Source organism: Phocoena phocoena, chromosome 10 (assembly GCF_963924675.1).
Source record: "Phocoena phocoena chromosome 10, mPhoPho1.1, whole genome shotgun sequence".
Taxonomy (NCBI): Eukaryota; Metazoa; Chordata; class Mammalia; order Artiodactyla; family Phocoenidae; genus Phocoena; species Phocoena phocoena.
The window spans coordinates 2293299-2855368 of record NC_089228.1 but is presented as its reverse complement, the minus strand read 5'-3'; the positions used below and the strand labels follow the sequence as shown (position 1 = coordinate 2855368).

Below are 562070 nucleotides of genomic sequence, written 5' to 3'. Positions count from 1 at the left end.
ACATTTTAGTCCCATGACATTTTTGCTGAAGTCGTACTTTCTATCACCTGCAACCAGAACACTCCTGACAGCTGTGATGAGGAAGCAAGAGTAGCAACTGTGCTGTATGTATCACTGACCAGATTCCTAGAACATCTGAGTCTCTGCAGTTACTGAACTTTGTTCCTGCAGTGCACACCTCCTGGGGTGGCAGCCGGCTTCATTCAACGCTCATCCTTAGGGACCAGCTGGAGCTGCAGTCACTGTCAGGACTAAGTGACCCCACCCCTAGCCACAGCCGACTGACTGGCCCAGAGTGGAGGTTTGCCCAAGCTGGGCCAATCAGAGCTCTCCCCCAACAAACTGGGCCCATCAGAGTTCTTCGCCCTCAGCTCAGCCAATCAGAGCTCCCCCACCCCAAACTGGGCCAATCAGAGCTCTTCCCCAGGATTTTGAACTGGAACTAGAAGAAAACACAGACCAACTCTGGTGGGAAGAAACTGTGAGTTGAGGGTGGGCACATTTAAGTCATTTTGAGAGAATCATCCAGACTCACAGAGAAAAGCAGAGACAAAAAAGATGGGGCGTGAGGCAGCCTTGGTGGCATGGAGTCCCCAGCCCTGCACTGACCATGCAGGGACCCCCTCAGACACAGATAAGCCTACATGAGGGAGACCCTCTCCCACAGCGATGGGAAGGCCTCTCCTGACGCCAGGAGCAGGGAGAGCACTATGGGGGTCTGAGCCCAGGTCGTGGTGGGCTACCAGGCCATTTGCTCAGGCTCCACCATCCCTGTGGGACCCCCCGGGGTCTGAGGCCAAGGAAGGGTCACTCCTCCCACCCCACGCATGGGAAGCCACAGCCACACCGAGGGGGTGTATCTGGGTCAGGCACGTCCTTCCTTGGGGACAGGCACGTGATGTCACCACAACCTTTCCATCCCCAGCAATCCCTTAAACGATTCTCGCTCACTTTTGAGAGTGTAAGGTCAGGTACTCAGAAAACACGTTAGGGGACTCGTGGTGCAGTGGTTGGGAGTCCGCCTGCCAATGCAGGGGACACGCGTTCGAGCCCTGGTCCGGGAAGTCCCCACCTGCCGCAGAGCAACTGAGCCCGTGCGCCACAGCTACTGAGCCTGCGCTCTAGAGACCGTGAGCCACAACTACTGAGCCCGTGTGCCACAACTACTGAGCCTGCGCTCTAGAGACCGTGAGCCTCAACTACTGAGCCCGTGTGCCACAGCTACTGAGCCTGCGCTCTAGAGACCGTGAGCCACAACTACTGAGCCCGTGCGCCTAGAGCCCGTGCTCCACAACAAGAGAAGCCACCGCAATGAGAAGCCCGCGCACCGCAACGAAGAGCAGCCCCCGCTCGCTGCAACTAGAGAAAGCCCGCGTGCAGCAACGAACACCCAACACAGCCAAAAATAAATAAAGAAAGAAATAAAATTTTAAAAAAGAAAACACGTTAGGTGAGGGGGTGGTACAAGGACTGGGGCAAACTTTCCTCCACGCCAGGTCCCGTGGCTAAGTAGGACTGACCGGCCGTTACTGTGGTGTCAGTGGTGTGACCCAAAAGAAGTAACATTAATGACTGCTCAGCTGGGCGCAGAACTTTACAGTTTACAAGGCACCCTCCCATCTGGCCAGGCCTAGTTCCCCACCTCCTCCCTGGACTGGGCCCAGCCTCACCTTGCCAGGTGCCATCGCCCCCTTTTCCCGGCACTGGAGCCCTGGCCCTGAGCTCCAGCCTGTCCCCCACTAGCATGGACCCCAGGCCACAGGACGGCCCAGGCTAAGCTGCCTTCACCCTCCAGGGCTCTGCCCAGGCAGCCAGAAGGGCACAGAGCTGGGGTGTAGGGGACACCACAGCCCCCACGTGGGAAAGGGGACCAGCCGCTACCTGAGAACCAGGAACTTGGTCTCAGAGAAGACATCTCTGTTGGAGGGACAGCAGCCTCCTCTCACGGCCCCACCCAGGAGGAAACGTGCCAAGGAAGGGATCCCCAGAAGATGCAAGGTGTGTAATGACCAGCTAGAGGGTCCTCTCCCAGTCGGGCTAGAGATGACCTCTCGGGGTGAGGTGAGACCTCAGGGAGAAGGCAGAAGTACCAGCGGCCCTGTGGTGCGTAATCATCCCCCTTTATCCTCTTACGCAGTCAGGATGGCAGAGAACTCTGTGTGGAGCGAACACCTCCCTGACCCTTGCCAACCTTCCTTCGTAGCACAGAGGAGGCAGGCGCACCGGGCGTAAGGCCGGCAGAGGCAGGGAACAGCAGGGGCTGGGATTCAGTCCTGCGCTGGGGCTGTCATCTTTGTTCTCACGGGTATTGCTGATTTAGAGCGAGTGATCCTGATTCTATCTACAGTTGTGGAAAACGGCCTCCTTTTAGTATCAATGTAAGCAAAACAGGGGAAGAACTATTTAAAATCTATTAACTATAATGTAAAGGCACAGGAGGTGGGGGCAATCCAGCACAAAACGCGATGGCATCGTGCTAATGGTCGCTTGAGCACAAGCGGAAGCCAACATGCCCTGGCTTTTTTTTTTTTTGCCAAGAAAGGGCATAAGACCCCCTATGCAGTGCCCATGTTCGGACAACACTTGAATTCATCTGCTCTGAGGATATGCAGGGGGTCAGATGAGGGAGCTCGGCCAGCACTGAACCCCCAGGAGGATGGCTAATCTCTCAGCTCCTGAGGACTCGGAAAGTTGACATGGAAACCAGAATGAAGCATGGTGGTCTTGAAAGAGAACATGTGTGTGCGTGTGTTTCAGGTCAAGGAGGGTACCGCGTGGTTGTGCACGAGGTTGTGTGTCAAGACCATTGTGGGGAGACTCTAAGAACAGAATTTTCTGGAGCGCCAAAAGCTCACTTGGTGATCGCAGACACAGCTGGATGAGAGACCCAGGCTGAGGCAGGAAGAACTCTGGGAGGCTTATCAACAATGGGTGAGCCCAGAGCACAAGGCCCAGGGCCAGCCCTGATGCAGACGATGGCATCTCAGTGATCACGGAGAAGGGGGGCGTGACGCTCGACAGAACCGAGCTAACACGTGTTAACTAAGCACTGCATACGTGCCAAGAGCCGCGCTGGGGGCTTTCCACAGGACCCTCCTAGGCAGGCACCGCCACCAGGCCCATGCTACAGATGGAGAAGCCAAGGCCCCCATCATCTGGGCCCAGGCAGGTGCTTCCCTGGCCTGGCGAGGTCCTCACCCCACCATCACCCAGCCCCTCAGAACCCTCTTCCCACGCTTCAGGCCATTCCTGGGCACCAAATGACAGCAGAACCAGGAGGGCTGTCCCCAGTACGCAGATGAGGATACGGAGGCCCTGGGAGGTGAGATGGCCTGAGGCCAGCAGGGTCTGCTTGAAGACAAAAGCCTCCCGGGCACACGGGTGCCCGCGGCCCCCACCCTCTTGGCCACGCGGAGGCTCTCGACGCTCCCCCCACCCCCCGGCCGCACCCGTGCCCCCAGGAGACAGGCAGGCAGGCGCACCACTTCTTCACCAACACTGACCCGGGCGGGGTCGCAGTGGCTGCCCACATTATAGCCCCCACACACCGAAAAGCCAGGCTCCCCACCCTCGAGGAAGGAAATAACCTTTCCCCAAACCAGCACTTTCTCTGCAATAATCTCCATATATGAGAAGACAGAGGTGTTTTTGCAACGTTTCCAAATTCCAACAACACTGAGGACAATGGGGCAAAATGACGCATGGCTTGACCCCAGAGGGGCCCCAGGAAGGGACCGGCCCAAAGGAGAGGAATTAGTGGTGCGTACGTGCCACAGTACCCCATAAGCCAGGACGGCCAGCCCGGGGCAGGACCTCGAGGTGGACAGACCTAGCTCCCGCCCAGCCCCTCCTCCTCACTTGCTGTGCGGCTGCAGTCAGGCCCACCCCCTCCAAGCCTGTTTCCCTGCCGTCACCGCTCAAGCCTCCTGCCTGCCAGCTTGCCCCTCCACTCCCCCACACACACCTGGGCTGCCAGAGGGCCCCTCCAGCACTCTGGCCATGCCCCTCCCCTGCTCAGAAACACCCCGAGGCTGCCCATCTGCCACCCTCAGAGCAGGACATGAGGTCCTCCGTGTCTGGTCCAGTGCACGGGGCCAGCCTTCCTTCCCCCCTCCTCCAATCCACCTTCCACTGTCCACCCCTCAACCTTCACATCACAGCGCCAGTATCACCCCCTCCAGGGAGCCCTCCCTCACCATGCCTAGGCTCCCAGAGCCTCTGTGCTCTCCTCCAGGACAGCCGTGACCGAAGCATTTCAGAATTGCCTACATGGGTCTCTGGGGCCCTCGGGAGGGCCAGGGAGGGACCATGGGCCGGCCCACACCAGAGGCCATTGTGAGTGCTGTGTGCAAGGAGAGGGACCAAGGCCCCTGATGTGAAAGGAACCCCGAGTCCAGCCAGCCTCTCCCAGCTGCTCCCACACAACCCCTGCCCAGGGTTGCCCACCCTCGAGGAGGGAGGCTGCAACTCCACTCCCACTGCCCCACAAGGCCCGGATGGAGGCCCCAGGCTGCTGCTACCCTCCAGGCTGCTCCCCTCCCAGCAGCTGGGGTGGGGAGTGGAGGGAGCCTGAAAATCCCAGGAAGACCTCACCCCTCCCCGAACTGAAACCTCACCACACCCAAGATAAAACTGAAAGCCCTCCTGCACCCCCAGATCTGACCACCCTCCTTGCTCACAGAGGTCCTGTCCTCCAGCTGCTCCAGGTCATTTGCACATGCTGTGCCCTCTGCCTGAGTGTCCGTACTCCACGGGCCTCTTCCGACGCCCTACCTAAAGCAGCCCCACCCCCACCCTGGTCTCAGCCAGCTCCGTCTGCTTTTTAGCCCAGGCGCACACGGCCAGCTCTGACAGAAAGCAAGCTCTGTGGGGGCACTGGAGGTCGTATTGGTACTGCTTTATCCCAAGAACAGTGACCAGCACCCTGGTAGGTATCACTTACTTCCTCCTTCCAACAACCCTAAGAGAGGGGTTATGACACCCATTTGACAGATGAGGAAACTGAGGCTCAGAAAAGGTCACTGGCCCGAAGGAAGCATGGCCTGTGAGTGGCAGAGGTGGGATCTGAGCCTGGCAGGTGTCCAAAGCGGGGACTTCCCTGTGCCCAGCTGCCACCTGCACAGACCCCCGGGGGGCTGGACCTGTCGCTAAGCTCCGGTCCGGCTGGGAGGCGGGCTGTGGATACAGGCTGAGGATGGGATGCTAACTGCTGTGGTGCCCGCCCCAGGAAAAGCCAGCAGTCAAGTCGGCAGAAGGAAACACCCACAGGAAAAGGGGGAAGACAAAAAGGGGGCATTTTTTCTTTTGTCCGATTGCCAAACTGTGCAAAAGAGTGACTTTGTTCCCATCTAATTTTAATCACAGTGGGAACCTTTGTATACCACGCCAGAAAGAAGTCGGTGTGTTCGACAACAAGGTCGGTAAAGGGAACTTAAAACCCATCCTTCAACACTGCACTTAAAACTCACAAATGAACACTCACCCACCAACTGCCCAACTGCTTTTGAATTTAATGTAATATTGGAATAGGCAATACAGTGGTACGGCTCAAAATCCAGAAAATATAAGAAGGCACACAATGGGAGTGTCACCTCACCTTGCACCCTTGTCCCCCACCTGCACACGCCCTGCAGGTAACCACAGGTAACCACTGCAACCCCCCCGGGCTTCCTCTCAGTGTTTGCCTATGAGCCTATAAGCAAACGTGGATTTACGTCTTATTTGACACAAGAGGCAGCGTATTTTACACACCATTCAGCACCTCGTTTTCCTCTCTCAACAGATCTTGAAGATCAGAGCCTCCTCATTTTTTACAGCTGCATAATATCCCATTGTATGGCTACACCAACATCTATTTGACCAGCACATATCACCCTGGGTCTCAAGTGTCTGTCCACAGCCCTGCTTCCCCACCTACCTGTGGCTTCTCAAGGCTGAGACCTGCCCTCCGGCTCAGGGGCCGGGACAGGGCCTCCGCCCTCCTGCCAACATCCTCACTGCGGAGGCCTACAACCTCTAGATCCTGCAGCTAGGGAGGGTGTCTTAAAATGGGAATCACATCTCATTGCTCCCTGGAGAGAAACATCTCCGAAGCTTTCAAATGTCCTGCCCCACCCCTCTCCTCCTCCCCCCTCCCCTCGCCCACCGGCTCCTGCCTCCTCCCTTCCTGTCCCTCGCACATACCAAGCCAGGCCCCACCGAAAGTCCTTTCTTTGCACCAGCTGTACCCTCTGCCCACACCCTCCCATCTCAGCTCAGAGATCCCCTTCTCAGAGGGCCCTGCTCTCCCGCCTGGATTGGGTTGCCCACTGAGAGCTAGAACTACATCCCAGGGCAGGGCCTTCAGTTGGTGGGGAGGCAGGTGCTCAGAGCTCAAGAAGCCAGAGAGGGGATACACCACCTACCTCCTAGGCAACAGACCCCCAGCTCCCATCCCCAACACCCACTTCAGTACTGTGAGCCCCAGAAAGTGGTCAGACAGCACCCACTTTACAGAAGGGAAGACTGAGGCTGACGGGAGGGAGAGACCCTCTGCACCACCTGTGCGGCCAGGCCCAGCAGAAATGAAAACCTCCAGGAGGAACACGGATGAGGCCAGGGGCTGCCCAACATCCCCAAGTCCCATGTGCCGCCGACAGGGCTGGTCCTCGTTCACTCAGTCAACAAACTTCCAGGAGGACACACATCACAGGGACATTCAGATCCCATGAATTCAGCCGCATAACGTGGTAAACAGAGAGTAAGCAGAGAGTCACAGGAACCAGGACGTAAAATACTTCAGCAGCTGCCCCACCCCACGCCACCCAGCAAGAGGCCACCAAGGAGCGCGCGCGGGAGCTGGGCTTGTCCCTCGGCCCGCGTCCCTCCCTGCAGAGCGCCTCCTCCACCAAGGCCAGCCAGGGAGTGAAGGAAAAAATGCTCCCACCCACAGCCCCACGTGCAAGGCAAACACAGAATTCTGACGCCCAGCAGGACACACCATGGTCCCCCTGAGGCCCTGCAGGGACTTGGGGTCTTCACCACACTGGTCTTGGGGTCACAGTCACTCGAGAGCAGAGCAGGAAAGTGTGCTGGGCTTTCAGGCCAATCAAATGGAACCGTAGTGGTCCTCTAGGTCATGTGAGACTGTCACCTTAGGCCCTGAATTGAGCTCCACGCTGAACCCTGCCGAGAAGGCAGCTTCACTGCCCTCAGTCCTTCCACGAGGACTGAGGACTGTGCCCTCAGTCCTTCCACGAGCGTTCATTAAGCACCTACTGCCTGTCAGGTGTGAACGTGGTTTGGGGAATTTGCCCAGGGTCAATGAGACCAAGTCCCTCCCCTCGTGGACTCACTGAAAGGCTGGCAGAGAGCTTGGTTTTAGAGTCAGAAAAACCTAGGTTGAAATCCCAGCTGTGCCCTTTATTTGCTGGGAGACCCTTCCTGGGCCTCAGTCTCCCCATCTTTCAAAAGGGGCAAGACTGCGACCTTGCAGGATCATGGATGGGATCTGGGGAGAAAAGCGAAGGACGCGGCCTGGCTCTGAGATCCCTGCCTCCCTCCCACAGGGACCCCAGCCCCCACTCCCAGAGCCCAGAAGACATTGCCGGCCACCATCACAAAGAGGCCCCGCGCTCCAGGTCCCCTCATGGCTCCCACCACTAATACCATACGAGGCTCACTCAAGGCTTCCCCAGCCATGGGCGAGGGGACTACCCTAGGTCCACTCTGGGGTGGGCACTGCTGCAAAAACGGCCCAGTTTACACAGCAGGCACAGCCGACACAGAGGTCTACACAGGCCGGGTGGGAACTGTGGCCAGATGGTCTCCTGCCCCAGCCCAGGGGCAGCAGAAAAGCAGCACTAGCGAAGGGCACCTCGCAGGGATGTGGGTCCTGAGCTGCAGACCTTGTGATTTTTCAGAAGACGGAAATCCGGACTTTTATGTGAAAGCTGCCAATTTGTAAATGCTGGCAGCTAATTAACTTTTTAAAAATAATAACAACATGGTAAGAGCCAAACAAAACATGCACAGCCAGCTGCGGTAGGGGCTGGCAAGTTTGCGCCTGCAGGAGGTAACAGCCTTTCACTTCATCCCTCCCCTGCCCACTCCTCTTAACACGGCCCGCTGGACGCCAAGAGGCGAGGGTGGGGGCAGTAGTTCCCGGGCCCTCCCTTCCTTCTGGCGGGGATCGTCGCCCCCATTTGCACGCGGGGAAAGTGAGGCTCAGAGCCCCAGTGATTCGGCCACAAACGCGTGCCAGGACCAGGCATCAGGGCTTGCTCAGGCAGCGCCCTGGACCGGCACCCTTACTCAAGGGGCTCTGGATGACGAACACCACCCCAATTTTCTTTCCATTTCTGGCCTGTCACGGCGACACCTGCTGGCTCGGACCCGCCCAAGTGGTGGTCACAAACCGAGGTGGGGTGAGACCTTGTGACAGCAAAGGGAGGGAGGGCACCCCTGCAGGGAGAGTGGGAAGGCGAGAGGATGCAGAGGGGCAGGGGGTGATGAGGAATGGGGAGGTCCCCGGAGTCGGGGCCACCCCTGCCTACTGAGCCCCCTGCCTGTGCTCCCCACACCCTAAGGGAGCCTCAGCCCAGAGCTTCCCCCAGCCCGACTCGGGGCCCACCCGGCTCAGGACGGCACGGAGGACTGTGCTCGCCCAGGGGAGAGGGCCGGGGTCCGCTGGACTCTTAAGTTGTTGGCGTGTACGACTCTGTGTGCAAGATTCACGGTGGGGGGGGGGGGGTCTGTTTGCCGCCCCAGGGATGTGAGAGACACGTGTGTGACACATGTGAGACATATGTGTGTGTGACAGACACGCGTGTGTGTTAACGAGGCACACGCGTTTCACAGACGGCGGGCTGACAGAGGTGTGCGTGTCTGGGAGACGCCCGTGTGCCAGGCACGTGTGTGTGAAGCCTGCGTGCGCAAGAGCGACGTGTGACAGATGAGTGTGAGGGGCCGGGCGTGCGTGAGAGCGAAAGGGTCTGGAGGGGGGATGCGGGACGGAGACGCGGGGCCGCCCCGCGGAGCCTGAGGAACTTCTGCCGCCTGCGATGGGCGGACGCGAGGGGGAGGAGAGAGCGCGCGGCGGCGGTGCCCGACCGAGGGCCCAGTTCCCTCCCGGGACGATGACCCGGGTTCGGGACTTGCGGGGCGGGGGGGGGGGGGGGGGCGCGGAAGAGGGAGGGGGTGGCGGGACCCGGGCGGGTGGGGGCCCTCCGCCACCTCGCGAGCCGCCGGGCGCCGGCCAGGGTGTCGCATCTGCCCGCCGGGGCGCCGTCCCCACGGCCGGCCCGGGGGCGTGGAGCCCGCGGGGCGTGCCGAGGTCCGCGTGCACTCACCGCGCTGCGCTCCGCTCGTCCCGCGGCGGGCGCGTCTGTCCGCTAGTCCGTCCGCCCCGCCGTCGGCGCGTCTAGAGCTCCGGAGTCCGGCGGCGGCGCGGGGCGGCGCGAGGCGGGGCGGGGCGGGTCGAGGGGCGGGCTGAGCCGGCGCCGGGCCCCCTGCCCGCCCTGCCCCCTCCACCTCCGGGGCGGGGTCTCAGCCGCGGCCGGGGAGGGGGCCGAGCCGGCGCCGACGCTCCTCGCCCAGCCGCGCACCCGGGGCCGGACTTGGGCGCGCCGCGCGTGCGCCCCGAGCCCCGCTCCCCCGTGGCGCGCCCCCCTCGCCGCACCCCCTCGTCGCCCCGTCTGAACGCGGAGTCCCAGCCCCCGCCCTGCTGCCCGCAGCGTTCTTTGGCCCGGAACCTCAGCCAGCCTGGGCCTCAGTGTCCCCGCCGGGAAGATGGGCCCGGCCACCTCGGGCAAGTTGGGAGGGCCTGCGAGGCTTAGAAGTAACACTGGCAGGAGGGAGGCCCAGCTTGGCCGCCTCCCATCCTCTGCTGCCTGCCGTGGGCGCCCCCACACCCCGGCCTGCTGGCACCGGGTCCCCAGCCTCCAGCCTAGGTTTGTCCTTTCCCTAACCTCCACATCTGCTTGTGGCCACTGTGTGACCTCAACCAAGGCCCTTGACCTCTCTGAGCCCAGCCTCCTCATCTCTTGGGCAGATTAACCCTGGGCTGCCTGTGGGGAGCCATGGAGAACCCCATGTTGTGCCCTCAGCACAGGGCCCAACAGGCAGTGAACAGTCCAGGCTCTCAGCTCAAAACGTTAAGTACCGTAACTCTCACCCCCAGAGCAGAAGCAGGATGGGTCATCGTCAGGTCCCCACTCACAAGGTTTGGCAGCCTTGGAGCCTGTGCCTGGTAAGAGGACCTACGGGGAACAGGCTACCTCCCAGATGCTTTCTGCAGGCCAAGGGCTCAAAACCCCATCCCAAAACCCACACAAGCAAAACCAGGCACTGGCAGATCAGGGCAAACATTTGGCACCAGAGCAGACCCGGTGAAAGGGGGACTGGCCCCAAACCCACTGGGCCCTGCAGGCCTGGACTCTGGCACAGGGACCCACACCCTGGTCCCTTCCCCACCACCATCTTAGGGTCCCAGAGAGAGTCGGGATCCCAGAAGTCTGTCCTTCCATCTCTGTCTCTCTCTGCCACCTTCTGTCTCTCTCTTCTTAATGTAGTAAAATTCACATAGTGTACAAGTCACCATTGAAAGTGTACAATTCAGCGGCGTTTAGAGCATTCACAACTTTTTCTCTTGTTATATCTTAGCCACTCCGTCTTGATCTCTCTTTGCTGCTGTGAATCGACGTCTCTCTGTAGCTCTCGGTGTCCCCTTCAGATGGCCCATGTCTCTGTGTCTCTCTGGATCGTCTCACTCTTCACCCACCCTGTCTCTCCTGCTCTGTGTCTCCCTCGGGGTCTCCATCTCAGTTTTGACAGCAGCCTGTCTCTCTGTCTTACTCTGTCCTTGGTCTCTGCATTTCCCTCCGACTCTGTCCTTAGTCTCTGTGTCTCTCGCAGTCCTGGGCCCACATTCTCCAGGACCTGAGGCCTAGCCCAGGACCTCTGGGAGCTCCTTCCATCCATGCCAGGAGACAGATGGCCCAGCGGCTGCCACCTCACATCAGAGCAGCAGCCGTGGACCCAGAATGTGCCCCACCCCCATGCCAGGGGCCTCCGGAGCCCAGGACTGGGGCGAGGCAGCAAAGAGCAAAAGCAACAAGAGGGGAAGCCACCTGCCTGGGGTCACACAGCTGGGAGGCGGTAAAGCCAGAAAGTGCCCAGGGGCTCAGACAGGGCTGGCCGCGGAGGAGCCACAAATGAGACGGAGCGGCAAAGCCTGCACTGAGAGCCTGGGGCCAGGCTACCCCGGCTTTCTGTGTAACCATGCCAGGCCCTTCCTCTCTGGGCCATTTTCCCCACTGGAGCTTGTTCTCCCTTGGGGCCTCTGCACTTGCTGTTCCCTCTGCTGGAATGCCCTTCCCCCAGGTCCCCATGGCTGGCTCATCCTTGATTAGATACAGGTGCAACGTCACCACCCCAGAGAGCTCTCCCTAAGACCCCAGCAGAGATAGCAACTGCCCCTCCCCCGGTCACACTCTCCCCTCTCTACACCTCAGAGTACTTGTCACTAGCGGCCTTTTTAAAATTCATTTATAAGTGACTGTAGGTAAGATAGCCTGGTAAAAACTCCACCACCACCCACCAGCTGTGTGACCTTGGGCAAGTTGCTTGACGTCCCTGGGTCTTGATTGCCTCAACTGTAAAGTGAGCTGAATGATACCAGGGCCAATCTGGTGGGATTGTTGGGAAGATTAACTGAACTGAAATCCAAGAGTACTTTGAACAGGGCTTGGCCCCAGGGGCGAGCTCAGTAAGCATCTGATGATTGAGTGAGTGGTAGATTGAATCCTTCTGTCATTACTTGTGGAAGGCACCAGGCCTTGCCTCACGTGAGCCTGGGCGACTCTCTGCCCTCCAATGTGCACCCTTCCTGCCCCAGGTGTCCGAGCGGAGATGCGGCCTCACCTCAGCCCGCCCCCAAGGCCTGGCCAGCTTTCCAGGAGAGAAAGTGGAGATACTTCCCTGTTATCTGAGCTGGAGATGCACTAAGGCAGCCGCCCCCTCGGAGCCCTGCCAGGGCTGTTATCGCAGACGGAGTGCACATCACCCACCAGGAATTTGGGGCCCGGGGCTCAGCCAAGACACGGTTGGAGGGAGTTCCGGGCCGATAAGGCCAAGACAGAATGCTCAGAGTGGGCAGCCGAGTTACATCGATGACATCTCGGCAGCCTCCCGGGCATCGAGGCGCCAGGGTTGGCGGGTGCGGGGCCCACCTGCACCCCCGGCCCGCCTGGGTGGAGCGGAGGAGGCCCGCCGGGCTTCCTGGGTCTGCATCCTCGCTGGGTAGCCAGGAGGAGGTTACTGTGCCTCTTCTGGCATCTGAGAAATGAGAGTGACAATAATAATAACCCACACAACAGTAGCGTAGGGTTTACACGCATGGGCCCTGTAGCCACATGGTTGGTTTAAAGCCACGTGCCCCTGTGTGATGTTCACGGTGGCTTTAGCCCTCTGCCCTCAGTGGCCTCGTCTACAAAATATTTCCTGTCTCCTATGATTGCTTTGGAGATGCCTAGAGCAGGTCTGGCAGGTGATGAGCCCTCAGTTAAATGCTTACTGTTCCTAACGGCACACGACCTAGACCAACGTGAGCCAGCGTGGTGCCCCCATCTCCCTGCACACCTGGGTGCTGGCAGCATGGGGGCAGCCAGCTCCTTGGATGGTGGGCCTGACCCCTCTGCCAGGACCTGTCCTGCTGCTGCTTCTGGGGGCCAAGGGACCCCCCCTTTGTCCAGGGGTGAGCTCTGCACTGGGCCGGCTCCATCATCGCCCCGGCCTCACATTCAGCATCCGATGTAGCCACCATGACTGGGCAGCGCGGAAAGTGAGTGTCTGGGCCCAGCCAGACTCGAGAATATTCCGTAACTACAGGATACATATTCAGAGCGGATGGGCAGTGATTTTCGCACAGAGGCGCTCCTCACCCAGGGGTGGCACTGCCTGTCAGACTTCTGCCCAACAAGCCCCAGGGTAGCACCACCCAGACCTCAGCTGTCGGACAAATCCGTCCTCTAGAATCACCCGGGGGCGTCTATACCCAGAACGGGTCGAGCTGAGTCTCCGGAGGATGCAGCTGGGCATCAGTATTTTTTAAGCCCCAGGTGCCCGGAGATGCTGCCAAGTGTAGAAAGCACAGCCTCCCTCTGCCCTTCTTCCAACTGTGTCCCTCCCACCTGGAGCCCACGATGCCTCATGCCAGGCCCTGGCATCCCCTGCTCAGATGGCCCTGAGTCCCAGGGTCTGTGCTGGCCCTGCCCCCAGGTGTGGGCCGCGGTAGACACCCCCCAGGCCCAAGGGGTGGCCGAGGGCAGCGGCTGGCAGGTGGAGTGAATGGAGCTCAGATCTGTGGGCGCACAGGCAGTCCTGGGAACGCAATTCAGGTCCTCTCTGGTCTGGACTCCACCCACCTCTCAAGCCTCTTCGCCCACCCCACGCATGCTCCTGTCCGTAGCCCCGGCCTCCTACTCTTCAACCCCATGGAAAGCTGACCGTGCACTGAAAACTTCCCCACCTCCCGGCCTTCCCATCCCCTGTGGATGCTGGGCCACCCGGGGCAGACGTGCCCAGCCGTCTCCCACTCTTCATGTAAGAAACAAAACTATAGAAACTTGACACAGACCCACGGCTGCCTGACTAAAGACTACATTCCCAGCCTCTCCGGCATCCAGGTAGGAAAGTGAACATTTGAGGCCACTGAATGGGAGCAGAAGTGGTGTGGCCCCTCCCTCCCTTCCTCCGTCCTGCTGGCTGAAGCGGCGGCCTGGGGTGGGCACGGAGCGGCAGCACCGCCTCGACTACCAGGTGGAAGTCACACTTGGGTGGAAGGCATACCTGAGCATCGTGGAGCCACTGTACCTGGCCCAGACCTTCACCTAAGAGAGAAATGAGCTCTCAAATGCAGTAAGCTGTGAGTCTGTAAGGCCTGAAGCCAGCCCACCCCTTTCAGTTCCAGGGGCCACTAAATTCCCTTGGGGGCTTCAGCCAATCTAAATTTGGCTTTTATTGCTTGCACCCAAGAGCCTTGGCTAATAGCCCGAGTTTCACTGTGGCGACATTACCTACCGGCATTTCCCAGGCCCATTTTGGACACCGGGTTAGTTAGCCATCAGGATCCCTTTGGATCCCTGAGCCACCAGGGATCAGTTTTTTATGATCCCCGAGGATGCTTTACCTTAAATAAATGAAAAGTAAACTCGTATCTGTTCATCATACACTTTAATAGCACCCTACACTGATTAATTCATTCGATCCTCAAAACAATCCTAGTGGGACTAGATATTATTACCCCCATCTCACAGACAAAGAAACCGAGGCTCGGTGGCATAGCTAGGGCCCCAGCCCAGAGCAGTCTGACCCGATTTCACACGCTCTCCCTGCCCTTCCGAGGCAGGAGGGAAGCACCCTGCAGTCAGGCAGTGGGTTCCCCATCCCCAGGGTATGAACAGGGACCAGGCGCCCCCTTGGCAGAGTGGCTGGAGGGGCTGATGCACGTGGAGTGGGGTATGCAGAGAGAGGAGGTGGGGGAAGCCATTACAATTTTTCTCTCACTCACACTTTCCCAAGCTGTCTGCTTATTCCAGGAAAGCTGCCCAGGCTAACGCCTCCCATCTGGGAATGGTCAGCCCCTACCTCCTGTGGCCTAGCTCGTTCATGACTCACCCCCGCCCATCCCTCCGCCTGGTGTGATGAAATTTCTGGCACTTCTGAAAAGTTCTGGCCACCCTAGACAAGACTTGGCCCAGCGTTGCAATCAGGCCAGCTCTCCTGGCAGGGGGGAGAGCAAGGAGGCCAGGGGCACTCCGTTCAGGGGCTGGGACCTCCCTAGCGGGCTGGAAAACTAGGCTGAAGGGTCTCAGAGCCGTTTCCCTACTGGAGCAGCCCAGAGACGGGAGGCCTGGTCCCAGCAGGTTTCTTGCTCACTCCAAGCCTCAGTTTTCCCATCTGTGAAATGGGAGAGGCTGACTCTGATTTTTAATAAACAAGTTAGGAAACACACATAAAAAAACATTCAACACCAAAAAATCCACCTTCACAAGAGAACCTCTTCCAACCCCTTTTGTTTTATACATATAAGTTGTTGCATGAATGAATGTATATATGTATACCCACGATCAAATTCTAATGAACACTTTTTCTGCTACATTTTTATGTGACCTATCGTGGCCATTTTCTACAACAAAACACGTATCTACACAACCACTGTCAAGAGCTGCCCAGTATTCCACTACCTGCTATAACCACAGTTGATCTGATCCTCCACTGATCATTTCCAAATTTTTATCATGAAAAATGATTTGAAGAATATTCTTGAATCTGTATTTTGGGACATTTGTCCACCTCACAGAAGTTGCAAGGGCGAAGGGCATGTACATTTGTAAATGCTTGTGATATGTCTGCCAGGGGAAGATGTTGTCCCGTTGTTTGAAGCTGATTGCCTTTGTAAATGTTTACCAGCCATTTGTGTGTCTTCTGAGAACTCCATGTACATGTCCTTCATTCACTTTCACTCTTGAGGCGTTCATCTTAATAATTTTTAAGACTTCTCTGTATAGTAGTAGTACTGGCCCTTTGTCCGCCAAGTACATACAGCAGACACCTCTGTTTTAACTTTGTTTCTGTATATATATATTTTTTTTACATGTAGAACTTGTAAAGTTTGATGTAGAAAAACTTTCCAGTATTTTCCTTTGTGCTTAGAAAGGCTTTCTCCATTCCAAGAGGGACGTAGTAAGCTACCTGTGTTTTCTTCCAGCACTATTTTTGTTCATTCATTCATCCATCCTTCTTTCATTGTTACCCTTTAATCTAACTCCAAGTCTTCTGGTTACCCGGGTCCACAGAGCTGGTGGCTGGACCCTTAGCGCAATGCCTTGTTGAGGGACAGGAATTTCCGGTAATTCCTGGAAGCCTCCCCTTCTAGGAATGTGGGGAGGGGAAACACATCTCTAAATAATGAACCTTGGCCTCCAAGGCTCCAAATGACCTCCAGTTACCTGACAGGGCTCCACCCAACCAGTCCTTGGGTGCCAACGAGTTTAGGGTAATGATGCTTGTGGTAGCCATGGGAACGCATCACTCAGATCTCCTGCTCCAAGCAGAGCCGGGTAACCGCCCACCCCCTCCATCTGAGCTGCCCCCCAGCCAGCAGCGGAGCACAGTGGCTACAAATGTAGGATCACTCCAGCAAGACCCAGTATACCCCCCAGCAGAAAAGTGGCTGAGGGCCCCCGCGTCCTGGATGAAGCTTTTTGGAATAATAGTAAAGACAGTAACTAAAATAGTCACGGTGTCATACACTTTAGGAAGAACTGGTACGACCATGTCTCTTGCATCCCTCTCCACCACACCGCTGAGACTCAGAGCTGGGCCTGGGTCCAAATCCAGGCTCTCTTCGTCCCACCAGGCAGCTTGTGTGAGCCCCGTGCCCACTCCCTCCCCAGAGTCCCAAGCCCTTCAGTCTAAGCCTCCCAGTCCAGAGCCATGGCCCAGCAGGCCCTGTGTTTCCTGATCCAACTCTGAGACCCCTGGGCCCCACTTGGCCATAGGGTTGCCAGGGGACAGGGCCCAGGACACCCTTCCCTGAGTGGAGGAGCCTGGAACCTCCTGCCCCACGGGAACCTGGAAGAAGGAGCCAGAAACTGGGCTATTAGGTGTGGAGAGAAAAGTCTTCCTCGCACAGAGAGGCGACTCCTTCCTGGGCTCCGGCCCTGCCCTCCGGTAACCGCAGAGCTCCCTGCTCCTCCTCAGTCAGGGCCCAGGGCGACTATTTTCCACACCGACAAAGCCCAGCAGCCTGTGGTCAGCTCAGCCTGTCCCTCTCCCAAGGTTGGGCCAGAGGCTGAGCTCAGGACCCCAGAGCTCTCTGTGCGGCCTAGAGAGAAGTTTCACCTTCCACGTTCCAACCTTTAGACCTCAGGCGATGTGACCCAGGCTGGAAGTAGTTCTTTGGGGTGACTATTGAACTGCCCATACACACGGACCACAGTGCCCCTCGGCTGCCGGCTGAGCACACAAAGCTGAGGACTCCTTTGGGTTTTTTTGTTTGTTTGTTTTGTTTTTTTGCGGTACGCGGGCCTCTCACCGTTGTGGCCTCTCCCGTTGCAGAGCACAGGCTCCTAGACGCGCAGCCTCAGCGGCCATGGCTCACGGGCCCAGCCGCTCCGCGGCATGTGGGATCCTCCCGGACCGGGGCACGAACTCGTGTCCCCTGCATCGGCAGGCGGACTCTCAACCACTGCGCCAGCAGGGAAGCCCTGAGGACTCCTTTGAAGGAAGGGCTGTGGAAGGACAGGATTTGACGAGGCCCGGTGGGCTCTCGGAAGCATTGGGTGTTTATTCTGAGAGCTGTGGGGAGCTGCTGGAGGATTAGTGGGAAGTGCTGAGGAGGCTGGTACTAGAGTCCAGGTGGGAGATGATGGAGTTCAGATGAGGGTGGTGACATGAGGACGTGGTAGGATTGGAGAGATACTGAGGAGAGAGACCACACAGGCTGGTGTGATGCTGGGAGTCGGAGAGAGAGAGGGGCAGGGGTGACTCCTGGGTTTCTGGCTCAGGAGGTGTCACTGATGAGCTGGGGAGGGGTGCCGGTCTGGACTTCCTGCTGCAAGTCACAGAACACTTGACTCAAAGAGGCTGAAGCCAAAAAAGGGAGGACTTCAAGCATAGCTGGATCCAGGTACTCAAATGTCTCCAGGAGCAAGTTTCTCCCTGCTTGTCTCTGAGCTCTCCTCCCCTCTCCTCCATTTTCCACCAGAAGCACCTCTCCTGGGGACCAAAATTCCCAGCAGCTCTGGCCCACAAGCCTTCAAGTCCAGACAAAATGAAGCAATACTCCACTGGTAGTAAGGTTCTCTCCAGTTGGGGGGGTTTAAGTCAGATGCTCAGGCCTGGACCAATCACTGCAGCCAGAGGAATGGGCTGTGCTGATTGGCTCAGCCCGAGTCATATGCTCTCCCAAAAGCCTGGCTGGGGGGGTGAACCTCTAATTGGAAACTGGGGTCCGTTGCCAGATACTGGAGAGGAATCCATGAATGACCCCGACAGGGCGGATGAATTTGCATTCTTGGATTTGAAGTTGATTTTTTTCTACATTCAACTCAGATACTGTCAGCTAATAGCACACATTCTTAAAGCATGTTCTCTGTAAAAGCCCCAGTAGACACAAGGGGACTTCATCAAGCTCATCAGTGATTGGCTCTCAGCCGAGGAAGCCCTGAGCCAGTCCAGCCAATGAGAGCCCAGAGATTCCCGGATCTCACACAGTCATTGACTCCTGCTGGGCTGGGTACCAGAGGCCAGGCACCACCGTGGAAGCAACCAACGTGGGCCTGATAGGAATTCTGTCGCCTGTGGCTGGTGACTAATAATAAAACAAGCAGGTTACACCCATTGCAAAAATGTTAAGCCAGCAGGAGAGAATGTGACATGAGCCCAGTGGCTGATTCCCATTTTGTGAAAATGCCAGAAGGGGAGATTGTGAAAGACAGGGCCTTCCAGATCCAGAAGTCCTCTCCCAGGCTCCTCCCCAGTTGCAGCATCTCCCCAGTTTTCCTGAAAAGGGTGATTACCTCTGGGTACATCCCTAAACTGTTATGTCGTTTGGGCTGTATTTGAACTTGACCTAAACAAACACCGTGTAAATGTTCCTATTTGCATCGATGAGCGCACCCATGTCAGTCTGCAGCTGGGCTGCGTTTCCTTTCAGTGCTGTGTAATATTCCACTGCCCCTAACACACTGGGTGAATCTCCTGTCTATCGACATTTAGGCTGCTGTCTGATTTTCCCTATTACAAGTGATGCTAATCTGATGGCTCTCACACCAGTCTTCCCGTGACATCTGTACTAGTCCTCTAGGGCCAGGGTCCAGGAGAGGCAGCGCTGGGTCACGGGTGCGTGCATTTTCAAGTTCACCAGCTCAAGCCAAACTGCTGTTTCCGAGTGTTTGAACCAACCTGCACTCCCGCCAGCTGCTGCCGACACTGTACCTCCACTCCAACCCTGTTAATGTTAGCCCATGTAGTAGGTGTGAAATGGTATCTCAGTGTGGTTTTAATTTACATGTCCCTTGTTACTAATGAGGATGAGCACCTTGCCAGCCATCTGCATTTCATCTTCAGTGAAATTTCTGCTCGTGTCTTTTGCCCCCGAAGATATTGTTTTCTTCTTGGCAATCACTGATTTCTAGAGCACAGTCTGGCCATGTGACTCCCTGCCTTTAAGCCCTTCTGTGGCTTCCCAGGGGCCATGGAGCAAAGCCCACGCCCGGAGGCCAGGCCGGCAAGGCCCTGCAGTTGTTGGGCTCTGATCTGCGTCTACCCTCCATAGGAGCAGAGCGTTTCTGACTCTCCTCTCACAGTGTCCCTTGCCCTCCACGCCTACGGAGCTTCTTCCACTTGCTTGCCCACACCCTGCTCTCTGCAACCTCCCAGCTCCTGCTCGTGTTGTGGCACCTGCCAGAAACACCCTCCCTCTCCCCACTGGCCCCACATCCTTGCCTGCCTGCTTCTTTCTCAGCCTTCAGGTCTTAGCTGAAACATCACTTCCTCCAGGGAGCCCTCCTGGCTTCGCCCCCCCCACAACCCAGACTGTGGGGCCACAGTGCCTGTGTGCTGTGTCTCCGGGCATAATTGTCAGCAGCCCCATCAGCCTTTGCCACTGGACAGCAAACTCCCTGACGGTCAAGAGCGTGACTGTTCTGCTCACACTTATGTTCCTCATAAGTGGGAATGTGGCCGCACAGAGCCAGATCAACAAAACTCTCTGCGGAAGACAGGGATGGACGGGGGCAGCACGGGCTTGTGTAAGAAAAGTGGCGGCCCCGACACAGACCCTGGGAGGGACCCAGGGACCACTAGGAACCGACATTAGGGTGGAGGAGGGGGGAGCAGTGGACTGGGAGTCCGGGAGCTGGTGGGTTCTAGTCCGGCCGGACTAAGCCCTCTCTGTTTCCCCGTCTCACAGAGGGGAGCCCTGGCCTTGTTCCCATCGGAGATCATGCCCCGGGTGGCCGGCCTGAGGTCTGGCCCACCATTTCAGGCCAAGGGAGTGGGCAGATGTGGGACCGAACAAAGGGGCCGTGTTCTGGACTCTTTCAACAGCTTGGCTGCAGCTGAACAAAGCCACATGCCAACATGTGGGAGAAAGGGGCGGCGGGCAGGCAGCATCCCAGCATCCCTCTCAGCCTCCAGGCCCTGCCCTCTGAGTCTCGTGCGCCCCAGAGTGCCAGTCAAAGCATGTTCCTCCCCTGGCTCGTGCAAGGCTCACACCAGCCCTCTAGGCAGGCGTCGCCACCAGTCCCGTTTAACAGATGAGGAACTTGAGAGGCTTGGAGGTCGTGGTCACGGGCCCTCAGACTCTGCCAGGAGGGGCAGAGGCTGGACCGGGAGTTGCTGCACTGCCCAGAGGCTCCCTGCCCGGGGTCACAGCATGGTGCCGTCCAGTGCTCTCAGCAGCCAGGGCAGGGGCGTCCTCCCCGCAACCTCCCCTGACCCTGCCCTGAGAAGATGGGGTACAGCACAGCCTCCCCTCGGCAGACCAGAGGACAGGCAGGGGCGGCTGTCATCACCCGGCCTGCGGCACAGCTTCAAGGAAGGAGCGCATCTCAGTCCCACTCACCACTTGGTGTCAGGAAATCTGTGGAGCATCCACCCACGTCCCCTCCACCCGCCGCCTGCCAGCAGAACGCCTCCCGCAGAGAGCCTGGCTCAAGTCCCATCCCGCCTCCCGCACGCTGTGTGACATGGGGCAAGGGACTCCCTCTCCGGGCCTCTGTTCTGTTGTCTGTGAAGTGTGGTAGAGGCTCGTGGGGGAGCAGAAGGACATGGTGTGTGCGAACGAGCCCCACGCCCACTGGGTTTGCAGAAGGAAGAGGACGGAAGTCTCCAGTGTGGGCAGGGAAGAACAGCAGCTTCTTGTCCGCCGCTGGTGGGAGCTTCACACAGTACGATCATCTCAGAAAACTGTTTGGTAGAATTGGCTAAAGCTGAACACTTGAACTTGGATAACCCGGAAACTCTCCTCCAGAGGAGGTGGGCGGGCGTCCTCCAGCGGCCCGACAAGAAGATCCCCAGCAGCACTGCCCGTAGTTCCCCAAACTGGAAGTCACTCGAATGCCCACCACAGAGGGGATGGACAAGCGAGTCAGGGTGTGCCCACACACCTGCAGATGGTATCGCAGTGAAAACAAACAATTCCCGGTCACGCACGACAACACGGACATCGGTCACTAACTCAGCCCAAGAAGTCACTTGGGAGCGGGTACCCTTGGGGTGGCTGGGACTGGGAGGGAGCACACGGGGGACTTTCTGGGGTCTGCTCAGGTTCCGATTCTTGATCTGGGGGCCAGTTGCGTGAGTCTGTGTGATTTGTGAAAATCCAGTACGCACACACTTATGCCGGGGGCATAAGAAGTTACCCAAAGACAGGACTGCGGTGAGCTGCGATGTCCCCCCAGGTCTGTTTAAGTGTGTTTTGATTAGGTCTCCAGAGGGTATCAGAGTGGTCCAGTGGCAGACAACGTCCGTGCCCTGCCCGCCGCCCTTCAGCCCATGTGGGAGGTCACCGCAGCCCCCGGGGTCAGCCCTGCTCCCACATGGCTTCTGGTCCCAGGGGTGCACCTGGCCCATGTGTGCAGGGCCACCCGAGTGCCACGGAGTTAACCTCGGCCAGCGAGGGGCAGGATGGCTGGGCAAACACCTGGTTTTCTCGGCCCCCGCCAGGGCAGTTCTGAGGGGTGTACTGCACAGGCCCTTCAGGGTCCCCAACTGGCTTGGGCTCCAGTTGCCCCGGTGGTGACTCACTAATGAACACGCCCCCTGCTGGTGACTTTCCTCCTTCTCTTGCCTCCACCCTCACTGTGCTTTCTGGGGTCACTACTTGTACCCGAATCCTTGTTCCTTGTGTCCTTAGATGTCAGAGCAAGAGGGAGTGATGGGGGGATTATCCCTATCTGGGGATCTAGAGGAGGGAAGGCAGCCTCAGATCTAATCAGGACACCCTGTGGGGTCGGGGCTGACTCACCGCCTTATCTGAGCCTGTCAGTAGCCCAGGGTGTTGCAAGAGACTTTTGCTTTTCCAGGAACTAGTGGCCAGGACCCAAACCTAAGGACAAAGATGCCCCCCGAAGCCCACACTCTATGAGAGTTTCAGATTATGGTTTTCTTACATATTTTCTTTTGGGGGGGGGCGCTGCACCACACGGCTTGTGGGATCTTCGCTCCCCGACCAGGGATCGCACCCAGGCCCTCGGCAGTGAGAGCGCTGAGTCCTAACCACTGGACCCCCAGGGAAGTCCCAAAGCCCACGTTCTAAAGAGAGTCAGAAGCCTGCAGCTCCGGCCATCCCCCCAGGAACCCTTCACGCCTCACACACCCATCCGAATCTGTAGCCGACCAGGAGGATGTGGGGCGCTGGGAGGGCATTCAACAACCATCAGGGCTGTGCACTGTTCTTACAGGACATAAGCCGAACTTCCCCTCCCCCAGAAGCCAAATCTCTGGGAGATCAGGTGGGTCTGCAAGGACACAGGCCCCTCACTCTCAGTTTGGATGTCACATCCTGCAGAGGCCCGGTGGCTCTGTATCCTGCGCCTCCGTGTGGGCAGGAGAGAGCGGGCAGGGCAGAGGGCGGCTGCAGGGACTGTCCGCTGGTGCCCAATGGTCAGCACAATAAAGGGGCCTGGTGTGGGCTGTCTTGTCTGTTTCCCACCCTAGAGGGACGCCTGGTAATGGGAGGACTACAGCAGCAGGGGGCCCTGCTGGGGCAGGAACCGAGCAGATGGGAAAGAGTCCAGCTGGGCCCAGGTGCCCCAGGTCAGGGCTCTCCGCAGAGGGGGGCCTCTCCCTAACCGCTTTTGGAAGAATCACATGTGCCGTGAATGTGATGGTTGCGATGGAGGCCACATTGGGGACACTGACAGCCGCTCAGTGCAGCCCGGGAGGCTACAGAGACCAGCAGAGAGAGGACAGCAGACTTGGACGCCGGCCTCCTCCCTGCAATCCCCCACCTCCGCAGGCTGCATGCAGAGGAGGGCGGGGAGCAGGGGAAGGCCGGCCGCACCCTCCCACCATGTCCCGGGCCACAGACCACATCCAACCCGGGAGGGGAAAAAGGGGAGGGGATTTGCAGTGGCCGGAACCCGACTTTCCCTAGCTGAGCCCTCTAAGATCTGCCAGAGGTAGAGACCATGGAACAGCCAGCCAACAGAGCTGGGGGCAGCACGGACGGAAGGAAAAGAACCTTCTGCTTTGTCCCCCCAGGAATGCAGGCTGCTCAGTGAACCGGTGGCAGTGAATTAGGAAGCTGGGCCTTGTGAAGGAAGAGACGGGGGCTTCACGGGGCATCAGGTTGCGGCCCAGCTGCAGGAGCCCCCCATCCACCAAGTCAGGCCCCCACCTGCCACGCAGACTAAGGGGGTCTCCGCCCGCTTGATGACTTTGCCAGCGGCGGCGGCACCAGCCTCACACATCAGGAGCTCCCCCCTCCCCAGAACCCCCCAGGCTGTACAGATGGGCTCAGGTCTACGCAGACCCAGGAAGCTGCACCCGCAATGACGACCTGGCCCTCGGTCTTGGGGCCCCGTCCAGCTTAGATGGCTGAGCTGGTGAGAGCATAGCGGGGCAGGGGGAGCTGAGAAATAGAAGACTCCCCCAAGTACAAGGAAGGACAAGCACAGGCCAGTCTCATCCAGAGACACAGATGCAAAAATCCTGAACAAAAATGAACAAACCAAATCCAGCCGCCTCTGCAGAGGGAAGGCATCACGTGCAAGCACGGCCCATTCGGGAGCCTGGCCTCACCTGTAGGGCAGGTGGGCCGGGTCACTGGAGACGCAAAAGGCCATTCCATCGTCTCAATGGGCACGGGAAAAAGTGCTTAATGAAGTCAACGTCTTCGCACAGACTGGGGTGGCGAGTAACCTGATAAAGTGTGTAAATATATCAATTCCACTTCTGCAGAAGACTGAAGGCAGGGCTGGACGAGCCCATGCCTAGTGTCCAGTCTCATCTCAACACCGATGGCTCTTCCAGACAACAGCGTCCCTCAGCACCTCCCGGGCCGGACCCATGGCTCTGCTGACTTCGTACAACAGCACTGGGTCCCCACCTGGTGGACTAAATACCCCGTGGGCCGTGCAGAGCCCTTGCCTTGGGGCAGAGCTAGCTGCCCTGGGGCTTTGGGAACAGGCAGCACCAGCCCTGGCGCCACCATGCCAGCCTCCCTGGCCTGCCTTTCCCCTCCCCACGGGAACATCACAGCCACCGTCTTTAAATTGTAGTCATTTATACATAGCACATAATTGTAGTAAAATACACACAACATTGGATTTACCATCTAAACTGTTGTTAAGAGCACAGTTCAGTGGCATCAAGTACATTCACACTGTCTTGCAGCCGTCACCACCATCGTCTCCAGAACTTTCTCATCTTCCCAAACTGAAACTCTGTCCCCATTAAACACTAACTCCCCCTCCCCCATCCCTGGCCCCCACACACATACACCCGCCCATCCTCCTTTCTGTCTCTATGGATTTGACTGCTCTAGGGGCCTCATATAAGTGGAATCATACACTATTTGTCGTTTTGTGTCTGGCTTATTTCACTGAGCAATGTCCTCAAGGCTCATCCATGTTGCAGCAGGTGTCAGAATTTCTTCCTTTTATGCCCAAATAATATTCCATTATATGTACAGACCACATTTTGTTTATCCATTCATATGAATAAATGAATCAACCCTGGGGTGTCCAAGCCAGTCCACCTTTGGCTAGTGTGAAGACTACTGCTGTGAACATAGATGTGCAGATATCTGTTCAAGACCCCACTCTCTTTTTTTTTTTTTTTGCGCTACGTGGGCCTCTCACTTTGTGGCCTCTCCCGTTGCGGAGCACAGGCTCCGGACGCGCAGGCTCAGTGGCCATGGCTCACGGGCGCAGCCGCTCTGCGGCACGTGGGATCTTCCCGGACCGGGGCACGAACCCGTGTCCCCTGTATTGGCAGGCGGACTCTCAACCACTGCGCCACCAGGGAAGCCCAAGACCCCACTTTTAATCGTGAAATGGAAATATTTTATGCCTGGACAAAAACATGCACCCACCAAGTGAAAGCATTTCTCTCAGAGTTTGCATTTTTTCCCCACTGTTTTTAGATTTTAAACCCAAGTAAAAGCTCCATGTGGTCACATAGAAAGAACAAAAGTAACTCAAGTTCTGCTTTTCCATCTTTATAATCACTATGCAGTCACCGATTATTTCCAATCACGGCCTAAACACGAGTAGTTGGCACCACAGGCAGTAGAGCCACCAAATGCACCGTAAGTGGCCTCAGTACTCTGAACCGTCACCAACTTACCCCCCAAACACATGCCTAGAGCTGAATCCACAGGTGCCAGGGCGACTGGATCACGGGGACTTCAATTAAATTCCACATACAACATAATGCTTATGAAAAGATACGTCATCAAAATTCGCACATCTATGTTATTAAAACAACCGTATCCACAGCAATGCTTGAGCACAGTGAAGTATTTTATCCTTGACCTCTTTTTAGACATTTTGGCACGTGGTGATGATACAAAGCAGACTGCCTTTATTATTGATTCAAATCATGTACCGGCAAGGCCCCCATGTTCGTAGTCAGGGGCATGGGGGGCCGTTCCCCCTGGTCCACACAGCCCCGGGAAGTCGCCAGCTGTGAGAAAGGGTCCCGCTCCCCAGGCCTTGCCCTGGGGCCACCACGCGGGCGCTGCGGCTGGAGCCTTTGTCTTGTTTGCTGGGCCCACCCGGTGGGCATCAGATCAACGGGGTCCTCGCCCTGACTGTGTCCCACCTGGAGCGACCAGCAGGCCTCTGATCTGCGTAGTGGCAGGGCTGGCCCGGGGGGAATCTCTGAGGATGCGGACATTTCCGGCTCTGCCCTGTTACCCCAGAAAGATACTTGTCAGGCTCTCTCTGGCTCTCGTTTTCCCAGCCCAGATGGCCGCGAGCCCACCGCTGCAGAGACGTGACCCAGCAGCCAAGCCCCGTACCAGCAGGGATGCCGCGCCCAGCAGGCAGCCTGGATCAACCCATGCCTGCTCTGCCAGACTGATGACCCTAATCCCACGTGCAGACAGGGGCCGGCCAGAATCCCTCCTACGCACAAGAGGCCTTTGTTCTGCTGCCCTTGCCCCTGGCCCCCCATCTCAGCCTTCCCTGAGGCCAGGGAGGAAGGAGGTTTCCTGCCTAGCATCTACCACCGCCAGGCCCTGTGCAGGCCAGCCCTTGTGTTGCAGCTGCGGAAAATGCTAGAAAGGTCAAACGTGGGCTTTGGTGTCACACCCAAGGGGGCCACTCCTGATGGCCACATACCAGCTACACGAGTCTGAGCCCCACTTCCCGGACAAAGAGATGTTCTAACTCCCGAAGCAGATCTTAGGGCAGTGGGAGTCCCCGTTGTCCCCTGCTCCTTGCTGTGTTCCCCACCCCCCAGCCTGCCTGGACCCCGGGCCCTGGCGTCTGTGGAGCCCTGTGTCTGGGCCCTGGTGTCACCGTGGCCCTGGTCACGCTGAGCAAGCAGGCTCTCCCTCTCTCTCTGCATTCTTACCCGGTGTAACACCTACAGGTGTATAACCCAGTGGGCCGCAAATAGTTTCCTCTCTGGATCCTTTACTAGGGTTGCCAGATTCAGTACATAAATAAAAATACAGAATGCCCAGTTCAATTTGAATTTCAGATAAATGACAAGCAATATTTTTAGTATAAGTGTGTCTCAAATATCGGACATACTTGCATTTTATCTGGCAACCCTCTCCTTTACACTCTTAACAATTATTGAAAACCTCAAAGAGCTTATGTTTATGGGATTATAAACATTGATATTTACTGTATTAGAAACTAAAATGGAAACATTGCTAAAATATTTATTTTTAAAAAACAAGAAATAACGTATTTTTATGAAAAAGAGCTCCATTTTGGGCTTCCCTGGTGGTGCAGTGGTTGGGGGTCCACCTGCCAACGCAGGGGACTTGGGTTCGTGCCCCGGTCCGGGAAAATCCCACATGCTGCGGAGCGGCTGGGCCCGTGAGCCATGGCCGCTGAGCCTGCGCGTCCAGAGCCTGTGCTCCGCAAGGGGAGAGGCCACAGCAATGAGAGGCCCGCATATCGCAAAAAAAAAAAAAAAAAAAAAAGAGCTCCATTTTGCAAAACAAAAGAAATTAATAAGAAAAGTGGCATTGTTTTGCACTTTTGCAAATCTCTTTAATGTTTGGCTTAATTGAAGATAGCTGGATTCTGCATTCAGTTTACTGTGACATGTGATTCTGGTTGGACGTCGTGAGGAATACCTGACCTCACACAGATAATGTAGTCAGCAAAGGAAGGAGTATTCTAATAGCCTTTTCAGATTGCTGTGAATAATTGTCTTTGCTTTCACACCAAAACTCAACAAATGGTAATTTCTTAAACTTCACTTGCTACATGGGATCTGAAAACATATGAATGAACTTTTCATACTTGGTTACACAAAAATCCATTTGTCTACCTTGCACTTTGAATGGGTCTTTTATTTACACAAGATTTTGTATTAATAACAACCTGCGTTAGTCATTTGAGAAATACAGGCTTCCTGGTCTTCCTAATGTTTACACATTTCATTAACTAGCTACTAAACTTCATATTTGTTGATAACACTGCCTATCTCATCAGAAAAACCTTAAAGTTTTGGCTTCTAGTGCACATGGAAGTTTTCCCATATTCTAAGTTTCTAGCTCAAATTTTATCACTGGCAACAATTACTGTCAGCTGCTTCCCTTGAAGTGACAGCTCACTTCACTTTCAAGAATATGTCTGTCAGATGCCCAAGTCTGAATAACCCGTGCTTTTCTTTCAGTTTTCCTTTCCATAAAAAGGCAAGTGGTTGAGCTAGCAACTCAAATAGTCATACACGTGCTTTTTCCTGAGACAGCCATCATACTTGGGGATGCTTTCTGTGTGCTTCCCATGTCTTCACACAGAATAGGAAAAAGACGCGTGCTCAAGAGCAGTACAGTTACGTCCTCGCTTTAGCAAGGACATAGCGCAAGGGCACGGTGGTGAAGAGTCCAAAGACCACTACTGCAGCTGTGCTGTGGCCCTGATCCATGCTGGACCCGCCATCTTTTGCATCATCAGTGCAAGTGTCAGCAAGAGAAAAGGGCAAATCATATCTTAGGATTATTAGGAAGGTGGTTTTGACCTTGCGGATCTTCTAAGAGAGTCGTGGGGATGGCCAGGGCTGTGCGGACCACACTTTGAGAACCTCTGCGTTAGCATGGACTCTTAGCCCCTCCACCAGTGCCTAGCACTTAGGCAGTGCTCCCTAACATACCACAGAGGAGGCTGATGTCTCCTTAAGACGCAGGATTGACCATCACGGCTTCTCCTCACTGCCCAGAGGGACCCATGGCCACGACTCTGTTGCACAGACATTCAGACATTTTTCTGTGGGTTTCCATACATGTATAACACACCCCCCTAGGAAATAAGTAATATTAATTCAACACATACTTCCTGAGCACTGACTCTGTGCCCGTCACTGCTCCAGGCACTGGGGACACAGCAATCGACAAGTCAGATTCTCCGCTCTTATGGAGCTGACGGCTTAGTGGAAGAGACCACTGGACAAGACAGTGTGTCCGACGGTGACTCAGGCAGCAGGAGAAATGCAGGGAGAGCTGGCACCTGCTGGAGGGTGAATATTTAGCAGGGAGTCAGGCTCCTCTGAGAAGGTAACATGTAAGCAAAAAACCAAATAAAATGATGGAGTAAGCTGCATGCATACTTAGGGAAAGAAGGCACGTGCAAAGGCCCTGAGGCGGTAATATGCCGGCTTCCTGTATTAGCCAACAGTACACGGGGTTCATTCAACACCCCTGAGATATTTACAAAGTAGACTGCCAGGCACTGTTCTAGACCCTCACGGAGCCAGACACAGAGAGAGGAGAGAGACAGTAAAAAAGAATAAATGAACAAATAAATAGGTAACATGTCTGAAAGTGGTAGGTAAAAAAAAATCCATCAGGGAAGGACAAGGACAGACTGGTTGCTGTTTTTAAAACAGAAGCTAGGGACGGCCTCCCCGAGGACGTGACATAAGGAAGAAGAGGAGAGCCTTGCTGGCTTCATTCCCATTTCACAGACAGGGAAACTGACCTTCCAGAGGCACAGCCACCCAAGGGCACGCAGCTGTACAAGAAGGAGGCAGGAGGGGTCCCAGGGGTCCCAGAGCAGAGCCCCCTCTTGCTGCCTCAAGCCAGCGGGGCCCAGAGCTCAGGGTGGGGCTGCAGGGGGGCTGGGCAGCTCTCACTAACAGGCTCACGCTGCCCCAATCACTTCACGAGCACCCAGCGAGAAAGCGCTATTATTACCCACATTTTATAGACAAGGAAACTGAGGCTCAGAGAAGACATCTCACACTTGGGGCTACAGGCACACTGACTAAAACCATGATTTTTTTTTTTTTACAATTTTCAATACAAAACACTTCATTATTTAATACTGATGTATTCCTATGTGCCATTCCAGGTCCGGCCACAGTGTAACAGGGGCCAGCGCTTTGGGCCTTGTTACGGCCAAATAACATTCCGCTGTGTGGATAGATCACGTTTACTGTACGTGTTCATCCATGGATGGACATTTGAGCTGTTGCCACTTTGGGGCACACATTTATTTGCACGAAACTGTAAAGCATAGTGCCCGTCTACACCCACGTGAAGGCAGAATACTTTCCCACATTGTCATAAATAAAATAGTCCGGGGCTGAGGATTCAAAGTGAGAAATTTCACACCACAATGGACAAAGCACTTTGCTATTCTTTAGGATTTGCTCCATGACCTTTTACTACCTCAAATTTCCAGCAGAAGTAGAGAGCACGGTATAACAACCACGGCAGGTGCCCACCGCGAGGCTCCCTGAGTTTCCGACCCCAGGACGAGTCTGCCCTCACCCCGAGACCACCACAGCCCAGGGTCCTGAGGGGCTGTCAGGAAGGGGTGCTGGCACCGGGTCTGCTAGGGGATCATCCAACTGGTGGCCACCCAGGTGTCCCTGGTCACACTGCCAGCTTCCCCCCATTGAAGATTTTGGCCTGGGCTCAGGCTGCGTTATCTCTGGGTGGATACCTTCCCTGTGGAGCCGTCTGGGCAGGATGGAATGCTCAGAGGGCGGGGCCTCCCTGAGGGGGCCCCAGCACTGGCCCCACCTGGGCAGCTGGCCACGGTCCCCTGCCTCATCTTTCCCTGCCCCTGACCTCGTAATCCCCTCCATCCATCCAAGGACAGCCTGGCTGGAGCTGGAGTTGGGGAAACAGAAGCCCAGAAGGGTCAGAGAAATCTCCCCACATCTCTGCAAAGGGGGCACACGCCTCAGAGAGCTCCTCCCTGGGGTGCCGCGGAGGGAGGGCCGCCCTGTCTCAGCCTGGCGCTGCCCGGGGTGGGGAGGGGAGCTGGGGGTCTGCAGGAGGGAGCCAGCCTCAGCCTGAGCCTGTGGGTATCTGCGGGGGCAGCCAGGCATCCCTTTGGTCACACACGGTGACCACCGTGGTCTCACTCTGGGGCCTCACTTCCCTCTGGCGGTGCTTAAGTCTTCACAGGGTTTTCTAAACAGTCCAGCCCTGGTGCAGGACCCCAGGCAGGACCCCAGCACACTGGGGTCAGGGCGTCAGAGAAAGGTCACCCCCAGCCCACCCCAAGGCCTGGAGTCATGGGTGAGGTGGGAAAGACACTCAAGGTCAAGTTCAGTGGGGGCACTGTGATCCAGCTTCCCCACCAAGGAGGCTGCCCTTCCAAGACCAGCCTTGGGGAAGGGAAGCACCAGCTCTGAGGACGACCAGGGCGGCTGTGTCTAGAGATGCTAGGACACCGGGGCATGGGAAGCCGTGCCCCCCACCAAGCCTGAGCACACCTGCTGTGTCTGCTGAAGGGCCACCTTCTTGCAACACACTCAAAGGCATTCTGAGGTCTACAGCTGCTCTGCGGGGCCACACAGGCTGGGTCCGCTGGGTCCTGCCAGCCCACCCAGGGATGGAGATCTGACCCCAGGAGTCCTGGCCCCAGGCCTGGCTCCGCACCCCATCTGCCAAGCCCTGCTAGACGTCCTCTCCTGACTCTCAGCAGCTCCCCTTCCCCGCCTCCCCAGGCCACGTGTCCAGCCGCCACAGGGAGCTCCCCGAGTCAGCCCTGTTCCAAGCATCCTTTGGGGAGATATTTGCTCACAGCCTGCAGGCTTCCCCGGCTCCCCTTTCCAGCCCTCAGTGGGGAGCATCGCTGTTTGCTCTAGACCCTGGCCAGAAGCCCCTGGCGCTGAACCTGGCGGGCAGTGCCCACTCTCCGTCCCAGGCCCAAGAGAGCTTGGCAGACCCCTACCCTCCCGTTCCTGGGATGGACCCAAGTTCCCACGGGCAGAGAATCTGTCTCTGGGTGGGCGTCGTCCGGGAGAGGCAGCCGAGGGCTGGCCTGGAGGTTCCCAGGGCCATGGGAACCAGAGCCGGTGCCCACACTACCCACACCTGCAACCTCAGCTCCCCGGACAGAGAAGGGGGATGGCGGTGGCCAGAGGCACAGAGCGCCAAGTGCTCGCGGGCTGTTGGTACACACGAGGGCCAAGTTGCACACGTTGGGGGCATTACTTCCCCGCTTTGTGGAAGAGGAGTGGGGACTCAGAGAGGAGAAGGGCACTGGCCAAGGTCACACGGCCGGGAAGCAGCCCAGGCAGGATTAGCACCAGGGCCCTGTCTCCTCAACGCTCCTCAGGCCGGCCTCTCCCTGCCTGGGGCCCGGGCCTTCCTGACCAGGGAGGGAGGGGACAGCAGCCTCTCTCCCATCAGCAGGTCGGGCTGTGGGCCCTGTCTGACCATGACCCTGGGGCCTGAGTGCCCACTTAGTAGCTCTCTCCCTGCTGGGTCATGTTCATCAGGTCCTATAACTGGGCTCCTGCCTCCATTTTCCTGCTGTCCCAAAGGCTGGGCCCTGCTGCCCCTGCTGGTTCCAGCAGGCAGTAACAAGAACCCACCTGGGCCCAGCCCGTCCCCAGGATCCACCTGGCCCGGGACAAGCTCCCCAGGCCAATGTTATAAATCTCCCCCCAGCTTCCCGAGGGCCCCTGTCCCATTCTGGGCAACGTAGTCCTTCCACAGCCCAGGAGCTGCCGCTCAGCCCAGGCCCAGATGGGTCAGGGTGGGAGGAGGGGGTGGTGAAGGAGGGCAGGCAGGGACTCTGGGGGAGGTGCCCCCACCCCTGGAGGCGCACCTGGGCATCTTCTTCCCTAAAAGGGCAACGGCCATTTCTGCCTCTCACATGCCATCAGGAGGTGGCTCCCGGGGCCCCGCCCCGCCTGCTGCTCCCCCGTCCGCCGTCCCCCAGGCCTGGAGTGGGAAGGGCACGCGGAGACCCACAGCTCCATCCCCTAGTTTTCAGGTGGAAGCAGAGAATGGAGGGCCAGAGAGCACCAGGCCTACCGCTGGCCACCCAGGGCACGACGTGGTCAGCCAGGGGCTGTCCCAGGCCAAGGAGCCGGGGAAGCCAAGGGGCAGGGGGGCCGCCGGGGGCTGATGACTGCCGTCTCCTCCAAACAACAGCGCGGGACGGCGGCCAGGAGGGTGGGGACAGCTTGTTCTCACAGCCAGGCCCAAGGGATGTGACTGACCACATCTCAGCTATGCTGGACCTCACATCTGCTCGGCAGCGGCCCTGTCCCCACCACAGTCTCAGTTTTTAATTCTGCACAAAGGGGGCTGGGACATGGCAATATCCAGGGCCATAAGTCCACCGTTTCTACGGCCAAAGGAGCTGTCCCCTGCCTCTCGGGGCAGCTCCCAGGCTAAAAGAAGGAAGAAGGAAGACAGAAGGGGAAGGAGAGCAGGAGGGGGGAAGGGGCTTCCACCTACCCCGTGTCTATTGGCTCACAGCTTCCCTACGCACCGGGTCCACTGAGGCTCGAGGCCAGACAGACCTGCTTCACCGTAACAGTAGAACCCACAAGAACGATGACTTGCAATCATAATGATCATGGCAACGCGATTCTGGAGTTTTCATCCTGTGCCAGGCAGTATTCTAAGTGCTTTGCGTGGGCCGACAGCAAGGCTGAGAGGTAGGCACTGATGTTATCCCCATTTTACGGATGAAATTGAGACCGAGGACGTTAAGTCACTCACCCAAGGTCAGAGGAAAGTGCCAACCAGCACCATCCACTTTACCCCTGTGGATGGAGAGGGTGAAGCTTCGCTCCTCCCATGCCCGCCAGCGTCTCACCCCGAGCCCCCCAGCTTGGCTGCCAGCAGCTCCTTGGAAGCTCCAGGTGGAAAAACAATTGTGGTGTTGGCCCGGGGCTGCCGGAGGGGCCCAGGGCTCCCTCCTCCATGTCCCACAGATGCCAAGCTGCCCTGACGGAGAGACCTGGGAAGGGCCTGGGCAGGGGCTGGGGATGGGCAAGTGATGGGGCACTTGCTCAGGATTCAGAGGGGGGGTTGGGCTCCCCCCGCAGACGTGGGATAGGGAGGTGGTCTCTAGGCTTGCCTGGCAAAGACTGCTCCTGGCCTGTCCACATGCCCAGCCTGCAGGGCGCAGACCACCCTGACGGGCACCAGCCAGTCCCCCTCGCCACCGGAACACAGGTGGAGTGCTTATGGAGCACCTACTGCATGCCAGCTGGCCCTGTTCTGGGGATGGTGCTGGGGGCCAGACCCCATCCCTGAGCACTTACTGTCCGGCAGGGAGCACAGGGAGTGGAAGCAGAAAGGGCCCGACTGCTTCCCACACCCTGCGAAGTTCCATCTGATAAGATAAAACGTAAGGAAACTGAGGCTCCACACAGTGAAGCGACTTGCCACCACGCCCTGTGCCAGCCCGTGCGCCGAGCACCCTCTAGGTGCCAGGGTGCTCCCATGCCCACCTGACCCCCCCGACGACCCGGCAGGTGGGTGTCAGCTTTCCGTCTCTTGAGAAGTGGCAACTGTGGCTCCGAAGCAGGGAGCGCTTGCCTGGAGTCATCTAGCTGGAAAAGGCCACGCCAAGACGCCACCCCAGATGGTCCGACACCAGAGCCCCCAGCCTTCCCCAAACCTTTCCCGGAAACTCCCGGCATTTCGAGTCGTGAGCTCTCCTGAGCCGGGCAGAGTGGGGTCAGGGCGCTGGCCTCTGGGAAGACCCTCCTGTGCAGGGGACAGCTGGGGGCTGGACCTCGGCCAACACCATCCTTTCACAATGATACATTATTTATCTAGCTTAAGCCACACACACATGTGCCCTCTCCAGATAATTTTGGTCTATCCTTTTAAGCAACAACACAGTTATACTTAACCATTCAAGAGGAAGTGAAGCCCACACAATGTCTCCTCTGTGCTCCTAAAGAAAAACAACCACGCCGACCATGTTCAGGCCACAGCACAGCAGAGCAAGAAACTAGGTGCTTGTGGAGAGAGGGATGGTTACTCACGCCTACACAAAAGGCCCCAAACTGATACTTTGTTGATGCTGTTCTTGTGTCTGCTTTTAATGGTTGTTCTGTTTCCTCTCTTATTGTTGGACTCTTACTTCTAGAAGCACCTAGGGTTTGCTTGGAAAGCGGCTAACAAGCCTGATGCACCTTGCTGGTCAACGACTGGACAATCAAAGACTCTTAACGACAAAGGGAATTCACCACGAGAACAAATGCCACCAAGTCCTGCTCGAGCTCCGGATGCTCTGGGGACTCCAGGACTGAACTCGGGGACGTGACACTGCAAGGCTGCCATCCTGGACAACAGTTCTGTGCCAAGTAGAGCAAGGTTCCACTTCCTTGAGACACTTTACTGCCACCTGCTGGAAAACTGTCCTGATAAATACACACATCTACCCTGATTACTGTGCGAACAGGACACTTCAGAGTTGTGCAGTGCGCAACTTGCACAGCTGTCCATGGCAGCCCTAGCTTGACGCCACCAGGATTCCCTCTTTCTCCATCATGTTTTATCTTTTTCTCCCTCCATTTCACTCTCTTGTACCTTAGACAGGCTTTATCTTTGTGATTGAAGTAGGGCTTCTCTGTAACTCATTAGACAAGGTCCCTTCCCTTCCTGCCCCCAAATTTAAAAATCTAGGTAAAGACTCTGGCCCAGCTTGAGTCACACTGCATCACTGAACCATCCCCACGGTTAGGGGAAGGGGACGGGTATCAGTCAGGACCGTCAAGGTTGTGCTGTGCAACACGCCGTGTAAACCCTCAGTTCATTTCTCGCTCACACTGAATGTCTGCCCCCGTCTGCCTGGGGGCTCTGCTCACCAGGGGCTTTCAGAAACCCAGACTAACAGGTGCCACGGCTCAGAATGTGCTCCCGCCACTGCTGCAGCCAAGGGGAGGCACTCGGAGAATCGCTCACTGGCTGGGGAAGCTTCCCCCCCGGGAGACACACAAGCCACTGAGCTCACAGCTCTTGAAGCAAGTCCGTGGACACATCCAAGTTCCGAGGGCGGGGAGGTGCAGCCCTCTAGGATGATTGACCTTGAATCACATTCTACTCTTGGGGCAGCAGGGGCTGGGCTGAGGGGGGGCAGGGGACCGTGCCTGTTACAGGCTGGGACTGAGGGGTGGGAGTTCCTCCAGGAAGGGAGGAGGGTGCCAGCGGCTCTAAACAATTGTCCGGAGCAGCAGCTAAGCGTGAGCCAGGCCAAGCGGGAGGGCCGTGTGTGAGCGAGGCCGCCGAGCGGCCACACCAGCCTCCGGACGCTGCCGCAGCAGGAGCCCCGACGGACCCACAGGGACCAGCACCCCGGGAAGAAGAGCACGAGTGGCCCGGCCTGGACTCCACATGGATGTTTTAGATGAGGGGCCTCTGTATTCGTTTCTCCTCTGGTTCTGGGGATGGCTGTGGGTGGGCGGAGGTGCCAGGTGAGTCAGGAATGATTATCGACATCCCTCAGAGCTGCAGACCCCGTTCGACAGAGGCTACTGGCGCTTGGATTGATTAAGGAACTTTCTTGGGTTCATGGAGCTGCTTGGGAAACTGGTGCTGACTAGGTACCCACCACATGCCAGGCTAGTGTGCCCCCCTCCAGGAGCTCCTGTCTCTGCTGCATGGGCGAGGAAGCGCAGAGGCCGGGGCACATAACACAGCCAGGCACCCCCCTCAAGGCCTTAGCCCCCCACGGCATCTCAGGACTCCTGGGGAAGGAGCCGCAGCCTTTAAAAGGATGATGGGTCCTCACGTGATCGAGGATCTCGGGAACCAGATGGGTGTCTGCCGGCCTGTGTTCTCGGCACATTCCTGAGCTCCAAAAGGAGAAATAAAAGTGTTGCCTTGTCTGCAAGCTGAAGAGACAGCAATATTGTGGTGTAACTAGGACCAGATGGGCTCCAGGAATTTCCAAAGGCCTTTTAACATATTAGACAAAATAGCCTCCCAGCCACACACCATAACTCCGTCTGGCCGCCTGGGTATCGGTTACCGCGACGACTGGCGGGCTGCAAGCACTGGCTCGGGGGTCCCAGCAGGGAGGAGTCTCTGGCCGGGCCCTGCCCACTCCTCCTGGCCCCGCGGGAGCGCCCCTCGGATGTGACCCTTCCCCAGACCTCCAAGGCCAGGGAACCTGCCAAGAATCTCACGCTCAGAGTCAGAAAGGGGTGGGAAGTCCCAGCAGCCACCTAGCTGGATCCCCGACCACCCGTCGCTAGCACACCCCCTGGGAGGGGAGGTCATGGCCATGGGGCACCCAAAGGTGGGGTACCTGCGGCATGCTGGGCCCAGCCTCTGGGGTGGGCAGGGGCCGTATCCGGGTGGAGACCCACCCTCCCTGCGCCCCTTTCCTCCTCCACGGACACAGTTGTGTCGAGAACAAAGCGGCTGAACACACGCTTGTGCGTGAACCGTGCCGTGAACCCAGAAGCTGCACTGTGTCCCGGCCATGAGAACACCCCGTCTCGTTCCCACCTGAATGACATCATTAGCTAACGTTAACTAAGCACCTGCTGATGCCAGGGCACCTCATGGGGGGAAGGTCGGGGCTCAGGGAGGTGACTGCCTTCCTCAGGGCCGCACAGGTGGCGGAAAAGCCAGGATCTGACCACCATGTACACCGCCTCCCGCCGGGTGAGCTCCCACATGCAGCGAGGTCCCCGTCTCTCTGGGTCTCCGTTTCTGTCTGCGCAGCGAGAGGGTGGGGAGCAAGCCAGAAGGATGCATCCCACACTCAGGCTCTGGACACTAATTCTGCCCTCAAATGACCCAGAGAGTATAGGCCAGCCCACTTCCGTCACCTCACACAGGCCTCTGCAGAGGGAGGGCCAGCTTCCGAGCGGGGACACACCTGCCCGGGGACACTGGCAGGCCAGTGGCAGAGCAGGTTCAAACCAAGGCTGGCCAACCCCAAAGTCCACGTCCTTTCTCCAGAGGCCCCCCGCCGTCCCGGCAGAGCTCAGGACTCCCACTTGCCCCGTCAACCGTGCCTTGACCCTGGTGGTAACAAGGGGTGCAGAGGAAAATGCCCGGGGTGGTGGCGGAAGCGATGCTTGGCCCGCCGTGGGAGGAAGCCAGGAGGCGGCTCTGGTACCAGTTGGCTGCCAGGGGTGTCAGGCTCCTTAACAGCCCTCCCTGGGCCTCATTTTCCCCATTGATAAATTGACGGTGGTGACCACCAGCAGCGAGCCAGGATCCCAGCGGGCCCTCCACGAGGACAGCCTGCCCTCTCCTGCAGTGCGCCCCACCCACCATCCAGCTGCCATGCACGAGGTGGCCTCTGGGTGCCATGTGCACGAGAGGTGAACAGGCGGCCCCGGGGCAGGACGCGGAAGCCGCCTGAGCAGACAGCCACTTAAAACCGTCACATGTACCTCAGCCTGGCCCTGACACCACACTGCAGGACCCAGGAGGGATGCCTTCCCTTTGGGGTCCGCTGTCTCTCCTGGACATCGGGGTCTGACACCTGCCTCTCCCGGGCGTGAACCAGGGAACAGCTGAGAGGTCCAGGTGGGCAGGGGGACGCCATGCCCCCCAAGATACTCTCATTCCAAACCTTTGCCAGAAGGTCTGGTTGTGGGAAAAGGGTACTCGTTCTAGTCAGGTGGCCTTGGGTCCCTTCCCTAGCTTTTCCATTGCCTGACTGTGTGACCTTGGGCAAGTCACTTGACGTCTCTGAGTCTCGATCTCATCATCTGTAAAATGGTAATGATGACGATGATGGGTAACTTGTACTAAGTGTATGCTCCATGCCGGGACTGCACTAAACACTTTAGAAATATTAACTCATTTCATTCTCATGACAGTCATCCCCATTTGCGGTATCATCCCACCTTACAGATGAGTATATTAAGGCACAGAGAGGTAGAGTCACCCAGCTAGCAACGGCAGGAGGTAGGACTCAAGGCCAGTCCAGTGAGGCATGGATTAACCACTGCCCCCCGCAGCCTGGCTAACAATCACGGGACAACATTGCTCCCAGGGTGGCACCGAGCTTCCCCGTTTTGGCCCTGGGCTACGAGCGGAGCATCCCCAGCCAGTGCTGGCTGAGCTAAATGAAACCAACTCAAGGGCAGGCGGCCCTGGAGGAGTTCCTGGCCCTAAACCCCAAGCATTTGGCCGAGGAGCCAGGGAGGCGTCCTACGTCTCCTTCAGCTCTGCCCAGGAGTTCTGCTAGGCTGGGGGGCCCTGCCAACGCCCCCGCCTTTGTTTATGCCCCAGGCATCAGGCTGGGTACGTTCGTTCCTGCCTCTGCCCCCACCAGCCTCAGGAGGGGGTAGGTGGGGGGACACTGCTGCCCCCGTGCTGTCTGACAGCCCGCCACCGGCCCCCGGCAGAGAACAGGGCTAGGGTTCCGCGAGGGCACCCCCTTCCCCTAGGCCTAGCAGGCTCCCGCCAGCGGGGTCTGGCGGGGGAGGAGAGGGACGGCAGCGATCACACAGCACTCACGTGGTGCCAGGTTCTGAGCTGCCTCCAGGGTCACCCGACACCCCTGCTCAGCCCTGCAGGCTCAGGATGTGACCCGCCAGGAGGGCTGAGGAAGGAGGCTCTGAGAGGCTGTCACTTGCCCAAGGCCCCACACCCAGGCCCAGGTCCTGCAGGGCTCCCCACGTGGCGGGCTTGGGGTCCCAGGTCTGCCCACTCCCCAGCATGCTCCCCAGCACATGGTGGGGGGAAGGGGCCTCATCTGAGCTCAGACATTCAGGAGGCTCTGGAGCTGTCTGTTGCAGAAATCCCATGCCCGCCAGGACCGGGCTGGCCCACGCGAGCTCCTTTTTGGAGGTTCTCCCCGGAGCACGTGTCTGACCCCAGAGCTCCCGGCCTGGCCCCAGTCTCACCCTGGGCTGCCCCACCCGCCCGGACAGCCAGGGCTTGGAGTGTGCCCCCTGGGTTTTGATAACTTGGAGAATAATTTGCAAAGAGGACAAAGTGCACAGACCTTAAGAACAGATCCTGAACACCTCACCGGAACTGGCCTTGGCTCTTCTCTCTGCCCTTCAGGAGAATCACCCTCATTGCTAACACCCCCTGGGCACTCATGGCGTCCTAGGTGTTTACTCCTGGGCCCACCCTCCAGGTGACTATGGTGTCCTTAAAGGCCCAGAATACAGAGGAGGAAAGAGCTGCGGGTTCTGGAACCAAGGCCTCGGCTGGAACCCTGCTCCTCCGCCTGCTAGCTGTGTGCTCTGAGCAAGGAACCAAGCCCCCGTGCCTCGCTGTCTGCCTCTGGAAAACAGAGAGGACAGGGCCGTGCCAACCTGCATCCCCCTCACACCTAGCACAGGGCCCACCACCCCGATGTCTTCATCTCCTGCCCTTGCCCCGGCACTGACCCTTGTGGAAGTGCCCATTCCCCACCCAGGCTGTGCCACTAACCCTGGGGGTGCCCTGGTCACCCTGCCAGGCTGAGGACAAGGTCCTGCTCCCCAGCGGCCCCCACCCCGCCCATCCGCACCTGTGCTCCCAGCCCAGGCCTGGAAGACCAACCCCCCCCCCAAACACACACACCACCCCGCCGGGGCCCCCAGCTGCCTCCTACACTGGGCAGAACCCAGCCCAGCCTGCCCTCCCATCCCCACCCTTCCCCGACCCTGAACCCCTCTCTGTCTAGAGAGCACCCTTCACCCTTGCCTAACCTGACACAGCTGAGAACACATACTTTGGAAACTGGCAGAGCTGAGGTCAAACTTGGCTCTACCATTCACGAGACATGTGGCCTGAAGCAAACTCCTCACCGACTCTCAGCGACCTCATCTGTAGAATGGGAATAATGACCTTCTCCATGGGACTCTGTGCATGGGCTAAAACACTAGCGTTTATCAGGCAGCTACCCCACGCCAGGCCTCTTGCTGTGTGAACTTTCTATCTTTATTTCCTTTAATCCTTAGGAGGTATGGATTCTTCACCTCAAGAACACATGGCAAGGCTTCCCTGGTGGCGCAGTGGTTAAGAATCCGTCTGCCAATGCAGGGGACACGGGTTCGAGCCCTGGTCTGGGAAGATCTCACATGCCACGGAGCAACTAACCCGGTGCGCCACAACTACTGAGCCTGCGCTCTAGAGCTCACGAGCCACAACTACTGAAGCCCGCGCGCCTAGAGCCCGTGCTCCGCAACAAGAGAAGCCACCGCAATGAGAAGCCCGTGCACCGCAACGAAGAGTAGCCCCTGCTCGCCGCAAGTAGAGAAAGCCCACGCGCAGCAACGAAGACCCAAGGCAGCCAAAAATAAAATTAATTAATTTAAAAGAAACACACTGCAGCCAGGTCGGATCAAAAGAGCCTTTATGGTTCTCCAGGCCGTGTGTCGGAGGTGAAGTGGTGTTAGATGCCTCGAGTCCGATGCAGGGACCAAGGGCAGGGGCGGGGCAGGGACGGGGTGGGGTGGGGTGGGGCGGGTAGGGCGTCCAAGCCTAAGGAGCTCAACGTGTTTGACACTTGGTGATCTTGGAACCCTTCCTGCCCCGCCCCCTCCAGCAGAGGGAGCGGCGAGAGGGGTGTGAGGGAGAAGGTAGGAGAATTCAGGAGACCCCCAGATGGCAATGAGCACAAGTCCCGTGGGGGGGGTTGATCAGGGACGGCCCTCTTTCCCTCCCCACCCGCTTTGACCACTAAGAACACACCCAGGCAATGGAGCAGTGGACACTCCCCCCGACCCCCAGCTTCCTGTGGGGTCCTGAGCATCCCCTTCAGAGTAGAGCTGACGACAAGGTCAGGGCCCCCCTGGGCAGTGCACATCAGGGCCTGGCATTTTGGATGAGCCCAGTGGAGGCTGCAGCCCCCGCCGGGGCCCCACCCCAGCCCCCTATGCGTACAACCTGCAGGCCAGGATGGAGACCCTCTGCTCCCCTCCAGCAACGCCAGCCTGGCCTCGCCAGCGCCTCAGTCCCCACCTGGGCCTCGGGGCCTGTGGGACCCAGCTTGGCCACCTGTCCCTCCCCGATTACCTGGTCCAGGCCTCACCTTCCTCTGTCCCTCAAGCCTCCAGAGCTAAGGCCTGTCCCTGAGCCAAGAGTTCTTTCCCCCAAACCCGGCGCTCTCCCTGGACGGGCAAGATGCTGCTGAAGCAGGGGTTTGGGGCTCCTCAGGCCTCCCCTCCCCTCCCCACCAGGGAGGGGCTCTCGGACAGCAGGTCCAGACCTCACTTTATTGAAGGAGAAGCCAGATGGGAAAACCCACCTCTGCATCCCCTTCCCTGCCGCCCCCTCACATCCAGGACCAGGGCCCCTGCCTGCTGGCTGGGAATCCAGGGACCCCAGACGCCTGGCTCCAGCCCCCTCTCAAGTCTCCCACCCCTGAAGGGAGGAGGAGAGGGTGCAGAAGAGGAGGGAGGGGGCCCAACTGTGGAAGAGATGGAAGCTTCCTTGGTCTGAAACGGTCGCACTGTTTTGAAAACCAGAACACCCCACCCCTGGGGGCCCTCCCTGCGCCTGGGAGCTTCAACTGCCCTCCTCCCTCCTGGGAGAACTGCCGCCTGGTCAGGCCGTGACCGTGACCGTGTGAGTCTTTCCGGGACTCAGGCCCTGCCCTCTGCCCCCACCCGCAGAGCGGCCCGGAGACCGCGACACCCAGCACAGAGAGCGCAGCTGCGCGCGAGGTCCCCCCGCATTTGGAAAAGGAGAAGCACTGAGGGGCGGGCGGGCGGGCGGGCAGCAGGCAGGGAGCCACTCAGAGGGCAGTGTCGTCAGGGCACCTCCAGGGGCAGCAGGGGTGTGTCTGAGTTCTGTGCTGAGACGCTGGCTGACTGAGGCCCGATGAGCCCCTGGCCATACAAATTAAGGATGGAGTCGGCAATGATGCGGGCTGTACGCTTCTGGTACCCGCCCGAGGTCACCATGAGGATGGGCACCTGGTGGCCTCGGACCAGCCGGAACACCAGCTCATCCCGCTTCACGACACCCTGGTGTGGGGGATGGGGAAGGCTGGAAAGTCCTGCTGCAGGTCTAACCCTGCTCCAGACCGCTGCTGCTTTTGCCCTTCCCCTCTGGCTTCAAGAGAAGCACCACTGCTGCCCACCTGCCCTGCCGCTGCTGTGTCCCTGGACCCTCCCCTGCCCCAGGGTCAGGAGGTACCTGCGGACTGATGGACAGGCCCCCGAGGCGGTCCCCCTCAAGGATGTCAGTGCCTGCGTTGTACACCACCACGTCGGGCTGATGCTCCTGGAGGGCTTTCTCCAGGTTCCTCTCCACCTTCCTCAGGTACTCATCATCCTCCGTGCCCCACTCCAGCTCCACCTTCCGCCTGATGGCCTCTGCGAGGGAGACAGCAGTAGCCCCAATGTGCAGAGGTGGGAAACAGGCTGGGGAGGGCGAGGACGGCCCATTTCCCCATCTGACTCCCCAGTGCTCGACCTCTTATTCACCCAAAACTAAGCTAAAAAAAGAGCACACAAGCGGCCAGGGGGACCCAAAGGAAAGAAGGGGGATCACAGATGAAACACTGCCCTGGGTGGGGATTCAGGGACCCATGTCAGGTGTCTGAGCCCACTGTCTCCGTAAGTCCTTGCCCAGACACCGCATGTGCCCTTAGGTCCAAATCCAGAACATCTGACATTCAGTTCAGAAGCGGGTCCCTGGGGCGGCAAAGCGGCTGATGTGCGCACAGCAGCCCCGCCGGCACTTAGCGCCTAAGTGTCCCTTCCCCACAGGGTGGGCAGGTCCCTGTGTTTCCGAAGCTCATCTGAGAGTCTCTACCTTTTAATTGATCCACCTGCATTTACTTAGTAACTATTATATTTGAACTACTTTCTGCCGCCTTATTTTATATTTTCTATTTATGTATTTTTCCTTCTTTTTTCTTTTTTGTCCTTCCCTGTTTTTGACCAGACAGCTGCATACCTAGGAGAAAAGTCTACTTTAGTCTTCTGGTGGTTACCCCAAAAGAAGGACTCACAGTGTTTATTGGGCAGGTTTATGTGGTCTTGGGTGGGTCAAGTGACCTTTTTAGGTCTCCGTTTCCTCGTCAGTCTCCCCCTCGCAGGGATGCTGAGGATAAATAAATGAAGGGACCTCTGCAGGTCCCAGCATGTAGGAAATGCCCCAGAGAGAGCCCCATCCAAGCAAGAGGCCCTGGGGCTGAGGGACAGGGCAGCTTACGCTTGGCAAAGCGGTCCCCGGGGTAGATGTGGCGGTTGTAGACGTCCATGATGTACACGCGCTTGTCGCCCATGAAGTCCCGCTCGTGCCCGTTGCCCTGTGGGGAACACACGGAAGCCACTCATAGGCAGGTGCCCCGGGAAAGGCACCCCCAACCACACCCCAGGAAACACCCCATGTGCCTGGGTGCGGGCGGCAGAGGCCCAGCCTGGGGCTTGGGGGATGTTTCTGGGGGAGCGGAGCCCACAGCACGGTGGTGCGTGTCAGAGGCAGCTGGGGAGTGCGGGGAGGTGGCCTGGGGGGGGCGGGCCTGTGGGACTCCGGGCCCCACCAGGCACTCACCTGATGGGCATCGAGATCAACGATGGTGGCTCTGGAGACACCCTCCACTCGCTCAAACAGAAACTGCCCAGGGCGGGAGAGGGGAGAGGTAAGGACCACACAGGCCAGAGGACACAGCCCTGTAGGGGTTCCCAGTTAGCGAGGGGGTGGGCCGAAGCCTGTACATGCTTATGGGAGATCAGGCCACCAGGCAGAGCCCTGGGGAGCTGTGTGGCTCTGGAGAAGCCTGTGTGCGTATTCAGGGAAGGCTCCCTGGAGGGGCACGTGCTGTGCCCTGAAGGGCCAGAGGTGAGGAGGTTAAGAGAGTTGGCCCTCCGCGACAGCTCAGGATTCCCGGGAAAATGCTGGGGTGCAGAGCGGGGAACCCCCCTCAAGGCTGTGCCTGGAACTTCATTCTGCCATCTCCGCCTTCCTACAGGGCCCAGCCCTAAAGCCTCCTCCTCTGAGAAGCCCTCCTTCCCCTCCCCCACCCTCCAAGAAGGTCTCCTTGCGTCCCCCTCTCCGAATGACCAGGGTCTGCTGACTTGTCCCTCCTCCCCATTAGTCCCCGTGCCCTGTGGGGACAGGAGCCACGGGGCCCATGCCGACCCCGAGCACGAGGCCACGCGCGGGTGCTGAGGCAGCGTTGCGGTCTGACCGACGTGGAGACCGCTGCCAGCTCTGCCCCTTCCGGCTGTGCCCTCGCCCCTCTGGGCCCGTTTCCTCGTCTCCTCATCTGTAAAACGTGAGGATGCAGGGGCGAGCCCTGGAGGACGGAGGCGGCCACAGGGCCGGGCCTGCGGTAAATGCCAGCCGTTGTCACCACCATCAGGGTCATTATTTCTATCTCACCCTTCTCATAATTTAATATTGACATGGAAACTGTTCCCCTCCGGTCCCCTGCCACTGTTGAAGGCTGTCACCTCTGGACCATCTCAGGCAACACGAAAAAGCAAGTGTCATATCTGGGTTTGGGTCCCAGCCCGGCTGAGGGACCCGGGCGAGCTCCCGTCCCTTCTGGGCCTCAGCTGCCTTCTCTACAATGCGGGGTGAGCACACCAGATTGGGGGATTCCAGGGAGGCTCTCGGAGGCGACCCCCCCCCACATGCTCTCGGGCACACCTTGATGGCGAGCGTGATGTCTGCGTAGGCGCAGAAGCCCCCGCCCCGGTCGCTGGAGCAGTGGTGGAAGCCGCCACCTGCGAGGACAGCCGAGGTGTTGCCAGGGCCTGGCTCAAGGCCCAGACACCCCCCTCCCACCTTCCTCCCAGGGCCCCCCTCCCCGCTCAGCTCCCAGGGACGGCTCCGGGCTCCAGGCTGCCTAAGTCAGCTGACCCTGCGTGGGCATGTCACCATCCCCGGGTCAGGAGGCAGCTTTGCCATCGTGGCCACCCCTGTCCACAGTGGCACCAGAGCTGCTGCCCCCAGGACCCAGGCCAGGCCACGGGGCACTCACCTATGTTGATGGCCCAGCCTCGCTCCACGGCCAGCTTCCCCGCCTTTGGAAACAAGCACAGGATGAGGGGTGCGGGCGGCCAATTCCTGCACTTACTTATTCATTGAATCACTCATCCCATAAACACCATTTCCAGCCAGCTCCAAGGCGGGGATGAGCTGGGAGGTGGGGTACAGGAAGCACCCACCCATCCCCAGCAAACCCCGAACCGGCTGGCTTATGAGACGTGCGGTGCGTAAGCCCCTGTGCAATTTGGCGAGGAGGCCGGAGGAAATCAAAGTTCAGTCCTTAGGATGGAACGTGAGCTGACAAGGATTCTCAAGCAGCTTTTAAAGGGAAAATGGACAAATTTTTGTTCCTGGAAATACTGTCGCCTTATTACTGAAATCCTATAGGAAATCATAATTTTGGGGTGGGCAGTAATATTCTAATAAACTTTCAAAATGCACAAATTTGCAAAGCTGAAAAGAAAACTGTAGGGGTCAACAGGTATTGACCCCTGTCTGGGTTGGACCACTGTACATTCAAATCATTTCAGCTCCTCGACCTCCAATCAACTCCGCAGTCTGCAGCGAATTTTCGAGAAAACTACACGCAGAACGTGAAACCCAGTTTTGCTGCAAGTGTTTGTGACTGCCACGCCCACGATGGGGGGGAGGGGCACCATCCATCGCTGACGTCATAGGGGTTTGTTTCCGTCTGAAATTTGAGTAGCTCGGAGTCACAGTTTTAGGACATACTCTCCAGGGGGTGAGGATACATCTTACACACCAGCAAATACGGTAACTCTGACAGGTGGTCTTGGGGGCAGAACAGTGAATTCTAATGTCCCAGCCAGACAGGAGAGGCTTTGGAAGAAAGAGTTCTTGTTGCCGCCTTGAGGAATATTTAGGATTTTGCTCAACTACTCAGCAGCACGAGGCATTCTAGATGGAGAGCCCAGGGTGGGCAAAGACCCAGGGTGGGAAGGGGCCTGGGGTGGAGGGCCCAGCCCAGCCGCTGCTCCCCCCGCAAACCAGCTCCCCACCTACCATTATGGTTCCTCCCGTCTGGGTCCGGAGGGGCTTCAGCACCTTCCTCTGTACCAGGAAGTTGGGCAGGAAGATGACAGGGGGGATTTCTGTGATGGTTGCGACAGCAAAGGACCACTGTGGAAAGAGATGCGGGCCATTGGCCTCCCTCTGCCCGGTGAGCCCAGAGGCGGCAGCGGGGGAGCAGATTCCCCCTGGGTCAGCTTCGGGGTGGCGCGGGGGGTGGGGGGGACTTCGGGCGAGCGCAGCTCCTTGGGTGAGAAATGGGAGCTCCCACCGTGGCTGAGCTTTGGGCTCAGTACAGAGATGCTCACAACCGCACTCTCCTTAAAGCTAAGTCAGCCCTCGGTCCTCGCGCTCCAAGGCCCTCGGCTGCCCTCTTGTGCCCAGAAGGAGAGCTGCAGGGGACTCCAGGTCACCACGGAGCCCACCCAGAACTGGCCCAGCCCGCTCACTGCACAGAGGGGCACTGAGGCCCCGGAGAGGCGGGGGGCTGGGGGGAGGATCTTTTCTTCCAAGGTCACAGGGAGTCACTGACGGAGCCAGGACTGGACGCCCAGGGCTCCTGCTGTCCAGGCACAGCACAGCCTCTCCATCCATCGGGAATCAGTCATCCCTTCAAATGGGGCTGGATCTCCTCATCCTCCACTGCTGAGGCAGGAGGGTCTGGAGCACCGAGAAGGCGTCTGCACCAAGATAAGGACACAGGCCTTCCCTATAACCTCCCGAGCCCTGGGCAAGCATCCATGCACCCCGTTCCTAGACCATCTCCTGCCTGCCTGGGAACGCCCGAGGTCCAGACCCTGCTCTCCACTGACCCCAAGCAGAGCCCTGGAGGGGCCCCAGCACTTGGTAGATATTTACTAAGCACCTGCTAGGCTGCAGGTCGCAAGATGGCACTACTCCTGGCCTCACGGACACATAGCAGCCTAGCAGGGAGGCGCTGATATGCAATGCGACAGCCTTGCTGGGGAGAGGGAGAACATGGTCTGGCTGGACAGCTGCGAGACCCGTGTGTGTGTGTGTGTGTGTGTGTGTGTGTGTTTTCGTGCACGTGGGCAGAGGTGTGCATATGCACATGCATTCATGTGTATGCGTGTGTGGTAAGGGGCAGACCCAGAGAGGGGAAGACGGCCAGCTCCACCCATCTGTCCCGCCAAGCCCATCACCCAGCACCGGGCCAGCACACGTGAGGCAGAGAACCACTGTTCGCTACAAGTAAGTGAGCAAAGAGCCCCTGAAGGAAAACACTGAGTCGATGTCCCCCTCCCACCCTCGGCAAGCCAGCAGGGGACAGAGAATGAAAGAATAGGAAGCTATAGCCCCAGACAGAAATTAAGAAAGCAATTTCATTTACAACACCTTCAAAAAGAATAAATTTACCAAGCAGGTATAAGACTCATACACGGAAAACTACAAAACGCCGCTGACAGAACTTAAAGAAGATCTAAATAAGTGGAAAGACATCTTGTGTTCATGGGCTGGAAGACCTAACATTGTAAAGATGTCAGTTCTCTCCTAATTCATCTACAGATGCACAACTCCTGCCAAAATCCCAATGGCCTTTTTTTTTTTTCTCTGCAGAAATGGAGAAGCTGATCCTGTAACCCCGGGCGTCCTGTTTCCCTGGGACTCTCTGAGACTCGCCCCCCCCCATCCCCCGGCTGCTCCATGGCACACACGGGGGCCTGTGTCTCTTCTCCCACAGGTGCCGGGCGCTGTGAGGGTAGCAACGAGGCCCAAGTTGTGCCCAGACTCCCTGGGGCTCCAGCCACAATTTCTGGGACATCCTTGGCATCCGTGGCTTCCTTGGCTTGCAGACCCCACACCCAATCTGAACAAAAGAAAATCCTATTGTTCCAACTTCCTAACAAACCCCAAGTTCTGCCACGTGCCCCCCCAGGTCACAGCTGCTTCCAGCCTCATCTGAGAGGACGGGCGCTCTCACCAGGGTCACTGTAACCACCTGCTCCCTCCCTTTTGTTCCGACAGACTGGTCTCGACCATTCCCATCACAGCTGCCAAGCAATCCTGTTAAAATCTAGGTCAGAGCACGTCCCCCTGCTTGAAGCACTCCTGGGCTCCCACCTCCTTCAGAGCAAAGCCACAGCGGCCACAGGCCCTCCGTGGCCTGGCCCCGATCATTTTCCAACCCCACCTCTTACCGTCTCCCTCCCATTCCTCCCATCCTCGCTGCCGCTGGAACACACTGGAGATACTCCTGCCTCAGGGCCTTTGCACTTGCTGACCCTTCTGCTCGGAATGCCCTACCCCCAGACCAGACGCCCACAGAGCCCACTCCCTCAGGGACCTCAGTCCACGGTCACATGGCAGTGAGACTCCCGGCCTCCTATTTTGAAGGGCGGTCCTCCCCAACCCCTTTCCCGCTGTCCTTTCCCCAAGGCACTGAGTGCCTTTTAACACACCAACTCCGTCCCATCAAGAGAGGGATTCAGTCTCTTCTGTTCCGCCATCATCCTATACCCAGAGCAGAGCCTGGTCCTCTAAACACTCACTACATAAATGTGTCCCGAGCATTGCCCAGCACAGGGTACACAGGGACTACATGTCGGGTCTGCGTCCCACCACCCGGCGCCCCATGGCAAACTGTCACAGGGTCAGCACGAGGCAGGAGCCTGGCCCTGACCCGACCCAAACCCCACCCTCAGTGGGGCCGACTCTGGGCCTTGCACACGGCAGGCGCTCAGTAAACACTTGCTTCCCTGAATGGACGTCATCTGGCAAACATCAGGCCACTGCACCTCGTTCAATGCCCAGTGTATTAAGCATTGAAGGCCACACCAGTGCAGGGCCAGGCATGAGCCCGGAACACGGGTATGGGGCAGTACGGGCAGGGCACACACAGGACCGCTGAGGAGAAGCAGCCCTGGGGGTCCTGCAGCAGAGAAAAGAGGAAAGAAACGTCGTGGACATCAGGGGCCAGGGGGCTGTTCCCGAGAGCAGCCCCTAGACACCACACAATGCCTGGAACGTGCATGGGTCTCACCTGAGCATCTGGGGCACGTGACCCCACATCACTCTCCTGTGGCACCTGGAACACAATCCAAACTCCTCCTGAGGCCTGCAGGGCTTGTGGACCAGGGCTGCTGGCCCCCCTGACCACACCACGTGCCGCGTCAGTGTTTCATTCCCTTCAGCCTGGCCACTCAAGCAACCCTCTCCCCTTCGGGAGGCCAAGCCCCCTCCCTCTCCAGGCCTGAGACTCTGGACATTCTTCTTTTAAAACTCCACATGAGTATCACCTACCCCTCATTCTTTGATCTCTGCTCACACCTCACCTCCTCTGTGAGGCCCTCCCTGACTGCTCAAGCTAAATGAACATACCTCTGCCTAATTACCCTTTTTTTTCCCTTCATAGCCCTTGGTGCTCTCTGAAATGCTCTTGTACGGTTACTTCTTTATTTTCAGTCTTCTTTAATGAAATACAAATCCATGGGAGCAGGGAAACTTGCTTATTCTTTTTTTTTTTTTGCACCCAGTACACAGTCAGTATTCGATATAGACGTGCTGCATGACTGAATACTTCTTCACCTTAGTAGGTCATGTGGAAATCATCATGTTTCTCCTTTTGCTCTGGCTGCTAGGGAGCTCCAAATACATGGCACAGCCATAGCATCTTGGTTATGTTGGCATATCTGAAGTCTCCTCCTGTCCTTGACCTCAATTTTCTATTTGGGGCTCTACTTGTTTGCATTATTGCTTACCACAGAGTAAGCTGCCTTCAGGCTTCTGGGGTCCCAAGGCCAGGCATGCAGTCAGTCCCACACCATTCCCTGAAAAGCCCCTCAAATGGATGGAGCCCTGGAGCCCATCCCCCATCCCCAGCGTTATCCTGGCACTGGCTCCAGCCTGGCGCCACTCTGTTCTGGTCTCTCCCTGCCCCCACCCTCACCCTCTGGCCTCTGGCAGGCACGTCCTCCTGACCGAGCTGCTGGGCTGTGACCACGCATGTCCGGGCCCTGGGAAACCAGAGCAGCCAAGTGCTGGGCTTCGTGCCAAGGCCTCGCACACCTCACTCTCCCGGGAGCCAGGTTTCAACCTCTTCCTGGTAATCTTTCATGAGCTCACACTGTCACGGATCCATCTAGAATTCTCACAGCTCAGGCCAGCGTGGAGGAGGACGGAGGGCAGCTGCCGTGGCCTGGAACCCGGAAGACCTGACCGGATGCCCTGCCTGGGGTCTCCCCCGGGCCTGCTGGACTTCCCAGGTGACCTTGAGCAGGTGGGGCCTCTTTCTGGGCCTAGGTGTTTCCACCTATGGGGAAGAAGCCTGGTGACCTCTGGCACCCACTCTAGCTCTGAGTCTAAGATGAGTCCTGCTGGGAAGCCTAGCGGTCAGGGGTCAGGACTCCACGCCCTTGGGGACAGAGAACCTGTGGCATCCCTGACGCACCAGGTTCTGATGCCACCCCGAGCCCAGCCAGCCCTCTTCTCCCACACAGGGGACTGACTGAACGCCTCTACCCTCAGAACCACACTGAGGAGAGCCATGCAGCTCCTCTAGAAGGAGGTCACCACGGGCAGACCCCATGTGCTCTGCAGGTGGGCTTCAAAAATCTTCCAATGAGTTGCTACATTAAGAAATCAGGAACTGTCACTTAACATCTGGATTTCTGGCTTCTCTTTGAAAGCTGGGCCCACGGTGGAGGCTGGGCGGCAGCCACCAGCTTGGGAAGGGCAGGAGCTCCAGTTGTCCCAGACACCACCCATCACTTGTTTATGTTCCCTGCTGGGCCCTGGGGCGTAAAAACTCGTTTTCAGCCCAACAGTTTCCAACACGTCTTTAGCTGCAGAAGCCCTTGAAACAGCATCTTATACTTTAGCACGAGGTAAAAATAGGCCGAAGTGGAATAGCTTTGGTTGAATGGGGACAAGGGACTGGAGCCCCCCCACCCATCATCCCAGCAGGGGTCTTTGAGGCCTGTCCACATAGCACAGATTGAAAGTCACTGATGCAGAAGCCCAAAACCCCAATGAAGGTTCAACCCCCACCAAGTGGCCATCCCTGCTTTCATACTCCCAAGGATGGGGAGCTCATTATCCCCTGGAGTAGCCTAGCCCATCCCTGGTATCTGCCTTTCTAGGACACCTCTCTCCTGTCGGGGATCACAGGCTCACATGCTCCCCCTGCATAGGGACAGGAATGGAGCCCCTCGAGGCTGTGCATCCCCAGGCTAAGCGGCCCCCTCCTCCAGCCCCTCCTTCTGGCTGGCAGGCCCCAGGCCCTGTACCTTCAGCTCGTTGAGATAGCGTCTCGTGTGCACCACCAGCAGGTCTTCGTCCGAGGCCTCCCGTGCCTCCACCAGCATGCTGTCTGATAGAAGTTTCTCTTCTGAAACCACAAAGCAGGCCCCATGCATCCCTGCCGCCTCCAGGCCAGGCCCAGCCCCAGGCCCTCCCACAGGCTGGCAGCCCTGCCCCAGGACAATGTGGGCCCTGATGGCTTGCGGGCGGTCTGAGAACGGGCCACCTCTCAGGCCAGTGGGGACAGCGGCCAGGCCCTCGGGCCAGGGGACATACGACATTGTGCACAGCGATCCTCGTGTTTCCCAGGCCACTGACAGCCGGGAGGTGAGCTCAAGTGTGACTGGACACCTTTTAGAGGCAGGTAGCACACGGGTCATTAACGCTGACTCTCAAGGTGAGAAAAAGCTCTTCTGATCGATTCTCCCTCCACCTTGGGATGACATCATGGGGGGTTTGGTATACGGGGGGCCTCTCTTTGACACCTGCCTGACCCTTGCTCATCTCCCTTTTTTTAACCCCCCAAAAGGAGCAATCAGTTTGACAGTACACAGCTACAGTCAGCCGCCTGAGTTGAAATAACACTGCTGTTTTCACTGCATTTACTTTTTACCATGACCTTCTATTTATGGCAAATGAAACTGGCTTTTTCCATTTAGATGACATAATGTTTCCTTTTAAAACAGGTTTATTTAAGTTTCTTAAAACGAAGGCTAAGTCAATAAAAACTATGAAGTAAATAATGGAACAGGTGGTATGAGGCGATGGCAAGGTCCCAAGAGCGGTTTGCAGATGACTGATGTTTGGGAAAAGCCATGTTATTTCATTACCACATACGCATACACCAGACAAGACTTGCTCCCTTTTGCAACAGAAGAAATAAGGCAGAGAGGACGAAGTGCTCTAGGGCACAGTGACAACAGGACCATGATGCTCTGGTTCTAGGGAAGTCGAAGGACAAGGTCAGAATCTAGGGGACCTATGCTAATGTGTCACTCTTAGAAACCAACCCTGGTAGAAACCAACTAGTTCCATACACTTCTCACAAAGAGCTCCACGTATGGCAGGTATCCCCCCGGCCCCAAACACTCCATGGCTCCCCACTGCCTTCCGGCAGGGAACCAGCTGTTTTCTTGGCGGTACCCAAGGCCCTTCACCATGTGGCCCTGGCTTCTTTCCACCCACATGCTCAGAGGGAACTCGGGAAAATGGTCAGCTCAGAGTGAAGGGGACAAGGAACCCTTATGTTGCGCTACTGGGTGACACAGGAGCCCAAGAAGGGGCAATGAACACAGAGACTCAGGACCACTGGAAGCAGAGCGTAAAGGACCCCATTCAGGAAGGCATGAGAACAGCCAGGGGAGAGGCAGGATGGCTCCGCTCACCTCACCAGAGCTCTTGCCATGGCTGCACACCATTTGTACTCTTTTCTACTTAATATTTTTCTTTGAATATGCACTCTGGTCACTATTGCAAGTGGAAAATCTGTATCCCTTGCCATAAACAGAAGTTAACCAAAAATAAAAACAAAAAATATAAAAACAAATAACAGTGTTATTAATCTCTAATTTGACTCTATTTTCTGCCAGGTGCAGAGGCTGAGGCTCGCGCTAGATTTGTTAAAAAGGGAGATGGGCTTAGGTGTTAAAGACGGGCTAGCCCCACAGTGAAACTTCCCCCAGGTGTCATCAGAGGGATTGTGCGATTTAAAGATATGCAATGTTTCATCCTATGCCAGGTAACATTTCAGGTAATATTTCCTACTTCCCTCAGTTAAAGAACCCACAATACGAGGAACTAGAATATTTTTTTTCACCAGCCTACTGTGATGCCTGAATTTTCCACATGAACCAGACCCCTAGATTACAAACCACAATTGAAACAACGTGCTCCCCAGAGCACCACCCCACTCAGGGGATGAGCCATGAAGCGGATGAGCCTGGGGCTCTGAGGTCCAGGCCCCATTCCCCCACTCAATAGCTGTGTGCCTTTGGGCACATTTTCTAACTCTCTGGGCCCCAAGTTCCTTCATTTGTAATCCGTGAGGTTGGAGCAAAGGTTGTCCACTTCCCAGACTCTAGGAGCTTGTGGGCTATGGACAATGCATTCCTCCAAGCATCAGCTCCCCTTCTACTGGGTCTCCAGGGGCAGAGACAGGACTTAGGTCCACAGCGATGGAGAGCCAGTGAAGGTGTGATACGGGAGCATATCATGCTTAGAAGTCTGTGTTGGAAAGATCCTTTTGACAGCACGGGTGGGAGGCTGTCTCAGGGCTGACACTGGAGGTGGGAGGGCCTGACGCTTGTGCCAGGGAAAGAGCAGCAGGTGGGCTGGAGAAAGCAGATGTAGGGTCCGAGTGGGGCCTTCCATACCTTTTAGGAAGCTGATCACTTTGCCCCATTTTCCTGCATCAAAGGGGTGCAGCTTTTCCAGGCCCAGGAAGGTTATGTTGTAGCGCGGTGAGTACACGATGGGCCAGCGTGACTCCGGCACATGCTGGTACAGCTGGGTTGGGTGTGGCCTTCCATGGGCACAGAGACAGACATGCACAGACAGGAACAGTCTCACTGTGGGAAGCAGCTTCCCATTCAGCGCCAGCAGGCTGGGATTGAGCAGACAGCCCTGACCCAGTACCACCAGCTCCCTCGGTGGCAGAAAAAGGGCCACTTACCAACAGCAACAACAGTAATAATAGCGGTTCCTTACTGAGCTCCCTGAACCATTCAACCCAATCCTCACAGCAGCCCTGGGGGGTAGGCACCACCATCCCACCGGAGGCTCGGGGAGGGAACCAGGTGCGCCCAAGGTCACACGGGTCTGTGGAACAGCAGATGTGAACCCAGGTGTGTCTGGCTGTAAGGCCTCAGCACCTCACCTCCACATGATAACAATTACATCAACAGCCCTGTGGCCGTAGGCCTCGCTTTCCTCAACTGTAAAATGTGTGGCTGTTGAGAGGAATGAGATAACGCATTTAACAACTGAGCACAGAAAGCGCCCTTTCCCTGAGAGCTGAGGTGACAGTTCCCAGAAACAGCAGGTCGGGGCTCACGCAGGCTGCGGCCCAACCCGGAGCCAGGAATGGGGTCACCTCGGGCCCCGCCGCGCAGCTGACCCCCATAACACCTCCGCAGCTGCCGCACAGGGAACAGAAACCCGGCTGCCACTGCGGGGGCCTCCGCTTAGCTGGTGGGGCCCGAGGGCAGACGTCAGAGCTGCGCTTGTAGCGAGCCCCCGCCGGGACGGCGCCCCGCGCCGGTGCCCGTCCCGTGGGCCGCAGGTTAGCGGCGCTGGGCTGGTCCGAAACGCGGGGCCGGCCTGGCCACAAGAGGCCCGAGCGCCCCTCACCCGCCGTACCTGGGCCCGCACCTGGCGGGCTCGCCCGGCCGCCCGCGCACTGGTGCTCCCGCCCATCGGGACCCCCGGGAACCCCCCGGGCTTGGCCCGGCGCCCCATCCCGCGCCCCCATCCCCGCCCCCGCCGCACTCACATGCCGGGGCCGGGCCCTCCCAGCGCTGCCACCACACCGCGACCGGGCGGGCCGGGGAGCGGCCCCGCCCAGGACACGCCCCCGGCCTCTGTCGTCTCCACTGGGGGCGGTGCTCCGAAGATTCGGCTCCGCCCCGCCTCCACTCACGCCTGCGTCACAGCACAGAGGTCTGGAGTGCCGCACAGAGCGCCTCTGCGGGAGGGAGGCCACGCCAACGCCCTTCAAGCGCGAAGTGCCCCCTTCCTCAGACCAACACCCAGTGAGATCTCGCCCGGCTTGGAAGCCGCGCCCCTTATGGGGAGGACCACTCGTCCCAGAGTTGGAACGGGAGGCATAGCCCCGCCCCATAGGAGGGGCCAGTCTATGCCCCGCCCCCGGCCGCCAGGCCTTCCTGCGCGGTCTCAAGGCTTGGGCGTCCTGGGTGTTAGGGACGACGGGCTTCCCGGCGGACTCCGAGGCGGAGCCGCTGTGTGGCCTTGGGCAAGCGTCCGGGCTCTGTGGTCTCTGTTTCCACGAGTAAAATGGAAGAGTCGGGGCCGTGTGTTCTGGCCCTGACATCTCCGACCTAATGGGATGCATGACCACACTGACCTGAGGCCACCCACTCCCCCCCACTGCCCAGCCCCTGGCGGCTCTGACATGAGACGAGCGCTCTACACACAGTTCTTTAGGCCGTCTGAGCCTCAGTGACCTTACCAGTAGAATCAGACTGGTGATCCAGTCTTCAGGGTACAGTTGCTTATCTGCACACTCACCCCTGCCCCGCCCCGGGAAGCCAAGAGGAGCCCGGCGACAGCTGAGAGTGTCTTGGGGCTGGATCCTGGGAGGAGGCCCCAACAATAGAGCCCCAGAGGACAGAGACAATGGGCTTCTCTGTAGGCCCAGCTGCCCCGCCCACCAAACAGAAGCAGCTGACCCCAGGGCTGCCAGGAGCAGGGCAGCTGAGATCGCTGTGTCGGTGTGACGGGGGTGGAGGTGAGGGGGCACCATGAAGGGGAAGGGCACAGACGTTTGAACAGTGCCCTGCACGTGCCCATCACCTGATTGCACGATGACCCTGGATTCTCACAACCTAATCCTATGAGGGTTACCATCATCACCCCAATTTTATCATGAGGTAACTGAGGTTCAGGTCTGGATTAAACCCAGACCGCTGCCTGCCTGCAGCGCTGTGGCCTTGGGTAACTGGCTTCGGCTCTCTGGTCCTTCATTTCTGTGTCTGAAATGAAGTGATGCCTGCCCCTCCACCCATGGGGAGGCTGAGAGAATCCAAAGAGGTAATCGTGCTAATTATTATTTAAATAGCACATAGCTTGTGTTAGGTTCAATTCTAAAAGCTTTACGCTCATTTGATCCTTACAGCACCACTAGGAGTGGAACTATGGTTATCCCCAGTTTACAGATGAGGAAACTGGGGCACAGAATGAAGTAATTTGCCAAAAGGTCAGGGATGTGGACAGACAAAATATAGCCACAGAAAGAAAAAAATTAATATTTAATAACAACAAGGGAGAAAGTGCACACAGTGGTCCTGTGTCATTGAGAGAGGCTGACTTCATCTCAGGAGCTTGCTCTGTGGTTTGGGAAGTCACATGGATGAACCTCTTGTTGAGAGAACAAAGATCTGGGGCAGACTGGATAGGAGAGCTGAGGCCAAAAAGAGTGGGACTGCTCTGGGGAAGAGGGTTTTTTAAGTTGTGTCCTGTGTGGCTGAGGAGAGAGGTGCTCTGAGGAGCCCTGCGGCTTGAGAACACCTTCAAACCTCCATGCCAGCCTGGACCACCTACACACGCTATTACTTCTGGGAGAAATAAACTATGTTATTCGTGCTGAGTGTTTGGGGGCCTCTTTGTTACAGAATCCTAGTCTATCTGCTCACCAACACACCACACTGGGACAAAGCAGCGAACCCAGCAGGCAAGATCTAAACGGCTTTGTCAAGCTCACAGGTTAGGGGGAGAGACAAATCTTAACCTACCCAGGAAACAAATAATCATGATTACAAAGTGTTGAGAAGTGTTATGAAAGGGACAAGGTGTGATGGTGAGAGAGAATGAGGGGGCGCCTGATTTAGACAGTGATTAGGAAGGCCCCTTGGAAGAGATTATTATCTTTCACTTTTTAACCATGTATATCTTATTTTAAACGTCAGTGCGACAAAACGAGACCCTGAATTATCGAACATGTATATTCTTTCCCCCCTTTCATGAAGTCTTGGAATATATTTCAACTGAAAGTCAATAAGGAGCCCCCAAAACATAACACTTCTTTTGAACAATACAGTTATACAAAGGACAACATGAACTGTAGAAATGCACCAAAGGTGAGTAATAATTGGCACAGACCCAATATTTCAGTATTAGTTAATACTAGTTAAGTTGACATGGTTTTAAAACCATGTCCTTTAAGTTCACGTAAGCACCCCTCTTTCCATTCCACTGCTGTACCTTGGCAATTTTGTCCATATTTAACACCACAGCCACAATAACGACAATTATATTAGCTAGTATCCGTTAAACCCTGAATCAGGGCCAAAGCACCGCCAAGTATGTAAAATGTGTTTTGCTATTTGTTTATTGATGAAGAGACGATTTTTTAAACAAGCAAAGAAAACTGCAAGTGCAGAGGCATGGATGCCAGAAGGAGCTTGTATTCAAGAAACAGAAAAAGGGGAGTGTATATATTATTCCTGCCACAATGTGAAACTGTAAGTAATAGGCAGGGTCTCAGGAGAAAAGAGAGGACCCACTCAGTGGTTTATTGAAAACAGTTTAATGAAGGGGTAATTTAACTGAAGTGTGTGTTTGGAGAAGGTGTTCAGGGTGTGGAGGAGAATCAACAGGGGATGGTACAGTACTGGCGCTGGCAACAGTGGGAAGCCTTCATCCCCTAAACCTGAAGAGAGTGGGGGAGGAGTGGTTTTCTGGAAGAAGTGAGAGCTGCAGGTATGAGTCAAGGATCCTCTGGGAAGAGCAGCGTTTAGAGAGATTCAGCCACCGCCAAAACTGAGGGTTGGTAGGGAAAATACCCCAACTTTTCTCTCCTCCCACCCTCGGATGCCCACTGATGCTTCCCATTGGCTGTCTCCCACTGGTGCCTCCCATTGGCTAGGTCCCATTGGCTATCTTCCTTTGGTGCCTCCCATTGGTTGAAGCCAACTTGGAGCCTAGCCAAGGAAGCCCAGGTGATGATGTCCACAGAGGTGAGCTTCATGAGGGGACACAAAGCAGAGTGGAAAGCTGTAGCAAGTGCATCTGGGGGATGGGGATAAGCGGAGAATAACCACTGGTGTTCTAGGTGACCTTGGAGTTTTCTGCAGACCTTTCTGAGCCAACTCTATAACAGGAGTGAGTTAGACTTGAAAATCGACCCTGTCCCCAGTACTGTTGACCCAGAGCACTCACAGGGCCTGTCACCATGGAAACCTGAAACTCGGCTTGGCCACCTCTGCCTACCATCCAAACAATACCCCAAATCAAAGAGCTAGTCCAAGAGCTGACCAGGTGGCACATCTGTAGAGCCTCGGGCCTTAGCCTCAGAGAGACAGGTTGGCAGGGCCTATCGAGACCAGCAGGGATGTTTGGACGTCCTGGGTGGGATGAAATCATCGCTCCCATCTCTGGGCTCCTAGCGGCAGTTTGCTCTGCCAGGGAGGACTGGCCCTGAGGGAACTCACTCCACAGCCACGGCATCTCAGCCCACAGCTGCCTGGTCTCTGTCACTTGAGGGCCCGGGAGGCCAGCAACAAACAGCGCACAGGCACTCGGGGTGTCCCTCAGCCGCACACAAGGAGGGATACACACCCCACAGCCACAGGCAAACACCCACCGCATCACACCCAGATACACACAACAACGCATACGCGTCCACAGCGCGGTCCACCACGCCCAGCCCCTGACCCTCCACCCTGGCCAATTCTTCCGTTCTTCCAGTACCAGTTTTCCGGATTGTCCCGGGATGAAGGTAGGATGCCCCTCAGTCTGCCCCTGTGGATCCCTGATGTCTGCTTCATCGAGGTGCCTCTGCCCCAGAGGGGGATGTTCCTGGAACACAGATCTTGAAGGAGGAAAGGAAGGATGGAGGCCAGGAGGGAGGGAGGGAGGGAGACAGAGACATAGATGTGTGAGAGCACGATATAAATATGTCAGGGGCAGATTCAGGTTTTGTTGGGCCCGATGTTTATTCATTGGGGGAGGGAAAAGTTTTTCCAAAAAAGGAGACTCAAACTATGAAAACAGATTAGAGACAGACCTTGGAAGGGGCCTGTGTCAGTGAGGGCCCTGGAGTTTGACAGCAAAGCGACTTCTAACACATGCGTCAAACACAGACGTGTAAGCCCATCAACACGTGTGGGAGCATAGACACAGGTGCCCGGACTCCAGACCAGCTCCAGGTGGCTAGCAGGGGCTGGGCCCCTGTGGGCACCAGCTTCAGAGACCCCTGCAGCCCTCGCTTGGAAAGCGGGCTTCGGCCCAGCTGCTTCACGCCAAGAGAGCATCCTCTTGGAGCCATCCCCATCTGTGTTCTTGCTGTTTCCGAGGAGTGGACCCTGCTCCTGCCTCCTCACCTGGACCCCAACTCCAAGCTCACCTCCCCCATATGAGCTGGCTTCACACCAGATGGGCAGGACGAGGAGGGGATGGCAGCTGCCTCTGGAGAGAGGTTCCTGCTCTCAGTGAAGTGGACCCCTCCCCCAACCCACCTGTCCCAGCCCTTCCCCTGAGGATGATAAACAGGCCCGGAGAGGGAGGGCATGAGTTCTGTGCCGATCCTTATGGGGAACAGCTGTACATCTCTCACATACACATACACACACACACACACACACACACACACACACACACACACACACACACACACAGAACCATCACACATTTGTCTGGAATGCAAGAGATTTTACAAGGTTTTCCTTTTCAATATAGAAAAAAATAATGAAAATGGCTTGTAATGCCACCACACAGATAATCTCAGTGGCATTTAAAAAATAAAGTTAATGTACACGCACATGTAGAAAATGTAAACAGTTCCAAAAAGATAATAAAATAAAAACTAAAAGCTTTTCTATCACGGTCCCTCTCCCTGGAGATGATCGCTCTTTGCATTTCCTTCCTGAATACTTTGGTATAGCAGCGTTTTTACTGATTAACAAAGGATCACACTCTGCCCACTATTTTGTACCTTGCAAGTTTTGCACCTAAACGATATCTCTGCTGAGCTCCCCAGATCAACACGGCCTGATCTCTACCTTCTTTTTCTTTTTTTTGCGGTACGCAGGCCTCTCACCGCTGTGGCCTCTCCCGCTGCGGAGCACAGGCTCCGGACGCGCAGGCCCAGCGGCCATGGCTCTCGGGCCCAGCAGCTCCGCGGCATGTGGGATCTTCCCGGACCGGGGCACGAACCCGTGTCCCCCACATCGGCAGGCGGACTCTCAACCACTGCGCCACCAGGGAAGCCCCTCTACCTTCTTTTTAATGCTTGTACTCTATTCCCATTGTAGGATTGCATTCTCTGTCTCTGCGTGTTTATTTACAGTTTCTTTGCTGTTACAAAGCCCCGACAGCAGCTCCTTGGTATACCCAGATGTACGGAATTTCCACAGGGTCAGTTAGAAGTAGAAACCCTGGGCAGAAAGGTCTGTGCGTTTCTAATTCTGACGGAGATTTGCCAAAATGCTCTTCAAAAAGGTGGTACCGATTTCCACTTTCATCAACAATGTAAGAGAGAGTCTGTCTCCCTACACTCATTAATTTTGCCAATCTGGAGAGTGAAAAGTCATCTCTCAGTGTTTTCTTAACAGCTTTATTGAGATATAATTCACATGCTAAACAATTCACCCATTTCAGGTGCACAATTTAATCATTTTAGTATATTCAGTGCTGTGTAACCATCAGCATCTTCAATTTTAGAACATTTTTGTCCCCCCACCAAAAAAAACCCTCTGTAACCACTACGAGACACTGCCCCATTTCCCCATTTCCCCCAGCCCCAGACAACCATTAATCCACTTTCTGCATCTATAGATGGGCCTATTCTGGACGTTTCATAAAAATGAAATCATATAATAAATGGATTTTTGTGTCTGACTCATTTCACTCGGCATAATGTTGTCAAGGTTCATCCATGTGGTAGCAGGTCTCAGTATTTCATTCCTTTTTATGACAGGATAATACTCCACTATATGGATAGACCACATTTTGTTTATCCATTGAGCAGATGATAGACATTTGGGTTGTTTCCACCTCTTGGCTATTGGAATAATGTTGCTAGGCACATTAGGGTTCATTTACTGTTGGGTTGTTTGTATGTTTCCTATTTGTGATATTGTGATTTATTTATTTATTTATTTTTTTTTTTTTTGCGGTACTCGGGCCTCTCACCGCTGTGGCCTCTCCCGTTGCGGAGCACAGGCTCCGGACGCGCAGGCCCAGCGGCCATGGCTCACGGGCCCAGCCGCTCCACGGCATGTGGGATCCTCCCCGACCGGGGCACGAACCCGCGTCCCCCGCATCGGCAGGCGGACCCCCAACCACTGCGCCACCAGGGAAGCCCTATTGTGATTTATAATATAGTTGGTCTTGGCACAGAGCTCCAAAAACCCTTGGAATTTCGGGACTTGAGCCTTAAAGGTGTCTTTTGTTATGTTAATGACGTGCCTCTGGGACAGCTCCTAAGGGGGCGGGGGCTGTTTGCCAGGGGAGCCAATCCCTTGATTAGAGGGTTGGAACTTCCAGTCCCAGCCCCCCACCACCTCCAGGGAGGGGAGAGGGGCTGGAGGTTGAGTTCAATCACCAATGGCCAATGATTTAATTATTCATGCCTGTGTAATGAAGCCTCCATAAAAACACAAAAGGACGGGGTTCAGGGAACTTCCTGGTTGGTGAACCTGGGGACATTCGGGAAGAGTGGACGCCTGGAGAGGGAAGCTCCGCCCCTTCCCACATACCTTGCCCCGTGCATCTCCTCCACCTTGCTGTTCCTGAATTATATCCTTTTATAATAAACTGGTGATCTAGTAAGAAAACTTTTCCTGAGTTCCATGAGCCAAATTAATCAAACCCAAAGAGGCAGGTGTGGAACCTCAGACTTACAGCCTTGTTGGTCAGAAGTACGGAGGTGGGGGGCACCTGAACATGTGACTGGCCTCTGAAGTGGGGTGAGGGGACAGCCTTGTAGGACTGAGCCCTTAACCTGTGGGATCTGACACTACCTCTGGGTAGACAGTGTCAGAACTGAATTGTAGGACACCCAGCTGGTGTCACAGAATTGCTTGGTGTGGGGAAAAGAACCCACACAGCATAATTGGTGGGCAGAATTTTAGTTGATGTCAGAATCATACCACTGATTAGAGCTCTTTGTTAATCAAGAAAATGTAGTTCATTGTCTGGCACGCATGTTCTAAATAGATTTTTCTACTTCTTCATCCGTCTTTTGACGTCATTTACCATATTTTGTGACATTCAGAAATCAAATGTTTTTATGTTTTTAAACTTACTAACTTTTTCTCTTTAGGCTTATAACCAGCTTTGGAAGGTCTTTCCCACCATGATTATAAACTTATTCATAACTTCTTCAAGAACCTTCATGGTTTTTCCTTCCCCTCCCTCTTATTTTGTAACATTTAAGACTTTGATCCATATGGGATTTATTTTGGTGCCAGGAGTAAAGATCCAATGGTCTTCCCAAACGATCAAGTAATTATCTCAGCATTTCTAACTGAAGAAGCTTTCTTGTTGCCACCAATTTGAAATGCCACTTTACCAAAAATTACATGTTCCTGTGGGCCAAACCCGCTACGGGTCTTGCCAACCCAGTTGTTCTCAATCCTGGCTACATAACAGAATCCTCTGGAGGCATTTAAGAAAATACAAAATTTTAAATTTGTAGATCTAAAACTTTTTTAAAGGAAGAAAAGACCAATATCCAGTTGCCACCCTGTTGGATCAGAATCTCTGGGAATAGGGCCCAAGTATTGTTTTTTTCTTTTTTTCATTTGTTTTTTAGAAGCACTTTAGGCAATTCTAATGGGAAGCCAGGGCTGAGAAACACCACTCAGTAGCGCTCCACTGAGCTATCTAGCTACTTCTTTTCTACCAGAGTGTGTCTTTTTAGGGTTGGCCCCTGTCACTACTCTTCTTTTTCAGAATTATTTTGGCCATTCTTCACAGATGTAGTTTTCCAGGTGAACTTTATTATCATTTTGTCAATCCGGGGTGGGAAAAAAGCCTGTTACCCTCATTTGAGCCACACTGATCTAATCTTCAGCCAACAGATATTTACTGAGCACCTACTATGTGCCAGGCACTGTTGTAGGCAGTGAGGATACAGCAGTGAATGAGAAAGATAAGAATCCCCACCTTCAAAGACCTTACCTCCTAGGGGAAGGGACAGACAATAAACACGTTAGGGGAGTCCAGGAAAGCTTCTTGGAGGAGGTGGCATTTGAGCTGAGGCTGCAGGAGGAAGAGGGAGTGAGGTGGGAAAGCTGGAACGGAGGTGGAGAGGGGCAGTGGTGGCACAGAAGCCTGGAGAAGAGAATTCCTCCTGAAGCAGGGACGGGTGTCACTGAGGATGAGGCCCAGGCAGTAGCCACTGGTGTTGAGAGCCTTTTGGTTATGGAGACAATAAGAGCGCAATTGGAGAGGGCTGAGAGGAGAATGGTAGGTGAGGCGGTGGGAACGGTCAGTGCAGATCACTGTTTGAAGGAATTTGCTGTGAGACGGAGAAGTAGGTGGAGGAGTTACGGGGCCAAGGGGAAGCCTTTGCGAGATGAAACTATTAAAGCAAAGGGATGCTCAGGAGAGAGGGGGAAGCTGCTGATGCATCGGGTGCCAGAGGGCAGGGGTGGAAGCCTGCGTGGAGGAGGCGGTATGGCTGGGGAGCCCAGTATGCGGGCAGGGGGAGGACATGGGCAGTGCTGGCCTCTGTGTCCTCTGAGCAGTGTGGACACGGCATCCGCCAGGGGGCATGTGGAGCAGGAGGAAGGGGCCATCTGGGGACAGGTGAGAAGATGTAAAACGATTTCCTGGGCCCGTGGGAAGGTGAGTCTCCTGGGGGAGGGTGGGCGGCTCGGGGAGAGCACTGTGCACCCATCTTCGTCTGTGCTGGAGGTGAGAATGGACAGCGTCTCCATGGAGTGTCTCCTTGTGGCTCCTGTCACGCCCCCACGGAGTCTTACTGCAAAGGTCTGTCCTGTACACTCCTCACGCCATCGACTCCTAAGCGTTTTGTGAGCAGAACATTTTCTTCTATTATCCTTTCTGCTGACAATCTACTTATAGGGAAAGTAATGACTTTTTATTTTTTTAAGCCTTTCTTATTTATTTATTTATTTATGGCTGTGTTGGGTCTTCGTTTCTGTGCGAGGGCTTTCTCTAGTTGCGGCGAGCGGGGGCCACTCTTCATCGCGGTACGCGGGCCTCTCACTATCGCGGCCTCTCTTGCTGCGGAGCACAGGCTCCAGACGCGCAGGCTCAGTAGTTGTGACGCACGGGCTTAGGTGCTCCGCGGCATGTGCGATCTTCCCAGACCGGGGCACGAACCCGTGTCCCCTGCATTGGCAGGCAGATTCTCAACCACTGCGCCACCAGGGAAGCCCCAAGTATTGACTTTTTATACCTTAATTTTGTGAACTTACTGAGTTTCCTTATAGTTTCAAGGCATTTTCCTCTCATTATCTTGGGCTTCCTCTCCACTATGTGTGCTGTCTTCTTACTCCTGCTCTTAGCTCATCTTTGTGCTGGCTTTAATGGAGATTAAAAGAAACTCTGGCTTTAATGGGGAGATTTCTAGCTAACCAGTCCCACTCCTACAAGTGCATACACGTCACAGCTAACGCCCCTCTGGCAGCCCGAAAGCAAGCGGGGACCACGTGGCGCAGGCTCCTGCCGAAGTTGGGGAACCTGCCACCTGGCCGGTCCACACGCAGCCAGGGCTGCTGGGCGCGGAGCTCTGTGGATCGGAATGTGACGTGTATCCTGCACTCCCGGCTCATCGCTCCTGGTTAAATGCCGGCCCTAAGCTTGCCACCAAGGGGCTGAGTTTGGCACTCAGCCTGTGTCATCTTCCCGAGCCCAAGCTGGATGCCGGCAGCAGGGGTGGGCACGACTTCGTGGTCCCACAGCGTTAGCAGGACTTGAAGGGACTTTTTCCCGATTGGAAAATTTCACACATTTACAAACGTGGAGAGAATAGTACAAAAGAGCCCCAAGTCCCCAATATCTGGCCTCAACAACGATCAACTCATGACAAACTTGTTTCAACTGTACCTTTGCCTCCATTTGAAGCAAATCCCAGATAACATATCCTGAGATTCATTTTTTTTTTTTTGCAGTACGCGGGCCTCTCACTGTTGTGGCCTCTCCCGTTGCGGAGCACAGGCTCCGGACGCGCAGGCTCAGCGGCCATGGCTCACGGGCCCAGCCGCTCCGCGGCACGTGGGATCTTCCCGGACCGGGGCACGGACCCGTGTCCCCTGCATCGGCAGGCGGACTCTCAACCACTGCGCCACCAGGGAGGCCCTGACCCTTGTTTGAGCAGGAGGCAAGAGCGGCCCACGGGTCTCTCTGCTGCCCTGGCTGGGGCGGGGGTTTGCTGCAAACACTCAAATTGCTTCTTTTTTTTTTTTTTTTATGTTTTTCTTTTTTAACATCTTTATTGGGGTATAATTGCTTTACAATGGTGTGTTAGTTTCTGCTTTATCACAAAGTGAATCAGTTATACATATACATATGTTCCCATATCTCTTCCCTCTTGCGTCTCCCTCCCTCCCACCCTCCCTTATCCCACCCCTCCAGGCAGTCACAAAGCACGGAGCTGATATCCCTGTGCTCTGCGGCTGCTTCCCGCTAGCTATCTACCTTACGTTTGGTCCATGCCATTGGAGTCTCCTGCTTAAGTAGCTGCTTCCTGAGCAGACTGTGCTCCCTGTCTGGAAATCTCAGTCAACACCATCTTCTCTAAACTGGTGTGACCTCGCTCTTCTCATCTCATCTCTCTGCACTGGGATTTGCTTCCTGGTTTTGCCTGGTGGGTAGGACAGCTGGGTAGGTGATGGGTCGTGCAGGCATCTTTCACAGAGGGAGGAGCTCTTCTCACCATCACCCCTGCTCCCGGGCACTTGGCAACCTCACCACGAGGGGCAGGACCTGAGAACAGGCTGACTGGCCTCAATCCTGGATTTGCCACTAACCCCTGTGTGCTCTTGAGCAAATCTCTGTCCTTCTCTGGGCCTCAGGGGCCACTTAAGGTGTCTCCCAAATTAGGGTTACCAGGTTTAGCAAATAAAAGTGCAAGATGCTCATTTACATTTGAATTTCAGTAAAGAGCAAAGAGTTTTTTTAAGTACATCCATGCAATATGGGACATACTTATACAAAAATTCTTTTGTTGTTTATCTAAGATTCAAATTTAACTAGGCGTCTTGTATTTTATCTGAGAACTCTACTCCAGACGAAAAATTCTATTCCATTCCGCTCTCTGGAGGCAGCCTGATGCAGCGCTCAGAGCAGAGACTAGGGGTAATATAGGCCTGCGTGTAAAGCCCATATCTGCCACCCATTCCTGTGTGATCTTGGGCAAGTCACTTCACTTCTCTGAGTCTCGGTTTTCTGAATTATAAAATGGACAGGTTAATCCCTGGTTGGTTCTCTCTCAGGACTGATGTCGGCACATAAATTAAAGAACATTAATTAAACCCCCTTTACAGACTATAAAATGTGCTGCAATCTTGAACATTTATTAAGAAGTTACTATTTCAATTAAAAAAAAAAAAAGCTACTCTATGTAACACACTCTACCAAATATGAGAAACAGAGACATTTGGGAAGACATTTGTGTAAAAAAAGGAAAGCCTGACACTATCTATTTTTCACAGAATCCTTCCATAAAGGGAAATTCCATCATGAATCTGAATTATGACTGCTATGAACTGATAAGGAATTAGACACTTTAGGAAAAAAATAATCTGTGCAGTCTCGGGAAAGAGTCACACCTGGGCTTGATTCCAGAAAGAGTGGGAATAATTCCTCGGACACACTGGGCTTTCAAATTCCCATTTGGGACAGGATCTGATTAATCCAAAATGATCGAATTAATCAATTTGGGTGAAATCTTTCCCATATTTCCCTTGGGCCTTGGATGTGCCTCTGCTGTGACGGAAAAGCAGACTAATTCCCACCTTCCAGAAACCTAGACCAATAGGGTGGATGTCAGTGGAATGGCCTGCCCAGCACCCCCTCCTGTTAAAAGGACCCATCTCAGCCACCCAGAGTATGGGAGAAAATATTTGCAAATTACATATTGGTAATGGATTCCTGTCCAGAATATATAAAGAACTCCTATAACCCAATAACAAAAAACCAAACAATGCTATTCAAAAATGGCAAAGGACTTGAACAGATATTTCTCCAAAGAAGATATGCAGATGGCCAATAAACACATGAAAAGATGTTCAACGTCACTAATCATTAGAGAAATGGAAATCAAAACTACAATGAGTTACAATTTCACACTCATTAGGATGGCTATGAAACACACACACAGAGAAAATGACGAGTGTTGGTGAGGCTATGGAGACGTTGGAAGCCTTATGTACTGTTTGTTGGTGGGAATGTAAGGTGGTGCAGCCACTGTGCAAAACATTTGGGCAATTCCTCAAAATATTAAACCAGTTCCACTTCTGGGTGTACCCCCTAAAGAATTAGAAGCAGGGTCTCAAAGAGATATTTGGACGCCCATGTTTCTAGCAGCATTGCTCACCATAGCCAAAAGGTGGAAGCAATCCAAATGTCCAAAGATGGGCTAGTGGATACACAAAATGTGGTCCATCCATACAGTGGAATATTGATCAGTCTTGAAAGGGAAGGAGGGCTTCCCTGGTGGCACAGTGGTTGAGAGTCCACCTGCCGATGCAGGGGACACGGGTTTGTGCCCCGGTCCGGGAGGATCCCACATGCCGCGGAGCGGCTGGGCCCGTGAGCCATGGCCGCTGAGCCTGCGCGTCCGGAGCCTGTGCTCCGCAGTGGGAGAGGCCACAACAGTGAGAGGCCCGTGTACCGCAAAAAAAAAAAAAAGAATCCGTCTGCCAATGCAGGGGACACGGGTTCGATCCCTGGTCTGGGAAGATCCCACATGCCGCAGAGCAACTAAGCCCGTGCGCCACAACTACTGAGCCTGTGCTCTAGAGCCCATAAGCCACAACTACTGAAGCCCGCATGCCTAGAGCCCGTGCTCTGCAACAAGATAAGCCACCGCAATGAGAAGCCCGCGCACCGCAACGAAGAGTAGCCCCGGCTCGCCACAACTAGAGAAAGCCCGCGTACAGCAATGAAGACCCAATGCAGCCCCAAATAAATATATAAGTTTATAAAAAAAAAAAAGGGAAGGAGATTCTGACTCATGCTACAACGTGGATGAACCTTGAAGTCATTGTACGAAGTGAAATAAACCGGACACGAGAGGACAAATACTGTAAGATCCCACCTATATGAGGTCCTGAGAGCACTAAAATTCATCGAGACAGAAGATAGAATGGTGGTTACCGGGGGCTGGGGGGAGGGAGAATGAAGAATTATTATAACGGGTACAGGGTTTTGGGTTGGCGTGATGAGAAACTTCTGGAGCTAGTAGTATGGTTGCACAACAACGTAGATATTCATAACACCACTGAATTGTATACTTCAAAATGGTTAAAATGGTAAGCTGTGTTATGTGTATTTTACCACAATAAAAAAATGAGGGGTAAGGAAGTGGCCTTTATAAAAAAAGGGCTCATCTCTTCTATTTGGGGAACCAGTCCTCCCCACTTCTCCCCCATCCAATGGGCTCTCCAGGGGTGGGCATTTAATTCATGTGGTCAAGGACACGTGACTTGAGCTGGACCAATGAAAACCCTTCCTGAGATTGTTCCTGGAACTCTCGGAAAAGGCAGCTTCTCCCCTGAGGCTGCTAAGTTAATGGAAAAAGAATCTACAACAGGAGCGCTGGGGACCATCTTTGGGGCAACTCGGGAGAGGCTGGCTGAGAGGGAGGCCAATTCATCCTCATCGGGCAGCTGCGGGAACAAGGCCCAGAGGGTTTGAGCCAGGCCCAGAGCCAGGTCAATGCGACCAGCTCCCCTAAGCTCCCTTTGTGCCAGTGTGAGCTGGATTTTCTGTCTCTGCCACGCACAGACACGCGGCCCCAGTCTGCTAAGATGCACGGAGAGAGGCTTCACATGAAGACGAAATCCACCCAGTGGCTCAGCGAGGTGTTTCTGGTAGGCTCATGTGGGGTTCATACACATCAAGCACCCACTGCACTGCTGTCTCGCGTGGCGGCACCTTCTCCCTGTGTTTGGGATCCAGCAGCCACGATCTCTGGGCATCCTGAGCAGGGCTTTTGGGGGTGAGCCATCTTCCAGGCCCCCCACCCCCCAAGCTCACCCCTCACGGCGGCACTCAAGGCTGCCCCTGACTTGGCGCCCCCAGCTCTCTAGCCCGGAACACCCCACACTCTCTAATCCCCAGGAAGCAGGCTCTGCTTCCCAGCCTCAGCCTCTTCCTCTGCCGGACATGCCTTTCTGCTCTGTTCACCCCCATCTTTCACAGGTGGAATACCGACAGGAGCAAAGCAAAGCGCTACCCCTCAGAGACATGTCCCCGATTTCCATCCACTTAACTGGCACTTACCTCACTCTGACAGCCTGCCACAGCCCTCAGTTTGAACCAGGAGCAAAGAGTATTCTGTGACGTTTTGGGCAACAGGGCTCCAGCCTGAGCCTGTGCTGAGCTTGCTCTGGGGTTACAGCCATCCAGGCATATCTGATGAGCCAACGGGACTGAGGAGGGGTCACTAAGTGGCCATTTTCAAGCCCCGAGGCTACACACGGGCCATCTCTGATTTTCAGTTTCCACATCTATAAAGGGTGGATGGAAAGTAATACTATCCACCTCATAGAGCTATTGTGAGGTTAAATGACACACTACATCCAGGACCACTATACCCCATGTTACCATTTACACTCAGGAGCTATATCATTGGCACACCTAACTTACAACAAATCCAACCTGAGAGAGGCAGCTCTTTTAACCCCTAAGCCTTCTGTAGTTCCCACCCCATTCAAATTACACCTTGGTCTCCACTGTCCCGAGGCAAGCCAGGCCAAATTGAAAAGAGAAAAAAGTTAATTATGAGCTTTGGAACTTCCCAAGGCCTTAACTTCTGTTAATTTCAGGTGTTTTAAGGAATTTTCAAGGTAAGTTGACTATAATGCATTTGGGCTCTAGAACCTGGTGTCCACAGAAGGCCCTTTATCTTCCTTGTCTCCTCCTCCAAGCCGGTGGATCTAGGGCCCTGGGGGCTGACTTAATCCAAGGGGCCCCGTCCTGCAGGCTGGCAAGTCCCGTCTGCAGCCTTGTTGCTGTAGCCGCTGCCTCCGGATTCGCTCTGGAACGTCAGCACTGTGGAATCTCGCTTTCTGCCTTGCCGGTTCTCTCCTGGCCCAGATACCTGAGCAGCTCTGTAAAGATAAGTCCGCGTGTGGCGTCAAGAAAGAGAGTACACAGACATCACTTTTGCCGGTTGTGATGGGCGCTGTGATGATGGGTGGTCATTTACTTGGTGCTGCAGGTGTCCAACTACAGGAACTTAGGGTGAGGTTCTGTTTTGAAGTGAGAGAAGTTGCTTTTTACAAGTTATATTTCATTTCTTTGTCTAGATGAACTCAAAAAGTCACTTTAGAATAAATTGTTATTATTTAGAGAAGAATTATAAGTGGCTCCTCTTAGTTTACCTCAGTCTACTTAACTAAGTTATTGACTTAGTTTATCCAAAAAAGCAAGTGTGGAGGGGCACCCAAGACCGTGGGAGAAGGAGATTATAATGGGCTCCACTAGCTATCGAAGCTGGTGGCTGGGGAAAAGTTAAGAAATTTTGCATTGGGACCAAATTACCTCTTGGGCACAAAGTAAGCAATATCCCAGCCCATTCTCTTGAGATTCCACTATAGTAAACCTGTCTGACAGACCGGGGTGTTCCTGAATGAAGACACCTTGCAAGAACGGACATGTAGAGCCACCCACGGAGAAATCACCACTGGGGCATTCTGACTGGGGCTCAACACCAGGCCTAGTTGTGTAGGGGGGGGGAGCATATATTGTACCCAAACTAGGAACCCTGGCATGGTGGGCGTGATTTGGGGACAATGGCTGAATATGAGATTGTGAATCCAAGCCTTAAACCGTGTGGGACAGCACTGTGCCAGAACAGTGAGAACACTGGCCCACGGCCAGGCTGCACAGGTCAGGTGCTCCACAGAAACAGCGTGTGGCAGCACGGAAGTAATCCCAACCAAATCGCGCCCCGCTAGAGGCTGGATCCAGCTCTCTTTCAAGAGTTCCTTTGAATTGCTGGACTAATTCCTCAAAGTTTTCCAAAAATTCAGGAAGATAAACAACTTACCTAGTATGTGCACACTCAAATCTGTTTTAATTTGAAAAATTAGACGTGGACTTTATTTGTACCCCCAAGCTGCTAAACAAAGCACCAGTTACCCTTAATTTTGTTGTTAAATTGTCTTTTCAACAAACTTTCCTCGCTTTAGGCACAGTCCCTTCCTGAGGTTTCTTTTCTGCTTTTCTTGTTTGCTCCTAGGTCTGCAGTTATGACTGCAAAATCCTGGGCTTGATTATTGGATAAGGCTTAATGACCTCCCACTTAAAATGGAAAGGGGAAACTAGGCCAGGTGCATCTAAGACAATTAATTCCAATTTGTTTCCCAGCCTCGGCATTCATCCAGGACCGCCAAGCTGATCAATACTCCTGAATTCCGTCTAATCAGGGGTCAGTTTCCCAGGAAGCCTTGGTTGTGCTGGAACTTTGTGCAGGGGGAGGGAAACTTGAGACTTGGGGCTGGCAAAGAGGTGATGCCCTCTAAGGACCCCATCTGTATTGTCAGTGTATTAGAGCCCTCCCTTTTATTTACTGTCCTTTCAATACCCATTCTTCCTTTTTTAGAATCCTTTGAATTGATTGCGTTAAAAGCTTGGCTGCTAAAACTAGAAATAACAGCAAGCTTAAATCAGCTAGAATTTTATTTCTCTCTCATAAAAGTCAGTGTGGGTGACCCAGGACAGGTAATCCAACTCTGGAATAATCCAGGATGTTGCTCTGCCGTCTCCTGTGCATGGCTTCTTGGGTCTAAAACGACTGCCCGAGCTTCCACCAGCCTGCCCTCTGTGCCCTTTCCATAAGCAGCTAAATAGGAAGGGAAGGGCAAGCACGTTCCTCCCGAGTCCTCGCCCCAGGAGCTGCTCCTGTGACTCTTTTATACTACTGGACAAGAGCCGCTCATAGGACTGCTTACATCCTATTGGCCAGGAGTGACTCACATGACTCTGCTTACATCCTATTGGCCACAACTTAGTCACATGACTGCGGCTGCAAGAGAGTGGGCAATGTGTTTAGCTGGCCGTCCGGGGCGCTGCTAAAGTGCATGGCTTCTGTTAGGAGGGCAGGGAGAGTTGAGTGGCCCAGGAGCCCCAGTGGAGTGGACCTTTGGTGGCAGTATATAGAGGAGCCAAGGGCAGAGGACGGAGAGCCACCCTCTCCGTTGCAGGTTGGGTTCCCAGGGAGCCAATCTCAACAGGGGGGAGGGGGTCTTGGACTAAGGGAAGCACGAATGGGCAAAGCAAGCAACTTAACTGCCACACAGTTGCAGAAAGGCCTCAGGGGATGCGGGGGTGGAGGAGCTCGTGACTGAAGGAGCTCTGGAGCGGAGCTGGCCCTTCACAGAGACGAGCGAAGTTGAAGCGGCTGGTGGGAAAGGACACACAGCGGGCCTTTGTAAACACCCTGCCGTCCCTGTCACTGGGTGTGGTCGTTGGATGTGCTGCATTCGCTTTGGGTGAAGCAAGCCCCCACTTCCACCCAGGACAGGCTATGAGGGAGGAGCGCAGATGAGCTGCCAGTGGGCAAGCGTTCTGACAGCCAGAGAAACAGCGCTTCAGCCCAGAGGGGCGTCCATTACATCCTCCTTCACCAGCCCAGCCAGGGGAGTGTGGAGAGGCTTGTGAGGTACGTTTGGCCGACCCACTGCTGTTACCCAGGGTTGGATCCTTCAGCGGGGAGCCAAGGTCATGAATGATCGTGCCACTGAAGCAAATGTGGGTCCGCTGGCCTGAGCGCAGTAAAGCCGATCTGCTGACACCGGGTTGTCGTGAAGGAAATCACAGCGTTTATTGCAGGCGCCAAGCAAGTAGGCAAGGTAGTCAATGCTTAAAGGGCCCAAACTTCTCGAAGGCTTTCAGGAAAAGGTTGTTTTTTGTTTGTTTGTTTTTGTTTTTTGCGGTACGCGGGCCTCTCACCGTTGTGGCCTCTCCCGTTGCGGAGCACAGGCTCCGGACGCGCAGGCTCAGCGGCCATGGCTCACGGGCCCAGCCGCTCCGCGGCATGTGGGATCTTCCCGGACCAGGGCACGAACCCGTGTCCCCTGCATCGGAAGGCGGACTCTCAACCACTGCACCACCAGGGAAGCCCAGGAGAAGGTTTTTAAAGATGAAGTGAGGGAGGTATGTTGTGGGGTGTGTGATCAGCTCATGGACATTCTTCTGATTGGTTGGTGGTGAGGTAACCAAGAGTCAACATCATCGAACTTCTGATTCCAGCCCGTCTGGGGTCTGTGGGCTTGTAGGGAGCATACAGTTAATTTCTTCCACCTGGTGGGGGTCTCAGTGTCCGCAAAACAGCTCAAAGGACATGATTCAGGACATTATCTATAGCCCTTGAGGAGGAACTAAAGGTCCTTGACTTTGTCTAATGGCTAAACTGTTATTATTTTGTCTTGCTTGGCTGTTTTCCTTTCTTTGTGCGTGTTGTCACTTCTCTGATTAAATGTACTCTTTGGAACTTGGGGAACGCCTAGGAGACTGAAGTTTTCCTACAGAAAAGAGGCAGGCAGAGGACACGGTTGGGGGCCTGTTTCGGGAAGGTCCCTTAGGGTCCTCCTCGGTTACAGTTGGAGGCCATACTGACTGTCCTGAAGTGGGGACATGCGGAGTGGCCCATTCCTGCTCCTGTAGCAGGACCTCTGGTAAAGATCCTGCTGCCCGACCCCCTACCACTAGCACCCTGGGTTCTGGCCCGTATTGCCAGCCTTTTTCTCCAGGCTCCCTATCATCCTGGAGCCCCTAGTACCCTTCAGTAAGCCCCACTTTTGGATTAAGTGAGCCAGAGTAGGTATTGCCAGACTCAAGAAGGGCAGGCCCTCCCGGCCAGACTGGTCTCTTTGCACTGCCCTCACCCCCAGCCCCTAGTCAGAGGGATCAATCCTTCACCCCTCTGCTTTAGACTTTACAAGGGTGAATAGGAAGGGACCAGTTCCCTTCAGGGTAGAGTTTGCCCCAAATCCTCAGGACACATCCTGCTTCTACTCTCTGAGGCCCAGGGAGCCACGGGGTGCAGCCTTGCCTTGGGATCAAGGAGGCGAGCTTCCAGACAGGAAGTGACTCGTACCCTAGGTATTGCTCACTCAGAGGTAAGCAGGTCACCAGGAAAGGCAAAAGAACATGGGGCATCTGAAATGGACCTAGCACAGCATTTCCAGACACTGTCCCCTCCTTGCCTTGGCTCCTTATTGTACAGGTAGAGGAACTGAGGCCCAGAGAAGGGCAGTGACTTACCGGGTGTAACACAGCACAGGAGGAGGGAACAAGAGGAAGCCCTACGGGTCTCTGAGGGTCAGGGCATGCTCCTATGCAGTGTTGCACCAGCTGTTGCGTGGCTGCAAGTGAATCACACCCTTCCCACTCATCTGGATTTGTGGGGCTGGTTTACTGGTAATGTATCCCCTCCCCACGAGGAGCCAGACTGAAATTCCTGCACCACGGTGGTCACAAGATGGGGTATCGTGTAGTCTGTCTTTCAGCCCCAGATTCTTCAGCTGCCTGTTGTGTGATTCTTGGAAGTTACTTGGACTCAGTTTTCTCGTCTATTAAATGAAGATGATTAAACCTATCTCATAGGACTTTAAGGATCAAATTCCCTCACTCCAGAAATACTCTGTGAGCAAATCCTAGCTACTGGGATACAGAAATGAGCAATACCAACAACAAACCAGACTGCTTCCTGCCCTCAAGGAACGTATATTCTAGGTGGGAGAGGCACACAAAAGACACTAAGAAAATATGTAAATAAGCCATTTCTGCTGTGGGAAAGATGAGACGGGGTGACGGGTGAAGACCGAGTTAGGGGGACCGCTTTGTCTGGAGTGGGCAGGGAGGAGGTGATGTCTGAGCTGGAACCAGAGTGATGAGCAGGACACAGGCAAGGTGAGGGCTGGTGAAGAGAATTCTCAGAATGCCGGGGAGAAAGTCCCCTGCCGACTGTGAGAGGTGGCCCCAGATTCCCATAGCTGCCGTTCCGAGGCAGCTGAAGGACCGTGTGACCAAGAGAAAGGCCAAGGCCAGCTTTCTATCTTGGAGCAAGACCTTCAGCTGTCTCATGTGCACCTCTGTGAAATGGAAATAAAGATCACCGAAGGAAGTTTGTCGGGGAGGGGGAATTTCTCCTCTATCCTTCTTGAGTTCTTGTGGCTGGACTAATAATAACATTGACACATGGCAGAGGAACAGGAGGGAAAGAAAGAAGTTTCATTTGTACGTCCGGAGGTCTCATAGAAATGGACCTCCATAAAAGCAGGCAGCTTTTATGCTTTTTAGACAAAGAAACAATACATTTGAGAGGAATTGACAGGACAAAGAAACACGTTTGGGTGCTTAACTAGTCAGGAATATAAGCTAAGTTTGGGCTTGGGTAGTAAATTAGTAAAGAAGGAATGAGGTTTGTTTATACAGACTTCTCGGCCCTGAATTCCCTGCGTCTGGCAATAAGGATGTTTCTCCTGGTATAGGGAAGGCACCTTCCACATGGAAGATTTACTTCCTGCTTTCGGGGAGACAGAGAGGAGGGTCAAAGTGTCCCTCTTGCATCGACCATTTCTTAAGTAACTTTAATTTAAAATAATCAGTATGCCATTGAGGTATATTTGGGGGCAGCCTGCCCTGGGCCCCAGCAAGTTCAGCCTCACAGGTAACCTCAGAGAGGTAACCTGGCAAGGTCCGACAGCTTAGAACCCAAGTGTGGTGGGTGTCTTACAAAATTAGTCCCAATCGTCTACTAGTCTCAATATCTGTACCTCTTTTGTTTTCATTTTGGTAAAATACACATAACATAAAGTTGACCATCTTAACTATTTTTAATTGTACAGTTTAGTGGTGTTACGTACCTTCGTATTGTTGAGTAACCAACCTCCAGAACTCCTCACCTTGCAAAACTGAAACTGTCCTCAGTAAAGGACACCTCCCCCTCCCCCTCCCCCAGCCCCTGGCCCCCACCCTCCTACTGCCTGTCCCTAGGGATCTGACTACTCCAGAGACCTCATATGAGTGCAACCATACAATGTTTGCCCTTTGGCGACTGGCTTCTTTCGCTTAGCATAGGGCCCTCGAGGTTCATCTGTGGTGTTACGTGTGTCAGGAAGAAATTCTTCCCTTTTTAAGGTTGAACGATATTCCACTGTATGTACAGGCCGCGTTTTGCTTATCCATTAATCCGTCCATGGACACTTTTTGGCTTTTGGGAAGAGTGCTGCTGTGAACATGACTCTCCAGATAGCTCTCTAAGACACTGCTTTCAGTTGTTTTCTGTATATCCCCAGAAGTGGAATTGCTGGATCGTGTTAATTCTATGTTTAACTTTTTGAGGAACCGCCGTCCTGTTGTCCTCAGCAGCTGCGCCATTTCACATTCCCACCAGCAGTGCATAAGGGTTCAGATGTCTCCACGTCCTGGCCAACACTTGTTGTTTTCTGTTGCTTTGATTGCAGCCGTCGCGGTGGGTGTGAGGTGGTATCTCGTGGTGGTTTTGATGTGCGTTTCGCTAATATCCCTGCCCGTTGCTAGGTGATGTGGCAGATCTTCCCATTGAGAGGCAGCATCTGTGGTTTACCCCTTGCCTTGATGGTTTACCGCCACTGGAGCAAGGCTGCACCAGTAACGAACCTTGGCCCGAGAGGCCCCTCATGCTTCCCCTCTGTCCCTGAAAGAAGCCCAGCTGCCGTGTGAAGGACCCCAGGCAGTTCTGCTGGAGGGTGACAGACCCGTGGCCCAGTGACTCCTGTCGTTGTCCCAGCCAACAGCTGGCCAGCTGCCAGGTATATGTGAGGCCATCCTACACCTGCCAGCCCAGCTGAGCTGCCCGTGGACTACGGCTAGGATCCGCCAGGCCTGGCTCAGCTCAGAACCACCACACTGACCCACAGAGCCATGAGCAGTAAGTGATGGTTTTCTGAGCCACGAAGTTTGGCGGTGGCTAGGTGTGAAACAACTGCTCACAGGTACATCAGGCCCCAGCGCCTGCCCTAGGGTTTCATTCCCAACGTTCCATGGACTCTCCTGATCTGGGACAGAGCAGGTGAAACTCTCACCTAATTCCTGGAAGAAAGCAGACCTACTCTTATCTGGCATCTAGGACATAGATGTGGAATGACTCTCTTGGAATCCCAATCTCTTCTCCCCCCCCCCCCCCGCCCCCAGTTTTATTGGGATATAATTGACGTGTGTCACTGATGAGTTTCAGGCGTGTAGCATAAAGGTTTGACTTACATGGATTGTGACATGATTAGCACAAGAAGTTTAGCCAACATCCATCATCTCATATACATACAGTAAAAAGAAATGGAAAAAATGTTTTCTTATAAAGAGGACTCATGTTTTATTCTCCTAATAACTTTTCTATACACCATAGAGCTGTGGTCGCTGTAGCGATCATGCTGTACGTTACGTCCCTAGTAGTTATTTATCTTAGAACCAGAAGTTTGTATCTTTTGACCACCTTCCTCCAATTTCACCTCCCCCACACCACAACCTGTGATAACCACAAATCTGATCTCTTTTTCTGTAAGTTTTTGTTTTGCTGTAGATTCCACATATAAGTGAGATCATGTGGTATTTATCTTTCTGACTTATTTCACTTAGCATGATGCCCTCAAGGTCCATCCATGTTGTCACAGATGGCAGGATTTCCTCTTCTATATGGGTGAACAATATTCCATCATTTATATATATGCATATACCACATTTTCTTTATCCACTCATCCATCTATGGACACAGGTTGCTTTCATATCTTGGCTACTGCAAATAATGCTGCTATGAATGTGCGGGTACAGGTATATTTTCAAGTCAGTGTTCTCATTTCCTTTGGATATATTCCCAGAAGAGGAATGACTAGATCATATGGCAGTTCTATTTTTAATTATTTTAGGAACCTCCATACTGTTCTTCATAGTGGCTGCACCACTTGACACTCTCACCAGCAGTACACAGGGTTCCGTTTCCTCCACATCCTGGTCATTGCTTCTCATTCCTTGTCTTTTTGTTGATGGCCATCCTAACATGTGTGAGGTGGTATCTTGTGGTTTTGCTTTGCGTTTTCCTAATGACCAGTAAAGTTGAGCATTTTTCATGTACTTATTGGCCATTCATATATCTTCTCTGGAAAAATGTCTTAGGTATTTTGCTCCTTTTTAAGTTGGATTAGTTGGGGGGGGGGGTTGCTATGGAGTTGTATGAGTTCTTTCTATATTTTGGATATTGTTTCTGTCTCTGGCTTCATCCATTCAACACTATGCCTATAGCATTTGTTTCCACCTTCATGTGAAGCGCGAGTTTGTTCTATTTTACTGCTGACTGGTACCCACTTTATGAATACACTACAATTAAGCTATGAGTCCTACTGCTGTTGGGCATTTAGGTTACTTCCAGTCTGAAGCAATGATAAGTATGGCTCCTGTGAACACCTGCCTACAAAATTTGTGTGTGTGTGTGGACATATAACTTTAATTGGGTAAATATCTAGCTGGAATTGCTGGATCATAGAGTTAGTTTCATTTTATAACTGCCGAACAACTCTTGGAAGCCATTGTACCGTTTAAAACTCCCACCAGCAACAGGTGAGACTTCTGTAGATCCATAGCCCTGGGAACACTGGGATTGTCACTTTCCTTTGGTACAGCTGTTCTAGTGGGTGGGAAGTGCGGTCTCACTGTGGTATTACCTTGTATTTCCTGATGACTAATGACAGTGGACTCTTTTTCATATACTTATTGGCCATTTGTGTATCTTTTATAAAATGTCTGATTTTTTTTTTTTTCTTTTTTTTTTGTGGTCCGCGGGTCTCTCACTGTCGTGGCCTCTCCCGCTGCACAGGCTCCGGACGCGCAGGCTCAGCGGCCACGGCTCACGGGCCCAGCCGCTCCGCGGCACGTGGGATCCTCCCGGACCGGGGCACGAACCCGTGTCCCCTGCATCGGCAGGCGGACTCTCAACCACTGCGCCACCAGGGAAGCCCCTCTTTTCACTTTTACAAATGGCTTTCAGGTACAAGTGACTTAAAATAACTGCACATATTTCAAGTGTATAATTTAATAAAATTTTAATTATGTACATCAGGAAAACCAAGACTACAATCAAGGTACTAAGGTATCCATCACCGGCAAAGCTTTCCTGATGCCCCTTTGTGATTCCTCCCTATTGCACCCTTAGCCCTTCTCCTGAAACCCACGCCCAGACAGCCATTGATGGCTTTTCTATTATGATAGATGAGTTTTCATCGTCTACATGTTTCTATGTATTTGCAATCGTGCAGCATACCTCCCTTTGTGTCTGGCTTCTTCTATTCAGGTGTTCTTTTTTTTAATTTTTCGTTTCTTTCATTGTTTTGCATTGTTTTTTCTTTTTACACCTCCCTCAATCAGGTTCCCTCAAACCTATCTCACTCAGCCTCCCTCTCTCCCTCCCTCACTCAGCCTCCCTCTGTCCCTCCCTCACGCAGGCTCCCTCTCTCCTTCCCTCACGCAGTCTCCCTCTGTCGCTCCCTCACGCAGGCTCCCCCTCTCCCTCCCTCACGGAGGCTCCCTCTCTCCTTCCCTCACGCAGGCTCCCTCTCACCCACCCTCACGCAGGCTCCCTCTCACCCACCCTCACGCAGGCTCCCTCTCTCCATCACTCACGCAGGCTCCTTCTGTCCCTCCCTCACGCAATCTCCCTCTGTCCCTCCCTCACGAAGGCTCCCTCTCTCCTTCCCTCACGCAGTTTACCTCTGTCCCTCCCTCACGCAGGCTCCCTCTCTCCACCCCTCACGCAGGCTCCCTCTGTCCCTCCCTCACGCAGGCTCCTTCTGTCCCTCCCTCACGCAGGCTCCCTCTGTCCCTCCCTCACGCAGGCTCCCTCTCACCCTCCCTCACGCAGGCTCCCTCTCACCCTCCCTCACGCAGGCTCCCTCTCTCCCTCCCTCACGCAGGCTCCCTCTGTCCCTCCCTCACGCAGGCTCCCACTCTCCCTCCCTCACGCAGGCTCCCCCTCTCCCTCCCTCACGCAGGCTCCCTCTGTCCCTCCCTCACGCAGGCTCCCCCTCTCCCTCCCTCACGCAGGCTCCCTCTGTCCCTCCCTCACGCAGGCTCCCTCTCTCCCTCCCTCACGCAGGCTCCCTCCCTCCCTCACGCAGGCTCCCTCTGTCCCTCCCTCACTCAGGCTCCCTCTGTCCCTCCCTCACGCAGGCTCCCTCTCTCCTTCCCTCACGCAGTCTCCCTCTGTCGCTCCCTCACGCAGGCTCCCCCTCTCCCTCCCTCACGCAGGCTCCCTCTCTCCTTCCCTCACGCAGGCTCCCTCTCACCCACCCTCACGCAGGCTCCCTCTCACCCACCCTCACGCAGGCTCCCTCTCTCCATCACTCACGCAGGCTCCTTCTGTCCCTCCCTCACGCAATCTCCCTCTGTCCCTCCCTCACGAAGGCTCCCTCTCTCCTTCCCTCACGCAGTTTACCTCTGTCCCTCCCTCACGCAGGCTCCCTCTCTCCACCCCTCACGCAGGCTCCCTCTGTCCCTCCCTCACGCAGGCTCCTTCTGTCCCTCCCTCACGCAGGCTCCCTCTGTCCCTCCCTCACGCAGGCTCCCTCTCACCCTCCCTCACGCAGGCTCCCTCTCACCCTCCCTCACGCAGGCTCCCTCTCTCCCTCCCTCACGCAGGCTCCCTCTGTCCCTCCCTCACGCAGGCTCCCACTCTCCCTCCCTCACGCAGGCTCCCCCTCTCCCTCCCTCACGCAGGCTCCCTCTGTCCCTCCCTCACGCAGGCTCCCCCTCTCCCTCCCTCACGCAGGCTCCCTCTGTCCCTCCCTCACGCAGGCTCCCTCCCTCCCTCACGCAGGCTCCCTCTCTCCCTCCCTCACGCAGGCTCCCTCCCTCCCTCACGCAGGCTCCCTCTGTCCCTCCCTCACTCAGGCTCCCTCTGTCCCTCCCTCACACAGGCTCCCCCTCTCCCTCCCTCACGCAGGCTCCCTCTCTCCCTCCCTCACGCAGGCTCCCTCCCTCCCTCACGCAGGCTCCCTCTGTCCCTCCCTCACGCAGGCTCCCTCTGTCCCTCCCTCACGGAGGCTCCCTCTCTCCATCACTCAAGCAGGCTCCCTCCCTCCCTCACGCAGTCTCCCTCTGTCCCTCCCTCACGCAGTCTCCCTGTGTCCCTCCCTCACACAGGCTCCCACTCTTCCTCCCTCACGCAGGCTCCCTCTCACCCTCCCTCACGCAGGCTCCCACTCTCCCTCCCTCATGCAGGCTCCCTCTGTCCCTCACGCAGGCTCCCTCTGTCCCTCACTCAGGCTCCCTCTCTCCATCACTCACGCAGGCTCCCTCTCTCCCTCACGCAGGCTCCCTGTGTCCCTCCCTCACTCAGGCTCCCTCTCTCCATCACTCAAGCAGGCTCCCTCCCTCCCTCACGCAGGCTCCCACTCTTCCTCCCTCACGCAGGCTCCCTCTCACCCTCCCTCACGCAGGCTCCCACTCTCCCTCCCTCATGCAGGCTCCCTCTGTCCCTCACGCAGGCTCCCTCTGTCCCTCACTCAGGCTCCCTCTCTCCATCACTCACGCAGGCTCCCTCTCTCCCTCACGCAGGCTCCCTGTGTCCCTCCCTCACTCAGGCTCCCTCTCTCCATCACTCAAGCAGGCTCCCTCCCTCCCTCACGCAGGCTCCCACTCTTCCTCCCTCACGCAGGCTCCCTCTCACCCTCCCTCACGCAGGCTCCCTCTCTCCCTCCCTCATGCAGGCTCCCTCTGTCCCTCATGCAGGCTCCCTCTCTCCCTCCCTCACGCAGGCTCCCTCTCTCCATCACTCAAGCAGGCTCCCTCCCTCCCTCACTCAGGCTCCCTCTCTCCATCACTCAAGCAGGCTCCCTCCCTCCCTCACGCAGTCTCCCTGTGTCCCTCCCTCACGCAGTCTCCCTGTGTCCCTCCCTCACACAGGCTCCCACTCTTCCTCCCTCACGCAGGCTCCCTCTGTCCCTCCCTCACGCAGACTCCCTCTGTCCCTCACGCAGGCTCCCTCTGTCCCTCACGCAGGCTCCCTCTCTCCCTCCCTCACTCAGGCTCCCTCTCTCCATCACTCACGCAGGCTCCCTCTCTCCCTCCCTCACTCAGGCTCCCTCTCTCCATCACTCAAGCAGGCTCCCTCCCTCCCTCACGCAGTCTCCCTGTGTCCCTCCCTCACGCAGTCTCCCTGTGTCCCTCCCTCACGCAGGCTCCCTCTGTCCCTCCCTCACGCAGGCTCCTTCTGTCCCTCCCTCACACAGGCTCCCTGTCTCCCTTCCTCACGCAGGCTCCCTCTGTCCCTCCCTCACGGAGGCTCCCTCTCTCCCTCCCTCACGGAGGCTCCCTCTCTCCCTCCCTCACGGAGGCTCCCTCTCTCCCTCCCTCACGGAGGCTCCCTCTCTCCCTCCCTCACGGAGGCTCCCTCTCTCCATCACTCAAGCAGGCTCCCTCCCTCCCTCACGCAGTCTCCCTGTGTCCCTCCCTCACGCAGGCTCCCCCTCTCCCTCCCTCCCTCAGGCTCCCCCTGTCCCTCCCTCACGAAGGCTCCCTCTCTCCCTCCCTCCCTCGCTCTCCCTTTTACCTTCCTTACTCAGCCTCCTTTTCAGGCTCCCTCACTTGGAGTTCCTCCACACCCTCCCTGCCACCCTCCTCACTCAGCATAGTTATGTTTAAATTCATCCATGTTTCTATAAGTCTTAATGCCTTGTTCTATTATTATTGTGACGTATTCCATTCTATGAGAAACCACAGGGTTTTTTTTCCCCACCCTGCTGATGGTAATTTGGGAGTTTTCAGTTTTTTGATAAAGCAACGGAAGCCAATATGTATATCTGTATTCAAATCTTTTTGAGACATATGCTGTCATTTCATTGGGTAAATACCTAGGAGTGAGATTCGTGTGTCATATAGTATGTATATGTTTAACTTATGAAAAACTTCCAAGCTGATTTCCAAAGTGTCTGTAGAATTTCACATTCCCACTAGCTTTCCATAAGGATTCCAGTTCCAACACAATCTAATCAGCATTTGGTTTGATACATCTTTTTCATTCTAGCCATTTTAATAGCTATGTAAGTGTATCTCACTGTGCTTTTAATCTGCATTTCTTTTATGAGTAAGAATGTCGTGTATATCTTCCTTTCCTTATTTGCCATCCACATGTCTTTGGTAGAGTGTTTGCTCTAATCTGTTGTGTATTTTTTTTATTGGATTTTTTGTCTTATTTAGTTTTGAGTATTCTTGTTCTGAGTACAATTCCTTCATCAGATACATGATTTGCCAATATTTTCTCCAAGTCTGTGGCTGTCTTTTCATTCTCTTATCAGTGTCTTCAAAGAGGAGAAATTTAAAATTTTGATGAAATCCAGTTTACCACTTTTTTTCTTGTGTGGTTTTGTTACTTAGAAATCTCTGTCTGCCCCTAGGTCACAAACGTATTTTTCCATGTTTTCTTCTAGAAGATTTATGGTTCTGCCTGTATCTCAGATTATTTTTTTATGTTTTTGTGCACTCTTCCGGAAAGCTTGCATTTCCCAGCTGAAATACTTTAGGATCTTTGTCAATATTCAGTTGCCTATGTATGTGAGGGTCTATTTCTGACTCCATTTTGTTCCACAAATATATTTGTCTATTCTTATGTCAATACCATGAAAGCTTGTTGAAATAAAAAAGTAGAAGTCCTCCAAATTTGTTCTTTTCCAGAATCATTTTGGCTCTTCTAGGTCATTTTCATTTTCATGTAAATTTTAGGATCAGCTTGTCAGTTCCTACTAAACAGCCTACTGAGTTTTTTCCTTGGATTTGTGTTAAATTGTAGGTGAATTGGGGGATGATGGACAGCTTACGAATTTTTAATCCTCCAATCTATGAACATGGTGTATCCACCCTCTCAGCGTTGTTTCATAGTTTTCAATGTAGAAATCATGCATTTATTTTATCAAATTAATTTCTAAATATGTGATACTTTTATGGTATTACAAATGATGTCTTTTTACATTTTTGTTCCCAATTTCTTGCTGCTACTGTACGTAAACTCAAATTTTGCATGTTGATCTTGTATCCTGTGTAGAGGAGCAAAATTTGCCATGCCATATGTATCTCTTTGGCATGGGATTATTTCAAGTTGAAAATAATCAAGGCCCAAAAGATTCTGGAAGAATCTTTGACAGCCCCCTAACGGCCTAAAAAGAATGTAGATAGAGGACCTGTTCCAGGAAGGGAGCTATCTCCACAGATTACTATAGATAACGTGAACTAGGTGTGTACACAAGGAGGAACCCAGCAAAGTCTGTTGGTTAAAATTCCTCTCTGTGTCCCATTGTCTCTGCCTGGCCCAGCAACAGCTTGTTTACCAAACATGTGCTTTTCCATCTCTGTGTGAATTGCCTTCCTCCCCTTTGAAGTCCCAAACTACTTCTCCCAGCATCCTCTTTGTCTTTAGCTGAAGATGGTATTTAAGGTGATGGATTCGGCCACTTTATTGAATTCCTGCCTTTTCCTTGGTCTCTCCCATATATACATGTTATTAAATTTTGTTTGATTTTCTCCTGTTCATCTGTCTCATGGCAATTTAATTCTTAGACCAGCCAGAAGAACCTAGAAGGGCAGAGGAAAAATTCCTCCTCCGTATCACCTGCCACATTGTTAAATTCACTTACTAGTTTTTGTAGTTTTTGGTTTTGTTTTTACGATTCTTTGGGTTTTCTGTATACAGGATCATGTTGCCTGCAAATAGAAACAGCTGTATTTCTTCCTCCAATATTTTTTTTTTCTTTTTAAAAAATTTGTTTACTGATTTTATTTGGCTTTACTGGACCGTAGTTGTGGCATGCACGTGGGATCTAGTTCCCTGACCAGGGATTGAACCCCGGGCCCCCTGCATTGGGAGCGTAGAGTCTTATCCACTGCACCACCGAGGACGTCCCCAATATGTTCTTTTTTGTCCCCTTACTTTGCTGCACTGGCTAGAACTTCCAATACAGTGTTGAATCGACATGGTGAGATTAGACATCCTTGCCTGGTTGCTGATATGAAGGAAAGCTTTCCACGTTTCACTATTAAGCAGGTTGGTGACTATGTGTATTTCATAGACGCATTTTATTAGTTTTCTTCCTACTTCATTGAAAGCTGTTAGCATGAGTGGGTGTTGAATGTTCTCAAATGCTTTTTCTGCCTTAATGAGTTGGTCATATGATTTTTCCATTTTAATTCCTTAATGTGATGATATATACTGATTGAGTTTTACTGTTGTGGCCTCTCCCACTGCGGAGCACAGGCTCCGGACGCGCAGGCTCAGCGGCCATGGCTCACGGGCCCAGCCGCTCTGAGGCATGTGGGATCCTCCCGGACCGGGGCACGAACCCGTGTCCCCTGCATCGGCAGGCGGACTCTCAACCACTGCGCCACCGGGGAAGCCCCCTGATTGAGTTTTGAATGCTAAACCAAACTCACATTCCTGGGATAAGTACTTCTTGGTCATGATGTGTTATATTTTTTATATATTTCTGGATTCTATATTCCAATATATTTTTTAAACATCTTTATTGGAGTATAATTGCTTTACAATGGTGTGTTGGTTTCTGCTTTATAACTATCGTCCAATATTTTGTTAATAATTTTTGTGTTTAAAAGGGATATTGATGTGTACTTTTTTCTGCTTGTAATATCTTTGTCAGAGTTTGGTATCAGGGTTATGTTGGCCCACTAAAAGGAGTAGGGAACATCTTCACCTCCTCTATGTTCTGGAAGAGATGGTGTAAATTAGAATTATTTCTTCTATAAATGTTTGATCTACTGTCCCTAGAGAAGCCATTTGACCTGGATTTTTCTTTGTGGGAAAGTTCTTTATTACAATTTAATTTTTTTTAACAGTTAAGGGATCATTTGGATTTTTTATTTCTTCTTGTATCCATTTCACTGAGTTGTGATTTTCAAGGAATTTGTTACTTTCATCTAGGTTGTCAAACTTATTAGCATATAATATTGAATATTTTAACACCTCCTTTCAGTAGACAAAAAAGTACATGAAACATGAGTAAGGATATAGAATATTTAAGCAACACTGTCAACAAACTGTCCTAGTTGATATTTATAGACTGAATGTTTGCAGAATACACATTCTGTTCAAGTAGTCATGAAATACACATTGCATATAGTCCACATGCTGGACCATAAAATAACTCTCAAAAATCCTGTTAAATTAGGTATTAATAAAGATAAGCTATTTTTCACACCCATTAGGGTGGATACTATTTTTAAAACCCCAGAAAACAACAAGTGTTGGCAAGGATGTAGAGAAATTGGGCCCTCTCACATCGCTGGTGGGAATGTAAAATGATGCAGCTCTGGGGAAAACAGTAAGACAGTTCCTCAAAAAATTTAACATAGAATTACTATATCCAGCAATTTCACTTCTGAGTATACGTCCAAAACAATTGAAAGCAGGGTTTCAAGAGAGATTTTTACACCTGTGTGCCAGTAGTACTATTGGCAATAGCTAAAAGGTAGAAGTAACCCAGGTGTCCAGCAACAGATGATAGATAAACAAAATGTGGTCTCTGCAGACAACGGAATATTGTTCAGCCTTAAAAAGGAAGGAAATTCTGATGCATGCGACAACATGGATGAACCTCGAGGACATTATGCTCAGTGGGATAGCCAGTCACAAAAAGACAAATACTGTATAATTCCACCTATATGTGGTCCCTAGAGCAGTCAAATTCATAGAGACAGAAAGTAGAAAGGTGGTTGCCAGGTGCTCAGGGAGAGAGGAATGGGGAGTTAGTGTTTACTGGGGACAGAGTTTCAGTTTTGCAAGATGAAAAGAGCTCTGGAGAGGGATGGGGGCGATTGTTACCCAACAACGTGAATGTACTTATGCCACTGAACTGTGCACTTAAAGATGGTTAAGAAGATAATGTTTGTTATGTGTATTTACTACGATGAAAAAGGAAATGAAAAAGCTATCCAGAAAATCTCAAAAATATTTGAAAATCAAACCACCTACTTTTAAATAAGCAATGAATAAAAAACAAAGTAACAAGGGAAGTTTCAAAATATTTTCAACTGGATGAGAGTGAAAACACAGCAGTTCATAATCTGTGGGAAGCCCAGAAACCAGTGCTTCTGGAAAATTAGTAGCTCTTATGTTGGTTAATTTTTATGTGTCAGCTTGACTGGGTCCCGGGGGGCGCCGAGACATTTGGTCACACAACATCCTGGGTCTCTGCGTGAGGGTGTTTGTGGATGAGATTAACGCCTGAATCACTAGACTGAGTAAGGTGAATTGCCCTCCCTAATGCGGTCCAGTCAGCTGAAGACCCGAATAGAACAAAAAGGCTGAGTAAGAGGGAATTTCCTCGGCCTGAGTGCCGAGCTGAGACTTGGGTCCTCTCCTGCCCCTGGGCTGGAACTTACCCCGTTGGTTCTGCCGGTTCTCAGACCTTCGGACTTGGGCTGAACCACAGCATTGGCCCTCCTGGGTCTCCGGCTTGCAGACCACAGATGTTGGGATTTGTAAGCCTCATTAACCATGTGAATCATTCCTTATAATAAATCTCTTGAGGGACTTCCCGGGCGGTCCAGTGGTTAAGACTTCGCCTTCCGATGCAGGGGGTACGGGTTCGATCCCTGATCCAATATGCCTCGCGGCCAGAAAACCAAAACATAAGACAGAAGCAATATTGTAACAAATTCAATAAAGACTTAAAAAAAAAAAAAAGGTCCACATCAAAAAAAAATCTTTAAAAATAAATACATAAATACGTAAATAAATAAATAAATGTCTTGAAACGTACACACGCATGAACATCCTATTCTGGCTCTCTGGAGAACCCTGATTAATGCAACTCTGAGCAGTTGTTTCAGGAAAGAATAAAGGTGCGCAGTCAGCTCTCTCAGTACAGAAAGGAAGTCGAGGTGACCTGGCCAAGGCCCCGCCATCAGTAGTGGAGGATCCAGGACTGGGGTGCAGACCTCCAGGCTTGGAGTGGCGTCGGGGCCTCACCCTCAAGCTGAGCTGTGTCTCGGAGTCCCCTTCTCCCGCGGGCCTGTGTCAGGAGTGTAGAGGACAAGCAGTGGGGCGAGGGCCGTGTCAGGCTCATCCTCAGCGGTGCTCCCGAGGGGAGAGTTTAGGCCGACGGATGGAAGGAAGCTATGGGAAGGCAGATCCTGGATTGAGCGGGGCAGAAGAGCAAGCAGCCGGCTTAGGTGGTGATGAATCCTTCATCCCTGGCGGTGCTATAGCTTGTCTGTGCTCACAGTCACAGCCTATCATTCATGTTCGAACAAGGATTCCATGGACACTCTTCGAGAAGCTAGCATGTTCTGCCTAATCTATCATGTTTCTTTAAAAAATTATTATTCACAGTTTTCCGGTCATTGGTCTAAAGACCATGAAGCTATTTTAAGCAGGAACAGGGTCCATTTCCCTGACTGAAAAGAAATAATTACTATGTATAAAATAGATAACCAACAAGGTCCTACTGTATAGCACAGGGAACTATATTCAATATCTTATAAAACCTATAATGGAAAAGAACCTGAAGATAGATATCTATGTATCTAGCTGAGCCACTTTGCTATACACCTGAAACACGGTAAATCAACTATACTTCAATAAAAAATATAAATACATGAATAAACAAGATCAGATTTTTTAAAAAGAGAAATAATTAAACCAGCTAACAAAACGCTCTTGTCCTGGGGTGTGTGGAGTGTTCTAACCTCACCTCGATCGCAGCCCCCAAATACAGGAACATGCCCTGGGGCCAAGGTCTCAGTCAGACACAGTGGTGTCATGGGCACCTCACTCCACGTCTCTGGGTCTCAGTGTCCTCGCCTGTAAGATGACAGTGGGCGTAAGAGCTGGGTCTCTTGAAAAACACTTTCCCAATTCCCGTGTCTTGTGCTTTGATATTTAGTGAGGATGGAAAGATCACAGTTGACAATGGTATCTGGGAAGTTAAAGCTGAGGTGCAGGCAGGGTGTCATTTTCTTCTGCCCAGGAGGAAAAGAACGTGATATTTGAAGCGCACGTTTCTCAGGACGTCAACTCTTTAGCATCCACATGCAGCCCATTTTTGCTGAAAGACACACAGAGTTCTGTGACAGGCAAACGTCTCATCCCACCTCAGGGATGAAAACTGGCATTGGAAAACAACAGAGCTCTTCACAGCAGCTCCTTTTAAATCTCTTTTAATGACTAATATCCTCATTTCGGTGTGTCCCTGAACTGACCCGAGCAAAATCAAACTGAGACTAATTAGTGTGGAAGAGATAACATACATGGGTCCAGTTCCTGTTCTCATGGACACCTCACACTCAAAGTAAGAATGAAACAGGAAAAGAATTCTCATTTTTAAAAAAACATGTCGGGACTTTCCTGGTGGTCCAGTGGTTAAGACTCCGCGCTCCCGATGCAGAGGGCCCGGGTTCGATCCCTGGTCAGGGAACTAGATCCCACACACCACAACTAAGAGCCCACATGCTGCAACTAAAAAAAAAAAAAAAGATCCCACAGGCCACAGCTAAAGATCCCGCATGCCTCAATGAATATCTCGCATGCCACAACTAAGACCCAGTGCAGCCAAAATAAATGAATAAATATTTTTCAAAAAACAACAAAAAACCCCCACATGTCATTGGAAATATCCTTAGCACTGGCCTGGATATCAGGAGAACTGGGTTTTAAGTGTTATTCTACCAACCAAGTGATCATGTGACCTTTTAGAAGCCACTGGCCTTGCTCAGTTTCCAGATCTGTGAAATGGGGTTGGTTTTACTTGCGTACTATGAAATAATAGGAAATGTGTAATTGGTCTCCGCCCCCAGTTCGTGGCACAGAGCTCCTAAAGCCCTTCTAATTTCCTAAATTATAAAAGTACTAGGAGTATCATTTGTTCTAATATTTGGTCCTTAACCCTGGATCCTTACACAGAGCTCTTAAATCTCTTGGGATTCCCTGGCTGATAGGAGGGTCTTTTTTTTTTTTTTTTTGGCGGTACGCGGGCCCCTCACTGCTGTGGCCTCTCCCGTTGCGGAGCACAGGCTCCGGACGCGCAGGCTCAGCGGCCATGGCTCACGGGCCACCGGGGCACAAACCCGCGTCCCCTGCCTCGGCAGGCGGACTCTCAACCACTGCGCCACCAGGGAAGCCCTAGGAGGGTCTTTTGTTCTCATGAAGTGAAGAGAAGTTGGATTTAGTCTCACAAACTTATCTTTTTTCCATGAGATAATAATGGTAGGAGAGAAAGTAAGAAATCTCAAATAAAGATGATTTCTGCTGTTGGGACCCAGGGCAGGCCACCCCCAAATATGCCTTAATGGCATAGTAACTATCTTGAATTAAAGTTACTTAAGACATAGCTGATACAAGAGGGGCACTGTGACCCTCCTCTCTGTCTTCCTGAAAGCAGGAAATAAATTTCTCATGTGGAAGGTCCACTCTCTGCACTTGGAGGTAGAAGGACACCCTTATTGCCAGAAATAGGGAATTCAGGGCCGCGAGTCTATACAAACAACCTGTTACTTCTTTAATTTACCACCCCAAACCCAAACCCTGTTTAGAGTCTTCCCTAATTAAGTACCCAAAGCCTAAGTTTCTTTTTCCTGTCAATTCCTCTCAAATTTGTTTCTTTGTCTAAAAAATATAAAAGCTGCTTGCTTTGGCCACTTCTTAGGTCCCATTTCTATGAAACCTCTATGAGCACAAATTAAAATTTATTTCTTTTTCTCCTGTTCATGTGTCTTGTGTCAATTTTATTATTAGTTTCCCTCCGGACACTGCCTTTCTCAATCATACAAGAAGCATTCAGGGCCCACGTGGTAAAAATGGCAGGAAAGACACCTTCCCCCCAGTTAATTAAACCTTGAGCTCATTTAAGTTTCTTATGGGTGCAAAACCACAAAACCTAAATTATCCAGTCAAGTCAGGTTATGACTTAAGGACATTATAGTTCCTCACAGTCCAATGTGTACCTTTGTAATGTAAAGGTTGTGATATTGTCAACGGTTTAGCTAAACTTGCCTGGCTGATCTGTTCAATGATTAAGTAAGCCTGCTCCGTGGGCAGGGAGACTGGAGCATCACACGGAAAGTCGCCCTCCCTCTGATAGGTGTCTCAGGTGGAGGGCAGACAATCTGGGGGCTGCTGCAAGGTTGACAGAATAACTGTGGCTCCCCCTTCAGTGAACATATGGGAAGTTATGGGAAAAACAAAATTCCTCTTGATCACTGCGTTGGCGAAGCTGTACGTGAGATGAATTTCCTAACGTGTATTGGTTTCTTGGGTGTGAATTTTTTTAATGTATAATGTAAAGCTGGCTGGGGTGTACAAAAGGGAGTGGTGGGGACTGTGGCCAAAAGGGAGTGGTGGGAACTGTGGCAAACTGGGGAGGTCACAAATCCTTCTTTTGTAAGTGGCTGCCACTCATCTCCAGCATGTCATTGCTGTGTGGAAATAAGCCCAGTGTTGCCAGCACTTCTGATGTTTTGAAAGAAATTATAAATCTAGATTTTATATAAAATAGCCTGATTTTTAAATATTGGGAAACAATTCAAATTAAGGAAATCTGGGTAGTGTTTTTTGTCCGATGGTTCATAGGGCCTCCTTGTGGAGTGAATACTTGACCACTTACCGTGCTAAGCACTGCCCTAATGCTACATGTGTTATTAATGGAATCTTTGTGCCTTAGATACCGTGAGGAGCTACATGTTATCAATGAAGGTGTAACTAACTAACTTCTCAGGGCCACGCAGCCAGGAGGGAGCAGAGCCAGCATCTGACCAGCATTTGAAAAGGCCTCAAAGCCAGCTGTGCCCAAGGTGGGCAGGAGGGCCGCCTGCAACATGAGGGTGCATTGTCCACAGAGATTTTGAAAACAGTAACAAGATGGACTGAAGCTTGTCTGGTTTTTATGACCATCACGCACAGGCAATATTAAATAATGTCAGTGATAAAATACACACTGTGTATTTATTATTTAGCACACAGGGATAAAATACACAAATCCCCGCAAACTTCTGTAGGTTTAAGTTCTAAAGAATTGTTGTGGCTACTGTTAAGGGGTTTAAAAAAAGTTTTTTTTTTTAACTGTGGTAAAATTCACATAACATAAAGTTTACCATCTTAATCATTTTTTTATGCGGTACGCGGGCCCCTCACTGTTGTGGCCTCTCCCGCTGCGGAGCACAGGCTCCGGACGCGCAGGCTCAGCGGCCACGGCCCACGGGCCCAGCCGCTCCGCGGCACGTGGGATCCTCCCGGACCGGGGCACGAACCCGCGTCCCCTGCATCGGCAGGCGGACTCCCAACCACTGTGCCACCAGGGAAGCCGCATGTTAATCATTTTTAAGTGTGGAGTTCATTAGCATTAAGTATGTGTGGATATATATATATATATTTAAATTGGAGTATAGCTGCTTTACAATGTTGTGTTAGTTTCTGCTGTACAGCAAAGTGAATCAGCCACACACATACATATATCCCCTCTTTCTTGGATTTCCTTCCCATTTAGGTCACCACAGAGCATTGAGTAGACTTCCCTGTCATTAGCGTTACACATATTAACATTATTTTGCAATCAATCTCCAGGCATTTCATCTTGCAAAACAGAAACCCCATACCCATTAAATACCACCTCTCATTCCCCCTCCCCTAGCCCTTGGCAACTGTACGGGAGGAATATTTTTTTTCTACCCTTCTAGGTTCTTTTGGCTGGTCTGTTCATTAAATTGACATATGACAGGTTAACAGGAGAAAAACAAATTTATTGTCATACTTATGGGAGCCTCACATAGACATGAGAGGTTCCAAGACAGGCAATGGAGGCTTGTGTGCCGGCTGGACTAAGGTGAAGGGCTAGGGCTCTGGGGCTCCAGGGGAGGAAGACAAGTCACAGGAAGCTGGGAAGAGCAAGTGCTCGGTGAACACAGGTTTGTCAGGCCCTGCAGGATGACAGGGTCAGGCCCTGCCAAACGCCCAGCTCATCACGCCAGCCTACGCTCTGTGGTTATCTCTGGTGGCAGCTCCGTTCCCTGACCATGCCTTCTAATTCCTTTAGGCAGTTAAGGGAGGTACACAGCTCTTCCTGAGTCTTTTGGGCCACGACTGTCTTCAGTTCAGAGTGATCCACATGTGAGAGTGGCACGTTTTGGGGTGGCATATTCTGCTCCCCTTCCCAGCTACCGTCCGACTGTCTCTATGAATCTGACTGCTCTAGGGACCTCATCTAAGTGGAATTTTTTTTAATTTTTCTTTTTGTGACTGGCTTATTTCACTGAGCATAATATCCTCAAGTTTCATCCATATCGTATCATGTGTCAGTACTCCCTTCTTCAAGGCTGAATAATATTCCATTGTGTGTATGCATCACATTTGGTTTATCCATTCATCTGTTGATGGATGCTTGGGTGGCTTCTATCTTTTGGCTGTTGTGAACAGTGCTGCTATGAACATATCTCTTTGAGACCCTGCTTTCAATTGTTTGGGTTCCATAAGTGGAATTACTGGATCATATGGTAATTATATATTTTTTTGAGGAGTCTCCATACTGTTTTCCATAGTGGCTGCACCATTTTGCATTCCCACCAACAGTGCACAAGGGATCCCTATTTCTCCACATCTTCATCAACATGTTTTCTGGTTTTGCCTTTTTTTAAAAAAAATAGTAGCCATCATGATGGGTGTGAGATGAGATCTCATGCAAAAGTCATTTGCATTTCCCTAATGGCTATGATGTTGAGCATCTTTTCATGTACCTATTGGCCATTTGTATGTCTTCTTTAGAGAAATCTATTCAAGTCCTTTGCCCATTTTTTTTTTTTTTTTTTTTTTGCGGTACTCGGGCCTCTCACTGTTGTGGCCACTCCCGTTGCTGAGCACAGGCTCCGGACGCGCAGGCTCAGCGGCCATGGCTCACGGGCCCAGCCGCTCCGCGGCATGTGGGATCTTCCCGGACCGGGGCACGAACCCGTGTCCCCTGCATTGGCAGGCGGACTCTCAACCACTGCGCCACCAGGGAAGCCCCCATTTTTTTTTTAATCGGGTTATTTATATTGGTGTCGTGGAGTTGTAGGAGTTCTTTCTATATTTGGATATTAGCCCCTTATCAGATATGTGACTTGCAAATGTTTTCTCCCGTTCTACAGGTGGCCTTCTAACTCTATTTATTGCATCCTTTGATGCACAGAAGTTTTGAAGTTTGATGTGGTACTATTTATCTCTTTTTACTTTGGTTGCCTGTGCACTGTTGAATTTTAATAACATATAAACATTAAAATTACACACTTTAAAAATGTATGCTTTAACACACAATGTACTCTACATGGATGTTAATTCTGAAAACTCTTAGTTACACAGTAGGCCCCATACATATGGATTTGTGTTTGTCTCCAGAGTAACTTTTGGAATCCTGTGAATTTGCCTCAGACACAGTTCTTGTCTCCAGCCCCCACCACGGTACACATTTCTGTGCCTAAACAGTAGATCCGAAATGATCAATGATGGCACCGTGATTGTCAAGACAGAGAAAACAGAGAAAACAACTCGTGTTATTGTTATTCAGCCATCCTATGAGCCCACTTATTCTTACCTGGTTTAAATTTTAAGACAGTGAAACAGAGTGCAAACTGTAAGGGGTAATATTTTTGTTGCTTAAGTGCAAATCTTACCTTCTACTTGAACTATTTTACTGAATTTTCATATTAGATTAAGAATAAAGATTTCTTCTTTGTTGCTATTCTCATTTATTAAATGGACCAGTACACTCTGGTATTATTTATTATTGCAACAGGCCAATATGTCAGTATATGTTTTTAAAAAATACATTAATGTCATTAAAAATTATTAATCTATTACCTTTCCCTTTTTGGCTATAAAGTAATATTTATTTTATTTTTTTAATTAAAAACTTGCTTTTGCTGGCTTGCTTGTATATACAAAGCTCAATCAAACAAGTTTTAAAAAGTTATTTTTGGGGCTTCCCTGGTGGCGCAGTGGTTGGGAGTCCGCCTGCCGATGCGGGGGACGCGGGTTTGTGCCCCAGTCTGGGAGGTATCCCGCATACCGCGGAGTGGCTGGGCCTGTGAGCCATGGCCGCTGGGCCTGTGCGTCCGGAGCCTGTGCTCCGCAACGGGAGAGGCCACAGCAGTGAGAGACCCGCGTACCGCAAAAAAAAAAAAAAAAAAGTTATTTTTTCCCAGCCATTATTATGTTGCATTTAATGATTTTTTGTTTTTGTTTTTGTTTTGCCACACCACATGGCTTGTGGGATCTTAGTTCCCCCACCAGGGATTGAACATTGAACCCAGGCCCATGGCAGTGAAAGCACCCCAGTCCTGACCACTGGACCGCCAGGGAACTCCCTCATTTAATGTTTATTACAGAAAATAATTTTTTCTTATAAAGGAGTATTAAAAGAAATCTTCCTTCCTAAGAGGTTTGATGAGCTAGGTACGACACTGGAGGTATGAAATAGCCATTTGGGGAGCCAGGGGTAGGACGTACCCTCCTCCAGTTCTGGTGGCCTAGTGATGTCTAAGGACTCCTGTGTGTCCCTCCAGGGCTGCTGGTGTCAGACTTAGCCGGCTGGGGTAACACACGTGCCAGAACTTCTAAGGGGGCCTGACGGTATGAAGCTGCAATCAGCTTATCCTGCGGCCACTGTCCCATAGCGATGCCTCTGGGGACGAAGGGAGTAGGTGGGCGAGGATGAGGGGTTCAGTGGTCCAGGGGCAGCTAACTGGCCGAAGCAGTCCCTGACTCCGGCAGAGAATGGATGTGGCAAGTGGAAGAAAACCGTCCTGAGTGAGAGTAAAAGCACAGATAGAAACTAGATCCTGTGAGCAGGCAGCATGTCTGCGCATTGATAAAAAGCAGCGATTTCTGTAATTAAATGGCGCCATTATCTTACACAAGATGAAGTTTGGGAAAGCATTCTGCCAAGGCTGAAACTGTTCCAATGCTCCCAGACTTTTTCTTATTTTTTATTTCCCCAAACGTCGAGGTTTCCAGCCCAGAGACAGTGCTGAAGGCCTGCAGTGGGACCCCCTTTCCTCAGTCCCCAGGGACCGTGACCAGAAGGTAGCTGCGGCCTTGTGCGGCAGGGAAACCACTGCTGCTGGGCTGGGTCCTGCATATGGGGGTGTGCTGGGTGTGAGTGAGGGTGCTCTAAAGAAAAACTTTTACTCCAGCAGAAAGGGGCAACACAGACAATGCCAGGAGGGAAAGAGCGCTGAAGGGGGAACCTGGACATTAAAAGCTCATTTCAAGCCATTGCAGTGTGAACCTTACGTGGATCCCGATTCTGAAAATACAAACTGTGAAAAAGAAGCTACGATGTTTATGAGACACTTGGAAGTCTGAACTCTGTGTATTTTATGACTGAGGAATTATTGTTCATATTTTAGATGTGATAATAGTATTGAGGTTAGAGTGTACATCTAAAACGGCCCTTATCTTTTAGAGATAGGATGCCTCAGATTTGTTGCAAAATGATACGGGTGAGGGCTGGGGTCGGCTGCAGGCGCATGGTCACGGGACTGGACGGTCATGCCTGGGGCTTCAGTATACTATTCTATCAACTCTTGTGAATGCTTGAGCTTCTCCACTGCACAATTTAAAAAATCTATTTGTTGCAAAAAGATGGTAGGGCTTCCCTGGTGGCGCAGTGGTTGAGAGTCCGCCTGCCGATGCAGGGGACGCGGGTTTGTGCCCCGGTCCGGGAAGATCCCACGTGCCGCGGAGCGGCTGGGCCCGTGAGCCATGGCTGCTGGGCCTGTGCGTCTGGAGCCTGTGCTCCGCAACGGGAGAGGCTGCAGCGGTGAGAGGCCGCGTACCGGAAAAAAAAAGAAAAAAAAAAAAAAAAAAAAGGTGGTAGATAGGTTCTAATATGACAACATGCCACTAGGAATACTTTGAAATTCCTTCTCAACCCTTATTCGCTCAAGAAGAAAGGCCCCTATCGTCCAGTGCTTGGTCCTCTCCCTCTGAATGGTGAGAACAGGCCTTGGGCTCTGAGCCTTTGGCAGGAAACAGTGTCTCCTTGTACCTTAACGGCATCCCTTTGTTTCGTTGTATTTATTTTATGGCTACTTCTATTTTGGCAACAGATACTGTTTTGCTACTTACTGGAGTGACAAAGTTTCCTTTTTAAATATATGTAAACACTTTGATTTAAAGACAAATAGGAAATAACAGCACAGATGGTACTCAGATACTGTAAGGTTTTTCCGAGTGGTAGGAGATGCCGAGCCGTGGAAGTCACCGATACAAGTCATTTTCCTATCTCATTTTATTTATCAGGTAGACAAATCTGGGGTCTCTTCATCCCTGAGGGTCTCTGTGCCTGGGGCAGCATGGCCTGCTCAGGCCATGCCCACTGCCTCCCTGACTCTCAGATAAGGCACTGGATACCCAGAGAAGGCGCCCAAAGGCAGAGAAGGAGGGTGCTGCATGGACCCCGGGGCCCCGACATGGTCCCTTACCAGGCTCACTGGCAAGTGAAAATGGGAGGGGGGACAGAGTTAAGGACAATATAAAGAAAGGGAAACATCTCAAATGGGAAAATGTTCTATCCATCATTTTGTTGCCTCCCATTTGTAGTGTTTTGCTGGGGAAATTTCCTGACCGCCTTAAATTAAAGCATACAGGTGGCCAGCAAGCTGTGTCCACCCGGATTATTTTGTTAGGCCTGTTTGTATGTTTGCTTTTTTGTTTGTGTAATTAAACTTTTTTCTTTTTAGATAACTGTAGATTCACATGCGGTTTTAAGACATAGAGAGAGGGCTTCCCTGGTGGCGCAGTGGTTAAGAATTGCCTGCCAATGCAGGGGACATGGGTTCGAGCCCTGGTCCGGGAAGACCCCACGCAACTAAGCCCGTGCACCACAACTACTGAGCTTGAGAAGCCCGCGCACCGCAACGAAGAGTAGTCCCCGCTCTCCGCAACTAGAGAAAGCCAGTGCGCTGCAACGAAGACCCGACACAGCCAAATACAAATAAATAAATAAAATTGATTCTTTAAAAAAAAAAAAAGACATAGAGAGAGACATATTTAAGACGTACAGAGAGACTCATGCACCCTTTTCCCAGTTTCCCCCAATGGTGACTGCTTGCAAAACTATAGGACACACAGGGAACTATATTCAATATCTTGTAATAACCTACAATGGAATAGAACCTGAAAAAAATATATATATAAATGAACCACTTTGCCCTACACCTGAAATTAACACAACATTGTAAATCAACTATACTTCAATTAAACAACAATAAAAAAAACCCATAGCATATTGCAACCAGGATTTACCATAGACACAGGCAAGACAGAACATTTCCAGCCGCACAAAGATTTCACATGTTGTCCTTTTATGGCCACATCACCCCCCACCCCTACCCCGTCTGGCCCTCACCCACTGTCAGTCACTCACCTGTTCTCCAGTTCTATAACGTTGCTTTTCAAGAACGTTATATGAATGGAATTATGCCGTATGTAACCTTTTGCGATTGGCTTTTTTTCCACTCAGCATAATTTCCTGCAGATTTGAGTTGTCCAGTGTGTCAACAGTTTGTTCCTTTATTGCCAAGTAGCATTCCATGGTGTGGATGCACCCAGTCTGTTTAACCATCACCTGTGGAAGGACCTCTATGCTGTTTTCAGTTTGGGGTTATTAAGTTTGTTTGTTTGTTTTGCGGTACGCGGGCCTCTCACCGCTGCGGCCTCTCCCGTCGCGGAGCACTGGCTCCGGACGCGCAGGCTCAGCGGCCATGGCCCACGGGCCCAGCCGCTCCGCGGCATGTGGGATCCTCCCGGACCGGGGCACGAACCCGTGGCCCCTGCATCGGCAGGCGGACTCCCAACCACTGCGCCACCAGGGAAGCCCCAGTTTTGGGCTATTATGAATAAAGCTGCTTTGAACATTTTATGTATGGGCTTCTGTGTAAACATACGTTTTCATTTTCCTGGGATAAATGGCCAAGAGTGTGCATGTTTGTTTTTAATAAATCAATTGCATTCATTTACAGTTGAGCTGTTTCATCTACAAATCCACATTACTGATTTCTTCTCAATAATCAGAAGATCTGGAAAGATGGGGCCATAGGGACTCATGATCCTAACAGGCCAGATGGGCTTAAGATCCCTGATACTCCGCCTAGTCCTTTGTATTTATTTACCTGCTGGGCAAGGCTCCTGGTTTGCCAATTTAAGTGGGCATAATTGGAACATGATAAGTTATATCATGAATTTTTTTTTAATATATCATGAATTTTAACTGTATACACACAGGTATTTGCTTGTATATGCATAAAATCTGTCTGGAAGTATACACAAGCAGAAAATACTGGTTGCCTCTGGGAAGGCTACTGGGTGAGGGGCAGTAAGGGGGAGTCACTTTTACTGTGAGCCCTTTTGAGTCTTTTTTAGCTTAAACTCATCTGTTATTTACTAAAAAATGAATCAATAAAACATGCAAACAAGAACACTAAAAATTCCTCACAGATACCTGCTCTGAGGCTGCTTTGTCCATACAACTCTTGTTTCTTTAGACAAGAGAACCCATTGGAATTTCCCCACCCAGGGAAGAGCCCAGCTCCAAGAGATCTCTGGTCTGGGGCCTTTAGGCTTTGAGGGTGATCCCCAAACAGCCCTCCTCACCATCCAAAATCTGGATGACCCCTGAGGGGCACGCTCAGACCATCTGGGCCTCTCTGAAGCCTAGTGAGGTGTCTATGCCCAGCCCAGGGGCCACCTCCTCCAAGAAGCCTTTCCCAGCCTGATTGAAATTCAGCTTCTCCCTCCCTCATCAGGCAGGGGCATCCATGTGCCTATCCGGTTACAATCCAGGGCACACTTCCTGGACCCTTCACACAGGCTCTCTCTCTCTCTCTCCCTGTCTCTCTCTCTCTCTCTCTCTCTCTCTCTCTCTGGTGCGTGCGGGGGAGGGGTAGGATGTGCTCTGGCAGTGTTGGCGCCTTAAATCTGCCTCTTCGGTAACCACCTCACGGCTTCAGGAAGACAGTGGGTGCAGCGCAAAGAAGGGCTTTGGGATCTGAGAGCTTCAGTGTTGCCCTTCGTAGCTGCGTGGTCTTCAGGCCAACTCACCCTGTTTCCTCCTGGAGAACTGGGGATCGTGATGCCTCCCTGGCAAGGCCTGGAGGAGGTTGAAGGGGGAAGGAGCACCCACAGGGCCCCCAGGGCTTCAGCAGTTCGTTTGCCGTTGCGGAACTGGGCCCCTCTACTGGATGCCTGAGCCAGGATGCGCTCCGCATTCCAGATTTCCTGGGGGCCTGTTCCTTTGTGTGTTGATGGTCTGAGCTCAAGGTCTCAGGGGCCTGGCGGACTTGTTTGTTGGGCCCTGGCCAGGGTCATTGGCCAGAGGCGCTGAACAGACCCGAATGAATGGCTGCGGGACGGCTGAGAGGCTCCACATCCGCGTGCAGTGTCGCCCGAGAGTTTGAAACCAAGAGTTTGAAACCAAGAGTTTGAAACCAGGGATACGAGTGTGGAGGCCAAAAAACCGCGCAGTGCTTCCCGCGTGGTCGAGGGGCGCCACCGCCGCAGGGCGCCTCATCCCTTCTCCCCCGCCCACGGTGACTCGGGCGCGCGCCCCATCCCACTCACCCAGGCCCGCGTGGCCTCGGGTGCGCTCCCCAGCCCCGCCCTCCGCCCCGTAGGGTCGGGGGCCGGGGGTGGGAGCCCGGTCCCCTCAGTTCCAGTGCTCAGGGCCCGCCGGGGCCCAGGAAGGGGCCCGAGGGCTTGTCCCTCGCCCCGCCCCCTCCCTCCTCCCTCCCGCGCTTATCACCTGCCGGCCGGGCGCGCGCGGCCGGGGACGGAGGGCACGAGGGGAGCGCGCGCGCGTGCGCGCGCGGCCGGGCTCCGGGTCCCGGGAGGTGAAGCGCGGCGAGGATGGTGGCGCGGGGCCGGCGGCTGTGGCCGCTTCTGCTCGCGCTCTCGGGGCTGCTGGGGCTGGGCCCCAGCGCGCCGGCGGCCAAGCTCAACATCCCCAAGGTGCTGCTGCCCTTCACGCGGGCCACGCGCGTGAACTTCACGCTGGAGGCCTCGGAGGGCTGCTACCGCTGGTGAGGCGCGGTCAGGCGCGGGGCCGGGGCGGGAGGCAGGCCTCGGGCGCGGGCGGCCGGGCGGGCGCGCTGCAGGTGCGCGGGCGCGGCGAGGAGGCCGCGGCCCCGGGCGGGTCTGGCGGGGCCTGCGGCGCGTGGCCTTCGGGCCCGGCCGGCTCCAGGAGGCCGGGAGCGGCGCGCCCCCAGCAGGCCCGCGCAGCAGGTGCGCCGGCGCGCGCTCCCGGGCGCCGGCTTGGCGGCCGGGCGGCCACTGGCCTGGCGGCTGGTCGTGCGTGATCCGGCGGCGTGCGCGTGGGTCGCCCCTACTGCGCATGGCGGCGCCGAGGCTTCCGCGCGCTCTGGCGGGAGCGGGCCCGTCCGGGAGGTGATGCGGGCGGGAGCCCTGCTGTCGGCTGGACTCGCGGAGGGCGTGCGGCGGACGCGGCGAAGGGCCAGCGAAGCCCTGCCCGCCCCGGGGCTTCCGGAGGGACCTCCTGCCGGAGGGAGAGGGTCGCACCGGCGCTGCTGGTCCTGGGATGCGCGTCCACGTGGTCGCACGCCTTTCTCGTCCAGGCTCCGGGAGAGGTGGTCAGGGCCCTGCAGAGAGACCTAGACTGGGGACGCCGCTTTCCGGAATTTGGTGACCGGGACTCATCCCTGGCGCCGGACTGGTGTGGGAATTGGGCTTGTGGAGAAGTGGGGAAGGTGTGTGTGGGAGTCGAATCAGTCGTTCAGCGTCTTTGGGAGGAACGTAAACCTTTGATGAAAGGTCTTTCGGAGGAAACCCTAGGTGTTTAACAGATGATGCACCTGTTTTACAGATGAGAGATGCAAGGGAATGGTTGGTGGTTCACCCCAGGTTGCCCACAGAGCAGGGTTGCCTTGATCCCTAGCTTTCTGGGGGGACGCAGGAGTTCTGCACCTTTTGTGGGGGATGTGATCTGGGAACCCCAGGAGCTAATGAAACTAGAGGTCCGCCCCACCTCACGGTAGCTGGGTGATGTGGTCCAGCCCTTCCATCCTTCAGATGGAGGAGCAGCAGCCTGAAGCGGCCTCGGGGCTCCACTCCGAGCAGGTTCATTCCTAGCAGGGTGCAGGCGGTGCTGGGTGTGACCAAGGCCCTACCACACCTCCCCGCCACCTTGCTGGAGATGAAAAGGAGGGGGTGATCCCCACGCGCTACACCCTTGCTCCTCCCTTTGGTTCCCTGTTTCAAGGCTAGACAGTGTAACAGGGTGTGATCACAGTACAGAGAGTCCAACGTGTGTTAAGTCTGTTGGGATAGTCATCCGTGCACATCCGCGAGCCTGGTGCCGGAGCTCAGACTACCTTCTAGCTTATGTGCATTACTAGTACCTATTTGTGTTCTGAAGGTCACCTCCTGAAATAAGGACACGCCACATCAGACAAACGCGTTTTGGGTTTAGTGCCTGCCTCCTCTGGAGGGTCGTATTTCTGGCTTGATATCACATCTTCTCTTTAACTTTTCTTCATTCCTGTCCAGCGCCCTGTCTGGTGTGGGGAGATCACCTGTTAGTCCACACTTTGCAGGTGATCTTGCTTATTCTCTGGTTGAAGTTGTTCTCTTGATATGGGGGGCAAGAAAGAGGAAGCTGGCTATTAATAACAGCTGGCTTCAAATGAATCCGTTTCGGTGTATTTGTATGCTGCTTCCTCTGAGATTCTAGAGCTGTGTTTTTTGTTTCTGAAGTAACAACTTTTTTTTTTTTCTAACTGCATTTTCTTTTCTGAGAAGAGCTGGTGGATTTTAATTTACTTGTACAGTTTCTGAGGAGGAAGGGAAAGAAACATTCCTAATCCCTGATGCATCAGAGGGATGCTAAGTATCTTATAACTTGTTTTGAATCTGATCCACAGCTTTTATTGCAAATGTGTAACCTTAAGTGTCTTGGAGGTGTTTGGTGGTTGTGATTTTCCCCTTAACTTCACAGGAAAAGCTTCTGTCAGTCAAGCACTGAAAATGTTTCCCTTATTTGTAGTGTGCACTTCCTAGTTCAGTCAGGTATTGCTTTACCTTTGGAGTTTTAAGAGTGGGCCTAAAGGCAAGCTTTCTATCTGCGTTCATCTATACCTGGGAGGAAAATAGCCTCTTCACCTCAAGATAAAAAAATTCGTTTCTGGTGCCAACATGTTGTTTCCATTTTTTCTTTTTAAAAAAAATTTGGTAAAATATACATATCATAAAATTAACCATTTTTAAGTGTCCAGTTCAGTGGCATCAAGACATTCACACTGTTATGTAGCCATTACCACCATCATCTCCAGAACTTTTTCAGCTTCCCAAACTGAAACTCTGTCCCCATTAAATGCTAACCCGTCCCCGTCCCCCGGCCCCTACAACCACCTCTGCTTTTCCTAATACCCTGTAATATCTGCCTGTTTCTTTTTTGGGGGTGACAGTGTCCCCCACCCCACCCCAAATGCATTGTGAAGTCTGTGAGGTGAAGAACAGAGAAAACGAAAACCTTCCTGGACCTTGGGGGAGTTTTTGCCCATCCTTGAACTTTTCGGCCAAGCTCCCACTTTACTGGAATCACTGCGTGCCTGAGACCCAGAGGCTTTAAGTCTGCTTTTCCTGTTTCTTGATTTTATAGCATCAAATAATCAGGCAATTTTAAGGTCAGGGGAACTGGAGAGAGCATCAGGTTAAAACTGTTCACGTTTCAGTCGGAACCTCAGAGAGGGCAGTGCTCTGGGGGACACGTATAAGTAGTGACGGTCTTGAGTTTGGGACCGTGCCCCCTGTTCCACCTCTTTCAGGGGTTTGCAGCCTCTGGCGAATTGGCCAGACCTGATTGAACCCCTCCAGTCACAACGAGGGATTGCGGGTTATGTGGCGAACTCTTGATTCTTTTTTGATATTTCATGTTATTGAAAGGGCTCCAAAGCATCTTTCAGTAGCTTCTTTTTAAGGCATCCTTTATATAAATGACACGAGAGAGAAAGTTGGGAAAAGGGAGAAAAAGAGAAGTATCCCATAATCCTTTTTTTTTTGGCCGAGTGGCATGTGGGATCTTAGTTCCCCGACCAGGGATCACACCCACGCCCCCTGCATTGGAAGCGCAGAATCTTGACCACTGGACCACCGCGGAAGTGTCCCATAATCCTTTGACTGTAACACAGTCAGTCACCATTTTGTTTTGCTTTTGATCACTTATTCCACGCCCCCCCCCCCCTACCACAAAGGTCAAACCTGGTATTCAGGTCACTTGGGAACTTCCTTCTCTACCAACCACCAGCAAGTGTTAAAGCCCAGTTGTTTTTCTGTGTTGCTTCAAGATCTTAAGTTTTCAAGTGCCTGAGCACCATGCTGCTGGGTAGATGTTCCTTCCTGCTTCCGTGGGTGGTTTTCTTCCTGCTTCCCTTGTGGGTCCCCCCCCCCCCCCCCCCGCACCAACCGAAGCCTGCTCTGCCCCTTGAGGTGGCTTCCGCCCTGCAGGCCCTGCCTCTGTCATGGGGGGCAGGGAAGGGTGGACCTGCAGGTGGGTGGAGGGAGGGCTGTGTCTTCCTCTGCCCCCACTCACTGCTTCTTTGCACAACCGTCACTTCTCCTTTTTCCACTGTAGCTTTCTGGCCTGACCCTCCCTGTCCCCGGGTTCCCCTGTCCCATTAGACACCCTCAAGATAAAAAAATTCGTTTCTGGTGCCAACATGTTGTTTCCATTTTTTCTTTTTAAAAAAAATTTGGTAAAATATACATATCATAAAATTAACCATTTTTAAGTGTCCAGTTCAGTGGCATCAAGACATTCACACTGTTATGTAGCCATTACCACCATCATCTCCAGAACTTTTTCAGCTTCCCAAACTGAAACTCTGTCCCCATTAAATGCTAACCCGTCCCCGTCCCCCGGCCCCTACAACCACCTCTGCTTTTCCTAATACCCTGTAATATCTGCCTGTTTCTTTTCTGGGGGTGACAGTGTCCCCCACCCCACCCCAAATGCAGTAACATTGTTTCGATTCTTGTTTGTTTTTATCGTTACCTCAGATGGATGGCAAATGGTATATATAGGCTTTCTATTTACACTAGTGATATAAAGTTTCCTTCTAAAGTATTGTTTCAGGACTTCCCTGGCGGGTCAGTGGTTAAGACGGGGCACTTCCACTGCAGGGGGCGCAGGTTCAATCCCGGGGAACCAAGATGCCACATGCCGTGGGGCACGGCCAATAAATAAATAAAGTACGTTTTCAATAAGGAAGAATCAATTTAAAAGAAAAATGTAAGGGACTTCCCTGGTGGTCCAGTGGTTAAGGCTTCACCTTCCAATGCAGGGGGTGCGGGTTTGATCCCTGGTCAGGGAGCTGGGATCCCACATGCCTCGCAGCCAAAAAACCCAAACGGAAAACAGAAAACAGCAGTATGGTAACGAATTCAGTAAAGACTTTAAAAAGATCCACATAAAAAAAAAAAATCTTAAAAAAAATTAAAAAAACAAATAAAAGAAAAAAGTAAGAAAAAGATACGAAGGTTACTTGGATGTAACCGGATGGGGGGCCGGGAAGGGCGGAAGGTGCAGGTGTCCAGGCAGCTGCCCCGGTGGGTGGCCAGAGACCCAAGTCCAGAGGCAGGGACTTTGAATGTTGCAGGTGGGGATGGCAGAGGGAACCAAATAGCAGAACCAGTTTTTCCGCTAATTCCTTTGCATACTTTGCATGTTATTCCCCACTCACCGGCAGAACCACATTCAAAACCAGGTCACAGACTCAGCTCAGTCCTGGGATACACGGGAAGTGTGCCAGACCTTCTCATCAATGGCTGTTTTACCGAGGCTCAGTAGCATTTAAGGGAAGTTGATGACACATGAAGAAGCAGTATCAAGGCTGCATGTGGGGTAAGGGGTGATTGAGGAGATGGAGCCATTTTTCACTGAGGTCTGGCAGCCTGGGCCCTCCCATGGGCAGCCCCAGGTAGGTGGAGGCCATTAGCTCTGTTTTGAACAATCTGGGTGCATTCACCACAAGGGGGGAGGTGGTGTCTGGACCAGGAGTCTAGAGCCAGGCCCGACTGAGGTGTTTTCCAGGAATGTAACCCTGGGCAGGTTACTTCACATCCGTGCAGGGGTTTCCTTGTGTATCAAATGGGGGATTTCAATAGGACTGTTGGGAGGCAAATAAAACACTTGTGATATGTTTTATTTCGAGCCTGACACATAGTAAGCACGTAATAAATGACAATTTTTTTTTCTTTTTTAAAAAATATAGTACCAGTAGTTTGAATGAAATAAGGCCACACGTCTTGAAGAATTCAGTCAGGGGAGTTCATTTGTCTCAACTCTCCTGACTTTCCTGCATGTGACAGGAAACTCAAACCAAAATAGTTTAAATAAAGCAGGGATGTTGTTTTGGCAGAGTTTGTTTCAGGCTGCACACAGGACTCAGTGATGTCAGCAGGGCCTGGTCTCGGGCCTCAGCCGGGTGCCCCCTGGGGTAGCAAGAGGACGGGGTACAGCCCTGCAGCCCTTGTCAAGCCTTGCACGCTGGGTCTGAACACCTCCATCCAGGGGGATGCACAGCCAATCGGCCAGGCCCCAGCCACCTGCCTCCCAGGGTCCAAGGAGCATGGGTGCCCTGGAGCCTCATGGTCTGAGGGTGGAGGAGAGCAGTACCCCCAGAAAAGCTGGGTGCTGTTACTGAGGAGGGGGAATGGAGTCTGGGCAGCCAAAACCCAACACGGGTCCCCTGCAGGAATGACACCCATGTGTGCACGTTCGCCTTGCTTCCTGTTTGCCCAGCTCTGTGTGTGTGTGTGTGTGTGTGTGTGTGTGTGTGCGCGTGTGCGGGGGGGGGGCAGTATATATACCCTGGGTTTGCTCACCTGGGGCCCTTGTCGGGAGCTGCTGTGATCTGAGAGGGGGCCCTGCTGGGATGTGGGTGAGCAATTCGAGAGGAGAGGAAGCAACATGCCCCCCAGAACTGAACCGTAGGCTCCCCACCTCCTGTGCAGGACTTGGGGAAGGGTTCTCAGGCATAGAGAGCCCTTGGTGCCTCTCAGTCCACTTAGGACATTTGGTAAAATTAAGTTTATAATGACAGACCTTCTCATAAAGAAAACTCCAGGGCTTCCGTGGTGGTGCAGTGGTTGAGAGTCCGCCTGCCGTTGCGGGGGACACGGGTTCGTGCCCTGGTCGGGGAAGATCCCACATGCCGCGGGGCGGCTGGGCCCGTGAGCCATGGCCGCTGAGCCTGCGCGTCCAGAGCCTGTGCTCCGCAGCGGGAGAGGCCACAGCGGTGAGAGGCCCGTGTACCGCAAAAAAAAAAAAGAAAGAAAACTCCAAGCCCAGGTGGCCTCACTTGTAATTTCTATGAAATGTTTCAGGAGGAAATAGTACAAATCCTTCATAAACTCTTTCAGGAAAGGCAGGAAGAACAATCATTTCCTAGCTCCTTTTTATGAGGCCAACATTACACTGATCGCAAACCAGCCTCAAACGTTATAAGCAAAAGAAATTCACAGACGCAGAGGACAAAATTCCTTAACAAAATTGCAGTACATCAAATCCAGAAACATACAAAAAGGGTGTTGTGTTATGACCAAGTGGAGTGGATCTCAGGAATGCAGGGCTGGTTTAACACAAACCAATCAGTGTAATTGCTTGATCAACAATAAACAATTAATTCTTGTATCAACAAAATGAAGAAGAAAAGCCATATAATGGTCTCGGTAGGTGCAGAACATTCAACAGTCATTCATGATAGAAATTTGCAGCAAGTTCGGAGTAGAAGAGAATCCATAACCTGGTAAGGGGCATCTACAAAAACTCGCACCAGAGTCTTACGCTGGGTTCAGTGAGGGCAAGAAATGAGCACGTACGGGTGCTGTCCTCACGCTCAGTCTCCGAGGGGGTCAGACAGGGAGAAGGATCACGCCAGCCATGGTCTCGGGGCCTTTGCACTCGCCCGTGCTTTTGCCCGAATGCCCTTCTCCCAGATATCCAGGGATCCTGTGTCTGCCCCTCCTCCTCACATGTGCCCTCTGAGGGAGGCTCCCTTCACCATCCAGTTGGAAACTACAGCCTTTCCCTCCCGTGCCTTCTATTTGTCCACAGCACTGTGGTCTGAGATCCCACCTTCACTCACTCATTTTGTCTATCCTTGTTCTCCTCCCACTAACACGTAAACTCCGTGAAGGTGGGGATTAATGTGTATTTTGTACTTCGTTGTGTCCCCGGCACCTAGAACGGTACCTGGAATACTGTACATCACCCAATGAAAATGGATTCAATGAACGAATGGGTGCATTAGGGGCCCCAAGGAGGACCAGCTGTGAGAGCTGAGTGGAGGTTGAGGAGGGTCAGGGATGGGGTCTGTGGAAGAGTTACCATTTCCCAGGAGCCCTCAAGCCCGGGCCGCACAAGAGCTGGTGGGAGGGACGCGAGAAGTGGAGGGTCAGCATCAGTGGAGGGATGCGGGGGAAGCTGGGGGAGGGAGACCTTTGGAGCAGAGGTTAGATTCGAAGTCAGAAGCTTCAGGCTCTTGCCAGCGGTGAACCCTGCTTCGGGCCTGAATCTTTGCCTGTGGCTCTGAGGATGTCTGCGGTTGGGGGTAGGGCCCCACCAGCAGGGATCAGGGTCCGGCTTCCTTCAGGGAAGGGGATGGACAGGTCACACATGAACGATCACAATCTAGAAGGGCCCATGTTTTCTTACTTTCTTTAAAAAGCAAAGGTCTATGGTCAGAATCTCGCCAAACACCTCAGGGCCAGAAGCCCGTCATTTCGGCACCTCCTTCTGGTGCCTGAGTTGGAGAGCTTACTATGTGCGACGCCCTGCAGTAAGAGCTTTACATCTGTCATCCCATCTAATCCGCCCCAGCCCTTTGCAGCAGGTACCACTTTTATTGCCATTGTACAGCTGAGGAAACAGGCACAGAGAATTGAGGTGGAATTGTTTGCTCAGTGTCACACAGCTGGCGAGTGACAGCACCCTGCTGCCCTAGGCGTTCACCTCAACAGAGACTGAGGCTGTGTCACCATCCCTGCCTGCGCCAGGGGCCTGGGGAGGCCCCTGAAGCTCCTCCCGTGGGCCTTAAGGCAAGTCCATGAGTGGAGAGGGTGGGCAGGTGTGCTGACCACCAGCTGAGATGCACAGAACGACCAGGTGGGCAAGCTGGAGCAGCTCTCATCCTTTCTGAGCAGCGGCTGTTCGTTTAAACTGGAGACAGAGGAAGGCTCTTCCGGCAGAAAAGCCGTTGATCCCGGACCTGCTTCCTTGGCAGAACGTGATGCCGTGTCCAAGTGACCTGGCCTTCGGAGCCGGTTTCTGGGTGGGCCTCTCAGCTGTCAGCTCTGTGCAGACCCCGCCTTCTCTGAGCCCTGCTCCCTGGACCCGTCCTGCCGCCTGAGCCATGAGCCCAGAGCCCGCGAGGGTTAGGCTGAGGGAGCTGGTGCGGCCCACGTGCCTTCTCCCCCCTTCCCTCCGTGCCTCATGTGGGTCCTCCGAGCCAGCCAGTGTGGGGACAGACTGGTTCTGAGAGCTCCAGCTATCAGTGTGAGAGGCCGCTCTGTCCTTGTTTTATAGAAACACTGGAAAATGGCAGCTGATGGACAGACCCCGCCCCTCACAGCTATCCTGGGAGTGCCACTGTCAGAGTGCTGCCTTTTTAGTGTACCACGTATACGAAAACTTACTGTTTCCTTCAAAATGACTCCGTTTTTGAACATCGGACATCCTCTTCAGTATTAACATTTAGGAGCTCATAAGTTTGATACATTTGTTTTTCCTGAAACAATTAAAAATGAATGTGTAGTAATTAAATGACATAAAGAGTCAATTTAAAGATAGTTCATCAGTGCCTCACTGCTCTCTGGTGTTGTGTGCTCCGTACCCTGGGGAAAGCACTCGTGTGGTGGGAGGATTGTCTGATCTGGAGTCACACAGACCTGGCTGTGATCACTGGCCCTGCCACGTACAGCTGTGTGGCTTTGCGGAATTACTCAACCTCTCTGAGCCTCGATTTGGTTTTCCCATATAGGCCTACTGGAGGGTTAAGTAATCCGATGGACAGAAGTATTTGGCTCTGGGCTTAACACATGGTAGATAGTTTCTTTCGTTATCTTCTTTGGCCTCCCTGTATTGGTCAGGGTTCTCCAGAGAAACAATATGTGTGTATGTTTGTGTGTGTGTGTGTGTGTGTGTGTGTGTGTGTGTATATACATGCCTCTGAAGGCTTTCAGGCAGGAGGAACTCCCTCTCATTTGCAGATGGGTCAGCCTTTTTGTTCTATTCAGGCCTCAACTGATTGGGTGAGGCCCACCGACACTGGGGAAGGCAATCTCCTTTACCCAGTCTGCTGGTTTAAATGTTAATCTCATCCCAGAACACCCTCAGACACACCCAGAATAATGTCTGACCAAGTAGCTGGGCACCTCATGGCCTGGCCAGGTTGACACGTAAAATTAACCACCACACTCCCCCAGCACGCTTCTGTATTTTAATAACAGTCTCTGGGTGTCTCTGCGTTTGCCAGACATCTGCTTCTGCCTCTCATCCCCTCTCATGTCCGGCGCTCTCTGCCTGCCTCGGGGTGCAGGGTGATTAACCATCGCTTCTGTGAAGAATGACCCATCCTCCCTCCGTGGCGAAGGTGTTTACCTGCGCTTCCGCCCACCTTCCCTGTTACCTCGGCCCCGTGCCCTGGGCCTTGTGCCTGTTGCCAAGGTTCCCGTCGGTGAGCTCTGGGTTTGTAGGGCCTGTTGGGGATGGAGGTGACCGTCTGGGAGGCTGCCGTGTGCCAGGTCCTGCCTAGAGGTCAGCAGGTACCTGGCCTCTCCTCCTCCCCAGGGACCGTAGGCGCTTCCCCCCCAATAGTTATTTCCAGTTCCTTGGAATAGTCCTGTCAGGTGACTGTTGAACATGGAGGTGTTTTCCAGTGTCCCGAGCAGTGACTCTCTGCCTGTGTGATATGTTCAGGGCTGGGGTGGGGGGGAGGTGGGGGAGAGGTCCTTGCCCTCAGGATGTCCTGCTCCTACTAGAGGGGCCTCGGCTGCCTGTCTCCACTGGGTTTGAAGCTGGTGGAGCCTGGCCTCTCTGTCCTGCGAGTCTGGGACAGATCGGCGGGGGGGGCTGCGGCTCTGGCTTCTGGTCCCAGCCCTGCCTCTCCAGTGGCTCCAGAGGGTGACTTCTCTTCTTCTCGCCGCAGGTCATCGACCCGGCCGGAGGTGGCCAGCATCGAGCCGCTGGGCCTGGACGAGCAGCAGTGCTCCCGGAAGGCAGTGGTGCAGGCCCGCCTGTCCCAGCCCGCCCGCCTCACAAGCATAATCTTCGCGGAGGACATCAGTAAGGCCTCCCAGTGCGCCGCGTGGCCCCTGGTGGGGATGGGGGCTGAGCGGCTGGAAACACCCCGCTGAGGCCTCGGGCCACAGGGACGGAAGAGCCCATGGCCACGCTTTCCCTTCTCTTGTTGGGTCTGAGGACGCCCATGGAGCTGGGGCGACACTGAGCAGGCAACATGAACCCTGGTCCCTCCTGCCACAACCTTGTCCTGCTTGCCCTCCCGTGGAGGCTGTTTCATTTCTAAGTTATTAGTTGTTACCAAAATAACTCTTAATGGGCGTTGATTCAAAATGAAGAAAGTTGTGCAATGTTTCACTTCCCCATATTTAATTTGCCATATTATGGTCGTAAGACGCTTAGAAAACAATGACTTTTCTGTCATGCTTTTCCCCCACCTAACATGGTATGAAACGTTTCCCATTTTATTATAGAATTTTTTTTTTTACATCTTTATTGGAGTATAATTGCTTTACAATGGTGTGTTAGTTTCTGCTTCATAACAAAGTGAATCAGTTATACATATACATATGTTCCCATATCTCTTCCCTCTTGCGTCTCCCTCCCTCCCACCCTCCCTATCCCACCCCTCTAGGTGGTCACAAACCACCAAGCTGATCTCCCTGTGTTATGCGGCTGCTTCCCACTAGCTATCTACCTTACGTTTGGTAGTGTACATATGTCCATGCCACTCTCTCGCTTTGTCACAGCTTACCCTTCCCCCTCCCCGTATCCTCAAGTCCGTTCTCTAGTAGGTCTGTGTCTTTATTCCCGTCTTACCCCTAGGTTCTTCATGACATTTTTTTCCCTTAAATTCCATATATAGGTGTTAGCATACGGTATTTGCCTTTCTCTCTCTGACCTACTTCACTCTGTATTTTTAATGGCCGAAGAATATTCTTAACCAGAGGTTGTGCTATAAGCATTCCCTTATATGAGGCATTCAGATTGTTTTCAGATGTTTGTTTCAGTGTCATATAGGAAAATAAATAGTTTCATTCGGGGAACAATTTTGGGTTCTTTCAGGTTATTTCCTGCCAAGGATAGATTCGCAGCTTTACTGGATCACAGCCTATGAATATTTTTAAGGTTTTTGATAAATGGGGTTGAATGGCTTTCTCACATAGTTAAGGGTGTACAAGTAGTTATATGGTGCCTGGAGAATGGTCGGAATGATTTCGTGTCACAAGCTGTTATTTTTTACGTTAGAGGATCCTCCAGGTAACGCCGTTTATGTGTCTTATTGATGGAGCAAGTAAGAAATCCGTGTCGACGTGCACACTTTTTTTGTACTGTAGTGTAGTCGATGGTCTTATGCAAAAACCGCAGTGTAAACACAGACACACACAAATGCACCAATTCCGGGTGTAATTGCTGATCTCAGGGTAGGGACAGGCGTTCAGAACAGCATCGTCCTTTTGGAGGCTAACTTATCATACCAGAACCCTTGTCGTTTAGCTCAGTGGTCACACTCTGAGCAAAACTAAGAATTCTAGGAAGAGTGTTTTGCACGCAGCTTTAAACGCTGGCGCTCGCGGTGGAAAAGTACAAGATGGGCAGTGAAAGTGTCTGGAAGGCCCTTACTTCCTGGACGTCCGTGCTGACTCTCGGGCCTCGTGGAGCTCCTGAGGGTCGACTCGGCTCTTCCAGCCCCGTTTTTTTGGGGGGATTGTTGGTTTCCCTTGTCTTTGCCGAAGAATAAGACTGTCCAACCTGTGAGGCGCTGGAGGTGGGGTGGCCGCCCTCCGGCTGACCCTGTGTTCCCTCCCCTGCAGCCACCGGCCAGGTCCTGCGCTGCGACGCCATCGTGGACCTCATCCACGGCATTCAGATCGTCTCCACCACCCGCGAGCTGTACCTGGAGGACTCCCCGCTGGAGCTTAAGATCCAGGCCCTGGACTCGGAAGGTGAGGCCACTGGCCTGGCGGGCTCTGTTTCTTCCTCTCCTCGTGTGCGGCCCGCTGTCCCCCAAGGCGGGCTGCTCCGGCCAGGGGGGCAACGTGGAAGAGGTCAGGACCACCCCTAAGTGGATGCCAGGCCCACGGTGGCAGCGAGGCCACGGCCACTTCTCCACAGGGCCTGGAGGCCAGCTCCGTGCCTGTGCACAGCTGGGAGGGGCTCACGGGGTCACTGCTGTGAACAACAGAGGCTCCGGGTTCTGGGGCTGGCTTCCTGATCCAGACTGCAGCCTACGCATGCGCGCGTGCACGCGTGTGTGTGTGTGTGTGTGTGTGTGTGTGTGTGTGTGTGTAAGAGAGCATGTCTATGCTGCCGGCCCCACGTACCATCCTTCACCTCATAGCAGAACATTGGCTTGTTCTGGGCTGGGATTCTTTGTGGAAGGTCTGTTCTGCTGGTTGGCAGACTATCTTGGCTGTAACCTGACCTCTTGGTCAAGGAGCAAAGGGAAAATTTGTAGGTTAAGGTTCTTGTTGAAGAAAGTAGGTCAGCAAAAGGCATCTTCCAGATGAAGGATCTTCTAAAACTTCACATCCAAGCCAGGACTCACCTTGTCTTTGAAATCTCCCCTGACCACTCTAGCCCCCCCTGCCCTGGCTTTTTCAAAACATTGTTATAGGTCAGGGTTTCTCAGTCTAGGCAGGATTGACATTTGGGGTAGATAATTCTTTGTGGTGGGGACTACCCAGTACATTTTAGGGTGTTTGGCAGCATCCCTGGCCTCTATGCACTGGATGCCAGTAGCACCCAGTGAGTTGTGACAACCAGAAATCTCTCCAGCCATCGCCAGATGTCCCCTGGGGGCAGAATCAGTGTTTCGAAGCATCTGTCCGAGCCCTCCTTCCGCTCTGTATTCATTCATTGGATAAGCTGCCCAGCTTCTCTGAACTCCCCTCTGATCCGTGAAGCTGACATAATGACGCTTACCTGGTCACGAGGACCTGGTGAGTGAGTGTGAAGGGCAGCCCCGCCTGGTGTGTGGTGGGTGCTCAGTGCGCTGGGTGGCCATGGAGTGTGTTCTGCCTTCTGGGTCTGCCAGGTCCTGGGATACTGCTGTGGTGGGGCGGGCGCACTGGGCCTCTGCCCCTAGCATCTCAGGCCAGGGGGTCCACGGGTAGATCAGGCCCCACATGCATCCCGGCAGGTGCGGTTTGTAATCACGTTGGGTGCAGAGTGTGAAGGGCCCACCGGGTGGGGGAGCAACTCCAGGGGGCTTGGAGGTGGGGCGTGGAGGTCAGGGGTCAGAACAATTTCTTAGAAGGCAGGATGTTTGACTGAGCCTCGAGGGATGTGGGGTCTGCCAGGCAGGGACCCCGTTTCATCCTTGAGACTGAAATTGGAGAGGCCAAGGGACACAGGATATAAAGGGGCCTTGTGTCAGGTGTGGGATTTGCGCCTGGTCTTGAGGCAGAGGGCACCGAGGGGGAGTTTGTGCAGCGAGCTGATGGGAGCTCACCTGCCCGACGCGGTGGCGGGGGTCATATGCCGCTCACTGGAGCCAGGCGTCTCTGGGCGCCTCACCTGTCCTGACTCGTTTCACTTCCAGGAGCGGAGACTGAGAGAGAACACACAGTGCACATACAGACACACACAGACCAGGCACACACACATCCTAGTCCTTCGTTCGCAGCAGAGCCAGAATCTGAGCTCTGGCCTGGTTGGGTCCTGAGTTCACTCTCAGCCAGGAGTCAGCACGTGTTTTCCGTGATGGGCTGGGTAGGAATTGTTTTAGGCTTTGCCGGCCCGATCGTCTCTGCAGCGACCACTCAGTTGTGTCAGCGTGGCTCTAAAACAGTCACAGACAGTGTGGAATGAATGGGCGTAGCTGTTCTAATAAAATTTTATTCACAAGAACTGGTGGGCGCTAGATCTGGCCCAAGGGCCATAGTGTGCCAACCCCTGCTCTTAACCTCTCTGGTCTATTTCCTGTCTTGTCACTTAAAAAATAAAGTTTTGTTTATTTAAAAAATTTTTATTTTATATTGGAGTATAGTTGATTTACAATGCTGTGTTAGTTTCAGGTGTACAGCAAAGTGGTTCAGTTATACATGTATCTATTCTTTCTCAAATTCTTGCCCCATATAGGTTATTAGAGAGTATTGAGCCGAATTCCCTGTGCTCTACAGTAGGTCCTTGTTGATTATCTGTTTTATATATAGTAGTGTGTACACGTCATTCCCAAACTCCCAATCTATCCCTCCCCACGACCCAAGTTTTGTTTATTTTTATCGAGATTTATATACCATGAAATTTACCCATCTAAAGTGTACAGTTCAGTGGTTTATTTTAAAAGTATATTCACAGAGTTGTACAGCCGTCACCACTGTCTAATTTTAGAACATTTTCATCACTGCAGAATGCAACCCCACACCCATTAGCAGTCAGTTCTTGTGCTTTTCTCTTTCTGGCCCCTGGCAGCCACTCATCTACTCTCTGTGTGTGTAGATTTGCCCCTTCTGGAGCTTTCATATGAATGAATCATACAGTGTGTGGTCTTTGGTGTCTGCCATCTTTCACTGAGCATGTTGTCACGGTTCACCCACGTTGTATCCTGTGGCGGTGCTTCGTTCATTTTCACGGCTGAGTGATGTTCTGTCATATGGATGGACCACATTTGTTTATCCGTCCGTCAGTTGGTGGACAGTTGGGTTGCTGCCCCCTTTGGGCTGTTGTGAGTAGTGCTGCTGTGAACATGGGTTCGAGTCTTTGTGTGGACATAGGCTTTCATTTCCCCTGGGTCTACACCCAGGAGTGGAATTGCTGAGTCAAAGGGCAACTCTATATGTACCTTTCTGAGGAACAGCCGGAGAGTGTTTCCACAGTGGCTGTGCTGTTTCACATCCCCACCAGTGATGCATGAGTGTTCCGGTTTCTCCAAATCTTCACCATCACTTGTTATTCTCCATCTTTTTTTTTTTTTAATAGTTTATTCATTTTTAAGTCACTTTGGTTTTTCCCCTTGGGCAGCTGGTGGATGTGTGTCAGGAATGGAAGGTGGCTGCCTGGCCTTCCTGTGTGGGACAGGTGCCCCGTGACCCTAGGGGATCACGTTTCACAGTCCTCCCACTCCTAAGGTTTTGGTGGTGCATGTGGCCGGTTGCGGGGGGAATCCTGGCTCACCCAGGCGTGCATACACTGGCCTTTCAGGAAGAGCCCAGGTCAAGGCCCACCTTTGTGGCACCAGGTGGTTCACTCCCTGCCTCCCTGTTCACTGTGAGGGTGTCCCCACCCAGAAGCACTTGGACTAGTTCCTTAGAAATCCCCTCTTCCTTTGTCCCGAGCCTGTATCCTCCCTACTGATCAGTCTCCTCTGTAAAGACAAACTTGACCTTCATAACCTTGGAGGGCCCCCCAGTCTCAGAAGGGATGTACCTTATCTAGGTTGGTGCCTGTTTGGTTTTTAACCTGCTTGTGGCTCAGCAAACATTGTTAGGTGCCCAGCCCTAAGTGTAGTCTTTTACCCCACGAGGGTGGATGGTAATTATACATTAGCCCATTGTACAGACAAGGAAGCTGGGGCCTAGAGAGCTTCAGTGACTCACCCAGGGTCATGCAGCTCGTGGGCGGCAGAGCAGGGGCTGGAACTCTCGTCCACTAGGCCACACTGCCTGTCTCCAACTGCTGCATTTTTCCTGGGCACCGTGGTCTGCACCAGGGGCTGGGGTCTACTTTATTGGCCTGAGGCCATCTGCAGGGTTCCTGCCTCGAGTTAATGTTTTCAGAGTTCTCTCCCAGCCCGCATGTACCTGGTGCCCGGGCAGTGCTGGGTGGCTCCGGTACCCCATATGCCACGCCTCACCTCCCACTCAGAGCACCTTCCACTCCCACTTCCGGATCTCTGCTTTCTGAAGCCCAGGCCCTCTGGGCATCCCCTCTAATATTTTCTCCTCCAGGGCTCTCCCAAGGTGGAGTTTGTCCCTCCTTGAGATCCCTCAGTGATTCGCAAGCCCAGCCTTGGGGCACGGGGCACTTTTTACTCGTCAGGCTCTGCACTGGGCAGAATTGGGATCACTTCATTCTTTGTTTGACACGGACTTCGGGCCCAGCGGGCATCCAGCAAATGTTTGTTAAGTTGAATTGCCCTCCTGGGACCAGGACAGGGGGTGCAGCCTCCGGAGACTGGGCTCTGGGATTTCCTTGTTAATGTGAGCACTTGGCACATAGTAGGTCTAATAGCTGCTTTTAAAAAAAAATCATTTTATATTGGAGTATAGTTGATTAACAATGTTGCGTTAGTTTCAGGAGTACATAATAGCTGCTTTTCAAAGAGACACGGCAAAACTCTGGGCAGAAGCTTCTTGAACTGCCCCTACCTCCAAGCCTGCAAATTCCTGCTGAATGTGTGGGTCTTGGAGCCTGTTTTGCTGGAAGGTGCCCTTGCCCACTGTCCACTCTGGGAAGTTGTAGCCAGGTCACGTGCCATCTCCTGTGGTTTTATTTTGTCACCCAGACGTCAGGGCCAGCTTCACACAGGCTCTCGTGCTACAAAGGTCCCCAGGCTTAGTTTAATGCTCCACTGTTGCCGTCTTGAAATTTTAATAAATTTATTTTTGTACTCGTGTTTTGTGAGTGGGGTCTGTTGGGACTTGGAGCCTCAGTGATTTTGAGATCCTGCTTCCCTGCCACCTCCCTGCCTCCTGGGCTGGGTTCCTGGCCACCTGTGCCCTGTCCCCTGGTGTCCTGCGTCCTGCCTATCCTCTCCCTCCCCAGCCTTGTCCTGTGACTACGGCCACCTTCCATCCCCAGCGGGGGCCTGGGATAGGCGCGTGTCCCCGGGGTATGCGGGGTGGAGCGTGGCAGAGGCCATCCCTGTCCCAGGGCACGTCCGTTCTAGAGGCTGCATTTTGGCCGGAGTGAGCCTCTCACCCACCCTCATCTGGTTTCCTAGCATATCCATACACAGGCTACCGAGGCTTAGCGTGGGGATCAGCAGAGCGGGAAGGAGAGATACCTGACTCAGTTTCCACAGAGCCTGCTCAGCTAGGACACAGTGTGTTGGTCCAGTGGCTGGCAGGAGGGGACCCCTGTAACTGGCACATCCATGTGTACCCCAAATTGCAGGGCAGGGCCTCTGGGTACCTCTGAGGGTCTGCACTCACCCTAGAGTGTCCCTACCCGCCCAAGGGAGCACCCCCTCAGCCAGCCCCATGCCTGGGGCTTTCTCTGTCTCCTTCCAACTCTCCCAAGTCTGACTTGCCTCCTTCTGGTGCTTTCCCTGCCTTTGGAATGAGGAGCCCCAAGTTTTCATTTGCATACAGCCCTGCAAATTAGGCAGCTGGTCCTGCATGCGCACCTGCCCATGTGGGTGAAACTTCTGGAAGCCCCGGGATGCTTTCTGCTCCAGGAATGATCCCACATTCATCCCTCCCCTCACATCTGAACATGACAGAGATGCAGGGATTCTGACTCTGAAAAACAGAGCTCCAAGCGTAACCACTGAAATGGATGAACACAGGGTTTCCTGTCTCCATTTTCCAGGTTAAGAGACCCAAGGAGGCCTCCCCCAGCCTCGGTCTTCTCGTCCTCAGAAGGCCGTGCTGAACCGTACTTGCCCCTGAGCTGGCTGGCACCCCCCAGGCACCTCGCTGGGGGCACTTTCTCCTGTCGATCTCAACAGCCCTGAGACGTCAGGGGTGGGGTGGGGCCTGACTCTAAATGCTCTGTGCTTTGCAGTGAAGAAAGAGCTTTCCTGGGCCCCAGATGCTCTGTTTTGGGGGCTGGCCGGACAGGAATGTAGATGATGGAGATGGAGTGGGTGTGGGTGGTAGGGTGTGGTGTGGGGAGTGGGACAGACCAGCTGGAGAGGCTGAGCCAGCCTCTCATCACCAGAGGAAGCAGGGCCCAGGCAGCGGGGTCTTCAGACTTTTGAACTTGCAAGTTGGATATACAGTATACTGCATTTCTTAATTTGAAATGATGGGAGCCAATTAAAAAATGTAAAATCAACCTCACCTGGGGAAAAAGCAAACCATAGTTCCCAGCAGATCAGGCCTTTGAGCCCCCAGTTTTCATCCCCCGCCCTGTTCCCGGGTGTCTGCGTAGAACCAGGTCTTGCAGTTACCCTGACAAGGTGTTTACGGAGGGCATCAGACCCTCCCTGAGTCCTGCTCCTCCGGCAGCGGTCGCCCAGTCACGTGCCAGGCTCTGCATGTTCTGGTGTCTGGTCCAAGGCACGCGGACGGCAGCCAGGACTTCAGAGCCGAGGCCGGCTGTGCGAGCGTCCACCTCCTCTACCCGGGACTTGGGGTCTCAGCATCTCGGCCGAGGGGCAAGGAGGGGCACATGAAAGCACACGGCCTGGGTTCCTTTCCCAGCACAGGGAGGTGGTGAGGGGGGAGTGAGTGACAGTCTCAGGAACCACCGTCTAAACCGTAAAGCACTTCCCCGAGTGAGGAGTGATGGGTGCGCACAGGCAGGAGGTACAGCGGGAAGGACACGGCTCCCCCGGGAGGCCAGGGCTCACTCCTCACGGTCACGTGACCCTGATCCTTTCAGCCTCGTTTCCCCTCCCTCCCTCCCTCCCTCCCTGCTGAATGGAGGCCGGAGGCTGCAGGCAGTGCTGCCTGCTCTGCAGGGGCTCGTGCATGTCCCCTGCCCCTGGCCCCGGGGGATAACTCGGGTGTGCCCCTCTGCTCCTACAGGAAACACGTTCAGCACCCTGGCCGGGCTGGTCTTTGACTGGATGATCGTGAAGGACACAGAGGCCGACGGGTACTCGGACACCCACAACGCGCTCCGGTAAGAGGCGCCTGCCTTGGAAGGGAGGCGGGAAGGGGGTTGTCGCCGGCTCCATGTGTGCTGGGGGCTTCCGTCGTCATCATCCCCCTCGGCTCACACGGTTGTGCAGGAACCTTGCTGCTTGTGAAGCCCACGGGGGTGTGTTCTGTGGGACATCGTCGAGGAGGCTGGGCTGTCCAGCTGCCGAAGAGAAAGCTTGTCCCAGACAATGGGAGCTGTCCCGGGGTGCAGACGAGGGGCGAGGTGCGGCCCCGCTGGGGGTGAGCTAACGGGGAGACAGTTCCGGCTGGGGTCACCTTCCTGCAGTGACCTCTTCCAGGCGCAGGAGGCTGCCTTCCCCAGCACGGGGGTGGAAGTGGGCCTGCAGGCGGAGTCCTTGTGAGACAGACTCATTACCCATCTTGACTCAGCCAGTTCCCCCAACAGCCGTGTGGCTTCCGTACCACTGTCCACGTGCCTTAGGTTGGTAAGGGGCGGAGCTACAACTTGAACTCAGATGTGTATAGATTCCCACAGTGCTGTGCGGTAGCCATGAACCCTATCCTGGCTGTTTAAATTTAAACTAGGTACAGCGGAAAATTCAGATCCTTGATGCACTGGCCACATGTCAAGGGCTCGTTAGCTGTGTGGCTGGTGTTACCACACACTGGACAGGGCAGACGTGGAGCATTTCCATCCCAGAAGGTTCTGCTGGCCGGTGCTGGTGCAGACCCAAGGTCTGGGCTAATGTCCCCTGCTATGCTGCATTGCCTCGTGCTGTATTATAAAAATGTTAGAGTATAGTCCCTTTTGGGGGAGGAAGACTTATTCTTTTTAAAGACTTTGCAGCAAGTTTTAGCCTACAGAAAAGTTGCAAGCGTAGTACAGAAAGTGGATTCCCCGAGCCATCTGAGAGCAAGCTGCCACCCTGGTGCCCGTAACCCCCAATTATTTTAATGTGCATTTACTACCTCTGAGGACGTTTTCCTGCACATCGACAAGACGGTCATCACAATTATGAAATTAACACTGATGCCCGCAGTCACAAGACCTTGTTCAAGTTTTGCCAGTTTATCCCAATTGTATCCTTTGTAGCAGAACGTGACCCCCAGGGTCACCTGCCGCATGTCGTCCTGTCTCTCCTAGTCTCCGTCAGCGTGGAAGAGTTTCTCGGTCCTTCTTCGACGTTTGGGACGTTGCACTCGTGAAGACTGTAGTCCAGTTATCTTACAGACCCTCCCCCATTTCGGGTTTATCTGACGTTCCTTCTGATTAGACCCAGAGTTCTGCATCTTTGCAGGAACATCACAGAGGCGAGATTCCGTATTCTCGTTGCGTCGTATCGTGATTTTGTTGGTCCATCAATGATTTTGTTCGCTGTCATCACTTGGGTAGGGCGGGGTCTGCCAGGTGCCCTGCTCTGAAGTCACTTTCTTACTCCCTTGCAATTGATAAGTATTTTGTGGGGAGTTACAAGTCTGGCCTTTTGTTTACACCTTCAAAAGTCCAGCTCGGGGTTCCAGGACACAACCAGGCTCAGCTCACGGCCATTTCCACGGCGGGCACCCTCATGCCCTGACGCCGTGCAAGCCAGGTTGCCCTCTTGGGTCAGAGCTCTTTGGGGGCTGGGCTGTCAGCCTCTGTCTCTGTTTGAGCTCTGGAATTTCTGGAGTCTCAGTAAGCCAGGAATGTGGGCTTTAGGGCCAAGAGACCTGCATTCCGGTCCCGGCCTTGTGATGTCCTGCCTGTGGCTGTCATCAAGGACTGTGACCGCCTGAGCACCAGCTTCCTCCTGCAGCAGATGGAGGTGTCACTGTGCCCACCTCTGAGGGTGGCAGGGTGGGCGAGCACGCTGACGGGGGTGAGAGCCCCTCTCTTGGGCCCGACACATACTAGATGTTCAGGGGATGCTGGTTACCTTCCCCGCTCGCACCACCAAGCTTGTTTCCTGCCCTGACGGCCCCTGGAGCTTCCAAGCACCCGGCATGTAAGTCGAATGCCGACTGAAGTCCAAGGTGCTGAGGGGTGCTGGAACCAGACTGTCCTGGATTTTCATTAAATTCAGTGTGTGACACCTCGTAAAACTGGGCAAGGAAGTAAATCACTGCGTAGTATAGCGCCCGGCAGATCTTGGGGAGAATGAAAGCGTGTCCGACTGACTGCTCTCATTCGGGTGGAACTGGGGGGCTTATCTGTAAATCGCAGGCTGCCAGGGAGAGACTCAGGCTGGCCCCGCTTACCAGCCTGTGCTCTGGGGGTTCCACCCCATCCTGAATTCTCCCTCCGTTCTCCCCACAGCCTAACCCCAGGGAAGGTAGGATTCGATGTGATTCCCTATTTCTAACACTGGAGGGCGTGGTCGTTGAACCATTTCCCAGATGCAGGAGCTGGCCAAGAAAGGGGGCTGGGACTCCTGGGGAGCCCTGAAGGGCCCTGGCTGGACCTGTGGTCCTGGGCCTGTTCTCGGCTTCCGTGAGCCTCACCTTTCACGTCTGTGAGACCAAAACATTTCGACTAAGCGGGCGGTCTTCAGATTTCAGTGCCTGCCTTTTATCATAATCACATTGGGATTTTTATAAAATGCAGATTCCCAGGCTTCGTGCAGACCAAGGGCCGGCCCGGGGCCAAGAATCTGCATGTTTCACAGGGACGTTGACAGTTCTGAGGTAGGACATTCCGGGGACAGGTTTCTAGGCAGCACCGACTAGGTCAGCACCACTTACATGGGGTCTGGCACCACGCACAGGAGCTTGGAGAGTGAGTGCGTGAGGTTCCTGGGTTCCACGCATCGGGTCTGACCGCACGTTCCTTTTCCAGCATCCTGACTTTTCTGGAGTCCACGTACATCCCTCCCTCCTACATCTCAGAGATGGAGAAGGCGGCCAAGCAGGGGGACACCATCCTGGTGTCCGGGATGAAGACGGGGAGCTCCAAGCTGAAGGCGCGCATCCAGGAGGCCGTGTACAAGGTGGGCGCAGGCGGGCATCTGCGCTCCAGGGCGGGATCTGGACGACTGGTTCCCTCACATATTTAGTAGCAGAGAGGAGATGCCCTACCGGGAACGGTGTCTGGTGTGAGCCACGACTTAGGAACAGGTGGCCGGGGCACCAGAGCCGCCACCTCTACAGTCACAAGGCATCTTCTCTCCTCAATTTCCAGGGAGGTCCGGGAGCAGTGGGGTTGACATCAACTAGCTTATCTTCAGTGAACTCCCCTGTCCCGCTGTAGAGACACATCCGAGCCTTTGGAACACCCAGGGTCCACCAGCCATTTCACCCTGTGCCCCACCTTCAGCCCTGACCCTGGTTGCCTGGTCCCACGTGTGGAGGGCTCGGACTCCGGACCCCCCTCCCCCCATCGTCTGGCCTCACCAGCACCTGCTTCTCCATCAAAGCCCCATTTTGGGAGTGGAGGTGGGGCAGGGGCAGAAAGGACAGCGAGAAGTGGGTTTAGCCAAGGCCTGGTTCCTTCCTGGTTCTTGTGGGCTCAGGCCTGCCCTGCCTGGGCCTCCTTTTGAGCTGCAGACCTGGGGTCTTCCTCTTGTTTGCCTGGTTCCTTCAGCCCAAGCAGGAAGTTTGCGGTACACCTGCTGATTAATTTCTAAAGCGACAGATGAGAATTGACTCTCTTCAGCGGTTTGGCCGTAGTTTGGGAATCCTGGAGGGTTTTGGAAACGTGAGGCAGCCGCGTTCAGCACTGTCCTGCAGCGCGCCTGGGATTGCAGTTAGTATTTGGGGAGTTTGTCTTCTCGTGTCCTGGGCCCCGTGGGGGCACAGGGCTGGGCTGGGACCGGGCTCCCGCTGAGCTGCAAAGGTGGCCTTGTCCTGCCTGTGGAAAGCACCCACCTCAGAGCCCGGCCCAAGGTGGGTGCTCTGTGTGGTGGTTTTTTCTTTTTAATGTATCAAAGATATTATTTAACTTACTGGTTTTGTCTATTAAGGTATAGCTGACGTACAACATTATAGTAGTTTCAGGTACACAGCATAATGATTCGATATTTGTATGTACTGCAAAATGCTCATAGTAAGTCTAGCTAACATTTGTGGCTATATGTAGTTACGGAGTATATTTTTCTTGTGATAGCAACTTTTAAGATCTATGCAGTGAGCAACTTTCAGATATGCAGTACAGTATTGTTAATTATAGTCGGCATGCTATACAGGACATCCCAGGGCTTATTTATTTTATAACTGGAAGTTGGTACTTGTTGACCCTCTTCACCCATTTTGCCCACCCCCTTTTTGCCGACCAGTAATCTGTTCTCTGTGTCTGTGAGCTTGGGTGTTTTGTTGTGTTTTAGATTCCACGTGTAAGTGAGACCATATGTTATTTGTCTTTCTCTGTCCAGAAGGGGAGGATCTCAGTCAGCACCTAGATCCAGACCCAGACTGGTTAGAAGCCAGGCCCTCAGACAACAGCTTTTTTTTTTTTCTAATTAATTTTTTTTTTTTAGATTTTACCTTATTATTTATTTATTTATTTATTTATTTTGGGGCCGCTGTCGGGTCTTAGTTGCAGCGCACAGGCTTCTCTCTCGTTGTGGCGTGTGGGTTTTCTCTCCTCTAGTTGTGGCGCGTGGGTTCCAGAGCACGTGGGCTCTGTACTTTGGGCACACAGGCTCTCTAGTTGAGGCGCACGGGCTTCCTTGCCCTGCGGCACGTGGGATGTTAGTTCCCTGACCAGGGATCGAACCCGCGTCCCCTGCATTGGAAGGCGGATTCTTTACCACTGGACCACCAGGGAAGTCCCCAGACAACAGCTTTTAAGGGACGCACATATGTACAGTCCTCTGGGGTTGTGAACAGAGCCTCCCTGGCCCCCAGAGCCAGGGGATCTGGAGGTGTCTCCTGGGCGGCAGTCACAAGAATCGGGGCTCCAGACAAGGGTGCAGGCTCCTGTCTGGGAGATGCCACGAGCTGTAGTGAGGCAATGGGGGTACAAAGATAATGTACCCAGCCGTTCCCCGAGAGCCCCTCTGTAGACCCTACATGTGACAACCCTGAAGCCTGCCCTCCAGGCCAAAGGCTCTTTCCAGCAGGTAGGCCTCTTCCACCTAATGGCTGGGGGGTGTCAGTCAGCTGTGTGTGCAGTGTCGGGGGTCGTAGCCCAAGCACTGTCTCTGATTGATCGTCCTGTGGGGCCCAGGGGCCCCCAGGGCCAGGTGATCCAGGGGCATCCCCTGGGCGGCAGCCGCAAAACCCAGGGCACTAGGTGTAAGAGCTGGGGTCCTAGACATGTATAAGAGCCCCCCTCCTAGAGATGCCGGTGCTCTGGAGTGGGGCAGAGGGAGGGCATGAAGGTATGTCCCTCCAACCCCCAAGGCCTCAGGAAGGGTTTACTGTCAGCCCTCAGATGTATGTTTAATTAGAAGCCGCCCCTCAGGTGCAGCTGTGATGATTAGCTAATGGGCCTCTTTCCAGAAAGATCGGGTTTCTCTGCTGTGCCCTGGGGCTGGTAGCTGATTAAGAACTCTTTCTCCGTTGGTTCCGGTCCTGCGGGACCCAAGAGCCCACGGCTGGGCACCAGAGACGGGCATGGAGACACGTTCTCTGGCAGCAGCTTCCAGAGTCAGGGCACCAGAGGCGGGTATATACTCCTTTCTGTAAGAAACAGGCGCGCTCAAGTGAGGAGAGGGGCTGTGACGGTGTCCTCCCCGCCCCCGCTTCCTGAGAGCCCTCTGTGGGCCCCTCTGCGCAGGCAGATAAGCCTCTTTCTCAGAAAGCCCGGCGTGTGTCGGTCTAGGGTGGTGTCCCGCCGAGAATAGTCTCTCCAATCGTCGCGGTCCCGAGGGCCGCAGGAGTACGGCCCCCAGCACGGACCTTTGGGGCTTTTGTGGGTGGAGCCCCTGGGCCCCTAGTGGCCTCTGTATCTGTAGCCATCACTCCTGGCTCGCTGTACTTTGGCAGTGACCTCTAAATGGCTGCCTGCTGTAACACAGGGCTCCCCTGGGGTTCTGGGGTGTCCAAAGGTGCTGCCTTGTGTTCTCACCCTAACCTCCCTGTACCCACATGGGCAGACTGAAAAGTTCTGAACACCCTTTCTCTTGCTCACACTGACCCCTACTCCGGGCTCACCTCACCTTTCCTCTCTTCCTCACGCTAAGAACGTCCGCCCCGCGGAGGTCAGGCTCCTGATTTTGGAGAACATCCTTCTGAACCCAGCTTATGACGTCTACCTCATGGTGGGGACATCCATCTGCTACAAGGTGCAGAAGATCAGGCAAGGAAAGATTACAGGTGGGTCACCAGCTCAGCTCGGTCCTCATGTCAACGCCTCCCCTTTTTTATCATGGTGAAATAGGCATAACCTAAAATTTACCATTTTAGCTATTTTTAAGTGTTAATTTTAGTGACGTTGATTACATTCACATTTTGTGCAACCATTACCACCATCCATCGCCAGAATTTTCTCATGTTCCCAGACTGAAGCCCTGTGCCCATCAAACACTGAACTCCCCATCCCCCTTCCCCAGACCCTGACAACCACCCTTGTACTTTCTGTTCTATGAGTCTGACTGTTCTCGGGACCTCGTATAAGTAGAATCATGTAGTGTTTGTCCTTCTGTGTCTGGCTTATTTCACTGAGCTGAATGTCCTCAGGGTCCCTCCATGTTGTAGCAGGTGTCAGAATCTCCTTCCTTTTCATGGCCAAATAACATTCCATTGTCTGTATAGACCACGTTTTAGGCACTCAGCCATTGATGGACGCTCGGTTTGCTTCCACCTCTTGGCTGTTGTAAGTAGTGCAACTATGAACATAGGTGTACAAATATCTCTTCGAGACCCTGCTTTCCCTCTTTTCGGGTTTATATCCCTTTGTTTTAAGAATGTCCGAAGCCATGAGCTTCACGTTGGACTGGGTTTTGCCAGTGGGTCTGCCACTGACTGCTGGGCAGCCTTGGCAAGACGCCGCTCCCTTTTGGGCCTCAGTTTCTCTCTTGGAGCCCTCAAAGCCTTTCTGCCTGTGCTGAGGGCAGAATGAGTTAATGGACGTGGATTTTTTCTGGAAATTCTGAAGTGCCGTGTACACGTGATGCATTTTCAGTGGTGAGTGTTCTTAATGCAGCACCAAGCCTTCTAAGAATTACTATCGTTATCATCTTTTTGTTTAGTTTACACACGTTTCTTGGTCAGAGCACAGGTCATCTAGTGTCTCGGGTATAAGAGTGTCCCATTCTAGGCCCGAGCGCTTGGACGCATGTCTGGGCAGGTGCTTCCCCCGGGTTGCTGGCTGCTCTGTCTGTAATACAGGGCATCAGTTAAGAAGCGTGTCGATGCTTCAGCATCCGAGCAGCCTGGGCTTCGTCCATAGTTGGGTCTGAAAGTCTGAGGGCAGTGGGTCTGGTCAGTCATTACTGTGTGGCAGGGCGCTGCAGCCCTGGGGAGGCCTCAGAACCGAGGACAGGCCCCTCCTGCCCCGAGGCCTGGTTCTCTCCCACACGGGGTGCCCTGCTGAAGGGCAGTAGACTGGGGTTCCAAGTGTCTCCGTGTGCTGGGCGTGCAGTGTCCAGCTCTTTAGCCCCTGTCACCATGCAGGCGGGTTGTGTACATAGCTGGGCTGGGGGTCCTGGCCAGAGCCTGGCGTGCACCGCAGACTTTAGGGAAGCGAGTCTAAAAGCAAAGGGACGAACCTGGGTGTGGCTTTCTGAGACCCTGAAACGGGAGATGGCTCTGAGGTGGAGTTCTCAGGACCCTGCCACTGCGTCCTCAGGAGGAACGCAGTGGAGACAAGTTGAAAGGCCAGAGGGCACCCACAGGGGCTTCTCAGAAATACCGTCTCCACCAGAGCACTGTCTCGAACACATTGTGGCCTGATGGAGACAGTCTGGAACATCTGACCATCATGAGAGTTTCCTAGGTGTTGTGCTTTTCACATTATGACCCAACAACTCTGTGAGGTGGGTTGTATTAATACCCTGTTTTACGGACGAAGAAACCAAGGCACAGACTGCCTGATAGTCACAAAGCTGTCGGGTCCTTGGCCTTAATCAGTCCTGCAGGGTCGTGTGGTGCTGGGCCCCAGAGGAGCACAGGAAGGGCTTTCTGTTCTCCCAGGGCAGGGCCGGTGGCCCCTTTGTGAGAGATGAGGGCGGGGAGCTGTGCCCCCACCAGGGAGGTTAGAGGGGATTTAATAAAGAGGGATTCTGAGCTTACCCTTTGGTGCATGGCCCAGATGGACAGCACATCCCAAGACACCCAGAGAACTTTGGGGTTTGCTCACCGACCTACGGTAGAAGTCAAAGAACGGGGCACATGAAAGATACCCCCGGACAGGAAGTAGTTAAGCTGCCTCTCTTGCATCTGTGTGGTAATGAGATGGAAAACGCCTCCAGAAATAAACACACCTACGTGACTCTTGGTAACGGGTGCCACAGGGCTGGAGTGGATTCCAGACAGATGCTCTAGGGGAACAGATGGGGGAGGAGCCTGCAAAGGTCCACCGAGAACAAGACATCAGGTGGAAGCTCACTGTCCTTTGTTTTGATGGGTTGTGTTGTTTTGTTTTGTTTTTTAATTGAGATACAGTTCCCATCACTGTTATTTTTAACTGGCTGCTAGACAGGAAAGTCAGGGCATGACATCATTACAGGGAACATGAATTTTGGCAAGCCCCTGTCTTGCACGGCATCCCGCAGAAGGTTCAGAGAATTACAGGTGAGAGGGCAGTTACCCCAAGTTAGTTCTTCACATTTTCTTTCAGTCTTTCTTCCTTAAACATGTAATGTTCCTTCTTGCCTTCCATATTTTTATTTCCCGACGTCTGCCTGCCTTCCGTTAAGTAGGGGCTTCCTTTCTCTCGGGCCCGTTTACGGAGCCCCTACTCTGTACTGCGGGCACTGCTGGGGGCTGCAGTGGTCAGGGGGCTGCCCGGGTTCCTCCCGCCTGGAGCTCCAGTGATGACCTGCAGACACCTCCGCCAGTGGGGCAGGCGAGGGAAGAGAGGGGCCTGGAGGAGGGGTGTCTGTGAGGCCATGGGCAGCGTTCCCAGCGCAGAGAGGGGGCACAGCCTTCTCCCCTTGCTGCTCAGTGCCTGGTGCTGGTGCTGGTGCTGTAGATGTGCCCGGCCCAGTAACCAACCTATTAGACCGAACAAGATGTGGGGAGGACGAGCTGGCTGAGGGAGTCGATGTCTGAAAGGAACTCGGGTGACGGGAATGCTGGAAATTACTGGGATAAATTGTGCTGAGGTTGGAAAAAGGACGGGTGTGGGACAGGGGTTCCTGCGTCCAAGACTCAGCTGGTAAAGGACCCATCGCCTCCTGAGCCGTGGCCTCCCAGAGCGAGTGCATGCTGGGCCGCCTGATGGGCAGGGCTCGGAGGCAGGGCAGTGGGCTCCTTGTCATTCTGGGTTCGGACCCACCGCCCCCGGAGCTCCATGGTCCTCCCCGGACCCTGCATGGGGTGGGAGTGGGGGGCTCTGACAATCAGAAGCACATCTGGGGGGGTCAGCCAGGGTCGGGAGGGGTCGGAGACCGGGTCTCCTAGGAGAACGTGGGCTTCCTGGCCATGGAAGGGCAGCCTACAGGATGACCCGTTACTCTCAGCGGGTGATAGCAGGGCTGGATTGGGGCCCCAGGAGCAGTCTTCCTCTGCCTGTGGACAGACGGGGACCTTTCACGTCCACAAAGGCTTCCTTGTTCAGTGCCTCTGAGAAGTAGTGAGGTCCTGCAATACAAGAGGTGTTGAAGGGCTTCCCTGGTGGCGCAGTGGTTGAGAGTCCGCCTGCCGATGCAGGGGACACGGGTTCGTGCCCCGGTCTGGGAAGATCCCACATGCCGCAGAGTGGCTGGGCCCGTGAGCCAGGGCCGCTGAGCCTGCGCGTCCGGAGCCTGTGCTCCGCAACGGGAGAGGCCACAATGGTGAGAGGCCCGTGTACCGCAAAAAAAACAAAAAAGAGGTGTTGAAGGGGTCCGCCAGACAGGCCCTTCTCTTCATCGCCTTCGGGCTTTGTAAATAGGGTTGCATCATGTGGTGCAAGATGCGTCCGGAGTCGGTCTATTTATTTCCTGAAAGGGCCGCGTCCGGAGTCGGTCCGTTTATTTCCTGAAAGGGCCGCGTCCGGAGTCGGTCCGTTTATTTCCTGAAAGGGCCGAGTCCGGAGTCGGTCCGTTTATTTCCTGAAAGGGCCGCGTCCGGAGTCGGTCCGTTTATTTCCTGAAAGGGCCGCGTCCGGAGTCGGTCCGTTTATTTCCTGAAAGGGCCGCGTCCGGAGTCGGTCCGTTTATTTCCTGAAAGGGCCGCGTCCGGAGTCGGTCCGTTTATTTCCTGAAAGGGCCTTTTTCATTTGCAGAATGTTAACAAGGGGGGACACTAGTGCTTCCTGAAGCAGCACCAGGTAATGCTGCTCTCTGAGCAGTGGCGTTGCCTTATTACTTTATTATGACGTGTGTCCTTGATGCACTGCTGCTGTGTTCTGATCGCTGGGTACATCGTCTACAAGAGTCTCAACCCAGCATGGCTGGGCTTCCCCATTAGAGACCAGGAAGTGGGTTGTGTGGGCTGGAAGGGCTTCTCAGTTCCAGCAAGTGCCTGTGGAAATGCAGAGTGCTGGCTGCCCACCCCCCACCCCGACACCCCTCCTCCCCCATCCCCTGAGTTTGGTTCAGCAGGTCAGGCATGGGGCCAGTTATTTGCAGTTTCCCAGATGATGCTGGTGGCCCAGGGAATACACTTTGAGAACCCTCTGTTCCAGGGCACATTCTTGGGGACTTATTGGAACACACTTATTGGAATACACAGATACCCTGGGACAAGAGGTGGGCAAGTTGCCCCCCTTTCAGAATTCCTGGGAGTTTTGAAGGATGTTCTAGCTGAAACTCCTCCAGGATCCTTGTCCTGGGCGCCTCCCATGGCAGCCCCTGCCTGGGACCCCAGTGGTGAGCAGGGAAGCTGTCTGTGGTCCCTGCATCCTGTCCCTGTCTCATGCAAGAGGGCTGGAACGGGGCCACATACGCAGGCACAGCGAGTGGGTTATTTGGAAACCCCCAAAGGACGCCTAGGTCCAGTGAGCCCCACCCTGGGCCCCTCGATGCAGAAGCCGACTTCACTTGCTTCCGTGATGAACAGGAAAGGGTCTGATGTCGGTATCCTGCCAGCAGCGGCAGTTTGAGCCACAGGCTGTGCTTACTTTTAAAAAAGAAAGCTGCTCATGGCATCCACAAAAAAATGATTGCCTCTGAAAATTCATGGAGAGTGTCAGCTTTGTCCACAGCCACGGAGAATAATATTAAAATTTAAAGCACTGAAAAAAAATGAAGCGAAAAAATCAAGCAGCTGTGCTGACAGCAGGGTCCAGGGATTGGGGTGGGGGAAGGAGGCGACACTGACTTTTAACATTTCCTGTTTTTGCTCTCTCTCCCCTCTCTGTTCTGCTTTGTTTCTGGGTGACCAGAACTCTCAATGCCCTCCGATCAGTACGAGCTACAGCTTCAGAACAACGTCTGGGGCCCCGAGGGAGACCCGGGCCGGCCCGTGGCGGTCTTGGCCCAGGACACATCGTTGGTCACCGCAGTGCAGCTGGGACAGAGCAACCTGGTCCTCGGCCACAGGAGTATCCTTTTCCCGGGCAGCGCGCACGCATCTGCGTGTCTTGCACAGGAGATGTGCTGTTTGGAAGTCAAGTCACTTTTCTCCCTGAAAGCTTGGCGAGGCTAAAAATAGCCCCGTTTTCCCTCAAGGTCTGAAAATCAGAAAGGACCAAAATCCCACCCCAGCTGAGCGGAATCGCTCACCTCTGGGGAGACTTGCTGGAGAGGTTTTGAGGTGAGGGGTGGTGGCCGGAGAGGAGCCCCAACCCCGCCTCCGGAACCTTCTCTGGTCTCATCTGAGGGGCCTGGCCGAGGCTGTTTCCACACCAGCGTGTGGGTTGTCATGTGTCCCCAACTTCTTCGCATGCCCCGGGTGGTCTCCAGGGTCCTTGCAGAGGGCCCCCTTTTGGAGTGGAGGAAGTGCCCTGTGGCCGCTGATTATGGAAACCGCCTGTGCTGTGCATGGCCTCAGGCCGGGACCTTCCCATCCCCTCTTCTCCCCACGTGATGTTGATGATAACGAAGCCGTGGGAGCCAAGCCGATGCCTGCCAGCTGGTTTATTTGTTCCTTAATTCAGAATCCAGGTATTCGCATGCAGGGCGCTTCCCGGTTACCCAATAGCACCATCTACGTGGTGGAACCCGGGTACCTGGGTGAGTGTGGGCATCCTGGGTCGTTTGTGATCACTGGAGTTAAAAAGTCAAATAAAAGTAACAGCCCCCCAGGAAATGCTTCACTCTGGCCAGCTCTGCCAGCGGGGAGGCCGGGGACATCAGTGCCACCCTGCCCTTCCTGGGACTGCCCCCACCCCCAGCCCTTCCCCTGTCTGTGCACAGAATAAGCAGAGGGTAGACCAAGGTCAGCTGGTGGCCAGCTCTGCAGGGAGAGAAACAGGATAGGGTAGAGTGGGGGAGGACTGTGTCTTCTGGTTTTATACCAGGGCTCTGCCCAGACCTCACCATGGCTATGGATGTTTGGAAGATGCCTTGGTGGAAAAGAGGGCGAGGCTCGAGGCCGAGACAGGAGGGGAGGAGTCCACAGCCCTGGAGGACCCGGACGGGCACAGCCAGGGCCCAGGAACTGCCGTAGAGACAACCCCTGGAAAGATGTCTGGACACACGTGTTACCTGGGCCTGAGCCGCCTCTCCTGTTGGGCGCCCTGAGGTGGTTCGGGTGAGAGAGCTGTTGGCTGATGCCCAGCAGCCCCCTGGTCCTCTTGTTGGCTGCTGAGTGAGGCTGCTGTTGGGTGAGACCCACGCTGACATGTAGTGACCTCGGGCAGGGTGGCCCTGTGTGTCTTGGGAGCGCCATCTGCTCAGAACCCTTGGTACCTTCCGTCTGTCTGGCACGTGCGGGGCACTGGAGTCTGGAGGAGGGAAGTGGGGGCCTTGTGCTTGGTTTTGCAGGGAGAGACCACTGCAAACAGATGGTGACAGGACAGTGGTAAAGAGTAAGTAAACATGAGTGCAGCGGAAGGGCTTCTGGGAGTTGGTGCTCGAGGCAGGCGTTTTCTCAGAAGCTGCTCTTGTGTGGGTTCGCTATCCTGGCAGAGGCACAGCTCAGGCGATGGTGTGGAGGTGGGCAGCACGTGGCGTTGCAGGGGTCAGCCAGCAGCTGGCGGCATCGTGTGTGGGAACAGAGCTGGAGGCCTGGGAGGGCAGGGCCGGCTCACAGGGAGAGCGCTCAGAGTGTAGACCTACGGTGGATTCAGGGTGTAGACTCATGGTGGATTCAGGGTGTAGACTGTGGATTCAGCGTGTGTGCCTGCTGTGGATTCAGAGTGTAGACGCACAGTGGATTCAGGGTGTAGGCTCTCTGTGGATTCAGGCTGTAGACTCACTATGGGTTCAGGGTGTAGACCTACTGTGCGCTCAGAGCGTAGACCTACTGTGGGTTCAGAGTGCAGACTCACTGTGGATTCAGAGCATAGATCTACTATAGATTCAGAGCACAGACTCACAATGGACTCAGAGTGTAGACCTACTGTGGATTCAGAGTGTCGTCTCACTGTGGGTCAGCGCCACCGTGGATAGGGTCAAGTGTGAATGGGCCCTGGGGCAGCCGGTGGGGAATGTTTGGTCCTGGTGCATCTGAGGTCAGCTCAGGTTCTGAGGGCTCAGGCCTGATATGGGCATTAGATCTCACTGTCACGCCCAGCTGGTTCCTCCCCGGAGAAGTGCAGAGGAGTGGCCTTGGGGTCTCGGTGCTGACCAGGCCTGGTGCCATCCTCTCCCTCAGCAGTGCATCAAGGACCCTGTGGCTTCAGCACTGAGGCTCTGTGTCTGCCTGTTTTGTAGGGTTCACAGTCCACCCTGGTGGCAGGTGGGTGTTCGAGACCGGCCGCCTGTACGAAATCACCGTCGAAGTGCTTGACAAGTCCGGCAACAAGGTCTACCTGTCGGATGTGAGTCCCCCTTCGGGCCTGATGGGGTTGGGGGTTGGGGTGCCTCTCCTGGAGCAGCTGCCCAACGAGCATCCCCCAAACACAGGGGGCCCTGAGCAGGCAGGCTGAGTTGCGGTGCTTCCTAACGGTGCGGCTGGGTCCATGGAAGACAGTGTCATGGGACCCCTCGGGCGTCTCAAGAGCCTGTCAGCCTGTGCGTCTGCACCAGGGGCCCCGCTTCCTACAGGGCTGGAGCTGGGAGAGGAGGCCCCTGGCAGCAGGGTCACAAAGGCAGTGCCGCGGAGGTGGCGTCTGCCCGCTGCCCTCCTGCCCCTCCTCATTAGCCCGGGGACCTCACAGCACTGCAGAGCCTCAGGGCCAGGAATACCTGCAACCTGTCCGGAAGGCCCCTTGACTGAGGCCAAGCTCAGTAGCTTCCTGGCTCTGGAAAGAGCATCACAAATGGGCAGGTGGAAAGAAGTCTCGGCCGTGTTTGGTCCTTTGTGAGAAATTCCCAGGATCATGAGAATCTCTGGACCTTCCTTGTGGGGTCTGAGGTTTCAGGGAGGGGGCGAGGTTCCCCTTCAGCCTCTCTGCCGAAGCCACTGCCTTCCTTGTGTTACTAGACAAAGACTCGGTCGATCACCATTTTGGGTGAAATTAGCTCTAAGGGCTTTTGATGTCCTTTTTTGTATTTGGTGGTTTCCTTGTTGGGACCGCAGGGTCTGAGAGCCAACAGTAGCCTTCGGGCTCGCGAGCGCCAGGTCCTCGGGTCACAAGGGGAGGGCAGCCTGGGAGGGGTCAGAGGTCAGAGGCCAGAGCACTCAGAGCTCAGATCCAGGGCCTGGCTGCTGTTTGGGGGCCACATGGCTTCTTTCCTGCGTCCCAACGTCCCTGAGTTGTCCTGGAAGCTCCTCTCACCTTCCTGCCTCACCTTCCAGAACATCCACATCGAAACCACGCTCCCTGCGGAGTTCTTTGAGGTTCTGGCTTCTTCCCAGAACGGGTCGTACCATCACGTCAGGGCGACAAAGAGGGGCCAGACGGCCATCGAGGCCGCCCTCACCTCCGTGGTGGACCAGGCAAGTTGGCGCCTCCCTCGGGCCCCCCAGCCCCGCCGGGACTTTCGCAGACGGAAGTGTCAAACCAGGCTGGACATGAGCCCGGGGGAGTCGGGACCCCAAGAGTGCACTGCTGTCGTGGGCACGACGGGGGTCCCTCCTGCTCTGGGCTCACAGTGGTGTCTCGGGGTGGGGGGTTTGGCCTTTGCCTGTCCCCTGTCCCTGTGCTGGGCCAGAGCCCCTCTCCCTCTGCCCTTTGCTGGCCCCTGTAAAAGTGAGCCTGCACCTCTGGGACTGGAGGTAGAATCCCTTGCCGGGAGCAGTGTCGGGCCCGTGTGTCCAGCCGTGCACTGACCAGGACCCACGAGCATCTCTTTGGCTGTTTTGGGTGCTTGGATTCTTCAAAGTTTTAAAATTTCCCCGTGTATTTAAAAGGCCAGTCGGTTTCGGTGGGAGCAGATTTTACTGATTGCAAGCTTGGCGTGGGTGTTCTTATCTTCCTACCCCACACAAACCTCTCCCGGACCTGGCAGCGGCAGAAACGGCCTGTGAACCAGGCAGAGATTCCTACCAAAGGGAGACTCCTTTGGGCGAGTTGCTGTCATGCCCCATGACTAGGTTTCCCCGTCCGTAAACTGGGGATAACCACGTCCATCCCGTCAGGGGTGCTGTGAGGATGCAGTCAAGCAGCATTTATTGGAGTGGCTGTTGCAGAGCCACCAAAAGCCGTCTCCATGGAGATGGAGAAGGCCGCAGGGTACCTGGCATCTTCCTTCCCACTCCCCCACAACTGAAAAATCTACCCTAGGGACCAGTCCCCAGGGAGGGGCGGGGGCCTGCTTGAGTGCTGACCTGGTTGTCATGGTGGCATATGGCACCCTCCCCCCCTTGCAGGATGGAGGTGTCCACACGTTGCGGGTGCCTGTGTGGAACCAGCAGGAGGTGGAAATCCACGTCCCCATCACCCTCTATCCAAGCATCTTGACGTTTCCCTGGCAACCAAAGACGGGCGCCTATCAGTACACGATAAAGGTAACCGTGAGACCCCATCTGGGTGCATTCCTTTGGGTGTCTCCATGGGGTTGGGGTTCTACGTCCATTCTGTTTCTACTATAATTACCTTCTAGTGGTCAGGAGAGAATTCAAAATCAGAGTCTTTATGCTTTCTGTATTGTCTGAGGTTTCTATCACAGCAGTGTATTTTGGTAATTAGGAAAAAACCTTGAAAAATAGTAAAGAAAGCATGATAAAGAAAGTCCTGAACATGGATTTAACTTCCACACATGTTTCTTTTTGTAAAAAATTTTTGTTTTCCGGAAGCAGTGTAAAGATCTTTAGAGAAAAATTTGGAATTCGAGGGGAAGGCATCTCCAACTCTGTCACATCTAAGGTGTTCTTGGTCTTTGTTGTTCCATGTGCCCACCTGGCGTTAGTGGCCGGGCCCGATGCCCGTCGGGGCTAGAGCCCATGAGGCCTGCCCCGTCCCATCAGTTTTTGCTGTCTCATGGCAGTGAGGACAGGTGTCCTTTGTGGGTACTGGGACCCACTGCCTCTTCACTCAGGTGTGTCACCTTCTTGGCCCCTCTAGGGTCCTGGGATGGTGGCCCCTGGTCTGGAAGCCTCTGGGCTGTCCTTGACTTCACGGCAGATGACTTGAAGCGGGCAGGGGTCTATGTCAGGAGTGGGCAGGGAAGCCGAGTCCCACACCCGGCTCTGGGGCGCGGGTCTTCCCATTCCAGCCTGAGCTCGGGAGGTGCCCCTGGGTCCTGGGGCCACTGTCATGGGGCATTTGCATACGCGCCTGTAAGCCACAAGGTCCCCAGAATATGAGGACCAGAAAGAGACAGGGTGGGGAGAGCGAGAGGCAGAGGCAGTGCCAGCCAGACGTTGGCTGATGCCACATGTCACCACGTGGTGGCGCGATGCCGACTGCGTGTGAGAGAGAGAGGGACCAAGGGACGGGCAGGTGGGCTGACCTGATGATGGTTTCCCTCCCCAGGCCCACGGTGGGAGTGGGAACTTCAGCTGGTCTTCCTCGAGCTCTGTGGTTGCCACGGTCACCGTCAAGGGCGTGATGACCACAGGCAGTGACACTGGACTCAGTGTGATCCAGGCACATGATGTGCAGAACCCGCTGCATTTCGGGGAGATGAAGGTAAGACCTTGGGCCAGGTCGGCCGCGGGGAGGCTCGGGTGGTGGTCTGCGGCCGCCGTCTTAACCAGCCTCAGGCTTAATTCAGAAACACCCTTTCGCCCTTGGTCTTGCACTTGGCTTTGCTGGTGGTGGTGAGGGCTTCGGGTGTCAGGTCCAGCCCTGCCCCTGAGCTCACGGCCAATTCAGGGACATGGTCGTCCCATCCCACACCGGGCAGGGATGGAACCAGCCGGGTTTCTGGAAGGGAGACCAGAGGACACAGAGACACGAGGTATTCAAAGGAGTCATTCTAGAAGATACCCCCAACCTGAAAGCTATGAACCTCCAAGTTGGAAGGGCCACTGGGCGTTGGGTTGTAAATTCACAGTGAAGGGAAAGCTCCCAGACTCCAAGAGACTGGCCCCATTCCTTTCCTCTGACTCCTGTTCAGGTCCAAGTCGGGAGTCCCTGCATGGGGCCCCTACACCTGGTGTTCGTCCCAAGTGACGTGGGACCAACTCAGCAAAGGCCGAAGGTGGGAGTGGCCACCTGCAGCCGAGCCTCTGCCAGCCCCACCTGGTGGCCTCCGGACCCCAACTCTTTCCTGACCGACTGACCCTGATCTCAGCCTGTTTTATTACCTCATTTAGGGCTGACATGAAAGCTCCATATGCAGTGCGTCCATCCCCAACCTTCTCCTATACTGTTTGGGACATTGACGTACAGGTTTTTCTCCTCTTTTTATTTTGATCCACACGCACCTACCTAAAGATCCATCTAACTCGTGTAAGGAGGGTTGTAACTGAGACCCCTTAACTGCAGCACAATTGTCGAGTATTTGGATAATCTGTGACCAGGTTGCCCCCTCCCTTGCCCCCAAGCTTCTTGATGGCAGTAAATGTGCCCCTCTCACCTGGCTGCTCAGCCCAGAGCCTGAGGACAGTTCCTGAGCATGTGTAGTGGTCAGAACCTGGCTTCCAGGGCCGCCTGCCTGGTCCAGACACCACCGTGCTCCAGCCGGGCAGGCTCTTAACCTCCCGTGCCAGGTTCCTCATCAGGCAGACAGGTTGATAATAGAACCTTCTTAACAAGGAGGCTGAGAGGATGGGATGAGTTCATTCTGTTCTTGGAACAGAGCCTGGTGTGTAAAAAGTTTGTGTGGTATAAGTATTAGTGTTGTTGGTGATGCCGCTCTCACCCTGCACACTCACCTTCTTTATGTTCCTCCAATGCGCTGAGCCGTATGTGCCTCAGGACCTTTGCACGGACCGTCTCGTCTTCCCAGACCTTTGTCTGGCTACCTCTGACATGGCTCCCGGGTCTGAGCTCCTACAGCACCCTCCCAGGGAGGCCTTCCCTGACGGCTCTGTCCTGAAGGTCTCCCTGCCCCCAGTACACACCATCGTGTCCCCCAAGCTCAGGCTTCTCACCGATGGGTCCTCAGTGCTCATACACAGGGTCTCAGGAAAGCTGAGCAGCGGCTGTTCCTCCTCCGAGGAGCCTGCCAACCATGCACGCCCCTGTCCTCCAGGTGTACGTGATTGAGCCCAGCGGCATGGAGTTCGCCCCGTGCCCAGTGGAGGCCAGCGTGGGCCAGAGCCTGGAGCTGCCCCTGAGGATCCACGGCCTCATGCCCGGTGGGGCTGACGAGGTGGTCACGCTGAGCGATTGCTCCCACTTTGACTTGGCGGTGGAGATGGAGAACCAGGGCGTGTTCCAGCCGCTCCCAGGTAAAGCAGCGCTGTGAGCGGCCACCGGACGGCAGGGTCGGGGCCGACGGCCTGGGTTCTCAGCGTGGGCTGCCCCAGATTCCTAATTCAGGGGCTGAACCAGCAGCACGGTCATAGCCTGAGAAATGGCATTTGTCCCCTTGTCCACCATCAGCAGTGGTCTGGTCTGGATCTTACTGCCATGTGGTTGCAGGTCACTCGGCTTTCTGAGCCTCAGTTTCCACATCTGTAAAACGGGTGTCATCCGAAGTAGAGGCGCATGTCACCATGCCCGTCGCGGTGCCTGGAATGTGACAGGTGCTCAGGATACACTGTCAGTAGGAGTTCTGACGGGTTACAGAATTATAACACCTTAGTGACTGCACGGTCCATCCCTCCAGGGCCATCGAAGCCAAGCACCCCCTGCAGGGCTGGGCAGTGATATCGGTGGTGATGGTGGCAGCTATGCTCAGCCACCGTCTTATAGGGTGTCACCCCTTCCGGGCGTGGTGTGTGCACTTGGCGTGCGTGACCTCACCAGGCGTCACAGCCACCGTGGGAGGAGGGGCTGTGGTTGGGTCATGTGTCAGACGAAGAGACTGAGGCTGCGTCGCGCTGCCCAAGGTCCCGTGAGGTTCCCGGGCCACGAGGGATATGGAGCTGGGTGTGTCTGACACTGACCCTGGATTCCTAGTCCCCCGGGAAGCAGGGCCTCCCAGGGGAGTCAACCCAGGGAGTGCCCTCCAATTGCAAATGACGAGACTGATGGTGCGTACGCTCTGGGCAGGGTTAGAGTGGGCGGGGAGCAGCGTTCGCAGGCACACCCGTGGGGTGTATGTGCACACAGTGGCCTGGCGTGGCGGAACCTGTCGAATCCGGAATCACGGGGGGCTTGGGGGGCGTGGACCTCAGGGGCCAGAAGTGGGGGCCACTGCTGGTTTTGGAGCAGAGGAGTGACCGCGTGATGCTGGCAGAGTTCAGGAAGCTTGACAGCAGAGGTGTTTGAAGGCTCGCCTGTGGGACCGAGCGGCTTTCCACGCCGCCACCGTGGTTGTTGGCACTCACAGAGCCGTTTGAGCATGAAGCTGCTAGGACGTCACAGAACGTCCCTGGACATCATCACATTCACATCCTTCCCTGGAGGTGCTGCTGCGTCCTGACTGTCCAGGAGAGACTGGGCTTTATGGACTGTGTCCCCAGTGAGGCCACTGTTTAGGGTGGAAGCAAACGTCAGTGTGGGAGAGAGAGGCCCACCAATGGCCGGAGAGGAGCCTGCTGCCTGCACCACCACCCCACGCGCGTCCTGGAGGGGCGTCCACGGGCTGCAGCCGGGAGGTCCCCGGAATAAAGGATAGTGGACAGGGTTTGGGTTCCACAGTCCTAGGTCCCAGCTCTGCATTTGTCAGAATTCCTGGCGTGCTCTGCTCCAGATCTGTGCGTTTCACCTGTGTAAATTTGACCTTAAGAGAAAAAGAACCCTAAAGAAATACTGACCTGCAGATAATTATGTGTGTGCGAAAGCGTTTAGGATGAAGTGTACTTATGCCTGTGGCTCATTTTTTTGTTTTTTCTTTATCTTAAAGAAAAAGACCATTTTTTAAAGTCTTTATTCAATTTGTTACAATATTGCTTCTGTTTTATGTTTTGTTTTTTTTGCCCATGACACATGTGGGATCTTAGCTCCCCGACCAAGGATTGAACCCGCACCCCCTGAATTGGAAGGCGAAGTCCCAACCACTGGACTGCCAGGGAAGCCCCACGGCTCACTTTTCGAGGCATAAGAAAGTGGAATGGACTGATGGATGGGGAGGTGGTGGATAGATATGCAGCAGAGAAACAGAAACAAATGTTAGCTGCAGAATCTAGGGGACAGGTTTGCGGAGCTTCACAGCATGATTTCTTTCTAAATGTTTGGAGAGAAAACTAAAATTCCACCAGAATGGCATTTTTTAAACAGGTGGAAAATACCAAGTATTGGCAGGGATGCAGTGCAGCTGTGAGTAGCAGTGTGACTCGACACAGCCATTTTGGGAAGGATAGTTGGCAAAAGTGACGAAAGCTGAACATAGGTGCTAAGGGCCGGAGGTGAAATCCTGCGCTCCTTGGGACACACCCGACAGGAATGCTGAAATACGCCGCCCAGAGAAACGCCAAACGTGCTCAGAGCAGCACGATGCATCCCACGTGGCCCCACATGGCCCCCGGGCCCGTCACCAGGCTCCTGGCTCCGCGTCCTCTTGCTCTGCATTTAAATGCAGGGAGTGCGGTCCGCCCTTCCTCCGCCGTCCAAAAGGGGTCACACTGGGCTCAATTTGCTGTGACGCTTCTTGCCCGGCAGCCTGAAACTTAGATGCTTTCTGATAAAGTTCGAGAAGCTCCCAGCCACCCGCTGCCGGTTCTGGCTGCCAGAGGGCGAGGCGAGGGTCCCAGCGTCAGGGTGCCCAGGAGGGTCCCGCCCTGGGGGCGTGCGGCTTTCTCTGAGGCTCCAGTGTGGCAGCTGGTGCTGTGGGGGGAGGGGAGGCCCCGGGCCCCGCCGCAGGGCTGGGCTGGAGGTGGTGGTCCTCGCCTCCAGGCTGGCTGGGGGACCGGCGGGCTCTCTGGCCTCTGCCCTGACTCCTGGCGCTCCTCAGGCCGCCCACTTTGTCCCCGTACAGCCACGTGGGGACGCGAGGTTCCTCTGCCCGTGAACTCACGCTGGGACCCAAGTCTGCAGCTGTCGTGTCCGTCTCATCCTCAGAGAGGAGATATCCTGGCTCAGGTCCCGGGCTCGATCCCCTCCTGGCGGCCGTGCTGCAGGGCAGAGACCAGCTGCCCATGTGCCCCGGGCCTCCGTGTGTCCTGCGGCCTGTAAATGGTCTCCTCCGGTCAGTCACCTCAGATAACTTTATGATGTTGGGTGATTTAAAACCTTCATGCTGTGCACTTCATGGAAAAGTGCCTGGAGGCTGGAGGAGCTCTGCTGTTTCCTTAAGGACCCTGATGGCCATCTGGGCCAATGTCACCTTGGCGAAGCTACCTCGGCCAGTGGTCCTGAGGAGCCTGGAACAGTCCACACGAGCCTCCGTGTCAGCAGGGAGGCCTCAGTGAGGCCCTGCACCACGGTGACCTGCTAGCTACACTAAGTGACAATATTAACTAACAACGCTAACTGTACTTGCTGTGCTAGTAAATACTACCTACACTACCTACACCAACAATTCTAACGGTACCAACTGTAGTAAAACTCCAAAAAAATTCAGATAAGATGAGAAAAAGGACAAAGAAAAGACAAATAAAAGAGTAGAGAACAAATAAACAAAACGGGGGTAAAAAGCAAAAAACAAGCCAACTGTGGGTCCAATGCCATCAGGTCACCAAAGGCAGCTTCCTGGGCTACAAAGACCCAAAACCTGGGCCCAGCAGGGACTTCTATAGGTTTTCTGTGAATACATCACAGTGGCACCTATGAGGTCAGAGCAAGAAACGGACCAGGCACAGCTGGGGATAAACCACAGTGGTTTTCTCACTAATCGGTCTCAAGACCCCTTTACTCTTTAACAAACCAACAAACAACCAAAAAAACAAAACAAAAACAAACAAAAAAAGGACCCAAAGAGCTTTCTGTTTATGTGGGTTATTCAAGATTGACATTTACTTTATTCGAAATGAAAACTGTCGGATAATCCAGTGGCCTTTTCATTTCTAGCTTGAAAATCTGTAGTAATTTTTAGCTTTTAAAGACCTCATAACATAGACACTTGAAATATTAAATTCTGTTTCCTTAAACGCTGGTCTCAGAATAATACGACAACTCAACTGACATCACGACACTACAGGAAAATATTCTGTTGCATAAGACATGGTAAGGTAAGTATCTTTATTAAATTTTTGTTATTATGTCGAATACATAGTATTTGAAAACCTGGGATGTTGAGGGGTGATTCCAGACTTCCCCTTGTGGAGCTCACAATCCAGCTAACCCACACAGAGGAAACAATGAGAATAGAATTTAAATAGGAATTCATTGGCCCCAGATTTTCCTTTGGGCTCTGTATTTTTTTGAAAAAGCCTTACTGGCACAAGGATAGAGGCAAGAAAATAACAGGAGGAATATTTAGTCTCTTTGGGAGTTAAAGGAAACTACTATTAAAGGGCTTTTAAAACAACCCAAAGACTTACCTACAAAGAATTGATGTTCTAATTACAAATGATTATTATCTGTTCCAGCGGCTCACCGAGCAGTCCAATAAGACAAAGTGAACAATTTTGCTGGTCTGGAAAATACTGGAGTCTGGAAACAATTGATCTAGGGACGAAAAGAGGAAAACACAAATGCCTTCTGTTTGCCTAGCTCTCTGCGATGATTCCTGTAACAAGTAACTCAGCAAGGACCGATTGGCTTGAGCAAAGCTAGACCTGGAATCCAGGTGTTCTCTGTGTGGTCCTTCCTGCTACACCTGTGGGCCATCCCTGTGCAATTAAAGAGCGCTTCTTCACACACACACACAAAAAAAAGGGAATTCATTTACTATCAATTCTAAGAACTGTCGGCTCCAGGAAGTAATGCATATGAAGAAACTGCATGGAAGACGAGTAGAGACCTGGCCTGGGTGCGAAGGTACATTGTTAACATCTGTGGAGCTGAAAGAAAGTTAGTTTTTTTTGGTTTTGTGTTTTTGCGGTACGCAGGCCTCTCACTGTTGTGGCCTCTCCCGTTGCAGAGCACAGGCTCCGGACGCGCAGGCTCAGCGGCCATGGCTCACGGGCCCAGCCGCTCCGCGGCATGTGGGATCTTCCCGGACCAGGGCACGAACCCGTGTCCCCTGCATCGGCAGGCGGACTCTCAACCACTGCACCACCAGGGAAGCCCGAGAAAGTTAGTTTTCATCTGATTTTCTCCAGGAAGATCAGGAGATTTCTCATCAGAAACCTTGGAGGCTGGATGGCGTGGGCTTGATGTATTCAAAGTGTTGAAGGAAAAAAGCTGTCAACCAAGAATCCTATATCTGGCAAAACTGTCCTTCAAAAGTGAGGGAGAAATTTAGACCTTCCCAGATCAACCAAAGCTGAGCGACCTTTACCACCAGACCTGGCTGCAACGAGGGGCATCCTTCAGGTTGAAATGAAGGACAAAGCCCTGTGAAGAAATTAAGTAAATACACAGATGATTAGAAAAGCTGGTGCTATTGTAACTTCAGTTGGTAGCTCCACTTTTTGTTTTTTGATTTAAGAGACTAATGTATTTTTAAAAAACACAGTCTGTTTTTGGACACACAATGCATAAAGGTATAATTCTGTGACATCAGTAACTGAAAGGGGGTGGGGTCAGAGCTGTACAGGAGCAGAGTTTTTATATGTTATTGAAGTTAAGCTGGTGTAAATTGGCATTAGACCATTATAACTTTAGGATGTTAAATGTAATCCTAAGGTAACCAGAAAGAAAATAGCCATAGAATATACACAATAGGAAATGAGAAGGGCAGTAAAATGATTCACTACAAAAAATCAGCTAAGAGCAAAAGAAGATGGCCAAGCAGGAAATGAGGGACAAAAGAGCCAGAAGGCATATAGAAAACAAACAGCAGAGGAAAACAAATGTCTTTAGTAATTATTTTAACTGTAAATGGATTAAATTCTCCAAACAAAAGGCAGATTAGTAGAATGGATAAAAATGTATGATCCCGCCATGCCATCTATAAGAGACTCATTTTAGTTCCAAAGACACAAAACAGTTGGGACTTCCCTGGTGGCACAGTGGTTAAGAATCCGCCTGCCAATGCAGGAGACACAGGTTCGTGCCCCGGTCCGGGAAGATCCCACATGCTGCAGAGCAACTAAGCCTGTGTGCCACAACTAGTGAGCCTGTGCTCTAGAGCCCGCGAGCCACAACTACTGAAGCCTGTGTGCCTAGAGCCTGTGCTCCTCAACAAGAGAAGCCACCGCAATGAGAAGCCCATGCACCACAACGAAGAGTAGCCCCGCTCGCCACAGCTAGAGAAGGCCCGCACACAGCAACGAACACCCAATGCAGCCAAAAATAAAAAATAAATTTAAAAAAAGACACAAAATTTGAACATGAAAGGATTGAAAAAGACAGTCCATGCCATGCAAACAGTAACCATAAGAGAGCATGGTGGTTATACTAACATCAGACAAACAGACTTTAAATCAGAAATTGTTACAAGAGACAAAGAAAACACTGTATATTCAGTACAGCTGGAAGATAAAACTGTAAACATTTTCACCCCTAATGACAGATCATCAAGATATATGAAGCAAAAATGGGCATAACTGAGGGAGAAATAGTCGGTTCTAAATAATAGTTGGAGCTTTCAATACCCCACTCTCAGGGATGGATAGAACAACCAGACAGAAGATGAGCGAGGAAGTAGAGGACTTGAACAACACAGTGAACCAACCAGATCTAAGACACACGCGACCCCACCCACCAACACAACACACAAGTGCACGTGGGGCCTTCTCCAGGACAGACCACGTGTTAGAGTACAACTTATGTCTTAGTAGATTTTAAAAGGTAGATATCATACAAGGTATCTTCTCCAACCACAGTGGGAGGACGTTAGAAATCAGTAACAGAGGAAAAGTGGAAAATTCACAAATTTGTGGAAATTACATAACATACTCATAAAGAACAATTTTGTCAAAGAAATCACAAGGGGAATTAGAAATTACTTAGAGATGAAGGAAAACGAAACAGGACGTACCAAACTTAGGGACACAGCAAAACAGTGCTAAGAGGGTAATTTATAGCTGTAAGCGCTTGCGCCGCAAAACGGGATCTCAAATCAATAACCTGACTTTGTGCAGGCCTAGAAAACTAGAAAAAGAACGAATTAAACCCAAAGCCAGCAGAAGCAGCTGACACAATAACGATTAGAGCAGAGGTAAAACAGAGAATAGGAACGCAATAGAGAAAATCACCAAAACCCAAAGTTGGTGCTTTGGAAAGATTAGCAAAGTTGGCAGACTGTTAGCTAGACTGACTAAGAAAGAAAGAGGAGACAAACTATTAAAATAGAAGCCAACGCGGAGACATTATCAGTGACTGTGGAGAAATAAAAAGGATTATGAACAATTGTACCCTAACGAATTGGATAACCTGGGTAATACGACAAATTCCTAGAAATACAAAACCTGCCTAGACCGAGTCACAAAGAAATAGAAAATCTGGATAGACTCATTACTAGCAAGGTGACTGGATCAGTAATCAAAAGCTTCCTGACAAAGAAAGTCCATGGACCTGATGGCTTCACAGGTGAATTAAAGAACTAACACTTATCCTTCTTCTAAAAAATTAGAGGGAGCACTTCCTAACTCATTCTGTGAAGCTAGCATGATCCTGATACCAAAGCCAGACAAAGATACTACAAGGAAAGTACAGACCAGTATCCCTTATGCACGTGGATGGACAAATCCTCAACAAAATACTAGCAAACTGCATTCAGCAGCATATTAAAAGGATTAAACACCATGAACAGGTGGGATTTATTCCTGGAATGCATTGTTTCAGTAGTCTAAAACTGATGTGATACATCACATTAACAGAATGTAGGAAGAAAACTGCGTGATTCTCTCAATTGATGCAGAAAAATCAGCTGACAAGTCTCAAAACGTTTTTATGGTAAAATCAGCCTACAAACTGGGAGTAGAAGGAAACAACTACATGAACATAATAAAAGCCATATAAGAAAAACCCACAGCTAACATCAGGCTCCATGGTGAATGGCTGAAAGCTTTTATTTACCCTGAGATCAGGAACAAGACAAGGTTGCCTGCTATCACCACTTCAGCATAATACTGGAAGTCTAGCCAGAGCTATTAAGCAAGAAAAGGAAATGAAAGACCCAGAATTGGAAAGGAAGATGTAAACTTATCTGTTTGCAAATAACATGATCTTATATGTGAAAACCCTCAAGATTCCACCAAAAGAACTCTTAGGTGTAAAATGAATTCAGAAAAATAGCATTCATGTGGAATCTCAAAGGATCCGGAATAGCAAAAACAATGCTGAGAAAAGAACAGACTTGGAGATCTCATTCTTCCCATTTTCAGGACTTATTACAAGTTACAGTAATCAAAACAGAGTGGCATTTGCACAGACTTACAGTCCGGTGGAATAGAATAGAGAGCCCAGAAAATACTCTGTGTGATACTATAGTGACGGATACATGTCGTTACACATTTGTGAAAACCCACAGTATGCACGACACCAAGAGGGAGCCCTAATGTGAACTGTGGCTTCCGGTGATTGTGGTGTGTCAGTGTAGGAGCATCAGTTGTAACAAGTGTACCACTTTGGGAGAGGATGTTGATAACGGGGGAGGCTGTGTAATATATGAGGGTAGGGAGTACGTAGGACATCTCTGTGCCTTTCTCTTAATTTTTCTGTGAACCTAAAACTGCTCTAAAAAAGCCTTAAAAATAAAAGGCAACCTATGGAATGGAGAAGATATTTGCAAATCATATGTCTGATATGGGGTTCATACCTAGAATATATGGGACTTCCCTGGTGGCTCAGTGGTTAACAATCCGCCTGCCAGTGCAGGCAACGTGGGTTCGATCCCTGGTCCGGGAAGATCCCACATGCCGTGGAGCAGCTAAGCCCGTGCGTCACAACTACTGAGCCTGCCCTCTAGAGCCCACGAGCCACAACTACTGAGCCCGTGCGCCACAACTACTGAAGCCCAGGCTTCTAGAGCCGGTGCTTCGCAACAAGAGAAGCCACTGCAAGGAGAAGCCCGCACACCACAACGAAGAGTAGCCCCCACTCGCCGCAACTAGAGAAAGCCCGTGAGCAGCAATGAAGACCCAATGCAGCCATAAATAAATAAATAAATAAATTTATAGAATATATAAAGAACTCCTACAAGTTGACAATAATAAAACAAATAACCTAATGAAAAAAATGGATGAAGGATTTGAATAGACATTGCTCTAAAGATGATATACAAATGGCCAACCAGTATATGAAAAGATCATCTCTAATCATGATATAAATTCAGCATCTCTAATCATGATATAAATTCAAATTAAGACCACAGTGAGATACCACCTAAACCCCTTTAGGATGGCTCCTAGCAAAAAGACAGAAAAAAACAAGTGTTGCTGAGGATGTGTAGATATTAAAACCCTTGTGCTCTGTTGGTGGGAATGTAAAATGGTGCAGCCACTGTGGAAAACAGTATGGAGGGTCTTGAAAAAATTAAACGTGGGGGACTTCCCTGGTGGTCCAGTGGTAAAGAATCCACCTTCCAGTGCAGGCGACGCGAGTTCGATCCCTGGTCGGTGAACTAAGATCCCACATGCCCTGGGGCAACTAAGCCCGCGTGCCATGACTACTGAGCTCGCGGGCCTCAGTGAGAGAGCCCGCATGCCACAGACTACAGAGCCCATGTGCCCTGGAGCCCGGTGCCACAGCTAGAGAGAGAAAACCCACGTGCCACAACTAGAGAGAGAAGCCCGCACGCCACAACTAGAGAGAAGCCTGCATGCCGCAATGAAAGATCCCGTGTGCCAAAACTAAGACCCGATGCGGCCAAAAAAATAAAGAAAAAGACAGTAAACATGGAACTGCTATATGATCCAGCAATCCCATTTCTGGGTATATACCCAAAATAATTGCAAGCAGAATCTTGATGAAATACTTGTATGTCCATGTTTATAGCAGCATTAATTCATATAGACAGAGAGTAGAATGGTGGTTGCCAGGGGCTGGAGGGGGTGAGCGTTGGGAAGTTATATTTGATGGGTTCAGAGTTTCAGTTTGGCGAGATGAGGAGTGGTCTGGAGATGGGTGGTGGTTCACATCAGTGTGAATGTACCTAATGCCACTGAACTGGAAACGTTGTTACCGTGGTAAAAGTTTGTGTTAATGTGTATTCTACCAGAATTTCTTTTAATTAGTAAAAGAGGGAAAATATTTACCAAGGATTGGCAGGGATGTTTCACAGCCACTAGAGGCAGCGTAAGTCCATCAGCCACTTTGGGAAAGGTAATTGGCGATAATGAGGGAAGCTGAGCACACACTCCCACTACCTGCACTCCCACTCCTCGGGGTGCACCCCTCCGAAGAGGTGAATACGTCCCCAAAGAAACACGCACACACGCGCACAGCAGCGCGACTCGTCGCAGCCCCGCGTGGTCCCTGTAGCGTGGACAAACCGCTGTCTGTTCACACAGCAGTGTGACGCACAAATGTGAACGGAAGATCTACAGCGTGCGAAACATAAGGTGGAATCTCACCGCCAGTGTTGAGTTGAAGGGGGCAGGTACCAAGGCGGTTCCCTTCGTATGGAGTCCAGAGCCAGCAGAATTCAGCTGTGCTCTTAGAAGTCAGTGAACAGTGGTTTTCCTCTGGGGCGGGGCTCCTGACCAGAAGGGTCCACAGGAGATCCCAGGGGTAGTGTGCAGGTCGTACTGCTTCTTGATCCTGGTCCTGGAAACAGAGCGTGTTCAGCTTGTGGGGGACAAATTGTGAGTTGTGTGCTTACAATGTGTCATGTGCTCTTTGGTATGGGAATTATACTCTAAAATGGTAAGTTAAAAAGATTCGTTTCAAGCCCAGAATGGAAGAGGGCGGTCAGCCTGTCCTGTCTTTCCCGGCAGAGGCAAGGTCTCGGTGACCTTGTGGTTCTCTTCTTGCAGGGAGGCTGCGGCCGGGGCCTGAGCACTGCAGTGGTGTCACGGTCAGGGCAGAGGCCCAGGGCTACACCGCGCTCCTCGTGAGCTACAAGCACGGCCACATCCACCTGAGCGCCCGCATCACCATTGCCGCCTACCTGCCCCTCAAGGTGAGCCCCAGGCCCTGCCCTCCCCCCGTTCCCTGGTGCAAATTATCCATCTGCTCTGGTGAATGTGTGTTAAAACACTGATTGTTCAGAATAGCTTTGGGGACAGCTACAGAGGTGATTGTCAAGCTGAAATTAGGAGTATGGAGCAGGGGCAGGGCCTCCCTGCTGGCAGACAGTGAGCGCCGACATCCTTGTGGATGAAATGATTCCCACACGGATCGGGACAGAGGGGCTCCTGGTCCAGTAGAGACTCACCCTGCAGGGTCTCCACAGAACCCTGGCGTTGGGGGGGACAATGGCCCGGCACGTGGTGCAGATTCTGGGGCCTCGGGGCCTGGGTCAGGTCTGGATGTGCCCCTCACCTGATGCCAGGTAACCGTCAGCGTCTGGGTCCCCCGTGCGTCTCCGTGCAGAAGGCATTTAGAGCGTTCCTACTCAGAGCGTGCTGCCTTTGTTTGACACCGACTCCCGAGTTTCAGTCCAGGTCCAGCACCAACTCTGTGACTTTGGCTGATGTAATTTCCCTGGGCCTCAGTTTCCCTGCCTGTAAATGGGGCTAATACAACACCTGCCTCCCAGGATTGTGGTGACGGTGAGCTGAGCTCACGAACCAAGTGGGCTGAGAACCGTCCCTAGGAGGTACTGAGCGCTCAGTAAGGGTTAGCTGTTACTGTGTGAACAAGGAAGACCTGGCCCTTCCTCCAGGGTGCGGCCAGGCAGCCTCGCTCGGGCGGCCCGGGGAGCGTGGGCCTGCCCCTCCTGTGGGGCGGGCCTCCCAGGCTGGGCCAGTCAGCACTTGCATTTCCCGGGCACCAGTCCCAGCCGCTAGGATAGCTCTGGTCCCCTTGATTTGGGATGCATTTTCTTCTCCCCCTCGGCCATTAGAAGCTAGCTCAGTGACATAAGAATTCTTCATCGCTGCACCCCTAGCCCTGGGCACACTGCCTGATACAGAGCAGACGACAACCAAGGGTTGTTGTGGATTTCTTATTGAGATATAATTGACATATAACCTTGTGTTAGTTTCCTTAGGACAACAGAGTGATTCAATATTTGCATCTGTTGTGAAATGGTCACCACAATAAGTCTAGTTAACATCCATCACCACGCATTGTTACAAGTTTTGTGTGTGTGTGATGAGAACTTTTAGATCTACCCTCTTAGCAGCTTTCACGTATGCAGCAGACCGTTACTAGCTAGAGTCACCATGCTGTACCTCACATCCCCAGGACTCACTTATTTTGTAATTGGAAGTTTGTACTTTCACCCATTTTGCCCCCAATTCCTGCCTCTGGCAGCCACCAGTCTGTTCTCTGTTTCTATGAGTTTGTGGTTTTTGTTTTTGTGTTTCTAGATTCCATTTATAAGTGAGATCATAAGGTATTTGTCTTTGTCTGTCTTGGTTTATTTCACTTAGTGTGATACCCTCAAGGTCCATCCACGTTGTTGCAAATGGCAGAATTTCCTTCTTTTTATGGGTGAATAATATTCTATTATATCTATATATATCTATGTCACATCTTCTTTTTTCATTCATCCATTAATGGGCATTTAAGTTGTTTCCATATCTTGGCTATTGTAAATCACGTTGCTATGAACATGGGGTACAGATTTCCTTTAAAGTAAGTGTTTTTCTTTCCTTTGGATAAATGCCCATAAGTATTTATGGGAATTGCTGGGTCATGTGGTAGTTCTGTTTTTAATTTTTTGAGAAGAGTTGTTTAATTTAGAAGGAGTGAGTGGGGAAATGTGTCCAGGGTTACCTAGCTAGGGCTGAATCCAAGGTCTCCTGATCCCCCAAACCAAAATATATATGAATACCTACTTATAGGTGCCGGTCCCTGCGCTAAACGTTAGGGGTACAACAGTGCAAAAAACCACACAGAAATCCTTTTCCTCATGAGCTGACATTGTAGCAGAGGCAGAGGGAGAGACAGACAGTAAATAAACTAGTAAGTAAGGTATTTTGTATATGCATGCCATGGAAAAGTAAAGCGTTGAAAGGGTGATAGGGAGGGCAGAGGAAGGAAAGATGGCAGCATAAAATTGAAAGGTCAAGATCCTGTCACTGACCAGGACCCTGGAGGTGAGAGGGCTCAGGGAGCAGGGCTGAGAGAAAACTAAAATCCCTAAGGTGGCAGCGGTCATCCTGGGGAGGCCCTGCCACAGCCAGCCGTGTGACGGAGCCTGGGTAGGAGGTTCTTCAGGATCCCTCCTGGGTGCTTGTCCAGATGACCACATGGTCTGATGATCTGGGCCAACCCCTGAGCTCACTGTCCCAAGCTGGGATGTAAGGATGAAGATAAGGAGGACATGTGCCCAATAAAGGTGGCTTCCTGACTGGAGAAATTATAGGGAAAAGAACAGGATATGTGTCTCTTCTCTCATCTTTCTTGTGCCTTGATATCTGTTAAGATTAGGTGTATATGCAAGTAACAAAACGCAAAATAACAGTGGCTTAGTGAATAGAGAGTTTATTCCTCTTTCACATGAGAGGTTTCACACAGGTCTAGTGTGGCAGCTCTGTAGTCATCAGGGACCCAGGTTTCTGTCTTTCTACTTCATCGTCCTAATATGTGGATTTCAGCCTCAAAGTTGCCTCATGCTCTAAGGTGGCTGCTGGAGCTGCAGCTATCACATCTGCATTCCATATAACCAGAAGGGGAAAGAGCTCATCTCTGAGCCGAGTTAGTTTCCTGTAGTAGCCTTGTCAGAAGTTTAAAAGAGCAGCTTCCACCTGCGCCTCATTGGCCGGAACTTCATCTGCTGGCCACAGCTAGCTGTAAGAGACTGGGGAATCATTTCAGCTGGGCAGTTTACCACCCTAATAAAATGGAAGTTCTTTCTCTGAGGAAGAGAGGAGTGTGGAAACTGGAAAGGCAGCTACCAGTTCTTGTCCAGCCTGTGCTTGCCAGTTCACTCTGCAGACAGTCCCTGGTGCTTTGTTAGTACAAGGCTCAGGGTGGGGAGACAGATCTAGGGAAATATCTCACCCTCTGTGCCCTGGGAGGCTGCCCATCTGTGAGGAATGCAGACGTGCAGACAAACACAGTGAGTGTAGTAGAGGTAGCGAAGAGTCCCGTGGGCACAGGTCACCTGTGAACGCAGAAGCAGAAGGAGAGTGTGAAGGCAGGAAGCTCGGCTGGTGGGGCACCAGAAGGAGTGTGTGTATCTCGGGGTGAGCCATGAGACTGCGGAGGCTCCCTGGGTCAGGTCGAGCGAGGGTTAGATGCGTTAGGAGCTGGACGTTCTCATGCAGCCGTGGGCAGCAGGTGAGGTCAGGGAAGGACAGTCACACCCATGAGACCCCTGCTGCTAGCGGGGAGGGTGAGTGGCCGTGTCTTGGAAGCACATTGTAAGGACGCCCCCCACTGGCAGAAGAAAGACCCTCCCCAGATCTAACAGGTGCCACTCGCCAGCCCCCCACCCCACCCCACCCCCCGGCCCGACTTACCTGTAACCTCTTCTGTCTAATTGGCCCGCAGACAGAGGGAGGCTGTCTTGCCAGTTCCCTAACTCCCTTCACGGCCAACACACCACTTCCTCTTCAGCCTGGTTGGCTGCAGCAGTTTGGGGTACATTGTCACCCCACCTGTGGGTTACTCTTTGGGAGCTTGGAGTGCCAGGGTTTGGGTCCCCGCCTGGCTCCTTCACCCCGGTGATATCAGCGTGGGCTGTGCACCCTGGAGCCTCTGGGTCAGCCAGGTGCCGGGGCGGCAGGGGGGGACTGTCACCTCTGACTGCCCCTCCCCTCCCCTCCCCTCTCCTTTTCTCTGGATCCTGGACTGAGGCGGGTAGTCCGTCTCCTGGAAACGCGGACTGCTGGCGCGCTAAGGGCCTCTTGGTGACCAGACGCCCTCCTGTTTTGCAAACCAGGAAATTGAGTCCCTGAGAGAGAAGGTCTCGACTGCGATACAGGGCCCCTCCTCTCCTGCTTGGCCTGTGTTGGTATCTGCGTGTTGACGCCCCCAGTACGATTTATCAGTGTCCTTCACTAGCCATGCTGATTATTAACCTATCTCCCTGGCACACGGTTCGGTGACGCTTTTATGCCTGGATGGGAAGAGAATTACACGGCAAGGTGATAATTGATCATTCTCCAGGACGTGTGGTACTTTTGCACAGTCTTTCTGTTGGGCTGGTCAGGAAGAAATCCTCCTGCAAGGTTTACAGTGACCTACTTTGTCCATAGCAGAGCTGTTCTGGTTGTGGTGATGAGACGGGTGAGAGCAGGGCATCTGGAGTCGGAACAGACCTGGGCCCGCCCGCTGGGTGAACTTGGACGAGTTGCTTCTGCTTGCTGGCCCTCACTCTTTCCATCTGCAAAATGGCGGTGACAGTTGACAGTAGTGGGGGCCATTTACTGAGCATATGCTACATGTGTGTTCAGGGCTCCCATCCACGCCCCCTTGAATCTGCGATAACCCATGAGGCAGGGTTCTCATTGTACCCATTTTATAGGACGGGAGACTGAGCCTTATAGACATTAACCCGCTTAAGGTCACACAGCTGAGTGACAGCTTCATTCTAGCTTTGGGGACAGAGAAGCAAATGCACTTAAGAACACACAGGAAGTGATGGCAGGTGGTGAGAAGGGCGGTCCAGCTGGGAAGGGAGGTAACAGGTGACGGGAGGTCCTGCCTTGGACGGGGGATCCAGGAAGGCCTCCCTGAGGAGGAGGTTTGAGCAGAGGCCTCAGTGAAGCACGGGAGCAGGCTGTGCAGCTGTCTGGAGGAGGGAGGGGTGGTCCAGGGAGGAAGGGCCAAAGGCGCTCATCACGTGCAGGAAAAGGGCCCTGTTGATGGTTTCTTTGGTGGGCATGTAGCAAGATAGAGTCTGTGGGGGGCTCCTCGGAATTGTGTGTGTGTACACACCTGCGCACACGTGTTCAGGGAGGGATGCCTGGAGAGCTAACTGACAGCAAATTCAGAAAATTATTCATATCGCAAAAAAAAAAAGTCAAAAGGACAGAATTCTCACTGACAAGTGATACCCTTTCTTTACTAAGGGTTTAGCACCCAACCAAGGGGACCTGAGCCCCACAGGCCTCGGCAGATCATCACCTTGCCCCGACCTGCCTCCATCCTCAAGGGTATGTGACATCTTAAGGCTGTCATGCAGTGACATTCCCTCTCCATACGGAGGTACATCTGGCTGGGGCACTGCTCCAGGTTCAGGACTGCGGTGACAGCTGAGTGGTTATCAGTCTGTACCTACGAGGGCTTCAGGCTGTTGGCAGTTGTGGGAAGCAGCCCCCGTGGGGGTGAGAGCATGGAAAGAGCTGAACGGAGCATCAGGGGTCTGATGAGCAGGTCAGCAGAGATGACCGCAGCAGCGGGCTGGCAAACACCGTGGGCCAAAATGGAGGGAACAGGGGAGGCTGGCACTGGCTGGGTAGGGGAGGCTCTGGCTCAGCCCAGGCTCATGACATCCCCACAGGGTCTCCGCTGCAGAGGGTCTGAGATGGGTCGTTGTGCCCTGATCTGCACGAGCACTCACTGGACTTTAAGGGGTCCAGGTGAGTAGGGCTTGGGGGAGCCGGGCCTGGAGGTAACTGTCAAGTATTCTGTGTGTTCTGGGCATTAAGCTGTCAAGGACTCACTGGATGTGGGTTCCTGGTAACCTCCACGTGCCTAGGACACTGGCGATTCTGAACGAGAAGTCACTCTGCCTTTGTGGACTCTGGTCTAACGTAGGCACAGCTTCTGTGTGTGCCCATCTGTGCCCACTGCAGACATTGCTAATCAATCCTGGCTGCCTTTATTGCCAAGCACTGATTCAGCCTCAGGAGCACAGATCCCCACCCCCATAGCCATTACCAGCCAATCAGAGTTGGACCTTGGGGCTAACAGGTGGTTGCAGCTCTTGGCCTAAAAGATATTGGGAAGCACAAGAGGTTAAGGTCAGTTAGTCCAAGAAGAGGGGATTGATGCAGGTTTGGTCTTCTCAGCATTGAGATGATCAACCTGTCACAGGTAGAATCATTTGTTTCCGTTTCTTCTCAGTTTTAGGGTTTGCTTTTTTTTTTTTTTTTTTTTTCTTTTGTCTCTCACTGTTGTGGCCTCTCCTGTTGTGGAGCACAGGCTCCGGACGCGCAGGCTCAGCGGCCATGGCTCACGGGCCCAGCTGCTTCGCGGCATGTGGGATCTTCCCGGACCGGGGCACGAATCCGTGTCCCCTGCATCGGCAGGCAGACTCTCAACTACTGCGCCACCAGGGAAGCCCTAGGGTTTGCTTTTTTTAACCTTATTTTTTGTCTAAGTTGTTTATGTGTTTCCCAAGTTAAACCTGTATTCAAAGTACACCCAGAAGCCTCACTTCCATCTCTTCCCTGCCTCTTGTCAAAAACTATTTTGATTAGTTTCCATTTTACAGTTTCAGTGTCTCTTTTTGCAAAAGTCAGCAAGAACGATTATATGTTGTTTTTTGGGGGGTTTTTTTTTGCAGTACGCGGGCCTCTCACTGTTGTGGCCTCTCCCGTCGCGGAGCACAGGCTCCGGACGCGCAGGCTCAGTGGCCATGGCTCACGGGCCCAGCCACTCCGCGGCATGTGGGATCTTCCCTGACCGGGGCACGAACCCGCGTCCCCTGCATCGGCAGGAGGACTCTCAACCACTGCGCCCCCAGGGAAGCCCCGATTATATTTTCTTATGCCCTGCCCGTTCCTCTCTTACTCAAAGGTAGTGTGCTAGATATCCTGTTCTGCACTTTGCTTCTTTGTTTGGAAAATAAAGAAAATAACCTGCAAATCTCTCCACATCCACACGGGAAGATCTTTGTTTGACATTCCATTGTATGGATAGACCACAGTTTACCTAACTAGGCCCCTGCTGGTGGGTGTTTGTGCTGTTTCCAAGCTTTTACTCTTTAAGATAATACTGTAATGCGTAGCTCTGTGTGTACATATATTTTATATATTCGTGGAGGCATATCTTCGGAGTCCATTCCTAGAAGGAATGTTGCTTGGACAAGGGGTAAATATGACTGTCATTTTAGTAGATATTGCCAAATTTCCCTCTTTTGGGGTTGTGCCATTTTCCTGTCTCCCCAGCGGGATAGAACACGTTTCTTGATGTACTGTTTTTGAAAATTGCTGAGAGAATAGATCTTAAAAGTTCTCATCACAAGAAGAAAAAAATTGTAAGTTTGTGTGGTGATAGATGTTAACTAGACTTATTGTGGTGACCATTTTGCAACATATACCAATATCAAAACACTATGTTGTACTAGTGAAATGAATATAATGTTACATGTCAATTATATCTCAAAAAGCAAGTTAATTAATTTTATAAAAGAGTACGTGTTTCCCTACGGACTCACCAGCAGTGTGTGTGCTCAGACTTTCGGATTTTTGCTAATCAGATGGCAGAGAAATAGTATCACAGTGTAGTTGTAATTTACCCTTTTAAAAGTATTTCAGTTTGTCTGTAAGGTCTTTCATTTCTCATGTGGTTGAGATCACGCTGCAGATACGAGAGGAAATAGACACGCCTTTCCTTTAATGAGCCTATAGGCCAGCTGGGGAGACAGACGCCCAAACAGATCATTTCCTGGCGGGACAACCAGCACCAAGTAAAGCAAGGACCAGAGAGTGAGCCACCCCAGCCCTGGCAGGCTCGCCTCTCCCAGGGAGACGTTGACGCTTCCCCTCTTTTCTCCCACAGGCTGTGGACCCCTCCTCTGTCGCCTTGGTGACCCTCGGCTCCTCAAAAGAGATGCTTTTCGAGGGGGGCCCCAGACCCTGGGTCCTGGAGCCTTCCAAGTTCTTCCGCAACGTCACCTCTGAGGACATGGACAGCGTCAGTCTGGCTCTCTTTGGGCCCCCTGCCGCCCGGAATCACCAGCAACACTGGATCCTCGTGACCTGCCAGGTCTTGGGCGAGCAGGTGAGCGGGCGGCCACCCCCAGACCCACCTTGCCCAGAGCGAGGGATGGAAAGTCACGTCCCCCAAGCACCCCGTCGTGCCTCGCAGCGTTATTTTATCTAACTGCTCGAGGCAACCCTGCGAGACAGCCGTGGCTGTTGTACCCACTTCACAGACAGGCAGACTGAGGATCAGGGTGGTGGGGTGATTGAGTGAGCACCATCTGGGCCTAGCGGGGTGCCGCAGTTGGGACCGCGCTACACGCTGGCCAGTCCTGCCTCTCTTTCCACACCCGGGGCGATCTCTTGGTCCAGGGCGTCAGCACTCCCCACTGTCAAGTCCGGGTGGGATGAGATCGGGCTTGCAAAGTCGGAGGCCTCCAGGGTCAGGCAAGTATCAGTATTATAAATGAGTGAGACTGCAGACCCAGGGTGGGCAGATCTTTTCGGTGTTTCAGGATGAACCGAGAATCCCAATATTTTTTTCTCTGAAATCTTTTTTTTTAGATTGAAATATAGTTGATTTACACTATTATATTAACTTCAGGTGTATGAAGTGTCTTGATTTTTTTTTTTTAATGCTGAAAACCAAAAAAATTAGCCTGGGTGGACTGAGCGCAATGCACCTGTGATCCCTGCAGGGCCGGCATCGGCTGGACAGAGCAGCAGCTCGCCCCTCCGTTCCCCTGTGCCTGGCAGTCCCAGGCTCAGGGCTGCACACCTGTCTGGTTATAGTAGGGGTGTAACCCTCCATTCCCAGGGTGCCGGGAAACAGAAGGCAAGGGGTGAGGAGGCCAGCGTGAATCAAGAACATAGGAGAGAGCCCCTTTCTTGGGGGAAGTGAACACCTTTCTGTGTTTATTTACTAGTACAAAGCATGTCCGTTGATGTTAAAACGCACACACACACACACACCGGCCCCCAGGCACCCTCACGAAGACGGCCACACTGAGACCGGCTGGGTGTGAGCGGAAAAGATGCACAGTGAGAGGCCCACTTCCACTGGCTTCATTGTTTTTTTTACAAAATCAATTGAAGAATAAGAAAAATAAAGACATAATAATGAATACCACAACAAGAATAAACTTAGTCAAAAATGAACGTAGAGAACTTTCTTATCCCTGGCTTGGCTCAGTCATCTGTGTCCCCCCTCGGACGGTAGGGGTTGGACCCTCAGCAAGGTCGCCCTGAGGGGCCCCTACCCTGCTGCTCTGGGGTCGCTTCCTGGGGTGTTGGGGGTCACCCAGGACACTGCCCTCTGTCCTGCCTCGTGGTCAGGAAGGTTGAGGGGCTTCTGGGCCGGACTGTTCTGGCGTGTGAAAGTGAGTGTCACTGAGGGGCCGGGGGCCGCTCCCTCAGGACCGGCCGTGAGCCGTGTTGCTCGTAAAACGCGGGCCGGGCTTGATTTCTGAGGTCCCAGCTCTGAAAGCAAACATAAATCTCCGTGTCTTTTCTTGCACCTTTAATTTCCGTCTTTGCAGCCTCCAGCTGAGCTTGTCTAAGAGGCGAAAGGAGGGCGGGGCTGTGGCTTCAGCACCTGCTCACCCGCCCCGCCCTCCGTAGCCCTCAGCTGGTCCCTCCCCAAGGGGCTCAGTCCATCAGACACATTCTGTGGCACCTGCACCTCGTTGTGATGGGTGTCTTCAGGTCACTCCGGATTCCTCATTCAAAATGCACAAGACTGTCAGTTTGCTCATCAGCCTTGGGGTCTTCATAGGGTCCCGGGAAGCTGCATGGTGTTCCCCCGACCCACCTCTTCCTCGGGCCCAGGAGCAGGCAGTGGTTCTGTTCTGTTAGTAGAGGGTGCCAGGGCCCCTGTCGGAAGGTCTCTTGCACGTTGAGGGAGCTCTCTCCTGGGCGTGTGTCGCTGGACCACTGTAACCCGCTTGGGATGCGGGCATCACCACCATCCCAGTCGTGCAGAAGAGCACGTTTGAGTCCCGGGGGCTCTCAGCAGAGCAGGGACTCAGGCGTGGGGTGTCTGACGGCTGTTTCTGCTCCGCCAGGTCGTCGCCCTCACGGTGGGCAACAGGCCCAGCATCACGAACCCCTTCCCGGCGCTGGAGCCCGCTGTGGTGAAGTTCGTGTGTGCGCCGCCCTCCAGGCTCACCCTGGCGCCCGTCTACGCCAGCCCCCAGCTGGACCTGTCCTGCCCACTGCTGCAGCAGAGCAAGCAGGTGGTGAGTGGCCTTCTGGGGAGGCGGCGTGGGTAGGCCAGGCGACGCCCGGTGCTGCCCCCTCAGCCCTACGCTCGCCTTGTCCGGCGGGCACCTGTCTGCGTGTGACAAGTGGGGCCCGGGACCTGGAGGTCACAGCTGCTGGTGGCAGTGCCCGGACTCTGCCGCCTCTCTGCGCGGGCACTTGGCCGTCTGTACAGATCTCGTCGCTTTCCTGTGTGGCTCGAGGCTGTGAAGGTGGGGTTCTTGTCTCAAGGCAGGAGTTGCAGAGGGAGTGGCTGGCTGTAGTCTTCTCCACGGTGCGGGGGATGGCGCTGTGTTTCCAAGGTCACTGCGAGCAGAGGGAAGAAAGTCACTGGGGTCCCTGACAGCAGGGCTGTGAGGTGACAGCAGTCCAGCCTCCACCCCTGAGACCCTCGAGACCGGACGGCTGGACGTGGAGGATTTGGAAGCCCCCTGGTCAGGGTCAGGCATGCACACGCCCTGCTGGCCGGCCGCGGCCCTTCTCGGAAGGGAACCAGGCTTCTTTCTTCTCATCCCTCAGCATACGTTTGTTGGATCTCACCCCCTGTGCCGGGCACACGTCAGGTTCTGGAACGCAGAGTACCCAGGGCAGGCGAGGCTCGGGCCTTGGAGCCGACGGGAGGCCCACAGCAGATGTGGTGGATGGGCGGGTGGGAAGCCCTGTGGAGACAGGGGACCTCAGACTCTAGGGAAAGGCCCCTGTGAGGAGGGCACAGAGGCTCACGCCCGTGCTCGGGGTGCCAGCCAAGAGGGGCCAAGCTCAGGGTGCCCCAGGCAGGTGGAACAGCAAGTGCAAAGGCCCCGGGGCCAGCCCAGGGTCTCTGCATCCCTGCTGCCCACACAGTGATCAGAACCGCTGTGTGTGTCTTGCTCCTCGTCCCTGAGGGCTGGACCCGCAGGCAGAACGTACGTCTGTCCAGCTCCAAGTCCGGTGCCTCCCCGGCAGCCCTGCAGTTGCTTCTCTCCCAGCCCCAGCCTGCAGTCAGCCCCGGGGCGTGTCCAGCTGCCTGCCTGGGGCAGCGAGACTGGGAGTCGGCTCCTGCTGCTGTTGGGTCAAGTTGCATCCCTTTGAAGCTCTAGGGGAGGCGCCAGACTCCAGGGCCTGGGACTTGGGAACAAGCCCACCATCTGGCCCGTGCCTCTGGGCCTCCTGTCCTTGTGAGCTTAGTTCAGCTTTTTCTCCCGCTGCTCTGGCGATCGTGGGGGGCTTCACTGACCCCTCAGCTCTGAGGCACGTGAGCCCCTCCGCCGGTCCCGTGAGGACTGGGGCCTCGACGGCACTGGTTAAAGTGAGGAGTCTGTGTGTGCGGCTCAGGGCCCTCTCCTCTGCCCCGCGGGCCTGCAGAGAGCATCCTCCTGCGGGAGGAGACCCGGGCTCAGGGCCCAGGGCCCCTCCGCAGGCTCGTTGCCATGCTGCCGCATCCTCCCCGTCCCGGGCCTGGGTGTGCATGTCATGGAGCGGCTGACTGCCTTCCCTAAGGTGAAAATATGTGTGTGTTCAGGAAAAGACTTTGGGGGCTATTGAGATGAATGTCCTGAAAGTTTTACACTTTAAATCACTTTTATGTACTCAGCAAATTATCCCTTGTGGAAAGAAAGACATCATAGAAGTCTGGATGCTTGGAAGACCCGGCTTGCTGGGTCCACCGTGTGTGTGTGCCGGGGAGCCGGATTCGGGCCCGGCCTGAATCCCACCCGCCGTGCAGCTGCCTCCTTTGAGTGATGACAGTGACATCCAGAGTTCCTGCGGGGGATAAGCGGGACCGGACACAGGGAGTCAGAGGGGGACCTGCAGGCCCTGAGACCGCCCGTCACCTTCCCCCCCGCGATCAGTGCTCGGATGCTGGGACAGTCCCGTGTTCTGGCTTGCTGTCCCCTGGCTGGAATTGTTTCCCTCCCGAACCCGCAGCTCTTTATTCACACGTTACTTTCTCGGGGGCGGGGGGGCCTTCCTCAGCCTTAGACCTTATCTGAAGGTCCCCACTCAGCATTTCCTACGCGGTTCCCTTCTCCCCCTCCCCGCCCCCAAGCACCCAGCATCAACTAATGCCGTAGAATTTACGCACAGGCAGACCTCAGAGACAGCGTGGGTTCGGTTCCAGACCCTGCAGTGCAGTGCGAATATCGCAATAAAACAAGTCTCAGGAACTTTTTGGTTTCCCAGGGCATATAAAAGCTACATTTATAGTATCCTATAGTCTGTGAAGTGTGCAATAGTGTTATGGCTAAAGAAACAATGTACAGACCTTAATTAAAAAGGACTTTATAGATAAAATATGCTAACCGACCTCTGAGCCTTCAGTGAGTCATGGCAGTAACTTCAAAGGTCCCTGGTCACAGACACCCTAACAAGTACATATAATTAATGACGAAAAAGTCTGAACTATTGCGAGAATTACCAGAACGTGACCCAGAGACACGAAGTGAACAAATGCTGTTGGGAAAATGGCAGTGACAGAATCTCTCGACACACGGTTGCCGCGAACCTTCAGGTTGTAAAGACGAGGGATGTGCGAAGCGTAACATCTCCAAGCTGTGCCTGTACTCGTTTTCATCTTTGTGAATCTCTCTCTCAGGACCCAGCTCGTGGTGGGAGCTCAGTGAATGGTGGATGGATGAGTGATCCAGGGACCCCTCCCCAAGCCCCCCACCCCCTGCCCTTATTCTGTAGGCTCACGTGCCTGGTGCTGAGATCAGGGCCAGGGGGATGGTCAGGCCTGAACAGCGGGTGCTCCTCCAAAGCCCCCTCAGCTCCAGCGTGTTCAACCCCAGGCTGGCCAAACCTTCTCAATTTCAAAGGAAAAAACAGTCAGATCCATGTGCCTCTTTCCTGTACTTAAACATTGGCTACTCGCTGAAGGAGCCGAGTCTGGCCGTCTGTCGGCTGTGACCTCGGAGTCAGCCCGGGGTTGTCTCTTGGCTGAAAGACGCCGGTCAGGCAGCGAGTGCGGCTCTGAACTGGCTCTCGTGTGTTGTGGATCTTTGCTCAGACACAGAATTGCCTTGTGGTCCATCCGTGCTGGGATTCCAGAGCCGCAAGCCAGTCAGGCGTGGCCCCTGAGATTTATGGTCTCACCAGGCGACCCTGAGGAAGATATATCCTTGCCACACATCCTGCTGCAAATCAGTTTCACTTTATACGTCTCCAAAGCCAGAGGCTGCCCAAGACGTGTTTGCAGAGTCGGTCACTGGCGAGGCCAGGCACTAAAACGGGGCTGACCTGTCAGAGTGACAAAGTGGGACTGCACTGCGGCCTGACCCCAGTCCTCTGAGCTGGGCGTCAGCCATGCAGCTCATTGCCAGGAGGTGACAGGCTGGGGCTTGAATGGAGCTGCCTCCTGACTCGTGTGCTGGGGAGAGGCTGCACAGCGTCTGGCGAGGCCGGTGGGCTTTAAAATCAGACCAGAGAGTTCCACCCCTGAACCTGTGTGACCTTGGGCAAGCAACTTAACATCTCTGAGCCTCAGCCTCCCCGTTTGGGGATGATGCTCTTGCCATTGGCAGGACCAGTGAACCTGCGAGCATGATTGATGCTTTGTTCATTCCCCACCCCACCGCCTCCGCCCCGCCCCGCCCCACCCCGAGGAGGAAGAGGAAGGGAAGAACGTTAGTTTTCCACCCGGGGTCGCATCTGGGGGACAGAGTGGGGCCTCTAGAATACGCACTTTGTTCTCCCCGCCCACAGTCACGGCTCCCGACTCGCGTCCACAACGGTTGTAAACTCCTTTGCATCCCCAGGTGATTATGCTGACCTGCATTTAGAATTTGGGACCTGCTTTGGTCCAGAGTTCTCCGGGGGCGAGGGAGGTGGGAGTTTGCTGACTGCATCAGGTGGGCCAGGTGGGCTCAGCGGCAGTACCGACACCCCTGCACAGTAAGGGCTCACTTCTCGCTCATGCAGTGTGTGCCCTGCAGTGGGCTGGGGGCCCCACTTCGTCGTTATCTTCCTTCCAAGACGGGCGGTGGAGCGGCCCCCAAGTTGAACGTAGGCAGAGAAGCAGAGCTGGCAGATCACGTTCTAACCATTCAAGCTTCTGCCCCCAGAACTGTTACGAGTCACTTGTCACATTTCACTGGCCAAAGCAAGTGGTGCACTCACTCCTGACTGCAAGGGGCAGAGAAGCTCAGTCCTTCCTCCTGGACCCGTGCCTGGTGAAGTACGGATAGCGCTGAGCTCAGGTTCCTGCCTGAGTGACACGAGCCAGGCCCCTTAAAACGCTCTCACGCGACCCTTATTTAAAACAGCGCCCTGGAAGGAGGATCTCGTGCAATTCCCACTTCACGTGGAGAAACTCCAGAAAGTGGGTGACTTGCCTGGGCGGAGGTGGGTTTGAGTCCGGGCTGTGGGAGCCGGGCATCCATTCGGGCCGGGAGGGCGGGGTGAACCACGGTCTGGGGGAATGAGGCCGCTCCCCCACGGGCCCTGGGGAGCAGAGCTGCTCAGGTGCGCGCAGCAGGAGGTGGGCTTTTGGAGTGAAATCCTAGGGGCCTGCCGCTCAGCCGCCGAGGACCTCTGTCCCTTCCCTCCCCCGGGACCCGTCCTCACCCTCAGTGGGTGGATGGCAGCCCCCATCACCGGGGTGGTCAAGGCCAGCTGACAACTCGGCTCTGAAAGCGTTGCCATCCCAGTGGCTCTGGGACACTTTGGGGTGTAATTGGCATTCCTGTTGAACCACGAGGGGGGGCATCCTGGAGGGGCTGAGGTGGGCATGGGGCGGGGGGAGGTGGCAGGATTTGGAGAGGGGAGGGCTGAGTGGAGGCAAGCAGCCTGGCTCGGGTGGGGAGGCCGAGGGCAGGGTCCCCCAGCCTCGGCACTGCTGACATTTGGGGCCAGATCGCCCCTTCTTGGGGGGCTGCCCAGTGCACCCTGGGGTGTTCGGCAGCACCCCAACCTCTACACACTAGATGCCAGTTGTGCCCCCTGCAGTGTGACAACCAAAAATGCTTCCAGACCCCGCCAAGGCCCCCGTTGAGGACCACGGACTGGAGCAGGAGGCCAGGTTGCATAGGGCTGGGGGCACCTTGCTGGCTGGCAATAGTGACCATCTGAGACTTGCCCCCCACTGGCTCACCGGGACCCCTACGAGCTTACAAGGCAGCTGGCAGGTCCGCCGCACCGTGTGGTCAGGGGCGACCCCGCCCAGTCTGGGGTGCAGCCATAGCGGGTAACCTCGGCTTCTTGCAGGTTCCGGTCTCCAGCCATCGCAACCCCCTGCTGGACCTGGCCGCCTATGACCAGCAGGGCCGCAGGTTCGACAATTTCAGCTCTCTGAGCATCCAGTGGGAGTCCACCAGGCCGTCGCTGGCCAGCATCGAGCTGGACCCGCCCTTACAGCTGGTGTCCCGGGACGATGGGAGCGGCCAAAAGAAGTTGCACGGTGAGCCGGGTGGTGAGCGGTGGCCCCAGACAGACGAGCCGCGTGCCGAGAGGGGCCGGCATCTGTGGGTGGAGGGCTGGGACCCCCTCTGTCCAGGACTAAAGCTCAGGGAGCTTCAGGACTCTCCTTTAATCCTCACACGTCTGTGACGTAGGAATGGCCTCTCTGTGTGGGAGATGGGGAAACAGCTCGGTGCACACGGCGGCTGAATCTCAAACCCCAGGCTGTACACAGATCGGCCTGGCGCCGACGCCCTGTGGCGCTGCCATCACAGACTCCTCGACGGCCGGGAGCTGAGCTGTCTCCTCCAGCTCCTCTAAGCTGCCCCGGGAACCTTGCTCAGGGCCCGTTAACTCTCATGGTGCACACAGTGTAAACGAAGCCCATCACCTATTTTTAGGGCTGTGGGAGATTTAAAGCTACAAATTAGACAGAGGGAAGGAGGGGCCGCCTCACAGATACAGCAGCGGGGCCCAAACCCGACGCCGCTTTCTCTCCCGCACTCAGGTTTGCAGGCCATTTCAGTTCACCAAGCCTCGGGCACCACGGCCATCTCTGCCACTGCCGCTGGCTACCAGCAGTCCCACCTGGACATGGCCAGAGTGAAGCAGCCGGTACTGACCAGAGCCCCTGGGGGCCGGGGAGCCCTGCTGCTCCTGCTTCTCCTGTGCTGTGCCCGGCGTCCCAGGGTCCTGAGCCCCTCGGTGGGCTGCACCCCGGTCACCCCCCGCTCCATGATCAGGGGTGCCTCCTCACCAGGCTCCCTGCCTCAGTCTCCACCGCTGCACACCCTGCACGCGGGCAACGGGGGGATCCAGCTGAAAGGCAGCGGGGCCTCGCCACATGCCGTCTCTGGCGCACGCCTCGGGGGCCCTCAGGCCTTTGGGCCGCAGCCTCTTCCCCGCCGTGGCCCGACTTACGGCCCCAGCTGAGTGTGCCCAGCTGGTTCATTCCCATCCCCTAAGCCCGCAGCTCCCACTGCCTGCAACGCCGTCCCACTTTCCTGGGGTGCGTGTGAGTTGTCCATCCCGGGAGCCTGGCAGGTGGGATGGGGCGCCCACCTGGGCAGGACTTCGGGAGGCCTCGCAGGGCTGTGGTCTCAAAGCACGATGGGTGTTACTGGGCTCGTGTCCCCGACGTGACGAGGTCCCGGGGAGGGGGGGCGCCAGCCCCTGGGGCCACTCGTCCTGCTCTTCTGGGGGAGGCCGTGGGCTGGCCTGAGGTGGCCCCCAGCCCGCCTGGATCTGACAGTGCCGGCTTTGCCCCTTCAGCACCATCCCCTCATGCCCGTGTCGGCCTCCATCGAACTCTTGCTGGTGGAAGACGTGAGGGTCAGTCCAGAAAAGGTGGCCATCTACAACCACCCGGGCGTGCAGGTACAGCCTCCCCCCTGCTCCAGTGCCTGGGTGTGACCCCTGGGGGACCCCAGGCCTCTGACACCAGCTGGCCCCTCCTAACAGGCGGAGCTGCACGTCCGAGAAGGCTCTGGCTACTTCTTCCTCAACGCCAGCAGCGCAGATGTGGTCAGGGTGGCCTATCAGGAAGCCCGGGGCATTGCCACGGTGAGTGGGGCCCTGCCCCCGCCTTCCTCTTCGTATGAGTGAGCAGACTGTTGCCGAAGCTGGCCCTTAGTCTCGGCTGGTGTGCCGAACACTCTTCAGATTCCCTGATTCGCTGCTTGTGAAACTCACGAGCTACCTCTGTGGTTTGTATTCCATCTCCACAAACTACCCGCGCTGTAGTTACCTGATAATAATAATTATTATTTAATTTAATAATTAATTAATTGGATTTAATAATTATATATAATAATTATTACCTAGTAATAATATTTTCATCTTAAATGGTTTCCTTTCAATTAAGATGAAAACATTATTACGTGAGTGCCAGTAGAAGAACCATAAGGAACTTGCCCTTAAAGACATATCAGCTTTTTCCGTTTCTCCATGTTCCTTCCCTGACCCTCTCCCTAGCTGTGCCCATGGTGTGGAAGAATTGAGCATTCTGCTCTTTTCAGTGCTTTTATTCTAAGGGTTTTTTTCTCCGTGTTGCTATGTAGGCTGGCTGATTATTTTCTGACAGTCACTTGTACTCAGCCATTCTCTCCTTGTAGAGCATTGAGGTGGTTTAATTTTTTTTATTTGTAAAGAATCGCCCTATAATTATGACAAAGAGTAAAGGCAAACAGACGCCAACGTCCTAAATGTCTGCGTATTGGCACAGTGAGTTATTATGCTGTCGTGAAAACGGAACTTTCTTTAAAAGGAAACTCTGACCGCTGAGTGTGTCAAACCACTGCCGTGAGTCGCAATTGCAGGCAGCCAAGAACCAAGAGACCGTGACACCCATGCGGTGTCCTGAAATTGCAGCTCTGCTCTGGCCTTTGGGTTGCTCAGAGCCTAAGACCTGCTTTCCCCTGGTGAAGCCTGGTTGCCAGGTGTTGGGGGAGTTTTCCAGTCATCCCGGCACCGAGCGAGACTTTGTCCTGGACTTGAGAGAGGCGGGGGCGCTCCGTGCTTGACGCATGGTGGGGGTTCCTGTGGTGCAGCCAGGGAAGCCAGGGGAGAGCCATCCTGCCATCCTGCCGCCCGCACTTGCTTTCAGCATTGCCTCTCCGTGCGGGGGAGCCCTCACCACTGGCGAGAGCACAAAACACCCATTCCAGGGACTTAGCCTTCACAGAGACCTGGTCCCACAATCTCCTTTCAGAAATACAGCCCGGCTGCCTTGCCCTTGGTTGTGCAGTAAATGTGTGTCCTAGCCGGGAATTAGGAGTGTGTCACCTCACTCTCTGCAGGGTTTCCAGCCATAACTCCCCCCTGGTCCCTTTCTCTGACTTTCTTTTTGCATCTGTTGACTGTCTTGATACAGTGGCCACAACGTGAGTTGTCTCTGAAGTGGGACAGGTGTAGAGTAAGTGAGGCAAACGAGCAGGGTGTGAGGGACATACTGGGAGGAGCTGGGCTAACCGTCACCAGATGCTTAGCTTCAGCGTTGGAGGTGATAGGGCGTGGTGGGGACTGCGGTAAACTAGACGGCAGAGACTGTAGCTAAGGGACAGCTGGCCCGCACCCTTGCCAACTTTTATTATTTTTAATATCAGTTTTATTGAGGTATCTTTCACATACCATACAATTCACCCACTTAATGTCACAATTCAGTGGTTTTTAGCGTACTCATAGGTGCAGGCAACCATTACCACAGTTAGTTTTAGGTTTTTTATCGCCTCGAAAAGCCCCCAAATACCTTAGTAATCACCTCCCTATTCTTACACACACACATAGGAAAGGGTGTTGGATTTTGTCAAATGCTTTTTCTGTGTCTCTTAAAATAATCTTTTTTTTGTTTGTTTTTTATTCTACTGATATCATGTGTTACGTTAATTGGCTTTCAGATATTAAACCAACCTTGCATTCTGGGATAAACCCTACTTGCTCGTGGTATATAATTCTTTTTACGTGTAACTGGTTAAAGTTCGCTGGTATTTTGTTGAGTTTATGTTCATATTCCTGAGAGATTTTGGTTTGTGATTTTCTTTTTTGTGATGTCTTTGTCTGGTTTGGGTATCAGGGTGATATCACCCTCATAGAATGACTTAGAAATGTTCCCTCTTCTAATTTTTGGAAGAGTCTGGGTAGAATTGGTAACAGTAACTCTTGAATGTTTGGTAGAGTTAACCAGTGGAGCCATCTGGTCACGGGCTTTCCTCATGGGTAGTTTTTGATATGAATTCAAACTCTTCACTTCTTACATGTCTATCCAGATTGTTTATTTCTTTTTGAGTCAGTTTTGGTAGCATGTGTCTTTCTAGGATGATCTAGTTTTTTTGTTGTCTTGTTTTCCTGACATTTTCTTACCTTCCTCCAGTGGGTGACTTTGGTCTTTAGCTGTCTTGTTGGAAGGATGCTTTCTCACAGTGCAGCCCCTCGGTGAAGGGCGTGGAAGCACGTCGTAACATTCCTGTTTTTCTCAGAGGCAGAATTACAGATGTTGGGACCTCTTGGGTTTATCACCATAGATCAGAGCAAGAAAAAGCCATCTCTCGGCACCTGTGGACAAACGTGTGTCGTTAGAGGGAGCTTGGGGGCAGCTGGATGCCTGAGATGGTAGGAAACTCTCCCGCATGCACTTATATTCCCTCTATAAAAGAAAGACTAATTCCCTGGCCATTCCTCTTCCATGTAAGTAAGTGTTCACTGTCAAATCCTTAACATTAAAGGGAAAACCTCAAATTGTAAATGATTCCAACTGCTTGAAATATGCCGTTTTTTGCTTTATCTCTGGAGATTAAAAATAACTACCCTGTTATATAAAAGAGGGAAATTTCAAGTTCAGAAAAATGTGTGCAGTGCCAACAAAACTTGGGCACCTTTTTACTCGTATTTACCTTGCACCACACGTTTTGAGTGAGCCCTGAGGGCAGCCCTGTGGCCGGAGAGAGACCCTTCTTCCAAGAACAAGAGGTTCTGACAGTCTGTGATGGACTAGGCTGCTGCTTCAGGTAGTGAGCTCCCCGTCTCTGGAGGCATTCAAACAGAGGCCAGCATGCTTGTCTGACTCAAGATGGGATTCCAGCGTCGGAGTCAGTTTTCCCGAAACCTACGAACCCCTGCTTAGTCTAGCAATGTCCTACAATGCGCAGCCCCTGTCAGCAACAGACTCTAGGCTTCTCCCGGCCAAGACAAGCCTGACATCCCCAGTTTACAGATGGTCCCAAAGAGTTATAGCAGTTCCCTCTCCAGGTTGTAGGACTGGCCTTCGCCCACACGTGTCATCCTCCGTGGCTCTTGCTGAGTGGGGCTAAGTGCCCCACTGCAGACACGACCCCAGGACGTGTCTGGCACCGAGTTCAGGCCGTGCCAGCTGTGCCTGACGTTCAGTGCCCGATCCACCAGGATCATGTTTGCCCAGAAGGTATCCTGGAGGCGCCTTGGCCGCCAGGCTCTCTGCTTCCCCCCACCTCAGGCCTGTGCGGAGACCACTGCGGCTCCAGGTGGAATCGGGTTCTGGTTCCCTTTGCCTCTTCTGTAAAGTGTGGGAGGGATTTTTCATGGAGTGTTGACAGCCGATGACAGCTCCTTGCAGCTTCTCGGAGGGCTGTTTCTGAAGGACGTTTACACGTTTCTATGGCATTTTCCATCTGCTAATTAGCAGCATTTTCATTTCCTTTAATCACAGAGGCGAGGAAGCCCACAACATTTCTTCAATTAGCTCAGAGAGAATTGTTTCTTTCTTTCCTATTGATACCCATTTGGAGGCAAGAACGGCTGGTGGTGTGTGTTAGCTTCCAAGCGTCTCTGGATGGGAGTCTGGCACTCACGCACCGCACGGGGACTGTGGTGGGGTGATTATGCCCCCACCATGCACCCAGGGCTGTGCAGGCTCACACAGACCCAAACCCTCTGCAATGCACCTCTCTTTCCTTCTTGGCTAGTTTACATGGCTAGGAGCATTTACCTGATTTAAACTCAGGGTTTCTTTCTTCTCACCAGTTCTTTACATTTCAAAATAAGCCCTCCACGCAGAAGCTGTGTGGTTATAAGATCGGCAGCTGGGAAGCACCCTAGCGTGTGCTGAGCCCTCACGCCTTTCATTAACGCATTCACCCTGCAAAGATGGGTGCCCGTCACTTGCCAGGCCTGGTCCAGGCTCCAGAGATTCAGCGGGGAGCAGACAGGGCCTCTCTGGGTCCTGGGATATGCGGCTGGTCACGGTGACGTTGTACCTCTGAGGAGGTGCATCAGAAGGGGGTCCTTCCATGGGTTGGGGCAGGTGGTAAGTGGTAGCCGTGGGGTGTGAACTCAGGTGTGTCCCGCCTGCGGTGTGTTCGCCTGCGGGAAGCCTCCGGGCTGGCTGGGGCCCTTGGATGAAGTTTCTTATCTCAGTGTGACCCTGGTCATCCCCCACCAGCCTCAAGGGCGTCCGTGTCTGCCGGGGGCGTGGATCCCCACCCTCTCACATGGCACGGCCTGGCTACCACGAGACATTGACGGGCACGCATGGGAAATGGAAGCGGATGGTGCCAGTGATGTTCGGAAGTATCTTCAGGGTCCTTGCTCCTCTGTAGATGCCACCTGTCAGTGAACAAGTGTGAAGTGTGATGGGCCCTGGGAAGCGAGGGGCCCTGATGATGCAGCGGCCCCTCGGGGCCTGGCGGGTGCAGGTGGAGGGCGCTAGCAGAGCGGCCCCTGGCTCCACACATGGCATCTTAATGCACAATAACGCATTCCCGTCTCCAAAGAGATGACAGGACTTCTCCTGGGCTCTCAGTGGGCACCTTTACCCCTTGGGAACGAGAATTCATGCTGGGCGTGGGTTTACCCACCTCCCCTCCTGCACGTGCGTCCCTCACACGTCCGTCAGGAAGCAGGTGGGTCTGGAGCCTGGAGAAGAGGGTGGTGACACATACACGGTCGGGGGGGGGGGTGGACAGGATCCCTCCCCCGCCACCCCCACCCCTGTGCCACCTGCTGGCCGGCACGTCCCCTCGTTTCCTCCAGTGGTTTGTCTCTGGAGTGACGGGTGGGCACGCCCATAAAGCACTTGTTCATTGTCCAGTGGGCTGGCAGGAGCTGACGTGCGGACGGGCCACGCGGCCTTTTGGTGGGTGGCAGCCTGACGCCGTCTCCCGCTCCATCATCCGGAAGGCGCCTGGACGTCCAGCTGCGGGGAAATCAAGCGGAAAAGGAATCGATTTCCCCACCGCCATTTATGTCTTTGTTTAAAATGCGCAAAATGGCTCTTTCGAAGGAGAGAGAAAGAAGAGGGAACGCCTCCATGCGCCCCCCACGCGGGTCTGGCCCCGTCGGTACAGCGAGCGCGTCATTTCTCTGTGTTATGAAGGACGCGTCGCTCCTGACAGCGGCAACTTTTGCAGGAGGATCAGATTAGAGCTCTCGCTTCTCCCTGTGATTTTTAAATGGGTTCTCTCCGGGGGATGTGTAATAAGCCGAGTGAATCGTCCTCCGCAAAACTGGAGCCCTGTGGCCTCCAGCCCCCAGTCCTCGGCGTATTTGATACCAGGCTGGCGTGGCCCTGGGTCAAACTACACAGCCGTTGTTCGGAGCGCCAGCGTGATTTCCACTCTGGAATCTTTATTAAGCGACTTGAGTCCTTGTGTGAAATATCCTGGGCCCCCTTCATCTGTGGATGTGCCTGTGAGCCCAGTGCTGCTGTCAAAGTTCTCAAGCCCCTGCCGCCTCCCCGGCCCAATGGTTCCTTTCTGGCTGCTGGTGGCATCCAGCTCTGGGAAGTGGCTGAGTGTGGGAGAAGAAGCCCTAAACTGGGGGCTCGGGCACCGTGTTCCCTCCCCAGTGCCGCCCCTTCAAGGCTGGGTTCCCACCCTGGGTGGGCCTGTCTCCCCATGTGTTCACTGAAGGATGTGGGCCAGAATCAGCACTTCCCAAATAGATGACGGTACCTGGGGTTTGCAGACCCCTTTTTTACAAAAATTCCCAAGTGTTGACAAAGCCAGGACTGAAGCTGAGCTGGTGGAAGTGCAGGTCTCCTTACGTTAACCAGCGACTTGGAGCTGTGAGCCTGGATCTCAGCGTACTCAACACTCTGGGCAGAGGCCGAGTCTCGGCCAGGTGTGAGGCTCGGTCCTGAGGCTGCCTTAGGGGAGAAGACAGCCTGGGGGGAGGATGCACAGGGAGGTCTACATCAAGTTGGAGGGAAGAGTGGTGCAGCTGCAGCAGGAGAAGAGAGCAGAGAGGCGAAGGTCCCGACCTTCCGGATCAGGGGAGACTTTACCGAGGAGGGACACTTGAATGGGACTGAGGGTGGGAGCCAGCAGGTGGACACAGGGGGAGGACAAGCCCCCAGATCTCAAAGGTGGACTGTGCAGCCCTGAGGCAGGTGGACAGGCGCCAGCTGGCTGGAGTGTGATGGCCATGGGGGAGGGTGTTTTGCGGTGAAACCAGAGTCCTGGGCAAGGGCCAGATCGTGCCAGTTTCTTATAGGATGTGTTAAGGATGTGGGCTCACTCTGGGCAGCCTTTGAAGGCTTCTAACCTGGGTGCAATAAGATAGTATTTGGTTGTCTCCTGACGTTTATCCCCCACAGGTTCTTGACATTGAAATTGTAGCTTTGCCAACACTGAGCAGTTCACTGTACCCACCGCCCATCTCCCACCCCCAGTGAATATAAGACCAGAAATCTCAGGCAGCAAAGCCAGGGCCAGGTAGAGATGGGAGGCAGCCACGGGGCCCACCCACTAGCTCCGTGACATGCCTCCACCTGCCCAGCCCCCGAGGCCACTCAGTTGAGATGCACGCCTAAGCAACATGACAAGTTACTGCGAGTCGTTCCCCAGCATGAGAGAGTGGTGATGATGCAGTTTGTCTGGGGAGAGACTCTTCTGAAGGTGGGACCCCTGGAAGGAGGTAGAGAGAGAAGAAAACTTAAAGGGGGCCTTTGGCAGTGAAAGCGTGGAAAACGGGAGCTTAGATGAATTCCTGCACTCCAAACATTTTATGAGGGCTCCACTGCAAACACAGCAGAGGTAGAGGTGAATGTGGGGATGGGCAAGATTCAGAGAGCTCGCACTGAAGACTTGGCGGCCTCCTCGGCCCGTTCCCAGGTTCTCAGAGTCTGTGGGTTCAGATTAGGATTTCTCGGTGAGAGCTTCACTTGGAAAGCAGTGGTCTCACACTCGACCAGCCCCTGACTTGCAGTTTCACAGGAGACTCCATGGGATGCTCTTCTCTTACGGGAGCTGCAGGGGCAGGTGGCCTGGACGGGAGATAGGGAACCCTGGGTGTGAGTCCTCACTCTGCCAAGCTCTGACCACCCCCACCTTGGAGCAGCTTCCGTTTTCTTCTCTGTAAATTGTGCAAAGTTGAAATAAATCTATCCTGGCACTAACATGTTACATCCCAAGCCCCTCCCCTGGCTGGCAGCGGGTGCTCGTGATGAGGGGTGGGCAGGGCAACATGAGGGTTTTCCAAGCCCTGGTCTGCGGTCTCTGGGAGACAGTGTCCCACGGGCGATGGGCTGCTGCCGTGAGCCGCTGTGTGACCACACCCACCTCTGACCTTGCAGGTGCACCCTTTGCTCCCGGGCACCTCAACCATTATGATCCACGACTTGTGTTTAGCCTTCCCGGCCCCGGCAAAGGCTGACGTTTATGTCTCGGACATTCAGGAGCTGTACATCCGCGTGGTGGACAAGGTCAGTGTCAACTTCCCGATATGGCTCCCTCCCTGCGGAGGCCTGGAGAACTATGGGGGTTCAGGGGGTGTTTTCCTCCTGTCCACCTGCAGCTCGCAGTGCTGTTTCACCCAGCATTCTGGGCTCAGTGCAGAGCGGCCTCCGAGGGTATCCGTCTTCATCTCAGTTGACACCTGTAAAACCTTGGCTGTAAATCCCGCTGGAAGTTGTCCCCACGTTAGCTGCAGCTTGGGAATTCCTGTCCTCTGACTGGTGCAAGTTACTAACCAGCCCGGTACACGCATTGCTGAATGTGAATTTTCTCCCCAGTATGTACGTTTTGGATTCTCAGAAATTTCAGTGGCAAATGAATAAGATGTACTAATGCCGAGTGCTTTTGCAAAATGAATACATAATAAATCTAGGCTTTTCTTTAATGTAAAGAGGGATTTTATATGACTCCAAATACCTGAAGTAACTGCAGTGAGGCTTAAAGAGGGATGCTGTCAGAGTCCTGTCTTCCTGGGGGGAGAGAATAGTTGGTGCTTAGAGGGGGACATTCAAGCAACTTGGACTCCTTAAAAGTCAATATTCTCTCAGCCTCAGGTAGTCCTCCTCTGATCTCATTTCCTCTGGTGATTCGCTTCCAGACTTGAGTTCTTTCACTAAGCATTTCTGACTCATGTTTCCCAGAGTTTTCACTGTATATATTATGTGCCACGTATGAACTCTTGGGTCATTGGGCACTTTTTAACCCCCCACTGTATGCCTGTTGCTATTCTAAGCTATGGATTATCTCTCTAAGGAGATTGTTAGTTCTCTCTCTTTATCGGAGTATAGTTGATTTACAATGTCGTGTTGGTTTCAGGTGTACAGCAAAGTGATTCAGTTATACATATATATATGCTTTTTCAGATTCTTTTCCATTATAGGTTATTATAAGATATTGAATATAGCCCCTGTGCTATACAGTAAATCCGGTTGTTTGTCTGCTTTATACATAGTAGTGTGTATCTGTCAATCCCATACTTCTAATTTATTCCCCCCCACCCCCCCGCAAGATTGTTAGTTCTCTCAGAGTGGGATGTGTCATTTATGCATCGACGTATCCCTGAGGCCTCTTGAATACAGAAAGCACGTAACCGATTTTCATTTGTTGATGGGCTGATAGTCTGAAGGTCAACTTGGGTCTGTGGGTTTGAGGTTGTTGATGCTTTTGCAGAGAGCCGTAGGGTACCACAGGTGGTGGCATCAGTCATTCGAAGGCCACCCCTGAGTCTCTGTCCCCCTTGATGTAGGTGGAGATTGGGAAGACGGTCAAGGCACATGTTCGCGTGCTGGACTTCCACAAGAAGCCCTTCCTGGCCAAGTACTTGGCCTTCATGGACCTGAAGCTCCGGGCAGCCTCCCAGATCGTCACGTTGGTGTGAGTCCTTGCAGGATCAGGGGTCAGAGGAGGGCATCTCAGGGCATTGCCGACAGGTCTGTCGGGGGAAGAAGTCCCAGCCCCTCCCTCTGTTCCAGGGCCCTCGACGAGGCCCCAGACGACTACACCGCCGTGTTCCGCGTCCACGGCGTGGCCATTGGCCAGACCAGTCTCACCGCAACCGTGACCGATAAGGCTGGACAGAGAATCAACTCAGCCCCACAGCAGATTGAGGTAAAGCTGTTCCTCTTCATGCTTCATGGCCTCGGCCCAGCCCCTGTTGCATGTTGGGGCTTTTTTGTGATAGGCTGGGCGTTTTAGGGGCAGCTCAGGAAGCCACGTGGAGGGGCCGTATTAAACTGCCCTACTGTGTCCTCTGATGAAAAGGGGGCCTTCACTGGTCCCGGGGACCTGGGGCCACAGGAGGGAGGGGCCTGGGTTACTTCAGTCTCTCCGGGACGGAGGGGGTGTGGTGTGGCTCAGGGGAGGGGAGCTACTGCCGCACAGCAAGGGGGTGGCTGGGGAGGAGTGCGGACCGGTCTGGGCTCGTGTGCAGAGGTGCCCATTGACAGTCGGGGCCTTAGAGGCGGTGCGCTCCTCGAGGGGACTCCGGGAGCAGCCGTTCTGGGTGAGGGAGCTCCAGGGCCCCGACACCGTCTCAGCTGTGACGGGAGCCCCACAGCCGCCAGGGCCAGGAAGTCGTGTCCAAGTTTATTCTTCAGCAGCACTAAACTGGTCCTGCCCCCTCCTCCACCATCTCGGCCACATAGGGCCGGTGGGCTTGGTGTTGGCGGATGTGGTTGGTGCTTCTAGATGGCAGTGCACCTTTCTTCTACTGCTGAGAAGAAAGTCCCGTCTGCCTATAAATCACGCAGCCATACGGAGACTACTCCTCGCGCACAAAGCAGCCCCGGGCCGACTGGCACACCTTACGGCAAAGCAGGGGTTGTAGGGATACAGGAGGAGGACCTGGGGGCTTTGCACTGCTGCAGAGACGGGGGCATCGTCGTCCCTGCCCCTCGAGTCCTGCTTTCCTCCTCTGGAAAATGTTGAGGCCGTCGAAGTAGAGGGCTCTTCTAAGGCAATTAGTCAGTAGGAATCTGGAGACATTTAGTGGAGAGACAACCCCTTCCAAAGAGGAGTTGGGGAAATCTCGAAAGCAGTGGGTTGGAAGCTTGGACACGCGTCAGATCTCTTGGGGACTTGTTGAAACACATTGCAGGACCCCACCTCCGACTGGCGGGGCTGGGGCAGGCCGGGGAGCGGGCATTTCTACAGTTCCCAGGTAGCTTCCACAGGAGCAGAACACGGCCCTGAGAACCGCAGATCCTCGGGCCCAGGGGTGGGATGAGGTCTCGTGGGGACCGCTCGGGCTCCCCCAGGCTTGGCCGGGACCCCAGGCGCTCGCCGGCGCCCCCTTCAGAGGAGTGATGTCTGCGCACCGTGCTTCTCTGGAATTGAGTGTGACTGTGTCCGGCTACAGGAGCTTGGAACACAACGGGCCCCTTTCTCCCTTGTGTCTCCACACCCAGGTCTTTCCCCCGTTTAGGTTGATACCCAGGAAGGTGACGCTGATTATCGGGGCCACGATGCAGGTAGGAACCAAAGGCCACGCCCCCGCCCCACCCCCACCCGCGGCCGTGTCCCCTGCCTGGGGCTTCAGAACGGGCTGTGGAGAGTGCTGGGGTGTTGGCACCCTTGCCCCTGAGGGTGAGGCGTGGGCCGGCCGGGGGACGGGCTGACGGGCGCTGCTCTTCTCCCTCCAGATCACCTCCGAGGGCGGCCCCCAGCCTCAGTCCAACATCCTCTTCTCCATCAGCAATGAGAGCGTGGCGCTGGTGGGCAGCACCGGGCTTGTGCGAGGCCTCTCCGTGGGCCACGGCGCCGTGTCGGGGGTCGTGCAGGCCGTGGATGCCGAGAGCGGCAGGCTCGTCGTCGTGTCACAGGTAAGGGCATGGGCTGCACCGCGGCGGGCACCTTCCGAATCCGCCCTGCACACAGCCTCGTGGGTGAGGCTCACCGCTCCCCAGGTAGCTGGCGGGGTTGGTGACCCGGGCTGGGAGGAAGCCCTGCCTGCTGGGCTGGGGCTCTTGCCAAGGGCCGCCCTCTCCCAGGGTCTTGCTTCTGCCCTCTGAGCCCAAGCCCCTGCCTGTCACCTACCCCCACCAGGGCCAGCCCTGCACTCGTACCCCCGAGGTTGCCCTCCTCCAGACTCAGGCTCCCCGGCTGTTCCTTGAGGGGCAGGGTCCCCAACCAAGCCCCACGCCCTGGGGCCATTCCAGTGCAGGCTGACAGTAGCCGTTGTGACAGCAGACTGCTTTACGTGCCTCCCCGAGTCCTCTCCGGACCCTCTGCTCTGCCCGTGTGCAGGTGGTGGGCCCGAGGGACGGGCTAGTGACCCACGGCCACCACACGGCTGCTCTAGGACCCGACCTAGTATTGCCAGCATCAGAGCTCTCCCGCCTTCAGGTCTTCTTTTCCAGCTGGGCTTGGAGATGTTCTCCTAGCAGAGTTGGGCTGCTCTAGGCTCTGACACACTTGCTGGGTCATGGTGTGTGTTTTTGGAGGCATGTGCTGACTTGGCTGCTGTACACGAGGGTAACTGGACACCAGTAGTGTTTCAGACCTGGATTTATATTTCCAAGAGAAAAAGAAAGCCTGAGTCATCCGCCAGTATCTTTGCTCAGCTAGAAGTCAAGTCATCTCCCCCGCCTCCTCGCTGGAGTGGGGGACATTTCCTGACCAATTTCCTGGGTCAGCAGAGATGCTGGAGGCCGACTCAGGGGAAGCCTCACCCAGCAGGGTCCCCCTGTCCCATATCGGTGGCACTGACTCCAAGCAGGTGAAAGCAGGTGTCTCTTGAGTCTGATCGTTTCTGCCTTTCCCAGGGGCAGGCACTTCCGTGGGCCTCTGGGAAGGACGGGGCAGAGCATGTCCCCCTCTTGAGAAGAGCTCAGGGTGCTTGGATTCTTCCCCGTGTCCTTGGCCTGCTGTGACCTGCAGGAGCGTCGGCTTGGTGATCAGGCCACGCTGGAACCCCGGCTCGAAGGGGGCATTTTGTCCTCGGTGGTGTGGCTGTGGACAGGAACTGGGCTCCTGACAGCGGTCCGGGAGCACCGCCGAGTTAGGAGCACCTGAACACACAGCTCTGGGGCGCTGGGACCCTCTGGAGGGGGTGGGGCTGACCTTGACCCGACACTGAGCGCATCGATTTACTCCTTTCCCAGCAGTTCCACTCTCTCTCCAAGTATCCCGCTTACGCCACAAAGTCCTTTTGAATCACTGGGTGGATGCTCCAAGTTTACCTATCTATTTTATAAAGACGAGAAACCACTGGGCATGTGAGAGTAAAATTAAGGACCAAGGAGGCCCTGCTTTGTTTCTCTCTAAAGAAAGGGTTGCAGCCTCAGGAATGGGCTTGTTTTTCTCCTCCCGGGGGCCCGCGTGGCTGACACAGCTGACACAGCAACTGGCTGGGGATTGGTCTAGAGGACACAAGGCCATGCAGTCCCTCCTGGCCACCCTCCTCTCTAGGCTGACCTCACTGGGCCACCTCTCTGCGCCTCCCATCTGGCAGGCTGGGGGAGGGGCCGGGGGAAGGCCCCGGTGCCCCTTGGTAGATGGAAAGGCTGCACCGCCAGCTCCATCTGAAAGGCGTCTCCTTGAGCCCAGGCAGGTGGGGGCTCAGCCTGAGGCCCTGAGGTCCGCGTGTCCCAGAACGGTATGCGACTCTGGTCAGAAGCTCACGGTTCCATCTGTGCGATTCGGGTCACCCTTAGAATCAGCTCCCAAAGCCGAGGAATAGTCCAGGACTAGCAAGGGAAGACAGCAGTGAGAAGGATGAAGGGAAGGAAGGGAAGGGATGCTAGCTGGGCACCTACTATGTGCCAGGAGTTCGCCCATATCACAAGGCACAGGAGATGGGCTCACATGAGTGTATGTAAAAAGGGCTTAAGGGTTTTAGTAGCCTGGGTTCAGCATGTGTCAGCAGCACTACAAAGAAGCCAGTAAAGTTAGTCTTTGGCCAAATTCACAGGAGTATAGAATTCAGGATGAAGGAGGATATACGGTCTATTTTAATCACACTCTACCTGGCTCCTGCATTTGTCCCGGTACTCTGCTCAGAGACAGACAGGCTGGATTTGGGGTTGGGAGGTCTGGAGACCTGTCCTGTGAGGGCTGCCTGGCCTAGAGAGGAACAGTCCCTGGTCAGTATCCCCAAGTCTCTGCAGTGCTGACCTGGAGCATCTGGATCGGACAGGTCTGTAGGCTCAGAGGACCAGGCTGGCACCCCCAGGAGCAGGGAAGAGGCAGCAGCCAGCTCCACGTGGGGCGAGCCACCCGCAAAGCCAGGCCTCCTAGGCAAGAGGAACATAATGGGTGCCTTCTGACCACGTGACTCTGAGCTGGCCTTGGCAGGAACCTCCTTCCTGGGGGAGGGGTGTCCCTTCCCGAAACTCCCGTCACTAGCACATAGCGCCTACGCACAGTCAGCCTGAGCCCCAGAGCCCTTTTCCTAGGACCTTGTGGAGGTGGAGGTGTTGCTGCTTCAGGCCGTGAGGATCCGTGCCCCCATCACACGGATGAGGACGGAGACCCAGGTGAGGCGGGAACCTCTGCAGGCCCTCCTGTCTGAGCTCTCGGAGCAGCCTCTTGGCAGGGGTCAGGCCCTGAGTTCTGCTTCAGGATGAGCTGTTCCCTCTGCTGGGACAGTTCTCCATGCCCTTCACCTGCTGAACCCTGTTTACCCGGGGGGCCAGCTTCACTCCCCTGCCTTTCCTGCTGCAGCCCAAAGGCTCCCTGGCATTCTCCCCAACGGCGCCGTCTCCTCTTCCGCACGGCGCTTACGCCTGTCGCCCCGTGTGGGTGCCAGCAGCAGGTGATGCCTGTGTCTCCACCAGTCTGTCGCCCTCCCGCACCTAGAATAGCACCTGGCACCTTGCAGGAGCCGGTGTTTGGACGGTCTGTAGCTTTCTCGGTGCTTTCTGTGTATTAGTCCACATGGCGCACATAACAGCCCCGAGAGGTAGCTCCGGGGTCATGTCCGTGTCACAGAAGACGAGGTGCGCACGTGGCAGGCTTAGGGCGTCCGCACAGCTGGCAAGCGGCGGGACGGGGCGCCGACCCACAGCCTGGCTCAGGTCCGTCCCCGCCTTTCGCTGCGTCACCTCCACGTGCTCCCTCTGGTCGGCGCTCGGTCAATTCAGATTGTCGGAGACCGAGTCCACCCCTCGTGAGCAGGGACCCCCGCTAGACTGAGAAAGAGGGGAGCAGGGTAAGCTGTGTGGTGGGGGCTGGGGGCTCTGCAGGTGTCCCAGAGCTAGAGGCAGTCGTTTAGGAATGGGGTCTCCCGGCCGAGCTGCGACAGCCCGCGGCCCAAGAAGGACGGGAGGTGCGGGGCTGGTGCTGTGTTCCGCTCGGTCCTTTGCTGTTTCGTCAGGCCTCCTGGGACCTGTGCTGCGCCTGCCGCTGCTTAGGGAGGAATTGGGTGTAGCTCCCGTTGCCCCGCGGAGACAGGGAAGCACCCAGCAGCGGGCGGCAGCTCAGGCAGTGCCCTGGAGCGTCTGGGAGGTGGGGCTCCGGCGCTGGACCCCGGCGGTCATGGGCCTGGCTTCTCCCTGCAGATGCCTGTCTACGTCACCGGGATCACCAACAACCAGAACCCTTTCTCCTTCGGCAATGCCGTGCCGGGCCTGACCTTCCACTGGTCTGTCACCAAGCGAGACATCTTGGACGTCCGGGGGCGGCACCACGAGGTACCCACCCTCCCAGAGTCCCCCGACTCCATCCCAGACAGTGTTGGGGTGGGAAGGTTCTCACCACGTGTCTTGCGCTTCACGCCCTCTCGCGGCTCCCTGACTCCTTCTCCCAAGGCTGCGGCCACACTGTCCCTCCCCGGTGTCCCTCCCGGCCTCTCAGTCTTGCTCGTGTCCAGGAACCTGGCCACCCAGCTCCCCCACCGCGGTTCCCAGGACAGTCCGCAGCCTTTTCACTTTAAGCACGTTCTTGCCGACCAGCTGTGCCGCACAGGGGCTTAGTGACCTGCTAGCGGAAGGCCGCAAAAACGACAGCCTGGTGGGGACATCACAGAAGTTCCAGAACGTCCTGGGGTCCTGGTCGGGGTCCCCAGTCTGTAGCTTCCGACCCCCTTTCCGAGATGACGCCTGGCAGCCCTGGGGTTTTCTCCAGGTTTATCCCAGGACCCCACCCCTGTCCCCTTAGGCCTCCCTAGGGGGTCCCCGGCCCCTCCCTAAGTCTCAGCTGGAGAGAACGTGCTGCCCCCGTTTGTATGAGCTGGAGCCCATGCGTGAGGAGGGGGGACGCGCCCGGGGTCGCCCAGCCAGTGGGCTGTGGGCTGGGTGCCGGCCCTGGTGACTACAGGCTGCCACCCCGTGTGGGCCTTGGTCACGCAGGACCCGAGTGGGGTTGGTGCTGGGGGTTTCTTCTTGTCCTATCCATGGGTGGGGGGGGCGGGGGCCGGGCATGGGATGGGGGTCTCCTGGAGGCTGCCTGAAGCTCATCTAGTGCAGGACGAGGGCCTCCCCCCGACCCTATGGGACCAGAGTCCTGTCCCCAGACTGTCCCCGTGGTACCCGGACGTGTGACTTTTTCACAGACAGCCCACGACGGGGGCTCTGGGGGGGAACACCCCAAGTCTAACATCTTCTTGGTGATTCGCCTGACCCCCCGCCCAGTCGAGGCTCTGAGAAGTCCTGTGTGAGAACGCTGGTTGGCCTAGCCTCTTTCACAGGCTACTGTGAACATGACTCGCAGCACGGGGCGCCCTGCGCTCGTGCTGAGGCGGCCACGGGCTGCAGCCCCCAGGTAGCAGGCCCTGACGGGGCGGGAAGGCAGCAGGATGAGAGCGTTCAGGCAGCGCAGGGGGTCTGGGGCTCCTGTCCGGCTCTGCCCTTTGGGGACACTTTTGACATCTGTCGCAGGCATCGCTCCGGCTGCCGTCGCAGTACAACTTTGCCATGAACGTGCACGGCCGGGTGAAGGGCCGCACCGGGCTGAGGGTGGTGGTCAAGGCCCAGGACCCCACAGCCGGGCAGCTGCTGGGCCTCGCCAAAGAGCTCTCTGACGAGATCCAAATCCAGGTAAAGGACGGGTGGGCAGAAGCCACCGTTAGCGGGAGAGCAAAGGCCAACCCAGCAGCCCTGCTCCTCCCAGGGGCCTTGTGGGCACGTGTCAGGGGGCTGGGGGTTGGGGCTGGGGGTATGAGGTGCTGTGGGAGCCCAGAGATGGGGTGACCCAGGGCTTCATGGAGGGGGTACGTTTCAGGATTGGGGGGCCTGGCATGTGCACAGGGCTGAAGGTCTGAAGTAGCTTAATGTGCTCCCAGAATAGCAGATAATTCTGAGCTCAGAGTCTGGGGTGCCTTCTTGGGCGAAAAGGCTGGGAAATTGTCTGAGCCGGGCATTCGTTTAGTTGTCTGTATATTTCACAAACATGTGATGCACTTAGCAGAAGCAGACACACTCTCCCCACTTCCCAGGCCGGCTCCCACAAAGCCTGCAGGGCAGGGGCTGCTGGTGCAGCTGCCCTAGATGGGCCCGCAGCCCCGGGGGGTGAAGCGCCCCTGTGGGTCCCAGGGAGTGGGCGGGAGAGGGTCCTGAAAGGCCTCGAGGCATGTGCCCTGGAAGACAGAGGGTGCGACCCATCGTTCACTGATGGAAACCGAGCCTTAGGACGGGAGGTGGCCTGCTCAGAGCCCCTCGAGGGGGCACCCAGCAGGACTCGGACCAGGCAGGACCCGAGCCCAGCCACCCCTATCCAGCCCAGGGCTTGACCCACGTCTCTCTCTCCCACCCCTGCCCCCTCTGGGCCCCTCTGTAAAAACAATGAAGAGCATTTTTAGCTTCAGGGACCCCATTCTGCTAATCTGGGGCTCAGTAATGTCTGGGTTCCCCTAAATTGCAAAGAAAAACTGATAGCAGCCCCTAAGTATCATGAGAAAAGAAATGGGTTCAAGCCCCCTCTTCGGGAAGGAGCAAACCATTCCTAAACCAGGCACATACCCCATTAGGGGCAAAGAAGCAGATTTCAAAGAGAAACGCCTGTCTGCCAACCCCCCTCACCCCTGCCTGCACAGGCATACAGGCACACACACATACACACACACACACACATACATACAGACACGCACACAGACACACACACACACACATACAGACACGCACACAGACACACACACATACAAACACACACACATACAGACATGCACACAGACACACACACAAACCACACACACACACACACACACACAGACACATACACACATAGAAACACAGAAATACATGCTCTTCCTAGCTGAAAACAAAGGAAGCAAGTTCTAACACCTATCCTGAAATTAAAGACAGGGCTTTGCAGCCGCCAAGTTCTGTGACCTCAGTCAGGTCGTCTAACCTCTCTGCGCCGCGGTGTCCCTGGCTGACAGCAGATGGGTTTTGAGCACATCGGAAACTTAGAGGCGCTGGATCCAGCCCACAGAGGTGTTTTATTTGGCTCACTCAGGGCTTTGAAACAATTTTTGTTTGTTGCCAACATTTAAAAATAGGAAGATTTTGTCTAAAAGCCCAGTATGAATGCATGGCATGATGCCACACGGCAAAACCAGCAAGAGATAAGGGCCAACCTCCCATTGATAGAGAGGTGCCCCCCAGTATCACAGGCCCCCCAACCCCGTCGTCTCCCTGGCACCGAGGCCGTTCACCATGGTGCTGGCAGTGGTGCTTTTCTGCCGGTCACATAACAGGAGAGGAAGGTCCCCCTTGTACCTTCATGTCCATCTCAAGAGGGACCACAGAGGTCCATGCCTAAGGAAAGTGGGAGGGGACCTGCCTGTGCGTGTATTTCCCGCGAGATACGTAATCAGTGAGGCAGCTTCACTCTGGGTGCCGCCTGCCTGGCAGAAGTGCTCACGCGACTCCAGAACCCGGTCTGGCTCCCAAGGCCGTGCTCCGTGCCCTGTGAGGAAGCACTGCCACTCCGTCGTGTCGCACGAATCCCCCAGCTCTGTGAGACAAGCGTGGCAAGGATGATTACTTCTAGACCCTTTTTACAGATGAGGAAATCGAGGTTGAGTGTACGGTCAGAACATGGCGGTGCGTGGAGGGAGGGGAGTCAGGCCAGTTTCCTCTTGGAAAATCATCCATCAGGTCAGATGATTTTAGACACAGGCCCTTAGGAGCGTCCAGCTGGTCTGATCGGAGCAGAAGCCAGCGGGGAGCCAAAGCTGTGCTTGGCATCTAGGCTCGGATGCCAAGCACGCCAGCAGCCCTGAGGGTCCCTGGAGATAGGTACCTGAAGGGTGCTGGGCGCGTCAGGCTGCGTGCAGAGAGGGGTCTGGAGCCCCAGGGAAGGGCTGCCTCCGTGGCAGGATTAGAGTCCATCCGACATCATCGGGTTTATCGGCTGCTGACCTGAGGTCACCAGGCACCCCGTACCAGTTCTGTGCGGATCCTGCCGGAGCCTGGCAGGCTAGGGGGTGAGAGGCAGGGCTGAAGGGGTGGATCTGGGAGGGGCGTGTAAGGAGCAGCATGTCTCTCTGAGAGGCGAATTGAGAGCTTTCTCCAGGCTCCGTCCTGGCAGCATCACCGAGCAGGACCCTGGGCCCCGTCACTCTGCCGCTTTCCACACACATATGTCCCGAGGGCTCAGGGGAGGCCCGTGCTTCTGTGAAGCAGCCCCAGGGGCTTCACCAGCGCACCTGCTGTCCCTCCTCATTGTGCCTCTTAAAGCTCAGCCACCACATCACCAGCTGCATAACGGGTGCTGGCACCGGCCCCTCTCACCCCTGGAAGACAAGCAGACCCTGGACGTGGTTCCAGGGATCACAGGAAACAAAACTCCCCCTCTCTTCCAGGTGTTTGAAAAGCTGCGGCTGCTGAACCCTGAAATAGAAGCAGAACACGTGTTAATGTCGCCCAACTCATTTGTCAAGCTCCAGACAAACAGGTACGTGACTCAACGCGGCTTCATCCAGGTTGCGAAGCTGTGCGCACGTCCGACGGCTCATCTGTCGAAGTCGTCAGGAGCCGTGGGTGCCTCGGGCGAGCTGCACCTCCCTCCTGGCGTCGCGCTGGAAGCGGGTGCGGCCTCTGCCCTCCTCCCGTCACTGTGGACGTCCCCTGCTCATCTGCGGCGTCTCCCCGTGGGTCCGTCTTCTCCCCGTGGCCCAGAACCTCTCATGCTTTCTGCGGACATCCACTGCTTCAGAGGGGGAAAAGTGCCAGCCTGGAGGTGTTCAATTTCTCGAATGCCCCTGTGTCTTCAAGACTTGCTGTTCCGTGTAGTCTAGGAGCCGGGGCGTCACCTGGGGGTTCGTGAAAATGTGGATCTCGGCCCCTGCTGGGTGGTGGGGACGTGCACAAACGCAGAGAAGCGGGGTTTTGAAGCCTGCCTGCAAACCTGCCTCCTGCCCGGCATTCTAAGACAATGCTTTGGGTAGTGGTGCCTTGTGTGTGAACTGCGGGTGCAAAGTTGGGCATTGTAAGGACCACTGGAGAGACACACACACGTGGGGGACGCACAGCCAACAGTGTCAGCTCCCGGCTCCGTGCAGGGCTCTAGGTCAGAGGTGGGTGACAGCCGTGCCCTTGAGGATTCCGGTGGGGAAGAGGGCAGTGTAGAGAGAGAAGGGCTGTAATGAAACAAGGTACTGTTGAAGCCACAGCCCAAAGGAAGGCCTTCCACGCGAGGATCCGGGGAGGCACGCCCCCAGTGGAGATGCTGGAGCTGGGACTTAAAGGATGCATAGGAGGTTAAGAGGCTGGGGTTGATGAGGGAGGAGAAACTTGAGGCAGAAGCAATGACATTTGCTTAAAGTCATCTGCAGAGCGTTTGTGGGGCTGCGGCACAGAGAGAGGGTGAGCGGGGCCAGGCCTGGGAGGCTTTTCCTTCCTTTCTTTCCTTATAACATCAATGAATATGTAAAAGAGCATAAAATACCGCATAATTTGTCTTCTCCCCAGCGCATATTATCAGTAGTTTTCCAAACCACATTCTTTTTTTTTTTTTTTTTTTTTTATGCGTTACGCGGGCCTCTCACTGTTGTGGCCTCTCCCGTTGCGGAGGACAGGCTCCGGACGCGCAGGCTCAGCGGCCATGGCTCACGGGCCCAGCCGCTCCGCGGCATGTGGGATCTTCCCAGACCGGGGCACGAACCCGTGTCCCCTGCATCGGCAGGCGGACTCTCAACCACTGCGCCACCAGGGAAGCCCCCAAACCACATTCTTAGCGAGTGGCCCGTTTTTATCCAGTTACTGGCCCTTGGAAATAGGACAGGGCAAGGCCATAACTCCCATTTCACAGTTGAGGAAGCCGAGGCCGAGAGAGGGGACACATGTGCCTAAAGATGCACCGTTGTCAGCGGGCTGTCGGGTCTGACTTTGGGCTCCAACCAGCTCAGAGCCCCATCCTCTTCCCGCCGCACCAGGCTGCCTTACTTCAGCAGACTGAAGCCAGTCTACCGTGGAAGGGTCTTTGACAGCAAGTGCCTGTGCTGCTGAGGGGACCCTCAGCTCCCGCATCCTTCCCTCCCACTGACCGGCTCGTGGCAGGTGCCGCTCTCCTTGGAACCCTTGGTTTTACAAATTAGGTTTCCTGTTGGCAACTGATGAGCTGCAGCGGACTGCGCACAGCGTCCTGGTGCACGGCGGGGCTGAGATTAGGCCTCTTCTCCCGGGAGCAGCGGGACTCCCAAACCCCGGGCCCCTTGCTGTGACACTCCTGCTGTCTGTGAACACGGGTCTGGTTTGTTTTCCGAAGGGATGGCGCCGCCTCTCTGAGCTATCATGTCCTGGACGGGCCTGAGAAGGTTCCCATCGTGCACGTTGATGAGAAAGGCTTCCTGGTGTCGGGGTCCATGATCGGGACATCCACGGTCGAAGTGACCGCCCAAGAGGCTTTTGGGGCCAACCAGACCATCATCGTGGCTGTCAAGGTAGGCTCACGTCCGCCTCCTTTTTGGAGTAATAAAATCAGCAGTACTGCTTTCCCCTCGCAGGCGTGTAAGTGAATATACTCACCTTCCAGCCAAGAGATTGTCTGCAAGAGTTTGTTAAAGGTCCTAGGTGAGAAGCTGCATCTTCTGGATGTCGGAGCCGAAGATCCTTGGAGATGATTGATGGCAATGACCTCGTCTCATAGATGGGGAAACTGAGGCCCAGAGAGGCCCATGGTTTTCTGGGACTGGCACTCCAGTGTCCTGACCAGTCAGCATTGAATGTGTGTGCTGGCTCTTGACCCAGAAACCATTACATTACAGACGGCACCTCGTAGGATGAGGTGACCCGTCTTACAGGCAAGGAGACCAAGACTCAGAGTGTCACACGGTAATTGAGAGTCAGGCTCTGGGTTCTAGCCCACGTCGGCCTGGCCCCGGTTGGTGTCCTCCAGTCCCAGCCAGCGCTCCCGTGTCCCCTTGCCGTTCTGTGCTCCTCAGAGACAGGACTTTCTCCTTGGGCGTCCCTGGGTTGGGTCCTGGGGTTTATCCTGAGCAGAGTTTTCTTTGCACAACTGATCCTCAATGACAGAGAAAATACACGACCACTGTAATATTTAGATTTTGCTTGGGTCGTGGGTCTATTTCCTTGCTAACATCTTTTTGTTTCAAGATGGGTGTCTAGCAGGGAACCGTCCACCCTAGTTTTCGAGTAAGTGAAAGTGACTGACCACCCATCCTGTGTCAACAGATAGTTTTGAGCCCCAGCTGTGTGCCGGTCACTGCACCACTGATCTTCGTCAAAGAAACTGGGCTTTTTGGGGGCTGGCTTTTCGACCAGGATGGATTTTACCTGGAGTCAGAGAACCAAGTCTGCTGTCTAAAGAGCTTGCTGTCTAGGGTTCCCGAAACCCATCATCCCCTCCTTTTCCCATCTCCCCTTTAACTGGGGCGTCTGTTCCTGGCAGCTCTGTAGCGTACGGAGGCCTCCAGGCAATGCTGCCCCCGCAGTCCGAGCGGGCATTGTTTCTAGTTTAAATGCCTGGAGCCAGGTCCTCCAAAGAAGCTGAGCAGTCAAAGCCCAGAGGATATTTTTGCAACATGAATAATGATGTAATTTGTCACAGCCATGGCTTTTGACTCTTGTGGGTTGGGTTTCCTGAGCGCGAGGCCGGCCGTCATGCAAGGAGGGGGCCACCGTCGCGGGCTGAGCCGCTCTTTCCATGACCCCAAGTCGGTCCAGCCCCCATGCCTCCTGAGATGGGGACTGGCTAGGGGCAGGCGTCCGTTCTCGGGAGGGGGCTCTTCAGAGAGGTGTTCCTGGCGCAGTTGTCACTGCATTTGCTCACTGTCCCCAGGTGTCCCCTGTTTCCTACCTGAGGATCTCCATGAGCCCTGCCCTGCACACCCAGAACAAGGAGGCTCTGGCAGCCCTGCCCCTGGGAGTGACCGTGACTTTCACCGTCCACTTCCACGACAACTCGGGAGACATCTTCCACGCTCACAACTCTGTCCTCAACTTTGCAACTAACAGGTAGGGGTGGGCCCCCCTCGTTCCCCACATGAAGTCACGTCTCGATCAGACCCAGATCTGATTCACGCAGGTGACTGATGGCCACGCGGAGAGGCCAGCGCCCCTGAGAGGAGAGTTTGTTACTCACGGTTCCCAAGAGCAGGGGGTGCGCCTTGCTCGCAGGGCCACGGGGGAAGCACCGGGCTCAGCCAGGCATCAGGAGCAAGGGGAGGCGTGGCCGAGAGTCTGTATTACCGGAAGGCACGCAGTCATTCAGCAGAGGTGCCCCAATGGGCAGGAAGCAAAACCCAGATGTTGGGGTTTGTGGTTGGAAGGTCTGTAGTAAGATTTTGTGCAGCCGTGAAGGCTGGACTGCAGGGGAGATGCATACAGCCCTGGTCGCTGGGCTGGCCCTGTGGTCAGTGGATGCAGAGCGCCAGTTATACCTGCTACAAAAGCTGGTCAGAGAAGACACACACTTTCCAACGCTCAGGCCCTTCTGCGTGCCGTCTCGCCGACTCCTCGCTGTCACCCGTTTGTAGAGGCCCAGAGAGGTCAAGCCACTTGTCCAGGGCCACACAGCCAGGAAGTGGGGTTTGGATACCAGGTCCCACTGGGCTCCAAGGGCAGTTGTTTTTGGCTGGTGCTTCTGAAATACAAATGCAGCCTCAGGCCTAATGTGAGGAGAGAGGGGGTGGTCTCCAGGAAAGAGAGCTGTGGCCTCAGGCTAGACCTGCCCCCATGTCTGAGTCTACTGGAGCAGCGGTTCTCAAAGTGTGGTCCCCAGACCAGCATCATTACCACCGCCTGGGACACTCAGAAATGCACATTCTCAGGGCCCAACAATCTGGGCTGTAACGAGGCCTTCAGGTGATTCTAAAGGTTAGGAACCGTTGTCCTGGGGGACGCAGACCAAGCTAAGAGCAGGAGGGAGGAGCTCCAGACCTAGGAGGAAGGAGGAGCGCTCCAGAGAGTCTTCTCTGGGCGCAGAAGCTCACGTCCCGGTGTTGGTGACCATTGCACCGTGGGCTTCCCATGGGCCCTGGAGCAGATGTGTCCCCTGTGGCCCCGTCTCCAGGGCCGGGCCCTGGGAGAGCAGGGTTTGGAGTTGGGCCCTGTTCAAGCCGGGCTCGGCCCTTTATGGGGCCCGTGAGCTTGGGCGGGTCACCCTTCCAGGCTGCTGTGTCCACACCTTTCACGTGGAGAACGTGGCCTAGTCCCCGGGGCCACCAACTGAGGCTGTGGTCGCCAGGGCCTCTGGCATGCCGTGGCGCTCTCTGCACACAGCAGGGCATCCGCCGGTCTGGGGCGAAGGCTGCCCTGGAGGGAACGGCGCCCCATGTCCAGCTCCCCTGCAGAAGTCACTCGGGCCTTGTGTGGCGGGGAGCGTCCATCTCCGAGAGAGCGGTCAGGGCTCGGGGGTGTGGACAGGGAGGCAATGGAGCAGAGACCTTGACCCTCCCCCTGCCCAGCCCAGCCGTCCCTCCGGCCCCGCGGGGGTTGCCGTCACTGAGTGCCCCCCGTGTGCCCACGTGCCGGCTGCTGGCCTGAGCCCTTTCCAGCTGCTGACCGGGTTCGCGGCTCACGTCAAGCCTGTGACGTGGGTACATTGTCAGCCCCGCTCGGCAGATGAGGTAGCGAGCAGGGGCGATGTCACTGGTCCCAGTAACACGGCAGAAGGCAGCCTGTGCCTCCCCGAGTGTCCTGGTTCCCTACTGGGAAGGGACGAGAGCACAGGGTACATCACTTTCCTCTGGGGGGATGGTGACGCTGGCCATCCTGTCTGGGCTGGGGGTCCCCCCGCCCCACCCGGGTGGTGGGTGAATCAGGTCGGTGTGGCCTGCGAGTCCCTCACCCGGGTGACATCGGGGCGCAGTGGGCGGGTGCTGGCTCCTCCCTCAGAGCTGGGGCCTCTCCCGAGACTGAGAGCCACGTCTCCTGTGCCCAGGGACGAGTTTGTGCAGATCGGGAAGGGCGCCACCAACAACACCTGCGTGGTCCGCGCGGTCAGCGTGGGCCTGACACTGCTCAGAGCGTGGGACGCGGCGCACGGCGGCCTCTCTGACTTCGTCCCGCTGCCTGTCCTGCAGGCCATCTCCCCCGAGCTGTCCGGAGCAGTGGTGGTGGGGGACGTCCTCTGTCTGGCCACGGTTCTGGTCAGCCTGGAAGGTACGAGAGATTCTGGCCGAGGGAACCATCTCTGTGGTTGGGAGGTGGGACGGGGCTCTCAGCCCGCTGTGACAGGTGTGCACGTGGAGCTTGGTGATGTTCTAGAGCGGGCGTCGGAAAACTGCTGCGCCGGCCAGAGCCAGCCTGCCGTCTCCTTCCGCAGCAGGCTTTTGTTGGTGCTCGGCCACACCCCTGCGTCTCCGTGTCATCAGTGGCCGTTTTCACGCCGCATCTGCTGGCCCGAGTGGTGGCATCAGAGACCCTCGGGCCCACACAGCCCCAAAGACTTACAATCTGGCCCTCTACAGAGAAGCTTGCCCCCCGCCCCCGCTGTAGGGGTTTTCCACCCTTATGGAAACCGTCCACCCCCATAGTCACGAGCCACGGGACCTTGGAAACGTGGCCGGTGTAGCTGAGGAGCTGACTGTTAGGTGTTTTGTTCGGTTGTGGTTTCGGCCGCGCCGCACGGCATGTGGGATCATAGTTGCCCTGGTCCCTCGCCCCCTGCCCTGGAAGTGCGGTGTCTTAACTGCTGGACCACCAGGGAAGTCCCTGACGGTTCGGTGTTGAGCTTCTTGGCGGGGCTGCTGCATGGGCAGGTGCCTCTAGGAGGGAACCTCAGCCAAGGAAGCCGCAAAGCGGTGGGGCAACTGTCCGCACCAGCCGTGCATCCACGAGCCACGCGTGCAATCATTTACTTAATTTTTTCCTAATTGGCTCCCTTGTTTTAAAGCTAATTAAACTCATTGTAGAAGGAAGTTACACGCTGCCTTTAAAGAAAAGCACGTATTATTTGCCACAAATAGAATGTGGTTGTTGAATCCTTTCTTTGCGTTTATCACGTGACGAGATCGGCTCTTCACTGAGGACCGCAGTCTAGTGACAGCTCAGAGTCTGCCACCGCCTTGTTTGTTCAAAGGGGATTGCTGAACAGGGTGGGCGGGCGGGGGCGGTGCAGTGGGGAGGCATGCAGTGGGCCGGCCCTGGGGGGCCAGCGCCCGGGTTACCCCAGGGTGGGAAATGACCAAGAGATTCCCAGCAGGGAGGCACTGTGGTCGCAGACAGGAGCCGAGCGGTGGGACAGTGGAGCGTGGGGCTGGGGGCGGCGAGGACACTGCCCAGGTGACCCAGGTGAGACGCAGTGGCTGGAGTGTCAGTCATGGGAAAGAGGGGTCATGTGCAGCTTCCCCTCCCAGGCATCTCCGGGACCTGGAGCTCATCAGCCCGCAGCATCCTCCACGTCGACCCCAAGACGGGCGTGGCCGTGGCCCGGGAAGCGGGATCTGTGACCGTTTACTACGAGCTCGCCGGGCACCTGAAGACCTACAAGGAGGTGGGGCTTTGGGGCCCACGTGGCCGAGCCTTTCGGGGTGGAACTCTCAGATTCCGTACTGACTGATTCCCGTTTGTTAGGAAGAAGGAAGGTGCAGCACCTCAGGAGGCAGGCGGATGGGGATTCGTGAGCCTGGAGGCGGCAGGTTCCCCCTCCCAGGCTGCCGGCTCCCTAGTCCACAGTGGTGGGAGGACAGAGGCGGCCTCCTGGGGGGTGATCCCCGCGCCCACGTGCTTCGGCTGAGCCCTGGGGGCAGGATTGTCTGCTTGGGCGTCCCCCGGGAGTCGCGGCCGTAGGTGGTCCCGCTTAGCGATTTGGCATCACCGGCAAAGTTAAACTCCCCCAGCAAGTCACCTTTTGAGTCTTTCTGGAGGTGAACAGAACCGCTCTCTCTTCTGTTTATCTCCAGCCGAGAATGAATCGATGAGCAGTCTGGCTGCGTTCCACGCGTCTCATTTTTAGAGCAGCGTGTGCCCTGTGGAATCTCGCAGTTTAACTTAATAGCGGGTGTGTTTAGTGCTGCGACCCTGCAGTCCGGGCGAGCCCAGTGCAGATAGAGGCACCTTGAGACGAATAAAGCAGTACCCCCCCCCCACCCCCAAGCAGCCCCAGAGGGTGGTCGGGCAGGGCTGGGGGAGCTGGCAGAGGAGGGCACCGCACGGGAAAGGTGGGCAGGGTTCGAGAGCCAGCCCTGGGGCTGGAACCCGGGGTGTGTGAGAGCGGAGGCTAGCTTTGCGATCAGATCACAACAGTGGTTAAGCTCGGGGGCCAGGCTGCCTGGGTTCAAATCCCAGCTGGGCCACTGAGAGGCTGTGTGACTTTGGGTAAGTTACTTGACCTCTCTGTGCCTCCGTTTTCTTACTGGTAAAATGGGGCTAACATTGTTGTGTGGATTAAATGAATCATTAATGTGTGCGAAGCCCTTAGAATGGTACTCAGCACACAGCACGTGCTCCGTGGGTATGAGCTGCTGCTGCTGCTGTTCGGGGTAAAGATGTTGAAACCGATGCCAGACACAGTAGGGATTCATCAGAGATTTTTTAAAGGCAAGAGTGATATAGATCAGAAGTATGTTTGGAAAGATTGCCTGGTGCCTGGCTGAGTCTAAGAGCCTGAGGGAGGGGGCATGGCTGCAGGGTGGCAGCTGAGAGACAGAGGATGGGCCCTCACTGGCACGCCTGGGGAGGCCAAAACTAAGGGTGGGTTTGGAGAGACTCCAGAGGGAGGGTCATCAGAGCTTGGTGACCGTTTGGAAGCGGGGCCTGGGAGAGGGAGGCCTTGGGGATGAGTCTCCGGGTCTGGCTGGGGCGACGAGGGGGAGGATGGCCCTTTGCAGAGAGGGGAGCACAGAAGGAGGCGCCAGTGTCGGGGGAGGACGATGGGGAGTTTGAGGTGTTTGTAGCTCCTCCAGGTGGGGCTGGTGGTGACGCAGCTGGGCCGGCGCGTCTGGAGCTCTGGGGCCCAAAGCTGGAGACAGCGGAGGGTGGGGTGCCTGCAGCACAGACGTGGGTCTGAAGCCCTGGGGGTGGCGGGAACACGCAGGGCCTACCGGAGCAGGAGGGAGCGGGACCAGGCTTGGGGCCCTCTGCCAGGTGTGGAGGAGGACGGGGCAGGAGACTGCAGAGCGGAAGTCAGGAGCAGAGAAGGCGAGGGGGGGCAGCGGGAAGGACCCGGGCAGGGGCGCAGGTGACTGCGGTCAGTCTGGAGGGTGAGGAGCCGGCCCTCCAGCTCAGCATCGGCCACGGCTGCGGGGTCTGCGGGAGCTTGGGGAGGAGTGAGACCCCGTCCCTGCTCTCGAGGGACTCACGTGCTGGTGGAAGCAGGCCCGTGGGGGGCAGGAAGTGCTCGGCGCCTGCCCAGAGCCGGAGACGGCCTTCCACCGGGAGGCGGTGGCCCACAGCTGGGCCTGCAGGGCGGAGTGTTGGCCCTGCAGGAGTGTGGAAGGGGTACCCGGCCTAGGAAGGCTCGTCCTGCCTCAGGAAGGTGCTCAGTGGTTAGATGGGAGGGGTGAGCCGGGAGATAACTTGGGGAGATGAGCCTCGGCTGCCACCACTGGGCCGTGTGGGTCTGCATTTTGGTCAGGCTGATTTATGGTGAATAAATGGCAGTGAAGTAAAATGGATCCTTCTCTCTTTGCTGAAAGATTAAGTAACCCAACTGATGTGCAGAGACGCGATCATAACTGACAGGGGAGCCAAAGTCTGCAGCCCGCCCCGACAGCTGCTTGCATTCAGGCCTGGTGTCACCCTGCCCCGCTGCTGGGGCAGCCGGCTCCCGGGAGAGTCAGGCCAGCCTGGGTCTAGTCCAGCTCTGCCCCGTCTGAGCAGCTCACGTAGCCTCGGAGCCTCAGTCCTGTCCCCTGTACTGCGGGAAGGGCAGTACCTGTGTCCCAGGCGCTCGGCCTGCATGGTCAGCTCTCAAGGGCCTGCCTTGGCTTCCCCCCCCCAGATAGTGGTCAGCGTCCCTCAGAGGATCGTGGCCCGGTACACCCGCCCCGTCCAGACCAGCTTCCAGGAGGTTGCGGCCTCCAAAGTGATGGTCACTGTGGGAGACCGGAGCTCTAACCTGAGAGGTAAGGAGTGAGGGGTCGTGTGTCCCGCGTGGGCCCGGCCAGGCCAGGAGGCCAGGGGCCTCGGGACCTTCTGATGGGGTTTTGCTGCTTTTCCTACTCAAACTCGCTGACTCCGAGGCGGGCATTTAACCCCCGCTGGCCCACCCCTTCCAGCTGTTTAGAAATTCGAGTCCTCCACAGGCAGTGAAGGGATCTTCCTGAAAGCCCAGTGCTGCGAAACTGCCTGTTTCTGGGCTGGAGGTGCAACGTCAGCCCAAGGGCACCCAAGTGGAGAAAGCCACTATTCATCCCAGAAAATGTGGCTTAGCAGGCCTCACCACCGATTTTGATTTTCGTAATTACCTCTCCCAAGTCATGCATAGAACGTTCGACCTCATCCCCTGCCTGTGACAGCCCTGGACAGCAGCTGCCGGAAATAAATGCATCAATACAGGCTGTTTTTAAAAAACCACTTAACTGGTAGAATTCAATACCACTGTCGTGGTTCTGATGCACCTCTCCTGCCTCGTGGTCACCTCTCTCCCTGCTCCAGTGCAAGTGGACAGCACTGTGCCATTGCCCAAACGATGCTCAGGGTATTAGTGGGGAACTAGTGCCCTCCTGATGTCCAGGGATAAATCGCCCGTTTTCCCTGCTGACAGGAGCAGACAACACGCACTAGCGGGCTCGACCCGCTGCCGTGCCCCTGGATGTGGGCTCTGAAAAAACGCTGAAATCGCCCATGCTGCAGGATGCCCCCCATTCCCACATAAAGAGTAATTTGTCCTCAGCTTTTATAAACTGCAGCTTCATGAGGAGGAATGCGGGCACAGGTCCGGTTCTTGGGCCGGCCGGCCAGCCTCCACGTGGCCTGCTCTCATGTCCTCGTGCTGGGGCTCTGCAGGTGGGGGCCTCGGGGGCCTGGGTGCACGGCCTTCTCACCCCCTCCCGTCTCCAGGTGAGTGCTCCCCCGGCCAGGTGGAAAGCATCGCAGCCCTGCACCCAGAGTCCCTCCTCGGCTGCCAGCTACAGTTCAAACAAGACATCTTCGACTTCCCAGCCCGTGAGGTTTTCACCGTAGAACCGGAGTTCGACGCTGCCCTGGGTGAGTCTGCAGGGTTTGGTAGTGAACACTGACCTGCGTGGCAGGTTCGCCTGCGGTTCATTTGGCCCGCGGTGGCCGTCTGTCCGGGGGGCGGTATCCGTCAGGAGCCCAGCCTGGGGACCGATGCTGTCACCCCGGCCTCTGGTTCCCTGCAGCCACCGGGAGGGGTTGGCATTCCCAGCTGCTCTCAGCAGCCACCTACAGCTGGCGGAAAGGACTCGGTTCAGAGTTGGGAACCTGGTTCCAGGCCTTTCCTGCTCTTCTGGCCTCAGGGCCTGCAGGCGAGGAGGCTGCTTCCCTCGTGAAAAGGGAAGGGTGGTGCCCTGCTCTGCTGGCATGACGGGGCTCTGAGAGGGATGGAAGGGACTTTATTCAACCGGCAGTTGAGGGCATGGGCGTCTGTGGAGTGTAACTGCTCCACGGAACTGGTAACCAGAGCCGTGGAACTGGCAGCCGGCACCACGGGCTGGAGCGGCGTGCTGGCCGCGTGGAGTGACCCGAGTGTCACCAGGTCACTAAGAGGAGGGCCCCCCCTCGCCGGATGCCGTGAGCACTCAGGACAGGCCCTGGGATGGGCTTGCACCGTGCCCAGCTTGTGCACGTGCCGAGACGCTGAGTCCCGTGCTCGTGCAACGAGACTGTCAGTGTTGTCGTGAGAGGGGCTGGGGATGACCACTTGACACGTCGCTCAGTTCTTTCTAAGAATCCGCTGCCACCGGCCTGCAGCTCCCAGGGGCCAGGCGAGGCCCTCCTCTCCCTGGTTCACTCTGCGTCTCTGTCCCTCTGGCAGCAGCGCGAGAGCGTCCTCGGCGCCCCGGCTGCCGTGTGGGATACAGGCGGCGTATCCTGAGGGCACACTGTGTACAAGACCTGAGCTTGGGGCTTAGCACACAGTAGGCACTTGGTGGTCCCGGGCCCCGTGGATTCACCAGCACAGCCCCACGAGGGGTGCGATGTCACCCCCGCTTGACAAGGGAAACAGAGTCAGCAAGGAAGCCGACTCACCTGGGGCCTCCTGGCTGGTGGTGGGGAGAGAGGAGGAATGGAAGGGACTCACCTAGAGGCGCCTGGCTGGTGGGAGCACAGGAGGGACCCCAACCCAGGTATCCTGATTCCTGGATCTGGAGCTTTCCAAGGCACCACTCAACAGTGTTCATTCAGCTCTTTTACCCACTGTGGGTCAGGCATGGACCCTGAATAGTCCCAATCAGGCCTCCACAGAACTTCCTGCCGCACCTGGGGCGTCAGCAGTACTGGGGCCCAGCCCCACTCACGTACGGCCAGTGTTGGGTCGTGGTATCTGTTCACCATTCCCTCACCCCTGTTCTGAGCCAGACTGGCCGGGCCCTGAAATGCAGAGCTGGAGCAGGCATTCCTGCCCCAGGGGAATCCATGAGCAGAGGATTCTGAGACAGAGAGGGGGAGAGCTGGTCACAGAAAGGGTGTCCAAAGGGAGGGGGGCACTGAAGAGGGACTTCCCAGGAGGCCCCGGGAGGAGGGCATGCCTCACCCGGGCTCTGCAGGGTGGGTAGGAGTCCTCCAGGGAGCAGGGTTAGCATCAGGGCCTAGGTGGAGAGGAGACGAGGTGGAATAACGCCCTTGTCTCCACAGGCCGGTACCTCTGCTCGGTGACTATGCTCAGGCTTACGGACAGGCAGCTGAAGCACCTGAGCCTGAAGAGGACAGCACTGCTGGTCACTCCCTCTCTCCCAGGCAGCCACTTCTCCGGAGAGCAGGTCGGGGCCGAGGTGCCCTTCAGCCCAGGGCTTTACACTGACCAGGCTGAAATCCTTTTGAGCAACCACTACACCAGCTCCGAGGTCAAGGTCTTTGGTGCCATGGAAGTTCTGGAGAACCTGGAGGTGAGTGGTGACCAGGCAGGAGCCAAGGCCTCAGAGGGACCAAGAGGCAGGGAGGACCAGCTGGGGTGTGGCGATCCTGGACCACCTCTCTTTAAAATTAAAAGTTGTAAGGGAATTCCCCAGTGGTCCAGTGGTCAGGACTCCGCACTTTCACTGCTGAGGGCACTCGTTCAGCCCCTGGTCAGGGAACTGAGGTCCTGCAAGCTGCGTGGCGCAAAATTAAAAAAACTAGAACATTTTAAAAATTAAGTCCCTTGACCCTTTTCCCCATAGCACTGCCGCTGTCTGTCGTCCCGTAGAATCGTGTGAATGGTTGTGATTGCCCCCGGTCTTCCCCGGCTGGAAGTGACCTACGCGGGGAGACGCTGAGTGCAGGGCCCGCCTGACACGTGGCATCTGCTCAGCGAACGTGTCCCGTGTCCATGAATGAATTCGGGACGGGGGGGGCACGCTGACGAGGGGCAGGAGGAAAAGCTCTAACCTCTGACCTATCACTGATCCACTGATGCCGCACACCTGGGGACGATGATGTCCCCATCTCTGGGCCTGGGTTTCCCCCTCCGTTGAGTGGCGGTGCAGGACACCGGTCCTGCGTCCCGGCAGGCCGGGAGGAGGTTGGGGTGATGTGCGAAGGGCTCGCTGGTGTCTCCGCCGGCTCCTTCTCTGGTCTCACTGCGGCAAACATAGCTGAACGTCCTCACAGTGACACAGGCATGAAGTTGCTATTGGTGGTGGAGCTCCTGCTGGGCCCCAGGCTGGGCTGCTGGCCACGGGCCATGGACAGAACTCCTGGCTGCTCCCTTGGGAAGCTGGAGTTCGGTGGTCGCTCACGCAGTGCAGCGTTTTTTTTAAGGAGCTCTTGATTAGAATTCCATGATATTGATTTGTCCTTTCCCTAAAAATGCCCCAGCATAGACAGCGTGCTCCCCTGAGTTTGCGGATTGCATGCCTGTCAGAAGTGCCCAGGCCTCCTCACCTGCCTGGGAAGCGGGAACTGGTAGGGTCCGCGCCATCGGCCCACGGGCCCAGGAGGGCAGCTCACGTGTGTCAGGCAGACGTGGGGTGTGCCCCTCAGCCCTGACGTCTCTCCCAGGTGAAGTCAGGGTCCCCGGCCGTGCTGGCCTTCGTGAAGGAGAAGTCTCTGGGGCTGCCCAGCTTCGTCACCTACACAGTCGGCATCTCGGACCCCACGGCCGGCAGCCAGGGGCCTCTGTCCACCACCCTGACCTTCTCCAGCCCCACCACTAACCAGGCCATCACCATCCCCGTCACCGTGGCCTTCGTGATGGATCGCCGGGGACCTGGTGCTCGTGAGTTACGGGACGGGACACCCGCTGGGAGGGACCTGGCAGAAGGGACGGGCAGAGTGGTCCAGGTGGGAGTGGAACCGGGAGTCTGAAGGCTGCAGGAGCAGAAATGCAGAATGTGTCTCTCACCCGGGGCCCCTCACCCTCTGAGCACGCACACGACGTGAGGGGCTCCGCACACGGTTCGGTAACTCTCTTTCCTTGGACCACAGACGGCGCCGGCCTCTTCCAGCACATCCTGGACTCCTACCAGGTCATGTTCTTCACGCTGTTTGCCCTGCTGGCCGCGACCGCGGTCACGATCATAGGTGAGGCGGGCGTGCCGTGTCCCCACCCCCCGATTGCTCCCGCATCCCCACCCCCACTCTAACCACCCGTGCGTCTCGCAGCCTACCACGCGGTCTGCACACCCCGGGAGCCCAGCACACCACCGGCCCTCTCCCCGCGAGCCAGCCCTCGGCACAGCCCGCACTGTGAGTAGCCACCCCGAGGAGCGGGCGGCGGGGGAGGATCCCCAGGTCTCAGAAGGCCTGGCCCTGGGCATGAGCTGCAGCTGGGCTGTGAGGCCCAGAGGAGGCCTGCGAGCTGGTGGGGGAACGGGAGCTGGCGGATGCTGGTCCTGGAGGGGCTGGGGCCAGGGAGCCCTGTCTCTGCGGGTGGGCGTGTGGGGCCGGGGTCCCACCCGCTGGGGCTACCGCGAAGGGCTCTCAGCTGGGGCTGGACGGGCTGACTCAGAGGGGAGGGTTCTGGGGGTCCCGATGAGGTGTTTCTCGGATGAAGAAGAATCACTGGACTCGTTCCTGTTAGCGGTGCCCCCGCCTCTGGTGGTCCTGAAGCGCTGGTGACCCTGCACAACCCCAGGGTCTCCTCTCTCTGTGAGTGGTGTCCCCTGAGGCTGTGCAGTACCCAACCTGCACCGCTGTCCGTGGCATCCCTGTGTCTCTGGATTCCCATTCAAGGGTTCTCTCCCCTCCACAAGGAATCCTTGAGGGGGTGTCTGCTGACCTATGGGGCCATGGCCTGGCTTCAAGGGCTCCGTGAGTTGTTTGAAAGAGGACACAACTGTGTATATAGGTTGGTGTTCCTGGGGTAACAAGATCCTACATGCATCCTGGACCCCTAGAATCACAGCCTTCTCTCAGGCCCGCGACCCCAGGGAAAGCCGTGGACTGCCCAGCAGCTCGCTTCCCCACGTCAACTCCGATTCCCCATGCAGCTGTGCTTGCAGTGGGCGCTCGCCTTGCTAACTGCGTCCCCCAGCACACCCCTCCCCGGTTTGTTGGAGCCACGCTGGGGGCCTCGCGTTGCCTCCTGGGCACTCCAGACCCTTCGCACACGTTGGAGTCTGTTTGTGCAGCTTTCTCTGCCCAGATGGACGGGCCCGCTCCCCGTGTGTCCTGTGGATGGGACGTGGCCGTGGGATCCTGGGACCTGGCAGGCTGTGCGCGCCAGGAGGTCAGGGTCACGGTCCAGGCCTCTGCGTGCACAGCTCAGCAGGCCCCTGTGGGCCTCGTGCGCTGGCCCGGGAGCCGGGGGCGTAGCTGGGCAGCAGCCCCTCGGAGCCGTTGTCTGGCGTAGGCCCTGCGGGGTGTGAGGAACGTAGAGGTCTCCCTTTGGCTCCTTGCTCACCGGGGCTCTCTTCCCACCCTAGATGTTGCTGCCTCATCGCCAACGCCTTTCAACGCGCTGCTTCCTGCTCGCAGAGCCAGCCCTCCCTCGGGGCTGTGGAGCCGTGTGTACCCCTCCCACTAGTCAGGAGGGCCAGGACCCCCGTGCCTCCACCACCCCAGGGCCGGGCCTGCTGGGTCCAGCCTGGAGCAAGCCCGGCCGCCGCCGCCGCCCCTCTTCCTGTAACTGTAGCTTAGGCCACGCTCACGAGCTTGTTCTTATAAGTAGGAGTTTAAGTTTGTTGTCTGGGGGTTTTTGTTGTCGTTTTCTACTGAGAGTCTTGCAAAGGCAAAGACCTTGGCTCCTTCCTCAGCCTGGTGGTCTGGGGTTTCGGGACGATGTACACTTCGGCTTTTAGTTTCTTGGTCTCTAAAATCGCTCCCTTCTCAGGACCTGGAGCCGGTGGGAGTCTGTGGAGTAGGGGTCTGTAGATGCTGTGATAGCAGTGGTCTCAGGGAAAGGACTTTCTATTGGATTTTTTACTTGTGTGGGTTCTTCTCTCTATGGAAACTGGACTTTTCCCCTCGTCGGGCTGCTGCTGGGAAATGATTGCAGTGAACAGACACGAGTGACAGGGGCCGCCCCGTCCGTGCACAAGGAGCCTCAGGACCGGGGCCAGGGCGCCCGGCTCAGCCTCGGGGGCGCCCGAGACGCCGGGGAGCTGGGAGCTGGGCCTCCTGCCCGCCTCGGGCCACTGTGAGTGGATGGCCATCCTTTGTGGTGCTTTGTTTCCCGAGCGGTGTACTTGGACTCGGCCCCGGGGGGTCCAGCTCATCCTCCCTGTCCTGGCTTCGCTATCAGCACAGGGACTTCGGAATCGGAGCTGGGAAATGTCCTTGGCCTGGAGACAGGGACTCTCCTTGTGTTCCACTGTTCCGCCCACGCACAGACCCATGTTCTCTGTCCCTCCCTCTGTACAAAGCACCTCGCGGATCTGAGCCTCTGCCGCCCCTCGGGACGGCCTCCCTCCGGGCAGCTCCCAGGACGGGCCGGGGAGGGGGCGACTCGGAAAACGCCCTCCTTCCCAGCCCTCGTCCACACAGCAGCCGAGACCTCCAGGATGCGGCCCCTCCTGAGGCCGGGGTGCCGTGCCGCGCCCAGGAAGGCCCGGAGCCTGGCAGGCGTGGACCCCAAGCTACACACGGGAATCCGCCTCAGCCCTTTGGGACTGGGCCACGCGATTTATTTTTTTAAAGCTGGAGACAGGAAGAATTGTGCCTTGCATATTACTTGAGCTCAGACTGGCAACTTGGATGTAAATAGGCGCATTTCTACTTGGTTTATTTAATAAAGCTCTATAATTTCTTAAGATGTGCGTGATTATTGCCGGAATCACATGCGTCCTGCCCAGAAGTGACTCGGGCCTGGTGACATTGCTTGCCGTGGTGTGCATTTGGGGAGCAGGTCTGTGTCCTGCCAGCCTCTCTTCTCTAGCTGGGCAGCCCAGCCTCCTTCCCACCCCTGAGGGACCGGCAGGCACCAGGGCGGGGTGCCGTAGTGTCTGCCCACAGCTGCCTGCTCAAGGCCCCCAGACAGGCCTTCCCTGTCGGAGGACGTGGCAGCCCTGCCCACACATCACTGGGGTCACCTAGACGGCCTCTCGGCTCCCCTCCCTCTCCAGCCGTCCCCTTCTCTCTGCAGCTCTGGCTCCACCACCCCACCCCTGAGACCATCTCCCCTGGTCACAGCCGGACACCGGCCCCATTAGTTAACTGGCCCTGCCTTGCTGGCAGCCCCTCCTCTGTGTCCCCCGGCCCCTCATCCTGTGCCCCTCAGGGTTGGCCCTCCCAGCCCCAGGCCCTGCCTGCGGCCTTCACGGGGCGCTCGTGCGGGGTCATCCTGAGTGCGCCGTGGGGCAGGGCCTGGCATCACGTGTCACAGGGGTGGGAACGGAGGCTTAGAGACAGGTAGCCACCCAAGGTCGCAGGCCACCCAGAGGTGCTGCTGGTGGAGACCAGCTGTCCCGGACATCACTTGCCGGCCTCCTCGGAGTCTGAGCCCCTGACGCGGAGCTGGGCAAAGAGCAGCCGGAATTTCAACGCAAAATTTGCATTTCGCAGCCCCCCGTGCTGCTAGAAGCCAACACGTGACTACATTTGGGGCCAGAGCAGAGCGGCTATGTCCCAGGCAGCTGGTGAAACGGTGCCCTGAAGGGACGGGTGCCCTGTTCACCTCCCGTCCCATCAATGCCGGCTCAGCAGACCCGGTGGGGCTCTTCCTGGCGAGGACGGTCGGGCCACCGCCACCAGAGTCACTGGGCTGTCCTCGTGTCCAGCCTGCACCCCAACCCGGGACGGCGTCCCCTGACGCCCAGGCATGCGAGCAAGAGTTTTGGGCTCTCTCCTCCCCAGACGTCTCTGTCATCCTAAAGCACGTGCTGCTAGAAACAACCAGACCCGGCCAGAGGCGAGGGCGTTCACAAAACCCGGTGACGTGCTTCAGCTTTCTGTTCCCAAACTAACCAAGCAACTTTCACTCTCTAAAGGGTGCCAGAAAATGCTTTTAGCACCATTTAGCGCCAAAATTACAGTATTGCATATCGACTTTTTTTTTCCTCCAGAATTCCTAAGTTTGGCCAGAAAATAACTCTGTGTGTCTCTCTCTGTCTCCCCCTGTTTTTCTGTGTCTGTGTTGGTGTGGGGGGCATACTGGAAATGTTACGTCTCGAGGTCTGAAATACCACCTATGAGACAGCCCGGAACCTGGGCATCCAGGTGGGTGGGAAAGACATGGAGCTTAGAGATGAGGTGGCCAGGGGTGCAGGCCCCGCCTCTGGGGCTAGAGCGGAATTGTGTTCCCTCCCTGCGCTGCAGTGTTCCCCCTGTCTGCATCTGGCCTGCCTGCCACCCCACGTGGCTCCGGGGGAAGTGGTGGTAGGTGGGCTGCGTGCTCATCCCAGCCCTCAGCCTCCCAGTGCCTCCCCACAGAGGCTGATTGCATTCCCCCCATGGAGGGGGCGCCATGGTCGCGTGACTTGCTTTGGCCACCGGAAAGTGGGTGGAAGTGACCGCATGTCAGTTCAGAGCCTGTGCTTAAAGAGGCCTCACCAGTTTCTTCTCACCCTCCTTGTCCTTCTGCAGTTGACAGAATAACAAGGAAACCCAGGTAGCTGCTGGCCCCAGGAGGAGGAGAGACATTTAAGAGGGACCTGAGACAAATCTGCCCATCCCAGACCAACTGACCTGCAGACTGACCTTGAGAGTAAATGATGGTAGTTACAAACCACTGACTTTGGAGACAGTTTGTTAGGCAGTGTCGTTGCAGCAGTAGGTGACTGACACAAAGCGTGGCATGGATTCCCTTCTGGCTGAGCCCTTCAGGGTAGGTTTCTGCCACTTGTCACAGAGCCTGATTGACATGGTTGCAGCCTTGTGGCCCCTTACCTTCAGTCTGTTTTCTCCTGGGCCCTGCCCAGGGCTGCCCCTTTGGCCCATCCCGCTGGACAGGGCTTTCCAGTGGCCCTGGCAGAGGCTGGAAGGGCACCTGGTGCTCAGAGCCTGGGCCAGGCACTCAGGCAAGCACCTCAGAGGCCCCGGTTTCCTCCCTCTTGGGAGGGGCCCAGTCAACCTCACCCTCGGGCTGCTGCTCTCATCCTGTTGTCACCCCAATGGGCTGGGTGAGACACGTCCTGCTTATGGTGACAACCCGGAGCAAGAGGGCAGGAGGGAACACACAGCCCCCCAGGGGCTGGGCTGGGACGGGCCTGCTAGCCTGTGCTCTCCAGTCCCTTGAACAAAACCAGTCACGAGTCTGAATCTAGAATCAAGGCTCAGGAATAGTCTACCTTGGCTGGGAGGAGCTGCAAAGCCACAGATGTGAACGGAGGGGTCAAGAGTCAAGGTCATTAAATAAATAAATAAATTTAACAAAAGAGTCAAGGTCATTAACGCAAAGCAATCATGGGTTGTCTTTTTTCTTATTCAACTCCCTCATCATATATCATACAGATGGGAAAATTGAGGCCCAGAGACAGGAAGGGACTAGCAGGGGCCACCCCTGAGTAGCACATCAGGCCCCGGCCCTGAAAGTCAAGGTCGTCCCCCACCACCACCCCCGCCTCCCCAGAGCAGTGACACAGGTCATGAGGACGCATTAGTCAATGGCGTGGGCCTTTCACCCTATGATTAATTCTCAAGGATCCTGTCTAGATCCACAATTTCAACATCACATAAAGTGAGCAATCTCAGAGAGAGAGAGAAAGGAAGAAAACAAAGCCGGGAACCGTGCGTTTGGTGATTGTCTATTATTTTGTTTTATGTTGTGTGTAATTAGCACATAAACTTCCGTGGAAGATTTCATTAGCAGACCCATCAGGTGACCGCTTTTTCACGTGGGGAGTATTTACTGAAGGCAAATAAAGAAATTTATAAGAACCAGGAGAGTGGAATCCCATTTTCCCATTGCTCCACAGCTGCAAGGTGTAACGGCTCCAGGGCAGTGGCGGCTCCCTCTCTGGGTCCTTCTCCACAGAGGGGTACGTCAGGAGGCCAAGGGCAGCAGCCCAGAGCCTGGTGGACAAGACCCAGGCACCGGGTAGATCTCCTGCCTGTGCCACTAACCAGCCAGGGGGACCTTGACCTTGAGTACTTCCTGTCACCTCTCTGAGCCTCAGTTTCCCCGTCTGCAGAGTGGTAATTATCACACTACCTCCTCCGTAGGTGTGCCGTGTGGACTGAATGAGCTCCTGTATTAAAACCCCCAGCATGGTGGTGAGCAGACATTTGGTGCTCAGTAAATATGAACTTTTCTGCCTTCTTCTCCCTGGTGATTAGACACAGTTGTCCTCGCCCTCTTGGGGCCATGACACATTCCCCAGGAGTCCCTGTCACTGCTCACGTGGCCAACTGAAGCAAATCAACCATCAGGTCCAGGCTCACAAATGTGGATGATGGGCCAGGCAGGCGGCCCCCGAATGCAAGGGGCTGGGGCTGGACGCTGGTGACCCGAGTGCATGGCCTCACCCAGTGACCTCCAGCTGCCAGGTGGGGACAAAGCCCAGTGGGGCCCATTCTTCTAGTTTTCTAGAGACTCCAAAAATCCTTTGGGGGGCAGTAAAACCTTCCACCTTATAAATAATGGTAATAAAATTGAAGTTTAAAAAATATTAAAAAAAAAAAAAAAGCTTGTGTGGGCCGAAGAAACCTGCCCTCAGGCCACCAGTTTTCAATCTCTGAATTTCTTCATAACTGGTAAAATTCGTGTGTTTCCCCAATCCCTTCCTGTGGCCCTGGCAGACATTACCAATCCCTCCCAGCACTCTTTCCTGCTCAAGCAGGACTCTGCCTCAGATTCCCTACAATCCAGCATCCCGGCAGCCACAGCCAGTCAGCTGGTGTTGACAGGAGAGGAGTCCCATCGTCCTCCTTAATCTACTCCAAGCCCCTCATTTTAGAGGCAGGAAAGGACTAGTTTTAGCTCACCTATAACCAAAGACGCGAAGGTATCATCTTTTCTCTGGCAACCGGACACAGAGGGAATGGCTAAAAGATGCTGTGTATGTTAGAATGTATCTTTTTTTTTTCCTTCAGAAGTATTGATTTGGGACTGAAGCATCTTAAAGTGCAGAAGTAGGCAAATGTTGCAGCCCCAGCTACCTGCCCCTACGGCCCAAGGGTCCAGGGGTCCAGGGTGAGGAGATTGATGGGCAGAGGTAAGAAGTTTAAGTGTGTAACTGTGATCAGTTTGTTAAGTCTTCAGGAACCACTGAAATGACATTCACCATCCGTGTGGGGAGGGGAATGGGCGCTCATGGTCTAAATCAAAGGAAAATGATCAAGGGCTGTTTCTTGGGCACCCCAGTTGGAGACAGATTCGTGTCGGCTGTCAAGTCGGTAATTTTGTTCCCTACGCCAGGAAGGTTGAGATGCTGTTACCACCTTCAGGGGCTGTTGGCAGCCTTTTTCAACGCCCTGCTTCCCAAGGAGCTGGCAGGGCAGAAGGCAGAGTGATGAGTCAGATGGGCCTTCTCTGTGGAGGGGCAGAGAGACAGACAAGGCTCAGAGCACCTTCTACAGGTGGGGAAAGGGACCTTGGTGGTTTGGAGGGTTGGAAGAGGCTCCAGGGAGGAGGCGAGTCAGAACCAGGCGGGAACAATGGATGTCTAGGCGGAGGGGCCAGTTTGAGCCTAAGGTCAGACACTTCTAGCCTCCTGTGGGGAGGAACAGATAGTGGCCTGGGTTCCAATCCTCACCCATCTGGGATGGAGTTATGGCATGTTGTTCTGGGTATAAAAAGCTCTTGGCTCCCAAGCTAGGGGATGTGGGGAAATACTGATTTGGGGTGACTGGGGTCAGTATATTCAAACCAGGCTTCCTGTCCACCCCCACCCCCACCCCCACCCCTGGTCCTGTAACATTCCCCAGGGGCACATGTGACTGGGTTGAGATGTTCTGAGTTCAGGACATCCAGAGAGGAGAAGTCAGCAAAGTTAATTCTTCCCAGTCTAACTGGACTTTCTTTTAGCTTTCTCACTTTTCGACCTACATTAAAACCCATTTTCAGTAAAATTTCACATAATTTCAGATTCGGAGTAGGTTATTTAATTTGATAATTAAAACCTATGTTATCAAGTCCTGTCATAAAATATTCTAATTATGGTTAATCCTCGTTGTATTTCATCCTGTAAATTGTTTCATATGTTCTACTTCCTACTGATAAAAGTATACAACAGGTGTCAACATAGAAAGGGTGGTGGGGGATAGAATTTTCCCCAAATTCTATGAGGGAGCACACGAAAAGCTGTGAAACTTCCCCTGTAGGCAATGGGGAGCCATGGAGTGTGCCAGAGCAGGAGTGTGTCTGTGTGAGTGGAATCCCTTCAGGGCAGCCAATAGGATGACTGCTCATCCAAGGCGAGCTGACGGGCTCTATTTGGGGAAAACACGTGCACTCACCTCACCTCTGCCCCTTGGTCCTTTCACCAGGCTCCCCCAGGCTTCTGCTTCCGGGCCCTGACTGTCCAGCCAGTCCCCTCCCCTCTCTGGGTCTCAGCTTCCCCTCGGTTCTGATCAGGTGCCCCAGCTCCAAAAGGCTGCGGGTCCAGGAAGGGAGCAGACCCAACACCCGGCCCCGCCTACCCGCCTACCCGCCCGCTGGATCCACAGCCTCAGGGAGCACAGCTGCCGCCCCCGGGGGCTGCCCTGCTCTTGGCAGGAGAGAGGCTAAACCTCAGAGGCCACAGCTGAGTGGGGCTGGGCGGCCCGACTTAACCAGCATGCCGCTGTGAGGCTCTGAAGGGCAGGACACTCAGGCCCCACTTTCCTGACTGATTCGGAACATCTGAGCCTCATTGGCTCCTCCCACCCCAGGTCCGCTGGGGCCTTGGGGATGCTCCCGTCAGCCCCTGGGCCTCGGCCGGTGTGCCCTTCTGTTTGTCTCTTCTCCCTTCTCCCCCTGCCTGGCTCCCCCCTCAGGGCAGAAGTCTCACCTCTTCTGCGATTCCTCTTCCTCCTCTTCGCCTTCTGCACCCCTCCCCTCCCCCTCCTCCTTTCACTCCTCCCTCCCCCTCCCCCTCCGACTCCCTCTTCTAACACCCTACAGCCACGCTACTCAAACTCTGGTCCTCCTCGGATCAACAGTGTGGGCGCCACCCGGGAGCCTGTTAGAAATGCAGACTCTCAGGCCCCGCCCCAGACCTGCTGGATCAGGACCTGCATTTCAGCAAGACCCCCAGGTGACTTGTGTGCACTTTTCTAATTACAGAGTAATCTGAGTTAATTGAAGTAGAAAATATAGACAAGAAAAGAAACATCACCTGTAGCCCCTCTGCTGATTGCCAGCTCCGTTTTCAATTCGCTGTTCTTTCTTCCCAAGACTTTTTTCTTAATTTTTATTTTATATTGGAATATAGTTGATTTACAATGTTGTATAAGTTTCAGGCGTACAGCAAAGTGATTCAGTTATACATATCTATTCTTTTTCAGATTCTTTTCCCATATAGGTTATTGCGGAATGTTGAGAAGAGTTCCCTGTGCTGTACAGCAGGTCCTTGTTGGTATTCTGTTTTATATATAGTAGTGTGTGTATGCTGATCCCAACCTCCTAATTTATCCCTCCCTCCCCATACTCCCCCTTTGGTAACCACAAGTTTGCTTTCTAACCCTGTGAGTCTGTTTCTGTTTTGTAAGTAAGTTCGTTTGTCTCATTTTTTTTAGATTCCACAGAAGTGATATCATATGATATCTGTCTTTCTCTATCTGACTTACTTCACTTAGTATGATTTCTAGATCCACCCATGTTGCTGCAAATGGCATTATGTGCTTTTCTCTGGGTGGGTTGTAAGAGTTGTTGAGCCAAAATCCCAACGGGGATTTAATTTCTGGAAGCCCCTCCCTGAACCAGCCGCCCTGACTGTGGCCGTCTCTGTCCCGGTGGAGTCCACTCCAGTCAGCCTGGCACAGCCAGGGATGGGGACCAAAGTCCTGCTGAGGACAGAAATGACAAAAGCAGTTGAGGTTCCCTGCTGATAGGAGGGATGGTCCTCGCAATCCTGAACTTCACTCACCCTCTAAGCCCAGCCTGCACTGGCTGCAGGGCCCCAGGAGGCTTCCGACCCCTCCCTGCACTCCCGGACCTCATGGGAGTGACAGCCCAGGCTTAGACCAGGGCCAGAGCGGGAGCAGTCCTGAGGGAGCTCGGAGGAGGCCTAGCCAAGTGTAGGGGAGGGGATGGTCAGGGAGGGCTGCCTGGAAGAGGGGACACTTGCTCAGGCATCTTGGTGGAATAGTAACAGCTTTTTCTGGTGGACAAGAGAAAGAGGGAAGGGTTCCCAAGAAGGGGGAACAGCACTTGCAAAGATGACCAGGGAGAGGACAAGGAGTTGTGTGTGTGTGTGTGTGTGTGTGCGTGTGTGCGCTGGGCGGGCAGTGGCAGTAGCAGGGAAGTGTGTAGCAGAGGTCAGGAGAATGTTGAGGTTATGTGTCTGGGGCAGGGTTTCTGCAGGTCTGTCGTAAACACTTAAGCAAGTGAAGTTAAGGGCTGGACCAGGCCACTGTTTTCTATGTGCAGGCTCTGGAGCCAGGAGGCCTGGGTTCAAATTCTGACTCTGCTTCTCATGTGCTGTGTGACCGTGAGCTAGTTGATGAACCTCTCTGTGCCTCAGTTTCCTTACCTGGGAAATGGAGGCAATGATGGTGCTTCCATCATTTGGGCTGATGTGAGATTAAATGAGTTAATTAATGGAAAGTACTGGGAAGAGTTCTTGGCATATAAAGGGCCAGCCAGAGACCAAGGATGGGTAGTCCACTGCCCCGATCCTCAACTTCCTCAGTTGCACTGTGGGCAGTGTGAAACCTCTCCTGCAGGGGCGTTTGTAAATATTCAGCCATATCCAATAGACATGCATGTGCCTGGCCTTCTGCCTGGCAGGCTCGGCTTCTCTCATGGAGTTGGCACTGTAGTGGGGGACGCGGAAAAAGTATAAATAGATAACCCGGTTGCAGAGATAGTGCTAAGTGCCATGAGAAGCAAGATGGTAGGAGAGAGGATGATGGCATGGTGGAGGGGACCCTGAATCAGTTTGGTGGTCGGGGAAGACTTTTCTGCAGTGAGATTTGAGTTGAGATCTCAGAGCCAAGGAATCAAGAAAGATGGGGCAGGAGGAGCGTGCCAGGCCAAAGGAACAGCGTATGCAAAGGCCCTGAGGTGGGAGTGCTTTTGGTCTGACTGTGGAACAGCACGGGGGCAATGTGGCTGGAGAAGGGTGGCCAGGTTTTAGCAAATAAAAATAATAGGGGACCCAATTAAATGTCTGCAATTAGAATTTCAGGTAAACAGCAGAGGATTTTTTTAGTATAAGTATGTCCCAAATGGTGCCTGGGATGTACTTATACTAAAAAAAATCGTTTGTTGTTTATTTGAAATTCCAGTTTAACTGGGAACCTCTATTGTATCTGGCAATCCTAGGCTGGAGGGGGGAAGTTGGGGGAGATGAGTCAGCAAGCAGGCGGGGCTTGGCCGACCTGGGGAGGTAGCTGGATTTCATTCTCAGGGTCATGGTTAACAGGGCCGTGGCCTCCAGCTTCCATCCTGCTCCAGGTGCTAAGTGGGTCGGCGTTTTAGCTTAATGGGGGATGTGTCTGTCAGGGACCCCGGAACAAGTGGTTCAAGCCACCCACGTCATGGAGAATTCTCCAAAAGATGACTCATCCCAAGTAACAGACAAGAGAGCTGGGGCTGCATCGCGCTCCAGGGAGGTGAAAACCTCCCTCACAGGAATGACAGGGAGGGGAGGCGGTTGAGGTAGTAGGGAGTGATGTTAAAATTAGAAAGATCCTGTTCTCCTAATCAGAGATGCAGCCAATGCCCCACGAATCTGTAATGGGCTTCCTTGCAGACTTCTGGAAGGGGGAGGCCAGGGTCAGCTGTGTAAATATTCATGGGGAGCCGGGAGAGGGTCCGGGGGATGCGGGCCTGCCCCCTCCCCGCAGAGGCCCAGCGGGAGGTCTGGGTGCTTATCCTGCCCTGCGGCTAACAGGGTGAATTGTGACGTCAGGCCTGCCCTGCTCCCTCTGAGCCTGGGGGGACGGATGGAGAATCAAGTTCAGGACGGGATCCCAGAGGGAGAATCAGGGCCCCTCACTTGGCCTCTGCTGGCCCCGCAGACTCAGTGCTTGCTGAAAGAAAGAAAGAATGAATGAATGAACGAATGAGAGCTCTTTGGCAACCCCCTCCTTTTCCTGGCAGGGCTATTTTCAGCCTTCTGCTAGGACCTTTGTGGGCACATCCACACCGTGTCACGGCAGACAGATTAAAAAGCACCCACATGCCTCATTAAATAGAATTTATATATAACTATATGGCGCTGAGTCAAGATGCAATCGACTAGTTGACTGATGTTCTGTTCTGTGGACATTTAATTAAACATTTATTCATTCTGACGTGTCAGTGTGTCTTTCTCCTCCCTCCTCTACCCCATCTCAAACACATTCCTGGGCCCCTGACAGGCTCCTGGCTGCCGAAGCTCTGCCCCAGCGGCTAAAGGGGCGGCCTTGTCTCAGGGCCGCAGGCGCCCCGTCTGTAAAAGGGGAAGGTTGGATGAGGTGACCCCCACTGCGCATGCTCCTCCCATGAGGAGGACTGTTAGAGCCCCCCATCCCCGTTCCTACAGAGACCGCGGAGCGATAATAACTGCAGCCCCTCTGAGGGATGTTGAATTCCACAGCCTCCAACATCAGCAGATGTTCTTATCCCCATGTTACAGATGAGAAGGCAGAGGCTGGGACGTTAGGACAACACATCTGGGGCCCTGGTACACCTGAGACGAAGTCCCCAAGGCTGTTTGAGGAGACGTGGGCCAAAGAGCGTTAAACATCGTGGGGTGACAGGGCAGAGAGGGCCATTTCCCTTCAATCCTGATTATAGGAAGGAGAAGCACTTGGCCACCTGCTGATGGGTCTTCAACACCCCTCCAGCACTTGCTAATCAAGAAAGAACAGGCCTCACGCTCACAGTGTAAAATGACAATTTCTAGCTAGAAATTAACAGGAGCACTGAGGTGAGAGGCAGGCAAGGCTTCCTCGGCAGTTACGTGTAGGCCCCAGCCAGTCAGGAGCTCCTGGGTGGGCTGCATGCTTAGCCTGAAGAAGCTGGTTACCCAGCTCCTCGCCTCCTACCCGCTTCAGATGAGCCCCAATGGAGACACGGGAAGAATGGTCAGACTCCTTAATTGAAGCCATTCTAGCAGATATGGTGTGTGTATTTTCTTTCTTTGAATAGCTTCAGTGAGATATAATTAACATACTACACAATTCTCCCTTTAAAAGTGTACGATTCAATGATTTTCAGTACATTCACAGTGTTTTACAATCAATTTCAGAACATTTTCGTCACCCCATAAAGAAATCTTCACCTACCTACTGCTCACCCACCCCCCGGCCCTAGGCTACCACTAATCTACTTTCTGTCTCTATAGATTTGCCTATTCTGGACATTTCGTGTAAATGGAATCCTACAATATGTGGTCTTTTGTGACTGACGTATTCCGCTTAGCATGTTTTCAGGTTTCATCCATGTTGTGGCAGGGGTCAGCATTTTATTCTTTTTTATTACCAAAGAGTATTCATTGCGTGCATAGACCACATTGTATCTATCTATTGATCAACTGATGGACATTGGGTTGTTTCCTCTTGTTAGCTCTTATAAATAATGCTCTTACGACATCTGTGTACAAGTTTTTGTGAGGCTGTATGTTTTCAATTCTCTTGGCTATATACCTAGGGCTGGAATTTCTGGGTCATATGGTATAAATGCTTAAATGTGTGAGGTACTGCCAGACTCTTTTCCAAAGCAGCTGCACCACTTTAGATTCCCACCAGCAATGTATGAGTGTCCCATTTCTCTACATCCTTGCCAACACTTATTATTTTCTGTATTTTTAGCTAACCTAGTGGGTGTAAAGTGGTATCTCATTTTGGTTTTGATTTGTATTTCCCTGATCACTAATGGTGTCAAGCATCTTTTCATGTACTTATTATATTTTTTTGAGAAATGTCTATTCAGATCCTTTGCCCATTTTACATTGGGTTGTCATTTTTAATTGTTGAGTTGTAAAAGTTCTTTATGTATTCTAGAAACAAGGATCTCATCAAATGTATGATTCAGAAAAATTTTCTCCTGTTCTGAGGGTTGTCATTTCAGTTTCTTGATTGATGTCCTTTGAAGCACACAAATTTTTCGTGTGTCCAGTTTATCTCGTTTTTCTTTTGTTCCTTACGATTTTGGTTTCATGTGTAAATCATTGTGATTTTGACTTGCATTTCCCTAATGACTAATGATGTTGAGCATCTTTTTGTGTGCTTATTTGCCATTTATATATCTTCTTTGGTAAAATGTCTGTTCAAATCTTTTGCCCATTTTTAATTGGGTTGTTTGTCTTGTTATTATTAAGTCATAAGAGTTCTTTATATAGTCTATACACAAGTTCTTTGTTGAATGTACATATTGCAAATATTTGCTCCCATACTGTGGCTTGTCTTTTCTTTTTCTTTCTTTTTTTTTTTTTTGCGGTACGCGGGCCTCTCACTGTCGTGGCCTCTCCCGTTGCGGAAGACAGGCTCCGGACGCACATGCTCAGCGGCCATGGCTCACGGGCCCAGCCGCTCCGCGGCATGTGGGATCTTCCTGGACGGGGGCACGAAACTGTGTCCCCCGCATCGGCAGGCGACTCTCAACCACTGCGCCACCAGGGAAGCCCATCTTTTTCTTAACAGTGACATTTGAAGAGCAAGGTTTTTTGTTATTGTTGTGATGAAGTCCAGTTTATTGATGGTTTTTTCTTTGAGAGTTCGTGCTTTTGGTTTCATACTTAAGAAATCTTTGCCAAACTCAAGGCCATTCAGGTTTTCTCCTGTGGTTTTTTTCCCTAGAAGTTTTATATATTTAGCTCTCACATTTAGGTATACACTGTATTCCAAGTTAATTTTTGTACATGCCGACAGGTATGAGTTTTCATCCTTTCACATTGTGCCAGCAACATTTGTTGAAAGACTATCCTTTCCCCCATTAGGCTGCCTTGGCATCTTTGTTAAAATCAATGGACCACGTACGTGTGGGTCTATTTCTGCACTCTATTCTATTGACCTTTTTGTGTAACTTTACACCAGGACCACTGGCTTTGATTACTCCTGCTTTATAATAAGTCTTGAAATCATGTAGTGTGAGCCCTCCAACTTTGTTCTTTTGGCAATTTGAGCGGGGCAGCTTTTGTTAGACGGGACTTCCCTGCATTAAATACCAGGCCCCTGCCCATTGAATACCACACTGTCCCCAGTCATTGTGATGATCAAAAATGCCCCCCACCATATTTCCAAAAGTCCTGACTGGATTCAGTACCCCTCCCCCCCCACAAGAGAATCTCTTCCTCAAAGGAACGAGAATCAGATTAGTATCAGCAGCACTAGATGATAGAGGAAAATGGTGCAAACCCTTCCAGGTTCTGAGGAAATTGATTTTTAACCTAGAATTCTATACCCAGCAAAACTGTCAGTTGAGTGTAAGGGCAAAATAAATCATTTCAGACACACAAGGACTCAAAGACCTTCCCCCGGGCCATCTCTGGGACAATTGCTAGAGGATGTACACAGCAAAATAGAAAATGAATCCAAGAAAGAGAATACATAAGATCCAAGAGAGCATGGACCCATTCCAGAAGAGTAATGCCAGGAAATCGCCAATGACAGCTGCATAGCAGGCCAAGGAAGCGCCAAGCCAAATTACAACAGTGAGTCAGAGAGCTCTCGGAGGAAGGTTTTTAAGGAGAAAAATGAATATTCTTCAACAAATGGTGATATTAAAAAGATAGATGGTCTTCCTGAGCAGCTGAATGTGGATAATAATAGTAAAAATTAATAGATGATCATAATATGCCTCCCCTTCCCCTCTCTCCTCCTCCAAATTTTTGTTACCTTTATTTTCTTTAGAGTACATAGTTACGTCTTTTTTCCTGCAGTGCAATGTAAACTCCTTGGCCTTGTATTCATGTAATGATAATATTGGAAGAGCCTCTTACTGGTTTTTCAGGTTTAAAATCTCTCTCCATACAAAGCACGGAGATTTTCACTAGAGTTGCTGAACAGTATAGAAATCCCATAAATCATCACAAGGTCCAAGTAGTGGGTGACACAGTCGGGAGGGGAGGGGAAAGGAAGTTTGGTGCAGGAGGCTTGCTGGCGGAGCTCTCAGGACCAGCACAGCGTGGGCGTGAAGGAGCACTGCTGGGCAGGGGGAGGGCTGGCCTGGGTCTGATCCCAGCAGAGGCCTCAGAGGGTCCTATCAGGGGCTCTGGAGCTGGGATGACCCTGAATGGTTGCCCAAATTTGGACAGGGCACCAAGCTCTTGTACCCCTGCATGGACCAGTCACTGTCCGGCCTCAGGGAAGTGGGGACATAACCTTGGGTGAGGCAGATTCCATGGGCACAGGGCAATTTCCCAAGAGGGATGTGGCTGTGAGCCGTTAGATGCCAACATGTCTGGCTGGTGGGGGATGAGAGCCTCGTCCTGAAATGGGGGTCCGGTTGGCCACCACAGTGTCCATTGCACAGTTCTCCTTTGTTGTACCCTGTGGGAATTAAGATGAGAGGCAGTGTCTGAACTGGACAGCCTGCATGTGTTTTCACTGCTTCGTGTTGCAGGTGTGTTAAAGCACCCTGGATTACCCCTCCTTGTCCACTTCTGCCACCTTGCCCATCAATGCTCTTATGTCATGGGCTTACGTGGGGAGACTGTAAGGGACATCTGGGTGGCTGAGAGTCCAGGGTCTAGTCTTTCATTCGGGGGGTGGTGTCAATCAGCTCACTGCATCTGGGGGCTTGGGGGAGAGGCAGCGTGGAGATGGAAGTGTGAGGTCAGCTTCAACCCGGAACTGCTGGAAGCGGGTTGCAGGGTGAGGGTGGGGGACAGGCAAATGGGGGTGGGGTGGGGGGAGGGGGAAGCTACTCCTCCCCCCAATCATCTTCTCCCCCCACAATCTTCACTCACATGCCCCAAGATTTAGATCTGAATTTCCTTCATTCCCAAACTGGCAGAGACCCCACGTGTGACCCCAGGGTCAGGGCTCCCAAATAAGTCAAGAGAAGCCAAGGCCATATCCCTTTTGGGAAGGCTCCTGTTATCTTTATAAAATGAGGAAATATTAAAACAGGATTGCGAAGATTTTGATATATTTTCAATGTATAAACTGAAATGATAAACACAGTTGACACACACAAGCAGGATGTAATATAATTGTGCCCTTCACAAAATAATAACAGGATTTATAAAAATAATATTAATTTCTAGAACATCACAAGTAGCCTAGTGAAAGCGCTTGGTGAATTTGAGGACCTCTAAATAGCCCCACTGCCATTCTCTCCCTCTCCATAGGCCATGCCCAGGGGCCACCCAAGGAGGCCTTAGGGCCCTGGAGGGTCCAGGGTCTCTCCATGCAGGGCTTATCCTCTCCTGGAGATAAAGGGGTATCAACAAACATAGGTATAGGATACTAAGTTTTATCAAAGCCAGTGTGATGCCAGCCTTAACAAAGAGACACTGTATCATCAAAATGTACTTATTATAATATTTTAGAAACTTATGAGATGTAGCTAAAGCTTTACCCAGAGGTAAATTTATAGCCTTAAATGCATTTGCTATAAAACAAGAAACTATGGAAATAACCGAACTCTTCAAGAAGATAGAAAAATAATGTTTAGCCCTAAGGAAATTTAGACTATGAAAACGATAAAGGTTTTAAAAAGTCAAGAAATAGAAAATACTATTGCTGGGGAACCTGAGGCTCAGGGGCAAAATAAACTGCTTAAAGTCTCCGTGCCATTTTTGAAGTGGGTCTTTGGCCTGCAGGCCCATCACACCAGACCCTGGGTGTGAGTGGAAGGTGCCTGCCTGGGCCTTGGTGGCTGGTCCACATCCACATCGTGGAGGCCTCAGTGCCGCCAACCGCCTAGAACAGTCTAGGAAAGGAACAGTCTAGGAAACTTGTCTTGCTTGTACAACAAAATGAACCGCGCGTTTATATCAGACTTAGAAAAAATGTCCAAGTGCTTATGAGTTCCTTATTTTCCTATTCACAGCTCAGTCGTCGGCTGACAATACGTAGTAGGAAGGTCTGTTTGGCCGAATTCCTACTTTGTGAAATTTGTACATCAGAGCGGCCCAGGCGGCTATGCAGAGGCGCGAGTGGCACCCCGGCGGCAGGAGCGGGCGCGGGGCGTGGGGCGCGGGGCCGGCAGGCGGCGCCCTCCCTCCGCCGCCGCCCGCCCCTCCCGCCCGCTCCTCCCGCGCCGGCCGCCAGGTTCCGGCTCCCGCTCCCCTAGCGCCGCAGCCGGCACTTTGCAAACTCCTCGCCCGCCCGCGGCGGCCGCAGCTCCACGCACTGTCCGGCCCGGCGCGTCCGCGGGGCCGCGGGCGGCGTGGAGGCGCCGGGGGCGGGCGCGGGCGGAGGCGGGAGCAGGGCGCCAAGGCGGGGCCGCGTCGGCCCCGCGCGCCGCGCCCCCCGGGCCGAGCCCCGCGCCGCGCCGCGCGGAGCCGCCGTCACCGCCGCGCAGCCATGGCCGCGCCGCCGCCGCCCCGCCGCCCGCGCGCCTGAGGCGGGTACCATGGCTAGCGCCGCCGAGCCCCCCGGCCAGGCGGCCGAGTACCTGCAGGAGCTGACCCGGATCGTCGCGGCGCAGCAGGAGCTGCTGGCGCGGCGGCGGCGGCGCATCGAGGAGCTGGAGCGCCAAGTGGCGCGGCTGAGCCGCGAGAACGCCGGCCTGCTGGAGCGGCACCGGCGGCACCTGGCCGCGTGCGCCCGCCGCCCCGACCCCGGCCCCGGGCCGCAGCCGCTCGGCGCCATCCCGGAGCTCGGAGGCCGCCGCGACAAGTAAGTGGGGACCGGGGGCGGCGAGCGTGGCGGGGGCGTGCGAACTTCTTGGGGGGCCCCGCTCCCCTCGGGGCCGGGCGTGGAGGGTGTCGGCTGGGGGGGGGGCGGGGTACCCCCGGCGGGGTCGCGGCCCGACCTGGGGCTCGGGCTCGGCGGGACCGAGCTCCCAGGGAAAGGGGCTCCGGGGCGCTGCCCGGCGCTCCCGCCCGCCCGGCTCTCCGCGGCCGGCCGGCTTGGGACTCGGGCTCCAGCGACCCAGGAGCTCGGGAGCTTGGATGTGGGGTCGGCCTCGCCACAGGGGGCCGTCCCGGCGCAGCCCTGGGGCTTTGGGTGGCCGGACCAGAACTCCTGACTCGGAGACTCTAGACCCGGAGAGCAGGGGCCGCCTCAGGCGCAGATCCCGCCCTCGAGCGGGCCTGGGTCACTTGCGGGTCGCACCCCTCCTGAAGGGACTCTGTGCTGCCTCCAGCCCGGGACGCGCCGAGCCCTCCTCCCTCTGGACTCCTCGGTCTCTTCCTTCGCGGCTCCGGGTTAATACCCCGCCCGCCTCGCCCCGGGATTACCGGGGTTATGTCGGAGCGAGGATTAAGCTGAGGACGGGATGGGGGCGGGACTGCCCGGCCGCGCTGGACAGAGCGTCCTGGCCGCGCGTTTGCCTCTCGTGGGGTCCGAAGTCGCGTGCGCGGCCCGGCTCCGCAGAAGTCCTGGCGCCCATCTCGGCGAGGCAGAGGAGAGAGAGAGAGAGAGAGAGAGAGAGAGAAAGAGTGTGTGTGTGTGTGTCTGTGTGTGTGTTTGTGTGTGTGTGTGTGTTGCGAGGGTGGCGTGGTGGTGGTCCGCAGCTTCAGGTCACGTTCCCGGGGAGGCTGGGGGTGGGCAGAAGTGATGGGGGAGGAGTTAACCCTGACTCTAAAATCCTGCGGGGGAGGGGCTCCTGATTCCCAGGACTCCAGGTATGGTTATCTGGTCCTCTGGTCACCGGAGACCCCGTGTCCCCCCTGCCCCAGGCCGGGCTGTGCAGGCTGTGTGTGCAGGGCTACCGCCCTGCTTCTTGCATGGTTCTGGGCGGTGCTTCTGGGCTCTGGGGGGCCCTGGAAGAGGAGCGTTGTAGGGTGGGGTCAGGGCGTGGGTGAGCCTGGTGGCTCTGTGGTGGCAGGCCATTGGCACACTTCAGCACTCTGTTTATGCTGGAAGGGAGGAGGGAGGCATGGAATCGCTCCTAGCTGGCGGCACTGAGAGAAAGAAGAGCCCCCCCCCCCCCGCCTCCGTAGCTCTGCCCCCGGCTCTCTGGTGTCTCCAAGACCCCTTTGTCACTTGGTCTCTTCAGCGGTCATCTGGTGCTAGTTGCAGAGCCTGAGCCCTCACCCCTCAGGCAAGGACTTAAGGAAGAGCCACGGGCCCAGTGAAGTCGTCATTCGCTCGGGGAGGCAACGCACCGGGGCTGGGGCACATGCCCCACTTTCCTAGGGAACAGGGACACGCACTGTCGGCAGGTGCCTCACAGCACCGTCCTGGGGATGGCTTCCTTCTTTCCCTTCAGAGTCGCCTCTGGTGACCAGGTATCGGTGGGAAGATGCTGGGAGGTCTGTGTGGGGACTCCCCCAGTGCTGGTCTGGGTGGCAGCCTTGGAGGGAGCTCGGGGTGCTGAGACAGGACTTGTTTCCTGAGTCCCCAGCTCTGTCAGCCTGGCTGCAGAGCCTGTGATAGTATCCCTTTCCAGAGAAACGGTGGCAACACAGGCCTCGGCCCACGTTCTAGGTGGACGGGAGCTTCTCAAACTTGAACGTGCACACGGGGGCCTGGGGGTCGGGCTGAAACGCAGATTCTGATCAGTGGGTCTGGGGCGGGCTGTGTTTCTAACAAGCTCCTGGAAGTGGAGGTGCTGCGGCTTTGGGGCCACACGAGAGGAGTGAGAAGTGGGGCTGGGAGGCTCCAGTGTATTGAACAGAACTGGGGGTCCCCCCTCAAGACAGCACTCCAGGCCCAATGTCCCTGCTCCGCGTCTTTGCCCAGTCTTTGGGCAGGGAGGTTGCTGGAGCCACCTGCCTTTCCACAGGACCCCTGCATGGGGCCGGTGGGTCACATCCGTGGGTTTCCGGCCCCTGCAGTGTGAGGGGAGTGAACTGGATTTGGGGGGCCCCTGCCCATCCATGGAGAAAATGATTTATGCCTAAGGAGCATGGGGTAACTAACCCCCTGAGAGCAACCAGCTTTTATTAAGCACCTACTGTATGCGGAACCATTAGTGGTGTGCTGGAGACCCAAAAGGGAGAGTGGGGAAGCCAGGCAGGGAATACACAGCCTCGCATGGGGAAGGGGACGTGGGCAGCTGGATGGGCCCCAGGGCTGGCTCTGCGCTGGCCCCGGAGGCTGTGGGACAAGTCACCGCTCTTAGCCTCGGGGCGTCTAACGCACGGAAATGGGGATGAGCATAGCTGTCTGCCATGCTCTTTCTGAGGATTAAGTGAAGATAACGGGAGTGGAGGAAACGGTACACAGTAGGTGCTTAATGCACATTCTTCCCTTGTCAGGCAGGTTCTCATTTGGGGGTGGGGGCCAATTGAGCACAGGTAGGAGGCGAGTGCACTTCCTGAGAAGCTGGGTGAGACCTCTGGGGGCCCAGCGTCCACGCAGAGGATGTGGAGTTGGGGGCGTGACAGCCTGGAGGAGATGGCCCAGAAGCTGGGCTGGGGCAGGGGTTGGCCTCCTGCAGTCGAGACTAGAACCTCTGTGTGTGGGCGTCCCAAGGCGACAGGCAGTTCGAGCTGGAGCCCGGCACCATTGGGATTACTTCCTGCTGGGGCGCTCCGCTCCACTTTCCCCAGTGCTGGTGTGCCCACCATCTCCCAGGCCCGCCCCACCTGCAGACAGGGGCCCCTGTGGGTGAGGGTCTGGCGAGCATGCAGGCTAGACCAGGCCTGGCTTCCCCTTTCCTCCTGCTGCTCCAGCCTGAGTCAGGAGCCCCTGGCCCCTTGGCCACTGGACAGGGTGCCCCTGCATGCCCGGCAGGCACAGTGTCCTGCTGCGGGATGTACAGATAGATGCCGTGGGACAGGCTCACATTGGGACTGCAGCAGTCTCTGTACCACCTCCTCCAGGCAGTCCTCAGGAGGATTCCTGGGCATGGGGGAAACCTTTAAGCCCAGAGACCTTTAAACCCTTTCTCAGGAAGTCCTCTTTTGACCACAGCTGAAGGATGTCATCATGAGTTTCTCAGCTCTGGGGAAAACAGGGTTATAACAAGGAAAGAAATAGGATGCCTTTGGTTACACTGGGTATTGAACTGTTTCTCTTCTGACATCAGAACTCACATCCAGTGTTCAGTTAGCTACGTTCTAATGATGTTTCTGGAACTGCCCCCTCCCATCCCTGTAGAGATTCGGGCACATGATAGGTGCTCAGCAGGTGTTGCTGAGTGGCTGAAGGCACAGGCGGTTGATTAGGACCCCTGTGTTTTCCATTAGAAAGTCAGCTTGGGCTGATACAGCTGGTACCAGTGAGCACCCAGAGCCGGATGCACAGGAGGCAGGTGCGTGCGTCCCGGCTCCATCCGTGAGGGCACCCCGTGTGCCCGGCACTGCTCCAGGTCTTTGCATTTACCAGCTCATTTCATGGTCCCGGCCCTCCCACGCGGCAGGAACGGTTGCCTCTCCCATTTTACGGATGTGGAGACTGAATCTCAGAGAGGTCCTATGACCGGCTCCAGCCCTCTCACCTGGCCAGTAGTGGAGGCGGGACTGGGGCTCGGGTGTCTGGTTCCAGGCCCTCTGCTCTCACCCGTCTCCCACCTGCCCTACGTGCTGCCCAGTGATCAGACTTCCCGGGATCCTGCGGGACTCCCAGCCTCCAGTGCTGGAGGAAGCCCAGCACGTGTGGTCCTTGTCCTGCCTCGTGGGCCCTTGTCACCGAGGCCGGGTCCTCGGCATCACCTGAGGTTGCCGTGCGGAGGGGACCAGGATGGAAAGAGGCGCTCCCTCCCAGCCTCTGCTCCTCCAGGGTTTCCTGGCAGAAGTAAACATTGGCCCGAAGAGGTTAGAGAGGCCTGTGGGGCTGCCTCCCTCGTGCTCTCGTCCCCTCCAGTCCTTGAATGCTGTCACATCACTGGAGAGGACGTTTTTCTGAAGCTCCAAGCTGGTGACTCACTCTGGGGGAGGTTTCCAGTGGCATTCAGTCTCTGTTGACTTTCCAAACAAGCGCTCCTCTGGTCTGTGCTGACATTAACCATGACAGGGGTGCATCAGCTGGGGGGGAGGCTCGAGGGTGGCCAGTGATGAGGGTGTGGCCGGACCAGGGACACGAGCTGCTGTCCTGGGGCGGGTCCTGGCCAGGAGCCTCTGAAAGCGCGCTCATCTTCAGAACAGCTGCGGAGCCCCAGGCCCGGGCCACAGGGTCTGAGGTCCTGGCCGCTTCTGTTCCATTTCCTCTTCCCCTCGGAGCAGAGAGCGGGGGCCAAGAGAGGCTGAGTGGGCTTTTGTGATCTGCGAGTGGCAGAGGGAGATACTGCGTTCACGTTCTCGTTCAATGATTCTCTTGCTCTCCCAGTTGAGATAGAGCTGAGTAGCCAGTGATGGGGAGGACGTCCCCCAGCTGGCAACAGGCTGCAGCGTATTGGCGGGGCCTGGTCCCTGCTGGATGAAATGTGTTCAAGTCCAAGGGAGCGGGGCAAGCCGTTCTTTCTCCAGCAGATGGTAGAGTCCGCAGAAGGCCAAGGAGCTGCTTCCCTGAAGCTCTCTCCCAGCCATCTGACAACCTAGGCAGATCATTCTTTTACGACCTGGAGGCTAAATCGTGGGATGCATCTTTATTTAGCTCAGGTTGAGACAGATGGGGCAGCACGGTGTGTGAAGTGGAGACCTGCTCTGCTTTCGCCTCCGCTGTCCGGGTTCGGGCCTCTGTGCCTGCAGAGACCTCAGGGCTGTGCCCGGTGAGCATTTGCACTCCGGGATGAAGAGTCCCGGATTTGGGAGTTTGGGGGCATCAGCAGTTTGGGTGGCTGTTTGTCAGCTCCTCTGTCGATGACATTATTTTGACAGCTGATCTCATTTTTTGTTCTTGGCTTTCTGTTTCTGTAAGAAAGAGCCATGCTTTGCCCAACTTGGGGAGGGCACTGTTCTGAGCTTGTCAGGGTGTCGTCCGTGTAATTGCCACAGAGCAGCAGAAAAAACGAGCCGACCGGCTGGGCGCTGGGCAGGAACTGGAAGGAGGGGCATAAATGGACCTCATTGAAATGGAGCAGCAGCTACAGACGAGGCCACGAGGCGGCCCGGGGCCGTGCCCGTGGCCTGGAAATTCAGGGGGCCTCCAATTTACCACCCCCTACCCCATGTAGACGCAGGCCAGGCTGCAGTGGAAATTGCCCCGACTGCGAACCAAGCTTCACAGAGTGACGGCCTGGCTAGGAATCCCGAGGCAGCGAGGCCTTTGGCATCTGAATCCTGCCCCTCCAGGGGCCTGACCTGTTGGCGGGAGATGCCAGACCAGTTATGACAAATGCTAAGCGCTTATCTTTTATTGAGTAGGGAGCTGCAGCCCGGAGCTTTTCAGATGCCTCCCCCAGCCTCGTGGGGACCCTCCGTGATGACACCTGAGCAGCTAAGCCCTGCTTGGGTCTGCAGGACCCCGTCAGCCTCAGCCCCCTCCCAGCAGGAGGACCGTCCAAGTAAGGCAGGCTTTGCCCCGGGTGCCCAGAGGCCAGTGCCCATGTAAGATGGGGAGGTGGCCCTGTTCCAGGAGGTCCAGGTGGAGGGATTGCGGGGTGCCTGGCACTGCAGGACGCGGTGAACACTGGCTCGGGGGAGGAATAGGGTATTGACAGCACCCTTAAGGATTGTTTTTCCCTAGCATTTGCTTATGAGCATTTTCAAACCTATGGAAAAGTTGAAAGAACTGTGCCAGGCAGAACACCCCCCAGATGCTATAGTGAAAGTTGTGCAGTATTTGTTTATTACGTGCCTGGCCATCCGGGAGGGCGTGGGAACCGCACACGTGGGAGCACCAAGGCGGGGAGGGGGCGCATGGCGTGCTTCAGGTAGGGAGGTGCTGTCGGTGGTTTTGCCAGGCCTGGGAGCGGGGACGGTGGGCCGCACGAGGCCCAGACGGGCATGGACAGCCCAGGGCGCTTGCTCAGAACCCAGACTTCAGCCTTGTGGGGTTGGGGGGGTGAGGTGGTGAACAAGCCTGGCTCACCCCCAAACCAAGCTGTGCTCTGTTTGAGCCTCGATGTGAAATGCTCAGCTCTCCTTGGAGGAGACAAGATTCACAAAGGAACAGGACAGAAATCCTGTGTTCTGGGCACCTCAACTTAGAGCGCTTCAATTATAGTTAAACACGGAAATAAGCAAGCCGTTCCTGGTGCCGTGTGCTGACCACCTTCTCCTTGGGATCTCTGCTGATGCCCCAACCCTGTGACATGTGTGCACTGCCGCCATCCCATTTTGCAGATGTGAACACTGAGGCTCAGAGAGGGTAAGCAGTTGCCCACGGTAACCCAGCGACAGAGGCGGATTTGCACCCAGGTCTGTCTGCTTCCAGAGCCCGTGCAATTTGCCACTGCACTGCGGCTCCACAGCTATTCGCTGCGTGTGTCCGTGTTTGGAGAGACGTTTGGGGCCGTTTCAGGATGGGCGTGGTCAGCTCACCCAGGCTTTTGGTTCCAGGCACCAAAATTGCCCCCAGCACCACTGCCTACCCAGGGACAGCCCTGGCTTTTCCCTTTGTATGTTGGGTTTGGCCTCTCCCTCACTGTGGTCACCTTGGGGAAGTTATTTTACCACCAGGAGCCTGAGTCCCCTTTTGGCAAAAATGATGGCGGTGGCCCCCGCCAGCGGGGTGGTAGTGGTGGGCAGGAGGTGACCCGTGCAGGGGAGGGACTCCTAAGCTGTCAGGCACCAGCCAGTCGGGCAGTTCACTTTGAATTGGCCCATTTCCCCACCCCAAACACGTGTGCGTTTGCTGGCCTGCTGGTGAGGCAACCCCAGGCCTTTCTGTGCATGTGAGTCCCTCAGGGCACACTGGGCGCTTGGTTGAAGGGGAGGACTGGTGTTTGTGCCCCTCTCCCGGCTCTGCCCCCCCATCTTGTTGGTTTCAATGGCCTGTTTTCTCAGCACGTAGAGTGTCAGACATTGTGGAGCCTCAAGGCTCCTGGGCCTGGCCCTTGCCTCTGAACCGCAGGGAATAGGGCTCACTGCAGCCAGAAGGCGGGGCTTCCACGGAGGGTGTCCTGGGTGGCAGATCTGGCGGGGCTGTCAAGGTAGGTCGTGCCTGTGAAGTGTCCAGCGGGGCAAGGCTGGCATGAGGTGCCCATGAAACCCCACTGTCCTCCCGGATGGCCTCAGTGCTTGAGTGACAAGTCCTCAGCCCTTGTGCAGTGGTACCAGGGCAGCCTCCAGGGACCCTTACAGGACTGAGCACATGTGTGGATGAGATTTGGGGACAGACTGAGGGGGTCCCTGACAGCCTGAAGTTGAACATCAACGGGCAGGTGGCCCGTGTGGTCAGCCAGGGGTAAGACCCCGCCTGGGGCCCTGGCCTGGAGGCCCAGCTCTTCCTGCTTCCCTTGGCACATGGAAGGAACCTCTTGGGGCTCTGACGTCAGTGTCTCTGGTGGGGACAGTAGCGAATGGGTCTCCCTTTGGGGTTGCCTGAGCAGGGAGTGTGCCTCGCGTGGTCCATTCACAGCGAGGAGGCTGGCGTGTCTACAGCAGAGTGACCGAGGGGACGGCAAAGGAGAGGAGGGAGAGGGGACCCACAGGTGGGGCTGGGCAGGGCCAGCAGGCTGGGGAGGCCCCGAGGGACATTGGGAGGGGACAGGAGTCCCTGGAGGGTGGTGCTCAGGGGAGGCACTTAGGTGTGGGCGGGACACCTGGCTCTGGGGGGAGGCGGGGACCAGCGGGCAGGGGCTGCAGGAGACGCTGCAGGACTCGGGGGTGCTGGGGGCAAGCAGGAGCACGTGGGTTTTGGATGGAAGGAATGAGCCCCGTCCTGTCTCACCCCCAACAACTGCCTGTCCAGATGGGAGGGAGAGATCGTTGCTTTAGCAGAAGGAAAGGGTCCAGGTGTTGGCCTTTGTCTCTGCAGTGTTTCTTGGACTGGTGAGTGAGTGGGGGGTGGCTTGGGGTTATAGACAGCTCCTGGTCGGGGTACCCATGTAGTATGTGGACAGAGCAATAGTCAGGACACGCACTTGGGGTCAGGCCACTCCCTCTGCCATGTCCTGGCTGTGCCTCACCTATAAAATGGGGTTATAGAGCATCACCTTCCTCCGAGAGGGGTTGTGAGCGTTAAATCCTTAGTATGTGTCCATGCAGAGTACTCCTCATTCTTGCTGACTTTAATCACTGTTGTTCCCTCTTTCTAAGACGAGAAGAAATTTGATGTTAGAGAAAAGCCATGGGATTCAGAATCAGATGACTTGGGTTTTGGCATTTGTTTCTCTATCATCCACCCACCTTCTGCACATCTAATGTAGCTGATTTTGAATCCAACCCTTTGTAAGATGTGCCATCACAATCCCTTTAGCCCTCAGCTACAGCCTCTTCACGTGTATTAAAGTTGTGGGGACTTAATGCTATTAAAATAGAACGAGGGCTCCCTACAGCAAAGCAGAGGCTTCTGGAGCGTCCCACACCCTACCCTGGCAACCCATTGCCTATGCACAGCTCTGTCGAGACTTCTTAGAGGCTTTACTATCCCCCGGCTCAGCAGCCCTCAAACTTCCAGGTGTGTAAAAATCCTCCACCTGAAAGGGATGTTGGGGATCACCCTGACCACCCCATTCAGTTCCCTCCCAGAGGCTGACCTGCATCCTCCCCGGCACCTGTTGTGAGCCAGGTAAGGAGGTTAGGAGGGGGGAAAGTCATGGTTTGGGCGATGATAAGCCAAGCACATCCCCATGAGAGCTGTCATCTAGACATTTTAGGGGACCCTTTAAATTCCAGTCCATTGTTTTCAGAAAACATGCTTTCTGTGATATGTTCCTTTTTAATGTATTGAGCCTTGCTGTAAGGTCTAAGATATGGTCTGTCCTGGAGAACGTCGCATGCACTTGCGAATAACGCGTGTTCTGCTGCTGTTGGGTGGAATGTTCTGCAGGTGTCTGTTAGATCTAGTTGGTTTACAGTGTTGTTCATATCTTCTGTTGCCTTGTTGATCTTCTGCCTAGTTGTTCTACCATTATTGAAAGTGGGGTAATGACGTCTCCAACTGTTATTGTTGAATTGTCTGTTTCTCCATTTCTGTCAGTTTTTGCTTTGTGTATTTTGGGGTTCTGTTGTTTGGTACATATATGTTTACAATTATTATGTCTTCTTGATGGATTGACCCTTTTATTGTAATAAGGTATCCTTCCTTGTCTTTAGTAGCTTTTTGTCATAAAGTCTACTTTGTCTGGTAGGAGTATAGCCACTCTAGTTCTCTTTTGGTTACTGTTTGCATGGAATATCTTTTTCCATCCTTTTAGTTTCAACCTATTTGTGTCTTAAATCTAAAGTGAGTCTCTTGTAGACACCATGTGGTTGGATTACATGTTTTTTTAAAATCCATTTTGCTAGTCTCTGCCTTTTGATTAGTGTTTAACCTACATACATTTAATATAATTGTCGATAAGGTAGGATTTACACCTGCAACTTTATTATATTCTTTTTCCTATTTTTTAAAATAAATGTATTCTTACTTATTTATCTTTGGCTGCGTTGGGTCTTCGTTGCTGCGCGTGGGCTTTCTCTAGTTGTGGTGAGTGGGGGCTACTCTTTGTTGCGGTATGCAGGCTTCCCATTGCGGTGGCTTCTCTTGTTGCGGAGCACGGGCTCTAGGTGTATGGGCTTCAGTAGTTGTGGCACGTGGGCTTCAGTAGTTGTGGCGCACAGGATTAGTTGCTCTGTGGCATGTGGGATATTCCCGGACCAGGGCTTGAACCTGTGTCCCCTGCACTGGCAGGCGGATTCTTAACCACTGCACCACTAGGAAAGTCCCAACTTTATTGTTTTCTGTATGTTTTCTGTCTTTTTTTCCTCCTCTACGTCTCCCGTACTACCTTCCTTTGTGATAGATATTTAGTGCACCATTTTCATTCTCTTGTTTCTTTTAGTATCTAGGGGACCTTTTAGAGTAAAATAAAACCTGTTGGAGAGGCAGACCATCCCGTGTATCTCTCCTCACGCAGAGAGAATGAAGGCAGGGGCCGGTACTGGACAGGGGAGTGTTGGCAGTGAGCCCAGAAGTGACGGGCCTGGGAGAGAAAGCTGCCAAACTGGGAGATGGGAACGTGGGTGTGGACCCAGACAAACTGGGTGGGCTCTGAGGAACCAGCCCAGAAGCTCCCCTGGGGACAGGGAGAATGAATTATTTGTCTCTGCTGTTTTTGTAGGGGGCCCTGTCTCAGGGTAGGTTTTACTGAATATGTGTTGCGTGAATGAGTGAGTGAATGAATGAATGTTCTAGTTATCTGTGGCCAAGTAACAAATTATTCTAAAATCTAGAGGCTTAAAACAAGCCCCCTCTTATTATAGCTCAGATTCTGTAGGGCAGGGGTTGGCAGGGCTTGGCTGGTTGGGTTTTCTGTTCCCTGTGTTATTAGTGGAAGTTACTCAGTGGTACTCACATAGCGGATGGACTCGTCTGGAGGGTCCAAAACACCTTAACTCACGTATCAGGGAACTTGTGGAGACACCTGGAAGGCTGGCCCTGTGGACCAGAGTACCTGCACGTGGCATCTCAAGCACAGGGGCTCAGGGATCCCAGAACCAGTGTTCCAAGGCCTGGTGGGAGATGTGAGGCTTCTCATGGCTTGACCTTGGGAGTACCACAAGGTCACTTCTGCCACATGCTGTTGGTCAAGCAGATCCGAAGGCCAGGTTCCAGGGGAGGGGCTTGGACTGCACCCTCAGTGGGAGGAGAAGCAAGGATTTGCAGCCATCTTCACGCCCCCCCTTCGGGGTGCCCAGGCCTTGCGCTGTCACTTCCACGTCTTAAGGCTGCTGAAGGGTTGCTCCTGTCTCTGCGTGGCGGGTGACAGCCTGTCCTGCCCCTGGTGGGTCTCCCTCTGCGGTGCTGTGTGTCTGAAGGGCGCTGCCCTGCCACAGGCCACCAGGAGCTGGGCATCTCGGCTGAGGGTGCTTCCCAGGCCCCGCCTGACCCGATCCGCACCCCACTGCTCAGGTAGCCTGCCCGCTCCGTCTGCAGCCCCCTCACTCTGAGCTGTATTTTTAACAATCCTGCCATATGGCGAAGCAGCCAGATCATCCGGGGAAGGGAACGGGGGTCTGGAGGAAATCATCGCCGCTAATGCGTTTTTGATAACTGCAGTAATTAAGAACGCGGCGCCCTCATTCCCGCCCCCTCCCCCGGCATCTTGGGTGCTCGGAGCGCGCGTCACTCCTGCGTGGGGGGAAGCTGTTCCGAGGGGTGGGGGGATCCCACAGACTAGCTCCTGCCTGCGGGGGCAGGACCATCACATGGCTAGTGGCTCGTGCACGGTGGGGGGGATGGGGTTGGAGCGCGCGGAGCCCCTGCTTGCCAGAGACGCGTGTCCCTCCTCCCTTCTCTCTGTTTCTCCCCTTCCCGGGGCATCTTCCCTGAAGGCTCCTTCTTGCTCAGAAACCTGCCCCGGGTGGGGCGGCCGGTGGCACTGTGCAGTTTTCACACTCCGTGCCTTTGGTCATGCTGGTCGCTCTGCCTTAGACACCCTTCCCACGCCTCCATTCCTGCCTCTAGAAACCCCACGTGTCCGGTAGGGACCGGCTCCCATCTTGCAACTTTCTGTGGTTTTGAGCCTTTTCTTTGATCTGTGCTGTAGCCCTGGGCCCCCTGGGGCCTCCCATCTGACTTACTTTGACTGCGCCCTGCTGGGGTGCTTGCCTCTAGGCTCCATCCGGCAGGCAGCGCCAGATCACGCTTCCGTTAGGATGCAAACTGCTTACATGAAAGACGAGATGTTTAAGATCAGCCCACTGTTGTCACGTGCGCGAGTCCAGGGTCTGCGAAATGGAGTGTGTGCACCCCTGGGGGCAAACGATACCATCCTTTGAGGTGCAGGGAAACATGTGGGGACTTCTGTTTCCATTGATCCTTAAGTTCAGCCTCCACTGTCCTTTTTTGGATTCTTCTGCGACACGAATGACATTCGTGCAGTTGTGATTAATAAATATATACAGGTACGGTTATTGCGCGGATGTGCGCCCACACTCCTTTCGGGCAGGGAAGACTCACCAAAGTCTAGTGGCCGGTGTCTTTACCTGCCGCCGGCTTTTCACTGCTTTTCTTCTTGAGGCAGTTACTTTCCCGGTACGGGGGTCTCCACTGTGAGATGGGCTGAAGTAGGCGTTTATTGAGCACCTGCTGTGTGCTCGCTGTGTGGCCCCACTTTACAGATGAGGAAAGTGAGGCTCAGAGTGGTGATGTGCCTTGCTGGGGGTTGCACAGCTAGTAAGTGGCAGGGCCGGACATGACCGGGCCTGGGTGACTCCCAAACCTGTGTTCTTTATGTTCTGCTCTGTGTCTGTGGTCCTGAGACATGGCTGGCTGAGCTCTGCGGCTCTGCCCATGGCTGGGCCGTGGTGGTGATGGGAGCTGGCCTCCCCCATGTTTCCGTGGCCTCTGGCGGGGGTGGTCCTGCTAGCAGTGGTCTGGACAAGGCATGCAAAGGCCCCCTCCCCATGGGTAGGACTCAGTCAGCCCCTTCTCTCTCATCCCCCAGAAACCTGAAAGCCCCAGGCCAGGAGGAGAGGACAGTGGCCGAGTAGGACCGGCATCCATGGGGCATGGGCTTCTTATTAAGAAACCTGCTGACTCTGGTCCCTGAGGGTGAGGGTGGCTTGTGGAGTGAGGGGGGAGCTGATTCATCACCATTTTCCCAGATTTTCATTCACCAGATGCCAAAAGTCCTGTCCCCCTCAGCGGGAGGAGACCAGGGGCTGGGAAAGGCGGCTTCTGTTTTGTCCACACATCAGCTGCCGCCTCTGCGTGGGCTGTTTACGTTGCAGAGGTGGGTCTTTTATCTCTCCACTGAGCTTCACTCCAGGTCCCGTTCAGCAAACATTTACGAGCCTCCTTACGTGCGGACCTGTGTGGGGTTGGGAGGGTAGGGGTGCAGGGAGGCAGATGCCCCTCAGCCTCCCCCTGCCCCGTGCAGGGGGCGAGGGCGGTTGTGGGGGGGGAGGGTACAGCGAGCCCCGGGTGAGTGCGCACCCCCCTCGCGCTGCCCTCAGGGTTCCACATCCTGATTCTGCCATGTCCGTCTAGGGAGGGGGTTGGCTTTTGATGTCGCTCAAGGTGACAGCTTCAGCCAGAGCTCACAGTTTTTCTCCCTGAACGGCTCTCTTTTGCTTTCATTTGATTGAAGCAGACTGCACCCTCCCCTGCCTGCAAGCTGGTGGGGGCCTCTCTGTGCACCCCGTTGGGACGCCCTGAGCCCCTGGTTTAATGAGAAGGACCCCGGCCAGGGTCTGGGCCTCCAGGGCCTGCGGGCTCAGCCCAGTCCGGTCATACCACAGGCAGAGCTTGGTTTTCTGTCTGTGAAAGGCCAGCTTTGGTGTAGTCAGTCCTGCACGGCATACTGGGGCACTTTCCACAGTTGAGACACCTCCAGGGCAGGTGTTTCTCAGGCAGCTAGCTCCATCCCACGGGGAGGTCAAGGGCTGTGGACCTCTCATGCCCCAACTTGCCAAGGGCAGTTTGATTAATAAAAATTGCTGAGCTGGGAGCACCCGGGTCTGGGTTTGGGTTCTGGCCCCATCCTAGCAGGCTGGGCGGGTTTCCTCACCTGCAAGTGGGCATAAGAATGGCGACACAGCCCTCCTCATGGGACAGAGCGGGTCAGCACAGCACGGGTGAGGGGGAGGAGAGCTCACTCTGCAGGAGTTCTCAGTCATAATTACTTAGCAGGTTATGGGGAAGATAGTAAAAGGGGTCTTGGAGGTGGAAAGGGGGTGATCCCTGACCTAGGTGGGGAGGATGTATGGTCCAAATAGCTGCCTCCCAATATCTACTTTCCCTTTTTCTTTAGCATTAAAGCGTTTTAGCATTTAGCGTTTTTGGTGTGTTTTTGTGTTTTAATCTGGCCACGATGCCAACCAGAATAAAGACTGCCTTCCCCAGCCTCCCTGCTTGTTAGATATGGCCATGTGACTGCTCTGGCCAGTAAGAGGGAAGCAGAAGTGTGGTGTGCAGCTTCCAGGAAGTGTCTTTAAAAGGAAGAGGTGGGTCCTTTGCCTGTTGCTCCTCCTTCCTGTTGGCTGGAATGAGAATGTGATGGCTGGGGCTCAGGCAGCCATTTTGGATTGTGAGGACAATGGCTGCACTGTAGGGATGGCAGGACAGTGAGCTGGAAGAAGGCTGGGCCCCTGACAACCTGGGGGGAACTGCCCAATACAGCCTGGACTACCCACCTCTAGACTCTTACATGAGAGAATAAAACCACGTGCTTAAGTCCACGTTAATGTATAGCTGACCCTTGCACAATGAGGGGGTTGGGGATGCCGACCCTCCGTGCAGTTGAAAATCTGTGTCTAAGTTAAGTCAGCCCTCCATATCTGCAGTTGTACATCCATGGATTCAACCAACCGTGGATTGTGTAGTATTGTAGTATTTACTATAGGAAAAAATCTGCCTGTAAGTGGACTTGCGCAGTTCTAACTTGTGTTGTTCAAAGGCCAACTGTATTGACTTTCGATCCCTCTTAGTCAGTCCTAAGGTTACGAAGAGCGTGGTTTTGCGGCTGTGATTTGAAGATGTTTGACCACATCTCTGGGAGCCCGAGGCCTCAGCGTTGGAGCCAGTCGGGGTGGAGGTGGGTCCCCCCAGGACCCTAGTGTTGCGATAGTTGCTGACTTTAATCACTCAGCAGATGAGGGCCAGTTACTTCACACAGTGTGAGATACAGAGGTGGAGAGATGGCCAAGTCACCTGGACCCTGACCCTCAGGGGATGGTGGGTGTCTGATGACAGGGCACTGCCTGGGGTGGTGGGAGAAGAGGCAGAGACGGAGGGGCAGACAGAGACAGACTGAGAGATTGCAGACAGCTGCTTGTATCTGACCCTCTCCTCTCCCCCGTGTGTTGAATTAGCCATAGATTCGTCATTTATCCGTTGGTAACTAGCACTTGCCAAGCCTCGTAAGTGCCAGCCTGCGGCTGGGGGATCCTGGAGCAGAGCGGCCACTGTGGGCGCCCTCCAGGGGGAGGGAGATGGGGAAGAGAAGGGTGTGCTGTGTACCCGTCGGAAAATGCCTCTGCCACGTGTTTTGAAGGTGCTGTATCTGCAGGTTGATTTTGAGACTGGTGAGATTCGTCATGGGGATCGTGTGAAAGCAAGACTGGGCCCCAGACTGGGGTCACAGACCAGGGGGCGAGTTCTTACAGTTTGCTTCCAGCTCTGCCCCTCCCCCCACACCCCAGGTGTCCACATCCAGGCGTGCTCCACCCAGGTGTGCCCCCCTGTCCCTTGGTTCCTTGAGTCCTTACCCAGCAAACCAGGGGAGGGGCCTGCTGCTGATTCTGCTTTGGTTTAAAAACCAGTTTGACTTTGGAAAGAGAAACTGTGACAGGCAACGAGATGGGGGTGGAGCACAGGGCCTGAACGTGAGGCCTGGAGAGCCGGCGAGGATGTGGCTCTGCTGCAGGGCCCGCGGGGCGGCCGCTCCCTGAAGGTGAGTTTGGAGCCGGGCTTGCCGGGTCCCCTTGGCCGTCAGGCCCGCGATGCTGGCTCAGCAGACGAGACTGGGAGCTTTGGGCTATTTATATCCACTCCAGCAGATCTTCTGATCTCAAGGGTCCTGTTCAAAGGCTGCGTTGCGCTGGCCTCTTGCACGCAGCCTCCCTGGCTGGCAGTTCAGGGACGAGGACCGAGTGCAGGGAAGGGCTGGGCTGCAGGCCTCCTCGTCCAGCCCTGGCTCTCAGGCTGAGAGCTCGGCCCCGGGCCCTGTGCCCCTGCTCTGGGCAGTTGTTTCTCTGTCCTTAGGGTGAGGAGGAGGCTGGCAGGAAACAGGTATTACTTGAGCACCTACTGTGTATGGAAGTACTTTTCTTTTCCCAAGGAGGTTTGTTTATCTTATTTTCAAAAATTGTGGTAAATGTACGTAACATAAAATGTACCATTTTAACCATGTTTAAGTGTACAATTCAGTGGCAGTAAGTACGTTCACACTCTGTGAAACCATCACCCTCATCTCCAGAACCTTTTCTTCTTCCCAAACTGAAACTCTGTGCCCGTTAACCACTAACTCCCATCCCCTTCCCCCAGCCCCTGGCACCTACCATGCTACTTTCTGTCACTACGAATCTGACTCTAGGGCCCTCATGTAAGTGGGATCATACAGTAGACGTCGTTTGTGACGGGCTTATTTCACTGAGCCTAATGTCCTCAAGGTTCATTCGTGTTGCAGCAGGTGTCCGAATTGCCTTTGATTTTAAGGCTGACTGATACTCCATTGTATGGATGGACCACGCTTTGTCTACCCAGCCATCCATCGGGGACGCCGGGGTTGCTTCCTCCTCTCGGCTACTGTGAATAATGCTGTCGTGAACATGGGTGTGCAAATGTCTCTTTGAGACCCTGCTTCCCATCCTTTTGGGTGTGTCCCCAGAAGCGGCAGTGCTTCAGTGGATCGTATACTGATGTGCCAGAGACATTAGACACAGGAACGCTGCCTCCACATGACCGGCCAAGGTAGTGTTGCTGTCTGTGTTGGGCAGAGGACGCGGGGGAAGAGAGGGCTGATTGCAGGGCAGCCGCACGACCCCCTCATCCCCGTGTGCCGGCTCTGAGCCCAAGAGGCATGTGGCCGGCCTCTTCTCATCCTCTCGGGGGCCCCTGAGATGCCAGCGCCCCCCACCAAGCCCTTTCCTCCGCCCTGCTCTCCTTCTCAGCGCACCCCTGCCAGCACGTCCTGGGCGTTTGCTCGTCACCTGCTGCCCCCGGCGCATGGGCTGCACGAGGGCCGGTTCCTTCCGTCAGCTCCGTCTTGAAACCCCAGCCAGCATGCAGTGGGCCCCCGGGAAGTACTCATGAGTGACCGGGGGCGTGTGGCTGGGCGTTCTCTCCCTTCCCTGCTGGTTCTGGGCAGCCCGACCTCACCTGCATCACCCCGGGCCTGGCCTGCCCCCCGCAGAGGGTGTCCCATCTCTTCATGTGGAGTGGGTGCCCTCGGCCGCCTGGCCCTGCGCCCAGGCTGACAGTGATGAACGGCCCTCCGCCGCTCCGGTTATTAACTCCGCTTCTGAGAGCTCTCGCAGCTCCAGACTCGGGGCTGCTGTTTGGTTTGGGAGCTTCTCGGGGTCAGTGACCCCGCTGCCGGGGGCAGGTGTCCCCCCCTGCTGCGCAGTGCACAGCGCACAGCCTCCCTCTCCTGTTCTGGCCTCCGCGCAGGGCTGGGGAGGTGAGTTCATGACACCCGGGCTGGCCTGGTGCATTTATCACCGCTACCAGCCGAGGCCTCTCTCCGGCTCTGCCCGTCCATTTCCCCGGCCCCGAGACCCTCCTGGTCCCCCAAGAATCATGGCCACCCTCCTCTGCCTCTCGGGGCCCCTGTCTCTCTGTGTCCTTCCTCTGTGCGCACAGCACTCAGGGTTCCTGTGGATACATCCCTTTGCCACCAGCCACTGCCATGGGGGTGCGGCTGGCCTTCTCCGGAGAGATGCCTTGGGTGATGGGGTCCTCACCCGGGGAGCCCCCCAGACCTCACAGCCCCATCTGGGCTCCAGTGACCAATGATGGGGCCACAAAAGCTGTTGGTCCCGCCCCAAGGCAGGACACCTCTGGTGCATCCACTATCCAGACCCCGTGGGTCAGGCCGCGCAGACCCCCGTGGGCCCCTGCTCTCCCCCCGCTTCGCAGGTTCCCCCGAGAGCAGCCCTCTGCTGCTGGAAACCGGCCCTGAGGCACTTCAGTGTCCTTGCTTGTGCACCCAGCTGGTCGCTTCTCCTCTGGGGCTGGGGAGTGGGCGTCCACTGCACCCCACCACCCACTCCCGCGGGACGGACACCCAGGCTGCCTCTGCTGCAGGGGGTGCTTGGCGAGCGGCATCCTCCTGCGTGGCACCCAGGGGCCCATGTGGGCGTTTCCCTCGGGAGGATGCACACCCAGGAGCGGAGCCACTGCTCACAGGGCGCGTCTACCCCAGCGGCGAGGGATTGTTCTCTGAAAGGCAGCACCAGCTGCGTGCTTGCAGTGGGGCCCGTGGGGGGCATTCTCACCTCCTCATGGCGCTCCTCCCGCCCCTCCTGGCTTTACAGCTCTTTGGAGGTTCCTGGTCTCCCCCGCTGCCTGCTGGTCGGTGACTGAGCTTGGATGTCACCTCCTCTGGGAAGCCTTCCTGGTGCTTCCTCCGGCCCCTCTGCAGGCCCAGCTGGTTTCACTGCTGTGGCACTGTGGCGATGCTGCGGGGACTCGGGCTCTGCCTCCTCTCTTAGGTGGGCATTCGGGGGCTGGGGACCCTGTGGGGTCATCTGTGTGCTCCAGATATGTCTGTACACTAGATGGAGGAGGGGTCCAACCCACAGCCTCCCCTCTGTGGGGGAGACGCCCTGCCTCCTTCTCCTTGGCTTCCCTGTTCCTTGGGGCCACCTGTGCCTAGAGGGAAGGGTCTCTTTTGTCCCCACTGAGCTGGGGGTGGGGTCTCTCCTTCCATTTCTCTGCCGGGACGTCCAGAGGAGACCCTGGGAGATGCCGGGGACCAGGAGGCCTGTTCCCGACTCCTCTCAGTGCCTCGGTTTCCTCATCTGTGATGGGGAGGTGAATGAGCCCACCTTGCTGGCGTGGAGGGAGGATGTAGTGGTTGCCAAGTGTCAGGAGGGCCTGGTGCCCACCCCCGGGAGCTCTGGAAGGCCGGCTCCCACCTGCTCTTGCAAGGGCCCCCCGTGGGCGGGTGGGCTGGAGTGGGCTTCCTGGACTGGCTTCGTGGCTCAGAGCATGGGCTGTTCCCCGCAGCCAGACCCGCCGGCTTCCGGGACCAACTGTGACCTTGAGTGCCTTTGTTAACCACAGTGTGCCTCGGTTTCCTCATCAGTGAAATACGTTTAATATTTGGACCTCAGAAGATTGTTGAGGGTGAGGCGCTGGCCTGTACGTTGTGGTCCGTATAATCTGGCCACTGTGATGATTGCTGTTATTTACCATTGTCTGCTTATGCGGTTGATGGCCCAGGGTACTTGGGGTTCAGGTCTGGGTGCTCATCGCCCTTGACACCCAGCCACATGGAGGGGCTGGCCTGCTCCAGACCCGATTTTACAGCCACAGGAAGAGACCCTCGTTCCCGTCACCTGAGTTTACAGCAGGGGGTGCAAAGCGGCTTCGTGCTGTCATAGGAGCTGCCGATTTCCCCAGATAGGAAATGCGATGATTTACGAAAGTTGCCTAAGAAAAAATGGGACAGGTACTTTACAGATCCACAAAGCCCCAGAGTAGGGCTCTTTTATGCTGGCTCCCAGCTGACCTGCCCAGATGCAGCAGCCAGGGTCACACCTGACAAGGCTTGGAGCCTGGAGCACCATGGATTATGAAGGGAACAGAGCTGGCTGCCCCAGGAGCCCGGGGACAGACACGCATCTACCAGTTACTGCAGTGCAGGTGGTCACGGAGGGAGGGGAGCAGAGGGCAGTGGGGGACATAATCTCATCAGTGACTTCCCACAGCGATGCGCCAGGAGCTCTGGAGCTGGGATGACCCTGCAGAGATGTCTCTAATAGAGGCCGGGAGGCGGCCTTTGTCCCTCTGCATGGACCAGACGTTGGATGTGGTTGCCCCTGGGGGAGGGAGCCATGTCCTTGGCCAGAGGTGGCTCCCCGAAGGGGAGTCAGCTGAGAGCCGTCGGCAGCCAGCAGCCCTGGCAGGAGTGGCACGAGGGCCTCGTCCCAAGGGGGGACCTTGGCGGCCACCACAGTGTCCACTGTAGCTGGTTGGGCTGATCTTTCCATATGCAAATCAGACTGCGTCCCTTCTGCTGTGAAAACCCCTCTTCCCTCCTCTGCTCTCCTTACCCTCTGAGTTGGCAAATTGGGCTCCCAAGACCACACCCAACCTACAGAGATATAAATTTAAAATCTGAATTAGTTGGAAACATTTAAAGATCAGCAGATTTCACATAAAGCCTGATTTTCGGCTTCTCTTGATACTAAGCAGTGCCCCCTCACCTGCACGGGGCAGCCCTGCCTCCGCACAGGGTGGAGGCGTCGTCCCCATGGGCTTCCCCTCCCCAGGGTCCTGGCGGAGCCCTGCGGCTCGGCCCCGTGGGCTGCAGGTGGATTTGAAGCTCTTTATTCCTCACTTGTTCATCCAGGCTGTGTTTGGGGTTCCCACTGGGTATCAGGTTCTGTGCTGTCCCCCAGGCTCCCCTGTCCTAGTGGGGGGACAGGCACTCAGGAGAGAAGCAGGTCCGTGGGGATTGGAATGTCCAGCAGGGCTGGGAGGTGGGGAGTGATGGGCTGCATTTTAAGGCAGGTGGGTCAGGGCAGCCTCTGGTGGGTGACCTTGAGAGCAGTGGAAGTGAGGGGTGAGAGGCCAGCCCCCAGGGACCAGGATGGGCCAGTCCCGAGGCTCCTTGTATCCACCACGCACTTCTTGCCTCCATGGGCTTGCTCGACCCAGAGGACCCACCTCCCCTCAGCCTTGAGCCACCTCCTCCAGGAGGCCTCCCCGGCTGGGCCTTGTTCCCCGGGTCTCTGGGAAGTGTGGTTGTCTGTTTCCATGTCCATGTCACCCACCTGGAGGACCTTGGGGTCAAGGTCAGGGTTAGCCTCTGGGCCATCTTGGTCTCCGTGTCCTCAGCTCTGGATCAGTGCCTGGCACAGAATAGGAACATGAGTTGTGGGTCAGGTAGATGAAGGCGGATTCAGGCGCCTGCGAGGGACACTAGTTCTCAGACCACCTGGGATGCTGGGGCTTGCGCCAGGCTTGGTAACGACGCCCCCAGGAACTAGGGCTTTCCGCCACCTTTACTACGAGCACCTGTTCTGACCAAAATTGGTCACTCAGTGAAAAATATGGGAGAGAAAGCCTTGCCTCTTACTGGGTGGAAATCAGTGACGCTGCTGTGAGGACAGATGCCCATCGGTGATTAGTAACAGTTTTACTCACCAACCTATACTGATCTGGGTTTCTTCACCACCGTACAGGCTCCCTCCATGGGCTTTCCCCAAAATGTCAGCCTGGGATAAGGCAGCCCCATACCTTTCTGTTGGCTTCCAGGTAGCAGAAAATGTCAGGCCAGAGAACACAGTTAACAAGCATCGTACAAATTAAGGCTCCTGGCTTGAGTACTGCACCTTTCCTGCCCTTCTCCCTCCATCCCCCTACCTCTCCCCCGCTCACTCCCCACTGCCAGGGTCCTCCGGGGCTGGGAGGCAAGGCCGCTCCCTGAGATCCAGCGCCTGGGCTCGTCTCTGGCAGGGCCAACTTTTGCTGGAACGCTGTGCGTTCTCCCTGCCAGCGTGAGTGTTCTAATTAGTCATTTTGAAAGCAGATCTGCTTAATTGCAAGCGGTACTAAATATTGGTACATAAATAAAGTCATTAATAACTGCATATGCAGAAAGTCCTCCCACTGAGCTCCACAACAGCTGGGCCCCTTTGGCTGTCCCTTGGGCAGCCCCAGCTCGACGGTGGTGTCCTGCCAGCCCCCTCCCGGTATCGATCAATAATCAGAGTGGCCGCAGGTGGAGGAGAGGGATGGAGGCTTCCCACAGGAGGGGACGAGCAGCGGTGGGCCGGGGACCCTAAGGACCAGAGGAGGTGGTTCCAAAGCTCTGAGTTTTGAACGGCAACAGTGTAACGGGTCTCCTGCGATCAAGTTAGCGTACGCTTCCTGAACAGTTACGGCTTAAACACAGCGTTCATCATCATCCAGGCCCCGGGGGGTGGCAGCGCTTCCCTGATTTCCCATCCGTAGAACGCAGATGATAACATCTGTCCAGCACGTTGGGGGCTTTTCATTTCTTAGGACGTTCAGCAGTGTTTACTGAGTGCCGACTGTGCGCCGAGTCGTGTTCTGGTGGAAACGTCACGTGCCAGTGCCTGCATGTCTGAGGGGCGTGGAGGTGAAGCAGAGCGGTTGGTGGGGACTCGGGAGGGGGGTGGGATTTTGCTCTGCGTGCTGTGGAATAAGGTCCAAGCCGTCGTTTTAGAGGACCTCTCTGGCCGTGGTAGGAAACTGTAAGGAGGAAAGATGCGGGCTGCAGCGGTGGCCCAGCAGAGGGATGGTAGGCTTGGGCGAGGGAGGTGGGTGGAGGTGGTCAGAAGCCCAGATTTGGGGGCCGCTGTGAGCAAAGCCCAAGACTCACAGACGGGCAGGGGGTGATGTTTAGAACCGCAGAAGAACCCGTAGGTTTCTGGCAGTGGCTACTGGTGAGCGGGGTGCTGGAGAGGGTGCGATTCCAGGGCTGGTGGTGAGATGCTTCGGTTCCCCTGTTGGCTCTGTTTCTCACTGGCTGCCGTCCCCTGACTCTGTCAGTTTCTCCAGGTTCTACATTTTTTAATCTTTTTTTTTTTTAAATAGACAATTTTTAAATACTATTGTGGATGTGCAGGAAAACTCAGCATTCAGTACAGAGAACTCCCGTGTACCCCTTCCAGTTTCCCCTCTTATTAACATCTTGAATTAGGGGGGCACGGTCATCACGACTCATGAGCCAACGCTGCTGCTGCGTTAGTGGCAGAAGTCCAGTTTAGTGAGCGTTCGCTCTTGGTGATACGCATTCTGTGGGTTTGGACAAATGTGTGATGACACGGACCCACCGTAACGGTATCATACAGAGTAGTTTCACTGCCCTAAACATCCCCTGGGCTCCACCTGCGTATCTCTTCCCCTCCTCCAACCCTTATCTGCCACTGATCTCTTTACTGTCTTCCTAGTTTTGCCTTTTCCAGAATGTCGCAGAGTCAGAGTCACACAGTATGTAGCCTTTTCAGATTGGCTTCTTTTACTTCGTTTCCTCCATGGCTTTTCATGGCTTGATAGCTCCTTTCTTTGCAGTGTTGGATAATATTCCATTGTACGGATGGACCACGGTTTATGTATCCATCCATTTACTGAAGGACATCTTGGTTAGCATCCCCATTTTACAGAACAGAAAACTGGGCAAAGAGAGGTTATACAACTTGCCTATGAACACACAGCAGGTTGGCAGACTGCCAGGGCAGGAGCAGGTCCTCGGTTGAGGAGTAGAGAAGGAGTAGGGGCCACTTCCTGGGGGTGGGGTGGGGAAGCTCTTTACTCCGGTGATGGCTTCGCAGTGGGTGCCCGTCCCCCTAGGTTCCTGTCACTGCTCTGCTCTTGGCTTCTCTCCACTGCATGTGCCACCGGACGTGCCTTAGTGCGTGTCCCCTTGGGTTTTGTTCCTGGTCCACGCTCTGGCTCCCCAGCGTGGCCCAGCCCCCCGAGGGGCAGGGTTTCTGCCTCCCCGGGGCCTGGCACAGAGGCAGTGCTGTTTGCTGAGTGAACTGTCCCGAAGGCTGCTTTGGGGTTGATGAGAACGGAGCCTTTCCCCAAGGAGCAGTGGGATGGTGCCAGGTTCAGAGCCTGCCAGGCTCCCCACCTGGGCCATGGACACGTCACTCTACCCCCTAGGCTTCAGTTCGTGCCCCTCCAGTGGGGGTAGGGACGGGACCAGTGACCCGGTTATGATGGGACTGGTGCACTCAACATTATGAAGTAATTATAATCAGGTAATATATACGATGTAATTAAATAACATAATTTGTAGATTTTTTTTTACCATGGTAAAGTCTACATAACTTAAAGTATGCCATTTTTACCATTTCTCAGCGTCCAATTCAGTGACATTAAGTACATTAACTTCTTGTGAAACGATCACATCCATCTCCTGAACTTTTACATCTTCTCTAACAGAAGCACATTATAATATTTTGTGTTATAAAATAATAGTAATTCTTATTATTTCTTTTCCTGAGACAACTTCAGCTAAGGGTCCACCTGTTTATTGATGGAGTTTGTCGACCTTGGGCCCCTTGATGTCTTGCACCAGGTAATCAACTCCTTGTCCGGGATCCACCGGGTGTGTCTTAGGACGTTTAGCAGCCTCCCTGACCTCAACCCTCTAGATGCCAGTAGCACGCCCTCCTCAGTCTTGACAATGAAAACTGTCTCCAGACAGGCACAAAGTTGCAGCTATGTAGGATGGCAAGTCTAGAGATCTCAGGTACAGGGGTGATGGTCCTACTTGGTAGGACTGGATTGAACATAGGACATATGCCGAGGGGGTAGATTTCGGGCTCTTATCACACATGAAATGTAACTGTGAGGGGATGGTGAGTTAGTCTGACTGTAGGAGTCATTTCATTCTGTATGTACATCAAATCCTCGTGTCATGCACCTTAAATATATGCAAGTTTTGTTTAAAACTATATAAATCAATGAAAAAATGTCTCCGGGCATTACCCATGCCCCTGGGGTTGGGTTGGAAATTGCCTCTGATTGGACACCACTGGCCTAAGAGTTTGAAGCTAGTTGGAAAACCAGGCTCCTCATTTTGGGAAGCAACTCAGTCATTACAACCCTGTGAAGCTTTTCCAGCCACCAAGGAGAGACCCTTCTTACTGTTTGGGCCCCCGAGCCACCTGTCCTTCGTACAGACTTTCTCCCATGTGAGTTGAGGCTCTCGGCCTGGAGGAAACCCCGGGCAGAGGCGGGAGCTGGGGTGATGGAGCCGTCGGAATCCAGGCGCCAGTTCCGCATTTCACATACAGGCCTGTCCACGGCTGCACCCCGTTGCCCCAGGATCAGGGACCGGCCCCGTCCTTGGGACCCAGGCTGCGGTGACCTCTCCCTCCCTTGGACCCGACACCTGTGTCTCCCTCCCACCCGCCTGCTCTCTGGTGAAACCCAGCAGGTTTGGAAAGGTTATAACCCATTCCTGGTTCCTTCCTCCGTGCCAGAAAATTAGTCATTAATTAAAACGGATGCAGCTCCTAGGGCTGCTGGACGTGGAGGCTCAGCCCAGCCCTTCTGGATGTGTCTCCAGGTGTGCAGGGTCATGGAGGGCAGAGCCAGGCGAGGGCTGCATGGGTGTGGCTTGTTCCATGTGGACGTTTGTCAGGATGTTGAAGTCGTGTTGAGACTCGGGTTCAGACCCACGAGGCCTGCGTCCGGGCCCAGCTGCAGGCGGTTAATGGCTCAGAACAACTCCGGGCTCGCGGAGCAGGGAGGAGGGGTGGCAGGCGGTGGGCAGGAATCCAGAGCGGCCCAGGGCACTGCTGGGAGTGCCCCATCTGCTCGGCCCTCCCAAGTTCAGCCTCCAGCACCCTTTGCTGGGCGTCTACCGGCCCCCACCCCGGGGAGCAGGCGCGAGGCCGTGCAGGCCGAGTGCACAGATACACCGTGGCCACCCCGCAGGCCGTGACCTCCCCAGAAATGAGGCTCCGGACGCTTCAGAGATAGAGTTGCTTAAGGGCATCAGTACATTTATCGCCCCGTGGGCACATACAGCTTGCATTTTAGAAATCAAACACTGTTCCGTATCGAATATTTTGATGGATGTAATTTTCATGAAAATGGAGTTGAACTTCATGTTCTCTAAGGCAGTACCGAAGTGCATTTTATACTAAAGCATCACTGAGGCTCCATTTGACTTTGGTGCGAGCTGTTCCGACCCCCTCCTTGGTGTCACTGCACCACCCAGTAACCGACATGCAAGCTGAGTTGGCCGGAGTTGCATCTTAAACGCCGTCTGGAGGTAAGGGGTTATTTCCAGGGAGGGATCGTTTGCCCAGGGGGTGTCATGCCCTTTCTCTGGGCGCCTTGCACTTTCTCTGGAGTCTGACGTTCTGGGTGCGAATCTGGGCTCTGCCACTCAACGATGTCAGCTTCTGTACCCTTTGGCAAGTTACTAGACCTCTCTGTGCCTCAGTGTCCACATCTGTGTAATGGGAATAATAGTGGTACCGACCCCATAGGGCTGTTTGGGGCTTACATGGGTTAATGTTTGCAAAGCACTTAAAATAGCATCTGATCTCTAGTGAGCTGGGGTTTGTGTTTGCTGCTGCTGCCGTGCTTGTTAAGTTGCGAGCCACCTGAGGTCAGAAATCCCCCATTTTGGGGGCTTTGTGATCTCAGCACTCAGCCCCGAGGGATGCTTTTGCTGAACCTGCTGCCCGGTCTCTAATTCTGGCACGAGGTCCAGGAGTTGTTGCTCAGTCCTCTGAGCAGGTGAGGATGCCTGGCTTGGGCCCTTAATTCAGGAATCTCTTGCAGTCCTTATCAGGACCTTTGTTTTCCTCGCCCAGGCTCCAGATATTTCACTCTTTCAGATGGTGGTGTGTAAACACTGTGGTTTCCGTCCTCTGGTTCCTGCCTGTGACAGTCAGCTTCTCGAGGTGTTCCCCTGCATTTTTCAGGCTGGGAATCACAGCAACATTTAAAGTATTCCTGTGTGCTTGGGTTCTTGCAGCCGACACCATTCATTCATTCAAGAAATATTTATCGAGCACCTACTGCTTATGCCAGGCATCATTCCGGGTGCTGAGCGGTTACAACAGTGCACAAAGCAAGAAAATCCCTGTCCTAACGGGCTTACACTGCAGTGGGGAGAAACAGATAGTAATTGAGATAAATTTGGACAATATTTAGTGTGTTAGACAGGAAATGTGGAGAGGAGAAAAAGAAAGCAGGGGCAGGGAGAACTGGGGTGGGTGAGACATTGTTGGAATTGTAGACCTAAAGGAAGTGAGGGAGTGAGCTAAGTGCTTATCTGGGAAGAGCGAGCCAGGCAGAGGGCATAGCCGGTGCAAAGGCCCTGAGGCAGGCATGCACCTGGCATGTTGGAGGAATGGCAAGGAGGCCCGAGTGGCTGAGGGTGAGCGAGGGGGACTCTGGCTTTTACCCCAGGGAGGGGCGGGCCATGGACGTTTCTGAGCAGAGGAGGGACGTGATCTGGATCTGGACCACCCTGGACGCTGCATGGGGAAGAGCCTGAGGGGCTGAGGGTGGAGGCCATTGCAACAGTCCAGACAGGCAGTGATGGTGGCTGGTGTGGGCGGCATCCCCTCTGTGGTTGGTCCAAACCAGAGGACCTGGCTTGTCTTCTTTGAGTCCACAGACCTTTTGTTGCTGTTTGCGGTGTCCCCAAAGGCTTGTGACCAGCCCTAGAAAGGCCAAGAAGGAAATGTCCTCCTGTAGCTTGTTTGTGGCAGTGTGGAGCCAGGCTGTACAACGCTAACCACAGCAGCAGCAGACAGGATACTTAGTCCACAACAGAACGAAGTCTCGGGACTCAGATGTGCGGGAGGTGACAGTGCAGGAGGGGACCTCCCCGGACAGGTGGAGAAGCTCAGTAAATGTAAGCCATCCTTGTTACAGGGTGGAAAAGAGTTCTGAGGAAGCAGGACACCATGTATGGTTTGTAGCCGTCAGGAAAGGTCCCCTGGAAGAGGGGACGGTGAGGACGGGTCTTGAAGGGTGGGGGGCTCCCAGCAGAGAGAGAGATGGCCATTCCATGGGGGGTCTAGGAGCTGGTATATATATATATATATATATATATATATATATATATATATATATATACACACACACATATATACACACATACAGATTCTTTTTAAAAAATTCTTTTCCATTATGGTTTATCACAGGATATTGACTATAGTTCCCCGTGCTATACAGTAGGGCCTTGTTGTTTATCCATTCTATACATAAAAGCTTAGATCCGCTAATCCCAACCTCCCACTCCATCCCTCCACCAGCTCCTCCCCCTTGGCAACCACCAGTCTGTCCTCTATGTGTGTGAGTCTGTTTCTGTTTCGTAGATAGGTTCAATTGTGTCATATTTTAGATTCCACACACAAGTGATATCATATGTTATTTGTCTTTCTCTGTCTGACTTCACTTAGTATGATAATCTCTAGTGGCACAGGAGCAGGTTTTTTTTTTTTTTTTTTTTTTTGTGGTACGCGGGACTCTCACTGTCGTGGCCTCTCCCGTTGCGGAGCACAGGCTCCGGACGTGCAGGCTCAGCGGCCATGGCTCACGGGCCCAGCCGCACCGCGGCATGTGGGATCTTCCCGGACCGGGGCACGAACCCGTGTCCCCTGCATCGGCAGGCGGACTCTCAACCACTGCGCCACCAGGGAAGCCCAGGAGCAGGTTTTGACGGGTGGACATGTGAGCCTGATTAGAAACCAGAGGGGCTCAGACTGCCTGGGGTCTGGGCACAGGTGGAGTGAGGGTGAGAGGCGGGGAGAGGAGGCTGGAAGGCTAGAATACACGCAGCCTTGAAGGCCCGTGGGGATGCACCTTTGTTCAGCAGGCGGTGATCTGGTGAGAACCACCGTTAGGAAGCTCGGGGGAGAAGCCCAGGTCCTTCTGCATTAGCGCAGAGTCTGAATTTCCAATGGCTGCAAAGTTGCAGTAGGAAACTTGGAAAGAGCCCCGGTTTCCAAGACCAAAGCGTCCCCTGCCTGTGCTTTTGAAAGGCAGCTGGAGGTGGGGATACCCCAGTCCTGGTGACTCCGCTGGGGTGTGGTGGTGGTTCCTGATCCAGGGCGTTAGGAGCCTGCACTGTCACAAGCTGGGCCTTGACCGCAGGCAGGATGCTGGGGAGGGTGGTCAAGCAGACGGCCCAGGCTCGTGGACGGAAGACCGCAGGGTCAGTGGGAGCCCTGGGCCCAGGGAGGAGCCCCTGTGGCCGCATTTCCTGGGGCCTGGGAGGCAGTCCCGCCTCTGTGGGATGTCAGGAACGAGCCTGGGGTGGCCCCGGGGTGGCTGGGAGCCCAGAAGAAGGCCCCGGAGCCCCGCCTCTCATCCTGGAAGTCTGCCCTGAGATCTGCATGGGGCCCACTTATCAAATTTCTACTTGACGCAGAACCGAGAAGGCTGCTGACGTGATGGAATCAAGGCTGTCAGTGGTTGTGACGCCCCTAACTGCGGGTGAAGACTCATGGAGTGAAAATTATGAGAGAGAAGCTTTGGGTGAAAGGAGAGGACTGCGCAGAGCACTTGTTGACAGGGTGAGGCCAGAGGGGAGGGGAGCGCCATGTCGGGCCAGGTGGCCTGAGAGCCCGCAGGGCTTCGGGGCCACGGGAACCCAGGCGTCCATCCCAGGCCCCGCCTGTGCCTCGGGCTGTCCCTGGACGGAAGCTGGGGGCTTGACCTGTGGGGTCCAGAGGCAGGGCTTGGGCAGTGGAGGAAGTGAGGGGGACAGGCTGTCAGGGGTCGTGTTACCTGGGGGAACGGAATGGGGCCCCAGAACATCCTGGGGTGTCTGGGAGGTATGGGGCAAAGCCAGCCAGGCAGGTGCACATCTGTAGGTGCATTTGAGTAGCCTTTGGAGGTCGAGGCGGCTGTGGATGAGATCTAGGGAAAGCAGGAGTTAGGCCGGATTCTGCCCACAGGCAGCCACCCGCAGTCGAGCCGCCGGCTCTGAAGCGTTCCTGGAGAGAGCAGTCAGGGTCGGGGGGCAGGACTCAAGGAGCAGCCCCGGTCCAGAGGTCAGCGAGACTCCACCCACTGCAGACGGCCCTGGGCCCTGCAGCCCCACGAGGACCGGGCCTCCTAGCCGTTCATACCTGTCCGTATAGGGGAGGGCGGTCTGCAGGATCCTGGCGGGAGCGCCACCTCTGGCCCGGTGAGAACCCCCTCCCACGTCAGTCATGCTAGTTAGCAAGCTGCTCATCTGACCTGGGAGAGCCTGTCCTGACCTTGCCTTCTGCTCGCTCACCAAGACTTTGCACCTGGCTGCAGACTGGGGAGTGGGGGGCACACAGCGCCCGGGCTGCCCCACTGGCACTGCCTGCCCCCAGGCCTGAGCCTCGCAGGGCATGGTGTCAGGCTGAGAGGATTTTCAACTGGACTTGGGTCTGTAACACGAGGCTTCTGAAAAGCACCAGCACGGCCTTTGCCACATCCGTATTTCCTTTGCACTACTCTTTTTCTTCCTTTTTTCTTTTTTTTTAAAGTTTTTTTTTTTTTTTTTTTTTTTTTTGATGTGGACCATTTAGCTCCCTGACCAGGGAATGAACCTGCACCCCTGCACTGGAAGGCGAAGCCTTAACCACTGGACGGCCAGGGAAGTCCCGATTTTTCTTATTTTTTGTCTTGTAGGGAAGTCCCTATTTTTCTTATTATTTTTCATTGTAATAAGATACACATAATGGAAAATGGACTACCTTAACCATTTATAAGTTTCCAGTGGCATTAAGAACATTCACGCTGTTGAGCAAGCATCCCCCCCATCCATCTCCAGAGATGTTCCATCTTCCCAAACTGAAACTCTGTCCCCGTTAACCACTAACGCCCCCCATACCCCTCCCGCAGCCCCCGGCACCCAGCATCCTGCTTTCTGTCTCTATTACCAGTCATTGCTCCTGGGCCAACCCAGGCCGGCCAGCCCTCCGCCCAGCTGCCCACTGACCGCAGACACAAGATCTGCGGAGCCCAGGCCAGGACCCAGGTACGCTGTAGACTTGTGACAGATGATAAACGGTGGCTGCTTTAAGCCACTAAATTGGGGCCATTTGCTTTGTGGCGTCATAGCAATAGGTGCTCCCCAAGACTGTGGACTCGGTCTGTGTGACCCCACTGGCGCTAAGGATTCCTCAGTGGGTGTGGAGCTGGGGTTCCCAGTTGGCAGTGTCACAGGAGCCCCCCCCCACACACACACACTGCCACCCCCAGAGCCCCGCGGTACCTTCCCCAGTGCTGTGTTGTCTGAGAGATGTTTGCGTGGTGGTCTTGATAGCTGGGAGGTCTGGAGGGGAAGGAAGCCCTCTGTTCTCTCTTGACAGCCCTTGGCCACGGGTTCATCACAGCCTGGGACCAGAAGCGGGCATCAGCGTTACGTGTGCCTGGGTCGCACGCTCGAGGGCGTAAGGCTTGCTGTCCGCTCTCTGGCGTTACATTATTCTGATACAGTGGACCTCCGCATTCGCTGAGTCAGCGCGCGTTTATTTCGCACCACCGTGTGCCAAGTCCAGGGCCCGATGTGGGAATGATGGGTGAATTACGCTAACTGAGAATCACTGGGCTGTTGGTGTGTAACTGTTGCAGTTCAGCTGTTTCTGCACTTGCGTAGAGGACCTATCTCTCGGTGTTAAAAAAATAGATGGCGTTGTATTTAATTATCAGCTCCTTTTTTCTATCAGCTGCTTATTTAGAAAGCAGCAGCGAGGCGTGCAGTGAGACCGGCTGGGGATTGGTCTTCAGCCCTGGTCACAAGCGGGGCCGCCCCCTCCCTGGCTCACTGCTGTGTCCCCAGCACCTGGAGTAACGCCTGGCACAGAGCAGGTGCTGCACAGGTACGTGTGGAGAAATGAAAGGATGTAGCTGCCGTTCGATTTTCCTAATCACTGTGCAGCCTTATCTACAGATGAGGGAGCCTGGCCCAGAAGGATGCAGGGGCTCCCAGGGCCGCCCAGTGGGGAAGCGGAAGAGGCAGTGGAAACCCGCTGTCCTGAGCTACTTCCCTCTCTGCTAAACTACCTCCCCAGGAATGGAGAGCCGCAGATCCACATGCTTCTACGAGGGAGGCCGTCGGGGGACAAGGGACACCCGTATCAGCTTATCCTGGACCGTGAGAGGAGGCCCTGCAAGAGGAGAATCAGCCTGATGGTCAGGCTGTTCTCGGAACTTCTGGTCTCAGGGCCCTCGGCGCTGGGGGAGCGTGGCTGCCTGGCCCTCGGCCCCTGCCGTCTCCGGTGAAGCATATCTGCCTCACCTCGGCTTCTACCATTGCTGATGCTTCTGGGAGACAAGAGGCCAGCAGCCCCTCCTTCCTGCCATCTGTAGCTGGGAACCACCCACAGGAGGAAGACCTCTCTCCAGAAGGGTGGTCCCACGCACTCTCTCCAAGAGGCCGTGAGCTGGCCGTGGCTGGGGCGACCTGTGGGCCCCGGATGTGCAGACAGCCCTCTACCCTGTCGTCGGCTGGCGTGGCAGCCTTCGGGGGTCAGCCGATCCTCCCTCTTCCTCCAAGCTGGATGCCACAGGGGTTGAGTCCCCTGCCTGAGCGACTGCTCTGGGCCACCCTGACTCAGGGCAGTCCATGCATAGGAATGGACCTTGGATGGCAGAGGTTTCCAGACTTTTTATATTTAAAATTTTTTATCAGCAGAACCTTCTCTCCAAATGAAACCTTCTATGGAACCATGATGTATACATCAGAGAAAAGCAGAGATGCTCTGGGTGGGGGGACAGGGTGAGGTCTCCCAGAGACGGCCCCCGCCTTGGGACAGGGCATCTAGGGCAGCATGGTAGAGCATCCCTCCAGCATCAGGAAGCTGCTCCACGGGGGGGAGCATCAGGGGCTGGTAGTAAGTGTGGAGCAGCCTCTGGCTACCCTGGGGTCTCCAGACCAGGTCCTCGGCCGCGGACAAGCAGAACCGCCCTCCCCAAAGCCCCCGGGACCCTCGAGGTCCGGCCAGCAGGGGTAGGAGGGCAGCACGGGCTGCGTCCAGCAGAGGCCAGAAGCCCCGGGTGCAGAGAGCCAGCCTGGGAGGTGAAGGCGGCAGCCCTGCCCCTTCCACCGTGTCGCGGCCCCAGCCCAGGCCCCGCGTGGAGTCGGCACCTTCACAGGTCTGCATGTGTGTGTGTGTGTGTGTGTGTGTGTGTGTGTGTGTGTGTGTGTTGGGGGTGTCACGGGCAGAGGGAGCAGATGTGCTTCCCTTGAGAAGGCAGAGGGGGTCTCAGCTCGATGGCAGAGGGAAGTGCTTGAAGGTGGGGTGAAGGCCTCTGTAAGGTGGCAAGCCTCCGGCTGCTGGAGAATGCGCAGGCGGATGCAGAGTGAGTGAGGAGTGGAGGCTTGCAGGGGGCCCACCTGGGTCTCAGGAGACCTCACTCGACTGCAGCTCTCTTCCACTTTCTCCACCAGGCTCCTCTCAGGAGGCCACGGGCTGTGGTCCTTCAGAGCCTGGGTCTGGAGCCAGACAGCCTGGGTGCTGTGTTTCCTCATCTGACAAATGGGGGTGAACGTGGGACCCACCTCTTGGGGCCGATGTGTGGCTGGAGTGAATTAATACACACGAGGCAGCACCTTTCTTCTTTCTGAAAAACTCTCCAGACTTTCCGGGTGATGTGAGTGGGGAGGACAGGTTTGGGGCGCCTTTAGGACCACCTGGAACCATAGTTTCCCTACGAGTGAAAGCAGGGCAGAGACATGGGCCCCACTCCTGGCAGGAGGCCCAGCCCCTGGAAATGTCAGCTAAGGAGACGGGGTGGCCGGTTTCATTTGGAAAACTCTGGCAGATGGGGGTCGTCAGGGTCTCCAGTCCCGCACGGCCAGGCTGTGAGGGACGCAGCGCTGGGGCTGGGGTGCCTGAGACATCCAGACCGGGATCTGGGCTCTGATTTGCTGAGCTGCCCGTCTAAGGGCTGTGTCTCCCGCCCACTGTCCGCCTGGGAGCTGGCAGAGTGGTCTCGCCTTGAACCTGTCTGTATCAGGCTGAGGGGAGTGGCGGTTAGCAGACGTCAGCTGTGCCAGCAAGGCCACTGTCACGGCCACCCTCAGCGGGTCCTTGGGGGAGGAAACAAAGGCATCAAGCAGCTGTGTCTCTTGCGGAGGGTCCCCACGCGGCGGGGCCCTCCTCCCCTGCCTCTGCCTGCTTCGCACATGAGCCCGAGGGGCAGTGTGAGAGCAGGCTTTAAAGACCTGCCTCCCCAGGGGGTCCCCGCTGTGCACTCGCCAACCCCCCAAGAATAATCTGCTTGGCCATTTGTCACCGGCACCAGGGGCTCGTTCCTCAGCTGCCCAGGCCGCCAGGGGGCCTGGATCCCTGTCCGTGGGCAGAGAGGGCAGCAGGCTTGGAGCCTTGAGACAGGGGGGTGGCCTCAGCGACAGCAGACAGCATTTCCCTCCCCTCTCAGAACGGAATGCCCTCCTCTTGCTGTCACGTTTTCACGGCCCCATCTGGTTCAGTGGCCAGCCCCCCAGTCCCCCCCCAGCCCTCATCACCCTACCACCAGCACCCCGTGACCAGCTCGGATTATTGGGGGACACTGGAGACAGAGGCCCAGCAATGGGGGGCATCTACCCAGAGAGGGTCCTCCTGGGCCGTCTCATCGGGGATTTTGTTGTGGTATGGGGTGCACAGATCCCACCTGTGAGCAGGGATGTTTCCCGATGGATCTGGGCTCTCCCCTCCTCTGAGCCGACGGAGGAAGGTGCCTGCACCCGCAGACCACCAGCTGGGAGGGTACGGTCACCCCCTCTGACCCCAGCGTTGTGGGAGATCCGGGCCCCAGTGCCTCCCTGGAGAGGCGGGTGCAGGGGAGGTGTCAATGGAGCCCCCAACCGGGTGAGGGAGGGGCCGTGCAGTCCTACTTCTGATGGGGGGCCCCCTCTGAGCCCTTCTCCGGGTCTCCGATGCCACAAAGGAGCCTGATGGATCTTCTCCCTCAAAGGCAGTCGGACGCACAGACACACACGGCTGGCACGTTTCATCGGACCCCTGGAGCCTCGCCCCAGGCCTGTGGGATCGGGGCCCCTGCTCCCCACATGGACGCCCCCTACTTTCATCTGGCCCCAGTGCCGCGGTGCCGGCTGCCAGCAAACTCACACCACGTTTCAAAATAAATCCCGTGAGCAACGGTCGCAGGAAAGCGAGGGAGATTTATTGGCTTTCATGGTGAGAAGCCACGAGGACCGGAGTGATAGGGTGCGTTTCTCATTAGTTGTAAATGCTGGAAAAGAATTAAGGAACACTCGTATTTTCTGTCTTTCGTCAAGCACAACAAGAGCTGTGAGGCGCAGGGCACTGGACAGCTGTGATTTGGGCGTCAGCCTCCCGCGGGGCAGTGTCACTCCAGCCCGCCATCGCTGCACACATAACCTGCCTGGGAGTTTTTTTCTTTTTTTTTTAATCCCAGCCAGGCCAGCCCCCAGAAGGGATGATTTGGGGGTACCCCAGTAACCCCTCTTGTCCAGATGCAAGGATGTATTCATGTTGGCAGCAACAGGACAAGATAACAAGGAGGGGAAATAAATTCAGAGAACGTTTCTGTGCCTCCAGCACGGGGGATCGAGGTGGGCTCCTGGGGAAGGGAAGGCCCGTGGGAGTCCTCTTGGAGCGACGTCACAGCCCACCTAGGGGTGGGCAGGGCGGGTCTGCAGTGCATGAGACCTGGGGTTGTGACCACCCGGTCGAGGCAGAGGACAGGGACTGCTCTGCTGGCACAGGGCCGGGGCGCCCACACCCCACCCGGGAGCTCCGCAGCACCAGGACGGTCCAGAGGGCGGAGGGGACGCCTGCCCGGGGGGAGGGACGTGTGGGAAGTGCCCCGGAGCTGGGAAGGTGTGGGCAGAGCAGGCCTGGGGAGGCCCACGGGGGCTTGGAGGTGGTTCTGGGAGAGCGAGTCGGGGTCTTTGGGGGGCCTGGGAAAGGGGTCCAGCAGGAGGACGGCACGAGTAGGGGTACAGAGTCTGGTGGTACCTGGCATGTGGAGGGACAGTGCTGCACGTGTGTGTGTGTTTGGTGGGGTTGCACAGGATGGAGGGGGCACAGAGGGCAGGAAGGGACCTGCGGGGGAAAGTGGGCTCCATCCCAAAGGGGAGCCGTGGGCCGTGGTGCCTTGTTCTGTCCTCCTGGTAGTGGGCGTGTCCCGGAGATGCCTCCCCTGGGGAGAGGCACGCCAGCCCGCATGTAGGAAGACCACACGTGAACACGCACACACACACAGGCACACAGACGCACAGGCGCAGAGATGCAATCTATGCCAAAGTTTTAAAGCATAAAATTAGACACACCCAGTTTTCAAGAGCTAGAGGAAGCTTGTATTTTTAAAAAATTCCATTCAGATCCCAGAAGTCACATTGAGAGCATCTGTTTCACGTTGTCGGCGATAATCACAGCAGACACTTAAATAGCACCCCTCGAGGTGCCCGCCCCCGTGCGGAACACTGCACGTTTACCTCATTTCACCCTCCCAGCCACCTGGCATGGGTTGCTGGTACTAGAATTACCCAGGTCTAATGACATTAGGATTATCTTTGCATAACAATTTACGGTTTATAAAAACATTCATAATCATTATTGCATTTGATAGTGAAAGCCAAGAAGGCATTATAATCCCCACTTCACAGGGAACAATGATGTGTGTATACATATATATATAGAGAGAGAGAGAGGGAGGGAGAGAAGAGGGAGCGCTTACTATATGCCGGGTACTGTTCTGTGTATTTTACACGTATTAACTCAAACTTCAAACCAACGCCGTAAGTACTATTCCTGTTCTCATTTGACATGTGAAGAAAGTGAGGCAGAGAGAGGTTGGGTCACTTGCCCGAGGTCACCCAGCTAGGAGGTGGTAGATCCAGGCAGAGTCATCCAGACTGAGCTGAGCTGGGCTGAGTGAGGCTCTCAGAGAAACTAACTTTCTAGTTGAGAGCTGAGCCGCGCAGAAGAGAAGTCAGGGATGGATCTGGGAGAAGCATTCCAGCAAAGGCGGAATGGCTTGTGCGAAGGCCCTGGGGCAGGATCAAACTTGGTGAGCTTGAGGGGAGAATGAACGAATGAATAAATGAGTGTGAGTCCCACTTGGCGAGGTTCTCCTTGGCGAAGCCCCTGCTGACCTCTCAGCCGTCTCCCCTGTGTCTCGTGCACTGGCCTGTGGTCTAGGCATGTGACGGTCACCCTGGGCAGTCGGGACAGCTCAGGCTTGCTTCCTCCATCGCTCTTTCATCTCTTGCTCTGCTGTTTAAATTGTCACCCAGGAGGCTGTGAACAGCTTGAGGGCTGGGGTGGGGGCTGCCACCTCAGTGTCCCAGGACAGCTGTGGCTGGCCCATTGTGCCCTCAGGACACATTGGAGGGCTGAACGGTCTGTGTGTATGATATTGGCAATGCTAGTGATAGTTAACATTTAAGTAGCAATCAGTTTGTGCCAACTGCTGTTATCATAATGTATTGTATATACATCAAAGGGCATACAGTCCTGATATAATGTTGTGATGCTCAGATCTTGGCAAGCTGAAACAATACTCTAGCCTTAAAAATTGGCACGTGGGCTTCCCTGGTGGCACAGTGGTTGAGAGTCCGCCTGCCGATGCAGGGGACACGGATTCGTGCCCCGGTCCGGGAAGATCCCACGTGCCGCGGAGCGGCTGGGCCCGTGAGCCACGGCCGCTGAGCCTGCGCGTCCGGAGCCTGTGCTCCGCAACGGGAGAGGCCACAACAGTGAGAGGCCCACGTACCGCAAAAAAAAAAAAAAAAAATTGGCACGTAACTAAGGGCTGTTTAGGGCGGGGGGGGTTTTGAACGCAGGCAACCCAGAATTTGACACCACTGTTTGCAGTTCTCTGCGTGTGTTCACCAGTGGTGCCAACTAACGACACATCATTATTCTATAATCTGTACCCGTGCCTGCCAGGTGCCAGGCGCCAGGCTGGGCTTTAGTGGTTAACAGAAAAACACAGACAGACATTCTTAGGGAGTTCTCAGACTGAAAAGAAATTGTCCTCGGCACCCCAGGGAGAAAATGTGTGAGGGGCTGCCTTTAGCCAGAGCGGCCTGGGAGAGCTTGCTGAGGAACTCATGTTTACGCTGAAGTCTGAGGAAAGACAGGGACGGAGACTGGCAGGGGCTGCGTGGAGGGGGCGGCTCTGGGCAGGGAGAACAGCATGCACAGAGGCCCTGAGGTGAGCGTACGTTTTCTTGTTTGGAAAACAAAGAGGCCAGTGAGTCTGGAGCCTGGAGGGCAGGGGTGACAGGGACGACCTGGAAAGGGAGGGACCAGCAGGGACAGACCATGTGGCACATTGCAGGCCATGCAACGGGGTTGGTAATGTTTTAAAACCAGATCAGTTTGTTTTTTTAAAGATGTTAAGGCCTTTGCAAGTCACAGTAAGATTTTGGCTTTGCAGAGTTCCAAGGTCTACTTCCACATAAAGTCAGTGAAAGTCATTGCTGTAATTCTTCATGTCTCCCTCTCACCAAGCCTTTCACGCACACTGCCCTACATTCTGACCACCTGCACCTAGGTCGTCATCGCCACCTGCGTCCGGTTGACCAAGGGAGGCTGTGCAGGGACTTGACTCGGCCAGGGTCATGCAGCTGGTGTCAGGGTTTGGGCAGGTGCGGTCTCGCAGAGCCTGGAGCGAAGTGCCTGCGGAGGGGGAGGCTGGCTGGTGGGCCCGGCCTTGGAGGAGCTAGCTCGGTCCCAGCCCAGCAAGGTCGTCTGCAGAGCCTTCCTTCTCTCTGCTCCGTCGTTCCCCGTCTGCTAAATGGCGATCTTGAGTGAAGTTGAAGCTTCTGGGGAGTTCTTACAACAGGGTGTTCCCGTGAGCCGTGTGAAGAAACAGCAACTCTGCACTTCTTAGCAAGTGTCATCAAAGCATCACCTTGTTCCCACGTGACGGGCTCTGGGACTCTCAGTAGTGCTGGGAGCAGAAAAGACTGACTTTTCAGTTCATTTATTAGCAGGAGCCAGGCTGCCTGGGGCTCGTGGCAGAAAAGACTGACTTTTCAGTTCATTTATTAGCGGGAGCCAGGCTGCCTGGGGCTCGTGGCAGAAAAGACTGACTTTTCAGTTCATTTATTAGCGGGATCCAGGCTGCCTGGGGCTCGTGGGTGAATAAATCACAGCTCCTGCCGCTGCGTCCCCGAGAGTGAGGGGAATGGGAGGATGTGCGGGCTCCTGCTGTGGGGCGGGTGAGGGGTGGGTAGCGCAGGAGGCCGGGAGGGTCAGGGTGGAAGGCATCTCCTGGCCTCACCCCACTTGGGAGGCTGCTGGGCCTGGGGGTGGGCTCCAGATTTGCGGGGGGGGGGTCGATAGCCCAGAATCCGACCCCTCCCCACCCACGCCTGGGCCACGCCCGCACCAGCCTCCTAAGTGGTCTCCCGGCTCAGCCCTCAGCCACAGCGTCCGATGAGACCCAAGTGGGCCCTCGACCCTCTCTGCTCAGGGCCCCACGGCTCCCGCTTCACCCAGGGTGCGTGGGCGCAGGCCCTGCACCATCTGTCCTCGTCGCCCCTCCGCCCTCCTGTCTTACTGCGCGTCCTCTGCTCCCTCTCCCGTCCCCCACTAGAGCGTGAGCTACGAGGGGGCAGGGATCTTCGTTTTGCTCCCTGATGTCTCCCCGTGCCTGCAATGATTCCTGGTACACGGTAGGTGCTCAGCCATTATCTGCTGAATGAATGAACAGGGATCTGAGTCTGGTTGTTCTCGTTTTGCACGTGAGTTAATTGAGGCACAGAGAGATTCAGTAACTAACCCGGGGTCACACAGGTACTAGATGGCAGATTTGGGATTCAAACCCAGGCAGACTGGCTTCAGAGTCTACGTTCTTAATTTCTACGTTATTCTGCCTGTCTAATTAAGAAGTGATGAATTAATGAATCACATAGGCTTTCTAGATTCTTCTTGCATCCTATGCACTAGATCGTCAAAGCTTTTCTTGCTTTTGAGTCTCTGTCCTGCCTCCGTTCCTTTGCGCATGCTGTTCCCTCTGATTAGAATGCCCATTCATGTAGGGAACTCCTATTCATTCTTCAGAACCCAAGCTAAGTTGTTCCTTCACCAGGCAGAGGCAATTTCTCTCTTATCCTTGCTTTCATTGCCCTGTGGATACACCTTCATCAGAGCCCTGAGAAGCCACTTATTTATGTGTCCTTCTGAATCCCCATTTTGAGACTCTTGATGGCAGGGGCCTTGTTTTGTTTTCTTAGTCTCTCCCAGCCTGTGTCTCACACATGTTTTCTAACATGTGAATGAATGAATGAATATTTGCTGAACGTGTGACTGGAAGTGTTTCTGGCGCTTACAGCCTGCCTAGTAAATATATGCATATCGAATCCTATTTGATGAACTTTCGTTTTTACACTGCCCATATGTTCCAAAGAGAGAAAAGTAGGCCCAAATCATAACAAAATCTAATAAAATCCTATCTAGTGGTAACCCTTCATGTCATGCATTTAGAGGGAGGGAAATGCTTCTGGTAAAATACTGTTCTGTCTTTGGTGTAGTAAACACAGACGTTGAATGCCATTCAGTGTAAAGTTACATTAAATCCCCAGGATCCAAAGGTACTGTGGGGACCATAAAATGAACTGGTCAGAAGGGAAGTCTACTTGGTTAGGGGATAAAAGGGACATTCGTGTCCCACGGGGTAATGCGAGTCCTAGTGGCCATAAACGCATTAACGTCTGTGTAATGGTGTTAACCAAGAGTCATAGGTGTGGATTATGGGAACCCTTTCTTTTGCATGAGAATTTGACCTTTGCTTAACTTTCTAGCTGTTTTCCTGGGAACCAGGTAACTGTCACCTCTGTTGCTAGGCAGCATTGCTTAAGGTAAAGCATCTCTTGGTTGGTAATTGCACCTGGACGGGTTGGGGCCCTACGTACCTGGTGGGCTGCCAGGCTTGGGCCTCGGGAGCCCGGTGGCTCTTGGGCTGGCCATGTCCCTTGGGAGCCTGGACGCTTTGCTGGTGGGGCTGTGAGCGGAGGTGCTGGTCACCATGGGGCATGAAGGTTTCAAACTAGGGCAGCTCCCACACCTTCCGGGTGTGTATCTCACCTCCTCGCACCTGACTGGTCCCCTAGAGGTGGAGGTGCCAGGTGGCTGCACAGAGGAGGAGCCCTGCCAGGAAGCTGTGCCTCCGTCTCGGGTCCTTTTCCGTGGACGGTGGCCTAAGACAGCTGTGTGACTCTGAGCGCTGGTTGAACCCTAAACCACACTCTGGCGGGCATTGCAGAAGTGGATATAATATTGGCCTAACACGATAGCGAAGAGTATGTAAATGGTGCCGAGTCCAGCACCTGGGAACAATGGAAAAGCGGCTGGGTGAAGTCAGGAGGCTGAAGCCCCCATGCGTGTACAGCACCCCGTCCCGCATCTCTCCTGGGAGCGCAGGCATCCCGGCTGCGCTGGGCCTGGGCCCTGGATCTGCCGAAGACCCGTGATTTCTCAGGCCCTTTCACTGCTCCTCCCGGGCCTGGTACCTGGGTGTGGCGAGCATCTTTCTTCCTTCTGACCTGGAGGGCCGGGGCAGGGCCGGTCTCCTCCCTCCCTCTGGTTGGACCAGCTGTAGTGGGGACTTCCAGCCTGGGTGGAGAGTTAGGGATGCTAGTTCTGAGGGCCCCTGTCACCCCCTCTTGCTCTGTGCCACCCTGGATGGACCACTTCCTGCCTTCCTCCAGTTATGCCTCACGGCAGTCTCAGGAGGCTTCTTATTGTCTTCGTTGCTGAGATAAAGAACTAGAGGTTCAGAGAGGTTAAGTAACTTGCTCAAGGTCGCCCAGTGGCTCTGTGGCCCAGTGAGGACTCAGCCCCACCATCCAGCCCCAGAGCCCAGCTCTGAACCCCACGTGGCGCTGGCCTCCCTCTTCCTCCCAAAGCTAATTAATGTCCTGTGATTCTAAATCAGCGTCACCTCGGTAGGTGGCTCGGGGCAGTGAATTTCTAGGGCACAAGATGTCCTTCTCCCTTCCCTCCTTCTGTCTGAGTCTGTCAATTCAGAAAATGCTGAAATGGGCCAGGTGTGGAGTCTGGAATACGGCCCCAAAATTAATAAGCTTTTCCTTTTCCGTCGAATGCCTTTGTTTTGACTTCTGCAGAGGGCCACGCTCTCCCCGGTGTCCCAAGCCTATCTCTTGTATGTAGAAGCTTGGATTCCGGATCCGGTGTGACAGGCAGGGAAGGGCCGGACCCGCCCGCCTCTCCCGTCCATTCCCAGCTTCCTTCTCACGTGGGAGGTCTGCCAGCCCCGAGGGATTCGGCCACCGGGGGTCCTTCTGCTCAGGAAGGTTCTGCTCAGTGTGTGGTAAAGCCTTGTCACTCACCAGGGAAGGACGAGGCTGGCCCAAGGGCTGGGGACCCCCCTTTCCAGCAGAGGGGAATGGGCAGAGGATGGGCAGCCACTTGCCTACAGTCTAGAGGATTTGCATCTCAGAGGGAGAACTTGAGCCTTTTAGGGGTTCTTCTAAACCTGAGCTTCTGTCGTTCCGTGATTTCCTCCTGCCTCTGCAGCTCCAGCTCGGAAGAGGCCAGTTATGCCGCGAGGCATTTATTTTTTCCTTAAGAGATTACATTCTGGGTGATTATTTGCAAAGCATGGCCGGGCAGGCGGACCAGCTTCTGATGTGCACTTTTACGGGGAGGCCCTCCCCCACCCCCTCCCCAGTTTCTTCTTTTAGTTTCAAGCCATCGAGATGGATGCTTTGGTAAAATACAAAATCCTGCTTTGGATGTTGGGGCAACGTCAGATGGCCGCAAAAGTTTCTGAATGTTGACTCAGTTTCTGTACTTACTGTGCTGTGGGCCTGTGACGTGGGGACTGGCCAGTCCCTGGTCTGCCCTCTCGGAGCACAGCTTCCTCAGCAAGTCTGATGAAAGCCTGCAGAGTTTGGAGCAGCTGCACTGACGTTGTCTGGTCCCTGAGCTCACAGGGGTATTAACAGTTCTCAGGAGTCCTGTGGGAAAGAAACAAGGCCCACTGATTCCCAAACCTGTTTGACCTTGGAATGTTTTTCATCGCCTGCCACAGAGCTCACACCCCAGAGTTTGCTTCTAGAAACTCTTTTCCAGTGGGCGAGGATGTGGAGAAATCGGCACCTTCCAATTCCTGCACTGCTGGTGGGAATGCACGACGGTGCAGCCATTATGGAAGACAGTATGGCGGTTCCTCAAAAACTTAAAACGTAAAATTACCATGTGAGCCAGCTATTCCACTTCTGGGCATGTACCCAAAATAATTGAAAGCAGGGACTCAGACAGGTATCTGTGCATCCATGTTCATAGCAGCACTCTTCACAATAGTCGAAAGGTGGAAGCAAGCCAAGTGTCCAGTAACAGATGAATCGGTAAAGGGAGTGTGGTCTATCGATGGAATATTACTCAGCCTTAAAAAGGAAGGGCATGCTGACACCTGCCACAACATGGGTGGACCTTGAGGACATTATGCTCAGCGAAATAAGCCAGACACAAAACGACAAATAGCGTGTGATTCCACTTATATGAGGCCAGGCCCCTAGAGCAGTCAAATCCATAGAGACAGAGAGTAGATGGTGGGTGCCAGGGGCTGGGGCCTGGGAAGCTAGTGGTTAACGGGCACAGGGTTTCAGTTTGGGAACGTGAAGGGTTCTGGAGGTGAGGGTGTGACGGTTACACGGCAACGTGGACGTACTTAATGCCACCGAGCTGTGCACTGCAAAATGGCGAATTTCACGGTAGGCGTCTTCTATCACAATAAAAAGAAAGTCCTCCTGGGGATGCCGGGCTGTGGGCTGGGCCCGCTGCTGCTTCTCCCTCCTGCTTCTCTGCTCTGGGGGCCCCGGCCCCTGGGCGGGTCTCGGCTCATCTCCGGAACACACTGAGCTGCCGGATCTGGCAGCGGCCTGGCCCTGGGGTCCCGTGTGGACCTCGTCACCGCGGGCGCCGAGCCTCGTCTCCCACATCACGGATTGCAGGCGGAACGTCCTTTCTGGGGCAGATACTGGCGAAGGAGCCCCTTGGAGTCAGTCCCTGAGCCGCGTGCGGCCCCGTCTGCAGCTGCCTCTGTGCTCGGGAGGGCCACCGTGCGTCTGGTCCCCGAGCATCTGTTCCCGGAGGCCCCGGGAGCTTGCGCCATGTGAGCTCACGAGGTCCCGGACCCAGTGTCGCGTGGGGAATGGGGCACAAGGTGGCCGGTGGGCTGCAAGGGTGGGACCCCCGGCTCTGCTGCTCACACGGAGGGGGCCCCCCCACCTGCTTCACAGAGATGCTGTAGGGCTGAGCGTGAGGGTGCTCTGTCCCTCCTCTGCCTTTTCTCTGGCTCCTCCTGCAGGGTCTTGGGCCTGTCATCGTTCTCACTGAGCCAGAGGGGCCTGCACAGGCCGATGGGCCGGGGAGCAGGCAAGCCTGGGCCCCGTGCCCACCCCGGGGCCATGGCCAGGCAGGCATGACCCTCTGGGCACCGCCCCCAGGTGATCCCACCTTGGCCAGGTTGGGAAGGCCTGGCCTCTGCCCCCGGGAACCTGGCACAGCGCTCAGGGGTAGAAACGCCCCCTCTATCCCCACCCCGTCTTCGCTGGTCTCTGCTGGAGGCCTTCCCGTGGCCTCAGAGCCAGACACTGTGGGCCCCTACTGGCCCCCTGCTCCCTGGCCTCCCTCGGACTCCTCGCCGCCCCCCCGCATCTTCTCTTCCCCACGGGGTAAGTGGCTTGTGATGCCAGTTTAAGAAACAAGCCTTCCCAAGTTGGCAGCTAATTATAGTAACGGGAGTTGGCAGCCAAAGCCCATCCACACAGATCTGGATGAAGGGACGTGTGAGGGGCGGGTGGCCGGACGTCCCCAAGGCTCATTTAGCCACACGTCCCAGGACGTGGGCGTCCAGGTGGGCCATGCCCTTCACACTTGGGGAGAAGGTTCTGTAAGGTTGAAATGCACCTTCAGACAAATCCGGTGCTGCTTTTCGGGGAACTGCTCCGAGACAGTAAAAGAAACCAGAGAAGTAAGTCAGCCCTTGCTTTCAGGCTAGCCCTCAGTTTGCAGAAAATAGGCTTGATTATTAATTAGTCGCTCAATTCAATAATTATTAGGATGTCTTCTTCCCTGGACACCCAGTGTTGCTGAGAGGCCACCTCTGTCCTAGGCGATGTTTTCCAGGTTTGAAATCTGGGGCTCTCAAAAGATGTGGCCCCGAAGTGGAGCAATGCTGTCCCTGTGGACAGGCCACACTGGCTCAAGCCCCACCCGACTGGGTTGTCTCTCCAGAGACACGTTCCCGTCCCGAAGTCACGTTCCCCGACTGCCTTGGGCAACATCAGCATTATTGAAATAAGCTGTGAGCACCTCGGGGGGCCTTGCTGAAATGAGCGATGAGTTGCAGATGAAGGCTCGCCATCTCCCTCCTTGTTACAGGTGCCACGCTGCCCCGTGGCCACGTGGCCGGCGAGGACCATCCCCTGGGCTGGGCGGGCCTGCGGAGGTGGCCAGGCCTTGGGCGAGCGTTGATGCCGCTGCAGAGCAGAAAGCGTGCGGGTTTGGCAGGGGCTGCTTGTTGAATTATTTAACATCTTAATGAGTCCGTTTTTCACGGCTGTCCTCCGCTGGTTCCCCCAGGACCCGCCGGGGGTGGGCAGTTGGTGAGACCGTAACGAATGTTAATGAGGCAGCGTTCCGCCTGGTGTTCTGCTCCCTGTTCCTTCCCGCCGGCGTGAGGCCATATGGGGCCACCTCCCCGATGGCCACGGGGCCATCCCAGCTTGGGGCCACCGGGGCCCTGGAGATGTTTCCAGCTTGGGGGAGTCCCTGGGGGTGACATCACGGAGAGCGGCTTCAGGGAGGGACTCCTGCACCTGCACAAAATAGGCGCCGCGACTGCTTGCTCGGTGGTCCCGGTCTGCTGCCCTCGGCTTCCTCTTGCTGGTGAACTTGGGAGCAGGCGTTGGGGGGCTGGCGTGGAAGGGGAGCCTTGGGGCGCTCGTGTCGGCGTTTGGGGGTGGCGTGGTGTGTCGTGGATTACGAGGCCCCTCCTGCGGCTGAAGGAATTGTAGACGGCCCGAGGGGCTGCCAGACCGGTTGGGTGGCTGGTGCAGTGGTCCAGGGAGAGGTGCTGCTGGCACGTGGTGGGTGGCGTGGTGGCCTTGGGGCAGAGCGGGTGATCTTAGGTGCACGTCGGAGGGGGTAGTCGGGGGGCCTCTGATAATGGCACGTCGTGGGTTGGGAGAAGGAGGTGTTGTCGGTGATTTGGGAGGGTTTCAGCAGGTGTAGAAGTCACCGGGCGTGGGATGGGAGTGGAGGTGGTGGGGGGAGTCCTCCCGTCTCCAGTCTCCCTCGCTTGCACACCTGCTGCCGGACGAGTCATGCTAGAGCCCAGTCTGATCAGGCCAGCCTCGCTCAAGAACATTCAGTGGCTCCCACTGTCTGCAGGACCCAAGCACAGCCTTAAGGCTGGCATTCCGGGGCCTCCCCAGACAGCCCTCCCTGCTGCCCCCGTCCCTCAGGAGCCGATGGAACGCTGGAGCCTCTTTTCCCAGCTTCTGTTCCTGTGTCTTTTGAAAACTTTTCCCCTTCCACCATCACTAGAGGTTAAACGTCTTGTTTGTAAATCAGCCCAGAAGCTGCCTTGTCCACCGAGATTGCCTTCACCTCCTGACACGAGGCCCTGTGCTCAGAACTCAGCCCCTTTCTCACTGTGTGAGTAGTCTTCAGGTGGGTCATTTTAGCCTGTCTTTCCTGTCTTTTCTCTCTTACCAGCCAGCTCATTCATCCACGCATCTGTGTGTCATTCATTCTACATTGAATGAACACCTGCTGTATACTCAGCGCCGAGCCCAACCCTGGGGTGACTCATGGGAATACGAAATGGCCCAACGTTCAAGGACCTAGAAGTCAGAACAGATCCAGACTGCCCTTCCACCACTGCCGCCCCGGCCCCGAATGTCTGCTCGGGGCCTGGCACGCCTCCGAGTGTCATGGGTGCACGTGGAAGGAATTGACCAGCAGACGCCAGGGATTCTGCGGGAGCTTCCCACCACGGCTTCTGGGAGGTTCCGAGCCTCCGCACTTGGGGATCCTGGAAGCCGGAGTTTCAGAGTTGGCAGCACAGGGCCTCAGAAGCGGCAGGTGCACCTTCCGTTTGGGTGGTGGGCGAGCAGTTGTACCGCTGCTTCTAGAGGCCTCGACCCACCCACCCCCCACCGCCCCGCTTGAGAAGGTACTTTGTTCTAGCTCTTCCCTGCACCTGCTTCCCTGAGGGAGAACCGCTCAGCATAGCCTGGAGCCAGGTTGTCATGTTTGCATGGTGTTGATTTTGGGGGGGGGGGGCGGTTCTTACTCTTTTCAGGCAAGTGATAGTATTTTTACATTTAAAGTGTGAATATGAGTAAATATGAATTTTCTTTTCAAAATAAATGTATTTAAGTTTAAAAAGTGAGCGACATAAAGGAAGATACTAAGGAAATGATAGTGATCAGGCGCAAGCTTGGGGAAAGGGGTTGCTTTCCAACCCCTCCAAGCTGCCTCCAAGCTGGGGCAGTTTGGAGCTGGTTGGGTCCGAGGTTGCTCGCACAGCCGTGGAGTGCCTCCCCTACTTGGCTGTCTTTCTGGAGAGTGGGGTTCCTCTCGCTGGTTTCTGGGTGGAAATGCTCTGGTAAGCGGTGTGAATGCACAGACAGTACGGTGCACGGTGACTCAGCCCTTAAGAAAGAATGAACTACAGATACGTCCTGTGTTACAGGTGAACCTTGAAAACGTGGTGTGCAGTGAAAGAAGCCAAACAGAAAAGACCACTTATTGTACGATTCCATCACGTGAAAGTTCAGAACAGGCAAATCCGTAGAGACAGAAGTAGATTCGTGGCTGCCGGGGGGCTGGTGATGAGAAAGGGGTGCGGTGCGTGTAGCTAGGCGTGAGGGGTCTTACTGGGGGAAGAAAATGTTTTAAAGCTGATTGATGCACCACTCAGGAAAGTTACTAAAAATCATTGAATCGGGGGCAAAAAAAGAAGCGCTAAGGACAAAATGAAAATCCTCTTTAGTTGTCTACAATGCAGGTTCCCCTCTGTCCCCACACTGAGGTCATACAGTCGGTGCACTAGGTTCATTTCACCTACTGAATGATACGCTTTGTCCTACGTCATTAACTGTTCTAGGTCAGGGGAACCCAGCGTGGCAGGAGGAAAGGTCAGTAACTTCGGGAAGGGGCAGGAGTGAACCGAGTTAAACGTGTCTGTCGAGTGTGCTGCTGGGCCCGTGTCCTGATTCTCCAACATTCACCTGTCCACCTGGACCCCTCTGCTCACTGCCCTCCCCCGAGCTCTGTGCCGGGGAGGATGCCCTCCATCGCTGGCTCCTGTTGACTCACCCGTGGGAGGCCCGGACCTGGGATCAGTGGGCAGAGTGGAGTAAGGCTGGGGTGTCCATTGCTCTGGTCCCCTCCCTGCTGGGCTGGGGGGCTGTGCCCCTGTCCCTCCATCCACAGCTCCTGCTGAGGAACTCTCTCTGGAGAACCTTTCAGGGTCTGTACACGCTCCCTCCCCTGTTCCTGAGGACGAGGGGTGAGCAGCTCCCCGCCTTTGCCAGCCCTGGGAGCTTCAGCATCTCCAGCTGGCTCCCCTCACCCTGCGCACACCTCTGCCGCAGCCCTTTCCTTTACCCCACCGCCCCTTGTGAGTCTTTTGTTCCCTGCCAGGTAGGGAGCCCTAAATGTACCTGACCTCGTGCTTCTCACGGAGGTCACATAGGCGAGTGGTGTATGGGACTCACGTTTGATGAAGATGGTTCGTTCGTTCTTTCTCTCTCTCTCTCTCATTCCTTTCTTTCTTCCTTCCTTCCTTCCTCCCTCCCTCCCTCCCTCCCTCCCTCCCTCCCTCCCTCTCTTCCTTCCTTCCTTCCTTCCTTCCTTTCTTTCTTTCTTTTGTTTCTTTCCTTTCTTCATTGGGTCTTCGCTGCTATGCACGGGCTTTCTCTAGTTGCGGCGAGCAGGGGCTCTCTTCGTTGCAGTGCGTGGGCTTCTCATTGCAGTGGCTTCTCTTGTTGCAGAGCACGGGCTCTAGGCACGCGGGCCTCGGTAGTTGTGGCTCGTGGGCTCTAGAGCACAGGCTCAGTAGTTGTGGCGCACGGGCTTAGTTGCTCCGCGGCATGTGGGATCTTCCCGGACCAGGGCTCAAACCCGTGTCCCCTGCATTGGCAGGCGAATTCTTAACCTCTGTGCCACCAGGGAAGTCCCTATAGAGCCTTTTTAGTGGCTTCGGAATTTCTTGTAATCGTATCACACGTATGCTATTGTTATATGTTTAATCTGCCGTGGCACAGCTGGTCGCCACCAGTGTGTTTTGCATCTTAGAGTGGTGATTCTGTGCTTTGGGTAGGTTCCTAGAATGTATAGGGAAGACCCACTTCAGCCTGGTTCCAGGGGATGCTGCACAGGACTCTTGAAGGCAGTCCAGCTCCAAGGACGTGGCTCCACCTGTTCCAGGCACAGCCCCCGGCCCCAGTTTCGGGGACATTCATGAATCGTGAAGAAAACAGGCTCCAGGAGCTGAAAGCAGCACGTTGGTTTGGGGGACCCGTCATTCTGGAGCCTTGAGGACGTTTGTTCCGTGAGCTCTGCCAGCAGGCCCTGCCCCACCCAGTGCCCAGGCTGGAAGTCACAAGATGTTTTTCAGAAACCCAGCGAGCCCCTGGCAGAAGTGGGTTCCACCCCCGCCCGGCCGCTCCCCAGCAGTGGAGCAGTGATATTGGCCGTCAAGGGCCCCCTGAGCCCCACGGAGTCGTGGAGTCCGTTGAAACGATGTGATGAGCAGGGTGAACGCGTTGCCCGCGGTACTGGGGACGAGATGCCGAGGCTGCATCTCGCCTTCTCCGAGCTCCGTCCACACCTCCGCGTGTCTGTGCCGAGGATATTACGTAATATCTCGGCTTTTTCTCATCCGTGTAGCTTTGCCGCCCTGCCCTGGCCGCAGAGGGGCATTTATGAATGTCCTCACACGTACAGACTGCCCTGCCTGCTACTGAGGGCTCGTAAGCCGTTCAGGCTTAGAATATCTTTAACATAAAAATCATGCCGTCGTCGTCCTTTGCTTTTCCGAGGGAGCCAGAGCGTGATCATCACGGTTAACGTGATGCTGAGCCGGGGGGTCATTGTCCCTGGCTTGGGTGGTGGGGCGGGTGGTGGCCGTTCCCGAGATGGCCCAGGAGTCCAGCGCCTGCCATTGTCTTCTCCATCCTCTTTTCTTCAGTCCCAGTCTGGGGACTTGGTCACACCAGGCAGGTTCACAGGGCAGCGGTCACTTGAGTTACAGCCTGGTAATGACTAAATGTGCTGACTGGATTTGATCAGGTTTAATCTGATCTTTTATGGCTGAAAAACTTGCCTCAGAGTGAAGGACATGGAAGTTTCCAGGAGCCCTGGGTGCAGTCTTTCCTGCGGGTTCATACTGATCAAGAACTGGGGTGACACACGGACCCTGCAATTCACTGGAATCGTAAGGAACCCAGGAGAGACAAAACAATACTGAAAAAGAGGCAGCCTAGAATTCCCACTTCCCAACTTCAAAACTCACTACAAAGCAACAGTCATCTCCACTCTACGGTATTGGCACGAGGGTGGACACGGAGAGCGATGGAACAGAGTTGAGATTCCAGAAATAAACTCACACGTCTGTGGTCAGCTATTTCCTCAGGGTGCCAAGATCATTCCGAGGGGAAAGGACAGTCTTTTCAGCAAACGATGCTGGACCAGCTGGACATCCACGTACAAAAGACTGGGTTTGGACTCTTCCTTCACACCAGAAGCAAAAACTACCTCAAAATGGATCAGAGGGCTAAATGTAAGTGTTAAAAATAATGAAACTCTTACAGGAAACCATAGACGTAGGTCTTTGTGACCTTGGATTTGGCAAAGGATTCTTAGATATGACACCAAAAGCCTGGGCAACTAAAGAAAAAAATAGATAAGTTAAATTGAACTCCATCAAAATTAAAAACTTCCGTGCATCAGGAAACACTGTCAAGAAAGTGAAAAGTCAACACACGAAATGGAAGAAAGTATTTGCTGATCTCATGAGGGACTTGCGTGGTAGAATATGTAAAGAACTCTTACAATCCAATAATCAAAAGAGAAGCAACCCAACTAGAAACGTGAGCAGAGCAACAACCAAAAACCAGGCAGCCCATTAAAGAAATGGGCAAAGGACTTGAATAGACATTTTTTCCAAACAGGGTATACAGACGACCAGTGAGCACATGAGAAGATGTTTGACATCATTCAACATCAGGAAATGCAAGTAAAAGCCACAATGAAATGCCACTTCACACCCACTAGGATGGCTGTAATCCAAAAGACAGACAGTGACACGGGTTGGCCAGGATGTGGGGAGATTGGAGCCCTCTTCTAGTGCTGGTGGGAAGGTAGAATGGTGCAGCCCCTGTAGAAAACAGCCTGGCGGTTCCCCGAACGGTTACACATAGAGTCACCATATGTGTGGCCTGGCAGTGACACTCCTAGGTATACACCCAAGATAAATGAAAACATAGATCCCTGTGAAAACTTGTATGCAGAAATTCACAAGAGTCGTATTCATAAGAGTCAAAACATGGAACCAAATGTCCGTGATGAGTGGCAGACGAATGGTTAGATGAAATGTGGTCCATCTACACAATGGAGTATTATTCAGCCGTAAAAAGGAGTGAAGTACTGACACGTGCTACTGCATGGATGGACCCTGAAAGCACGATGCTCAGTGCAAGTAGCCAGACACAGACGTCCACGTGGAGTCCATTTATGTGAACTGTTCAGAACGGGCAAATCTATAGAGACAGAATGATTGGTAGTTTACCGGGAGCTGGGGTGGAGAAAGTGTGGGGGAATAGAGGGTTTCTTTTTGAGGTGATGAAAATGTTCTAAAATTGTGGTGATATTTGCAGAACTCTGTGAATAAGTTAAATAGCATTGGCTTTAAGTGGGTGAATTGTATGGTATGTGAATTATACTTCAATAGAGCATTAAAAAGGACAAGAGTGAGCTGCTCATTCCTGAGGTAATCAAGAAACAGCTCACAATAAAGAAGATGTGGCACATATATACAATGGGATATTACACAGGCATAAAAAGAAACGAAATTGAGTTATTTGTAGTGAGGTGGATGGACCTAGAGTCTGTCCTACAGAGTGAAGTAAGTCAGAAAGAGAAAAACAAATACCATATGCTAACACATATATATGGAATCTAAAATAAAAATGGTTCTGAAGAACATAGGGGCAGGACAGGAATAAAGATGCAGACGTAGAGAACGGACTTGAGGACACGGGGAGTGGGAAGGGTAAGCTGGGACGAAGTGAGAGAGTGGCATGGACATATATATACATTACCAAATGTAAAATAGACAGCTAGTGGGAAGCAGCCGCATAGCACAAGGAGATCAGCTCGGTGCTTTGTGACCACCTAGAGGGGTGGGATAGGGAGGGTGGGAGGGAGATGCAAGAGGGAGGAGATATGGGGATATATGTATACATACAGCTGATTCACTTTGTTATACAGCAGAAGCTAACACACCATTGTAAAGCAATTACATTCCAGTAAAGATGTTAAAAAAAAATAAAGAAGAAAAGAAGCAGCTCACAGCCATCCTTCAGGAATGCAGCAGAGGAGATTCCTACCTTGTTCGGGGTAGGACGGTTGATTTTTTGGAGCACTTTATTGAGACAGAACTTTTCAATCCTTTCCAGCCCTGTGGGACTTGACATTCTGTGGTTTTCTTGGAACGCCTTCTACTTCGTGGTGGAGGAAGCCAGGGTGGGGCATCAGGGGAGCAAATAAAATAGGAGGGCTGCTGTGACCTTGACCTCCTTGATTGATTTGCTGCCCGTCGATCAATGTGATTAGTGATGTATTCAGGGCAGGAAACACTTGCTGGGTTTGGCTGAAGTGGGCTCTGTGGCCCTGGGGACACAGATGTGGATGGGCCTCTGACCTCACGTGCCCTGCAGCCCACAGTCTGGTTCTCTGATGGCCTGGAGCATTGTTTCCCTGTATGTAAAGTGAGATTGCTGAGAGCCTGGTGGAGGGATCTGGGCAGAGGGTACCGCCTCTCGGCGGGCCAGGCCCCTCCTGGTGCCCCGTGCAGTGGAGCCATCAGCGAGCACACAAGGAGATGCCCCGAGGCCTGGGCTGCTGTGCTGGGAGTTGCTTCCCCCTTGGGTAGGCCAGGCGAGGCCCCTTCCCACCTAGGAGGAAACTGTGTGGATGCATGATGAGCCATCCTTGTGGGGGACAGAGACCTGGATGCTGGGGCACCCTGGATGGCACCAGTGATGTGCAGGGGCTGCAGGTGTATGGTCCAGCAGGGGCCGTCTCAGGTGAGCACACCCAGCCCTGCACTGCTGGGGGTGGCAAGGTGTGGGGAGCACGCAGTGGCTGGGCGTGGTGACCGGCAGGCCACCCAGTGCCTCTGGGCGGGGGCCAGTCAGTGTCCCCTGAGAAACCCACCCTCGCCTCGGAGTTGCATTTTGCCAGGCTTAGGGCGAGGCGTTGGATTGGCAGCCCAGCCCCTCGGGGGGTGTGTGTGTGTTTCTGTGTGTGTGTGACCTGGCAGACACCTTCTTCCTCTGATTTCTAGTTAGGACCCGGAGCTGTAAAATCTGGCCTCTTTGGCATTTGTCTTACCTTTTGGTTTATCAGTTATGGGAGGGGGTTTCCTCCTCCTTTGCCCCCTGCCTGCCTGCCTTCCTGCTCTAATCATTTCCTGAGCCCTGCTCAACTCGGGGCCTGTGCACAGAAGGGTCAGGCGTGGATGAGGCACAGGCCTGCCTCCGAGGTGCAGGGGCAGTGGGAGCTGGGGTTTCACTTGCATTCGTGAAAATTCACCAGGTGCTTCTGGAATCAGAGTATCATTATTGTTAGTCTTATTACTGTCCCCTTCATTAGAACCTCCCGTGTGTGAGGCTGTGTTCCAGGATTTGGACTTATTTAACCTTTACAATAATCTTGGTAAGAAGTACAATTGTCCCCATTTTACAGATGAGAAAACTGTTGCTCAAAGAGGTTAAGGAATCTGTCTCTGAGGCCACACAGCATAAATGTGGCAGAGGTGGCATTCAGGTTCTAGATGGCGTGACTCCAAAGCCAGTGCTCTCAACCACACCCCCTCCCCAGGGCTCTCGGTGAGTTTGAGCAGCTGCGCTCCCAAGAAACCCACAGGTGCTCAGATGAGACCAGGGCCCTGTGGGGCATAAGCGAAGGGATGTGGGAACAGGCAGCTGGAGCAGAGAGATTGTGGCTGCAAGGATGTGGCGTTTGAGGCGGGCTTTCAATATTTGCATCCATTTGGATGGGGGGCAGTGAGGGAGGGCATTCCAGGGAGAGGTGAGTTCAAGGGCAAAGGCTTGGAGGCTGGGCAGCTAGATTCGAGTTGAGTTCAGCTACTGAGCAGAACTGGGGTGGGGCAGAGCTCCGGGACCTGATGTGGCCCTCAGGGATTTGCTCAGGGGATGGACCTTCTCCTGGAGCCTGTGGAGAGCCAAGGACAGAGAATCCTCCCCAGGCCTGCTGGGCTCTTACCTTGGGGGAGGGACTTGTCAGGGGAGATGCTCCTAGATGGGTTGGAGGATGGATACCTGAGGGGCCCCGGAATCTGAGGTCTTTGTAAGATGAACGGGGGCAGGGAGAAGGTGGGGTTTGCAGAGGAAAGACACCTGGCAGGGGTGTTTCCTCCTCCCTTTCCCAGTTCAGGAGACTTTATGGAACACATAATCATTGGAAATACCTGTTTCTGGAACAAAAGGGTGAGGCGCTCACTGTGGGGAAGCCTTTCCTTGGTCCGTGCTGTCCAGCAGGCAGTGAGGCCCCTGTCACCACAGGCATGAAAACAGGGACTCAGTACTCACCTCCCCAGGCTGTGCCTTCCCAGCATGCAGCCATCAAAGGCAGGAGCGCTGCTCTCCTGTTCTTCTGTCTTGTCCACCTACTGTGAGCTCCTGAGGGGGGGGATGGCTTAGTCACTCAACAAACCCGTACTGCATCCTTACTATGTGCTAGACACTTAGACTGTAGCAGGGGGCAGAGCACACAAGGTCCCTACTTTCTGGGGGACTTTCGTTGCCTCTCTGTCCCCAGTGTCCAGCACCAACCCTGTGGGTACCAGGGATGGAGTGGCAATGTTTGTTAAGTGAATCTTACCAGGAAGGATGTATCTGGTGTCAGTCCCACTGTGTTTATGGATTCAGGGGCTGACCCCCTCCCCCAAGACCTCCCAGAGTCATTAAGCAGGCAGTCATCCTTTTAATCCGAAACAGCCCATGCCCTCCACATGGATGGCATGTGTCTAAAGGGCCTGGAGCCCTGCATCCTTCCCCTCGTCCTCCCAGGAATGTCCCCGTGAGACGGAAACCTTCCTGAAACTCCCGAAATGCTGTTTCATGCCCTCGGAGATTTGCTGGGCGCCCTCTCCTTGTTAAGGAAAGTCAGGGCAGAGGCGCCCAGGCCCTTAGTGGGCTCTGACGGCTGGGACAGGTGGGCCTGCAGCTTCCAGGGACCTGGCTCTGTCTGTGTAAGTTGGAATCATCTAGAGTGGTTGCCGGAGCTCACAGGGTAATCTCCCCTGGCACGAATGAGTCTCCTGCTCCCTGGGGCTGAGCACAGTTCTCCAGGGAAGGAGCCGGTAGTCTGGCAGCTCTGAGCCTCTGCGTGGTTGGAGGGGATGCTTGGAGACGGGGGTCCCCAGGGCAGCGCAGGGAGAGATGGGAACCCCGATAGCTTCGTGTGACACCTCTCCCACTGGCACGCGGGGGACCAGGTGGGATGCAGAGCAGGGATTGTCCTGGGAGAAGGGCAGCTTCCCCTCATTGAGGGCCTCCTGTGTGCTGGGGGCGGGGCCTGTGAGACCTCATTGGATCCCCCAGCTGGGGGTGTTATTAAAACCCCCACTTACTCATGGGGCCACTGAGGACCGGGGTGAGGGTGCTGGGTATAGCCACTCCCCCAGGCCACATCCCTGCATTTGACGGAGCTAGGATTCAACACCCCGCCAAGGCTGACACACCCTCCCACAGGGCCCAAGGACTGGGAACCCGAGGCTCAGAGGAGTGAAGCAACCTGCTCAAGGTCACACAGCAAACGTCTGACACTGCTGGGCTGTGACTTGGTGACCTTCCACTGCAGGACATGAAGTGAAGCCCAGTGATGGCCTTGCTCCACTCCGGTGCCCCGAGATGGGAGGAGGAGGGAGCCTTGGCCCAGGGCGTGAGAGGGGGATGTGGCCACAGTGCTGGGTATTGCGCTGCTGCCCAGCCCTGCCCCCCACAGGTGACAACTGTTCTTGTGTCTGACCCTCTCCTGGCTTTGTTTTATTACATAATGTGTACAATAGAATTTTTTTAGTTTTGCCTATGATTTTGAAACTTTTTCTTAAGCCATACCTACCCAGAGTGAAGGGCACATCTCCACTGCACTCTTACTGAGTTTTTCCATTCATATACACCCATGTGCCTACCGCCGAGATGAAGATGGAAAACATCCCCAATGTCCCAGAATTCTCCCTCATGCCCCCTCCCAGCCATTACCCCACCCCCATCACTGTCCTGACCTCCACCAGCATAGATGAGTTGTGGGTGTTTTTGTGTTTGTATTAAGTGGAGTCACACAGTGTATATTTCCTGGGTCCGGCTTCTCTCACTCAGCATCGTGTGAGAGGCGCATGTTTTTGTGTGTAATTGGGGGCTGGTTCACTTTCACTGCCGTTAGATATTCTGTGACTTTGGCGGGCACATATGTACGTGTCTGCTGGGTATGTACCTAGGAGTGGAATTGCAAAGGGCAGGCTTTCGTAGAAACAAATTTCCAAAGAGCTATTTGCTTTCCCACCAAAGAAGAATTAAAGTTCCTGTCTCAATGTTTGATTTTAGCCCCTCTGATGGGTGTACACCGGGACCTCCTTGTGCTTTTTCATTTGCATCTTCCCAGTGACTGAGGATATTGGACATCTGTTAGAGGTTTCCCAGCCTTTAGAATTTCCTCCGTGTGAAATGTCTATCCAGGCCTTTTGCTTTTTTTTTTTTTTTTTTGGCGGTACACGGGCCTCTCACTGTTGTGGCCTCTCCTGTTGCGGAGCGCAGGCTCAGCGGCCATGGCTCAGGGGCCCAGACGCTCCGCGGCATGTGGGATCTTCCCGGACCGGGACACGAACCTGTGTCCCCTGCATCGGCAGGTGGACTCTCAACCACTGCGCCACCAGGGAAGCCCTGCTTATTTTTTTAAAAAACAAATTGTCTTTTTTTTTTGTTACTGAGTTGTGGGAGGTTCTAAAACATATACATTGTGGATGTGAGTTCTTTGTGAGATTTATGTATGTGACTATCTTGTCCCACTCTGAGTTTTGTCTTTGCAGTCTATTTATGGTGTTGTGGTGACAGAATTTCTTAATTTCACTGTAATTTAATGTATGTCTTTATGTAATCTTGATACACATTCTTTACTGGTGATACAAGTTTTATTTTTATTTGAAAATTTGATTTGTTTATTTATTTTTGGTTGCATTGGGTTTTCGTTGCTGCGCGTGGGCTTTCTCTAGTTGCAGAGAGCCGGGGCTACTCTTCGTTGCGGTGCGCGGGCTTCTCATTGCAGTGGCTTCTCTTGTTGCGGAGCACGGGCTCTAGGTGCGTGGGCTTCAGTAGTTGGAGCGTGCAGGCCCAGTAGTTGTGGCTCACGGGCTTCGTTGCTCCACGGCATGTGGGATCTTCCCAGACCAGGGAATCGAACCCATGTCCCCTGCATTGGCAGGCGGGTTCTTAACCACTGCACCACCAGGGAAGTCCCAGGTACAAGTTTTTTGACACCACCTGTGTTTTGCATGTTTTGAAGTATGTGTCAGGCCCTGTGCTTGCACGGCAGGGCTGTGGTGCAGACCCATTCCCCGCATAGCCTAACAGGAGGAGATAGATGCATAGTTCATCTATGACATCCCTCAGGGATGGGGAAAACCCTTAGGGTACTGGGCGTCTAGAGGAGGATCCCCTAACTCAGTTTGGGGGGAACATGGATGGCTTTCTGGAGGAGGTGACATGTCAGCTGAGCCCTGAATGATAGAAAGAGGGTAGGCAGGCAAAGAGGAGGGCGAGAGGGGCAGAAGGGATGCCTCAGGTAGAGGGCAGAAAGGGCTGGAATGCCCTCCTCCACCTCCCTGGCTATCCCAGCCCTCTGCAGGCAGCTCCAGATGACTCGGGGTTGCTGCCCTGGGCCAGAGTATGACCTGGGATTTTGGTTCCCAAGCTTGGGTGTCTTAAGAAGGGCTGCACACCGTCCCCCTGAGCTCTGTGCCTCCTGCTTGCAGCCTTTCGGGTTTGGAAGGGGTTGGGACCCCGGATACTCAGCCCTTGTTCTACAGACCCCCAAGAGAGCGGAGGATCCAGACCCACCACATCAGAGCCAGCGGGTGTGTCGGTGAGAGGAAATGGGCTGTGTAGACGCATTCTAGGATAAAATAAAGCAAGGAAGGTGGGAAGAGGGCAAGACAGAGGGAAGGAAGGGACAGATAAGTAACCAACACAGAATCGTGGTTCTTATCGGATAATGTCCTCCTTACGCGATGCAGGCTGAAATCTTTAGGCGTGAAGTATGGTGATCCTGGTAACTTATTTTTTTTTAGCAAAAAAAGTGTGTAAGTTAGTATGTAACTGAGTTTTCATGGTATTAGTTTGAACCATGAAATTGCTGGTTTTAGAGATCAAAATGGTCACATATCCACAATTTCATAGGGTTCAACCTAAAGCCGTTTTTTTTTTTTTTTTTGATGTGGACCATTTTAAAAGTCTTTATTGAATTTGTTACAATATTGCTTCTGTTTTGTGTTTTTTGGCCGCGAGGCATGTGGGATCTTGGCTCCCCGACCAGGGATTGAACACGCACCCCCTGCACTGGAAGGTGAATTCTTAACCACTGGATTGCCAGGGAAGTCCCCTAAAGCCGTTTTCTATTCAGTTTTTTTTTTTTTTTAAGTATCTCTTCACCATTGCTAGAATAATTGCTTTCTTCTCTTTCTTTTTATTTTCTTTTCTGGCCACACCCTGCATCATGCAGAACTTCCCCGACCAGGGATCAAACCTGCGCCCCCTGCAGTGGAAGCCGTGGAGTCTTAACCACTGGACCACCAGGGAAGTCCCCTAAAGCTATTTTTAATTGCTCTCCCTGTTTGAAAATTTTTATAATATGATGATAGACAAAGAGAGAATCCCACCTCAAAATTAAAAAAAAAATCAAAGAACATAAAAATTTCTCATAATTGTTTCATGCTATAAAGCAACTTAAGAACTCCAGTTAGAGAGCTCAAAAATTAGAAGATGAAAAAAGAATCAGAGTGAGATGAAAAGGGAGATTGAAGACCTAAGGAAAAGAACTGAAGATCAAAGTGGTATTTTTAAGGAGCAGGTAAATAAATTAGGAGCAGCAAGGAACAGAAGAAGCACTGCTGAAATGGAGGAAGTGTCAGAAAGGGAAGAAAAGATAACCAGAGTGCATGCAGCTGGAGAAAAAGAGAGAAAGAGGTAGAAGCAATTAGAAGAGAAGCAGCGGGTACAGAAGAAAACTCCTGTAATGCTCATAGCATAGCTGACGGTCCTAACAATCAGACAGAAGATGCTCCCCGTGATGTTCTTACTACCGGAGAACGGAAGAGCTGCACCAGCAGGTCGGACAAGCCCTGCTTGAGTCGATGTTCTGGAATCATTTGATCAAATCCTCAACGCCAAGATGTGTCCACGTTCAGACCAAAGGTAGAATCCCCCAGGCATCCAGGCAGAAAGAGCGCGTCACCTACAAGGATAGAAATATCAGGCTCGCCTCACCTCTGCCGACTCAGTGCCAGAGGGGAATGGAGAAAGGTCCACATGGTTCTGAGCTGAGGGGAAAGGGTGTGTTACAAGAGAATAATGTATGTACACAGCCTTGCTTTTGTTTGTATATAAATGCAATAGGCAGACTTCCTCAAAGATGGACAAACAGGGCTTCCCTGGTGGCGCAGTGGTTGAGAGTCTGCCTGCCGACGCAGGGGACACGGGTTCGTGCCCCGGTCCGGGAAGATCCCACATGCCGCGGAGCGGCTGGGCCCGTGAGCCATGGCCGCTGAGCCTGCGCGTCCGGAGCCTGTGCTCCGCAACGGGAGAGGCCACAACAGTGAGTGGCCCGTGTACTGCAAAAAAAAAAAAAAAAAAAAAAAAAAAGATGGACAAACAAGAGAAATGTGTTTGGTTTGCAGATGAATCAGAATGAAGGATCCAGGAAAGGAGATGCTGATAAAAATTAAAAGACTGGTGCTGAACATTTAATCCACATATATACAGAATGAATGGGAAATCCAGTTGTGAGCAGAATGTGAGTTGGTTAACCTGGATGATGTAAAAATAATAGTGGCGCTCACAAAAATCAGAAGGTAGCGGACGAGGTATGAGCTGGATTGTGGACGTACCAATGTCCTCATCTTTCACCTGCCTTGTATAGTGCCCCCAGCTTACCCCGTCACATCACCCTCATGCCCTTCTCTGGGTTCTCCACTGCTGTGCTGATGTCTTCACTTGTTTATTATTCTCCTCCATGAGTCCAACAGCTCCACAAGGTGGGGATTCTTCTCTGTCCTGTTCAGTGCTGGGTCCCCAGTGCCTCATAACAGTTCTTGGCATATAGGTTGCTGGATAGATGGATGGTTGGGTGAATGGGTGAATGGATGGATGGATGACTGGATAGATGGATGGATGGTTAGATCGGTGAATGGATGGATGGGTGAATGGGTGGATGGATGACTGGATAGATGGATGGATGGATGGATGGATGGGTGAATGGATGGATGGGTGAATGGATGGATGGATGGATGGATGGATGGATGGATGGATGGATAGCTGCATGGATGAGTAACTGGATGGATGGATGAATGGATGGGTGAGTGGATGGATGGACAGATGAATGGATGGATGGGTGGTTGGGTGGATGGACGAGTGACTGGACGGATGGATAGATGAACGGGTGAGTGGATGGATGGATGGATGAGTGACTGGATGGATGGACGGGTGAATGGATGGATGGGTGAATGGATGGATGGACAGGTGAATGGATGGATGGGTGGATGGATGGATGGATAGATGAGTGACTGGATGGATGGATGGATGAACGGGTGACTGGATGGATGGATGGGTGGCTGGATTGATGGGTGAATGGATGGATGGACGGGTGAATGGATGGATGGGTGGATGGATGGATGGATAGATGAGTGACTGGATGGATGGATGGATGGATAGCTGCATGGATGAGTAACTGGATGGATGGATGAATGGATGGGTGAGTGGATGGATGGACAGATGGATGGGTGGATGGGTGAGTGACTGGATGGATGGATGGATGAACGGGTGAGTGGATGGATGGATGGATGAGTGACTGGATGGATGGATGGATGGACGGGTGACTGGATGGATGGGTGGCTGGATTGATGGGTGAATGGATGGATGGGTGAATGGATGGATGAACGGGTGAGTGGATGGATGGATGGATGGATGAGTGACTGGATGGATGGATGGATGGGTGAGTGGATGAATGCATGATGGGTAGAGGGATGGATGGATGATGGGGAGATGGATGGGGTGGCCGGGAAGCATCTCCTGTACGAATAGGAGGCATGTTTAAGCTATGTGGCAGCAGTCTCGTAGTCCTGGGTCTTGGTGCAGGTGAATGTTTGTAGTCCTGTCTGGTGGTTCTGATGGGCTGAGTGGCTGATGAGTCTGCTGTATCCCACATGGATACAGAATAGTCCCCAGTGTTTCAGGGGGGCTCCATTTTGAGGTAGATGCTGTCTCACCTTAATGCTATGTCCTTACTGTTTAGACAGGAGTGGCCCGATTCCCCTTGGGGGCAGTGGGCAGTATGGGCAGGAGGACATTTTCTGTGCAAAATTAGTCACTTGGGTGGAAGTGGGAGAGTGTGTAGCACAGAAGAGCATGAAAAGCGTCCCGCAAAGTGGCCCGGCGCTAAGGGGCTTTCACGCCCGTGCCTCCCGTGCAGTCCTCACAAGCCTCCTAAAAGCCAAGCATCACCGTCCCTGTTCTGGAGATCAGAAAACTGAGGCTCGGCTCAGCCGCTTCTCACTAGCGTCCAGCTGCCTGGGCGACTTTCCTCAACTCTCGGAGCCCCAGTTTCCTTAACTGTAGGCCAAGGATAAGAACGGCGCCTGCCTGATAAGATTGGGATTGTTGGGGGCGGCCGAAATGTGAGGATAGTTTGAAAGGGCTTTGCAAGTTGTCCAGCCCGACGTGACGTGATGCTGCGTCCTCCCAGGCGCGGCTCAGTCACTGTTCCTTAGTCTTTCCCGGCTTGGAATTCCCGTGGACCTGGTGGGAACAGCTGCTCATCATGATGCCTGCTTCCTTTCTGCAGCATTGGCTCTGATGCCCGAGCTGCTTGCCGAGGGTTTTCTTTATCATAGTCACACCGGAGGCCACGAGGGATGCAGGAGGTGGCACCCACTCCCTGCAGCCCTGCCTGGGCTTTGTTCGGGTTGTAATCTTCCCTGACCAGCAGGGACTTATCACTGTGGCCCATTATGGTGGAAAATGCCTACCCCCTCACTTCCGAGGTCTGGACAATACCCACCCAGGAAGGGGTTTCACACATGGGCGGGGGGGGGGGGGTGTGGACTGGCACCGCTCTGAGGGACAGCCCCGTTCCACCATCAGTGTGGCCTGGACACAGACCAGGGGTCCAGGTCGGGAAGGCTGAGTGTGGGGCGGGGGGATGCCCCTGGTGAGACCCTGCAGATACCCACCTGATTCCCTGTGTGTTCACGGGCATATTCCTGACACCTGGCACGTGGTGGGTGCTGAGTAAATACGAGAGGAAGGAAGGAGGGAAGAAGGAAGGGTTAATTTTTGGACTTAGGGCCATGTGACCAAGGTCAGTCTTCTGCTAACGGGCAGCTCCTTCCTGTCAGTTTACTGCAATCCTTTGTTATTCAGCAGATGTGCTCCTGGACTTGCCTCTAAGCTGCCAGATCAGGCCCATGCATCTTAGTGATTTGCACAGCAAGTGCTGCTGAAGTGAGGTCTGTTTGTTCTCAGGATGACTGACCCTTACACTCCTGCACGCTCTCTGTGTCCCGGGCACTCTGTTCACACCCCTGTCTCCTGGAGGCCCGGAGGGCAGGCATCTCCAGATAGGATCAGGGGTCTCTGTGGTGTGTGGAGGCCCCAACTAGGAATTTGTCCTGGGCATGTGGGCAAACAGATGGGTGAGGGGGTGCCGGGGAAACCGAGGCCCACTCGCAGGGAGGATTAACGAGGGATGTTCGGCAGAGGCGTGCGTAAGGTCAAGGAAACCAGCGGGGCTGGTGCAGCACCCAGGGACAAGCGGCACCAGGGAGCCATTACTATTGTCAGCCTGAAAGGTGTGTGTGCATGTGTGGGCACCCACGTTCCTATGTCTGTGTGTGCGTGTCTGGAATTAGAGGAACCCTGTGAGCCCTGCAGCTCCAAGAGAGGCCTGCCTGATCGGGCTCCATGCTCAGGGCAGGAGGCAAAGCTGCAGGCCGGCAGGCGGGGAGCAGAACAATGACGGCCAGCCTCTGTCTCCTGCCGGGACCTCCCATTGGCTAGAAGAGCTCAGACAAGAGCGCAGGGAGCCCAGCTGATGAATCTGTGTGAGTCACCCTCACAGGACACGGAGATGGGCAGAGAAGGCACCTGTAAGATGGGTGTAATTAAGGCACACACCTAACAGGGCACTGTGGGGAACAAAGGAGGAATTGCCCGGTACAGCGCTCAGAACGGTGACTGGCACCCTGAGCGCTCCCAGAAATGGTCATTACTATCATTACAAGGTTCTTTCTCCCCTCACGGTAAGTATCCAGCACAGACTTTTTTGTGTAATAAAATACACATAACATAAAATGGACCACTTTAACCACTTTTAAGTGTCCAGTTCAGTGGCATTTGTGCAGCCATCACCACCATCATCTCCAGAACTTTCTCATCTTCCCAAACTGAAGCTCTGTCCCCATTAACCACTAACTCCCCTCCCCCTCCCCCAGCCCCTGGCAGCCACCATCTACTTTCTGCGTCTATGGATTTGACTCCTCTAGGGGCCTCGTATAAGTGGGGCCATACAGTGTTTGCACTTGTGTGACTCGCTTATTTCACATAATGTCCTTACATTTCGTGCATATCGTGGCATGTGTCCGGATTTCCTTATTTTTTAAGGTGACTGATACTCCATTGTATGTAGAGACCACGTTCTGTTTATCTGTCATTACTTAGGAAAAAAAATGTTGATAGACACTTGAGTTGTTTCTACCTCTTGACTAGTATGGATGCTGCTGCTATGAACATGGGTGCACAGACATCTCTTTGAGACCCTGCTTTCAATTCTTTTGGTCATATCCCCAGAAGTGGACTTGCTGGATCAATTGGTAATTCTGTATTCAGTTTGTTTTCAGGAACCGGCATTACCGTTTTCGACAGTGGCCGCACCATTTTGCATTGTCACCAGCAGAGAACCAGGGTTCCAGTGTCTCCCCATCCTTGTAATTTTCTGTGTTTTTGATAGTTGCCATCCTAATGGGTGTGAGGTTCTAGCATAGACTTTTGTACATGGGATGGATGGGTGGATGGATGCATGGATGCATGAGTGGGTGGGTAGATGGATGGATGGATGGATGGATGGGTAGATGGATGGTGACAGTGTCTGCTACAACAAGACTCCTGTTGGGACCACTGGGCTACCAGTTGTCTGAAGTGTCACTGTGGATTGGAAAATAGTGTAATATTTCTTCTAAAGCGCTCTATGACGATTCCCCCCTTCTTTCTCCATTTGTCCTACCAGTAGGAGTTTGATGTAGCAAAACTATCTAGAATGCCAGTGTTCGTGATCACAAATGAACTGACTTGGCAACACAGAGGCACGGAGTTGAGGCTGAATTAGCGGGGGTGCTTTGCTGTGGTGTTTAGAACACATCCCGTGTTATTGTAATCCTGGAAATGAGAACGCTGTTTCCCCTACAGAGAAAGCTTTGTCTTAAACCATCACGAGAAAAGCTTCTGTCCAGGGCGCTGCCTGTGACCATGGGGGTCTGCCCTTTGCGCATGAAATCCTCTTAAATCAGCCCTTCCCATTGTCCCCTCTCCCGGCCTCCTGCCCAGCTTTAAAAGAGCAAAGTAGCCTGCAGGAGTACAGGGTCAGTCGGCAGGTGCGGAGGGAAGGTCAGAGGCCCTAAGGGTGAGTTCCAGTCACCTCCCTTCCTGGCTGTGTGCCTTGGGCCAGCTGAGTTCTATTTCTTTGTGGACCACCAGTCCCCTCTGCTACAGAGTGGGAAGGATTTGACTCACCTTGGGGGCTTGTTGTGAAGATGAAATGAGATGATCATAGGTGGTCCCTCCTCAGGCAAGTTCAGTGTGGCTTCTTGTTCCTGAAGGGGTGCAGTAGGTGGGACTCAGGAAACGTGGGATGCGGTCTTGCCTCAGTTTCCCCGTCCTGCACACACTTGTTTCCTGGCCCGTGTTGCAGCTTTCATACTCATGATCTCCCTTGATCGTCCCAAGAAATCTTTACCTCTAACTTAGAAACAGGGACATGGAAGCACAGAGAGGTCTAGGGACTCACCCAGAATCACACAGCAAGGCAATAACTGAAAAGAGCAGATGAAATAAAGGCAGTGTGACACAGTGTGGGAAGGTGTGAGATGTCAGGTGAAGATGTCGGGCTGGCTTTGGAAGTGGGGACCCCCATGCTGATCCCTCTTCTCGCTCCACCATCTCTCCTCAAGCATCCCCATCCTTGCAAGAGGGAGCGGGAGCTTCCTCTGATGCCTCTCCCTGCCTCCCCACCACCTGCTTGACAGGAGCCAGACACGCCTGGGTTTCAGTCCTTCCCCTGCCGGGCACTAGCCCTGTGACCTTGGAGACTTAGTTTACCACCTCAACTGCCTCGTTTGAGAAAGACCCCAACCCTGAATTTTGATGCAAGTCCTTTTAAAAAGCTGTTGTTTGCAGTTACAAAGGTGACGCGTGATCATCGTTTCAGATTTGGAGAGTCCAGGGAAGCAGAAAGAACAGCGTAATCATGGGCGGGCCCCACTGAAATGAAGCAAACACTGTTAACATTGGGGGAAATTTCCGGCCAGTCTGTCTTCTGTGTGTAGACCTTTCACAGTTGAAGCAACTTGGGAGATTGCTCGCTAACGGTAAGGGGTGTGGGTCCCGAGAATTCCATTCGGCTGAGTAATGCCCCACTGTGTCCGTGTGCCGCATCTTCTTGGTGGAAGGATACTCAGCTTGTTTCCTTAGCTTGGCTGTTGGGAATGCCGTTCAGCCATAAAAAGAAGGAAATCCTGCCATTCCTGACACCACGGAAGAGACTGGAGGGCCTTATGCCGAGTGAGATAAGCCGGGTGGAGAAAGATGGTATTGCTTACGTGAAGCATCTTGTCGAGTAGAATGGTCGTCGCCAGGGGCTAGGGGTGGGGGAGAGAGGGAGATGTTGGCCAAAGGGCACACACTTCCAGTTACGATCCAGTGTACAGCGCCAGCCTGGTGACTGTAGTTACCGATACTATATTGTGTACGTGAAAGTTACTAAGGGAGTAGATTCTAAGTGTTCTCACCACAACCCCCCGAAAAGAAAGTTAGCTGTGAGGTCATGGATGTGTTAGCTAATTTGATTGTGGTAAATATTTCATAATGTACGTTTATCAAATCATCAAGTGCCCTTTAGGTAGATATGATTTTATTTGTCAATTATACCCAGTAAAGCCGGGGTGAAAGAATACTGCAGGGTTGCTTCTGCCGTCAGTCCCAGTTACCTGTAGGGAAGGGGCTCTTGTGGGGGGCTTTGAGCAGCGGGAAGGATGCCCTCGGAGGCCGTGTCAGCCCTGCTGCCTAGGCTGTGAGGGCAGCCAGCTGGGGGCAGAGCGGCCTGGGGAGGGGGTGTCACTCTGGGCCAGCAGGCCCCTCGGGGCAGCAGGCAGCTCTTCCGGTAGCCATTGCAGACTTTGACAAAGGAAGCCTGGGTGACCCCGGAGCGGACAGCGTGGGACCACCCCAAGTGCGGGCTGACCGTGGGGCTGGCCTCTGCAGCCCGGGGTTGGGGAAGGAACTGAGAGGCCGGCCTGCAAGCAGGTGGAGAAGGGCAGCGAGCAGCGCTGGCGGCCACACGTCTGGGTCCACGCTGTGCCCTGAGCCACCCGGACGGGGCCCTGAGCTCCGCGCCTCGGTGGCCTCCGCTGTGAGGTAGGCTTCGGAGTCCCACCTCCGGGCTGTTGGATGCAGGCCCAGCCTGCCTGAGGGGCGTGGCTCAGAGGGGCCATCACTCTGGAGAGGTTGTGTGTGGCCCCTACCCCTGGTGTCCCCTGTAAGGAAGTCGGGGTACTTGGCCCACACCTTGGGATGGAGATTTGTCACGTCGTGTTTTCTGAGCCCCAAGCCCCCTTGTCCATCCTTGAACCTCTCCACAAGGGCCCGTCAAATGTCTTCCCCCCGTTCTGAGAAGAGGACAGGTGTCACCTCCTCCAGGAAGTCCTCTTGCTCCCCAACCCCTCTCCACCCTGCACTGGGCCGGGGGCCTCCTCCCACCCCACAGCTTCTGTGACATGAGGCTCATCTCAGTCTGTTCTGTGTCACCTGCTCCACTGGACTTCTCTCCCAGGGCCACCTGCAGGCAGCACGTGCCTGTCGATTGCGTGAATGGTCGGATGCACTATTTTGATGTCAATATGTTTTTATTATCAGTGCAGGATAGAATCACGACAGAAAGTTTAGAAAGTCTAGGCTAAAAAAAAACCCCAGCCCATCAGCCTTCCCGAGCCGTGCTGTTATCACGTTGGTGTATTTCCTCCTAGTGAGTTTTTTCATCAGTGTGCTTTTTCTTACCCAGCAGCAGAAAATACAGGGCTCAGCTTTTCTTCAGAATAATAACCCCACTCTGGGAGCACGGGGCCTAAGCTTTCACATTCCTCACGTCACAATGCTCTGGGGACGGTCAGTCTTCACCCCACTTTATGGCCAAGGAGCACAGGCTTGGACAGTTGGAGGACTTGCTCAGGATCCTGCAGGAACACATGGGCACAGCCAGCTGGCACTGGAGTCAGAATTCAGGACCAGGGCCTGTGTCAGGGTCCGGCTCTGAGCATCCACCGTGCCGCTGCCCCGTCAGCACGCGGACCTTTCTCAGTGCTGCCCAGAGCATCAGGACAGGAGTCCCCGTGGCTGCAGAATATTCCAGCCGCCCCACCAAATGCCAGGTGCTGGATTTGCCTCTGACCCTGGGCGAGTGCCTCCCTGTCCCCCGCCTGCCCCAGTGGGCAAGTTCTCAGACTGGGTCTCCGAGGGGCCCACGTGTTGTTGAGCCGTGGCCGTGGGCCGCACAGAGCCCCCGGGAGAGGGTGATCGGCCAGCTCAGGCCTTGGAATTGCCAATTAAATATTTTATGTTTACAAGGATGCAGGGCTTATGCTTTTGGGGGAAAAAAGCCCACAAACGGGTTATAACAGGCAGGAGAAGCAGAGAGCAAATTAACTTTTAATGTTCGGATAAGCTTGCTGACCACGGGGTAAATTACAGAGGTCCTCTGTGGGGGTATAAGCGGAAATGGTTAGAATTAGAGAAACAGACAGGCCACTTGGCCCCCTCTGTTCTGGATGGGCTCGGCGCTTCTCTGCTCCATTTTCCCCGGGAACGGGTCATCTTGTCTGTCATTTCAGACCATGCTGCTCGGAATAGAAACCCTTTCTGGGGGCACAGGGCAGAGCCCTCCCAGCAGAGAGGCTGGGGGAGGCTGGGCTGCAGGCACTGGGCGCTGCTCTCAGCCCTGTGACCTTGGGTAGGTCCCTCAGGCCCTCTGAACCCAGAGTTCCCCCTCTACTGACTGGGGGTCTCACTCCCACCCACCTCACAGCCAGCCTTGTGCTGAAGCTCAGGGACTGGCCTGCAGTGATGCTGGACATGGGGTGGACCCAGCAGCTGGCCAACGGGCAGCCCTCACTTCCCGGGGCCCTTCTTTGGCAGGTGGGCTGGGACAGAGGGGTGGGCTGGAGCGGGGCTGGGGTGAAAGAGCAGGGTGGTGGGCCACTAGAAGGTTTGCCTGAGCTTAGAAGCTGGACCTTCACAGCTTTGACATGACACCAGGTCACCAAAAAGTTTCATCAAACAGCTGTTCAGAACATCAGCTCTTACCGCTGCAACACAAGGCCATGTGGCCTTGACTTTCTTCTGTGCCGTCTCTGGACCTCAGTGTGCCCGCCTGTAAAAGGGGCACATGGATCCCTAGCTGGTTCAGATGTCGGACACCAGCCCACGCCTGGCAGGTCACCTCTCTGAACCTCAGTCTTCTCCTCTGTAAGATGGGGCTCCACCTAGTGACTGCCTCATACCATCGTGAGGACCTCAGGGCCTGGGTCTGGATGATCCTCAGGGTGCCGCTGACGGAGACGGCTCCATCGGGCCCTGGTCACTCTCCAGCCAGGAACACTTGAGGCCCCAGGGGCCCTGTGGCCTCGTTGGAAGTGGGTTCCCAAGTCACGTATGCAGCTTCGCCCTGAAGTTGGTTTGAGCCGTAAATGCTGGCCTGGGGGTGTGCTGTGTGGAAGCCCCCTCCCTGCAGGAGACAGGCCAGGCAGTGTTTCCTATCTCCAGAGTGGAGATAAGGGAGGATTCATGGAGAGAGGGCCTGCTCCCTGCTCCAGGCCGGGCAGGCATCCTCCAGCCGGCCAGGGCCTCCTGCCTTCCCTGGCAGGAGGCCGTCTTTAGGAAGGTGCCCCTCATGCCTCTGTGGACGCACCCGTAGGTTGGCAGAGTTGATGTTTTAAATCCCATTGTGCGCACGGAGCAGGCACGTCCCATTCTACGGAAGGAAGATGAGGGCTCGTTTGCATCTCTGGTAAGATTTCTCTGTGGGTCCCAAGAAACCTAGCAATTTCTACAGCACGAGGGGAGGTTGCCTTTGACGTGCTTGCCATCCCGGCCTGTGATCCTTAGACACCCAGGCCCAGGCCGCTCTCCAGGTCCAGGTGGAGGCTGACCTCGGGGGCAGGGGTCCCGTTTGCCGCGGCCCTAGGACCCCCCCGATGGCCCCTGCGTGTCTCTGCCTGAGACAAGCCCTTGGTTCTGGGCTGGGTCTGCTGCCCTCTGTCACGCCCACCTGGACCCCTACCATGGACACGCATGATCTTTGGAAGGAAGCGAGGAGAGCTGGGAGACTGCTTACAACCCTCCTCGGCGTCTAGCTGACGCTGTTGGCTGTAACACCCACTCCTGTGACGTGGGCGTCCTCAGAGCATGGTGGCCGGGCTCCAAGGGTGAGTGTTCTGAGACAGAGACAGAGAGAGAGACAGAGAGAGAGATGGGCCACTGTAGCACATCCAGTCCCACGGTCAGGATACAGAAGAGTTACACCACCACATGGGTCCCTCATGTTGCCCTTTCATAACCACGCTCACCTCCTTCTGCCTCCATCACCCCTGGCAACCACTCATCTCTCTCCGTCTCTGTAATCCTGTCATTTCAAGAATGTTAGATAAATGGAATCATACAGTATGGAACCTCTTGGGATTGGCTTTCTTCACTCTGGATAATGGACTTGGGATCCCTCCAAGTGGCTGTAGATCATTCCCTTTTGGGTAGTGTTCTGCGCTGTGGATGCCATGGAAGGGCATCTGAGTTGTTTCTAGTTTGGGGCTGTTACACTAAAACTGCTATACATGTTTCTGAACAGGTTTTTGTGTGAACATAGGTTTTCGTTTCTCTGGGATAAACGCCCAAAGAGCGTGATTGCTGGTTTGTGTATTAGTTGCTTGTTTATTTTTATAAGAAACCGCCGAAGTCTTTTTCTGGAGTGGCCCCACTGTCCTGCATTCCCGTCAGATTCCCTCCGGCGTTTGGCATTATGCGATTTTTGATTTTCGTCTTTACCATAGGTGTGTGGTGACATCTCCCCGTGTTTCCCCTTATGTTTCCTTAACAGCTAGTGATGTTGAACGTTTTTGTGTACTTATTTGCCACCTGTCTGTCTGGTTAGGTGAAGTGTCCATTCATGTCTTTTGCCTGTTTTCTAGTTAAGCTGGTTGGTTTTGTCCTGTTGAGCTGTGCACACTCTTTCTATATTCTGGATAAATATACCCACCACTCTTTTGTCGGGTGTGTGGCTTGCAAATACTCGTCCCCGTAAAAAGCCTGCCTTTGCATCCTCTTTGTAGCGTCTTTCACGAAGCAAAAATGATAAACTCACTGAGGTCCAACTTACTGACTTTTCCTTTTGTAGGTCGTGCTTTCAGTGTCAAGCGTAAGACTCGCCAGTTCTACCTTGGTTTTCTCCTAAGTGGTTTTTGGGTTTCCATTTTTCGGGTGAGCCCATGATCCGTGCAGGGTTCATTCCTCTATGAGGTGTGAGGTTCAGGTCAGGGTTCACCTCGATTGCCTGTGGATGTCTGACCTTAGAAATCGCTCGCTGTCATGATTTCAAATGTGTCTCCACTGGTCAGGGCACCTGGGGATGTGGGGAACATAGACTCCCACCTCTCAATCTCTGGAACAGACCGTCTACCCCGAGGTTGTACCCTGGAGTTTCAGGAGGGCACTGCTCCTCTGGGATCACAGGCTTCAGACGACTGTAAATTCGTGTCGAAATGAGCCTAGAGCAGCAGATGGCCAGTGGGATGGCGATTATCACTCAGCATCCTGGCGGGAGACAGCAGGTCCATTCAAGGGGAGTGAGGGGAGGCTCACGAAGGGGCGAGTCACAGAGGTGTGGGCGGCGCTGCAGAGCTGACCCGGGGTAGTGCAGCGCCGGGGCCTGGCAGCCCGCTGGCTGAGGGGGCCTGGGAGGGGCCGCGTCACCAGGACCCAGTGAGAGCAGAGGCTTTGGGGGGCTTCTCACGCTAGGGCTGTAAGTGGAGAAACACAGTTATTGACACATCTGCAGACAAGCAGCAGGGGAGCTGGGAATCGATACCCCGACCTCCCTCCCATCCCCTCCTGGTGCCTCCCAGTGACTGATCCAACTGTGTATGGGCTGGACGGTGTCCCTCAAATCCGTATGTTGAAGTCCTAACCCCCAGGACCTCAGTATTTGGAGATGAAGCCTTTAAAGAGGTGACTAAGTTAAAATGGAGTCACGTGGCTGGGCCCTGCTCCAGTCGGACTGGTGTCCTCATAAAAAGAGGAGATGAAGACCCTGAGAGCCCCGAGGGACAACCACGTGAGGACACAGGGAGAAGGCGACCGCCTGCACGCCGAGGAGGGAGGCCTGAGGAGGAGCCAGCCCTGCCCACGCCTCACAGGTGGCCCTGAAATCATGACAAGCCAAGACACAACCCAGGGTGCCTCCGTTTCTAGGGATTCCTTCCTAATCAAAGAATTAAGAGATGAAAAGCCAGTTGCAGTACTTGGACGCCAGGCTCCAGGGGGCAGCAGACGAGCGACGGAGGCTGTAATGTCTGAATATTTTTGAGGCTGAACAGCAGCACACGTCCCTCCTCAGCTGGAAACACACACACACACACACACACACACACACACACACAGTACAGAGGACAATAAGTAAAATCTGTCTGTGCGTCCCGTTGCCTCATGGTAAAATCCGACTCTTCTGCACAGACTGTGGTGCCTGCTCTGTACCCACCTTGCCAGTGTGTTCCTTCCCATCCCCCTGGATCCCTGGACTCCAGCCATGCTGCGTACCTGGCGTTCCCCCGACACGGCACTCTGCTCCCGCCTTTCCTCATTCTGTTCCCTTCTCCTGGGAACCCTTCCTGCCCCTCTACCTAGAAACGGTCTGCTTATCCTGTCCAGGCTCCAAAGAGAGGCTGCTTCCTCCAGGCAGACCTCCCTGACCTCCCGGGCTGGGCTGGGCTTTAACTTTTCTGCTTCGTATTTGGGTCCCTTACCCAGTTTTCAAGCTGTGGCTTCACTTGTCCCCCGAAGATGGGTGAGCTTCCTCCGATGACTTGGCTGTCCGCCTGTGTGCAGCCAGTTCTCTCTAAATGTCTGCAGTGATTTTTGTTTATAGTGCAAAGGACTATTAAAATACAAGTTACTGTTATAATAATGGTGACACTAATTATCATTGTTACGGAGTTGGCTTGGGGCTTTGTTTGGACTTTGTTTATGGGGCTCGTGTCTGCCTGAAGGGCCTCTTTCATGCCAGTTAGAAATGGATGCTGATTGCGGACAGTTGATCTCTTGCCTGAGCACAGTTTTGTTTTGCTTTGTTTTGTTTTAATCCTTCGAAGGGAAGTTAGAGCCTGTCTGGCCCCATTACGGGGACGTGGTTCAGCCATCCATAGTCACTGAGGCTCCATAGTCATTGAAGCTGCTTGTTACGAAGCAGCAAACAGACCCGTTCCCGGGCATCGCTGGCACCACACAGCTGCTGCTGGACGCTGCTCCTCTCTTACGGCAAATGCAGTTCCTAGGGCTGAGTCCCGTGAGAGGGTGACAGAGGGTGGGGAAGACGGGGACGGGTGTGCATTTGCAATCGAAAGAGGACCCTGGCAGCCACATCAGGGCACCAGCTGCCTGCAGGCTGTCGCAGGAGGCTGATGAAAGGACTCCTGGCATCCGTCATGGGCGTGGAGATTTCTGCAGCTCCCCCCACTTCCAAAGGGGCATTTGGGGCTGGAGGGTGGGGAGTTTGTCCCTGCTGCCTGGCCCAGCGGGCTGCACTTTGCTCTCCTCTCTTCACCCCTGGGGCCCTGGGGCCGGACCTGCAGGCTGGGGTGGCCCCGGGTCACGCGGCTGCAGAGCCCGTGCTCCAGGGTCGATGGCCCGTCGGCGGGGTCCCCACCCCTGTGAGGAGCAGGTATGAAAGTGACCGGCAGCTGAAAAATTATTGCCCGGAAGCACGTTGTTAGTTTTTTTTTTTTTTTCCTCAGAAATATTTATTGCTTTTGTGAAGTTGGTGAGTCCACAAGGATGTTGAAGCATCCAGGGCAGGACCGGGCCAGCTGACCTCAGGAACTCTCCAAGCTCAGTGTCCAAGATGCTGAGATTTAATATAAAGAAGGAGAAATGTAATAAAAGAGCTGAAGAACGTTTGCGCCGTCTTGGAGGGAAGAAGGGCAGCGCTGCGCTCTTCCTGTTTCTCTGTCCCCGGGATGCAGCTGCTGCGGAGCCCGTATGCCCTGGGTGGTGTGGACGAGGCCGGGCTGGATGGATGCAGCCCCGCCCGGAGGCCCTTGGCCACACAGAGGGGCCTAGCTGGGCTCCTGGGTGGGGCGGGCGTGCTGCGTTCTGACCAACCACCGATGGGGGAGGATCACACCGCCGTGGCAGCGTCTTCTGGCCGCACCTCCCCGCTGGGCTCAGCCGTGGTGCTTCCTCTAGCAGCTCTGCCTTGTCCTCGGGTCTCAGAGAACTGGCAGCTCATCCTCCAGACGCTCGCTCTGCGTGTGAGAATGCCTGAGACGTCTCAGCCAGGCTAATCAGCGGGTCCTCCCAGAGCTCCAGGAGCCTCCAACCCAAGCTATTGATTTTTTTTTTTTTTTTTTTTGGTACGCGGGCCTCTCACTGTTGTGGCCTCTCCCGTTGCGGAGCACAGGCTCCGGACGCGCAGGCTCAGCAGCCATGGCTCACGGGCCCAGCCGCTCCGTGGCACGTGGGATCCTCCCGGACCCGGGCACGAACCCGTGTCCCCTGCATCGGCAGGCGGACTCGCAACCACTGCGCCGCCAGGGAAGCCCGAGTCTTTTTTTTGAACTGTGAAGTAGGCAAGTCTTTTAAACGCAGAAGAGCCCAATTTCCCAGATTTTCCCACCCCCTCATGACTTCTTCCCAGGTGTGGGGTATTTTAAGCAGTTGTAAACACCCTTTTGGTCAGACTTTTCATTTCTGATAATGACCGTATTTATACAAATTTCTGTAACAATTCATGGTCTAAGAGAAGATCTCTTTCAAACTCAGGCTTCGGCATTTTTATAGCGTTTCCATCCGGAGCAGGCACAGTGCCAGGCTCAGTGGGCACACCCTCATGGTGTTGATGTTCCAGGGGTGGCAGATAATCCACAGATGAGTCGGATGTGATTTCAGGCCGAGCTAATAAGTGCAGCGAAGGAAAATGAGCAGGGGAAGCCGTCAGAGTTGCGGGCACTGAGAGGCCCTCTAGGGCAGTGTGGCCCGGGCGGATTTCTCGAGGAGGTGATGTTTGATCAAATCTGGAGTCAAGGAGGGAGCAGGACTCGTGGAAGTCTGGCAAAGGGAGCGGCAGGTGCAAAGGCCCTGAGTAAGGACTGTGCCCAGTGTATCCGAGGCCCTGCTCTGGGAACAGCTGACCACAGCGTTAGAAACAAGGAGAGGAATCCTGGGGGCTGGGGGGATGGGGCAGTGAGACGCCAGGAGGTTCAGGGAGACGGAACACGCTGTAGAAGGATGAAGGGAAAGTGGATCGTCCATGCTCGGCCGAAGCCAGAGTCCGGAAGGGGACACACAGGCACGCCTATGCATTTGAACTACATGTGAACTCTTGCAAGGGACAGGAAGGTCAATTTAAACAGATGTTAAAGTAAAAAGTGGGGGGGAGGGGAGGGGATTCATGTATTAGTTCATGGGACCGAGAATTCCAGGGAAAGGTCTGGCATCAGGTAAGGCTAGTCCAGGCATCAAGCAAATTCATCAGCACCCGGTGTCTGTGCGTGTGTGTGTGCGTGTCTGTGCGTGTGTGTGTGTGTGCGTGTGTATCTCTCCATGTCTTGGCTCACTTCTGCCACACCAGTGGCTTCTCTCTCACATGCCCACTCTACTTATGAGCACCTACTACGTACCACATGCTGTGCTCGGTTCTAAGGGTGCAAAGATGTGATAAAGCGGAGCTGTGGTTTGATTTCCATGAACACTTGGTGTGGAAGTTGGGCCAGGTCATGGCCTGCCCTGGGGCCTGAGGCCTCCCTGAGCCCCAGGTCTTCACTGCCATACCTGTCAGGGTCACTGCGTGTCTGAGAGCTCCTGGCCAGGGCTCTGGTGCAGAGTCAGTCCCCGTGAAAGGGAGTTTCCTTTCCTCCAGAGTGAAGGGAGGGAGGGGCAAGAGAGGGAGTGTGAACTTGACCGTCTGATGTAATGACTCCCATTTAAGAAAGCAGCTCCTTCTTGGAGTCACATTTAAGGACAAAATTGTAATATTCTCATGAAAGGACACTCATATTCTCAGAACTTCCTCATGAGCGGAAAATGCACAGTGGGGCGAACTTCCTCCCAGAAATAGTTTGCCTGGGGCCTCACTCTCCAGGCCTGAGATGGGCCCTGGGTGGCTGCCTGGTGCTTGGGGTCTGGCTGCCCGCAGCCCCCTTGAGGCTGCCCGCCTGTTGATGCAGCTGTGGAACATCCAGAGAGGCTGTGATGATTCCCCCTGTGCCGTTCGGGGCGAGGAGGAGAGGAATAAACCTTCTCCCAGAGCGCTGAAAGGACTTGTGATCACCTGTTTTAAATCCTCGTGACTGTGTCAGACTCAGGTAGAGCAGTTTCCAAGCCAGAGTGAATTATGATGGCAAAGCCCACTGCCCAGTATTTCCTCTGAAGGGCACTTCTAGTGGGGCCGGGTTCATCTGGGGGCACGTGCCCTGCAGCGGTTCTGCCCTGGGAAGGAACGAAGAGGAGAATGCCTGGAAAAGTGGGCCAGACAGTTAGCATCCGGGCCAGGGTCCCACTAGGCCCCTGAAGACACCTGCTTCTGGGAGAATGGACCTCCTGGGGCATCAGCGGTGCTGTCCAGCAGTTAGGACGTGGCTCTAATGCCATCCCTGCTGTCCTGGGATCTTAAGGGACTCCCTCTTCTCTCTGAGCCTCAGTTTACTCCTTTTACCTACAGTAACATTCTGGCCTTTATATGTGGGCATCTCCACCCATGAAATGGACAGTCTCCCTTTGGTAATGATCTCCCTGTCTGTGGAGGTAATCAAGCCATAACTTCAGCCGTGATCGTACGTCGTACATTCATAACCAGACATTTGCTGAGGTGCTACCGTGTGCCAGGCACGGCACAGGGGACTCTTGTCCTCTGGAGCTGAGATTCAAGGCAGAAGGCAGAAAATAAACAAGTACACAAACAAGAGCTTCGGAGAGGGGGTGTGACAGGGTGTGACAAGGGAAGGCAAGGGTTGGGAAGGCTTTTCCGAGTCAAGACCTGAAGGATGAGGGGTGCCAGCCCTCAAACAGCGAGGGAGGAACCTTCTCGAAGATAGAGTCTCGTGCAAGGTCCAGGGTGGAGGGAGTGCTGGCTCAGCGTGGGTGTGGGTGTGGGGGGACTTGGGCATCCTAGATGTGGGCTGAGAGGAGTCTGTGAAGGGTGAGTGTGGGGGGAGAGGAAAGGAGAGGACCCAGGGGATGCTTCTGGCTTGCTCAGCAGGGGGTGGTGACACGGGTTACTGAGAAGCGGAGGGGGAAGCAGAGGGGCAAGCAGAGGGGCCCGGGGCCGTGACAGGAAGGGAGGAGCCGGGAGTCTGTTCTGGCAGCAGGAGTTTGAGCCGCCTGAGAATGTCCTGGTGGCGCTGCGGGGTGGCAGCTGGGGTCAGAGCGTGGAGATCAGGGAGGGCCCATCCCATGGAGGGTGGTTGAAGCCCTGGCAGTGGGCGACCCAGGGGCCCAGCCCACTTCTTGGCTAATCCCCACATTTTGCAGCTAAAGGAAATGGCATTTAGAGAAAGGGACTTGCCTGAGGTTACAAGGAGAGTCGGGGCAGAGGTGGACTAGAGCCCAGGTCTCCCGACCACCGGCCCATAGCGTGTGACGATGATTTTAACGAAAGCTCACTGGACATCTGCTATATCCCAGACTGTTGTGTGTAGTAACTCATTCAGTTTCCACAGCAACCGGGAGTGAAGGCACATTTTACAGGTGAGGAAACAGAGGCACAGAGAGGTTAAGTACCTCGTCCAAGGTCACACAGCTGGTCAGTGGCAGAGCCAGGAATGACTGTGGCCAGCTCCTGGTGGTGCACAGGTGGTTGGGGGCGACATGTCACATGCAGACAAACCGAGACCAGCCCGGGATCAGTATGGTGAGAGGGGGAGGCCAGGGAAGGCCTCACGGGGAAGGTGACACTTGAGCACAGACCTGTAGGAGGTAAGGGAGCCACGTGGACATGGGGAAGTACGTCGCAGGAGGTCAGCCCGTCACTAAGGCCTGGGACACACAGGCTGTCCCTCGGGGCGGCCGCGGGGGGTGTGGAGAGGAGGGATGCGTCCTGACGTGGGCTGAGTGGGATCGTCCGGCTGCGTGTGGAGAGCAGGCTCTGGGGTGAGGGCAGAGGAGGGGACCACGACCGTTAGAGAAAGGGGGAGGCGGTGGTCGGCTCCGGTGAGCACAGTGGGGGTGGGGAAGGAGCGGATCCTGGGCGATTCTGAAGGTGGAGCCACCAGTTATCGGCTGACGGATGCGATGAGGGCGTGAGAGCAGGGGGGGGCCGGGCTGACCCTGGTGTGGGGCCTGAGCTCCTGGGGAGGCGGTCGGGCCCAGCTGAGACGGGGACGTTGTAGGAAGGGGATCCCTTCCAGGGCCCGAGAGTGGGGTCTTGTCTAACAGGCGTGTGTCCCAGGAGACACACGTGCTGACAAAACAAGAGACTTTATGGGGAAGGGGCGCCCGGGCGGAGAGCAGCAGGGTGAGGGAACCCCGGAGGACTGCCCCGCCACGTGGCTCACAGTCTCGGGTTCATGGTGATGGGCTTAGCTTCCGGCTTGTCTCCAGCCAATCATTCTGACTCAGGGTCCTTCCTGGTGGCGTGTGCATGTCTAAGCCAAGATGGATTCCAGCGCGAAGGACTCTGGGAGGTTGGCAGGACATATTATGGGCTGGCGTCTCCTCCCTCCTTCTGGCCCCTCCCGAATTCTCCCTGTTAGTTTTCGGTGACAGCACCGTGTTGCTTATCGGACCTGCTGTTGTGAGACAGCTCAGGCAAGTGGGCCTGGCCGAGGTGGGCGGTTTCAGTCGGTGGTTCCCTAACAGGAAGGCCGAGGTGGGTTCACTTCATCCAGCTGAGGTTGAGGCGTCCGTCAGGCCTCTGAGCAGATGTACCGAGAGGGCTGGTGGATACTCAGGTCTCAGCCCCGGGAAGAGCTTGAGGCTGACCGTGTCGGCGTGGTTTTCAGCCCATGTGCATTCTCGTGGTAGGCTGAGACCCTCTTGTTGAAACAGGACACAGAACTTTCTGGGAGTTGGGCAGGGCCGAGGTCTCCAGGATGAGAGCCGCGGGCCACGCTGACCACACAGGGCTCTGGGATGGTCCTCGGAAGCCCCAGGAGGCAGAGGACTTGCAAGCCCACCCTTCCAGGCTCTGTCCTCCCACAGGAGCAGGTGGGCCCTCCATCTAGCTGGGTGAGGCTGCTCTGGGTCTGGTCCCCAGGGCACTGAGGCCACACCTGCCCCGTGCGGGGTCCAGGCCGGGAGGAAGGGCTGCCTCTGTCCGGCTGGGTCCCCGGGGGCGGGCAAGGGTCAGCGGCTCAGCTGTGCCAGTGGGAGGGGGCGCAGGGGCACAAAGGCCAGGGGTCTGCCCATCTCCTCACATACCTAACGTGGCTGCAGTACATGAAAAATTCCCAGCAAGGTGCCCGTCGAGGAGACTATTGGATTTTGTTTCAATAGTGACTGATCTGGAGCTGAAATGTCCGGGGAATCCTCTAGTCATTGGAAGTTCTCCAGATTTTGTCAACACTATGTAATTCCTTCCAGACTTCTTGGGGAAAGGAAAAAACTCAAACTGCCAGGGAGTTGGGTTACTACTGGCCTTTCAAGGAAATCATTTGGGTTTTTTATTTTTTCTTCCTCTTGAAAATAACGAGGCACGTGAGGGTTTCTCCCAGGCGGTCTTTGCCTGCAGAGCGGTGGAAAAATCATACAGTCTTTGGGGTCAGAGGGAACCACCTGAGTGATGGGCATTTATCACTCCCGGTTCACAGATGAGGAAACTGAGGCCTGGGACGCTGAGGGACCTCCCCAGGGACACACCGTCCTGCCTGATGCAGGGCCCTGAGCTACCACATACACGCCTGCGGTGTGACCTCGGGGAGGTCACTTTGCTCATCTGGCAGTCCCCCCCTCCCCGCAGAGTTATCGTGTGAGGAAAGAACAAGGTAATTGGTACAGAGACCTCGGAACAAGGACCTCAGTGCATGTGGCACGTCGCCCGCTGGTCGTTGTGATTTCTGCTGTTCTCAGCCCCTCCCAGTCTACTTGGCACCCACTGCGAGGGGCTAAAGTCCTCTTGCTGGAGCACCAGTTCATCCTGTCACCCCTCTGCTCCAGGATGTTCTCTCTCAGCGCTAAGCCCCACACCTGGCACCGCTGTCCTCACCTCATTCCTCCATTCAGCAACTGTTTATGGAAGACAGACCCACTGTGTGTGTCCCTGCTCCAGCACCTCCTGGCTGTGGTTGCATCTGCCCCCGGCCCCCACCCACCTGGGCAGGCTGGAGGCTGAGACCTCACCGTCCTCGGAGGTCTCGGCGGGGGAAGGAGGGAAGAAGAAAGTGTCGAACATTTTTTTTTTTCAAAATGTGATTTGGACACATGAGCAAATGGGGACGAGTGGCAGCTCTCCTGCCGCAGGCATCCGGGGGGCCTGCGCACCCTCCCCCGGTTCTGGAGGAGTGAAGACACATTTTGGGCTGCCGTCCAGGAGGTGGCTGCCCTCAGGTCTCCTCCCAGAAGCCTCTCTCATTGCCCCCTCTGACCCTTCGGCCTGGACACTTGCTCCCCGCTATGACCCGGTGGGGACCCTCGCGCACACTCAGCCCCAAGCAGGCGGCTCCCTGCTGAGCTTTGCTGACATCCGTCCCAGGACCAGCAGCGAGCTGGGCTTTGCGGATGCTTCCTGTGAAATGACAGGTATCGACAGAAGCACGTGTGACGATGTGGAGCTATTTTACCTACAAAACACACAGTCCACTCGCAATTGGCTGGCACTGACCGGCCAGGAGGAGTTTTCTGGACTTGGCTTTGACAGGGAGGAATAGTCACATCTTAGCATCCTGGCTTCTCCTGGCGGTCTAAGGGACCTTGGAGACGGCCCAGTCCCCCATTTAATTCTGCATGCCCTTTCCACCAACCCAGATTCTTGCATGCCTCCAGGGCCAGGGAGCTCTATTTTTTTAGGTACAACCATCCGTCTTGAGACACCTGTAGTTATTGAACAGTTTTTGTGATGGAGAGTCACAATCTCTACCCCCCTTGTGGGCTGTGGGGCGTGGCTTCCCTGACTCTACCTGCTCCCCTGCCCTGGGGCAGCCGTGTCAAGTCCGCGGGCAGGCCCGCCGGCCACTCCTCCCCGGCTAGGGGTCCTCAGCAGACAAACTGGTCTCCTTCACAAACGGAGCCCCCAGAATTCCAGGTCTCACTCTCAAGGACCCATCCCCATGCCATCCCTGGAGCTTGATGGCATGACTGCTGGGAAGAGTTTCCAGAAGATAAGCGAGGCCTGGTGTGTGAGGCTGAAATCAGGGCCACTGAAGATACAATGCTTGCTCAGGATCTGATGGAGCCTGTTGGGATACGTAATTGTCATTCTGAGTGCCTCCCCCCTCTGTGAAAATCATCTGTCCGAAAGAGTTCAGAATTCTCACCAAGGGGACAGTAGACGCGTTTAAAGAGGGCAGTGGCTTTGGTTGGACCATTTCTAAGGTTCCAGTTCGCTGCCTTCAACATGATCCAGGACTACCGATTGTTTTGCCACAAATATCTTTTACGACTGAACATTTACAGAAGGAAATCTCTTGGGCTTCTCCCCACCGGAGCGGACAGCCGGCTGACCGTGTGATTCCACGCGCTGGTCCTGGGGTGCCCAGCTTCCGGCCTCATCGGTCAGGACAGCCTGGCCAAGGTATTGGAAGTGTCCTTTTCTGCTGGTGGCATCCTAACTCAGAGCGTTCACGCACTCTTGTTGGGAGTTGGAAGCTCTTTGGTGAAGATTTTAACAAGGGCAGTGGAGAGAACTGTCTGGACTCATTACACCTCAGTGTCCGTCATGATGTGAGAGGAGGAAAAACCATTCTCTCGTTAATCTGCTTCTTTGTTCTTCTTCCTGCTGGGCCCTACCTGCTGCCCTGCCATACTCCCCGCCCATGCCCAGGGCCTCTCTGGGTCCTTCACACACTGTGTCCCCTTAGCCCAGCTCAGCCTTCCCACTGAAGCAACACGTTATTCACTGAACACTGTTCCCTGAACATGTGTTAGTCCCATGTCAGCTGTGCACAGATGCCTTGCTTGGCTTCAGGAATTCAGCGGGGAGCGGGGGGATTTACCCAGGGGCTCCTCCAGGGCCTGAGTAAGCCCTGGGCATTATCTAGGCCTAGGGGAGGGGAGGACCCCCCAGTGTGCAAAGGCCCTGAGATGGTCAGTGGGAGGCACTGTGAAAAGCCCGTGTGAGTTCAGGATGGGGACAGTGGCCATTCTGTCCATTGACTTAGGACCAAGCCCTGCCCCTTCCCACCCAACTGCTTTCCTGGGCTGATATAGTCAGAGGGCTTGAGTCTGAATCCTGGTCTGTCACTGCTGATAGCTGTGTGACCCGGGCCAGTGGCTTCCCCTCATTGAAGGCTTGGTTCTCTCATCTGTGAAGTTGGGGGGAGGCTGTGCAAATCATAGGACCAGCTCGCAGGACTTGGGGGGAGTCTAGGTGGATGTGTGTAATGTACCTGAAACGCCGCCGTGGTTAGTACTAAGTGAATGTGTCCTGCTGTTTTCTTTTGTTACGATTATTATTACTCCTTTGGTTCAAAGCTGATGACTCGTGGAGGCTAGTGGGTAAGGTCACAGGCTTTGCCATTAAACTTGGGAGTCAAGTAGTGCCAGTTCCTCCGTCTGCCTGCTGTGTGACCTTGGGCAAGTCACTTCATCCCTCTGAGCTGCATTTTGTTATCCACAAAATGGGGAAGCTAATTCTAAGAGAGCCTTCTGATATGTGCTTGCATGTATTGGCATAAGGACAGGCTGCGTACATGAATTTACTCGCCCTGGTTGTGCTGAGAGAGGGGAAATGGAGCCGGGATGGACGGGGAGAGAGCAGGCACGGGGATACTGTGGACTTGCTCTGTGCGCTTGCCTCTTCTGTTGGATGTGCTCCAAGGAGCACGCATTCCTTTTGCAATTAAAACAAAGCAGCCCCCAAAGTGGAAGAGTTAAATGAAATAGAGGTCCTACCTTCTTTCCAGGGTGCAGTGAGGACTAGATGAGTTAATACCTGTAAACTGATTAGAATAGGGTCTGGTATGTGGTAAGTGCTGAGTAAATGTTAGTTGTTAATAGTAATAGTAAATTATTATTATTACCATCACCGTTACTTTTCAAGCGGCTCTGCAAAATCATTAGCCTCTGTCATGTCACCCTGAGAGAGGTGAGGTCCTCTTTAATCCTGGGGGCGTGGGGTACCCAGGGGATGCTGAGAGTCACCTGTTCCAGGCAGGAAGGTAAGAAGCCCCACGTGGTTCTGGGCAGGGCAGCAGCCCCTGTGAAGGGCCCCCACGCTATTTTCTAGTGCTGCCAGCTTTGGGGGCCCCTCTGTACTAGGGTGGGAAGGGCAGGCGTGTTCCTTTAGTCTGGTGACTGAGACGCCCTTGAGAGTCTGATAAAGCCTGAAGGTAGAGAGGAGATGTCTGGGTGGAAACTCAGTCAGGTCCAAGCACTGGATCTGCAACTGTGACTTCCAGACCTCCTCCAGCCCTGGCAGGTTGGAAGGCGGGGGACGGGGCCCCCAAGGCCAAGAGCGGGGTGCGGCTCTTGTGGGTCACCAGGTGGATGGCTAGGGAGCTCCTCGTGGGCTTCTCCCCTTTCTGCAGCCTGGGACCCCGAGCACTGGCCCAGGAAGAAGCAGGAGGATTTGGTTTTATTTTAAGATGCAGGAGACCTTGAAAAGAGGTGTGTAAGCATTCCGCAGAATGGGTCTCTGTAGATGTCGTTTGCATGACAAGTGTCTAAATCATCAGAAATAGGGAAGAAACTGCAGATGAGGCTGAGCAGAGATACCCTGGAAACGGAGGCCTCTCAGTACTTATTTCAAGTTGATGACAGCGCCCTTGGGCTTGGGATTGGGGGAGAGGAAGTGGGAAACAGGTCCGTTGGGAGTTGGGGCTGATTCATGCCTTGTGAGGCCTGAATCATAGAACTTATATAGTTTGGTGTGGCGCTTTTTAAGAAAAAGACCCGGGCTTCCCTGGTGGCGCAGTGGTGGCGCCGATGCAGGGGACGCGGGTTCGTGCCCCGGTCCAGGAAGATCCCACATAGCGCGGAGCAGCTGGGCCCGTGAGCCGTGGCCGCTGAGCCTGCGCGTCCGGAGCCTGTGCTTCCGCAACGGGAGAGGCCACAGCAGTGAGAGGCCTGCGTACCGCAAAAAAAAAAAAAAAGAAAAAAGAAAAAAAGAAAAAGACCCCAGAATTACGTGTCAGATATGAGAAGGGGCCAAACAAGTGCAGTTTCAGCCTCCACAGCTTCCTGGGAAACCTGCCTCTGGTGGTGAGTCAAACCCAGGGTTTTAGTAAGACAACCTTTGTCTGCGTGTCCACTCTGCCCCTATAGGCTGTGTGACCTTGACCTGGCCGCCTCTCCTGTGTGGACCCCCCGAGGGTGCATACTAAGGCCCTGTACTCACATAGGAGAAAGACAGTGACGACAGGGTGGACTTCCTCCCCGAGGAGAGATGAGAGACACGAGGCTGTTTAAAGGCTGTCTAAAGACTCCAAATCGGCCGCTGTACCATATTTAAATGCCGTTTTGACTCACGCTCCCATTAAGCTACATAACGGTCGCCTAATGCGTCTCGTATTTTTATTGTTTTGCATCTCATGCGAAGATACCAGCAATGTTGTAAACCATCCCGTGGGACTGGAGCGGCCCTCCTCTCTGTCGGCTGCAGTCCCCCCACCATGACCCCCGCTGCCCTGGCCTGGACTGTGTGCGTGCCGTGCCCATATGCGTGTGGGTGACGTGTGTGTGTGGGGAGGTGGCTGTGGACACTCGCGGGGTTTCTCTTTTGGAGCCTCTTGCCCCCTTGTTTGTGCTGAACGCACCCGCACGCACACACGCGCGCACACACACACACACACACACGCCTCAGTGCCCAAGCTGGTGCCTGTCTGTGATGGCTTTGGTCCTAGCTCTGGGGTGGCCCACCCCCATCCAGCTCAAGTCAGCCTCAGGTCCAGCTTGACCTAGGGGCTCAAATTATGACCTCAGGAGTTACCTTAGCCCTGCTCTCCATGTTGGCCTCACTCTCCGGGCAGTGAGCTGCATGTAGTGGCCCTGGCAGCGCCCGCAGAGGGCAGAGAGCTTCTCATCCACAATAGTTCTGTTGTAAGTCCTGGCATGGGTTTGCTGGGCCCAGGTCACATGTTCACCCTCAAACAGGTGACTGAAACGAAGGCGATGAAATCTGTTGACTGGCCAGAACTAGGTTATATGCTCACCTTTTGGTTCTGGTATTATAGAGGGTTAACTTCCCCTAAGCCACGTGGACTAGGAAAGGCTGGGTAGGTAGCTGAGGGTCTTCAAAATAAAAAAGAGGTACTATTGGCATAAGATGAGGAGAGATAGGGCAGGCAGGAAGGGTAGTCACAGATGTCCCCTACCCCACCCAGGGCGGTGCAGCATCCTGGGTCTGAGGGGATAAGTTCACCCCACACCGAGTGGAGAACCCAACTCAGAACCCCTAAGAACCACACATACATCAGGGGTCATGGAGCCTGGAGTTGAGAGCCAAATGGAGACACGGCCTGAGGCAAGCAGAGTGGAAACAAGCACAGGCTTTGCTGCTGGGGCTGCTGCCTCGGAGGCTGAGGCACAGGTGCCCAGGGGCTGTGTCAGTATGGAGCCCAGGTACTGACAGGAAAGAGCAGGCAGGCTGAGGGCCTCTGGGGGCATTCTCCGGGGAACTTGTTAGAAATGTAGCATCTCAGGCCCTACTCCCGACCTCCTGTATCACAGTCTGAATTTTAATCAGATCTTCAGGTGATCCATGTGCACCGCTGCTCTAAGGACTCATCTCTTGTCTCTTAGCCCTCACATTCAAGGGTGGTGGCGCTTAGGTCTTCCGGGGTGCAGTGTGGCCCTGTGTATGAAGGAGCCTTAACCATATTCATGCTCTGTGATGGAGCCAATATTTCTACTTCTGGGACGTTACTGAACAACATCACCAGAGTCAGGGACAAAGAATGCAATGCACAAAGGCTGTAAGAAACTATTGTGAACAATTCTATGTCAATAAGTGAGACCACCTAGAAGAGATGGATAAATTTCTAGAAACATGCAACCTACCAAAATGGAATGAAGAAGAAATAGAAAGCTTGAACAGACCAATAATAAATACGGAGATTGAAAGAGCTGAATTACCAGGACCAGAATAAAAGAAAAACCAACAAAGAAAAACCCAGGACCAGATGTCTTCACAGGGGAAATCTACCAAACATTTAAATAAGAATGAATACCAATCCTTAAACTCTTCCAAAAACTAGAAGAAGGAACACTTCTGAACTAATTTCATGAGCCAGCATTATTCTGACACCAAAGCTGGACAAAAAATTAATAGAGCTACCATATGATCCAGCAATCCCATCTGTGAGTATGTACACAAAGGAATTGAAATCAGGATCTCGAGGAGATATCTGCCCCCCTCTTCATTGCATCGTTGTTACAATAGCCAAGACACGGAAGCAACCTAAATGTGCATTGACTGATGAATGGATAAAGAAAATATGATATATACATGCAACGGACTATTATTCCGCCTTAAAAAAAGGGAATCCTGTCATGTCACAACGTGGATAAACCTGGAGGATGTGACGCTCAGTGAAATGTCAGAAGGACAGATTCTACGTAATGCCGCTTATATGAGGAATCTAAAATAGTCAAACTCGTAGAAGAGAGTGGAGCGGTGGCTGCCAGCGGCTGGGGAGAGGGAAATGGACAGGTGATGGTCAAAGGGTACAAAGTTTCAGTCATGCAACATGAGTAAGTTCTAGAGATTTGCACGGCATAGTCCGCAGAGATAATAATGCCTTATTAAATGCTTGGAACTTGGCTAAGAGGCTAGATCTTCTGTTAAGTGTTCTTATCACAAAAAAAAAACAGTAAACAAAGGGGGTGGAGGAAACTTCTGGAGGTGATGGATGTGTTTATGGCATTGATTGTGGTGATGGTTTCACAGACATATACTTATCTCCAAAGTCGTCTAAATACATACGGCTTTTTCTGTGTCAATTATACCTCAATACAGTAATTTAAAAATAAATAAATTAAAAAAGGGTGGATGGAGAGGAACCTGATTTGCTCTAGGGAGCTGAAGGCCTCGTGGACAAGGCCCCTGGGATGTTGATAATCCACATTAAGTGAGCAGAGCTGGCATAAATAGAATGATATAAACTGCATCATGTTGACTATATAAAAATAATAATAAAAAAACAAAGCCTGGAGATAAACATGCAAAAATATTACAGTATCTCCAGGTGGTGGATTACAGATTTTTTTTTTTTTTTTTGATGTATGGATTGTATTTGTTTCTTTTTTCTGGAATTTTTGAATTTTATTTAATTTATTTTTTTATACAGCAGGTTCTTATTAGTTATCTATTTTATACATATTAGTGTGTACATGTCAATCCCAATCTCCTAATTCATCCCACCACCGCCCCCGCACCACTTTCCCCCCTTAGTGTCCATACGTTTGTTCTCTATACCTGTGTCTCTATTTCTGCCCTGCAAAGCGGTTCATCTGTACCATTTTTCTAGGTTCCACATATACGCGTTAATATACGATATTTGTTTTTCTCTTTCTGACTTACTTCACTCTGTATGACAGTCTCTAGATCCATCCACGTCTCTACAAATGACCCAATTTCGTTCCTTTTTATGGCTGAGTAATATTCCATTGTATATATGTACCACATCTTCTTTATCCATTCGTCTGTCGATGGGCATTTAGGTTGCTCCTGGCTATTGTAAACAGTGCTGCAGTGAACATTGGGGTGCATGTGTCTTTTTGAATTATGGTTTTCTCTGGGTATATGCCCAGCAGTGGGATTTCTGGGTCATATGGTAATTCTATTTTTAGATTTTTTTTTTTTTTTTTTTGCGGTACGCGGGCCTCTCACTGTTGTGGCCTCTCCCGTTGTGGAGCACAGGCTCTGGACGCACAGGCTCAGCGGCCATGGCTCACGGGCCCAGCCGCTCCACAGCATGTGGGATCTTCTCAGACCGGGACACAAACCCGTGTCCCCTGCACTGGCAGGCGGACTCTCAACCAATGCGCCACCAGGGAAGCCCTAACATTTTTTTTTTTCTTTTTTTCTTGATGAGTCTGGCTAAAGGTTTATCAATTTTGTTTATCTTCTCAAAGAACCAGCTTTTAGTTTTATTGATCTTTGCTATTGTTTTCTTTGTTTCTATTTCATTTGTTTCTGCTCTGATCTTTATGATTTCTTTCCTTTTGCTAACTCTGGGGTTTTTCTTTGTTCTTCCTTCTCTAGTTCCTTTAGGTGTAAGGGTAGATTGTTTATTTGAGATTTTTCTTGTTTCTTGAGGTAGGCTTGTATTGCTATAAACTCCCCCTCTTAGAACTGCTTTTGCTGCATCCCATAGGTTTTGGATTGTCGTGGTTTCATTGTAATTTGTTTCTAGGTATATTTTGATTTCCTCTTTGATTTCTTCAGTGATCTCTTGGTTATTTAGTAACGTATTGTTTAATCTCCGTGTGTTTGTGTGTTTTACGTTTCTTTCCCCCCTGTAATTGATTTCTAATCTTATAGCGTTGTGGTCGGAAAAGATGCTTGATATGATTTCAGTTTTCTTAAATTTACCGAGGCTTGATTTGTGACCCAAGATGTGATCTATCCTGGAGAAGGTTCTCTGTGCACTTGAGAAGAAAGTGTAATCTGCTGTTTTTGGATGGAATGTCCTATAAATATCAATTAAATCTATCTGGTCTATTGTGTCATTTAAAGCTTGTGTTTCCTTATTAATTTTCTGTTTGGATGATCTGTCCATTGGTGTAAGTGAGGTGTTAAAGTCCCCCACTATTATTGTGTTACTGTCGATTTCCTCTTTTATAGCTGTTAGCAGTTGCCCTTTGTATTGAGGTGCTCCTATATTGGGTGCATATATATTTATAATTGTTATGTCTTCTTCTTGGATTGATCCCTTGATCATTATGTAGTGTCCTTCCTTGTCTCTTGTAACATTCTTTATTTTAAAGTCTATTTTATCTGATATGAGTATTGCTACTCCAGCTTTGTTTTGATTTCCATTTGCATGGAATATCTTTTTCCATCCCCTCACTTTCAGTCTGTATGTGTCCCTAGGTCTGAAGTGGGTCTCTTGTAGACAGCATATATATGGGTCTTGTTTTTGTATCCATTCAGCGAGCGTGTCTTTTGGTTGGAGCATTTAATCCATTCACGTTTAAGGTAATTATCGATATGTATGTTCCTGTTACCATTTTCTTAATTGTTATGGGTTTGTTTTTGTAGGTCCTTTTCTTCTCTTGTGTTTCCCACTTAGAGAAGTTCCTTTAGCATTTGTTGTAGAGGTGGTTTGGTGGTGCTGAATTCTCTCAGCTTTTGCTTGTTTGTAAAGCTTTTAATTTCTCCATCGAATCTGAATGAGATCCTTGTGGGGTAGAGTAATCTTGGTTGTAGGTTCTTCCCTTTCATCACTTTAAATATATCGTGCCACTCCCTCTGGCTTGTAGAGTTTCTGCTGAGAAATCAGCTGTTAACCTTATGGGAGTTCCCTCGTATGTTATTTGTCGTTTTTCCCACGTTGCCTTCAGTAATTTTTCTTTGTCTTTAATTTTTGTCAATTTGATTACTGTGTGTCTCGGTGTGTTTCAGTACCTCCAGGTGGTGGATTACAGATGATTTTTACTTGTTTATCTTAAACGTTTCTGTATTTCTTCCACACAAGAAAAACAATAGAAGTGATTTCAGAATCTGAATTTGTATCAGTCACAGTGATTAGTTGTAGACGACAGAATCCACTCTTTCTGATTTGAGCAGGAGAGGACTTAACCCTGGGTGTTAGGACTGAGATTCCAGGACTACCAGGGGACCAAGGTTGGATGCCCCATAGCCAGGGACAACACAGCCTGGACAATCGCCTACCCCCACCCAACCCTGTTGCCATGGAAACCCCACTGTCTGTAATGCTCAGGCCCAAACCCCTCTGTTCCTTGCCAGCCAGGAGCCCCATCCCTCCACCGCCCTGTGTTGTTTGCTTCCACCTTTTAAATCTTACATAGACATCTGTCCAGAGGAACTCAGGTCACCCGCCGAACTCTAGATGCAGAGGTGTCTGAGAAATGTAGATTTCAGTTTTCCAGAGGCTAACTTATGCAAGCCATGGAAGGAGGGGTTGGCACACATGTTGAATGAGTCAGTCTGCAGGGTCCACCACAGAAGTGAAACAAGAGGACGAAATGATCACTTGTACCCTTGACATTGTGAAGTCCACATGGCGGCTCAGTTATCCATGGTGTTATCATAAGGACGGCAGGGGGCTCTCTCTTAGGCCAGGGAGCACTGGCTGCAGAGCCCCTCACCCCAGCCTCTCACTTCCAACCGCCAGCACCTCTGTGCCTGGGGTCTTCTCTTGAGGCTGGAGACCCCTTGGCCTCCTGTGTGGCAGGCTGGAGTGTGGAGACTTACTGTCCCCTAGGAGCAGACTCAGCTAGGACTGCAGCAACTTGCCCCTTGGGTGGGAACTCTGCACTGGCCCCCAGGGCTCCCTGGTGGACCAATTCTTGTTGCCTGCAGTGGGGGCTCCCACAGTGGGGGGCAGCTTGATAACAGCCGTAATTAGGCAACTTCTCTTTGTCTTCTCACTTCCCTTGCCTTCACCTCCCAAGTAAACTCCTTGTGCCAGAATCCTTATCTCCAGGTGTGTCTAGAGCATCCCAAACTAAGGCATCTCTGACCTGAGCATCACACATGTAAAGCCTCATCCTGGCCCTGGATGATCCACTGGGGACAGTCCCCTGAGGTTGGGTTAAGAGGTATGAGACTGCTTCTGTGACCTCACCTCCATTCCTGCCAGTTTAGGAAGTCATCCTGATCCCGGTTCCCATTCATGGGCAGGAAACCAGAGGGCTCTGGGAGGCTCCCGCTGCCTGCTGCCCAGTCCACGCTAGTGCCACGTCTGTGCGCACACAGGCCTCATCTGCCCAGCCCCCCTGCGTTGTTCGTTGCTCTTTCTGTCCTAGGACTGACAGCGATATGCCCTGGAGTTCCAAGGGTCCTCTGAATGTGCTGTCCTTGGTGTAAATGTGACTCTGCTGTGTGTGGCTTTTAGTGTGTGAGGTTTGGGCCAACTCCATCATGGGTTCACACAGCAGCCTTTGCCATGGAGCCTGCTGGGTGCCAGGCCCTTGCTGGGCTCCGGGCATGGGATGCATCGTCTCCTGTGGAAGCCACCCTTCCCTCTGCATGAGACAGGGGGCTTCAGGCAGCTTTACTGACCTGCTCCTCTGATCGGGCATCAGCCGACCTCACCCGTCCGTGCCGGCTTTTGCCAGGGCTTCCTGAGAACGGCTTTGGAGACTCTCCAGCTGACAGAGGGCTGCTTTGACCTTGTCTCGGCCCCTGGGGGAGAGGGCACAAGGTCTGTTCCTGTCTTCATCACCTGCCAGTGTGGAGGCAGTGTGGCCGTGATGGTGGGCGCTGATGCCCGCCTGGAGGGAGTCCAGGGTCCTTCTGGACAGGGGTTTACACTCAGGCAGCTGGGAACTACCTGCTGTCTCATTGCCGCTGGTGAGAGCAAGGGGCGGGCTGGGTGCTGCCAGGGGAGCCCAGGCTCATCCGCCTGTGACAGTGGGCCTGGGTGCTTGAGTGGCAAACTGGGGGCTCTGTCCCCCTGTGTGCGGCTCCCAGTGCTCTTATCTCTCAGGAAATTCCAAGGGTTTTGGAAGTTTTGAGCAGGAAACTGTGGATGAAGACCAGTTGCATGTGAGAAATATATTTTTGTAATAGGGGCTTGGGCAGGCGCGTGACCCCATAGCGCTCGGTCATTACTGAGCAACCAAAACCGTTACTGCGAGAGCCTGAGAGCGGGAAGGTTATCGCGAGAGCCTGAGAGCGGGAAGGTTACCACGAGAGCCTGAGAGCGGGAAGGTTACCGCGAGAGCCTGAGAGCGGGAAGGTTACCGCGAGAGCCTGAGAGCGGGAAGGTTACCGCGAGAGCCTGAGAGCGGGAAGGTTACCGCGAGAGCCTGAGAGCGGGAAGGTTACCGCGAGACTCTTAGCTCCGCCGTTAGAAGCCACACTCCACCACCGGCGGTCCTCGTGGTGGAGAGCGCAGTGAGTGAGGGGTGGATCACAGCCTTCTCCCCGGGGCTCTCCAGGCTCTCCCGCCTCGGGCCGGCGGGGGAGCTGGGCGTCCCGGGGGACAGGCTGCGTCCCCCCGGGCCCTCGCCACGGCTGCCCACTGGCCGGGCCCAGGCCTTGAGGTGGCGGTGAACCTCTCCCCATCCCCGCCTGCGGGACCCAGTGGCGGCAGCAGTCTGCATGGGTTGCGGTCCGTGGGACCTGGCACACGCTCCCCCCGCCTCCCGTTTGCGTGGCTTGAGGAGCCTGAGGGCCGGCTGGGTCCTGGGCTCCCGGCATCCTCGGCGATGACAGCTGGGCAGGGTCTGGGGACCTGGCCCTGAGGGCGCTGTCAGCTGAGATCTGCCTCTTCAGCCGGGCCTGGGCACTGGCGGGAGGACCCAGACGGATGCTTCCAGGCACGGTACCCAGCCCCCGCAGGGACCCCCTCCTCTTAGCCAGGCCTGGACCTCGGAGGGCGAAAGTCGAGCCTGGGGACCTTGCCCTTTCTTGTCAGAACAGAGAATAACATTTGTTTTGGTGGAGGGTTACAGGAACGTCGTTCCCTGCCCAGGTCCCGACCTCAAGAACAAAGGATCTGACACCGAGAAGTTCTCAACAATTAGCCACGCCCCTCGCTCACCTTTGGGGTTTTTAAGGCATGAGCCACCTGTCTCCTTGCACAGCCCTGCAATAAACCTTTCTCTGCTCCACACGCCGACATTTTCCTATTGTTTGGATTCACTGTGGTCGGGCACATGGACTTGCATTTGGTAACACTTTGGTCATCTGAAAGACCAAATATGTAAATACACGTTTCTTATAAATGACAGTATCCCTGGGTAACCAGTCCCTGATCAGGAGTCACACACCTGCAAACCCGTGTCCCCTTCCGTCTCCAGCCCTGTCACCTCTGCCCAGACTTTGAACACGGCAGAATGTGGTTTGCTGACCACTGAGGTTGCGTCGGGAGCTCAGCCTGGCAGGAAGAGGGTGGAGTTCGCATATCTGGGTTCAAAATGCACCTGGGCACTGGCCGGTCCTGTGACTGTGGCACTTAGCCTCCGGGACCCTCAGTCCCTCATGTGCTCAGTGGAGACCGTGCTGGACCTGCCAGGTTGCTGTGGAAATCACAGATTACATGCATCAGGGCCCAGCCCAGGGCTTGGCACACAGTGAGGACCGAATAAGGAGCGTGTCTCATCGTCGTCATCATTGGTGGCACCCGAGGCTTGACGGGATGTGGCCTGTGGCTGTGACACAGACACCTGAGCGTGACGATGAGACACGCTCCATGGCCTGTGGCGTTGTGTGGCTACAGCGAGAGCCGTGGACATGGCATTCTGGGCAGCCACCAGCTGCCGGCATCCCGGAGACACGGTCCTGCACCGGCCTGTCAGTCAGCTTGAAAGGCAACCGGGATGACATCTTCTCCGACGCAGCAGACAGGGGGAAGGGGCACAGGGTGGTCTCCTGAGGTCAGCCAGCCTGGCTCAGTGGGAGAAGCCACCCCCTGGCTTCCGTGCTGAGGGGGCCATGCAGCCAGTCTTCAGGATGACTGGAAAGGCAACTTGCTGAAAGAAAAGTCATCTGACTTTAGGTTACGTGTGTTTTTATTTCTCAGGCTCTCTGGCAATGAAATCCAGTTTGGGATGTTCAGGGATTAGAGTCCCAAATGTGCTTACTCGCAGCCCTTAGCTTGTTCAGGCCCAGGAAGCCCGCCAGCCTCTTTTGCCCTGAGCTGTTTAATCCCAAAGTCCCTTTCCCTCGGCTTATAGAGCAGAAGTCGTCGCTGTTGATGGATTCCGCGTGTTTCTCGGTCTATGTGAAAGTTCAGTGATACGATCTTATTGTCTGGTTTCTTGACATTGAGCCTTGTCTCCTTTGTAAAGCAGTGTAATTGACTTCTGGGCACTTGAAAATAGATCTGGGAGTGGGGAGACACACTGCAAATACAAGCAGGGGCAGCAGCAAGGCCAGCGCAGCGCCCACGCGCATTCGTTCATTCACTGGTCTGGGTGCTGCCTTGCAGAGCCTGGACACAGAGTTCTGGAACCGTTGCTCCCCAACTCCTGTAAAAACAATTACCTTCGAAGTGATGGCCATGAGGGGGGTGGGAGAGGAGCCCTAAAGCTCCTAGAGGTGGCCCTGGGGCTGGGTAGGGGGCAGCTTGCTGAGGCTGGAGAAGGGATCCTGGGCAGCGGGGCTCAGGGGCCCCACGTCTAACATCCTCGCGTGGGTCCCCGGCAGCGGAGGGTCTGCATTCTAAGCGTGTGTTCTCTCTCGTTGCAGGTCGGAAGGAGAAAACTCCCGCAGCGTCAGGTATGTCAGGTGTGTCATCAGCCTCCATCTGTGCCTCTGTCCTGGGAGTGGGTGGCGTTGGTGAAACCATGTACTTCGCTTTCTCTCTGACGGGGTCTGGCCAGATCAGAGCCGTGCCCGCCACCTGCGCACCTTGGCCGTGCTGTGCTGGCTTGGGGTCCTGGAGCTAGAGCGCCAGTTTACTGCGTCGGCTTTCCTGGTCCTTGAGTGACCTTCACGGAGGTCACCCCACTTGGTGGTGGTTCCTTCCCATCGGGGCTGATGGTGATCGGGTTTGCCTGGGCTGTGACCCACGTAGGACCAGAATCGTCTCAGCTCAGACAGCCCCTGAGGCCAGGCTGGGCAGGTGGGGCAAGTCTTTGGGGAGTTTGGTGGAGGCACGGGCTCTCAGCCTGGACTGCAGTGTCTCTCCAGGGTGCGTGGAGCAGACCGATGGTACTTTCTCGGGGCCTGCGGTGGAGACCCCTCTGCCTCCTCACCCCTACCAGCTGGGGGCTCTGAGTGGACCCCGTGGAGGGTGTCAGCGCCTCAGCCCAGGGGCTGGCGCAGCAGGTGTCAAGGCTTGAGCTGGAGCCAAGAAAGCCATGGGGGATGGGAGACAATGGGTGGTAGAGAGAGTCGGGGCAGGAAGGAGAGACAAGGAGGCAGTTAAAGAGCCACAGGGGCCCCGGGGCCCACTGGCTGCAGACCGGATGGTAGGTACCTTCCCGTGACACCCTGGGGAGAGGAGATGCTCATCCAGGTCTGGCGCCGGGAGTGTCAGGCAGGGTGGGGTCTTCTGGGCAGCCTGCGGAGCCCGAGGCAGAGGTGAAGGTAGCTGCATCGCGGGGAGGCTCCCTGGAGTCAATACCCTACGCACTCGGCTGTGGCTTAGCCCAGGAGACACGGGCGGGGCCAGTAGAGGGCCTGGAGCTGGTGGCCCCAAGTCATGCAGGGTCCCAGCCGGAAGCAGAGGCACACACACTCAAGGGGACCGAACAGAGTGTCACAAGGATGAGGGCCTGAAGGGGCTGGGGGAGACGCTCTGAGGGACAGAGGGTGTCCAGGAGATGCAGGAGTTGGCCCGGCCGGGCATTCAGGGACATCCCAGTGATGCAGCTGGGAGAGAAGAGTGTGCTCTCAGCTGCCGGCGGGGAAGAGGCCCAGGGCTGCTGTCCGTGACCAGAGCCAGGTGCAGGAGAGCGTGGGCCTCACGTTACATCCTGGGGCAAGGGCGGGAGACGCAGGCAGCCACAGAATGTTCTCTCAGGAGGTGGGGGGCAGGGCAGGCAGGGACAGGGTGGCCCCGAGCCTCCCCTGAGTCCCTGCGCTGTTGTTGGGCTGTGAACTGTACCCGTGTATGACCTCTTATTAAAAATCAAGAGCCGTCCGAGCTGAGGGTGGGTTGCTGAGCAGTGAGCGTCCCGGCACTGGGGGTGTGCAATGACACTGGAAGGGGATTGGCTCGCGGATGGGGGGGTGAGGTCCCGTCCCCCACCCCCCGCCCCGTTGAGATCTGAGAACCCCCCTCTCTGGCTGACACACTCACCCAGAAGGTGTTGCGGCTGAGATGGGGCCCTGCAATGAGATCTCCTGAGACTTGTGGGTCCAGCCGGGCTCCCCATGAGCAGCGGTGGGAGGTGTGTGTAGGATGAGTGAACCTCGAGGCGGCCAGCGAATGGCCCTGAAGAGCTTGGGCGCCCAGCCAGTCCCCCACCTCCAGCCTCAGCATCTCGTGGTGGTGATGGAGGGGTGTCGGGAAGGTGGTTCTTTGAAGGCACTGATGCTGGAGCCGGGCCCAGGGAGGAGGGTTCTCCCCTCGGGGGAGGGGGGAGGACGTGTGCAGGGAGCCGGAGCTGCATCTCTTGGCTGCCTGGCGGGAACAGGAACGGCCTCGGGACGCGGGTGGCGGAGTGCAGCGTGAACATACGCTCCCAGCTCCAGCCAGAAGGTTCTCGGCAGGACGCTGGGCGCTCAGGCGCCAGGCGAGGAAGAAAACTGATGGGGGCGCGGGCAGAGAAGCCTGCGTTTCAGCTCTTCTAGGGCTGAGGACCTCACCCCGATGGCTCCAGCCCACTTGGCTGTATGCACTCCTGGGTCGTGGGTGGAAACTGTCAGGACTTGAAGGTGCCGTGTTCAGGTCTGGACTGCGTCTCCATCCTGCGTTTCAGCTCCGGGGCCGTGGACGCCGGCATCAGGCCTTGGCCACATGTCACACCCTTTGCTCGCCGGTGTGGGCACAGCACATACACACGCACGCACACACAGCCCTCCCTTTGCTCAGGACCAGGAGCTGCCAGGCTGCTCAGATATGACCCCTGATGGGTCCCAGTCCTCTCCCCATGCTCAGGTCACTGCCTCCCAGCACAGCTGCAAAATTGGGTTTCCAGGGAAGAGTGTCGTGGGGTCTCTTCTGTCAGTGAGCCCAGACCCCGCCGGGTGGCCTCTCCGTAGCCCCTCAGCCCTCAGGGCCGCCAGAGGGAGTGCTCTGAAGCAGGGACCCTCTGCTTCTCCTCCACGATCCCCGTTGCCCCTCGGCCGGCACCTCCCACCTGTGCAGTCTGGTTTTCCAATAAGTCCCCCTCAACCTCCTGCTTGCTCCCACCCGGCGGTGCTCCTCGCCTTCTAAATGCGTCCAGTGACTCCCTGCCTGCCTTCTGGCTTGTGCGTGTGACTCGTGCCGTTTCCTCTGCCCCCTCCACGGGGCAAACCTGCGCCTTTCTCCCCCTGAAACTTCGAGGGAGGCAGCAGCTTGGGGGGATTGAGGGGGGCATGGATGAAGTGCTGTCCTCCCCTCCACCCCTTGATGCTGAAAACTTGGCCTCTGTGCACTGGTGCCGAATCGAATCTCAGAGACAGTTTGGGGTGAAGTCGAAAAGAAGAGCTTTATTGCTTTGCCAGGCAAAGGGGGACACAGCAGACTCCTACCCTTGAAAACTGTGTTGTCTCCTCCCAGGAGGATTTGGTGAGGAGGTTTATAGCAATGGTTCAAAGGTGGGGTCGCTGATAAGGATTACAGTGTGTGCGGGACCTGTAGTCCTTTAATCTGGTCTCCGTGGTCTCTTGATGAGCTTCTCTGGTTCCTTTAATCTGACCTCAGGTGGTCTTCTCTGGAATGAAGAATGCTGACGTCTTCCATCTGTAGGGGTTTTAGTTCTGTAAAGAGCTCAAAGATGTTGTTGTGTGTATCTCTTGAGGGGGAACCAGGACCCCGCCCCAAGGCTGCACTGTTGTTTCTTGGCGTCTCTGCATCCCCTCGCTGCCCTGATTGGCAACTGTTTGAACTGCCCTTTGGAACTCAGGGAAGGTCGTAGAGGCTGAACAGAGAGGCTCCTTGCCCAGGAGGAGCCCCGCAGGGTCCTGCTCGGTTTCATCCTTGCCTTCTGTGGCTGCTGTGCTTGCTTTTGATATCCAAGTTCATGCTGCTTTTGCGTCCTAGTGATGTGAGCCCGTCTTACTTCCCCAGACAGAGTAATGGACCCCGGATGTGGCCCTGGGTCGTTTCCAGGTAGGCCAGCACCTGCCAGGCACACGGCAGGCAGCAAGGGCCTTAGTGGAATGAATTTACCTGGTATCACTAGGTATCCCTGGAGCCCCAGCGTGATATCTTGCATATAGAACATGGACAAGCTAATGTTTGTTTTATTGGATTCAGGACCCATAAATGTTTTCAGGCCATGAACTTGGAGGAAAAGAGAAAAGTGGACCATTCACCTTGGTCAGTGGAGAATCCTTCACATCCCTACATCCACAACAAACCCTCACTAAAAATAGTGGGCAGAAGGGGCCACCTTTTTGGGGTTTTTTGTTGTTTTTGCAGTACGCGGGTCCCTCGCCGCTGTGGCCTCTCCCGCTGCGGAGCACAGGCTCCGGACGCGCAGGCTCAGCGGCCATGGCTCACGGGCCCAGCCGCTCCACGGCATGTGGGATCCTCCCGGACCGGGGCACGAACCTGTGTCCCCTGCATCGGCAGGCGGACTCTCAACCACTGCGCCACCAGGGAAGCCCAAGGGGCCACCTTTGACGTCTGGGTTTCGTTAGGCTGGCAAAGTGAGGTATTGATGGACGCCCTAAGCTGATTGCTGAATGTTAAGGAACTGAACCCTGTTGCTCACACCCTCCCCAGGGCCCCTTCATGGGGAGGTTATTTCTCTTTAGACTCCAGTGATCTGAGGCACTGTCTTTCTGCTTGGCTGTCTCAGCCTCCCCGAGCAGTAGGAAACTGCTTTTCCGGGAGAAGGCTGTTTGAGAATTCGCATACACTTCTTTCCCCCGAGGCGAAACATTTGCAAGATCAGATGTATTCATTTTCCACAAATGAAATGACTCATTTTTGACCATTTTGCAAATGTAGGACTTTGCTCCTTGTGCCCGGGGAGCACGTGTCTGTCTGCTTTTCACTCCATTCCAGGGGAAGCTTACGAGGCCCAGACTTTGAATCTTTTAATGATTTATTTAGTGGGAAGGAGGAGAGGTTTGCAGAGTTTGGAGTTTGAAAAGAATGATGAGCTGCGTGGAGGCCCCAGAAGGAGTGCTGATACTGTATTTAAGATGAAAGGACTTTCTGCACGGTAAAGAGTTATTTTTTCTCTCCCTGGCTCTCATCAACCCCTTGAAATGAACTCATATTCACCGGTAGGAGTTAAGTATCATTTAACGAGTGTTCACCGTGGGTCGGGACCTCACCTCGTCGGTGCCAGCCCCACCCCTGCCTGTGAATTATTAGCCTCATTTTTTCAGCTCTGGGAAATTGAGGCTGAGAGATACTAACCAGCTTCCCTGGGAGCCAGGACATGGAATGCCAAACCTTTCCAAGTCAGAATTCCTGGTGTCCTTGTTGAAAATGCAGATCTCCAGGCCCGTCCTTACCGTGTTTGAACGCAGCTGGGAATGTTTGCTGTGCCGGGTGAACCGAGCTGACCGCTCGCCTCCAGGATGGACTGGGAGCTGGTTCCAAATCAGAGAGAAGGGCTGGGGGCCTTGTCCGGCAGGATGTCCGGTGTCCAGAGAGCCTGGACGAGAGGCGGAGCAGGTGGCCTAGGACGTGAGCAAAATCTTTCTTAGCACCACGGAATGGAAGGAGCAGAGGCACTGGATCTAGACAACCCTGAATCCAAATCCTTTCTCCTCATCTTTCCCTCGTGTCGCCAGGGATCAGACGCTGAACTCTCCAGGCCTCAAATTTCAGTCATTCAGGAGTCTTTATTAAACATATACTGGGGGCTTCCCTGCCCCCACACAGCTTGTGGGATCTTAGTTCCCCGATCAGAGATTGAACCCGAGCCTCGTGAGTGTGGAGTCCTAACCACTGGACCGCCAGGGAGTTCCCTCTGGCTTGATGTTTTAGAAAAATCCTCTGGTGACCGTCTAGGAGATGGGCCAGAGATATTTGGGGGGTATCACGGCAATGCCAGCCTCATAGAGTGAGTTGGAAATGTTCTCTCTCCTGAATATTTTTAGATGAGTTTGAGAAGGCTTGGAGTAAGTTCTTCTTAATATATTTGGTAGAATTCACCAGTGAAGCCATCAGTCAGGTCCACAGCTTTTTTTTGTCCAGAGTTTTTGATTACTGATCTAGTCACCTTACTACTTGTGAGTCTATTCAGATTTTCTATTTGTGACTCGGTCTAGGCAGGTTTTGTATTTCTAGGAATTTGTTGTTTTATCCAGGTTATCCAATTCGTTAGGGCACAGTTGCTCATAATCCTTTTTATTTCTCCACAGTCAGTGATAATGTCTCCGCGTTCACTTCTATTTTAATAATTTGTCTCCCTTTTTTTCTTAGTCAGTCTAGCTAACAGTCTGCCAACTTTGCTAATCTTTCCAAAGCACCTACTTTGGGTTTTGTTTATTTCCTCTATTGCTTTCCTATTCTCTATTTTATCTCTGCTCTGATCTTTATTGTCAGCTTCCTTCTGCTAGCTTTGGGTTTAATTTGTTCTTCTTTTTTTAGTTCCCCAAGTTGTATAAAGTTAGGTTATTGATTTCTGATCTTGTTTTTTAGTGTAAACATTTATAACTATAAATTACCCTCTTAGCACTGCTAAGTTTGGTATGTCCTGTTTCATTTGCCCTCATCTCTAAGTATTTTCTCATTTCCCTTGTGATTTATTCTTTGGTACAAGGTTCTTTTGAGTGTGTTGTATAATTTCCACAAATTTGTGAATTTCCCACTTTTCCTCTGTTACTGATTTCTAACTTCATCCCACTGTGGTTGGAGAAGATACCTTGTATGATATCTATCTTTGAAAATCTACTAAGACATAAATTGTACTCTAACACGTGGTCTGTCCTGGAGAAGGCCCCATGTGTACTTGTGTGCTGTGTTGGTGGGTAGGGTCACGTGTGTCTTAGATCTGGTTGGTTCATTATGTTGTTCAAGTCCTCTACTTCCTCACTTATCCTCTGTGTGGTTGTTCCATCCATCCCTGAGAGCGGGGTATTGAAGGTTCCAACTCTTATGTAGAACCGACTATTTCTCCCTCAGTTATGCCCATTTTCGCTTCATATATCTTGATGATCCGTCATTAGGGGTGAAAAAATATATACACTACATTTGGTAGTGTATATATGTCCATGCCACTCTCTCACTTCGTCCCAGCTTACCCTTCCCCATCCCCGTGTCCTCAAGTCCATTCTCTACGTCTGCGTCTTTATTCCTGTGCTGCCCCTAGGTTCTTCAGAACCTTTTTCTTTTTTTTTTTTAGATTCCATATATATGTGTTAGCATACGGTATTTGTTTTTCTCTTTCTGACTTACTTCACTCTGTATGACAGACTCTATGTCCATCCACCTCACTACAAATAACTGAATTTCATTTCTTTTATGGCTGAGTAATATTCCATTGTATATATGTGCCACATCTTCTTTACCTGTTCATCTGTCGATGGACACTTAGGTTGCTTCCATGTCCTGGCTATTGTAAATAGTGCTGCAATGAACATTGTGGTACATGGCTCTTTTTTGAATTATGTTTTTTTCAGGGTATATGCCCAGTAGTGGGATTTCTGGGTCATATGGTAGCTCTATTTTTAGTTTTTTAAGGAATCTCTATACTGTTCTCCATAGTAGCTGTATCAATTTACATTCCCACCAACAGTGCAAGAGGGTTCCCTTTTCTCCACACGCTCTCCAGCATTTATTGTTTGTAGATTTTTGGATGATGGCCATTCTGACTGGTGTGAGATGATACCTCATTGTAGTTTTTTTTTTTTTTTTTGCGGTACGCGGGCCTCTCACTGTTGTGGCCTCTCCCATTGCGGAGCACAGGCTCCGGATGCGCAGGCTCAGTGGCCATGGCTCACGGGCCCAGCTGCTCCGTGGCATGTGGGATCTTCCCGGACCGGGGCACGAACCTGTGTCCCCTGCATCGGCAGGCAGACTCCCAACCACTGCGCCACCAGGGAAGCCCTCATTGTAGTTTTGATTTGCAATTCTCTAATGATTAGTGGTGTTGAGCCTCCTTTCACGTGGTTGTTGGCAATCTGTATATCTTCTTTGGAGAAATATCTATTTAGGTCTTACACCCATTTTTGGATTCGGTTGTTTGTTTTTCTTATATTGAGCTGCATGAGCTGCTTGTATATTTTTGAGATTAATCCTTTGTCAATTTCTTCATTTGCAAATATTTTCTCCCATTCTGAGGGTTGTCTTTTCATCTTGTTTATGGTTTCCTTTGCTGTGCAGAAGCTTTTAAGTTTCATTAGATCCCATTTGTTTATTTTTGTTTTTACTTCCGTTTCTCTAGGAGGTGGGTCAAAAAGGATCTTGCTGTGATTTATGTCCTAGAGTGTTCTGCCTATGCTTTCCTCTAAGTTTTATAGTGTCTGGCCTTACATTTAGGTCTTTAATCCATTTTGAGTTCATTTTTGTATATGGTGTTAGGGAGTGTTCTAATTTCATTGTTTTACATGTAGCTGTCCAGTTTTCCCCAGCACCACTTATTGAAGAGGCTGTCTTTCCTCCATTGTATATCCTTGCCCCCTTTGTCATAGATTAGTTGACCATAGGTGCGTGGGTTTATCTCTGGGCTTTCTATCCGGTTCCATTGATCTATATATCTGTTTTTGAGCCAGTACCATATTGTCTTGATTACTGTAGCTTTGCAGTATAATCTGAAGTCAGGGCATCTGATTCCTCCAGCTCCATTTTTTTCCCTCAAGACTGCTTTGGCTCTTCAGGGTCTTTTGTGTTTCCATACAAATTGTGAAATTTTTTGTTCTAGTTCTGTGAAAAATGACATTGGTAGTTTGATAGGGATTGCATTGAATCTGTACATTGCTTTGGGTAGTATAGTCATTTTCACAATGTTGATTCTTCCAATCCAAGAACATGGTATATCTCTCCATCTCTTGGTATCATCTTTAATTTCTTTCATCAATGTCTTATAGTTTTCTGCATACAGGTCTTTTGTCTCATTAGGTAGGTTTATTACTAGGTATTTTATTCGTTTTGTTGCAGTGGTAAATGGGAGTGTTTCCTTAATTTCTCTTTCAGATTTTTCATCATTAGTGTATAGGAATGCAAGAGATTTCTGTGCATTAATTTTGTATCCTGCTGCTTTACCAAATTCATTGATTAGCTCTAGTAGTTTTCTGGTAGCATCTTTAGGATTCTCTATGTATAATATCATGTCATCTGCAAACAGTGACAGTTTTACTTCTTCTTTTCCAAATTGGGTTCCTTTTATTTCTTTTTCATCTCTGATTGCTGTGGCTAAAACTTCCAAAACTATGTTGAATAAAAGTGGTGAGAGTGGGCAACCTTGTCTTGTTCCTGATCTTAGTGGAAATGGTTTCAGTTTTTCACCATTGAGAACGATGTTGGCTGTGGGTTTGCCATATATGGCCTTTATTATGTTGAGGTAAGTTCCCTCTATGCCTACTTTCTGGAGAGTTTTTATCATAAATGGCTGTTGAATTTTGTCAGAAGCTTTTTCTGCATCTATTGATATTATCATGTGGTTTTTATACTTTAGTTTGTTAATATGGTGTATCACACTAATTGATTTGCATATATTGAAGAATCCTTGCTTTTCTGGGATAAACCCCACTTGATCATGGTGTAGGATCCTACGTTTTTATCCTGTCTGCCAATCAGTCTTTTGTTTGGAGAATACAATCCATTTACATTTAAAGTAATTACTAATAAGGAAAGACTTATTTCTTTTATTTTGCTGTTTGTTTTCTATACACTTTATGGCTTTTTTGTCCCTCATTTCCTACACGGCCATCTTCTTTTGCTCTTAACGGATTTTTTGTAGTGAACGATTTTAATGTCCTTCTCATTTCCTTTTGTGTATATTCTGTGGTTCTTTTCTTTCTGGTTACCATGGGATTACGTTGAACATCCGAAAGTTATGACACTCTAATGCCAAGTTATACCAGCTTAACTTCAATAACATACAAAAATTCTGCTCCTATACAGCTCTGACCCCACCCCCTTTCAGTTACTGATGTCACAGAATTACATCTTCACGCATTTTGCATCCAAAAACAGACTTATAATTGGGTTTTTAATTACATTAATCTCTTAAATCAGGTAGAAAATGAAAAGTGGAGCTACAAACTGATGTTACAATAGTACCAGCTTTTCTAATCATCTGTGTATTTATTTTTTCACAAGGCTTTGAGTTACTGTCCAGCGTCCTTCATTTCAACCTGAAGGACGCGCCTCGTTGCAGGCAGGTCTAGTGCTAAAGAACTCTCTCAGCTTTGGTTGATCTGGGAAGGTCTTAATTCCTCCCTGATTTTTGAAGGACAGTTTTGCCAGATACAGGATTCTTGGTTGACAGCTTTTTTTCCTTCAACACTTCGAATACATCAAGCCCACGCCATCCGGCCTCCAAGGTTTCTGATGAGAAATCTCCTGATCTTCCTGGAGAAAATCAGATGAAAGCTATTTTCCCCTCAGTTCTGTAGATGCTAACAATGTACCTTCACACCCAGGCCAGGTCTCTACTCCTCTTCCACGCAGTTTCTTCATATGCATTACTTCCTGGAGCCGACAGTTCTTAGAATTGATAGTAAATGAATTCCCATTTGAATTCTATTCTCATTGTTTCCTCTGTGTGGGTTAGTTGGATTGTGAGCTCCACAAGGGGAAGTTCTGGAATCACCCCTCAACATCCCAGGTTTTCAAACACTATGTATTCGTCATAATAACAAAAATAATAAAGATACTTACCTTACCATGTCTTATGCAACAGAATATTTTCCTGTAGTGTCGTGATGTCAGTTGAGTTGTAGTATTATTCTGAGACCAGCGTTTAAGGAAACAGAATTTAATATTTCAAGTGTCTATGTTATGAGGTCTTTAGAAGCCAAAAATTATTACAGATTTTCAAGCTAGAAATGAAAAGGCCACTGGATTATCCGACAGTTTTCATTTCGAATAAAGTAAATGTCAATCTTGAATAACCCACATAAACAGAAAGCTCTTTGGGTCCTTTTTTTGTTTGTTTTTGTTTTGTTTTTTTGGTTGTTTGTTGGTTTGTTAAAGAGTAAAGGGGTCTTGAGACCGATTAGTGAGAAAACCACTGTGGTTTATCCCCAGCTGTGCCTGGTCCGTTTCTTGCTCTGACCTCATAGGTGCCACTGTGATGTATTCACAGAAAACCTATAGAAGTCCCTGCTGGGCCCAGGTTTTGGGTCTTTGTAGCCCAGGAAGCTGCCTTTGGTGACCTGATGGCATTGGACCCACAGTTGGCTTGTTTTTTGCTTTTTATCCCCGTTTTGTTTATTTGTTCTCTACTCTTTTATTTTTCTTTTCTTTGTCCTTTTTCTCATCTTATCTGAATTTTTTTGGAGTTTTACTACAGTTGGTATCGTTAGAATTGTTGGTGTAGGTAGTGTAGGTAGTATTTGTTAGCACAGCAAGTACAGTTAGCGTTGTTAGTTAATACTGTCACTTAGTGTAGCTAGCAGGTCACCGTGGTGCAGGGCCTCACTGAGGCCTCCCTGCTGACACGGAGGCTCGTGTGGACTGTTCCAGGCTCCTCAGGACCACTGGCCGAGGTAGCTTCGCCAAGGTGACATTGGCCCAGATGGCCATCAGGGTCCTTAAGGAAACAGCAGAGCTCCTCCAGCCTCCAGGCACTTTTCCATGAAGTGCACAGCATGAAGGTTTTAAATCACCCAACATCATAAAGTTATCTGAGGTGACTGACCGGAGGAGACCATTTACAGGCCGCAGGACACACGGAGGCCCGGGGCACATGGGCAGCTGGTCTCTGCCCTGCAGCACGGCCGCCAGGAGGGGATCGAGCCCGGGACCTGAGCCAGGATATCTCCTCTCTGAGGATGAGACGGACACGACAGCTGCAGACTTGGGTCCCAGCGTGAGTTCACGGGCAGAGGAACCTCGCGTCCCCACGTGGCTGTACGGGGACCAAGTGGGCGGCCTGAGGAGCGCCAGGAGTCAGGGCAGAGGCCAGAGAGCCCGCCGGTCCCCCAGCCAGCCTGGAGGCGAGGACCACCACCTCCAGCCCAGCCCTGCGGCGGGGCCCGGGGCCTCCCCTCCCCCCACAGCACCAGCTGCCACACTGGAGCATCAGAGAAAAACGCACGCCCCCAGGGCGGGACCCTCCTGGGCACCCTGACGTTGGGACCCCCGCCTCGCCCTCTGGCAGCCAGAACCGGCAGCGGGTGGCTGGGAGCTTCTCGAACTTTATCAGAAAGCATCTACGTTTCAGGCTGCCGGGCAAGAAGCCGTCACAGCAAATTGAGCCCAGTGTGACCCCTTTTGGACGGCGGAGGAAGGGCGGACCGCACTCCCTGCATTTAAATGTAGAGCAAGAGGACGCGGAGCCAGGAGCCTGGCGACAGGTGCGGGAGGTGGGCCGGGGCTGGACACACACTCCCTCCTGCGAGCGGGAGCAGGGCCGGATGTGCGCGCTGTGTGCACGGATGCCAGTGGACGAGGGGTTGTTCTCTGCCCGAGATTCAAGTCAGGAGGGTATCCAGCATCTCCTTGGTGAGCTTTGAGGACGAACTGGAGCTGACTGAGGCAGGTCTGCCCCTCGGCCCCCGCCTGGGTGTCACTGCAGAGGCTGGACAGTCTTTCCTGGGGCGCTCCCCTCCCCCGCTCCTCTCTGTCTTTTCTTCCGTGCTGGTGGCGAGGGGACGGTTCTTGTCAAGTACTGGGTTCTTCCTCCCCTTGAACTCGATGCTCCAGAAAGCTGCAACACAGACGCTCTGTTCTGCACCCTCCCGCCCAGAATCGGGGCTGCGTGTGCTGCAGTCTGAGAAGCAGGGAGTGACGTGGTGCTTGGAGTTCATCAGAACAACTAAATGCAATAATGACTTTAAAGAATTATCCCGGCAACTCCCAGCAGCCATACATGCGGTGCTGAGGGGAAAAGGCTGGGAGCCGCACTCAGGGCAGAAATGCAGACACTGTGCATTGCCTTCCTGCACGAACACCGCCGAACGTTTCCAGAAGGACTGCGGGAACTTTTGGTCCTGTGCCCTGTGTTCATTATGACCAAGAGGTTCATTATAGGGTAACAAAGCCCCGTGAAGCAGCCTGTGTGGGGAGTCGGAGAAGGGGGGGTGGGCGTGGCCCCCCAGAGAGGCTTGGGGTCGCTTTCCTGTGCAGCTGGCTTTTCTGACGGTCATGCAGGAGTCGGGCCTTTTCCCCTTTCCCCATCTGGGAGGGGCCCCGAGGCCTGGGTTTGAGCACAGGAAACGGAGAGCAGGCATCCGGGCGGCAGGAAGCCGGGGTGTCAGGCACATGCAGGACAGAAATGGGGAGCGAGGCTGGGAGGCAGGGGCTGGGCCGGCCCGGCTTGCTTCCAGGCCCACCCCCACTGGTGCACCGTGTTCGGTGGCCCCAAACTCACGCTCCCCAGCTCAGGGCCTGGAAGCCGGCGGCTCCGATGTCAGAGCTCTCAGCCCCCGAGATGGTCTCCTCCGCTTCTGTGAGCCTCGGGCCTGGGGTGGGCCATGGCTGTGCTTATTTCCCTCATCAGTCCAAGCTCAGTCCCACAGGGAGGGCTTTGGGTTTTTTTCTAACGAGCAGGGGACCCACGAGCAGGGAGTGACACGGCTGCCTTCCACTGGACAAGACGCGTCTGGCTGCAGGTGTCCAGGGGGCTCGGGATGGGGGCAGGGGCGAGAGCCTCCGTCAGTAAGGGAGCCCCGCCAGCGATTTGCCAGCAAAACTCATGAAAAGCGCCCAGAATCTCATGATTTTTAGCTGGTTCCTGAATTATGAGTTGCTTAGTGCAATTTGATGGACAGTCTTTCATACAGCATGACTTCAGGGTTGAGAGTGGTGGGGAGGTGGGAGGGCGCACTAGAAGGGGCGGGGCCAAGGGGTCCGGGTGGCTCCCAGTAGCCTTGTCCACTTCCCAGAGCACCGAACACTGACTTTCCGCTGGTCACGCGGCCGCCCGGGACTACAGAGGTCCCACCTCCTCTGCGGCGAGGCTGCTCTGTGACCAAGCTCTCCCACGAGGACGGGTAGGGAAGCAACGTGCACAAGCTCTAGAGTATGTCCCAGGAGAGAGAAGCAGGCCCTTTCTGCTTCTCCCTCTGTCCTGACCCTGGAAACATAAGCTCTGAGGTTGGAGCTCCGTCCTGCCCGTGGGGACGAGGCAACTCCTCTGGGACGACAGGGCAGCAGGGACAGGGGCTTCCTGGACCAGTCCTGGACTGTCGGCCTCCAGACCCAGCGTGACGGATGCCAGCTTCCGTTTGCCACTCTGCTGTGAGGCCCTGTGTTACAGCCGCTGGGTCTTTTCCTAAGTAGGACAGCAGTCCTGGAGGGGACATTTCTTGTGGTTCCCTTGGGTCTGGCTGCTCCCAGGACAGCAGCTGGCTGACATTTCCAGCCCACCCTTCCATAGGTGACAGCCAAGCTCAGCTGCAGCCCACTCTCTTCTCTGGGCGCTTCTCTGGAAATCTAACGCGGGAAGACAGATGCTCCGGACTGAACAAGCCAGGAGCTGATGTCTTCCTGGGGCACCAGCCCCACTCAATCCCAGAGACGTAGGTTGTTTTGAAATATTCTGCACTGACTCTCTCGCTGCTAATATCTGCAGATTCTAATTAGATAACTCAGGGAACAGGCCGTCTCATGCGTGGTGTAACTTGATTATCCCTAGAAAGATGAGTTTGGAACTGACAGGTTCCCTGCTAGGCTGACAAGTATAAAAACGTAATTTGAAAAACCAACCAAATTTCATACACAGTGTGAAAGCAGAGACTAGGACTTGGTCAAGCCTTGGCCTGAGCTGTCCATTTGGGGAGATGGATATTTAGAGCCTCCTGGGTGGCTGGCTCTGTTTAATTTCTTATATGCCTTCTAATTCTGAAGCCTGCGATTTTATGGGGGAAAGGAACTCTAACATGAAAGTATTCAGCTGATTAAGGACATGTTAAAAAGGTATACAGTTCATTTCTTAACTTGTTTACTCTAAGTGTCTGCAAAGTATCTTCTCAGGCTGGTTTAAAACAGGATGTATTTATAGAAAATTTGCCGTCGGCATCTGCTGTGTGCTTGGTCCCAGGTTGGGGGCTCAGGGTGCTGTGAGGAGGAGGGAGCCTGGGTGTCTGTCCACAAGAGACCAACTAACGCCAGATGTGGAGGGCTTCGAGGAGAAGGGGCGATACCTCTGATGGGGGAGGGGAGCTGGGGTCTGGGGTGGCTTCGGAGCACCTCCACAGTGTGATCTGGTGGGGACGGGGAAGGGTGTGCGTGTGCTGGGTGGAACAGCACGCACAGTGGCTAAGAAGGTGGGGGGGGTTGGGGGATGTGACCCTGTAACAGGCCTCCATCCCCCTTTCCTCTGTGATGATGGGGAAGATGATGAGAGCAGCTTAGTGAACCCTCCTGGGGCCCTGTTTCTAGTTCTTTATCACAGATGAGGCCACTGAGGCACAGAGAGGGCAGTGGCCGCCGAAGGTCACACAGCAGGGAACCAGCTTAATCCAGGCCACGCGGTCAGTGTCTTTTACGACCGACTCTCTGCAGGGGTGCAGGCCTGGAATGGATGATGAAAGCAGCCTGAGCCCCAGTGCCCCATCAGTTGCTGAGTTGCCCTCAGGAAACACCCCTCAACACCTACTTGCACACCCCCAGGGACGGAGCTCGTTGCTGTTCCTGGAAGCTGGCCAGGCCTCCCTGTGATTTGGCCTGGAGCAGCCACAGGCCCCTGGAGGCTCCCTGTCTCCAGCTGCGCAGCTCTGGTTCCCTGACTGTCCCTAGCAGAGAGCCTGATGGAGGTGACAGCCGTGCAGCCAGGAGTGCTGTGGAGATGAGGACACAGTGGGCACAGTGCAGGGACACACAAATGTTCAGGTCTTCACTCAACACACACTGATTCAGGCCTTGCCGTGTGGCCGGCCTGGACCTGGGCCTGGGTGTCCAGCAGTGAATACAGCACAGCTCCTTGAGCTGCCTGCCTCCTGGGAAAGCAGTGCTCAGAGAAACAGGCCCCCAGTGTGCCCCCACCCTGCTCCCCACGAATAATCACTCCGAGCTGAGCCTGCAGCCGTGGGTCCCAGTGGAGGGTGAAGGAGACAAGGGACACCCACCACGGGCACTGCCCACGAGCCCGGATGCTGGAGCTGGACGGCCTGGGCTCTGACCTGGGCTGTCACCTCACCTCTCTGTGCCTCAGTTTCCCACCTGCAGAAAGGGGTGATGACATTGGCACCTCCCCTAGATTTCCACGAGGATTAAGTGGGTTCCTGCTTCTAAGGCACGTAGGACGGTGTCTGGCAGTGGATCAGGCTGCCGCTCACCTCACAACAGTCTGTCCCCATTTTAAAGATGAGAAAACCAAGGCTGAGAGGAGCTATGAGACCAGTGCGGGCTCACCGCCTCCTCATGCTGTGCTGATGTCCCATCTCTGTCCAGCTCTCCTGCGTTCACCTTGTCTCTCTGTCCCCTGTAACCACCCAGCAAAGCAGATGCTAAGAATCTCTGAGCAAATTAATGGATGAATGAAGACAAGCCCTGCTCCCCACCTTGGGCTCTCGGGGCCGTGGGCTGGACTGGGGCATCGGGCTCCCCCAGACCATCAAGGAGAGACAGCATGTCCATCACCTCACTCACGCCCAGCACGGAGAAGGTGTGGGGACCAAGGGCCAGAGGGCGCTGGAAGAACCCCCGGGTCGGGGGAGATGCCAGTGAGGCGGTGGGGAGACACAGAGAGGCCTCTGGAAGACGGTCTCCAGGCAACCGAGGTGCGGGAACAGTGATGCTCAGGGGAGCAGAGGACAGAGTCGAGCCTGGCACCGCTCCCTGCTGGACACTGAGTGGGGGTGAGAATTAGGACAGGCCTGGCCCCCACTAGGTCTCCTTCTCATCCAGCAGAGGAGAGAGGAAAAGGAAAGAAGACCAGTACAGATGACCCCAAGGTGCCCCCTGCGTGCTGGGCGCTGCTTCAAGGATTCTGTAGGTTCCTCAGAACCCTGTGAAGTGGCTGCTGGTTCCAGCACCACATAGACAGGAGAACTGAGGCACGGAGGACACAGTGGCGCCCCTAGGACAGAGCCAGGACTCAGCCCAGAGTGTGTGCGCTGGGCCCCTCACTGAGAGCAGCCTCTGGGCATCACGGACTCGGGAAGCGCCCCGGCCTCCCTGTCACAGCGGTGTCCTGGCCTGTTAGGCAGGGAGGCTCCCCGCGCCGATCCCCAGGCCTCTCTGAGGGACACTGATGTGTGGGATCATGGTGGCTCCGGGGAAAGGAGAGAGAGTGTGGCCTGGACGGCAGGTCTGCGTCAGACCCCAGCTCTGCCCCTGCCAGCTGTGGGACCTGGAAATGTTCCCCGACCTCTCCGTGCCCGGCTTTCCAACCCTGAGTCAGAGGACTGCTGTGCTTGGCACACAGTAGGCCCTCAACCAGAGAAAAAAGCCAGTCCTCCCCCAAAGAACCTCTCCTATTACGTGCCCAAAGCAAAGCACATGTGCCCCGCATCACAGAGCTGATCCTTGACAAGCAGGGCAAGTGCAGTCCAGCAGGTCCTCCCGCCCCTGCCTGAGGCCCTTCCCTCCTCAGTGACAGTGGCTCGGAGCCCATCACAGCATCCCAGGAAGTCTCAACTGAGCTTCTGTGACTTGAGGGAATTCCCTGTTCCCCACAACTTGGTTTCCAGGTCGTTCCAACAAGGAACGAGGGTACCTGCTCAGTGTTTTAGCGGCGAGGTCCTCCCTTTACAAATCGCCCAGCACTTCTGGGCCAGGAGATGTGAATTCCTGAGCACGTGACTGTCTGCCCAGTGACTTCAGGGGAATCATGCCCACCCACCACGCTCCTTGTAGCTGGCCTCCTAGAAAGAGGGGTTAGTGATCCACGGCCATGTACGGTTTTATCAGAACACAGCCCCGCCCACTATTGGAAACACAAGGGTGAAAAACGGAACCTCCCCAGTGCCTGGACCCCGTCATCCAGAGAGCAGGGGTCAAGGTGCCTCCAGAACAGAAGAAAGTATTTAGAAATCACATATCTGATGAGGGGTTAATACCCAAAATATATAAAGAACGCGTACAACTCAACAGCAAAAGACCAAGCAACCCAGTTGAAAGATGGGCAGAGGATCTGAATAGACATCTTTCTAAAGAAGACATTCACGGGGCCAGCAGGTACGTGACAAGATGCTCAGCATTGCTAACCATCAGGGAAACGCAAATCAAAACCACAGTAAGATATTGTATCACCTCACACCTGTCCGAATGGCTGTCATCAAAAGACAAAAAACAGCAAGTGTTGGCAAGGATGTGGAGAAAAGGGAACCTTCGTGCACTGTTGATAGGAATGGAACTTGGTGCAGCCGCTATGGAAAACAGTATGGAAAGTCCACAAAACAACTAAAAAGAACTAGCATATGGTCCAGCAATTCCACTTCCAGGTATTTATCTGAAGGAAAGGGGATCACCATGCCGAGAAGTATCTGCACCCTTGTGTTCATTACAGCGTTATTTACAAAAGCCAAGACATGGAAACGACCTCCGCGTCCACAGAGAAATGAATGGATGAAGAAAATGTGATGTGTGTGTGTGTGTGAGAGATGAAATCTAATTCGGCCGGAAAAAGAGAAGGAAACCCTGCCATTTGCGACAACATGGACCTTGAGGGCGTTATGCTAAGTGAAAAAAGTCAGACAGAGAAAAACAAATACCATACAATCTCGTATGTGGAATCTGGAATAAAACAAACCGGAACTCATCGACACAGAGAACAGATGGGTGGTTGCCAGACGTGGGGGGGCAGGGAAGGAGAAATGGATGAAAGGATCAAACGGTACAAACTCCCAGTTATACCATAAGTAAGTCCTGGGATGTCCTGTACAGCAGGGCGACGAACATTAACAACGGCGTGTTGTGTATTTGGAAGTTGCAAAGAGAGTAGATCTTAACAGTTCTTGTCACAAGGAAAAACACATTGTGACTCTGTGTGGTGCTGGATGTTACCTAGACCTACTGTGGTGAGCATTCCACAATATGGACAGATATCAAATCATGCTGTACACCTGAAACTAACACCATGATACATGACAATTATATCTCAATCTTTAAAAATGAGGGAGCAGGGGTGAGAGCGTGGACAAAAGCTGCGTTTGCCCTGCAGCAACAGAGGGCCGTAATTGGGACAGAGTCCGTAGGTCCTACAAAGCCTGAAATATTTACTGTTTGAGACTTCATGGGAGAAGTGTGTCGATCCTGAAAGACAGTGGTTGTACAGCAACGGCGAGCCTGGGTGCTCGCCCAGCCAAGCCAGCTCCTGTGCTCTACTGGTCGCCCCATTGAATCCCCCTTCCCACCCTAAGAGGGAGAGACTTCAATATTCTCATTTTACAGATGAAGAAACTGAGGCTCCTTTTGCTTTTAATAACTAACCAAGAAGTGGAGCCCCCAAGAACTCCAGTGTTCTGGTTTCGAAGCCACATAACCCCGATTTCTAGGAGGCGAGGGTCCAGGCACTGGCGACCCTCCCTCTTCCACGCTTAGCCTCGTGTTCCAGGGCCGGCCATCCCAGAGGCTGCTGGATAAACACTTAATCCACTTACTCTGCACCTGCTCAGCCCGTGGCTACTGCTGCCACTTCTGCCAGCTGAGGTTTTACAGGTGAATCATCACCGCCGCCCACCCTGCCCTCCTGTGGGGCAGCCCCTCCTCTCTCATTATTCTAAATCCTTAGCTCACAAATGTGCAGAACTGCATTAAAAGAGCCCTGCCAGCCTCTGTGGAGGTGTTGACAAGGGGAAGGGAGGGAGAGTTTGGGGTGGCCTCTTATACTGAAGGTGACACATGAAAGGGACAGTATTTACGTCCATAATTGGACTCAATTTGATGCTAAGAACTCAGTCCCAGAGAGGAATAAAAGCTGAGAGGCTGAAGCTTACGCAGTTGCTGACAAAGGGGCTTGACTGCTGGGTCGTAAATATGTAATTTAATTTAAAAAATCAGCCCCCTGGATGATGACAGTTTGCCCTTTAAGGCTGGAGATGGCCACCTGACCCCTGCACCCTCCTCAATTCCAGGATGAGATTGTCTGGGCATTGGGGGACCTTAACTGGGCACACCTGCCCACGTGTGCACCCACGGACTGTGGTCTCCATGGGTCAGGGCACTCTTCATGCCAGGCCCAGGAGGCCCACCCAGGTCATAAGGGAGGACTGACATGTCTGTGGGGTCCCACGTGTGCCCTATGCAGGGCTGAGCGCTGTGTAGAGAAAAGACCTCCCCATCTAGCAAGCATCCTGGCGGGGGTGGGGAGGCTGTCCCGCTCTGAAGTCACAAAGGGGATGGTGGATTGGAATCCCACACCCCAGCTCACCAGTGAGCCCCTCACCCGCGTCCAGTCTCTGTTTTCTCCTCTGTAAACTGGAACCCAGTCACCCTTGCCCTCGGACATGGGGGCGCCCTGTGTAAATTATAACACAAAGTGCTGGCTTGTTTGGGCGCCCTGGGGTGTGCGGGCCCGAGGCTGGGCTGGGGGCAGGTGGGAGAGAAGAGGTGTGGGTGAAGCAGGTGTGATGACAGCGCTGTCTAAGAATTGGGCTGAGTCTGTGCGTTCTAATATCCAGAAACAGGTAGCTGCCAGCAGCTCATTCATTACCCAAGGTCATGTTTACAGTCTCTTGTCAATTACAATCATCTGTTTGAACAGAGGCCTCTGGAGTCTATTAGCGACATTACTGCCTGTCACTGAATGGCTCTGCCCAGCTCCTAAGCACAGGGGCCTCCGTGCACCGTGATTTCCCATCTGCTCCTGCACTCGCTCTCTTACTCTTAGTAGCTCTATGTTGCCCAGGGCCTGCCTCTCTCCAGGCAGAAAACCTCCTGTGAGGCCCTGCCCACCTTCCCCACCTGTGCTGTGAACCACCGGTGATCCCGAGCCCCCAGTTCGTCCCTGGCACCTCTGAACCTCTGCGTGTGCAGCTTCTCCTGCTCTCCTGTTCCCTTGCCTTTGAACCCTCAGCTCCCTTGTGCATTTCTCCTTTATGGCAAGATGGTGTTGGTTGCTTACCCAGCAGCCTTTGCCCAGGCCACCCCGCCTTCTTCCCGTGGATGCTCAATTTGGAGGAATCACAGTTGGTCCAAGCCAGTCATGGCAGCTGCTTCCCCCCCTACTCACTAGTGATTGGTCAGGACAAGGGCTCATGACCCAGTTCTGGCCGGTGACATACTAGAGGAAGTCTGTGGGGGCTTCTGTGAGAGATTTTCTTTCCTGAAAAGAAAGAGCTGCACAGGGAAGAGGGTACCCCCTTGCTTCTGGTTTGAGTGTTAACTATGCAGAGGTGATGGCTGGAGCAGAGGCAGCCACCCTGCATCCATGAGGAAGTGACACCAACATTCTGTTAATGGTGCAGTAGAGAGGTGGGTGGCATCTGATGACATTGTTGAGCCACCAGACTACCTCTGGACCTCCCATCTCTCACGTTGTCTTTTTTTTTTTTTAATTTACCATTTTAACCATTAAAAAAAATTTTTTTTTTTTTTTTTGGCTGCATTGGGTCTTCGTTGCTGCATGCGGGCTTTCTCTAGTTGCGGCGAGCGGGGGCTACTCTTCGTTGCTGTGTGGGGGCTTCTCGTGGCGGTGGCTTCTCTTGTGGAGCACAGGCTTTAGGCATGTGGGCTTCTAGTTATGGCTTGTGGGCGCAGTAGTTGTGGCGCACGGGCTTAGTTCTGCGGCACGTGGGATCTTCCTGGACCAGGGCTCGAACCCATGTCCCCTGCACTGGCGGGCGAATTCTTAACCACGGCACCACCAGGGAAGTCCCCTCTTACATTGTCTTTAAACATTAAATGTTAGATGCCTACATAGTTTAAGCCACTCTCAGTAGGGATTTCTGTCACTTCAGCCAAACGTGTAACTAACTGATACAGCCTTCAAGTCTCAGTTGAAAATTTTCTGTCCTTAACCAGTTCCCCAGAGGACTTGGGTCTCTGCCCTTGTCCCCTTCACCCGTGAAAGCAGCTCAGGTGCTATGGTGCCCTGTCTGCCTGTCTGGCTCGACCACATTTGGTCTGTGAACACCTTCGGAGCAGGCCTCTGCCTTCTCTTCTCTGTGCACCCTGAGCCTGCACACAGTGGACGTTTAGAACCTCAGGGACCTCGCCCCACCCCCACCATGGCCAGAAGCCCCCAGCCATCACAGTGCCTGCGTATTCATTTTGGCCCAAGCACCGCTTCCAGACCCTGGAAGGGGGCTTCTGAAGCCTCTACATCATGAAGAGCAAGGTCCCTTGTAAACAGAGTTTCGCAGCTATCAGATCTCACCTCACATGTGCATTCCAGGGCTGAGCTGTCAATTGTGTCAGCTTGGTCTCTTCCTGTGACAGCCACGAAGGCTGCGATGCAGAGAAAGGAGCACGTGAGCTGAGTTTCAAGGGAGATGTGGAAAGGGCAGGACTGGATACATTTCATTCCAAACTGAGTGAGGTTCTCTGCATGTTCTGGAAAAGACCTCCGGTGAGCCAGTGGGGAATAGGGTCTCCCAAGGCCCAAAGGAAGGAGAGGTCCCCAGGTGTGGTAGTAGGAGGTGGGGGTCAGTAGGAGCTGCTTGACCTCCCCTGTAGCAGCTGCAGCCCCTGGATGGGGGACTGCCCCTGTGGTCACATGAGCATGACTCTAATTGTCACACAAAGCGAGAGAAAGGTGTGCTGGGTGTGGGGGGAGCTGGGAGGGTGTGTGAGGGGCTGGTGAAGGAAGGTCCCCCTCCTGTCTTAAGTGTGAATTGCTTTTGTGAGTCTCGGAGCTGCCGCGTGGCGGTCACCAAGTGTCAGGCCCCCACAGCAGCTGCCGTGACGCTGGGTGCCTTAGCCCCATGCCATGGCCAAGCCATACCATGTGGTTTCCCCGAGTTCAAACCGCAGGATCTGGGGGTTCTGTCTGCGGCCACACTTCGTCACTACAGCCCAGTTACCTCCCTTCCCTGAGCTTCAGTCTTGTCCTCCAAAATGGGGACATCGGTTGCTACCTTAACTGGGTTAATTCCATGAGGATTAATTGGGGTAATGTATCTCAACAGATACTGCTTAGATCTACTTGGATCTCCAGTTAGAATGGAGTCTTGAAGTGTTATCTGGAAGTTCTTTCTTTCTTTTTTTTTTTTTTTTTTGCGGTACGTGGGCCTCTCACTGCTGTGGCCTCTCCCATTGCGGAGCACAGGATCCGGACGCACAGGCTCAGCGGCCATGGCTTACGGGCCCAGCCACTCCGTGGCATGTGGGATCCTCCCGGACCGGGGCACGAACCCGTGTCCCCTGCATCGGCAGGCGGACTCTCAACCACTGCGCCACCAGGGAAGCCCTGGAAGTTCTTTCTTGAAGCTAGCCTAAATCCATGTTGTGGCAGTGCCGGGTGCTCCATTTAGCCAGCTGGAAGGAACGGTCAGAATTTTTTTTCACAGCCAGTGACGGAAAGCGCAAAGTGGTTTAAACCAGCAAGCACAGTGGGAGAGAACAATGTACGTAACTAAGAAGTCTAAAGGCAGACAGCTTCAGGCAAGGCTGTATCTGGGTGCTCAGTGAAGTCAGCAGGAATCATCTCTCCCGACCTCTCAGCTCTGCTTACTGGTGTCACCTTCACATGGGCTGCCCTTTTATGAAAGCAAGAGGGTCGCCAACAGTCACAGGCTGGTGTCCTGTCCCCTCGGCTCCCAACAGAAATAGAGCTTCTCTTCCCCAGATTCCAGTGCCTGGCCTGACCCGTAGGGCCTGACTAGTCACATGCCTAGCCCTGAGCCAATCACAGTAGCCGAGGAGGATGGAATATGCTGATTGGCCATGGTCATGTGACCACCCTCTCCGAGGAAACTTGTGAGCCGCTCACCCTGTTTCGGCATAGGAGACGGTGTGAGGCCCCGGAGGGCAAGGGTGAGGGTCCAGCCGCTGTGTCCTCTGTGCTCAGTTTCCTGAGATGTGCCGGCTCACATCCTCTTCCTGCCCCCTGTTGTCCTTTGTTTACAAAAGAATTCATGGCAGCCTCTCTTCCCTTCCTACCCACACCAGAAAGGAGCAAGACCTGCTGTTTGAAGACAGGATTGGGGATCCCCTCCCAGCCTCAAGGCTTGCTTTTTGTGTCTCATTACTGTCATTTTTTCACCCAACAAATGTCCACTTGTTACAGAATGCAAGTCCATGTTCCCGATGCACAGTGAATCCAAACAATAGGAAAATGTCGGCGTGTGGAGCAGAGAAAGGTTTATTGCAGGGCTGTGCAAGGAGACAGGTGGCTCATGCCTTAAAAACCCCTAGAGGTGAGCGAGGGGCGTGGCTAATTGTTGAGAACTTCTCGGTGTCAGATCCTTTGTTCTTGAGGTCAGGACCTGGGCAGGGAACGACGTTCCTGTAACCCTCCACCAAAACAAATGTTCTGACAAGAAAAGGCAAGGTCCCCAGGCTCGACTTTCGCCCTCCGAGGTCCAGGCCTGGCTAAGAGGAGGGGGTCCCTGCGGGGGCTGGGTACCGTGCCTGGAAGCATCCGTCTGGGTCCTCCCGCCAGTGCCCAGGCCCGGCTGAAGAGGCAGATCTCAGCTGACAGCGCCCTCAGGGCCAGGTCCCCAGACCCTGCCCAGCTGTCATCGCCGAGGATGCCGGGAGCCCAGGACCCAGCCGGCCCTCAGGCTCCTCAAGCCACGCAAACGGGAGGCGGGGGGAGCGTGTGCCAGGTCCCACGGACCGCAACCCATGCAGACTGCTGCCGCCACTGGGTCCCGCAGGCGGGGATGGGGAGAGGTTCACCGCCACCTCAAGGCCTGGGCCCGGCCAGTGGGCAGCCGTGGCGAGGGCCCAGGGGGACGCAGCCTGTCCCCCGGGACGCCCAGCTCCCCCGCCGGCCCGAGGCGGGAGAGCCTGGAGAGCCCCGGGGAGAAGGCCGTGATCCGCCTGTTACTGCGCTCTCCGCCGCGAGGACCGCCGTCCGGGCCACCTCTAATCGCCGCGGCAGCCTTCTTGTGCTAAGGTTAACGATGTGCGCTCGCGGTCTCGCAGTAACGGTTGCCTGGTAACTGTAGCTCGGGCGTGCGTGTTAACAGCGCCGCCGCGCTTCTCTTACACACTGCGCACCTACTATGGGCTGTTAGGAGTTTTCAGGACTGTCCGTTGTTCTGAGTAGTGGGCAGGAGCCTTCCAAGGGCAACGAGTTTTGTCTGAGGAAGCATCTGGAGGTGAGCTTCCAGTCCCACCCCCGCTAGCGGTGTGGTGGGGGAATCATAGAGAAAGAAGCAGTGTGCCCAGAGCGTCCAAGACTTGAAAGAGGATGCGCCCGGGAGCAGTCGGGACCAGAAATGAACACCTGGCATCGGTGTTTCTGTGAACCCAAGCGGTATTGTTTCGGCGCCTTCGCAGGTGAAAAGCAGAGTGTGGTGTTTGGAGTCTGGACGGTGATGATTATAGCAGGTTCCAGGCCCTTCCACACGTTGGGTGTCATGGCGCACTCTGGCCTGGGGGTCAGGTGGACCCTGTGTGGGCACGTGGCTGGCTTCGTTGGGGGTGAAGCAGCAGGAGACCACTTTGTCTGTTCATTGGAGATGTCTGGATGCCTTAAGTTCCTGTCCTCGTTTCCTAAGGACCTGCCACAGTTCTTTCTAGTAAATTAAGACTTCCTATGCCCACAGTCCCAGCAGCCATTTAATATTTGTATAAGATGAATAAAATGGCAGCGAGATGAATCACCCAAAACACCGTGTCTCTGGATGTAATGTCTCGGATATGATTGTGTTATTACAATAGTCTTCAGGGCAGGGTGAGACCAGACGAGCCCGCTGCTCGGTGCCTAGTGACCCCGCTCACTCAGCGTCCCCTGTGCTGGGGAGGGATGCATGTCCACATAGGCCTGGGGCATCGGCCCTGATGGGATGTGGCAGGAAAGCTCCCAGCCTCCGAAAAGGTGGGAAAGTGGGCGTGATGCTGGAAAGTCACGCCCCTTCATGGCCCTTGATTTTCTGGTTGTTACGAAGGGAAGTGAAGCGTGTCCCCCACTGTCCACTTCCCTGGTGTGAGGTTCATGCAGTCAGTGGACCGGGCTTGGAAAAGCTCGCTTATTCTGAGGGATCGTTGTTGTCCTGGTGATATTATTAATTTCATGCCAGTTGTGAGGTGGACCCTGAGGGGGTCCCTGAACTGGTGGGATAGACACCCACAGAAACTGGACTCTGACCCGGCACACAAGTTCTCCATGAGAAAGCTGACCTGTGCATCCTGGACGTCGAGAGGAAGGAAGTTAACTCCTGCTGGGGAGGGAGCAGATGGGGGGCCGGGGGAGATGGGGGCTCCCCAGGCAGGGGGAGGACAGGAACAAAGGGACAAAGGCCTAGGGCCTGAGGAGGCAAAGGTGGAGAGAGGAACGCAGTCCCTCTGTCTGGGGGGATGGATAAGGCTCCGCAGGGATGTGCCCTGGAGACTAGAGGTGACGATGATCCTGCCTGGCCCTCTGTGCTAGCGGAGCTGGTTTCAAGTCCGGCGAAACTCACCATCATTGTGTAGACATGAGCCTGCCCACTGGGCAGTTGGCCACCTGGGGACCCAGGAGGATGGCAGGGGGGCAGCAAGGGACTCCAGAGAACGGAGGCCACAGGGTTAGGCACTGTAACAACTGAGGTTCCACTGATCAGGTCCAAAGCCAGTGGGCCGCTCCTCGAGAGGCACTGGCTTTCAGAGCAGCTACTGCCTACCAGCTGGGCTTCAAATCTTCCAGGCCAGAGCTGGCTGGACTCTCCAAGTCAGGCATCATTTAGTGTTCCGTCTTTGATCGACCGTCACTGACACCCTGCAGTGTGAAGCTGAGGAGGAGTCCAAAGCTGTATATGTGCTCAATGTGAAAGAGTGCTGCAATCCATTAGTAATGTCTGCAGTGGGTGAGGAAAGGGAGACCCGTGTTAATGCGTGCCAGCTACTTGTCATTCCTGGTGCAGCCTGTTATTTGGCTTATGGAGAAACAGGCCCAGGTTCTTCTACCTCCTGGTCTGGCCTCTGGGTACCCGCTGGGATGCAAAGAGAAAACAGTGAACTGTGTGACGGAATCAGTAATACTGGATCTGTCTGGATCCACACTGTGTTCCTCCTCTATCTTCTCCTTGCCTGTGTCTTTGTAATATTTAATGCATTTTGTCCATTATAAAGGATAGTAAAATAATGAACATCTGTGAATACACCACTCAACTCCAGAACTAGGACCTTCTTAATAATTTGAATCTTGACCCACCCTGGAGTCTCCACTATCCTGAATTTTGTGTTTGTCATTCTCTTGCTTATAGGTTTACTACATCTATCTAAACAATATATTGTTTTGTTTGTTCTTGGGCTTTATAAAAATGGTACACTATGTGTGGACTTCTAAGATTTGCAGTTTTCAATCAACATTTTGCCTTTCTTAAGCTTTCTTCATGCTGCTGTGTGTAGCTGTAGCTAGTTTACACTGGTGTGAAAATAAACTCTGTGACTATTCGACAATTTATTTCTGCATTCTCCTGTCAATGAGTCTTTGGGTTTTTTCTGGGTTCTTTTTTCCTGTTATTAACAATGCTGCTAGGAGATCTTCTTGCTCGTGCCTTGTGTCATGCCCAGGAGGGGACTTGCAGGGTTATAAGGTGTGTGAATGGTCCATGTACAAGAAAATGCCAAAGTGATTTCCACAGTGGTTATACCAGTTTTCTCTCTCATCAGCAGTACCTAGATATTCCAGCAGGTCTTTTACCCTCTTGGGCCCTTGGTATTGTCAGATGCCTCACTTTTTGCTAGTCTAGTGGGCATACAGTGAAATATTGGGATGTTAATTGCATTTCCCCGTGCATTAGTAAAGCCAAGCGTATTTTCACGTTTGCATTTGTGTGCCTGTTTCCTTCTCTAAGAAATGCCTGCTCCAGGCTTTTGGCTCCTTGCTTTTCTTTTTCCTGTGGATTTCTGGGAGTTCTGTATATATTCTGGATGCTAATCCTTTGCTCGTGCATATTCCAAATGTCTTCTTGCCGTCTGTGGTTTGTCTTTTTCCTATCTCCTGGTAAAAAGAAATTCTTCATTTTATTGTAGTCAAATCTATCCATTTTTTTTTATGCCTAGTGAGCTTTTTGTTCCTTGTTTAAGAAATTATTCCCAGCCCCAATTGTAGAAAGATAATCCCTCATAGAAAACTATTCTGAAAGTTGTAAAGTTTTCACTACCAGCTGCAGGTTTTTAACATGTCTGGACTTGGCTTGGGGGTGTGGTGTGAGGTGTGAGGTAGGGATCCAAGTTCACTTTCCCACATGGATATTCAGTTTTCCTGCACCGTTGACTAAATGGGCCTCCTTTCTCCAGTCTCATATCAAGAAGCCTTTCTAAAATTCCTCAGTATTGAGGCTCTCAGACCTTTGATGATTTGTGAGCACCCAAAGCTTCTGCTTCTGTCTGTCTCTTCTCCCCGTCTCCCTCTTTTTACCGTTGCAATTTCTGGTGTGTGCGAGGACCCCAGAACGCCCAGTGTCATGATCCCTGGATGTTTTTGTGGAAACATGAGCGTGGAGGAGGGGCTGAGTCCATCATGACTGTATGACCATGTGGGGTGACCCAACGTGGAGGGTGGCCGGGACTTCCCGAGGGCAGAGTCTGCGTTCCTCTGGAAGTCTGGCTGCGCACAGTAGGGCTGGTGGGCTGGGACCTGGGGCTGGCTGTGGAGGGGTCAGACCCCCAGCCTGCCTTGCCATTTCTCTCCTGTGGGCTCCCCTGAACCGCCGTGGAGACATTTCTGGTACATTTCCCCTAAGGCGCCTCTCAGAGAGATGCTAGCTGCTGCTTCTTCTCATCCCCTGCAGCGTCCCTCCTCGTGTCCTTTTGACAATAAAGCACCTGTGCTTTAGTGAACTCCAGCTCCTGACCTGGTAGCGAGATGGAGAGCTCTGGGAGCAGCACCCCCCTCACCCTGGAACCTGGATCAGAGAGGCTGTCCTTGCCAGGAGGGCTCCAGCCCTGCTGTGCGGGGTTCGGAGTCATGGCCTCTGCCTCCTCTACTCCTCCCTGCCTCCTGGCCCTTTGACACAGGCCCCACTCAGAGGTCTTGAGCCAAGAACGGAGGTGTCCTCCCTTCTCTGACCCATGACCAGGAGCGAGCACTCAGTCCAGCCCACTGCCGTCTCCACCCGGATCCTTGTCCTGCCCCGTCCGCAGGGTCAGGAGGGCCCAGGTTCCAGGACAGTCTCGCACACAGAGAGGCTCTTGGAGGCCCCCAGACCCTAAACCTAAGAGGATAACGATGATGACAGCTGTGATGTGCCAGGCCCTGGTCTAAATAAGCATTTCATGGGGTCCTCACAGCCCTGTAGGGAGACACCGTTTGTGCCCATCTGACAGATGAGGAAGCTGAGGCTCAGCGCCCAGGGTCACTCAGCAGCTTTGAGTGTGGGCTGGGGTGTGAAGCCAGGCTGCCTGGCTCCAGATGCGTGCTACTCACCACAGTGCCACACCTGGACATGGTCCCCAGCTCTGCCTCCCAGTGACTGATCTGAGGCCTCAGACCCCATGGGAACTGTCCCCCCTTGCCGAGCGTAGAAGAGCTTTGTCCCTGAGCCCTGGATCCGTGGTAGACCTGGGCCTGCCCTGGGCCTCCCTGGCCCCAGAGAACTCCCTCCCCAACTTCTGCAGCCAGGCCAGGCCAGCCGTGGGGCCTCCCGCCTGCTGTGGGGGAGTCCTAGCTCCCTACAGTGAGAGAATTAGCTCTACCAATTCTGAGAAAGGCCCTGAATGCTGGGTCTTTAATTTTAGAGTATTTTACACAGCAGGGGCTCCTATGCTCCGTGGAACAGACCTCTAGTACCACCTTAAGTGAAGGTATTTTCGACAAACGTGTCACCCACGGGAGGCTTGGAAGCAATTGTGCCACAGCCATAAATCTGGGCTTGTGCTTGTGCTGCTGAGTGAGTCCCCAGCTCCTAGAAGTGGCTGAAGCACGTCAGGTGTCGGGCAGAGAGGAAGGCGGGCTGCTGCAGGACACCCAGGCTCTTTGCCCTGGAGGACCCCAGGCTGACCTTCCTCACCACCCGCCCCCTTCCTAGCTCTCGCTGGCTCCCACTGGAGGCCTCACGGCTTGGGCGTTGTTGGGCCAGGTGCTAGGTACTCTGAAGACAAAGAGAGCAGCAGGAGGGCCTGGAGGGTGGCAGGGGCCGTTTGAGAAGGAGCAGTCTGCTGGCTATGTGCTAAAGCAGGTTGGAGCAGAGGCCTGCAGCAAGTGGGGAAGGAGCTGTGTGGGTGCCAGGGAACATTCCAGCCCAGGGAGCTGCGCAGGCAAAGGCCCTGGGGTAGGGCTGGGTTCTGTGGGTTGGAGGCCAGTGTGCCTAGAATGGCATGAGAGGGTGGGAGACAGGAAGCTGAGAGGGGAGCAGGGGCTGTGAGTGCTGTGTGGTGGGGTGAGGAGGTTGGATTTCATCGTGAGTGTCACGGGAAGCCACTGGAAGGCTTTGAGTAGGGCCCATAAGCAGGGGAGCCCAGAGGGCTTGGGCACGGGGATGCCAGGGGGACTGTATATCGGTTGTAACAGTGCGGACTGAGGCCTGGGGTCCAATCTGTAGGACAGAGCCTGGATGATGGCTAATGTGAGGGCAGGGAGGCGAGAGCCTCAAGGCCAGTCTGTCTGTCCGCAGCCAGGCCTCTGCCCATAAATCCCAGAGCCTGTGCATGGAGGTCTGTGTGCTCAGAATTCTGCGGTTCCTGTATCAGTTAGCTTCTGCTGCGTAACAACCACTCCAAAATGGAGCAGCTTACAACAATAACCGTTTACTAGCCAAGTAGCTAGCAGCCTGGGTGGGTCTCCTGGGCTCCCTCAAGTGTGCATGGTCAAGCAGGGCAGCGGGGCCTGCCTGCGGCTGGGGGTCAGCTGTCAGCTGGCTGCTGGCTGAGGTGACCAGGGATGGTGGTGACTGGGCTGCGTGTCCCTCATTCTTGTGGGAGGCTAGAAGAATGTTACACATGGTGTGACAGAGTCCCAAGAGGGTGGGCACACAAGGCCACAAGGCCCTCGAGGCCTATACCCGGCACTGGCACAGTGTCCTTTCCAGCACACCTGTTGGCCAGAGGCCAGAGCAAGTCCTGGAGGCAGGTTCAAGGCTGGGAAACTGGACTTCACCTGTGATGCTTCCAGACAGCTGCCCAGTCACGGTGCAAAGGGCGTGGGGACAAGGAGATGGCGGGCACCACAGTGCCCTCCAGACAGTGGGAAACAGCTCTGCCACTCAGGGCACAGGCAGTGGACAGGAAGGTGACCTGCAGGAGGGGCTGCAGAGGACCCTCCGGGGGTTCAAGGGCAGCAGTGGGCAGGTAGTTAATTTGCAGTTACAGAGTTTCTCCTGCCTGAATTCTGACTTACCCAAAATAAATATTATTATCATAAAAAGACAAGCCTGTTGGGATGTGACAACTCTGAATGCCGTGCAGTTTCTACACCGCCACAGGGCAGGAGAAAAGTCCTTGTCACCTTATCGTGCACAGCAGAGGTGAAGGAGGGAAGGATGGCGGAGGTGAGGTGGTCTTCACTGAGTCTCAAGGGTGGGCCTCGCCAGGACCCACAGTGGCTTAGGCTGGGCTGGTAGTGTGTGAACCCTCCCTGCAGACTGGGCCATCGGAGCCATTGCCCTGGCCGGGCCAGGCACTCTATCCTTGGGGAAGGAGTTTGAAGCCTTTGCAGTTTGTCGTTGTCTGTTGTATTTAGAAACCCAAGCATCCCAGAGTCATAAATTACCTTGAACTAGTTTGCTAACCTGTGTGACTCATGGCTCTTCAATGCGGCCAGTTATGTAACTGAATAAGGCACAGCCTGGGCCCCTCAGAGAGGCAGGGCTGAGCCAGTCCTGGCAAGGGTGCTGGTTACCCAGGACCACAGGGGACAGTGCAGGGAGATGCAGCGGGACCATGCGGTTCACTGGCATTTCCATGGAAATGCACTCCTAGCAAGGAGCAAGCAAATTGATGAGGCCGGATTCTCGATCCCAGCTCAAGGTCGTGGGATCTGAGCCACATGGAAGGGGCAGAGAGCACCATCTGGTTCAGCCTCCCCCATGATACCCCTGCTAGGGGATCATCCAGTGCTTGATTACACCCTTCCAGTGACGGAGAGCTTATCACCACTCAGGACATTCCCACTGACAAGAAGTTAGCTTCCTGCTGATTCTAGCTCTCTCTTCTGGGGACACAAGTGTATCCATGCCTGATACAGCCTGGACAGAGTGATAGGACCCCTGGCCAGCCTTTCCTTCACCACCACCGGCCCTCTGGACAGAGCAGGCACTAACGGGGCCAGCTGGTTTGATGTGTAGGGTGTTATCTCCTCACGTAAGTTCACCTTGGCCACTAACGTTGACATCAAATTTTAATAACAAATGGTTGCAATACAGACATGTCTACTTTTCTTTTCTCTAAACAGAGCTTCAACCCCCTCCCCATTCCTGTATTCAGATAGCAGAGGTGACCGTGCTGTGGGCATGGGGAGGAGGTCCAGGTGTGAAGGGAGTCTGTGCTTTTAATGTGGGATCAACTTCCAGTATCCCCCAGGGTTCCCTGAAATTTGCTGGAGAACAAAACCCATTTGATGTTTAAAATCAGGCTTCAAACTGAATGGGTTGCCTGAAACTTTCAAATAATGGGCAAACATCATAAATGCCATATATGACAAACCCACAGCTAACATCACACTCAGTGGTGAAAAGCTGAAAGCATTTCCTCTAAGATCAGGAGCAAGACAAGGATGCCCACTCTTGCCACTTTTATTCAACATAGTATTGGAAGTCCTAGCCACAGCAGTCAGAGGAGAAAAAGAAATAAAAGGAATTCACATTGGAAAGGAAGAAGTAAAACTGTCACTGTTTGCAGATGACATGATACTATACATAGAGAATCCTAAAGATGCCACCAGAAAACTACTTAGAGCCCATCAATGAATTTGGTTTTTAAAATTTTGCATATTAATTGAAAAGTAATATACAAATTCTATTGCATTTCTATACACTAGCAATGAACTATCAGAAACAGAAATTAAGAAAACAATCCCATTTATCATCACGTCAAAAGAATAAAATACCTAAAATAAACCTATCTAAGGTGGTAAAAGACCTGTACTCAGAAAACTATAAGACACCGATGAAAGAAATTGAAGACAGTACAAACAGATGGAATGATATACCATGTTCTTGGATTGGAAGAATCAGTACTTTTAAAATGACCATACTACACAAGGCAGTCTACAGATTCATTGCAATCCCTATCAAGGTACCTAATGGCATTTTTCCCAGAACTAGAACAAATATTTTAAAAATTTGTACGGAAACACAAAAGACTCTGAATAGCCAAAACAATCTTGATAAAGAAGAACAGAGCAAGTAGACAGAAATCAGTAAGGATATAGATTTGAACAACATCCTTAGCCAACTTTACCTGTTTGACATTCCACCCAACAGCAGCAGATAAACATTCTTCTCAAGTGCACCTGGATTGTTTGCCCAAATAGACCAAATTCTATGTGATAGAACTAACTTAAACAGATTCAAATCATACAGGGTATGTTCTATGACACAGTGAAATTAAACATCAAGAACAGAAATATTTCCAAGAAAATCCCCAAATATTTGGAAAATAAATAACACATTTCTAAATAAGCTATGGGTGAACGAGGAAATCGAAGTCTTACTGACTGAATGATAATGAAGACACTGCATATCAAAATTTGTGGAATGCTACTAAAGGGATACATACGCAGGGGAAATTTTAGGTCACTAGATGCCAATAGTAGAAAAGAGGAAGGATCTCGAATCTTCCATCTTAAGAAACAAGTTTGGGGTTTGTTGTTGTTTAAGAAGAACAAATTAAGCCCAAAATAAGGAGAAGAAAGGAAACATGAATATCAGAGTGGAAATCAATGAAACAGAAAATACACAGACAATAGAGGAAATAAATGAAACCAAAACCTTGCTCTTTGAGAAGATCAATATAGGTAATAAATCCTTAGATAGATTAATCCAGGGAAAAAAGAGAAAAGACACAAACTACCAATACCAAGAATAAAAACAATGACATCATTACAGGTTTGATACATATTTAAAGGAAAACGAGAGAATATTGTGAATAACTTTATGCCAGTAAATTAAAAAACTTAAATATATGAATTCCTTGAAAGACAAAAACTAAGAAATCTCACTCAAGAGGAAATAGATAACCTAAATAGCTTTATATCTATCAAAGAAATTGAAATTATATTTTAAAATCTCACAAAGAAAGCTCCAGACCTACATGTTTTTACTGATGAACTCTACCACACATTTAGGGAAGAAATAACATGAATTCTACACAAAATCTTCTGGAAAACTGAAAGGGAGGGAATATTTCCCAGCTCATTCTTAAAGACCTGCCTTATCTGTTACCAAAATCAGGCAAAGAAATACAAAAAAAGAAAACTACAAACAGGTCCCAAGGTGTAATGGTTAGCACTCTGGACTTTGAAAACTATAGACGTGACTTTCTGATGAACATAGATGCAAAAATTCTAAACAAAATGTTAGAAAATCTAATCCAGTAATGTATAAAAAAATTTATACCATGACTAAGTGGGATTTATTCCAGATATGCTAGGCTCGTTCAGTATTCAAAAATCAATCATCATAATCCATCATCTCAACAGCCTAAAGAAGGCATAAATCCTATGATCATATCAGTGATGCAGAAAAAACCAACACCCATTCACAATTTTTTTTGTTGGGGAAGTGGCACTGTGTGCTTTGCCGGATCTCAGTCCCCTGACCAGGGATTGAACCCAGCCATGGCAGTGAAAGCGCTGAATCCTAACCAGTAGACCACCAGGGAACTCCACCATTCACAGTTTTTAAAACTCTCAGATAAATAGGAATAGAGGGAACATTCTTTAACTTTTTAAAGATCCACAAAAAACTTACAGCTACCATCATACTTAATGATGAAGACTGAATGCTTTCTCTCTAAGATTGGGAACAAGAAAAGTATGTCCACTCTCACCTTTCTTATTTAACATATCACAGAGCAATAAGTAAAGAAAAAGAAATAAAAGACATATAGTTTGGAAAGGAAGAAATAAAATTGTCCCTATTTTCAGAAAAGGTGATTCTCTACATAGAAAATCCCGAAGAATCTACCAAAAAAACCCCTCCTAGAACTAACAAAAAAATTCAGCATGGCAGCAGGAAACAAGATCAACACACACAAAAATTACATTTCTACGTACCAAAAATAAACATGTAGAAACCAAAATTGAAAACACATACAATTTATAATTTCTACAAGGAAATAAATTACTTATGCATAAATCTAATAAACACATGCAGGATTTGATACATAAAAATGCAGATGAAAGAAAGCAAAGAAGACCTAAATAAATAGTGAGCTATACCATGTTCATGGATTATGGATGGACTGTGTTGGCAAACTCAACATAGTAAGGATGTTTGTTTCCCCAAACTGATCAATAGGCTTAATGCAATTCCTACCAAAATCCTATCTAGGATTTTGTAGACATATACAAGCTTGTTCTAAAACTTATATGGAGCGATAAAGGACCTAGAATAACTTAAAACAATTTTGGAAGAGAAGAATAAAGGACGAGGAATCACTTACTTATATTACTTACTTACAGGCTTATTATATCGCTACAGTAATTAAGACAGTGTGTTATTGGCAGGAGGACAGACATATGGATCAATGGAACATATAGAGAGCCCAGAAATACGCCCAACTGACTTTTAACAAAGATGCAAAGGCAGTTTAATGGAGAGAAAATAGCCTTTTCAACAATGGTGCTAAAGCAATTAGATATCCATAGGCTGAATAAATGAATGTCAGCCTAAATCTCATATCTTACACAAAATTTAACTCAAAGTAGATCATGGACTTAAATATAAAGCTATAAAACCTTTAGGGGAAAGAAAAATAGAAGAACATCTTCGAGATCTAGATCCAAGCAAAGAGTTCTTAGACTTGACACCAAAGGCACAATTTATTAAAGAAAAACTTGGACTTCAAAAATTAAAACCTTTTGCTCTGGGAAAGACTCTGTTAAAGGGATGATGCTTGGCCTCATTACCTATTAGAGAAATACAAATTAAAACCAAAATGACATAAATTTCTACATACCTATTAGGATGGCAACAATTAAAATGACTTATCATAGCAAGTGCCTGTGAGAATGTGGAGGAACTGAAGCCTCTACGATCTGCTGGTGGGAATGTGAAGTGTTGTAAGCTTATTGGAAGACAGGTTAGCAGTTTCTTAAAAGGTTAACCCTATACCTACCATATGCTCCAGCCATTCCACTCCTAGTTATTTACCCAAGAGAAATGAAAACGTGTTCACACAAAAACTTGTACACGAATGTACACAGCAGTCCGATTCATAATAGCCAAAAAGTGGAAGTAAACAAATGCCCATCAACTGATGAGTGGATAAACAAACAGTAGTATATCCATACAATGGAATTCTACTTGGCAGTAAAAAGCGACGAACTGTTGATACATGCAACAACTTAGATGGATCTAAAATAATTATGCTGAGTAAAAGAAGCCAGGCTAAAATATGTGCTGTGTGATTCCGTTTCTCTCTAGAAAGTGCAAATGAATTCTTATGAATCAGTGGCTGCCTGGGGATGGGGTCAGGTGGCAGGGTCAGTCCCCGAGACCTAGGCCAGTTACATCACTAAGGACAGTTCCACTAGTGCCCTTTCCTGAGCTCTTAACACTTGCCAGCCCACCTGGCCCGTCACAGCCTGGGCGTCTCCTCAGCCCGCACCTTCTCGATCCAGTGTGCGAGGGGGCTGCTACTCACATCCCCACCACCACCCGCCACTCAGGTTTGTCACTTGTCAAAGGATAGCCACAGGTGCAGCTGTCCTGCAACCTTTCAGAAGCCACATGGCGACTTGAGCCCGCCCAGTTGCGTGCTGGCCACTGACCCAGGCCAGCCTCGCCCGTGAGGGGCCAACCGAGGCCACGGGCCACGTCCCCTTGCAGCCAGCCCCCCAGCTTGAGGATGTCTGATTCCTCCGTCTCTGGCCCTCGGTGGTGCTGTTACCGTCCTATTTTTTAGAAGACGAAGACTGCCTTTCATGCAGATGCTGGTCATGGGTCTGAAATCAATTGCGGGTGTAGTGGGGACACAAATATTAGAACAAGTTCCTCCTTCATCACTGCCCGGTGATGCCTTCCGAGGCCTTTCGTGCTGAGCCCACGTCTCAGAATCAGCCCACACAGAGCCTCCCTGGCTGGGTTTTTTCTTAATCGTTTGCTCAGTGGGTGTCTTATTTAACATGTAATTGTCATCCTAGGGGAAATTGATTTCCAGGGCTTTGAATGGTCTTTATGAAACCTGTGAGCGTGGTGAACCCTGGCCCTGTCCCGGGGGCCAAGGGAGCCCCAGCACCCCTCTCACGGGAGCTCCAGGGGAGCAGAGCCCCAGGCTGCGTCCCGAGGTTCTCCAGGCTCTCTTTCTGGATGTGATTGACTCGGAAGTGGCTCCTGCGGTGTCTGAGGAGTGGGCACTCTGCCGGCCCCTCGGTGGCCCAGAGCCTGGTTTTGTGGTTGTGAAGGTGTCCAGTGATGAGCTCCTGTGACCTTGTCATCTCTGAGCTTCGGGGTCCATGGCAGCAAAGTGAAGACAGTCGGGGGAGCTGGGGGCTGGGCTTCGCCGGAGGCCTGCCCTGAGCCCCAGTGCCGCAGGCATCGGGCAGTACCTGCAGGGCATGGTGAGGGGCGCGCGGCCCACAGGCCGCCTTCAGCTCTGCATGGAGCTCTGCCTGGCTGCTTGTCCCCATCACCCCCTCTCTTTCAATAAACTCATTCATTGGTCCCTCCTTCCCTCCCTCCCTCCCTTCCCTTCCCTTCCCTTCCCTCCCTCCCTCCCTCCCTCCCTCCCTTCCTCCCTTCCTCCCTTCCTCCCTTCCTTCCTTCCTTCCTTCCCTCCTTCCCACAGTCATCCCATTCCACACCGAGCAGCCAGAGTGACTCTGATAAAACCCTCCTGCTCGGCACCTGCCCTGGCCCCTCCTCAATCACGGCAGAGACAAGGTCCTCCCAGTAACCATCACGGCCCTGACTATCTGGCCTCAGCCATTCCTGGGCTTCCTGTCACTCACTGGGCTCCAGGCACGCTCCTGCCCCAGGGCCTTTGCACTGGCAGTGCCTGCCGCCTGGCTTGCCCTTCCCCCAGGCACCTTGTGGCTCCCTCACCTGCTTCAGGTCTTCTCACAGACAGCCTCATCTCACAGAGGCCACCCCTGGGCAGCCTGCTTCATTTGCAGCCTCGTCCCCTTCCCCGGGGTGGGGTTGCTGTTCACGGTGCATGTCACCACCTGTTGCATTTGGCTAACTGTTGTCTCCCCACTGGAAGGTGAGGGCCCTGTGGGCAGCCTGGCCCAGGACAGGTGCTGGGAGCTCTTGCTGCCCCTGGGTGACCTGGATGGTTTCCACCCAGCCTAGACAGGCCTGGCCTTTAATTTAGATGGAGGTCCCCTTTCAGCTTCCTGTTGCCTCAGCGGTCCCCCGAGGCTGGGAGAGGTTCTGGAGGGATGCTCGTCACCAGCGCACGAGGCAGACCGTGGTTGGTCCGTCCCCTCCGTGTCACAGCTGGGAGTCCTGCAGGCCCAGCTCAGCGCCTGTCCTGGCCGTGCTCCCTTGATTCAGCGTTCGTGGAGCAGGGCGCCTTCTTCCTGTGGGCCAGGAACTGCTAGCTCCCTTCTGTCTGCCCAGACCAGGCCCCCAAGCCTGCCGTCTTCCAGAGACAAGAACAGCCTGTCTTGTGCCTGCCTGGCTGCACGTGATGGTCAGGCTGATGCTCTGTCCTCTCCGGGCTGGCTTTGGTCCTCTTGTGTCCTGGCTGCCCAAGACCTTGGCAGATGCCGGGCATATCGCTGATGCACAGCTCTGCTCAGGGCTACCGCCTCCCAGGCCAGCAAGTGCCTTATCCCCACAGGCCACCAGGAAGGTCCCTGTGGCCTCAAACTCCACACCGAGCTCGGTCATTCAGCCACGTCATCAACCAGCCATCCGTCCATCTGTCCATCCGTCCACCCATCCATTCAGCAAATAGTCACCAAGCAGCTATCCTGTGACCGAGCCTGCCGTGTGTGCTGGGAACAGGACAGAAGCCCTGCCTCCCTGGGACTGGCCTTTCCTCTCCCAGCTCTGGGTTCCTCCAGAGAAACGAGAAAACTAACACTGGCTTCTCCAGGAGGCCATGAGGAGTCCATGAGACAGGTGTAGAATGGGGATTAGGCTTTGCGGGCCGTACGGGCTCCGTCACCACCACTCCATCCTGCACCTGTCTCAGCCACAGACGAAACGTACACGAATGGGCATTACTTACAAAAACAGACGGTGGCTGGAGGTGGCCCGGGGGTTTGCTCGCCCCTGGTGGAGAGTCTGGGGTGGGTGCAGGATAAGGGGCAGCTGGCACTGTCCTCATATCTGAGAATGACAGTGTGATGATGCTGAGATGCCGTCCCTGTCTGGGATGCAGGACTACGGGAAACTTGCGGTCCAGGAGCTGCAGGGCGCTGGGGGTACACAGGGAGGAGGTGAGACTTAAACAAAACTGCCTTCTGTTTAAATCTGTTTAAATGTCGTTTAATCTGGGGTTCCCTGGGTCCACATGTAATCCCTAACCTAGTAGGGTACATTCTCTGAGAGAGGGAAGCTAGGATTTAACTCGTGACTGAGGGCTGCCCGGAGCCCAGCTGAGGCGGCTGATTTCACCATCATTTTGAAGGAAGCCTGGGCTGTGCCCCTGGGGGCCATGAGGGTCTCATGGACCCTGCTTCCTTGTCTGCAAGACTCCTCAGCTGGCCCTACCCTCGCTCGCTCCCCGGAACTCCGAGATCCCTCTGCTCAGCGCTCTGTCCAACCCCATCGCAGATCACATGGTGAGCTTTTCATAATTAAATGTATGCCTCCTCCCTCTAGACAGTGAGCAGCCCCTCCTCAGGGAGGGGAAGAGGGAGAATTAACATTAACGAAGTGTGGGCCACGTGTGGTCGTGGGGAGCCGTGCAGGGAGCCCAGAGAGGTTCCATGCCTGCCTGAGGGCACACAGCGTAAGAGCCACAGAGCTGGGATCTGGAATGAGGACCCTCCCTCGATCCCCTGGGAGAGGGCAGACGTGAGGAACCCAGGCTGGAGTCAGAGAGACCTGGGTGGCAATAGGTCTCTCTCCCAAAGCCTCAGTTTGCTCACCTGTAAACTGGATGCAGTGACGGTCACCACCTCACAGAGTGGCTCTGAGGATCCAGTGAGGCCGGGAGGGAGGCAGGAGAAGACAGAGTCCTTGCCTGTCTCTTGGGCCCTGAAGGTCACTGCTGCTGCGGACTGCCTGGCCGGACCCGTGTGCACCCTGGTCCCTGAGCTGGAATGGCTGGCGGCAGGCCTGCGTGCAGTGTCCCTGTGCCAAAGGGGATGCCTTCCAAGGAACATGCCACCGTGGCCAAAAACAGACTCCAGAGCCTTCCCGGGCAGGTGAGAACCGCGGGGGGCGGACCCCTCTCCACCCCCCAGTCCTTGGCGGCCTCCCAGGCAGGGCTGCAGAGAACTGGGGAGGCTGTGCTCAGCTGATGAGGTTGGGTGCGGATGGTCTTGGATACTTACAGAGGCCGACAGCAGTGCTGTGCTGCCCTGCGGGAGCCAGAGCGTGTGCCGTAGTCAGGGATCCGGGTGCGCACGTCACCCTGCAGGAACCAGAACGTGTGCCGTAGTCAGGGATCCGGGTGTGCAAGTCACCCTGCGGGAACCAGAGCGTGTGCCGTAGTCAGGGATCCGGGTGCGCACGTCACCCTGCGGGAACCAGAGCGTGTGCCGTAGTCAGGGACCCAGGTGCGCACGTCGTCCTGCCGCCCATGATCAGCTTCATCATCGTCTACCATGAGCGTTATATCTGCAGCCGCCCTCATTCTACATCCACCTGCGCAGCCAGACTGTCCGAGATGCTCTACACCGCGGTCTAGAAACCACCACCACATCCAGCCCACTGGCTGCTTTTTTCTTTCTTTTGTGAAAGGTTTTGACCATTTATTTACTAAAAAGCGTCAGTCATGGAAAAAAACAGAACTTTTCCGGTCTTAAGCTGATTTTGCAGTTTATTAGAATCTCTGTATTAAATCATAAACCGTGAGTTGCAGCATGGTGATGGTATCAAGGCATCTGAGATTATCTCCACTCGCCGTTCATACCCCACAATCAGCTCCCTTGCTCTGCTTGCATCACCATGGAACTACCTTTAAAAGTTTGTTTCTTCAGTTGTTGGCAGAAGCAGGTTTACAGCTGAAGAAACTTTAGCTCTGAGCCCCTTGGTTCCCTGGATCCCTTTTAAGGTTGGGGTTGGAGGGACTAAGAGATGTGTTCAGGTGGGCATACGCTTTTTAGTTTCTGTTTACTTTTTTATTGTGGTAAAAATCTACATGACAGGACTTTCCTGGTGGCACAGTGGTTAAGAATCTGTCTGCCAATGCAGGGGTCAGGTTCGAGCCCTTGTCCGGGAAGATCCCACATGCCGCGGAGCAACTAAGCCCGTACGCCACAACTACTGAGCCTGTGCTCTAGAGCCCGTGAGCCACAACTACTGAAGCCTGCGCGCCTAGAGCCCATGCTCCGCAACAAGAGAAGCCACTACAGTGAGAAGCCCGCACACCGCAAGGAAGAGTAGCCCCCGCTCGCCGCAACTAAAAGCAAGCCCGCGTGCAGCAATGAGGACCAAACACAGCCAAAAACAAACAAACAAATCAATCAATAAATAAATTTATGAAAAGAAAATCCACCTGCCGACGCAGGGTACACCGGTTAGAGCTCTGGTCTGGGAAGATCCCACATGCCGTGGAGCAACTCAACCCGTGCACCACAACTACTGAGCCTGAGCTCTAGAGCCCACAAGCCACAACTACTGAGCCCGTGTGCCACAGCTACTGAAACCTGTGCACCTAGAGCCCGTGCTCCACAACAAGAGAAGCCACCGCAATGAGAAGCCCATGCACCGCAAGTAAGAGTAGTCCCCGCTCGCAGCAACTAGAGAAAGCCCGCGCGCAGCAACGAAGACCCAGTGCAGCCAAAAAAAAAACAACTACATGACATAAAATTTACCATTTTAACCATTTTTAGGTGTACAGGTCAGTAGCATTAAGAACACTCACATTGTTGTACAGCCATGACCAACCATCATCTCCAGAACCTTTCATCTTCCCAAACTGAAACCCATCAAGCACTAACTCCCCCTCCCCCTCCCCCAGCCCCTGGACCCCACCATTTACTTTCTGTCTCTATGAATGTGACTCCTTTAGGGACCTCATATGAGTGGAATCGTATAGTAGTTGTCCTTTGTGACTGGCTTGTTTCACTGAGCATAATGTCCCCACGGTTCATCCATGTTGTAGCAGGTGTCAGATGTCGTTCCTTTTTAATGCTGAATAATATTCCATGTATGTATGGATGGACCACACCTTGTTTATCTGTCATCCATTGATGTACACTTGGGTTGTTCCACGTTTTAGCTACTGTGAATACTGGTACATGGGTGTGTGTATGTCTCTTTAAGAGCTTGTTTTCACTTTTCAGCGTATGCCCAAACGTGGGATTGCTGGATCACAGGCTGATTTATTTTCATCTTTTGAGAAACCTCCATATCATGTCCCAGAGCAGCTGCACCATTTTACATTCCCACCAACAGTGCACAAAGGTTCCGGTTTTTCAGCATCCTCACCAACACTTTTTGTTTGTTTGTTTTGAGATTTTGTGGGGTTTTTTTTAATAGTAGCCAACCTAACGGCTGTGAAGTAACTCACTGTGGTTTTGATTTGCATTTCCCTAAGTCAAGCATCTTTTCCTGTGGATATCGGTCTTTTATGTATGTATATTCAGGCCCATTTTTGAATTGGCCCATTTTTGAATTGGCCCATTTTTGAATTGAATTATTTGGGTTTTTGTTGTCGAGTTTTAGGAGTTCTTTGTATGTCCGATATCAGTCCCTTATCAAATACGTGATTTGCAAATATTTTCTCCCATTCTGTGGGTTTTCTTTTCACTCTATTATTGTGCCCTTTGATGTACAGAAGTTTTTAATTTTGATGAATTTCAATTTAAGTATTTTTTTGTTGCCTGTGCCTTTGGTGTCATATTCAAGAAGTCATTGCCAAATCCGTTGTCATGAAGCTTTCCCTCTATGTTTTCTTCTAAGATTTTTATCATTTTATCTCTTAGGTTTAGGTCTTTGATATATTTTGAATTAATTTTTGTATATGCTGTTAGGTATGGGTGTAACTTTATTCTTTTGTGTGTGGAATCCGGTTTTCCAGGCACCATCTGTTGAAGGCTACCCTTCCACCATGGAGTGGTCTTTGCACCCTTGTTGAAGATCACATGACTATGTGTGTGCGAGCTTACATCTGGAATCTCTGTTCTGTTCTGTTTCTGTAGGTAAAGTTGTATTGGGACATGGTTGCACTCATCTGTTTATGTATTGTCTGCGGCTGCTTTCGAGAGAAAACTGGCAGAGTCCGAGTAGTTGTGACAAAGAACACTTGGTGCTCAAAGCCAAAAATACTGCACCCTGGTCCAGCCCACGCCCCGGCTACACAGCCCCACCGGGCCTCCCTGGTCCATGAGGGCCCCGGACGGTCACCTCCAGTGTCCCCACCACCCACCCCCGGCAGGCAGCGCCAGGCCTAGCACATCGTAGGCCTTCCGTCACTGTTGTTCTTTTATTGATCCCCGTTGAGCCAGGAGGATTTACAGCTGCCTCTGGCTGGTTCATCTTCCAGGGAGAAGTGGCAAAGAGGTTAAAGTACTACAGGACCCCTCATTCACCCCTAAGGCCCCTCATTCCTTCCCTGAAGGCCCCCTTCCCTAGACACTGGGCCAGGGGAAAAGCTGAGAGGCAGGGGCTGTAGTGTAGGCGACGGGTAAACTATTTCGCAGGGTCCTGGAGGCTCCCGCTGCACCAGATGTTAACCTTTCAGTTGCTGATTTGTAGGAAAGTGGGCAGCAGGTCCACGCAGGTGGCCAGGCTGTGGGAGGGGCTCAGGGCAATGGCGACTTACCACCCAGACCAGGGTGTTTACCATTCAGCAGCTCTCGATCCCAGTACCGACCTCACCTGGTGGAAGGGGCCTAGGGCCAGCTGTAGCCCATGGTAGGTGCCCACTCCCGGCACCTGGCCCTGGGCATTTGTTGTTGGCCATGGATGCAGTAATTGGGGCCAAGATGTTCTGAGTGCCTGGGTCCAGCTGCCAGCGTGTCCCTCCCTGGCAAGACGGGGCATCACGGTGCCCTCTTTACAGATGAGGAAACGCATCACAGAGACTTATCCATGGTCACGGAGTGAATAATGGGGACCCCCCGCCAGAGGACATCTTGTGGGCCCAGACCTCTGAGGAACACTGTGACTTGGACCCGTTTCTGGCCGGACCCTCATCCTGAGACGGGTACCCACTGTCGTCTGGACTGTGTCCTCACAAGGCTTTCTGTGCATTTTCAGGCACCACACGCGCTAAGCTGACAGCGTTCTGTGCACAGTTCCCTCCCCCACAAGCAGAGTTGTGCTGTGTCGGAGGGTTCTGCAGCTGGCCCTGCGGTCCCGGAACTTTTCCTCATGTCACCTGTGACCTGCAGCTTGGAATGCCTCACAGCACATCTAGCTGGTCCCCCACCGAGGGACATCCAGGTTGCTCTTTGGTTCGGCTTTCCTTTTATTTGCTGAGCCCCTGCCACATGGGCCCCTCGCAGCTGGCACCCACCCCTCCCCTCCCTGCAGTGTGTCCATGCCTGCTTATCACCCTCAGGAGACGGGAACTCCTAGAGGGTGGGGGTCTTGCCCCCTGGCCACCCCACCCCTGCCTAGGGCCTTGCCCACCTCCTGGTTATGGGTGAGCTCTCCTCTGGGTGCCGCACCTGCTGTGATTTCTCTAACCCTCATTCCCCACCCCAAGGCGGGCAGGTGTGAGCCTCATCTTACAGACACACACGCTGAGGCCCAGAGTCCTGGAGTGGGTCAAGGTCATGAGGGCGGGCCGATTGGCTCCAGGGCCTGTGTGTTTAACCGCTGGCTCTTCAACATGGAACCCGCCCAAATGAACTGAATCCCCCCTGCCCGGCAACAGCCCTTTCATTACTGCCACCTACCTTCTCCCCTCGCCCTGGATCTGGGCAAAGGGGCAGCTGACAAGGGCTGTTACAAGCTGTGTGACCTCGGTTGGTCACTTGCCCTTTCTGAGCCTCAGTTTCTTCACTGTGAGAGGGGCTGGTAGCAGAACCCTCCTTGGGGGGGGTGGCGTTGGAGGGACCCCTGCAGCGCCAGGTGCTCAGCGGGAGCCTGAGACGAGAGCACCCGCTGCGGCCGAGAGCGGCTCTGCGGTTCAGGCCTGGCCACCTCCCACCCAGTGATGGATGTGCAGCTGTGCGGCCCGAAGCCAGGGAGAGTTTGTGATGCTCCGGCTGGTTTTTAATCACAGCAAGAGGAAATTGGGCAGATGCAGACGCTGAGTCACGTGACAGCGCTGTCTCATGTCTCACTCAGCTTCCCCTGGCCTCGTGGCGACATGGGGGGTGCAGGTGGGGGGCTTCTGCTCTTGGGAGCTCCCCCAGAGTCCCTCAGGCGCCCCTGCCTCTCCCATGCCTACTGTGCGCTGGGCCAGGCCTGTGCAGCCAGTTCAGGAGAGGGACGTGGGGGCAGGGTGGTGGAACTCGCACCCCTGCCCGCCAGCACACGCTCCTCTGCTGGGTGGACCGCCTGGCCTGCCACGGCTGGCCTCACAGCCTAAGAGGCTTCTGTATCTGCCATGGGAGTTACTCGGAGGTGTCGAGGCCACCTCCACTCAGGTGTCCCTTCCTCAGGGAAGCCCTCCCTGACCACCCTACACAGACTGTCCCCTTCACAGCTCTCAGGGCTGGGGCAGAGCTTTCTGCACGTAGGTCTACTTGTCTGTTGTCTGTCCACTGAGAATGATCACTGGCACCTATGCAGCACTTGAAGACCTATGCAGGGTACTGTGCTGGGTACTGTGTGCAGGGTACTGTGTGCTGGGTACTAGGTGATAGGTACTGTGTGCTGGGTACTATGCAAGGTACTGTTTGCAGAGTACTATGTGCTAGGTGCTGTGTGCTGGGTAGTGTGTGCAGGGTACTCTGGGCTGGGTACTCTGCTCAGGGTACTATGCCAGCCCCTTCACAGGTGTTAGCAGTCCCGACAGCCTCACTTTTCAGATAGGCACAGAGAAGGTCCGGAATTGCGTGAGGTCATCCAGCTTGCAGTGAGCTGGGCTGGCTGGTAAGCTGGGTGTTCCCGGCATTCCCGGCCTGTGTGTGCTGTGCTTCTCCCTGTGGGCTCCCAGCGGTGAGAATGCTCCAGACATCCGGTGGGCACTCCATCAGCAGTGGTGCGTGTTGCCCTTGCAAGTGCTATGCTGAGTGCTGGGGGCCCAGGAGGAAGCCGCTAACTCGTGCACCAGCAGCGCTGGGAGAAGATGTCAGGAAGGACACCGGGGACAGGGGAGGGGGGCGACTCAGCTCTGCCTTTCAGGCTGAGTAAGGGTCCAGCTGGCAGGTGGATGGGAGGAAGGGCAGCCCGGGCAGAGGGACCAGCATATGCAAAGGCATGGCGGGTGCAGGGAACGGTGGGGAGGGGAGGGGCCGGGCAGGGAGAGGAGGTGGGGAGGCTGCCCAGGGTAAAGGCTGGGGAGTTTGCAGAAAACAGAGTCACTCCATGTTTTAGGCAGCTCGGGCTGCTGTGACCAAATCCCACAGGCTGGGTGGCTTCAGCAAAAGAAGTTTATTTTTCCCAGTTGTGAAGGCTGGCTGGCCAGGGTGGAGGTGCTGGTGTGTTCAGTGTCTGGTGAGAGCTCTCTTTCTGGCCTGCAGACGGCTGCCTTCCTGCTGTGCAGACAAAGGAAAAGGAAGACATCTAACACTCCGGCCTCTGCTTTTCTTCTTCTGAGGACACTAATCCCATCATGTGTGCTCCACCCTCACGACCTCATGTAACCTAATCACCTCCCAAAGACCCCACCTCTACACCCCATCACACTGGGGATTAGGGCTTCAACACATGAATTTGGGGACACAAACATTGGGTCTATCACACTCAGCTCTCTGAAGCAGAAAGAGTTTTCAGACGGGGTTAGATGCTCACGCACATCCTTGGAAAGTCTGGAGGCACAGGTCTGGGCAGGTCTCGAGGAAGGAGCCCAGAGCAACACTACAGAGATAGGGTGGCGGGAGCGGCGGGAGTTGCTGCAGGCTTTGCCACAATGAGGAAAATGGGGGGTGGGGTGCGGGGGCTGCCAGTCGAAGGGTCAGGAAGCTAGGCTGCGGTCAGCATCCAGGAAGCGCGGTTGTTGACCCGTGCGTGTGCTGGGAGGGTGCTGCAGGGGCCGGAGAGGCCAGGTCAGGACACCCCAAGCCCTGGCTGCAGGGAATGGGGTCTCCAGCCCGGCTGGGCAGGCGGGGCCGGTGTTCCCTTTTGCTTCTTGCCTGCTCCCTGGACCGTCCTCTTTGTGTCCCTCCAGGCCCCTCTGTGTTTCTTCTTATGGGGTGACAGCTGGGTGCAGTCATCCCCCAGCCCCCCTCATCCTTGTTTACTGCGAGGAGGCTGTTCCCTGGTAAGCTCTTTAAGACGGGTTCATGGGCATCGCCTCTTTAATTGGCGTCCCGGCCCACCCAGCGTAAATCTCAAACCGCAGTCACACAGAGTGGAAATCTCACAGGCTGGGGCAGTGGCCCCCCTCTGCATTAGTGTCAGAGGCTCAGCAGCCCAGAAGGTGCCTATGATGGGGTGTCAGGCAGCATTTTTGTGTTCAAGACACAGAAGCCAACTTTGGCTAAAAGAGAATCAGAGATGGGTCAGGGCGGGGGGGATGCCCACGCGGGCAGGAGTGTAGTGGGTGCAGGACCAGGCCCGCGAAGGCAGAGCCAGGGCAGTTTGGTGGGGGCCAGGGAGCAGGAACCGGTGAACCGGCTTGTCCAGACACCCTGTTGGAATCACTCAGCTGCCATTACATGGGGGTTTTCTATTTTTACTTTTCCTTACTTTATTTGTATTGAAGTATAGTTGATTTACGATGTGGTAATTTCTGCTGTACAGCAAAGTGACTCAGTTATACACATATATACATTCTTTTTCATATTCTTTTCCATGATGGTTTATCACAGGATATTGATATAGTTCCCGGTGCTGTACAGTAGGGCCTTGTTGGTTATCCATCCTATAGATACTAATTTGCGTCGCTAACCCCAACCTCCTGATCCCTCCCTCCCCCGTCCACCCCCTGGGCAACCACAAGTCTATTGTCTGTATATGTGAGTCTGTTTCTGTTTCATAGTTAAGTTCATTTGTGTTGTATTTTACATTCCACATCTAAGTGACATCATATGATATGTGTCTTTCTCTGTCTGACTTACTTCACTTAGTGTGATAATCTCTGGGTTCATCCGTGTTGCCTCAAGTGGCATTGTTTCATTCTTTTTTTATGGCTGAGTAATATTCTGTTGTGTGTATGTACCTCTTTTTTATCCATTCATCTGTCAATGGACGTCTAGGTTGTTTCCGTGTCTTGGCTGTTGTGAATACTGCTGCTATGAACATAGGGGTGCGTGTATCTTTTTGAATTATAGTTTTGTCTGGATATAGGCCCAGGAGTGGGATTGCTGGGTCATATGGTAATTCTGTTTTTAGTTTTTTGAGGGATCTCCATACTGTTTTCCATAGTGGCGACACCAGTTTACATTTGTGTGGGGGTTTTAGATTATAAAATATTTCAAACCTAGGGAAAATAAAAAGAACAGCCTATATATATAACACATCCGATGTGCCCAGAAGCATTGTAAGCATTTAATAAACAAAAATTCCTTGAATCCTCGTCATGACCCCCTGAGGCAGGTGCAGTGTTTTCAGGTAAAGAAACAGGCTGAGAGCTACTGCCCAGGTGAGCTAGGGCCGTATGGATGGAGAGCCCGGTACCCCCCCAGCCGCGCCATCCGGATGCGCGTAAAAGGAGGGAGGGGAGGAGGGAGAGGAAGCTGTCACTCCAGCTGCCCCTGCCCCTGCCTCCCAGGGTGGGCGGTCCTCTGTGTAAGTCTGAGCATTGGCCTTGGAGCCCAGGGCCCGTGAGGACCCTGGCAGCCCCTGTCTGAACCCCTCCACCACACACTGCCCACTCTCTGGACATGCCCTTCCGTGGCTGCTGTCTGGAGGTCTGTGTCTGAGGTCAGGGCCCCAGAGGGACGTATTGGCCGTGTGACCCCCGAGCTTGGAGGCCACACCCTACCCACCCACGTCCACAGTCCGTCATATTTCCCTTCCCAGCATTTCCCGACTGGGGGGCCGTAACCTGCAGGTCCCTCCCCCCATCCCCACAGAGGGGCTGTGATGTCCACAGGCTGTTGTTTCATCTGTGTGATTTGTACAGACTCTGTCACGGGCTGCTTATCTCCGTGCAGCCTGCCCTGTTTGAGCCGCTGTGGTGTTTTGAAGCTTTATCGGCTCTAGGAAGACTTGACCAGCAAGGGAGCACGAGCTTCTCTGCCTGGGAGCCAGGCAGCTCAGGACTGCAGACTCAGAGGGGTGGGCTTGTCCAGCCCGAGCTAGGGAGGGAGGTTCCCACCAAGACTGACTCACGACAGGATGAGGGGATGCCCTCGTGCGAGAGGGGAGATAAGTGTGCGCGGCTGGAAAGTAGCGCGGGACCACGCTCGCTGCAGCCTGGAGGACAGCGTGGACGTTTGTGTTGAGTATCCCCAAATAACCACAGGCTTGACCCGTAATCCTGCCTCTTGGAATGCTCCTGAAGGAACTCCTCATAGATAAGAACACGGATGCCTCGCCGCGTTGTTTTATGATCACAAAATACGACCAATAACATTGCTGTCTAAAAATAGATGTTTCGTTTCATAGTTGACACTACAGCCACGTGTATGAGTGTAAGAGAGTTGTTAAAAATTAGGGTTTTAAGGGCTTCCCTGGTGGCACAGTGGTTGGGAGTCCGCCTGCCGATGCAGGGGACGCGGGTTCGTACCCCAGTCCGGGAGGATCCCGCATGCCGCGGAGCGGCTGGGCCCGTGAGCCATGGCCGCCGGGCCTGCGCGTCCGGAGCCTGTGCTCCGCGGCGGGAGGGGTCACATCAGTGAGAGGCCCGCGTACCGCAAAAAAAAAAAAAAAAAATTAGGGTTTTAAGAAGATGAGGTGGAAGGATGCCCGTGAAGTTACATTCACTAGAAAAGTGAAGGCAAAACTTAAAACTCCAGCAGTGTGTCAGTTAGGTAAAAAATAAATACCTTGAAAAAATGCCTAGGAGAAAATGAACAAAAAGGCAGAGAGGTGGTTTCTAGGTGGTGGGCCTATGGGTGACTTTTGTTTCTTTTGTACTTTTCTGTAGTTTTCTAGATTTAAAAGCTCCAGTGATATTAGTGGCAGCATGAAGGGTTTGGTCCCCCAGGGCTCACTGGGTGGGGGGCTGGGGAGCTCTGCTCAGGGCCAAGGTGGGCCAGGCTGGTGCATGGAGTGGCGGGGGTGGGGGTGAGTCCTCATGCATCTCGCTGGCCGGGTTCTGAGCCACAACTCCACCACCACGTCCATGCCCAGTGGGGCTTCCCTGGAGTATCAGACCCACCAGCTCAGAGTTCTGTGGGGTCTGGCAGTCAGTAGCAGGGTCTTCGACCATCAGTGGAAGTCCTGGCAAAGCCAATCTAAGTGGTAGGAAAGCACAGCCACCATGACGCCAGCAGACATTGTACCAGCTGCCGGATTTGGGTTCCAGCTCAGGTCTGAGCAAATCCCTGGTCCTAATCCTGCCATTCTCACCAGCTGTGTGACCATGGGCAAGTGACTTAACCTCTCTGAGCCTATCTAGTTTCTTCATGCATACAGCGGAGATAACGATTACCTGAATTGGTTGCTGGGAAGGTTAAACACGTGGGAAGCATCTAACTGTGCTGGCCACATAGTAGGCACTCAATTAATTGTAGTGGCCACGGGGATGGTGCTCATGTGGGTGATGTCCTGTGCCTTTACTTACCTGGATGGTTTCTAGAGGGTCTGGAGCACAAGGTTAGAAGTGGGAACTGGCTTTATTTTTCTCCAGCCACTGCTCTGATCGGCCCTGGCTTGGACTTTCTTTCAGTTCCTGGATGACTGTCTTTAGACACCTGCTGGGGGTGTGCGGAAGCCCCAGGTCTCTGTCCAGCGTGGTGCTGGGGGGTCACCCGAGCCATCTCACCCCTTTCCCACATCAAAAAAAACACAGGCGATGAGAGACGGCCAGGGGTATGCCAGCTTTGTGGCATTTTACACGTTCATTGTTACTCTGGGTTGGCATTTCATTAAGATTTAAGCGTTTCCATAAAACCACCCGAGTCTTTTACTACTTCCATTATTCCTGCTAACTCCGCATGGTTGGGTGACTTCAGTGGGCCACAGAGCTGCCGTTTGGTGTCTCTTCTCACACAGGCTTGACATGTTGTATTGGGGGAAGTGTGTACTTAGGATTTTCAGGTTGTGACCTCCCAGATGTTCTAACTTCTGGAGACGGCTGACCGCCAAGATGTTTATTCAGTCAGTCGTTTTATAAATACATTGAGCACCTGCTCAGAGCTTGGCCCTGTGCTAACCCACAGGGTAGGAATGGGTAGGAATTCGTTTCTGATTCTGAGAGGCTCCTGGTCTCCAGGAGGCAAGGGCAGAATATGATCATTTATTCTTCACTAGTTACTCGCCATGGATTAGCCCTGCTCTGCCAAGAGGCAGTGCCGACCAGTGGTTAAGGAAGGGCGTGCGGGGGTCAAGGTTTCAATCACTGCCCCACCTCCCGCTACCATGCAATTCGGGGCATGTCACCCGGCCTCAGCTTTCTCACCTGTACAATTTCATGGGGTTGTTGTCAGGGTAACATGAGATAAAGAGCTCAAAACCATAGTAAGCGCTCAAAAATGGAGTCTCTGACTACACTGGGCCCAGTGCTGGGTCTGGAATAAAAAGAAGACTTAGCGTGGCCCTGTGTCCTCAGGCATTGGCATGGAGGCAGAGTCACCAGGGACCGTGGGTGTCCTGGGGGGAGGTCACAATGGAGGGTGGGCCTGGGTGCTGACGGGGGCAGGGAGGACCTCCTGGAGGACTCAGTTCAGGGCTCCAGGCAGTGGATCCACGCTCACTTCTGTTGAGTCCAGGGTTGGGCTCAGAAGCAGCCTGGATGAGCCCAGGGCTCAGCTCCACAGAGCCACCCAGGGACCCAGGTCCCCCAGTCCTGCGGTTCTGCCATTCCCTCAGGCGAGGCTGGCTCTCCATTTATTTATTTATTTATTTTATTTTTATTTCTGGCTGCACTGGGTCTTCGTTGCTGTGTGTGGGCTTTCTCTAGTTGTGGTGAGCGGGGGCTACTCTTCATTGAGGTGCGCAGGCTTCTCATTGCGGTGGCTTCTCTCGTTGCGGAGCACGGGCTCTAGGCGCGTGGGCTTCAGTAGTTGTGGCACACGGGCTCAGTAGTTGTGGCTCGCAGGCTCTAGAGCGCAGGCTCAGTAGTTGTGGCGCACGGGCTTAGTTGCTCCGCGGCATGTGGGATCTTCCCAGACCAGGGCTCGAACGCGTGTCCCCTGCATTGGTAGGTGGATTCTTAACCACCGCGCCACGAGGGAAGCCCTGGCTCTCCATTTATTACCGAACTCAGGTCCGGCTGCCTGAGGCTCAGGAATCCAACACTGAGAGACAAGTGTGGGTAAAAGGAAAGACAGCTTTATTGAGGAAGGCGGCAATCCTGCAGAGAAGGTGGACTCATGTCCCAAAGAGCTAATACCCCTTTGTGGCTCAGGGGGCAAGAGTTTTTAAGGGGAGTTTCAGGGGTGCACAGGCCATGAGCGGGGGGTGGGCGGCTATATGCAGAACAGCACAGTCAGCTGCGACAGTCATCTTGAAATTGGTCACATGGTTGTCTGATCAGCATCATCTTGATTGTTTTAAGTACGGTTAATCTTCAGTTTCAGAGTTGTTTCGTTCCCATTTCTTTGAAGCCAGTTCTTGGAATTGTGCAAGATGGAGTGGCTTATGTCATGGCTACAGTCTGGTCATCATGTAGTAGCTTTCACCTGGTGGGGACTTCAATATCTACAAAACACCTCAAGGGACATGGCTCAGAATATTATCTATAGCCCTTGAGGAGGAGCTAAAGGTCCTTGACTTTGTTTAGTGGCTAAACTGTTATTATTTTGTCTTGTTTGACTGTTTTCCATTGTTTCTGCATTTTCTCGCTTCTCTGATTACATTTATTCTTTGGCTAAAGTTTGTCTACAGACGAGAGGCAGGCGGAGGACATGGTGTTGGGGGAGGGAGCATGGTCTGTCCCAGGAAGGCCTCATAGCGTCCTGCTCTGTTACACACCTTCCCCCACGTGGCCATACTTCACTGGTCAGCTTCATGCCCTGCTAGGGGAGGGGGAATGGACACGGGGTTCGGGGGGCGGTGTGTAGAAGGAGAGTGGTGGCAGGGAGAGTGCATATGTGTGCATGGGGGTTGTCGTTTTTGGTAACTGGATGATATTTTTAAATGCAAATGTCAACTTGACTGTGTGTTTTATGGGACTCCCAATGCTCCCGAAATGTCTTTCCTCTATTTTCTCTGCACTTTGCTGGCGGGGTAGGGTCCCGGGGAGCGGTTGGTTGTCCCCGGGCAGTATCTTGTCTGCTGACTATCCTTGATGGCAGCAGAAGGGACCTGGGATCTGTGGTCAGGACCCTGGGCTCCAGACCAGGTTCTGCCTCGGCTGCTGGTGGGGCCTGGGCAGGAGAATCTGTGCGCAGAATCGAAGGTCGTGGCGGGTTATGCCCTGGCGGGGCGGAGGAGCAGTCAGGGACAGCTTCCTGAAGGAGGCAGCGTCATTCTGGGTGGAGGGGACTAGAAGTTCACTCTGGACTCAAAAGGGCCAGACCGTGAAAGGCCCTGAGTGCCAAGCCGCGAGTTCATCCCGAGTGGACAGAAGCCACAAATGAGCCCCCGGAAAATGGCCTCTGGTCTGCAGAGTGTAAGTTAAAATTTAAAATTTTTTAATTTTACAGTCGAATTACCTATGGACATTTGAAAACCAAAAGATTTCAGATGAGTCTCTGGGTTTCTGTCTTCTCTTGGTGGCTCAGAAGATCTGGCAGCTCTGGAGGGGTTCCCTCCTCGCAAGTCCCTTCCACCCACCTCGCTCACTTCATCCCCCACCAGCTGGGTGCCTGGAAGACCCCTGAACCCTGCCACATGTTGGGGGGGGGTGCCTGAAGGCTTTGCCCCTCAGGAGGACCCCGTGTTGTCCAGGTCAGCATGTGGTGGAGGCCAAAGGTGAGGGATGAACGGGCGGAGCCGTGATGGTCCCCGCACCTGTGGTCCCTGAGAGCAACTGAGTCCAGAGCCAGGCCGAGGGGGCTGGTGGGGGGAGAGGACAAGGGGAGACCCAGGGCTGAGCTCTGGCCCCCAGTGGGTGGTTTCTGCCTGCATGTTGGGTAACTGTAATCCACTTACTAGAAAGTTTTAAGACTCCACATAAAAACGAAATCATGGCTCTGAACCCACCTTATAGACTGCAGAGAACCTGGATCTAAGGGACTGGTGAGAGGGAGTTCGGGTGGACTCAGAGGGTCCCTAGTGATGGCCCCCAGCGTGCACTCACCGGGAGGTTTGTCACCTCAGGGCCCCCCCAGGGGCCCCTTTAACCCCAGCCTGGAACATTCCAGGTTTGCCCCCACAGACTGGTCAACTGTGCTGTGTTTCAGAGAAAGCAGGGAGCGCAGAATTCACTCATTTATTCATTCAGTAAGCACATCTACACGAAGGGTGTATGTCAGGAAGTTACACGGGGCGCAGGACACAGTCCCGGCCCTTCAGGTTGGGGGAGCAGGTAAGGGAGAGTGGAGTGACTAATAAGCACAGCTTGAGTCGGATGGCCTGGGTTCGAATCTCAGCTCCACCACTCTCTAGCTGTGTGACCTTAGGCGAGTCGTTTTACCTCTCTGTGCCTCAGTTTTCCCACCTAGAAAATGAAGATACTAGCAGTGCCCACCTTGGGGATTGCTGTGAAGGTTAAATAAGATAATGTAGGAGGGTACACAGGGCAATGCCTGGCACGAAAGGAATGCTCTGTTTGCAAGTGTTACTGTACATGTAGCAAGGATTTACTGAGCACCTACCACGTGCCAGGCACTGAGGATGGAGCAGTGATGGAGACAGGCACAAGCCCTTGCCCTCGTGGGGTGGGGGGCCCCACAGGTGCGGAAGGCAGACCCTCTTGGGGTCATGCCCCCCCGCCACCTTTCCTGCCCAGAAGCCGCAGCTGCTTGCCCCTGCTGTTCCCCTGCCAACCAGACCCCATGGTCCTGCGGCATCTGGAGGGCTTTTGCAAATCGCCTGCCCTAAAAGGCTCACTTGCCCTAGCTCTTGCCAGCTGGGGGGCCTTAGGGCACTGTCTTGACCTCTCTAGTCCTTGGCTCTCTCTCTGTGATGGAGGACCCAGTCCCTTCCCCGGGCTGTGGAGAGGGGCAGGGGACAGACGTACATGGCATCCAGGCGCGGGGCTGGCTCTGCCAGTGATGGGGGTACTGTGATCGGTCAGCTTTAAACACACCTGCAGCTCTCCTGAGGCTCAAGCCTCGTGGTCTGCAGACATGGCCTGTTGTGGGCGATCTATGGCCGCCTTAGGTGTGTTGGAGGGGAGTTAATTAAAAAGGTGTCTGGGAGATGAATTTCTGGAAACACAAATTGGAAGCCAGTGGAAGCTATTGATCCATTTAATGGGAAGCCGATAGTATGAGAGTGAGCAGACAGCTCTGGCTTAGGGAGATCGATGCAGCCGCTTCCGCAAGCTGACCTGCCGGGGTGGGCTCGGGACACGGCCGGGCCGGGGAGGGGCCCCCAGCCTCCATACGTCCCCCGCTCCCTGCAGGGCCCCAGGCGCTGAGTCTGGGTCAGAGCAGGGGAGTAAGCTGTGCTTCTGCTGGGCTCGGAGCCTCCTCTGAGGTCACCCCCCCCCCCCCGGGGAAGCCCCCTGGCTGGACAAAGTGACGAACCTCTTCAGGTCTCAGTTTCCTCCTCCGGAAACTCCTGAGCCCTGGGGATGTTGTGGGCTTAAACGTGATCGCAGTCAGGCAGTGGCAGGCTGTGTCGTCCTCAGCACTGGGGCTACGGAATTGAATAACCTGCCCCAAGCCTCGGCCCTCCTGGGGCTCACCTTAGTGGGCGGGGCAGACCACAAAGAGTCTGTTTATTACGTGGTCGAGAACACGCAGCCTCGGGGAGAAGTGCGTGTGCCAGGGCCCGGAAGGGTGAGAACCCAGCAGCCAGCAGGTGACAACTGCAGCCTGTGATGTGAGTAGCTCATTGTCATGGCAGCCGACAAATCCAGCGCCCCCCCCCCCGCCCCGGCGCCCAGCCAAGGTCCCCGCCCCGTGTGGGGCGGCCGCAGTACTGCCATGCGCAGCACCGGTCTGCTCCCTTCCTGCTTACAGACCCTGGGACGCCCATGCTTTGGTGCCCATTTCTCAGAGAGGTGTGGCCATGGGAAGTCTCTGGGGACTGGACGCCTTCGAGGCCTGGGCAGGGCTTATTAGGCACCTGCTGATGAGGGGCTCCCGTCCCCATGCACTCCCTCCCCTCCCCAGGAGTCATCTTGAAAGCGCTTACTTGTGAAGTGCTCTCCCAGGATCTGGGTGGAGAGAACGGCATGTTAGTCTGTTTATTGACTCCTGGACTTTATAAGCCTGTAGCACCTCCCCTCCGCAGCCAGCCCTGGAACTTGGGGCTCCTGCATTAGTGCCTCCTCAGGCGTGACCATCCCCCACCCACCCTGGCCCCCCCACCTGGTCCCCTGGCTCCTTTCTACCCTCTCAGCAACCAGGGGAGCTTTTAGAAACACCAACCACATCGTGTCACGGGCGAAACCCAACAGTGGCTTCCCACAGCATTAGGTGTAAAATCCAGACCTCACACTGCACCGGCCCGGTCGTCCCCCAAACCCCCCTCCCCCCATGCCCTCCCCCAAACCCCCCTCCCCCCATGCCCTCCCCCAAACCCCCCTCCCCCATGCCCTCCCCCAAACCCCCCTCCCCCCATGCCCTCCCCCACACTCTGCTCCCTGAACCCCCTCCCGCCATGCCCTCCCCCACACTCTGCTCCCTGAGCCCCCTCCCCCATGCCCTCCCCCACACTCTGCTCCCTGAACCCCCTCTCCCCATGCCCTCCCCCACACTCTGCTCCCTGAACCTCCCTCCCCCCATGCCCTCCCCCACACTCTGCTCCTTGAGCCCCCCCTCCCCCCATGCCCTCCCCCACACTCTGCTCCCTGAGCCCCCTCCCCCCATGCCCTCCCCCACACTCTACTCCCGGAGCCCCCTCCCCCCATGCCCTCCCCCACACTCTGCTCCCTGAGCCCCCTCCCCCTGCCCTCCCCCACACTCTGCTGCCCTTGCAGCCTTTTGAGCACATGGGTGTCCTCTGACCTCAGGGCCTTTGCACTTGCTGCTCCCTGTCCAGACCACATGTGCCCGAGGTCTTGGCATGGCTGGTGCCTTGTGCCTGTTCATTTCTCAGCTCTTCAGGAGGCTCTGAGGGGCACCCCCGACTGACCACCCCCTTATACCTTCCCAGCACTTGACAGCCTCTCCAAGGTTCTTTAGTGCACCTGTGCGGGACTTTACCGTCTGTCCCCCACCCCATGGCAGCAGGCACTGTCTTTCCTACTTACTTCCTAGTTGCAATGGCCCAGGGTAGGTTTCAGTGAACATCTGTAGAATCAACTGATGAATCAGCTGGAGATTCAGCCTCGCTCAGCCTGGAATTCTGGGCTCTGCTGGATCTATCAGCACTTGGTGGCATTGTACCGAGTGTCCCCCACCCTCATCCCCAACTACTGACCTGAGGATGGGTGACCCGGGCCCTGACCCAGCTCCAGATCTGAGAGGCAGGGCTCCAGGAGAAGTCCTGGGGGCTGGTCTGTGCTGAGACCCCATCCTCTGCAGGGGCGGCGGGGGCGGGGAGCCCCTCACCTTGGGGAGCCACGCCCAGCGGGGGGAGTAACTCCTCCACCCAGACGATGGGAACTTGAGGCTGAACATTCACCAGGCAGATGAGAAGGGAAGGATGTTGTGGGCAGAGGGAACAGTGCGTGCAAAGGCCTGGGTATTAGGAAAGCTGATATCAGGAGAGAAGAGGCAGGAGCCGGCCAAGCCCCGCTTCAGAATGAGGACCATGGTCCCCCTCTGCCTCATTTGATTCCCCTCCCTCCTCCAGCTGAGGGGTCTGGTGGGTCTTCCCTCGAGACCCTGGGGGTCTCTTCCTCCTGTCCGCCTTCTCCTGCCCTTTCCCCCCCGCCACTGTCTGTCAGCACAAAGCAGAGGCTTCCTTCCCACCCCCCCTGGGGATCCTCCCTGGCTCCCTCAGCCTCCACCAGCCGGTTCTGTTACCTCTGACGTCCTCCCCCCTTCACGTCCTCTGCGCCAGCCGCTCTGGCCTCCTCGCTGTTCCTGGAACGCCCCAGGCGTGCTCCCACCTCAGGGCCTTTGCACTGCCGCTCCCTCTGCCCAGAATGCTCTTCCCAGACAACTCCATGGCTCCTTCCCACACTTCCCTCCTCAGTGAGGTCCTCCCCAGCCCCCATCTAAGTGGGTCACTCTGCCCTCCCCCAGCCTCCCCATCTTACCAGTGTTTCTTCTGACATCCCCAAACTTCCCTATTGTGTTAACAGCCTCCCCAGATCCAGGCTTTGTCCTATTCTCTGCTGTGCCCCAAGTGCTGGAAAGATGGCTGCACATAATATCTACTCAATCAGTGTTTGCCGAGTGAACGAAGAAGCTCTGGGGTCTCCTGAGATCCCCTTTCCGTATTCAGGCCCAGCCGAGGGTCAGGTCAGGCCATGGGCCACCTGGGGCGGGATAGATGTCAGGCACCATCGCCCTGGGATGCTTGGTCTCGGCCTCCAGGAGCCCCCACGGGGCTTGGGGACCGGGGCTCCGGCCAGCCAATAGGCATCTCCCGCAGTGCCCGGAGCTGGTCCTGAAGAAGCAGGCTACAGACGGGGCATGCGCGCCCGCCCTCCCCAGTGACAAATGGCTGATAATTAATGTTGGGCCTGCACGTCACTGGTCAATTTAAAGTTCAGTGTGCAGCCAGAAGCGATCCCGAGAAAAAAAATGTTCAGCCCCTCCTTGTTCTTACTCATCCATCACCAGCTTTGCAAGCAGTTTATTAAAATGTAGAGAAAAGCATGACTGGAGATATAAAAGGCCCTTAAAGGCCCAGAGATGGTTTATCAGGGTTTTGTATTTGTGGGTGTGGAGAGCGGGGAGTGGGTGCCGGGAATGCAGAGCTGAGGGCCTGGCCCATTCCACAGAGGGAAAGGCTGCGTCTAGAGCAGGGCAGTGGCGTGAAATCTGGAAACGGGTGTGGTCAGCAACTCGGACCCCCAGGTGCAGGTCCTTGGGGGGCGCACGGGTGGGCAGCCAGGCAGAGTCCAGGTCCCATCCGGAGGACTTAAGTGACGGGAGCGCACTGGATCCACATGCAAGTGCTGGGCCGGGGAAGAGCGTGGTCCAGAGTCAGGCAGACCGGACTGGGATCCCAGCTCTTCCCAACCAGCAGTGTTGAGGGGCACATCACCTTCCCTCTCTGAGTCTCAGTTTCCTCCTGAGCCAGGAGGACACCCTCAAGGGTTTGCAAAGATGAAGGGAGGCCACGTATGTCAAGGCCTCATGCACTTAGGGAGAGTACCTTAGGCACACAGTTGGTACTCAATAAATGACAACTCTCTCCCCAGCAATGCAAAGGCCCAGAACTGGTCCCTGAGCGCAGCTGGGGTTGCTTCTGTACCTCCGTGGGGCATGAAGACAGTATTCTGGCCTAGAGCCAAGTGAGTTTCCCTTTGCCCGGACAGTCGTTCAAAGCACCAGGCAGGCAGCCACTATGCCTTTGCTTGTGCTGTTCCCTTTCTGGAAGGATGCTTCCTCGGTTATCTCCTCTCCCCAGGGAACTCCTATACATCCTTCAAAACCCACCTCGCATGACACCTCCTCTTGGTGCCTTCCTGATGCTGAGTCAGCTTCTTGCCTTCTGTGTTCCTAAAATACTCGATTCTTGCTAGACTGTGAATCCTTGTGGGAAGGGTCTGTACCCTATGCCCTAGTGTGCAGTGACATAAGACATTTTGTTGGATGAATAAGCAAAGAAATGAGTGACTAAATGAGTGAATAGCTCTCTGAACATTCACCCCTGCCCTGAGATCACCTAGAGGCCTCCCCTCACTGCCCCCTGCCTCCTTTGAACTCCCTGAGTGTCAGGGCCCAGCTGGGGGTCTTGTCCATCTCCCACTGCCCAGGTCTGTTCTTGGTACATGGTATGTACTCAACAGAGGTCAGAATGACTAAGATGAAAGAGGGGCAGGAAAGCTGAGCCCGCGTCCCGTAAGCACCTGCTAAGGGGCAGGATGGTGCTGGACATTTCGCCCGTAGGATTCTTTCTTTGCCTCGTACCAAGCCCGTTCACAGACGTGGATACTGAAGCAGAGGGACCCTCGTAATGGAGCAGCCAGGATTTAAACATGGATTCTGGATGATTCTGAGAGCCCTTGCCACTCCCTCACGATGCCTTCCAAGGAGGTGATGTGCAAACGAATGGATGAATGAACGGGTGACTGAGTCCTCATGTGTACCTTGCCCCCTCCTTCCTGTCTCACCCCAGCCTCCCGCCCGGCCGGTCCCCTGTGCAGCTGGCTCAGCACTCTTATTTGGGGCTCTAGAATGGAACCAGGCGTCTGCAGGACCCCCCAGACTTTCCTTCAGTGCCTCCGCCCCTCCATGCCCTGCCTCTCCCTGCTCTGAAGCAGCAGCTGCTGGCCCCTCCCACTCCCCTGCCAATCAGACCCCATTGTCCTGAGGCATCTGGAGTGCTCTGCAAATTGCCTGCCGAAAGGCCCTCTAAGTATCTTCAGAGAGAAGACGTCCGCACCTCCTTCACAAGCCTAGCTCCTAAAAGGCTGGTGATTGCGTCCTCAGCGTTCCCGCCAGGCCCGCCCAGCGCCTGGGAGTGGCGGAAAAAGCCCCAGCTGGCTGGGGCGGGGTGGGGGGATGGCAGTGATTATCACTGAGCAGGAAGTGAGCTTGGCCTGCAAGTAAGCAGGGAATGCGGTTCTAAAATATCTTTCAGCCGCCAGAGCCTGTGCCGTCGCCTTCCCATCACTATCGTCAGCAAGGAGCCCTGTGCGAGCCCCGAGGCTCGGCCCACTGGGTCTGGTTCAGGGGGGCGGGGGTGGACCTGAGACTGTGCTGCTCTCACAGATTCACCTTCGATGCTTCGATGCTTGGGGTTAGGGGGCCACACCTTGGGAACCACGAGGGGGCTCGGGAAGGGCAGGGACCACGACGGGCTGGGCTCACCTCTGGGGAAGACCGAGCACCCGGGCTGCACAAGGCCCTTAGGCCCCCGAGGGGCGGGGACGGAGGCAGCTCTAGCTCATCTGCTAGTGGAGCATCTTCACTGAGCTGCAGTCAGCCAGGACAGGCGGGGAGGGGAGGATGCTGGCCCCGTCCCAGCTCACACTAATGGTCATGGTGTCCACCAGCATGAAACAGCAGCACAGCGCCCACCGTGCGCCAGGCATGGTACCTCCTAGCCAATGATTTGATGTCCCTGGAGTCTGTGTTCATGAACCATCGAAGTGCATCCCCGTGATTTAAGTCCACTTTCCCACCCTCCCTGAATTTCCAGCAGAGGCCCAGAGAGGTCACGTGCTCTACCTCAGGTCACACAGCTTGGAGGGTGCAGGACTCACTTGTGGTTGCTGAAGCCAGTCGGCCTGAGTTTATCCCTGCGCCCCTCTGCCAGTCCTGTGGCCATGGGCAGGCCCCTGACCTCTGTGTCCTCAGTTTTCGCATCTGTACTATGGGTCTGAGAAGGTGAGTCTGCGGCAGGAACTGCCCTGAGCCCCAGATCATTGGTCCAGGTCCCTCCCCTGTCATCACCTCCTCCTGGCAAACCTCAGAGGCGGGGGCGGTGCTGCCCTGCACCCTTTTAGCAGACAAGGGGCCTGAGGGTCGGTGGGCGATTCCCCAGGTCCGCAGTGTCAGCGCCTCCCTGAGACATCGCTCTTCGTCTGGAAGCTGAGTTCGTTGGGGCCAGCGGCCTCCTAGGAGATGGTGTCCAGCCGGTGCTCCCCGTGAACCTGGGGCTCTGGTGTCGTCAGACCGGTTGAGGGGGGGCTCCCCAAGCACAGGAAGGGCAGGACCTGGCCTACAGGCACCCCACAGGAACGTGGGAGACAGGCCCTCAAAACGTCTTGGGTGAAAAATACCTAATAGGTGGAAGTTGGTAAATGCTGAATTCAGTGTCCTCAGGTGAGATGCGACAGCTGACCAGGGGCAGCTCAGCCACTCCCCCAGAGGGTCGTGTAGGACTTAGGACCCGGGCAGGGCCCCGAGGAGTGATGCAGTTCACAGGTGGAGATCACCAGGTCCATTTATTGGCTGGGAAGTGCTACGACAACCCAGGTACTGAGACAGGAGCCTGTGGACCGGAGCGAGCTTGCCCGGGGGTGGTCAGGGAGGTCCCTGCGCCTGTGACATTTGGGCTGAGAATTCAGTGTGGGAAGGAGCCAGCGCTGGGACTGGGAGCCCATGCTGGTGGCTAGGGTCTGCACGAGGCTTTAGGAGCAGGGGGATCTGGGGCCGTCAATGGTGGGAGAGGGCATGGCAGCTGGGAACAAGGCCCAGACCGGGAGTGCAGGATGGGGACCCAAAGGCATGACCAGGGGGCTGGAGGCGGGGGGCTGGGTGGGTTGGGTCTCTGGATCTCCTTGGGTACCAGGTTTTGGAGCTGCGCAGGCCACCCTTTCCAGGACTATGTAGCAGCCGAGTGCTGCCCTCTGCTGGTATATCTGAGTATTACACCCATGGTGTCAGGCTGGACCAACCCCAGAACTTCCCTGAGAACTTCATGGGAACATCCCTAGGATCCGTGGTCCTCAGGGAGGCAAGGGGCTCCTGAGGCCTTCTTCTGCCCCTGATAGATCCTTGCTTGATTACTCCTAGTGACAGGGAGCTCACTCCCTTTTGAGGCATTCTGTTTCGACTCTACACAGCACAGATCAGCTTGACCCCAGAAGGAGTTGCACTTGGCCTTCTCCCGGTCTCAGCCCTGCCCTCTGGGTCTCAGGACTGGCTGTAGGGCATGGGGTTACTGACCTCCTCCTCACCAACTGCCTTGCTCTGGGCTGGGCTGCTCCAGGCCCTGCCCACCCCCACCCCACCCAGACACCCTTATGCCTGTCCATCTTCCATACAGCCTCCTGGACCAAAGAGAGGACCTTGCGGGAGGTCCAAACATCCTCGGCCTCTGCAGAGGACGTGGCTTTCTCAGGAAGATCCCCACAGACCTCCCAAATGTGCCCCTCTGAGTTCCCCTGAGTCCAGAGGGAGGTTGGCGGGGGGCCTGGTCTTGGGGAACAGCTGGGCACGAACAGAGGGGCGAACGGCTGAGTCAGAGGCCAGCAGCGGCGAGTCTGCAGCACAGGGGACTCTGGAGCATCATGGGCTCGTCCCACACCGCCCTTCCAGGACCTTCCAGCCCCGGCCCCTGCTTCTGCAAATGAGGGTATTCTCAAGGAGGCCAAGAGCAGAGGGAAGGGGATGGGGGAGAGGAGGAAAGTGAGCAGGCTTGGTGGCAGAGGGGCAGGACCAATCACCCAAGTAAGGAGCCCAGCTCCTTAATCCATCACGTAAACAGACTCATTAATTTATCAAATACTCTTTGAGAACCTGCTGTGTGCCAGGCACAGTCCTAAGCCTTGAGGCTACATCAGTGAATAAAACAGACAGAACCCTTTGTCCTCATGGAGTCTAACACTTTAATGAAGAAAACAGACAAGGTGCTTTCAGAGAGTGATAAGTGCTCTGAGGATGGAGGGGGGAGGGGACAGAAGTAGGCAAGGGACGCCTCTCTGAGAAGAGACCTGAGTGATGGGAAGGGCCGGCCAGGTGAAAACGCGGGGGAATGTGTTATTTATACACATTTGCTTATTTTTTAACAGCCGGAGATGTAACTCATATAGCATAGAGTTCACCCATTTGAAGTGTACAGTTTAATGGGTTTTAGTATATTCAGATTTGTGTGACCATCACCACCCTCCATTTTAGAACATCTTTGTCATCCCCCAAAAAACCCCGTATCCACTAGCATTACCCCCGTCCCCACTCTCCCCCAGCCCCTGGCAGCCATTCGTCTACTTTCTATCTCTGTGGTTCCAGCTCTGCTAGACGTTCCTGGTAGATGGAATCTTACAATCCTGGTCTTTTGTGATGGGCTCCTTTCACTTAGCACCGTGTTTTTAAGGCCCATTCGTGCTGTAGCATCTATCAGTACTTCGCTCCTGTTATAGCCAAATCATATCCCGTCGTGTGTATGTAAGACATTTGATTTATCCATCATCAGTGGGACATATGGGCTGTTTCCACTTTTTGCCGTCGTGAATAATGCTGCTGTGAGGATTTCTGTACAGGTTTTTGTGTGAATGTATGTGTCCAGGGCTCGTGGGCATGTGTCTAGGAGGGGAACTGCTGGGTCATGTGGTAACTCCATGTTTAATATTTTGAGGAATGGACGCACTGTTTTCCAAAGTGGCTGCAGCATTTTCCATCCCCACCAGCAGTTTGTGAGCGGCGTGTTTCTGCACATCCTCACCAGCACTTGTTATTGTCCGTTTTTGATCCTAGTGGGTGTGAAGTAGTTTCTCACTGTGGTTTGGGTTTGCATTTCCCTAGCAGCAAGCGATACTGGGCATCTTTTCATGTGCTTATCGGCCATTTGTAGATCTTCTTTGGAGAAATGTCTATTCAGTTTCTTTGCCCCACATTTGCTTCTTTTTGAAAACAAAAACCAATGCCTACACAAGAAGATTGCCAAAGAAATTAATGGAAGTGTCTGCCTTTGTGGATGGGAGCCGCAGAACTGCGAAGGTGGGGCTAGAGCTGGGGACCAGCCTTCACTATACACCTTTTACATTTTCGCTTTTGAATCCTGCAAATGTATTATAAAAGTATGTTTTTTAGAGTAAAAGTGAAAAATAATAACTGCATCAAAGCCATCCAAGTTAGTCCTCGGCAACCCCTGGACGCAAATATCTGAAGCTCGTGTAAGGAAACCCGTTTGGGGTCTGGCTGGGGCTGAGCAGGCCGTGGTCCCCCTCCCCGACCACGGTCCTCACTGGGTCCCTCACCTAGCCAGAGTGGGCTTCCTACTTTCCCTCCCATGGCAGGATGGCCGCCCTGCCATCCCCTCTCAGCTGTGTCTTATATAAAAACCCCTCTGGGGGAGGCAGCAGGATCGGAGGCCAGCTGTGGGAGGTGAAGCTCAGTGCGGTCCCCGTGTGCTGTCCCCGTGGCCGTGGTTCTTGGTGAAGGCAGCCGTGGGGACCGTGGATGCCCAGGCTCAGCCTCAGCCCTTTCTCACAAGAGTGTCCCTGGCTGAGCACTGGAGGGTGTGGGCCTCCTGGCCCAGGGGTCCAAATCGGAGATCTCTCCCCAGCCCACGTCAGACACAGGGAGTCAGGTCGGTCTGCATGTCCCCCTCATTAAAATATTGAAATATGGTTCGTGTCAGAAGTTGCAGACTGTGCCTGAGCCCCCAGACTGGCCCCTATTGGAGCTCTGCTGTCCTGTCCCTCCCCCGGTCCCCCTCAGACACCCCCAGGACCTACAATGAAGGAGTTAATGCTCAGTGTATCAGAGGTGTTTCTGAGTGTATATTCAAATATTCTGAACATCCCCCCGGGCAAAAAGCACAACGCATGCAAAGGCCCTGGGGCAGGAGAGGGCCTGGCAGACTGGAGGAAAGAAAAGGCCACTGTGCCAGGAGAAGAGCCAGCGAGGGGGAGGGGGCAGGGGGAGAGGATCACAAAGGGCCTGGTGGGTCACTACAAGGACTTTGGCTTTTGTTCTGAGCGAGGTGGGAGCCCCGGAGGGTGCTGAACAGGGACATGGTTTCACTTAATTTTAGCCAGAGGAGTGGTCCGGCTGCTATCTGGAGATAGTCTGTGGGAATCGGGGGAGCAGGGGGGCTTCCACTGTCATCCAGGGGAGAGAGGGCGGCCGGGACCAGAGTGGGGTGTGGAGCCAGGTAGAGGTCAGAGCAGGCCCTTGGGGTGTGAGAGAGAAGAGGCAATTGGGAGGGTTAGGTGGTCGTTTGCCGAGAGAACAAGGCTGCAGAGGAGTGGCGATCAGGGCAGGCAGGGCGGCCACTAGGCCTGGCGAGCTGGCCTTCTCCTGGATGTCCGTCTGAACAAAAACAACTCGGAGGCAGCAGGACCTCCAGTCGGGAGTTGGCACCGAGGTGGAGGTTAAAAGCATAACCATGGGCGTCAGCAGCGAGTGGGTGGTTTACGAAGCCGGGGGGCTGGATGGGCCCACCAGGGTGTGAGCACAGACAGAGGAGGCCAGCGATGAGGAGACAGGAGGAGCCAGGCACCAAGGCCAGGAAGGGGCTGTGGGGCCCGAGCGGAACCGAAGGGACATCATCACCCAGTTCACGGTTGTATCCCTGCACCAAGCAGGCGCCAGTGCACAGTAGGTGCTCACTCAATAGTGTAGAATGAACGAACGCATGGATGGCCGGCTCCTTGGGACCCTTCAGCTCCCCTGCTGGCAGACCTCAGCCATTGGTTCCTTTACCACCTACTGAGTGAGACCTACTGTGCGCCGGGCACTGGTTTAAGCCCCGTGGGCTCAACAGTTTAGCAGCCAGACAAGGGGGCTGACGGCCCACTGGGAGAGACAGACAATGACCACACAAACCCATCGGTGTGCTGTGAAGCTTCAGAGGTGCGCTCCCACGAGGTATGTGTAAGGCAGGCGGCCCTGGTTTTCCATTTCGGGTAGTGAAAGACTTTCCCTTTAAAATGCATTCAAGGGCTTCCCTGGTGGCACAGTGGTTGAGAATCTGCCTGCCAATGCAGGGGACACGGGTTCGAGCCCTGGTCCGGGAAGATCCCACATGCCGCGGAGCAACTAGGCCCGTGAGCCACAGCTACTGAGCCTGCGCGTCTGGAGCCTGTGCTCCGCAACGAGAGAGGCCGCGACAGTGAGAGGCCCGCGCACCGCCACGAAGAGTGGCCCCTGCTCGCCACAACTAGAGAAAGCCCTCGCACAGAAACGAAGACCCAACGCAGCCAAAAATAAATAAATAAATGAATTTAAAATGCATTCAAGTGAAAAAAAAGTCCGTTTAAAGAAAACTGTTACTTGGATACTGGTGCAGAGGTCCTAGCATGTTGACGGTCACCGTGGCGATGGAGGTTTGGGCTCTTTGTCTCCTTCCCTGTGAGGCAGGTGTTATCGTCCCATTTTACAGATGAGGAGATTGAGGCCGAGGGAGGTGAAGGGCTTGCCTCCAGGCCTCCTGCCCGCCCTCTGGGGCTCTTCCTGCACCAAGAGCGTCTTCTCCCGTGAGCAGCAAATTTGGGAGCTCCCCGAAACAGCTGGGGAACTTTCCAGATGCAAATATTCCATCTGGTCCATTAACTAAAATCACAGGAAATAAACCATAATCACAAGACCTATTATTAGCGTGGAGGCACGCATAATTACCCAGCGCAGATTCACTGTTGGAAGAACCTTCGTTGGGGTGGGGGGTTTGCCAAACCCGCGAAGGGTGAGGAGTGTGGAAATAATGGGAAGCTACAGGGTGTACCTGTGTTCCCACTGATGCAGCTGGGGGAGAGCCAGGGAGCATTGCTTGAGGGCATTCATTAATCCTTTCTGTCGGTGGACATTTATTAGACACCTACTGTGTGCAGGCCCCATCAGTGCACTGAGGGATGCTGTGGTGACCAGACAGGTGGTGACCCTGCCCCTGTGGACCTGACATTCTCTTGAGGGAAGACAGATGTTGGAAAAAAAAAAAATTAAACAGGATCATTTTAAATGCTCTGGATGAAATGAAATGGGCATCTGGGGGGCCATTTCAGCAAGGGTGCTCAGGAAAGGCTTCCCAGGCAGGTGAGCTCTGAGCTGAGACTGGAATAGAGCAAGATGTGCAGAGTCCTGGGAGAAGTGCGTTCTGATGGAGGGAGCACATGTGCAAAGGCCCTGAGGCAGGAACAAGGCAGGGAGCAGAGTGGGGGAAGGGATGAGTGTCAGCAGGTGAGCGGAGTGGCGGAGGTGTGGGAATCTGGGGAGGCCTGGACCTGATTGGCGTTTGTGCAGGATGCCACGTCACAGTGTGGGGAATGGGAGGTCGCCCTGGTCAGGACGGAGAAGGACCCTGGCCCCTCCCAGGAAAAAGACAGGCTCTGGTTCCCAGCCCTGGGGGTAGCTCTGTGCACCCAGCTTCCTCCAGGCCACTCCCCAGGGCTGAACCGGCTTGGAGACAGATAGACCTCTCAGCTCTGATGATGAGCTGTGTGCCCGGCAACCCTCCTTGTGTGCATTCTCTGGGAGGACCCTGCTTTTCCCATTTCCCAGGGTATGAACTGAGACTCAGAGACAGGTAGTCACTTGCCGGGGGGTCACACAGCAGGTGAGTGGTGGGTTGGGACCTGAGCTGATAGGTTTGATAGCAGAGTCCATGCCTGCTGGGCCCCCAGCTGACTCCACCCCAGTCTGCCTGAGCAGCCTTCATCCGACCAGGTGGGGCTGCATCTCTCCAGGTCCCCAGCCAGACCAGGCTCCCACTGGCCTGGAGAGGAGCCTCCTTCCAAGTACCCCCTCCCTGGGTAAAGATGAACATGTGACCAAACTGGGCCCATGGCTGCCTGGAAGTGGGGGAGAGGAGACGACACGGCCCAGGTGCCATTGGGTCAGCCCTGCCCCCTGCAGCCCAGCGGAGCCTGGCCTGGGCTGCAGCCCACATGCCCCTCGGGCCGGGACGATCTTGGACAGTCTCACAGGTAGGGCGAGAGGTGGTCCAGCCTCGTCCCCCATCCGTAAAATGGGGAAACGACACCTGAGTCAGAAGGTGGCAAGGGGATCCACTTGGGTAACACCCACAACATGACTTGAAAACTATAAAAGGGGCTCTGAGGACAGGGCTGTCCTCAACCCCGGGGCACTCAGTCCAGTAAGGACGCCTCGGGGCTGTGGCCTGGTGCCCAGCCAGCTGCACCCAGGGTTCCAGGGCCGCCTTCTCAGTGCCCTGACCTTCCTACCCCTTCGGATGCTGCCACCTTTGGGGAATACAGGTCACGGGCACCCCCGCTTCCAGGCGCTGCCGGCGCCCAACCCGGGGTGTTCCCAGCAGCCTCTGCCAGTGGCCAGGTGGGACCGGTCCTCAGACAGGACGGCCAGGGGAGCAGGGAGCGGGGATGGGCCCCAAGGCAGGCAGCGTGGAGCCAGGGTTCAAACCCATATCCGACCCCAGACCTGCGCGCTGTGCCCCGCAGGACCTGTCTCATTCTTATATGATAGATCATTGGTGTTTCAGTCACTTTTAGATGACTGGGGAATTTTTTGTAATAATATATTTTTCGCATATTATAGTTAAGTATGCTGCAGAACATTTGAAAAATAAATGAAAATGAAAAGGGAAATAAAGTCGATCAGTGACCCTCACTCGAGGGCCAGCTGTCGTTGTGGTGTTTTTCTGGTTGTGTCTCGGTCACATTCTCAGGTTTGTACCGAATACACACTTTGAGAACCTACATTTTTTTTTTTTTTTTTTTAACTAACAATCGTTAATGTCATTGTTTGTCAACATCCCTTTTGAAGGCTGGCTGATGCCCCATGCCAGGCAGGAATCATGTGTTTTTGTTTTTGTTTTTTTTGTGGTACGCGGGCCTCTCACCGTTGTGGCCTCTCCCATTGCGGAGCACAGGCTCCGGACGCGCAGGCTCAGCGGCCATGGATCACGGGCCCGGCCACTCCGCGGCATGAGGGATCTTCTCGTACCGGGGCACGAACCTGTGTCCCCTGCATCGGCAGGCGGACTCCCAGCCACTGCGCCACCAGGGAAGCCCCAGGAATCATGTGTTTTTAGCAGCTTCAGTATTGGGCGTTCACCTTCCTGTTTGTTTGGGGTTTTAGTTTGTTTATTGTTGTAAATAGTGCCGTGATGAGCAGAAAGCTTAGAGCTTACTTCGGATTCTTTTTTGCTAGGAAATGTCGTTCCTGTGTCATGTCAGGCCCTGGGGGACACGGGGACGTGGCCTGCATCTCTGTGACAGGACAGGGTGGTTGATGGACCCCCAGGGAGGACGGGCAGGGCGGGGGCTGGGCAGTGAGCTGTGGGAGAGCCTGCAGCTGAGGGCCCGGGGCTCACCGGGTCTCTCCACCTCCTTTGCTGGCCTTTGCCTCTCCCCTTAAACGTCTGTATCCCCAGGGCTCTGCCGACCTCCCCTCCTGACCCGTCACACTTTCCCGCCCCTCTCCCCCAGAGCTGAGCCTCCAGCCAGACCCTTAGAGCCTCCTGGACGCTCCCCCTGACCCCCAGGCACCGCATCCCAACACATCCAAAGAGGAGGGTCATCTCTCTTCCACCGGGCACCTCTTCCCGTGTCCCAGTGTAGGTACATGGTGCCACCCTCCACCCAGTGCCCAAGCCCAGAACCTGGGTGTCGCCCTTGTCCGCATACGTTGCCCACACTTCTCCCCAAGACACCCCTTCTCTCCATCCCACCCCATGCTGTGTGCAGGCCTCCCCCTCCTCCTCCCTCCAGAGGGACCGTCCTCCAGCCTCTAATCCCCCCTCCACCCATCCCCCATGAAGGATCTGTTTAATCACAGGTTTATTCACATGCCTCTCCTCTGCTCCCCTTTCCCCTCAGCCGAAGCCCAAGGCCCTCAAAGGCTGAGGCTCATCACTCTCTGCCTCTCACCTCCACACCTTTGCACATGCTGTTCCATCTGCAAGTAACGCCTTTCCATGCACTGTCTGCCTGATGAGTTTCTGCTCACCCTTCGAGGCTCAGCGTCCACATCCTGCCCTTCAGGAAACTTCCACTTTTCCTTCCCATTTCCTTTTCCCCAAGAACTTACCCCTCCTTCCCTCATACTTATATTCTGTGTAACTTCTATGGAAACAGTCACTCAATATTACAATATTCACTCAATTATAACTGTTAAAAGGCACAGGTATTGGGACTTTGGGTTGTAAGTGACAGAGGGCCCACTTCAGACTGGCCCAAGTGAAATGGGATTATCAGCTCACATGACCTCAAAGCTTCAGGCGTTGCTGGATCCAGAGGCTCCAGTGACGACCCCAGGGCTGTCCCTCTTCCGCTGTCAGTCTGGCTCCTTGTCAGGGGCCTGTGTGAAGCACCAGCTTGTATCTCTCAGATCTGAGCTCTAGCTTAAGTCCAGAGGTTCTCTCTCCCAACGACACCAGTGAAGTCGGGCTTCCTCTCAGGGCCCAGCTCGAGTCCCGTGGCCGATCCTGAGCCGGGAGAAGAGCCAGCCCCACCCACACCCCAGGCGCCGAGGGGGTGCAGGGGTGAACGCAGGATGGGCGGCTGGGGGCAGGGAGACGGGTGGCGGGCCACCACAGCCCCAGGATGTGCCCATTCCTTTCCTCCAGGCGGGAGACGTGGCTCTTTCTCACCTTGGACCCCCACTGCCTGGACGGGGCGGGCATCAGTCGGCGTTTTATGGATGAAGCAGCAAGTGGGTAGAGAATTAGTACCGCTTTGTGATCAGGGAACGGCCCCGCCCCCGGGCCGCGGGCGGGGCCGCGATTCTGCACTCCTGGCCGTCAAGCGCACACACCGCCCGGCTCGGCTTGTAGATTCCCAGGAGGACCTGGGACGAGACCAGCCCTGCAGACCAGCCCCTAGAGATGCTGTCAGGTGGCATGGGGGGTGCTGCCCCCTTCATACGGATCTCAGAGACCTCAGCCCTGTCCCAGGGAGCAGTGCAAATCACCAAAGACAGACAGACAGACACACCCTCACACACACAGACACACACACAGAAGGGCAGGTGAGCCTTCTGGAAAGGAAGGGAGCAGTTACCAGCCCAGCAGTGGCCACAAGCAGGTCCCCAGTCTACCCTGACCCAGCCCGTGAGCAGGGCCGACCCCGCCACCTGCCCTGTGCCCACCTGCCCGCCTCCCCGGCATCTGCATGGGGCTTCCCAGGCTGGGGCGCCCAGACACCCCGGGGCCAAGGGAGGGTCTCAGGTGGGCAGCTTTTCTTTCGTAACCATATTTATTTGAATATTTCTCGGTGGTCTAACCAGCCTGTCAGGTACACGATTTGTAATAGTGACTGGAAGTTTTGCTTTTAAATGAAAATTATTTTAGACTTAGAGGAAACTATTAAGCAAATAATACAAGCGGGGTGAGAAATGGGAGCCGCTGTGGGGTCTGTACAAGCCGCCGGGGCTGCGGGGTCCACCGCCTGCTCTCACTTGCACCCGGCGGCGGGCGAGGGGGGTGTGCGGAGGCCTTAGCCTGGGTCTCCCGACTCCAGGCCCAGCCCGGCTCGAGAGCAGCAACGCCCAGCCTAGCTGAGGCTTTCGGAAGAGGCTGAGCTTGGGTCACCTGCCCCAAGTCCCACAGCTAGTGGCAGAGGTGGCTTCTGGTCTTGACCGCCGGGCTGCACTGCCTGCCGAGAAGGTGCAGCCGCTTGAGGGGGACGGAGAGGGGGTACCGCACGTGTTGGGAGAGGGAGGGGCCCACCGCCCCGCACGCGCTCGGACCCTTCACCTCTGGCTCGGCGTCTGGGGCTGGTCCTTCTGCCTCCCACGCGGGCCTTGGGCCGGCCAGCGCTGCCCCACCTGCACCTTCCCACCCACCCTGCATCCCGCGGGAACTGGCTCCCAGGCTCCTGAGTGGAGGCTCCCGGGACCCTCTGCCCCCGCTTGCCCTCGCCCTCTGGGTGATCAGGATGCCAAGTCGAGTCCCAGTCCCGCAGAAGCCGACACACCCTGCAGCGCTGGTCTCCATGCCTCCTCCCTCCCGCCAGCACATCCCAAGTGCCACCAGCATCTGCGGGGCCCCGGCTCCCTCGCTTCTCCCGGGCGGGCTCCTGGGACCGGGTGTCCTTGGCAAGCCTGGCACGGCAGCGGGAGCACAGAGACCGATGCCAGCCAGGTGGTTTCTAGATCACCGTCGGCCGGGGCTCCAGAATGACTCCAAGAACCAGCAGCCATTGCGTTTCAGCCACGTGTCAGGGACCCCTTCTCCCCCAGGACAGGGGACAGGACACGCGTAGTAACCGGTGCACAGCAGACGGGGTGTGCCCGGCCCCCAGAAGCCCGCCCACGTTTCAGAGATCATTGCTGTGGTCGCTTGCTCCCTTCCTCAGCTCCCTGAACGTGGTGGGGCGGGGGCGGCGATGCCAGGGCTGTTCACAGCCTGCGGGACCCCTCCCCAGCTGCAAGCGCCGAGTCCACGCCTGTGATCTGGTAGCTGCACAGGAGAGCCTGTGGATTAGGGATGCCAGGATTCAGTGTCCTGAGTGTACGCTGAGGGCAAAAGAGCTTCATGGAAAATGACACGTGGCGTGATTCCGTTTATGTAAAGTCCAGAAGCGTGCACGAGTGTTCCTGCCGTTTGTGGGTACCTAGCTCCGTAGGAAAACTGCACGGAGAGATTTGCTACAGGAGTGAGTTCACTGTGGGGTGTGAGGAGGGGGCTGGTATGGGGATGGAGCAGAGGTGGCCGTGGCTGCCATCAGACCCACTGGGTTCCAAGTCTCATAGTGGGTGGCCTTTCGGGGTATTTACTTTTTAGTTTCGTAGCTTAACACAATACCACTTTTTAGGGCCTGCATAGTACTTGATGCTTCCTACAGGCACGTGTATGTCGCTAAATGCATAGGAAACGTTCTGGAGGGCACATCCTGACAGATGACAGTGGGCACCTCTGCAGAGGTGGGCTACGGCAGTGAGAATTGGGGGAGGGGTCAAGGGGACCTTGTTTTGTTTAAGGAGAAGAGCTTTTCATGTTAGTTTTGAATTTAAGATTGTTCCTTTAAACCGTAAAGCTTAAGCAAGAATGAAAAAAAAATTCCAGGCCTTGAAGGATTTGTGAATCTGAGATTTGAAGAGTCAGAATGTAGATGGGAGGATGCTGGGACCCCTCCCCACCCCCTCCCCCGCCAGCAGTGGCCTGGAAGGTCCCGTGACCTGGGGATCTGTTGACTCCGTGCTCCAGCCCTCTGTGTCCTTCCTCCATCACACGCTGTTGTGCTCCTTTCACGGTGGGGACAGATGGGGGCAGTGGCCCCAGGTTGCAGGAGCAGTATGCTGTCTGTGTGAATGGGCCTGTCCGCCTGCAGGGTGGAATTTTCCAGTGGAGGCGGGAAGCCCTGAGTGTGAAACATTTCCCTACCACCTTTGTCCTCTGCTTTCTCCTCCCAGTCTGGGTTCCTTCCAGGGGTCCAGAGTGACCAGGTGGGGACAATTTTTGGAGACTCCCTTGCACCTGACCGTGTGCTAGAAACCCACCTTCAGAAATCTAGCACCTACCCACGTGCCTTGTAAACACCTACAGTCTTGGCATTTGCGTCTGAACTCCGAGGTCTTCTCCATTTGCCTTATTTCGAAATAGCAGACTAACGTGTAAGAAACACACATGTAACTTTGTGAGGAGGAAGTGTCAAAAAGCAGTGGGCGTGCAGGTGATACCATGACCCCCAGGGAGGCTCCAGGGTTCTGAAAGTGGAGACCCAGGAAAGGGACACTGGAGCCGACCCTGCCATCAGGTCCACCCACCGCACTCCTTTGAGCCTCAGTTTCCTCCTCTGGAAAACGGATGTGATAAAATAATCCCCACTCTGAGGAGGTCCTGAGGAGAGATGCTAGGGCCCAGGCCTGGAAGCCACAGAGATGGGGGTTTGAATCCTGGCTCTGCCATGCAGGGAGGTGAGCCCCCTCTGAGTGGGGAGCCTCTGAGGAGTTACTAAACATCGGAGCTGAGACAAAACCAGCCTCGTGGTCATAGTTGTTGTGATTTTTGCGTTGTTCTTAAAATCTTGTGCAGCTGCAGTGGGGAGAGTGGTGGGTGGGCTCTGCCACAAGTTCAGCCCACTTACCTGACAGCCTTCTTCTCGGGGAGTGAAGTACCTGCTGGAGGAAGATGGGTCCTTCACAGGTGTGATTCAGGAAGCCTCTTGCAGCTCTGATGCCCTTCACCTCCGTCGCCCAGCCCTCATCTCTACTGCTGCTCCGTGTGAGGGTGTACAGCCAGAACTGGCTCCCAGTCCCACCCCTGCCACTCTGTGCTGTGCAACTTCAGGCAAGTCACTTGCCTTCTCTGAGTTCTGTTTCTGTCACTGTAAAGGAAAGACTAAAACAAACTAGACGATGCAGCAACCCTTCTTCACCTAAATTCAGCGGGTCTGAAAGCCCAGAGAAACTGGGAAGGAGAGAATGGCCTTCTGAGTTGCCACCAAGGGGCCGGAGCATTCCTACCCATTTGCTCATGTAATTGTCCCAGTGAGGAAGTTTTGCAAGAGCTTAAGTGCCGAGACTCTGGAGCCAGACTGCCCTGGTGTGCCGCCCACCAGCTGTGTGACCCTGGGCCAGTTGCTGAACCTCTGGCTTTAGTTTCCTCTTCTGTAAAATCTTATATCCCACTGAGGTTGTTATTAGGGTTATAAGGCGCTTAAAAATTATCTATCTATATGAAATAGCTGTGGAGTTCCCGGTTTACGTGTGAGGAAACAGACTCTGATCAGTTTAAAGTGAATCTGAGTGGGGAGGATGGATGGCGACCTTCTCATCGTCACCTCCCGGGGACTCACTCGCTCCAGCCACGCTGGCGTCCTCAAAGGTACTCAAACACACTAAGCTCATTTTTGCCTCAGGACCTTGACACTAGATCTTCTTTCTGCCTGGAATGTTCCCCCGCTAGATCTTCCATCATACATGTCTCAACCCACATGTGCCCTCTCTGACCCCCCCCCCCACCTCTGATGTGAGGGAGGGGGCTTCCCTCCCTCCCCTCCCCCTCCCTCCCGCCTTCTGCTTTATTTTTATCCTGATCCTTATTACTATGCAAAATCATATGTTTGATCTTTGACTACATGTTGACTTCCTGTTTCCCCCGTAGAATGTAAACGGGGCATTCTAATGAAAGAATGAGGGCAGGTAACTGCCTTATTCACCACTGGGTTGCCAATCCCACAGCAGTGCCTTTGGAATGAGTGAGTGAGTGGCTAAATGAATGAGCGGGCACCACAGCTAGACCAGAGATTCCGCTAGCCCCAGGAAGTGGCCGGCACGAATGATAGCAGCTCCGCATCCGTGCGGCAGATGTGTGTGGTAAGCCCTCCTGGAACCCTGTGACACAGCTGCTGTGATCCCAGTTTACAGTATCATAGATCAAGGCTCCCAGAAGAGAGGCGGCTTGCCCAGGATCTTAGGGCCTTTGAGAGGCAGAGCCAGTCTGGGAATCTGTCGGCCTGACTCCAGGGCGCCAACCCCGTGCACTCCGTGCCTCGCGCGTCTCCGTCGCAAAGGCAGAGAAGCCACCCTGGGAAGCAGCGTCATCGTAGGCTCCGGGGCAGCGCATGCATTTTGGGAACAGACTTCCAGGTTCCGAGTGCCCGCCGTGGCGCGGGCGCTCTCTGCCTGGTGGGTGACTTTGCAGCGAGGGCGCCACTGGGCGGCCGCCCTGATGCTGCGGTTGCCATGGCGACGAGCGCCTCGGCGATTGGTCCAGCGCGGCCGCACTACGTAGCTCCTGGGGCGCGGGGGAGTCTCTGCGCCGGTCCCTCCTCCGGATGCTGCGAGAGCAAAGCGGGTGCGGACACTCCCCCAGCCCTCCCCTCCCCGCGGCGCCCCGCCACCCCGGATGTGCGGGAGGGAAAAAGCCCGAGGTGGTCTCAGGTAGCAGCGAGGCCCACGCTCCCCCGCCCAACCTGGCGACCATGGTGACTCGACGTCTTCGCAGGCTGCCAGGCTCGGCGTGAGCCCTGCGTTACCTGGGCCCCCCGTTCCCCGCTGCTGCCACCCCCTGCTCCTGGCCCAGCCTCCGTGGAGCAGCCTGCCACCCCCGGGAATGTGACTCGCCCTCGATTTAATTTCATTCCCTTCCACTTCTCGCCTGAGCGTCGCGCTCTTCCAACCACGTTGAGCCTTCACCACTGGAGAGGGAGAGAGAAGGGAAAACTGCCCCCAAACAGGATGGCGTGCAGAAGACGCTATTTGTGAGTATAGGTGGCAGGTTTATGCCTGGGACTCGAGGCCAGAGGGGCCGCAGCCCAGCTTGGAGCTGGAGCGGGGGCTCTGTGCGGGGAGGGGTGGGTTGCCGTGCAGGTGGCTTGCAGAGGGAGGTGGCCTCCAGGCAGAGATGCCAGCATTTGTTCCCTGCAGTGGAGGTGTTTGTCAGTGGTGACGATGAGGAAAGGCTGTTAGTCAGCAGGACTCTGTCGAGCTGTAAAATTCCCTCTCTCTGAGGGTACGTAGCACCCCAAATCTACGTACAGGGTCCCCCGACCTGCTGCTACCATTGTGGCGTTTGGTACGGCCCACCTGTGTCCATTTGGAAAATGCTTCTCGTGCCCGGCTCTTCAGTCACCGCTGATGGAAGGTTGGCAGGAAGGTCAGGGTGGGCACAGGGTGCTGTGCCCTCCAGGGACAGGTGAAGGTCCAGCCTGCCCTTGTGAGCAGGGAGCAACAGTGTCCCTCTGTGCCACCCGGGTGTTCTGTGGGCCAGAAGCAAACACCTGTCTGCTGGGCCCCAGGCCAGCGGCAGAGGCTGTGAAAGTCTGCACGGGGCAGTGACATCACAGGTCTGGGTATTTATGGAAAGCCAAGCCTGGGCCTCCTTAAGCCAGGCTTCCTGGGGCGTCACATTAGAATGCCAGCTTCCCTCGCAGCTCTCCGGGGCTCTGCGATGTTCTGTTCTGGGGTGCGCAGCCTTTGGTCTCTGGTCTCACGGGACCCCTCCTCTGGGACCGGAAGCCATAGGGGTTGAGACACAGACCCACGTCCCCTCCTGCCCTAGGTACCTTGCGCAGGCCAGGCCTCTTGGGGCTGTTCAGTGACCTCAGACCTTGTAAGATCAGAAGGCAGAGCTGGACCCTCAGGCTGGGTTCAGTCCCCCGGACTAGAAAGGTGAGGCCTGGAACATTATGTAGGGGGACATCTGGGGGGCACTCCAAGGCCTTGAACCCCCCTATACCATGACAAGGGCCCCTGGAGCCCCTAGTGAAGCAGCACCCACTCCCCTCCATCAGGGGACAGACAGCTGTCTCGCTAACGGAGCGTGAAGGAAAGGAAACATTGCTCCTGCCACTGTGACAGCCGGCCGGGCGGGAGCCCCTGGGGTCATGAAGGTGGCCTGGGTCTGTGGTTGGCTATGATGTTTATTTGCTTTTTAAGTGGAAAAGCCCACGGGTTGGTTTGTTGATGTGAGCAGAACACGCCAGAGTTCTCCCTCCCTGTGACAAGGCCCCGGCTTTTCTGGGAAACAAATAGTAAATCCTTTCCCGGCATGGAACTTCTGCTCTTGCTGGGAATAGGTCTGAGGCAGCCATCTTTTTTCTGCCACACCTTTGCCTGGGCCCAGGAGCCCGATGTCAGAGAAATTCTCAACTCTCAGGGACTGTTAAACCCCGGGGGAGAGGGGGTGTCATCAGGGTGAAATGTGACGTCGGATGTCGCCTGCACTAGGCCCAGCGCCTGGTCTCGGTGGAATCCGCACAGCAGCCTTGGCTGGGCGGACACTGAGACTCCCATTCTAGAGATGGGGAAACTGAGGCTCAGCAAAGCTCCCCAGGAAACTTGGAGTGTCCTGGCCTGAGGGTGGTCGTCTCAGCCCAGGCTCTGCGCTAGAAGCACTGGAGAATTTTTTAAGACTCCCATGCCTCAGTCCCATCCCCAGAGATTCCAGTTTGTGCGTCCGGGGAGGGCCCAAGCCTCAGGATCGTTTCAGTTCTCCATGTGATTTTGATGTTCACAGATGCAACCATTTCCCTTGGCATCACTGCCCAATCCTATCCGATCGTGATTTTGCTGAGGACACAGCTACCATACTGATTTCAGTACCCCTCCTGGATACCAGTACAGACTCATTCGGTCTGCCGGGAGCCCAGGAACCTGCATTTTTAACACACGGCCCCTGGAAGGACCCACAGACCACGCCTGTCTCACCTGCTCACCTGGGAGAAGGGCTGGGCTGGTGGGAAGGGCAGCCCGTCGGGCACTCTGGGCCCCCTGCCTCCCTCCTGCGGGTCTCTTCCTGCTGCCCTGGCTTTCAGGCGCCCACAGTCTGGCAACACAGCACCCAGGCCGCCCCCCCACGTGCTGCCACCAAACCCACAGGCACCAGAGACTGCAGAGAGACTGGGGAGGGGTGGCTGAAGAGGAGGGGCCACACTGCTTTATAGAAAGATTTGGGGACCAGAACCAGGGTTATCCCGCACCTGCCGCTCCAACCTTGTTGTTCCCCGGGCTTTCAGTGTGGGGGGGGCTGGGGAGTTGAGTGTCTCCAGATGCTTAACTTTCAGGACAGCTGGAGACGCCAGCCCAGGACCACCGTAGCCAGCATCAGAGCTGCACTACTGGGCTTCGAGGCTTCCCGTGCCACTTGCCTCATTGGTTCTCGCCACTGCCGTAAAGTGGGGTGTTAATGATCCCATTTTACAGAGGAGGAAACTGAGGCTCAGAAAGGGGTAGCAACTTGACTGAGGTCTCATGGCTGCTTCCTGCCACGCACTTGGCGGTACATCCCTCCCTCAATATGCCGCACAGCAGGCCTGGACACACGTGCTCCAGAAGGAGCCCTGCCAGCGACCCGCCCCATCCCTTCCCCGCCTCCCTGCCCTCCAGTCTCTTCCCCTCCACCTTTTGGGCTCCCAAGAGAGCTTTGGAATCTAGACTGCGTAGGCACTGAGAGGAGGCGGGTCCCCACCTGGGAGCTCAGGCACTGATGGAGGTGGCCGAGTGAACGGGAGAAGGGGTGACAGCGGGAGCGGGAGAAGATTTATTAATGAGATGGGGAAATCGTGAGGCCTCCAAGAGTCAGTTCCTTAATCAAATTTGCTAACAACCGAGGCCATTACTGTACTGACAGCTTAATTAATGGTGTCTTAATTAATGTCAGCCCCCTCCCAACAGTAACTACACCTAACACGGGCACGTCACTTCCTGCTGCTGGAATGCAGGGAGTCGGGCTGCAGGGAGTTTGCAGTGAGTGTGTGAGACTCTTGGAGCTGCTGGCGGGGAGGGGGCTGAAGTGAGGCGCTCATTTATAATTCATTCATTCATTTGCTCATTCATTCATTCACTCTGCCTGGAGCCAGCAAATCTAGATGGCAGATCCCACCCTGACATTCCCCCGCCCCTTCCCTGCCCAGCACTGTCTCCGTCTGGCCTGCCGCTGTGTCCCTACTTGGGGGTTGGTTGGTCCATCTTGGCCACTAGAGTGTCAGCTGCACCAGGGCAGAGAGGTTGACAGTGTGTTAGCGGCTGCATCTCCAGCACCTAGAAGAGCACTGGGCATATAGTAGTTGCTCGGTAAATCTTTGTTGGTTGAATGAATGAGGGATCTTGTGCCAGGCATTGCCCTAAGCAAGGGGGCGCAGGGCCCAGTAAGAAATAGTTTCTGCCTTCTGGCAGCCTGCAGGCCATGAACAGACGGTGTCAGTATAGAGTGCCAAGGGCCGGGACAGGACGATGACCCGGAGGTGGGGAGTGTTCCTGCAACCCACAGCAGGCGTGGAGGGTGAAGGGAGGTTGCCAGGTGGTCAGGGAGGGGAGGGCGCTCCAGGTATGCAAACCTCAGGCCTCAGGTTGCAAGCATTCTGCAGGCGCTAGCTCATTTGACCTTCACAGAGACCCTGGGAAGTGGGGCTGTTGTTATCCCCTTTGTACAGACAGTGCAACTGCGTCACCGAATAACTTGCCCCAGTGAGGGGTAGAGCTGGGCTTGCACGCAGACAGGGCAGCCCCAGAGCCCGGCTCTAGTGCTCTGTGATGTACCGCAGGCTTTTACTCAAAGTGGTCGGGTCTGCCTCCAGCCCCGCACCCCTGAGGGTGAGCAAGGAAGTGAGAGGTGAGCCCGGAGGTGTGGGCGGGGCCAGGACAGGAGGCGGAGGGGCTCTCCCTGCAGGCAGGGGCCATGGGCAGCCACGGAGGGCTCTGATCTGAGGTGGCGGCCGCAGTTACATCGTTGGGCTGTAGAAGGAAGTTGGGGGTAGGGAGACCGGGCAGGGCTCTCAGCCATCCTTTTCCTGTGCCCATAGCGGGGCACACGTGTCCCCGGAGAGCAACAGCGTCCTCGTTCCAGGCCCTCGGCCCTCCGCACCGCCTGGGGCCGTCGGCAGCTGCTGCCCGCAGGTCTGCTCAGGGCCGGCCCGGGAGTCAGGGTGGTCCCCAGGAGGCCCCGGCTCGTGGCCTGCCAGGCAGCCCTGTGGCCCGGGTGAGAGGGACCCGTCCCCTCTCCACCGTGAGGCTGACCTTCACACTCAGTTCCGGTCCGGCCTGGCTGGTGCCCAGGGGTGTGGACAGGGACCCCCAGCTCGCCCTGAGGGATGCTACCAAGCCGGGACCGGGGTGGGGCTCGTCCTTGCCGCCCCCGCTTGGCAAAGCGCTTTCCTGCAGCATCTCCTGTGGGGTCTGTCCTTCCTCCGCAGACCCCACTCTTCAGCAGTCCCATTCTGTCCGCCCTTGAGGGAAGACGCAGGTACACAGAAGGTGGGCAGACAGCAGGGCCAGAGGGCGGCCAGGCAGAGCCGGGTGACAGACACGGCCCCTGGTGCCTTGTCCCTGATCAGGTTCCTGACCCCCGGCCACGGGGTTCTGCCCCTCCCCCCATGCATGCTCCCCCGGGAGCTAGAACGTGGCCACGGCTCCGGCCCTCGTCCAGGGCGCTGAGGGTGCCTTGTCTGGCAGCGGCAGGGAGCCCAGCACCTGGGGCCTGCGGATGAAGTTGGTTTTGTCTCCACCTGCAGGGACCTAGGAGGCATTGTGGCCAGGTGCTAAGTGCCCACCAGGCTCACCTTGAGGCTGCTGCTTTCCCCAAAGCCGCTGTCTGCTCCGCCCTCCCCCCCCCACCCCCCCGCCCGCCCACCTGCTCACTGGCTCTTGTTCTCTCTCTCTCCCTCCACTCACCCCTGCCCCCTTGGTCTCTGAGGCCCTGGCCCTCCCTGGAGCTCACAGAGCAGGGGAAGGATGCTGCGCTCCAGCTCTGCCCCTGCCTTGCTGTGTGACCCTGGGCCAGCCTCTTGCCCTCTCTGGGCCTGTGACCTCATCTGGAACGAGAGCAGCAGGGTCAGCTTTTGATGGTTCTGTTATGCGGACTCACACAGGAGGTGGAGGGGAGAGGGACCAGGGCCTACCAGAAGCAGAAACTGAGTTTCAGACATTCTGGCTCCTTCACACACAGCCCGTCCTGTGTATCACTCGTGGTCCCCGGGGGCGGTCATCATCCACCGGCTCATTCATTCACTCACTCCACAGTGGTTGTCAAGCACCCAGTCTGTGTGCTGGGCCAGGCCCCTGCCGCCTGCAGCTGACAGTCTCAAGCGGGGACACACCTCAAATAGGGCCCCAGAGGCCCACCCCACGCCCGTCCTGCCTGCCCTTTCGGGAGAGCCCTTGCTGGTCCCTCTGCCGGGAGGGCCCTTTCTCCCCCTCACCTCAGACCTCGAGATGCGATCACGCCTCTCTCTCGACTCCCCAGGCAAATTGTCTCCTCGCCGAGTTCCCCGTCACTGTGCAGGCCCCTCTGTTGTTCCCAGCCACCTGCTTCTGTCTCCCCCACCGACTGGGACCTTCCCAGGCAAGGCCCTGCCTTTGTTTCCTGGCATCCGTGTAGGCCCTGGCCTGGCAAGACAACAATAACCTTCTTTGTAAAATTGGGGTAAAATACACATAACATAAAATTTACCAGTTTAGCCGTTTTTAAGCACGCAGTTCGGTGGCCTTAAGCACATTCACACCGTTGTGCGGCCATCACCTCCGTCATCTCCAGAACCTTCTCATCTTCCCAGACTGAAGCTCAGTCCCCACTGAACACGGGCCCCCCTTCCCCGGCCCCAGGCCCCGGGCACGCACCCTCCTCCTTTCTGTCTCTATGGATTTGACTGCTCTGGGGACTCATATAAGTGGAATCACGTAGTGTTCTTCTCTCTGTGATTGGCTTATTTCGCTTAGCGTAATGTTTTCAAGGTTAATCCACGTTGTAGCCTGTGTCAGGATTTCCTTCCTTCTAAGGCTGAACAATATTCCATTGTGTGTATAGACCACACTTTGTCGATCCATTTGTCTGTCTGTGGACACCTGTGTTGCTTCCACCTTTTGGCCACTGTGAATAATTGAACATGGGTGTTCAAATATATCCTTGAGACCCTGCTTTCAATTCTTTTATGTGTATACCCAGAAGAATTGCTGGATCGTATGGTAATTCTATGTTTAACTTTTTTGAGGAACCTCCATACTGTTTTCCACAGTAGCTGCACTCTTTTACATTCCCACCACCGTTGCACAAGGATTCCGGTTTCTCCACACCTTCGCTCACACTTGCTATTTTGTTGTGTGTTTTTTGTTTGTTTTTGTGATAGCAGTCCTCAGGGTGTGAAGTAGCACCTCACTGTGGTTTGGATTTACCCTTTCTTGAGTAAAGGCAGGTGTGAGTGGTAAAGTTCAGCTTCCTTCTCTGCTGATGGACCGCTCAGCCCCGAGGACCCCTGGCATTGTCTGGGGAGGGCTGGGTCTGCTGGACACGTGCTGGCTGATGCCTCCACTGCCTCGTCCAAGTTTCTGTCCTAGGGGAGGGGAGGGGGGCGTGGGCGTGAGGCTCTGGTCTCTCCCCACCAGAACCCAGTCCTCCAGGATATAAGTAGCCCAAGGAGTTGGGTCCTTGGGGGTACGTGACACGCAGTAGGCGCTCAGAAGTTTTTAATCCCACCAATAATACCTGCTTCCATCTTTTTTGGCTGTTCTTTGTTTATTCGTATAATTGAGAGATAATTCATCCACATGGTACAAAAATGTCTGTACACAGTGCAAAGGCGCCTTCCTCCGCTGTCCCTCTGCCCAGAGGCCACCACTGTGTCCAGTTTCTTGGGGTCCTTCTGGGGAAGTTCTGTGCGTCGATGTAAATACTTTATTATTGAAGTGCCTCAACCACCCAGCCAGTCACACAAAGAGTTTCCAATCGCTGCTTTGCAGTTCTGGATTTGAGGGCCCACTGGGGGGACCTGGTAACCAGCGAGCCCTTGAAGGAGGTGATGTTCTCCCTCTAGCGGGAAGCCCTGACCGGTGGCTGGCAGAGTGGTCTCCATGAAGGAAGCAAAGCTGCGGCAGGAGAGCGGAGGTGGGCGGGTCTGGTCCTGGGGCATCCGAGGATAAGATCACACCAGGCCTCCCAGCAGCCTGTTTGTCCTGGGCTGGCTGTCGGTCCAGATCCGTTCTGCTGGCACATCTATTAGCTTCTGTTCAGCGCTGGGCATGGACTGCATCCTGGGGGGCAGCGACCCCTGCCCAGAGGACACAGACACAGGTGGAGTTGCCAGTGCGGGGTTAGAGAGTGTGCTAGGGGCTTTCAGCAGGGGCCGCCGGGCACGTGGGCGGCATTCAGGGTGGATGCAAGGAGAGGTGTCTGGTTGGTGGAGCCCGGGGAGCCCATTCCCTAGGGTGTAGGGGGCAGCCCTGCACAGCCGAGACCTGCGAATGTCTCCCCAGATCCTCATGAAAGTGAAAATCCGCGCGTGGTTATCTGAACCTGCGCCTCACTCCACGTGACACCTAAACCACTAAACACATTTCTCGTGATTGTCAGTACATTGACCTTTCCAGGAATGCGGCTGCTGTCCCCACAGTCAGGGGAAGATCAGACTCTGATATGTTCAGAGCTCTGCCAAGAGCTGTCACCACTGAGAGCATCACGGCACCGAGGGCGGCGTCCCTCGTGGCACCCGAGTGGCGAGCAAACCCCTGTACCCGCCTGGGTGTGTAGCCACTGTCACCTAGAGGGGCGGGCGACTGACTGCCTCCCTGTGTGCCCACCACTAACACACAGGTCACTTCATTATAAAGTGCTTTCCTGTTTTTCTCTCTGGATTGGTACAACTAGGGCATTCTGTTGATTTTTGTTTTAAAATAAGTGTGTAGATAGATCATATGATTCATGAACTTCATTTTAGACCAGAGAAAGGGTAGCACAGGTTGGAGCTATCAAGACGGGGGGTTGGACGAGGGGTCTTTGCGGTGACGGAACTATTGTGCGTCTTGACGTGAACATGCACATAGAACCACGTGGAACTAAGCCCTCCCTCCACTGCAGAGACACACAAGGACGCATGAAACAGGAAATCTGTCCAGGCTGGTGGCTGGTACTGTCAGCATTGTGCTGGTTATGTTGTCCTGTAGTTTTGCAGGACGTTGGGGGAAACAGGGTAAAATATAGATAGGATCTCTCTGTATTATTTTTAACAACTATAAGTGAATCTACAGTTCTCTCAAAATTAGAAGTTTAATTGGAGAAAAAAGGCCTGGGGCAGGTGTTAGGTGTGATGAGCTGGACCCTTGGTGACCGTGGGACAGGAAGGCTAGCGACCACACCACACCCTGTCTCAGTGCCTCCATGGGAGGCCTGTGTGGTCACAAGCCTTCTCCCCAAGGCTGAACCCCCCCAGGGCACTGGGACCAGCCTCCTCCCTTTAGCTGCCAGCTGGGGCCTGGTCGGTCCCTGGCACCCAGTTTGAGACCTTGGAGCAGGGTCTGGTCCATGCTCCCAGAGCCCCTGGCAGAGCTGGGACCCAGGCTCCCTGCCTCCCACCCCGAGCTGCCCTCGGCCGGGCGGGCTGCTCCCTGGACCTGCAGGACTGCCCTGCTGCCCAGTGCCGCCAGCACAGCGGTAGTGCGAGCAGCTGGCTCTCCCGCCCTCGGTCCCCACGTCCCTCCCCCACCCAGCAGCAGGAGCTGGGACAGACGCAGACTGACCGTTCCTTCGAGTGCCATTTTGAAGACTAAAATTAATACAGCCGACTAAAACTGAAAGGTTAAAGCAAGCGCGTGTTCTTGATGGGTCTGTCCTCCTGCACGTTGACCGTTCAGTGGCTCGGCTTCTGGCAGAGGGACTCGTCACGGGTTGCAGGGCAGCCGGGACGAGGCCGGCGAGGCTGCGGGCAGCAGGGTCCAAGCCAGCCCGTGCGTGGTGCCGGCTTGGGGCCTGGCCCACCCGTACCTCGGGACCAGGCTCACTGGACAGACCCAGCGGGGTCCCTGGCCTTCCCTCCAGTTTATCCAATTTCCAGGGGATGAGCTGGGGACCTGAGGGCTCCAGGAGCCCGAGATGCCCCCTGCTCCCTGTTCCCAGAAGTGCATGACCCCGGAGGAGTCCCCGTGAGAGGGTCCCATCGGAGCAGCCCCCGGGCTCCTCGGGCGGCGGTCAGAGTGTGGCTAATCTCATTCGTCATCAGGCTGGTCCCGGCATCTGTTTGGAACGGTTAATAAGGGAAGCAATACGTTTTTAATCAGTGCGGCTCCCGCTGGAATCATCAGCCCGGCTCTCGCTCTCGAAGGCCTCACCAGGCCAAGATAACACAAGTGTCTTCTCACATTTGCTCTGTTATCAATTCCGGCCCTACCTAGTCCAGGGGGCATGGCCGCAGGCGCCCTGGCCTCCCTCAGATCCCTCATCCTTGGTCGGGCTTCAGTCCCTGACCATCTCCGGGGTTGCTGAGCGATTTTGGTTCCTCGGACGAGCTACCCGAAACCGGCTGGGCTGAGCAGAAGTGGGGGCTGAGGTATCGGGGTGATCAGGGCCTTTTCCCGTTACCACCCCCTGCCTCAGTAGCTACTCGGATGGAACCCCTTATCTGCTGCCCAGTGGCTGTGTGACTTGAGGCAGATGACTTAACCTCTCTGAACCTCAGGTTTCCTTTCAGTACGATGGGGCCAATAATTGAAACTTGGCAGGGTGGCCTTAAGGATTCAGTGACCCACATGATGGGTCTGTAACTTATAAATATCCCTGTCACCTTCCTCTCCTGGACTCTCACTGCACAGGGATAGACTTGGGGACAGGCTGGGACTTCAGAAACACAGGCCTGGGGAGGGGAAGGAAGCCCGACTGGGGCGGAGGGAGTGTATCAACCAGAACTCTCTGGGTTGCAAGGGACAGAAACTCAAGTCGGAAGTGATTTTAATGGTCACCGTTGGCGAATGGCCCAGGGCTCAGGCTTCGGCATGGCTGGGTCTGGGGGCTCCAGCGCTCTTTTTGCCATCTCCTGCTTGCCTCCCGCCTGGGATGTGTTCCCACGTGGGGGCTCTGGTCCCCTCAGGACCCCTCACCTCCTGCTGGTCAGCCCTGGGGTTCGTGGTCATTCCTGAGACCACATCCATGGCCCGAGAGGGCCGTGTGCTGATTCGCCAGCCCTGGAGCTGGGCGGACGGGGTCAGCTCCACCTGAGCCACTGCCCTGCGCGTTTCGGAGGGGGTTCAAATGTGTGTTTACTGGGGAGGGGGCAGTAAACTGAGGCTGGAGATGGTGCACCGGGTATGCTTGGAGTTAGAGGGCAGCATGCCGAGCTGGCAGCCTCAACTCAGCGCTGGGTGGACGCCCACAGCCAGGCGCCAGGGAGGCGGGCCCTCGGCTGGGTGGCCGGGCCCTGGCCCCGGAGCTGAACCTGGAGTCATTGCCCCGAGTTCCAGAGGCTCTGTGGCTGGGAGGGGAGGGCTTTGTGGCTGCGTGTGTTGGGTAAGCCCACGGGGCCTCTAACGCGAGGAATCTGGCTGACCCTCCCACCCCGCACCCAGGCTCTCCTATCTCCCTCTTTCTTAGCCAGCTGGGACCTATAAACAAGAATCTTTTTTCTTGTTATTTCGTCTTCCCTCTTTTCCCAGTGGTATATACTAAAAATTTTTTAAAAGCCGCCTGGGGCACTTTGTGTCACCCAAGGAAACTCATCACCTTTTTCAGAGCGACCTCACACCCTTTTCACCAGCATCTCCGGAGGGGACCCCCTTCCTGGCTGTGCCGAGCCTCCCCCTTGGGGGCAGGCGTGCCCTGCTGCCGGCTGCGGGTCTCACGTCCCCATCTGTAAAATGGGCCATTCCCGGCCCCTGAGGTGACCGCAGACAGCACGTGGGTGCTCAGGCAGGAGCAGCCTCTCAGCCAGGGCAGGGGCGATGATGCCTGGGATCCTGCAGCTGTAGGGAAGGGCACCCTCACGTCTGTCCACCGCACTTCCCAGTTTACGGCTCAGCTCCAGACCTCCCGGGCAGGGGCTGGGTCCTGGGCTCAGCCCCTTGGTGCCCCTCCCTCCTGGCCTCAGGAGCCTCCCAACCCCAGAGTCCTGGGCAGGCCCCACCCTCCAGCAGCCCTGCCTCTATCCGGTCCTTGTTCCACACACACGCCCTTGGCCCCGCATTAGCCCTTGGACAGGTGTCCCGGCTCAGGAGCCCCAGGTCCAGAAGGGACGTGATACCGGAGAAGGCGGGGCTCTCCCTGGGGTGGCCCGGTGGAGAGCCAGGGCACAGAGTCGGGCTTGGGGACAGCAGGGCTGCTCACCCTCGCCTAGGGCCACGTCTGTCCCTCTGACATCAGGTTGCAGGGTCTCCGTTCCCTGCTCCCTCCGCCTCCCCACCCCCTTGCTCCCTCCTGTGCCCACGTGCCTGGCTTCTGTCCACTGCCCACCTCTGTCCTTTCAATCCCAGCTTTCCCACCAGACTGCCGCCTGCCTGCGTCCACCGGGCCTGCCGCTGGGTCCCCACTCCTGGAGCGGCACCGGGGACAGTTGCTGCGCCACAGGTCTCCCTATACCGCCTGAGGGTGGAGCCCCTGGCGGGGGCACGGAGGGGGTGGCCCCTGAGCTGGGCCCTCTGGCCTGGGGCAGCTGCAGTGTCAGTGAGTGAAGGATGCCCCACGCTGTCGGCCTCAGCCTGAAGTTTATTTTCTCTCTTCCTTTTATCCAGCGCCGCCACGGGATGACGGGAAAACCTGGAGGTGTCTGATGGGGGGGGCCCAGGCAGCTGACGGAGCAGAGTGACAGGGGTGCATGCTGCGGGTCGGCCTGAGGCCGGGGGGGGCGGCGGCGAGAGGAAGGCATCAAAGGCATGCAGACCACCGTGCCCAGGGGTCTGGCTCAGAGGTCTGGGTGGGTGGCAGTGCCATCACCAAGGTGGGCCCCCCGGTGCAGGGAGATGCCTGTTGGGGGCCAAGGAGGGGCCGGGGAGCACCAGCTTGGTGTGCCTCTAGACTGAGGGGGCAGGTCAGAGGCTGGGATGCCCCCACTCTCATGACCCAGTGAGGACACTGCTTCTCCATCCACCCACTCTGCCCTGCACCCCGGGGCTCAGCTCTGCCCAGCTGGCCAAGGGTACATCCTCCCCTCTGCTGTAGCCGCCAGCCACCCCGTGGGCCGAGGGCACCCAAGGCCTTCCGCCCGGGCTCAGCCATCTGCCAGGAGAACAGTCTGCGTCCTGAGCAGAGGCCAGACGCGTGGGGTACAGCGCATGCTGTGATGGCATCTTGCTGGTCCTGAAACAGACGCCCTCGCCCGTGGCCTCCAGGCTGAGTTCTCCGCCTCCTCGTGAACAGAGGTTAGGGCTCCCCCTGTACCCAGGGACCACCACAACCGCGGACCCAGGGGCTGGTGGTCCCCAAGGCTCCGCCTCCAGGCCCCTCTGCAGCCCTCGAGAAAGTGTCCCCCCACAGAGCTGGGGTCGGCCTCCTGCTGCTGCAGTGCTGCAGGCTGAGGTCCCCCAGCAGCTGTGCAAACCCAGCTCCCGTCCCTTCCCTCCTGCCCCACCCACTCCTCAGTCCCCACGCCCTGCAGTCAAAGAGGCACCCAGGAACCCTCATTTGCTGAGACTGGGGATGAGCCCCTTCCCAGCTCTGCAGCCAGCTTGCTCCTCTGCAGGGCGTCCAGGAGACACCAACCCCTCAGGGGACCTCCAGCGGCGGGGTCAGGGAAGTGCAGGGCGTGTGAGAGATGCCACGGGGGCGTGGCCGCAGGAACCACATGGGAGACCATCTGCTGGGACAGACGTTCAGTCTGCGCCCAAGTCAGGCCAGGCCCACATCCCGGTAAGCCCGGCAGGGGTTGGCGCCGTCCCGCGGTGCACGGCCTGCCGCACTTTTCGGTAAACCCTGAGAGAGACGGTGCCTCAGAGCAGCAACGGGGCCACGTGGACGGCACGGCCACGGTGCCAGCACGGAGGAGGCTGAGCAGGGAGACCGTGAGGCCTGTGAAGACCACTGCTAAAACAAAACAAAACTCCTGAATAGAGAATAGGGCGTTTGCGAGGACAGAAGCCAGGTGGTGCCCGGCGCTCGGCATAGCGGCCTCATTGCTCTCGAGCGCCCCAGCCTCGGTTTCCCCTTGAAGTTTCCCCAGAAGCCCGCAGCTCCAGGGGGTTCTGGAACTATTCCATGTTGTTTTTAACTTTCATTCAACTAAAGGGAATTAACACACCCGGTTTGCATGGAAAGACCTTGGCGGATTTTCCTTGACTGTGGTTGTTGAGTGCAGGGCCTGGGGCACATCCCAGCTGGACTCTTGCTTGCGTGTGACCCCGAGACCAGGCCCGAGGACGGGGGAGGTGCTTCCAGCCGCCCGCAGGAGGGCCTGCACGCGCATACGTGCCTACAGTCGTGTGTGCACGTGTGCTGTGCGAGCATGTACATGTGTGATGGTTCAGAGGTCTCTTGTTTTTTTCATTGAAATATAATTGATTTACAATGTTGTGAGAGTTTCAGATGTAAGTTAAGAGGTGTCTTGTATGCGTATTTGTCCGGCCGTGTGAGGTCAGCATGGATCCGAAAGCGTGTTGGTGGTTGGGATGCCGTCCGGCGGGCCCCAGGTCAGACCTGGAAGGGGAGGCGGCTGGGCGGAGCCCACCGTGCCCTTGCCAGCATTCCAGGTCAGGGGCGCTGAGCAGGCAGGGTCCCCCAACCTCGCCCGGCTACAGAGGACGGCCGCCCTTCACCCAGCCCCTGGAGGGGCCGTGGAGGCGGGGCCCCATCCTTGTGTCTGCGTTAGGAATTTCTGTGGCAAGGCACAAGAAGCTCGTGGTGGGACTCCCTGGGGGACAGGGGGACCTTGGTGGACGTGGTACCTTTGGGAGGGCGACTTTCCCCTGGATATCTTTTTTGTTGTACTTATGAACTATGAGAGTGCATTAGCTATTTAAAAATTAAATTTGTCAAGTCTGTAGGTTGCTGGTTTTGGGGTGAATTGGCTTGTTTTCTGGATATCTGAGGGATGCCCCCCGCCAAGGAAGGGATGCCGTCAGGAAACATGAGCCTGAGCACATCCCTCACCCTCAGGGTGAGTGGGGTCAGGACGTCCTGGTTGGGGGTCAGCTGCCTGGATGACTGTGGACGGTGGGGACTCTGGAGCAGAGGGCAGGGGACCCAGGTCAGGAGCTGGTGTGGCCGCTTGCCAGCTGGGATCCTCGGGCAGGTCTCAGTCCCTCTGAGCCTCGGTTTCCTCATCTGTAAAATGGGGTTACGAAACTCCAGCTCCCCAGGCAGGCTTGAGGGTAAAATAAGATCACGTTGGCATCTGAAGAGAGTTCCAGCATGGTCGGACCCCCTCCCGGCGGGGCCGGACTGAGGCACCTGTGCTCCCTGCCCATCAGCCAACCAGGTCCAAGAGTGACAGGATGTGGCTCCCAGACACGGCACCCGAGGGCCCCGGCCACAGGCCCGGCCAGGCTCCTGGCCGAGTGGGAAGGCCTCAGCCCTACTCCCAGCAGCCGGAGAGGCAGGACGTGCCCTGGCCGGTGGCCCTGCGCCCTCAGCCGCTGCTCTTCCGCAAGAAGAGGATCCTGGAGGGAGCTTCGGGGTCACAGAAGCTGGGATGCTGGGTGCTGGGGTCTCGGGGGTGCTTCTCGGCAGGTGGGAGCAGCCAGGGAGGCTCCCTCGCCAAGCCAGGCCCCCCTGTGCCCCTCCCTGTCCCACTCCGGGGCCCTCCCCTTGAACACACTCAGACCCTGCCCTGGCTGCCCCCTGCACGCTGCCCCCGCGGAGCCGAGGTCTGGGCTGAGTCACTGTGTCCGAGGGGGGCCCCGCCCTTGCCCCCCACTGGCTCACACACCTGGTGGGAGAGACCCGGCTGGGGTGCGCCCCTCCCTCCGTGGGCAGCCATGCATCTTGCTCGCAGCGTCTCTCCCTGTGATCTGATGACGCCTCGGTTTCCTCATCTGTAAAGTGGGCTCCTTGTTAGGGTGACACGAGTGAGGATGATGGCGGGGGCTGCGTGGAGGGGGGATGAACAAATCCTTGTCGCAGGTGGCCTGAGACACCCCACCATTACCCCCTGATTATCCCTTCTCTAGACAAACCTCCTTGTGGTGCAGATGAGGCCCAGAGGGGGATTTGGTACCCCCCGCCCCAGGTCTCACCCCAGGGCCGCCCTAGCTCTCTCTCCACACCTCTGTCCGGAAGCGGGGGCCCTGGGCAGAGACACCCCCTCCCCCCGCAGCGGAGACTTTTCCAGACTCGGGCTGAGCTCCTGGGCAGGGCAGCCTGGCAGGACGGAGGGGCGTGGAGGCCAGCCCGGGGACAGTCACTCACTGTGCCTGCGGGCAGGGCTGTCTGGGGCCCAGAGCCAGGACAGGAAGGCCGGGTGGGTGGGCAGGGCCCCTGTGGCTTTCTCAGAGGCAGGCCCAGGGCAGGCGTTGGGGGCCTGGGCGAGACAGCTAGACGTGGGGGAGGGGAGCCAGCAGGGCAGCTCCTCGGGTCGGTCTGGTTTACGAGGCGCCCCCTGTCCGTCTGTCCGTCCGCTCCCGGGGGCCGCACCGGAGTCTCCAAGGCAAGAGGCGGCCCCATTCCACAGAGGAGCCCGAGTCTGAGACAGACCAGAGCGGGGCACCCGGCAGGTGACATGAGATAGCAGTCTCGGCCCTCGGGGGTAATGGGAAGAGACCTCGGGGCAGCCTGGCCACCTCCTACCTTCTCTGTGTCCCTGCTTCCAGAGCCCCAGAGGAGAAGGGGGACAGCGACACACGGGGCAGCGGCGAGGGGTGAGCCCACCCCGGACAGGCGCTCTGTCTGGGGTTGGCTGGGGGCTCAGGAGCAGGGGTGCTCAGGCTCTGCCCCAGACAGAAACTTCGGGAGCCCTGGGGATGGCCAGGCACCCCCATCACTGCCCTAAGAGCGCTGGTCCAGCCTACTGGGTCTGCATCCATGTGTACCCAGAGCCGTGAGAACATCACTCCCCTTGACCCAGAAATCCCAGGAATGGGTTCTAGAGGCACATCGGCTGCCTGCACAGAGACCTCACTGACAGGGCAGCCCAGCAGCCAAGGGTGGGGAGAGACACACCAGGCCTGACCCCGACGCGGGCAGTGGGGAGTGCGCCCAGGGTTCCGGGCCGCTTCCAAAGGGTGACGCAGAGGAATGTTTGACGACCTAAAAGCAAGGAGAAGTGTTAAGTGAGCGGGGAGTGCGGGCCACAGAACAGAATGTACTTTTGTGCAACCACAACACACATAGGCCCAGTCCCCGTCCCAGGCACACATTTAGAGAGGCCTCAAGACAACAACACCGGCAAATCCCCAGGGAGCTGGGAAGGTGGGTTACTTTATTTTCCTTGTTGTGCTCTGTTGTTATTTTCCATAGCTGACGCAGTGGCTATGTATTATTTGGTAAAAGGGAGGCGTGCGGCCTCCCCTGCCCCTCTGGAAATGGGGCTAAATCCACAAATAACTCCAACCTAGGGCCCATGAGAGTCTGGAGCTGCCCTGCCCCACGTCCCTCCCAGGCCATGCCCTCACCCACTGCTCCCTGCCAGCCAGCCCACTCAGGCTCCCTGTGGGCTTTGAGCAGACTCCCTTGGCCGAGGGCTACGTGGAGAGCCTGCCCTCTGCCCATCCTGACCCTCTCTCTATTTTCTCCCTATTTCTTCTCAGGAACAAACAGAGTCACCCTCTGGCCTGAGCACAATGGCTCAGAGCCACCTTTGGCAGTCTGGAACCCGCCCTAGGGCCCTTCCAGAAAGCACAGTGTGCCAGGAAGAATTCTTACACCAGTGAACATGTTCTTTTTAAAACTGACAGAACTGGGACTTACCTGGTGGTCCAGTGGCTGAGACTCCATGCTCCCAATGCAGGGACCCCGGGTTTGATCCCTGGTCGGGGAACTAGATCCCACGTGCAGCAACTAAGACCCAGCGCAGCCAAATAAATAAATAATTTTTAAAAATAGTAAAACTGACAGAACTTTCTAGGCTCGGAGGGCCCTAGAGGTTTAGCTGGTTCCATGTTGGACCCATCTGGGCAGCTTTAAAAAATGAAGGTGCACCTTTGTTTCACCGAACAAGATAGGCAGGTGGCAGATAAACACATGAAACGATGGTCAGCGTTGTAAGCTGTTAGGGAAACTTGAACTAAAACCGCAGTGAGGTTTCACTGCATGTCCATCAGAACGGCTGGAAGTGAAAATAGGGGCAACGCGAAACACTGGCCAAGATGCAGAGAAACTGGATCCCTCTTGCATTGTTGCTAGGAATGTACAAGGGTACAGCCACTCTAGAAGACAGTTTGGTGGGGGGTTTTCAGAGTAAGTGTACTCTTACCAGACAACCTGGCTGTGGCACTCCTGGGCATTTGTTCCAGAGAAGGGAAGACTTACGTTCACACAAAAACCTGTAGGAGAAGGTTCGTAGCAGTTCTATCCCTGACAATCCCCCCGCCTGGAACCTGCCCAGATGTCCTTCCCAGGGGGGGTGGATTAAAAAAACTGTGGTACGGCCATGCTGTGGAATACTACTCAGCGGTAAAAAGGAAGGGACTGTTGATACGTGAACAGCTTGAATAAGCCTCCAGGGAATTATGGTGAGTGAAAAAAGCCAGTCTTAAAAAGTTATATCCTGTACGATTCAGTTTGTATAACGTTCTGAAATGACAAAATGATGGACAGATTGGTGGCTGTTGGGAGTGAAGGATTGGGGGAGAAGTGGGTGTGGCTCTGGAGGGAGGGGTGGCATGCGAGTGCCATGTGACAGACCGTCTTGGAACTCGATCGTGGGGGGGTCACAGAAAGCTACATATCTGGTGAAATTGCATAGATACACACACACGCATGCACGCGTGCATGCAACATCAAAAGATGACTACTGATCACCAAAAAGCGGGCTTCTCAAGTTAATGATTTTCGTGCTTTTCTGTGTATGGGAAGATGCAAGAGTCTGGGCTCATTGAAATTACCCTTCGATATGCATCTTCACTCTCTAGGGCCGGTCTCCTCTTTCTCTCCATCCTGAATCCCCCCAGGGCGCACTGTCAGGTCAGCTGCAGTGGCCGATGGCTTGACGGTGGGCAACATTTCTTTGTGAACAGTGTTATCACTGGGGGAGGCTGGGGGAGGGTTGCATGGGTCCTCCCTGTACATTTTATTTTGCAACTCACTGTGAATGTGTGGTTATTTCAAAGTGAAGAGTTCAAAAACAAAAACAGACAGACAAAAAAAACACCCAAGGTGCAGGAGCATAGCCCTCAGAGGTTCTGACTCATCCTTCTGGGTTTGGACCCAGGCGTCAGCACGTCTGTATTTCTTAGAAGCGTCCATGTGTCTACCGCACGGCCAGGGATGGAAGCACTGCCGCTCCCTCATTCAGCGGAGGGAAACTGAGGCCAGAGAGGAGAAGGGGTTTTCCCAAGCCCACACAGCTGCTGCGGAGGAAGGGGGTGGCGGGAGAGGAAGACCACCAGCTCTGAGGCCTTGGGTTTTTACTGCTGCTCCAGGCTGGGGGCTGAACCAGTCTGGTTGTTTTGTTTTGTTTTGTTTTGCGGTACGCGGGCCTCGCACTGTTGTGGCCTCTCCCGTTGCGGAGCACAGGCTCCGCACGCGCAGGCTCAGCGGCCATGGCTCACGGGCCCAGCCGCTCCGCGGCACGTGGGATCTTCCCGGACCGGGGCACAAACCCGTGTCCCCTGCATCGGCAGGCAGACTCTCAACCGCTGCGCCACCAGGGAAGCCCTGGTTGGTTTTTTTAATGTAAATTTTTATTGAAATCCGGTGTACAGCTTGTTGAATCGTGACAAGCTGAACACAGTCACGTAACCGGCACCTAGACCCCCAAGCAGAAGCTGACCAGACCCGCAGGAGCCCCCTCGGGCCCTGCCAGTCATAGCCCTCCTCCGCATCCAGGGGCCCCTCTCTTGACTCACGGCGCAGAGCCGTCTTTCCCCTCCTTGAGCTTTGTAGGTGGCCGCCGCCGTTTGGAGCCATGCCAGGGAGTAGGACTGGAGCAGCCCGCTTACTCTGAGCGGGAAGGAAGTGGCCTCCCCAGGAACCCAGTCACGTAGGGCTGGGGACGGGGGCTTCAGGAGGGACTGTCCCCAGGGCAGTCGCCTTATCCAGGGTGGCCGGAAGGGGCTGTTTCCCCAGAGCCTGCATTGGAGGCGGGAGGAGGACTGGAGCCCTGCCCAGTTGACCCAGGGTGCCGCGTCCGCGAGCCTGGTCCAGGGGCCTCCAGAGATGCTGGGGGAGGAGCGGCAGCCCAGCAGAGCAGACAGAGCTCTGGACGTGGGGCCACCACACCTCAGTAAGAGACCGTGGGGCTTCCCTGGTGGCACGGTGGTTGAGAGTCCACCTGCCGATGCAGGGGACGCGGGTTCGTGCCCCGGTCTGGGAAGATCCCACGTGCCGCGGAGCGGCTGGGCCCGTGAGCCATGGCCGCTGAGCCTGTGCGTCCAGAGCCTGTGCTCCGCAGCGGGAGAGGCCGCAGCAGTGAGAGGCCTGCGTACAGCAAAAAAATAAATAAATAAAAGAGACCATGGTACTGCGCGGTCGCCACTCAGAGCCCGTTTCCCCTGTAAATGAGGATTTTAGATATGTGGGTAAAACCAACATCTATTAATATAGAATTGGTGGGTTAATACAACACATTAAGATCATTCGTATGCTGTCCATATCACACCTTCAGATAATACATAACATAATATGCTCCTGTTTTGAGTTCTATACTGGTCGTAGCTGGATTTATGGAATACTGACTCTGTGCCTGGCGCTCTTCTAAGTGCTTTAAATGTATTAACCTATTTAATCTTCCTAAAGCACAATAAAAGAGGACCCTAAACTGAGGCACAGAGAGGTTCATTAACTTGCCCAAGGTCACACAGCTAGTGTGTGGCAAAGCTGGGATCTGAACCCCAGCCCTCTTGGCTCTAGAATTCACATTGTAACCTCTAGTCTCTAACATCTCACTAAACGTTATTGGATGTAATCATACAATAGCGTGTGATACCTCAGACACACCTCCTCTACACCTTCTGGTATACAAGGCGCTTCTGCTCCGTGGGCAGCACCTCACCTTTCTCACAGTGACTGTGTGAGGTGGAGCTGTTACCGCCGCCCCGCATTCCAACTGGGGAGGCTGAGGCAAAGAGGCACTCCGGCATGTCCCAGGCCATTGGTTCCCAATCCAGGCGCTGGGCCGTGCCCCTCCTGTTGTCAGCTGGGCTGAGCGGGGAAGGAGGGTGACGGGCAGAGTGGGCCTCAGTCTGTGGCCAGCAAGGCTGCGTGGACCCGGTAGGGCACAGGGCAGAGGTTGGGTCCCCATTCAGAGCCAGTCCCGGCTGGGCTGTCAGGGTCCACAGCACACTGAGAGGGGGACTGCCGAGGGGTTCAGGCCACCAAGGGGTTCCCCGGGATGGGCGGGACATGGGTGGGGAAGAATGGGGAGCCTAGGCAGGGACCACCGCTTGTCACAGGGTTTAGAGCTGGGCCACAGCAGGCCAGGTCAGCCTTGCACGTCTGGGAGGGTCCCCGTCTGCACGTGTGTGCCTTGTGGACACTACTGCCTGGGGGGGAATTATTGTGCACCCTTCCGTATCTTGGACCCGAGTGTCACAATGTGGTGGGGTGTCCCCGTGCCTCCCTCACGGGCTGTGCTGACAACCGAATGAGGTGACACTGGTCAACTGTTAATACCAATGCCTAGTCTATAGGAACTGTTCAAAAAATATTCACTGTCATTAAAGGAGTGGGAGAGGGATGAAGCGGGGAGGGAAGGAGGGAGTGAGGAAAAAAGGAAGGAAGGAAGGAGTCTGATTAGGGGGATAAAGTAGGGAAAGAAGTCTGCACAAAGGAATTGACCTTTGAGCAGGGTTTTGGAGGGTGAATAGGAGTTTGCTACAGGATGAAAAGGCAGGGAATGGAGTGGTGTTCCATGTACAGGGAGCCCCTGGGCCGCATGGTCAGCCTTTGTAAAGGGGGATCATGATTCCATGTGCCTCGTGAGGTTCAGGCAGGGGTTAGGAGAGGAAGCATTTGGAGAAAGAACCTAGCACCCACTAGGTGGACTGGCTGCAGCAGGACGAGATGGTGCCGTGTTATCACGATGTAGTCAGAGCAGGACTGGAGCTAGGGGTTCCCTCCAGGAACCCCAGCACCATTGGCTGTGTCCCTGTCACATCATATTGGTGTTACCTCGCATGGCATGTCCATGTCTGGGCAGCCAGCTGGGGGATTGTCCAGACTTGGGGCTTCCAGGAGGTCAGATTTCCTCACCTCTCCCAGCACAGGTCCCAGCACGGTTCCTGGCCTGGGAGGGAGGGAAGGCCTGTCTTGCCAGCCCCGCCCTCTCCATCCTCGAAAGCCGCTGCCCACCCCAGAGTGGGCACAGGGCAGTGACAGTCCAGCAAAGTGCCTCGAGGGCATCCTGACACCATCCCTCATGTCCTCTGTTCTTTGTGATCCCCGGCCAGGCCTGCTGACACGCAGGCAGAGGCGCTGAGCCGATGGTGTGCGGCCCCAAGCGGGCTCTGGCTCCAGGGGAGGGGGGAGCCGTCTGTGGCCTCTTCAGCTGACGCTGGAGAAATGGGGTGTGCCTGAGGCAGGTTCTGGGGCATCCCATCTGCTGCACGTGGGGTCCGGCAACCAACGATGCTTCAGCCGGACAGGAAGTAGCAGAATCACAGGTCAGTGCGGGGATGTGGAAGGAGGATCAGGGAGCGAGGCCGAAGCTCAGATGACCCGTGGTGGGCTCCCAGCGGTAGCCCAGAAGGGCGAGGCCCACGGTGCCAAGCTCAGGCCCACTCGGAGCAGGTGCCCTGGACTTCTGGATGTTGGGTGGGGAGAGGCATGCAGGGCACCCACAGCCGGAGGGCTGTGGCCCACGTGGGAAGCAGCATGGCATCGGAGGAGAGGTGTATAGCCCAATGACACCGCCTCCAGGGGCGTGTCCTGTGTCACAGCAGCCGCTGCCCAGGAGGGCAGGGACAGGGTGTGCCGGGGAGCTGGGCCCCCCCCTCGTGGAAGGCACCCCAGGCCCGAAGGCCTCGGTCACCGGGCATGGCGCCAAGCAGAACCAGCAGAGGCTCGCGTTTCTCGACATCGTTTCAGATCAGTTATTTGCCCACAGGTGCTTTGTACTCTCGTTTCTGTTTTACAAATGAGGACATTGAGCAGAGAGGCGCTTGTACCAAACGCGCGTGGCTGGTCGGGGGTGGGGTGGGATCTGACCCCGGGTGGGCTGGCTCGCAGCCCAGACCCACAGCAGGACCCCGAGCCTCTCTGCCAGGGCTCCCGGCATGGGGGTGTTGGCCCCTGCCCGCGGTCCGGGCCTCTTTGGGGAGGACATGCTGGTCTCAGGCAAACACACCGAGTCTCCGTGCCACCCAGTCTGTACAGCAGGGGACCCACAGCACTTACCTGCTCGGAGCCTGTTTCCTCACGGGCGTCTGTGGGGTCTCAGCGGGGCCCCCCACCTCTGACTGCCCTCCCCGCCTCTGACCAGGTTCGTAGCAGGTGACAGGTCAAAGGAGGCACCGTCATGGCCGGTCCCCTCAGTGGGACAATGACCAGGACACACGGGGCCCTGCCTTCAGGAGGGGACCCTGACGGGCAGACGGGAGTGAATGAGCAAACAGATAGATGACTCGGCCTGTTTCACGTGGGGCTCTGAAAGAGAACGAGTCGGGCGCGAGGGTACTGAAGGGCGCGGGAGGGCCGCTATAGACAGGGAAGGCCTCCTGGAGTTGGAAAGTTGTCAAATGTGATGGGGACAGAGCATTCCATTGCAGGGGCAACGGCAAGTGCAAAGGCCCTGGGGCAGGAATGATGAGAGGAGCATGAGGGGGCAGAGGCCAGCTCATGCTGGGAAGGGGTTGTCTATGGTCGGGGGGTGTGGACAGACCTGCCAGCTGGCAGGCCCAGGCCACACCCCAGGGTGCAGCTCTGCCTGCAAAGAGCCTCCGCTGGGAGACTCCCTGTGGGACCTTGGGCCTCGGCGTCCCCATTGAACAGGGAGCAGTTGGACTTGTCGTTGCCAAGGGCCCCCTGGGACTGAGCCCCTGCACTGGCGTGTGGGGTGGGCACAGGGCGGTGTCTTGGCTGACCTGTCAGAGGACGAAAAAGCACATGGTTTCTTGCATGCGGGGGCCACAGGCTTTCCCCAGGGCTGCTCACCTACCCCAGGACCTGACCTGGGACCACCCAGCATGGCCTGCGCTGGCATGGCCCCCCGGGGAGGGGCTTGTTGTCTGGGGTCACCGGTAATCCCGTCTCACTTTTGCCACCTCAGGAGCTCCCTGGAGACCGGAAGCAGACTCTCCACTGACCGATACAGGTACTGTTGTACCATCCGCCCTGGACCTGCTCAGGACCACTGGCCCACTCTCCCCATCAGCACCCAGGGTCGGCCCCAAGAGGCCATGGGGGAAATTAGCCCCCCATTTGGCCCTAAAATTCCCCCAGGGACCGGAGATAGTGCTGACACATCCCCTGAGAACAAGTCCAGCTAGAAGTGGTCCTTCCTGGACCATGGCTCAGCCCATAGTTCCTCCGAGATTCAAGGCTGGTGGTCCCCCGAGGGCTGGCCTACAGCCGTGGCTCCCATGACGACCAAGCCTGCAGCCCAAGGGAGAAGCCGACAGTGTGTATCAGTTTCCACACTGTACTTGGTGGAAGTACTTGGTGGGATGGTGGTCTGAGGGTCTTGTATCTTGATGTTTCTGTAAGACGTCTTCAGAAGGAAGGGCTGTAGACTCTGGAGTAGGGGAGGCCCCTGGATGGGGCAGCAGGTGGGCATGGAAGACCAGGAATGGGCAGCTGGTCCTGAGTGGGGTTGGCATGGACGGGGGCTGGGAGGGGACATCTGCGCTACACACGGGGGTGACTAGAAGTGGGCTGGGGGTGCCCGCTCCCAGGAGAGGGCAGACTTTATGAGGCCCTGAGAAGTGGATGTGGACCCAGGGCCTGGAAAGCGAGGGGGCAGGCGGATGGCAGACCCAAGTCCCGCTGGGGAGCTCGGCCTCGGTGAGAGGGAGCTTCTGCATGAAGGCAGCGCGCCCCCGAACTGGAGCCGTCAAGCAGGGGCCAGGCCCCAGCTGTCGGGTGGCAGGCGCTATATGGGGATGAGGTGGTCTAGCGACCAGCTAGATGCCTGAGGCGGCTGAGGCTGTGAGAAGGGCTGGGGGTGGGCACGCAGGCACGGCTTCCCTGAGCAGCTCGGGGCTGGGTACCCTCAGGGGCACTGCTGGAGGACGGAGAATCGGGGGTTCCACACACACGTTCACACTCTCATGTAACCCCGTACACGGACGCTCTGCGGCCACAGCACACATAGCGGTAAGGGTTGTCGCTTCTGTTGGCAGAAAGCTGGCAGCGTCCCACGTCTGCACGACCGCGCAGGACTATAGGCCCATTTTACAGACGTCACATTTTCAGGACTCTCAGCTGGTGAGCAGAGCTGGGATTTGAACCCAGATCCTGGTGTGAACACTGCCTGATGCTGTAGCACACCCCTCGCCCCTGTGTGTACACTTCCTGCACAACCACACACACGCAGACTCCCGGACATCTGCGCACTCCGTTACTTCGGCACTCGGACCCTTACACCGTCCCTCTGCACGTGGGTCCACACACACCCACGGCCTCACTCCAGTTCGGGCACATAAGTGATGGCGGTCATGGTCAGGGGTTGGCCACAGTAACCACCGCTGCTTGAGGCTGGCCACACTTGACCTCACAGGCAATGACACCCTGCACCTTCAGAGAGCAAAGACATCAGGGCCCCTTGGTTCTGCCTTCCCCCTCTGCTTCTCAGCCATTATTTCCTGAGCATCTGCGGGTGTGGGAGGAATAAGGAAACCACAGGGACCTGTCCTGCTGCCTTTGCAGAGCTACTGTGTCAGGCAGCAAACGGACAGAGAAATCGGGTTTTAATACGATATGTCAGGTGGTGACAAGCGTGTCGACTGAAGAAAAGCACACAGCCCAGAAGTTGCGAGTTATGTTTTATCTGGACCTCACTGAGGACTGTGGCCTGGGAGACAGCCTCTGCGACAGCCCTGAGGGACCTGCTGCCAGAGGGGAGGGAGAAGCCAGGAGGTAGAGGGCTTTTTGCGGGGAAAGATGTGCTCTACCGTCAGAGATGACTGCTAATCACAAAAGCCCAGACATCTCAAGTTAGTGATTTTAGGGCTTTTCTACGTGTGGGACAATGCAAGAGTCCCACAGGAATAATAAGAAACTTTTCCTTAGATGCGCATCTCCACTGCCTAGGGCGGGTGTCCTGTTTTTCTCCATCTCGAATCCCCTCGGGGTGCACCTTCAGGGGCTGCTGCAGTGGCTGACAGCTTGATGGCCGCAGCATTCTGTTTACTGAAGTGCCAGCAACATTTCTTGTCCACAAGTGCTATGAAGAAAAATAAAGCAGGGTAAAGGGGATAGTGATGGGAGGGTAGTCAGGGAGGGCCTTCTGGGGGCGGCGCCGTTTAACCAGACAGCAGCATGAAAGGCGGGCGAGGGGTGAGCCGTGCAGCTATCTGGAGTAGGGAGCGTCAGACAGTGGGACAGCCAGTGCAAAGGTTCGGAGGTGGAGCGTGCCCGGCACGTTTGAGAGGCAGCAGGTGCTACGTGAGAGCTGTCCTCATCCCCTTGGGACACAGGCAGAGCCCAGCTTAGTGTTCCCATTTCACAGATGAGGAAAACCGAGGACCAGAGGACTGTTGGTGCCAGACCCAGCCGCCCCCTCCCTCCCGGCACGGCCTCCTGACCTCTGCCCTTTATGCGCAGCGAGGCCGCTGGCTTTGCTGCTTTGTGGGAGCCTCTGAGAAAGCCGGCCCTCGGGCTCTGGTGGCCAGTCCCACGGAGGTTCTGGAGGCCTGCTTACAGCCTGGGAAATTCAGAAACAAAGGTCCCAGCCAGTAATTGCCTCCTTTCAAAGGAACAGCCGGCTTCCTCTGCCACAGGCGTGAGAGGGAAGCTGATGTCCTGTTGGGGGAGGGCGGACGGCCCTTCAGGGAGGCTGGCAGACAGGCCCCTCACCCTCGGCAGACCGCCATGTTGCCCTCCTTCCTCGCCTGCCTCGTCACCAGCGCAGTCACGCAGTAGCTCCCCTCTCCCCGGGTTGGGTTGGTGGACTGTGCCCCACGCTGCATCCAGCTCGGCCGTCCTGATGATGCTGTCCGTGCCCGTCCCCTCACTGGGCTTCACGCTCCCCGCTCGACTGAGCCAACGCGAACGTCCTTCCCTTCTTGCCATCCACGGCGAGCCACCCTGCAGAGCCACTAGACTGCATCACTCCCGGCGGAGGGAGGCGTCCTGTACACTGTGGGGTGTTTGGCGGCCTCTAAATCCACTAGAGGCCCGTAGCGCCGCCCTCCCCATTGTGACAACCCATGGTGTCCCCAGGCATGGCCACTGTTTCTTGGGGCACGGGGTGGTGGCAGAATCGCCCCGGGGGGAGAGCCACTGCTCTAGAAGCAGCGCATCCGAGATGGCGGACGGAGGAGACTCCCTCCTGAGGCCGGTGACTTCGTTTTTGGCTTTGCCGGGGGGCGGGGGGTGCTGCGATCAGGCCCGGTTCCGCACCCAGCCTTGGATGCCCGGCCGCCGGCGCAGGACACGCAGGCCCAGCACTCTGGTGGCAGCCACTCCTGTCTGAGGCCGATGGGCCTGGACGTCGTCCCTCACACACGGTGATGGGGTCTTCTCTGAGCTCTGTTTCCTCATCTGTGGTTGGGGGAGGGGGAGCGAGCCCTCCTCACAAGGATGCGATGGGACCACTGCTTTGTCAACAGTGTTGAGAAGACCAGGGACCCCAAGTAGCAGGCGGGGTGAGTGTGGTGTGCTCAGGAGGACCCTTCCGTCCCGCTCTCCAGGACCCTTCACTCCTGCAACAAAATGATGGAGTGCCTGCAGTGGGCCAGGTGCTGCCCTGAGCCAGGCAGGGCCGGGATGCTTGCGCTGCAGTTGGGGGCTGGAGCAGATAAGTAAGTCAACGGATCATCTCAGAGGAGGGCATGTCTGGCAGAGAAAGTCAGGGTGGGGCGTGCAGGGGGCTCGGACGTGATGCTGGCGGTAGCATCCGGTGGGTGCAGAGGGGCCGGGGAGGGCACCTCTGGCCAAGGGCACTGCCCGGAAGGCCTGGAAGAGAGGGTGGCTTCAGGGACCTGACGGGAGCCAGGGGGCTGGGCGTCAGGAGCCTCAGAGAGCGCAGACGGTCGGCAGGAGTCGGGGCACAGAGGGCCGGTGGACAGTCGGGAGTTTGGCCTTTATTCTGAGAGCAGCAGGGGCACCGGGTAGAGCAGAGAGGGACGTCTGAGATCCCTGTGGCTAGTGTGTTGGGAAGGGGCCGCAGGGTGCCCAGAGTAGAAGCCAGACCTGCCAGGAGGGGCCCAGTGGTTCTGCTTGGCCGCCGTGACGCTGGGTCCTGGGCCGCAGAGCCACCCGTTCTGCCCGTGGCCCCCGTCCCTGCCTGACAATGCCCCGCTGGCCACGGCCCCTCAGCCCAGCCCCACCCCCCCCACCCCCCCGGCGTCGGGAGTCCCCTCCCGGCAGCCAATGAGCGGCTGTCATCGAGGTTCCATTTTAGATTTTATCAATGTGTCCCTGTCACCCAGGCAACCACGGTGGCCCTGTCAGTCTTTCTCCGCTGCCTTTCAGAGACAGCGGCTCCCACTGCACCATGTGGCGACGTGGTGAGTTTCCGCTCTCGGGGCCGAGCAGGGATTCCGCCAAACATAACTGACCTGGCGAGGAGGCCGGCATCTGTCACCTCGCCCCCTCCCTGCCTGCACCCCACACCCCTGGTCTTCCCAGCCTCGGCCACTTCAGGCCAGGCAGGCGGCAGGGCCGCTGCCCGGCCAGGTCCGGCGCAGCCACTGGGGACCTGGGGACCAGTTGGAAGAGGGAGCTTTCGGAGCCACCGTCAGAAGCCCCAGCATCCAGGCCCCCAGGATGACGGGCCGGGGGCCCCCACCACTCAGCACAGCCAGGGCTGCCCCCGTTTGCCCCGGGGACCCCCGGGGAAGCCCCGAGAAGTTCCACCCCCCCGCGGCGGCGGCAGCCTGAGGCTGCCTGGGCAAGCCTGACGGAGGAGTCACTGGGCTTTTGTGTGCGCTGCTCTTTGTATCGGAGGCTGTGCTGGAGGGGCGGCTGGCAGCACCGGGCCATGTGAGTGGGGCCACTGTGGCAGCGGGGACCGGGGTGGCCGGAGCGGCCCGTCCCCCAGCTCCCTCAGCCCCTCTCCAAGTCTCGGTGGAGGTGCCACGGGGGTCCGGCAGGAGACCGAAAGGCGAAAATGCTCAAGTTCAAGGCCCTTTGCCTGGATTACTGGCAGTTCCTGTGCCTGCAGCCGCTGCACGGAGTCTATAAAAGGTACGTGCCCCGGGAGGGCCTCTGCCGTGGGGCAGCCGAGCTGGCGGGCCCGTCCCCTGCCTGGCGACCACAAGTCCTCCTCGTCCTGGGGCAGGGCCCCCGCTGGCGTTTGCTCTGGGCCACTGGGCAACTTGGCTCAATTGTCCCCTCCTCTCCCTCCAGCCCCGAAGCTGGTAGCATTTCTGCGGAGAAGGGGTCACCCCCGAGTGCTCTGTGACCACGCGCTGAGTTTCATTGTTCCTTGCTGCTGAGAATCGCCCTGGAGCGGACTTGCTTGGAGCACTGTCACCCCACAGGAGGGCACCCTCCACCCTGGCCTGGCCGTGCCGGGGTCCATGCCCTCTGACCTCACCGGCGGCTCATGTGACTAAGGGGTTTGACGGCCTCCATCCCAAGCAGAGATCTGAGACACACTTGGAGTAATGAGGGTATCTGCCTTACTTGGGCAGAATGAGGGTATCCCTGGTGCGAAAGTCAGGAGACCAAAGTTCAAGTCCCTCTGCTTGCTTTGTAACTTTGGGCAGGTCACGTTCCCTCTCTGAGCCCCAATTTCCCCATCTTTAGGGATTTGGACCTGTTGACGGGTAGTGGCACTTGGGGACTACTCCCTGAAACGATGCGGGCATGACCCCGAATGTTAGTAAAACTGACAGTGTCTTCCGCACGTGCATTCTGTCCACACACACCCTTTGGCTGAGGGACACCGGTGCCCAGGCCAGCAGGAAGGGCGGCTTCAACGGCCTGTAATTAAAGGCCTTGGAGGAGGGAGTTAGAATACCGGCTATCCTGAGGGAATTAGTTTTTCCTGATTTCACACTCTGTGAAGTCCGTGGCTATTAGTATGCGAGCCGTTCTGGGAAAGTGTGGGAACTTTTCTTTTCTCTTCCAAGGCTTTCTCCGAAGGGGGCAGGTCCTGAGGGTCTCACAGCAGCCTCAGAAAAGAAGTCCCCGCTCTTGGGTGGGTGCCAGGGAGAGAGGCCTACCCCGCTTCTGATCAGCACCGGCTGCACCCGGGGCGTCTTCCACTCGTGCGGGTGGACCAGCCTTTCCCACCATCCTGGGAACTTGTTCCCGTGGGCCTGGGGCACCTGGAATGTTCTGGCTGTTAGCTATTAAGTGTCTGCCGAGGGTGCACTTTACACTCTGGTCAATCCTCAGCCCTACTGCAAGAGGGGCGTCGAAGCCCCCCTTTGAGCAGGTGAGACCCAAGGGCAGGCAGACACGTAAGTGTGGCCACAGGATTTGGACCCAGGTCTCTCTTGTTCCAAGGTGGACTCTGTCTCGAGTGCCCCGCAGCTCAGGAGAGGAGTGTGCCAGGGTCCTGAGGCGAGAGGGATGAAGGAAGCATGTCCCCACCCCACGGGGGCTCAGGTGGACACGGTAGGAGGAGTGGATCTGGATGTGGGGCTTCATGGAGGAGGTGACAGCTGAGCAGACAACGAAGTGTCTGCAGGAGTTGGCTGGGCCGAGGAGGGGAGATGGGTGTTCTAGGCAGAGGGAAAGGCGTGTGAAAAACCCCAGAGGCTTTCAGAGGGCATGTGTCTTTGGGTGGTGGTGAGAAGCCATGGAGCTGAGAGGGGCGCTGGGGACCTGAGTCTAGGACCAGGGGCTGGGCCTCCCGCTTTGTACAGTGGGGAGCCCAGAGGGGCTCTCAGGGTGGGAGTAGCAAGCTGAGAGTCCCTCTGGGAGTCACGTGGTGCTTGTGAGAGACCTGGCTCAGCCTCCAGGCCAACCAGTGAGAGCCCCCTCGGCTCCTCCCACCATGGGAGGTTCTTGTTCAGAGCAGGTGCTCTTTTCTCAAGGCCCAACTGTGACCGGAAGACAAATGGGACATAGTCCTCAAGGAGCTCCCAGCCTACAAGGGGAAAGAGACCCACTAACAAGCCATGAAAGTTGAGGATGGGGGATAAATAGAGGTGGCACAAAGATACCAGCAGTATGAGGGAGGCCGTCTGGCCTGGGAGAAATCTAGGAGGGCTTCCTGCAGGAGGTGTCATTTGAGCTGGGCCTGAACGTAGGAGCAGGATTTTTTCAGATAAGGAAGGGACAGTAGGCAGGGAGCGCAGCATGAGCAAACGTGTGGAGGTAGGACTGAGCCTGGCGTGATTCAGAAATGGTCACAGATGAGGCTGAAGTGTAGGGTGCCTGTCAGGCAGTGAGGTTAGAAAGGGAGGCCGGGTGGGCAGTGCGATGCAGAGGCTCACAGAGTACCTGCTATGTGGGAGGCATCGTTCTAAGCCCACCAACCCCGTGAAGGGGAGGATGTAATTGTCCCATTTTCCAGGTGAACAAATAGAGACGCATGGGCGAAAAGTGGCTGGCCCAGAGTCACATGGTCTGTCAGGGGGACCGAGGGATTTCACAGGCTGCACAGGGCCAGCCAAGGAGCTTCGACTGGCAAATGAGATGCTATGGGCTGGGGACAGTCCTCCTTACGTTGACTAGTGTTCACAAATAATGGTGATGCGTCAGTCAGGTGGACGAGAGACTCCAGCTTTATGGCCAGACCGCATCCTGGCGGGACTCCGACTGCTCGCCGACGGTGGGGGAGGAGCTAGCCCACCTGCCATGGCCCCTCCGGGGGATTGACAGTGTCAGTGCCAGGGAAGCACTTAAGGCACCTCACGTAGGGGGCTTAGGGAGCCGTGGTCACCTCTGTCCAAAGAGATGCAACCCCAGGAACTTGGCACATGGAACCACTTGGCTTTTTTCCTGATGCCATATTCCATTGTTTAAAACAGCGACCCAAAACTTTCGAGTATGAAAAGGGTGTTTTGCAGACAATGCATAATTAACCACTTCTAAACACAGGGTGTGCCAGGCTCCCTTGAAGCTGTTAATTATTCTTCATTAGTGATCTTAAATTCATGTAGAATAATCCTGGAGCCCTGCCAGAGGCTGAGGCTCCAGGAGGAGCAGAGATGCTTATTTCAACTAGAAAGCGCAAAGGAAGTTCTTGGCGCCTCTGCCTTGTGCCTGGGGCGATGGCCATTCCGCAGAGCCCCTAGCTGTGGCCCAGAGCCCATCCTGGGAGGCACAGAGCCCGCTCCCCAGGCCCTAGAGCCTGGTGGACCTCAGGGCACTCTGGTTAGTGAAACAGTTCAGGTGGGAAGAAAAGGTAGAGAGTGGTATACCCGTCACCTGGCTTCAGAAATAAACTGTTATGACGCGGTGGACGGCCCCTGTGGGCCTCCCTCAAATCCTGTCTCACCCCGATCCCCCCAGAGCTAAACCTAAGCAGCAGTGCCCCCACCCTGCCCATGTGTTGTGTTTCACCTGCACATTTTGATAATTTGGCTAACACAAAGCTCATTCCACAAGTTTTAGAACTTTACATGCATGGTGTCATAACCTACAACTTGCTTTTCCAAACTTTTGAATTGTGGTAAAATACACATAACGTAAAAGTGACCATCTTGTCCATTTGTAAGTGTACCGGTTGGTGGCATTAAGTACGTTCACACTTTTGTGAAACCATCACCGCCATCGTCTCCAGGGCCTTTTCATCTTCCCAAACTGAAACTCGGTCCCCATTCAACACTCACTCCCGACCCCGCTCCCCCCGCCCTTGGCACCCCCCATCCTGCTTTCTGTCTATGAATTGGACTGCTCTCGGGACCTCATATAAGTGGAGTCATTCGGGATTTGTCCTTTTGTGGCTGACCTGTTTCACTCGCCATAATATCCTTCAGGTTCATCCATGTTGTAACGGGTGTCAGAATTTGTTTCCTTTTCAAAACTGTCTAACATTCCATTCTGTGTGTCGGCCACATTTAGTTTATCTCTTCATCCACTGACGGACATGTGTGCCTTCCACCTATTGGCTCTTGTGAGTAATGCGGCCGTGAACATGGGTGTTCAGATAGCTCTTCAAGATGCAACTTGCTCTTGTCAGTCCACATTTTATTGGTGAGAGTCATCCGCGTGGCTGTGTATAGTTCTCATGTTTATTTTTGTTGGTGTAAAGTATTCCACTGTTCTGTCGTTGATAATTCCGGTGGTTCCCCATTTTTTTGATGCTCCAGGCAGGGCTGCAGTAAGGGAGGTTCCTTCACTCGCTCCTTGCACACACGTGTGGTGTGTGTAGGGTTTGTACCAGGGCGGTATGTGAGTGCCTTCAACTTTACTGGGCTTTGCGAAATTGCTTTCCAAAGTGGTGTAGCAGTGCACTTCCTCAGCAGCAATGAGTGAGGGTCCCGTGTCTCTACATTCTTACCTACACTTGGTATTAAAAGCCGGATGATATTTTTAATGTATAAAGGAGAGAAAGAGAGAGAGGACGGGAGAGGAGAAGACTGTAAATGGTGTGGGTGTGCACCCCAGCTCTGCACAGCATCAGGCATCCTGGAGTGGAAGCTGAGACAGCACGTGCCGTTCCCTCGGTCTGTGTAGTTCCGGGTCCTCCGTGGTAACGAATTTTCAAGGGTGACTGTAACTCCGTGTTTTCTTGCCCCGCACCCTGACTTTGGCGCCTCCCCTCCAAGCACGTGGTGGGTACCCCCATCTGCTTTTAGATGTAGGACTAGTTCCGGTTAGACCAGCTGTCAACTTGCTCCCTGATGGGCAGGTTTCACCAGCCCCTTCTGCTGGAAATAACAGAGGCCAGGTGTATGGAAAACACTGTAAAGACACTCGTTTTGAAGAGGGTTCCCCAACCTCAGCCACAGTCAGTGAACGCGGAGGCCTGGCAGCTCTGAGCGCACAGCCCGGGAAGCTGGGCACAGAGACTCGGGGCCGGTCGGAGGCTGCAGGGTGCCCGCACACACGCTGGAGCCCGGGCGTCTGCTCCCAGCCGGCAGGATCAGCCCCTGAGGCTTTGTGACCTGAGGGGCCAGCGAGGGCGCTGACATCAGCTGGCTGGGGATCCGATGTGGCCGGTCCCTTAGATCATCGTTAGGGCCGCTGTTACTTTCCGTGGGTGTTCGTTTCAGTGCCGAATGCTGCGCGCGCGGTGTCTCCGTGTGTCCTCTCAACAGCCTCCTGAAATAGATACTGTTCTTTTCCCCATGTTTCAGACAAGGAAACGGCAGCCCAGAGAGGGCAAGTGACCTTCTTAAGGTCACAGAGGGGAGATGTGGTCAGTGCACTCCACGTGACCAGCTCCACGAAGCGGCCCAGCCGCACTTGTTATCCTCACTTTCTAGCCCCTTCTGGCTCTGGGCAGCTTCTCCGCCTGCTGTGGCTCCGTCACAAATTACCGCACGCTTACGGTAGTTTCAGACGATGACAGTGTTTGTTTTTCCCGCAGGTCTGCAGTTTAGGTGGGGCCTGTCCTACTCGGCATCAGATGGGGCTTCTTGAAGACTGGGGGCTGGGTCCTCAGAGGCCTTGCCCACCTAGCCACTCACCTCACGGCTGCTGCAGGCTGTGAGCTGAACGCTTAGACGGGACCTCCCCACGCGGCCTGGGCTTCCTCACAGCATGGTGGCCGGGTTCCCAGACCAAGTGTCCCGGGAAAAAGAGAGACAGCAGGTTGGGGTGTGGGGTGTGGGCAGACAGTGCCAAGTAGAAGGCATGCCAGCTTTTATGACCAGGCCTCAGAAGTCCCAGCGCGTCACTTCCCTTGCATTCTGTTTGTTAGAACATCACAGTTGGGACCATCTCAGGGCACAGTGACACCCCAGTCACTTCTGCTCTCTGACCTTCAGGTCCTGAGCTGAAATGGACTTAGGAAGAGGACCCAATGGGTGTGAGGGTGCCTGGGAAACAGTTGGCTCTGGGTAAATGGGGGGTTTTCTTTTCATTAATGAAGTAAGTTCAAAGAAAGCGTGAATGTCATTCAGGAGAGAGAGCAAAGCATTTCGGCTGGGGAAGCCAGAAGGGGTTCTTGTAGAGCAGAGATGGGTCTTGAGGGCTGAAGGGGGTTTTCCCACCAACAGAGGGAAGCAGTACCCTTGGCAGAAAAGGCATGGAGAGGAAGTGAGGGTGGTGGAGCTAGAGCGTTGTATCGGACAGAGTCTTTGGGGGTGAGCAACAGAGATCCCGTGAGGCCAACCAGAGACACAGGGGCTCCAGCGGCACTGCACCCCGTGCGGGAGGGCCGGTCCCCAGGCGCCATGGTGGGGCGGGCAGGAAGGGCTGGGCGTGCTGGGCGGTGCAGGATGCCCGTTGTTCCCCGAAAGTGTGTCCTCCTGGCTCAGGCGCTCCAGCTGGACCAGAGTGCGGCGTGGGTGAGAAATACGCCGAAGGCTCACTTTGACCCAGTGGCCGGGGGCCTTGAGCAGCTTATCTTCGGCCGAATAATCGGTGAATGTTTAAGAATCAAGCAGCCGGAGCTGAACCTGGCCCAGGAGAGAGGAACGAATGTCCTCGGGTGGAACACCAGTGTGTCCTTGCCAGGTGCATCTAGAGGGCGTGTAAAGCGGACGCTGCAGGCGTGGGTGGGCTCCAGGGCTCCGGACTTCCGAATGACCGCTTCTCCGCTGCTGGAGGCCTTCTGTGTCTTAGCGAGGTCCCGCTGGTGCCAGAGGGTGGCAGGAGACGGGTGTTACGGTCATGGAGAGTTTATTCAGGGTAATGCTGTTGCCTGGACGAGACCCCACTGGGCTCCCCTGACAGACACTTCCTGCCTTCAGTATAACTGCCGGACTTAGCACGTGAGATTAATCCATACTGAGTGACCGTCTGCACCTCAGCCACGTCTTGGCAGCCATCGGATGGATGGGTCAGCCTGCCTGAGGGGCTCCACGTGTCCAGGCAGCTCAGAGGAGGGAAGAGCCGGGCCTGCGTGCTTGTGAGCTGAGACCCTTCTCCTGTCAGGGCCTGTTATGGGGGCAGATTCATATGATGAAGCCATAACTCCAGTGCCCGAAAATGTGACTGTGTTTGGAGATGGGGCCTTTAAAGAGGCAACTAAGGTGAAATGAGGTCACTAGGGTGGCTCTCATCCAATAGGACTGGTGTCCTTATAAGAAGAGGAGATTAGGACACAGACACGCACCGAGGGACGACCATGTCTAACAGTTAATTTCGTGTGTCAGCTTGACTGTCCCTGGGGCGCTCAGATGTTTGGCTTAGCGTTATTCTGGGTGTGTCTGTGAGGGTGTTTCTGGATGAGATTAACATTTAAATCACTAGACTGAGCAAAACAGATTGCCCTCTCCAATGTGGGTGGGCCTCGTCCAATCAGTTGAAGGCCTGACTAGAACAAAAACATTGAATAAGAGGGAACTACACCTGCCTGACCGTCCTCGAGCTGGGACATAGGTTTTTCCCAGCATCTGGACTCAGAGTGAAACATTGGCTCTTCCCGGATCTCAAGCCTCCTGGCACTAGGACTAGAAGAATTTCATCAGCTTTCCTAGCTCTTCTGAAGTTCAAGGTCTCCAGCTCACCAGCTGCAGATCTTGTGACTTGTCAGCCTCCATAGCAGTACCAGCCAATTCTTTATAGTGAATAAATATATCTGTGTATTTATATATGTGTGTGTGTGTGTGTGTGTGGATAATAAATAATTATATACACGTGTGTATATAGTTATGTACACACACGTACATCCTAATGGTTCTTTTTTTCTCAAGAACCCTCATACACCATGTGAGGACACAGCAAGAAGGGGGCTGCGTGCCGGCCGAGGAGAGAGGTCTCAGGGGAAACCAACCCTGCCAGCACCTTGGCTCCTGGCCTCCAGAACGTGAGACAGTACATTTCTGTGGTTTCAGCCACCCAGTCTATGGTGTTTGTGATGGCAGCACTGGCAGACTGCTCTAGGACCTCCCTTTCTTCATCCGTGAAGTGGGTACAAGGACCCATTCTCAGGCTTACTGTGGGTCTCTGTTGCGCTCAGTATGTGCCCGGCAGCAGCGCCCACGTGTGTGGCGTGGGGTGGGCAGGGCTGGGATCTGGGTGAGGCGAGTGAGGCATTCAGCCTGGGTGTGGAATTTAAGGTGGCCCCCAAAAATCCAGCGATCAAGCAACCAACAAAACATGGAAATTGCACATAAAGACAGGCTGCTGTTTGTCTCACAGCCCTGCGTCATTGTGCAGTGGGACGGTCATTTCAAGGGGCTGCAACCTGTGCCCTGCAGGGTGGGTTATGAGGGCCGACAGAAACGTGCGAAGCGATCGAGTACCAGTGGGCTCTTTTCATAATCACTTTTTCCATTTTAAAGGTTTATTAACTTTTTCCCTTGGGTCAGAAATACAGAGGTGTGTATACGGTGCTCATTTCCCCTCGGCTTCAGGATCCAACACACAGGCCCTGAGCCAGCCAGCCCGTGGGATGAATGGTCCACCCCCAATGGGCCGGACTGGTGCTCTCCTTAAAGGCCGTCCTGGGAACACAGTTCCCTCGGCATGTTTGCAAAAGAGGCTTAAGATCAGGGGCTGTTCCCCGTGGAGGACGTCCGCTAGGTCAGCTGGCAACTCTGAATAAGATCTGAGGATAAGATAGCAGTATTGAACCAATGTGAATGTCCCGACTTTGAGAACTGTCCTTCGGTTATGTCAGAGAACGTCCTTGTTTTCAGGGAACACGTCAACGTAGCAGGGACTCGAGGGGGGCGACTTACGCTCAGAGAATTCCGATCGCAAGCGTGTGTGCGTGTGTGCGCACACACGTATGGCGAGAAGGAACACGGTAGGATACACTGTTAACGTGGGGGGAATCTGGGCAAAGGGTGTACAGAATTCTTTGTAGGCTTCTCGCAACTTTTCTGTAAGTCTGAAATTAACTCAAAATACAAAGTTTGAAAAGAGTCAGGACTTGCTGAGGGCTGGTTGCCTGTGCCCAGGCTCTTGCTTCTCTGGCGCGCCCTGGCCCCAGGTCTCCCCCTCCCTCCTTCCCGGCACTTCGGGCCTCAGCCTGAGTGGCATCTCCGCCTCCACCTCCCCGCCATCGTTCACGCCCTCCAGCCTGGTTTCTTTATCCTCCTCAGCAGCATCGGAAATGATCTCATTCGTTTGCCTAGCTTTTGTCCTCTGTCCCCCGCCTCTAAGTGTCAGCTCTTTGGGATTTTGTCCTGTTCACCCCTGCCCCCCATCCTCTGTGCCTCGCACACAGTCGGTACTCAATGAATACCTGTGAACAAGGTTCCATGATCATGAAGGTCAGGAAACCTGGACTTTTGTCATTCCTGGTCCCCCCTCCCGCCCAGACTTTCCATGTGACCTTGGGCAGTGCCTGCCCCGCCTGGGACTCAGTTTCTTCATCTGTGCCCCAGCTCTGAGCTTGTGGATTGTGTGACCCAGAAGGGCCCAGGCTGCCACCGAGGCTGAGTCCCCACCGAGCCCCTCTCTGCTGCGGAGACTGTGGCTGCGGGGGGGGCGGGGAGGGGGGCTCTGCTCCGACGCTCACCACCCCTCCCTCCCTGATGCACGAAAAGCGGAAGGTGAGGAAAGGTGTTTCGGGGACCTACCTGCAGCCCAGTGTCCCCGGTGGGCCCAGGGCGAGAGTGCAGGCGCTCACCTCTCGCCCAGGGCTTCTCGGAACAGAGGTGGGCAGGTTTGCAAGGCACCCTTGGCAGGACACAGAATCCTCCTGAAATCGGATCGCACTGTCTTGTTTTCATGGTAACCTTCTACTTACAGCAAGCGATACTAGTTTTCCACGTAGGGGAGCGATCTAAAGTTTCCTTTTGAAATAACCGTACTCAGGGGCGAAAGCCAGTGCGTTTGGCATTTTGTGCATTGTTTTTAACTTTTCATTCTTGCAAATTTGAACCTAGTTGGAAGCCGGTTTCAAGTCCCTTGGCTTAAAGTCCCGCCGTGAACCACGTGCCTCCACCGGATGCCGTGGCTTTGCCCGCCCGTCAGCTTGTCCCTCTGTCTCCTGTAGTTCCTACAACCTGGGAGTTAGACCTAGAAGCTTGATCAGACTAGGGTACAGCTTTTTAAACCAGTTGATCTTAAAGGAAAGCATTAAGTAGTATTACATGCTATAACGTCCACGGAGAGGGCCTTGGGAACTGCCTGTGCACGGAGATGAGCGACGGAGAAGATTCAGGCAGGGCCTCGCCCCAGCAGGGCTGGGCGCTGGGAAACAGGGTGCAGGGAAGCAAGTGAGGAGGTGAGGTCCTGGCCCAGGGTGGGGCGGTCCTCACCGGGCCTCTGTACACACACACACACACACACACACACACACACACACACACACACACAGAGTCAAGGGGAGGGTTCCTGTTTGGGGTAACCTGGCCCGCATGCCAGGACCCAGGGAGCTGGGAGCCAGGGGCCAAAGAACTTAGGCCTTTCAGCACAGAATGGGGGACATGGGCGGAGCTTTTCCCCTTCGCCTAAGAAGGAGCTAGGGAAGGGCACAGCCCACAGCAAAGGGGATTCAGGTTAGACCTTGAGAAGGACTTCCATGCCGTACTAGGACAGCCGTGTCTCATGGTGGTTATAGCGGGTGCTTGGGAGCGGAATTGGTTCAAATCCTCGCTCTCCCATTTCTTGTTTGTATCACCCTGGGCATGTCTGTAAACCTGCCTGTGCCTTGGTTTCCACGCCCTGCAGATAATAATAGAAGCTGCCTTATAGGATGAACCTAAGCATTCGCTGAGTTCATCACGCGTAGGGCACTGGCCCCAGTGAGCACCCAGTAACCACTAGGTGTTATTTCTCTTGGATGAAAGTGAGATGTGTCTCCTTGGAGGTTGGAAAGGTTGCCGCACCCAGACCATTCAGAGACCAGAAGCTAAGAAGAGTGTGGCTGTGTAGTCGCGAGCCTGCACACAGCACCACGCACCACAAGCACGGTCACACAGCGTCGGCCCCCAGGGGCGCTGATGTGCACAGAGCACGGCGGGGGCGGCTTCTGCTTCTCTCCCTGTTTTGCGGATGAGGACTCCGAGGTGGGGGAGAAGGGTGTGGGGGTGGCTTGTAAAGATGCCAGGGCCACTGCAGCTCAGCAGCCTGGAAAGGATGCAGGACTCGGCGTCGGGACCAGATCTGCTGCCCCCAGGCTGTGTGACCTTAGGTAGGTCGCTGCACACCTCGGAGACTCCGTTTCTCCATTTCCAGTGCTGGGAACCGGGCTGGGCCTCCATCGCCTCCGTCATCTGATTTCTCTACATGGCAGATCTGAGCACAGACCCTGAAGGTCCCTGGCACGGTCTGCCCTCGCAGGGCCAAAAGGGAAGCGGGTCGGAACTCTCAGAAGAGAGCCCGGGAGGGCTGGCCGTCACTTTAACTGACTACTGATGTCAGACCCCGCCCTCGGGGGGGTCCCTCTGTCCACAGCCAGGCCACCCACAGCGATGCTCAGTCCTAGGGGTCTGGCTCTACCCTGACCCCAGTGGGTGGCCCCCGTCGCCCTGGAATGGGCTCCCTACCCTCCCTGGACACTCAGGGGCTGCCCAGGATCTTGTTTTTCCCTCGGGTGGCAAAACCTGGTAAGATTGTGCAATCACCTTCATACTTCCTGCTCGCCCAGTCTCGGGGTCAGCTGACAAACAGGCTGGACAGCAAGCAGGCCCTGGCCCCAGAGCCCACCGTGGACAGGCCACCTCCCTTCTCTGGGCCTCAGTTTCCTCATCTGCAAAATGAAAGGTGGGAGGATCAAGGGAGAGAGATAATCATTCAGTAGGTACTCATTCGATAACGCCTGCTCTCGGCCAGAGTGTCTGCTGCGGGCATGAGAAATTGATAAGCAAACCCACACCCACCCTCAAGTCACTGCCAATCTGGTGGTTTCAGTGCTGTGAGGAGGCACTGGCACCTCTAGAGCTGGAGTAATCACAGGCAGCTTCCTGGAGGAGGTGGCAGCTCTGCGAATCTTGACGGGGGCGGGGAAGGAACAAAGGGTACAAGAGGTAGCCTGAGGGCCAGACACCTCCAGGTGTACTTTATTTGGTGGGCACGGGATTAGCCCACATGGCATTTTAAATTTGATTTTATCACAAACATGTAAAACCCAAGAGCTTTATGAAAAAAATCTGGATTTCTGACTTCTGAAAACCCAGAGCCTTCATTCCCACAGAGCAACGATTTTCCCCTTAGACCACTTGTAGTCCTCACCACTCTGTCCCACCCAATCACCCCCCCGTGCCTGCTCCCCGTGTGCCCATTGCCATCAGTGGAGCCCCCATCCGCCCGGTAGTTCAGACCAGAATCCCAGGCATCACCTTCCACGCCTCTTTCCCCCTCCCCCCGTCATATCCATCAGCAGCCCCTGCTGGCTCTGCTTGGTGAGTGGTTCTAGAATCCAATCGCTCGTCCCCACCTCCTGGGCCACCACCTGGGTCCAAGCAGCAGCTGCTCCCTGGTCCTCGCTCTGTCCTTGCCCCCGCCTCCAGCCTCCCCTCGGCTTGGCAGGCAGAGTGAGGCCCTGCATGCCCAGGCGGGGGCTTGGCCGCTGGCCCCCGTGCCCCCCGCGATGGACCTGGTGAAACTCTTCTCTGGCTTCTGCCCCACACCTGCCTCCTGAGTGGCCTCCTGGACCTGAGAGGAGAAGGCGGAACTCAGGATCCCATGTGAGCGAACGCTCTTAGCAGCCTTGGGCCTCCATTTTCCCATCTGGAAAATAGAGGCATCCGGGGTCCCCTCCCCACAAGGCACACGCTGCTTAAGGAGCAGGACGATTACGGTCTTTGATGTTCAGCCCACTTGACGGGGGGTCTAGCACCGGCCTCGTGCTGGGCGCCGCTCTGGGCACCACTGGAAGAGTCTGCAAATATAGCTGACGGTGACGCACTTCGCTTTCAGCCTGAAGCAGGAGAAAGAGCTCGGCCGTGGAGGCAGGCAGGCAGCGCTGGGTTTGGGTATCATCCCAGGCAAGGTGCTGGAGCCGCGGTTTGTGAGTTTGTGGAAAACGGACCTGGTAAGGACTGTTGCTACTTAGGCTGTTGTGAGGCTGGTTCGGATGATGTGCAGAGAGCTGAGTCACCATGTTCTCCCCTCCCCGCCCCGCCACAGGCTCTCAGAGCAGAGGCAGAGGGACAGACAGGGTACTGCAGGGTGAGCAAGGCCGCAGCTCGGGCCCAGCGAATGGGGGGTATGTGGGCGGGAGAGTGGGACCAGGGTGAGCTCATGGCAAGAAGCTCTGCCTTGTTTCTCTTCCCTGAGGCCCCGATCGCTGCCGACGTCATCTCTGTTTACCTGCTCGCTTGGTGCCGGGCATCCCTCCCACCGGAGGGTCCCCTACCTAGGCTCCCCGTCTTCCTCACCGAGTCCTCACGTGGTGTCTGGCGATCAGTACGTGTGGAATGGATGAAGGAGCGAACAGACAGTTGCTTCCTGGAGGCGGTGGCCTTTGAGTTGCACCTTGAAGGACAGTGTATGGAGACCTGGCGGAAACAGCGGGTCCACTAGGAGTTGGTGGGCGTGCTGGCCGTGGGGGTCTGTGCCCAGGGGCGGGGTTAAGGGGAAGGTGTAGCACCTGGGCTGGCAACGGTGGAGGGGGGGACTTCCCTGGGCCCGAGGGCGGGCGAGGGAGCCTTTGCGAGAACCCAGAGAGAGCCCCGCGCAGAGACCACGCACCAGGCACCGTGGCTGCAGAGGGCGCGGGACAGGAGGGGGTGGGGCAGTGAGCTCCTCCGCCTGTGGTCTTGCCATGCCTCCCACTGGCCACACCCACCGGAAATGGGGTGCCTGCGGATGCAGTCCATGGCCCAGAGCAGAGTGGAGTGCAGGTGGCAGATGGGAAGGGGACTTGCCTGCCTGGCGAGGTCAGCAGTGGGGAGGGTGCTGGAAGGACCCTAATGGTGGATGGGGGGTCGGGGAGGGACGGGACTGGCGGAAGGCAGGGTGAGCCTGCAGAGGCTGCGCATGGACCCAGCCAGGGGGAGGGGGCCGAGGTCTGACTTCAGAGACCCCATCACCCCCAGCTCACCGCCAGGGAGTGGGTTGGGGGCGCCCATTTGCTGGATGAGGCAGGCCGACGTGGAGTAGCCCCTTAAGTCAGAGGTGGGAGTTGGGGGGGTTCAGAACCCTAAGACCATGGACGCCCCTCACCATGCCAGCAGAGGGAACAAAGCCCACTAGGCCTGGAGGCTGGACTGAGGCTCGCAGACCCTCACTTGGCCCCCAGAGGCGGGCCACGCCCCCAGCCCCCATCCTCCGGCCTGGTCCTCACCCACTGCCCGCCCCCCCCTCCCCGCCCCCGGGCTGCTGCCTCCCTCAAGCGAGCAGAAGCCCTCGCAGGCCAAGTGCACCGTGGCGTTGGTGTCTCCCAGGGAACAGGTGTGTCCTTTTCTCTGCCTGGGCGGCAGTGACCTCACCCCCAGTGGGCCATGTGAGTCACTGGGCCGAGGGTGGAGGCCCGGGCAGCTCTCCGCAGAGTCTGGCTTTGGCCGTGAGGCTGGGAGAGGGACCAGCGGAGGGTGTGAAGGTTTCCATGCCCTTTCCCCGCCTGCTGCTGTGGCCCCGTGTCCTGCGGGGGCGGGGAGGGGGGACAGTAGTCACTGAGCACCTCACACATGCCCAGCGGTGCCAGGGTCTCTCAACGTGTTGCTGACGGGGGCTCACCGGTCCTGCAGGAGATGGCCCTGAGAGGTTAAGTCTCACACCCAGGGTCACACGGTTCTTTGGCCTGGTAGCTCTTATCTGTCACCACAGCCGGGAGGGGCTTGTCCCATTGCGTAGAGGAACAAACTGAGGCTCAGCGGACGATGCGTGTAGGGACAAGGGCCTCAGAGGTGAACCAGGAGTCTGCCCCCGTTCTCGAGGACAAGCCACAGTCGGCATCAGGAAACCTCGCAACACTTGGAGCCTCAGTGCCCTCATCCATAAAATGGGGATAACGACACCCACCCCTCGGGGATGGAGGAAGCAGAGAGGGGACATGACAGGCGCAGTGTGGAATCGGTGGGACAGCCCCTGTACACCCCCAGGCCACCCCACCGGGCCCTCTGCCATGTGACAGCCTCCACTGCCGTCAGCCCTGGGGCCGGGACCAGGCCAGCGCAGGGCCATCTGCAGCTCAGGTACGAGGCTGGACCAGAGTGATGGCCGTGGAGTGGGGCTGCCAGGGGTTCAAAAGGCAGATCGTCAAGGGCCACCGGTGAAGGAGAGCGTGGGTGATGGCGCCTGGATTGGCCCCTGCTGGGTGGGCCCATGGGGTGAGCTCCTCTTGTGTCCCAAGGGATTCCTAAACCCTCACACAGTCTCCCCAGCCCGTCCTCACCAAGGAGCAGCCTCTGAGGAGCAAGTGACTCCCTGGGAGCTGAGAAAGCCGTGCTCCTCCCCTGGCCTCAGTTTCCCCATCTGTAAAGTGGAGGGAGGGAAGCCCTAACTCGGTGCTGTTGGAAAGGAGATGGACCAGGTGGACACAGCCAAGAGGAGGAATGAAGGATGGGGCCCAGGACCTCCAGAGCTTTTGGTGATGGGACAGGTGGGTCCTCCAGGACGAGAGCGACTTGAAGGAGGCCCCCTCAAGGGTCTTGGGCCTCTGGTCTTAAAAATGGCACTCTCTCTAAGATCACCTCCAGGGCAAAAGGGCCACGTACTCCCCTCTAGCGGGCGCCTGCCATGACTGGTGTCTGGCACAGAGCAAGCCTGTGACAAATACTCCTCCAGCTGGGCGTCAGTGCTGAGCCCAGGACCAGGGGGTCTGCCCCAGAGCCTGGGGCAGTAGGGCCCATGAGACATGGGAAATCAGAGGCTGGGGGCCACACAAGGCATGGGGCAGAGACAGAGAAGGCTCCAGTTTGCCAGGGACATGACTGGTCATGGATGGAAACCTGGGGACCAAGCAAGAGGCGAGGGCTGGCAGGGAGGAGGGTTCAGGAAGGCAGGAGGAGGGAGAGCTTGCTGCCACCACCTGTTACGCCTCGTGACCCTGTGGGGACAGGGGCCCAGGCCGGGGGGGTGAGTGAGGCGGTGGATGGCTGAGGGGATGGACGGATCGATGGGGAGGTTGGATAAGAGGATAAACGGATGCATGGCTGGAACAGAGGGAGGGAGATGTGTGTGGACATGTGAACGGATGAATGGGTCCATGGACGGTTAGTCGGACAGGTGGGTGGGTGAATGGATGTGTGAATATAGGGGTGGGTAGAGATGTGCAAACAGAGCCTGCCCCCACCCACAAAAGATGTTGAGGAAACTTCCACTAGTAGGAGGACAGACCCGATAGACCTTTGAAGGGAGACCTTGCTCTGTGTGGCACAGGAAGTAAAGCCAGTATGAAAAGTGACAGGGAGGCTCTATCCAAAGGAGAGTTTCCCTAGGTCAGTGGAGGCCCATGATGGAATGTGCAACTTTGAAAGGTAGTGAGGTTCCTGTCACTGGGGGTATTCAAGGGTGTTCAAGCTGAGGATGGGCAGCCACTTGCCCAGAGTGCTGTGGAGGAGGTCCTGTGGCAGGTAGGGGCCTACTGTGGTGGTGTCTGATAACGAAGAGTGAGAATTTGTGTTCACGAGGCCCCCAGGGAGGCCATGGCCTTTGTAGAAGCCTATCTTCCTTTCAGATAAAAAGTTCTTTCCTGGCTTGGGGGAGAGACAAGCGTGCAGCTGCTGTCCTCACTGTGGGAATCGGGCTGGAATCCACAACAGAACTCCCATCCTGCACATGCCAGGGCAGGGGGCCCAGGGACGGAACAAGGCTTTGACCCGGAGACCCGGTCAGGCCCAGCTCCATCCTCCCTGACTGTCTGTGGGCAGGTGATACCCCTCTCTGAGCCTCGGTTTCCTCGTGGGTGAAGTGGGGGCCCTGACGGCCACTGGACATGATGGCACTGGCAACTGGGTGTGAGGCTCAGGGCTGCAGGGTGCTGGGGTCTGGGCCCAGCCGCCTTCTGGAGGACTTCCTGGGGGCCGTGGGCTGGGAGAAGTGGGTTCTGTGAGCACCGGCCTTGAGCTGTGAGTCACTGTCCCCAGGGGCTTCGCCTGGGAAGCCCCAGCTGCCTGCCCTGGGCTGGGCCTGGGAGCAGCTGGCAGGGGGCGAGGGCAGAGGCTCCAGCTGGGGCCCTGCCTGGAAATGCCCCAAACCCGGCTCAGGCCCAGACCCCACAACTGCTGAGAGGGGCCCAGCCCTCCGACCTTCCTCCTGCCCCACCTGTGCACGGAGCAGCTGGCGTCCGCTGGCTGCTCCAGTGCGGGCTCCGAGAACCCATCGCACGGCTCACATCCCACCTCCGCCACCTCCTAGGTCTGCGGCCTCGGTGACTGACCGCCTCTGTCTGTGCCTCACTTCCCTCACGTGTAAAACGGAGCTGATGATCAAATGCACCTCGGAAAGCAGTTGGGAGAATTGGTTAGTCAGTTCTGGGCCAGTGCTCAGGGCTCCATGAGGCTGAGGTGGGGGCGGGGGGTGGTGGAGGTAATTGAGGTCAAGGAGGGGCAAGCCACCCCCAGGCTCGTCACACAGCAGGGAGGTGGCCTGGCCAGGGCTGGAAACCTCATCTCCCCCACCAGACGGAGATCCTCGAGGGCTGGCGCTCTCCCAGGAAGCAGACAGCCCCTCTCCGTGTCCTGGCCAGAGCTTCGGTGGGCAGGGCTAGGGCTGCAGCGGGCGGGTGTTGGGTTTAGGCCTCTGGGGAGATGAGGGAGGATGTGGGCCCGCCCTTGCCTCCCCGCCCACCTCCCTCCTCGGGCTCAGCCTCTCCAGTCCCAGTCCCAGGCCGGCCTCTGGACGCAGGACCAGACCCTGGGCTCCAGGCGGACGCCCCTCACCCAGCCCGCCCTGAGTGACTCACTGCTCCCCTGGCCCCGGGCCACCGCCGTCCCCTGGCAGGAAGCCGGCGAAGGTTGTGCAGGAGCCACGGGGTCTGGTGCACGAGGGCCGCTCAGCCAGGAGGGTCTGAAGCAGCTGCCCGGGGACAGCACGGCCTGTGGCTGGGACCTGCGGTGGCCTGTGGAGCCAGCGCCTCCTCCAGGCCCCCAGGCTTTGGGCCTTTTCTTTCTTCTTCCCACCATGAAGAAGGAAGCGACCTGAGAGCCAGACCCCCAGCCAGAGCGGACCAGGGCCGGAGGGCAGTGCCGTGGGCCCTCGGCTGCCCACTCCCCACTAGCCAGGCATGAAGGGCGGCGGCAGCGCCGTGTGGAGCCTTATGTGGAAGTACTGCATCTCCGTGAGGACCCTCAGGTACCAGGGGGTGTGCGTGTGTATGCAGCCGTGCCTGGCTGTGCCCCAGCGGGCAGAGGCAAGCGGCCACTGGGCTGGCCAGTTGCGTTGGCTCTACGAGGTCCAGGGCAGCCCGCCCTGGGGGAGCAGCACGAAAGGCCACCCTGGCGCTCTCCTCTGAGCTTCAGATGGGGAGGGAGCAGGACAGTGGGCCAAGGGTCCGGGGTGCCCAGGTGCCCCGGAGGATGCCTGGCAGGTTCGGTGTGGCTGGCAGTCTCCCCAGCGTGCACGGGAACTGCGCTTATCACAGAGCGCACCAGCCTTGGGCACATCTGAGTGACCTGGGCCCGTCCCCAGCCTCCCTTGCTGTCACCCCTCGGTGAGATGGGCTCAGAACGCGGGCAGGACTGTTTCACACTGTTGTCCACGCAGTCGCTGAGCCCGGACTTGGGCACCAGGCAGCCCAGGGTCACTGGCTTTTGAGGGTGAAGTGGCTTCACCTCTCGGGCCAGAGTTTCCCACCTGCAGATCCTTGGAGGCTCAAAGGGAGGATTAAGTGAGGGAACAGAGGGCGGAGCCTGGCTGGCGTGCAGCCAGCGTTGGGTAAGAGGTAGCTGCTGACTTCCCCTTCCGTGAGCTGGGGGGTGCCCAGAACCAGGTGCAGTGGGGGTGGAGAAGGAGGTGGAGCAGAGCTCCGCCCCTGGGGAGGGGGCACTCCCCCCCACCCCCACAACACCAATCCCAGCCCCACCCCCTGGTTTGCTCCAGCCTCAGCAGCTGCTGACAGAGTTCAGAGCCAGGAGCAGCGACCTATGGATCCTTTGTGATCTCAGACAAGGCTGGGCTCCACATCTGTCGAGGGGTTGGGAAGGGCTTAGAGGCCCCACCTATTTGGATAACACCTTCCTTCTGGGCATGTTTTTTACTTCAAGGGGAGGTTTTAGGAAGGATAAGGGATTGGAAGTTTCCCCTCCCTCTTTCTTCCCTCCCTCATTACCTGGTATGTAAACTATATAAACTCTCCCTTGCTTCCTTCCTTCCTGCCTTCCTTCCTTCTTTACTTCCCAGAATATTTGTGACCACTTACATGAAATACCTACAATAAACTAAATAATAAAACATCAGGATCAGGAAAAACACAATTTAGAACAGGGTGTCATGACCTAGCAGAAAAAAAAAAAATAGAACAGAATAGAGATATGCAGGGTCCTGAGGTCCTGTTGTTGAGATGAAAATTGCTGAGCTTCCTAGCAGCCAAAGGGAAAAGGGAAACCCAGACACCCAGGTCGCTCTCACAGTGATAAGAAGCTATCATTTCCAGGACCACAGTTGTCTCTGCTGCTGGGGGAGAGTGTTTGGGACCCTGGGCCTCATCCTGGGTAGATGGGTGGGTGAGAGGCATTGCAGGGACGGGCCTTGGGCCTGGCTTTAGGGAAACAGGGCAGACAGTAAGGGCTGAGGCTTTTTCTTGGGTGGGGATGCAGGCTGGCTGTAGGAAAGGAGAGGAAAGCTCACCCCTGGAGTGAGTCAGCAGCCGCTTGTCCCTCCTCAAACCCTGGGACAGACCTCCTCAGGCGGGTACCTTGGAGGCTAGGCCAAGCAGGGGGTGAGTCCCTGGGTGCCTTTCCCTGTAACCGCAGCAGGATTTTCCTGCGTCTTGTTCTCTCCTGCGGTTTCCGGGATTGGCACTCTGGAAGCCTCGAGGGTTGTTTACAGGATGCAGTGGGCCCGGGCCTGGGAGGCCCTGCCACGCTTTGCCAGGGGCTCACCAGCTCTGGGGGTGAGCAGCCCAGCCTCGCGGAGCCCTGCAGGCTGGCCTCTCCAGGCCTTCCCTCATCTTCAGGGTGGGAGTAACTGCACAGCCGCCCGAGGGCTTGGGGGGCTCGAGGTCAGTGCCCACTCGGTGTTTGTGGGCACTGCTGGCCGTACAGAAGCGACAGGCAGGCCTGCAGTGCAGGGCCAGTGCGCACACTGGCAGGGTGGCCGCCTGGCTGTCAATGACAGAGGACCGGCTTGGGGTGGGTGAGGGCACCGTAATTGGCCCTGGCTTCTCCCCAACCCCCCACCTAGAGCCCGTAAGTACAGGGCGCTGTGTGGTCAGCAACGAGGATGGTCCCGGTGTGGGACGCACGGAGTGGGCTCCAGGCTTCAGCACACACACCCTGCTCTATGCACCCCCCACCCCATTTTGTTGGAGGGCCCCCAAGAGGGTAAAGGCCACTCCCTGAGACAGACGGACAGACAGCTGGAGCAGGCCCTCGGCGGGATCCCAGCCCCCTTGGCTGCCGGAGGCGGGTGGGAGACCTGAGTCAGCAGGTCTGCGGCCCCAGGCGGGGCTGGCGGCAGCCACAGGGACAAATTGGAGGGTTGTGATCGGACAGCGCATAGTTTTCCACTTGCGTCTTCAGATTCCCCTCCGCGTGTGCCGGTCGCCCTGGCTGGGCCGCTCACGTCTGGAAAAGCGCGAGGTGAGTGGGGAACAGGCCGCTGGCTGGCCCTCCCTGGCCCTCTGCCCAGGGCCCCGGTGGCTGCAGCCAAGAAGCCGGTGGCAGGATCCCTGGGACTTGGCCTGAGGTCCCTGAGAGGGGACCCCTGGGCTCAGGGCGTCTCCTGGACAGATCTCCCGGGAGCTGGGCACACGGCGTCCCAGCCAGCAGCGGTAGGTTGTAAGATGTGCAGTCACGGGCCAGATGCTGAACTTCTCAGGCCCGTTTCCTCGCCTGTAGAGTGAGGGGAGCGGTGCCAGCCCGGGCAGGCTTCTTGGGGAGATCCTGAGGGGGTTCTGTCAGCTCGGCACCACTGACCCCGTCCCCTGCCTTCCCTCCGAGTGTCGTCTGCGTCCTGAGGACTGTGATGGAGTGCGGGGGAGGTCAGGCTTGGCAGTCAGGCTGCCCAGAGTTTGGAAGCAGCTCAGCCCTTTCTACCACGGGAGTGACTTTTAGGGTGGTTCTGAAATTAACTGAGTCGATGCCTGCGGGCCTGCCTGCAGGGTGGGTGCCATGTGCGGGGGCCGTGTCTGAGCGCCCACCTCCGGGGTGGGGCCCTGTCTGTTACAGCCCCTCCTCTGCGCTGCAGGTAACCCTCAGCCTCTGGGGTCGGGCCGGAAAAGCACTGGTGCACCTGGCATTATTTGGGGAATGAGAGGTTGCTTTGTGCCCTGTGGGCCAGAAGGGCATTTGAGCTGCCAGGGGGGCGGGGCGGCCCAGTTGGGATGCAGACCCTGCCCCCGGCCCCTCCCCCACCGTGGTGAATCTGGGGAGGAGGGCAGGGGAGCAGCTGGCAGCCAAGCTCTGGGAGCTCCCAGGGAGCTTCCCGGACAATTAGCCATCTGATGCCCCTCAGCGGGCAGCCTGCGTGCACACATCCTGGGGCGGGAAGCTCGCTGCCTCCCAGCCTGGCCGGCTCTCGGTCGTGGAGATCCTTTCCCACTTGGAGCTGGGACTTCTCTTCCTTTGATGCCACCCCCCACTCTGGGTTGGGGGTGCTAGCCCTGTGCTCAGGCCCCCGGCCTACCTCCGCCCCTGTCCTGACACAGCCTGCAGTGGCCGGGACTCCCTGAGGCTGGGGACGGGGTCTCCAGTCGCCTCCTCACCTCCTTCTCCTGTGGACACACGCCAGGCTCTCCTGGTCCCTCTCTTGGTACCAGAGCCGAGCGCAGCCAGGGCGGGAGATGCCAGGCAGGGCAGAGGAGCTGCCGCCTCCTTGCTCTGGGCGCTGCCCGAAGCTCATGTGGATTCTTCTGGCAGCTTCTCTCCCCTCTCATACGTGGGCCTCCCTGAGCCTCAGCCCGGCAGGCCTGCCCCCCCACCCCCACCCCCGATCACGCGCTGCTCCATCGCCTCTGTGCAGGCACGCTGCTTTCTCACATCCACCCGGGAGGGGCACCATCCCCAGGGCAGAGGAGGAGCCTGGGGCTCCGGGCCTGGCGTTATTAGTTCCCTCTCGGGGTCACTGGGGAGACCTTTCTTGGTGGGAGCGCGCTTGCCCTCAGAGAGCCGGGCAGGGGGGATGACGGGGGCCGAGCAACCCCAGCAGGCGTGGGAAAGGCTGAATGCCTACCGTGCGCCGCGCCCTGGGGATCCGGCAGTGAGTACGTGGACGGCCAGGGTCTCACAGGGCTGAGGTTCAGACGGGAGACCAACAGTAAAACAAATAGATGAAGAGGTCTTCAGACAGGGATTCAGGGAAGAGGGTTAAACTGGGAGGCGTGATAGAGCGAAGGGGCAGGAGGGGCCACGTGACCTGGGTGGTCCAGAAAGGCCGCTCCCGAGTGTCCTTCAGCTGATGAGTGGGTCCATCCGTGCAACGGGATGTTATGCAGCCGTGAAAAGGAGTGACGTGCTGGTACACGCTGTGACACGGACACACCTCGAGAGCACCTGGCTAAGCGACGTGAGCCAGTCAGGAAAGGCCCCAGAGTGTGTGGTTCCACTTACACAAACGTCCACAAGAGGCAAGTCCACAGACACAGGAATAGACTAATGGTTGTCCAGGCTGGGCGGGGCCGAGAGGGACTGCTTACTGGGTGTTTCTTTCTGGGATGATGAACATATTCCAGACTTAGATGGTGGTGTTGCTTGCACCACTCTAAATATACTGAAACCGTTGAACTGCGCGCTTTATTTTTATATTTTTTTATTTTTTTGGCTGTGCTGCAAGGCATGCGTGATCCTAGTTCCCCGACCAGGGATCGAACCCGTGCCGCCCACAGTGGAAGTGCGGAGCGCTAACCACCGGACCGCTGGGGAGGTCCCGTGAATTGCACGCTTTAAATGGGTGAATTTTATGGAATGCAAATTGTATCTCGATGAACCTGTTTTAAAACAAGGCAAAGAAAAGAAAGGCCTGTGTGAGGGGGTGGCCTCGAGTTGAGCACGGCAGGAAGGAGTGAGCTTGTGCAGAGCTGGGGGAGAACTAACGTTCCAGCAGCGAGCACAGCAGGTGCAAAGACCCAGAGGCGTAATGTTAGAGACAAGGGTCAGGGAGAGAAGGAATGCGGTGTCCTCAGGGTCCAGGACCACATTCTTTTGAGGACTTGAGAGTTGACTGAGGTTGGAAGAGAGACAGGGCAGGGTTTGAAGCAGGATAACGACATGACGTGCTTTCTGTTTTAAAACAATCACTGCTGCGAGGAAATGAGACGGTGGAGGGGACAGGGTGTGGGCTGGCGGGGCTGGAGAGACCAGTCAGGAGGGAGATGACGATGGATACCCCAAGGAGACAGACTGGCAGAAGGTGGCAGTGATCGGTCCCACAGTGGGGAAGGCTTCCTGGAGGAGGGGCCTGGGCAGGGCCTCCAGGAATGGGGGATGGGCCGGACAGTGGTGGGGAGTGGCCAGGGACTCTCCAGGTGACCCCACTGGTGTGGGCACGGGGAGTTGAACGTGTGGAGGCCTCAGAGACCCGCCCGGCCACAAGGAAGGCAGGCTGACCGCCCCACCCCTGCCATCCCCGATCCCCTCTGGGCTGAAGCAGCTTTCAGAGTAAGTAGGGTAGCATCCTCCAGGGCCACCTGTCACCCGCCTTTGTCCTGCCTGCTCAGGCTGGCCCACAGTGAGAGTGTTAGCTCCGTGTGGCCAGAGACCCAGCCGGGCCGGCGCTCTGAACAAAGCAGCCTCAACGAAACTCGAGTGACCCCGAAACGCGATCGGCCATGAGAGACCGGCCAGGCAGGAAGCTGTATTATTTATTGAGCAGAGCCCGCGGGACGTGCCTGGTCTGGGGCCCCTTGGACGGGCCAGACCTTGAAAGAGCCCACTGGGCAGTGTCCGGGCCCTGTCGGGGGCGGGCGGGGGCCCCAGGGTGCCCGGGGCGTGGTTTCCTGGACGCCTGCTGAGCAGGGAGGAAGTCGGTCAGGCCCTGCGGGGGGGAGGGCCCACAGCTGGTCCCGAGGGGCCACGGAGGCAGGCAGGGTGCTGGGGCTCCAGGAAGACCGCCGCCCTCTCCGTGGTGACACTGTGAGTACCCACCGCCTGCCCAGGAGCAGGGAGAGGGGCTCGGCCACCTGGGTGACCTGCGAGGGGCCGTCAGTGTTTGGGGTAGCGGCTGGGGTGAGGGTCTCTGGCGTGCTCGTTGGGGTTTTAGCTGTTTCTTGGAACTGTTTTTTGTGCCTTCTCACTGCCTGGATGGTGTGGCCCAGCTGGCCCAGGTGCCCCAGGTGTTTCCCCACAGCTGCCTGGAAGGGCGGCCACGGCTGCAGGAGGGAAGTCCGCTCGCTCCCCTGGGGGTTAGACCCACCCCCACGCCCTGGAGGGAGGGCAGCCAGGGCCCCTCAGCCCACCTGGGGCGGTTGGTTCTCTGCCTGGGGCCCCACGACCCGCCCTCCCGCCCGAGAAAGAGGAACTCTGGCCCAGGCCCACTTCGCAGCCAAGTGAACTGAGGCCCCAGAGGCCCCCAGAGTGTGGTCGGTGCATCCCCCCCATTCCCTCGCCCGAGGAGGGCGCAGGAGGTTTCGCCGGGCTCTGGGACCCGGGCTTCCTGTTTGTCAGTCCATCAGGGTCAGCTTTGTCCCGAGAGGACACTGCCTGGGCAGCTGTCCCCCCACTGGCCCCGCGGTGGCCCAGCGCGTGTCCCCTCGGCAGCCCCAGCCCCGCCGACAGCTTCACCTTCTTTCTGAAATGGTGCAGCATGGAGCCATGAGGCTTTGCAGATCCCGGGGCGGGAGGGACTCGGGGACAGTCCCGGTGGGTGGGCAGCTCTGTACACACAGAATGAGCAGCTCAGTGTGGCGCTGGTGCCGTCCCTCGGGAAATGCCCTCTGGCGCGCAGGGGACCTGGGCCACCTGCCCCTCGGGGAGGTTCCCCGCTGTGTCCTGCTTCCCCCTCTAACCCTCACAGCAACTGGGAAGCAGAATGGCTGTCACCTCTGGTAACGTGAGGGCGTCCATGTGGTGTCCCCCGGCCGGAGTACATAGGGGAGCTGGGGTTTGAACCTGGAGCTACCCCCAGCCCCTCAGTGCATCCTGCAGCCTCTGTCGGGGCAGGAAGTACAGGGGACAGGGGTCAGTGGATCCCATGACGACCCCATTGCTGGGCCTGTTTCTCCCTTTGCAGGGGTTGGACCCCAGTCCTGAGGAGGGGCTGCTGCCCCATGAGCCCCCAGTAGCCGGGACTGGGGCGGAGGAGGCTTGGCTACAGGAGTGAGAGCTCCAAGGCTGCCCTCTGAGCTGGGGTCAGCGAAGGCTTCCCCTGACCCATCCACAGAGCTGCCTGATGGCCCAGAGGGCCAGGGGTCACGGAGGACCCCAGTGGTCAGGCCGCTCAGAGAGCCCAGGGCTCCGGCCCCCAGCTCGGCATCTCCAGCAGTGAGCTGCTTCTGCTGGGCTCCAGGGCACAGCTGCGGAGCCTGGCCAGGTGGATGCACGCTGGTCCAGCTGGGCAAAGGCCACCCCGAGGACGTGCGGGGCTCTGGGGCCGGCGCTTGTGCCGGTGCCTCGGACAAGCTGCTTTCACTCCCGAGGCCTCCTGTCCTCGCCTGTGCACAGGCCGTGGAGTCAGGAGCCAAGCACCCCACGACTCTGCAGTCTGAGCACCTCGCTTGTCCATAAGTTCAAGGATTCCACTTTTACTGAGCACCTACTGTGTGCCAAGCACTGTGTTGTCTGGGGATCCAAAAGGGACAAACGAACCAGACAAAAAGTCAGGGGAGGGGGATGGATAGCAGGGAAGGGGCACCAGGGCGGATGTGATTTATTTTCATAGGTGCACGTGGCCTATTTGAAACACAGCCAGCTAGCATACCAGATTGATGATTTCACAGTTATCAATGCTTAGGATGAAGCAAAGCTAAAAAATCAAGAAGTAGGTAGGTGTGAAGTTGACTTGGAGAGCAGGTGGCGGGCAGAGAGGGCCTGCGTGGCGCAGGGTCGTGGGTGCCTGGAGCTCTGAGCAGAAGCGTGGCGAGTGGGGCTGAGCTCCGTGTCTGCAGCTGGGCTGTGAGGAGGGATGTAGGGCATCCCAGCCGCTCCCTCCCCTGAAACTTCTGGAAGTCCCCAGACCAGGTCCCAGTTGTAACGTGACCTTCCTCAACTTGGCTCTGCTAAAATCGGTCCTCATGCTCAACCATCCCTCCTCCTGACCCTCCGAGTGAGGGGGTCGCGGCTGTGTAGACATTAGGGTCTCATAACGCTGGGGGGGTCCCGGCTCTGCACTCCTGCCTGTGGGGGCCAGGTCAGGCTCCGCTTGCGTGAGCATGAAAGGAGACTGCTTTGTGGTCACCAGATACATTCAGGTTCGATGGGTGTTCCTTCCCTGCCACACCTTGAAGAGCCCGCATCCTCGGAGAGTTTTCCTCGGGCCTGGATACTTTCCAGGTGACCCTTTCCCCCGGGGCATGGCCTGGGTGGGACACGGAGTCCGCGGAGCCGCCTTGGGCCCCTCTCCCAGAGGCCTGCTGGCCTCATCCTGTTTGGAGCCCCTCCCCTGGGCTTGGAGTGAGCTGGAGCTATGCAGGACCCTCACCTACACCATCAGAGAGCCAGAGCAGCTCGGCCTTCAAGACCCCTGCCCGGAAGTGGGGCTACTGCCACGGCAGGAGGACCGGCCAGGCGTGGGCAGGGTGTGCCTGGAGCTCCATGTGGCCCCCGAGCTGGGGTGGGGGTCTGCTGAGCACAGCATCACCCACAGGTGAGGGAGGGAAGGAGAGTCCACACCGTGGCCTCCGCTCCGAGTCCCTCCCCCATGTGGGCCAGGCGAGCGTGAGGCATCCTCTGACCTTCACTGAGAGTCTGTGAAGGAGGAGTCGTTAGCCGCAGTCGATGGATAAGCAAACCAGTGCCCAGAAGTCCCTATCAGCGTGCCGTCACCTGCTTCTAGGAAACAGGTGAGAGGGCTACGGACGGCCTGGCAGAGCAGGGTCTCTGGGCTGTACTCAGAGTGCTGGGCCTGGACGCTGGGCTGTGGTCAGGCTGCTGAAGCAGGCTGAGAGTGCAGACTTTGGTGTGAGTCTCACTCTGCTGCTTTCTTGGACATGTGACCTTGGGTGCTTCAGGTCACCTCGCCAAGCCTCATAGTAGACGACCTTCTCGTTGCAAGTGACAGAGAAATCCAAAACAAACAGGCTTATGCATTGAAGGGGCTCCTCTGGCTCATGGAACTGAAAAGTCTAGGGGTCCCTAGCTTCAGGAATGGCTGGATCCAGGAGTTCAATTTATGTAATGGGTTTGGACTTTTCAACGCTCATGCTGCTTTCTCTCTACTGTCTTCATTTTGGCCTTCTCCACCTGGGTGCCTGGCATGTCGGGAGTGTTCCCCAACCCTGTGATGGGCTGGCTGCAGGGCCAGGCTCTTTCTGTCCTGGGATGTTGACAGTGCCCTGGGGGAGATGGGACAGGAAAAGAGGAAGTTACGACACAGGCAGTCAGAGCTGAGCAGGGGTGAGCTCCAAGGCCAGTGGGAGCCCAGAGGAAGAATGTCAGAGTTCACATCCGGACGGGTTCCCCAAAGGCTTCCTGGAAGAGGTGGCAGCTCAGCTAGACTTTGAGGTCTTGGAGTTGGCCTGGGGAATGAGACGTGAGGGAGCAGGTGCCCTGGGGTCCAGTCTGGGGCTCAGGCCAGCTCAGGATCCGCACACGGTGGGACTGACCTGGCTGTGCTGGGTTCTTGGAGCTTCTGCCCAGGCTCAGAGGTCAGGATGCCTGGGGGGTGGCGGTGAGGGAGCGACAGGGCCTGTGTTTGGGTGATAGATTGCCCGGCTTCTAGGCTGTGAGGACAAGAAAGAGAGCACTTAGTGAGCACCTACTGTGTGCCTGTAACTCTCCATCTGGCCTCGTTCTGGCCACAACAGCCCCTGGAAGCTCCGCATCCCCTGTTTGCAGGGGATGAACCGGGCGCTTGATTAGAACAAGCCTTTTCTAAATACGCCTATCAGTCGTATTTCCCTGCAAAGTTAGAAGGTGCTGCTAACCCTCTGGCCGGGCTCAGCGGCCTCTGCTCTGCCATCAGGAGGCTTCAGGGCTGCCCCGTGGCAGGGTTGCATGGGGAAGTCACCGTGTTCATAGCGGTTGCGTGTTGAAACACCTTCCCAGAAGACTAACCACCAGGCCTCCCCTCACACTGGCAGCAAACACGGTAAATCTGAAACCTGATGCCTGCAAAACAGGGGCGCGTTAGAGCCAGAGGCCAGGTGTGAATTGTGAAGCCAGGGACCCCGACGCCGCAGTGGGTATGGACGGCCACCCGCTCCGGGCAGCCAGGGAACAAGCTTGGTTCTGAGCTTTAAGCGGTGAATTTTTAAACCCCTTCTAAACTGCTCCTCGAGTGTGTTCACGGGCGGCCGAGATAAGCCAGGGTGGGAGCAGGAAGATGGAGGGTCAGATCCCAGCTCCCCCTTCGGCTGCTGTGATGCCTCGGGCAGCCCCCTGTGCCTCTCTGAGCCTCAGTTTCCTCCTCTGCAAAATGAGGGTAGCATTTCACAAGGTGAGGATTAAATAACATTATACTTGGGCGTGTCCACGTGTAATGACATAGCAGTGGCTCCGTAAAGGTCAGTGATTACATTGGGTAAAACTACTGTTCTCAGTTTGACTGTAACATTTTTTAAATTGTCGTTTTTGCAACCATGGATTTGAGACAAATGGGAGATTGTTTGGTTCCGGGTATATGCCCCCTGAGGGCAGGCACCAGGCCAGTGAGACCTGAAGTTCAGGAAATGCACTTGGTGAGTCAAGAGCAGATTTTGAATTTGTCAAATCCCAAGTCAATCCAGGGTGTTCTTTTCCTAAAAGATCCAGTGAGACAAAAGCAAAGCACTAGTGGTCTTTGCCCGAGGGATATAATCAAGCGTGGCAGCAGGCCAGAGCTGGATGGCCGTGGCTCCTCAGGGGTAGGGGGTAGCACTTAGGAGAGGTTTTCAGGGAAGCACAGGCACCTGTGCTGGGTCTGGAGTGGGCAGGTAGAGAGGGAGGAGATGGTGGGTGGATTCTGTAGGTCGAGTCCCCGTGTGTTTGGGGAGCAGCAGTCAGAGCTGGGTGGTGTTGGGTCTGGCAGGGATGAGGGCCAGATTGGGGCCAGAAAGCAAGGCAGGTGGGCCGCGAGCCCGGAGTGCTGTGCTCTCTCTGTGGGCACAGAGGCGCCACCAGGGCTTTTGAGCAGGGAGGTTAGATTAGCCAGTATTCTTTCGGTGGCAAGTGATAAAAGCAAGCAAACAAAAACCCAGACTGGCTGAAGCTGAGGCTGAATCCATTGCCTTCTACTTCGGAAACAGACAGGGCTTTAGGTACAGTTTGATTCAGGAGCTCAAACTATTTGTCAGATGCACTGGTGTCTTTTACTCTTCTTTCCCGACTTCATTCCCAGGCAGTATCTCTGCTCGTGACGGGACTGACAGCTCCAGGTTTACAATAGTCTGACAGCTAGTGATCCCAACAGAAACGGTTCCAACAGACTCCCAGTACAGGCTCGGGTCACGTGCCCATCCCTGGCCCAGTCACTTCGGTAAGGGGGCGGAATACTGTCAAGTTAGGGATGGAGTCCACGGACACAAATTAGATAGACTAAGAGTGGAGGAGGGGGATCCCCCAGAGAAAAGTGGGGTGCCTTACTGGAAGTGAGCTGGGAGGCTGGGCCGGCACAGACATCCAGCCTCCCCGCTGTGATCCAATAAGACCCTCCAGGCGCTGTGCTCGGCGACTTGACCTGCACCATCCCTTCCTGTCAGCACCATAGGCTAGGGTTTCTTATAATCCCCATTTTGCAGGTGAGAAAACCAAGGCTTAGGGAGATAGTCACTTGCCCAAGTTCACATCATCAACAAATGTCCTCACACCTCAAATCATCCTGACCCCGAAGGCCAGGCTCTGCACCGTTTGCTCCACTGCCTCATGGTAATCAGACCTGCGTTTGAAGAAGATGCCTCAGGACCTCAGATGGAGGGTGGATTGCAGGGGTGACCAGAGGCGGAGGATGGGCAGGAGGCTGGTGCCACGCAGGCAGAGAGGAGGGCAGCCCCGATGGATACAGCTACGGGGCATCTCAGCCCCTTGGTCCCAAAACACTGCCAGCCCAGCTTTCCTGTGATGTGTCCTGAAGTAGAGAAAATATACAGTAATATGTGAGTATGTATGCACACACACACATATGTGTGTGTATTCATTATCGTGCCTCCTGGTTTCGGATTGGGGCGATCTTAGCAGGAGGGTGTGAGGCGTGAGGCTCTGGGGCTGGAGGCTGGCTTTATGCTCCTGCTGTGGGCACAGGGGCACTTCCAGGGCAGTTTCCGGAGGAGGTGGTCAAAGGGAGGTGACCACCCACCTGGCAAAGGGCCAGGGTGGGGAGTGAGCGGGATGGGGAAACAGCTGCTCCTCACTTCCCTTTTCAGCCCTAAGACTTCCCAGGAGAGAGTCCCACCCTCCTGATGACATCACACCAGGTCAGAGGTCATTCTGCCCACACCTTCCTTGCAAAAAGAGGAAACCGAGGCATTGGGGGCACAGCGTGTTCTGCCTCGCTGTCGCCACTTGGGGAAGTCTGGCGGCGTGAGTACCAGCCCTAGATGGCCTGCTGCCTTGCTTTGTGACCTAGGGCAAGCCACAGAGCTGCTCTGGGCCTCAGTTATATCTGCAAAATGGACCTACTGTTACCTCACAGAGTGGGCAAATGAGAAAACCTTGAAAGGACCGGGTGCAGTGCCAGGCACCTCACAGGTGTCAGTGAATGTTGGCTGTGACGATTCCTTCCTTTGCATGGTCAACTCAGAGGGACGAACAGCTATAGATCCCAGGAAGCTGGGCCCAAGATCCAGCTCTGCCGTCCAGGCTGTATGGCCTTGGGCAAGTCACCTCATTTCTCTGGGCCTCAGTTGCTTTATCTGGGAAGTGGCTTTTGCATCACCACCTCAGGGGTCACTGAGCGGATTGATGGAACACCCTGTCCACGGGATGGGATTTTCTGGGGCATCTCTTTCCCACTGGGCGGTTGGACGTCCCCTCCCCGACGACTCCCTTTCCTACCCTGGGAGGGGATCGAGTGAGTTACTCTATTGGTAAATCTTTCCGCTGAGCACCTGCAGTGTGCCAGGCACTGCCCAAACGATGAGGAGGTCAGACCATGATCCCTGGCGTCCCCTCTCCCAGGTGGCAGCTGGCCCCCAGCTGGCGCCGGCACTGCTCCATCATCTGCTGGGCCAGTTATGGGGGAAGGGCCCCCGTGGTGCCTGCCTCTGGAGGCTGCATGGCTGCTGAAGGCGGAGTCCTTTGCTGACAGCTCCCCGGGCCTCTTCTGGGGGTCCGCGTGCCCCCATCCTCATTGCATCGGGCTGGGTCGGTATCCCCGCCCCCGGCGTGGCAGTGTCCTGCTGCCTTCCCCTGTGGCCCCAGTTGGGAGTTGGAGGAGTGTCTGCAGAGTGTCCCCTGCCCGCAGTGTGGAGGCTTTTGGACCCAGAAGCCGGATCTGGAGGAGGGCAAGTACAGGCAGGGTGACTCAGACAAGTGCCTTTGCTCCTGGGTCTGTCTCCTCTCCTGTGAGAAAGACACCCACCCACAGCAAGGGCTTTGTAACCTTGTCCCGTAAACGCCCCAGGAGAGGCTGGGCTGCAGGGCACTGCCGACCCAGAAGCCCTCTGCACTTAGGCCAGTTCAGGCCGATCAGAGCCCAGCTCGGTGCAGGGTGCAGGCGTCTCCCAAAGGCTGCCACCCTTAGCCCCGCTCAGGACTCTGTTCTGTTTAAAGGGCACATAAGTTCCCCTGGGGCCCGGGACACCGCTTGTGGGTCCCCCACCCCTCCAGGGAACGCTTTAGGTCCCTGGGTCTGCCTTCTGGGGCGTGGGCTGGGCCCTGAGCTGTGACCACCCCCCCACCCCTGGGCAGCCACACTAGTGATGGACGTGCCATTTCCTGTTTCAGTTAGTGTTTGCTGTGTAACAAACCACCCCAAATGTCGTGGCTGCAACCGCAGTGTGTGACTGTGCCGGCTAGAACCCGGGCCGCCCTGCTGGTCCCCCTGGGCTCACCAGAAGGTGCCAGGTGGCCCCACTCACATGGCTGCAGTTGGTGCTGGGGCACCTCTGTTTCTCTACCCCCCCCCCCCCCGGCAGTTTGGCCCTCAGTGGGCAGCCAGCGGCCATGGCATCTGAGGGCAGCGTTCCAAGGGGGCGAAGGTGGAGCCTCAAGGCTCTTGAGGTGCAGCCTCGGAACTCAGACAACCATCCCTCCCGCCACATTCTGTTGTGCAATGAAAGTCCCATGGCCAGGGGGAGGGGAGACGGACCCCACCTGTGGGAGGAGGGGACGAGTCCCAGAGCTGAGGGGCCTGGGTACCGGGATGCAGGGAATCTGTGGCCATATTTTGCAGTCACAGAGTATGCGTCATTAGGATTTTGCCAGGTTCTTACCTTACAAGGGTTGGGGTCAGGGGAGCTAGTTCTAAAATCATTGGATACAGAGCCAAAAATTACCCGGTAGAACTACCCTTGAAGACCCCTTACGTTGCCACGGCATGCAGAGCCCCTGGTTCGGCACCCACCCTACAGGAAGCTCCGTGCCCACTGAGCGGGCGAGTCCCAGAAGCAGGCCAGATGCGGGGGGTGAGGCTTGCCCAGGCATTCCAGGCTTTGCTGGGGCGGGGGGAACCCCAGATCCCAGCTGGGAATGGAGGGGGTCCCAACCGGCCAGCTCACCTTCTGCGTCGGCTCCATTCTGTGTTTCCGTTAAGCCTCTAGAAGCTGCATTGCCCGGGACAGAGGCCGCTGGCCATAGATGGCTATTTAAATGTCAACTACTGAAAATAATTCAACTTTTAAAGAAGTCAGCTCCCCAGCTGGCCCCATTCCAAGTGCTCAGTGACCACATGGCTAAGAAGTGGAGAGCCAGGAGTCAACTGGCCCCAGCCAGCCCCCTTCACCCAGCCCTCACCTTCATGGTCACCCAGGCCTGGTGCTGGCCACTTGAGACTCAAAGTGACTCGGCCCCATCCCAGTAACTGCCCTCTAGAGGCTCCCGACCCGCTGGGAGCAGGCGGGCTGGGGGAACGCAGTGCCAGAGTGGGAACTGGGCAGCCAGGCCCCCGGAGACTTGCTGAGGTGGGAGCCCTAGGGCCTCCCCTTCGCCGCTCCAACCCTGTCCTCCCTGCCACGAAGCAGCGGCGTAGGGAGTTGGGATGGCTCCATGTGCACTTGCCAGGCTTTTCTGGTGAAGGGAGGGTGCCTTTTCATCACCCCGAATCCCACACATACCACCCCCCCGACCAGTGTACATGAGGGTCAGTATCCGTGGCTGAAAAATCACAGTGAGCCCCTGAGAACCCATTTTAGATGAATGTGAAGTCCATGAATTTTATTCATCGCACAGCATCTGTTTTGGTTTGAAAGATGTTAATGTGTGAAACATAGTATTTGTTTGGTCTACCAGCAGCCTATATGGGATGCAAGAACCCCTAAAGTAATTCAGGGGCTCCCAGCCTGGGAATCGGTGGAATCTCCAGGAATGGGATGGGTAGCGCCCGGGCGGTGGAGGGGTGTGGGAGGGTACCTAGACATGGGATGAGCAGGGACACCCCCTGTGGGAGGTGTGTTCACCACTGCATCAGCGCCTTTTCTCCTTTGGGGGCCGTGATTTATTCTCAGGGGTATTCAAGTTCCACTCAGTAATATTTTTACGTGTGGATTCATTACGAGTTATTCTGTAACAATTTCGATCTTGAAGAAGGCCTGCAAGAATTAAAAAAAAAGAATTCTCCCGTGTACCCTTCACCCACTTCATCATAAGTAACATTTCACCAGACTTCAGTCTCTCACAAAAACATTTTTTTCTCCCAGAACTATTTGAGAGGTCATCGCAAACATGCAACCTGGGGCTTCCCTGATGGCGCAGTGATTGAGAGTCCGCCTGCCGATGCAGGGGACACGGGTTCGTGCCCCGGTCCGGGAAGATCCCACATGCCGCGGAGCGGCTGGGCCCGTGAGCCATGGCCGCTGAGCCTGCGCGTCCGGAGCCTGTGCTCCGCAACGGGAGAGGCCACAGCAGTGAGAGGCCCGCGTACTGCAAAAAAAAAAACAAAAACAGAAAAACATGCAAGCTAATGACTCTTACTCCTAAATGATACTTCAGCGTGTTTCCTAAGAGCAAGGACACTCTCTTACATATCTGCGGTCTAATAGCCAAATTCATGAAACTTAACACGGTCACAGTACTAGGATCTAAAATGCAATTTAGGGACTTCCCTGGCGGTCCAGTGGTTAAGACACCGAGCTTCCAATGCGGGGGGTGGTGGTTCAATCCCTGGTCAGGGAGCTAAGATCCCACATGCCACAGGGTGTGTCCAAGAAGTGAAAACTAAATAAATAAAATACAGTTTAGAGTTGCATTTCGCCAATTATCCCAATGATGTCCTTTATGTCAAGTTTTTCCCCAATCCAGAATCTTGCATTGCACTAAGCCATCATGGGTTTTCTTGAAGCTTTACCAAGGTTTACTCTGTATCATAAAATTCACTAGTGTTGAGTGTACAATTTAACGACCATTAGTATACTTACAGAGCTGTGTAATCGCCACCATGATTTTAAATCATCTTGAAAAGAAATCTGTGTCTATCTTCTATCACTCTTTTGTCCCACCCCAGCCCCCGACAGACACTAATCTTCTGTCAATAAACTCGCCTTTCTGAGCATTTCATATAAATGGAATCATCTAGTAAATGACCTTTTGTGGCTGGCTTCTTGCACTTAGCCTAATGTTTTCAAGGTTCAGGCATGCTGTAGCAGGTGTTAGAACTTCATTCCTTTTTTTTTGCTGGTTAAGACTCCGTTGTATAGATAGACCACATGTAGTTTATCTGCTGTCCTCAGTTGATGGACATTTGGGTTGTTTCCCCAGTTGATGGACATTTAGGTTGTTTCCCTAGTTGATGGGTATCTGGGCTGTTGCTACTTTTTAGCTGTTATGAATATACCGCTAGGGATATTCGCTTACAAGTTTTTATGTGGACATACGTTTTCATTTCTCTTGAGTAGATACCAAGGAGTGGAATTGCCAGGTCAGATAGTAACTCTTTAACTTTTTTAAAAACACACAACTGTTTCCCAAAGTGGCTGCGCCACTTTTCATTCCCACCAGCACTGTATGAGGGTTCCAGATTCTCCAGACCACCTGGACGGCTCTCTAAAAACTGAGTTCTGCTGTCTGGTTTCTGCGGCTGCCTTTCCTATTCTGTTTTCGAACACGTGGTCTTCAAGGGACCCTCCAGTGTGGTCTCACTTAACTCTGGATTCGTTGTTCCCTAAAGTGGGGTCTGATGAACGTTGCAAACTGTATTCTTAGGGGTCCACCAGTTCTTAAGTTTGAGAAACCCTTAATATAGAGCCATCTCTCAGACGGGAAAGTAGAGGCCCTTATAGAGAAAGCGATGAGTCCAAAGCCGTGCATCTGTGAGTTCCCACAAGCCAGCACGGAGGCCGCGTGGAGTAAATAAGAGCCACTTAGGAAGTCGTTCAGCACCCGCCCAGTTTTCTCACCTGTAAAATGGAGGGGGCGTCACCCATCTCTAGAAGCAGGAGCGATAGAGACAGTGTGGGTAGAGAGCCCAGCTCAGCTCCTGCCTGATGCAGGGTGGACACCACGTGTGCCCACCACCTGGCCTTGCACCCGGCCCCCTCCTCTGCAGCATCTCCTCTCCCCAGCAGAGCAGCCCCGAGGGCCGGCTCCCGGCTCCAGCTGTCCCTCCCCCTCACGCACCTCACCTGTCCCCAGTGCTTAGCCACTTACTGGGCACGGCTCTGTCGCAGGCCCCGTACTGATGCTGGCAAAACAGAGATGATTCCTACTCCATCCCCGCCCTCGGGGACTTTGGGCAATGAATAGTCTCATTAGCTGATGATTACAGGACAGCGTGGCAGTGGTTATTTTTACGATCAATAGCTAACAGTTATTGAATTTCTCCTATGTGCCTGGTCCTGTTCTAAGAACTGTGTCAGGATGTACAGGGCATTGTGCGAGCCAAGATGTCTAGAGGAGGTGACATTTTTGCAGCTGGATCTTAAGGATGGGTTTGGACTTGAGCTAACAGGCAAAAAGCACTCTTCAGGAATTTTTACTAATTTGGTGGGTGAAAATGGTATCTCATTATTATGGTATGCGATTCTTTATCAGTAAGGTTATATATCTTTTTGTATGTTTATAGGCCATTTGTATTTCTTCTTCTCTGAGCTACCTAGTTAAATCGGCTGGACACTTTTATTTTCATGGTTTTCTTATTGATTTGTTAGAACTCTTTGTGTATTGATGAACCAAAGGGCATAGTATGTGCAAATACTCAGTGTTGTGAAACAGCGTGGTGTACTCACAAGACATTAAGTGTAGCTTGACTTTGGGGGAAGCAGCTGAAGATGGGGGGGTGGGCAGGAGGCAGAAACTAGTTCTGGTGCTGAACTGGGAGCTTAGACTTTATCCTCCAGGTCATGGGGAGCCTTAGAAGGGTTAGAAGGCTTTTGAAGCCTTAGAAGGGTTTTGAACAGGGAAGGGATGTGATTGAAGCTGTATTTTTTTAATATAAATTTATTTATTTTATTTATCTTCGGCTTCGTTGGGTCTTCGTTACTGTGCGCGGGCTTTCTCTGGTCGTGGCGAGCAGGGGCTACTCTTCATTGTAGTGTGCGGGCTTCTCATTGTGGTGCCTTCTCATTGCGGGGCATGGGCTCTAGGCGCACGGGCTTCGGTAGGTGTGCCACGAAGGCTCAGTAGTTGTGGCTCGCAGGCTCTAGAGCACAGGCCCAGTAGTTGTGGCTCACGGGCTTCGTTGCTCCACGGCATGTGGGATCTTCCCAGACCAGGGCTCGAACCCGTGTCCCCTGCATTGGCAGGCGGTTCTTAACCACTGCGCCACCAGGGAAGCCCTGGAGCTGTATTCTTGAAAGTTGCTTTAAATAAGGGACAATGATGGGTGGAGGTATGGGCTAGGAGGATAAATTGAGGCCAGAAAGTGCAGAACCGTGAATGTCCTGCCGAAGAGCGTCAGTTTGGTTTGCTGGGCAATGGGGAACGTTCTGGGTAACGACAGGGGGTGGGGAGAGGAAAGGGGCAGGATCAAGGCCATGGCTGATCCCCGGTGGGGTGAGTGGTTCAGTCTCCCTGCAGGAGGCTTTGCCCCCACTGACGTCTCCTTCCCACATGGGTGCCCAGTGCTGGGTCGTCTCTTCCTGCTCCGAGGAACTGATCTCCAACCAGACAGACGGGACTGTTGCCAGGGCTGATCTGGAGAGGAAAGATGAACCAGGAGTTTCCAGGAAGGGCGCGGCGGGTGGGAGAAGGAAAAGGGAAGAGCATGGTGGCCAGCCTGGAGGGGCCTCAGAAGTCATGCATTCCATAGGCCAAGGAAGCTGACCCTCGGCTTCCGCTCCCACAGCGCAAGGCCGGGAAGCCCCACCTCCCGGCAGCATTCCACATCAGGTTGGCTCTTCCAGTGAGAAGGTTCTCGGTCTGGTCTGACGTCAGAGCTGCACGGAGCCTTGGCACTTGCCTTATCTCAGGCTTCCTGCCTGCTCGATTGAGGGGACCTCGAGGCTCAGAGGAAGACGATCCTCCCGCGGTCACACAGGGAGTTAGCCCCAGCCCGAGTCAGAGCAGGCCTCCCAACTAAGCGTGCAGTCTCAGAAATGATTCTTTTTAAAACGTAATTTTTTTAAGCAGTAGTACATGCAGAGGGCGCAAAAAATATTTAAACGGAACATTTCAGTGAGAAGCCATTCTCCTACCCACCTGGCCCCCAGTTCTCCACACCCTTCCCCAGGGCACCACTGTACCAGTTTCTTAAGCATCTTTGTCAGAGATAACACATCCACACACAAGCAGGTACCCTACACCCTGCTCTTTTTTTACATAAAAGGTAACACACCATACCCTGTACTGCACCTTGCTTTTTCCACTTACAAAAATACCTTGGAGATTGTTCCTTGTCCGTCATGTACAGAAGCTGCATCCTTTTTGACCGCCGCGTAGGTTTCCACCGGACGGATGTATCATAACAGGCACCTGTCGAGCAGTCCCTCTTTGGCGCACTTTAGGTAACAAGAAGACTCCAATAATTTTTATTCACTTTAAAGACAGTTGCTTAATTTTTTAAAGGCACATAAAGAAGATTTAATCGGCCCGTGAGCCTGTGCCTATGTCCAGATAATCCCTGGCGACTTTTTACAAATCAACTAACCCTCAGAAAAGTATCAAATGAAAAGTAAGAGCTCCTCCCACATGCATTGCACACACCCCACCGTCCTCCCAAAAGGCAGCCATCAATAGCAGGTATTGTTTGGGTATGTGGGTATCCTCTCGGAGAGAAGAAGTAGGAAATTACAGTACGCATATATGTATAACCTTTTACAATGTGCACAAGAGGGATCACAACATACACTGCGTTCTGTCCCCTGCATTTTGTTTGTTTGTTTGTTTGCGGTACGCGGGCCTCACTGCTGTGGCCTCTCCCGTTGCGGAGCACAGGCTCCGGTCGCGCAGGCTCAACGGCCGTGGCTCACGGGCCCAGCCGCTCCGCTATGGCATGTGGGATCTTCCCGGACCGGGGCACAAACCCGTGTCCCCTGCATCGGCAGGCGGACTCTCAACCACTGCGCCACCAGGGAAGCCCTGTCCCCTGCATTTTTCGGCAGAAATGCCTCCTGGAGATACTCCCGTGAAGTCCCGGCCTGCGGGTGTGTTCGTGCCGGCCCACCCTCCCCCAGTGTTGGACACCAGAGGTGTCTCTCTTCTTAGTTTGCTGACTGACACAGAGTGCTGTGTGCACTGCCCTTGCGTCTTTATGCCAGCATGCTGGATGGCTTTGCCAGATCACCCTTCAAAAACAGGTCGCCCCATCTTGCACCTCACCCTCCAGCACTTTGGGTGCATTCATCTCCTCCCACCTTCATCTCCTCCCACCCATCATACTTGTTCTTTTCTGCCAACTTGGTAGACACAAAAAATGACAAGCGTGCTGTGTTTCAGCTCGTATTTCTTCAATATGCATTTAATTACAAGTGAGATTGAGTATCTTTCCCTGAGCCGCTTGTTTCTGTCCTCTGCTCTTTTTTCTAATTGGTCAGTCGTCTTTTTCCTATAGCTTTGAAAGAGTTTTTTACGTATCCGGGAAAGTAACTTTCATCTCATTTTCCTCAGTTAACTTCTGTCATATGTGCTGCAGATATTCTTTTTAAGTTTACCCTTTGTCTTTTTTGACTTTGTGGTATGTTTTATTCCATTTAGAAGTTTTCATTTCTATCTAGTTAAATTTATCAAGATTTTCCTCCATAGCTCCTGGGAATACAAATATTTATACAGGACATTTTACACAACCTTTTCACACATTATCACAGTGGATCCTCAGAGCAGCCTTTGAAAGGAGGCAGGGTGACGATCTTTATCATCAGGTCTATTTTACAGACGAATTCACATGAGGCTCAGAAAGGTGGTGGGACCTGCCCAGGCTTAACAGATTCTAAAACCCTTGCTCTTCCCAGGTCCCTCACCTGCCTTCCTGCCAGCCAGGTAACTCACTCCTGGCACTGACGACAAAAGGATGGAGTTTCTCTAGGAAAGCATTTTTAATTATTAAAACGACAAGAATCTTTCCTTCAAGAGCTTTTTTTTTTAAGTTTTTGAAATTATAAAATTAGTTCGTAGTTTTTAAAAACAAAATGTCCAATGATACAGGAGAGTGTAACACAGGGTTTCGGGGGAGGGGGCAGGGGCTCATGCCTCGCCCTGAAAGCCCATCCCCCAGGGCGACCACTGTCTTGTTTGCTGTGAGCACCAATGGTGAGGAAGACCCACCGGGAGCTGGACCGTTCCTTATCCATCTCTGCCCGTCAGCAGTGCATTGTATACTCCAGGAGCAGCTCGGGTGCTCATAAATGCTGCGAGACGAGACTGAGGCACCCACCTTAGCTTACACTGTGCAGCCCCACAGGCCTGTGTTCAAGTCCCAGCTCAGCCACTTAGCCGGCCATGTGAGTGTGGGCAGTTGACTTACCTTCTCTGTGCTGCGCTGTCCTCGCCTCTGAAATTGGGGTGATAGTTTACGCCTCAAGTAAATGAAATTAACCTCATAAAGTGCTGAACAGAATGTCTACCTCTCACCTCTGACCTGCCTGTTCCTTGGGGGGGGGTCCACTGCCTACTTCCACCTGGCCCCAATATCCAGGGTCATGACATTTCAGAGTGGAAAGTCAGGCTCCCTCCCCGCTCCAGAAGCCCAGAGAGGGGAAGTGCCTTGCCCAAGGTCAGAGCCCGCAGAGACTCCAGTCTCCTGACTCATTACATCACTCGCCAGGCTGGACCACTGCGGCCCGTCCCCCGGCCTCCTGTCTCGCCCCTTGTGGCCACCAGGGGGCGCACCCTAACCCAGCCCAGACTGCGGCTGCCCTTGCTCCCACCTGGTGGGGGTCTCCCGGCTGCCCACGAAACGAAGCGTTCCTTAATCTGGTGTTCAGGGCTGTCAGAATCTCCCTACACACCGGGCAGCGCGCCTTCCTCTGCTTGCTTGTACCTTGGGTACAGCCTTCCCGGAGTGCCCTCCCCCTTCCTGCCCCTTCCAGGCCAGGCCTTTCCTGCCTACTCCACTCCTTCCCCACGAACTGGCCCCTCTCCGAGGCCGTGCCGCCCCACCGAGGCCCGTCCCTTGCACTCAGTGGGTGCCGAGTCCATGTTTGCTGTAGGATAAGGGGCGGCGCCGGCAGGCCCGGGCCCCCCTCCCCAAACTGCCAGGAGCGCGCGTCCTGGAGGGGACACAGAGCCCCACCACCGCGCTGTGCGATTCTGGCCGCTGCTTTCTGGGCCTCGGTCTTCTCATCTGAGAACTGGGGAGGCTTCGGGGAGGGGGCTGGGCATGGCCGGCGGGGACCGCAGTTCTCCGTGGGAGGGGCCTGGGGCTGCGGCTCCCAGGTGTTTACCTAGGGGGTCTCGGGGAGTCTGAGCGAAAGGCCGGGGCCCCAGCGCCCCTCCGCCGCGCTCGACTGTGCGGAACCCGCTCCCCGGCCTATCCCCTCGGCGGCCCCACCGACCCGGGCGCCCTCAACTGGCCGGGGTTCGGGTGACGTCGGCGGCCGGGGCGGCACCCGTCCCCGCGCCCACACCCCTGTCCGGGGAAACTGAGGCTGGGCGCGGAGAGGCCGCGCACGCCAAGGTCACTGCGCGGAAGCAGGCCGGCCGGCCGGCGGCACTCGGGCTCGAGCTCGGGCTCCGGCTCCGGCTCGGGCTGGGGCTCCCGCGCGCCCGCCCCCCCCCGCGCCGTGCGCCCGCCCGCGCTCCTGCCCGCCGCGGGGACGGCGGGGACAGCGCGCGCTCGGAGGCTGCGGGCGGCCCCGCGAGGTAGGAGGCGGGCCGGCGGGGGACGCGCGCGGCAGCGGGCGGGGCGGCCGGGGCCGGGGGCCGGGGGCCAGGCCGGGGGTCGGCGGAGGCCGCGGTGCACCGACGCGCGAGCGGCTTTCGGGAACCGGGCGGGGGCGGCGGGTGGCTTTGCGGAGCCGGGCCCGGGACGAGGGCCGAGGCCGCAGTCGCGGGGACGCGGCGGGCCCCAGGGTTGCAGGGTCGGGCGCTCGCGGCGCCGGGCTCGGGGGGTTGGGGCGGGGGCGGCGGCGCCGGGCTTTCGGAACCGGGGCTCTGCGGTGTCGCTCCCTGGGTCGCAGGAGATGGATCCTCCGCGGCTCTGCGGATCGCTTCTCCAAAACCTTGCGGACATGGAAGGCGCGATCTGGGGGGAGGGGGGCTGAGGGTCTCCGCGTCTATACAGCTGGCTGCCTGGGCTGGGAAACATGAAGCCAGGTCGCGAGGGTTGCAGGGGGAAGCTGACCGCCCCCCAGGACACACACTCTCTCCCTTTTCTCCCCCCTCCGCCATGCTCCCGCCTCTCCGCGGAGAAATCCTGCCGCGGGTCCAGGGTCCGGAGCCTGCGGGCGGGAGGTTGAGGCATCTCAGGAATTCGCTGTGAGCCTGTTAGACGCTCTTGGGGTGGGCTGGATGGCTGGCCCCGAATTCAGCCCTGCCCCGACCCCTTGCGTGACCTTGGGCAGCCCCTCCTCCCACTACCACGTGGGCAAGAGGCTGGCTGGTAGTCTTGGGGATCCCCTGAGTCAGACCCCCAGTGTGCGAGGAGTCGGTTTAAGGGACTGTGCCTGGGGGCTGGAAGAGCCACTGCGATCTCCGGACCCAGTCCCAAATGGGGCAGGAGGCAGCAGGAGTCTGAGAAGTGACGATGGGGCTGTCGCAGGTATCAGGACACCCTGTTCCACCTGCCAGCCTGGGGGAGAGCCCTCATGAACCAGGGGGCTCTGAGTGCGGGAAAGCCCTGCCCTGCCCAAACTAGCTGCCCCTGGGCTGTGAGGAGGCAGGGCCGGTTGCGAGAGGTGTGGCCAGGCTGTCCCCCTGCCCCCCCCCCACAGTCACGGGGACACCCCCCTCCCAAGTTTCTGCCACGCAGTTGCCCCTTTAAATTGCTAAGCTCTCGGCTGTCACAGCTGATCTGTTTCCAGAGCAAACGGAGCAGAAAGATGACAGTGGGTGTCCCCTCGCCCGGGCCTGTCCGAGAGATGAGGCTTGCAGGCCAGCGGTCCCCTCCGCCTGGTCAGCTTTGTGCGTTTAACTCTGGGCATGCTCCGTCATGGGGTGGGTGTGGGGCACTTGCTCTGCACTGGGGAGCCCCTGTTCCGCTCGGTGGTCAGGCACCACCAGACAGCGTGCGTGCCAGCCTACACAGCCCCTGGGAGCAACTTGGAACGAAAGTGACCTCTGGTCACCCTTCCCTGCCCCCAGCTTTATGCCTGGCTCCTCCCTTGGGCTGGCACGGTGGCCAAGCCTCTGAAACCATGTGTGGCCAGAGATCCCATGTGCAGCAGTTGGGTTTGAAAAGAGAGAAAAGCAGCAGCCCCAGACGTCCCAGAGACAGGAAAGGACAAGCTAAGAGGTATTCAGGGGGCCACAATGCCACGGCCCAGCCACTGAGCATCAGCCCTGGATGGGGCATCTGGGGGCCAGTCTCCTATTAGAGATGGAGAAACTGAGGCTAGAGAGAGGCAGGGACACATCCAAGGTCACACAGCAACCCAGTGTCCCCAGCTCTCCAGCAGTCTAGCCATCCCTGGGGAGCTGCTGCCTGGGGAAGGCTCAGAGGACTCGGTGTTCCCCCCAGAGGTCCCTGCAGTGGAGGGATAAGGAAGGGGAACCCTGGCTCCCGCACAGATTGCAGACATTAAGTAATCTTGAGTCTCGTGAGTAGAGTTGCCACCCTCTCCCGTGGCTGCCTGCCCTTCCAGCACTTCTCTGCTCACCCCATGGCTGCCAGCCCCACAACGACACCGTGAGCTCAGTCATGCCCCTGCCCCATTGTGCAGAGGGGATGCCAAGGCCAAGCCAGCACTGGGACCCTCTGTGTCCTCAGCTTTCCTCCAACCAGTGTTCTAACTGCTGGGGTGCTAAGCACCTAGGCGTCCCTAGAAGAGCACAACCATCCTTTGTTCTCGTAGTGAGCTCCCCGTCACTGGGGTGTGCAAGCTGGAGCTGAACACTCATCGGTTAGGGAGGCTATGAATTTGGCCTGTGGTGGGAGGGTTGACCAGATGTCTCATCACCACCCCACCCCGTCCCTCAAAATTAGGGGATACGGAATGGGGTTGCTTGCACCTATCAGGAGATGATGTTTCTTGCATGAAAGAGGCTGGGTGAAGGCACTGGGGCAGGTCCCTGTATGAGGCCCAGGGTTCCACCTACTGCCATTGCTCAGACCTGGTGTCCACACTGTGAAGTGTGACTCAGACCCGCTTCTGGGGTCGGCATCTTCCAGTGCCTGCTGCCTTCCCACCGGGCCCAGCCTTCAGCCTTGCCCGTCCTGGCTCCTGCAGGTATGCCCACCCCACCTGCGTCACCCAGAAACCTTTGCTCAGCCTTCACCCATTGGTGTCACCTCTTCAGCAAAATCTGCCCAGAGTCTCTGTGTCTGCCTCCCCTGGGGGTCCCATTGTCACTGAACTGGGGGGGGGGGGGGACAGCGTGCAGGGACATAGGTAGGCCTGAATGCAGGACACCCGCCCGCCACTGCGTGAGCTCTTCAGTGGCCCTACCACACAAGTGCCGGCTTGGAAAGGCAGGGTGCAGGCAGCCAAGTTCTCGGTGACTCTTCGAAGAACTGAGTGTATGTGGCCGTCGGATCCAGTGTGCGTCCAGTTCACACCCAGCGAGCGTCTTTTAAGCATCTACTCCGTGCGCGACCTTCTCACGGGGTCTCACCTGTATCAGCCCATTTCATCTTCAAAACCACAAACCCATCTGCTAATGTGTAGAGGGCTCTAGAAGAGCAATATCAAAGCAATGATGTCAGCCGCACGGGCCAGTGGGACCCACTGAGAATGCTGCACACCCCCACCCGCCGCTGGCCGGAGTCTTTTCCGTGACTTGGGCCCTAGTGTCCCGACAGCTTGGCAGTTTGCGCACCCAGATGGCCTGGGGAGGCGCGGGGGCTTAGGGTGCTCAGAGGGGACTGACCCCGTGAATCCACGCGGGCTGTCTGGACGGAGGTAGGAAGGCTTGCAAAGGGGTCCTGTGACCAGGTACATGCGTTTGGGCCTCATCTGCTGCCTCTTTAGAAGGAAGTCCTGTCGGGATGACAGTCTCGTCGTCGTCTACCAGACTGAATCCCCTGAGGGCGGAACAGTGGCTGAGGCACCTGCGGGTCCCCGGCGCCAGGGGCTAATGTGAGGCTTTGCTGTGCTCAGCTGAGGTGGACCTAAACAAGAAAAAAGGTAGTGAGTTGTCCTCACTGGAGGTATTCAAGCTGCGGCAGTGGAGAAGACTCCTGTACCTCGGTTACGCGCGATGCCCTGGAGGGCCGGCCATTTTAGCTCCAGGGCTCCCGGAGCCAATGACTTTTTTTTTTTTTTTTTAATCTGAGGGCTTAGTGAAAGCTATCAGGATGGTAATATAGGTTTGGAAAAATGCTCAGTGCCAGGCTGTTTTAATAAAGCCAATTGCCTCGGGGTATTATGGGAACACTCCATTATCCGGCTGCTCCAGGGTTTGGACTTGGCCACAAGGGGCCTGAGGATTTGGCGTGAAGCTGGAAGGAAATTGAGAGTCTTATGGCCAGTCCCGGAGCACTGGGGTCGCTGTCGGCCACACTAACTTGGGAAGCCCTGAGGTCAGAGCTGAACTCCTTGTTGCTTTAGACAAGTCCCTTCCCCTCCCTGAGCTGAAGAAGTTTGAAAGAGTCCGGAAAGCACTTTGGAAATTGTAAGGATTGGGGGCCGGGAGGAGGGGCTGAAGCAGCAGATCCTGATTGTGTCAGGTGCATGGACCAGCGGAGGGCCAGCCTGCCGCTGGGATGGGTTCCAGTCCCAGCTCTCAGCTTCCTAGCTTCCTGCACCTCCGCGAGCCTCAGTCTCCTCCTCTTTAAAATGGGAGTGATGACAGGGCCAATCTCCTAAGGCAGTTATGAAGGTAATTCTGGAAAGTGTGTCAATGTCATACAGCTAGTTTCCATTTTCTCCTTTGGGGATATTGAGAAGCCACTCAGTATTCCTAAGGCCTCAAAGTCCAAATAGAAATGCCAGCTCTGTTGATTTTCTCATTCAGCAAATATTTATGGAGCGCCTGTGATGATAGGCCAGGAGCCACACAGACAAAACGCCTTGCCCTCCAGGAGCTTTGATTTCAGCAGCGGGAGACGCAACAAAAAAGTAAACAAACAGAATTTCAGTGAGCGCTAAAAAGAATGGGTCTGCCCTGGTCGGTGTTAAAGCTGCTTTGCAATGGAAGAACTCTTCCATTGTAAAGGGGGATGAGAAGGAGCCCCCTCACCCTGTCTGCGCTCCGGGAGACCTAGATTCCAGTCCTGGCCCTGCTGGCTTCCCACTTGCTGTGCAAACTTGGGCAGTTTCCTTCCTGTCTCTGATCCTCGGTTCTCGTTTGTGAAATGAAACAGCAGGTATGCCCCTCCAGCTCCGGTGCCCTGTGTGGTGCTGCACTGACGTCTGCACTGCCGTCATAGCTGGGGTCCCTGCCTGTCCCCTCTGCGTGCCACACCACACGTACCTTTCTATTTTAGATGTGACAGGTAACCTGTCAAACAGAAAGGCGAAAAGACAGGCATACAGCAGCTTCAGCAGAAATAAGAGGAACGCACACGTTGTGAGACCACCACCCGGGCCCCGAGACGACGCGCTACCAGAAGCCCCCTGCCCCGCCCCGTGGGCTCCCCCTCAGCTGTTGCCCCTCAGGGATGCTCACCATCCTGACATTTGTGATAATACTGTTCTTCTTGTCACTGTCTTACCACCTGTCTGAACAACTCTTTACCACATGGCCTTGTTTTTATTTTTTTTTTTGGCAAAGTATTTTATTTTATTTTATTTTTTTATTTTTTGCGGTACGCGGGCCTCTCACTGTTGTGGCCTCTCCCGTCGCAGAGCACAGGCTCCGGACGCGCAGGCTCCGCGGCATGTGGGATCTTCCCGGACCGGGGCACGGACCCGCGTCCCCTGCATCGGCAGGCGGACTCTCCACCACTGCGCCACCAGGGAAGCCCGTTATTTTTGACTCGTTTATACGTAGACTTAAGCTGTAGATATTTCTCCAGGTCTGGCTTCTTCTTAAAGTCACAAGGAGCTGTTGCTTGTCCTCGTCACGGCCATGTTGTTCGTATTCCACTGCATTGCCAGACCACCGTTTATTATCCAGTCTCTGTGATGCACACACAGGGTGTCTTCAGTTCGGGGCTGTGTTCTTGAACCTGCCCACGTCCTAGTGCACGTATGACCTCCTTTCCGCCATCTGTCTGGAACTGGGCCACACAGGACACACATGTTCAATGTCATAGAGCAGACCAGCACTGTAGTCCTTCCGTCCAGTCGCCCCCCACTCCCAGCGGCACCACCTGTTGTCAGTCTCTGCCATCTTTGCTCTCCTGGTGGGTGTGTAATGGTTTTAATCCGCATTTCCCTGACTGCTGATGGGGTTGAGCATTTTCGTACGGTTATTGGCCGTTTGGATCTCCTCCTCGGTGAGGTGACTGTTCAAGCTTCTTGCCTACCTTGGGCTGTCTTTTTGTTTTCTTGTTGATTTGGAGGATTCTTTAGGTATTCCGGATTCCAGTCCTTTGTCATTTGTATATGTTGTAAATATCTTGCATTTTTCACTTTTCCTGGGGTCTTGGAATGAACATCTTAATCTGAGTTCTTAATTTCTATCAAATCTTTCACTTTATTTATTTATTTAAAATTTTTTTATTATTATTATTTTTGCGGTACGCGGGCCTCTCACTGCCGTGGCCTCTCCCCTTGCGGAGCACAGGCTCCGGACGCACAGGCTCAGCGGCCATGGCTCACGGGCCCAGCCGCTCCGCGGCATGTGGGATCTTCCCGGACCGGGGCACAAAACCGTGTCCCCTGCATCGGCAGGCGGACTCTCAACGACTGCGCCACCAGGGAAGCCCACTTTCACTTTATTTGTTTTGCGTTTTAAGAATCCTTTCCTACCCTGTGGTCATGAATTCACCTTTTGCATTAGATTTTTAATCTACGAGGAATTGATGTTAGTAAAGGGCCTGAGTTAAGGGTCCCATTTCCCACACGCACGCATGCACGCACACGCACACGCACGCACACCCCATTTCCCAGCCTGCCCAGCGCCGTTTGGTGACATGTGTGTCCCTTTCCCCTACCTGCCCTGCCCGCCCCACCCCGCGCATATTCATACCTTTCCCGGGCAGGCAGGAGCCCAGGACCGCAGGCTCCGGCCTGGGAGCCCCAGCAGGGACAGCACCCGGGGGCAGGGCAGGGCGGCCAGCCCTCCCCCACTGGACCAGCTGCCACTCCTGACAAACAGGTCTGTGGGGCCCGTCACGTGTCCAGCTGGCGCTGACTCGGGCTCTGGCGGATTAAGCAGGGGCTCAGGGCTTATGACCCGCACCGTCCACTGCACAGACCCCCGTGAGGGCCGAGGGAGCTCAGCTCTGTGGGCTGCGGAGGAGACCCCCAGAGGCCAGCGAGGCTGCACTGTTTGCCTCAGGACACCCGCAGCCGGGGCACTGGAGCAAGGTAAGAGAGGGCCCGGGGGGCCCTGGCTGTGTCTTCCCTGCCCAGCTCTGGGAACTTCTGTCTGGAAAGTGAAATGTCCCCCCCTCACTCCCCCCGCAAGCTCTTTCCATCTGGGTCTATCGGGGGAAGCCGAGAGCCAGGAGGTGGAGGGTGGCGGCCGAGAGCAAGGACCTGCCAGTCTTAGGCCCCTGTGCACACTCCCCCGGGCTCATACACACACGTACACGCATCTGCCCACCGGTTCCCGAGGGACTCCGCGTCGTCGGGCCTGCCCACTGGGGGGGCGGGCGGTGGTGGCACTGCCAACCTCCAGTCTGCCTTCCAGATCCTGGTGCCTCCCCCCCGCAATGGCCGGTACCTTCGTGCTCCTGGAGTCTTCGGGGCAGGGAAGAGGGAGAGGAAGTGGGTGTGCGCTGAGCACCGTCTATGTGCCGGGAACCTCCCCTCCGGTGATCTTTATTCCAACCCTGCAAGGGAGGGAAGATTCGCCCATTTAATAGATGAGGAAACTGAGGCTCGGAGATGGGCTACGGCCCAGCTGGGGCCCGGGCTGGGAGGACGGTCCCCAGCATCTCAGCAGGCTGCCTACGTGACCCCGGAAGTCGCAGGCTCTGCTCACCCCCTGCCCAAAGGCACAGTCCCTCTGGCGCAGAGCTGCTGCTCCCTGGGGCTCTTTGAGAACTCCAGGTCCTTGCGGGGGCTTGGGGGGGGCGTGCATCAGGGCGGGAACAAGAGCCGGCGGCTCTGGGCCCAGCTCAGCCTAGGCTAGCAGGTAAGACTTGGGCTCTGTCTCCACGTTCGTTCCATGGTGGGGTGACAATAGTAGGCCCCACCTCTCCAGGCTGCTCTGAAATGCCACCGTGCATGAAAGGGCTTCCAACCACGTCCACTCCCAGCAGGCACTCGGGCACTTAGCTTTTGTTTTTACAGGGAAGGTCAAGACCTGAGTTCACTGCGTCCTCTGAATTTCTGAGCTCCTGTGCGTTTCTTTTCTTCCTGGCCTTTATGCACGCCTTTATTCCTATGAGTTTAATACTTGCTTAGGAAATACAGGCACGTGGTAAAATGTTCAACATTATAAGAGTATACAGTGCAAACGATGTATGCCCCCCGCCCCCTCCCCAGAGCAAACAGGATGAGCATTTTGGGGGTATCTGGTCAGAAATGTTCCCATGTATATATTTGTTCCTCTGCCATATTTTGAAGAGAGCACCCAGCAACTTGCTCTGCCCCTATCCTGTGACTTCCCTCTGGGCCTTTAAATCCACCCACCCGGTTAGAGAGCCTGATGGCTGCTTCCCTGCAGAAGGCACGCATATTTGTGGATGCTGGCACCAGATCTTCCTCGTCAGCAGGACTTGAGGGAGGCTGCAGCCTGGCACGGGGCAAACAGGGGGATTGTTGAGCTGCAAAGAACGGTCCCTCTGTGCCCAGGGAAGGCCCAGTTGGAGACCGGCTCCCCCTCCTCCCCACTGCAGCAGATCTGGGTCTGGAGCAAGGGTGGAGCCTGGGGACCTGGCTGAGGCCCAGCCCGCTGCCAGCTGTCCATCGGGTGACCTTGAGCCTCCTCTGGGCTCCCGACTCAGTGCAGGAACCCAGGGCGCGTGGTGGCCCCAGTGAGTGGACCAAGGGTCTATCTTCTTGAGGACCCAGCAAGCCACGCCTCACCCATCCCGCCCAGGGAAGAAGCGCGTGATGGAGTTCTCACTGCTTCCTCTTGAGCTTTGATGGTGCTCTCCGGGAAACAGCCGAGATCAGCGCTAAGTCTCACTGATATGTTCTCTGTGGGCCTTGTGACTCCTGGACCTGCCGGCTTCTTATCTCTGCCAGGGAAAGCTCCCAGAGGGCTGGGGGCAGGGCTTTATCTCTCCCAGCCTCTGAGAAAGGAAGGCAGCAGGTGGCCACATGTGGCAACGTACCCTATGTGCGTGACTAGGAGGCTTCATCAGAAAGGCTCCCTGCCCCATTGAAGCAAGAGCAGGATCCACCGTTGGTGTCGGGAGGGTGGCCAGTTACCCAGTGGGGCAGAGGTCCAGGCGCTGCCCGTGTGCAGACGTTCAGGTTGTGCACTGCAGAAGAGCAGTTGGCAAAGGAAGAATGCACTGTTAGAAGCCACAGGCCTGAGAGGCTGTGTCCACCAGAAGACGGCGCTTTTTCCAAATTCACACGCAGGCCCTGCATGCTCACTAGTGAAGGAGAGGTGCCTGGTGAGGTGTCTGCTCTCCACTCACGCGGTCTCCCTCTGCTCGGTTTTCTAGAATCTCCCTCCAGGACGCTGCTGGTAAACCCAGGGGAAAGGCAGCTCCAAACACTCTCCTCTGTCTGTGGGAGCAGCTTGGGTAAACCCAGCCCAGTGGATCCTCAGAGGGAACGGGGCCATGGCTCAGAGACCATGTGCATGCATCCACATTGCAGCTCTAGCTGCTCCTGGTCAGGACTCCTCAGCAGAGACCCTCCACTTTAGCATCTGTTAATACTCCCCACAAAGCTCAAGTATGAAGGACCCTTACCTCTGTGCCCAGCCCCTTGAGCAGGGCCACTTTATTTGTGAAGGCGTGTTGATTTGGGGACAGGAACTCATATGAACTCATCTCATGCACATATATTTCTCCAGCACCCAGTGTGTGCCAGGCTGGCAATAAATGGTGAGTCCCACAGACGTGACTTTTATCCTCACGGAGGTGTCCAGTGAAGGAGAGGGAAATGCCCCCACGAACAGCATGGACCAGGGGCTGGGAGGACTTGCTCAGTGGGGCCTGTAAGGAGGTCAGGCAAGGCTTCCTTGAAAGTGGAGTCAGGGATAAGTAGGTGAAAAGAGAGACGTATGCACCCGGCAGTGGGAACAGCACGTGCAAAGGCCCAGGGGCAGGAGCCAACTTGCCGGGTATGAGGCTGGAGCCGAGACGGAGGGCAGAGGCAGGCAGAGACTGAATCCATGGGAGCTGTGGGCGTGGTGAGGAGTTTGCTGCTTATTTCTTAAGCAGCGAGGAGCCAGCGTTCGAAGCAGGTCAGTGACTTGTTAGATAGAAATGTCAGTGAAATTGGGTTTGAGTCCTGGCTCTGCTTCCTGCAGTCCAGCTGCCCTCCTGCTGTATGATGGGGATGGGGGCGGCAGGGTGGAGGGTGTCTTAGGTTGTGCCGGAAGGAGGAGATCTGAATGAGGAAGCTTACCGTGGGGTCCAGAGGCTGCCTCAGCTGCCCCTCTGGGCACCTGACCCGTGGCTGGGCACCTCCCTGTCCAGGAGGCTTGGGGCTGGGAAGGCCAGATTGCAGTTCTCCAGCAGGGCGACAGGTGGCGCCAGCCCCTCGGAGGTGACCGGTGGGCTGGCCCAGCAGGGACCAGCGCACGTCAGGTGGGGTTGGGTCTAGCTCTTGTCAGGCCGGGGCGGGGCCACGCTTCCCCCTGCCCTCACCCGCACCCCAAGTGGCACCCAGACTGCTGGTTCGGTGGCTCCAGCCCGCAGTTGCCAGCACCCCGTCTTTCATCCCCTCCGAGGACCATCCATCAGTTGTGACCTGAGCTGACGTTTTAAGCCGATCTAAATTTGCCACCAAGCCTGACAGGGGGACAGCTGGGTGAAACCACCCTCTGCAGGGGAGTATTGCGGTCCAGATCTCCGCTCTGCAGCCTCAGCCAGTGAAATGCAGATAACGAGGTGCCCCCTCCCAGGGTGGGCGTGTGTCAGCACACACTGAGTGCCCAAGGAATGTTGGCCCAGCCAGGGCTGGGCACCCAGGAGGCCTGCAGGGCCTGGCAGTGCCTCCCCTGCTCCACCGGGGCCCCCGCAACTGGCATGGGGGCTGGAAGCACAGGGAGCCGACGTGTGTTGAGTGAAGACGTGCCCTATCCACCCGAGGCTGAGCCCCAGAGTGGGAACGCTCACACCTGGCCCATCGCTGGTATCACATCCCGGCTCCCCGAGGCTGGTGTGTGATCTGGCATCTTGGGCAAGTGGTTTGGTCCTTTTGAGTCCTATTCCTTCTGTAAGATGTGGAAGGTACCCTCTCTGTAGGTGGAAGGATTGCTTACCCGATGGGAGTGCCTTGGAGCACCCAGCACCGAATTGGTGCTCAGGGAAGGGCACCCACTGCCACTGGGAGTGCAACCGGCCATCCCTGCCTCGGAACCATGGGTGGTCACTAAGGGAGACCAAGGGCAGAAGCTGGAGCTGCGATTGCAAGCAGCCTACAGCAAGCTGGCTGACCAAAGCAAGAGGGAATTTACTGGAAGGTAGCGTTGTCCCCAGACTGCCCAGGAAGGACAGGAAGCAGGCCCGTACACAGGGCCCCTCCTGAGGGCAGGGGGCAGTTTCCTCTAGGGATGCCCCCTGGAAGGGGTGCCTACTTGTCCGTGCTTGGGTGCCTGCAGGCAGGGCCGAGCCCCGTGAGAGGCCCACCGGGTGCAAATGCCCCCAGGACGGGGCACTGCGGGAGGGAAAGGAGGGATCCTGGAATAGGACGTGGCCCTGAGGGAAACCGCGCAGGCCCAAGCCCAGCACCCCCAGCGCTGGCTCTCTGTCCCTGGCCCCCGTGTACCCCGCTGTACTCGATATGGGTTCCTCTTCACCAGCGTGATAATTACTGGACACATCGCTGACATGGAACAAATTGTTGTGTGCTTGTAATTACAAATTACGTTTCTAGCACTCCAGGGGGTTCCAAACCTTGATATCTGTGCTATTAACACATAAATTACAGTCATTTATGGAAATTACCAGAGAGACCAGAATTGTCTGTGGATTGTGCTGTGTAAGAGCTGCTCATTGGCGGATGTGCTCCAGGAACCTGGAGGGGCCCAGCGTGGGCCTCGAGCTTTACTATTTCATGGGGTCAGATTCTATTCCCAGCCCTAGACTTTTTTTTTAATTAATTAATTTAATTTATTTACTTTTGGCTGTGTTGGGTCTTCGCTGCTGCACGTGGGCTTTCTCTAGTTGTGGCGAGCTGGGGCTACTCTTCGTTGCGGTGCACGGGCTTCTCATCGTGGCTTCTCTTGTTGTGGAGCATGGGCTCTAGGCACGCGGGCTTCAGTAGTTGTGGCACGCGGGCTCAGTAGTTGTGGCGCGTGGGCTCAGTAGTTGTGGCGCGTGGGCTCAGTAGTTGTGGCTCACAGGCTCTAGAGCACAGGCTCAGTAGTTGTGGCGCATGGGCTTAGTTGCTCCGCGGCATGTGGGATCTTCTCGGACCAGGGCTCAAACCCGTATCCCCTGCATTGGCAGGCAGATTCTCAACCACTGCGCCACAAGGGAAGCCCCCCAGCCCTAGACTTTTCACACATGGTCCCCCAGGTCGGAATCCCAGCTCTGCCACGACCAGCTGAGTGGCCTCCAGCCACTAACCTCTCTGTGTCTCAATTTCCTCATGGACTAAATAACGGGACTTGATGAGTGATTCCTAGAGATAGCGGCCGTCCAGCTGCAGGCACCCGCCTGCGTGCAGGAGGTGCCCCCGGGGGCCTTTTCTCCTCACTCACAATGCAGGAGGTGCACAGTGAGGCAGAGCCAGGTTTTGTTCCCAAGAGGACGGAGGGGACCAGGGCCCTGGAACCCCGCCTTCAGTCCCCGTGGCACCAGACAGCCCTCCGCAGCCTCAGGGTGCTGCGAAGTCCTCGTGAGCTTCAGGGCGTTATTTCTTGCTGCAGAGAGCGTACTCTCAGATTCCTGGGTTTCTGGAACTGTAAGACCCAGGCCACAGGTGGGCGTGAAATGATTCCAGGTGAGCCGTAGATGCTGCATGGGGTGACACGGAGCCCGTCATACGAACCCGGGAGAAAGCTCTTCCCCTCCTGGAGTTCTTTTAGCCCCTCCGATTACACTGAGCCCAGAGTGTTGGTGGGGGCTAATATCTCTTTATCACTCCTAAAAAAGCTTAATTCTATTTCCTTATTTTATAGGAAGTAATGTGTCACATGGTTAAACAGTGAAAGATATAAAAGGCTACAAGACAAACAGTGAGCCCTCTCCCAGCCCCAGCCCCCCAGAGGTAAACACCACCCAGAGATACTTTGCGTGTCTATCAGCGTGGGGTGTGTGTGTGTGTGTGTGTGTGTGTGTGTGTGTGTATTCTTCTTCCCTTTTTTGTTAGGCACATACAGCATTCTAAATTTAGCCTTTTCACTTATAATATATCTTGTATTTCATTCCCTACCAGAACATAAACCAGCCTCCTTCTTCTGTTTTCTGGCTGCCCTCTGTAACGTGGATTCTCGATACTTGCTAATCTCTGTTTTAAAGAAAGACAGAGCAAGCCTCAAGCATAGGCCTTCTTCTGATAACAAGATCTGAGCAGGATTTTATAACAGTGTATTGGTTTGGGTGATTTCTTTTTATGGGAAAATTCAATTTATGCTCAGCGAGACTGGCTTTTCACAGATGGAGCAGATATAACGTGCGCCCGATACGAAGAATAGTATTAAGTAATTGGTATACAGGTGCTTATGTGGTTGTTGGGAAGACTCACGTGGGGATAAATCCAGGCCAGTTCTGCCGGCTTCCTCCCCAGCGACACACACCCGTAGGATGAAACCCCAGCCCCATCCTCTGGCCTCATTCCTCACAGCACACCCATCCCCACACTTCACGCTCCCATATATGCTGTTCCCTGTACGTGGGGTGCCCTTCAGTGAACTCCCATTCATGCCACAAATCCCGATGCAGGCTTCACCTCCTCCAGGAAGCCCTCCCTGATGGCCACCCCATCAGCTCACAGTCATTCCTGCTTCTGTGCCAGGTTGATCCCATGGTTGCATTGATCACCCACTGTAGTGCCCTGGCAGAGTACGAGATCCTCAAACTTCTGCAGATGTCAGAATCCCCTGGAGGGTGAGAATGTACATTTCTCAGAATTCCCAGCTCGGACTGCGGTTACTGCTATTCTGGGACCACACTCTGAGAACTGCTGGTGGAGGGGCAAGGACACAGTGTTCTCCTGGGTTCTCCTCCCGGCTTCATCATTTATGGGCTGTGTGTCTCTGGACAAATTACTTACCCTCTGTGGGCTTCAGGGCCTCTGTGAGAAACTGAGATGTGACCCCACCTTGTAGAGAATTGCGTGAACGTGTTTGGAAGCAGGGCTGGCACCGACCGATGTGAGTTGCCTCCCGCCCCCGCCCCACCGAAATTCCCGAGGGCAGGGTCCACATCTGATATGTCTCGGATGCTCTGAGACACCCAGGCTGTGCCTGGGGGGCAGCTGCTGGTCACGTTCAGGAACGCACATGTGCTGGTTATCTATTTATTCAAATAGTGAATCAGATGTTGCACATCTCCCGCACCCATTGATTCCAAATCTGTGGAGCCGGGTCAGGCTGGTTGAAGTCTTCCTCCCACCGGGACCAGAGAAGGGGTTGTTTAAATCAATAACATAAAGACGATTGCAGAGGGGAATGTTTAACCCACTTAAGAGAAACTGTTGTTTTCGGAGCACTTAGTGGCATCCGTTTGCAAAACAGGCGTCCCAAGCACTTGTTATAAATGAACGCTCTATTCATTAAAGCAGAGGGCCACTGAGGCTCGGCTGGGCTGGCCCTTGGTAGCGGTGTGGGCATGACAGTTAAGAATCAGTGCCGCCAGTGGGGTGGTCCATGGCAGGGCAAGGCCTAGCAGCCCCCTCTCTGCCCCTTTTAGTGCAGGTGGGCCCTGCAGGTGAAACGCAGCTCCTGGGAAAGAAACCCAAATGCCTCAAGAATGGTCATTCGCTTTGCCCCAGGGCTACCTCTCTTTAGAGAATCTTTAGCTGACAGGTTCCTTAAGTACTGGGCACCCTGGTTATGAGAAGCAGTGTCTCTGAAAACCAGTTTCATGAGAAGAGGGGCGTTGGCTCAGACTGAACAGGACCAGGATGTGAGCGGGTAGCATGGAGGGGGCTGGCCCCGTGGCTGGCCCTGAAGCAGAATGAATCTGGTTCTACGTGATTTGTTTGTTCATTGTTTATTGAGCACGTGCTGTAGACCAGGCGCCTTCCGGGTGCTGGGGACACCGTGGTGACGCTTCATTCTGGTAGAGGATAGACAGTAAACAAGGGAACAAGTAATTGAGCCAGATAAACAGGCGGTGAGATGGGCTTTAAAGGGAATTAGACACGATGGAGAGAACGGGGGTGTGCTTTACCTGGGGGCGGCTTAGGCTGTTCTCAGGCACAGAGAGTGGGCACGGGGCGGTCCTAGAACAGTCTGGAGCCAGTTTCTTGGAGCTGTCCCCGAGGGAGGGACTCGGCATAAGCATACCTCTCCCTCCCTGAGATCTGGCGGTGGCTTCCTTGTGCCACCAGCCAGGAAAAGAGGGTTGAGTGTGAGGGGCACTTCTGATTGTGTCCTGGTGCTGGCAGGGCTCCCTGACAGGGAGTGTGATGAACAGGGTAATTTCGGGGCTGAGGGGGCTCAGGGAGGAGACCATCACTGGTGAAAGCAGTTCAGCTTTTTGCTTCTGAATTTCTTCCTGATGTTGTCAGGCCCCTTGAATCCTGCAAGAAATCCGGCCAATGGCCATTTCCCATCCACTTGAATAGAGTCACAACTCAAGTGGCCGCACTTAGAAGACGCAGGTCTGTTTTCTGCAGGCCCTTTCCCCGGGGCTTCAGGACAAGCAGTTCCGCTCGCCTGGCTGGGCCCAGCAGAGGGATGAGGGCAGAGGGGGTGTTCCCCACGAGTGCCCAGACTGGGGAGGGATGCAGTGAGCACGGTCTCACCTGTGGCCGCCACCCCCATCTTCCTTCACTTTTATAACAAACCAGCATCTGCTGTGCTGCAGGAGTGACAAGTGCTCTGGGGATCCAAGCTAGGAGGTCTTCTCAGAGGAGGTGATCATTCTTGGCCGTTCTGTTGACTTTGTCAGTCACTGAGGATCGTCGTGCTAGGTTTGTCAGAGCTCCACAGAGCCACCCCATCCCATGTGGGGTTTTCTTTCTTCTTGCATCTGACCCTGTGTCCCAACCATGTGGTTCCATTATTGTAACCCTCCTGGAGGAGCTTTCCCAGGCCCTTGCAGGACTGTTCACCCATTTGTCAACTGTTGGCATTAATAACAACTGCATCGAATTTTTAGTGTTCGTTTAAAGACCACGAGAAAAGAGCTCCGTACACCGCCAACCACAGTGGTTCCCTACCTCTGTGGCTTCCTTTGCCAGAGCAGTGAGAAGGAGCTGAGGAAAGGATGCCCTGTTCTTGGCTGTGCCCCAGACTGACTTGGGGACTGTAGGACTCAGCTTCCTCATCTGAATAAGAGCGGGCTGCACTGGGTCACTGGGTGACTCCTTCCGGCTCTCAACTTCTAGGGTACACTAACGTTAAGGCCGCTTTCATCTCACCAGTGTGGGTCAGGTCTTGGCCAACCCAAGTACCAGTGAGTTTTTTGTGGTTGGGACCCATTTCCCCTGGTGCCAGGACAGGTGTCTGGAACCCGGCCGGTTATGTGAAGCAGCAGTCGCACCTGAGCCCCACCACTGGGAGAGTGATGGAGTGCCATCGTCCCTGCCCTCAAGGTGCCCACAGTCTGGGTGAGGGGTTCTCGCTTAGCCCAGGGGGGTGGGGGCACTAGGGGAGGCTTCCAAGAGAAGGTGGCATTTGGGCTGGGCCTTGAAGGTTGAGTCAGAGGTTGCCAAGCAGATGAAGAGGGCAACCCAGGAAGTGGGAACAGCATAAGCAAAGGCACTGGGGCAGGAAAGTGCTTGGTGCATTCTGGGAGTCACCGTATGGGAGGGATGGTAGCTGGGAATGGGGCTGGGAAGAGTCAGGGGCTAGATGTCACCAAGGTAGTACCTGAGCAGGTAAATAGTCTGGTTCACGGTAAACAACCCTACACTACCTCCGGGTGACCGCAGGCTCCCAAGATAAGTTATCCCAGGGTCATTTCGTTTACTTTTGTTTAGTAAGATTAGGGGAGTCCGTGATTTGCAGAGGTTTCTATGAAAACTGGTTGAAATTTTAAAAATAACTTGGCACTTAATAAGAGCAGCTTTATTTACCTGGGAAATTTCTCCTCTGGGGGGCTGACTGGGCTCCCAGAGAGATCACGCTACAGAGTTCTCTGTTCTGTGCAGTGTCTGTGGTTTTTCATGGCATCCGACACTCAGATAAATAAGTTCCATTCCATACGGAACCCACAACTCACCCACACGCAGGCTGTATGCTGGACAGTCCCCATCCCTGCCATGCCATCCCAGCAGCGGGGGCTTGTGGCCTGGCAGGTAGGACGCTTGGGTCAGGGTCACTGTTTCTAGGACCTGGCCACACGCCTGCGCTCATCCCTTCGTCTCTCTGGGCCTCAGTTTCCCTGTCTGTGGAGTGAAGGATTGGGCTGGAGGGAGGGTCACAGAGCTGTGGCTGTGACATGGGGAGGATCCTTTCAGTGATGCAAAGAGTAACTTACTAGCGATCAACAGACACTAGGAGAGAAGCTCGGGTGGGCTTGACCATAACCTGTTTTTATGGCTGTCATAGGACACGACCTCTCACAGAGTGGCCCAAGAGGCGGCTTCAGTACAGTCTGGCCTTTGGGGCCTCTGCGGACTGGCTCTGGTGGGCTTCAGAGTCTCCTAGAAGATGCTAGAAGACCTGTAGTCCCTTGGATTGTTACGTCTATCATGGATTTCTTCGTTTCCCTGACTTTTAAAAAAATTATTTAAAATTTTGCAAACACTGTAATTCTAAAGTGCTCCTTCCTCCTTCCCACCCTGTGTCCCAAGCTTAGAGGGCAGAGCCGTGTCCCCAGGAATCTCTGGAACCCCCGTTTCCCTTCCCAGAGGTAGCCACCGTACCCGTTTCTTGGGTCTCCTTTAAGAAACAGTCTATGAGCGTATTGTGCTACGCAAGCATACTAGTGTTCTGTATGTTTTATTGTCTGTACATGTCACACTCGTCTGCACTTTTTGTCAAGACGTTGTGTCTCAGACCGTTTGCTACAAGCGTGTACAGCGCTGCTGCCGTTCTTTTAACGTAGGGCTCCTCTGTACCACAGTTTACGTAACCAATTGACAGATGTTGTCTGTGTCCTTCTCCGCGTTCTGCTGTTACAAACAACTAATACCCTTGGACCTGCGTCTTTGTGCACCTGGGCAGGTAGCTCTCTCTGTAAGTATGTGTTCCGAACAGTGGATGGTCCCATCTTGTGGCCATCTGTCTGAAGGTTGCCTGGCCTGGCCCTATCGTTTCGATCACCATCTTCCCCCATGGCACGTGGACTCTCTTTCCCAGATCTCGTCCACAGCCCTGATGCAGGGAACTGGGGGGTGGCTGAACAGCCAGAGAATTCACGTGGAGCTAATGCAAAACTCTCTCAGGGGAGCTTCATTATGTCAGGCTGACAAGCCTTTTCTGTGGAGAACTAGACAGAAATATTTCAGGCTCGCGAGCCCTAGTCTCTCTCCAACTTTGTTGTGGCACAAAAGTATCCGTAGACAATACATAACGGAATGAGTGTGACTTTGTTCCAATAAAACTTTATTTAAAAGAGCATGCAGGGAGCTGGACTTGCCCCCAGGCCTTAGTTGGCATTTGATTGATTTGCCTGGGCACCTTGGTGTCCCAGCCCTATAGTGGGCACAGGGGATGCTGCAGAGAAGGACGCAGGCCAGCCCTGCCTGGCAAGGACAGCACAGTTCCTCTGCCCCTGGCAAGGAACCGGGGAGCATTAAAGGGAGTTTCTGACTTGGATTGGGGGCCAGTCAGGGTGGCTTTCTGGGTAAAGTCACATTGAAAGCTGAAACCCAAGTCCTGGCTACCAGCCAGCACAGTGGGGAGTGTTGCTTGAGGTTCGGCAAGGGCTGGAAAGAGGAGCCAGACCAGGCCTCACAGGAGGAGGCCTCTGGGAGACGGACTGCAAAGGTTGGCCTTTGGGGGCATGCGTGCCACATGTCTGGTCAGAGGAGAGCAAGGAGGCAGTGGAAGGCGGGAGGCTGTCAGAGGCCCAGGAGATGGGGATGGAGTCAGGTTGGGGGCGTGTGAAATGGGCCAAGGCAAGTAGGTTAGGACTGAAACCCAGGACGATACAGTGAAAGTAAACATTTTCATGCACTTCTCGCATCTTCCAGCCTTTTAGGTGGGCTCCTATTCATCTCTCAAGGCCCAGCCTAAATGTCCCTTCATCTCTGGAGCCTCTTATGGGGCAGAGGTACGGGCGACTTCCTCCAGACTGTCATAACATCATCCCCGGGGACACTTGTCACGGCAATGTCTCCCCACTGTGCCTCACAACAGCAGCCTGGAATATGCGCTGATGCATGTTTGCTAAATTAAAGGAAAGGGCACGGTGGATTAGCCAGCGGAGAGGCGGCTGATGAGCCTTGCTTTACAGCTAAGGAAACTACGGCTCAGAAGCCTAAGCACTTTGCCCAAATGGCACGTGTAAGGCTTCTGCCCAGTCTAGTCATTTCTGCTCAGCAGAAAAGTTGGCTTTCTCTACCTCTCCAGGCTTGGCTTTCTCACTTGCCTCACGAGTCCTTAAATTATTAATCTGCGAGGAAATTAACTGAGAGCCAGAAGCAGAAGTCACACTCTGCAGGAAGATAAAAGGAGAGAATGAAGAGGCATTTGGTTTCCAGGGACTCCATCCTCTGGTAGTCCAAATGCTTACAGGGAGACTCAACGCCCTTTTTCTAAATCCCAGCCGGAACTATGTCGCCAAGACTATCCTGGCGGGCGGTGAGGCCCTGGGCCTGCCTGGAGAAGTGCCTGGAATTCTTGGAGAATCCGGGTCGTGAGGCGGTCAGAGCCCGTGTCTGGAGCGCTCCGGCAGCTGAGGGGCGACGCTCTTGGCTCCATTTATTACAGCCTATTTTTAGAGGGCAGTTCAAGTGGGGGTGGGACTTCTCCACCCCCCTCCCCAACTGGACTGTTTCAACCCTATCAACTATATCCCCTCCCATCTCCCCACCCCCAGCCAGCATGCAGCATGTGAAGGTCTTCTCCTTCCAGAACCCTATGTGGAGGGGCTTTTGTCCATCTTGATTCCAGCCATCCTAGTAGCCGTGAGGTGACACCTCACTGAGGCTTTGATTCACGTTTCCCTAATGACTAGTGACGTTGAGCAAATTTTCACGTGCTTATTGGCCATTCATATATCTTTTCTGGAGAAATGTCTGCTCAGGTCCTTTGCCCATTTTTTAATTGGGTTATTTGCCATTTTATTATTGAGTTGTAAGAGTCCTTTATCTAGTATGGACACTAGATCCTTATTTGATGCATAATTTGAAAATATTTTCTCTCATCCTGTGTCTTCATTTATTTTTATTTTCTTTTTTTCCGAATGATGACCTTTATTGTTTAAAAGAAAAACGCTCCCACGCGTCTGATTTCGCCTTTACTTAGGGCTTTAAACACCCAGCTGGTTGTTTGTAGAGCCGAGGCCGCCTGTGCACCCTGTAATTTTTCCAACCTCGCAGGTCGAGGCCCCGGCGGTCACGGGGTCAAACAACACCAGAAGGCCTCCGCCGTCTCCGAGACCCACTTGGGGACCCCTGCCCGCTCAGGTGGCGCACGGGACTTCCTTCGCAGGTCTTCATTTATTTCTAATGTAGCAAAGAAAACATCAGAAAGGAAGAGGAGGCATGTGGAGATGGGCTGTGGATTCCTGCTCAGCCTCCCGCCTGGGAACCCTGGAGCACTAAACTGGCTCTAGGGCTTGCCCTTTCCCGGCAGTAAGCAGGGCCAGCCCAGCCCTCTCCCTCCACTGTTCTCCACCCGCCCCAGTTCCCCATCTGGGAATAATGCTCCTCAACGGGCCCGTCGCATCACCCCCTCCAAATGAAAGAGTCAGAAGGGCACAAGCCAGATGCCCCTGCATGCGTGGCTTCCCACAGCTTCCTGACCCCTGCAGACCTGCCAGCTGCCTGGCCCTCCAGGAGATGTACCTGCGGGTGGGGCGGCCCGGGACAGGTGGGGTTTTGATCGTGTCTTTCTGCTTGAGGTCTCCCAACTACATTTGGGCATTCCACAAGTGTGGGTGCTGGGCACTGTGCCTGCCTTCAAGGAGCCGGAGGACAGACGATACAAAAAATGTGCAAACTGAGAACAGCGAGGCGTGATTGCTTCTAGGAGGGAGAGCTGTGCAGCCTGGGAGCCTCTCTCTCAGAGTTAACCCCGGTAAACTGAGCCTCAGTTTCCTCTTCTGGAAAGTGGGGTCAGTAATAACTCCACCTGCATCACAAGGTTGTCTTGAGGACCAAATGTCAGTAAAAAGCTCTAAAATGCTAATTAGTTTTACTTTAAGCTTGCCGTGGGGGTTTGGAAGTTGTCTCTGGGTGAGGGGAGGGCAAAGGGTTGGGTGGGCTTAGGGAGAAAGAAGCTGCTTCCATCAGATCCTCCCCAGAAAGTCCCCTAAAGGGTATCCCCAGCCTCAGGCTGGGACCCACTCCCCTATCTCCAGGGCAGGGGTGTCAGAGCCCGGACCCGCCCTGTCTGGGAAAGCAAAAGCCCCGTTTTGTAAACTGAGGCCAAAGTCAGGAGTGGCAGAGCTTGGCGCCGGTGGCAGAGTAGGCTGCAGTTGGCTGGCTTGGGGTTTTGTATTTGTTGTGCTTACACGCTTGGGAGGGACATATGGCTACTGGGGGCTCCGTCTTGGAGGGAGGGCGCAGTCCTCCCAGGAGAAGGCCTATGTCTGGGACAGGGTACGATGCCGCCTTGGGAGAATCCCGCTCCAGCTCGCGGCCCCGCCCCTCGCTCCCTCCCGCCCGCGGCACGGCCCCGCCCACGGCCCCGCCCTTCGCCCCTCCGCCCGCGGTCCCGCCCCTCGCGCCTTCCTCCCGCGCCCGCGCCCACGGCCCCGGCCCCGCCCCCGCCGGGGCCACATTCCTCTAGGCGGGCCTTGCGCTGCGCCAGGCGGGCGGCGGGCGGCGGCGGGGCGGACTCGGCTGGCCTGGGGCTCGGACTTGGGGTCGGGAGCGGCGGGGATCTGCGGGCGCTGGGCCGGGCGACCCGAGGTGGTCGCGTGGCGGGCGGGCAGGGCGCGGGCGGTCGGGTGTCGGCCCGGGTCCGGCCGCCGCTGGCCCGGCCTGGGTCCCGGGCGCCCGGCCCCGCCAGCTCCCTCCGCGGCCGCCATGTGGTGCCTGCACTGCAACTCGGAGCGGACGCAGTCCCTGCTGGAGCTGGAGCTTGACAGCGGGTAAGGGCCGGGACGGGGCGGCCGGCTGAGCGGGGTGGGCTTGTGCGGTCGTGCAACGCGGGTCCAAGTGAGTGTGAGCGAGGGGTTGGGGGGCTCCGGGGGCAGCGCTCCCCGTTAGTGTGCGTGCGGGCCAGGAGCGGCCCGAGAACGGGGGAGGGTGTGCATTCGCGCTCGTCAGCGACTGTCGGATGGGAGCCCGTGTGGGCGAGTCTCGTGGGGAGACCACTGGGAGTTGGTATCCGGCGCAGGCGGCCCGCAGGGGGCCGGGAGTTTGTGGGAGGGAGCGTGGTCAGCGGGCGTCTGTGCTGTGTCTGGTGGCAGGCCGGCGGAGGTGTCAGGCCTGTTGATGCTGGACCCTGGGCCTGTGTCCGCTCTGTCGGGAGGCCCCCGGGGAGAGTGTGCGGGGCTGTGCGCAGGTGCCCGGGTGTGCTCTGGCGGGGACGCCTGGGAGTGCAGCGGGGCACCTGGGGCAGGAAGGTCGAGTTCTGTGTGGCTGCTGCTGTGTCTGAGCAGGGCTGCGAGGGGGCCGCTGGTCGGGTTGGGGGCGTCTGTTGTCGTGTGTCTGGTGCGGCCCGGGATGGAGTCTGGCGGGCATGAGTGTGTGCCCTAGAGATCATCCCTCTTCTTCTTCGGGGCCTGCGGGTGGCTGGCTGAGCGTCCAAGGGCCTGTGTTTATGGAGAGAGAGGGAGAGAGTGTGTATGTGCTGGGAATATCGATTTCCTCGCTCTTCCCGCCAGCACAGCTGCCCCCTGAGCTGTCTGCAGGCCCCCCGGAGGAGCAGGGCTGTGGGGCGGAGGGGATTTGTTGACAAACTGTCTTGGCTTGTGTCGGGCCCCTTGCGGCGGGAGCCCACCTTCAGCCGTTCGATCTCTGAGTTCAGAAATTCTGCAGTGTGTGTCTGGCAGCTGCGCTGAGAACGCATGTATGTTCCTCTCCGCGCCCCCCAACCTCACCTCAGGGGCCGGGGCCCTGGGACTGAGGCTCCACGTGGGGTTGTGGGGTGTGGTTCCCAGGGACCATGGCTACTTGCGTCTGGGGCGGAGGCCAGGCAGGCTGCAGCTGCAGGACCAGCTGTCTGGAGTCAATGGCATCAGTCCGAGAGTGGTGTGGGGGTGGGGGTGGGGTCACGATATTCGCATCCCACACGTGCCGGTGCCCCTGCCGTGCGCAGCTGTCCACCCGGTATTCCTTTGCATTCTTGTCCTTGCGGTACCGCATCCCCATGTTGCAGGGGAGCAAACTGAGTTTCAGCCTTCTGTTGTCCGCACCAAGGCTCTGTGGTGTGAGTGCCTGCTGTATACAGTCCCTGCTCTAGGCACTGGGAACACAGCAGTGAGCAAAACTCAGAGTCTTTGTACTCCTGGGGCCACAGGCTGGCGGGGACACAGTAGTCGGCATGCTCTGCTGGCTGGGCCTCCTCCATCGCCAGCAGAGAGAGCCTGAGGAGTCTCTCCGTCCGTTAGGACTTGTCCAGTGCCACCCTTCCCGTTGGGATGTCCGTGGCCACCTCTTCTGCATGTTGCTACGTCCTGCATCTCTTCTCATTGGAAGTCCCTCCGTGTAGCCAGTCTAAATCTTCTAGATATAGAGAAGCCTGCTTGGGCCCTTTTGTGGTCAGAGCTGGTGATGAGCAGCTGCTCCTCCTTGGTCTCTGCCGGGCCAGGTGCCCTGGAGATTAAGCCCTACTCAGGCCCAGCCCGCAGCTCACCCTCGGGCCTCCGAGCAGGTGGGGCCCATTTGCTGCGGAGTGCCTGGGGGAGGGCGGGAGAGGATCAGCGCAGCCCTGGCCTGTGGTGGCTTAGCAGGGTGCTCCTTGGGCTGGCCAGCTTGCCCCCAGCCCAGAGTCCTTCCGGGAGGGCCATCTCCCCGTCTCTGAACACAGAGAGGACCCAGCAGGCTCCAGAGGCCTCGGGACACCCCCAGCGTGTAACAGGTCCAAGGCAACCTGTTCCGGCACGGCCGCGCCCCCCGGCCAACAGCATGCCTGGCACCTGTCCTGGGTGCTCTGCTCTTCGAGCCTCTCCCACCCTACCTTTCCACATGGGCACAGAGAGGCAGGGAATCCAGGGGCACGACCAGAGCATTATAAGGCGAGCCCAGAGTAGAACCCACACGATCTGATGGAGGCCTGCGGAGGGTCCCTGCCAGCCCTGCCGCCATCCTTGGGCTTTCGCTCAAGGAAGTCGGACTCTGAGCTGGTTGTGCTAATATTTGCACAGCTTTGGTTCCGAAACACGGACGGGACTGCCGGCTGCACAGTCAAACAGCGTGATGACTGGACAAATAGGTCCTTCTGGAAGAGTATGGACAGGGCTCCAGGCGCTCAGTATATGCGTGTGCGGGTGTTATCTGGCTGGGCTCTGGAATGTGCCATCGTGGTTTGCTGGGAGAATCCGTGGGTCCAGGGCGGCTCAGGGCGTCAGGGAAGAAGGACTTGGGGAGGCAGACAGCCGTTATTCCAAACCCCAGCTCAGCTCTGTGAGTTTATGCAAGTTTCCACACCCTGCGAACCTCTGTTTCCCCATCTGTGACAGGGAGTGGTGCTGCTGGCTCATGGAGGGGCCCGAGGCCCTCCCAGCGGGCGGCTAAAAGCCCTCGCTGCGCTGGCTGCCCCGTCCTCGGTCAGACGCACAGTTGGCCCAGGTCAGCTCTAGGTGCTTCCCACCACCAGGGACCCATTGGATTTTCTTCCTTCCTCTTTTGTAAATTTCCTCTGCATTATGATGACGCGTGGAATATCCGCCCAGTAAGCACGGAGGCAAGGCGACGGCACAGGGCTGATGGGTTTGGACCCAGCCAGGAGAGAGTCCTGTGGAGATAGCCCGGGTGCCCTGGAACTGTGTGTTCCTGGGGGGCGGGGGGAGGGTGCGCAGAGACTGTTGAGTGTGATTTATCATTTGTTCTCAAAAAGCAAATCGTGACGAGTTTAAAGGCCATTACAGCTCTTGAAGAAGTCGTCGGTGTGGCCTTAGAGAATCTGGCTGTTCCTGCAGCGTGAGTGGCTACTGAGGGGAAAGTGGTGGCAGTCGTGGTGGAGGACGTGGCGTGGTAACTGCTGCTCGTCTGCCTGCTGGGCCTGCACTTGGGTTGGGCGTGTGCCCCCGAGACCCCGGCTGTGCTTTGTGCTCGGCCATCACGGCGAGCAGTGCACCCGTGGATGTACACGCTCTCCGGCCCGGAGGGCACTGTGTTCTCTGGAGAGGCGTGTGCAGCCCCAGGGGCAGCCACGTCACACTTCCTGTGTTCCTTTATTCACTTACCAAACAGTCACCAAGCACCTGCTCTGCCAGGCCCTGGGCTCGACGTAGGGGAACCAGACTACTCGTGTGAAGCCGTGAGCCCCGGGGCCTGGACCTCGGGGTTGCACAGAACCCTGACTCTTCCCAGCTGCGTGGCTTCAGATATATTGCCTCCCCTGTCTGAGCCTGGATTTTCTCATCTGTGAAGTGGGGCCTGTGCAGCTTTGCCTGGTGACTGAGGACCCCTGGTACATGCCCAACAAGGAACGGCAGCCCTCGGCCCATCATTACGTATCCTCAGGGCTTTCCTTCTTGCTGGTTTCTGGAGTCTGCATGGGGCGCTGGGCCTGGTCCTAGTTGCTCTGACTTTAATAGCTTTTAATGCCTTGTTCGTACATGGCTGTAGCTTCTCTGCTCCTTGATGGAAAGGACCGTTCTTTCCATTTCATTTCCTTGGTTTGCAGTTTCCTAACACGAAGACAGTCTCATGTGAACTTAAGGCCCAGGTGTAGAACCGTGGCCAGAGTCCCCTCCCTCTTTGTATAGATGGGGAAACTATGACGACATTGTTTTTTCCTTTTTGTTCAAAGGTTGGTATAATAATAACGATAGCAGCGGTTGCCATTTGGTGAACTGTGTACGAAGTACTTAGTTCTCAAAGCAGTTTATGAGAAAGAGCTTCTGCTGGGCCCATTTTTCAGTTGGGGGAAGGTTACATGCCTTGCCCAGGGTCACCAGCCAGTAATCCCGAGAGCTGAGCTTTGAACTCCGTCTGCCTGGCTCTGAGGTCTGCACTCCTCACAGCCAGGCTCTGCTCCCTCTCGGACTAAATAATCTTCAGCAAAATATGTCACATCGCAAGTAGAACCTTTTGCATCTTTCCCAAACCACAGAACAGGAGTCTAGTATCCCCTGCTGTGAGGATTCCCAGAGTGTCCCCAAACGTGCCAGCTATAGGCAGGTTGACGACATCTCTCTCCATTCTCCTAATGTCTTGACAGACCCCAGAGCCACTTCCCCAGACACTCCAGCAGGATGCTGGAGGATGCCCTTGGTCCCAAGTACTTGACGCATTTGGAGGGTAGCACGCTTACTCCCAGGCCAGTCTCAGTGTGGCACGGGGTCTCAGGGACAATAGCCAACTTCCCCTGCCTTGCTGAGGGACCCGTGCGAACGTAGCTGGCCTGTGCATGGTGAGGAAGCCCAAGGGCATGGCCTTTGACGTCATGAGGGGACACACATGCATGTGGGATGTTGAATTCCATCCCATGGGAGGAGAGAAGGACCATTAAAAAAACTGGAAAATTTGAAAGAGTCCCAGCTGGGAGGCAGCCTCCTCGTCTGGGTTTCCTGAAACGGCTGTGGTCCGGGCAGGGTCCGTGTCTGTCTGCCACTGTGTGCGCTTTCTTCCCGATGCCTGAAGATGGAAGATGGAAGCAAACGGTGTTTGCTTTTCTGTCTCTGGCTGGGAGGCTCGGTGGTGTGAGAACTGGATGCAGTCGTCTGAGTGAAACACGGTGCCTTCCTGTGTTATAGAAAGAGCTCAGTAAGTATCAGTTGTGGTCATTGTCAGTATTATTTATCCTGATTATTATCCTGATTATTCCAGAGAGAGGAGGCGTCCTTGGGAGCCCTGGCGTCAGGCATCATGTCACGTCCCCTTTCTGGGCCTCGGTTTCCACCTCTATGAAGACCGCGGGACCCCTGTGGTCATTTGCTGAGGGAGGATGTTTGGTCCAGCGGTTGGGGGGCAGATACTGTAGCCTGTGACCCTGCCCTGTGATCCTGGGAATGTTCTTTAGACTTTCTGTGCCTTGGTTTCCCCATTTGCAAAAGGTGAGTGATGGTAAGAGCTCATTACACGAGTTGATCCACGTAAAGTGCTTAAACGTGTAATGTAAACACCTGGTAGACGGTAGCTTCTCACTCTTTCAGAGTTGAGGGGTTCCACGGCGCTGTTCCTCGACAGGAGTGGGTGGCCCCTCTTTTTGACTGCAAGCAGGGCCAAGGCTGCTCGTGGTGCACGGCGGCGGTGACTGGAGGACCCAGATCGCAGCCTTGGTGAAGGGCGACACGCCCCGTGGGCTTGTGTGTGTGCTCCTAGCCTCTGCTTACAGCTGAGGATTGAAACCTCCCACGGGGGATGGACAGTGGAGTGTTTTGCCCAGGGACTGGGAAACGTGCAGCTGGGCACCTGCAAGGAAGGGGAAGGGCTTGGCTGGGTTTGGTGGGTCTGGAGTTGGCACAGGTCTGATCCAGACTGGAATGGGCCACAGAATAAAAATGGTAATATCTGACATTCGGGTGGCCTTTGAATCTTACACACACTTATCCTATTTGAACCTCCCAAGAGCCTTGTGAAGTATTATTCCCATTTTACGGACAAGGAAACTGAGGCGAGAAAATGAAAATAACATATTCAAGTTTTGTACAATGTAGATTTGGCCTTCAGGTTGAAGTATGTCTTTCCCCCTCCCTGACCTTATTGTGGCGAGGGCTTGGGCTTTCAAGAATGGAGGATGAGGCAGAGGCAGGAAGGGGCGGGGGGCAGACAGGAATGTGTGGGACCCCCCCTACCCCAGGCCAAACAGCAGCACTGGGTTCTCCCAGCAGCCACGTGTGGAGAGCACAGAGTCCACGTCGCAGTGGGTGCAGCGCCCTTGCAGCTCTGGCTAGTGACCTGGCATCTCATAAACATGTTTGCTGGCCCGTGAGGTCACCCGGGAGGCCACACGGCGTGAGAAGGGCTCTCCAGGTCCCCTGACAGTGACAGGACGGCTCCCCCGCGGAGGGGCTGGTGGCAGTTGTTCAGGAATTGCTGGCTGCTCCCGGGTTCTTAAGAATCGGTCTTATTTCCCCGTGTAGACCCTGGACAGGCCCCAGGGTAGCTCAGTGCCGTGCTGGGGCCGGAGAGGAAGTGATTGGGAAACGGCTCTTTCCTCTGCCGCGAGAAGGGCGAGGTGCGGCCCCGCAGATGCGGCTTCTCTGTTCCCTCCGGCCTTGACTTTCTCAAAGCCATAAATCAAATGTGCAGGGTCTGGGCTTTTTCCCCCATGCAGTAAAAATGGCAGAATGGCCCAGGAAGATGCTAGGCCTTGATGTGGACAGCAGATTCTTGGCATGATTTTAAACTCGTTCTTACGGAAAACTCCAAACATATCCAAAGTAGAGAGAATGGCAGAATGGCTCCCATGGGCAGTTTTACTTCCTTGCCTCTGGATTACTCTGAGGCAAATCCCAGACATTTTGTTGATTTTAAATCAAGGACCTGTCGTGCGGTCAGCCTCACGTCTGGCAGTGGAGATGTCGTGTGGCTGGGGTGGGTCCCTGGGGCACATCCGCGTTCCTCCAATGGCCCTTGGCTGTGGTGGCCCAGCCTGGGAACCCAGAGCCTGGCCCGGTTTCCCGGCCTTGAGACCCGAGTGGCGCCAGCCCCCGGGGGAGGCCAGGCCTGCAAGGCCCCTCCGTCAGGTCGTCGGGTGGGATGCCCAAGGCACTGGCCTTCACCCCGCAGGCCCCCAGGCAGGACTGGGCTCCCTGCCCAGTGTCCCCACGGGGCCCTGCCTGCTGCCCCGGGGCTGCCCTCGCCCGGTGGTGGGGTAGCAGTGGCCTCTGCGCCCCTGTCCCCCCACACAGTGGCCTCTCATCTTGCCTGGCCTCTGGATGGCCTGACACGTGGCCCCCAAGTGCTCTTTCCTCTGGCTTAAGAGACATCCACATGTACCACTGCAGCTCCTTCCAAGCCCTCCTGGCCAGCCCCTCTCCCACCCGGGCCTCTACCAGGCCCTCGTCCCTCCTCTGTGTCCTGCGGCTTCTACCCCGGCTCCTTACGGCCTCCCCTCCCCAGATCTCCCCGCCCGACCCTGGCTAGGGCTCCGGATAGAAGGCTGGAGTCATCCTGACACCCACCCCCCCTCAGCGCCCCGCATTGTGTCTCAGCCTGGCACACGGTGGGTGCTCAGGAAATACGAGTTGGTCTGGTCCTTAGGAACACGTTAACACATCACTGTCACCGCCCCGGCGTCTGACACAGTGCTGGGCACACAGCGGGCCCGCAGCCAGATTCAGTTAAAAAGCCACAGCATGCCCGAGTCCCGCCCCACTCCTGCTCTGAACCGGTGCCCAGCCAGTCAGCGCACCCCGCACTCTGCTCAGGTGGGGGCTGGTCTTGGGCCACATGGTCTGACGCCCGGTTCTGAGCAAAGGCCTCCCCTTAACGTCTCTTTCCACTGCCACCCACCCACCGCCTTCCAGCCACCCGGTCCCCGTGGCGCCGTGGGACGCAGCCCCCAGCACGTCCTGATTCTCAGGCCCCAGGTGAGGACTTGGGTGCGTTACCATGTGGCCCTCACGGCAGCCCTGTGAGCTGGACAGCACCCCCATCTTATGGCTAAGAAACTGAGGCACAGAGAGGCCTAGTCACTTGCCCGAGGTCGCGCAGCTCCTGCTTGCCAGGTGCCAGACAGGGGAGAGCCGTGTGCCGCTGTTACAGGAGGTTGAGGGGCAGCATCCTTCCCCAGGCCCTTGCTGTTCCGGCTCCGGCTGCCGCGTGTGGGTGGGGGCCTGTCGGCGATGCTGCACGTCCAGGTCCTGAGAGGCAGGAGGGGGTCGGGGGGCAGGCAAGGGGGGTGGGCTCCCCCTGCCGAGGAAGAGATTGCAGAGGTGCGGGTGCGAAACACGGTGGCCCATCGGCCGGCGGCCCGGTGCCTTGGTCGGCCTCCCCCCTTCTCCCCTCCCCCACTCACTCAGTTACATTACCTCTGTGTCTCAGTTTCTCTGTCGACTAAATGGGTAGGTGATAGAGCACTTGCCTCTACCTTTAGCTCCGAGCGTGAGCCCTCAGTGACCTGCGGCCCCTGGGTGACGGCGCGGTGTCCACGCGTTCCCGGCTGTGACAGAGGTGCCGCTCTGGTGGAGGTGTTGTTGGGGTTCGACTGTGCACGTGTCGGGGCGGCTGAATGGGAACCCTGTACTCAACGCTTCGTTTTGCTGAGAACCTAAAACTACTCTAAAGAGCAAACATCTATTAAGGAAAAAGTTGTTGGATGGTCAGTTCCCTGTGAGATGCTCAGCACGCTGGGGGCGTGGCTGTCACCTGCTGCTGTGCAGTGATTCTTGTCACTGTCAGTTCCTTCCTTCCTTCACTCATCCTAGGATGTGCTGGCCCCGAGGACACAGACGCACAACGTGTGTGCCCGTCCCAGGGTCAGCTCACTATCGGGCAGGGCGTCCGGGGGCCTCTTATGGGCTGTGCCCCCTCCGTCATGGGCGCCCAGTGCCCCGGGAAGGGCATGGACAGTGCCACAGCCTGGAACACAAGGGGAGGGGTGGGCAGGGCCCCGTGGGAGCGGGCATGGGCACTGCCCCAGGGAGTCGGACCGTGACAAAGATTTTAGGTCGGCAAGGACTTGGATGATTTGCAATTTGGAAAGTGCTTTCTCGCAGCGGAGGGAGCGAGAACAGCTTGGTGGCCCACTGTCTAGGATGGGACTGGACAGCTGGGCCGAGAGCGTCCCGGGCTCCGAGAGGGCCCTGCACCAGGCCCTGGCCGACAGGGTGGGCTGCAGATGGGAGGCCTGCGTGCCGGATGTCCCCTCTCTGCCCGGTCGCTCCCCCGAGCCACCTCCCCAGCTGGTGCCTCCTGCCTGCCCTGCCAGGAGGGGGGTGGGTAGGGTCCCTGGGGCCCGGCCCAGCCCAGTCTGCTGGAGCCTGCCACAGAGAACTGCTTTATTTAAGTCCATGTTGCGCGTATGGAAATAACTAGAGGCCTCTGTATTTAATTTGGCTCAGCTGGGAAGATTTTTGGCTGTGTGCATGCGTGTGTGTGTCTGTGTGTGTGTGTTTGGAAAAATCTTTCCGAGTGCGCCCAGGGACTGGAAGCCCCAGTCATCCTCATGCAGTCAAACGGTCAAAACCAACCAGGACCGCCCTGGCTCAGCCCGGAATGAGTATCTATCTGGCAGAGGGCAGGCTGTAGGAAGTGGCCAAGAAGAAAATACACACGGGGAAGAGGTGATGCTGTGTGCACATGAGATCCCGGTGAGGGGAGAGGTTTGTAAACTTTCAGGTAGCCTGTGGGTGGAGCGAAAGGATGAAGCTCTGTGCGTTGCACCAAGGTGTTCCTGGTTCCCGAGCAGGGAGTGCTTAGGTTGGCGCTGGACTGGAGACCACGTTTCCCACATCTCTCTCCGGCCTCAACAAACCCGGCCAAGGCTCTTGGCCAAGCCCTTGTCCGTCCGTGTGCAGAGCAGAAATACCCCCAGCGCTCACACGGGGGCTTGCAGTTGGCAAAGCCTGTGCTCACTTGATTCCCCTTTGCCTGCTGGGTAGAGGGCAGGAGTGATACCCATTGCTAAGATGAGCTAGCGGAAGCCTGGAGAGGTGAGGTCACCTGCCCGGGGTCACTCGGCCCGGCAGTGGGGCAGCTGGAGCTCGACCTGGTCTGACCTCTTCCCAGAGCCGCCCAACACTCCCTGTGGGCGCTTCCCGAGCTGCAGGGCACCGTTCCTTTCACAGACGGGTGAAGGGGGCTGCTGAGGGTGAGCAAACCCCAGGACGTCACCTGGGCATCCAGGTTTGGATGAACGCTTTTTAAGTTATATCCTAGTCGCCTGACATTGAGGAAGGAGGACGTCTGGTGAGTTGAAGTTTGGTGGCCATGACGGCTATGTGATTGTGGATCGTCAGCCATGTGGACCCACTTCGGTGGGTCTTGCAAAAATCAAACGCTCGGAGGGTGCGACAGAGTGGAAGGCCTGGGCGTTCCCACCGCTGTGCAGAGCTGTGGGAATTCTGGAACCCTGCCCCTCGGGACTTGGTGTTCTAAATCAGGTTCCTTGGGAACAGCAGATCCCGGAGCTGCAGATCTGACTTTTCTGCTCTTTGAGTTGTGAATCTTGGTCCTTTGCAAGCATGGCAAGCAAATGCAGATGCTCTGAAAGGAAGGCAGTGTGAGGGAGAGGAGCAGGCCAGGTGTGGGCAGGCTATAGGGAGTGGTGAGGACTGTGGCGGTGGGAGAACGCCTGCCCTCTGATGGGTGTGGCTGCCGCCCAGCTCCATCTGATTGTTACCAAGCTGGAATATGGGCCCATGTGGCCTGATCCTTAGCTGCCCATCTGGAGCTCTGTGTTGAGACCTCGTGAGCTCCCCTTGCAGAGACCCTTGTCTGCCAGAGAGCTCTGCCCCTCAGGTGCCCATGTGAGGAGTGGCAGGGTGGGTGGGTGGCAGGCCTCCCAGCCAGCCGTCCTGGGGGTGAGGCGCAGGGTCCCAGATGGCTGGGCCTCACCCTTCCCTTGGTCCTCGCCCAGATGGCGCTGGGGAGAATAAAAGGCTTTTTCCAGCCTTTCTCTGGAAAGGCTGCCCGTCCTGAGTTTGGCTGCAGGACTGTCATTAGAGGCCCCATTTCCCTTGGTTTAGGCCTGTCCCCTGGCTTGGTGCTCTGGTCCCTGGGATGTGGGTTGAGATCCTCAGGCAGGTTGGGGTCCCCTGGGACGGCTGGTGATGCCACGTGAGCAGCCCCTCGCCAAGCGGAGGCCCTGGCTGGGCTGGATTGGGGGTTGCCTGTGTCGGCCCTCACCCCTTCCCCACGACCCTGCCTCCACCCGAGCCTGTGGCTTCCCCGCCAGCTGGATTCCAGCCCAGGTAAAAGCGCACATTTGCCGCCTGTGGAGGGGTCCCTGTGCCTGCCTCCCATCTGAGGCCCCATCAGGGCCGGCCAGCAGGCCTCCCAGGGCTGGGGAGGTGGGCGCGGGCAGAGGTGGCCTGCACGCGGCCCCTGTTCCTTTGAGCCTCGAGGCTTGGGGAGCGGCGTTCTGGGTGCAGAACACACGTCTCTGCCTCAGAGAAACTCGCCCGAGTCTGCGGCCGTTTGGTGCTGCCGAGGCCGGGCGGCAGGGCCAGGGAGCAGGCGTGGGCACAGATCCAGAGTCCCAGGCCCCTTCACGGCTGTGGGTGTGTCGGGGGAGTCGGATGAGTCTGCCCCCCACCCCAGGCATCGGTGCCCCCGCTTGTAAGCGAGGGAGGAGTGAGCCCGGCTGCGGGCTTGCTGGGCCTGACTGAGGCGGCCCCAGTGAAACGCCTGGCCAAGGGGCTGAGGGCGCCGCCCAAAGGTCTTACAGGGAAAGTTAGGGGCACGCGGCCCCTGGTCCAGGAGTAGCTAAGAGAGGGCACAGGTGTGGGAGGGGAGGCTGGGAGGTTCGCCTGATGCCCAGCTCTGGATCCTGATCATCCAGTGGGCCTCATCCTTCTCATCTCTGTGTTTGTTGAGTGAATAAGCGAACAAACGAGGGATGCTACTTCCCAGATTCACTGGGGCCCCTTAGCCACTGGTGGCATCGCTCGTGTAGCATCGCTCATTCACTCATTCAGCAAATGCTCACTGAGCTCCCCGAGCCCTGTTGTCAGCCCTGGGGGCCTGAGCAAGGGGCCAGCAGCATGCAGCCCCCACCCAGCTTTCCAAGGCAGAGACACAGGATGCAGGAGAAAAGGCAGTCAGATAACCAGCCTGCTCGATGCAGTGGAGACAGTGGAGGTGGGGGAAGGTGGGGCTGGTAGCTGCAGAACACCTTTCCCTTCCCTGTTGCCAGGGTGGCCTTTATGCCCTGCGTTTGCCGTGCCCTGAACCCCATGGGATGGCCTTCGCTGGATCTGACTGCAGGCTGTTGGTGCTGACCTCTGACCCTCCGTCCCCCCCGCCCCCGGCTATCTTAATGGGAGTGACTCACGATGAGCTGCCGGGAGGTCCAGCCCGGGCTCCGGCAGGCAGGCGGGTAGACAGCCGTTCTTTATGTTTAGGAGTCAGACCTGCGCCAGGGATGTTGGAGCCGCCACCTCCCCAGGGCCGGAAGAGCGACTTGGAAATATGTTCACAGGGCGAGGGCCTGGCTGCGTAGCGGACTTCTGTTCCTTCCCTCTGGCCGTGCGCTGGTGACAACAGGCCTGTCTGAGGAAGGGCGCTGCCCCGCCCCCTGGAGGGGTTCCTGTCCAGTTAGGCTCGGCATTGGCTGTCTGTAGGGCTCCTTGCCCGGCAACGGGTCCCCGACTCCATACCCCCGAGGGGGCGGCCTCGCTCCTGCTCTGCAAGTGGGAAACTGAGGCTTGGGGAGGGTGGCCGGACCCCGGGGTGTGGGCCACCCGCCCATACTCTTGCCGACTCCCGTCGGGACACCGTAGAGTGGTGAGTGCCCTGCAGGGCCGTGTGGGCACTCAGGACCTGGGGTGGGGAGTGCCACGCGGTGGCCCCCACGCCCCACAGCTCGGGTATCCCAACACCGCCCCTCTCCTGATGCGCTCGTGTCCTGAGGAGACCCCGCTCCTGCCCGAGGCCCATCTCGCCAGCAGCGTCTGACAAACAGGGAGATGCTGAATGTTGGCGCAGTTAGCAGGGCTCTAAAAATAGCCTCCCACTCTGAGAAGTTCATTGTTCTGAGTCCTATATTTTTATACGTATATAAAAACCACTTCTGGAGGCCTTGGTGCCAGTAGAGCCAGTCTGCAGCCCGGGAGGCGGGAGGCGGGAGGCGGAGCTGAGCTGGACCTCATCCCCGGCAGCGCACACCTCGGGGCAGGGGAGCGGATGCTTTGCGGCCACAGCCCTCTCCCCGGAGGTGATGGGGCAGTCAGGCCAGCGACCTGTCCACCCTCGTCAGGGAGGACGGTGGCTGGGCAGCTTGGGAGGGGCTGTTCCAGGCTCAGGGGCCATCCGAGGGGTCTGTGGGTCACAGAGGCCAAGAGGCGCGGGGGTGGAGACCCAGGGCCGGTGTCAGGGCTGCGAGCCCTCCCTGCAGCTGGACACAGGGTCGGAGTGAACCCCATTTCTCTTGCTTTGGTCTAATTCAGACCTCGGGCTCCCGAAACTGGCCCTGCCCGAGTCCCAGCTAGCTGGGGGTCGGGGGAAGCCCACTGACCACCCCGCCCCGGCCCCTTGGAGAAGCAAGGCAGGGGAGAGGTCCTACCGGGCTGCCAGGTCCTACCTGCTGGGGCCCTCTCCTCTGGTGCTCCTCCAGGACCCTTTCCTGTACTGTTCAGGTGTGCCCAGGTCCCTGCCGGCTCGCACAGCACAGGCCTTCCCTGGAGCGCCAGCCCCTTCAGCCACCGCCCATCCCCTCCTCTCACCCACCCGTCCTCCTCCTGCCCCAGCTCCCTCCCTCCTCCCCTCCAGGCCCTCTCAGCCCCATCCTCAGCCTCCCCAGCTTCTCGGTGGCCTCTGGCTCATCACTGTCCCTGGGACCAGCCCTTCCCCCCATCCCGTCGTCAAGGCCGGCTTGTGCCCCCAAGGGTCACCGCAGGGGAAGGATGGGGGGAGGCGGAGGCGGTGACTCAGGGGCTGAGGGGCCTGTGCTCCACAGTTAGCGTTCCCTTTCTAGGGTGCCACTGCCATCCATCCCACCCCAGGTAAACCCTAGACCCTCCCCTGGCCTTGCCGCGACCCTGCGGTCCACTGCACCCGCCCTGACAAGCCTTGCCAGGTCCTGAACACTCTGGCTCCTGCTGCCCCGTGTGTGTCCCGCCAGGCTGAGCTTTCCCATCCCTTGTGCACACAGTGGACCCCGACCTCCACTGCTTAGCCTCCACACACAGTGTCCTGAGCCGGGAAGAGCCCTCCCCCGCCACCCGCTGCTCCGCCTGGGGTCCTGGCAGAGGGTTTGTGCCTTCCAGGAAGCTTCCCGCCTCGGGCGCCTGACGCACCCCCATGACTGTTCCTAACGCCATCCGTCGTCATCATCTGTGTCCCCCCCGCGTCCCTGGCCCTGACCTGGGTGTGTCATATAGTTGGCTTCAATTCACGGAATGAAGTGACCAGCCTGGGGGGAGAGGGTTGCACGGAGGCTCCTGGGGGAGGACAGACCTTCCCATGGGCGGCTGCTTTGGGGTCTACATTGCGGTCCCCATGTGGCCCAGCTGCCCCATCCGTGGTTTGGTGAATAAGACTTTTCAGGTCCAGAGAAAATCTTGAGAGAGATTAAAACCGGTGAGGTTTTAAAATCACCATTCTTTTTTTAAAAAAACAAAACTCTGTAGTAAGTTATCTTATTAGCTGTGTGGCTGTGTTTAAAGCCTCAGTAAGGGAGCTGGTCAGGCCAAATCCTTAGGCTTCGGCCTGCAGACGCCACGTCCCTTGGGGGCCCTGGAGGGGACTGAGCCATCAGGCCACTGCTGCAGGGCCCTGGCTGGACTGTTTTACTGTTGGGAACCTGAGGTCAGGCCAGGGGAAGTCACCCCTTCGGGGGACTTGGGCCCATGGCTGCGGCTCTGTGCCCTGCGGGGCAGGCGGCCGGCGGGGGCCCAGGGCACTGCAGGTGACTGCCTCTGAGCTCAGTGATGGAGGCCACGCAGCAATGCGATCTCTTCTGATTTTATCTAAGAAAAGCCAGAAATTCGGGTGAGTGAACACTCCTGGTACCTAGTTCTCACTTGAGAAAGAAAAAGAACATGGTGGCCACTGCTCTGTGTAGAGCAAACAGAGCCCCCGTGAGCTGGACTCGGGCCCTCCGCCTCAGGTGTGCACCTTGCCCGAGGGTGGGCTTCCAGAGCCAGGGCTGTGGGGCGGCGGGAGGGGAGGGGTGTGGCCGGGTCTCTCCTGCTGAGCCCCCGTTTCCTCTGTGTCTGATGCGGGGCTTGGCTTGGTAGTCAGGATTCCAAACAGGCCACAGGTCACAACCAGCCGGGGCTCTTTTTGAAGTCCCGTTTCAGGGGCCGCACTGCTGGCTGACCCTTTGAATTCTCGGGATCTCCAGACTTGGGTGGGAATCGGCTGCCGACTCTCTGAAGGGAATCTAGGGACCAGCCCGGTTTGGGGGCCACGTGCCCCAGGCCCTCTGCAGTTATCTCGTGTCTGTCACCTGGGCACCACCTCGCGAGGGAGGGGTGTCAGTGTCCGGCCAGAGGGTCCTTGTCCCTTTTGAGCCCAAAAGTTAGGAGCGGGGAGGTAGAAAGGCTTCCAGCTTTCCTTTAAAAACCTATTTCTAGACAGTCTGAGTCATGTTTGCGTGGATTTTCTGCATTAAAATTGGGACTTTGGGTGTGTTTTGGGTCTCAGTGGCTCCGTATCCCACCATCCCCAACCAGGATCTGAAACCTTATCTGAGGGTTGGGTCCAGCCAACCCGGCTGAGACAGTTTGTTGTAAGTTGGTGCCCACCCGGGCTCAGGTCCCGCTCCCACAGACCTTGCGGTCCACGTGGCAGACAGAGCAGCCCCCAGGGGTCTGGGTATCTTTAAAAAGGCTTCCCTGGCTTGGTAGGGGTAGTTCAGAGTATGTGCATCTCCTGTGTGCCAGGTGCTGTTCTGGGGCCTAGATGTCACGCGACAGACATTCCCACAGATGGTGGCAAGGCGGTGGCATACCACTGTAGAGACGTATGCCAGCAGGGGAAGATTGGGGGAGGGCTGGGGTCCTCGCTGAGACTCGGGCAGCCTTTGAGCAGAGACCTGCAGGAGGTGAGGGAGTGAGCCAGGTGGACATCTGGGAAAAGACACCAGCAGAGGGAAAGCACGTGCAAAGGCCCTGCGGTTGGAGTGTCGGGAATGTGGAGGAACAGCCAGCAGGCCAGCAGGGTGGGGGTGGGATGGCCAAGGGGGCATGGAGGAAGGGTAAGCAGGGGGACAGCCGGTCCTGCAGAGCCTTCTGGGTCACTGTGAGGCCTTGGCTCTAAGCCCCATGAGGGACAGCAGACGAGGGACCTGGTCCGAGTTGTGTTTTAACAGATCCCAGCTGCTGAATGGAGGGGTAAGAGGGGCCAGATGAGCCTGCTGGAGCGGCTGTGGCCATAAGGCAGGGAAGAGGTGAGGCCTGCGCAGACCGGGCTAGTGGGGGGTAGGCCAAGCAGTCAGGTGCTGGCTCTGTTTTGAAGGTGGAGCGGCCCAATTTGCTGACAGACGGGGAGTTGGGCGTGAGAAAAAGAGAATTGCCAAGAGCGGCCATCAGATTTTTGGCCTGAGCAGCTGGAAGGATGGAGTCGCTATCGGCTGAGATGGGGCGACTGCAGGGGCGGGTGGGGGCCACGCAGGAGCTCAGCGGAGCCTGTGTTCCGGGGGTCTGCTGGGCAGCAAAGAGGGTGCGCCTGGGGCTGGACACGCGTTTACTCAGCTCCTTTGTGATCACCGCAGAGCCTCATTAAAGCAAGTGTAGGAACTGGGTAAAAGCAGGCACTCTCCGGATTCTCCTGAGCCTGCCGAGCCCTAGGGCCGCCTCCAGATTGTCCAGAAAGCTCGTCATCTCCCTCGTTTTGGATATGGGGCTCCTCGTTAAGCGGCCAAAAGGGACCTTGGATGTTTAGGTGGGCGTTGAGGTGGATGTGGCTCCCGCCTCCCCCAGCCCCTCTGTCTGAGGCCTCAGCGGGGTCTGGAGGCCCTGCGTGCTCCCCGTGGACTTGCCCGCCCGGCCCTCCATCCACCCTCCCCAGATTTCCACCAGCCCTGCAGCCCTCCTGAGGTCCTTCTAGGTCACACTGACCCAACCTGCCCACCAGGGGAGGTGCCTAGCATTACCCGGCCTCAGTCTAGGGGGTGCCCAGCTTCTCCTCCCTGGGAGGGAAGGGCTTAGGGGTGTCCGCCGGGATCCGTAAGTCCCTTCGGTTGCCAGCTAGGCATCCGTCTTCACTGAGGACCACTTACCAACTGTGGTCCAGGCTGCGAGGCTTTAGTCCTCCCTGGAGATGCTGCCTCCACCCAGACCAGGGAGGAGGGTGGGTGAGCAGTGTAGGTGCGGCCTCCCCGGTCCCCTGGGGAAGCCCTCTGCCCCCGTCTTGCTGGCACACCAGCTCTTTGTCCCTTTACACACTCACTTCTCCCTTCACATCCACCCCATGTCCTTGTGTGCTGTTCCTCGGGGCCAGGCATGTGTCAGTGGGAAAGACTGGGAGGATGGCCTTCACTTGCATCCTGACTCTGCTTCAAGCTCTGCGTCCTTGGGCGAGCCCTGAACCCTGAGTCTCCATTTTCCCGTCAGCGGGGCCACGGCAGGGATTAAATACATGCACTTAGCTTGTGCCAGGGCTCCCACGTGGCACGCTGGGTGGGTGTATGTGGGTGACGGCCCACCCCAAGCCACAGCAGTCCCTGAAGACTGCTTTTCCAGACCCTAATGGAACGCCTGCACTGCCCCGAGGCAGCCCTTCCCCAGTAGCTGAACTGCTAAACGCCTCACCTCCTGAAGCCTCTGAGCTGCCTTCACACTGCCTGTGGCCCCTCAGACCTGCCTGCCCTTGTTGCCCCGGGATGGAGGACACGGCCACCAGTTCCTTGCCCCCTTCCCCTCCCCTCCAGACCGTGCCCTGGTCTGCCTGCGTTCCTCCCCCAGAAGCTAGTGCAGAGCAAGACCGTCCCCTCCCCGTTCTGGGCGACACACCTGTTAACGTGGCCTAGGCAGCAGAGTCACAGGAGCCCAGGGGGAGCTTGCGAGGCCGCGCGTCAGTTGTCTCTGGCCTGGACTCCCTTTCTGGAAATCAGAAACCCTGAACAGAGCCCTGGACATCTAACCACGGGCAGACCTGCAGATCGCTCTTCCTCTATGTGGGGCCAGCCCACTCGGAAGAGGGTGGCTTTTCCGTGTCATGTGACCACAGCTGGCACCACGCAGCCCGGGCTGGCTTATCTCATGACCATGCACGACTCCGAGAGCCCCAGGCCCTGAACCCCAGCTCTGCCCCCGGCATGTCAACCGCACCCGCTTTCTCTGGGCCGCCAACTGGCAGGTGCACCCGCCTGGGGTCAGGTCCCCCGCATGGGTGACCTTGGCCCAGTGACTCAGCTCCACCAGCCCCACGTTCCTCATCTACAGAAGGGACAGTGGCCTAGCACCCACCCGCCCTCACCGTCTCGGTCCCCAGGGATGGTGGTTGGGTTACAGGCCACGTAGGTTAAACACCCAACACAGCTCCTGTACCCAGCAGGTTTACAGAGGAGAGTTGCTGCCGTATAACCAAACCCGTGTGTGTGTGTGTGTGTGTGTGTGTGTGTGTGTGTGTTTCACTCAGAAGTCATAGAAGCACAGGGCGTACGTCTGTCGTCTCTGAGGCCAGGCTACCTGGGTTCTGATTTCACTCGTGAGCTGTGTGACCTCAGGATGGGCCCAACCTCTCTGTGCCTATGGGGTGTGTTGGGTGGTCAAGAGGACTAAATGAGCTTCACGTACAGCTTAGAACACCACTGACTATGCAGACATTAGTATTATTTCTGTCATCGGCATCGTCAGTGTTGGGGGTGAGCAGCGGGTTCCTGCTTCTGCCCGAGCCTCCTCTAACATCTTTCTTAAGAAAAGTCATTCATGACCTCACGGGCCATAATTAGACATCCGTGGCTCAAGAGGCCGAGGGCCCCCTGCCCTGACTCTCCCCAGCTAGAGTCAGGATGTGGCGTCTCGGCTGTGGGGCCTGGGCCCCTTTCTAGGACCCTCCTGCCTTCCCCTGGGAGCCCCTCACCCGCATCCGTGGCTCAGTGCTGCAGGGGGTGTCCACAGAAGGAGGGGCCCTATAGCAGGCAGGGTAGGTGACCCACTTCTAACTGCTGGCACATGCAGGCAAGGCCCTGTCAGGCAGAGAATAACTGGAGACAGCAACCAGAAAGCGCTTTTATGAGCCGAGCAACTTTTAAGGACTTTTCCCGTACCGACTCTGTAAAGCCTCACAGCAGGCATGTGAAGTTGGCTCTCTAATCGCCCCCATTTTACAGGAAAGGAAACAGAGGCACGGAAGGATTCCTGCCTGTGGTCACACAGCTGGTGAGCAGTGGAGCCAGAATTCCAGCCCAGACGTCTGGCTAGGAGGCGGCGGCCAGGAGCCCGTCCAGCCCCTCGCTTGGCAGAGAGGAGACGGAGAGGCTTCAAATGTGTCCTCTGTTCTTATGTGGTTTCCATCATCCCAGGGCTGTCGGAAGCTCCGGGCGCTGTGATCCAGCCATTTCCCCACGTAAACATAACACAGACCAGCCTCTAGTGCAAGAAGACATGTTTGGAAAACTAGAGAAGGGGAGGAGGAGCCCGGGGTAACTCGGCGACGCAGAGCTCGGCGTCCCCAGGCTGGTGTGGGTAGGGCCGGGCCACTGTGGCCGCCTCTGTGTGCAGCTCCCCTACACATACAGCCCCCTCCTGCTCTGTAGCCTCGGGGCCCCGTTGTGCATGTGCGGAGCTTGGCCTCTCGGGAGGGAGCCAGTCTTGGGTCGCGGGCTTTGCCGGAGGCTGAGGCTTTCAGGGACTGAGCCCTCACAGAGCAGAACTCCCAGTGGGGTGGATGGACCCCACACACACTCGCCCAGGTGATCTCCACGGTGACCGGGAGTGCGGGAGCGGGGGCCGCTGCAGGCGGGGGTGGCCTTGTAGAGGAAGTGGGAGTTGAGCTGATACCTGCGTGTGGCCTCAGAGGCCAAGAAATGCAAGTGAAGGGCAGCGGGGTGCAGATGGATGGCGGCTTCTAGCCAGTGCAGGAGTCCTTCAGCCACACCTCTGACAGGTGTCTGACCTGCCGCAGCTTGCACACCTCCAGTGACGGGGAGCTCATCACCTCCAGAGCAGCCCTGACCACATGAGAGCATTTTTTCTCGAGCAGGGCGATGCAGGTCACAGTTCTGTCTGCAGCAGGATCTGCTCTGTCCTCTGCCTGTCAGCCCGTCAGAGGCTTGACCGCAGGCCTCATATCCCCTCTGGCTGCTGCTCTCCTGGCTACACGGTCTCAGCCCTTGGTGGGAGGTCGCCTTGTGCTGTAATTGGGGTTGGCAGACGGGGCCTCTCTCGCCCCCAGCTGGCGTCCATCGTGGTCGTGTGGTGCGCCGTGCTGGCAGATGTGCAGAAGGGAGTCTGTGATGGATTAGCGATGTCTGTCCTGGGCTGGCGGGAGAAGGTGGGAGCGAAAGCGCCCAGGCTTGAGAACCCATCTGGGGCTCAGACGGTCTTCTGCTATGATCCGATACCTGTAATGGACGGTAGGGCTGGGTCTGCTTCTGGCTTTTTGCTCGTTCTTGTTAGTGGCCGGCTTCTCGGCTTATATTAAACTCAGGTCAGCCAAAAAGGTCCCCCAGTCTTTTTCATAAGAACAGCCATCAAGCTAAACCTTCCCCCATCTTGACGTTATTTCCAGCATATTGATACATAATTAATTTAAATCAATCCCTTGTTGACAGGCATTTAGATTATTTCCAAGTTTTTATAATTAGAAACAACACTGCGGTGGAATTCCTTGTACTCGCCTCTTTGCGTATTGGTCTTATTTCCTTCGCGTGGATCTCCAGAAAAGGGATTGCTGGATCAGGAGCGTTTTCTCAGAGTGCTGGCACCAGGCTTAACTGTCATGGAACGTCCCAGAAACTCTAAACTGTCAGGGAATGGCAGGGACTTGGGAAGGCGCCTGCCCATTCCTAGATTTGCACATGGCCCGGGAGTCTGTGCGTGATCACGAATTCCAGTGTACAGCTGAGGACCGACTCGGGGGTGTCCGGTCCTGGCTGACGGACAAAGGCTTTGGGAGAAGCTTCCCCAAGAGAGAAAGAGGACCTGGGTGGCGACAGGTGGAGCTCCCGTCCGTCGAGCGCGGTGGTGAGGAAGAGGCGTGCAGGGCAGGCTGGGAGCCGGGCCAGAGATCTGTATCCCTGGGGCAGCCTGCAGTGGGCATCCTGCTGTAGGGTGCCTCTTCTGCTCAGGGGACAGACCCTGCTCCCCCAGGAAGGAGCTGGGGGCAGAGGCGAGTGCTAACCAGGACAGAGGGGCTTCGAGCCCTGAGCTCCAGGATGTGGGTAAACGTCTCCATGGGTTCAGGTCAGGCATCTGCAGGAGTGAAGGTCGATGACCAGGTCTAGCCGCTGCCCTGAAATATTTAGAGCAGCGTGTCCTGAGAGCATCTGTTGCTGCCCGTGCTTGTCATCAGCAGGCGTTTCACGTCAGACGTTGTCCTTGTGTTCACCAGGGGTTTGGCTCTGGTTAAGGAGACTCTCTCGGTGTCTAATACTGTGTCGCTTGTGTTTGGGACCATGAAGGAGTGACGTTCTCTGGCTCAAGACGGGTTCTTGCACTACGTGCCCTGCTCGCTTTTGTCCACTCATTTCTTGGAGGGCAGTGAGTCATGCTGGTTGCAGTAGGATGGCCTGGCCATTTCTCATCGGGATGGTTTGAGGTTTGGATTTGGGGCGTGCAAGGGCTGCCACATTGCACAGCTCAAGGGACCCCATTCACGTAGATTCGGCAGGACTTGGTGACAGATGGAATGGGGTGAGGCCCCATTCCGTCTGTCCCCAAGGGGGGTTTGGCCGTCGGGGAGGGGCTAACTTGGTGACTCCGCTCAGGACTCTGGCTCCGTCACTGCGTGGTGATGGGCAGCCGTCACCGGTTAGGTTTGGGGCAGGTGGGATGTACCGGCGGGGGTGATGTAAGAAGCCACGTTCCGGGACCGGCAGGTGGCTGGCCTGGGAAGTGCCTGCACTCACTCGGCAGGTGTCGCTGGGCCCCGTGAGTCTGGCGCATGTGTCAGCATTTGGGGAGCGTCAGCCAGCAACGCAGAAAAATGACCCATGTCCTCACAGGGCTCCGATACTGATGTGGGGGGCAGACGGCAAAGGAAAGACAGGAAGAATACATCACACTCTACAGCGTGCTGGTGGGCAGACCACTGAGTGTGGGACTAGGGATGCTGGGGAGAGGGCTGTGTGGTTTTAACCTGGGCGAGTAGTGGGGGCCTCATTGGAAGGTGGCACTGAGTAGAGACCCAAGGGAGGTGAAGGTGTGGTGCGTGCTGAGATCCGGGGAACGGCGTTCCAGGCAGACGGAACAGCCAGGGCAAAGGCCCTGAGGCCCGCCTGGCCCCTGGAGGAGGGAGGAAGGAAGCCAGTGAGGCTGGAATAGAATGATCAGGCGGAAGAGGGGCCGGCGTGCAGTCAGCCGGGGTCAGGCCTGAAGGGCATTGCAAGAAGGACGGTGTCTTCCCAGTGTGACGGGGAGCAGGGAGGCCCTCGATGTGGCTCCCGTTCGGTCAGGATTGCTCTGACTGCCGTGGGGAGAAGAGAGGCGGGGGCATGAGTGATAATCCGGGGAGCCACGGGGTGGCGGTGGCCTGGAACACCTGCTGACAAGTGGGCAGGTAGGGGTGTTTCGAAGGTCGGGCTTACAGGGGAGAGGAGGCTGCAGGTGACTGTCAGCCCCTTCTCTTGGCCTGGATGGAGGCCTGGCCCTCTCCGCCAGGCACCTTCTGAAACCTGCTGGCTTGAGACGGTCAGGAGCCAGGTCATGGGCAGAGCAGGAACCCCGGGCTGGCACAGCCCCAGAAAGCCCTGGCGTCCCCCCAAGCACCTCCATCCCCATCCGATCCCGAGTGCGCCCCTCCTGCTGGGGCCCAGCCTCCACACGGAGGGACTCCGCACAGATGTCTTGTCCATGAGCTCAGGCGGGCGGCCAGGCCTGGCCCCTCCGCAGGGCAGAGCACGGCCATGGGTCGGGGGCAGTCCCCTGCCTGTCCTTCCTCAGCTCCCTCTGCCCCAGACCAGCCCGGCCCGGCCCACTGCGGGGGGATAGGGGGACGGCCTTTCACCTGTTGACACCTGTTCACGTTGCTCCGAGATCAGGTGAGCGCGGGCGGGGTAAGGGTAAGGGGCCAAGCCCCTTCCCTGTGAGGGTGGACACCCCCTTTGTCGGGGGGTGTCGGGCGCTGGGGGAGAGTCCAGGCCCCCAGCAGGAGGGGCCCGTGAGGCACGGAGGGACTTCCCTCTCGGACCTGCACAGAACCCGCCCTGTCTCCGTGGCCTCTGCAGACTCAGGGCTCAGAGATGATTTAAAGTCCTGGCGAGCTGAGCCCCAGCTGCTTCTCCTCAAGGACACGGTTCTGTTTGCTGTCACCCTCTTGCTGGGAAAGACAGAAGAGGCTCTGACAGAAGTGCTTCCAGGGGAGGCGTGGCGCAGGCCGGGGCTCCGGTCGGCCGCGGGCACCTCCGGGGCGTCCATCGCCTCTGGGGCCCGTGGGCTCCTTCACTCTCCCCTCCAGCTGTCCGTCCCGGGTGGTGGGCCTTATCAGGAGAACGGGAGAGTCTGCAGTGCTGCCCGTCCCTGTCCCCGTCCGCCACCCCACACAGACCCACGAGGCCCCGAGGAAGCTGCTGCCGGGTGACCACGAGCGGCCAAGGAGGGTCTCGAGTGGTGGTGGGCCTGGGGCACCGAGAGCGGCCCACCTGGGTCACGGACAGGGGCCAGGCCTTGCAATGAGCGTGAGCCCTTGACTCACAGCCGCATTGAGGCCAGGCACCCAGGACTCTTCCCCGCGGAAGGACCCTCATCACACCCCAGCTCCTGGGCACCGGCTGGGATGTCCTCTGCTGCAGGAGACCCGCTGTGTGTCCCCGCGGGCCAGAGCGGAAGGCCTGCACTCTTCTTAGACGGCCTGCCGGGCAGCACGTGCTGGGCTTTACAGCCAGGCGGGCTGGGGTGTGCTGGCTCCAGGGCCTCCGTGCCCATGCCCCCTCCCCAGGAGGCACGTTACACGCTGGGCAGTTGGCTCTGCAGGCCCTGGGACCCGTGGGGACAGTGGGAGAGGAGCTGGGCAGCTGGGCTGGTCACAGAGGCTGCTGAATGCAGGGCGTTCCCACTGTTCTGAAGGCAGGACTCTGGAGGACGGACTGTAGCTCACGGGGTCTGTGAGCCCTTCCCTCCTCTGGGCCACTTCCAGAGGGACCCCACCCTGGCCCCAGGGATCCGATGGACCGGGGAGTGGCAGGGCGCCTCGGGAGAGGCCTCCAGAAGCTGCCAGAAACTCGGTTGCACGTTTCCCCCTGCTCTCTGTGTCCCAAGTCTTCTAAGGTCATGAGTTCGGGTTGAGTAAGCCACCCCTCTGTCCCCGCACCAGGCACTTAGAAGGTTGAGGGATCTGTCTGCACAGGCCTGGGACGAGGGCGGTGGGGTGGAGGGGAGCCCCCGGTGTTGGGCTTTAATCCTAACTCACCTACGTTCTACCTGTGCAACCTCGGACAAAGCCTGTGCTGTGTGGGCCTCAGTCTCCTCACCTGGAAAAGGGGTTAATAATCTGTCCTCTGGAGGGCTAATCTCGCCTTCAGGGACACCGGTCAGTTTGATTAGGACCCTCATGACCTCATTTTAACTCAATTACCTCCTTAAAGACAATCTCCAAATGCAGACACATTCTAAGGTGCTGCCTGTTAGGGCTTGAAGTATGCAAATGTTGGTGGGGAGGGACCAGTTCAGCCCATAACAAACACCAGCACAATGCCTGACTCTCCCGTAGGTCTGCAGTGAAGACTCATTTTGTTAATTATTGTTTTTTTTTTTTTTTTTTTTTTTTTAAAGAGTGGTTTACTTATTAAACCAGGCAGTGGGAGTGAGGGAGTGGAGGGGGCGGGACCCGCTATCCGTCAGTGAATGTCACTAGGCATCTGCTCTGGGCCGGGCCCGCTCGAGGCCCTGGGCTCGTCAGTGGACCCACGGGGCCGACCTTCCCGTGGGAGACGCACAGTGAACAGAGTCCTTCAGGGAGGGGTGTTGGCTGTGAGGAGGGGCGAGCTGTACAGAGAAAGTGGAATCACCACAAGGGGAGGCGAGGGTCACGGCCCTCGGCCTCCGCCGCCCCTGGGGACCACCTGTAGGAGGGTGGGGGGACGCCTGCGGGGCCCTGGGCTCTGGTTTCCCGCTCACCGGAGGCCCGTCCTCTCTCTGCAGTGTCGAGGGCGAGGCCCCCAGCAGCGAGACTGGCACGTCGCTGGACAGCCCCTCCGCCTACCACCAGGGCCCCTCGGCGCCCGGCTCCGGCCTGGGCCCGGACCACTCCGAGCACACGCCAGGGGGCGCCTATGGGCTGTATGCGGGGCCGCCCGGGCAGCAGCGCACGCGGAGGCCCAAGCTGCAGCACTCGACCTCCATCCTGCGCAAGCAGGCCGAGGAGGAGGCTATCAAGCGCTCACGGTCCCTCTCCGAGAGCTATGAGCTCTCCTCCGACCTGCAGGACAAGCAGGTAGGCGGCCGGCCACGCGGGCCACGGGGGAGAGGCGTTGGGGTTGGGGGAGGCTGCGGTGCCTGCGCGGCCTCGGACGACGCGGCCCTTTGCTGGGGCCGCCCAGGGCCGCGGGGGACCCCGTGTGCTCCACAGCCGCGCCCAGGCAGGGGCTGTTCCCCGCGGACGTGGCCTCTGCCTCAGCCCGGGCTGGCTCCTCCCGAAACGCGGAGGGTTCCGAGGGAAGGAGCCGATGTGGGACGTTCCTGTCCGGCCTCGGCCTCTGCCCGGTTCACAGCCCTCCTCGCTGGGCTCCGGGGCCCACGCTGGGTGTCAGGACCTGGTGCCGCCAGTGCGCGTGGCTTCCGTGGCGGCCGTTGAGGTCCTGGGATCCAGGGAGAGAGCTGAACCTTGGGAGGTCTGCAGGAGGGGCCCTTGGGGAGGGGACGGTCAGTTCAGGGAAAGAGCACGTGCTCTGAACCGAAGAGCGAGTCCGTCCCCAGCCAGTGAGGCCAGGCTGTTCATTCCACCCCTCAGTGTACAGCCCCGTGTCCTGGGGGAAATCGCCTCCTTGCAGGTTGCCCTTCCTCCCTGGAGCCTTGGCCCAGACCCACTGTGGGGCTGGCACGTGTGTACAGAGCGACAGGCATGCATGACATGCTCGCTTGGCCTCTTAGGTTGATGGGAGAGAGGGGAGGGGTCCCGGTTGGGTGGCAGGTGGGGGGCAGAGGGAGTGAGAGCTCGTGAGGGGCCAGAGGCTCCTCACTCCCAGCCCCTCAGAGTGCAGGCACGTAGCAGGCACTGTACCGAGAATTCTTGTGTGAAGTTCTGACAGAAAGCTCCAGGCTTCAGGAGCACCCCCAGGCTGCCGGCGTGCGGGGCCGGCCTGCCTGTCGCCGTCCCCAGCTCCTATGCCCTGAGCTGTGCACAGTCTCCTTGTGAGCCCGGGTGGCTGCCTCTGCCCCGGCCTGGCTGCAGGACCTGCCCGGCAGCCCCTCAGACGCCAGGCTGCAGAAGTCGCCCTGCCCTCTCACCTCCCACACCTACCCTGGCCTGGACCCTCTGTTTGCTCCCCAGTCTAACTGTTTGTCTCTTACAGAGCAGAGGTCCGGGCCTGGTGTAGCCCCAGACTTCTGCGGGGAGCGGTGCGGTGTGTGGGTACTGCCCAGGGCGGGTCTTCCCCCGACACGGTCCGTACCGGCCCCCTCTCCCTGTTCTTGGCGCTGCCCTGTGGCCGTGGACAGCCCTGCCTACCTGCCCTGGTCTTCATCTGTCTGCCAGTGAGTTGGGACTGACGGGGGGTGGGGCCCACAAGTGGCCAAAGCCTGAAGCAGATGATCCCCGTCAGGCAAATATTGGGGAGCAGACAGACCCCTGGCCTCGTGGCGCTTGGCCTCGTGGCCAGGCCCACGGCAGGGGCCTCTGTTCCATTTATCAGTTTCGCCCATGGCCAAAGTGGATCACAAACAGTTTATAGTAACAAACGTCTGCAGCAGGACCATTAAAATAGAAGTGGGAAAGGTTAAAACTTCAGAGAGGCCTGTGGAGGTAGTCATATGCTTCCTGCAGCCTTAATGTGGCCACAGCTCTTCATTTTCATCCCTCGCACATTAGCCCGATGCCCACCATGTGCCAGACCCCGTGCTGGGCGCCGGGGAGTCACCAGGGAACAGAGTGCAGGCCCAGCCCTCAAGCGGACGCTGTGGTCCAGAGACAGGTTAACAGTAAAGACACAGGTTAATTCCAGAGCGTGATACAAACTCCGGGGATGAAGAAAGAGGGGAGAGAAGCTGAGCACCTGTGGGAGGAGACAGCTTGGATGAGGTGCGGGGGACCTCTCCAAGGTGGTATCAGAACTGGGTCTTCCAGGAAGAGGTAACAGCGGGCACGAAGGCCAGAGGCAGAACCACTTGGTGGAAAGGATGGCCGGGAAGAGGGGAGGGGTGGGGAGGTGATGCTGAGGGCCACCGAGCATTCGACTCTCTGCTGAGCCTCCTGGCAGTCAAGGTGAAAATAGGAACAGAACAGATGACCCAGGAGTTTCCAGCTGAAGGTAGGGTGCCCGGTTCCACGAGGGGGTAGAGTCTGGGTAACGCAGAGCCCCATTTTAGTGGAAGGAGCCCAGTGCAAGGTCGTGCAGTGCCTGCTGGCCCTCAGCCTCCGCACCTCCTGGCAGTTTCCTGTCTGAGCAGGAGGCCTGAGTTGGCAAGGGTGGCACTTCAGCTTTGTGGGAGGGTGAGCCTCTCAGCTCCTCGTCCCCTCACTTGTCAGAGCCTCTGCCCGCCTCTGCAGGGGGCGGGGGACTTCTGGGGTCCCTCTGCAGACCAGACGCTGTGTCAGGTGAGGGTGATGCCCAGCAGGCGAGCACAGACAGGTTGGGGTCCCTGCCCTGCACCCCCATTTAGCGTTCAGACTGGGCCTTGGGTTGGTTCTGGCCCGGAAGGAAGAATGAGTGGCCACAGTGGGCCCGGGAGCTGAGTAGGAGCGGACCTGGGTCTGTGTGTCCCCTGGGGGGAGGCCGGGAGGAGGGGCTGAGGGGGCTTTGCCGACGCAGCACAGAGCCCACGTCTGCCTTCCCAAAGTCCCTCCTGTCCCCACCCAGACTTGGGGAACGGTCTCAGGCCAGGAGCGTCGCCCCCGGGGTCGCGAGATCCAGAGTCAGAAGGCGACAAGGAGCCGTGGAGCGCACTCTGACCTGTGCGGTGCCCCTCCTCCTCCTCCCCACACGAGGGGCCCGGAGCCCAGGCCTTGGAGGGCGGAGAGGAGAGGGCTTCCCAGAGCTCAGCCGTGGGTCCTCTGCCGGCGCCGTGGGCTTTCAGAGCTCCACTCCAAACCCAGAAAACAGACTCTGCTCACAGATGCGGAAGTGAGGTCATCTCTCTGGATGCCGTTCAGTAACTTCAGGACGAGAGGAAAAACAGACCCGCCCTGGCTGACTCCAGGGCCCGGCTTTGAAAAGTCATTTTGATCCTCACCCCGCCCCCCAACTCCTCTCGTGCGAGGGGCCGCTCTGCCCTGCCTGCCGCTCCCCCTCCCCCGGAGAGCTGCACGTCTGTGTCGCGGGCGGGGCTGGGGGGGCGAGCTGGCATCCCTCAGGGAGACCAGGACCCACCCTGAGTCCTGAGTGAGGCACGGAGCCCCCCTCCCCCTTCCGGCCCACCCTCAGGCAGCTCTGAGCAGCCGTCTGCCCCACTCAGCCATGGCCTGGGGTTTGCTCAGTGACGCGTGTGCCTCTGTTCTGGACGGCCTTGGCCTATTGAGGGTGGGGACCTTGTCCCTCTGCCACCACCGGTGTGGGCGTGGCGCCTGCATGGAGCAGACAGCGGTGCTCTGCCCCCTCGGGATGTGAGCACGCCTCACTCCCAGGGACCCGAGGCCTTTCCACCCACATCGGGGGCCACTCTGCCCAGCACCCAAGGGCTCAGCTTGGCCGACCAGCCAGCTCCCTATCCTGGGCTTTCCCGGGTTCTGAAGAGCGGGCTCTGGCCTCACTCGGGAAGCAGGCACGGGGAGCGGCCCTTGGGGGCTATCCGGAGTCCTCGGCCAGCATGAGCCTGGGACTTCACAGGCCCACGTGGCACACGGGAGTCCCAGCGCCCCTGCCTGCATGCAGCCCGGCCCCATCACCAGGCTCACAGAGCCTGCTCTGCGTTTGGAGGCCTCCAGGGGTGTGCTGGGCCTCTTTTCTGGGCCTCAGTTTCCCCATCTGTCACAGAGGGGACTTGGGGCCCCCCACAAACTGTCTACACCTCCCAGGAGTGCGGCTGAGGGTCCTGCACCTCCTCAGCCCCCAGCCGGCATGTGCCGAGGGCCTGTCTCACCTGTGCCCACCGCTGCCCTGCGAGGTCCGTCTGACGGGACTGAGCAACCGCAGGGTCCAAGGCTTCTCAGTCACTCCACTACCAAGGGCAGGGCCAGGACTAGACCCAGGCCCTCGGGCAGTGCCGCAGGCGGAAGCAGGGCCGGAGGCCTGCGGCCAGTGCTCAGCACCCAGGGCCTGCTCGGGTCTCGGGCCCGTCTCTCGCTTCCATTCTTTTACTTTTTTTGGCTGCCTCGGGCCTCAGTTGCATTACGTGGGATCTTCCTTGCGGTGTGCGGGATCCTCTGCTACAGCGCACAGGCTCCTCGTAGCAGCGCGCGGGCTTCTCTCTAGTCGTGGCGTGCGGGCTCAGTAGTTGCAGCGCGTGAGCTTCGTTGCCCTGCGGCCTGTGGGATCTTAGTTCCCTGACCGGGAATCGAACCCACGTCCCCTGCGTTGGGAGGCGGATTCTTAACCACTGGACCGCCAGCGCAGCCCCTCGGGCCAGTCTCTTAACCTGCACCTGCCGCGAGCTTCCTCTCTCTGGAGGGGCCGCCTGCACCTCTTCCACCACCTCCAAGTCTCATTCAACTGCATGCCCCGGGTACACCGGGGCCAAAGGCTGCTCTGGCCAGAGCACTTTGGGAAACCACCACCCTTTGAAGGTTCTGAGAAGTCCTGCAGGGAACACTTGCTTTAACTGGGTCTGACCCCCGGGGTGTGCTGGGCTTCCTGGGCCGTCTTCACGCTCCTCTCCTCCCCCCGCAGGTGGAGATGCTAGAACGGAAGTATGGGGGCCGCCTCGTGACCCGCCATGCGGCCCGCACCATCCAGACAGCCTTCCGCCAGTACCAGATGAACAAGAACTTCGAGCGGCTGCGCAGCTCCATGTCCGAGAGCCGCATGTCGCGCCGCATCGTGCTGTCCAACATGAGGATGCAGTTCTCCTTCGAGGGCCCGGAGAAGGTGCACAGCTCCTACTTCGAGGGCAAGCAGGTCTCAGTGACCGACAAGGGTGCCCCGCTGGAGGCCCTGGTGCCGGCCGAGTGCAGAGACCTGGGCCCGCCGCCTGCCCTCCAGGCCCCTGCCCCGGCCGGCGACCTCGCAGATGCCATCACGGAGCTGGAGGACGCCTTCTCACGGCAGGTGAAGTCGCTGGCCGAGTCCATTGACGACGCGCTCAACTGCCGCAGCCTGCACACCGAGGGGGCCCCCGTGCCCGACGTGGGGCGGACCCGGGACGCCGAGCCCTCGCCGGCCCTGCATGGCGCCGAGCACCGCCAGCTGGACGAGATGACCGCCTCGTACAGCGACGTCACCCTGTACATCGACGAGGAGGAGCTGTCACCACCCCTGCCCCCGATGCAGGCGGGCCGCCGGCCGTCCAGCGCCGAGTCGGACCTGCGGCTGCGGCCCGGGGGTGCTGCCCAGGACTACTGGGCCCTGGCCCACAAGGACGACAAGGGGGACACGGACACCAGCTGCCGGAGCACGCCCTCGCTGGGGCCGCAAGAGCCGCGGCTGCGTGGGGAGCACCTCCCGCTGCTCACCATCGAGCCGCCCAGCGACAGCTCCGTGGACCTCAGCGACCGCTCGGACCGCAGCTCGCTTAAGAGGCAGAGCGCCTACGAGCGCGGCCTGGGCGGGCCGCAGGGCAGCCCCAAGCACGGCCCCCATGGGCCCCCCAGGGGCCTCCCCCGGGAGGAGCCGGAGCCACGGGCCCGGGCGCCCAGGCCCCTGGATGGCCACCTGGCCATCAATGGCTCGGCCAACAGGCAGAGCAAGTCCGAGTCGGACTACTCGGATGGGGACAACGACAGCCTGAACAGCACGTCCAACTCCAACGACACCATCAACTGCAGTTCCGAGTCTTCGTCCCGCGACAGCCTGCGCGAGCAGACACTCAGCAAGCAGACCTACCACAAGGAGACCCGCAACAGCTGGGACTCGCCAACCTTCAGCAACGACGTCATCCGCCGGCGGCACTACCGCATCGGCCTCAACCTCTTCAACAAGTGAGTCCCCGGCCGCTGGCGGCCCGGGCGGGATGAGGGGCGGCTCCGGGGTGGGGGCCGGGGGGGCGCATGGTGCGGTGCCTGCTGTACCGCACTGGCCCCAGTGTCTGGCCCTGGGTGGTACGAGCACGGGGGTCTTCGAGCAGGGGCGGGCCGGGTGCAGGTCCGTGCCCGTGTCCGTGCGGCCTGGACTCGGGCCCGCACCCGGGAGCAGGGCACTGGTAGGCCCTACGCCCTCTGGGAGATTGTACGTTGGGTCCGTGGCGTGGCCGCCACGCCACATTCTGGCAAGGCGCCGTCGGGGCAGCCTTGAGAGCAGGTCTGGGGCAGGAGGCTGGTATTTAAAGCTCACTATTCTTAGCACAGCTGAAAATAGCAAGTGGAAGGGCAGGCGGGCTGAGCAGTACCTCGGAGAGGACACTGGCGGCTCTGGTTGTTAAACCTCGGATTTCTCCTCACTTCCATCCACAGGGCCTCTGGATTTAGGGTCACCAGACGCCGGCCTGGCACTGGCTCCTCCGGGGAGGGGGACGTGGAGGGGATGTGGCCAGCCTGCTTGGTGGCTACTGACACCTGTCCACTGTGCTTCCCTGCTCCCCGCTTCCTCTGCTAGACGGGGGTGGAGAGTCTTGGGGGGCACTTCTGAGCCATCCCTGGTGCAACTGGCAGCGCCGGCTGGGGGACTCAGAGAGACCTATCCTGAAGGGCGGGTATGGGGGAACTGTGCAGTCCCACAGGAACCACTAGGGGCTGGGCGTCATTGGTCCTCGATCAGCTAAGGACTAAGAGTCTTGGACCCGTCACATCTGCCAGGGGTGCTCTCCTGAGACTCCATCTGCATGTGAGGACCAGTCCCACTGCCACGCAGTCCGTGGCCAGAACAGCGTGCTGAATGGGGAGGTCATGAGCTGCCAAGCCCATCCTGAGGTCGGTCCCGAAAGCCTGCCCCCACCTGCTTCCAGGCACAGCCAGTTCCCGGATCATCTCGGACCCTCATGGGGGAGGCTGGGATGACCTGGGGGCTCCCCCAGTGCCCAAGGTTCCCTCGTCCCTGGCAGACGTTGTGTCCTGACGTGGGAGTCCCAGCTGGGTGGACGGGTGGAGGCCAGAAAAAGTTGCATCCCTCACCCGAGCGGCCTTGGTCTCTGTAGGTTCTTTCTGGCTCTGTTAGTTTTTTTTTTTTTTTTTGTGGTACGCGGGCCTCTCACTGTTGTGGCCTCTCCCGTTGCGGAGCAACAGGCTCCAGACGCGCAGGCTCAGCGACCATGGCTCGCTGGCCCAGCCGCTCCGCGGCACGTGGGATCCTCCCGGACCGGGGCGCGAACCCGCGTCCCCTGCATCGGCAGGCGGACTCTCAACCACTGCGCCACCAGGGAAGCCCGCTCTGTTAGTTTTTAATTACACCTGTAACGCATGAATACGCTCTCCGCTCTGCGTAGAAGTTGAAAGCCTTCAAGCTAGGGTTTCTGTGCATGTGTGGTCCAGAGCGCAGCTCCAGGCCAGGCCGCCTGGGTGCAGACCCCGGTCCTTGCACTTCCTGTCTGTGTCCCTGGGCAGCTCGGTCTCTACCACGGCAGCTTCATCTGCATGGTGGCGCTGAGCCCAATAGTGTCCACCTCACGGAGTGTGAGTTGGAGATGAGCGGGTGTATAGTATGCTCAGCAGCGCCAGACGTGTGGCGAGCTGGGCCTGAGCCTCTCTGCTGTCCCCGTGGCCCCTGTTGACGTTACCTGGGCCCAGGCCACACACACTGCCCCCGGGTGATGCTGCCACGCGGTTTGCTGTTGGAGGCCATTCCCATTGGTGCCGCGGGCCACCCGGTCCGTGTGCTGCTACGTGGGGTCCACGTGCGGCTGTCCAGGGTGGTCTGGCCACTCGCTCCCATGTTTTCACAGTCACCAACCACATGACAGTGACCGTGGACCTGCCCCTCCCACACGCTCCTGAGTCTCTGGGGAAGGGGATAGCTGGAGGAGGCGGTGTTTGGGGCTCACGTGGGCGTGTTGTCCATTGAAGTAGAGCCTGAAGCTGGACCTGGAGGGCCCGTTTCCTCACACGGTGGACAGCACTCAGCCTTGTCTCCCACCCCAATCAAAGCGTAGAAATAGTGTCTCTATTGTTTCAATTTGGATTTCTCTGCCTGCTTCTAAGATGCAGCATCCGTATGTGTGTCTTTCAGCCATTTGGGTTTATTTCTTCTACAAAATGCCTGTTTCTATTTTTTGCCCATTTTTCTGTTATTTCTCATTTTTATTTATAAGTGGTTCTTTATATATTGTGGATACTAATCCTTTGTAATTACAAATATTTTCTTCCTGTCACTGGCCAACTTTTTTTTTTTTTAACTTCTGAAATAGGATTCACAGACCATAAAATTCACCTTTATAAAGTGTACAGTTCAGTGGGTTTTAATTATATATCTTTTAACTTTGTGTATGCTTTGTTGGTCAGAAGTTACTAATCTTTTTTGCATTTTTTTTATCGAGGTGGAATTGACATGTGACATAGTTTCAGGCATACAACATAATGATTCAATATTTGTAGATATGTAGTCAATTCATCTGTGTTCTCTTTGTTTATTACTTTGTTTTTTTTATGTTTTATTTTAAAAGGCTCCGCCCCAGGTCATAATATAGTTTTAAAATATTTTCTTCAGGACTTTCTTAGTTTTGTTTTATATCCTTTAGGACTTTAACCTGGCATTTGGTTTGGAGAACGGTACAAGGTGAGGGGTGTCGTTTTTATAGTCCTTTGGAAATTAGCTGGTTGTCCGCAGACGGTGTACTGAGTAGTCTGTCCTTTCTCTGTTGACTTGAAATCCCATCTAATTCCTACGTGAACAGGGCCTGTGCTTGGATCCTTTCGTTCACTTGGCGCACATTTATTGAACACCTGCTGCATGCCAGGCCCTGTGTAGAGGGCCTGGACTCAGCCCTGAACAGAATAAAGACCCTTGCGACACTCCACGCTAGTGGGTAGAGGCTCTGTGTGTTCCTTTGCCAACATCAGACTTTCAGTTTTCTATGTTTTGTATTAGAACAGAAACCACTCTTTTGTTCTTTTAAAAAGTGGTCTTGGCCCTTGTTGGTAGTTACTCTTCCACATGGATTGCAGAGCCAGCTCGTTAAGACCATGAAAACTCCTGGTGGACTTTGCACTGGAGCCCCTTGAGCTTGGGGGACCTCGCCCCTTTACAAGTCGAGGGACAGAGGTGAGGTCCAGCCACAGACGGTGTTTAAGTTCAGATTGAAGGTAACCACAGTCCGTCCAGCTCCCCCGGTGGCAAGCCGCAGTGCAGGCGGTCACCGGCCACACGTGCTTGGCGGCTGCGTCCCTGGCAGTGCGAGTCCAGGATGGTCCCCCAGCTACAGAGCCCGCCGTTGGATGACGCGGGTCTCGCGTGCAGAGAGGGGCGGGTGGCAGGCTGGCTCCTCCGAGTGGCGTGCGGGGCAGGTGTTGGGAGGTCGTGCGGCTACAAGCTCCGGCCGTCCTCAGTCTTCTCCTCCTCGGCCCTGGTTGTCCACCTAGGGGGTTGTTTGGAGGATTGAAGGCGCAACCACAGCGCTGTGGCCACCGGCCGTCTCCCGAGTCTCACCAGGCCCAGAAAGGGCTGGCGGTCCGACCCGAGTAGATAGAGGGCCAGGCCCTGTGCGGGGCTAGCGAAGCTGGGAGCTGGATGCCGCTGAGCAGGCCCTGGAGCCGCTGGGCGAGGATGCACACTGGGCAGCCTGCTGCCCGAGGCCGGGGCCCTCCCTGGGAGGCCGGACCTTAGCGCCTCTGTCCTTTCCCTTCCTGGCACCCTTCTCTCACCCCCACCTGTCCACTGCCCACCTCTGTTCTGCACGCTCTCCCTGTGGGTCTCCTCTCCCCCCACCATTTCCCTCCCTCCCCAGCCCCTACCCAGGCCCACACCCAGGCTGCCTTTCAAACAGTTCTCAGGTCCCACCCATTCCCGAGAGGGAGCTTTCCAGCACAGACACCCACCCCCTCCAGGGGGTATGTGGAGGGCCTGAGCTCTGGATCCAAAGTGGGTGAGTAGCCGGCTGGGGAGGAGAGAGGGAAAACAAATGAAACCCGAGAAATGAAATAGGGTGGTGGGGAGGGGCTGTCCCCGGGGCCACAGAGGAGGCTGCCGCAGTCTGCCTGGCATCCAGATGCGCCTCCCAGGCTCCAGGACTGCACGTCCGGCTCGCAGCGCTGGGCACCGGGCCGGGGCCGGGAGCCGAGGCAGGAGGGTTTCAGCCCCAGTTCAGCGTTTCCGCTGCAGGGACTCGGCACCTCCGTGCACCCTGAGCCTTGCTGGCTGCGCCCAGAAACTGGCCATGAGGTTCCTGCCCCCACAGGGCGTAATGAGGGTTAGAGACCGTGAAACCAGGAGCCGCTGTCCAGGGTGCAGCGGATGGCAGCTGTTGTGGTCCGCGGGGCTCCTGCGTCCGGAGCCAGTGCAGGGGGCCTGGGGCTCGGGCCTTAGCGGACCCAGGAGGTGGCTTAGCGGACAGAGCAGCATGGAGCACGGGAGTGGCTGATGCCCGCGTGCACTGACACGTGCCCGGTGCTGTTGTACGAGCCCACCGTGCTCACGGGAGACCGTAGGGAGGTGACCGTCACTAGTCCGCTTTACAGTTTGGGTGAGGTGAGGTGCCCAGAGGTAGCTTGCCCGAGGTCCCACGGTCGGTGGATGGCCAGACTGGGATTCACGCCACCGCCACCTGGCCCCTGAACACACCCTTGTAAAGCCCAGTGCAGGGACTGCGGCCTGGAGCATGGCCTCCGTGGCCCTGCCCGCTCACTGGGCCTCGCGTGTGCACTGAGAGTCCAGGGGGCGGAGCCTCATATTTGCGGTGTCCGCCACAGCGGTGGGAGCTGGGGTCCGCACCCCACAGCCCGGAGGGGCACCCAGCGGGACCTCACCGGGCCTGTCACCTGCTTGCCCACGGAGGGCCCTTGCTCCTGTGCCCCTCACCTCATCCTCCTCCGCTCCTTCACGCCCCTCCCTCTCGCCCTCGGGCGCGGGCCCAGGTGACCATGGGCCAGGCCAGCCCTCTCCCCACTCTGGACGAGTGTCCTCATCCCCAGAGCCGCCCCTGATGAAATGGTGCCGTCGGAAGGGACTGAGGGCCTCTTGTCTGAGGAGCACGTAAGTCGGGCCTTGGAGACTACTTGGTGTGCCGGGACTCCTGACGGGCAGGGAGCTGCTCACCTGGCCTCCGAGGTCCCTCCCCGCCCAGGGCCTGCGTTTGGTTTGGAGGCAGGTCTTCTCCGCCCAGCACCGGGCCGCCACCTGCCTGCTCCTCCGGCCACTGCCCGCTGGAGCTGCTGCAGAGAGCCCTGCCGTGAGGCTGGGGTGCTCCGAGGTTCCATCCTTCCAACATCCACGGGGCTCGGGGATCGGCCAGCCTCCCAGTAAGCGGCAAAGCCCGGGTTGGGCTCCGGGTTCCGTGCGCCTTGGGCGTTACATTTGTTGTGACCAGTGAAGAGGACAGTGGTGACAGCCAGCCTGCATAGATGCGTGTTAAGTTGCCAGCTGGTGCCGAGCAGTTCGTGTGCAGCATCTTGCCAAATTCTCACGGGGGCCTGGGAGGCGTGGCTGCTGGGATCCTGGCCGCAGGACCCCAGGCGCTGGCTCGAGGCTGCAGAGCCAGAAGTGCTGGCTGTGCCGGGCCGTCCGCTGGTGCGGGACGTGCTGGCGGTTTAAGTGACTGTGGCTCTCTGACGAGCACTCTTGAGTTGGGTCTTTGCAGATCAGGGTCCTATTCCCCTTGACGTGAGCCACTCCTCCGGCCCACGCCACCCTCAGAGTGCTGTCGCGGGTCTGGGCTGGCTGGTGCCGAGGGCCTCAGGGAGGGAGGCAGTGCGGGGCAGGTCCCACGGGTATTCCAGCCATGCCAGTTCCTTCTCTTTTTTCTAAACTGAAGTGTAGATGATTTATAATATTGTGCTGATATACAGCAAAGTGATTTAGTTGGGTTTTTTTTTTCAGATTATATTCCATTATAGGCTGTTACAAGATATTGAATATAATTCCCTGGGCTTTACAGTAAATCCTTGTTGCTTATCTATTTTATGGATAGCAGTTTGTATCCATTAATCCTTTTCTTTTTTCTTTTTCTTTTTTTTTTTTTGCCTCATTGCACGGCTTGAAGGATCTTAGTCCCCCGACCAGGGATTGAACCTGGGGCCATGGCAGTGAGAACGCTGAGTCCTAACCACTAGACTGCCAGGGAACTCCCAGTATCCACTAATCCTATACTCCTAATTTGTCCCTCCCTCCCCCCTCTCCTCCCCCTAGTAACCATGAGTTTGTTTTCTACGGTATGTCTGTGAGTTTGTTTCTGTTCTGTATATAGATTCATTTGTATGATCTTTTAGGTTCCACTTATTTATTTATTTTTGGCCACGCTGCACGGCTTGCAGGATCTTAAGTTCCCCGACCAGAGATCGAACACGGGCCCCCCTGCAGTGGAACCACGGAGTCCTAACCACTGGACCAGCGGGGAACTCCCTAGGTTCCTCGTACAAGTGATATCACGTACTATTTTTCTTTCTTTGTCTGACTTACTTCACGAAGTATGATCAGCTCTAGGTCTGCAAATGGCAACGTTTCATTCTTTTTTACGGCTGACGTCCCGTTGTATATATCTGTACCACATCTTCTTTATCCACTCCTCTGTCCATGGACATTCAGGTTGTTTCCACGTGTTGGCTATCGTAAATAGTGCTGCTACAAACACAGGGGTGCATGTATCTTTTCGAATTACAGTTTTGTCTGGATATGCCCAGGAGTGGGATTGCTGGATCATATAGTAGCTCTATTTTTCGTTTTTTAAGGAATTTACGTACTGTTTTCCACAGTGGCTGTACCAGTTTACGTTCACACCAATAGTGCATGAGGGCCAGAGGGTAATTCTTCCACCTTGTCTCTGGGATGAGTGCGAAAAAGACCCCGGCAGCCACGTTCAGCTTGGGTTTCTAATATCAGAAAGAACTTTGTGAAAATCAGAGCTGGATAAAATAGGCAGTGTGGGGAGGCGATGGGCTTGCTGGCCGTGCAGGTGTGCGAGCCGATGGGAGGTGGCCGCTTCTCTGCAGGATACTGGAGGGGTTCGAGCCTAGATTCCGGAGTTGAAGGGCATGTCCGGGCGCAGGGCCTCTGGGTGCTGAACTTGGTGAATCCATCCCTCGCCCCTGCGGCCAGTGAGAACAGCACGGGGATGGCTCGGCCTCCAACCTCGGGGCCTCCTCGGGCGCTGCTGGTGTCTGTGCAGAGCCCGTGCTGGTCTCTGTGTGCATCAGGCCCTTCTTCATTGGAAATGATGGGCATCTGATCAGACTGGTTCAAGCAGAGGGGCCTTACTGGTTCGTGTACCTGAAAAGCCACTGGGCATCTCTTGGCCGTGCCCCACCATCGCGCCCTCAGGGCAGGAGGGCAGCCAGTAGTCCGGGCTCGTGGTCCAGCCTCATGGCAGCCCTGCAGGAAGAGAGGCTCCCGCCGGCGCCCTCTGAACCGCTCGCCGTGGTCAGCGGGGTGCAGCACTCTGACCATCCAGGCTGGGAGTACGGGCAGCCCGTGGGATCAGGGGGCGGAGCTCGAGGGGGGTGTGGGAAATCCAGAGGCCAACAGGGTGCCGGGCAGACGCCCACGTCCGTGTCTCTTCAGCTGCTATAGCAAGTGAAAGCGACAGGAGGAGCCGTTGTGGCCCCTGCAGACCCTGCTGGGAGGAGAGGGGTTCCGGCCGGTGGGTGGTCCTTAGGTGCAGAGCCCGGCCTCGTAGTAACCGCCTCCCGAGAGCCCCGGGCTCAGGTTCGAGGACAGAGGTGCGAGGAGGGCAGCACCACTGTGGTCTGCACGTGCTCACCTGGCACAGTCGACGAGAAAAGCTGGACCTGGGGACAGCAGAGGCTGCTCGCAGGCCCAGCGGACGGGCAGGGGGGGTGAGGGGCAGAGGCCCGGGGGCCCGGGATGCAGAAGCGCGTCAGGTGTAGATGGTGAAAATGTCGCCTCTGCACCTCGTTGATGCTGGTCCTGGAGGGTGGAGGTCAGAAAGCTAGAGAAGGAGTCGTCAGGGGAACCCGGAGAGATGGGGAGAGCTGGCTGCGCAGAGGTGGGCAGAGCAGATCTGCAGCCCTGGGCTGGGAGCATAGAGTGGAACTTTACGGACTTCTACGAGCAAGGGGTAAGAACCTGGCTCTCCCTCGCCGGACAGCCTGGTGCACAGCTACTCCGCCTTTCTGTGCCCCGTTTTTTTGTTTGAATTTTATTTTTTTATACAGCAGGTTCTTGTTAGTTATCCATTTTATACATATTAGTGTATGCATGTCAATCCCACTCTCCCAATTCATCCCATCACCACCCCCGCACCACTTTTCCCCCTTGGTGTGCCCCGTTTTGTTACGTGTCCAGTAAGGCTTTCGCGTTGGTCGTTCCCGCCCCCAGGGACCTTCTTCCTGGCTCCAGGTTCAATGCCACCTTCCCGAGGAGGCCTTTCTGGACCGTGCCTTCTCACCCCATCCATCTGAAGTCCAGGCCTTCTGTGGTCACTACGGCTTCCCCTTGGTTTAGCTCTGCCCTAGTGCTGACCCTTTTCTTAAACAGCCATAAAACCAGCGTGTGTTCCAAGGGCTTAGAGGCGTTAACTCGTTTAATCTGCACGGTGACTGCTGTGTGCAGTCACTGTCCCCACTACCCAGGTGGGGAGGCTGAGGCACAGGGAGGTGAAGTAACTTGCCCTGGGTCACCCAGCCAGAGAGCGGAGCTGGGATCTGAGCCATGCCTGTGAGCGTCTCTCCTGGGAGTTCGTCGCGCTCCAGTGAGGGTGTGTGTTCAAGGACAGGGACTTTGTCTAGACCACAGGTGTGCTGGTGCCACACCCACCCAGAGCAGCGCTGGATGGATGCCTGGGGTGAATGGAGAAGTGGATGAGGGGCGAGGGGCCGGAACTTGTCCTGCAGGCTTGGGAGGCCCTGAAGGTTCTAGGGCAGAGTCCTGGGAACACGGGCCAAAGCAGCCCCTCCCAGAGCCACGTCGACCCCAGCCCCAGACACAGCACGTTCTGTTTCTCTGGTCGGACATGCGCTGTGTGGGCCGGGCCCCCGCTGGCCCCTGAGGGTGCACGGTGAGCAGGGCCCCAGGCTGCGCCTCTTCAGTCCCGAGGGCCTGGAGCCGCGTTCAGGCTCGCAGGCAGGGAAGGGGGAGCCACCGCTGGGGGTGGCGGCGAGCCCGTCTGCCAGGTCGGGTGGGCTCTGTCACGGCGAAGTGCACTTCTCCGTTCACTCGCCGCGTCCGCTGCGTGTGGGCCAGGCCTGCTGCGCTCATCAAGTGTCTCAGGGACAAGGCAGGCAGAGGCTCCTTTCCATGGGGTCCCCTGGGTGCTCTGGGGGATCTCGGAGCCCCACAGGACGTGCCTTCTACCCTGCTGCCTCGGCCCGAGCCCATCCAGTGCCCCTCACTGCCCCAGGGCGGTGGGCAGGGCTGTGGGTGAGCAGCAGACCGAGTGTGTGACTTACCCACGCAGGACATCTGGGCTGCTCCGGTCAGCACGGAGCCCTGTGAGGGGCCAGTGGACCCAGGACCCCTGCCCAGCAGGGCCCACGGAGTACACGTGGGGCAGCTGGGGGCCAGCAAGATCCTGCGGGCCAGGGACTCACATCAGTGCTGGCTCTCCACGGTCAGGGAGATCACTCCCCTTGCCGGCCGCGCGCATCCCGAGCCTGGAGCCCCCGCCCAAACCCCCGCCGGTACCTCCGGCCGCAGCACCTTTCCTCTCAGTTTGCTGGGAGCCCCTGGTCTCTGGTCGTGGCCTGGTCAGTCCACATTCCTCTCCTGCAGCATCTTGTGAAGGGTGCCAGGTGGATGCGGCTCCTGCCCCGTTGGCCTCGGGCTGAGAGCTGGAGCCCTCGGGCTCACACGCGGGTTCACTAGCATATATTGTGATCGCTGCCCCCAGACAGTGTCCTGAGCCCGCCACTCCTCCCCCACTCCTGCACCAGTGCTGGGGTGCCTGCGAGGGTCTCCTACCTGGGCTCCCGTAGAACAGCCAGAGGCGGCTTCTTAAACGGGCACCCAGGTCCCTCCACTGCCCTGTTCAGAGCATGCCAGGCTTCCATCCCACTCAGAGGAGAGCCAGATGCCCCTGCGGCCTGTCCACCCCGCTGCCCCGCCCCCAGGGCCCTACTCTGAGCCCTGGAGCAGCCTCATGGCCTCGATCCTACAAAACCCACCCCCACCTCAGGGCCTTTGCATTCGCCATTGCCTCCACCAAAAAGCTCCTTGAGCACTCTTGTCACTGTGTCACCTGCTCAGAGAAGGCCTCTGCCTCCCCTGCCAGAACCCCTCCCACCCTCGCTCGGCCACTTTGCCCTTCAGACTGGGCGGTGGCAGCTGTCGTGCCGGGCGTTCGAGGCCAGCCATGCTCGCCGCTGTCATCCAGAGTGCCGCCCGGCACAGAGTCGGCATGCGGCACTTACGCCGTGGGGAGTCCTCATCCTACGGCCCCTCCCACAAGGCTGTGGGCCCTGAGGGTGGGCCTGGCAGCCGTGAGGCTGCGTGCCATGGGCCTGTCAACACAGGCAGGAGCAGCTGGGGCGGAGAGGGGAGCAGCCACCCCAGGGCGGCAGGACGAGGCTGGGCTGGACCAGGCATGGTGTCAGGGCCTCGGTGGGCCAGGCTGGCCCGGGTGGGTGACAAGGGTGCCCGAGAGGGGGCTCTCCAGTCACTTTCACATGGGAGCCAGGCCGGGGGCTGCCACGCTGTCTTCTCAAGAGAAGCCGGAAATCCGGGTTCTGTGTCCAAGCTCCCGGTTTCTAAACATTGGCGACCAACTGGAATTCTTTCTGTTAACGCCGTGTGGGCCGAAGAAAACACATCTGTGGGCTACTGTGGAAGTGGGGGGCGGTCAGGTATGGGCTGGGGTCCTGCGGGGGCCGCTGTGGAGCTGGCGGTGAGGAAGCGCGACCCGCCCCACCCCCGACCCCACCCCCGGTGCTCTATCAGCACCAGTAGCCCAGTGCCTGGAGAGCCTGGGGCTGGGGCGGTTCTTGGGTGGAGACCCCAGGGTTGCCGGGAGGGACAGGGCCACTCGGTGACCACTTCTGTGCCAGGACCCAGGCGGCCGGCAGTCGCTCCCTGCCCAGCTCTTGAGCGCAAGGTTGGGGTGTGTGGCCACCTGGGATAAAAATAGCAGGGTCATCTTGAGGCTGGAGGTTGGCCTGCGTGTGGAAATACGGCATCTGCGGGACCCGCTGTCAGCGCACGTATGGTGGTGGCAGGTGGATCCTGGCCCTCACCTCCATGCCCCCAGGGGCCAGCAGGACACTGACTTCTACCACTGGGGCAAGGCGTGGGGTGCTGGGTATACCCAAGGGCTCTGCAGCTCCGAGGCTCCGGGTTCGTCAGCGGAGGACACCACCCTCCGAGGGTCACAGGTGCAGGGGGAGGGGTCAGTGGCGCCTCCCCCTGCCCTGTCTCTTTCGACCACCGCCTCCCTGTGAGGTCAGCTGAGCCGGTACCAGGCCCCGAGGCCGACGGGAAGAAGGGACCTGCTGGCTCACTGCTCGGCCCCTGAGGGCGCCCCGGCCCCTGGGCTCCTGGTCTGGGTGGATGCTCAGCCCCGTGGGGCCGGCACAGCCCCGCCTCAGGCCTCTGACTGCAGGTGGGGCCGGCGCTGCGCCTCCACGTCCTCTGCCGTCCGTCCGTTGAGGTTTATCCTAAACCTTCCCGGTGCTCACCTACTGCGTGCAGCGTTCCAGGCGTTGCTCACCTACTGCGTGCAGCGTTCCAGGCGCCCGACTGTGTTAACACACAAGTCTCACGACACGGGCACTCGAGTCCCCAGCAAGGTCACGTGGCTGTCGGGCAGCACAGGTGACAAGCGTGCCAACCCCAGGGAGTCGCGTGGGGACTGAGTTGGCGTGCGGGGTCCTCAGACGGTGACGGCACGGAGTACGTGCCACAGGCGGCCAGCGTGTGCTGGGCGGGGCCCTCCAGCCTGCCCGGAAGCTCGGCACAGAGGGGACCACGAAGCGGGGAGGGGGGGCCCTTCTGTGCCCCCCCAGCCCCCGGCACCCTCCGTGTTCCTGCGCTGGCCCAGCCCTTCTGCAGGGCCCAAGCCATCCCGGTTCCCCTGCGTTGCAGGCTGAGGGTGGGGCAGGACAGGGTGCCGTGGAGGAGGAGGGGATGAGGGCTGGGGGAGCTGGAGGGGTGGGAGCGCCCGGCTGAGCCCATCTCTTGTCCCCCAGGAAGCCCGAGAAGGGCGTCCAGTACCTCATCGAGCGCGGCTTCGTGCCCGACACGCCGGTGGGGGTGGCCCACTTCCTGCTGCAGCGCAAGGGCCTGAGCCGGCAGATGATCGGGGAGTTCCTGGGCAACCGGCAGAAGCAGTTCAACCGCGACGTGCTCGAGTGAGTGGGGCTGGGGTCGCCCCACGCACACCCCAGGCTCCCCACTCCCCTTTGTCTTTCTGACTCCCGGACACAGGGAGATGCCCTGCCAGCAGCACCTCTGGCCCCATCCAGCTGGGCCAGCCCCTTCCCCTGGCCCAGCGACCCCTGGGCCAACCTCCCGCAGGGGCAGCAGGAGGGGAACCGGGGAGCTCAGCCCCCCTCCTCCTCCCTCTCCTGGCGGGAGATGGGGTGAGGGTCCCACCAGGCTGGCGGCCATAGACTTTCAGCTACTTGGAACCCTGCGAAGAACAGGTTTCCAGCCCCCTGGGAACTGCTGACAGCCTTGAGAAGTCCTGCCCGCACGTTCCCTGCACCCCCGGTCCTCCTCCAGACTGTCCCGAGTAGAAAACCACCACACCTGGGTCCTGTGGTCACTGGGCAGGTGCTACGTGCGGGCTGTGTCCTCACCTCGTCCGCGGGGGTGTCAGGGGTCCATAACCCCTTCCGCAGACAAGGAGCCAGGGCCAGCAGGAGGCCGGCTTGGAACAGGTGCCCTGCTCCCCTTTGTCGGGACCTGGGGATGCAGCTCCAGGCCTGCCGTGGGCACATTGCCGACCCAGGCACTGCACGCGGGATGGGTGACCCAGCCGGTGGGCCAGGAGCGGGATCAGAGCAGGGTAAAGACTGACCCTCAGCAAAAACGGCAGGGCGGCCTGGCCACGCACAGCTGCCGCCTCCGGGCGCCCCTGGGAGGAGTGGGGCGTGGGCTGCGGCCTCTCTGTTTCACAGGTGAGCAGACCCAGGCTCGGGGAGGGGCGGGGGGTCTGGCCTGGGTGCCCCCTCATACAGACACACCCACGTGCACACACATATATGTACACTAGTGTTCACTCAGTCACGCAGACACACACACCGGAGAGGCAGCGAGCCGCTGGCGGTGCCTGGTCTGTGGCCGGCTGTGGCGTCTGTCCCGCCTGGGCTGCTCTCTCCCAGCCCCGCCTTTCTGCTCTGGCCCCGCCCTCATAGTGTGGCTGGTGCCCCTCCCCCTTCAAAATCCGGGAGGAGCCGTCCCAGGAGAGCATGCTAGCTGCTCCGTGAATGGGGCCCAAGACCATGTGGTCTGGCCCCCTCCCCTGCAGCCACCCCTGCTCTCCCCCCACACCCCCTCTGAGCTGCTTGTGAGTCCGTAGGAAATCCGCACATTGTTCTCCTCGGATCAGAAAATAGCAGCGGCCTCAGGAAGCAGCGAGACCCCCCCCAGGCATCCTATTCGGATGCTGGTCAGCGAATTGTCCTGCGGGGCCCCTGCCCTCACCCTGCCCCAACAGCCTTGAGTGCTCAGAGCGTCGCCGCAGGGGAGGGGGGCCCACGGCCGGGGTCTCTGCAGCCCCACCGGGGGTGGTCAGGCGAGGGTCCCTGTTGCAGACCCATCTGCTGTTCGGGGTCATGGTCAGAGGCAGGAGCAGGCTGTGCTGGGGGCGGGGCTGTGATAAGAGGTACCTGTGACCCGCAGCCTCCCCAGCTCTGCCCTCCTTGTGGGATCGGCAGGTGAGGGCAGCACAGCCCCTCCAGAGGCCCCGCAGAAATGCCCGGGAAAGCGTTGACGTGAGGGGCAGGCCCAGGGCGCGGTGGCTGCAGGGCCAGTGGGTGCCCAGGCCTCCATCTCCTCCTGTGGAGGAGGGAGCCCACTCCGGCCGCCCTCCCTCTCGGGCCTCCCTGCGCTGACCCCTTGTGCTCCCTCCGCCCTCTGCGGGCCGTGCTTGCCTCTGCACCCGGCGGGAAGGTGGGCAGGGGACACTGACGGGGCCTTCTCCTCTCGTTTCAGCTGCGTGGTGGACGAGATGGACTTCTCCGCCATGGAGCTGGACGAGGCTCTCCGGAAGTTCCAGGCGCACATCCGGGTCCAGGGGGAGGCCCAGAAGGTGGAGCGGCTGATCGAGGCCTTCAGGTGGGGGCGGGGCAGGTGTCAGGTAGAAAAAGCGTCCCCGCTCGAAGACCGAGGCTCAAGGGCAGACCCCCCCCCTTCAGGGTCAGGTGGCCATGAGCTATCGGGGGTGCGGGGGGCGGCAGCCCCTCCTCTAACACATGCTGTGCGGCTCAGTGCTGGAGCCAGGGCCTCGAACGTCTTCGTGGTCCTCTCGTCCCCACTGGTTCGTGAGTCCATCTGTGTCATCACTCGTTTGCTCATTCACAGGGGCAGATGCTCCCTCAGTGACGCAGAGGGCGTGGTTCTGGCACCTGCACCACTGTGTGACCTTGCTCTGGTTACTTAACCTCTCTGTGCCTCACATCCTTGCCAGTAGAGAGGGGTTGATGCACGCACCTACCCTGGAGGGGGTGGAAGGATTAAACCACTCAGGCCGTGTGGGTGCACTCCGCCCAGCGCCTGGCCCCCCAGAGAGCCTGCAGTAAAGGCAGGCTGTCCTTGCGCCATCTTCCATGCTGGGATGGTGTGCCCACTGGCCGCGTAGGGAGTCCGTGCCCTGCGCTGGGTGTGGGAGACCCAGCCCTCTGGGCTCAGCAGGGGTGGTGGGTTCACAGAGGAGCAAGGTCGCAGGAGGAGGAACCCTGGGCCCTGGGAGGGGAGAGTTCAGACACTTCCATTTAGGAGGGCTTCCTGGAGGGGACGGCACTTAACAGGGAAGACGAAATTGAAGCCCACATCGTCTAAGCGCCCATGGCTGCTGCCTGCGGGTTGTGGACCTCGGTCACGGTCACGGTGCCGCACCCAGTTCCTCTTCTCCATCCCTGCCCCACCCACCTACCCCTGCACAAGGTCGCCGGTGGAGGGAACTGTGGGGTGTGGGGTGTGGGGCGTATTCAAGGCAGTGAGGATGTGAGCAGATGACTCTGTGAGGCAGTCTGTAGCGAGGCTGTTAGTTCGGCTGCCGCAGCAAAGACGTCCGCCACAGCTGCCGTGGCTGAAACGCCCCGGGAGTGGGCCGCCCTCTGAGCTGGTGTGGAGGAGGCCTGGGCTCCTGTCATCTGAGGTCCCCGGGAGCAGATTCAACACCCATCACATTCACGTTCCAGGCAGGCAGAGCACCCCCTGCCTTTAAGGCACAGCCTCGAAGGTGCCCACATCGCATTGGCCGGAACTTAGCATGTGGCTGCGCCGGGGCCGAGGGACGTGGTCCTCGGCCCTGAGCAGCTACATGCCGGCCGAACTACGAGTGGGTGGGACTTAGCTCACATGGTGGGGGGGTGGTGAGTGGACGGTCAGGACCGGCTCTGCCAGACAGGCGACATCCCCGTGTACCAGAGACGGAGGCTCCGAGGTCAGTGACCAGCCTCAGCTGTTCAGGGCCGCTCACGGGTGAGGGGCGGACTGGCCTCCGGCCCTGGCTGAAGCACCGCCCCGTCCTCCCCCAGCCAGCGGTACTGCATCTGCAACCCCGGGGTGGTGCGGCAGTTCCGGAACCCAGACACCATCTTCATCCTGGCTTTTGCCATCATTCTGCTCAACACCGACATGTACAGCCCCAATGTCAAGCCCGAGCGCAAGATGAAGCTAGAGGACTTCGTCAAGAACCTCCGAGGTGAGCTGCCCTGGCTGCGGCGGGACGCCCGACGCCTCCCCGCCAGCACGCACCTGACAGAGGTGCGCGCAGCGTGGCCTCACGTGGGGAGGGGTGGGGCTCCTCCCCGAAGGAGCCCACGCAGTGCAAGTTCCCGTAGAGGGCGCTGAATGCTGTGGCGGGGACACTCCGAGGGGGAGGCGGCGTGTTGTCTCAGAGGACTGCAGGGCTCCGCAGGCCCAGGGCGCCAGAGGGCAGAGGCCTGAGAGCGCAGCTGGGCTCAGCGCCCGGGGCCGGGCCGCACACGGTGGATCCAGGCCTGGTTGCAGGGGCAGAGGGAGGATGGACCACAAGCTGGGTGCTGGGCGCCCCGGGGCCTCCGAGCACGGGGGGTGGGGCCGGGATGGGGGCCGGGCGGGGGCTGGCACTGTCCTGCCCCCGTCACTGCTGCCCACACAGCGTCGCCCACCATACCCCTCCCTCAGTTGTCCTCTTGGAACAGACTTGTCTGTTTGGCTTTGTCTTCTTATGAAACGTATGTATTTTTAAAAGGAATTTTATGTCATCAGTGTAAGCGGGAAACCGGTAGCATTTGTCACACATGGCATCATTTACGAAAACGAGTGCCGTGAAAAGGCAAAACCACTGTGGGTTCCAGCCAAGCTGTTCCTGGCTGGGCCCAGGGCCCGAGGCTGCCCTCTCCTCCCTGGCAGGTGGGCCCGTGTGGGGCAGGTGACCAGGGGCTGGGCAGCCAGACGGAGGCTTCCTCCTGTGTCGCCAGGCAGGAGAGGGATGGAAAAGGGAACGGCTGTCTCCGTGTTTGCTGCTGGCAGGTCCCTCCTGTCCGTGGAGTCCCAGGCTGGGGGACTGTCCCTGTCCTTGGGAAACAGCTGTAAGGGACTGAAGTCCCTTTAGAAATGGCATCATAATTTTATAAAAGGGAAACAACCGATCTGAATCAAGTCCAACTTTTCGAGCTGTTTAAATTTCTCATTTTGTCCTTCATTTCTGTAAAAGTGCTCCATCGTCGCGTCCCCCAGAGCGGAGGATCTGTGCTGGCGCTCCCTGGGGGTGGGCCCCACCCTGACAGGCGGTCCCGCAGGGAGCTGGGCTCAGGGCCTTCCCCGTGCGGCCCTCCGCAGGCCCCGGCGAGGGGCAGGTCTTAGCTGTGGTTCCTAGGAACCTTGTTGATAAGAGATCCAGTCGCCAGAACAGGTGAGGGAGCAGGGCGGTCAGTGGACGCTGATGGTCCGGGGGGCTGCACCCCCTCCCCTCCTCTCTGCCACCTCAAGCCCCTCTCCTCGCTGGGCCTAGTCTGGTCTGGTCTCCACGGCGTCTCCGTGGCCCTGGACGCAGGCGGTTGCTGTGTAGCTGCCAGGAAAGCTGGCCGTGAGCTGCGTGCTGTTGGCGACCCTGGGGAGCTTAAGGGACTCTGATTTTTTTCTCTGGTTTAGCAGCTCAGCCATGTAACTGGGGCCTCTCCTGTGTGAGAAATGAGACAGAAATGAGGCCCGTGGACAGAGGCTCGGGGGAAGACAGGGCTGCTGGGTCAGATACCTGCCGGTCGGCCGCCCTCATATCTGCAGCTTCATGGTTTGTGCGCATCTTGCATCCGCCATCCCGGCCGTCTGGGGGAGGGGGGCTTTGTCACCCCAGTTCCCAGGGCAGGGGCTGAGCACCCCAGAACCAGGAGAGGAAGCCACTGATTCTTTCTTGCGAGCCTGGGCTGTTGCCACCAATCACCTGTTTTCTTCAAGCCAGGGACTCTAGCGTTCTCTGCCCCATCTTCCTTGAGCTTCAGAAGGTTCAGAGAGGGAGGGGACTTGCCCAAGGTCACACAGCAAGTGTGTGTCAGAGGAGGCAGGATGCTGGCCTCCCAAAGCCAGGTCGGCACTCTGCACTGAGCACACGTCCCAGCTTGTTCTTTTTAGAGAGTGCCCCCTGCCCCAACATGCACCGGACACACATTTTCTCTGGAATCGCTCAGTGTGCCGGCCGGGTCCAGCAGCAGGCGGGGGGCCTCCGGGAGTTCAGGGATAGGCAGGGGAGGAACCTGGAAGCCAGGCAAGCGGTATTTTGCTTTTATTGCTATTTGCCTTCAGATTTTTTAAATGTATATTTTGAATGGGTCCTATCCTCACATAGTTCAAAAACCAGGAAGTAACATGAGCCAGCAGTTGCCCTCCTTGGAATTTACCCAAATGAGCTGAAAACTTACGTCCACACAGAAACCTGCACACGGATGTTTATAGCAGCTTTATTCGTATTCAGCAAAACTAGGACGCAACCAAGCTGTCCTTCCGTAGATGAATGGGTAAACCTTGGTCCATCCAGACAGTGGGATATTATTCAGCACTGGAAAGAAATGAGCTACCAAGTCATGAAAAGGCACGGGGGAACCTTAAAGGAACATCACTAAGTGAAAGCAACCTATCTGAAAGCCTGCACCCTGATTCCAGCTGCGCCCCATTCTACAGGAGGCGAAGCTGTGGAGACAGTCAAGAGACCAGTGGTTGCCGGTGGTCGTGGGGGAGGGATGAAAAGGAGAAGCACAGAGGGGGTTTTAGGGCAGTGAAAATTCTGTACGGTATTATAATGGCAGACACGTGGCCTCGTCCATATGTCCAGACCCATAGGGTGGACAACACCAAGAGTGAACCCTCATGTGAACCGTGGACTCTGGTGCCTGGGTAGGTTCTTCAGTTGTAACGAAGGCAGCGTTCTGGTCGGGGCGCTGATTGTCGGGGAGCTGGGGGTATATGGGAGCTCTCTGTGCTTTCCCCTGAATTTTGCTATGACCTTAGAACTGCTCTGAAAAAATAGCCAATTAGAAAAAAGCCAGAAAGCATAAAAGGTGCACGGCAGGGCCCTTCCCATCCCTGGAGGTCATCGGCTTTGAGTCCCTGCTGTGCCACACAGAGCTTCTCGTGGGAGCCGGTACAAATGTGCACGGCTGGTTTGACCCTCTTCCGCTCGGCGCCTCACTCTTTGGTTCGGTAAATCTAAGGGCTGTTGCCAAGGCTTGCCGTGGCCTTCCTCGTTCCTGCGGGCGTACAGTAATCCCTGTCCCAGGAGTCCTCGTATGCGGACCACCTAGCCAGTCCCCTGTGAGTGTGCAAATGGGTTAGCTCCCGTTTTCTGCGATTTGGAAGCAGCGCTGCGTTGAATGTCACGCCCCACAGGACAAATCCCCCAGATCCACTCAGTGGGCCCAAGGGTGTTTGAATTTCTGACTGGCAGGTGGTGCCGGACAGCCCACCAGAGGGCTTGAGCGGTCCCACTGCCTCACGTACCGCCAGCAGCCTGCACACTGAGGGAGGGGGGGGCTTCGCGTCTCTGGCGTGAGCGGGGCTGGGACTTCCTGACAGCACTTTTGGGGCCGTTCAGCAGAAAGGGCGCAAGCTTGTTGTCAGAGCGAACCGGCTTCAAGTCCCAGAACTGGGACAGCAGCCACTCAGACCCCCTGAGCTCTCGTGTCGGGGGTGTGAGGGTGGCCCCGTGAGCTGCCCTGGTCCCTGTAAAGTCACCGTGCTCTTGGTGGCCTGTGTCACTGAGGAGAGGACTCGTAGCTCAGAGAGACCATGAGTCAGGCCGACAAGGGACAAAGTGAGGATGCGGGCCGGGCAGCCCCATCCGCACAGCCTCCCTGCACCCCAGCCCCATCCCCAGGCCCCCGCCAGCCCGTCGGTGCAATGGGGACTGTGGTGCCCGCGCCACGGGGCGGCGGCCGGGATTGAGTGGGGCTGTGTGTGCTGAGCCCCCTGGGCGTGGCTGCAAGGTGGCACAGGCCCCTCCACACTCATCCGGGGGCAGTGCCAGCCTGATCCCTGGTGCGGGGGCTCCGAGCACACGTGTGGTGGACGGGGCAGGGCCGGCTGCGGTGGGTCTGGAGGCCTTTGATTCAGCTGGGGACTGGCAGGGGGACCGCTGTCCGGATTTGGTTTAGAAGCCGGTGCCTTGGGGTGAGCCCTGCCGCTGTCCCCTACCAGGCGTGGACGACGGGGAGGACATCCCCCGGGAGATGCTGATCGGGATCTACGAGCGGATCCGGAAGCGGGAGCTGGAGACCAATGAGGACCATGTGTCGCAGGTGCAGAAGGTGGAGAAGCTCATCGTGGGGAAGAAGCCGGTAGGTGGTCTCCGTCCCCATGGGGGGTGCCGCGCGAGGCCCGGGGTGCCCAAGACCCACCCGCCCCGCGACCCCAGGCTGCCCTGCTGGCTCGGCTTCGGCCAGTAGCTGCAGTGCCTTTGGAACCTGTTCCCTTCCAGGTGGGGTTGGTGGATTATGTCAGGTTTGGGGCTTTTTAAGGGAGTCACAGCCCTTCTCTCTGGGTCCTCTTTGACGAGAATCTGAGGCTCTTAATAAACCAATGGCCAGGGCTGTGCAGTGGCTCCCTGGCGGCCTGGGCTCTCTGTCAGAGCCCACTGGGGGCGCCCTGGGAGGCGCTGTGGGTGGGGTGTCACCCCGGAGTCTCTGTCAGGGCCCAGATGTGTATTTGGAACATTAACATCTCTTCTTGTTTGTTCACTGCTTCCCCCTGTAGATTGGATCCCTGCACCACGGGCTCGGCTGTGTGAGTTCCCCTCGGCTTCCGCCTTCCGTGATCCCCACTCCCCCGCAGCTTGCAGCTCCCAGACCCACAGTTCTGGCTGCATGAGTTAATTTCCAGAGCCATAGGAAATTTGATTTTCACAGTTATCTCCACTTCAGATCTCTGAGAGCACGCGGGAGGGTTGTACTGTCAGGCCCAGAGCAGGTGGTCCCCTCCCGTCTTGTCTGGGCCCGGTTGAGCTCGGAGATCCCACTTGTCCCTCGGCCCCGAGACCCTGTACCTGAACAGATGACCTTGGTGTGGCGTTGAGGCCTCCCCCTCTCCACCCAGCCCACGCTGTGCCTCTCGGGTCCCTTTCGCCGCCAGGGCTGGCAGTATTGTGCCTGCTGGCCGTCATGTGGTCTGCTCCTTACCCCACCCTGGCAGCCGGGTCAGCTGCCCCTGCAGAAGGCCTGAGACCCCCGGCACGCCCGTGACCTGCCCTCACCCACCTCCCCAGCCCTGCGTCCTGCCCTCCTTTCTCACACTCTGCTACGGACAGCGCTGCCCCCTGAGGGCACCAGGCTGGGCCCGCGTCCCCTCCCTCTCATCTGTGGGTTGCTGAGCTCGGGCCTGGAGAGCAGCCCCACGTAGGGCCATGTGTGCCCACGGCCGCGTGTGCAGAGGGCAGGGAGCAGCCCCTCGAGGTGGTGACTGCCGGCTCGGGACCCTGCAGGGCTCCTCCAGACCCAGCTGTCGGGGCTGAGAGCCTTCAGGAGGGAGGGCCTGGGGGCGGGGAAGCCCGGGCTCTGCAGCCTCCTATGTGTGTGGCTCGGGGCGCACACGACAGGTGCTTTGGGAGCTCAGAAGATACGCGTGGTTCATGGCGGGGGCTCCACGAGCTCAGTGCTGAGAGGAGTCGGAAGGCGGTCTCCCTGGAGCAGGGGCCTCCGGAGGCCCGAGGGAGGGCAGGGTAGGGGAGTCCCTCGTCCCCGAGGGTGCGTGGAGCTGACGCCGCCCCTCCACACAGGTGCTCTCGCTGCCGCACCGGCGCCTGGTCTGCTACTGCCGGCTCTTCGAGGTTCCAGACCCAAATAAGCCCCAGAAGCTTGGGCTGCACCAGCGAGAAATCTTCCTGTTCAATGACCTCCTGGTGGTACGTGGTCCCCACGGGTGAGGGGCTGGGTGTGCAGACCCCAGAACGGCTTGGGAGAGTGGCCCCGGCTGCGCCCAGTGTCGGCTGCCCGGGCTCCCACCTCAGTCAGGCTCATCCAGGAAGGGAGAGTCAGCCTCCGCAGGTCCGGGCCTAATCCTGTCCCCTCGGCCGCCCGGGGAATCCTCTTCCCGAGACTGAGCAGAGGTCTCGCTGCTGCCCAAACCCGTCCCTGGGGCCAGGCGGGGGCGGTGCTGTCTCGCTGGCCCGGGTCTCAGCCCCAGGACTAATGGGCTGAATGTGGCAGAGGTGGGCTCCCCAAAGGGAAGTTGAGCTCTTGCCCCAAAACAGGTAGCACAGATGTAGATGTTCCCGCAGGGAGCAGGGAGCCTGCCCTTTGGAGCTCTTGCCTCCTGCAGGCCCCCTTCTTGCCCGAGACCCTATCCCCTTTCCCCACCTGATTGAGGACCAGCTGCTCTTCTCGGGTTCCTGAGGCTGGAATCTAGATGTGTAGGTTCAAGTCCTTTCAGAGTTCCTGACCTTGAGCAGATCGTTTCAGATCTCTGGCCTCAGTGTCCTTCTCTGTAGAACTCATCTCTCAGAGGGTTTCACGGTGCCTTTGGGCCGTGCATGGGGATGTCGGGCGTGAGTGTCTGTCCCTGTATCGGCCCTCCCCCGCCCCGCGGGCCTCCTGACCTTGGAACCGCAGGAGGGTCCTCACACAGGAGAACTCGAACTGAGGGCCCACTTAGAGTCCTGAGCGCCCAGGGCTGCTCCCGGCCGCTCGGGCCCAGTGGCTCAGCCTCTGTCTCTGGCTGCCCCCAGGTCACCAAGATCTTCCAGAAGAAGAAGAACTCTGTGACGTACAGCTTCCGACAGTCCTTCTCCCTGTACGGCATGCAGGTCCTACTCTTCGAGAACCAGTGTGAGTGAGTCCCTGGGCCCGTCCGCACATGGTCTGCACCCCGTGGCAGGAGGTGGCCTCACTTGGTCCATCCGTGTAGCGAGGCAGCTCTCCTCCGCCGTCCCCTCTTCTTCCTCCTGGCTCCATCAGGGACGACCCCAGGGTGGCCTTTCCGGTGTTCTAATTCCCACTTTCCTAACAGAGGGCAGGTTGTTGGCTGGGGGTAACCAGGGAGAATTCAGTATCATTGTATGTAGGACTCATCGGGTTTACTTTTACCGTTACTTCTTGCAGGTGATAAGATTTTTAAATTTAGTGCAGAGCGATAAAATGTTGATAGGAAAACATCGAGTGAATGGCACAGGTGATATACAGATATGGCCAAACAATCAGGTGAGGGTCGTGCCGGAGAGACTGCAGGCAGAGGTCACGAGCAGAGCCCCGGTCCGTCCGCTCAGGTTTCAGCGCCATGTGTTCTGGCTGTTGGACCTCTCTGGCCCGGTTCCCTTGGTCCATCGATGGGGTGATGGTAGTGCCTGCCTCAGGATGAGATGAGGCCATTCACATAAAGGCCAGGACAGCCCGTGGCCCAGGGGCGGTGCTTGTTCAGGCCTTTGGGTGTGAGTGGGTCCTGGGCCTGGGGATCCTGGAGGGGAGCTGGCTGCCCCTGCAACCCCGCTGACGGGTCCTTTCGGGCTTGTTCCTTCCCGCCACCCACGCCCTTCCCTTTTCCTCTCTCCCTCTCTGTCCCCTCCCTGTCGGAGGACCTCGAACTGCAGGCTGAGCCAGTGCTCCTGGGGTGGGGTGGGGTGGGGGACGTCCTGCTGCCCCCCATGTTCCGGAGGAGCCAAGGGAAGGGCCGCCACAATGGAGCGTCGGGGCGTGTCCAGCAGCAAGGTCCTGCGGTTCTGTCCCGTCCGCCTTGCCTCTGCAGGCTGAAACGTGCCAGGGACCCGTGGCTGGGCCATCCCAGAACACAGTGCCTGAGGGCTTCTCTGTGCTAAACGGGACTGGACCTGCCAGCTCCTCCTCTTTTCTCACACGCCTATGAGGAGCTCAGGATGCAGAGCCCGCCATCGCTCCACCCCAGGCCGGAAGGGCGGCCTTGCCTTGATTTCTCCCAGGCAGCACCAGGGAGGCTGGTGCCATGCGCACCGTCCTGACCGACAGGCCCCTCTTGGAAGGGTGGCGGTGGTAGTGACCACACAGCAGCGGCCTGGGCAGACTGAGTCCTTAGGCAGAGGCCGCGCCCAGACGGCTTTCAGGTTCCCAGGGCTCAGCCCTCCGCCCTGGAGGCAGTGCTAGTGAGAGCCGACCCCGACCTTCTGTAGGACATGCCTCGCACCCGGGGTCTCAAGCTGGCAGCCCCTGGTCGGTCGCAGCTCAGTTATGTTATGTTTGAGCTTTATTTTAAATTCGTTGAGCTCATACTAACATCTTCCCATAAGGCTCGGGTATCCGTGGCTCGTCTTGTAAAGCTAGGTTTGGGTGGATGGCGGGCAGTAGCGGGCCGCACACCCTCCACAGGGTCAGCAGCCGCAGTCTTACCCTGCCCGCTTCCTGCATTGAGGAAACCCACACAGGCCTCTAGGCGTTTGAGGTCCCCTCCCTGACCCAGGTCTGAACCGTGGTGGGATTGGTGTTTGGGCCTAGAACCTTCATACACTCAGTGGTGGATGCTCGATTCCCACTGAGGAGAGAGGCTGCCAGTACGCCAAAGCCCCAGAGACCCCGAGAGCGAGCACGGAGGAGGCACCGGGCAGGTCTGAGCAGAAGGCTCTGTTGGGTGTGGGGTGCCCACAGTGTACCCCAAGGGAGCTGGTGGCCTGGAGACCAGTCGGGAGAGGACAGAAGTGTCCGAAGTGACTGGATAAGACTGTCCCCCAGCGGGGACACCACCTCCCCCTCCTCCCAGGCTTGGCGCCTGGCCGAGTGACCAAGGATCCTGACCTAAGGAGTCCAGGCTCCACGCCCTTCCGGTGGGGAAGAACGAGGGCCCTGGCTTTGCCTCAGATCAGTCGGATCTGCCCTCGACTTGAACACGGAGCAAACACAGACCCAGGTCAGGAGACGGAGACTGCCTGGCGGTCCCTCCGGGCTGCACCATGAAGCCTCTCCTCCCTGGAGGGATGCGTCCTCTGGGAGCCTGGCCTCAGCGTGCCCCCACACCCCGGCTGCATGGAGACCCGCTGGTCCTTTGCCAGCCAGAAGGGAGGTGGCAGGGCCCGCCCTGAGGCCCGCACTCTCCTCCCCTTCTGCAGACTACCCCAACGGCATCCGGCTGACATCCGCCGTCCCCGGAGCAGACATCAAAGTGCTAATAAACTTTAACGCTCCCAATCCTCAAGACCGGAAGAAGTTCACTGATGACCTGCGGGAGTCCATCGCGGAGGTGCAGGAGATGGAAAAGCACAGGATAGAGAGTAAGTCACGGGGGCCTGCAGGGTGCAGGCGTGGCCTCCCATCTGGGGGCCAAGACAGTGGTGAGAGGCCAGGCTGCAGTGACTCTGTAAGCCCAGAGGTGAGACGCCCTCGGCCTCTTCTGGCCTTCCCACGGCCACGTGACCAGGCAGCCCACCTGCCCAGGGCACGGGAGGCGGCACAGAGGAAGGAGGGGTGGGCAGGGGTCCCTGGGTGGGAGCCGGGCTTCCAAGGCCCAGGCCTGTCCTGCCCGGGGAATTACATCGTGTGCCCTGAGGGGGCCTCTCGGAGCCATGGTCGCCCCGTGCCCAGAGCCCTGGACCTGAGCCCTTTGTACTTGAGCGTGGTTGTTGGTATTTGTGTCTTCTGCACCCGACCACCCGGAGGGCTCAGGGCTAGGGCCATCCCCTGGCTTTCATTAAAGCCGAGGATACCCCCGCTTCTCCTGGCTCTAAGCCTCATTCCTGGAGGTACATGGGTGCCCCCACCCCTGGCCTCCATCCACAGCCAGGCCGCGTTAACTCCTCTCCAGACGTGGGCAAATCCACCTCCTAGGAAAGTGACTGACCTTCCTGCAGACCTCGGGCACTCTGGCCTCTCCAGCCTCCTTTCCGGGGTCTCCTTTCAGCCCCTTTGGTCACAGGTGCCGTCGCTCCTGCCCTTTCCCAGACGACCTTGCCCCTCACTTGCCCCCTGGAAGGAGGTGGCGGCTCAGCCCGGTGCCACCCTAAGCAGAGGGCCCCCCGAGTCGTCTGCGTTGCCCTCCGGGGGGTGCCCAGCCCCTTGCCCTCTCCAAGCCACCCTTGGCTGGGGGCCATCCTCCCCTCACTGGGCCCCTCGGGCTCTGTTCCAGCGGAGCTCGAGAAACAGAAGGGCGTCGTGCGGCCCAGCATGTCCCAGTGCTCCAGCCTCAAAAAGGAGCCGGGCGGCGGGACACTGAGTCGGGCCTGCCTGGATGACAGCTACGCCAGCGGCGAGGGCCTCAAGCGCAGTGCCCTCAGCAGCTCCCTGCGCGACCTCTCAGAAGCGGGTAAGAGCCGGGCCCAGGGCCGCCCCCTACCCAGCGCACGCGGGACTCGGCCGCCCGTGGCCGGCGGGGCTTGCGTCGGCCGGAAGGGGCTGTGTTGGAGGCTCGGACAGTGGAGGGGCTCGGACGGAGCTCACTTGGGTGGCCGTCCCCAAACCACAGCAGCATGTGGCCACGCGGAGAGGGTGTCCCCCAAAGCCAAAGGAAACGGGGCCGAACGGTCACAGGCAGGACAGCCGGGAGGTTACCCCTGGTCTCCCTTGCTTATTGGTCTTATTCTCTTATTCGTTTTCTGAGGTTTGCTCTCACGCAGAGTGCGTCGGGCCCCGCTGGTGGGTGTGTCCCCTGTACTCTGCTGCCCCGTCCCTGTGCTTCATGCTGATGAATGAGATGGAGTGAAGCCCTTGCTGCTGTGTCTGGGAGCCCGTCTCCCACTGTCCCAGGTCTTGCTTTCCCCACAGAGGTCTCCCTTCCTGGGAAACCCGAGCCTCTGTCCAGCCCAGAGACGCGGCCACACCTGGCCCTGGGACGTCAGGGGAAAGCCCTGGCGGAAACGTGATTCTCGTTGCTGTTTCTTTGTTTCTGTGTGTGTCTGATTCGCTGCCAGCCTCTTAGCGTGCGTGCAAGCAAGCAGCACCCCTCGAGCCGCCCAGGTTTCCTGGGGCGGGGGCCGTGCGTGGAGCATCAGTGAGCAGGGAGCTTCTGCTGGCGGCCCTGCCTGACCTCGGCTGGGGGAGGGGGCGGGGAGGGGAGCGCTGCTGCAGCCTGCTTTGCCTGCCAGCGCTGTCGGTCGGAGGAGCCAGGAGCCACGGGGTGAGGGGATGCACGCCGGCGGCTCTTCAGCCCCCCACTAGGCGTATCTAGCCAGGCAGCTTCTCCCATGAGGAAGCTCAGGGGCTGCGGCGGAGCGGAGGGAGCCCGACACGGGGGCACGTGGCTGTGCCAGGACCCCAGGCTACCACCCCGAGGCCCCAGCTGTCCCAGACGCAGGAGCCTGACGTAACCGCGGCTCTGCTGGTGAAGACCCTCTCAGGCTGAGACCGGCCTCCTCCTCTCCAGGGCCCAGCGGACCCCTCCCCACCAGGGCCTCGCCCACGCCCCCGGCCTCAGGCATCACCGCTTGACCAGCTCTGGGCCCCGTAGAGAAGCTGCTGATGACCCCATCCCTCCCTTCAGCTTATTCATTTCCCAGAATTTTTTTTCTTTTTTTTTGTTTTGAGTTGGGTTTTTTTCTTTGTTTCTGTCTTGTCATTTTTTTTTTCCATAGTGAAAATCCGAATTGCATGGCCAGCGTGAGAGTCAAGCAGGGCTTCTCAACCCCGGCTCTGCTGACATCTTGTGCCAGATCATTCCTGGCTGTGGGGACTGCTCTGTGCAGGACGCTTAGTAGCATCCCTGGCCTCTGCCCACTAGATGCCAGTAACACCCCCCAGTCATGACAACCAGTAATGTCCCCCCAAATTGCCAGGTGCCCTTGGGGAGAAATACCACCCCTGGTTGGCAGAATTGCTGTGGTTGAGAACCACTGGTTTTCCCCGTGGCTTGTTACTCCCAGCTAATCGTAACCAGACTGCTCGGGGCCTCTGCAGGCTGGGGGCCCAGGGCCTGTGTTTGAGTTTGTGCAGTGGGGCAGGTTCTGGCCTCTCCGGGTCCTGCCCAGCCCCCTCGGGTAGCAGTGGCCTCAGCCATCCACTGTCTGCTTAGGGGCCAGACAGAGCCGCGTGCCCGGGCGCATGGCCATGTGAAGGGCGGAGCCCCGAGGTCTGGCTGATTTCTGTTTATCGTTACCGTTGCCATTTTTGTTTGGGGATTCTGAGCCGAGAAGGATTCCAGGCAGCGAGTCCTCTCAGGTCCTAAACCACCGTGAAGAGAATCCCCGGGAAAGCGCTCCCAGCACCAAAGGTGAGAGGGGCGGTAAGGTGGGTGTTTGAGCCCTGATGACCGCCAAAGCCCCAGGCTGGGACAGCCCCCCTGCGACCTCCAGAGGAAGACGGGCCAATGCCAGCTGCCTGCCGGAACGTGCTGGAGACGTGCCCCTATGTGCTGGACTGGGTCGGGGCGAAGCTCTCCCGCACCCGCCGTGCCCCGGCCGAGATGGGCTTGTCGGGAAGAGGTGAGGCTCAGGGCCAGCCTCTCCCCTCGGGACAGTGACGCCCAGCAGCCGGCTTGTCATCGCTCCCAGAGCAGCTGCCCCAGACCTGCGACCACACATCCATCCAGGAGACAGCACCCGGGGATGTGCCCTCGGCCCGGCACGAGCCTCTGGGATCTGGGAGGCAGTCGTGGTTTGACGGCCCAGGAAGAGAGGGGCGGCAGACTTTCCTAGAGGTGGGGGGGGGGGGGGGTGTGCCTGGCCCCCAGCCCGGCCCCCCTGCTGAGTTGCGAGGCCTCGCCCCCTGTCTCCACGTGGTGTTCCTTCACCTGGGCCCCCTGCTCGCCTCAGTGGCACCAGAGCCCTGCCAGCCTGAGATCAAGGACCCACAAGGACCTCTGACACAGGTGCGACTGCTGAGCCTTAGCTCCTGCCGCAGATCAGTCACGTCACAGTGGACACTGTCCATGGACCCCGAGGCCCCCAGCCCCTCACCAGCCGAGCTGCCCAACACCAGTCCCCACGGAGAGGACATCTCCCGGGCCCGCGGGGTCTGCTGTCGTTACCCGGGGCACAACTGGAAGACTGCCACGTCCTGCACCTGTTGGGGAAGAGCTGGCGGCTCCTGGCGACCAGTTTCCAAAGCAGCCCCTGCTGTCCCACGATGGGTGCTCCACACGTGTAGCAGCCAGTGGGCCAGCGGCTGCCTCTCTTGGGGTGGGGGCCACGCTCGGGGTGGCCTCCCAAGCAGAGCCCATCAGAGGGCCATGCAGCACGCCGATTCCGGGGTCTTTGGCTCCAGGCCCTGGTCGAGTTACACCTCTGGGCCTGGGTTCCCCAGATGCAGGTGGGACTAGCGCTGCCCTCCAGAATCTGTGAGAGTCAATACCCACAGAGCGTTGGGGGTGGGGCCTGGCCCCGTGCTGGCTGTTGTCACCCTCAGCGTTGCTAGGGCCGTGGTGCGAGGCCTCGGGCAGAGCCCTGTCTGCCTGCTGTCCCAACGCTGAGAAGCCAGGAATGCTGGGACGAGCCGCACTGGGCGCCCCGTCTGGATGTGGCTCCCAAGCTGTCCGTGGCCAGGCTGGCAGGGCCTGCTCTGGCCCTTGAGAGGCACCAGCTGGGGCAGGGCTCACCTGAGGCTTGTGCAGGATCCGGAGATGGTTGGGGGGACCCCCAAACAGGGCAGGCAAGGAAGGAGTGGTGGGGATACGTGAGTGGGAGCAGCTGGCCCGGCTCCTCCTCCGTCAGTAGGTGGTATGCAGGTGTGCAAACACCCACACGTGCGTCTGCCGTGGGCAGGTGTCCATGGGTGTGCCTGGGACTGGAGTGCAGAGGACTCCTGCAGGGACGTCCCGTATCTCCTGCTGAGTTCAGAAGTTGAAAAGGTGAAGTCTGAGAAACTCAGAATCACTCCAAGACATCCAAGTTAGAGCTCTCCTGAGTCTTGGCCCACGGTGGGCAGGAGGGGGGCCTGTTCAGCTCCAGCGGGGGCAGCATATGAAGCCACAGCCCCCAGCCCCAGGCCTGGCCCAGTCCTGTCGGGAGAAGCAGGCCGGCTGGAGCGCGCTGCTAGCCCAGCGGGGCCTCTGTCTTCCCTCTCTGTCCCTGGTTCTTAGTCAGAGGAGTGTCCCCAGCCTTATAGGGGCTAGAGTGCAGATTGAGACACCCCAAGGACAGCAGAGGTCTGAGCATAGCCATCCCAGGGAGCGGGGGCCATGCCTAGTGGACAGATGTGGAAACTGAGGCAAAGAGTGGACGGCGTGCCAGGTAGGGTCACCCCTCCAGCTGCAGAGCCCCCCTTCTGGAGGCTGGACTCTAATTCTGTTGCATGTCCCCGGGCCACCGCGTTGGGACCGAAGGCAGGAAGGAAAGGTCACCCCTCTTCTCATACCGGCGGAAAGAGGAGGAAGGGAAGGGTCATTTTCAGCTGGGAACGAGGGGCCAGTTCCCGCCCGGTGGTCCGTGGTCTTCAGCAGCCTCATCCAGTGTGTGGCGCAGTTCCGAGTGGGCTCTGAGACCAGGGTCCAGCACGGCCCTCAGTGGACCCCAGGCTCCCAGCTGGAACTCAGGTTTGGGGGTCAGCAGGCAAGGCAAAGTCACCGGAGCTCCCCTGAGCCTGCCGTTGTGATCCCAGGCCCGAGGGCCTGTCCCAGGCACGCGCAGCTGCCACCATGAGGCCGGAAGGATCCAGACACACCCTCTCCACCCAGCGCGGGTCCGGGATGTGGGCCACAGGGCGGCACGAGGCAGCAGCTTACATCTTCCAGGCTCCTGGGTCCAGCCCGGGTCCAGCTCAGAAGGCAGCGTGGCCAAGATTTCCCGCCTCAGGTGAACCTGCTCACTGTGGGGACTGAGCCAGTCAGTCCATCGGCCAGAGCTTCCGTCTCCTCCTGGTGTGGACAGAGGGACACCTGTTCTGCACTGTGGGGCTTGGCCAGGCCTGCACAGGTGGAAGCTGGAAGAACGTCTCGGAGCCCCTTCTCTGCCTCAGCCTCGGTGTCCTGCAGAAATGCCTGGAGAAAAATGTCCGGGGGACCTGCGGGGGCCAGGGCAGGCGCTGGACGTCCAGAACCAAGAGGAAGACTCAGTCTCCTCTGGCACAGCCAACACAGGTTGCATGCCTGCTACGTGCCATGTGCGGGGGACACAGAGGCGTTGGCAGTGAGGGCTCACGACTGGAGAACGTGTGTGGCGTCCCAGTGGGCCATGCCCACAGAGGACTCCAGGCCCTGGGCTGGGAGGAAGTCCCAGCATCCCTGTCCCTGGCCAGACACTGCACAAACCAAACATGGCCCCAGGGTGCGGCCCCTCTGCTCCACCAGGAGAAAGAGGATGTGGAGTTTAGTCTCCTAACCGTCAGGCCCACCAGCAGCCGGGGAGGCAGACGTGTGTGCGTGTGCGTGCGTATGTCCATACATACGTATGTGAAATCCACCGAAGGTCAGGCCGGGCAGGACCACGCTTAGCTCGTCTTAGCTGTGGGAGAAGCTGCCCTTGCCCGTCCCCGCGGGTAGGCGGCTGAGGCCCCCTGGAGCTCGGGGTCAGCCGGGCCTGTGTGCCCGCCCCAGCCCCCCGGAGGCCCCTCCCCCCAGGCTCCTGGTCCCGGAGAGGGGGTTAAAGTTGGGCTGGTTGAAAAAGATTTTTTTTTTTTTTTTTTGCTTTTGAAGAACCCCATTGTCTTGTTAACTCATTACTGCCCTGCCACCGGCTCCCCCGGGCCATCCGGCGGCAGCGCCCCGCCCCGTGTCGCGTCTAACCTGTGGTATTGCATGTTCTGGGCAGGGAAGCGAGGGCGTCGCAGCAGTGCGGGATCGCTAGAGAGCAATGTGGAAGTAAGTCGGAAGCCCCCGTCCAGCTGGCTGTCGTGTGTCGCCTCCTGGTGTCTTTTTGTTTTGCTCCTCCTCCCCTTCTGCACAGAGGCTCAGACACCCCGCCTGCCTCGTCCGCGCATGCCGCCCGCCTGGCGTTCCCATGCCCCTCACCGCTTGTTTGCGCTGCAACGGAGGGGGTGGGTGTGGATGTTGTGGTTTAGTGTCCGCCTAACCCATCCCCGCGGTCCCGAGCATGGTTGACACCCCGGCTTCCCACTCATCCTGGGCCGGAGGCGGCGGCCGCCGGGCACCCTCCCCCGCCCCCTCGCTGTCGGGTTCTGCCACCTCGGGACTTCCATGCTCCGCCATCCCCATCGCTTCCTTCCTGGAGGTTCGATTGCTGTGTGTCTGCAGTCAGGGCACCACGGAATTGCTCAGCTAGCTCGGGGGAGGAGAGCCATGAGAGCGAGAGGAATTCAGTGTGGATTTCATGAGATTTCATTCATCCTCCAGCCATCTCGATATCCCTGTTCACATCTAACCTCAGCTTGCAGACCTTTCTGTTTCCTTCCTTTTCCGTGTTTGGTTTGCAGTAGGTAGCTGCAGTGAAATGCCTAGGCGGTGCCCAGCCCCTCCTGTCCCCCTCACCACCTCCCCAGAAACCTCGGGACCGGCACAGACAGAGCACACGCCCCTGGACGTTGAGAGGACCCAGGAGAGCTTAGGGCAGGAGGCGGCAGGACCGGCCCTTCCCCTGCACGCAGCTAGCCTGCCCCGCCCCAGCCAGCACACACCTGCAGACACACGGTTCTGATCTCAAAGCTCCGGCCGCCTCCGGCAACAGGGTGCTCATCAGGCCAAGAGCAGAGGTCAACTTTGACCCGCAGCGGCTGCGTCCCCCCCCCCAACCTTTCTCCCCGAAGGCCCCCTCCTGGCCCCCCCAGCCGACCTGCACGGCAGTGTCTGGAGGTGGCGCCTGAGCCCAGCCTCACACGGCCCGGCCTCTGCGGCTAGCGAGTTGAACTAAGGCTTAGCAGTCAGTGGGCGAACTTTTTTTTGACATTTCTTAAGAATCATTCTGATGTAAGTGCTCTAAGCTCTTTTAATTTTGGTTTCTATGAATTTCCTTTTTAGGGGTCCATCATTAGCAGTCCTCACATGCGCCGGAGAGCTACATCAACACGAGACTGTCCATCTCGCCCACACCAGGCCATGCCCAACTCCTCCTCCCTCCTGGGCTCCTTATTTGGGAGTAAGAGAGGGAAGCCCCCTCCCCAGGCCCACTTGCCCCCAGCCCCTCCCCAGCCGCCCCCCCACCCGCCTCATCCCTCGCCCGGCCACCCCCAGGGGCCCACGGAAGGCCCCTTGCAGGCACCAGTGCACGGGCATCACGGCCAGTACTGCCCCCTCCAGCAGAACCCGCCCCCCTACCATCACCACCACCACTACCACCCGCCCCAGCACATCCAGCACGCACACCAGTACCACCACGGCCCCCATGGGGGGCAGCCCGCCTACGGGGCCCACGCGCACAGCCACCCGCCGCTGCCCTCGGCCCACGTCGGCCACCCGGGCCACGTGGGCCATGCCGTGCACCACCACGGGCAGCCCCCTGCCCCGCCACCCCTCCCCAGCAGCAAGGCCAAACCCAGCGGCATCAGCACGATTGTGTAGACAGCCTGGGCGGGGGTCCCGGGCCCCTCAGAACAAGTGCACACCACACAGGCGCGCCCAGGGGTGGCAGCCCCAGACCAGACCCAGGGCACTTTCTGTTTCCACCTCCCCGTCTGCTCCCGGCCCGGACGGAGCCCCCCAAGCCCCGGGGCTTGTGTCACAGGGAACACCCCCACCCCCGCCCCCAGTTTCATTTAGCGGTGGCGCCCCGGGCTCCATCCACCTCAGCCCGGGAGGTGGGCCTCGGCCACCATCAGCCCTGAAACAGTGCCGCCGGCCAAGTAGATGTAGAGCTCCCCGCCCTGTCCCCCCACCTGCAGCCCTCAGCTCTCTGCTCCCTCACTATACACGCAGATGAGAACCCAGCCTAGGAAAAGAAGAGACGACACAAAAAACCAGAGACAGAACCAAACAAAAAACCCAAAACTTGCTGCATTATTGCTCTTTTATTGACAATGGGCAAAAATTAAGTAGACCTGATATGGTTGATGAAAATACGTAAGTAAACTTTATATAATATAAATATATAAATATATAAATATATATATATATATACTGTATAGGTAGTATTTGTGTGTGAAAGGCAAACGTTTCAGTCCACGAAATTAGCAATATAGACTTTACAAGGAGCTCCACTTACCTGATAGGAAGACAGTACCTTAGACAAACGTGTGAGAGGGTAGACCAAAAACTTAAATGCTAGGGACAAAATTCATATTCTTCCGTATTTTCATAAAAAGAAGAGAAGCCCCCCTAGGACTGGCGGAAATCTTTACACGATCATTACTAACTGTGCCAAGTAACGTAGCATCTAACTGTTTTAAAAGTCCGATATTGCTTTGTATAAATCCTTATTTTATTAACAGAAGACTAACATAAGTAATCAGTATTATAACTGCTCTGTTATTTCAGGTAAGCAAATAGATAAAGTGCAGTAAACTCTACAGTAGCAACTCGAGACAGCTAGTTAAGAACTGGTTGCCTTGGACTATTGGTTACAGATTCTTAGACACTTTAATGGCTGCAATAACTGTGAATTTCCATGATCCATGTTTCTTCTGTATGCATTTGATTTAATGCACACTCATTCAGAGCCCTCTGCGGGGGGCCCCATACACGGCCGAGGTATTCATCTCCAACACGAAAACGACCAACTCATCCTGTGTCCCCAGCACCATAGCTCCCTCATCCTGTTTGCAACCGCAGCAGGCAGACGCCCCGGAACCCGAAGGCTTCTCTTAGCGTTTAGCAACCCAGGGCGGTGTGTGTGTTTCCCGTTTTGTTTTCTGAGTGGTGGCCGTGGTCATCGTGATTCCATGTGGCCGTGTGCTAGCACGACCCCCGTGTCATCGCCGTGGCCCATCTGACCCCAGCCGACGAGTGCCCGGCCCCGCCAGCGCGGCCCCGCCACCTCCTCACGGTCAGGCGGCTGCCGGGGCATCACATGACTCTCCGCTGTGCTCTTGTCGCTTCCATGTTGTGGTGACACCATCCGCTCCCCCGGGGCTGGCGCCGCACGCGCCTGGTTCTGTGCCTGAGTCACCCACGGGCCGTACTTTGTAGTTTCAGCCCTTCGAGCCACTGCAGCAGCCAGTGCTGTGCTCCTAAGCCGTGGACCCGAGGATCGCCCCCGGCGCCTGCCGGGCAGGGAGCTCTTCCAGAAAGGGCGAAGCTGGCGCGGGACTCCACGGGCGCGGGGCTCTGGACAGGCGGCAGCGGGACGACGGAGGGGGGCCCACCCTGGCGGCGGCCGGGGCTCTGCCCGCCCACCGCCCCCTTTGTCGCATCATCCAGGTCACCAAACCAGCAAATCTGCAAACCGAGCACTTTGTTAATCTCCATAGAGAGCAAGTACAGCAATCTAGAGTTTAGCTTTTTTGGTTTTTTTTTTTTCCTTTTTGGAAAGAAGTGTGACTTTAATCTGCCCGCCTTTATCTTCCCGCCCGTGTCATCCTTCTCTCTCATCTGCTCAGAAAGAGGGAAACGAAAAGCACGGGCGTGTCTGATTTGGTCCAGGCCGGGCTGGTGGGAGGCTCCCCGGTTCCGCGGACCCCGAAACTCCTTGGTTTCCCTCCAGAGTCCCGCTCCCGAGGCGTTCTCTGTCTTGTGGTTTAAAGGGCGTTGTGATGACAAGGAACAATCGAATTGTACTGCATGTCCTCTGGCGTCAGGCACGAGGCCACACTTTGTGTTCTGTGTATTTGCAAACTCTCTCAGTGTTACTGTTGACGAATAGTTGAAGTAAAGTGATAACATATTAAGTATGTCAGCTTTTCTTCACCCTCTGTACCAATCGTAGGATCTAACTGTAAACTCCAGGTTGTCCCAGAAAAGATGCAGGCAGGCTGATTGACACCAGGTCGCCCTTCCCGAAGGGCAGTCACTGATGGAAACAGAGCCAAGCTGGGTAGAGCCGGTGGGAAGGGTGCCCTCTCTCTGCAGGCCACTCGGGACCCCCACCTCCAGACTGTCACCGGGCTGGGTCCCTAAAGTGGGGGGAGTCTTTCCCTGTGTTCCCAACTTTCTGCTGGATTGGCTTCTGGTCAGTGAGGTTTCATCAGTCTTTGTGTTTCGTTTCCAAACTTGTCATGGAATAAGTGTTCCCAAAAGATACACTGTTCCCTGGAGGAGTCTGGAGCCAGGCTGCCCCGAACTCGTTTGGGAAGCAGATGCTCCTGGAAAGCTTGTGGCCCCATGTAGCTTTCTTGAGACTGCGCTCTCGGGATCCCAGCCCGTCCCAGGGTTGCAGCTGTGGGCACCTGTGGTTCACGTCCTGGCACAGGAGGTGGGAGGCTGAGCATCACCGGGATGTGTGTCATCCTTTCTCACTGTCAAGATAACACGTGGGGCATTTTGCTCAAGTCACAAATTATTTCAGCAGGTGACCCTTAGAGAAAGCAGTTGGTACCATCACAGACATCTTTTCTGGGACAACGATTAAATCATGTTTGTTTTTTCTTTTTAAGTTGATGAATGGATTGCACAACAATGTAAAAATAAAGTTCATCCTAATATGATGTGCACATCTTGCTTAAAAACATCCTCGGTCATCCTGTGTAGAGCGATTTTTCCATCTCACACTGCATGCAGCGGAAACCTCTTGGTTTCCTTTAAGATGAGCTGAAAAGACAGCAGATGTTAAACATGACCCTAGGTGTTGGCTCAGCACCGTTCGAGGCTGTGTCGCTACAGGTAAGCATGCATCTTACAGTCCGTTGTAAAATACCATCACCCTTCCTGCCTGAAAAACGAGTCCTTTTGTAAGTATTTTCAATACAACGACAGTAATCCAGGAAGCGGGTTGCGGAACGAATCGGCGTGAGGTGAGGGTGGTGAATGGGCACAGCGAGGGGGGGTGGGGGGGCGTCACCGTGTGACCCGCCTGCGGTCATGCCAAGGTCGTGTGTGGGACCATCTCCTCTAGGGCGCTGTCGTTCACCTCGAGTCGTTTCACACGCTTAGAACCAGGTCTTGAATGCGGGCTCTTCAGACCTCAAGGGCCACCTCGCTCGCAGGAAGCCCGGCACCCACGATGTAACTTTGGGGAGGAAAGAAGTGCTTTTGTTTTCCTATGCGTTCTGTGTGTAAGTAGTAACAGACTCTACTGATGTAAAACCATAGCTGTGATCATTTGGAGAAATCAAATAAATGCTTCAAAACCCTCGAGTTCTTTCTTTTTCTGGGAAGTCCAGCAGCTTCCCTGTTGGCCACACACAGAGATCTCCAGGTGACAGGGTGGCCCATCCCTTGTCGTGACTGCTGTGGGCTCCGGCTTTCCGGGAAGACGTTAACTTGAGGATGCTGATGGACGGCTTAAGAGAAAGGTACACGACACGACGTAGGCACTCGTAGAAGATTTCAGAGGTATTTATCATTTCTAGCAACTTTGGACAAAATTTTGTGCTTTCGTTGAGTTAGAAAGAGACAGGAGGTGGACATAAAGTGTGCAGGTGGGCTGGGAGCGACTGGTGGGGGCAGAGAAGCACCCAAGGGCCCGGACCCCATCACGTGATATGGAAGCCAGGGAAGGAATTCTGATGCTGCCGAGAGCAGGCGTTCTGTGGGAACGTGATTGGCTTGTCCTGTTTCTCCTTTCCTCGAGCCGGATTCAGTTCCAGAGAATACCCCTTAAAAGTTTCAGTACGTGTCATAAAACCAAGTAAGACTGGTAGACCTAGTTTGTGGGAAACACGAAGAGGTTGACGTCAGCGGCCATAATGGGCTGTGGCCCACCCTTTACAGAGAAGTGGGTCCCTGTGGGAAGACGGTCTCAGGTCTCTGCAGCGGGGAGGCCGTCCCTCTCCCAAGCCCTCGGGGGCCTCCGAGGGAGGGGAGCCGGTTCCCGGAATTCTGGGAATACTTGGGTCTGCTTCAGCGCGCGATGCCACCCCACACGGGGCTGCTGACACCTGCCGCTCGGGGCACCCGAGCCGCTCAGCCAGTGCTGCGGTGCGACCGTCCTCTGGGTTTCGGGTTTGTCTCCCCAGCAGACCGCGAGCTCCTGGGGCAAAGGGTGCATGTGGTCCCCTTCTGTGTGTCCGGTGGCCAGCACAGGACTGCTCCCGTCAAGATGCATCCGAAAACGAATTGGTGGTTGGAAGGGGGCCGGGGTCACAGCAGAACCACTGGCTGATCTGAGGGTGTGTAGATCGTCAGCCTCCCAAACCGATGGACAGTTGTTCGCTTGGTGCTCTGCCGCGCCTGCCACCGGGAATCTAGCTGGGGATGCAGGTGACACAGTGAAACTTCTCCGAGACTGTTTCCTGCTCACTGACCGTGTCCTTTAGCCCACGTTTTATTTGACCTCTCAAAGCTTTCGACGCTGTTCACACGTCCCTTCGTGAAACATGTGGTGTCTTTGGTCGCACACTCTCTCCTTCCTCTCCAGGGGAGGGGGTGGGGAGCTCCTCCTGTGTCTCCTTTGCAGGCTGACACCCCTCCCGGAGCCATGACGTGTTGGACTCAGGGACGCAGAAAGCCCTCTTCCTTTCTTCCTACTTCTCGGCAACGTCACACAAGCCCACAGCTTTGGCTGGCTTTCTGTTTTCCTATAGAGATTCCCAAATCCGAATCTCCAGCCCAGACCTCTGCTCCCAATACCCACATCCCTTGGATCTTTCAGTAGCAGCTCTCTCCAGGAGGACCAAATCCATGGTCGCACATGGACACACAAGGTGGAGCTGGGGCCTCCCTGGGCCCCCTGCATTGATGAATAGCATTCCTGTGAGGGGTGTAAGTTAGAATTTAGGAATTGTTCTGGAACACCTGTCCTTTCCCTGACTCCCCAAGTCTGTGCTGTCACCAAGCCCTTTTGCTTTTTTTAAAAATAATATTTATTTATTTGGCTGCGCCTGGTCTTCGTTGCAGCATGTGGGATCTTTAGTTGCGGCGTGCATGCGGGATCTAGTTCCCCGACCAGGGATCAAACCCGGGCCCCCTGCGTTGGGAGCGCAGAGTCCCAGCCACTGGACCACCGGGGAAGTCCCTAGCCCTCTTGATTTTTACCTCCTGTGTGTTCTTGAATCTACCTGTGCCTCTTCACATCTCTCACCTGCCGTCAGGCCGTTGTCTGTCTGTCACCCGGTCGGTACCTGGGCTCCTGATCTCCACGGTGGGTCCCTCGACCCCGTTCTCCACTGGCACCAGAAGGGTCTTTTTAAGATGCTGCCTGCTTGAAGCCATTAAAAAGAAAATAACAGAAGACGCTTGACGTGGGCTGTGTGAGGCCTGCATGTTCTGGCCCTTGACCCTCGCTGTCCCCTTTCATTCCAGCCACGCTAGCCCTTCAGACGCCCAGGGAAGCCGTGTTCCCCCTGCCTCCGGGCCTGTGCAAGTATGACCCTGGCCATTCCCCGAAGGTAGGATGCTCTTCCTTGCGTCTTTGTTGAGTTAGCTTCTATTTCCTGCATCAAATTTCAGCTCTCTGCAATGCGTTTGCATACTTGTGTATTCAGTGACGTGACTGTTCCGTTGCCAAAGCGTCAACAAGGTCAGGTCCTTGCACGGCTGCAATCCTAACACGTGGCACAGAGGGCTTCAGCCAGTGTTCGCTGAGTGAATAGATGAGTACCAACGCCCGAAGAAGGAGACTTAGTGCTGAAATGCACAATGCACTTTGGTGGTTCACGGTGAGATCAGAGACCTAGGGAAGCGGCACAAGCCAGAGGCAGGGAAAGACTGGGTCCTGCCGCTTCCTTGTTAATTCAAGGAATAATTTGGGCGATGGCTGGAGGCTTTTAATCACTGTGTTCTAACTTCATCAAATATGTTTTTAACATTCAGAGGATTTGGAAAGAATAGATTCATAACAAGCAGGGGGAAAAATCACCCACAATCCCACCACCCCAAAACAGTTATAATTGAGCGTTTAGTCTCCCTCCTTCCCACCCTGTCTTCGGGCATGTTTCTCGGTTACCTAGTTCAGATTTTTTTTTTTTTATGGTAACTTTATTAGTTCGGATCTTTGATGTGTGTCCCAAACAGTCTGTAAGTGTTATTCGGTGCCCCTCGTGAAGAAAGAGTTTCACGGTGGAAGCCATCTAGGAGACGCCAGGTCTGATCAGAGTTAAACTGTCTCTGTCCTGCAGGACGTCTCAGAGTGTTACCAAAAGTGGGATCCGGCTGCCCGGAGCTCAAAAGACAATAAAGAGGCAAGGTTAGTGGAAAGGAAAGTTTGCTTTATTTCGGAGGCCAGCATGGGAGGGGGCGGTGGGGGACAGACGCCTGTCCACAGGTCAACTCCCTCCCCCGTGACAATCAGTGGAGAAGAGCTTTTATAGACAGAGGGAGGGGGCTCCAGGCAGAAACAGCACAGTCAGCTCTGACCGTCGTCTTGAGATCGGTCCTGCAGTGGTCTGGTCAGCATCATCTTGACTGTTTTAAGTACAATTAGTCTTCAGTTCCAGGGTCGGTTTGTTCCCATTTCTTTGAGGCCAGTTCCAGGAACTGTGACAGCTTGTGTCATGACTGTGGTCTGGTCATCATGTAGTTCACTTCTTCCACCTGGTGGAGGTTTCAGTGTCTATAAGACAGCTCGCAGGATATGGCTCAGGATATTATCTATAACCCTTGAGGAGGAGCTAAAGGTCCTTGACTTCGTTTAATGACTAAACTATTGTTATTTGGTCTCCTTTGACGGTTTTCCTCTGTTTCTGCATTTTCTCACTTCTCTGATTAAACTTACTCTTTGGCTAAAGTTTTTCTACAGACAAGACTCAGGCTGAGGACATGGGGGGCAAGGACCATAGGGTCCTGCTCTGTTTCGGGAGCCTCTTAGAAAGATGACATTTGTTGTAAGTCTCCGAAAGATAGTCTGTGCCACGTTTCCCAAACGGTGGAACTCTGTTGTGTTCTGCGGCATCCCGCTTAGTTGAAGTTTGTATGTGTAAATTGTATTTCCTTTTTTCCTTAATATATCCTGATGTTATAGAAGATGCCACAGTCGATGACGTTTGCGCACTGGCCCATCGTATGGGTGGCCTCTGATGTGCTTGCCATCAGATAGTGTTGTTTTGGTGAATAAGGAACAGATGGTTGGAAATCATAGAGTTTCTGAGCAGATTTGGTGACTCTGGTAGGGACTGGGGCCTGGGGGAGTGGGGCACCCCTGAGTCTGACTTTAGGCCACAGCTCCTGGGATGAACAGTGACACCACTTTGGTGGCCCAGGTCAGCCACGGCGTCACCTGAGAAGCCTCTCCTTGGGTGTATTCATTCTGCTCTCCCCTCGCGCGGGAACCCACCTCACCTTTCAGCACTGAGTGGGTCTGCAGTAAAGATGTACCGGCTGCCGACGCAGGTGTGTCGTGAAGGATGCTTTCCCCATCTCTGACGTGTACTTTGAGACTTCTAAGGCCCTTTTAGGGAACTGCCCTCTCCCCTTTCTATCACTTCTGACCACGGTCCACCTGCACCTCCACGACGTGACCGGTGTCCTATATGGAAAAAGTCCCATCTAAATCTGAAAGATGGGGACTAAAGATCTTCAGGTGTCATCTTCCGCGGGGTTAATAGGGAATAAAACATTCTAAAATAAAAACACCAGCGGGAGAGGGCTTCCCTGGTGGTGCAGCGGTTGGGAGTCCGCCTGCCGATGCAGGGGACACGGGTTCGTGCCCTGGTCCGGGAGGATCCCACATGCCGCGGAGTGGCTGGGCCCGTGAGCCATGGCCGCTGAGCCTGCACGTCCGGAGCCTGTGCTCCGCAACGGGAGGGGCCACAACAGTGAAAGGCCCGCATACCGCAAAAAAAAAAAAAAAAAAACCCACCAGGGGGTAATGGAGGCCACCTAAATCGGAATCTCTTCCCACATCCTGAGAACTGTTCAGAAAAAGAACAAACAAAACCACCTATAGCCCAGACCTACAGTGTAACCAAAAAAGACCAAAGATCACAAATCTCAATGAGAGGTCAGTGGGAAAACAAACATCTTGGACTAGCAGAGTTGCCAGGGAATCTCACACCAGAATGTAGATCCAGGTGAGGACTGCGCGGAATAGAGGAAACGTCATCAACTAGGGTTCACACCCATAAGGACAGACCGACCCTCAGAGGAAACGTGAGGGCCGGTGGGTGAGAGTACTGGCCGCTTCAGAGTCAAGGGGGAGAGACTGAGAAAGTTCTGAGACCAGAGGTGCAGAAGCCCCGCTTCCGGAGAAGAGGGAAGCACCCTGGAAACGGGAGGTTCCCGGAGGCCTGGTGACGAAGGGAAAGAAAGGAGCCGCTAAAATAAGTGCCCTATTCGAACGAGGTGCTGTCAGAGAATCAGATAAGTAAAGTTGCCTAACCTACAGGTAACCAAATCAGGATGAAAAGAAAGCACAAACACACAGAATAAGAAATGATAGGAGGGAAGAAACTATTACAATGAAGGAAAAAATGTAAAGCAATGCTACTTTGAACAACTTTATGCAAATCAATCTGAAAAACCTAGACAAAATGGATAATTAGCCAAAACTGACCCCCGGAGAGACAGAGATTTTAAACAGACAAATACCCATAAGAGAAATAGAAAAAATAATCAACCTTGCCAGGTCCGTGTTGCTTTCATAGAGGAATTCTTGCAAACTTTTGAATTTCAGATAATCTCAATGCTACTTAAACTGTTTCAGATCACAGCAATGGGAGGAAAACTTAACAAATTCTTTTTTATGAAGTGACTCTAGCAACGTTTTCTAAACCTGATAAAGCTTGCGTAAATACAGAACTACAGACAACCAAAGCAGAAGTGCGAATAAAGCAATAGCAAACATCTAATGTCGCATAAATGTAAACTAATATACAGTTGACCGTTAAACAATGTCGGGGTTAATCCACCTATAATTTATAGTTGGCCCTCCACATCTGTGGTTTCAACCAACCTCGGACTGTGTTGTACTGTAGTATTTTGTTTGTTTTTATTTTTAAATTTTTTAATTTAAATTTTGTTTTATATTGGAGTATAGTTGACCTACAAAGTTGTGTTCGTTTCCGGTGTACAGCACAGTGATTCAGTTATACATATACATAGATCCATTCTTTTTCAGGTTCTTTTCCCATATAGGCCTTTACAGAGTACTGAGTAGAGTGCCCTGGGACAGCAGGTCCTTTGATTATCTGTTTTATGTACAGTGGTGTGTATGTGTTAATCCCGACCTCCTAATTTACCCTCCCCACCCCACCCTGTGTGTAGTATTTACTACTGAAAAATATCTGCATATGAGTGGACCCTCGCAGTTCAAACCCGTGATATTAAGGGGTCAGCCGTACTCCATGACCCAGCCAGGCTTCCGTGTCTGGGGGAATGAGTCAAACCATCATCCCGAGTGGTCCGAGTCTTCAAGCGTCCTCCGTGTTTTGGTTGCTGTAGTTTTGCGTTAGCTGTTGCTGTTGCACATGGACGTACTAAGAGGTGCCGCAGGGGACCCCGTGGGTTGCAGACATAACCCTTCTTGTCCCACTGTGTGGCCACAGCCCACGCTCCCCTTGGTCATTGGGACCCACCCATCCAGCCAGTAGAGTAAACCCTACTGCTTCCTGGTGGTTTGGGGGCAACAGGGAGGCCAGGGGCCAGGTGGCCGTCCCACTTCCCTCTGAGCAGGACCATCGCTCCATTTCCTCCGGTGGAAGCGCCACCCGCCCCCCGCCCCCCACCAGCGCCCAGGATCTAAGACCTCCAAACACGCAGAGCTCAGAGTTGCTGGGATGGGATGTAAAAACTCTGTGCACAGGCCCTTGGGTGTAATGGTGAGAGGAGCCACACCGCCCGTCGTTTCTGCACCTGTGTGTGCTGACCATGGGGGTGACATCACCACACAGTGGACGCTGGCTCAAAGCGTGGCCTGCACCCTGTAATACAGAACCTGTCCTCTCAGGGTGCTGCCCCCCGGGGGTGTGGTAACTGCGTTTTCAGGAAGCCCTTCCACCTCTGAAGTGGACCAGCTAGTCCTTAGTGATGGTGGATCTATGGTGAGACCGGTTAAGGTTTGCTTTTTGTTTTTTTAATTCTGTTTTTTGGACACGCGGTTTGAAAGTCAAAACCGCATAAGAAACTGTTTTCAGGGGAGTTCCCTCGTGGTCTAGTGGTTAGGATTCCACGCTCTCACTGCCGTGGCCCGGGTTCAGTCCTTCGTCAGTCCAAGCCGCACGGACAAAAGGAAAAAAAGCAAAGCTATTTTCAGAAATTGTCACCTCACTGCTCTCCCCATCCTTATCTCCGTCCTGGGGGCTCCCTGTAACCATTTGTGTTCCTTTCTAGGTTGATCATCCCGTGTGTCCTTTCACAGAGTTAAGCAGAGATGCACAGAGTCCTTCCCAGCCTTTCCTCCGCAGAAGGCAGCACACGGTGTGCATTTCTGCGCTCACAGTCACTCCGGTGTTACCAATATATTGGCCCCGCTGCACCCCACTGGCCCAGCTCTGTGATCCAGACTGGACTCTACCTCATCTGCTGCCTGGCACGATGCTTCGCTTTGTCGCTTCGTTGATGGAGGGTGCGTGGGGGGCGCTGCCGGAGGAGGATTTTCTTCCAGGTTCTGTAGGCGGCTGACTTTGTGGCACTGTGTGCCTCTGACCAGGCTTTAGCGCTCGCCGACCCAGGAAGCGGTTCCCTGCCCGAAACCTCAGCACCCCTCGCCCACCCCAGGTGGGAGGTTTCCTGCCTGCTGCTCCTGCCTGAGGTCCCCGCCTGCCTTTGACTTGGTGACTGTAGGCCCTTCGGAGCCCAGGGCACCCAGCCGGCTGCAAGCAGAGCTCCGATGGGCGTGAAGTGCGGTCTTCGGAAGGGCCCACGCCCCACAGTGTGTCTCTTTCAAGGGTATTTTTTTGAGAATCCTTTTTCTATCCCTTCTTAGTATTGAATCCCCCCTAAATCGTTTAAAAGCCTTTGTATTAAACCTTCCCTGATCAAATTACCCTGAGGTTTCTGTCCCCTGGACTCTGACAGATGCAAAACTGGTGCTGTGAGTGGTACGAGAAGGTAGGCCCACAATGACGAGGGGATTTGGGAGCTACTTGTGGGGAGGCCTGGGCTTGAGTGCATCCCGTGAGAAACAGGATGCTGGCCGTCCAGGCACGCAGCGGCCGTCATCTGTGATGACTGGATGAAGTGTCATTGAAGTGAACGCCTTTGGAGCCTCAGGAGGGCTGCCCTTGAGGGTAATGACAGTAATGACAATGGCTAGGACCTCTGTGTGGGGCAGGATCTGCTGACACCAGGTTGGGGTGAAGGAAAGTGCAGCGTTTATTGCAGTCCCCAAGCAAAGAGTCAGGTAGCTAGTGCCTAAAAGGCCCAAAGTCCCAAAAGGCTTTCAGGGAAAGGTTTATAAAGACAAGGTGAGTGAAGGGGTTTGTGGGGCGTGGTCAGTTCGTAGATATCCTTCTGATTGGTTGGTGGTGAGGTAATCAGGAGTCGGCATAATCAACCTTCTGGTTCCAGCTGGTCTGGGGTCTGTGGGCTTGCGGGCAGCAGGCAGTTAACTTCTCCCACCCGATGAGGGTTTCAGTAGCTGCAAAACAGCTCAAAGGACATGAGTCAGAATATTACCTATCGCCATTGAGGAGGAGCTAAAGGTCCTTGACTTTGGTTAATGGCTAAACTGTTACTATTTTGTCTCGCTTGATTGTTTGCTTTTCTTTCTGCATTTTTTCACTTCTCTGATTAAATGCATTCTTCGACTAAAGTTTTTCTACAGACAAAAAAAGGCAGGCAGAGGACATGGGTGTTGGTCCTGTTCTAGAAAGACCCCACAGTGTCCTGCTCGGTCACAATAGTATTCCTCCGGTAGATCCTGTCAGCCTTATCTGGCATCAAAGCCATAACGAGGGAGAGGTTTGAAAGGGGAAATACCTTTGCATCAACCTCAGGTCTGAAGACCATCCTTTACCCCACGGTCTTCCTTCTCACTTTGCTGGTTAAAACCCATTTTGCATGTCATGAACTCAAGCTAAACTCATTTTTTAACACCCATAAGGAGCTAGCGTAATACAGCTATGATGTATGTTGAGCATTTATTCTCTTAAAAAACATCTCTGCTCTCCACAGGAAAAGTGTTGGTGACGAAAGTCTGCTTTATCTCACAAGCTGGATTCATACGCTTAACCGGACTTTGCATCCAAGCTGGGAAGGTACTTACTCATCCACATTGGGCGGGACCAGCCTTCATTCTATAGAGTAGTTCTTAGTCAGTGGCACCCCAAATGGCCCTTGCCTTGTGACCTGGAGTCCAAACCGGGATGTCTGACACCTTTGGCTAGACTTCCTGAAAACCCACTGCTATCTATCGGCCTTTTGTAACCAACAGCCAGGACGGGAGCTGTTTGTAGGGCATTGCTGGGCACATACAGTTTACATACTGCAACCTGGCCAGCGAGAGAATATTGGATCTTCAGGAAAAGAAGAAAAAGGAAAAAAAACAATAACTATTAATTACAGTGTATTGCAGGGAAAAATACAAAATGAGGTCCTCAGATGAGTTTCACTTGGTTATCTCTCCTACAAATTACAACTGGGAAAAAAATGAATTTGAGTAAATGCCAATTTCTATTAAGTTATTAAGAGGAGTGGGACTTCCCTGGTGGGGCAGTGGTTAAGAACCCATCTGCCAATGCAGGGGACACGAGTTCAAGCCCTGGTCCGTGAAGATCCCACATGCCACGGAGCAACTAAGCCTGTGTACCAAAACTACTGAGCCTGCGCTCTAGAGCCCACGAAATACAACTACTGAGCCCACGTGCCACAACTACTGAAGCCCGTGCACCTAGAGCCCGTGCTCCGCAACAAAGACAAGCCACCGCAATGAGAAGCCCGCACACCACAATGAAGAGTAGCCCCTGCTCGCCACAACTAGAGAAAGCCTACGGGCAGCAATGAAGAGCCAATGCAGCCAAAAATAAAATTTATTTTAAAAAATCAAGAGGAGTAGTTTTCCTTAAAAGAGAAAAGACACAGCAATTACCAATAATTTTTGACTTAATGCCAACTCTCCATGGTCCTGTAATCGGCATTTACAACATCCAGGAACGATGGAAAGAGGAATTTTTCGTGCATTTCATTCTCGTCATGGTGTGTGAATATACAAGCCGGTCCCTTCTTGGAGGCAGGCAGGGTAGAAATGATAAGTGAACAAATGTGGAGAGCAGAGCTGATTATCAGTCTCTGCCTAAGAAATCACAGTGTGGTCCGCTAGATATTTTTATTGAGCTTTAATGGCGAGCAAACTTTATTCTTTATCATCTCATGCTGAGTGAGCACTGAAAGCTTTTTGAAACGCAGGGACCGACTTGGGGCCTGAGCTGTCTCTACCTCCCGGGATCAGTGGGTGAACCATTAAGATGAATTCTCCCCCGTAACGCTTCATTATCTGGTTTGCAGCCCCACAGTCACTGGCTTGAAGGATTACAAAAAAATATTGTTGTTGGTTTCAAAGAAATGTTAGTGCTGAGTGCCAAACGCCTTTGCAGGGGCTCCCAGGGTTTTCTGGCAAGAGGCTGACTGCAGAGCTTCCCGACAATGACCCAGCTGGATCTCGCTGTGCGTCAGGATTCCGCTACTGCAGGCATCAGGGTGATGGACTGTGCGTCCCCCAGTATGTTTCCTGGGAGTTATTTGTTTGAGTTGAAGAAGAATAGTCCACAGTAAGTCCCTTCAGCAAGGACTGGCATCGCATCTTCCTTTAGGGCAGTTTCCCATGAGTTAAGGATGCTGGCTCTGCCACTTGGGCATCTTGAAATAAGATTTCAGGCTCTACTGGCTTTTGTGCAAACAGATAAGACCCCAGTGAGTTAATGTGCTTGTTTGGCTCTTACATTACAGCAGTTGCTTTGGGAATGCTGGCCGTTTCAACACAGCGTTTGTTGCATGTTATTTTAACATGCTTTTCATATTGTAATAGTGGGGGACACACGCTCTAGAACTTGGTTGAATCTTAGGTTCCTTTGGCTTTTGAAGCATAAGGAAAAATCAGAGGTATTTTGTTTTTGTCGTTGTTAACGCGGTTAAAATTTCAGCTCTCCTGAGATTTTGAAAAACTGTTATCACTAGGACCAAGTCTCAACTTAAGAGCCCCTATTTTTAGACTCTTTTTTTTTCAGGGTTGCTAGACCCTGAAGTCTACAGTGTGTAGCGTGGGAGGAGAACTAAATGTTAGAACAGTTAGTTTGCATAAAAATCCATGTTTTGTGTTGATTTCATCATCCGATAGGTGAGGAAACTGGGCCTCTGGAATAGGACGCGCCTTGCCCGAGGTCTGGAGGTGGAGGATGATTATGAAGGGGATTGGTGAAAACGCATCACTGAGCAGAAGGACCTCTCAGACACGTCAGTCCGAAACATTCAGACTGACAATCCCACAAAAGAAAGAAGAGCCAGGACACACGTAAAAGGGGCACCTAAGTACCAAGGGCCGTGCTTGACCCTCCTTGCAACTTGACCTAAGGGTGTGTCACCCCATCGAGCTGGCAGAGGTGAAGAGTGACACCAAGGTCTGATGGGGTTTCTGACCTCCGTCAGGGTAATTTCACCTTACTTCAGGTCAGCCAGTAATGGGGGCGAGTGATGACAGAGAAGGAGGTCATTTTTCACCCGCCCAGTCTTGCCTTGCCGCCTTCAGGAAGGCAGCGCAGCCGGGGGGATGAGGACACAGGCCCAGGAGCCAGCCGGCGGGGCCCGGAACCTGGCTTTGCTGTTTAGGACTGCGAGCTTTCAGTGCCTGTGTTTCCCACTTGCAAAATGGGCATAAAGTGTCTGAATTCACAGGCTCGTTTAGAGGATGAAATGATATTGACACATGTGAAGCACATGAGCCAGCCAGTGTCTGGCATAGAAGGGCACTCATCCAATCTGGTTGCTTGGGACTCAGTTGACCTGCATGGCAGGTGTGACTGGCCCCTAAAGTGATGACTCTTTATGTTTATACTGTTCCTTATAGTGTTTTCCTTGATACTTGGAAGGTGTTTTTATTAGTTGGGGGCTGCCGTTAAGAAACCCCTAAATGTCAGTGGCTTCACATATTTCTTGCTCCTGTTAATATTCAACATGGGTGTCCCCATTCCGTGGCTGGCTTTCCTCCTTTGGAGGAAAAGACCAATATTCAAAGACCTAGGCCTTTCCCATCTCGTCCCGCCGCCCTCTAGGGCCGAGTCCTCTGCTTCCAGCTGGTGGAAGAGGAGGCAGCAGAGAATGACCACTCATTTCTTAAAAGCTGGTAGGAAGCCATTGATTCTAAACCGTAGCAGGAGCCCTGGGTGCGTGGGCTGTGAGACACGGCCCCAGCCCCGTGGTCGCTGTTAGGCCCTGTTTATTGATGTTGCCGTGTGCCAAGAATCACAGGCCCTCATGTCGTATGTCTGCAAGGGCCGCTCTAACAAAGAACCACAGACCGGGGGCTTAAACAGTCTACTGTCTGCCACTTCTGGTGGCTAGAAGTCCAAGATCAAGGTGTTGGCAGGGTTGGTTCCTTCTGAGGGCTGAGAATCTGTCCCAGGCCTCTCTCCCAGCTTCTGCAGTTTGCTGGCCTCTTTGGCCTTCCTCAGCCTGTAGAAGCGTTAACTTGATCTCTGTCTTCACCCTCACATGGCATCTCCCTGTGTGCACGTCTTTGTCTACATTTCTCCTTCTTGTAAGGGCACACCGGTTGTACTGGGGCTAGGAGTCTACACCACCCCACTATGACCTCTTCCTAACTTAGCTCATTACATCTGCAACACAATACAATAGGAAACCCTCATTCCAAATAAGGTCACATTCTCAGGCGCTGGGGGTTAGGATTTCAACAAATGAATTTTGGGGGACACAATTCAACCCATAACACCTCGTTACCTTTGTGGCTTTCAACAAGCCAGTGACTTGCATGTTTCCGTAATAAAGTGGACAAATACACATCAAAAAGGAAGGAAGTAGTAGTGGACAACATAATTTAGTGTATGAGACAACATTATTCTTTGAGGGACACCTCTCTTCTTGCAGGTATTTGATGTCTGGACAGTGAGGTGTCAGCCAACTTCTCTGAGCAGGAAATGCACTGGTGATAACTGTGCATGATTTATCTGTGAGCCTTTAGTTAGGACGCTGACGGCTACGAGGCAGGAACCTTGACTAGACTCTCATTTTTCACATGACTGACTATTGACCTTGTAACCTTAGGACAGGAGACAACGCTACCGCTTTCTTCTAATTCTGTGTTCATAAATGTCTCCATGACCTTCCCCGGTGTATGGCTTTCACACTGAGGGGTGTAGGAATAGTTTCCTACTCAGAGGATGTGCCAGAGGCCCAGAGCCAAGCATCCTGGCATGCTAACACCAACACGATGGCCACACAAGAGTGCCAGATTATTTGCTGGTAAGTCATGTGTGAGAACCAGTTGTACTGACATGATCATACAGAAGGACATTCAGAGGTACTCGGTGAGAGTGTCTTAAATATGAAATGTGGAAGTTCTATGTGTAAAGCAAACTTTGAAAATGGCATCCTATTTCTCAGAGGCTAATACTCAAGTATAAGATGGAAATCTCAGTGTGTAACCATTTTTTATTTTTATATTATTACAAGAAAAACATTGATCATTTGCTGTGGTAGATGCTTTTGTAAGGATTTAGTTAATCCTCACAAAAGTTCTGTGAGGTAAGTGATATTATACTCATTTTTACAGATGAGAAAACTGAATTTAGAAACTGGCAAAGTTGTAGAACTCCAAAACTTTTCCCATTGTACATGCTACTAGAGTACGTAGAAATTATGCCTTAATTTTTTTCTAATTTTTGTTTTGGAAACTGTGTGCCACTGAATTTCTCACTTGTTTAATTTAGGGAGGATCCAACCAAATTAGGATCCACTAAAGAGGACCCAGCACATTATCGGA

General features: G+C 55.7%; 3 protein-coding genes across 5 annotated transcripts; 2 read left to right on the top strand and 1 right to left on the bottom strand.

The window, feature by feature from the left end:
- Window positions 1-42114: 42114 nt before the first annotated feature.
- Window positions 42115-55133, bottom strand: HDAC11 (histone deacetylase 11). The gene is made up of 10 exons (XM_065885800.1): window positions 55089-55133; window positions 53971-54119; window positions 51586-51686; window positions 46334-46450; window positions 45303-45345; window positions 44969-45045; window positions 43868-43930; window positions 43526-43622; window positions 42503-42681; window positions 42115-42330 (listed from the first exon to the last, which is right to left on the bottom strand). Coding segments are annotated over exons 1-10 (1044 nt in total). The 5' UTR covers window positions 55091-55133.
- A 46170-nt stretch (window positions 55134-101303) lies between these two features.
- On the top strand, window positions 101304-202889 carry NUP210 (nucleoporin 210). The gene is made up of 40 exons (XM_065885175.1): window positions 101304-101554; window positions 111695-111831; window positions 113601-113732; window positions 120426-120522; window positions 123319-123469; window positions 126605-126737; window positions 131893-132051; window positions 132614-132682; window positions 134327-134433; window positions 135354-135494; window positions 136368-136505; window positions 137473-137628; window positions 139139-139337; window positions 149961-150106; window positions 157771-157992; window positions 159977-160150; window positions 165357-165549; window positions 166057-166163; window positions 166821-166925; window positions 167010-167111; window positions 174592-174720; window positions 175998-176125; window positions 176224-176359; window positions 177658-177720; window positions 177892-178071; window positions 180646-180726; window positions 181750-181881; window positions 183067-183225; window positions 185994-186085; window positions 187898-188072; window positions 189431-189606; window positions 191534-191754; window positions 192951-193087; window positions 195536-195659; window positions 196597-196743; window positions 198355-198605; window positions 199699-199915; window positions 200125-200220; window positions 200302-200385; window positions 201564-202889. Exons 1-40 carry the CDS (start codon window positions 101382-101384, stop codon window positions 201662-201664), a joined length of 5670 nt encoding a protein of 1889 aa, XP_065741247.1. The 5' UTR covers window positions 101304-101381; the 3' UTR covers window positions 201665-202889.
- Window positions 202890-218668: 15779 nt separating this feature from the next.
- Window positions 218669-546343, top strand: IQSEC1 (IQ motif and Sec7 domain ArfGEF 1). Of its 3 annotated transcripts, XM_065885744.1 has the most exons (16): window positions 218669-218934; window positions 312837-312866; window positions 412660-412704; window positions 505641-505932; window positions 510479-511725; window positions 523960-524121; window positions 525929-526051; window positions 527476-527642; window positions 531611-531750; window positions 532166-532195; window positions 533184-533309; window positions 534132-534231; window positions 536472-536633; window positions 537485-537661; window positions 543033-543082; window positions 544196-544735. In XM_065885744.1, exons 1-16 carry the CDS (start codon window positions 218669-218671, stop codon window positions 544733-544735), a joined length of 3657 nt encoding a protein of 1218 aa, XP_065741816.1. The 3 variants fall into 3 exon arrangements, with proteins under 3 accessions (XP_065741816.1, XP_065741818.1, XP_065741817.1); XM_065885746.1 differs by lacking the exons at window positions 218669-218934; window positions 312837-312866; window positions 412660-412704; window positions 544196-544735 and adding exons at window positions 480700-480764; window positions 546299-546343; XM_065885745.1 differs by lacking the exons at window positions 218669-218934; window positions 312837-312866; window positions 412660-412704 and adding an exon at window positions 480700-480764.
- Window positions 546344-562070: the final 15727 nt, after the last annotated feature.

Coding starts and splice junctions, on each gene's coding strand:
- HDAC11 (XM_065885800.1), bottom strand. Junction 43,623..43,867: donor TTGATCTCGATGCCCATCAG/GTGAGTGCCTGG, acceptor TGTTCCCCACAG/GGCAACGGGCACGAGCGGGA. Junction 42,682..43,525: donor CGGGGACCGCTTTGCCAAGC/GTAAGCTGCCCT, acceptor TCTCCCTCGCAG/AGGCCATCAGGCGGAAGGTG.
- IQSEC1 (XM_065885744.1), top strand. CDS start 218,669: ATGGCTAGCGCCGCCGAGCCCCCCGGCCAGGCGGCCGAGTACCTGCAG. Junction 312,867..412,659: donor GAAAACTCCCGCAGCGTCAG/GTATGTCAGGTG, acceptor TTGCCACCTCAG/GAGCTCCCTGGAGACCGGAA. Junction 536,634..537,484: donor GGAAAAGCACAGGATAGAGA/GTAAGTCACGGG, acceptor GCTCTGTTCCAG/CGGAGCTCGAGAAACAGAAG.
- NUP210 (XM_065885175.1), top strand. CDS start 101,382: ATGGTGGCGCGGGGCCGGCGGCTGTGGCCGCTTCTGCTCGCGCTCTCG. Junction 166,926..167,009: donor ACAACCACCCGGGCGTGCAG/GTACAGCCTCCC, acceptor CCCTCCTAACAG/GCGGAGCTGCACGTCCGAGA. Junction 183,226..185,993: donor CTGACGAGATCCAAATCCAG/GTAAAGGACGGG, acceptor CCTCTCTTCCAG/GTGTTTGAAAAGCTGCGGCT.